Here is a 576716-nt window from a genome sequence, read left to right as displayed (position 1 = left end):
CAATTTGAAATAACATGACTCTGCATTCTTAGCATCATGCCCAGAAAACTAGAACTCCCTAGTGGAGGAGTCGGACAATGCTCCCTTTGTGTGTAATTTAAGACAGCTCTTGGTGTCCTAGCTCAGTGCAGAAAGTGATATCTGTAATGGTGGTAACAAAACATTTCCCCATAATTTGTTGTATTCATTTATACATCTTCACTTTCAAATAAAGTATAATTTTCAAGATCAGAAAGCATAGAATCAACTGTTTTAACATCCCAGTCATCAGTAACAACCCCAGGTGTAATAACATCATTCATGGAAACTTTAAAAATGTATGGAATTTGAATGACCTTAGTGTGAATACTTCATATGGTACTTTATCCCACACAATCCCATTGGGAATTGGAAGCACTGAAATATTCACAAGGGACAAGTCTCTTCGGACCGTATGGGAAGAAAGGTAAGGTGTCAAAACCTCATCCACCAGTTCAACAGCATAGCATTCAGGAAGATAATGACCATTTATCAGCAGAAAGAAAACAATGAAATCCCCAATCCAAAGCAGAAAGGCAAGCAATGCCAATGTTTTCCATAGGCAGTACCATGGACGAACCAAGCAATTGTTTTTAAGCCAGTTTTTAAGCTTATGTGTTGCAGAAACAGGTGCAGATGTAGAAGAGTTTGATGAAAAGTTGTCTATGTCAACAAAGTAACCAGAATCTTTTTGTGCAAAGACAAGTGCCGGTTCAGAACTGATAGATGGACCCAATGGTGGTGATTCATAGCAGACAATGTCATCCATTTGTGTTGGATTGGAATAGTAGATATCCATACTATTGATGCTTCTTGATGGTGAAGTGCTGACAGGAAGTAGCAGAAGCTTGTTTTCCGCCCTCCCCAAGTTCAGGGAGGCAACTGTAGTACTGGTACTTGTAGAAGCGTTATTCAGTGCTTGAAGAGGCATATCCCTTTGGGTAGTTGGGGAGGTAGGTAACTAACCAGGAGCCCTCATGGTCTACTGTGCAGGATTGGCCATATGGTGCAATTTGATGTTCTCAATTGAAACAAAATGTTTTTCTTTTTACCCAGGCAGCAGTAGTATTATGACAGTGCTGATACCATGTATTCCCAGGACTTGAACCGGTGCTCTATAAGATGGGCCAAACTCCTTTGTTACAGCAATCTTCTCTTGTCTCAGATCAACAGCCTTAGGAATCCAGCTGGTAGATGTTGTTGGCAAATCCCTCATTCCAAAGCTGGTGGCATATGCAGATGAATTTTTGCAACTGAAGTTTTGTGTTGCCTGTAAAACAGTGGCACGCTTATTTATGTCAAATGGTGTTTCTGGCACCACCGCGCCAGGGCCATCAAGATCTGGAACATACATAGTTATCCCAACAGGACCTCATAAGGTGTGTGTCCCTACAACCTTCTGGGTAGATTTAGTGCTCTCTGGACTGCATATTGTTGATGAAGCCAACTACAACCAGAACCTAACACCCTTGCTGTTAAGGATTGCTTTAAGTCTCTATTTTTCCTCTCCACAATGGAATTTCGCTTGGGGTGATATGGTGAGGAGTAAAGGAGCTGAACATCCATTGTTGCCATGGTGTCCCTAAATAACCTGGAGGCAAAAGCAGGGCCCTAGTTTGAGTGGAATGCTGCAACTGCATATGTACTGATGAAGACTTGCAAATTTTGAATAACAGTTCAGGCATCAGCCGATCGTTGTGGCCATACCCACAGGAATCTAGAACATGAATCAACAGTGACTATGATGTATTTGTACGCACCATCAAATTGTAAGTGACTGCAATTGTCCAAGTACACACATTGTAGTGGTTTGACACTAGGAGGGGTGCCTGCTGTGTTTGATGGTGGAAACTTTTATTTGTTGGCAGCTGTCACAGCAAATGACATACTCCTTGGTCTGTTTGTATAGATCTGACAACCAGTAGTGATTTTGTAGTAGGGATATAGTAGCTGCCACATTAGCATGGGCAGAAGCAACACCCTCATGCGCTGCTCTAATAAGATCTGGTCTCTGATCTTGGTTGGGCATCACATGATCACCCACCCCTTTAATTGTTGCGAATGCAATGGTTTGGGCACTGAGGTGGTAGGCGTAATTAGTAGGGGCCAAAGTGTATCCTACAATGTGTACTCCTACACATTGGTTGTCCACTGTATGAACTACGTGAGCCCTGTGTAGTCTGTCCTTAAGCTCTACTACCCTCCCCCACAAGTTTTTGTGTTTGATGGTGCTCCCTTTTGAATCCCTGAACCTGTTCAGGCACCAATGATATATGTAATCATTGTAGGACTGGACACAGTAGTACAAATCACACACAATCAGCGTGGGCTATTCAGGATCCTTATGTTCCAGAACCAAAATGAGAGCCTTAAGGTCTGCAATTTGTGCAGCGCACTCCCCTAGGGTCTGTGTGTAGGTACATTGGGGTTGGAATGTCCCACCCCTCATGACTCTGCTGACTGCAACGCAAGCAGCGAAGTACTGATGTTTGGTACCTACAGCTGGTTGTGCTGAACCACCAGTGTGAATGAAGGTTCCGTATTGATCAAGAGGCATGATGTTAGAAGGTATGGGGTAGTCAAGCTCATATTGTAGAAATTCTTGGGTTTGTAGTTTGCGGTAAAAAACATAATCAACATCAGTGACAGTCAGGTAGTTTGCCGATTGAATCCAGCCTGGATGTAATGCTTTGGCATTTGGAACACTAGCTTTGGAAACTGACTCAAGGGCTGGCACCAGGGTAACGACAATAATACGTTTACCATGGGCAAGTGGCCTTTCCTTGATGAGAACCATCTATCCAGGAGTCAGTATTTTTTCTGTTAAAACATTGTTTTCGGTTGGAGTACAAATGTGATTTGTAAGCTATGGGTACAGTGTCACCCTCATTAAATGTGACATAGGTGAACCCAATGGCACCAGGAATTATTCTGATGACCATGTTTGATTTGTTGTCACATGTGTGTAAGTATTGTGCTTCTAGCATGTCTTGTTGCAAATTTCTAAGTATGTGTGGATGTTCTAGTGTCCAATGTTTGCTTGAAAAGTCTGGACAGATTAAGTCATACAGTGGTTTTATGCTTTGTACAAAATCTGGAATGTATTTTCAGCCAAAATTAAAGAAAGCCAGTAATGACTGCCTTTTCTTGATGGTATTTGGTGGTTGAAGTTGAGCGCAGTTTTCTAAAACGTGTGATGCTAGGCTCTTGCCTTCATCAGACAATTCGAATCCTAAGAAGAGGACACTAAGAAAAAAAGTTTTAGTTTTCCCTAATTTAAATTTGGAGCCTTGGGCAGCGAATCCTAGAACAATACGATCCACTGGGGCCAAATGTGCATTGAGGTAAACATCTGTAAGGTAAATGTCATCGAAATAAAACAACTTCTTGGGATCAATGTCTTGTAGTACTGATGTTAACAGGCAGAAGGTACCCCAGGACTGTTCTTATACCCATGAGGTCATCTAATGCATTTAAAGTGCTAAAGGCACTAAGATCTGGGCTTTCAGGTGCTATGTTTTGGCAGAAGAAACCCTTGGAAATATCCCAGGTTGTTTTGTATTTCTTTCGAACTATATTGTTGATAAGTTCCGTGTGCATTTTGGATTGCATGTGTATGACTGTTTAAATATCTGTAATCTAAGGCTGTTCTATATGATTGGTCAAGTTTTGCTACGGGGAATAACAGGTTGTTGTAGGAAAGTACCATCTTAACTGGCATGTTACCCCCATATTTCACTGTATATATGTGGTTTTAGTCTATGTGTCACTGGGACCCTGCCAGGCAGGGCCCAAGTGCTCACAAGTATGTGCCCTGTATGTGTTCCCTGTGTGATGCCTAACTGTCTCACTGAGGCTCTGCTAACCAGAACCTCAGTGGTTATGCTATCTCTGCTTTCCAAATTTGTCACTAATAGGCTAGTGACTAAATTTACCAATTCACATTGGCATACTGGTACACCCATATAATTCCCTAATATATGGTACTGAGGTACCCAGGGTACTGGGGTTCCAGGAGATCCCTATGGGCTGCAGCATTTCTTTTGTCACCCATAGGGAGATCTGACAATTCTTACACAGGCCTGCCAGTGCAGCCTGAGTGAAATAACGTCCACGTTATTTCACAGCCATTTACCACTGCACTTAAGTATCTTATAAGTCACCTATATGTCTAACCTTCACCTGGTGAAGGTTGGGTGCAAAGTTTCTTAGTGTGTGGGCACCCTGGCACTAGCCAAGGTGCCCCCACATCGTTCAGAGCAAAGTCCCCAGACTTTGTGAGTGCGGGGACACCATTACACGCGTGCACTACACATAGGTCACTACCTATGTGTAGCGTCACAACGGTAACTCTGAACATGGCCATGTTACATGTCTAAGATCATGGAATTGTCCCCCCAATGCCAGACAATTCCCTGATCCCCCGGGTCTCTAGCACAGTACCCGGGTACTGCCAAACTGCCTTTCCGGGGTCTCCACTGCTGTTGCCAACCCCTCAGACAGGTTTCTGCCCTTCTGGGGTCCAAGCAGCCCTGGCCCAGGAAGGCAGAACAAAGGATTTCCTCTGAGAGAGGGTGTTACACCCTCTCCCTTTGGAAATAGGTGTCAAGGCTGGGGAGGAGTAGCCTCCCCCAGCCTCTGGAAATGCTTTGATGGGCACAGATGGTGCCCATCTCTGCATAAGCCAGTCTGCACTGGTTCAGGGATCCCCCAGCCCTGCTCTGGCGCGAAACTGGACAAAGGAAAGGGGAGTGACCACTCCCCTGACCTGCACCTCCCAGGGGAGGTGCCCAGAGCTCCTCCAGTGTGTCCCAGACCTCTGCCATCTTGGATTTAGAGGTGCTGGGGGCCCACTGGACTGCTCTGAGTGGCCAGTGCCAGCAGGTGACGTCAGAGACTCCTTCTGATAGGCTCTTACCTGTCTTGGTAGCCAATCCTCCTTTGTTGGTAGCCAAACCTCCTTTTCTGGCTATTTAGGGTCTCTGCTTTGGGGAATTCTTTAGATAACGAATGCAAAAGCTCACTAGAGTTCCTCTGCATCTCCCTCTTCACCTTCTACCAAATGATCGACCGCTGACTGCTCAGGACGCCTGCAAAACCGCAACAAAGTAGCAAGACGACTACTAGCAACCTTGTATCGCCTCATCCTGCCGGCTTTCTCAACTGTTTACAGGTGGTGCATGCTCTGGGGGTAGCCTGCCTTTACCCTGCACCAGAAGCTCCAAAGAAATCTCCTGTGGGTCAACGGAATCTTCCCCCTAGGACTGCATCACTGGTCCTCTGGGTCCCCTCTCATCCTGACGAGCATGTTCCCTGGAACCCAGCAACTCTGTCCAAGTGACTCCCACAGTCCAGTGACTCTTCAGTCCAAGTTTGGTGGAGGTAAGTCCTTGCCTCCCCATGCTAGACTGCATTGCTGGGTACCACGTGATTTGCAGCTGCTCTGACTCCTGTGCACTCTTCCAGGATTTCCTTTGCGCACAGCTAAGCCTGGGTCCCCGACACTCTATCCTGCAGTGCACAACCTTCTGAGTTGTCCTCCGGCGTCCTGGGACTCCCTTTTGTGACTTCGCGTGGACTCCGGTTCACTTTCCTTCCAAGTGCCTGTTCAGGTACTTCTGTGGGTGCTGCCTGCTTCTGTGAGGGCTCCCTGAGTTGCTGGGCACCCCCTCTGTCTCCTCCTCCAAGTGGCTACATCCTGGTCCCTCCTGGGCCACAGCAGCACCCAAAAACCTCTACTGCGACCATTGCAGCTAGCAAGGCTTGTTTGCGTTTTTTCTGCGTGGGAACACCTCTGCAAGCTTCATCGCGACGTGGGACATCATTCTTCCATGCAGTAGATCGTGCACACTTTCATGCAAATATTACTAAAGCATTTGATATGGACTGTTGGTCAGGTCATACGAGGGGGAAGAAAAAGACAAGGGGTGGATTTCTTTCCCTATGAAGACAAAGCGGTTTGCCTCCAGTCTGGGAACATGCAGAGGGGAGTTGCCCCTTACTGTTGCACTTTACAGGAGAATAGTGGTTAAAACTAAGCAGAAGGTAATATAAGATAAAGTAAGAAGTTGTGGTTGGGGGTCATAAATAATTTGTTTAGATGGTGGAGCTCAAAGTCTACGTAATTGGTCAGAACATACTCATAGGTTGTCACTTAAGAGTGAAAGTTGCTTAGATGAGAGTTAAGAGACAGAATCAACACAGAATATATAAGACACACAGACACAAAAGATGACTTATCTTATCTTTGGTTGGATCTGCTGCGCTCCTGAGGGGGGTGAGGAAACAATGAGGGGCGGGCAGACTTACTACTCCAAAGGCGGCATCTGGTCTTTAAACCTGAGCGTTCTGCGTCCCAGCTGCTTGCTCACATATGCTGGGGTGCAGCTCTCTTTTGAAGGACTCCAATCGTCAGTGCTTCGAAAGTGGTCGCAAACCGCCCTCGTCTGAGGGGTGCGGTCATGACGTGACTCCCGGGCCCCCCGGCCTCTGGGAAGCATAGTCCCTGAGGCCAGGGTCGTCAGGGAGACATGGGCGCCATCCTGGAATGTGGCGCCGGTGCCTGGGCTCAAGGGAAATGTAGTCCCTGAGCCCCAGGTCGGCCCAGCTGTGTGCTCCATGGTCGGGACAGTGGAAAATGTGAAATGGAAGGAGAGAAGGGGATTGGAATTAAGGGGCAGGGTGAATAAAACGGAAAGGGGTGGGTGCAAAGAGGGAAGAGGGGAGGGGGGAAAGAAAGAGGGAAGGAGAGGAAGGAAGAGGGAACGAATCCTGGCGGAAGAGAATGAAAACATGAAAGAACAGAGTAAACAGAGGAACAAGGAGTGGAGAGGAGGGGCGTAAGGGGGGAAAGGACAGTGATACGAGGATGAGAGAAGAGAGGAAAGGCGAATAAAAGAGGTGGGAAAGGAGTGGGAGGAAGAGAGAGAAAAAAAGGGGAAGAGCCTGAACCCAGCAGGTGGCGACTGTCAGGCAACTGAGGAAAATAAAGAAGAGTCAAGAGAGAGTGAAAGTGTATTTCGAAGCACGGACCTAAGGAAGGAGGAGAGAGATGATATGGGGTGGGATTGAATCCCAGCAGAAAGGAATGAAAATACAGAGGAATAGAGTAAACAGAGGAACAAGGGGTCGAGGGGAAGGTGGGGTTTGGGTGGGGGGAAAAATGGAGGGCTGTGGAAAAAGATTGTTGGTGGTTATTGAGGAAGATTATTCATACAGGGTAAACCATTGGATCTCATCATTGAGTCCTGTGGTGTCATTGTGTAATCCGTAGACCCATTTCTGTTCGTAGCATAACAGTTTTTGTTTCATATTTGTTGTTGAGTTGTTTATTTTGTCTATGATGACCCATTCCATATAGTCGGGAGTGGTTGCTTCGAATGTAGTGGTCTGTTAGTCTGGTTGCGTCCTGTCGGCATCTAATGGTGCTTCTGTATTCACACATGCGTGTGCCTACTCTCCTAGTGGTCATGTCAATGTACATGAGCTGGCAGGGGCATTTGATCATATAGATCACATTCTTGCTTTTGCAATTAGAGAGTGTTCTCAAGTCCCACTGAGTTTGTAGACCAAGTTCCAGTGTAGTGGCTGTTTTTGTAAACTGGCAAACACTACAGTTGCCACAAGGGAAATGTCCAGTAGGGGGTATGACCCGCCAAGAAAAGGCTGGCGGAAAAGGGAGTCACGGGGCCCCTGGGGGCCCGTGCACTGCCCATGCCGCTGGCATAAGCAGTGCAGGGGCACCCTGCCACGGCCCCATGGAGCTTTTCACTGTCTGCATAACAGACAGTGAACAGTGCGACGGGTACAACTGCATCCGTCGCACCGCCGCAACACCGCGGCTCCATTTGGAGCCGGCTCCCGTGTTGCGGCCGAGATCCCCTCTGGCCGGAAACCAGGTTTCCGCCCGCCGGCCCAGCCGGGATCTCCAAATAGACCCCGCGGGAGTGTGGCCGCAGTGGCGGCCTCCCGGCGGTTTCAACTTGGCGGGTGGCGGTTGCCAGCAGCCAATGTTGAAATGAGGGCCTATATCTGACAGGTGATTTGTAAGGTAATTTTATATTATATTTTCCACCTTTCAACTGGATCCCTTGTTTTATCCAGGAAGATAACATTTCAGCACTCCCTCAGAGTTCATTTAACAACGAGGTTGAGTCTGCCCAGGTAGAATTATCTTACCTGGGTGGGGCTAGGTGGTCATATGATGAAACATGACACTATAATGTGTGTGAGACCACCTAATCCGTAAAGGGAACACCCTCACACTCCTAGCTGCCACTTTCTTGCCTGTGAAGGCGATTGCCTAACTGGCGTACTCTTATCCTAAATAGGCTATAAGAGGCCTGTCCTTGCCATCCGCCACACACCTTGTGTGCTTGTTCATTGCAGAGACACAGGGTTCAATACTCCCTGGTACTCCAGTTGTGTGAGAATCTCTCTCACAGGTGCTTTAGCTTCATGTTTAAATGGGTATTGAGGCTGGATCTGTGAATTACATCTAATTGGTATTACATGGTAGGGGAATCTCCATCCCACATTATATGGTTGCGCTACATCACAGTAGCTTGAGCCAAAGTCCAATTGGCAGTATAGCCTTCCTTTACAACGTCTGGAACTAGGACTGAAAAGGAAGGCAAAATGACATCTTCCCCTTGTGGGAGCACGCAGACAAATTCAGGTGACCAATCTTTTTCTGCCAATCGAATATCATAATTTAGACCCTCATTACAAACTTGGCTGCAATCACCGCCGGCCGCCGTGCTGTCGGTGAACAAAAGACCCCCAATGGCAGTGAAGTGCACGTCACTGTATAATGATGCCAAAAAGACAAACCTCCAAAAATCCTGCAACCTCCACCCACCTTCCAGGACCAACGACAGCAGAAAGGCAGTACACCTCACACCGCCATGCAAACAAATCCCCCGCCCACCAAATAATGATGCACAGATCAGCCTGACGGACAGTGAATGCTGAACGACCACTGGCAGTATAGACCGCCACGGCCAGCAATGGGACCTGCCAACAACAAATGCACACATTGGCAAGTTTGAAAACCACACAGCTGATACACATCCACAACACTATAAAACACACACATACACACCCCACAATCCTTTGCAATGCCAATAGCATGACAGATATTGTTAACACAACATGCATACACAGAACACACCATCACATGTCACTCACACAAATATACCACCAAAACACATACATTGCTCAACCACCATCACAAGCAACACACCCAGCCACACAATAGCACCCTTACCAATACACCTACAACACACCACCCACAACACACACCATGATACCTCCTAAGCACCCCCGCTTCACAGACAGGGAGCTAAGGACCATGGTGGATGAAATACTCAGGGCCAAGCCACACCTATTCGGGGCACAGGTGCAGCAGACACCCGTGGACAGGAAGATGTAGCTATGGCAGACGATTGTCAACAAAGTCAATGCAGTGGGAAACCATCCACACACGGGAGGACATCAGGAAGAGATGGAAAGTCCTGCGTGGGAAGGTTTGGTCCATGGCATCCAGGCACAACATCGCCATACAGAAGACTGGTGGTGTAGGTCCTGGCTATACAACGACTGGGAGGAGATGGTCCTAGCTATCCTGCACCCAGAGGGCCTCAACGGTCTCACTAGAGGACTGGACTTAAGTAAGTCAACTACAATACCTTAACAGTCACCACACATATAATGCATGTATCACCCCATCCCCCCCACTACCACCAGGACCCCATCCCCTACCCAGTCCACAACACCCACACACCCACATCCAAGTCCCCTGCATGTCCACAATCCCACAAACAAATCACCATCTAGCACCCTGTGCACAGTCACTTACCCCTGCATGGAATCCCAGTGGCACTACAGCACCCACAATGCACCTCCACCCCCTCAAAAAATGCGTCCAAATGTACACGAAAGGACCCTGCATGCCACCACATGGGAATTTAAACATCAATTAGTGCTGACCAGTGCTGCAATTGACAAAAAGTACAGGACACCCACATCTCTATTATCTCACACACAGGCACAACCACCCATGCCACCCGGACGGAGATGTCAAGGAGTGCCAGTCCTCCACCTGAAGACGGAGGCCCCACTCAGGAGGGTGCAGAGGGATGTCTGAACACAGAGGCGATCCCTGACCCGTCCCATACCCCTGGACAGTCACCCTCCAGAAACCCCACCGAGGACACCACTGACACCCCTACAACTCAGCCACCACCATAAGCTCTGGCCAAATGACCCCACACCAGTGTCACCAGGCCACGGATTGGCTGCCCACATATACAGAGACCAGAGTCTCCACCCACCAACAGACAGGATGATGAAGGGCCAACTGCAAGTGGGACTGCAGACCTGTGCAGGGGACACAGGCACAGGGGCTAGGGCCAGTGGGAGGGTATCTGTGGCCCAGAGGGGTGGCCAAAAGATAGATGCAGCAGTCCAGGAGGTGATATCTGAGGTCCTGGGAGCATACCACCATTCCCAGAACAGCATGGGCCAGGTCTGGCCACCTTGGAGCAGAATCAGACGCTGCAGATAGCACACCACCAGGAGGCCATGGAGCAATGGAAACAGCACAATGCCACAATGGCCTCCATTGCAGGGGTGCTGCAGTGCCAATACCACAGTCAGCCTGATTCCTCCACCCACCTGCAGGCCCCTACTACTAGTCAGGACACTGCCAGGCCATCTACTTCTGCAGCATCCACTGGACTGATGGCACTGCCAGAGGACTCACAGGACATCAGCACCCCTACCCATGCATCCCAGCTGCACCTTTGCAAACGTGCCCTCAAACCCAGATATACCCCTGAAACACCAGCCAAGACCAGGCACAGTGCCAGGAAGTGACCCTGTCCTGAACTGTCTCCCTTGTGTGCCACTGAGCTACCTCGCTGACATGCCACTGCCATCTCACCATCTTCCAATAGCCCCATGGACGATACCCCTGTGCTACCAACAGCTGATCATATGCACCTGAGTATGTTATTCACCATGTGCCCACTCCCTTTCATGGTCTCAACACTCATTTATATTTTTACATTGAATAAATTCATCTGTGCACTCAAAATATATGTACTTAATCAATATCAGAGAGGAATTATAATGAGGCCCATGGTTGTACAATTGCTAATGTGAATGCATTAGCCAGTTGCCATCATAATGCCACTTTTATTGCAGGAGGGGATCCAACACACCGTAGTCTCTGAAGTATGTCACACTGCACATACCATTGCGTGCACTGGCATCTGCCACATCAGTCATGATTTGGCATTGTCACTGACAAAGTACCCCACAGTACTTATTACATGAGTCAGACTGAAAGAATGCAGTGAAGACATCAGCATCATAGAACAGTACCTGAGAGTCACTGGAAGTATAGCCGGATTAGCTGGGTCCTGTAGTTGATATCTTCCCCCTCTTCTTCCCCACCATCACTCTCATCCCTCCTCTGAGGTTGCAGGGCTGGTTGGACAGCACCCTCCTCTTCCAGAAGTGGGATAGCTTTCCTCACAGCTAAGTTGTGCAGCATGCAGCAGGCCACCACTATCTTACACACCTTGTCAGGGACATAGCACAGGGATCCCCCAGAGAGATAGAGGCAACAAAATCTTGCTTTCAGGAGTCCTATAGTGCACTCTATCACCCTCCTAGTACGACCATGGGCCTTATTATAATTCCTCTCTGCATCTGTCCTGGGACTCCTCATATGTGTCAGGAGCCATTGCATGTTGGTGTAGGCAGAGTCACCTGCAAAAGTGGGTGAAAGATGACTTGAACACACACATTTTACTTGCATACAGCCTGCCTGTCAGCTATGTCACTGATCCAGTGTCATACACACTCACCTATGAGCCAAGCTCTGTCACCCTGTAGCTGTCCCATCATGTGTGGCACACTGCTGTTTCTCAAGACAAATGAATCATGGACTGATCCTGGGAACCTTCCATTGACATGTGAAGTGTATTGATCAGCAGTACACACCAATTGGACATTCATGGAGTGATAGTTCTTACGATTCCTATACACCTGTTCATTCTCTCTTGGGGTATGAGGGCTATGTGGGTTCCATCAATGGCACCTATCACATGGGGGATATTAGCAAAAGCATAGAATCCAGATTTGATGGCAGTGAGATCAGCCCTTTGGGGAAACTGGACATAAGTTTGCAAGTGTTGAACAAATTCATCCAAGAAATTGGACAGGATGTAGCTGAACATTGGCTGAGATACCCCTGCAGCCATGCCCACTGTTACTCGACCAAAAAATGGAGCACAGATAGCACCTGCACAGTTGTAGGTATGGCATGCTGATTCCGATTGGCAGGCTTCAGAACAGGATCCATTACTGCACAGAGGTCAAAGATTGTAGCTCGATTAAGTCGGTAGGTTATGATGATGTAACATTCCTCCATGGTGGCCAGATCTACCAGGGGTCTGTAAACAGATGGGGACCTCCCTCGCCACATGGGTCTGTACCTATGGGTGATGAAGGAACATATTTTGAGTTTCGACATACACTTGCATCACATGGTGTCACTATACTTTTCTACAATGCAACACATAGGTAATGCACACAAACACAAAGAATGAGGTACACCATCAGGTTAATGTGTGCTGAGATTTCCACGTCATAATGGCATCACATTGTAGACACAATTCCAACCATGAGTACATGTGGGGGTCAAACAATCATGTCAGTAAACGACAAAGGGGAGAGAGAGTGAGGCCATGGATGAGGCCCCAGGACAAGCTATGGAGACGTGGTGAAAGCAAAATGGCAGCCTCCTGCCATCCAGGTATTCTAATGTGGAAGTGACTTCATTCCGCTGGCGTTAGTTGTCATGGCGACAGGCTGTGTTCAGTGCCGTGGACCTGATCATTGAATTACATGGTTGTCAATGGGGAACCTGGGCCAATCATGATCACCGCCAGCAGTGACGGTGCACACTGCTGTGGTATCTACCGCCATTTTGACAGACCCATAACACTTGACTCCTGCATAACGTGAAGGGTAGATCTCTTCTGCGTGCGCTGCTGTGTCCTGACTCTGGTCCCTGAGATTGTGCACATGACAGGGGGAACGGGCCCTGCCTTTACCACGGAGGAGCTTGAGAAGCTGGTGGACGGGGTCCTACCCCTGTATGCGAAGTTGTATGGGCGACCAGAGGAGCAGGTGAGTCGGTATCTGTCCTCCTTACAAGTGTGTGATTGTGGCGGCTGCCCGTATGCCTTTTTGTTCACTGTGTGAATGCTCAGCCATAGTGTGTCTGGCACTTTCTGCTTGATATTTGTTCATTTGCAAGTCTCCAAGGGCCATGTCACTATGAACAGGCATGGCATTTATGTATGGGGTATCCACACTGACGCCTGTTTCTTTACCTTGTGTGTCCCATTCAGGTCAGCGTCCGTCAGAAGAGGGGCCTGTGGCAAGCCATCACCAAGGAAGTGCGGACCCTGGGGGTCTACAACCAGCGGAGCACCCACTGCGAGAAGAGGTGGGAGGACCTGAGGACCTGAGGTGCTGGGCCAGGAAGACCGGAGAGGCCCAGCTGGGGAAGGCCTCCCAACAAGGAAGGGTTGCACTTCGGACCTTGACCCCCCCTATTGGCCTGCATTCTGGCGGTGGCTTATCTGGATTTGGATGGGCGCTTGAAGACAGCCCAGCAGCCACAAGGGGGTGACTACCAACACTGTTGTGATTCCACTATGATGAGTGTAGTTGGGTGTTAACAGTTGCATGCACTGTAGTGCCAGGCACTTGGACAGGTGTGTCCCTGCAGTCCTGCCTCCCTCCACACCAGTGGTATAGTGTTGTAGCTACTTTTGGCAGGGTCTGTAGGCCTGTGAGGGGTCACATTTTTGTAAATGGTATTAATTGTGGCCTCACAAACTTGTAGATGTATTGGCATGGCATAGTCTCTCATGGGTTCACTTCACAAGGTGTATCAGAGTTGTGGTTCAGGATGGTGATGTTGTGTATTCTGTGGTCATTCCTACTAGTCAGGGGCACATACTTAATGTGTGTTGTGTCTGCTGAGGGTTCGTGCCTGACCTGGGTGGGAGTGTCTGTGTCCCAAACTGTTTCTATTTCCAGGATTTGACATACATTTTTCTTGTTTTGTTCCCCCACCCCTGTGCTGTTGTGTCCCTGTGTACATTAGCATCATCTGGCGAGGGAGCTGAGGCACCGGCGAGTGGGGATGCAGCAGCCCACGGTTCCAAGGAGGCAGAGTCGACCGATGCCAAGGGGACCAGTAGGTTGGAGGGCGAGGGGAGTACCATTTGGGAGGCAACTACCACTGGAGATAGTGACTCTGATATCTCCTCCGATGGCAGCTGCCTGGTGGTGGCAGACCCTACTCGGCCCACCTATTCTTTGTCACCTTCCGCTACCCCCATGCCATCACCACCCTCCCAGTTGCTCCCAACTGAGTTGCCCTTGCCCGCTCACCCAGGAGGGTGGACATTTCCTTCGCCCCAGGCACCTCATCCCCTGCCCCAGTCAGCCCTGCTGCCCTCACAGAGGAGGCTATTGACCTCCTGACGACCATCTCTGAAGGGCAGACAACCATCATGAATGCCATCCAGGGGCTAGCATCCTAGATGCAGCAATGCAATGCATACCTGGAAGGCATTCACAGTGCCATGTCTGGCCGACAGAGATCTTTTCAGGCTCTGGCCTCCGCTTTGACGGCAGCCAGTGTCCCTGGTCTTTCCTTCTCCCCTCCCACCACCTCTACTCCTTCCAGCACCCCACTCCCTTCATCCATCTCAAGCACACATACAGACAGCCATTTCACACAGTTCAACACACAAGAAGCACACTGAAAAACACAAGCACCATACTTCCCACCACAGGCATTCACACACCCAACTTACAAAGGCACGCACAACAACATCCACCTCCCCCTCCCCCTGTCTGTCATCTGGCCATGCACACCCACATGCACTGCACCCTCAGTCACTGCTGCTGCCCCCATTATTGCAGTCACCACACAAGCTGATATCCAGTCATGCACTCCAGACACCACACCTGCACTCACCACGTCTACATTCACAGACACTTGCAGCACACTCACCAGACCTGCAGAGACCCACACAACATCCATCTACACTGGCAGCCCATCTTCTCCCACTCTGTCCACCCCCTCCCAAAACACTCAAACATTCACACGCATCCACACCCACACATCCACCCTGCATAAGGATACTAAACAGGCACCTGCATCCACGTCCAGCACACCTTAACCCCGTGCGACCATTCCCTCAACTTCCACTCCCAGACCTGGCTCCAGATCCCCTCCAACTGCACCTAAGAAGCTTTTCCTCTCCTGTGTTGACAAGTTTGAACCCACAGACCCACCCTGTCTTGTTCCTAAACATTCCCATGCACTTGCCTAGTCCACTCCTTCCTTGTCTAAGTCTGCACCAGTGTGCCCTTCCCATTCCTGTGTCCCTTCCCCTGGGAGGAAGAAGCCCCGTTTTGCCCCAGGTCCCTCTGTCACCCCCGGTCCAGACCCACTCCCCCTCCTTCCAAGGGGAAGCCCAAACCCTCTCCACCTCATAAACCTAAAACCAAGACACCCCCTTCAAGACCTGAGTCCCCACCCCTGCCCCTGTTCCCTGAGGTGCCTGGCTGCCCCATTGGTGCCCCTTCCCAGTGGAGTTTCTTTTACACACGTAGAGGTCACGTTTGAGCTATATTTGCCCTTCATAAACTTTACAATGGACTGGCCAATGACAATATTTGGACATTCCTGTTATTTTTTGCAATTAAATTTGAGGGCCCAGCAGTGCTGTTGGCACAATATTGAGCCGTTGTGCACCATTTCACTTTGGGGATGTGGTGTGCACAGGTGTGTGTGCATCAATGCAGGTATTTGTTGGCTTGTGTCTGGTAAGTACATATTGTTATGGTATGTATGGCTTGGGATGGTGGGAGGCGTTGGGTGTGCTTTATGGGGTGGGCGCGGTGGGTGTGTAACTGTGCCCTTTCTTCCCTTGTGTACTAGGCTGCGTTACTTAACGTAGTCATCTTCGTCGTCAGCCACTGTCCTGGAGGAATATGAAAAGGAGAAGCACTGGCATTATTTCCAACTCTCGATCCATGTCGGTGTGTTCTGTGTACTTCCGGTGAATGTTTCCTTTTCTATTGTTCGTTTCTGCCATTCTTTGCCTGGCGGTGGTTCCCGCCCCAGAACTGATGGCGGTGTGGTGTTTCATATTTGGTAGGCGGGTAGGGCCTTTGTGCTGGCCTGAAGGTGGCCTCCCCCGTCATCGGTGGGACTACAAAGTTGGCTGTGTGTGGATGGACCGCTACTTGTTTCTCATTGGCTTCATTATTTGGCGGTCCGGACTCCAGTCTGTTGGTGGTAGTTACCGCCGGCGGAGCGGTGTTTCCTGCCATGTTCATAATGACCACCTTAGTGTTAGTCTTCTCCAGAAGATTACTTTGATGTTCCCCTCAATATAATATTTAATCTATAAACCCTGTTGGGTACGGAGATGTGCCTGTCCACTCTTTTGACTTTAAGGAAGTCGTTAGTTGGTGTCACATACAAACGATCTGTAAGACTCGGGTGACCTCTGCTGCGCTGTCTAGCAAGGCACTGCCCACGTCCTGTTCTTCAACAGTATGAGTGGCATCTTTAATGGAAATTGCTGCCACCTTTTTCTTTTTAAATTGGGGGTTTTGCTGTGGAAGTTTCTCTTCCTTTGTTGTGAAAGTCTCGGAGGAGCATTGTGGGTCTTTTTTCGGCTGCACGTAGTCGCTTTGGTTTTCTGACTATCCACCTCGGTCACTCTGTTTATCCGGTGTGTCCTGGAAGGAACGAGATGGATGACTGTCAGTCTATTGATATCTATCTGGCATTTTTTTAAAGTATCTCTATTTCTAAGGTTGTATCTTTTTTCAGAGGTCTCCGGTGGAGATTCTCCTCTTTGTGGTCTTCTATCTTTATTTTGTTTTGGTTCATACCAGCATTTTTTAGAGCTCTCTTGTACATGCTTAGTACCCTCAGTAGTGGAAGTACTCTGTAGTTGTGGTTTAGTTGGTCTGGGCCCCAGACTATCCTGACCTGTACTTGTATAACTTTTGGAAATAATCTTTGGCAGCTCGCGATCTTGGTGCGGCTGAGGAACCACCTGGAGCTGCAGGCGTATTGACAATGATGCTGCTTCCCCTCTAATATTGCTTAAAATTTTTGAGGAGACTGTCAAAATTATGTATCAGTTTCATTGCCAAGTCCAGGGCCAGGGCTGCTCAGTGTTCATTTTGAATTTGTTTTAACACTTCTGATAAATTCACAAATGTCAGTGTATCATGTGTGGTGGTGTATATTACGGCAAAGACTGTGCCCCAAGTGGCGCAGTCCTCAATTGAGGGAACCATCCCAAATGGCAAGCACATTGTGAGAATTCTATGTTTATCTTTGGGTCCCTTATGGGGAAACACTGCTTACAGCTGATTTGTTTTTTGTGTAACCCAGAAGGGAATCTTTTCCCACTCAGTGGGCGCTTTGCCCATTATTTAATGGACAGTTTGTGGATTAATCCCTGTAAAGACCAATTGATTTATAGCTGGAGCAGGTCTTGCTGGGTCAGTGTTTAGAGTATGTATTATGAATTGTATTAATTGTCTTTATATTGCTACTAGCTCATTGTATAGTGTCCATTCTTTAGCCACTGTTGGACCTTTGTTGCTTAAAGGACCTAACCTAACGGGTTGCATTACATTGGAAGAGCTCCATTAAACCAGTCTTGGTGCTCTTGATAATTTAGAGGTACTTCTAAACATTGGTAAGCTCTGTACTGTATGGGTATGTTCGCTACTCTGTATGTATGAAAAGTTTTAGAATCAGCATTTATTTCTGGAAAGGTGACCCATGAACAGAATATTTCTGTTCTGTATGCGTCTTGAGCTTCAACTACAAATGTGACACCCTCATCCTCATTTATTAAGCCATTAGCTAAAAAGAATTGTGTAACAGGTTGTGTACAGTTCTCCAGACTGTGTACAACTGTACCATTTTAAGCAATAGGTAACAGAGTTGGGAGCACCAATGGGGGAATCCTTTTAAGGTTCAAGCTTGAACAACCTACAACTTAGATAGGTGCTCCCTTCAGTTGAGGAGGATGTTCCCTAAGACCAGGGACATCTCCGTACGATGGTGCTTAGGTTACCTTAGTGTACGTGAGACAGAGATACTCAGAGGACCTGTATAATTAGTGCCTAACCATTGTTGGTTGTACCATGTCATAGACTCCCATTATAGTAACATGACTGCAGGATTTTGGGCGTTCTGAACACTTGTTGTAATGCTGTGAACTCTTCAAATTTGAACAGAAACTACCATTGTGTTCTTGACAAGTTGTATCTAGCACCTTGGATAAGTGTCTCAGACTCCTTGTATAGTAACAAGACTGCTGGATCTTGGGCAGAAACACCACCAAGTATGGGGGACTGAGTCTGATCCCACACTGCCAGCCTAATCCTTCCGGCTAACTAGCAGCACCTCACCAAAGCCTGAAAAAAAAGGTAATTTCTGGCAGCCTGGGCTTGATACGCAGTGACTTCTCAGGGGAAGTCGTGGTTGACAAGTCCTGCACCTTTCTCTTGTTAGCAAAAGGTCTGATACACACACATAGGCAAGGAAAGAGATGCACAATGGTTTTCTTTACATTTATTGAAAAGACTGCAATCTATGATAAAATGTATGTCCTGAAATTGTTAGGTCAATGAGACATAACAATATTAGAATTGTGGTGACCAGCAAGAAATAAATAAACAGTCTCAACATATTTGAATAATATGCATAAATTAATCCTACCTAGCCTCTAACTCATAAGTGAGAGCATAGCAGTGATAGCCCAGAAGCTCCATACTTAGTCAATGAGAGGAGCACCTACCCCCCCCATTACCTGAAGGAAAGGGGTCTGCCGCCCTCCATCTCCTGGGTTGGCTGTAGAGACAGGGCCGAGGACAGCAATGAAATGGCATGTAATACGGATTATATTCTGGCTGGAATGGCCTCCCTGTTGTCCCTTGGCCTACACAGTGTTTTTATAAGAAAAATATTTTAGTTTTGTGAAAAAAGGCCTGACATGGGTAGGTGCCTAAGTGTCGGACTGATTACAAACTCTTGTGGCGACAATTGCTAACTGGATTATCATGTACTCGTACATGTCAACCTTGGACATGGGTACATGGTAAAATGTTGTGCACAGAATAATAATGCTTTCGCAGAATCACAGAGTTACACCTGATTAGAAAATAAAACAGCCCCACTGTAAGTACGCTAACTAAAAATGAATAAAACAGAATAAATGAAATCAGAGCATTTATGTAGGTAAAAGGGCACAGGCTGCAAGCCTAAGCTAAGGTAAAATATGTGTGCCCAAGCAGAGCATAGATTAACCCATGACATAAGCTCCTAGAGACTATAGTTGTATTCGTTCAGACTTGGAAATCCTGTATGTTCCAGAGTTCCGAAAGTTCTTCATTTATTCTTGAATTTGTTGCTGTTATCTCTTTCATGTAATGTTTATGATGATGCCTGTAAGTGTACCAGAAGCATAAATAATTGTTTGAGGTTCTAAGTAGGGAATCCTAGGTAACATTCTTTTTTTGTCTTTTTGTAGTGTATTGCTTCTGCACAAAAGATATCCAGATCCAAGAAGTTCCAACTTCCTAAGCAGTGTACAAGGCAGTCAAGCAGTTCCCGCAGTGAAGTGGGTTCATCCTTTTCTTGTTTTATCCCATCATCCCTTTCCCGCCTGGGGGCTGCCTGTGGAACTGGACAGTCATTACTTGTTATACTGTTCATCCCCACCTGGAGGTCCAGCATCTTCCCCATGTTTGGAACCAGGTGAGCGCATGACCAAAGGCCAAGCTTCCCAGTTTCCACCGCTCGGACGATATGGATAACCAATTGCAAGTTGACAATTTAGCTCAGGCATTATCAGATATACAGGGTGAGATTCAAAACCTGCTGTCACTAAAGATGAGTTAGTTAGATATCGCCCACACCACTCATCTTGGTTAGCTGATGGGGGGGTCTGGGGCTATTCCTAAAGACCCATGACCTGTATTACATCCATCTCACTCTGGAGAAATGAAAAATACCACTAGTATGCCTCCCCTGAGTAATGTTATTTCTGTACATGTCACTGTAACCACTCCCACTTCGGTGCCCTTAGCCCCACCAAAAAGGTTTTTTTGAGATCGTAATAAGTTTGATACCTTTTGGAGCCAGTGCCAACTGCATTCTTTGTAAAACCCAGTACCTTACCTTCTAACACAGCTAAGATAGCCTTTATTATCTCTTATCTTGGGGCACTGCTTCTAATAGGGTGATTTTCCCTCATTGAAAACAAACATCTCCTATTGCATTACTTTGAAGAATTCAAAGAGACAATGTGATGACTCTCTGCTAAACACGCCTTTCTCTGATAGAGACATCTAGCTGTAAATTCCTTACTTTAGAATCCTTCCCAGTCACAAGCCTGGATCCCGAAATTTGTTTCCCATGGCACATCTGTTCATCGGAAGAGGGTGTTGTGTGACTCTGTATTGACGTTGTTCACTGGATGTTTTGTCAGCAGAGTCCATATAACCCCCTTGCCGACTAGCCAATGTCAGTTCCTTCTTTTCTATGCTTGCAATGCAATCCGGTAATGATTGATTAGGCCGTTTTCAGTCTACTTCGATGTTTTCGTTGATGGAAGAGTGTGCTTTTTCCTGTCCATGTCTTTGGGTTTCAAACCCCGTGGGTCCTGTGGACGACAAATGTCGGCTACGGACCCACGTTCGATTTGTATGTGGTGCCTGGGCGAACACAATGAAGTTGAAGAGTGTGGCTCCAGTCATCAACTTCGACCGAGAGCTCTACGGAAGCGCTGTATGACGTTTCTGGAGGCGTGGATGTCGGAGCAGTCCCAGACTTCTCGTCAACCACGGTCTCGTTCATGGAGTCATTCTCGTGGACGTCATTCTCCATCGACATCACGAGGTAAATCACAACGCAAGTGGTCAAAGTCACGGAAGTTGCTGATTTTGCTGCATACGGCATCCCACTATTCCTTGGTTGAGGAGTCGAGGGTTTTGCCCCCGGCTTCAGTTCGGCCTTCTGGTTCAATCGACAAAGTCATTATGGCTCCAATTCATAGCCCTTTGGAGTTCCACCTTCGGCGCCTGTATCTGATCAGCTGATTCCAGCGATCCTGCTGGCGGCGCAGATTGACGTCGACTCCCTCTCCCCGTCTGAACCACAATCAATGTTGAAAAATCGTCTTCTCGGCGCCGGTCGACATTCTGTACAGCAACAGTCATGCTGGTTATCCCTCACCTCCATCCACATTCTGGGGAGTCGTCTCATTTTTATACTTCTGAGGGACATGGTGGAGAGGCTAAAGAAGAGTTGGAGGGTATAACACCCATTTCAGATATTCATCAGCCTCATAGATAGATCAGCTAGCTGATCTAGCTGCCGCTAGTGGCTTGAACTCTTTCCCAGCCGCAGGCCTACATTCTCCCCCTGGCCTAGCTACAAAGGTGAGTTCCTCTTTTGCTGACATGCTGAGAAGTGTTGCTTTAATTTTGGATCCAACACTTCCTTCAGTGGAATTAACTTTGGATCGTCTGATTGATGTCTTCCATCAAGGCCAACCATGGGTTGAACCAGTGCTTCCTTGTAGTGAAGCCCTACATGAGGTTTTGTTGGGGGATTGGAATAAGCCTGATACAAGGGCCACTGTATATCTGTTTATATTTCACAGGCGCCGGCCCACCCCTGGTGATCTGGTTTGTCTGCTAAGGCATCCTACTCATTGTGGTGCAGGCTGCTTTGGCCTCCTACGATATTGAGTCTCTCCCACATGTTCCATCTGATAGAGTTTCCAGGAGTCTGGATGTTTGTGGCCCGAATATTTTTTCCTCCACAAGTTCTGCTTTACGCTCTATTAATACATCTTGTGCTCTTGGATGTTTCTCACATTCATTATGGGACTCACTAGCAAGCATCTTGCCTACACTTCCATATGATATCAGGAGCACTCCTGCCCCTCAAATTCAAGATGGCCAACAAGCATCTAAACTAATCATTCTCTATGGTATGGGTGTTAATGACTCTGTGGGCCAGGTTATGGCTTCTTCAGTTGTACAATGTTGCTGTGCCTGGTATGTACCTATGGATTTTCTGAAGCAGTTCAAGCCAAATTCATTGACACGCCTTTTGATGGTGCCCATTTATTTGGTGCACAGGCTTACTCCGCTTGAAGGTGTTTACATGACAGTAGGAGTGGAACAGCGAATTAGCTTGATTCTTCTCTACCCTTTGGCCTGGTTAATACCTCCTGTACAAGCTTGTAGAGGGTTAATTGTCTTTATTTATTTCTCAGATGAGCCATGCTTGGTCAATATCTTGAGGCTTTTTCAGTTCTATGTCTGTTCCACATAATGTTCGAACCTACTGGGTGTTCCTGCTTTCACAGGTGTTATTTTTCCTTACATTGTCAAGGATAGATTATTGGGGTGTATATTACCCTTGAACCCTATGGAGGTCTTCATGCCTAATGTTTCAAGGCTACTTTCATTATTGTTCTAACTTGGTGTTGAAGTGGTGGCTTTCCACTTCAAGTTTGTTAATGCAATGTTATCTTTTTAGCTGTTTGTTTCTTTTGATACTTATTAATATGTGATATAAGGGTGATATTGTTTTCTTTACTCTGAAGAAGAGCATGAGCTCAAGAGTTGATACCATCATTGTATGTGGCTTACTCTAGGTATAGTATTGGGTTTTGTATGCCTGATGGACTTTTATATACATAAAAATAATGAAATTTAGTATCCCTTTTAGGGAACTTCTACTATTAGCTGCTCCGTGGAAGTATCAGTATATTATCTTCTTTCTGTTAGGAGAGTTATTTCACATAATTCTCTCATTAATCATGTTTTTTAGGAAGAAGAGTTAATTGTTTTTCTTTGTGATAATTAGTGAGAATTCATTAATGAATAATATTCCAAGGATGAAATTATACCAATTTAAGACTGTACACTAAGTCCTTTTTGTACTTTGAAAAAAGGAAGCTTTTGTCTACATTGTTTGTTCATGTGCCTTTTCCATATACTTTTGATATTCACTAGTAAAACATTTTATGCTTTTGCTAGATTTGATTCATTATAAGCCAGAAGGTAACATTCTGTGTACTTCAAGACTTTATTTGTTTTGGTCTTAAATGTTTACTTGCCTAGCCATCGCAGGCTGGTGTACATTCTACACCTTCATGTAGACATTTGTATGCATTTAACATGTTATTTGAACACTATTCTTTCAATTTTCTGGCATGTCAAATTATCATGGTTCTCCATGGAGGAGTAGGCTCTTGGAAGAGTCCAGTCACTTATGTAAATAGAGTAATTAATATTCTCCACTCTTTCGGGTTGTTCTGACACTTGTGTTATCATTTACGATTTCCTTATTTTCTGAAGGACTTTACCCTCTTACGGGATACTTTTCTTCTCTATGCAGATGTTCATGTTCATTGTACATGAGGGCAATAGGCTTTACCCCATCAAGTCTACTTGCGGTAGAAGACTTTTCTTCCCGTATTGAAGGAATGTTGCTCTTCTAGGTGACAACTGTTTTCATCATCTGACTCCATCTGGTTGTTTGTGCTCACATTTTGTGGAGTGTTGTTCTTAGAAGGAGTGCACAAAATCAGTTGGATTCTTTTTATTACTGGTTTAAGTATGGAGACCTTTCTAGATCTTCGATAGATGAGTCTCTATTCATATAGTAAGGTCATGTAATAGTAGAAGTATTTGGTTCACAGTGCCATAAAAGCACATCATGATTGCAATAAAATACATTCCCGCAACAGGACAATAAATAAACAAAAAGAATATAAAAAGATAAATTAAGCCAATTTGGTTACTGTTAGTTTTTCTATGGTGCTACTGAACATGAATACAAATAGATCAATGTTTAACTATACTAGATTTGTGCTCATCAAGAATAGAATATAAATATGCAAATATAAACAGTGATTTACTGGCATAAAAACACACACATCATCATTATAAACACAGTAAATAGTGCCAAAAGTAAATCCATCTGCAAATACGCATGTAAGATCAATATCCACATCGATACAAAGTGACTTAGGGCCATATGTACGAGAACTTTTTCCCATAGACACAGAATGGGTAAAAACCTTTGCTACATCTGGCCCTTAGTGACTTAACAAGTTTGTTCAGACAGACCTGGTTCTCCATGCAGTCAACAAGTATCTAGACAGAGCATAGACTAATCACCCTCTAGTATCACTTTTGAGGATCCGCATTGTAAATCTCAACTGTTTCAATTAAAGAGCACGACAGATTGGTAATAACCAAGTCTGCCTAACATCATTGTAATGGGGGCAAAAAAATAAGAAGTGCTCTTCTGATTCTTTGCTATCTTGGCAAAGTGGGCACATTGGAGAGTTGTTTACCCCTTTCCAACGACTACAGAAACAGTTGAGGGGCAATATACTATATTTAAATTTAAGATACAAGGATTTTGGTTGGGGAAGCTCAATCACATTCATAAAATCCTCATGATGCAGTGAGTCTTCAAAGGCTAACAATCTACTATTCAAATCCCCCTCACTGGCTATGTGAGTCCAGTATCTCTGGCGTATGTGAGTCCAGTATCTTTCCTTAAGGAGCTTTATGGAGCTTTTCCTAATACTTGAGGGGTTAATCCACAGATTCCCCCATACACAATCTATTGAGCCAAGAGCTCATGTATCTCAACCAAAGGATATTGTCACTACACTTAAGCTCCAATATCTCAAGCATTGACTTGTAGTGGGCGTGCTGTTTTGTTTATCCAAACCCCCATTCAGTACGCCAAAGGTCTGAATGCGGCAACATGTGCATGAACGCGGGGAGTAAGGAGTGTGTTTTGGGGTAAATTCACAACCAATCTCATAAAGCTATTTTCTGCTCTTTTTAGGACTCCCAAATTGTATTTCCCCCATAGCTCTGCACCATAGAGTGCTGCACTAACCCTTTTTGCTTGATAAATTTCAATAATGGGTTTTACTGGTTGTTATAAGGCCGCTAAATGCCCCTGTATGGGTGGTATAGTTGTAGCGATAGATAGACAGATACTTTACACCCACATGATGTCCACACAATATATTTTATTATTTGTATCCAGCTGTTGCATGAGTATGGCAAAAGTATATGGGCTTTCCAACTCCTACTGGTTTCATACAGTTATTGGCTTCTGTTGTCACAGATTAAACTCTTTTCCCTCTATTGTCTTTTCCAGGTGTCCGGTTGGTTGCTTCCCAGCTCTCAAGTTGCCAGAGAGAGAGAGAGAGAGCAGAAAAACACGAGAAACAAAAAAAAAACAAGAACTCTCTGTCAGGTGTGTGTTTTCCTATTTTTTTAAATTAATTTTGTTTGTTTATCTTATTGTTTTCCTTTTCCTTCCCGTATGGTGCACATATAAAGAGGAAGTGACAATGTGTTAACAAGAGGAGGGGAAGAGATATGAAAGAAGGCCAAATAACTTCTAATCACCACATGCCATTGGTGTGAATTTTTTGCTGTAGTTTCTTTTTATAGTGTATTTATCTCTGTCAGGTGCTTGTTGTTTCGGGTAAATAAGCAAATAGTTATGTCTGTGGTCTAAACAACGCACTCGTGGACCAATATCCCTTATCCCTTCCCTCCCGCCACCCCGAACCTGTCAACCCATGGACTGCAAATGTGGTCCCGTACATGAGAACACCATGCCTCTCCTGAGACGCGGCGCGGTCTTCCCATGTCCCCCCCTTTGCTGGTAAATCAGGGTTCGCTCCTCTCCATCTACGGGACACGTCAGTCGACCTCAAAAACTCCTTAGTCTCCTCGCAGCGTCTTCTCTGTGTTGTGTGCTCTAGAACTCCATCCATTCTCGGTCACCTCCAAACTCCCAGCGCGCCTCCCCCTGTGTCATCCTCCTTCTTGTCCTTCCGAGTTCGGCCACCAATCTCCTTCTCATACGTACGCTCCGTTGTGTTTGCTGTTGATTCCATTTTTGCAGTGCCCCTGAAGAACTCCTTGCTTGGCCAAGGGGAATCAGTCATCTGTGCCCACTCACACTGGCTCACCCCAGAGAGTGGCTGTTGGAGCCAGGAATCAGTCGGATACTGGGATAAATAATCAGCATTGGTCAGCAAAGAACCTGGAGAGTGTTGGACTTGAAACACAAAGGGATAAAAATCATTGCAGAACCCTAGCATTGGGTATCCTTATGTCTGGTCAACCAGGTCAAAGGAGCATGGTCGGTAAGGAGGATGAACGTTCTCCCTAACAAATAGTATTGTAGAGCCTCAACAGCCCATTTAATGGGCAGTCATTCTTTCTCCAATGTTGGATAAGTCCTTTATCTCGGAAGAAATGTTCTGCTAATGTATACAACAGGATGTTGCTGACGCATCATTTTGAGAAAGCACTGCCCCTATACATTTATCAGATGTGTCAGTTTGGAGAAAGAATGGTTTCTGAAAGTTGGGACATGGTAAAACCGGTTCAGTAGTGAGGAGGGTTTTAAGGGTCCTGTAACTGTGAAATTGGGCATCAGATAGTCTATTTATTCTGTTCGGACTGACTTTTTCTAACAAGGAAGTTAATGGGGCTGCAATGGAGGGAAAATGAGGGATGAATCATCTAAAATACCCAATCATCCCTAGGAAGGCTCTTAAGTCTTTCTTGCATTTCGGTACTGGTAACTGACGTATTGCCTCCACCTTATCAATTTGGGGTTTAATTCATCTGTTCCCTCTGAGGTATCCTAGATATTTAAGAGTGGTTAGTCCCAGGTTACACTTTTCTGCATTAGCAGTTAGCCCGGGGTCCTTTAGGGCCTGGAGGACCTTCGATTTTGTTCTATGTGATCTTCCCACGTGGGACTATAGATAACAATATCGTCTGAATAGGCTGCTGCATAGTCTTGGTAGGGCCGCAGTACAATGTCCATCAACCTTTGGAAGTAGCCAAATGGTAACACAGTAAATTGATATAACCCAGAAGAGGTAGCAAAGGGTGTTTTCTCTTTGTCGGTAGGTTTGAGAGGGATTTGCCTTTTCGTCAAGTCTAGAGTAGTCAGATACTTGGCCTGTCCTAGAAGCTCAAGTAATTTATCAATCCGAGGCATGGGATATATGTCAAATAGGGACAGGTCATTAAGTTGATGGAAATCGATACAAAATCGAACCTTACCATTAGGTTTGGGAACTAAAATCAGTGGGGAACACCAAGGACTAGAAGATGGTTGTATGATACGTGCCTCTAGCATTTCTTTTACTTCTTGTTTGACCAGCACTCGTCTAGCTTCGGGGATTCGATAAGGTCTATGTCTGGTAACCCTTCCTTCAATGGTTCTAATATGGTATTGAACTAAGGTAAATTTACCAGACTTTTTGGAAAACATCTCTCTATTGCCATCTACTACTAGTTTCAGCTGTGTTTTCTGTACGTCTGACAACTGTGTTGCGTATGTAGGTTCTGTCACCCGGTCTCCTTCGTCCAAGGAGGGTAGTACCGGGATGTCTAAGGGTTGGGTGGTTGAAATGAATAATGTATTGTTATACACAGACATAGGAGCTTTACTCTCTTTTCATTCTTTAAGTAAATTTATATGGTAGATCTGCCCAGACATAGAACCTTTGGGAATCTCCACCCTGTTTGTCACTGGTGTTACCTTGTTCAGAATTCCGTAGGAACCCTGCCATCTTGCTAGAAGTTTGTTTTCGGACGTGGGTAATAGGATTAATACTTTGGCACCAATGTTTAATTCACAAAGTTTTTTCCTTCCATTGTAGTGTTTTTTTTTGTCTTCTCTGACTTTCTTCCAAATTGTAATGCTCCTCCTCCCACGCAGTGTTTAGGTTTCCTTTAAACTCCTGGATAAATGTAAGAATATCTTTAGCCTCTTCATTAGTCTCCTCCCGTTGTTCAGCTGACATATCTAAGAGAGTTCGGGGTTGTCTTCCAAACAATAACTCAAAAAGGCTATATCCTGTAGATGATTGAACATGTGTTCAAATCACATATAGGACTAGAGGAAGTGTTCGATCCTAGTCTTTTCCCGTTTCATTTACGATTGTCCTTAACACATTTTTGATGATTTTATTATATCACTCTACTAGGCCATCTGTTTGGGGATGATATACAGATGTTCTAATTTGTCTGACTCCTAATAATTGGTATATCTCAGCCATCATTCTAGACATAAATGGAGTTCCTTGGTCCCTAAGTATTTCCTTCGGAAACCCCACTCTAGTAAAGAACCCGATCATTGCTTGTGCTATACTGTTGGTCATCCTACTGCTGAGAGCAATGGCCTTGGGATATCGGGTGGCATAATCAACCAGAACCAAGATGTATTGGTAGCCTCTGGATGAAGAAACTAGGGGTCCCACTAAGTCTATCCCTACTCTTGTAAACAATGTTTCTATAACTGGTAGTGGATATGAAGGTGCTTCTGGTTCATTCCCTGGGTTCACCAGTTGACACGTAGGGCATTGTTGACAGTGTCTGTGAATCTCCCCATACACTCCTGGCTAGTAGAACCTCCTAAGAAGGCATTCTTCAGTTTTAGCTTGGCCAAAATGTCCATCTCCACATGCCCATCGGCTAAATTCAGTACTTGTTTCTGTGGGGACGACTAACTGAATTTTTGTATTGCGCTGTTGTTGTACACATCTATACAGTAACCCATTCTTGAAGTTAAAATAGGGACCCACCTGCTCTGTAGGTTTGGATGTGGCTGTCTGCCAAGCATTTTTAAGGGAGGGATCATCTCTTTTGCATATTCTGAACTCCCCTGCGCTGCTTAGTACTTGTTTTTCATTATCCCCCTTTCTTTCAGATTTACCGGGATCATTCAGCCGATACATGTCTTTTTGAAGTCGTTTTTGTCTAGTACCCAGGTGTGTTTTGAGGGCTGGTGGTTTCTATGACCTCCTGGTAAAAGGGTGCTTCTGGTAACCATATTTTGTTTGAGTCGGTGGCATCTATGGTACCTAACAGTACTGTAAACAAAGAATCATCAGTCCCTATGATGAGGTCCTCTACAGTTCTGGGATCAGCCCTACCTTCAGTTTTTCTTCCCATCCTCTCCAATTTATCAAGATCTCCACAACTAGATATCTTTTACTTGTCTCTATGGATACGTAAAAAGGACAGTTTTGTCCGGTATCCACTGGTTTGACTCCACCCATTTATTATTGATAACACTATGGCTGCACCCTGAATCTACCAACGCTTGTTGGGACTTCTGATTTACTTTTATGTTCATGGTGTATTTAGGAGAGGTTCCTCCTTCCCACAGTACTCTTCTCTTAGCCATCCCTATTTCCATGGGTTCTGCTGGGGGACATTTCTGAGGATATTTTTGTGCTATATATCGCCACTCTGCACAATTATAACATTGGGGAACCAAGATAGGTTCCCTTAAGGGTGCCCGACTTGAGGAAGGTTGGTCAGGACGGGGGGCCAGACCAACATTATTCTTTCTTCCTGAGTGGGGAAAAAAGGAGATTTTATTGGGGCCAGTATGCTTTTCCCTATGGTTCCTCGAAACTCTGGAGCTCTATGATACGCACTTGCCAGCTCAACGGTTGACAAATGAGACACATCCGGATGCTGTCTTATCCAATTTCTGGTAGTTGTAGGTAGTGACTCCTGATATTGTTCTAACAGGATTGCTTGTAGGATCTCTTCTTTCGTGGATTCCGAGGGAAGCAGCCATTTGTAACCTTCGTCTTGTACTCTGTAATAGAGTGCGCGTGGGTTTTCCAAGGGGCTCCTCTTAGTACGACGAAAACGAAGTCTATAAGCCTCTTTATCTAAACCAATTCTTTCCAAGATTGCCTTTTTGATATCCATCTATGGCGTATTCCCACTAGGATTAACAGCCATGATATGCTGATTGAAAGTTGTCGGTCAACAAACGGGCAATATATTGTCCCCTCTGGCCCGGTGGCCAATTGGCAGAAGAAGCAACCCTTTCAAAGTTGATAAAGAAGGAATCTGGATCTTCCCCTTCCTGATATTTTTGCAGAACCGAGCTGGGAATATTGGGATAGTCTCTCGTACTAGCAATCGTCTCAGTGAGTTTTCCTAAGGCGGTCTCATGAACCAATTGGTTATTTACAATTATAGTGGCCTGATATTTCAAGGCTGTCTGGAGAGCGCCTCTGTCTGTCTGTGCCTCCTTTACTTGTTCTTCCCACAGGAGCTGTAAATGTATTTGTCTTTCGGCCAACTGTGCTATCATGTCGGCTAGTGTGGGTTGTCCTTCCATGTCAGCGTCTGGGTATCCTGACAGATAGACAGATCCCACTTCTGACACTACTTGTGATAAGGCTGCCAGCTGCCCCGTATGGGTGGTATAGTTGTTAGGATGGATAGACAGACAGTTTACACCGACATGATGTCCACACAACGTATTTTACTATTGATATCCAGCTGTTGCATGAGTATAGCACAAGTCTATGGGCTTTCCAACTTATACTGGTTTCATACAGTTCTTGGCTTCTGTTGCCGCAGATTAACCTCTTTTCCCTCTATTGTCTTTCCCAGGGGTCCGGTTGGTTGCTTTCCAGCTCCGATGTTGCCAGTGAGAGAGAGAGAGGAAAAACAAGGGAAACAAAAAACACAAGAACTCGCCATCAGGTGTGTGTTTTCCTTATTTTGTTATTCGTTTTGTTTGTTTATCTTATTGTTTTCCTTTTCCTTCTGTATGATGCACATATAAAGAGGAAGTGACAATGTGTTAACATGGGGGGAAGCAATACGAAAGAAGACCACATAACATCTAATCATCGCATGCCATTGGCGTGAATTTCGTGCTTTAGTTTCTTTTTACAGTGCAATTATCTCTGTCAGGTGCTCGTCGTTTAGGGTGAATAATCAAAAAGTTATGTCTGTGGTCTAAATGACATGCTCGTGGACTAATATCCCTTATCCCTTCCCTCCCGCCACACCGAACCTGGCAACCCATGGACTGCAAACGCCGTCCCTTACCTGAGAACGCCACGCCTCTCCTGAGATGCGGCACGGTCTTCATGTGGCTCCCCCTCTGCTGGTAAATCAGGGTTCGCTCCTCTCTGTCTGCGGGACACGTCCGTCGACCTCCAAAACTCTTTTCTTCTTTCGCTTGCTCCTTGCAGCGTCTTCTCTGTGTCATGTGCTCTCGAATTCCATCCGTTCGTGGTCGCCTCCAAACTCCAGACGCGCCTCTCCCTGTGTCCTCCTTCTTGTCCTTCCGAGTTCCTGCCGTCAATCTCCTTCTCATACGTACGCTCCATTGTATTGACTGTTGATTCCCTTTTTGCGGTGCCCCCGGGGAACTAGGGGAATCAGTCATCTGTGTCCCGTCCCAGTGGTCTATATACAGATGTTTTCAGTTTCCTAAATAAAGCATTACTAGTTTGTTGAATAGAGAGCAAGCTTTAAGTGAACAGTGGACACCATGACAAAGAATTTGCAAGCCTTACTCCTAGGTAATCAAATTCTTTAACTTGCTTTACCATTAAAAGATTTATCAGTATTAAATGCCATAACGTTTGTTTTATTGATGTTAATTTCCAGTCTTAATTCAGTACAGGCCACAGAAAATCTATCGAGCTGGTTCTGAAGTCCCACTGGTTTCCTTTAAACCAGTAGGGTATTTTCAGCAAACAAAAGTGAGGTTACTGGTTTACCAGCTAACTTAGGTGGATCTCCGTTACTAAGGATTCAATTAACCCACTGATATACTAAGTGAAGAGGGTGGGGGCCAGGACACAGCCTTACCTTACACCTATATCTACATCAATATAGTCTGTGAGCTCCCCATTCTGGCCCCATCTAATTTGTGCATAATTATTGTGATGAAGCCTCATGATAATTTGTAAAAGATAGCTTGGGATGCCCAACCGATCCAGTGCGCCCCACAATTTTCCCCTAGGAATCAAATCGAAGGCTGTTTGTAGGTCCACAAAGACCACATATGCATATTCTCTTCTAATTAGCACATACTTCCAGAATATAATCATGAATCTACACAGTTGATCTATAGTTCCAGTGTTTACTCTAAACCCTGCCTGGAGGGAAGTAAGAACATTATTTTCCTCTACCCAACTCAATAGCCTATCTAGAACATCCCTACAAAACAATTTTTGGGAGACATCTATAAGGCTGATAGGCCTATAATTAGCAGGATCAGATTTATTTCCTTTTTTAAACACTGCAGCCACCTCTGCTCCAAGCCACATATCTGGAATTTGAGCACCTTCCATTAGAGCGTTAAAACATGTGTTCAGTATAACAGACCAAACCCCTCTTTCCGAAAGGAACACATCACCTGGAATTTTATCTGAGCCTGGGGCCTTATTCCTCTGTAGAGTTTGGAGGGCCCGATTTGTATCCTTGAGACTGAAGGGCACCAATTCAGCCTCCCTCGTAGACCAAGGAACATGCTGGCCTGGAGATCCAGATGACCCCTTATTCCTCTGAACTTGGTTAGCATATAAAGACCTGAAATGCTTTTTCCATGCCTGCAGTTGTATAAGGGAACCTTCTTTGATAGTCTGCTTCCTGGTACCTTTTGCCACAAGATGCCAAAACAACTTCCCCTCCTTGTTAGTGGCTGCCTGCAATAATTAATTCCAGTAAGGTTCCTCCCACTCCCTTCTAGCCATATTTTGGGCTTCTGCATACAACCTCCTCTTATGGGCCACCTATACTCCACACCCATCTTCAAAGCTTCCATCATGTCCCTTCTAGCTACCATACAGGAGTCATTATACCACCATTATTTTTATTTGAGTAATTTCCTTTCCCTTTGCCCTTTACCGCTTGAAAAAAATTGGGCTTGATGTTTCCAATAATTTGCAGAAAGTGGACACAACATGATGTTTTGTGCCCCCACAATCTCTTAATTCAACAATGCATCCTGCTACTTCTCCATAAATACAAGCCATGGCCTCTAAACAGTTCTCAATAACAGGCCATTTAATTCTCCTTCTATTATTAGTGGTGACAAAGGGGAAGGTTATTGCTTCCTTCAAAGGGGTATCACTCAGAGGCTTCAAAAAGTCCACATTCAGTTTTACTTGTAGGAGTCCTGCCATTTGTGTAGTGTGCAAAACTAGGCACACTGTGCAAGGGGGTCCAGGCAACCACACTTTGGTTTACAGATGTAAAAACTAGACCACCTAATGCTCTAATTTTTATGGTAGCTTGGTCGAGCAGTTAGGCCATCCAGGGGCAGTGCAAAGCATTTGTTGTACTCACAGTATAATAAGTTGAGAAACACACTCAAAAGAATAACTTGAGACCAATTTACAAAAATACCTAAGATTTGTATAACATTTTTAATACCAAGATCATCCAGATCAGGTAAGTACTTTTCAAGTTATGAATTTCTGAAGTTTTAATAAAGTTAGTCTTTTTGTGAATAATTACGCACCATAGGAATCAATGAAGAAATACTTGGAAAATTCACAGTAAATCAGGCAATGCGTTTACCATTGTCTCCTTTTGCAGGTACATCAAGGCCATCATTGGGTACCATACACCAGCTGGAGAAGTTCAGGCGGCTAACAGGTGTAGCGAGAGAAGCTGTAGAAAGTCAATGGAGCTGGAGCCAGGCCTACTGAGGGGGACCACTTAGAAAAGCACTGCACAGGTGGACTTAAAGGTAAGTCTGGTGGATCCCCTTGGGATGTCAAGGTCACAAGAGGTGGGGAACCCTAGGGCACAGCAGGATCTTTGGTGCAGGGCACAGGGTGGCCAGGTGCAGAGTGAATCAGTGAGCCAGGAGCTGTGTGCAAAGGTGCCCTTGGAAGCAGGAGGTAGGTCACTTTGAGGGTTGCTTGCAGGTCAGCAGGGGCACTCTGGTGAGAGGTCTGGGTGGTTGTTGAAGTCTGTTGACTGGAGATTCCTCCAGGTCCTTTTTCAGTCCAGAATGGATTGTTCTTCTGGGTTTCTGATGTGAGGTGGCCAGTACCTAGGGCTATTCCACAGTCTAGCCACTGGAGGGCACAGTGCCACCAAACTTGGCACACTGGCAGAGTTTGCCCTCACAGTCTGATGGGCAAAGTTTGGTCCAGATGTGGCATCCAGTTCTTGGTCAACAGCCAGTCAGTGAAGTGGCCTTCACTGGGTCTTTTGTTCCTTGGTGTTGCAGAGCGATGCCTTCACTCTGGAGGGAGATCTTAGGTGTTTTATGAGGAATGGATGTCCTCTGGGGGTTTGGAGAGTCCTCCAACATCCAAGCAACCCCTGAGCAGCGATTGTTGAGTCCTGAATGCAGAACACAGGATTTGGAGCCTTTTCCTGGTGCAGCAGGACCTCCGTTCTCGAGCCTTGGGTCTTCTTTGTAGCTGGTCTTCTTTTGTTCTTGGATCTGAATGCTTGGTCTAGGGATGCCTTCTAAATATTGCATTTAGCAGGTGTTTTAGGGGATACCTAGGAGTGGCTAATGGGTCATCTACCTTAGGGTGACTACACCTACTAAGTGACCACTTCCTTTGGGCAGAGGTCACTTCCCTACATCTGATTGGCTAGTTTCCTTCCATGCAAGATGGAGGAAAAGGAAATGGAGAGATCGCCTCACATGCAACAACTTAGAGGTGGTGCAAGCCAGAACTGACCACTACTCCTATCCTATGTCTCTTCTCATACTGTTGCTACCACCAAAAGTGGGTTTGCAACATGGGTGGTCATCTGCTGCTTGCAGCACGCCTGGGGGTCGAGTTTCAGGGTGGTATGCCCTTTGAAGCTTGTCAGCAGGGCAGTGCACATTCCTGAGGTGTTGGGGTGTTAGCACCTCCACCAAGGAAGGGCTGTGTTCTGAATCCTAGAGAGCAAGATCTCTCACCCCAGGGATTCAGAATCTTGTCTGGTGGTGGCAGGCTGGTTGTGACTGGCCAGCAAGCATGCCAGGGTAGTTAGCTTTTGCAGGGGGCACCTCTAAGGTGACCCCTGGATACATTCTGTAATAAATATACTGGTACCAGTTTGTATTTATCATTCTGAGTTGCTTGATACTAAACAACCCAGGGTTCAGGGTAGCCATCATGTAGCTGTGAAACTTGTACTTACCAGTGGCCAGCACATGCATTAAAATGGTTGTCATGGTAACATACTATGTCCCAGGTTTGGCAAGGACACAGTAGGGGCATATTGCACATGCATCTATGCCCACACATGCCATATAGTGCACCCCGCCCTAGGGCTGGAAGGCCTGCCTGAGGGGTGACTTACCTATAGTGCATGAAGTTTATAGTGGGCAGGGCACACCTGTGTCCCAGGTTTGGCAAGGACACAGTAGGGGCATATTGCACATGCATCAATGCCCACACATGCCATATAGTGCACCCTGCCCTAGGGCTGGAAGGCCTGCCCGAGGGGTGACTTACCTATAGTGCATGAAGTTTATAGTGGGCAGAGCACACAGGCTGTGTGCCATGTTGAGTTTGAATTTTAGGATTGCATCAGAACACTCAGCCTGCAATGGCAGTGCTGGGTACTTCTGGATGCATGGCCCTAGAGGGATACACAGTCTTTGCTACTGCCCTCAGTGACCTACCCTTACCACATACTACATTAGTACATAGTTGTAGGAAAATGCCACTGTTGGCATGGTCACCCCTCAAATTTAGCTTAGTTTTGTTGCCAGCTTTGATTGGAAGTGTGCTGAGACCCTGCTAACCAGCACCAGTGTTCTTTCCCTAAAACTGTGCATTTGTTTTGACAATTGGCACAGCCCTGGCACACAGTTAAGTCTTTTGTAAAAGGTACCCCTGGTACCAAGGGCACATGGGGCCGGGAATGGTCCCTAAGGGCTACAGCATGTATTATGCCACCCTCCGGGACCCATCACTCAGTGCATGCACACTGCTTTGCAGCTTGTGTATGCTGATGGGGAGAAAAGACAAAGTCAACATGGTACTCTCCTCAGAGTGCCATGCCCACAAACCACTGCCTGTGGCATAGGTAAGTTACCCCTCTAGCAGGCCTTACAGCCCTAAGGCAGGGTAGCCATACTGAGTATATGGTCTGGGAGTTTGTCATTATGAACTCCACAGCACCAAAATGACTTCACTGAGTACTGGGAAGTGTGGTATCAAACTTCTCAGCACAAGAAACCCACACTGATGCCAGTGTGAGATTTATTGAAAAATGCACACAGAGGGCATCTTACAGATGACCCCTGTGTGTTAGCCCAACTGCTAGTGCAAGGCTGACCGGTCTGTGCCAGCCTGCCACTTCCAGACAAGTTTCTGACCACATGGGGTGAGTGCCTTTGTGCACTCTGTGGTCAGAAACAAAACCTGTCCTAGGTGGAGGTGCTTCACACCTCCCCCTGCAGGAACTGTAACACCTGGCAGTAGGCCTCAAAGGATCAAGCCTGGTATTATAATGTCCCAGGGCACTCCACCTAGTGGAGATGTCCGCCCCCCCCCCACCACCACCCCTGACGAGCCACCACTTTGGCAGCAAGTCCGGAGGGATAATGAGATAAACAAGGAGTTACCCCCCAGCCAGGTCCACCCCTAAGGTTACCAGAGCTGAAGTGACCCCCTCCTTGAGAAATCTTCCATCTTGCTTTGGAGGATTAGGACCAATTGGGATAGGGATGTGCTTCCCTCCCCAGAGGGAGTGGGCACAAGGAGGGTGTAGCTACCCTCATGGACAGTAGCCACTGGCTACTGCCCTCGGACCCTAACACACCCCTAAATCTAATATTTAGGGGCAACCCTGAACCCAGTTCTTCAGATTCCTGATGATCTCAAGAAAGAAGTAGGACTGCTGAGCTGAAACCCCCCAGAGAAGAGAAGGATACAACAACTGACTCTGTCCCAGCCCTACCGGCCGGTCTCCTACTTTGAAAATCTGCAAGAAAAGAAGCAACGTGTCCTGCAGGACCAGCGACTCCTGTAAAGCCTCCAGAGGACTGCCTGCATCACAGAGGACCAAGAAACTCCCGTGGGCAACGGCCCTGTCCAACAAGAAGACCAAGAAACCAGCTTTTCAAGGGACTCTCCCCTCACTCCAGAAGCGTGAGTCCAACTACTCTGCACCATTCGCCCCTGACCCGTGTCCAGAGAAACCAACTATCCAAAGTGGACCCCCAGGCAACTCCTACAACATGTCCACCCTGGGCTGACCTCTCTGCACCCCCATGATGACACCTGCAGAGAGAATCCCGAGGACCCCCCTCACCACGACTGCCTGGGACGAAGATATGCGACATCTGGAGAAGCACTGCACCCGAGGCCCCAAGGCCCGAGAGCAACCGCCCCCGGCGCAGCAATGACCATCAGGCGGCCCTCACCGTTGCCCAGTTGGTGGCTTGCTCCAGAGGCCCCACTGTGCCCTGCCTGCAGCACATAAGTGATCGCCGGGTCCCTCCATAGAGTTCTATTTGTACACTGCACCCGGCCGCCTCGTGCCGCTGGGGGTGTGGTTTGTGTGCTTACTTGGGACCCTCCAGTACTCCTCCAAACTCCCCTGGTCTGCCCTCCTACAACGCCAGTACTTACCTGCAAGCAGACTGGAACTGGAGTACCCCTTGTCTCTATAGGTGCCCACGTTGTTTTGGCTCCTGTTTGACCTCTGCACCTAACTGGCCCTGTGTTGCTGGTGCTGGTTGTTTGGGGTTGCCTTGAACCCCCAACAGTGGGCTACCTACACCCCAGAGACTGAACCCGTAAGTGTGGTACTTACCTTTGAAACTGTTCTGTACTTACCTCCCCCAGGAACTGTTGAAAATTGCAGTGTGTCCACTTTTAAAATAGCTTTTTGCCATTTTAATGAAATCTGTGGACAATATTGATTTGATTCAAAGTCCTAACTATTACTATGCAAAGTACCTTTCATTTCATGTACTTACCTGCTAAATAAATCTTGTGGTTCTAAAAATAAATTAACAAAATAATATGTTTCTATATAAAAACCTACTGGCCTTGAGTTAAGACATTGAGTGTGTGTTTTCACATATTGCTTGTGTGCGTTCAACAAATGCTGAACACTATTCTCTGATTAGCCTAACTGCTTGGCCACAGTACTACAAATAGAGCATTAGTATTATCTATTATTGCCTCTGTCGAGCCTCTTGGGGAACCCTTGGTACACTATGTCTCATTTTGATATAGTATATACAAAGTCATCTTCCTACAAAAGTCCACAATGTCTTGCTGGGGTTCTTTGAGAGGCTTCTCCCAGTCTTCCCTTAGAAGACTTAGTGGTCCCCTGACAGGATGCCCAAACAAAAAGTTCAAATGTAGAGTATCCCACTCCCTTTTGTGGCACTTCCCTTTAGGCAAAAAGCAGACATCCCATCTCCTTCTGAGTTTTTCAGGGAGTCCTCCAATCATGCCTTTAAGGGCCTGGTTGAATCTCTCAACCAACCCATTTGTTTGAGGATGGTATGGGGTAGTGAACTTATAAGTCACACCACATTGGGGGCGTAACCAAGCAGTTCGTGGAGTAGGGCGAGGGCCCCGGTGCTCCGAAAAGCAGGCCCCATCTGACCCACCCTGCACCTGGAGAGTGCTCCTCGGTGATCCAAGCCATCTTGCACGGCTCTTGAAGATCCCAGGAGTACTTCTAATATACCCAGGACAAGACTGCATCACAGTTAGGTGGCTGTGAGGCAACAGCCTTGGTGGCCACACACCCACATAAGATGGTGGCTGGGCGCACATGCAAGGTGGCCTCCCGTCCTTGGCTGTGAGCGGCGGTGGCCTAGGTGAGCTTGACACCCCTAGAAGGGAGCCCGAACCCCCACCGGGACACGAATGGGCCAGAGGGCGTGGGTGGTGGCCACGGTGAGCAAACGGCAGTTCCCAGCTGGAACAGAGGAGGCCCGAACGGCGGAATCAGGGGCAGTACCGCTCCTCCCCTGGTGAAGGGCCGCTATCTGTGTTGGGAGTTGCACCGGGAGGAGCTGTTGGGCCGCTGTGGGAAGTGTGAGGCCCTTATCAATTTTGAAATGTGGAGTGCTTGGAAGAGGCCTTGCAGTGGCCCGCACTCAGCAATTGAGGGCCTACAGAGGGGCCCCCTGGAGTATGATCCCCAGCATAAGAAGACTCGAAGGTGACGAGACGGGGGAGGTCGCTGATGACAAGTGTGGGGGGGGGGCCTCTCCACCCCTTTCCATTGCAGAGGAGAGGAAAGCCATTGAGGGGAGTCATTAGAACGTGATGAGCAATGGACCTATCGGGGTCCCCCTACCGGACCTGCTATAAGCCTTTGGTTTGCTCAGGCTCCATCAGGGTAGGGCATGCCCCCACAGGCTGGGGGGGCTATCGGCCCTATCCCCCAAGCCCAAGTATCACTGAGTTGACCACACCTTGAGGGGGTCCCCCTCGGTCTCCCATCCTGTGGTATAGTGGCTACACCCCCCCGGAGAATCATACAAGTAGAAGTGGGGTACAGGGCTGTCCTTTATGAACAGGCACAGCTGTGTGAGGTGATCTGGAACTAGAACAACCATTTGGATGCCGTCATGGTTAAGAGCATCAAAAAACATGACATGTACTTGGGAGAGCAGAGGCAGGGGACCCAGGGCCTGGTTGTTTGGTGCAAGATGCGCCCTCTGATCCTGGGTTGGTTCACCCTACTTCCACTCTTCAAGATGTATTGCAGGCTTTTGTGGCTTCTAGGCAGGCCTTGGAGTTGAAAATTAACGCACTGAGGTTGGACCTTAGCCTTATACGGGATGACCACTGGCGCCTGGCAGAGCGCGTATCTGCAACAGAGAGGGAACTCTCGGAAATGCCTCCTGTAGTGGTTGAGACCAGCACCCGGATGAACAGCATTGAATCTCGCTTGAAAACTCTTGATGCCAGGGCGGAGGATGTTGAAAACAGGGCCCGCTGCAACAACATTAGAGTAGTGGGCCTGCCAGAGATGGTGGAGGGGCTGCCAGAGATCTGGTGCGATATTTGGAGTCCTGGATCAGTCATGAGGTGGCACCAGAGAGGGTCCCTCTCCTTTCTTTGGCTGGAAAGAGCTAATCGAGGCTCGTCCTGACCGCTTCCACCGGGTGCCCCTCCACAGTCAGTAGTGGCAAGACTGTTGCATTTCAGGGACCGGGACCTCTTCCTCCAGCAGGTCCACAAGAAGGAGAACCTCATGATCAAGAATCATAAAGTGATGATTTTTCCTGACTTTTTAAGAGAAGTGCAATGCCGGCGGGCGGCCTTCAGTGAAGTGAAAAAGAAGCTGTGGGAACTGGCAGTGGAGTACGCCATGCAGTTCCCAGCCAGACTTAGAGTGGTCACACCGATGGGAGTAGAATTCTTCTTCACTCCTCAGGAGGCTTGGTTGTGGGTGGAATGTCAGCCATGGCCAGACACCCACAGAGAATCAAACTCCTGGAGGAGAAGGCGCTAACTGCGCTTCCAGAAGCGGAAGATCCCAACGTTGACTGGGTCTCCCACGGCTGTCACGGTTCTCAATGGTCTTACCCTCGCAGCGGAGAGGTGTAGGGGAACGGTCCTTGTTCCGACGGGTTCTGCTCTGGCTGAGGTAGGGGTGACCCCTTCCGGTAGCCACGGTGCTGTTTGGTATGAGCGAACCACTACAGTCCGTGCCCTCCAGAAGGAGTCCCAGAGGAAAAACCCCAGTAGGGTAAAAAACCTCCACAGGAACTCCCTGAAACGAAAAGGAAGACACCAGGGTATTAGGACCGCAGTTCGGGAAGGCAGGAAAACAAGGTAAATCAGGAACAGACAGGATTCGCAGAAGGATATCAAATAGGAGCGTGACTATCACCAAGGAGTGTTGCAACGCAATGAACAGGCAGTTGGAATCCCCTTATATACCCCTGGACAGGAAACAGGAAACAGGAAGTAGAACACTGCCATCTTGGATTGGGGAAGAGATAACAATAGTGAATTAGGTATGTGCGTAAAACAATGCATGCTGGGTAGAGAGGGAGTGGTCAGCATGCTGAGAGAAAAAAGGACAAGTATAAAGTGCACCATGTGTAAGGGTTCTGTTTCGTTCCCAGGATATCGGTAAGTGTGATATAACATGCAAGAAATGGTAAAGCGCATCACGCGCTGTAAGCGGCCCTGCCGCGTCTGTTTTTATGGTGAAATGTATAATAGGGGAGGCGGCGAGTGCCGCGACCCTTAAACCGGCTCCTTGGAGCCTCCCTGGTTTTCGCCTGAGCCACGGCATCCCCCGCGACCCAAGCGTCAACCGTGGTGGTCGTCGCAACTCGAGCGCCGCCCGCGGCGCTCCACGCGACCGGGGCGTCGGCCGCGGCGAGATTGACGTGCCGCGCCGCTGCAACCTGAGCCCGTGGCCGCGGCGAGCGCCGCGGCGTAACAGTATGCCCCCCCCGAGGCCCCGGGTTTGTGAGGGAAGAGCCTAAAAAAGCGGCAGATCAAGAGAGGAGCATGAACCGAAGAGGCATCCTCCCAGGAACACTCACTCATAGGGTATCCCTTCCAATGAAGAAGGTATTGGAGGCGCCCATGGAAAAACCGAGAGTCACAAACCTCCTGAACTTCGTACTCCGGTACATTGTCAACCAACAGAGGAGGGGGACAGGGTAACTGTCTATGAAAAAGATCAGGACGGTAAGGTTTCAACTGCGAGACATGAAATACCGGATGGATCTTCCATGTCCGAGGTAGGCGAAGACGCATAGATACTGGGTTGATTTTCTTGAGAATGAGAAAGGGACCATAAAAGCGGGGTTTGAATTTGTTTTGGGTGAGTCGGAGAGGTAGGAATCTAGAGGAGAGCCAGACCTTATCATGGACCTGATATAGAGGAGCCGCACAGCGTCTCCTATCTGCTATTGTCTTCATGCGGGACTTGGTGGACACAAGGTTGGAATGGATAATTCGCTGAATACCCCGTAGCTGTCGAACGAAAGAGGAGATGGCGGGAAGGTTGGAGTTGTCTCTCAGGGGAGTTGGGAAGGCCCTGGGATGGAAACCATAGGAGCCATAGAAAGGAGAGACTTTAGAGGCACTGTGTAGAGAGTTATTATAGGAGAATTCTGCAAGCGGTAAGTAGGGAGACCAATTCCTTTGTGTAGCGTTACAGAAGCTACGTAAGTACTGCTCGAGACCCTGATTGAGTCGTTCTGTTTGTCCATTGGTTTGAGGGTGGAACCCGGATGACAAGGCCACCTGGATCCCCAAGATCTTGCAGAATTGGTTCCAGAAACGGGAGATATATTGAGGACCCCTGTCTGATATAATAACTTGGGGTAGCCCATGTAGCCTGAAAATTTCTTGAGTAAAGACCTGACTTAACTCCTTTGCCGTAGGTAACTTTCTCAAGGCCGTGAAGTGGGCCATCTTGGTGAAGGAGTCCACAGTTACCATTATGACGTGGTTTCCCATTGAGGAAGGTAATGCGCACATAAAATCGGTGGATATGGTATGCCATGGGCCTGGGGGAACAGGTAATGGGCGGAGTAACCCCACAGGTCTGGTTCGGGGTGTCTTGGCTTGAGCACATGTAGGACAGGATAACACATATGCCTCAGTGTCAGCCTTGAGAGTTGGCCACCAGAAAGAGCGAAGCAAAAGATCTTGAGTCGCTTTCACTCCTCGATGACCTGCAATAGGAGAATCATGGCACATGTGTAAAGCTTCGATTTGCACTGTTTTAGTGGGTAAAAACAGGGCCTTATCATGATAATAGTAGTCATGATCTATGTGCAGCTGTGGACGTAACCTTTTTAGTTCTGTTTCGTGTAGACGGGCATATTCAGACTTGACTTGATCTAAAAAGGTCTGTGCTACTCCTATGATTTTATTGTTGTCGAATAAGTTTTGAACCGCAGAATCACCGCACCCAGGATAACGTCGGGACAGGGCATCCGCCAGGATGTTCTGAGAACCAGGGATGTAGGTGATATAGAAATCATATTGGCTGAAGAAGAAGGCCCATCGAGCCTGCCGGCTATTTTGGCACTGGAAATTTCTTAAACACTGTAGATTTCTATGATCGGTCCGGGCTTCGAAGGGCTCCTTTGATCCCATCAAAAAGTGTCTCCATTCAGTGCACGCGACCTTTAAGGCGAGTAATTCGCGTTCTAGCACGGAATAGTTTCACTCAGAATCAGATAGAATGTGTGATAGATAGAATACAGGGTGTTCTAGGTCATCATCGTCTTGTCTTTGTAACAAGGCAGCCCCAATGGCTCTTTCTGAGGCGTCTGTGACAACAATGAATTGTTTGCTAGTGTCTGGGTGTCGAAGAATAGGGGCTTGACTAAAGGCTTTCTTTAAGTCCTAAAAAGCTGACTCGGCGCCTGGTGTCCAACAAAAACCTTTCTTTAGGTGTTCCTTTTTGAGGGTTTGAGTAATGAAGCTGGTTCTCTGGGCAAAGTCTGCTATGAACTGCCGGTAGAAGTTGGCTAGTCCCAGAAAACATTGAGTCTCCTTGACGGAAGAAGGAGATGGCCAGTTCAATATAGCCTGTACTTTGTTTGAGTCCATGGCAATTCCGGTTTGGTCTATACAGTATCCCAAATATTTCACTTCTATCTGATCAAATTTGCAATTTTCAGGCTTACAGAACAAATGATGTTGTCGGAGTCTTTCTATGACTTGGCGGACGTGCTTGGAATGTTCCTCTGGATGAACCGAATAAATCAGGATATCGTCAAGATACACTACCACTGTTTGTTGCAAAAGATCAGAAAAGATAGAATCCATGAATCTTTGAAAGATGGACGGGGCATTAGTGAGTCCGAAGGGCATTACTCTATATTCGTAGTGACCAAACGGTGTTCTAAAGGCGGTCTTCCACTCATCACCTTCTCTGATTCTTAGCAGATGATAGGCTCCTCGGAGATCCAGCTTGGTGAATCTCTTGGCTCCTCTGACTGCTTCTAAGATGTCTTTGATGAGGGGTAACGGATACCGGTCTTTGATAGTGATCCTGTTTAACCCTCTGAAGTCGATACAGGGACGCAGATCTTTGGTTTTCTTTGGTACGAAGAAAAGAGGAGCCCCGGCGGGTGAAGAGGAGGGAGTTATTAACCCACTTTGTAGATTCTCATCTAGGTACTCCTTCAGAATTTGTTTCTCTGGTTCGGTGAGGGAGTACATCCGCCCAAAAGGAACTACAGTGTCTGGCTCTAAAGAAATGGCACAGTCGTATTCCCTGTGGGGTGGCAATTCAGGTCTTTCTGGCTTCCGGAATACATCGATATAGTCCTGATACTGTCTGGGAACTCCCTGTAGAACATTAATGGATCCTCCCACCTGGGCAGGTGCTGTTGAGAGACTTTTTGGGGACCAATAATCCCCGGCCGGATAGCAATGGTGTTGACAAAAATGGGAAGATAACGAAATGGTTTTTGTTTCCCAGTTGATGTAAGGATTGTGCCGTGTAAGCCATGGAATTCCCAGGATCATGACATGGTGGGGTGATGAGATTAAGTCAAACGAGAGAATTTCCTGATGTTTACCGAACTGTAAACAGAAGGTAGGGGTGGTGTATTGTACAGGTCCAGAGGCCAAGAGCGACCCATCAACAGTATGTACCTGTTCTGGTATTTCTTTGGGTATTTGTGTTATCTGTTGTTCTTTGGCCCAGGTTTCATCTAAATATAGGCCACTGGCTCCGCAATCCAATAAAGCCAAAGTTCTTGCTTCGCGGCCATCAGTTAAATGGAGGGTAACTGGTAAGAGAAAAAGAGCAGTTCCTTCCTCTCCGGAAGATCAAATAGAAGGTATATCACTATATCCCGTCCTCACCCTTCTTACTGGGGACGGGAGTTGGCGTTTCCCAAGGGCTTGGTTGGACGAATGGGGCAGGCGCGAATTAGGTGACCAGCTGCACCACAATATAGGCAAAGCCCCTTCCTTCGTCTATGTTCCCTTTCGCTGGCGGATAGAGGTCCGCGAGCTGTGTCAATCTGCATGGGCTCTTCCTCGGTATTCCCTTTGGATTCAGGGCGGGCTTCCTCGGAACGATGGGCGAAGGGACGAGATGGTACTGAGTGAGAAGGCAAACGACTCTTCTTTTTCTCCATTCGTCGTTCATTTAACCGATACTCTATCGTTAGTGCTTGGTCCATCAACCCTTTGAGGTTTTCTATCCTGGCAGAATGTACTAGTTCATCTTTGATGTCCTCTCTTAGACCTCTACGGAAGAGTGTCACCAAGGTACGTTCCACCCAGGTTGTTTCTGCAGCTAATTGTCTGAAACGGGTGATGTATTGTAATACATCCTGACTCCCTTGTTGGACTTCGCAAAGAGCCTCTTCTGCTGACGCCTCGAGTCCAGGGCGTTCAAACATCTGTTTAAAAGTAGTGATAAAGGTGGAATAATTAGATAGACAGGGATCGTTTCTGGTTACTAGAGGTGTGGCCCAGGCCAAGGCTGGTCCTGATAAGGCACTAATCAAATACCCCACCTTGGTCTTATCTTGTACAAATTGCGAGGGGCGAAAGGCAAAGTACACCGTTAAGGCATCCAGGAATTCTTTTAATGTGGTGGGATCCCCGGAAAATCGAGGTGTAGAGGCGGCTACTGCAGGGACATCTGTGGTCCTGGAGGCAAAGGCTTGTCGATAAACACTATTCTCAGTACGTAATTGCTGGAGTTCTTGAGCCTGTTGTTGTATTGTCGCCAGTAGGTCCTGGTTAGTAGGTTCCGTGTTTGCCACTGGGTTATCCATAGTTCCGGACTGCAACTGGAATTGTGGGCGTTGCAATCTGTCACGGTTCTCAATGGTCTTACCCTCGCAGCGGAGAGGTGTAGGGGAACGGTCCTTGTTCCGACGGGTTCTGCTCTGGCCGAGGTAGGGGCGACCCCTTCCGGTAGCCACGGTGCTGTTTGGTATGAGCGAACCACTACAGTCCGTGCCCTCCAGAAGGAGTCCCAGAGGAAAAACCCCAGTAGGGTAAAAAACCTCCACAGGAACTCCCTGAAACGAAAAGGAAGACACCAGGGTATTAGGACCACAGTTCGGGAAGGCAGGAAAACAAGGTAAATCAGGAACAGACAGGATTCGCAGAAGGATATCAAATAGGAGCGTGACTATCACCAAGGAGTGTTGCAACGCAATGAACAGGCAGTTGGAATCCCCTTATATACCCCTGGACAGGAAACAGGAAACAGGAAGTAGAACACTGCCATCTTGGATTGGGGAAGAGATAACAATAGTGAATTAGGTATGTGCGTAAAACAATGCATGCTGGGTAGAGAGGGAGTGGTCAGCATGCTGAGAGAAAAAAGGACAAGTATAAAGTGCACCATGTGTAAGGGTTCTGTTTCGTTCCCAGGATATCGGTAAGTGTGATATAACATGCAAGAAACGGTAAAGCGCATCACGCGCTGTAAGCGGCCCTGCCGCGTCTGTTTTTATGGTGAAATGTATAATAGGGGAGGCGGCGAGTGCCGCGACCCTTAAACCGGCTCCTTGGAGCCTCCCTGGTTTTCACCTGAGCCACGGCATCCCCCGCGACCCAAGCGTCAACCGTGGTGGTCGTCGCAACTCGAGCGCCGGCCGCGGCGCTCCCCGCGACCGGGGCGTCGGCCGCGGCGAGATTGACGTGCCGCGCCGCGGCAACCTGAGCCCGCGGCCGCGGCGAGCGCCGCGGTGAGAGCCGCGGCGTAACAACGGCAGCTGAGGGCCGTTGAGAACAGAGGAGGTGGTTGAGGTGGTGGCTTCTATTAGTGGTCCGGTGCCAGAAGAACAGCCCCCCAAGCCCTGTGGGAGAGTGTGGAAAGATCAGACTCTGCGAGAGACCCCAGTGAGTTGATCTCGTCCAGCGTGTGTTTACCAGTGGTGACCCCCCGGACGACCGTTAAATTGATATGATACGTTTTCTCAGGAAAAGATCCTGGTCTCCTGTGGGGCTGGAGTGTTGTCATTTGCTATGGTTCCTGGGGGCAAGGCTGCCCCTAAACAGCATAATCCTTTCCCCTGAGTTTGAGTGGAGCAGACACTTATGAGGCAACATATTGTCTAAGGTTGGGTGGGGACCAGGCACCTCAGGAACTGGATGCCACGTAGTGTCATCTCCCCTAAAGTTTGCTCATGACCATAACTGTTTATTGGTACACAGTTTGGATGAGTGGGAGGTTTCTCCCTGCCCGGGGTGTGGGAGTTGGGTTGAATTTTTGACAGTTGTTGTTTGGGATTTTTGGGATCACCCACAAGGTCAGGGTTCAGAGATGGCTAATATTTGGATGCTAAGAGGAGCAATGGTTTACTACCCACTTATACTTTAGAGGGGTAGCCCGCTAAATGGACAAGCAGTGGCTTGCTTATGGCTCAAAGACAATGGTATAAGTTAATATCCTAGAATGTTATGGGCATTCACACCTTGACTAAGCATTATAAGGTATTTGTATATCTGCAGAGGCCGGGTGGGTATTGTTTTTTTGCAGGAAATGCAAATGACTGCCAAGGAAGGTGCAGCACAGCAACGACGCTGGTCGAGAGCACCTTTTTCATACAACATTATTTGCATTCGCAAGAGGGACACTGATATGGGTCAAGGCGGGATTGCACTTCTCACTAGCGCATGCTGAAGTAGACCCCCAAGGGGCGGTATGTGGCCATAGTGGGCAAACTAAATTGGCCAGATACATCATTGGTTAATGGTTATGACCAGAACACTAATCAGCCTGCCTTTTTTGATCAATTGACCTCCTGGCTCTCTCACATATTGGTGGGAAAGGTGATCGTGGAGAGAGACTTTAATTCTGTGGTACCTTCCACCCCCTGGGGATTATTCTTTCCATCGATGCACAAGCTGAATGCCTCTTTTTTATGTTCCCCAGATGCCCATGCTGCAGTTGAGGGAATTGAGTACCTATCCCACACCCTGCCAGATCACAACCCAGTGCTGCTTCACTTGACTGGGCGCCTCACATCGATCCCAACTTGGAGGTTGAAGCCAGAAGACCTTGAGGACCCCTGTTTCGGGTGCTGTATGCCGTTAGATACTGAATTGTTTTACTGCCAACAAAGGCACAGATGCCCACTCAGAGTGGGAGGCATTCAAGGTAGTGATCCGGGAGCATTGCCTCTCTGAGTCTGTGGGGATTCACTCCACATTGCTTAGAGAAATCATTGTTGCAGAATCCAGACTCTGATCCCTAGAACAGGACAGGCCAGGCCAGCCACCCAGACCTTAATCAGAGGCTGCTGGAGGCCCATGTGGAGGTTGCGGAGCACACAGCGCAGCTTTGCTCCTTTGACTATAAGGCATACATTGAAAGAACACATGCTGACAGTGACCGGGCAGTATGCCTTCTGTCTTGGCTTGCTAATCCGGCCCACCGAGGCTCCCCGATTGTGGAACTAATTACGAGTAACGGGGGGTCTCTAGTGACTCAGGGAGAGATTAATACCTCTTTCGCTTTTTTTACCAGGCCCTTTATACATGCAGGTTATCGCCGCTAGAAGCACCGAGGCGAGCTCAGTTTCTCCGAGATATCGCCATCCCATAGCTTGCTCCTGTAGAAACCATCGCCCTGGGCGAAGAGATTACCTTACTGGAGTTCCTAGGGGCAATCAAGAGAATGCCCTGTGGGAAAGTCCCAGGTTCTGAAGGCTTGCCGGTCGCATTTTACAGTACCTATGCAGCTGAAGTGGCCCCGTGTTTGGTGAAGCTGTATAACGAGGCACGTACAGGTGGCCATCTGCATCCAATTAGTAAAGAGACTGATTGTTCCCCTGCTCAAGCCTGGGAAACTGTCTACTGAGGTGGGGGCATATCCCCCGCTATCAATGCTAAATGTGGGCTAAAAATTTTGAGCGGGATCCTCCCCTTTATGACTGAGTTAATTCATCATGATCAAACGGGCTTCATTCCCAAATGTAACACTGCCTAATATTCGGCAACTCATGGCTATATTCGAGGACGCCTCGTTTGATTGGAGTGCAGCTGCTATATTGGCAGTGGATATTTAGAAGACATTTGACAGCCTGGAGTGGGACTAATTATATGAGGTCATGGGCCTTATGGGAAAAGGCCAGGGCTGTGTAGCCTGGATGCGCCTACTGTATATTTGTGCAACGACCAGGGTGCAGATGGGATAATTAATCTCAGAGACTTTTGTAGTGGAGAGAGGCACACGGCAGGGGTGCTAGTTTTCCCCCTTGCTATTTGCTATTGCCATGGAGCCTCTGGCGATACTGGCCAGATCAGGGACCTTCTACGAGGATCAGAGCTGGAGATGTTGTGCAGCCAATAGCACTGTACGCAGATGACTTCTTGTTTCTGCTGGATATGGGGGGGCTGCAGGGAGCTAGATCTCAGTTGGAGAACTTTGCAGTGGTGTCCAGACTGAGGGGAAACTGGTCCAAGACTAAACTATTCCCTATTAATGAAAACAGGACCCCGAGAGACCTCCCTAGGGACTTAGAACTGGAACTCCATTTTCTACCATACCTGGGTGTAAAAATGTATCATTCTACCCATGATGTTTTTGACGGAAACTATGGGACGGCTCTCAGAAACTTGACGTTGACCATCAGTTTCTGGCAGGCTCTTTCTCTCGGTGGCGGGACAGGTTGTCCTCCTCAAGACGGTAGCCTTACCCCGATTGCTGTATCTGTTTGGGACCCTTCCATTGTGGGTACTCCAGTCCTATTTCCCAGACTAAGATACAATTACCACAACATTTATATGGGGGACTGGGCCGTAGCTGGTGATACTCGCTACGCTTTGACATCCAGTGCCTCAAGATTGATTGGCAGTCTCAGATTTTGAGCTATATTATCTGGCAGCCCAGCTACAATGGCTGACCAGATGACTAGCAAGCATACGCCATCCGGATGGGCCAATAGACGGGTTCACCCCCAGTCAGCATACATTACTCAGACTGGTTGTGCGAACTAATGGCCCCGCTAGATTGTCCTTGCAAGCCCACAAAACCATGCATAAATGCTAGGGGAAAGTCATGAGGAAGTTGGGTATTAGAATTCCATACTCTCCGGAATTATCCCTCACAATATTCCTGTTGCTGAAGGATGAATGGGACGGACTGGCGAACTGGGCTGCAGCAGGTATCACCAAACTGGGGGGATCTGTTCTGGGACGGAGTCCTGCTCCCCTTCAAAAAGTTTAGTGAGGAGTTTGGTTTATCAGGCGGACATTTCCTGCTTCATGGGGTAGCCCTGACGCCCATCTGCAGGCACTGGAGAACGGGGGAGGTAGGACCATGTACACACCTTTGTTGCTTTTATGTCCTCCAAGCAGCAGGGACGTTCAAAGCGATCACCTGTCTATACCGCCATCTGCAAACTGAGATGCTTCAGCCCTTTGATGGGATACGGGCTAAATGGGAGGTGGACTTGAATGTTCCTACCCTGGAGAGGGTCTGGGAGGTCATAGAGGAGAGAATTCCCAGAGTTTCCAGAAACGTTAGATTTAAGCTTAGAAGCTTCTACATCTTGCACAGGGCATATCTGCACCTAGAGAGGATTAATAGACACTTTAATACAACGGGGGCAACTTGCTCCAGATGCAGGTTTGTGGGAGCCTCTTTTTTTTTACACGTTATGGGCATGTCCAGTTTTGGTTCCATACTGGACAGAGGTCACTAGACTCCTGGCAGCGGTCACTGAAAAACAGGTCCCCACTATGCCCGCCCATTTCTTATTGTATTGGTTTCCCCGTACAGTCAAGAATAAGATGATTAGTAAGTTCCAGGATCTGAGGTTAATACTGGCTAAGAGAGAAATGACTAGAAAATGGAAAGATCCCAAGGGGCCGGCTTACTCTCCTGGAAATGAGAGTAAGAGAGGTGGGTGGAGTGTGAGGGGACACTACTGGGTAGGGAGGCGTGCAGGGGGATAGGTCGAATGGAGACAGTGCATGCTTGGGAGCTGCTATGTGCCTGCCTGAAGGACCTAGAAACATAAATGGGTGGATGAGGTACTGCATCTAGCTCAAGTTACAGCCCTTGAATACAGAAAAGTGCCCTGCTAGCTTTAGTCAATGTATCTGTTAACTCTGCCGACAACTATTGTTATTACTACACCGACCCAGTGGGAGGGAGGGCTGGGAGGGCTGGGAGGATGGGTGGGCGGGAGGAACAATGCAGCAGTTTGAGTGATTTGCAATGGACTCGCCTGATATTTCTTCTTGGCCCGATGGTGATAAATATGGTAGTCCACCTATTCTTTCCTGCCTAATTTTGGAAGAACATTGCATGGCATTGTATGGGAGTGGGATTGTGCTGGTTTGTAGTTTCTCCAAAATGCAGATAAAATCACACCACATTATTTCCACATATGTTTTAGGTATGCAGACAAAAAAGTTTGAACCTCTGTCTGATACTACCTCCTTAGAGAACCCTACTTTGGCAAAAATATCCAGGAGGGCTTTTGCAACTGCAGGAGAAGTAATGGTCCTAAAGGATATAGCCTCAGGATATCTAGTGGCATGATCCACTACCACAAGTATGTATCTGTGTCCTGATGCTGTTTTAGAGTCAAGGAGGCCAACAATGTCCACCCCTACCCTATCAAAGGGAAACCCAACCACATGTAGTGGCTTTAAATGGGTCTTCAAGTGTCCTTCTGCCTTGCCACTGGCTTGACAGGTAGTCCAGGATTGACAAAAGTCCTTAACTTTTTGTGACATTCCGGGCCAGTAGAAGTGGTTAACTAAACTACTCCAAGCTTTATTTTGGCCCAGAGGCCCAGCTAGAGGAATGTCATGGGCTAGAGTGAGGAGAAACTCTCTAAACTGCTGAGGTACCACATACCCTCCTGATTGCACCATGGGCAAGATCTCTGGCCTCAGTTTATAGGAGCCCATCCTCCCAATAAACCATGTCGGTACCACTGACATTTCCTTGCTCTTTCTGTGCAGCTTTCTGCCTCAGGCCTTCATGAGTGGGACAGATTATCTGCCCCTGACACAGATCTTCCCTTGAGGGTCCCTCTGGGCCCAAGAGCTCTGGGTGGTAAGGCCCAAGGTCTGTAGGCTCAGTTCCCTCCAGGATGGGTGGGTCCTCTTCCTGGGAAGAGGGGTTCTGATCTTGGATCTGTTTCGAAGCTGGTTCCCCAGTCTTCTTGCCCTTTCTCTTAGGAGGCTGGTCTATTATTTCAGTATCCAGCTCTCCTTTTTCTCCCTCTAGTTTACTCCGTGCCCTAGTCTTGACACAGGCCATTCTGGGATCCCAAGCATTGCTGCATGGGTCTTCAGTTCTGCTTCAGCCCAGAGGGAAGGCTCTGGGTCATTTCAAAGCACACAATATACTGGGATGGATGAGGACACAGCCACTTCTTTTCCCCTACTGCTCCCCCAAAGGTTACCATAGCCATGGGATGGAACTTTGCCTCATTGTCAGCATTGGTGACAGGATAAGACTTCCATACCAGGTACTGATTTGAGTGGACCAGGTGCTGGATTACCATGGTAACACTAGGTTCTATGCCCTTCAGTGCTTCCACTTTCTCGCTATTAACCCCTTCGCTGCCAGGCCTTTTCCCCCTCCTGTGCCGAGTCTTTTTTTGGCTATTTGGGGCAGTTCGCGCTTAGGCCCTCATAACTTTTTGTTCACATAATCTACCCACGCCAAATTTGCATCCTTTTTTATTAACATCCTAGGAATTCTAGAGGTATCCAGACTTTGTGGGTTCCCCTGAAGGAGACCAAGAAATTAGCCAAAATACAGTGAAAATGTAGTTTTTTTCAAACAAATTGGGAAAAAGGCCTGCAGAAGGCAGCTCGTGTTTTTTTCCCTGAAAATGGCACCAACAAAGGGTTTGTGGTGGCAAGATCACCATCTTCCCATCTTTCAGGAACAGGCAGACTTGAATTGGAAAACCCAATTTTTCAATACAATTTTGACATTTCACTGGGACATACCCCATTTTTACTATTTTTTGTGCTTTCAGCCTCCTTCCAGTTAGTGACCAAAATGGGTGAGAAACCAATGCTGGATCCCAGACAGCTAAACATTTCTGAAAAGTAGACAACATTCTGAATTCACAAGGGGTCATTTGTGTAGATCATACAAGTGTTTCCTACAGAAAATAACAGCTGAAATAAAAAATTATTGAAATTGAGGTGAAAAAAACAGCCATTTTTCTCCACGTTTTACTCTGTAACTTTTTCCTGCGATGTCAGGTTTTTGAAAGCAATATACCTTTACGTCAGCTGGACTCTTCTGGTTGTGGGGATATATAGGGCTTGTAGGTTCATCAAGAACTCTAGGTACCCAGAGCCAATAAATGAGCTGCACCTTGCAATGGGTTTTTATTCTATACCGGGTATACAGCATTTCATTTGCTGAAATATAAAAAGTGAAAAATAGGTATCAAGAAAACCTTTGAATTTCCAAAATGGCCACAAGATAAGGTGTTGAGAAGCAGTGGTTATTTGTACATCCCTGAATTCCGGGGTGACCATACTAGCATGTGAATTACAGGGCATTTCTCAAATAGACGTCTTTTTTACACACTGCCTTACATTTGGAAGGAAAACATGTAGAGAAAGACAAGGGGCAATAACACTTGTTTTGCTATTCTGTGTTCCCCCAAGTCTCCCGATAAAAATGGTACCTCACTTGTGTGGGTAGGCCTAGTGCCCACGAACGGAAATGGCCCAAAACACAACGTGGACACATCACATTCTTTCACAGAAAACAGAGGTCTTTTTTACAAAGTGCCTACCTGTGGATTTTGGCCTCTAGCTCAGCCGGCACCTGGGGAAACCTAGCAAACCAGCGCATTTTTGAAAACTAGACACCTAGGGGAATCCAAGATGGGGTGACTTGTGGGGCTCTGATCAGGTTCTGGTACTCAGAATCCTTTGCAAACCTCAAAATGTAACTAAAAAAACACATTTTCCTCTCATTTTGGTGACAGAAAGTTCTGGAATCTGAGAGGAGCCACAAATTTTCTCCCACCCAGCGTTCCCCTAAGTCTCCCGATAAAAATGGTACCTCACTTGTGTGGGTAGGCCTAGCACCCACGAAAGGAAATGGCCCAAAACACAATGTGGAGACATCAAATTTTTTCACAGAAAACAGAGGTGTTTTTTACAAAGTGCCTACCTGTGGATTTTGGCCTCTAGCTCAGCCGGCACCGGGGGAAACCTAACAAACCAGCGCATTTTTGAAAACTAGACACCTAGGGGAATCCAAGATGGGGTGACTTGTGGGGCTCTGACCAGGTTCTGTTACCCAGAATCGTTTCCAAACCTCAAAATTTGACAAAAAAAACACGTTTTCCTCTCATTTCGGTGACAGAAAGTTCTGGAATCTGAGAGGAGCCACAAATTTCCTTCCACCCAGCGTTCCCCCAAGTCTCCCGATAAAAATGGTACCTCACTTGTGTGGGTAGGCCTAGCGCCCACGAAAGGAAATGGCCCAAAACACAACGTGGACACATCACATTTTTTCACAGAAAACAGAGGTTTTTTTTGCAAAGTGCCTACCTGTGGATTTTGGCCTCTAGATCAGCCGGCCCCAGAGGGGGCAGAAATGGCCTAAAATAAATTTGTCCCCCCTACCCTCCCGGGGAGCGACCCTTGTATACGGGATCGCTCCCCTTGCGTGATGGCGCAAAAAAAAAGATCCCTGGTGCCTAGTGGTTTCTGCCCCCCTTGGGGGCAGATTGACCTAAAATCGGCCAATCTGCCCCCAAAGCGGGCAGAAATGGCCTAAATACAATTTGCCCCTCCAGGGGAGCGACCCTTGCCTAAGGGGTCGCTCCCCATCTGGAAAACAACAACAAAAAAACAAATCCCCGGTTCCTAGTGGTTTCTGCCCCCCCTTGGGGGCAGATCGGCCTAATTAAAATAGGCTGATCTGCCCCCCAAGGGGGGCAGAAATGGCTTAAATATAATTTGCCCCCCATGGGAACGACCCTTGCCTAAGGGGTCGCTCCCCTTGCGTGAAATTCACGAAAAAAAAGAAAAAAAACTCCCTGGTGTCTAGTGGTTTCTGTCCCCCTTGGGGGCAGATTGGCCTCATAAAAATAGGTCAATCTGCCCTATGGGAGCAACCCTTGCCTAAGGGGTCGCACCCCACCTCTAAAATGAAAAACAAAACAAAAAAAAAAAAATTAGCCATGGTGCCTAGAGGTTTCTGTCCCCCCTGGGGGCAGATCGGCTTAATAATAGGCCGATCTGCCCCCAGGGGAAGGCAGAAAAGGCCTTAAAAAAAATGCCCCCCCTGGGAGCGACCCTTGCCCAATATTTTTATTTTGGAGGGGGCGGGGCAGTGGGGGGTTGGCCTCTTTCTTTTGATCTCCCTCACCAGTGGTAGTTCCTTGTTTTGACCCAGTGGTCTGCCTTCCTCCCCAACTCTTGAGGGAAAGTGTACCTTGGTCTCACAGGTATTGATGTAGCCTCTAATTGCAACAATTACTCAGCAGATGCTCTTTCATGAACAGGTTGTACAGCCCATCATAATATTGTACCCTTTTAACAGATAACCATCCAACCTGCACTGAATAGTTCACAAACTTTACCCAAGTTTGGCTCAAGGATTTTTTAGCCTCCCGGAACTTTATGCAGTACTCTTCATAAAGCCCTAAATCAGGGTACCATTTATGAGGTCATAGGATTTAGAATCTGACTCATTCAGTGTCAGGAGCTATCCCTGCAATTTCCTGAGAATAACTCCCATGACAGTGTGCCCCAGTGTTTTTTCTCAATTTCCCTCTCAATGCAGGCTCTTTCAAAGGCAGAAACCATTTAACTATATCATCCCCTTCTGTATAGGGAGGAACACCTCCTTTTGGGAGTTTAATATTGAAATGTTTTTCTTTCACTTTTTTGATGCTGCCACCAGACATGGGTCCTATACCCAACTCTTTTCTTTGTTTTTAAATATCCAAAAGCTGACTCTCTAAGACCAGTCTTTTGCTCAGCCTGACTAAGGCCAGGTCTTCTTCTATGGGTGCACTAGTGCTTTGGGTGGAGGAGCTGCCCTCATCCCCATTTTCCACAGGGTCGTCTTCCTCCCCCAGACATTTGATCATGTACTCTAAATGTGGGGTGCTCTTTCTCATGTTGGGCCTCCAGAAGCCTAAGCTTGTCTGTGTTGGCATGCATTCCAGTTTGAATAAGTTTGTACAGCTTGCAGAGTTTTCTTAACCCTTTAAATGCGGGCGTTGGCCACTGGCCGACGCCCGCACTGCCTCCCTGGTGCAGGTCACGACCAGTAGCCGACACCAGGGAGGGGGTTAGTAAATACTCGGGTGCGTTTTTTTTGGGTTTTTTTCCTGGGAGACACGGAAGCTCTTCCGTGTCTCCCCCCGCCCCCCGCCCGCCCCTTTGTGACGTCAGCGCACCTCGCGGCTGCGATCGGGGGCCAGGAAACACCACTAGACACCAGGGATTTCACTTGGGGGGGTCGGCCCCCTTGGAAAACAGGCACCCCCCCCCCCAGGGGCATATATATATATATATATTTTTTTAAAGGTAGGTGCCCCCTGGCAGGGGCTAAATTTTTTTTTTTTTTTTTTAAAGAAAAATAAATGGACAGGGGGTCACCCGTGGGCAGGGCGACCCCCTGTGGGGCCAATATTTTTTTTTTAGTTGCCACCAGTTGTCTTGCAGTTGCAGCTTGCGTCTTCAAAGCAATGCACATACTTCAACTGACGCTTTTCAACTGTAGCTTTTAGGCAGCAATAAAAAAAGTCAAGTATTGTGATTATGTTTCTGCTACAAAAGGGTTAGACTTGTCTAGTGGCAGTTTTAGTGCCATGAAGAAGCGCAGAAGGTTTATATGCCTACTGCAAAGAGCAAATCTGTATTTTATGTAAATAGCTGAGTACATTAGTAAAGTCAGCCATTACCTGCGCTATAATACAAATGAAATGCATGTGCGGGGTGGAGGGCGGCTATGGAGAGATGAAGGGCACTTTTGCTGGGTGGTAATGAGGGAATCCGAGGAGGAGGGAGTGGGAGCACCAATAATGATTGTTGGACTGGGCGCAGGAGGTGCTAAAGACTGTGACGAATGGTATGTGACAAGGTGTTTTTTGAGTGTCTTGAAATAACGTGCTGATTGAGGGAAGAAGCGCAGGTAAGGTGGCCTCTACTGTTGCACGTATCTCACACACACCATTGATTTTGTCACTGTCTACGTAGGCTAGTGTTTTAGAGCAACAGTTTAGCCAATAGCAGAGATGGCATCTTGATGGATGACTGCTGCCGTCACTCGGGTTATAGAGGACAGCTCTGACATAGGATCAGAGACTGAGACATCAGATACTGAGACAGCTTCTGAGGGATAGGACAATGGCGCAGACTCTGGGAGTGATTTTTCAGTCGGAGGAGTCCCATTCGGTAACTCCTCTTCCAGTAAATTATGAGGGAGGTGATGAGGACAGTCCTGCTGTCCCTTCGCAAGCAGTCTGTGCAACAGGGTAATAGTGGGTTAGCCCAACGCAGAGAGCAGGTGAATGCGGCGGCAAGCAGAGAGAGAGCGTGCTCTCTTGGGTGCTCCCCAATTTAGTTCAGCCACAAATTCCACCGCCCAAATCGTATTGTGGAGACATCAAAATTATCTATCGCAAAACAAACTGGATTTGTAAGGCAGGCATCTTTTTGGTCCTGGGTTCGGCGGCCATATAGAGAAACACACTAAACCCAAACATTTCTGGAAACTAGACATTCGGGGGAGTCCACAGAGGTGTGACTTGTGTGGATTCCCCAAAGTTTTCTTACCCAGAATACCCTGCAAAGCTGAAATGCTGAACAAAAACTCGATTTTTCTCGCATTTCTGTCACACAAACTACAGGAATATGCTGGGATCCACAAAATTCCTACCACCCAGTGATTCCTCACCTGTCCTGATAAAAACACTACCCCACTTGAGTGCCTAAACCTAGTACCTGCGTCAGGAATGGATAACCCCAGGGTCAAAAGCTGTCTCATGTAAGGACCAACATTGACCGTTGTGTGATCTATTCCTGTCGCGGGCACCAGGCCTACCCACACAAGTGAGGTACCATTTTTATCGGGAGACTTGGGGGAACGCTGGGTGGAAGGAAATTTGTGGCTCCTCTCAGATTCCAGAACTTTCTGTCACCGAAATGTGAGGAAAATGTTTTTTTTTTAGCCAAATTTTGTGGTTTGCAAAGGATTCTGGGTAACAGAACCTGGTCAGAGCCCCACAAGTCACCCCATCTTGGATTCCACTAGGTCTCTAGTTTTCAAAAATACACAGGTTTGGTAGGTTTCCCTAGGTGCCGGCTGAGCTAGAGGCCAAAATCTACAGGTAGGCACTTTGCAAAAAACACGTCAGATTTCTATGTAAAAATGTGATGTGTCCATGTTGCAATTCCTGTCGCGAGCATTAGGCCTACCCACGCAAGTGAGGTCCATTTTTATTGGGAGACTTGGGGGAACACAGAATAGCAAAACAAGTGTTATTGCCCCTTGTCTTTCTCTACATTTTTTCCTTCCAAATGTAAGACAGTGTGTAAAAAAGACGTCTATTTGTGAAATGGCCTGTAATTCACATGCTAGTATGGGCACCCCGGAAGTCAGAGATGTGCAAATAACCACTGCTTCTCAACACCTTATCTTATGCCCATTTTGGAAATACAAAGGTTTGCTTGATACCTATTTTTCACTCTTTATATTTCAGCAAATGAATTGCTGTATACCCGGTATAGAATGGAAACCCATTGCAAGGTGCAGCTCATTTATTGGCTCTGGGTACCTAGGGATCTTGATGAACCTACAAGCCCTATACATCCTCGCAACCGGAAGAGTCCAGCACACGTAACGGTATATTTCTTTAAAAAATCTGACATTGCAGGAAAAAGTTAGAGTAAAACGTGAAGAAAAATTGCTGTTTTTTTCAGCTCACTTTCAATATTTTTTTATTTCAGCTGTTATTTTCTGTAGGAAAACCTTGTAGGATATACACAAATGACCCCTTGCTGAATTCAGAATTTTGCCTACTTTTCAGAAATGTTTAGCGTTCCGAGATCCAGCATTGGTTTCACACCCATTCCTGTCACTAACTGGAAGGAGGATGAAAGCACCAAAAATAGTAAAAATGGGGTATGTCCCAGTAAAATGCCAAAATTGTGTTGAAAAATGTGGTTTTCTGATTCAAGTCTGCCAGTTCCTGAAAGGTGGGAAGATGGTGATTTTAGCACCAGAAACCCTTTGTTGATGCCATTTTCAGGGAAAAAAACACAAGCCTTCTTCGGCAGCCCTTTTTTCCAATTTAAAAAAAAACAACAAACTTTTCACTGTATTTTGGCTAATTTCTTGGTCTCCTCCAGGGGAAACCACTAACTCTGGGTACCATTAGAATCCCTAGGATGTTGGAAAAAAAGGACGCAAATTTGGCGTGGATAGCTTACGTGAACAAAAAGTTACGAAGGCCTAAGCGCGAACTACCCCAAATAGCCAAAAAAGGGCTCGGGGGGGTGGGAAGGGAAAGGCCCAGCAGCTAAGAGGTTAACTAATCATAGCTATATGCCTGGTAAGGGGCCAGGTCGAGCTCCTGGCTCTGGGTCTCTGCATATGAGATGTTTGATTTACTAAAGCTGGGACCTCTGTAACAATTTTTTGGATAAGGGCAACTACAATATGGACGTTTAAACTTTTGCTATTGGTGTAGGGACCTAACCAAGGCCCTAACAATTATTTGTAAAATGTGTAAAAGATTCTAGTCAATTGAAAAACAAAAACAATTAGGCTAAGGATAATTTGGTGAGTTATTTGTGTGCTCACAAAATGATAAAGTGGTGTCAGCAAATGCAAAGTGTTTATCCCACCGCTGATATGCCAAATGTAGGAGGCTGGGCCTTTATGTTGTGCGCAAAGCTAGGCACGCTGTGCAGGGGGTCCAGGCAACCACGCATTGGTTTACAGAGGTAAAAACTAGACCACCTAATGCTCTAATTTTTATAGTAGCTTGGTTGAGCAGTTTCGCTAATCTTGGAGAAGTATTTTCATCTGTTGTGCTCACAGTATCATACATCGAGGCACAGATTCAAAAGAATAACTCAAGACCAATTTACAAAAATACTTCAGATTTTTATAGAATTTGTAGCACCAAGATCATCCAGATCAGGTAAGGACTTTTCAAGTTATGAAGTTTTGATAACGTTAGTCTTTTTTTTTTAATATTGTTTTTCATTATATGCAAAAAAACTAAAAACTAAACATCAAGTTGTTAGCTATTGTCGCAGTACATACTATCAGAGAGAAAAAACAGTAGGAGCAATATAATGTGCACATATACATGAGTTCAGTACCTTAGATTGTGAATATTTAGCTGTGTAACTTTTAGTCCCGCTTTCATGGTGTGAGTGGCACAGCTCCCTGCCTGCTTAGCAAATAATTTTTGAAGGGGGTCCATATATTTTAGGACAGAATGCCATGGGCGGTTCCTCTGCATAATCTTCCAGAACTTCCTTACAATGTCACTTCTTTCAGCCACTTTGCATGTGTGGGGTATGCTCTTTTCCCCCAATGTATGGCCACTTGTCGTTCAGCTAGTAGTAGTGCTATTGCTGTAAGTTGGCGTGTCGCCAGCTTCAGTGACTTCACCATGCCCAGCAGACACATCTGAATCGTGCATTGCACTGGTTCAGTGATTATGACACACAAGTGCCCTCATTATGACATTGGCGGTAAATCCCACTTACCGCCATGCTGACTGCTGCCAATATACTGCTGCTGCGGCAGATATCTGTTAACCATATTATGACACCCACCCACCAATCCGTCACTATTCAGCCACAGACACAAGTCTGCCACACCAACGGTCAGTGATATACTGGCGGTATCAAAACTCACACCGTTACGCCAACAGAACTACGCCCATCACATTATGACCCACGAATCACCATGGCGGACATCTAATGGCGGTAAACCATTGGCGGTACATACCACTGCGCTCAAAATACACACACTCAAACAAAACAACACTACATTGGTCAATTTAAATAACACACACCTGACACACACACCACACCCACACCACTATAAAACACACCCACACTACCCACAACTCTTTACAACTACAAACCCTTGGCTCGAGACAGATACCACGACTACAGACAAAATCAGAGCCACACACCACCTACACCTATACACCACTCATGCACCCCACATCACACACACCAACACATCACCCTATACACCCTCACCTATCCAACTCACACAACACCCATGGCACCACAAAGACACCCCCGATTCTCAGAGGAGGAGCTAAGGGTCATAGTGGAGGAAATCATCCCGGTAGAGCCTCAGCTGTTTGGAGCACAGGTCCAGCAGATATCCATTGCTAGGAAGATGGAGCTATGGCAGAGGATCGTGGACAGGGTCAATGCCATGGGACAGCACCCCAGAACAAGGGACGACATCAGGATGAGGTGGAACGACCTACGGGGAAAGGTGTATTCCATTGAAGCAAGACACCAACTCGAGGTACAGAGGACTGGCGGTGGTCCCCCACAACTAACAACATGGGAGGAGCTAGTCTTGACAATCATGCATCCTGAGGGTGTGGCCGGAGTAGCAGGAGGACTGGACTCTGGTAAGTCAACTCTATACTACTACTACTACCCCCCTAACTGCATGCCATCACATACCCCACCCTCACCCTCACTCCCATTACTCTACCACCTTCCACAGCCCCCACCATCACATCTCACTCATCCCAATGCCAAGCCCTGCATGCCATACCAATGCATGGATACCACTCACAGACCTGCATGGACACCTGTCACTAAAGCATGCACACTAGAGAGAACTAATCATCCCACCATACACCAGCGTACACAAGTGAAAGCTGCCAGGGCAAATACAAACAAAGAGGGCAACCCACTGATGCACAATATATCACACACAGAAACAATAACACTGCATTTACATCCCCACAGGTATACCAGCCAATATCCGCGGCGAAGAGATGTCAGCAATATCCAGTCTCCCAACTGAAGAGGCCCACAGTGATGACAGCAACTCTGGTCGCCTGGATCTGGATGACCAACCTGGCCCATCAGGGACCTCTGGACAGTTGGTTACCCAGGCACAGTCCGAGACAACCACAGAGCCTCCCCCATCTGGAAACACCACCACAGCACCCACCCAGCGTACCCACACCTCTGTCCCCAGTCATTCAGCAGTGTGTCCACCACTAAAGGGGCCACAGGGCACACCTTATACCCAAGACAATCAGGGACCTGGGCCCAGTGGCAGTGGACACATCGTTCAGAGGACAGAAGCACAGGACAACAGGGATACTGGGAGGACTGCTGTGTGCCAGGGGGAGGGCAGGTCCAGGGAACAGACTCTCCACGAGGCACTTGCACAGATCATGGGAGCCTACCAACATTCCCAGGATACACTGGGCCAGATCCTGGACAATGTGCAGAACAGGCGGCTGCAGGAGGGACAGTACCAGGGGATCAGGTAGGACTTGCAGGCCATCAATACCACCCTGGTCTCCATAGCAGGGTTGCTGGCAGACATGGCCAACATTATGAGGGAGGTGCCTCACAACAGCAGGCCCCTGCCACGAGCCAGACATCTGAACTGCCTTCCACCTCCGCTGCCGCTAGTGGACAGGAGGCCCTGCCACCGGGCCAGCAGGCCACCAGTACCCCTCTCCCTGCAGAAGGAGAACTACCCCACAAACGGTCCCTGCGATCCAGGCAGAAGCCAGAGACTATTGCCAGGACCCCGACAGGAAATGAGACTCTCCTGATTGTCACCCCTTGTGTCCCACACAGTCACTCTGTCCACCTTGAACTGCCATTGCTCCCCTTCCTATGTCCCCATGGACAATGCACCTGTGCTACAAATAGGCTGGGACAATACCCTAGACTTTCTTCCATCATCACCCCATCCCAATACACTTGCCCCTCTACTTCTTAGCACTTAAATAAACACGCTTTGAAAAAATACAAGTATGGAGTATGTCAAACTTATTTTGAGTATGTATTCGTTTAACCAGGTTCAAACACTGCAATTCAAATGTACAGTAATGTTCAAATAGGAAAGACCTGTAGTTGGCTGCAGTAATCACACCAGGAGCGATAGTGGGGCACCAACATCTGCAAAATAAGTTGCCAAAGGGTACAGTGAGTGGGCATAGAAGTGGGAAATAACAGCATGCCAGTGCCAAAGATAATCTAAATAATGGCAATGAAATGTGAAGTAACACTGTCTTACCTGTGTGTCATTGGAAGTATTGTCGAATCACTGCAGTTCTGTTGTCCTCATCTTCTGCCTACTCATCTTCACTGTCCACAGGGTCCACTGCTGCCACACGCCCATCTCCAGCCCCCTCCTCCTGCAGAAAAGGCACATGGCGTCTCAAGGCAAGGTTGTGCAACATGCAGCATGCCACGATTATCTGACAGACCTTCTTGGGTGAGTAGTACAGGGATCCCCCAGTTAGATGGAGGCACCTGAACTTGGCCTTCAGGAGGCCAAAGGTCAGTTCGATTATCCTTCTGGTTCACCCATGTGACTCATTGTAACGTTATTCTGCCCTTGTCCTGGCATTCCTCACAGGGCTTAGTAGCCATGATAGGTTGGGGTAACCTGAGTCACCTTCAAATATCGAGGGACAACATTTAGCCACACACTATCCTATATGACCCACACCATACCCATACACCAACATATACTGGGCTCACCTATTAGCCATACCCAGTGCCTGTGTAGTTGGGCCATCACATTTGGGATGCTGCTATCCCTCAGGATAAAGGCATCATGCACCGACCCTGGATACTTAGCACTGACATGTTAGATGTACTGGTCCGCCAAGCACACCATCTGAACATTCATGGAGTGGAACTCTTTTGATTTCTGTACACCTGTTAATTTTGCCGGGGGGGACAAATGCACTATGTGTTTCATCAATTGCCCCAATTATGCTGGGGATATGTCCCATTGCATAGAAGTCAGCCTTCACTGTGGTCAAATCCTCCACCTGAGGGAATACAATGTAGCTGCGCATGTGCTTAATCAGGGCAGACAAAACTCTGGTCAGCACTATGGAGAACATTGTCTGTGACATTCCTGCTGCCAAGCCCACTGTCACTTGGAAAGAACCAGTTGCCAAGAAATGGAGCACAGATAGAACTTGCACAAGAGGGGAGATCCCAGTGGGGTGACGGATAGCAGATATCAGGTCAGGCTCCAATTGGGCACATAGCTCTGTGATTGTGGCTCTTTCCAGTCTATAGGTGAGGATAATGTGCCTGTCCTTCATTGTTGCCAAATCCAAAAGGGGTCTGTACACGCGGGTATGTCTCCATTTCCTATTCATCGACAGCGGTTGCAGTCTAAGGGACAAAAGAGTGAGGAGCCGGTCACAAACTGAACATCGAAGCCACAACAGTACAATGCATGATGTTAATTTGTAATGGGTAAGTGGTATGCTCTGCCCCCTCCCCCTGAAATGGCGTCCGCCTGTCCTGTGTGGAGGGTCAGGTGGAAGTGAGGTAATTCCGGTGACATTGTGTGCCATTGCGGTAGGCGGTCGGGAACCGCCATGCAACTCCTCATTGTTTAACTTTGGGCCCCATGGGGAACAGTGGCCAATGGTGATGTACTCCGGCGGTGACGGTATGCACCACCGCGGACGTGACCTCCATTTTCTATCTGATCACTCACTTGCTACCTGACCTTCCATAGGAGAGGACCTACACTGCATGTGCTGCTGTGACCTGTGTCTAGAACCTACCATGGCTTGTGTGACTGGGGAAAGGGCCCCTGCCTTCACCTCAGCGGAGTTGGAGCGACTGGTGGATGGGGTCCTACCCCAGTACAGACTGCTGTATGGGCCTCCAGACCAACAGGTGAGTACACTGTGAGCACGATGCATGTGGCATGAATGCATGGAGTGGTGTGTATGAAGGCCTCGTGTAGGGAGGGTGGGTGGATGTCCCCTGGGCGGCGTACAGCTTGTGTGCTGGGCCATGTGTGTGTAAATGGTGATGTGAAGAGGTATGTTGAGCCATAAGTGAAACAGGCAGGTACCGTCTGACTGATAATGTTTCCTGTGTGTATTTCTTTGCAGGTCAGAGCCCATCAAAAGAAGGGTATATGGCGTGCCATCGCCAAGGACGTGCAGACCCTGGGGGTCTACGACAGGTGAGCACCCACTGTCAGAAACGGTGGGAGGACCTGAGACGGAGGCCCAGCTGGGGATGACCTCCCAATGTGGAAGGGGTGCCCGTCGAACCCTGACCCCCTTGATGGCCCACATACTGGCTGTGGCCTTTCCGGAGCTGGATGGGCTCTTGAAGGCATCACAGCAGCCACAAGGGGGTGAGTACAATACCCATCATTACAACTTACGCATGGTAGGGTGGTATCCGGGTGGGGGATGTGTGTCAGTGGGTGCCCCTAGACCAGGGCTGACATTGCAGAGTAGGTCCGATGTTGGCCAGGGTTCAGAAGTAAAAATCCTGCTACCCAGCTTATAGGCATCCACAACTGGTCCGGGCTCTGTGGGTCCCAGGTTTGCTGCACTTGGCGGTATGTGCCCCTCCCCATGCCTTGGAGGATAGCATTGTACCTGGTAGTGCAATGCATAGTGTGTAGGGCTGTTCCCTGTGTGTGACAGTGGTGTGCACGCCAAAGGTGGTGTTGGTGCAGCCATTGACCCAGTGTATCCTTTGTCTCTCCCCCTCCTTTTTGTTTTGTTATCCTGTCCTTATGTGTATTAGCATCATCTGGCAGAGTAGCAGAGGCACCGGCAATGGAGGGAGCTGCATCCCACAGGACGCAGGAGGCAGAGTCCACCGACGGTGAGGGCACCAGTGGGACGGAGGGTGAGGGGAGCAGCACGGCGGAGACAGGAGGGGACAGTTCGGACACAGATACCTTCTCTGATGGAAGCTCCCTGGTGGTGGCGGACACTTCTGTGACCACCCCAGTTACAGGTACAGCCACCAGCCCGATAACAGCACCGCCCTCCCAGCAGCCCCTCAGCGAGTTGCCAGTGCCCACTCACCCAGGAGGGTGGGCATCTCCTTCGCCCCAGGCACCACAGGCCCTGCCCCTGTGAGCCCTGCTGCTCTGAGTGAGGAGGCTATTGACCTACTGAGATCCATCTCTGTTGGGCAATCAACCATTGTGACTGCCATCCAGGGGCTGGCAGCCCAAATGCAACAGACTAATGCATTCCTGGAGGGCATTCACACTGGTTAGGCGGCCCAACATAGATCAATCCAGGCTCTGGCCTCCTTTCTGATGGCAGCCATTGTCCCTGTTTCAACCCTCCCCCCTCCAACTTCCTCTTCCCAATCCCATTCCCCTCAACCTCAACTTATCCCAAGCACACAGGCAGACGAGTATGTACACAAGACAACACACAAGGGTGGCACCACACATCATCCCACAGGCACTCACACAAACACCATCTAGATGCAGACATTCCAACAGCCACCATTTCCACTGTCTCCCCCTCCTCCTCCTCCTACTCCACCTGCCTCCTAGTTGCGCCCTCACTCACACCTGCATGCAGTACATCCTCATCCACTACCAGCATCACCACCACACCAAGCAGAACACACACCTCACTGGCAGACACCTCCACAACAGCCATGCACACGTCCCCTGTGTCTGCCCCCCACCCACAAGGTACACAACTGCAAGCACTCAGACACCCAACAGCCATCCACCTCACAACAGCACCCAGCCCATGCACCTGCACCCAAAAACAGTAGACAGACACCTCCTAACACCACTCCCTCTTCTTCCACTCCCAAACCTTCTCCCTCTTCCCGCCCCAATGTCCTTAAGAAGCTTTTCCTATCCACCATTGACCTCTTCCCTACCCCTTCCCCCTTACCCCCCAACCGTACTTCACGTCTGGCCAGGGTGGCAAAATCCCAGGCAAGCACCTCAGCCACCCAGTCCTCAGGCCCAGTAGTCTCCACACCCACTTGTGATGGGAAAGGATCCAGGGCACAAGGCAGCCTCAAGGAAGGGGTGCCTGCCCCAGCTGCTGCCCAGAAGGGCAAGGAGCCATCCCTAGCTGCTGCCAGGAAGGGCACAGAGCCATCCCCAGCTGCTGCCCAGAAGGGCAAGGAGCCATCCCCAGCTGCTGCCCAGAAGGGCAAGGAGCCATCCCCAGCTGCTGCCAGAAAGGGCAAGGTGCCTGCCCTAGCTGCTGCCGGGAAAGACAAGGAACCATCCCCAGCTGCTGCCAGGAAGGGCAAGGAGCTATCCCGAGCTGCTACCAGGAAGGGAAAGGAGCCATCCCCAGCTGCTAACAGGAAGGGCAAGGTGCCTGCCCCAGCTGTTGCCAGGAAAGACAAGGAGCCAGCACCAGCAGGCAGGAAGGACTAGGGGCCTGGTGCAGGGACTCAGTTGGAGCACCCACCACCAATCATGGTTGTGCAGCCATCCGAGGCTGCAGGGGATGGGCTTGAGCTTCCCCCCACCAACAGCAGCAGCTCCAGTAGGCGGCCATTCAAGGCTGCAGGGGATGGGCTGGAGCTTCCCCCCACCAGCAGCAGCACCACCACCAGTGGGCAGCCGTCTGAGGCTGCAGGGGATGGGCTGGAACTTCCCCCCACAAGCGGCTGCAGCAGCAGCACCACCACTGAGCAGCTGTCACCACCAGCAGACAGTATGTAGTCCTGCCTCCATAGGCTGCTGTGCAGCCTGCCCCCAACAAATCCTGTGGGTATGACACTAGGCTGAGGGACTGTGACCTTGCACTCCCCAGGATCAGAAGCACAGGGCACGATCCCCCCTCCAGAACCAGTGGGTAAGCCACCCACCAACCCCAGCCTCCCCAGGAGTGGAAGCACAGGGCACAATGCCCCCTCCAGAACCAGTGGGTAAGACACCCACCAAACCCAGCCTCCCCAGGATCAGAAGCACAGAGCATGATGCCCCCTCCAGAACCAGTGGGTAAGCCACCCACCAACCCCAGCCTCCCCAGGACCAAGCACAGGGCATGTTGCCCCTTCCAGAGCATGTGGGCAAGTCAACCACTTGAGAGACTGTGGCCTTGCACTCCCCAGGACCAAGAACAGGGCATGTTGTCCCCTCCATAACATGTGGGCAAGTCACCCACTTGAGAGACTCTGACCTTGCACTCCCCAAGACCAAGCACAGGGCATGTTGTACCCTCCAGAACCAATGGTGTTGTTCCATCTGCCGGCTGAGATGCCCCCTGTTCCCTGTCCCCCTAAGGTGCCTGCCTATTTTCCAACTGATGCCCCTGCAGTGTTCCCTCCGTGTTGGTGCAGGTGACAAGTGGGGCCTTGGACATTAGCCTGTGGCCCTGTGGCCCTGTGGCCCAAGCACAATATGGACTGGGCAGTGTCCCTTGAACTGTACATATGTAATCACCGTTACATTACATTTCGTATTTATACTGTGTTGTTATTATTACACTCACTTTTGCACAATCCTGTTGGCCTTGCATTATTCCTCAGGGGTATAGGGTAAATATGTTTTATTATTGCAGCTGATTGTGTGTATGGTGCTGGGGGTGGGAGTGTGTGTTGTGCGTGTGTGTCACTCTCTTTTTCCTCCCTTCCTCTCCTGTGTGCTAGGCAGCTGTACTCACCGTGGTCGTCTTCGCCGTTGTTGGTGTTCGTGGTGCAGCAGGAAATATTTGAAGTTCAGGCTCCATGGCGGCGTGGTTCTTCCCTGTGTCTCCAAAGGTGAGTTCTTTTCCCTTCTGAGGCCTGTTTCTGCCAGGCTTTTGATGTCGTTGGTACCGCCCCGGAAAAGGTGGCGGTTTCCAGGGTCTTATTGTGGTGGGCAGAACATTGACTTCCGCCTGGCTGTAGGAGGCTACCACTGTAGTGGCTGTTGTACCCGCCCCGGCGGTCGGTGTGGTAAAGTGGCTGTCTATCTGAGTTCTCACCACCATGGTCATAATTTGGTGGTAATCACCGCCGGCATGTTGGTAGTATTACTGCCACTTGAGGGCCAAGGTGTCTATCGCTTCCGTCCAGTAGTTCCTTATCTTGGGGCACTCCCATGCCAAGTGCACAAATCCTGCCCCTGTCAGCCCACATCGAGCACATCCTGAGTCCACCCGGGGTCCATATTGTTGCATTTTCAGTGGTTTGTAATACATCAGGTGCAAACATCTGTAGTGGATGATGCCCAGGTTTCAGTTAGAGGTAAGGCAGCTAGTTAGTGAGCAGCAGTAGTTCGTCTTCTTGTGTCAGGAGAGTTGGGATGATGGCATTCCAGCAGGCTAGTGCTTTGTCGGTCGATAATGGGGCGTCAGTCTGTGCGGCTGCATATAATTTAGTGACTAATTGTCTCCTTTTCGGGCACGTAATTAGGGTCTGCAGTGCTCCCAGTGCTGGAGGCTCAGCTGGGAATGTTGGGTACAGGGCCATTATGGCATGTGTGAGGCGGTGATAATAGAAATTAGAGAGTGCCGTGGTATGTTTATGTGTTCCAGATCTGCCAGGCCCATAAAGGTCCCACCTGAATAGAGATCTTCCATGGTGACAATTCCTACTGATTTCACCAGGGTCAGCGTCCCTGGCTCAAATGTGACCAACAGTGCCGGGTGACACTCTAGGGGTAATGCCAGGGCATACATGTGCAGTCATCCTGCCCGTGCCCCTAGTGAATGCCAGGCTGCATTTGTGCAGTCTACTGTGCTAATCGCTGTGCGAGGCGTGTCTGCATGTTCGTAGCAGCACATGTCGCAATAGCATAGGATGTACTTCTTCTGCCTCTACAGCCAGATGTAGTATATATTCGGGTAGGCTGTACCAGTAGTAGCATGTTGCACTTGCACACATAAGTAATTTAGTTGTAGGTCTGGTACTGTAAAGCTGCCTTTTTCGTGTGGTAGCGTCAGAGTTTTCCATCTCAGTCTTGGCTTCTTCCATGCCCATATTAGCTTGATCAATTGTGCTATGAGGAGCCTGAAGAACCCACCAGTTAGTGTGATAGGGTTATTGTTAAATAAATATAAAAAGGGGGGTATCACTACCCTATTTATTATCGCAACTCTATCTGCAAAGTACAGTGGCATTTTTATCCACTGCTCCACCAGACTCTCTAGTTTTGACAGAGCTTTGCAGTAGTTGGCCTGCCACACCACTTTAGGGTCTCTGTATCCAAATACCTAAATATTTCAAAGCATCCGTGCACCATTTAAGCTGGTATTCCAGGAGTATATACATCATTTGGGTCGTCAGTGGCAAGATCAATGATTTCTCCCAATTGATACTGAGCCCAGAGTATTGCTCGAATCTTATATTTTCCCTGAGTATAGGTGTCAGCTGGGTTGAGGGGTTTCTTACATACACTACCATGTCATCAGCATAAAGCGACACTCTGACCTGGTGCTGCCTAAATCGAAGCGCAGCTTCTGAGTGCCTCTGCCGTATAATGCAGGCAAGTCGCTCCACCACTAGAGCGAGCAAAAGTGGAGACAGTGGGCATCCCTGCCTTGTCCCGCGTTGTATCGACATGTACCCATTTACTTGTATCTGCGCCATTGGACCGCTATATAGTAGTTTAATCCATCGGAGATACGTGTCCCGCGTTGTATAGACACCGAACTCGACATATACCCATTTACTTGTATCCGCGCCATTGGACCGCTATATAGTAGTTTAATCCATCGGAGATACGTATCGGGCAAACCCATTCGCTCCAATATTGTGAACATGCATGGTTATTCTATAGAGTCAAAGGCCTTGGGGGCATCCAGCAATACCGCCGCCTCCAGTTGGGGGTTCAAGCCATATAGCTGTGCAAACAACATACGCAGGTTGTGGGTGGTGGTGTGATTTTGGATGAAGCCCGATTGGTCAGGGAGAACTAGATTTGGCATGAGGGGCTTTAGAGCTTCATCTTCCACATTAGATACTCTTTGCTCAATGTCAGTGAGGCAGGAATCATGCAGTTCTAGTGTAGTGGAGAGGTTGTCCATGCAGGGATCTAATCTGTCTATCTTGCTATCGACATTTTGTAGACTTTGCCGCATGGCAAGTAGACTATTTTCTATAGAGCTTGCAGGCAGGCTCGGCGTTTATTTATCTGCCTTGGCTTCTGGCAGCGCGCGGGAACTTTTTTTGGCTTCAAGCATTAATCGGGTTTGCGATTTTTCTGACTTGCCCATTGCCGCTGTGGCCTAGCGCCAGGCAGCCCATACTTCTTTTGCACTAGGTCAGGATAGGCCTCTGGGGGCGTCAGTTCTGGGCAATGCGTCTCTCAGTCTCCGACACAATGTCAGGCGCCTAAGGGGACCCACACACTCAGCCTTGTGTGCAGGGTCAGTAGGCCGCCCGCTCCGCCTACGATGCTGGGTGTGTTGGTGCTGTGCTTGTTTTTGTGACTTTAGGCCTGGACCTGTTCAGTCTGTGTTGTGTGTTGCGATATGCTTTATCAGTCCCTAAGGCGCTTACCAGGAGTGATGGCAATCGGTGGGGGAACGCCCCAGAACAGCGGTTCCAATTGCTCCTCGGGCCCTGTAGATACGACTCCGGTGCCGCACCTGTGTCAGAGGGCCAGCAGCTAGTGCTCCCCGCTTTCCCCAGCCAGTCTCACATGCCTCCCTCAGCCCTATGGGTGCACCGCTCTGTGCTTCTGGGGCCTCCCTGTTCCTCCAGCCCCTCTTCTTGTCACCGTCAGGGCAGGTTCTTCAGGCCTCCTGCCACGTGCGCTGTGGCTTCAGCCACCGACCCTCCTCACCTCACTCTGTACAGTCGTCCGGCCCCAGCTATCAGCGTCAGAATCTGCCCAGTTGAAGTGCTTGCCCTGTGTGTGTTCTGCAGCTTGGTGTGGGTCTGCTGCTGGGCGAAGCACCACCGCCAGTGCTGGTGTTGTGGTCGCTATTTTGAGGCCTGCGTGCTTGTGCGGTGGCCTGGTGTCCCATCTCTGACTCCGTCGAGGCCTGCATAGTATGTGCCTGTGCCAGGATTATGCCTGATAATTTGCTCACGCCCGTCGAAGCTGCACTATAGTGTGGCCATCTTGCTGTGGGCTCTCAAATCCTCCCCAAAGTTAGTCCTTTTATGCGTAATTACGCACCACAGGAATCAATGGAGAAATACTTCTAGCAGCAGTCCTGGGAGTCAAGTTTCAATGGGGGTATGCCATTTGAAGTTCGCCAGGAGGGCAGTGCACATTCCTAAGGGAGGGGGTGTTAGCAACTCCACCCAGCAAGGGCTGTGTTCTGAATTCCAGAGTGCAGAATGTCTCACCCCAGGGATTCAGAATCTTGTCAGGTGGTGGTGGCAGGCTGATTGTGACCGGCCATCAACCCTGCAAGTGTAGTTAGCTTTTGCAGGGGGCACCCCTAAGGTGACCCCTGGGTACATTTTGTAATAAATCCAATACTGGTACCAGTTTGAATTTAGCATTCTGAGTTGTTTGATACTAAATAACCCAAGGTTCAGGGTAGCCTTAATGCAGCTGTGAAACTCGTACTAATCAGTGTCCAGCACATGCATTAAAATGGCTGCCCTGTTCACTTACTATGTCCCAGGTTTGGCAAGGACACAGTAGGGCATATTTCTCATGCAGCTATGCTCACACATGCCATATAGTGCACCCTGCCCTAGGGCTGGAAGGCCTGCCAGAGCAGGTATTTACCTATAGTGCATGCAGTGTATAGTGGACAGGACATACAGGCTGTGTGCCATGTCGAGTTTGTATTTTAGGATTGCATCATAGCACTTCCAGATGCATGGCCCAAGAGGGAGGAAGGATCTGTGTTGCTGCTGTGAGGGGCCAACCCTTATTAGCCCATGCCCAGGGTATCTAGGTATCATTTACTAGGGACTTATAGTGGCAGCTAAACGTGTTGCCAATTGTGCCAATGCATCACTACAGTTTTAGATAAAGAGATCTGTCCCAGGGAACCTGGTTAGCAGGGGCCCTAGGCACTAACAACTTTGAGGCTACATCACATACCAGGCAAAATATGGGGGCTAACCATGACAAAAGAGGACTTTTCTCACTCTACAGCCAGAGCATTATGATCACTAACCATTTTTTTAATAATGACCATATCTCTCCTGTACCTCCAGGATGGTAAGTCTAACAGAATGTAGTCAATTCACGAACAGCAATTGATCCTCTTAAATGTATGGTTAAGCTGGTTATCTGATTTAGAGTGCCCATTACAGGCTTTCAACCCATGCTTAAGAGTTACCAAAGAGACTCAAAAGGCAACTTTAGTTTCTCTAGCCAGAGTAGCAGCTGTCAATTCAGGGAGACCCCACACCTGATCTTCCTCTTCTGAGGCCATAGTCAAAAGCTCTGAGGGCTCATTGGTGGTATTAAAGTTTCCAGACACCAAAACAAGATCATACCCCTTAATTTGGTCCTACAAGTCATCCAGGACAAAAAATGGACATGACTCCTGGTGCTGTGAGACAATTCTATTGTATACATTTACCACCAATGCTGACTTTAACATTCTAAGTTAGTATAGCTCAACTGCCAGTACGACCCTGGATTTAACATCTAGCCTTTTCAATTCACACCTTATGTTGACATTAACCTATATAATGAGACCCCCTGGAGGCCGACCGCATGAGGACTGAGTTGCTTCAACACTAATATTGGTAGAGCCAACCCTATGTACTAAATCGGTTGCCCAAGTCTCTTAAAAAATACAGATATCGAACCCCTCTATAAATTTCCCCCACCACTCGCAATCTAGTTTGAAACTAACACTTGCAAAGTTCCATGAAAGATTTCTTAACTTCTTTGAAGGTTGGGTCAGGGAGATTTCAGTGGCATTATTCCGGCAATCCATCAAGTTACTCCTCAAACATGGATTGCCACACTCATTATCCAAATTGTTGGGGAAGGTTTTAATTTTATCCAACTGAAAACCCTCTACCCCAGTCACACTCAGATTCTGTTGAGATACCTTTACCCCAACCTTAACCTCCAACATAGATGACTTATATTGGCGTCAGTCCAAATCATCTGTGGTAGCTAGGGCTTCAAAATAGTTCCAAGTGGGCAGTATGAAGGGTAATGTGCTCCCAGTTTTCAGAGGGTTAGTCAAGGAAGATGAATCATTCTGAGGCCTAGGCTTCGGTTTGTAAAAATAACCTAACATGACTGCCTGACTATTATATGGAAGGTGAGATAAATTCCAATTCAGGGCATTCTGAAGAAATTCCACCAGTTTTGGGGACTAGAAACTTATGATTACACAATCTCCTACTGCCTCTTTCTTCCCTGGACCAATCGATGGGGTCCTCCTGACAATTTTTTATCTCTGACTGAAAGTTAATATTCCCCGCCCCCCACACACACACAAGAGGTTAACTAGCTCATGGTCTTATGTTTGAGGCTGAAAACATCTTTCGCTGCACCTGATGCAGGATTGGGACATTTTTTAATATCAACATATATGGGGTACATTTAGGGAGTAATTGCATAAATGTCTTCGGCCTAGGCCCTTTATTAGTTGAGACACATCCATTTCCCTGAAACACCCCAAAACTGCTGGGACCACTTATAGAGCTACTTACTACCTTAACACTTAAGGTCCTCTGCTTTTCGCTGAAAGTTGACCTAGAAGAATTGCTGTTAATCTGGGAGCATTACTAATCATGGGCACATCTCCACCCTGATTGTGCTGTTCCCCTCCACTATTCAGACCATAATTCCTCACACTATTTATGGCTTCACTTTACAGGGATTTTGCAAGGAACCCAATTCATCTACAGTAGTTGCTGTACCAACATTACCATCCGTAGCTTTATGTTTTAACCCCAAATTTCCCAAACAATCCAATTTGGTTGCTATTTTACCTAGTTGCACAGAGATGGACTCAAATTGTTTCAGCAAAAAAGTCTTTAAGTCCTCGTTCAAAAGTCTATGTACACTCTCTGCTTCATTTCCTCCATTTAATGCCCCTCTTATTTGTGGGTCCGCAACTACTTGCCTCATCAATCGAGAACCCAAATTAGATTCTTTTGTTTCCATGATTGGCCTTTTTTTCCCACTATTTCGCCAAGTTGTTTCCAGCTCCCCTTCACATGACATAGGGACCATAGGAACATCAGGTTGATTCACACAACCATTAGAGCTTGTGTAATGTTCTATCACCACAGGAGCCTGGTCTCTCTACACAACTACATTGTAGGAGGCTGGCCTGGTGTGTAGTGGGTACCTATGGCACTTACACCTTGTACCAGGTCCAGTTATTCCTTATTAGTGTGGTGTAGGCAGTGTCTAGAAGCCAGGCTCTCTAGAGGTAGCTGTGGATGAGCAGCCAAGGCTTATCTAGGAGACATGCAAAGATCATGCAATACCACTGTAGTCACACAGTACTCACACACATGAAAGAAAACACGCAGTGTTACAAAAATAAAGGTACATTTACACACCAATACCAAAAATACAATAGAGGCTATACTCCCTTAGGAGGTAAGTAATACACAAACTATATACACTAGTATACATAAACAGGTGTAAAAACAGTTAGAAAACTGTGCAATTAGTGAAAATCACAATAGTTAGAAATGGGCCTAGGGGGAGCACAAACCATATACTAGGAAAGTGGAATGTGAAAGTGATTTTTTCCACCTAGGCCAGTTTAGTGTGTAGAGGGGAGCTGGGAGTACTAGAAACCCCCAAAGGTAAGTACAGAACCCACCCTAGTAACCAGGAAAGCAGGAGTAAATCACAGTAACTTTTTCAGAACACAGAAACGATAAAAAAATTATGCAAGAACCAGAAGAGACTGCAAGACACCAACAGTGGATTCCTGGACCAGAGGACCTGTGGATGAAGGAGACCAAGTCCAAAAAGAACAGAAGAGTCCAGGGAGAACAGGAGCCCCTGATAACATGGATGAAGGTGCAAAAGAAGAACCACCGGTGAAGAAGGACAGTTAGTACTGCACCCCAGAAGACACAGTCCGGTTCCTGGAGGGTGCAAGTGATGTCCCACACCGGATGGAGAATAACAATCGGGTTTGCATCGTCGGAGTCCACCAACAAGCCTTGGCAATGCAAATCTCGAGGTTAGTAGAAAATGGCACTGCCTGGGACCAGAAAGAACCAGGTGGACTCAACCCAGGAGGGGGAGTCAGAGGGGGCTCTCAGCAACTCAGAGAGCCCACAGAAGACCAGGCAGTGCACACAGGAGTCCCACAGCATGGGGACAAAGAAGGTGCAGAAAAGGCCCATGCAGCACTACGACAAAGGTTCCTACGCAGCTGGAGAACCACTCAGGAAGCTGTGCGTCAGAGGATAGAGTGCTGGGGGCTTGAGTTACAAGATGCACAAAGGACTTGAAGGATGGATGCCAACAAGCCCTGGCAACTGTAAAACATGCTGTACATAGGGGTACTGTCTTGAGTGGGGAGGCAAGCTCTTATCTCCACCAATGTTGGACAGTGGGACGTGAGGACCATTGGGACCATTTTAGTCCACCACTTGTGATGTAGGATCCACGGAGCTCTTCAGAAGAGGGGATCCACACAGCCGGTCGTCGTTGCAGTTGGTGCCTGCTGAAGCAGGGTAGTGACTCCTGCACCCCAAGGGAGATTCCTTGGCTCTTCTGGTGCAGGCTGAAGACAGGCTGTCCTCACAGGATGCACCACTAGGAAACAGTTGCAGTTGCTGGCAGGAGCCAGGTATACAATGTTGCAGAAGGCGTCTTACTTCTTTGAATCTAAAGACCACCCAAAGGAGAGACCCTAAATAGCCCTGAAGGGGGATTGATCACCTAACCAGGTGAGCACCTATCAGGGGAGGGATATGATGTCACCTGCTGGCACTGGTCACTCAGATGCTCCTAGAGTTCCTTGCAAACTTGGAATCCAAGATGGCAAAACCCAGGGACCCTCTGCAGGAGCTCTGAACACCACCGCTGGGGTGGTGATGGACAGGGGAGTGGTCACTCCCCTTTCCTTTGTCCAGTTTTGCACCAGAGCAGGGACTGCAGGTCCCTGAACCAGTGCAGACTGGATTATGCAAGGAGGACACCAAATGTGCCCGTCAAAGCATTTACAGTATCTTGGGGATTCTACTCTTCCCAAGGCTGTAGCACCTGTTTCCAAAGGGAGAGGGTGTAACACACCTCCCCAAAAGGAAATCCTTTGTTCTGCCTTTCTGATCTGGAGCTTTTCAAGTAACAGGAGGGCAGAAACCTGTCTGTGAGGGGGCAGCAGCTGGGGCTGCCCCGAAAACCTCAGAAGGCTGCAATGGCAATACTGGGGGTCCTCTAAGGAGCCCTCAGAGTGCATGGAATTATACAACCACTGCTTGCAAAAGCCTTGAGGTATGATTTCAACATGTTTGGTACCAAGCATGCCTATGTTTGGAGTTACCATTATGTAGCTGGACATAGGTGGTGACCTATGTCCAGTACATGCATAAAATGGCGTCTTGCACTCTTGAAGTCTGGGAAAATGGTCTTGGAGGTCGTGGGAGAGCTTCTGCTAGTGCAGGGATGCCCTCACACACAGGTACTCTGCACTTTACCCTTAGGGCTAGAGGGCCCGCTATAGGGGTGACTTGTAAGTGACCTGGTGCAGTGTAAATGGCAGTGAAAGGGGGCTTGCACCTTTTCGCGCAGACTGCAATGGCAGTCCTGAAGAAGCCTTTGCATGGGCTCCCTCTGGGTGGCAAAATATATGCTGCAGCCCATACGGATCTCCTGGAACCCCAAATGCCCTGGGTACCTAGGTACCATATGCTAGGGACTTAAGGGAGCACTAGTATGCCAATTGTGGTTGAAATACTGTGTTAACAGTAAGTAACAACCAATTTTAGTGGAGAGAGAGCATAATCACTGGGGTACTGGTTAGCAGGATCCCAGTGAACACAGTCAAGCACACTGACATCAGGCAGAAAATGGGGGTAACCATTTAAAAAGAGGGTATTTTCCTACATACATACACTGGAGTCCGAGGCCCCAGTTCAGCCTCTCCTACAGGCAAATTAGAACGAGTTGGTGATAATGGGGCCTTGGGTAGGGACAACCTGTGCTCCGCCCGATTAATTTGATCCTTTTTTTTTTATCTGTTTATTGCAATTATCACATTTTTACAGTGATGGCATTGCTTTTATCATGCTATTGCACCAGGTTGCGTCACCAGGTGGGAGCAACGTAACTTCACCTTGCATGACATGTTAACAGATCTTGTACATGACAATCAAGTTTAACAGTAACCGTGAGATATATGGAAGGGAGGGGAGGGGTTGAGCGCCAGGTATTAGGGTGGGGGGGGAAAGAGGAAGGAGGACACTGTGTTTCTGGAGAGCAGAGGGAGCTTGCCGAGTGGCAGGGAGAGGATAAGTTGTGAGGGGGGGGCCGGAGCTAGGGAGGCGCGATGTTTGGGAGTTGCTGGTCGAGGGGTAAAGGGGACGCTGCTGCAGGTGTGTATTACCACGGTGTATGTGACTAGGGGGTGCCATTGTCCCCTACCCGATTGGGTATGTTGTACATTTTGTGGGTTTGTGAGCTCATGGACAAAGTGCGAGTTGCGCCCGTGTTGGCCCCCACTCATGTTCATCTATGTTGGGTTAGTGTCCGCTATTCAAGGGGGGTGGGTGTCATCTTTCCCTTGTAATTGGTCTATGAAGGTGACCCATGTGTCCAGCCCCTTAATCACTACCCCACTGTCGCGCTGTGTGTGTAGTGTTTGTGCTTCCGCTCTGGCCCAGTGCAGTAGATCTGATGACCAGCGATGTGTGTCTGGTGTGCTAGGCGATTTCCACTGTGTTGCTATGAGTCGTTTATATATGACGAATGCCAGGTCCGCGCATCTGTGTTTCTGTTTATCTTTGCTGTGGCTGCGGCGTATCCCTAATAAGCAGGATTCGGGAGTTGGGGGTAAATGTAGTCTCGACCAGGTGGCTGTTTTTGCTGTGATGTTGTGACATGCGAGAGGAAATGGTGGGCAATTCCACGTCATGTGATAAAAGTCTGCCTCCGAGCTCTCGCATCTGGGGCAGTCGGGAGCAGTTTGTGGGAACATTCGGTTTAACCTGACTGGGGTTAGATATGTCTGATGGAGATAGTTGAATTGAGTGAATCGGAAACGGGCATTCCGTGCTACCTCCCATGTAGTTGTGAGTGCCATGGTCCATGTATGGGCATTTAGGGGTGAAGGTAGGGCTGTTTCCCATCTGGCCCTGGCTTTTGGTTGAGGTTCCGTTGGGCAGGCTAGTAATATTTTGGATATCCAAGAAATTCTGGATCGTAAACCAGAGCCAGACAGAAGTTCGTGAAGCACCGGTGACGACTCCGGCTCTCTACCTCCTACACCCCAGGCGGTCCGCACCAGGTGTTGTAGCGCACCATATGTGATGAATTTGCCATTTCCCAGAGTGAGCATGTTTGCTAGTTCCTCGTATGTTAATAATCGTCCCTCCGCGAAGAGATCACCCACCGTTTGAATACCTTTCCCCACCCAGTTTGCCAGAACCAGTCGTCCATTTATTTTGTCTGCACCTGGTATAGCTGTCAATGGGATCTTGGGTGAGTACGGGGGTGGCCGTTCGCCCGCTATCACATACCGATGCCAAATACGGTCTGCCGTTATTAATAGTATATTACTGCGTTGTAGAAGGGTCTCGTGACCCAGTAGCCACCTGTGTACGTCGGAGTGTTCCAGGGCTGTATTTATCATGCGGCTCTCCGAACCGAGGGGATCTTCGATCCAGTTCATGATCCAGTGTATTTGCGCCGCTGCGTAGTACAGCTCTAATTGTGGCACCCCCATCCCGCCCTTCTCCAGCGGGAGATGAATCTTGGCCAAGCATTAGAGACGATGAGGGGGAACTGTGCCGGCTCCCGGGCGAATCCGAGTCTGTGGCTCTGGTGTCGGAACGGTGTGGTGTTTGCATGGTTGAAAACATATTGACCTTCTTCAGGGTTTGCGCCCGCTCATCTGCCGCTTATGTCCTGGTCGGTCGTGTCGTTGCCCCGGCACCCGTTCTTCTCCTTCGCCGCAAGCGCCTTCTATTCAGCGTTCTCCTCGAGTGGGTCTGCCAGACCTTTTGCATGTAACGACGTCCACGCATCTTCCGAGGTAGGGAAGATGAGAGTCCTGTCCCTATCCACCACGCACACCCTGGCCGGAAACATAAGGGAGAAAGTGATGTTTTTGTCCCATAGGACCTGTTTCGCTTTGGTGAATGTGGCTCGTCTGCGTTGGACCTCCATTGTGTAGTCCGGGTAGGCCGTGATCTTTGTGTTGTCCAGTTTCACACTGCCCAGCGTTCTGAAGCTCTGCAGAATCAAGTCTCTGTCGCGATAGTTCAAGAGTCTCGCTATCAAAGGTCGAGGAGGAGCACCTGGGCGAGGTGTGCTCGTTCTATTGTCAAGGATGGTGATGCTCCCTGTTTCAGCACGGTTTCTTTCAGCCATTGTTCAAGGAACAGTTCTGCGCTTGGTAGTTCTGTGCGTTCTGGTATCCCTAGATCCCTATAAATCCCTAGAAATCTGACATTGTTACGGCGTGATCGGCCTTCCGCATCTTCTGCCTGCCTTTGCAACTACATGACCTCTGTTTCCAGGTGTCGAAGTTTCGTTTTCATTTCTGTTAAGTCGGGGTGGACTGATTCGAGTGTTGATTTGGTAGTTGTTACTCTTTCCACTAGTTTGCGATGTTCAACGCGGGAGGATATTGACCTCCGCAGCTACGGAGTCTATTTTTCCTTCTAGGGATGTCCTGGTTTCAAGTGCTGCATGCATTAATTTGTCAAACTGCGCGGTATGATTGGCCAAAGTGTCAGACATTTTACGAAGGACGCTCGTTTGAGTGTCTATGGTCATCTTGGAGGATGGTGTCTCGGTCCTGGTTTCGTGGTGGCTTCGGTTTGACCATGTTTATTCGTGCCTGCATCTGTTGATTTCGATCTGAGATGTGAATTCACTATGGGCAGTTCGTTTTTCAGAAGAGTTGCCAGTGAACGCCAATCTACTGCTGTTCTCTTTGGTCAAAATGTATTTGAGTGTGGTGGTGTGCCACCCAGCCGGGGACTGCCCGCTGCGTCTGCGGTTCGAGGGCATCTTGCGTGGTGCTCTCTGCGGGAGAGCGATCACCGTTGGGCACCCGTGGAGGAGGTCGGTGGTCGTGTCCCGAACAGCAGCAGGTCAGTTTGCGTTGTGCAGGGAAGAGCGCTTAGATTATTAAGTGGCTTCTATTTTTTTGTCTGCCCTCTGTTATTCCTCCCAGTGGATCGGGTGCGGCTTCAGTCGGACCCCTCGTATGGTGGCGAGATGTGGGAGTACAATTTGTGGGCCATTGTCGGTAGGTGCCCTGGTATCAGGGAGGGGGCTCTTAATCTTTCCCGGGCGCCGTACGGGGTTGTCCCGTTTTATTATGGATGCGGTGTGTCGCTGTGTGCGAGTCAGGGCCCGGCAGGGCCCCCGGGGGGCGTCCCCAGGCCAAACCTGGACCACAGCGGTCGCCCCGCACCTCTTCCCATCTGGTCCCTGCGGGGACTTCTCTAGCGGCGCAGCGCCGCGCCCAGGCCGGCACACATACCTTCACCAGCGGGGACTCCTCATGGCGAGGCTGCGGGAGACTGGAGCGCCCCGCCGACACCGCCCTGTCCACCAGGCCCGGGGCCACAATGCCCTCCGCTCCGATTCCCTCTTCAGGGATGAGTTCTGATCCTCTCCGCTGCGAGAGCAGCGTCGGGAAGCCGCGTCTACACTTTGCTCCGACTTTGCCTCGGTCACTTCAGAGGGCACGCACTCGTGTCCCGACCGGGCCCGGCGGCCCTGCTCCGCTCTCCTCCGGCGGGGCCGCAGCGTGCCAGCGCGCTCTGCTGGGGTCACCCCCACTTCGTCTGATGGACCTCAGCTCGCGCCGGCTTTACCTCCGATTTGCTCCAGGGCTGAGTTCTGGGTTCCTCTGCTGCGAGGGCAGCACTGGGTCAGCGCGCCCTCTGCACGTTGTGCCTGCGCCTCGTCTCTGTCACATCACACACGCCTTGTCCGCTGCTGGGGGTCGTGGCTCACGAGCAGTGTTTGGGGGCCCTGGGTGCGGCCCTGTGTGCGGATGATGGTCAGGATTTAAGCGGATCGTGAACGGAGCTTACTTTTAGGTGTCTGCTCCCGACGCCATCTTGGCCACGCCCACGAGGAATTTGATCCTTAATGACCCCCACAACTCCTAGTAAGCACCCATCAGTTGTGGCCTCCTGCTCCCCTGCTACCATTCCAGGGACCTTTTGTTTACCTATATTAAAAGAAATTCAAGTAGGGTCATGACCTATCCTTGGTGTTCTTTAGACAATCAAGTCTTTTTCATACTTACTATCTTATTAAGCCGTATGATACTATTACTTGGTGATGATGTCTCAAGCAATTTGAAGTATTCTGATGGTTTAGGGGGCTGTGGATTTCCTACGCGGTAGGATACCCACTTGAGGTACCATTCTGCTATGTCAGCATTGTCTGATTAATTATTCGGCTGTTTATTAATCTCTATATAAATGTTCTTTTGTCGCTACATAGGAGTTTATTTTTTTCCCTCCTCTGTAAGTATATTTATTGGGGATATCCTAAAAGTACTTGTGTTATCTCTAGTTAATTGTCCTAGGGAAACACTGCTATTGTTGTCTTCAACTTGTTTTAGAAGTGAGCATTTTTAGGATTTCTCCACAGGAGAAGCACGTTCTCTGTCTTTGTAGGGTATGTCTGGTTGGAGTATACCTTTATATGACAAAGAGTTTTTGCTCAATGACAAGGCCTGCTGCTCTCCGTTACAAGACTTCCATACAAGCGGTTCGGGTCTGGATATAAGAGCAAATACATTTACCTTCATTAGAGCATTTGGAAAAATGGTCCATCTGACATGGGTGGCATTTTTCCCCATGTTTTCATTATTATCATTATCTTTCATTAATGTGGTTCTTTCCACAGTTCTTATCGGATGATCATGCATGAATTTGGATCACATTAAGGATGCAAATAGTATTGTATTCATATTGTTGGTTTGCTGCTGATACAGACGGGTCTTTTTAAAGTCTTATGACTTTGTTTACCTATGGTTACTTCCACAAGTTTTATGTTGCAAAACATGTTATTGCTCACCTGAATTACTATGAGTGTCTGGTCTGCTTATCTCTAGACTGGTTTTGCTCGAGTGAGACACTTTTAAGTGCAGCGGTCATGGGTGATATTATCTTCAAGTTTTCAATGTTTTTATGAGTTTTTCTAACCGTGGTCCTTTACACAGTTCCTTTAGTAAAGAGTATGTGATTACAGTATCTGGTTCTAGCCGCAGATTCCTTAAGAGCCCTCCCGTCCTCGTTGCTCTGCAAACTTTTGTCTCAAAGATTTTGTTATGGAAATTCACATCCTAAATTGAGAATTCAGTGACTATTTGACACAAAGGTGTCTTTTATTTTAGCACAGTGTTTCGATAGGCAGTTTCTATGTGGCTCGACATTTTGAGCGCAGAAAATATTCAAGGAAGAGACTGACGTCGGTACATCACTAAGGGGGTCATATGAACTCCACTGACATCACATCCGGTGGATCACGTTAATACAGAGTTCTGCAACACCCTTTTCCGACGTGCAGATGTGCTATGAGACAAAAGTGTCTGGATCCAGGCTCATGCTTGAAGATTCTAAAGTAAGGTGTCTGAATCTAGATCCTGTCTGTACCAGATAGACAGATTTTCCCTTTCCCCATTTTTGTTTTCATTCTCCTGCTTTGTGTAAGACATTGGGTTTCTGGTTGGTAGAGGTATGCACCCTGTCCAAGCAGGAACCACAGTCCTACTGAGGATAAGTCAGATACACACCATAAATGAACCTTTGCTCACTCTCTGGTAGCTTGTTCCAGAGAAGTCAGGCTTAGTTTAAAAGGAAATGTATAAATTATTTGTGCATCACTTCAAACAGTAAAACAGTGACAACACCACACAAAAAGACACCACACCTGATTAAAACATTAGAGCTTAATTTTATGCACAAAAAAAACCCAAAGTAATAAAAGTATAATACGTAGAAGTCGAGATATGAATTTGTAAGGATTAAACTCGTCACAACTCCATCTTGTGTCTAATCTGTGGTGGGTTTTACCCACCGGGCTAATGTCACCCTTCATTTGTGGTGTCTCGCTAACCTGAATAATCGCGGTCATACTTGCTTCCTTAGTGGCGCCTCTCAGGCCTGTGCTCTTTCCAAGGTTTCCCCCTAACGAAGAAGTCTGAACCTTTGACCCTCCTCCTGTGTTGCTATGCAAGTTACATCCAGTTTGCACCTACAGATATCATGTGTCCCGTTAGAATAACCATGTTTCCTCTGAGGAACATTGGTTTATACCATCATGCACTTGGGTTCCAATGTAATGGTTTTATGTCAATTACTGTTTGCACCTGCTGTTTGGTTGGCTAGAGAGGTGGAATGGCAGACAAATCCTAGAGCCAATAATTCATCCAGATATTTTTTAAGATATTTTAATCTCTGGCTCCGAGAGAGCATAGATGTGACTGCAGGAAAGTGTTGCACCAAGAATTAAATCTATACAGCAATCATATTATGTGTGGGGAGGTGGTTCCATAGCCTTTTGTTCATCTAACACATCATGCAAATCCTGTTATTCCACAGGAACTTAAGTGGTACATTCTTGAATTAATGCTGCACACATCAAAGGAGATATGACTTCCTGCATCTCTTTATAACAATGGTCTAGACAAAAACGGGAATCTAAGCTAACATGGATTGTGAAGCTGAAACCACGGGACCTCTAAAATAATGCCAAAGTTGGGTGTGTCTATGATGTCAAAGATCAAGGACTCTGTATGCCCATTCTCGCACACAAGAGTTATAGGAACCCTAACAAAATGCCCCCATAATAGAAATATCGATTCAACTTTCTTTTTCAAAGTCTTTCTAGATAAGTGGCCATGTAACCCCCCTATTTGCATAGGCTTAGGGCTATCCTCATTCTTAGTCTCTATCTCTCTACGTTCTGTGAGTGTCCTAGAAGTCTAGATATCTCTTGAGACCGTTCTCCCTTACATTCTGTTAACCTATGATCTATCCGAACAACTAATCAATAAACTCAGAACAATCCGTTGAGAGATTCACAATGTGTGCCAAAGAATCTTTCAAGTCACCTCTCAAACCTTTTTAAAAGAGACAAGTTTGTTTCACCTTCTGGCCATTAGGTTTCTGTAACCAGTTTACAGAAGGTCATCATATAAGTCGGCAAATTCTTACTGCCCTGACATAAATTCAACAACTTGTTATCACTAGCCTGAATGAACAAATTACTTGCCGTCAGTAACCATTATCTGGTAGAGACAGGATCTAGCCAAAGATTCCTTACTTTATAATACTCCCAAGGAGTGAGCCTGGATCCGGAAACCTTTTTCACAAAGCACATCTGCGTGTTGGAAGAGGATATCGCCGACTCCGTATTGATGTCATCCACTGGATGTGATGTCAGCGGAGTCCATATAACCCCCTTGCCAATGTGCCAGTGTCAGTTTCTTCCATGACCATTTTCCGTGCTCAAAACGTGGAGCCACATATAGAAACTGCCTAATGAAACAGTGTGCTAGTCCAAAAGACACCCCTGCGCAAAAAATCACCAAATTCTTCATTCAAGGTCTTTATTTCCATTATGAAATCGTCTTAGACCAAAGAAGACTCAGTTTGAAGAGTGGGGAGGTTGGGGTACGTTAAGGAAGCTGTGGCTAGATCCTGTCTCTACCAGATAATGCATTACCGAAGGTAAATAACTTGTTCATCTGATAGAGACATCAAGCCACAGATTCCTTACTTTAGAATCAGATACCAAAGTCATAGTAACCCGGCGGAGGGAATGCAAACTTAGATCTCTCAAAAAGGCATCTAAGTATCATAAAACCAGTCTAGAACAAGATAAAATGAGCCGGACAATCATAATAACTAAGGTGAGTAATAATATACTCTACAACATCAAAACCTGTGGAAGGAACCACAGGTAAATAAAACCATAAGACAAGAAAAACATGGGAATAAGCTCATCCATGTTAGTATGTCAAATGTGTGTCAGAAGTGACACAACCACATTGACCAAAGCAATGAAAGTCATAAAGACAAAGAAAACATGGGTAGGAAACACTACTCATGACGGTAGGACAGTATTGCCGAATGAGCTAGTGAGTATAAATCTACTTATTCTTATATGAAGCCCAAAACTGCATGCTCCACCCTGTTGGAACACAGAGCAGCAGAACATGCCATTGAACAATACCACTTACATGTAAATGTATATCCTAACCAGACGTATGCTAAAAGATACACATAAAATGTCTATCCCTTGCACAGTAAACATACAATTGTCCTCTTTTAAAAGAAGTTGAAGAGACAAATAGCAACCATTTGGCATATAAATATACTTTTCTCCAAGAAAAGTAGCTAGAGATGATAGAAAAATCTTCAAGATATTCTCAATATATTTACCTACTGACATAGGAGAATAACAAACAAATGCCTATATAGTAACCAACAAAAGATATATATTTATTATTTTATTCTATTTTTAATTAATTAATTCTTTTTTTAAGAAGCTGAATAAAAGAGCAACTATGAAAAAGCGGTCTTGGTAGTGTGGCAGAAGCCGAGGTGAGTATGTGACTCTTCTAATGATTAAGACTCATCTATAGATGAACTAGAAAAAGTGTCAATGATGCAAAATGTGAACGTTTCCAAGATTCTGAAATAAAAAGAATCCGTCCGATTTTGTATATTCTGTCTTATGATAACACTTCTCAAAGTGTGAACCCAACCTACAATAACGAGAGTCGCTTTCAGTGTTTACCTTCATGAGTTACGACTCTGCTTCTGCTGAATTTCTTGCACAGAGTTTTCTGTCTTTTTGGATTCCAGTACCAGTATTGTTAAGACTAAGTACTTAACTCTCAGGTTAGTGTGCACTTAACCATAGAATTGCGATATTTCAAGACTTTCCTCCTTGATGACATGATCCTGTTTTGAACTTTGAACATTTTTGGAGTACTGAGCTGCTCCCCAAGGCCCAGTGCTTTGAAAACTTGTTGTAATGCTCAGAAGTCTTCAAATATGAACTGAAGGTTTGTCATTGTGTTCTTGACAAGTTGTATCTAGCACCTTGGAATAAGTTCCTAGAGGCTATACTTGCATTCTTTCAGACTTGGAAATCCTGTATGTTCCTGAGTTCGGACGTTCTTTATTTATTTTGTAATTGGTTGCTGTTCTCTCTTTCATGTAATGCTTACGATGATGCTTGTAAGTGTACCAGAAACATAAGAAATTGTTTGGGGTTCTAAGAAGAACATTGTAGGTAACTTTGTTTTTTTTTGTTTTGTAGTGTATAGCATCTGCATAGAAGATATTGAGGTCGAGGGAGTTCTAGCCTCCTAGTCAGTGTACGGGGTAGTCTAGCAGTTCACGCAGTGAGGTGGTCCACTCTTTCTTGTTTTATCCTATTCCTCTTCCCCCCTGGGGGCTGTCAGTGGAACTAGACAGTCATTACATGTTACACTGTTCAACCCCAGGTGCGATTGGAGGCCCAGCATCGTCCTGGTGGTTGGAACCAAGTGAGTGTGTGACAAAAATGCAGCATAGTACTTAGAAGCATACAACTACAACCAGGGACATCTGGTCGCACTAGACCAGATTCAATTCCAAAGTTCAGGCTGACTGTGATGCCGCATGGGTCGGATACAGTGCCAGGTAAGTCCAGCTGAAGTTTTATTTTTTCAGGTATAGAGCCAAGAATCCCGTTTGCGGAGAAGAAGTTCCCCAGGAGCAAAGAGAACGTCACTAGCAGTGGTCTACTGGTGTGAAGAGCCGGCGGGGCATCGCGAACGGGTTGGCTGGAGCCTCACGGTCACAATTGCCAATACTTACTGTGTGAAGAGACAAGCTTGCGGTGGCTTGCGCTGACTCTTTGGGCAACAGCAGGCCTGTTCGCTGTCACGAAGAGCTCAAAAGCTTGCTTTCAGGTGCCAATAACCACTTCAAAGGGCCCAGGACTGGAGAGGTGCCTCCTGAAGGTCAGAAGCTGGTAGAAAGTGGGTCCAGTAGCTGTAGCAGTGAGTTGGAAGTCGTTTGTGTCCCTGAGACTTCAGAAAACAGGAAGCAAGCCTTTAGAGTCACTTTGGCCCTGAGATGTAAAGATGCAGGTCCAGTCCTTCTTACTCCCAGGCGAGAGGGCTGTAGCTCAGCTCAGCAAAGCATTAGTTCAGTAGAGTAGTAGCTCAGCAGAGTGGCAGTCCCTTTAGCGGCACGGCAGTCCTTCTTCCTGGCAGAATATTTACAGGTCCAGAAGTGTACCAAGTCGGTGGTGCCTGAGCTCCAGTTCCTATACCCAGTTGTACCTTTGAAGTGGGGGAGGCTTCAAAGAAAGGTCTTTGAGATGCACAGAGGTCCTCCTTTCTGTCCTTCGCTCCAGACTCACTACACAGGGGCATGCGGCCCTTTGTGTAGGGCAGGACACCACCCATTCAGGTGTGTCTGCCCCTCCCTGCCCTCCTGCCCAGGATGGCCCATCAGTCACACCTTCGCTCCCTTTCTGTGTGGTTGTCTAGAAGGAATGCACAAGATCAGCTTTCACCCCCACTCCAGACGTATATTGGAGACAGGCAGTAGACACCAAATGGCTAAAGTACAAAAATACCAACTTTTTTAAAGTGGCATTTTCAGGACCGCAATTTAAAATCTGACTTCCCCATAAGTTGTGATTTTAAATTGTGAGACCAGAGACACCAAACTTGAATAACTTATCTCTTCCCTATAAGATGTAAAAAGGTAATCCCAATGTTTTCCTATGGGAGAGATAAGCCTTGCTATAGTGAAAAACGACTTTGAGAGTTTTTCACTACCAAAAACATAGAAACCGTAAGACTACAAATCCGGCCTTTTATATACATTGTAAGCTGCCCTCTTGGTCATATAGCGCCTACCTTAGGTATGACATATGTATAAAAAGGGACTGTTAGGCTTGGCAAGAGGTTTATCTTGCCAGGTGGAGGTGGCAACATAAACTGCACAGACAGGGTCTCTAACGGCATGCCTGAGCCTTGGGAAGAGGGATACTTAGGTGGGTGGCACAGTAAGTGCTGCAGGCCCACGACTAGCATTTAACTGACAGGCCCTGGGCACACGTAGAGCACTTTGCTAGGGACTTATAAGTAAATTAAACATGCCAATTGGAGTTAAACCATTGCTACTGTGATTTAGGCAAGGCAGCACAAGCACTTTCGCAATGGTTAGCAGTAGCAGAGTTCACAGAGTTGAAAAGCCAGCATAAACAAGGTCAGAAAATGGAGGGAGGCAGGCATGAAGTTGGGGGCAAGATCACCCTAAGGCTGTCAGGCCTAAACTTGATGGCACATATGTGCTCCATTGTTACCTCCAATGTTTCAGCCGGGCCAGCACTAGGGAAACCTGATGGAATTTCTGAGAAGCAGCTCAAGGCCTCTGGGCGTGGCTAGTGTCAGATCACCTCTTGTGGGTGAAGTCCTTTTGCCTCCAATTGTGGAGGCCAAGGTAGTTACTGATGCCTCTTTAGTTACTTGGGCAGTCATCTTAATGCATTGGATATCAGAGGCATGTGGTTCCCTTTGGAGAAGAAATCATGTATCAGGCTGATTGAGCTTTAGGTGATGAGCCTGGCTCTGTGGTCCATCGTTCCCAGTCCTGATGGACAATACGTCTGTGATGTGGCATGCTAATAAGCAGCATGGCATGGGTTTGTTCACTCTGAGTGTAGAAGCTCTGAAGATGTGGTCTTGGGTTTCGGCTCACAATGTCTGGCTGGTCATAAAACCACATAGTTGGCTTCCTGAACGTTCAGTGAGACAATCTAAGTCAATATCACCTATCTGAAAATGAGTGGCACCTCCATCTGGAATGGGTTCAGTCCATCTTCATCCTTAAGGGTACCCCTCCGGTGGACCACTTTGACACTGATGGCACTCTTCTTGGCCTATCAAGGGTTTGCTGTGGCTGTTTGTAAGGGCTATTTGTCTGCTCTTCTGATTTTTGTTTCCCAGATTAGGAGCCCTTATTTGTCTCCGATTTTATGTTTGCTGAATGGGTTGATTATTTTGTTTCCCCTTTTCCTTTTGTTATGCCTTAGTGGAATCTTAATATGGTGTTAATACTTGATTGCTTCACTTTGGAGCCTTTGTGGCTACTAACCCTACAAATTAGGTCCTAATTGCCCTTACGTCCACTCTGCATGTTACTGAGCTGCAGCCTTTGTATAGTGATTCTCCTCTGCCACAATATTTCTGAATAATTGGTTCTTAGGATTCACACTTCTTTCCTGTTAAAGGTAGTCACCCAATTTCACTTGGGTCATTGTAACACTCTACCGAATTTCTAACCCCTCTCTCTTTCCACTACAGGTGGAGAGAATGCACCATCACACCTTTGGTAACTATATTTCTGGTGGATAAAGTATGTACCTGCAGATTCCTCACCAAACCGATCTACCCTCCCTTTGTGAGGAGTGACCATGCAACTCTTAATAAGGCCTTAGTTGTAACACTGCAATTTGAGTCAGTCGCATAGGCTGCATGTACATGCATGGCGACATAAGTGTGCTGAGTTGGTGCCTTTTACAATTCTGTGATATGATATCTCGGGGTGAATCCTGGAGCTGAGGCACCACCTATGGGCACAAGTTTCCAAATCCAGTCTGGCACCTGGAGGAGATTCAAGAGACGACGAATCTGCAGGTAGATAAGAGCACCCTTCAGAAAGAATGTTATTAAGATAAGCAACTTACACATGTATACCCTTAGTACTGATTTATTTGCCTCCCGTTCTCTAATTTTTGACGAGGTCTCTATACCTATGATTACTCCTTCTAAGTTGCGAAATACTACAGATTTATGTGAAGTGCTCTTATTCTTCTTGGTCGTGTAAATTAATACTTACTTAAAAACAAAAATATGTAGTAACATACATTGTTCCTTGGGGCATATTCAGCAATCCAGAATATGGCGGCAATGCAACTCCACAATTCAGCACACTGATTCAATGGCCAATCTTATTTCTGCAATAAATTATAATTGGTCTGTTGATGAGCATAAGTATTTTCACAGATCCATACATTGCAAGTGCATGAAATAATACAGACAGTCCAGTCTGAGTTATTGTCACTGTGATGCCTATTTGCATTGAAGTCTATGCTTTCTGCGTGGCTATGCACTTCCTTTTTATACATCCCTAAACTTGGTTTGTGTGGTATTAACCCCACACCTGTATTCTTCATGCAGGTGGTTCCCTTTACGTTCTATATGCTATTAACATGTTTGTATTTAAGGGTTTAGACCAATAACACTGAAGAAGATGCTGTGACTGCTCCTGGTGAAGAGGGTTCTTTCACATTTCTACATTAAAATTAAATGTGCTATCATTTTATTACACCTCACAGGTTTATTACATTTTGTTTCACTATTTTTCACATTCGTTTTCGTTTGTCTTTTACCACTGCTTTGTTCCCAACTTATGTTTTTGTGACTATTTTGTGAAGAGAATTTTTTGCCCAATAGGCTGACAAAAAAGCTCACAATTTCTGACGCACAGAAAAATGTAAAACAAAATGATTTATTTTTCAGTGACTTGTCTGCCTGGACGTATTCCAGCAAGTGAGGCCAGAATAATTTCTGAAAGTTCATTGGACCATTAGTATCACAAAATATTTTCATTAGCTCACACACGTTGTTAACTTTTACAAAAAACATTAATGTACAATATTGCGTGAGCTCGTGCTTTAAGCAGTAACCTACATCAATCATTGGTAGCAATGGAGTGAAGCAGCAATGCAGTCGAATCAAGCAATGTGTAATTCTGAGAAACGAAACAATTTAAGACTAAACAACGACAAGCCTCTAAGATAATATTAACAATTGTACAACATAACAACAAATGGATAATGATTTCAATTTTCGATCTCTGGGTAAGATTTGTTTCATTTCATATCTTAAATAAATGAGAGAGATCATAACATAGTTGCCAACTGACCCCATGCCACGTGTGACGGCTTCATCCAGTCGAGGGGTCAGGTTACATATGATTTGCACTGGTGAAAACCCACTTGCGCACGTTTTGCTGCTTTTGTTTTTCTGCTTTTGTTTTGCTGAGTAGAGCAAATGATATTTTCAACCTGTTGTGTGTCTTTTTAACAACCCCCAAGGTGACACCTTTTATGTCGTCAATGTCTACTGTGGATAAGTAGGATGCAACAAGGAACGAGACGTTTTGAATTATTTAAGTGGACTCTTCACTGCCAATCGACGCAAGGACAACTTTGGGAGGTGACTTCAATTGCCAGTTTGAACCATTGAGCTTAGCGACAGATGAGGACGACCTTTGGTTAGTTCCAGCACTTGAGATCCCCCCCATTAAAAAATGGACACATACTGTAGTTAAAATTAATGCACTTACTTTAAACCATTGGTTATGAGCTCGCAACATAGAACTAACTCCGATAGGGCAGGGTCACACACCTTTAACCGTATTAACTCCACCTGCCTAATTAACTATATTTTATTGGACCTTAAACTATGCCTCAATCGTAGGACATGATGCTTTTGCCACGCAAAGATAGCGACCATAAAGCCTTGGCTCTCAAGCTTACTTTAAATCTTAAAGACCAATATGACATCATAAGAAAGCCATTACATAGAAGATTGAGATACAGCAAGAGATGAGCAATAGATGTAGGGTGAAATGGAGTAGCATGGAGAACTCACAGGAGACTATTCCTCAGCTCCTTGGCTTGGTGGCAGATAGTATGGAGGGAGTGCCATTCCTGCCCCCAACAGGAGTCCCTGGGGGACAGCTGAGGTTAATCTCTGCGATCGATGCACAAGGGGTTGTTTGATAAATTGAGAAATCTCTTTTTCATTGAGGCTAGGAGAGTAGTCAAGGGGAAGCATCCACAGACCTGGTATAACAAAGCGTGCAGAGGCGCTAAGAGCAAATTGGTCTCAGCTATTAAAACACAAGGCAGGGCCCTGATCCAGACAGCAAGGAGCACCCACAAAAATGATACTCTCCACTGCTAAAAATGGGAGTGTGGGGTATGTAGGAGATTCTCTTGAAAGCTGCGAAGCAAAAGACCATCATGCCTTTGGGAATCTGGTGTCCTTGGTAGCAGGGAAGGGTCCAATTCGAAACAAATATCTCTGCTAGTGACTGGGTAGCCCACTTCTCCACCCTGTATGTACAGCTGGGAGTATTAACTGATCTTTCGAATGACCCGACAAGGCAGGAGGCTCTGGGACAAGTAATCACGAGTACTAGGGAGACGGAAGAAAGCATTAAGGAGGCCCTGACAGTAACCGCTGTTTCTGAGCCCAACTTTATTGGCCATGAAATCTCAGTTCAGGAAATATCCCTAGTTATTGAGGGTATTGTACCTATCAAAGTGACGGGCCTGGATAAAATCCCAGGGGACCTAGGGAACCTATTTCAAAGCAAGACTGACATAAGGTGTGCTTACTTCTCACAGCTGTTTAAGGCCCTACTAAACAAGGCTTCATTGCCCCCGACGTAGGCTGGGTCCAAAATCATTCCTAAATATAAAAAGGGTCCGTGTGAAATGGCAGTCAATTATAGGCCCATTAGGCTTCTTGACAGCTCAAAAAAGCTATTTGGTAGAGTTTTACTTAGTGGACTTCAGAAATGGCTGACAGATAATGATGTCGTGTCCCCGTTACAGGCAGGCTTTAGGGAGGCACAAGTACTATTGACCAGGTATTTCAACTCCTGATTTTATATTGGAAAGTGGTTACTCTGGTGGAGTAGGGGACATGGGGAGGGGGACTGTAGGTTGTATTTGTGGACCTCCGTTCTACCTTTGATTTAGTACCCAGGCCGACCCTCTGGTGGGTCTTGCAAGAGGTAGGGGTATCCAGTTACCTACAAAATATTAATATTGTGAGATTGCACAACAATAATTATGTGCAGGTGAGGTGCGGGCAGGCTGGTAAGTTGACAGAGCCATTCCTTGTAACTAGAGGGGTAAGGCAGGGGTGTGTACTTGCGCCCATGTTATTTTCACTCTATATTAATGGCCTTATCAATTTTGTTAGACCAGCCTGACATCGACGCTCCCATGTTGGCGAACATGAGGATCTCTGACCTCAAGTTTGCTGATGACACTCTCCTCCTCTCTAAGTCCCCCATGGGCCTCCAAAAACACCTGGATCCTTTTGAGAAATTTTGAATTGAACGGGGTCTAACCCTGGGAATTCCACCAGGGAAAATTAGACCTTAGCAGGGACCTCCTTGGAGAGAGTTTACACCTCTCATCTGGGCATTACTTTATCTGAACATCTGGGGTGGCAAAAACACATCATATAATGCATGTTAAAACTTGAGCAAGTTGTCGGAGACATAATCAGGTAGCCACATAACTCTGTCCTGCAGGTATACCTACATCAAGCCCTGGGGGCACTCTCCTATGGAGCAGAGCTGTGGGGTAATTTGGATGCTTCTGCCCTAGATTTAGTGGAAAATTGACTCCTGTGTTTATTGGTCAGTGTCTCCATTAGTACCCCCTTCTTCCCCTTAGATTCTATCTTGGGGTTGGACCGCTATCAGATAAGACAGGTCTATGGTCAATTATTTTTTTGGAGGAGGATTTGGACTATCCCAGAGCTCCAGCCCTATCGTGAAGAACTAGAAGAAATATTCAGCCTTGCGGGCTCCCGTAATCCCTGGATCCCTGGATCAAGTATGAGGAAACTACCCTGGGGAAGATCGGGCTGGCTAGTCTATGGAACACACTGGGAGAGGCAAGGCTGACATCTAAGTCCAACATTAAATCAGCCAATTGGCAGCATAGAGATTCTCTAACATACTCACAGGCAAGCTGTGGTACTTTTACTGGTGCTTTCCTTACAATCAAAGATGTGCTTAAAAGAGAAGACTTCCTGGATGAGCTAGAGCCCCCTCCAGCCAGGCAATTATTTTCGTTAATCTGCTATGGGTCTTTACCTCTCCACTCCTTCACTGCTAAGTGAATCAAATCTCATAGAGTGGAAGACTGGCGATGCCCGACTTGCATTGTTTTTCTGCTTGGCCTATAAGAAGAGTAGGCGCTGTTGGATTCCACCGCTATGCCGCAATTTATTGATTTGAGACTTTTGAGTTGCATTAAGGTTGCTTAAAAAATATACCTCTCAAGCCACTGATTTTTGCTTTTACTCCCTATTTGTGGGCCATGTGGAGTATTAGGACAAAGATGTGTGCTTCTACTGAGAACCAATCAGGGCTCCTGTCTGAATGCGTGTGATATACTGGTCATAATTTGTATAATTAATTTTGGCTCAATTTGTGACGATGTAGAATTTGACTGACCTTTTAAGTCTCCATATCTCCTAGTATACTGAACAATTACAATACTATTTCTTAAGTTGTCTGATGTATATAGGACCGCTTTTTAGAGGTTGTTTTATCCTTGACTTGTAACATTATGCTTATAGTATTTACCGATCTTGCCTTATTTATATTCTGTTATTTTTTATGTGCTTTTATGGCCACTGAGTTGAAATAAAGGTCTTGAACTGAACTGATATTTTCAAATGTATAAAAATGGAACAGACTATTGTACTGTATTAATATAACACGAAGTGTATTTTTCTCAACTTTTCAAATCTAATAGAACTAAGTTTGATTTAAAACCAGTTTAATCAACATTTTATTAAATAAAAGCTCAAAGCAGTGTAAAATTAGTTTTTACGCAATGCCAGGATTGCTTTCTTAAATCGATATTATTCTTGCTAATGTTTTGTGAACAATAACGGGCAGATTTACTAAGGTTTCATGCAACGCAGGGCAGCAAGCAAAGTTGCTACATTGCTTGAAATGGAGAGAGCAGAAATGAGCCATATCTACTAAGATATGGCGCATCATACATACTTAGATATGGCACACTTCTACTGCCCCATATGCAGGCACATTGTGTGCTGCCTACCGCCAACGCGGGTACCCTTACGTCTTGGTGCAAGGGTGCCTGTGTTACATGCAGGATGATCTTTGTGCAGGACGGGATACCTTCTAACACAGAAACAATCCAGAAAGCCGTTTTCCTTTCTCTATGCATTACACATAGTAAAAGTATATTTCTCTTCGTTTCGCCTGGGAGGCGCATCATTTTGGTGCAATCCCAGGTTTACTGACCTTAACAGATTTGAGTTTGCATCAACGTCCATAGGTAGATGTTTAGTCCATGGGTGGATGCCCATGCTCAGCCCATGGAATGCCTCCCCAATGCAAGGTAACGCAAAGCAGCTCTATACGCTGCCTCACTTTTTGTTTTTTACAGAGCCATACAAGGTATGCCACAAAATGCTCCTTGAGTGGCTTTGTAAATCACTAACATTTTGTGTCTGTGTCAAAAAGTGGTGCAGCCATGACACGAAATATTAGTAAATCTACCCCATTGTGTTTTGCATGTTGAACTACAATCCATTTCCTTCAGTTTTCACTCTGCAATTTTTTTTTTTTGTAAAATGGACTGTACCAAAATGAGTTTACCCTGTTCTTAGGCAGCAAAATAGGGAAAATGGATTTACCCTGTACATTTTGCACCAATACACAACCCCTGGATTCTTAGGGGCATATTTATAAAAAAAGAGTTGCATTGCTCTTGCACCAGGGTAAGGGGTGCAAGAGTGACACAACTCTTAAGTTAGGTTTATCAAGCCACGCAAGGTCAGCTTACATGGCCTTGCCTGGCTTGATAAATCTAGAGTAATGCAGCGTAAATCGCTGCATTGCTTTACTCTGTCTTGGGAAGGCATTACATGGATGGAGCGTGAGTGTTCCACTGCAGCCACCCATGGATGTTGGCACGTTCACAGATTTACCATTACTGGTAGACCTGGGAATGTGTCAAAAACCTACGCCTCCCCAGATGAGGTATAACGAGGAGAAATATCTGTATTTCTCTTTAATACTTCTTCTATGTGTGCTGTGTTCTGCAGCACACATAAAGAGGAAAATGCCTCTGAGGATTGTGTTTCTGCAGGAAGGTCTTCCTTCCTGCACAACAACAGTTCTGCCTACAAAGCAGTCACCCGTGCATCATGGTGAAAGGGTGACTGAGTTGATGCTAGGGAGAACATTGTGCGCCAGTGCAGGGAAAAGCCTGGAATGCGCCATACAATGTCAAGTACAGCACATTCCTGCCCTTTCCCTATCATGCAGCACAGCAAGGTGACTTGCTGCGCTGCGTGATGTTTTGATAGATAAGCCCCTTAGTTACAAGTCCCAGCATGCATAGCATTGTTGGAGAAAAAGCCATCAACAGGAGTGACACAGATCCATATTTATACAGCTGCTTGATGTAACAAAGTACCAGTGTCCCCCAGATCGGCCTTCAAAGAGGATCTTACTTGTACCTTAAATGAACTGTGTAAACACTGATCCGCATACGTGAATTACATTCTTTCTAATGCAAACTGCAAGATACATGGAATGCTCTGCAAGAAAATGTCAACAGAGGAGGGTTGTCCTTATAAAGCAAATTACGTTCACAAAATGTTGGCATTGAATTATTCATACGGACATGAGGTGGATTGTAAATTCAAGCACTATTACGAATGAATCAAACTTCAAATAGCATATAAAAGACTTTAGAATAAAATGATTTACACATAACGTGCTCACATTGACTTTTAGTGCCTAATGAGAGGCCTGCGGAGGTAGAAAACTCTACATGCCTCAACACAGGCATTCAAACAGGTCTCATATGTTGCAAAGGATTTGGAATATATGGACACGAGATGCAGGCGAGCAAAAGAGGTCTGGCTATAGATGAAGACACGCACTCGGCTTCCCAGACTCCATCTAACACATGCAAACTGTAGGTGTTCAGGTGAGCTTTTTCTATAATGATGATTCATTGCACTGTAAATGTGTAATTAAAGCCCACTTCATTATGTCAAATTCTGATGTTAAGGATAGACAATGTATGAATCACATGGGAGCTCAAAAATATATTCACATCCTCTATAACATGGCACCCTCTATACAATATTTCTGGTGCGCTGCATGCTCTTGCAAGTCGTTCATTAGCTGCAATATGTTTGCAATGGGTATCTGCACTTCAAATGGTAGATTAGTATTCATATTCTTTTGCTGGTGCAAGGTCAACTTTGATGAAAAGAGGTGACGTCACCTATTCTGGAGATCAGTGTTAATGTGAACTTTTGGCTCTTTGGTGGTATATGCCCTAGCAAACGTAGATATAATCAATGTGTAATAGGTAATAGAATGGTAACAACCTTTAACAAAGAAATTTATAAAAAAATTGGTTCCAGGTTAGTAGTACACATTGCCCTACAAATTCAGAGCCCCGTAGTACTGAAGACTGGCTTCTGAAGTCTCAGAGTGTTATGGAAAGTCTTTCAATATATTTCCCTGGGCTAATTAAAATGCCTTGTTGGAGCACTGGATGGCGCCAGTGTTGATTACATCAATATTCTCTAATTAGTGTCTCTGTCAATCGGTGTGGATTCTTTCTATAAATCTCTGAATGGTTCGTCAATGCCAAAAATAAAGTAATGCAAAAACACATCATGGGGGCTCAGTTTAGGATTTTACAAACTGAGCCAAGCGTTGACTTCGCTTGGTCTTTGCTCCTTCAATCGTTGAGAGTTTGAATATGTCTGGGCCATAGACAATCGCCTATCTCTTTAGGCCTAGGACTGATCGGTTGTACTTGAATGCTTGGGAATTGTCAGTTTGTATAAAATAATTTTTCAAAATTGATAAAATGAATTTCAAGTTAGGATCCTACTGTTTAAAGAGAGCCAAGGACTATGACGCTCATCCTTCACTAGTTAAACTCTAGGTACCTCTAGTACCCCAATTTGACAATCATTCAGCATTTCCATAATATGACATTGTGTTTTCAAAGCTTTTGCAATAGTTAAGAAACTTTAATGATAGTGTTTATTACAAATTATTAACTTTAAGAATGATACATTGACCAGACTTAGCATGTCAGTCACTGGGAAAACACCCAGGGATTATGGGGATGGGACAAATGCTGCTTTCATTACTGTTTCGGCTTGGGTTTCTCATGGACACATAGATTATTTACTAATGCAGAAAAATAATACTCTTAGATACTGTCAGATCATGAACTTTTAGAATACTTTTTATATATGTATTCAGAACAGACTGTCAAACTATGTTTTTGCCAATCTGCTTTGATACATATTCTGTAAAGTGAAATATTTGCCCACATTTAAAAATAATAATTTTGTAGGCCTCCTTCACCCCACTGAAAAGCTCCTTGAGAGTGTGTTTAAATTGTTTGTTGTACTCGCTTGGCTTACAATTCTATCCTCCTGCAGAAATTGCAGAAATCTTTGACAAACCTTATGCCACCCGAAAGTCATTGCCTCCCTTCAGTCCTCTAAAAATCCTCAGTGATCTTAAATTAAATTTGAAAACCATCAACAAATGACACTCAACTCTTCTCTGATCATTCAATTATGACAAGGACAAATATCAACCTCGTTTACTCACACAGCAAGTCTTTTGATGTTTTACCTCCCTTTGCCTCTAACACGTTCCCCATTTATACTGGGGCCTGATTTAGATTTTGGCGGACGGATTACTCCGTCATAACGGTAACGGATATCCAGTCTGCCGAAATCTAAGCCATTCCTGTAGAAACAAATACAATACTGGATGCCATCCATGTAAATCTCCCACCATGTCCCTACTCCTTGTTTCTGCCTTTGAATCTATCAAGAGCACAGCTTGGAGAAGTTGCTCATAGTATACTTTAGATCACTTTTTCTCTATCGCTTTTATCAACTTATTCCACTACCTACGGACGTCTTCCAAATCTGAATCAATCTATACTATACTTATCTATCTCTACTGAGGTGACCCACTCATTCCATGTCATTACATACAATGTTTCCAGTCCTCGATGTTTCACCTGCAAGTAATTGCTATCAGGTCAATTAGTCTAATTAGGGGGTTGGATGCAAACCAAGACTACAGTACCCAGAATGTATTAGGTGGGCACACAAAAGCCCTGGACTGATTTATAGTAAGGAGATCACCCTATTCTGTAAGTCCCTTCTCTTGAAGGTATCATCTTCAGTATGCAGATTTATTTGATAATTGTATTTATCTCTGCATGCAGATTTCTAGGCTAGATGTTCTTGGTGTATAGTGAGGGAAGGCCACTGTGTAAGGGCAGAAAAGAGATGGCTTTTCAAAAGAAATAAACTGAGCGGGCAATGGTGGAGACCTGAAATGGAGTAGGTTAGAAAACAATAATAATTAATGAAGGAAATTATGTCAGGCAGATATTTAAGCTCAATATTTGAAACTAACCATATCTTCAATGTGAATTAAAAACTTTGATTATATTTTTTGAGGTTTTTTTTAGTGTTTGTAATGTTTACAAACCATGAACTTCAATGACATATAGAGTACGGATTTTGGGAAAAACAGCTACAGTAATATGCAGTGAAAAAGATGCATTCCTCTAAAAAGCATACACCTCTCTCACCTCTCTGCTGTCCCTCATTGATGGGATGTTAGACATCTTAAGGGTCACTTCTCAATGCGCATGGATAGATCAACAATTACAATGTTGATCAAACGGAATGACCCTATAAAAGTGACTAGGGAGTCAGTTGGGGATCAATGCATATTATTCCCAAGATTCTATCTCTACAGACCAAAGACAAGAAATGTCAAAGACCTAAACATGTACACATTGATTTTTACCAAGTAGACTACACATTGTTTACCAGCGTTGAAGCAATTGCTCAATGCCACTGCAATATACTGTTTATTGCTGATCACTATAGGGTTGGGGATGGTACATGTTTAAGACAATGTTGGTTATTGCTTATCATGATAATCACGAGTATTGCAAATTGAAAACACTTTACAGAACATTGCAACCATGTATAGGGCAGATAGAAGGTAGGGTATATTCATTATATTAATTTTATAGTGAGCAATACTTTGTATTAAATAAAATGTATGATGAGTATTGTCACATGCGTTTGAAGGGGTAGATGGACTACCTAGGAGGAAGTATGTGTAATGGACTTTAGGGTGTTGGTTGCGTTCCATGTTGGTCCTCAGTGATGAAGGGATGAACACAGAAACTGAAAGAGTGACCCTTAATTTATTTGGTATTGATTTCCAGTGCAGTGAAAGTTCTAAATAACTAGTATGTGGCACAGGATGGTGCGGGGACATCAAAGAGATTGTGGTTGCTTTGGTGTAGAAGTCAGACATGGTTTTAGCAATGTAGGTTGCATGATTGTCATGTGTGTCAAGGAAAATCATTTACAGAGAGCTTAATTGTCGCAGATATCCTACTAGGTTCTAGTGAATTTGAGAAGGTGGGAGTCTGTCTATGATGTTCAAAAAAGGGGTACTTGTGGGAATGATGAATAATTCATCCAGGCCGGAGACACTGTGGGGCGAGAGGCTATTAAGTAATCAAGCTTGCCAATTGCAAGATTGTTGATGATGGATTGGGCTGTTTTAACGTTAAGATTGGTGCACCTTCCTTTAGAACTTGGTAACTGGCTGTGCTTTGGTAGCAGTGAAAGACTGCAACCACATGCTAGAAACAAAAGTAACTCCCGGCAGAAAGGCATGGAGTAAGATAATAGATCAGTGCTAAGCAGTCTAGTTGGGGTACAGAAATGCATGATTTCATCCATACAGGAGTTTAGGCTTAGAAAGCACATTTGTAAGCCTGATAGTGGAGCAGAACCTATGGAAGGATGAAAAGATCTATGTGTGGTCAATGGAAAGATGTTGCACAATGGAGGAGGTTTATTTGTGGTTTCCTGCCTAATAAGTAGATGTACCAGATCCATCAAATTTATAACTAAACATTCATTTGAATAATCATCATGAATTACAGTTGCTGCACAAAGATGCCAACATAAATTTCTGTTTTTTTCACCACATTCCTCTGGAAGGATACATATAGGTTTATGCAACTTATGATTCCTGGTGCACCGTCTAGTCGTGTAAATCAAAGCAATGGAAGGGTTATTTTTCCTTTCTCCGTTTTGCCTCATATAAACGCTTGCTTAGCAGTCATGTGAGTCTTTTTTTTTTTACCAAAAAGGCTTATTAAATGAAGTTATTACAGGAGTGCCGTTTGGTTATTAGTTCTGATTGTGTGATGAAATGTCTAAGGATGGGTAGTAGATCCTGCTGCTGTTACATCATAAACAACAAGATGTTTAAAAATAAATTGCCTTGCCCTTTTGAATATACATAAAAAAGAGGCAAAATCGCTAGAGTAATTGACAAAGGTGAATGTTGATGCTGTTGATTCTCTCAGAAATCCTTGATTTCAGTAATCTTGCGTCGTATTTGCTTGATGTCTTTCTGAAATTTCTTGGTCTCTAGTTTCACTTTGGTTTCTTGTATTTGTTGGAGTGATGCAATGGAGTCTTGAATTGAATTAAAACCTATTGAAGACAAGGACACGTCATTAAATTTAACCTTGCAGAATTTTATGAAAAGATCAGAAGATTTGATTACATGTAAATCGTTTCTGTAATACAGCTGAAACAACAAAAAAAGGTTTGCAAGATAAACATTTCAGTATGCCAAAGCGTACTGTAGCTTTAAATGCACTGACGGAATAATAAGAAAGATGACTGAGGGACAATTAGGTAAGTTTGTATGCAACACATTGAAGAGAAGCCATTCATCTTTCTTTATTGCTGCTGCTCGGGTTACCTTTTGGGTAACTTACTTGCATTATACATGTATTGAAACGTACTGCGGTGTGAGTGTGGCAATTTTGGTTATTAATGGTTTGCTGTGATTTGAGATTGTTTTTACTTAACATGCTGCCAGGTTCCTTCATTGCTGGTCTGAATATGTTTGAGCCAGAAAAAGTAAATCTTGCCATATGATACCCTACAATTACATTTACCCAACTCCTAATCAGCCTCCATGTGTTTCCTCCTATAACATGATCTGTCAATCAGTATCTTAGTTGTTATTGTGTTGAGGTAGGGGATCCATTCCTGTTCAATTGTCCTTCTACCTGTATTGTGTCCTCCATTTTGATTTTTCTGGACTACAAAAACCCAGGTCTTCTCATATGCCAGACTACAGTATCATGAACTGAAGCATGACTCAGGAGCTCTCTAGCTATTTAAACTTTCTGACTTTGGAGCAACACTTTGGGGGTCATTACGACCCTGGCGGAAGGCGGAGAACCGGTGGTAAGACCGCCAACAGGCTGGCGGTCTCCCTTCATGGAATTATGACCATGGCGGTTACCGCCATGGTCATCCGCCGGTTCTCCATTCCGCCCGCCGGGCTGGAGACCTGGGTCTGCAGCCCGGCGGCCGTCACTATACCGCCGCCGGTATTTGGACCCGGCTTACGGCCGTGGATTTCCAGCGGTTTGAACCGCCATGAAATCCATGGCGGTAAGCACTATCAGTGCCAGGGAATTCCTTACCTGGCACTGATAGGGGTCTCACCCACCCCCCACCCCGACTCCCTCCCCTACCCCCCCACCACCCCTGCCACCCCCCAAAGGTGGCAGGGTCCCCCTCCCCACCCTGACCCCCAACATCACATCACCCATTCCCACACGACACGCACGCAGGCACCACCTACACACTCACACACGCCAACATACATGCCTACATACACACACACAGGCAGACACGCACACCCACATTCAAACATTCACACACACATCCATACTGACATACCCACAGACATACACGCACTCATTCCCATACACACAACAGCCCCGCAAGCATACACGCACCCACACCCCCTTCACATACACACACGCACACCCCCATGCACGCACACAACACCCAACACCCTCCCCACCCCCCATCCCCTCACGGACGATCGACTTACCTGGTCCGACGATCCTCCGGCAGGGGACTGGAGCCATGGGGGCAGCTCCGCTGACACCACACCGCCAACAGAACACCGCCACGGCCAATCACAGGACGTGATTCGCTGGGCGGTGTTCTGTTGGCGTGGCGGTGGAGGTGGAGCAACCTCCACTTCCCCGCCTCCCGACAGTATGGCTGTTGGCGGCTTTCCGTCCGAAAAAGGACAGAGAGCTGCCAACGGTCATAATAGGCCGAGCGGAAAACCGCCACCACTGGCGGTCTTCCGCACGGCGGTCCCTCGGCGGTCTTTCAAAAAGACCACCGAGGTCAAAATGACCCCCTTTGTTTTTTTAGATCATTTCCATCCTGCGGCAGTTAACCTAATGAGATGTGAAGAAATACATGACTTATTGTCTTTTCGTTGGTTTCTAAGCAAACTCAAGACAACATGGAAACTTGCAACTCCACTACCTCCGCTACTAGTGAAGTCAGGATGGTTTAAAAGGAGATGTTACCTGTAATTTAGATGCCTGCCTTAAATTATATTTGTTATAATATAAATGCTTTAATGCAAATGTGCAAATTGATACATGTATCATTTACATAGTATGTGTGTCATTCTTTGATAGATTCCCAAATAAACTGAGACAAAACACAGCCCACCTGTTCCTGGGCATCTGGAAGTTCAACTGGACCTGTTGTGATGGCAATGACCTGAGTGCCCGACTGATTGTGAAACTGCATGACTTTTTATTTTTGCCCTAGCCTCCCCTTAATCTCTTGTCTGTGCAGAGGTCTAGGCCTGTCCCTGGTAATGCAAGGTTCAGGATCTTTTCTGTGACCTTGAGAGATGAACCAAGAGTGTCCTCATAGAGGGCATTGGGCTAATTTCCTTGTTCTGGCTGCATCACATAAGGTGATGATGACCACATATCATGTTTTAGAACTCTTTAGGTTGACCCTATCCTTTTCCTCTATGTCAAAGAGAGTGGGGTCTACTGACCTCTCTTGTGTAAAGTTTAACTGTTATCTGAACCCCCAAACCTTGCTTTGAAAATCTGTCTGTGTGCCTAGCGCAGGTATGTTCAGTGACTGTGTATCACATGTCTGATAGTAGGACCTTGGGTTTGGTGTGAGCCTGAGTACTGGGACCAGTGGGATCTTGGATGCCCCTGGATTAGCATAGAACAGATAGAGGATGAGGACAGTTACTCCAGCAGGTCGAAGCGCATTTCCTGCATTCATGTGGTTGAAGAGTGGAGAGTGGATACCCAGACACTGAAGTGTGGAGGATGGAGTTAGAACTCCCCTTAGAAATTGAACAAGGACTTTTTTTTAGTGACAAGCTGCTGATTAGTTATTCATGAGCACTGCCATTTCATAGATGGTAGAGGTGTGGGGTGAGACTGCAGTTTGTGTTGTCTCAAGATGAGGATGTTTTTAGGCAGAGCCTGCCCTTTTGTCTGGTGCTGATTATGCTTGTGTAAGGCTATTGACAGGCAGCTGCAGAGCTCTCACACTTAATTATGCCTTTGTTTTGGATACTCCTGCTTGCAGCCAGCCCCTTTGCTACCTGCTATGATGGCCATTACCTTGCACAAAGGCTGTGTTTGCGAAGTAGCCAGAAAATGACATTTGAAACAGAGTCATCCCAAACAGGATTTACAACCTTAGACAGTGGCTCCACATCCACTTTATTCATGAAGAAAAGAGTGCTCTGCAGAGTCCCCCAAGTACTAACTTGTTAACAGTGCTGTGGGACTAGAGCCACCTAAAGCCAGCATTACTTGCTGGAGATGCTGAAGGTCTGCCTAGTACATAGAGTCCTGCCTACGTGTGGTGGGAGGGAAGGAGAGCACCTGGTCCAGCAGAAGGAGAGATTGTTGATGAGGAGAAGCCAGTTACGTTCCCGGGATGAATTCCTATAACTTGATGAATGCACTTGGGAGTAAAGCCAGGGCTGAACCATGTTGTGACGGGTCTCCAGTCTTAGCCCCACAGAGGACCACATACAGTAATAAAGCAAAAACATTATCCTGTGGTATTCAACACCCCTGCGATGCCTGACAGCTTGGTGTTGTTGCCACTCCCAGTGAACCATGGCTGCTAGGAAAGGTTCATACTGGGCATGTGTGCCTTGCTGCTCTCCTGCCATGGCCCTGATCCGAATGGAACCTGATGCTGTCATCCTGCCAGCAGAGTTGTCATTGACGGTGCCACTTAGAGGAGCACTTACCAGCACTGGCTGATAGCAACAGCATGAGCAGGTAACTGGGCCTTGCATGAAAAGCTGAACTAGACACACTAATCATGTTGTGCAGCGGGAACAGTGAATATTGCCTAAGCAATTCATTTAATTTGAGTACTAACTGTTGAACTGAACTGCTATCTTCTCTGACTAAACAGTGAACTACTGATCTGCCCCTGTGCTTAACCATGTCTACATTAAAGTAGAAGATCCATAAACATTATAACCACTCCGTCAGTGGGGACAGGGTGCTATAGTGGTCAGTCGTGGTTTACCTAGACCTCATAGTTGAAATTGCGACATTGCAATTCTGCCGGTTGTAATGTTTCTTTTTATATTTTGCTGTGATAATAAAGTACTCTATTTCTAATAAGATAAGCTCTGGGCTGAGCGACACATTTACTGTGTTTGTTATTTGACTATTGAGTTCTGGGCTCTTGTACCCTGAGCTACCTCCCTGAGAAGTCTTTGACTGCTTTCTGCACTTTTCTGCTATAGTCAAGTGAAGAAAGTGTGTTATTGATTCCATTTACAGAACTATAAAAGGACAAACCCAAACCACCATATTTGGGGTCCAGCAGGCCATAAAGTGGGTCTAACAGGCCCAGGCCCATTCTCTGAGAAATCCACTTCTTCCTGTTTTATCATCAGGAAAAGATGTATAACCATTTACATATCCACACAATGACCCTCCTTACATAGCCAACAAGATTAGAATCTCTGGTTCCCGCAGCTCACAGAACACCAACACTGGAAACCAGAGATGAAAGAAGACAAAACAATACAGCAAGTCTTTTGCTCCTACAACCCCAGATCCTATTCCAATTCTTACAGTAGGGCTGCTACATTTATTTCCACTAGGAAATGATGATATATTATCTGCCAAAATTTTGCAGCACCCTACTGTTGTCCTGCTGGCTCTCTCTCAAATATAGAATGCCTAGAATCCCAGTTTACTGTGTGCCCTTCTTCTCTTGTCATGGTCACCTATCTTGTAAATTCTCCTTTTTGAACAGTGCTCGATTGCGTATTATCTAGATTTGCCCTCTATACATCCCATACGTACATACATACATGAAAATTCGTTCCAACAGCAAAATTGGCCACAAAATTAAGGATCCGTAGAATTGGACGTAAATAAAATCAAAAGTAAAGATGGTAATGGAATGGAGATGTAATTGTGTGAAGTGAGGGGGCAGATTGCAGAATGAATGAGAATGAATCCCTTATAGATCATATTTCGAAGCACAAGTAAATTAAATGCTTGTTAGGCAAAAACATGCCCTCACATCTGTGGTAAAATCACCCTTGATTTGTGTTGGTTATTTATCTGCTTGTATGTGTAACAAGATGTTTTGATTCATGTTTTGCTTCTCTGTCCCCTCATTACAGACCTCTGTATGGTTTGCTCAAACATCATGTGTTTCAGTTACCATGGATACCCATTTACGGAAATACTGACACACTGGTAATGTGTGAGGTCTATTATGGCATATCAGAACCACTAGATGTTTTCAGCATGCATGCAAAATGTAGTAGTGCCCGGCAGTGTTATTAAGATTATTGAAACCTTTATTCTAAAAGTGAAGCAAAGTTACAAAATGTTCCACAAACTCTAGAAAAACTTTTGTCTAGTAAGGACTGGAGAATACCTTCTGGATACACGCACAGTTTGGAGAAAATTCTCATTTGTTAGTTCCATATTTTAAATACTATTGCCATTTCCAAGAGACTCGTAAAGCGCTGCAACAACACAGTAAGAGTAGCACTTCTATGACTCCCAAGTATCAGATACCTTTAAAGCAAATCAGTTAGTCTAGGACATAGACTCACATTAAACCAGGTTAAAGTAATGTTGAATTCCAAGAGAAACTTGACATGTGACCCAGGGATGCCAGATGGCAGTTCCCATGTGACTTCCCTATTGAACAGAGTGCAAAACGATAGTAGATTCCAGCTGGAGAGCGTTCAATATTTAGTTATCAGTGATGGGACCTTATAATTTCTGCTGATTAAGAAACTGGAATCTCCTACGTAATTTTAAGGGGTAACCCACTGCTCTAAAAATCTTCTTAAACTAGAGAAAACTATTTGCCTTTACATGTGTAACAGCTGACTTGCCAGCTTGAGTCCTTACAAGATCAAAGGGTGATTTTAAGTTTATGGGATACCTGTTCTCTGACACTTTTCCCAGAAACAGTAGGACTGCTTTGCTAAGATCAAATACTTGAAATATGAGGCACAGAGTCTGATAGCTCTTGTGCTTAGCCCCTGTAGGGTACTTGAGAATCATGGTAAGGGCACTTCATACTCACAGATCTCTCAAAGAGACCAGTTGAAAACTCCTTTAAGCTTGATAACATTGTTTTAAAATGCTGTAAAGGGAACTGAACTTCAAAAGATCTTCTCAGAGAGCTTTTTGTCCACTGGGTTAACACTCTGCGCACACATCAACCAGGTCCACTCACATCTCAGTCTACATTCTATTTAAGAAGACCCATCAAGATGCTTGAAAGACTTTTCAACTGTGTGACACCCTACCTTAGGCCCTACTACAAGTTGGGAAGAATAGATTTGATATTTACCACATGCAACAAATTACCATTATGGTAGGTAGAGGTATTTACAATCTGTGGTATATGTCTCTGTAAGAAAGCACCCTTTTTGGCATGGTTAGCCCTCATTTTTTGCCTGGTACCTGATGTGATTTTGACTGAAAGTGCACTGGGTTCCTGTTATCCAGGTCCCCAGTAACAGATATCTTTCCCAAAAGTGTTGTTTGCCAATTAGGGATTGTCGTCCCTAATTGGCAAAACCTTTAGCACCCTCTGTAAGCCCCTAGTAAATGGTACCCTTGGTACCTAGGGCCTGGGATACTAAAGAAGGTCCTGTAGGGCTGCGGCATGAATTGTGTCACCATCCGGGACCCCTCACCAGAGGCACATAGTGCTGCCATCACGGGCTGCGTGTCTTGGTGTAGACAAAAGTGAAAATACAACCTGTCCCTCATCCCTGTGTGCCAGCTCCCCTACCAATGCATATGATATTTGTAAGTCACCGCTACAGAAGGCCTTCCAGCCCTAAGGCAGGGTGCATTATATCACATGTGAGGACATATCTGCAAGAGCAGATATGTCCCTGCTGTCTTTGTTGATTCTTCGACATAGTAAGTAGACAGGGAAGCCATTGTAGATACATGTACTGGAAACTGGTCAATACGAGTTCCCCAGATACGTGATGGCTTCACTGAAACTAGGGATGTTTGGTGTAAAACATCTTGTATTGATACATCCTCACTGATTCCTGTGATGGCTTTATTAATGCATGTACACAGACAGCACCTGAAAACGTAACCAACTGCTAGTGTGTTGACTGACTGATCTGAACCAGCACATCCTCAATTGACAGATTTTTGACCTCATGAGGTGGGAACCAGCGCTCTCGGAGGATGGGAACAAACCTGCTCTGGGTGGAGGTGTTATCACCTCTTCCAGACAGGATGCACATTCCAGGACTGGAATCTTCAAAAGACTAGCCGCTGTTGTTATGCAACCCAGGTCTCTCCAGATGGCGGGGATGACCACCCCTCTGCAGTGACCCCACATACTGGTGGCAAGACAGGCTGGAAAATTAGTTAAATTAGGAAGTGTGCCCACATCCAGCCAGTCCCCTCCCTAAGGTGGACCAGCTGATGTGGACACCACTTTTCAAATACCTCCTTCTTGTTTTGGATGGAATTAGTATTCTAGGGTCAGGGTTATGCCCACTTCCCAACAAAAGTGGTCATATAGAGGGTGTAGTCACCCTAAAGGAATGCAAACCATTGGCTGCAATCTGTCACTCCTTGGAATGCCCATACATTGAGTATTTAGGTGCCCCCTCAAACCCAAGAACTCAGAATCAACATATCAAGAGAAAAAGGATGAAGAAGAGCAACTGCCTGGTGAGAATAGCAGAAAAGCTCTAGACTTTTGGTGCAAAACCCTGCCTGCTCGCACCTCTCTTGACAATTGCAACAGAGCGACTTATCCTGCAAGCTGGAGAGCTACTCAAGCCTCGGGCAGCCTGCCAGCACTTCAAAAATCGCTATGAGTCTTTCTTGGAGTAAAGGAGCTACTTCCCTGAAGACCGAAGGCACTAAAAAACAGAGTCCGGTCCACCACCTTGCAGCTCCCGCGGCCCGACCGATGCCGCTGATGACCAGGAGAAGGTACTCATGCTCTGGAGGACCGGCTCTGTCTCCTCACCAAGTGTGAAGACACCAGGACCAACCGGAGCCGTGCAGCACCAAACTCTGGAGTACCAGAGGCTCTGCACCCATTGAGGGACATCAACACCACTGAGACCTACTTTGTGAGTGGCCTAGCAGTTTTGATTTTGCTTCTGCCAGCTGTTGGCCCCTAACCGCGAGGCGCACCAGCCCAGCCTCCCTAACCACTCTGCACCCGAGCTGCCCGGCCTCAGTACTGAAGAACTGACTGTGCCCCCTTGCTCTCAGACCCGTTGCAAACCCAAGGCCCCATATGGGAGCAATCTGATATGTTCCCAAGTCCCCCTGTGCAGCCTGTTGCCAGATGGTCCCCCTTCACCTAAGCGCATCCAGCTACAACCTCACCAGCACCCTGTTCCTGGTGAAATCTGGGTGCCTCCCGAAGAACTGCTGGTAGGACTTTGGACCTTGGCCCACTACGACTACAAACCTTGAAGGTGAACCCCTTGAAATTGTATCTGTCTTTATGTACCTCTGACTTTTCTTTCCATAGGATTGCATTATGTGTAAAGGCGCAGTTTTGACCATTTTACTCACCTGTGAAAATTTATAACAAAAACAGTACTTACTCTTTAATAAAGTTCTTGGTTTCAAAACATATATAAAAAGAAGTGTTATTTTTCTAATTTGGCATCTGATTTATTCTTTGAGTGTGTGTGTCATTTATTTCATCTGTGAGAACAATAAATGCTTAGCACTGCCCTCTGATAACCTTACTGCTCGACCGCACCACCACAAAAGAGAGTATCAGTATTATCTACTTTTACCTTTGTAAAGCAACTGTGAATCCACTGGAATCTCTGCACAGTGTACTTCTTTTCAGTGCATCATATAGAAAGACAGCTTTAAACAGCCTCCTATTTTGAGTCATCATCATGAGACATCACATGCACAATTGGTTTTTAACACACTGAATTCTGCATATTTTTCTCCTTTTTTCCAGGTAATTTTTCCCTGCAATAAATTTTAGCAGGTTGCACCCGCAGGAATCTATCAGGAGAAAACTGTGAGCATGTGATAATTATCACGCAACTCATAATTCCAATTCCTGCATAAACCCTTGTTTGCACAAAATCTGAATTTTGCCCTTAAATTGTAATGAGGGCCATAGTCTTCTAGTTTCACCACTGATTTTCCTCTTAATGGTGGTTCAATTCAAAGTAATAATTTTAATATTTATTTTTGTTTACCAATTTGTAAACCCTGGTCTTTTGGTGGCATCTGATTGCCATTGGAATATATACCAACAGTTGGAACAAAATTTATTTTCTAATCCTATCTCCTTTTGATTAATCATGCATGTCGCCCCCAGAACATCTGGCAAAGTTAAGCCTTGAGTTCAGCCAGGATATACTAAAGATGAGGACTCCTCAGGGAGGCTCTTTGATTGAAAACATCTGTTGTTGGACTAGTGATGAACTAGGCCTTAATCCATTGAAGAGGTTTAATGCTCTATTCTCCTTTCCACTTCTTTCAAGTGTCAAGTTTATTTATGTGTGATAGTAGGCCAGAATTGGCAAAACAAACATTCAAAAAACTAGTTTTAAAAAAAATGCTATCAATGTATGCAAACTTAATTTTATAAGGGTCCACTTATATATTTAAAAAAAACACAAAAACTTTTTGTATATTTTTGAACAAACATGTTTCTTAAACAATGGTACAACGGCATAAGATCAATGGATATAACATATGTTCTCATGTAATCATCCCTAGCAGCATTTCCCAATACCTAAAAGTGAATTATTATGATATCCCATCAAAACTATTATTACAGTACCCTTCATTTAAGGAAGGGCTATATGAAAATGGGATATGCAAATGGATTTGTACAGAAAGGTGTAGTGCATAGTACACATATGATACTACCAGACAGAACTTGATTTACTATATTGCTCACCTAGCGTCAGATTTAGAGCCTAAACCCATTATACATTGTAGGTACATAGCAGGCACAATGGAACCACAACTATCCACTAAACAAGGAACAAGAAGGTTCACCTGTCCGTAAACCTATATCTATTTATCACATCCTAAACTTCTATTATTGTACATGAAGAAGATATGTCTTCATCTTGAGCCTCTCAAGAAATTTCCCAGGTCTGTAGCATAGTCATATACTATCACAATTCATTTTACAAGTTAATAGTTCATCAATATTCATTTGTCTAAAAAACAGCATTAAATGCCTCTTCCTTTCCATTAAAAAATATGTACAAAAAAACCATAAGACTAGCTAAGTGATGGGTCCGCTTTGAAAAAGGGCCATAACGATAGGTTCCCTGGTGTAGGCAGGAAAGCAACCAAGAGTCAGTTGGGAAACGCTCACACAGCCATACGCTAGTGGTGGGTTTAATGCACCAGACACCATCTGTACCACCTCTGTGTGCAGGGCTATTTCTCACATTGTTGGTATGCATCGCATGATGATGCCGTCCCCATCCCGCTTCCAGTTCTCCTACAGCACAAACGGGAAGGGATACTTTGCACAGAAATGAACACACTGCACTCCACAACAACTGCCTGATGGGCACTGGGCAGTAGGGGCAGCTCTTGCTATATTCCCCGGCATTACCACTGCAGTGCCACCCTGCAATTTTGGTTCCCCAGGAAGATAATGCGCTCCAAATACTTGTGCGGGCCTAAAAACTATAGAGGATGCATATCCCAATAGTACCTTTGTAGCTCTTGAAGATGTCTCATGCGCTCCAAAGCACACTGCACTTTTGATGATCACATATTACTGTCTCTGGGTGGCTTTGTGCAACCTATACCCTCAATTCCCAGAGGAGCCTCCTACTCTTGCTACATTACAGATACTGCTCTCTAGCACCACCCATAGACATTAAATCACCAAACTATATAATGTAGCACAGATGGATAGACCGCAGGCCCCTGACAATGTGCTAAAGAGCTGGAACGCTCGACTGTTAGAGAGGGCAGACTGGAAATTCTGTTGTGCAGAACTACACACATTCACTTATAATTGCAATATACTAATAATACATTTCAAAGCTTTACACCAAACATATTATACTCCTGTCAAACTATGTACATTTGGCTACGGGCAGATGCAAACTGTATATTATGTGGGGCAATGGAGGCAGATTTCTTACATCTTGCCTGGCAGTGTGCCTCCATAATACAATATTGGACTTAAGTCACCGGAACTCTAACCGATATGATGTCAGAACAAATAGACTGTCATCCTGCCATGTTTCTACTGGGACTTGTCAAGGACCTCCAACCGGCCAACCATAAATTTTTGTCTGTGCCTTTCTTGTTGGCAAAGAAAAAGGAGGTCCTTCACTGGGGAAGCAGGGTTAAACCCACCAAGAAGAACTGGCTATCAGACATGGTATACTGTGGGTCTCAATTGGAACTTTATGCAGAAGAATTGCAGAGACATTCGAGGCCCAAGGATATATGGGGCCATTTACAACATACCTGTTGTCGAATCCGGCAGAAGTTTAGGGGCGGTGCAAATGGAAGATAAAAGGGGTTACACATGTATCAAGTATGGTATATATTTATTGTAAGTACACCAATGAATATGTTATGGTTACTTTCTCTGGCCGGACAATACAGGTACTGTGGATGCTGGTGATTGTATGTTTGATGTTTTTTTCAAGTGTGATACATGTTATTTTACACAAAAATGAATAAACAAAGAAATGTGTTCACTGAATTCAATCCCTTCTCACTCTTAGATAATTTCCAGAGAATGTAAGACAGCAATTGGCCCAATTGCAGCTTCAATATACACCATCTAGAGTTTCTGACCTTTATTCTTTTTAAATGTGATTGTATTTCACCTGAGAATTCACCCTTACACATATGATTGAGATCCTTTTTTCTCTTACAGCTCTCTACATAGTTAACTCTTTTATCCATTTTTTTCTAAACATGCTTGGTCCTGAGATGCTCAGACCTCTAGCCACTTTTATGCACCAAGTAGACAACTTAGATCTTCCTCTGCCATCCTAGCAAATGTTCCTTTAGTGAGGAAAGCGAGATGGGGAGGAAGATCCTTGTCCCATCAAGGAGCGAAACTCTGGAACAGTCTGCCTATTGATATTCGAGCAAGCTCTCAGGAAATTACATTCCGAAAAACCCTGAAAACATAGTTATTCAGAGCCTGAACTTAAGTGGTGTTGTGTGTTTCTGCGATTTTGCCTGCAATATAAGCGCTACGAGTCCTTCGGGTAGTTTAAGCGCTATACAAGCAATCATAACATAACATAACATAACATTCTTCCTGGATACCTGTGAGTACTCTTCCAGGTTAATGGAGCCAAGCGGGTCAACCTTAACAATAATTTTCCCTAAATTTACCATCCCAGATGCATCATTTTCTGACCGGATTTAATTTTCGATTGTATATTTTAATGTGTCTTCTGTAGATGATTAATTTCCATGCCAATAATTCATTAATTGTTGATGGTGTTTGAATTTTATGTTCATCAAATCGAGATTCAGCCTTAGAACCAATTTACCAGCCCCTTCAGAAAACCAATCCACTTCTTCCATATGGTCATCTCAGTTAGCTCAGCATATTTTATCTCCTTTTCATTGTATATCTCACACCAGTAGATTATCTATATATTCGATAATGCTCCAGCCAGTGCTGTGCATTTTTGTTTCCAAAACTCATAGGGCCTGATTACAACTTTGGAGGAGGTGTTAATCCGTCCCAAATGTGACGGATATACCACCAGCCGTATTACGAGTTCCATAGGATATAATGGACTCGTAATACGGCTGGTGGTATATCCGTCACATTTGGGACGGATTAACACCTTCCTCCAAAGTTGTAATCAGGCCCATACTGTCGTTTGGAAGAGAGGGTACTTCTAAAGATCTTCCCTAGATTCTTGTATTCTTACACAGTTTCCACTTGTTGGGCATTCAACCACCATTTTAATCTTATCCCTTTAGTTCTTTTGATAAAAACTATTTATTTTGTTTTTTACATTTATTAACAATTCATTGGATACACAATAGTTTGCAAATTCATTTAGTTGTCTCTATAAACTGATAGGGGTAAGATTGATTAAAATTGTGTAGAATATGTAGGACACATGTTCCTCACTCAGTTTTGGTGGGACTGACTGAGCTCTCCTCAATATTTTGGGGCATCTGAGATGTGTATTAAAAACAAGACATGCTAAAAATGCATTCTTGTCTAAATCCAGTAGATGTTTCAATCATTCTTGACAATGAGTCATTACTTCCCAGCTTAATCTGTGTCCATTAACCCTCATGTAGCTTGATGATCAATTTCAGTAACCCTTGCGCAATACTCCATCTATCCATTTTCTTCCATAGACGTCATCAATTAACAGTATCAAACACTGTTGTTAAACCAATGTAGGTTACAAACAGAGGTCGGCATATTTCTCACCAAGGAGTTTTAGTAAAAGACACTCATCAACTGTGGGGTGGCCTCTCCTAAATTCTATCTGCATCTTTTGAAAGTGTATTTGTCTCTTCCAGCCAGTCTTCCACACTTTTAATATATGTTTGGCATAGATTTCACTATAGTGTTATATTTCAGTAATTATGCAGCTGCTCCAGAGTGCCATTTTTATAAATTGGTACCATTATACTAATTTTCTCTGAGTCTGGGATTCTGGTCTCTATAATAACTACATGTTAGATCTGGCATCCTTGGCATGGTCTCCCCTGACTTGTTTTGCCTTCTGACCTCCTGTTTTGTGGCTTTAGGATTATGGGCACTTTACCACTGCTAACCAGTGCTAAAGTGCATTGTGCTCTCTATGTAAAGTATTACAACATTGACTTGTCCACATTTGGCATATTTAATTTACTCATAAGCCCCTAGTAAAGTGCCCTACACATTCCCATGGCCTGTAAATTAAATGCTACTAGCGGACATGCAGCACTGATTGTGCCACCCACCTCAAAAGACCCTTTAAACATGTCTCAGGCATGCCATTGCACAGCCTGTACGTGCAGTTTTAACCTTCCATGTCGACCTGGCAAGTTAACCCTCTTGCCAGGCCCAATCTTTCCTTTTTAATACATATAATTCAATCCTGGGGTAGGCCCTGGACAGCCCCAAGGGCAGTGTTCAGTGTATTTAAAGCGTTGGCCATGTACTTTGATATTTTATATGTCCAGGTAGTGAAAAATTCTTAAATTCATTTTTCACTAATGCAAGGCCTCTCCCATGGGTTAACATTGGGATTGCCTCCCTTGTTACATTTTACAAGTGTACTCTCCAATTGAGAACAGATGGGACCCCCCAAGTTCAGTGTCTCTAGAATCACAATTTAAAACCCCAACTTGTGGTGAAGTCGCATTTTAAATTGTATTTCTGAAAATGCCACTGTAGAAAAATGGCATTTTCTTACTTTAACCATTCTATGCTTTCTACCTGTATCTGAATACACACCTGGGGTGGGTGACAGCTGTGCTTTGTGCATTCCCTCCAGAAAGCCACACACAAATGAAGCTTAGGTGTGACTGATAGGCCATTAACATCCTGATGGGCCACCCTGGGCAGAATGGGAGGGAGGAGCTGACACACCTATCCCCTCACAAAGGTCTGCATACGCCGATGTATTGAGTATAGAGCAAGGGCAGAAAGGGTGTGGACCTTGTGCACTTCAAAGGCCTCTCTTTGAAGTATCCCCAACTTCAAAGGCACAACTGGCTATAAGTACTGGATCTCAGACACCCCGCTTCAGTATACTTCTGGACCTTTGGAAATTCTGCCAGGAAGAAGGATTGCTGTGCCTGCCCTGCTGCCCTCCTTGCCTGGGAATGAGAGGGACTAGACCTGCATCTCTACACCCCCGGAACCAAAGTGACTCCAAGGGCTTGCTGGCTTGCCTCCTTTTCTGATGTTTCAGAGACATCAAGGACTTCTCTTCATCCTGCACCAGCAACTGGACTTTGCTTACTGCAATTTTTGCTCTGCCAAGTGGTGTCAATCCAGTCCGCGACCCTTGGAAGCGGTCATAAAATGCTGCAACTGCCAGAGCCTGTGCATTTATGCTGTTGGTCCATTCTGAACCGATGCATCTCCTTCTGTGCCAATAAATCACCTGCTTCGAGGACATCGGCGGCGCAGTTGCTCGAAGACGATGCACTGCTTACATCGGAGGAAACCACGCTGATGGACCACGATGTGCACATCGCGGAACAAACGCATTGCCTACATCAAGCAGGTTAGACACAGACGCATCATCTCTTTTGCTCCACGCATTAGGCCCCGTCGATTGAGCAAAAAGGTACTTTATAAGCAGGACAGGGTTGGTTCCTGTATCTAACCCGCAATCCATCGTGGTCAACCTGAACTTTTGGATTTAACCCAGTCAGGTGAGACCAGATTGTACTGGTTGGCGCTTTATGCTGTTATGCACTATTTTTGCAAATAGTCTTTAAAAATGAATATCTCTATTTGTACTTATTGGATTTTTGTAATTTTAGTCTGTTTTGTTCGTTCTTTAAATTAAGCACTATTTTTCTAACCTGGTGTGGGTTACTTTTGTGTGGTGTTTTCACTGTTTTACTGTTTTAGGTTTTGCACAAGTACCTTACACATTGTCTCCTAAATTAAGCCTGCCTGCTTTATGCCAAGCTACCAGAGGGTGAGCACAGATTAAATTATAGTGTATAACAGACTTACCCTGACTAGGATTGTGGTCCCTACTTGGATAGGGTGCGTATCTCTGCCATCTAGAGACCCAATTTCTGACATTGGTTATCAGCAGTGAGGATAGGACTTGAGTTTGTGCAGTGCTTTATAGTAATTTGCTGTACACTAACACTCCACATCTAAGACCAATTCTAATCAATTCTTCTTGATTGGTGTTTTTTCCCACCCTTTTGTTCTCCCTCATTGGTATTTTTGCCTTTTCCTAAAACATTTCTCTGACTGGAGGTTCTACATTTGCACCTGCAAAAACAGATTTTGAGCTCTCTAAACTGGAGAGTGATACTGTGGCCCAGCTCAATGTTTTCTGCAAGGGGTTTGAGCATTCTACTAAAGGCTTCACCAAGAAGGTAGAGCTGCAAAAAGTGCTGAGGGCCTGGATAGAAGCTTGTGGCGCAGCACCTGTAACCCCAGAGGATGATGATGAGGAACTGGATGATGATGAGGAGCTGGACCAGGATTCACAGGAAAATCCGGGACTGCCTTTTGGACAGGAGGCCAATGTCCTGCCAGGAGTAGAGGTTTGCACTAGGGCAGGGAGCAGTGCATCATCCAGAGGCCTGTCCCCTGAGAAGCTGGAGAACAGGAGGGGAGAGATAAAGTCAAAACTGGAAATGGCCATGCTCAAATTAAAGAAAGACAAAGCTTTAAAGGAGAGAGGATTGGCTATAGAAGAAAGTAAAATGATCTTGGCTCAGGAGCTGAGCCTGAAAGAGCTGGACATAGAGGCCAGGAGGGCTGATCCATTCAAGTTGGTGGCAGCATTTCTTCCATGTCTTCTTACAAGAGAGACCACATAACCAAGGGCCTGGTGTTCGACTTTGTGGTGGGAGATGACATAGATGGTTTGAGGCTTATGAAAGTTTCCTACAGATGCACAAGGTCCCTGAGAAAGATTGGGGGGGCTCCTCTGTGTAGGCATATCTCTAGTAAGGGGAGGCCCACTCTATTGGCCGTAGAGGAGGGTGACAGGATGAGGTATCCCCCCATGAAGGAACCCTTAATCAGAAAGTTTGCTTTGACCCCAGAGAAGTACAGACAGAAGTTCAGGGACAGTAAGAAGTTATCCAAACAGACCTGGGTGGATTCTATTAATTCCTGTTGCAAGGCACTGGATGGTTGAGTGAAGGGCAGTGAAGTAAAGGATTATTAGGGGCTGTATAACTTGATTGCACAGGAGTACATGTTCAGTCTTTGTTGTCCAGATCTGCACCAACAGCTTGTTGACAGTACACTCACTGACCCCAGGGAGCTTGCCAAGGAGGCAGACCTCTGGGTCAGCACCAGGGTCCATTGAAAAGTATTTGGAGGAGATCAACATAAGGGTAGGCAGGATCCCCACCAGAAGAAGGAGGGGGAAACAAAACAAAAGCAAGGAGTTCTCAAAAGGGCCCCAAAATGGTTAAATTGTTCTTCAGGTCAGAGCTCCCATCGCCTTACAGAGGAGAATAAGAAATGGCTCCCTCATAGTAGGTCTGCAGGAAAGGCACCCCTGAAGTGCTTTGATTGTAAACAGTGGGCAGTCACTGGGGTTGGCAAGAATAGTGCTTGGGGAGGAGATTTCCCAGATAGTTTGGGGGACACAGTAGGCGTTTCCCTTGTGTCCCTTGGTGATGGAGAGATGGTGCAGAGAACCCACATGCCTGATAATACTAGGAAGTACAGGCAGTGGGTCACCATCATTAGGCAGAGGGTGGAGGCTCTGAGAGACACTAGAGCCAGTATGATAACCATCAATTGTCCCTGGTGTCCTCTGAGAAGGAAGTCCCTAATGTGTTCCACCAAGTTGTTGCAGCTGACAACCATGAGAGCCACTACCCAGTGGCTCTGGTTTCCTTTGAATGGGAGTGGGGTGTCTCAGGTTTCTTGAGGGTAACTGTGAATCCATCTATGCCTGTGGAATGTCTGCTTGGCAATGACATTGAAGCATGTCGCTTGGAAGGAGGTGGAGCTCAGGTCACACTTCGAGATGTTGGGGTTGCCTGAATGGGTGTGCCTGACCACATGGTCCATGGCAGCCCGAGAGGGTGATCAGAAGGACCTGGAATAATGGCCCTTGGTCCTGCCAAAAAGAGGAAGAGGAAGAGGCACTGGAAACCCACTCCTGAAACTCCCACGGTGCATGAGGAGGCTGACCCTGAGAAGGATGTCCCACAGCCTACAGGGGAGGATATGGTCGAACTGGGGAATCTTCCTGAGATGTCCAATTGGTAGCAGCAAGGGGATCCCATGATGGAGGAGTTCTGCAAGGCACTGAGGGAATGCACTACTGCTGTGGGTTTTTGGCAGCAGGTTGAGACCCAGGCAGCTGGTGACACCTCTGGCAAACACCTGATTTCCTGGGAGAATGGTCTCCTGTTTAGCGAGCCTAGGGCTCCTGAGCCTGATTCAACACATATGTTGGTGGCCCCCAAGTGCCACAGGGCCTTCCTACTAGGTCATGATGTGCCACTGGCAAGTCATTTGGGGCAAGACAAGGCCTTTGACAGGCTTGTCACCCACTTCTATTGGCCTAAAATGAGGAAGGCCTCAGATGCATACTGTAGGCCCTATCCTACCTGGAAGGCAAGTGGCAAGTCAGGGGGGAAGGGAAAGGGACGCCCTGCAACTGTTTTCTGTTGTTGGCATCCTCTTTAAGAGGGTGGCCATCAACCTCATTGGGCCTCTGGACCCCAAAATAGCCATGGGCAACTGGTTTTTTCTGGTCTTGGTGGACGATGCCACCTGATACCCTGAAGCTATCCTTCTGAGGACAGTGACTGTGCTGCCATGACCAGGACACTGATGGGGATCTTTACCCATGTGGGTTTCCCCAAGGTTGTGGTATCTGACCGGGGTACCAACCTCATGTCTGGGTACATGAAGGCCACGAGAAAGAACTGTGGGGTAACCTACAACTTCTCTACTCCTTACTGCCCCCAAACCAATGAGTTGGTTGAAAGATTCAACCAAATCCTGAAAGGAATGATTATGGGTTTAGCAGAACCCATGAGGCGTAATTGGGACATCCTCCTGCAATGTCTCTTGTTCAGCTACTGTGAGGTGCCAGAGAAGGGGGTTGGCTTCAGCCCTTTTGAACTTCTGTATGGGCACCATGTGAGACAGATTCTCAGTTTGGTGGAGGGGAGCTGGAAGCAAGCTCCCAGCAAAGCCGCCCCCCCCTCCCAGGATGTGGTCAGCTACATGCTGACCTTCCGCAACCAAACAGCACACTTCTGGAAGCTCAGCCAGAAGAATCTGGAAGCCAGCCGGGAGGACATGACATGCTGGTATGACCAGAATGCCAGTCTGGTTGAGTTTCAACCTGGCCAAAAAGTGTGGGTGGTGGCGCCCGTGGAGCCCTGGGCTCTGCAAAACTACTGGTCTGTGCCTTATGAGGTGAAGGAACTCAAGAGTGATGTCACCTACTTAGTGGACCTCAAGACTACTAGCAACCCTTTCAGGGTCCTGCATGTTAATTTCCTTAAGCCCCACTTTGAGAGGTCTGAGCTTACCATGCTGCTGGTTACAGATGATGGTATGGGAGAGGAGAGTGAACCTCTCCCCATCCTCCTATCATCCAAGGAGCAGCATGGGTCAGTGGAGGGTGTCAGCCTCTCCCCTACACTGATCCTAGAACAACAGAGAGAGACTGCCACTAGTCGCAAGGGCAGTTTGCCTCTTTATTCTCCTTTACCCCCAGAGCTCACTAAATGGTGTACCCTTGATATTGATCAGAGGGGCAGCACACCTGCGAAGAACAAAATTTACAGGCTGTTTGATAAAATGAGAGCCAGCATAAAGAAGGAGGTCCTCAAGATGTTGGTGTTAGGGGTAAATGGGCCCTCAAACACCCCTTGGTCCAGCCCAGTGGTGTTGGTCCTCAAGGCCGCCCCTCTAGGTGTCAAATCTGAATTTAGGTTCTATGTGGACTACTGTGGGCTCAGTGCAGTTACCAAGACTGATGCCCACCTCATCCTCAGAGCTGATGAGTTCGTAGATCGGCTTGGAGCTGCCAAGTTCCTCAGCACGTTTGATTTGATGTCTGGATAATGGCAGACTGCCTTGACTGAGGGGGATAAAGAGAGGTCTGTGTTCTCTACACCAGAAGGGCACTTCCAGTTCCAGGTCATGCCCTTCGGGATGAAGAATGTTTCTTCCACCTTGCAGAGGTTGGTCAACCAGGTCCTGGCTAAGTTAGAGAACTTCAGTGCCGCCTACCTAGACAATATTTGGTCTTCATTTTGGCAAAGCTTTATTTTGGCTTCACCCCTACATGTTACTGAACTAACGAAAAATTGTAATCGATTCCATATATTCTGTGTGACTTAACATTAACAATGTAAAGTGAAGCATCAAAATGTATTATTGAAGGTGCATTCATTGTAGGTATTTGAATTTCATATATATGTGTGTTCTAATGTTTGACTTTAACATGACAATTTGCAGTTCTAATTCACATTTATACTTATATTGTAATGTATTGCATTTACTGAAAACACATTGCATATGTAATCATGAAATCTTTTGTTTGTTATGCATTTATTTTTATATAATGCTCTAAGTTATATTTGAGTATTAAAAAGTGCACATTAACCATGATTTGCTAAGTTAGCATGAATAGGCCATTCACTTTAATGTGAAATGCATCATCTTGTGTTCTGCATGTTTCTTCTTTTGTGGGTGTGCATTCATTATTGGTTAGATAGAGAAAGGAGTATTGTGTTTAAGTGAAAGTAAGGCCCCAGAAGGAATGTCTTGGCATGGACTGGACAATTTAACAAACAGAAGAAGCCTCATATTCATTTCATATCTCAAGTGAAGATGCTCCAGGTTAACCTTGTTGTCAGAGAGCTTTGGGGTGGGAGAATTGTTCCATGTTACAAGTTTGCTCTGAGAGACAGAGAAATAATTGGAGTCTCTGGATGACGTGCCTAGGGATACGATTGTGCCTGAAACTTTCCACTTACAGGTAGTGTTCACCTTTTTAGAGTTGCTGTGGATTCGTTTAGACTTAGAGAGGTGCGGGTCTCTCAGACGTCTTGGCCATACAGCATGTAGTTTCATGCTAGCAGTAGTTTATTGCTCTGAAGACTGCTACTTGAGTTTTTGATATGCTGACATCTACTTTGCCCTGTCCCAAGACCCTTGAAACCTTATCCTATTTAGCTTATAACCAAGCTAGATGTCCCTTATGTTGTTCTTGTTGAGGAGGAGCAAGCTGAATTATTTTAAAAAATATCAATTTCTGTTTCTTAGTTTCTGTATTGCTGTGACTCTAAAGTTTCAGGTTGCTGGTTTGATTTTGTATCTTTACAATCTGATCCTGTTATGCATTCATATTGGATTGATTACTGATTTGTAATAAACCCACTAAACTCCAATATTGATTCCTGGCCTTATTGTGTGGCCAAATGGGCTTCAGTAAATTCGGAATTGTTGATTTGATGCTAACTCCTTTACCTCCCTTTCACTACAAGATCCTGAAGAAAACTGAACACCATTTCCATGCTTGCTCCTGCAAGTTCTAGATGGGAGGGCCACTTGTGCTACCTAAGGGAAGCGCTTCAGGCTCTGCAGAGTGCAGGCCTAACTATCAAGGACAGTAAGAGACAGATAGGGCAAGGGTCACCAAGTGGGGGGTGGCAAGCTGCAGGCCTTCCTGGCCAAAATAACCATTCTAGCTTGGGGATCCCCCAAAGCCCAGACAGAGGGGAGAGCCTTCTTAGGCCTCACTGGATACAAGGGGTATGGCACCATTGTTGCCCCCTCGACCGAGCTGACTTTCAGGAAGCAGCCATGTCAGGTGATCTGGACGGAGACATGCCAGAAAGCTTTTGACATCCTGAAGAAGGGAGGCCATGTGCACAGCACCTGGGCTTAAGTCCCCTGACTTTGTCCAAGAATTCATTGTTCAAACCGATGCCTCCAAGCATGGTATAGGGGCCACGTTCTCACAGTAAATGAACAGGCCCTGGATCAGCCTGTAACCTTTATCAGTAGGAGGCTACTTCCCAGGCAGAGAGGGGGAGTGCAATAAAAAGGGAAGCCTTTACTGTGGTCTGGGTGCTGAAGAAGCTAAGCCCATATCTGTTGGGCACTCACTTCTGGGTTCAGACAGACCACAGGCCCCCCAGATGGTTAATACAGATGAGGGGTGAGAATCCCAAACTTTTTAGGTGCTCCATCTACCTACAGGGAATGGATTTTACAGTTTAACACATGCTGGGACAGACCGCGCCAGTGCTGATGGTCTCTCTAGGTTCTTCCACTTTAGTGAAAAGAACTCCCAAGGGGTTGGGTAGATCTCCCCACTCTCAGCTGGGAGGGACACGTTAGACCTGGCATCCTTGGCATGGTCTCTCCTGACTTTTTTGCCTCCTGACCTCCTGTTTTGTGACTTCATGTTTTCTGGCTTTAAAACTCTGGGCACTTTACCATTGCTGACTAGTGCTAAAGTACATGTGCAGTCTATGTGAAGTATGATAACATTGGCTTAGCCACAATTAGCATATTTAATATACTTATAAGTCCCTAGTAAAGTGCACTACATATCCCCATGGCCTGTAAAGTAAATGCTACTAGAGAGCCTGCATCACAGATTGTGCCACCCACTTCAATATCCCCTTTAAACATGCCTCAGGCCTGCCACTGCAGAGCCTATGTGTGCAGTTCTAAACTGTCATGTCGACCTGGCAAGTTAACCCTCTTGCCAGGCCCAATCCTTCCTTTTTAATACACATAAGTTACCCTTAAGGTAGGCCCTGGACAGCCCCAATGGCCGGGTTCAGTGTATTTAAAACATTGGACATGTACTTTGTAGTTTTACGTGTTCAGATAGTGAAAAACTCTTAAATTAGTTTTTCACTCCGGCAAGGCCTATCTCTCTCATAGGTTAACACTGGGATTGCTTTATTACATTTTATAAGTGCAATCTCCAATTAGGAAGAGCTGGGACTCCCAAGTTTGTTGCCTCTGGGATCACAATTTAAAATCCCAGTTTATAGTAAAGTCGGATTTTAAACTGTAATTCTGAAAATGCCACTTTGAGAAAGTTGGCATTTTCTCACTTTAACCATTCTGTGCTTTTGGTCTGTCTCTGAATACACATCTGGGGCGTGGTGACAGCTGAGCTTTGTGGATTACCTTCAGACAGCCACACACAAAGGAAGCTTAGGTGTTACTGATAGGCCATCCTGATGTGCCACCCTGGGCAGGATGGGAGGGAGGAGCTGGCACTTACACCTGAATAGGCTGTGCCGGTCCCCTCAAAAAGGGCTTCATATCCCCCGCATGAAGGGCAGGAAGGTCAGGGATCCTGTGCACTTGAAAGGTCTCTCTTTGAAGTCTCTCCTACTTTAAAGGCACAACTGGGTATAAGTACTGGAGCTTACACATCACCACTTCAGTACACTTCTGAACCTGAGGACATTCTGCCAGGAAGGAGGACTGCTGTGCTGTTGAAGGGACCCCTTGATTTTGCTGGACTCTTGCTCTGCTGTGTCTGCCCTGCTGCCCTCCTTGCCTGGGATTGAGAAGGACTGAACCTGTATCTCTACATCCCCAGAACAAAAGTGACTCCAAGGGCTTGCTGGCTTGCCTCCTGTTCTGAAGTCTAAGAGGCATCAAAGATGACTCTTCATCCTGCAACAGCACCTGGACTTTGCTTGCTGCAAGTTTTGCTCTGCGAAGTGGTGGCAATGCAATCCTGGGCACTTTGGAAGTTGGTATAAAGTGCTGCAGCTTCCAGGATCCCCGCAGTGACACTGTTGTGCTGATCTCAACCCACACATCTCCTTTGGCACAGATGTATCACCTGCTTCGAGGACATCACATCGATAGCTGCGTGGCTCGAGAACGACGCATTGTCTACATCATGGGAAGCCACCCACAATGCATCTCCATTTGCATGTCTTGGAACCGACACATCGCCTACATTCAGCGGGATCGACCATGACGCATCACCTCTTCTGCTACATGCATCGGACCCCATGGATGGTGCAGCAATGTAATTTTTATTGGGACAAGGTTGGTCCCTATATCTGACTCGCGTTACATTGCTATCGGCCTAAAATTTTGCATTTAGCCTGGTCAAGTGCGACCAAAGAGTCCTGGTTGGCACTCTATGCTTTTGAGAACTATATTTGCAAGTATTATTTAAAAATTAATTTTGTGACTTGTACTTATTGGATTTTTGTTGTTTTATTATTTTTTGTTTATTAAATTAAGCTCTATTTTTCTAACCTGGTGTGGATTTTTTTTGTGTGGTGTTTTCACAGTTTTTCGGTTTGAGTACCATCTTGCTCTCGGGCTCTTGACCCTTTTAGCTCCTTTATCAAGGTCACAGCATCTTTTACTGTTGGCATCATATTTTCCTGTGTTAGATTTGTTGGCGCTTTACCTCCATATATACTAACAATTTAATAAACTATGAGACTTTCTTTTCCTTTTGCACAATACAATGCTGTTATAGATACAACCCATTTTCTTCTTCAGCAGAACTTGCCAGCACTTTTATTTATTTGTTCCAAGTCTTTTGCCTATAAGATCCTAAAAGGCTTTTGGCCGCTTCACACATAGTGCCACAGTAACTCCTAACCACTTTTGTTTTATTTTTCTGCTCAAATTGCTCTTCTAACTTCATACCTGTACTGCTTTCTCTATTGCTTCATTATAGAGCCCCTCAATATCTGTTCTAATCTGTAGGCCTCTCCAATATTCCTATTTAATCTTGCCTTGCTCTATTTACTGCCAAACTTGTTTGTGCTATTCTTAAGTGTGCCCAAGTCTTAGCTGTATTTGCCCTTAATCATAATCCTTTGACAAATCTTTCACAATCTACTATTATTTCTGCGTGTGTATGAGCACTATAAGCAAATATCATCTTTTCACTTTGAACCTTAAATTTTGGAGACAACATGATTCTTTGTTGGTTCTTACAGTGAACATGCATGCTATCAGCCCAACTTTCTCTGTTACTAACGTGACAGTGTAAACTTAGTTCTATGATCACTTCCTCCTGCTCATCAACCACCATATTACCATTAACCGAGAGAAATCTTCCAATGATATAACAGCATAACCAATAAATGACAACGTTCTACCATTACCAAAAGTATTATTGACAGGTTGATCCCCAGGGATCCTCCATTCGATTATGGTCATGTGATGCTTTTTTTAGTACTCAATTTAATTTACTACCCACTCATTTACTTTTCCTATCCAAAGATGCCAATATCCTGCTTTTCCTAGCCAAAGATATGTGGCTTGGTACACTTAACCTTTTTAAATAGGCTAGTTTTAGTTCATCTGAAGTTTCGGTTAGTGGGTTTTTATTGTTAAAATCACCTAATAATTTGAGACAAAGAATATACTATGATTTTACTCAAGTTTGCATCACTTATGCTTGATCCTCTTTGGTCTCCCTGTTTCTTGCAGTATACGGATGAATACCTTTTTGTGACAGCATAGTGAGATTTGTTTTAATATAATTTGTTTTTTTTACAGTGTTTTAGTCCTCAGTGGCCCTGTGCTCAACATAGCTGGTGACCTTACAGAACTTTGCATGCTTTGCAATGAGCCTTCTTCCTTGCAGGTACTACTGTTGAAAGGAGGCTTAGATTTCATTTTTTTGTGCTACTTTATGGCAATTTGGAATTACCTTTTTTTGTTTTTATTTTGGCCATCACTCCACTTCAACAGTAGGCTTTAATAAATGAAGGTACACGTTTTTCACCCTTTTTTAACTGTCTTCTAGTACATACAATCAGGATCACACTAGATGTTCCAATATAATATGAACCACATTACTCCATGTTAGTGCAGACAGGTACCACATCAATAGTGTGATCAGGTCATGCATCCAAAATGCAGACTAACATCTTGTTGGTGCGTAACAATTGACCTGCTCTCCAACTTTGGTCCGATGCCCAAGACACACACGCACTCCCCAATGCAGTGGTTAACTGCTTCCCACCCCACGATTACTCGTACAGTCCAGGGGGAGACCACCAGGGCCAGGTTTGTTGCAGCACCAGAGGACAGCAGTCAAATAAGTAAGGAGAGAGTGGGAAGGTGGCAAACCCGGGCACTAGCAAACTATCCTCAGCTGCTTGTAGTGCTTCAATTTGGAAGGGCTGAAAGCCCACAGTTACCTACAGAATTATTCACACTGGCTGTATACTCATATACACTCTTGGCCTCTCACAAATAGGGACTCTCTGCCACCTAGCAAGACCCTCAGTCCACATCCATTGCTGGGAAGCACCAATAACAACTGTAACACCACTAACTCTGAACTCACCAGGAGATTAAGTGGCAATGCCGGTTTACGGTGTGTGGAATGCTAAACTTTGAACTTAACAAGACAGCATTAATGACATTGTAGGTGATGTTGGTGTTATGGATTTTATGGACATCACAAATGCACCTACACCCTACATGTATTCCACAGTACAGTGAAGCTGACAGTGCCAGTAGCAGGGGAGCAAGGGAGAAGGTGGAAGCGAGTAATCCTTAGTATTCAATATATCTTCCTCTGTATCCTAGGTATTTCTCCCACACACTCGAATCAAAATGGCCCCCTCCAAGGTGACTTTAATTATAAATGAGTGAACATTTTCGAGTTGGGAAATAAATAGGTTAAATTGGGTGGCGGTAGATGAATATAAAGCAGTGCAATGCTCAGGAGAGAAGAGTGAGGAGGGAACCCACTAGCACAAACACATGTTGCCCTCCAGGCACCACACAACTAACTTTTGGCAGCCCTGCAACACCTACAGTCTCTCCGAGCAGCCCGCTGCCTTCAGCCTTTATGGTGGCTGTGTTGGCCCCGGCTACGGTGCTCTTTGTGCTTCCCTTGCACGCTGTCTGCTGCCTCCGCATCTGACATGTGTGCGCTCATACTAGCCAATCGCAGCACCTATGCTGACATCTCATCCCTTAAAAGTTGGATGTTTTCCAGCCTTCTCCAAAAAGGTAGCTGAGTTATGTTATGTATAGACTATAAAGCACACAACGGCCAACAAAGTGTCTTATTGGCTGCTCAGTAGACACCGAAACGTTGGAGTATCATGACATATTAGGTCAGGAAAGGAGTTATTTGGGGTATTCTGGAAAGATAGGTAATCTGACAAGGTTTGGTTTAAAAGAACCATGGCTTGGAAAGAAAAGGCATCACCATTGAAGAGGATTTACCTTTATATAGGGACTGTTTCAAGACCGATGTGGGGCCTCAATTGCTACTGTGATACATACCTGCAGTATATTTAAATGATAAGTAGGAGCAAGAGAGAACAGGGTGTATGGTGTACTAAATAAAATACTTTAAAGACAATTTATGAGATCAATCTTAAAACAGTTAAAATACTGCTGCATTTTGAGCTATCATGGGCACATCAAGGGATAGACAAACAAGCCTGGACATGTACCATTGATGTAATGCAATTTTGAGGAAGTTGTTGCCATGGCAGCAGCTGCGCACTGGGTAAAACCCTGATAAGGATTAGTTCTCTTTGAGATTTTTTTTATGGTTAAAAACTGTATGGACAATTCAATTTTCACTTAGTGCTTCTTAATTTTATGCACTTTTGACTCTTGGTTTGTGGACCTTGTTATGAGCTGAAAAATGCTTTATTAGCCTCAGCCACTGTTTGTTCTTTGTAAATGCTCGGATTACTTACCAGTAATCTTCATAACTCCCATTTTACCTTCCTCATCCCATTCCGAACTATGTGGAGTGTGTGTGCCTATTCACTCCCTCGTCACCATCTGTTAAACTATTTCTTCCCTTTCTATGAAAGGGAAAATGTCAGAGTATATGGGGCCAGATGTAGCAAACTGTTTGCGACTCGCAAATGGCAAAAATCGCCGTTTGCGACTCGCAAATGCGTGTTTGCTATGCAGAAATGCATTTTGCGAGTCGGAACCGACTCGCAAAATGCATTTCCGAGTCGCAAATAGGAAGGGGGGTTCCCTTCCTATTTGCGAGTCGCAGTGGTACGCAATTCCATTTGGAACCGCGTACGCAAATGGAGCGCAGTTACCATCCACTTGAAGTGGATGGTAACCCACTCGCAAACGGGAAGGGGTCCCCATGGGACCCCTTCCCCTTTGTGACTGGACCCAAAATTATTTTTTCAGAGCAGGCAGTGGTCCAAGGGACCACTACCTGCCCTGAAAAAATCCGAAACTAAAGGTTTCGTTTTTTTTTTCTAAGTGCAGCTCGTTTTCCTTTAAGGAAAACGGGCTACCATTGAAAAAAAAAAGAAAATGCTTTATTTAAAAGCAGTCACGGACATGGAGGTCTGCTGTTCCCAGCAGGCCTCTATCCCCGTGAGTGCCCAGAGTCGCTATGGGGGCGCAAATTGCGACCCACCTCATTAATATTAATGAGGTGGGTCTTTGCGACCCCATAGCGACTCGCAGAAGGTGTCTGAGACACCTTTCTGCATAGCAAATTGCGACTTGCAATTTGCGAGTTGCACGGACTCGCAAATTGCAAGTCGCAATTTGCTAGTTTCCTACATCTGGCCCCTAGTCCCTCCTCTTCCTGCTGAACATCCTGTTTATCACCAAATACCAAACAAAGGGCAGATGAAATAACAGCAAGGGTAGGGAGGGACGTACGGAATGAGATGAGGAGGAAGAATCAGAGAAATCAAGATTACTGGTAAGTAATCCAAGCATTACCTCCTCATCTTCCCCTATTCATTCCATTCTGAACAATGTGGATGAATGCCCAAGCAAAGATGACTTTCAGCAACCCCACAAGAAACCGTAAGAAACATAGGAAAGATCTGCAACACAATCTTTATTCCGTATAAAAATGCAATCTCGAAGCAGCCCCAAAAATTCCCCCAGGACAGAAACAAAAACTTCGAAGGAACACTAGGGCAACGGAGGCAAGCTAAGATGAGGAGTTAGTGGCCATCAATATTCCAGAACCAAAAGACAACTCCGAACCTTGTGCCAAATGTATCCTGTAATGGGAAATTAAATCCAATATCCCTTCACGCTTCAATCCCAGCACCTCAGCTCATGTGAGACTGGCCTGCCATGATGTCACAGAATCCGTACACGGGAGATGTAAAACCTTAAAGACTATTTTCATACTGTGCAGTAGTCTCATTTTTAATCTTCTCAATCAAAAATGTCTTACATGGTCAAAGGTTCCAAATGGCATTGCTGCAGCCTATCATACGTAGGGGAAAAAATCCAAATTTATACCCAGAGTATGGGATGTACGACTGATATAAATGTATGGATACCTATAGTTTTGCCTGAAATGTATAAAACAGAAGATAGATGGTGATTATCTGGTTTGAGATTCTGTCATCCGATCTGCAATTAATGAGGAGAACTAAATTACTCTTGAGTGTAGAGGGAGGGTGCATGGATAAATGCAGTTGAAATCTATTGCTCTTAGCAGGAATGACATTGGTATTTCTTTCTTGTAAAAACTGTGTATTGTTGCCACTGAATGGAAGTGGTTTTACTTAAAGGTTGGGGTCCCTGGAATCGTAATGATGCTTTACATGATGGGGACAATGGGGATGGAAGTGACCATTGTGCCTCGCATATTAGTGCAGTGTCTATATTGGCCTATCTCTTGTACTGTATCTTAGTGGGCCTATATTAAGAATGATACTTCACATGCTTGATCGATATGGAAAGGAACCTGTCTATATTGCTGACATTGCTTAGGCATTGTGGAAACTGGCCTTAGTGTGGGTTGGGGGATCAACATTCTGGGGTAGTGAGTGCAGTAAACACTTGTCCAATTTGTAAACTGAAACGTTGTAATATAAACGTCTGCATATATATTATGTAATACAAGTTACTCTGCTAGCTCCTCTGCTCTAAAAACATCTCTCCAAGCTAATGCAATTGGGACTATACATGGTAGTGAACTGGGTATATTGCTCCGTGTTTCGAAGTAAATGTCTGCATGTATAAAGGTTACATTTTTTATCATCTTTTCTTTTTTTAAAGAAAACAAAAACAAACCAAGTTTATTAATTATGTTACATGACATCAGCAGAAGAGGAATGTAGAATCGCCAAGTTGACAATATCAAGCCTTTATCTCAGCAATGGGGTACAGTAATATTATACTTAAGCAAATTACAACCCATAAAAACAGGCAACTTTTAGAAGGCTGGCTTTCTCTATAAAGTGTACAAAAAATAATGTGCACTGTGCAGTGAGTCCAAGCAACCCGAGCTTGGTATCCAGAGGCAATAAGTAGACAACCTAATGCTCTATTTTTTGTGGTTGCTTGGTTGAGCAGTTAGGCCAATCCATGCTAAGCATTTGTTGAACCCCTTGTATCAATAAATGTAGACACACACTCAAAAGAATAACTGAAGACCAATTTACAAAATTACTTCAGATTTTCCTATACATTTTAAGACCAAGATCATTAAAATCAGGTAAGTACTTTTTAAGTTATTATTTTTTAAAGTTTAGCAAAAATAGTCTTTTTATGCATAATTACGCACCATAGTAATCAATGGGATTTTTTTTTAATGCAAATAAAATCAGGCAATGCTCTCACAAGTTTCACCTTCTGTTTTTAGGTTGAGGTTGTTGGGCTGTCCTGCGGGCCAGCTGGAGAAGTTCGGGTAGTTCCCGATTGAAGCAGGAGCAGTGGCTGAAAGTCTTGGAGCTAGTGCAGAACAGAGAAGGGGACCACTTGGAAACACACTGCACAGGTGGATTTAAAGGTAAGTCTGGTGGGTCCCCTTGGAGTGTAGAGGTTGCACAGTACAGCTGGTTTTCTGATGCAGGGGGCAGGGAGGCTGGGTGAAGTGCAGGTAGGTTAGTCAAGGATTGTACATCCTATGGTCCTTGGAGCCATGTGCAGGTCAATTTGAGGGTGGACTGCAGGTCAGCAGGGCCACTCTGGAGGTGGTTCTTGGGTGTCCGGAAGTCCCTTAAATGGAGCTTGCTTCTGGTCCTCGGAGAGTCTGGAGTGGACTTTTTTTTCTGAGTGTCCAATGTTGGGGGTCCAGTACACAGCATATGGCACGTCTCAGCCACTGGAGGCTGCAGTGCCACCAAACTTGGCACACTGGCAGGGTTTGCCCTCCGGATACGTTGAGTGGAGTTTGGTCAAGTTGCGTATCCGGCTAGTTGGTCAGCAGCCGTCAGTGAACTGGACTTCACAGGTTTCTTGCCTGCGGTAGGCAGGGAGTGATGCCTTCACTCAGAGAGAGGTTCTTGGCAATTTTCAGAAGGTTGGATGTCCTCCGGGGTTTTTTAGAGCACACCCACTGTCCAGTCAGCCCCTCACTGGCAATTGTCGAGTCCTGGGTGCAACAGGCAGGGTTTGGCACCTTTTTACTCTTGCAGCAGGACTTCTGTTCTCAAGCTTTGGGTCTTCTTTGTGGCTGGTCTTCTTGTGTCCATTAAATCTGATCTGCAGGTCTAGAGATGCACACTAAGTACTGCATTTAGTGGGTATTAAGGGAAGCACCTGGTAGCGGCTAATGGTCCACTTACCTTAGGGTGGCTACACCCACTATGTGACCACTTCCTGAGGGAAGAGGTCACATCCCCAACCCTAACAGGTTATTTTCCCGCCATCCAAGATGGAGGAAAATGAAATGGAGTGGTCACCTCACCTGCCATACCTTGGGGGTGGGGAGAGGAGGGGTTGTGCAGGCTGGGGTCTGGTCACTCCTCCTATTCTGGCTAACTTTTCCCATTGATTTTCCTGCTCACAGTGGGGGGGGGAATCATAGGACAGCCACCTGCTACTAGCAGCAGAGTCAGGGGTCAGATTTCAAAGGTGGTAGAGACTTTGAAGCTGACCGCTGGGCCTGGGAGCCTGTCTGGGGGAGGAGGTGTAACACCTCCACCTAGAAAAGTCTGTGTTCTGAGAGCAAAAGGTCCTCACCCCAGGAGTCCAGACCTGTGTCTGGTGGTGGCAGGCTACTAAAAAAACAGTCAGTAACCATGCCAGGGCTGTTAGGTTTTCGCAGGGGGCACCGCTAAGGCGCCCTTTCGGTACATGTTATAATACAGCTAATATTGGCATCAGTGTGGGTTTATTTTTCTAAGTTCTTTGATACCAAACAACCCAGTATTCAGAGAGGCTATCGTGTAGCTGGGGAGCTTGTAATGACCAGTGCCCAGCATATGTAGTTCCTATGGCTTCCCTGTACTCTCACTAGGTCTTAAGGTTTTGTAAAGACACAGTAGTTGCATATTTGCTCATTCAAACAAATGCCCTCACATGCATTATAGTGTACCCTCCCTTAGGGCTGTAAGGTATGCCAGAGGGGTGACTTACCTATAATGCATGCAGTGTTAGCAGACATGGCACTCTTGGTGAGTGCCATGTCGAGTTTGCACTTTTAAATGCACCTTGTAATGCATTTGCAATGATAGTCTGCATGAGGCTGGCGTGGGGCCTCTCAGAGTGGCACAATTGGTGCAGTAGCTTTGGGGGGCCCTCTTCAGTACCCGTGCCCTAGGTACCAGGGGTACCATTTACTAGGGAGTTACAAGGGTGGCAGAAGTGCCTATGCATAATACAGTTTTGGGGAAAGAGATCTAGCCCTGGGAACCTGTTTAGCAGGGGCCCAGGATATTTACAGTTTGAAACCACATCATTTCCCAGGCAAAAGGTGGGGGGCTAACCATGCACAAAGAGGCCCTTCCTCACACACCTATTAACAGACTTAAAATAATTTTAACATTCACACCCCTCCAGGGCCAAACACCCCCACAAACCTAATATGCCAAGTCCAGCAAAATTACAATAGGGGAAATCAACAATTTATGGTCCAGCCCTTATCCAGAGTCACCAGAGTCTGCTTTCCCACCGCTGACCATTAGATCTGTCTCTGTAGAAAGCACGTTAGTCATTTCTGCCCACCTTGTAATTTGATCAGATGCTTTCTTATCAGTCCTCACCTCTTTCAGACCTTGTTTCTCTGCTAATGTTCACTTGGTCATTTTCTTAAGCCTAGCATCACTTGTGGGCACTTTCACGAAGATCCAACGTATAGCTGTGTGCCTCTTCCCCAAAATCAGCCCCACGGTAACTTGTACAGCATTTTATGCATGTTAGGCCTAGGTAGAAGCCCTAAAACACACTGTTTCATTTCAGGAACTATGTCAATCAATGTCACTCTTTTCAGTGTTGCAACAATTTCCTCCCAATAAGTCCCCACTGGTCCACACTCTCACATTTTGAGCACGCAGATGATTTGTGTGCAAATATTTCATGAAATCTCAGCGGAGTCAGGTAAGTATGGCGCAAGATGTGAAAATGCAAATCTAGCATTCCTGTCAGAAATGGGTCCCGCAGATCCCCATCTCTTTTTTCCCTCACTTTTGGAGAAATGTTCACTCTCCCATCATACAACGCCTTATATAGGTTTGAAGTCATATGACGATCACTACACCGATCTAACAACACCTCCATTGTGGCAGGCACTCGAGGTGCACCAGGAGACACTGTCCATATTGCCTTAGCTGTGTTACTAAGCTTGGAACATTGCAGTAACTGTGCCCGGCTAGCTCCCAACTTCTCACACGCTTCTGCAAATTTTATGAACAAATCAACGGGGTACAAAATGTCACAGTGTAAGGCATCAACCCTCTTTCCATTGCAGCAATGATGTCTCGAGCTATATCTCTAAATGGGTTTCTCCAGCAGAACTGCAAGACTCAAAAACAGTGACCATCAAATGTTAGAAATGGGGTATCTGGCTGGCAGTCAGTTGGCACTCTGTCCAAGCAGGGACCCTTACTCTAGTCAGGGTAAGGGAGATTCACAGCTCTGATAACCCCTGCTCACCCCCTTGGTAGCTGGGCACAAGTAGTCAGGCTTATCTCAGAGGAATTGTGTAAAGTATTTATACAAAACAGGCACAGAAACACAGTAAAAACACCACAAAAGGACTCCACACTAGTTTAGAAATATAGCCAATATATGTCTAAATCAAACAATACCAAAATGACAAAAATCCAACACACACAAGCAAAGATATGAATTTTTAAAATAAAAAGAATCTTAATCCATGTAAATCAATGGATGCGTTATGTTCACACAAAGTACCTGCTGTGTGTCAAACATAAACCTGAAATGGGCGACAGTGCATCAGAAAAGCAAGCAATGCATTGATTCCTTACTCGCAAATGAGGCCGTGCATCGATTTTTTACTCGCACCAGAGGCCGTGTGTTGATTCTTTTCTCACAAGGAAGGCGGTGCGTCGGTTCTGGGTGCGCAGCCTTGGGTCCGTGCGGGATGTGGAAGACCTTGACGCCAAGAATCCGTGCATGGAAGTTTCCGATGCGCTGTGCGAAGAGTCTGCGATGAGAACAGGCGCTATGTTGTTTCTCCAGCCACGGGACAGGCGCTGCATCGAATTGTCAGCCGCAGGATGGGCTGTGGATTGATTTTTATGATGGGTACACAGCTGTGCATGGATTTTCCTACGCAGTTGACCTGCTTTCACTTCTGAGGCCCCAGGGACTGGATTTGGCACCACTTAGCAAGTCAGGACTCCCAGCAGAAGAGCCCATGCACTGGCAGATGAAGTCTCTGATGTCCCTGAGACTTCAGAACGGGGGCAAGCTCAGTCCAAGCCCTTCAAGAAACTTCACAAGCAGGATTTCAGAAAGCAAAGTCCAGTCCTTTCCTTCTTAAGCAGCAGTATCAGGCCAGCACACTAAAGCAACAGGGAGAGTGGCAGGTCCTCCTCAAGCATCACGTTGTTCTCCTTGGCAGAGGTTCCTATTGATTCAGAAGCAATCTGAAAATCTGGGGTTATGGGTCCATTACTTATACTCACTTCTGCCTTTGAAGTAGGCAAACTTCAAAGAAAAGTCTCAGTTGTTCACAAGATCCTGCCATGCCCAGGGCTGGCCCCGGACACACACCAAGGGGCTGGAGACTACATTGTGTTAAGACAGGCACAGCACTTTCAGGTGTAAGTGTCAGCTCCTCCCCCCAACTCTAGCCCATGAGACTCATCAGGATATACAGGCTACACTCCAGCTCCCTTTGTGTCACTGTCTAGAGGGAATTCACAACAGCCCAACTGTCAGTCTGAACCAGACATGGAATACACAAGCAGGCAGAGGCACAGAATCATTAAGCAAGAATATGCCCACTTTCTGAAAGTGGCATTTTCAAACTAACAATCTAAAAACTAACTTTACCAAAAGATGTGTTTTTTTAATTGTGAGTTCAGAAACCCCAGACTCCACCTCTCTATCTGCCCCCAATGGTAAACTGCACCTAAAAGACATTTAAAGGCAGTCCTCATGTTCACCTATGAGAGAGATAGACCTTGCATTAGTGAAAAGCAAATTTGGCAGTATTTCACTATGAGACTGGTAAAACACATAAGTACATGTCCTGCCTTTTAAACACACTGCATCCTGCCCATGAGGCTACCTAGGGCCTACCTTAGGGGTGACTTACATGTAGTAGAAGGGAAGGTTTTGGGCCTGGCAAGTGGGTGCACTTGCCAGGTTGAAGTGGCAGTTTAAAACTTCACACACAGACACAGCTACTCGTGTGGGTGGCACAACTAGTGCTGCAGGCCCACTTGTAGCATTTGATTTAACAGGCGCTGGGCACACAGGGTGTAGTATACTAGGAACTTACTAGTGAATCAAATATGCCAATCATGGATAATCAACCAGCAATACAATTTAGACTGAGAGCACTTGCACTTTAGCTCTGGTTAGCCGTGGTAAAGTGCCCAGAGTATCAAAACCAGCCAAAACGAACTGCAGTACAGGTCAGAAGCAAAAAGTACAGGCAAATCACACCAAAAGCTGCCAGGTCTAACACCTTTTAACTGCCATGCTCCATGCTGCTGCTGCCCTGCGTCGATTGATTGAGTCGCCCCCTCCATCAGGTAGCGTGGAAGCATATCTATCTCTACTGTGCCTTTTTGAAGGTTTTTCCCCCGTTTTCTTCCTCTCCGCACCACAGCACTATACAACTCCATTTCCACGAGGCCTAGGCCCTCTTCCACCTCATCCTTTTTCACTTGTGCTAGTTGCACTGTGCTCCCGTTCCCTGCCCATATCAAAGAGAATAGCAGTGCCACCCTGCCCATCACCGAAACAGGAAGTGTGTTCCAGAAGCTAACCGATGATTCCAGACCCCTAATGACCCTTCCATATTACAAGACTAGTGTTGCTCAGCTGTATGTGCTATCTGCATCCCCAAGTAACAGAACTCTTCAATTTCCCAAGCCTGGTAGGTCCCTTGAGGGCTTTCTAGCGCAGCCCGCCAATGGGGATAGCGGCGTTTTACGAGTAGTGCACAGGTTACACTGTTACCCCTACAGCCTCCATGCTGCCGAAATACCCATTCAAGACAACTAGCATCGACCTGTACTTACTTAGGCAGAGTGGATACTGGTTATGATGCTTCACCTATTGGACAACTGTGTTAATTGGGCTCTTTTTGGTTCTTTCCAAACTGAGAGTCAGTGAAAACTGGTATCATGGCAGTGGGGACCTGGCCTTTTTATGGTGCTCTGCGTGCTGCGACTTTGTGATTACTCATATGGAATAGAGGTTCGAACACACAGTAGTAAGGATATTAGCCTGGCTTGTGAGACTTTTCATACTGTGGCATTTTAAAAACTAGCCAGGCCATGGTAGTTTACATACCTGGGCATTGTGAACAACTGGCCTATCGTGTGCTTAACACACTGAGGGAGTGTAGAACGGGTCCTGTGGAGCTTCACATTGTTGGATACGGGAATTTGGATGTCGTTCTTGCACAGAATTGTTTTAAAATATCCTCGTTTGCGGTGATATATTTGGAAAATTGTCCTATTTGGTCACAATATTCTCGTGGACCCTGGGGCTGGAGGGTTTGGGAGGTGGAAGAACCTCTGCCTTGCTACTGTTCCGGAAATAAACCCCCTTAAAAGTAATAAAGTGACTACTTGCCTGCTCTGTATTCGTTCTTTATCTCTTCCAGCTCGTCCCAGAGCTCATTTTCAATCCTCTTTATCCTTCCGTGTATTTTTTCTTGCGTCTGCTTCACGCCGTTCAGCTCAGCTTCAAGCCGCTGCACGTCATCGGAGCTTTCTAAACGCACTCTGAAGAGATGCATTTGCTCATCCAATTTCTTTTCCGCTGCATTCTGTGAAGGTAATTCGAGTGGGATGAGAGATAGTCATTTCTTATACAGTGCTTCACTTTTGCAGGTTATGTAACCAATCATAGTTCCACTTTACCACTTCCTTATCTAAGTCGTTCAAGTCGCCTTCATCTCAGCTAACAGAATATTTTTCTATTCATAAGATTTTGCACTTTTGCAAAGTGTGGACCACTCCAAATGATCTTTCATATACCAAACAGGCCCTTTTTGTAGTACATTATTAAGAATTACCTCGATTCCATTCCAACTTTGTAACGTTAAAGCCTTCGATTTTTTTCTGCTTTCTAGCCTCTGAAAAAGTATTACAGAAATAATGTGGGAGAAGCTCAGTTTTTCCAATTACAGGGCTTGAAAACTCAGAGAGAGAGCGCAGATGTCATGCGTTTGGCCTCTCTCTTTAGCAGTATGTTAATAAGTCAGTCATTTTCAGTTAGTTATGACATTCTTTACAGCACTGAGATGATGGTGGGGCAAGGGGGAGTAAGCATTTGACCCCGACTCCACACCATTATACTTTGTACTCCACACCGCACCACTACTAGCATCCACTTCACAATCCATCACACCCCACATACCACACAATAGTTGTCAAATGCTCCCATGCCGTGCGCTCTTCCTTAGCTAACACTCTCTTCTTTAGAAGCGCTTGATGGCACATATTTATGAAACGAAACTGAAACTCTCTGAATGCAATGTGCTGTCAACCAAACTATCATCCCTTCTGAAGTCACCACACAGGTCACGGTGCCAGCTCGATACTACTTTCACCACACCGCACACTCCACCTCAGTTTAGTACTCTGCACATGCCTCACACCATACTCTTGGAGGTGTGCCCATACCTTTCCCTTTGTGTCACAGTTTAAGGTGTTGCTAATACCAAGGGACCCCGAAATGCAAATGGGGTTCTAGTTAGAGCCACTGCTTCTAAGCATTGAATTTGGAGACCCTCAATTGGCATTTCTTCCTTTTTTGTATAAAATGGAGAATACAAGATTTGGGTGGGGGTGCTGCATGCAGAGTGACAAGCTCAGACACATCCATCTCTTCTTCATCCTTGTGGCTATCTTTTTCTCCCGGCCCTGGAAATTGCTTGTGCCAGTATCACATAGGAACATGCCTCACCAATACATTGTGACTTAAGGGCAAGGCATATCATTTCCAATACCCCTCCCCCGTAGGTGAAATCTCTGCCTCAACCTAGTTGTATGTTAATACAAATTTCTCAAATGCACTGGTATGGTACTGATAGGCATTGGACTGTTTCCTCACTGTCACAAACTGAAAATATCAGCTCAATATCTATCCCAGCTCAGGGAAGATCTGTGTCAACACAAACCTGCAAGGACACTGCTATGGTGCTTTCTCAACATTCACTTGCTTGTCTCCGATTCCCCAAAGGCTATGGCTATGCCTAATTACTAGAAATGGGTTTTTTGGTTGACAGTCAGGTTACCCCCTGTTTAAGCAAGGACCCTCACTCTAGTCAGGGTAAAAGAGAATCACCCTCAGCTAACCCCTGCTTATCCCCTTGGTAGCTTGGCAGAGCAGCAGGCTTAACTTCAGAGTGCTAGGTGTAAAGTATTTGTACCAACACACACAGTAACTTAACGAAAACACTACAAAATGACACAACACCAGTTTAGAAAAATAGGAAATATTTATCTAAACAAAACAAGACCAAAACGACAAAAATCCGACATACACAAGTCAAGTTATGAACTTTTAAAGATTAAACTCAAAAACAGCGCTTAGAAACACAAAATGCTTTGATGAGGTGTTAACACGGCGTCCTGACGGAGTCGTTCCCAACAAGCCGACACCAGCGGCGCCGGACACGGAGTCGCGTAGACCCCCAAGAACAGCACCTTTGGTGAAGAGTGAAAACAAGTCGATGCGCGAAGTCGGGGGTCGCAGCGTCTGTGCGAAACGTTGAATCTGCACACACTTCGAGCGGCGTCGGTCACGACGTGGTTCGGCGACTTCCACGGAGTCGCGGACTTCAGCGGGGCTGCAGCGGCGTCGGGCCTGCGAAGGTCGTCGCATTCCAGCAAAGATCACGGAATCGGTTGCAGGGGGCATCACCGGATTCAGCATCGGTCTGAAGTCGATTTCCACCAGCTTTCCTTTCAAGGGCCCAAGACTGGATAGGGTACCACTTGTCAGAGCAGGAGTCTCTCCAGAGACTCCAGGTGCTGGCAGGGAGAAGTCTTTGCTGTCCCTGAGACTTCAAACAACAGGAGGCAAGGTCTAAATCAAGCCCTTGGAGATTTCATCACAAGATGGAAGGCACACAAAGTCTAGTCTTTGCCCTCTTACTCTGGCAGAAGCAGCAACTGTAGGATAGCTCTGCAAAGCACAGGCACAGGCAGGGCAGCATGTCTCCTCAGCTCTTCAGCTCTTCTCCAGGCAGAGGTTCCTCTTGATGTCCAGAAATGATCTAAAGTCTGTGGGTTTGGGTGCCCTTCTTAAACCCAATTTCTCCTTTGAAGTAGGCCTACTTCAAAGTAAAGTCTCTTTTGAATGTGAAATCCACCCTTGCCCAGGCCAGGCCCCAGACACTCACCAGGGGGTCGGGGACTGCATTGTGTGAGGACAGGCACAGCCCTTTCAGGTGTAAGTGCCCACTCCTCCTCTCCCTCCTAGCACAGATGGCTCATCAGGAAATGCAGACTACACCCCAGCTCCCTTTGTGTCACTGTCTAGTGTGAGGTGCAACCAGCCCAACTGTTAAGCTGACCCAGACAGGGAATCCACAAACAGGCAGAGTCACAGAAATGGTATAAGCAAGAAAATGCTCACTTTCTAAAAGTGGCATTTTCAAACACACAATCTTAAAATCAACTTTAATAAAATATGTATTTTTAAATTGTGAGCTCAGAGACCCCAAACTCCACATGTCCATCCACTCCCAAAGGGAATCTACACTTTAATCAGAATTAAAGGTACCCCCCATGTTAACCTATGAGAGGGCCAGTGAAAAACAAATTTAGCAATATTTCACTGTCAGGACATATAAAACACATTACTATATGTCCTACCTTAACCATACACTGCACCCTGCCCTTGGGGCTACCTAGGGCCTACCTTAGGGGTGTTTGACATGTAGGAAAAGGAAGGTTAAGGCCTGGCAAGTGGGTACACTTGCCAAGTCGAATTTACAGTTAAAGCTGCACACACAGACACTGCAGTGGCAGGTCTGAGGCATGATTACAGAGCTACTTATGTGGGTGGCACAACCAGTGCTGCAGGCCCACTAGTAGCAATTGATTTACAGGCCCTGGCACCTCTAGTGCACCTTACTAGGGACTTACTAGTAAATCAAATATGCCAATCATGGATAAACCAATCAACCATACAATTTACACAGAGAACATATGCACTTTAGCACTGGTGAGCAGTGGTAACGTGCTCAGAGTTCAAAAGCCAACAGCAACAGGTCAGAAAAAATAGGAGGCAGGAGGCAAAACGATTGGGGATGACCCTGCATAAGCAAAAAAGTCCAACACTAATGGCCTACTGAAGCTCTGGTATCCTGTTTTAAATTGACAGCAGGCCTAACCATGGGAGAATCCTACCGGCCTGTGAGTTCAGAGAAGCTTACACAGAATCAAGAAGCTCTCTTGTTATCAGGGCTGCCCAAGCAACTTCCACCTAGAAGAGCAGGTAAGCTATGCCTCTGACACACACTCTCCCTGTGCCACAATTTAGATTTTTGCTTTTTGTTCACCTTTGTTGGTTTCCCCACTTACCCTTTCTCAATACCCACTTCAACTGCATGTGAAAGACTAGGCTCCAAAGGAAATGCCATTAAGCCACACTTCGAGGTCCCCTTATTCTGCAGCACGGAGGCTCATCCCACTGCTGGTGTGCAGGATAGGTGGAACCAGATAGCCCAAAGAGGAAATGTGTGGTCTTTGTGTGTGTCTTTGTGTTTGGAAGCTCATACTAGGTATGGTAAAGGAACAACCAAGGAAATATTGTACCTGTCCTTTCCAGCATATCAATTGAGGTCATTGAGGTAACATTGTAATTTAATATAAGTATTAATTTAAGGCAATGCAGTGGTTCTATCCTATTGTAGACTATCATCACATGCTGACACAGATCCAAAGATGGTGAGACCCGAAGCCATTACAATCCAGGTAGCTGAGGCTGAAATATATATAAAGATTCATTCTGGGCATGTGGAAATCGCTTTTCTCCCTCATGCAAGGTATTCCATGCACCAATAAACTCAATTTGCAGATCCTGGAGCGTGGGCGTGTGCAAATATTAAGTTCATGCTATTTGCCAATACTATTCTCACTAGGCTTCACCTGCCAAAAACTTGTCGGCAAACATTGGGGTATATACAATTTGTTAAAGGGCAAATATCACATATGCAAGTAGCGAATGGGCAAATACTGCCCATCCTGGAATCCCCTCAAAGGTGCAAATGTGAGTTAATCACTGAAATGAAATTAGCCCTGTAGTTGTAATCAGGGTCTTATTGTGCTTTAATAGTTAATGGAAATGCCCAGTAATGTAAAGCTTAATGTCTTGGCTGTCAATATTTAGAACCCATACCAACTAGCTAATCACAGTCCATTTGTAGTGGACTTGTGGAAAATCCTGAATCCAGCAATAGTAGAATGCTCCCTGATATGAAGGAATGATGGAGACAGGGATGTTCAAGTTATTGGTTTTCTGGCTCTTTAACTGTGATTTAATTTGCAAACAAAGCTATAAAAATTCATAGGTTTGTAATGCTTGGAAGGGCACTAGTCATTAGAACAACTGCACCTTAATTAGTAGGGAATTTGAATCCATATTGATGTACTTCTCAGGATGGCATATACAGAAGTTATATATTTTTTTGCTCAAAATCCGTTTATTGATATTTTCAGGGCAGAGGAACATAGCTGCCAAGTACAACCAAAAGTGACAAATCATACAGTGCATGGTACCAGGGGCTAGGTGCCCGGGTATAACCAGTCTAGTTGATACAGAAATATTAGCAAATATCATAACATCCGGTCATCCAGAGTGCAATGTGTCGCAGTAGATAAAGAAGACAATACATGGAAGATAAAAATAACAGTAACTGCAGGTGAGATTCATCAGTGTTAGTGATAGTCTCCAGTGTGAGGATTAGTCAAAGAGATGGAGCACGCTAAGCTTTGGCAGATTGAAGCAGGTGTATTCTATTCGTGTGAGCTATTGAATCAGCAGGTGCCAAATAGTTTGGAATTTGGAGTCTGTTTTAGTTAAGCTATAGGAGAGCTGCTCCATCGCCATCACTTGCCAGAGTCTGAAGAACCACTGTGCAACTGAGGTGGGAGTTGTCTTTTTCCATGCCAGTGCCACAAGTTGCTGTAGCACTAGAAGCATGTAGCTACTAAGCTTCCATTCAGCATGCGTCATCACCTCCAAGGCCGGGGGGTGAATACTGGATACCCTACAGTGGCTTTGATATGGCCCAAGACTTCCTTCCAGTAGGTGGTGATGAGGTTGCAGGACCACTATATATGCAGAAATTGCCAGCTACAAGCCAGCATTTCCAACATAGGGGGAAGGTGTTGGAGGAGATGGTGGGTAGATGGTTGTTGTGTAATACCACTGAAACATGGGTTTATATGCTGTTTCCCTAAGGGCAATATTACGGTATGTTTTGGGTATGTCCCACCACAGGGTCTCCCAATATTTAGGTGAAATATCCTCTTATAGGTTGGCAAGCCATGCTGACTGGAAGACATGTGTGTGATGAGAGGTGGAGTGTTGAAGCGTGTGGAAGGTGCTGGAATTGAGACCTCACAAGCCTTCATATGCTTGCTCCACCTTCTCAAAGGGGGTATAAGGTTGGGTGGCCCCAGGGTAGACAGAGGTGTGTAGCACCCAGTGCTGCAGTTGGTAATATTGGAGCCTTGCCACCTCGTGGGGATGATATTCAGTCTTGCATTGATTGAAGGGTTTCATGAAGACATGAGCTAAGAGGTCTCTGGGTGTTCTAAAGTGTCTGTCACACCAGCTGCAAAAGAAAGGGGGAGACAATGCCGGTAGAAATTCAGGGTTTCAGTCAATAAGCATGTTGGGAGAGGGAAAGTAGTGGGCCTCCTTTTAAGTGCCAATCTATCCCTTACGTCGAGCACAGTTTTGGTGGGAATACCAAGGTATGTGCTGCATGCATGTTTAGGGAGCCAGGAGGCATCCAAGAGAGGATGTCAGGTCACTGCACTGTCCATATGGAACTAGTGCTTCTCACTTTCGCGTACCACCCTCTCAGGGATGTAGTGTAAAGGAGTAGCCCATTAGTAATCTACTGGGCTACTCCTTGGAGATTGGAGCACATCAGACAGCCCCTGTCTCGGGGTTGCATCATTAGAGTGTTAGAAATCCTAGGGTGTTTCCCATTCCAAATAAAGGAATGGATGTCATGCTGCATGCCAGGATATTTTTCTGTGGGATGGGTAAGGTTTGAAAGGGGTACAGGTCCCGCAGGAGTACGTTCATTTTTATGATGTTCACCCAGCCCAGCCAGGAGATGAGCAAAGGTTTCGACCAATGGAGATCCGCCAGGGTGGAGCGGCGAAGATGAGGCCAGTTAGCACACATCCAAGACGAAAGAGTGAGGTTGAGTCCCAGGTATCTAATTCTATCTGTAGACCAGTGAATGGCATCAGGCATTGCATAGCAGGCAAGTCTTGCTTGGGGATAGTCAGATTGTATGTGCTTGATTTAGACATTTTGAGCCTCATGCCCAATACTGCCTCAAGAGCATTTAGACACAAAACCATAGCTGAGAGAGAGATATTGGACTGTCTGAGCGTAAGCAAGAGGTCATCAGCTAACATGCTGATCTTGTAGATTCTGCCCCAAAAGGGGATGCCCACCACCTCTGCCGAGTTGTGAATGGTTATAGCCAAGGGCTCCACTGCTAGGGCAAATAACAGGGGTGACAACAGACACCCTTGCTGCGTACCCCAAAGAATGGCTATAGGAGCTGTACATTGCACATTAACACGAAGAGGAGCAGTTGGGGCCACATATCAGGCCATGATTTTGGTGATCGTGCCTGGTCCCAAGCCGGTCTTGCACAGTACTGCGTGTAGGAATGACCAATTCACGCTGTCAAAGGCCTTCTCCATATCAAGCGAGAGAAGGCATGGAGGGATATTGTGGCGGTGTACCTTTTCAACCAGGTGGGCTATGTGATGGACATTGTTTAAACCCTGCCTATTGTGGATAAAGCCTACCTGATCTGGGTCGATAAGGCCTGGCAGATAATGCTCAAATCTGGTAGACAAAATCTTAGTGAAAAGCTTTACGTCTATTTTAAGAAGGGCAATGGAGCAATAGACGAGCATTGTGTCGGGTCTTTGCCTGGCTTGGATATCAGGGATATCTGCAGCTGTCATAGAGGGTGTGAGGCAGTCTTGTGTGCAAAAGAATTAAAGAGCTGAATCTGATGGTTCTGAAGATGGGGCTGATACAACCAATAAAAACTGACAGGGAACTCATCAGGGACCGATGCCTTTCCAAACGGTAGGGCCTGGACCACAGTACGAACCTCCTCAAGGGTGTTCGGCATATCAAGATGCTCCTTATGCTGGGAGTGGAGGGTCTCTAATTTATTTGTCTTGAGCAGGTTGGGAGGGACCTCCTCCCGAGAGTCTAAGACTTGATAATAGTCATGAAACACCATAAGTCAGCGGTTGCCCACTCTGTGTTCCCGAGTTGTACTTTCACAATATATGCTTTAGCCTGTGCCTGACAGCTGGCGGGCTAGGAGGGTGGTCACTTTGTTACCTCCCTCTTAGTACTGCTGCTGCAATGCCATGAGGGCATGGTGGCCCGATTAGTCCCACCCACCCACAGCTGGCCACATAGACTAGCTAATTGTCTTTTATTGCGGCAGGTCAGAACTATTTGGTCCTGCGGCTCAACCGTCTTGATTGCCGCTGTTAAATTAGTTTCCACCAAACAGCTCTCCCTTTGCCATGTTACAGCTATTGATGTAATCACTCCCCCAATAATAGCTTTAAATCCATCCCAAAGTGTGTGGAGTGGTGCATCCAGGAGGACATTGTGTGAAATATTCTGTAATCCCCTTATGGATCTCAGTGACATCCATGAGGTCACAAAGAACCCATGGGGGCAGGCGTCAGCGCAGTGGGGAGACACTAGGGGCAGTAGATCCGGACCAGGAAAGTTCTACGGGAACAGGATCAGAGATGGAAATGTCAGAGATCTCTTCTGAATCAAGGTTGCAAAGGAGGGAGGGGATAATTGGACGTAATCAATGCAGGAATATGATGCATGCACTTGGGAGTAAAATGAATAGTCTTGTATTTTGGGTATTTGTAGCACCATGTGTCTGTAAGCCCCAGACCCTTTTTATCTCTCTTAAATTGGGCAGACATTGCCCAGTGCCTTGGATGGTAACCACGCTTCTGTGCAGAGTCAGCTCCCATACCAAGTTAAAATCACCACACACAATAATGCCACCTTCCACCCCAGCCAATTGCTCTCGAAAGATGCGCCAGAGGTATGAGTCTTGCGCAGTGTTCAGTGCATAGAGCATCATCTCCATTCGCAGAATGAATCCTACCACATTAGTGGTTTCTGGTAATTCAGGAGGTCCTGGCCAAGTGTTAGCTCAAGGGAGGAGCTTTTCATTGTAGTCTAGTGGGCTTAAATGGGAAGAGCAGTGGGAATTGGGGATTAGGAGAGAGTTTCACATGGGTCATTGTTTTATCATTATGGATCTTCAATGCACAGAACTCTATGATAATTTTTGTATGCCACATTGCATGAATCTGGGATAGACTGTGCACCATATTGCTGGAAAATAGGGAGTAAGAAGCTTGGGGATGTTATTAGGATGAGCTATGCTTCCCCAGCAATGACTGAGTTACCTTTTAAAATTCACTGTTTGATGAAGAGAACCTTCCCAGGGCGAAAGAGGAGGGAAATCCTCCTGATATACACTGTAGATTACCTGCCTGCGCATTAGAGTATGGCAAGAGTTGTCTCCAGGTCATCTCTGAACTTCTTCAAGGTGGCACCAGTTTTTTGCGGTCCCACAGGACTAAACGTGGAGATCGATGTCCTCTCAGTAAAGCATGTTTAGCCCTGTGCAAGAATGAAAGATGTTGATGGTCCTAAGATAGAAGGTGCTGTTGCCTCCCAGGAAACATTCCAGTGGATCAGTTGAAAGTAGGTATTCCTTTTGAATGCCCGTGTTTAGTCTTCCTGAAAGAAGGTATGCCTGCAACAATGTTACCTTTTTTGGGTTTGGACTAGGCCTGGGCAGAATAATTAATTCCACTGGTGAAATTGGAGGAATTCGGTAATTCTGCGTTACTCTTTTAACATGAATTTGCTGATTAATTTCTGCCACTCTGCTGGCGGAATTAATCTGCATTGGTTTTAACTTTTAACAGGGCTGCAAGTGAGAGCTGTCCCTCTATATTTTAAAACCACTGCAGATAAAGTTTAATATGCATTGGTTTTTAAACATAGAGGGATTGCTCCTCTTCCAGCCCTATTTAAAGACCACTACACAGCACTGCATACCCCTTGGCACCCTTACATACTAAGTAGGGGCACTGAGGGGTATGCACTGGAGTGGATCCCCCATGTTGCCTTTCCATACTTATGTAAAAGCACAAAGGGGTATGCACAGCACTGCACTGCAGTGCTTACTCCTCAGTGCCATTACATATTTATGTAAGGGCAACAAGAGGTATGTACTGCATTGCAGTGCATATCCCTCAGTGCCCTTACATAAGTACGTAAGGACACAGAGGGCACCGAGGGTGTGCTCTGAAGGGGATACCCCTCGGTGCTCTTACATGCTTATGAGGGTTAAGCGCTGCACATTGCGGTGCCCACGCTGCCCCTTGGCAGAATTCTGAGGAATTCCAAGGAATTTTAATGTAATTCCGAGGAATTCAGCGAAATTAAACTTGGCCAATTATGCCCACCGCTAGTTTGGACTAGGTGGCAGATGTGTGAAAATTTCCCATCAACCAGAACAATTGGACTAGAATGTGAGGAGGAAGTCGTGTAAGTTTGAGAATTTTTCTTCAAAGTAGCAGCACTCCCTCAACTTGTGTAAAAACTCTGGACTTCAGAGGATCTTAGTTTTTGGGGGCAAGTTTGAGGCGGCTGTTGCACTGCTGTGGCTTCTAACCTTCTGGGGCCCTGGCTGGATGAAACCTCCAAGTTTACACTATTGAAGATTTCTGAAGTCCATATTGGATTCTATGTTCAATGGTAAATTCTTTGTACAGAACAACCACCAACTAAAATTCGACCATGTCAACTCATGGCTTGGTCAGAGAGGGTGCCTCAAATCTGGTTAACTGCCTGGAGTGTACTCTGTATTTTTTTTTTATGTTTGTATTTCCCACCACAAAATATTGAAAGACCTGTTATGCTGCTCTCCTTTCTTGATATCATTCATCACTATGTTCAGCTTTCATAGTTTTTAAAGGTTTTTAACAGTACCATGCTAGTTAATGCACATTCAGCTGGGAGGGAGGTTTTGCTGTTTGAGCCAAACTGTGTCAGGTGAGCAAGATCTTCATCTTCGAAACCAATTTGACTAGGTAGGTCAGCCTGGTTGGGCAAAATGGGAACTTAGTCAAAGCTTACATTACGAATGTGGCCTGCCTCTCTTCCCACTCTTCTAACACTCTAGTTCTGCACATTGATTTTTTTGATGATCAGATTTGAACTGGGCTTTTACTTGACATTTTACGCCAGCACCAGAGTGCTACTTTCAATTATTGGTGTCTTTGTTTGGAAAAGGTGTTAGAAGTTTCCTATCTAGGTTCTTATAAGCTTGGTTTGCGAGTGCATAGTACTTATTTGGTGCTCTTATTTGGGGAGGATGGCCTCCTCTAGGCAATCCAAAGGAAGGTACTTGCCAGGGAAGATGGAGCAAAGGCAGAAAATTGCTGCTCACATGTAACTGGAGCAATAAAGTGGTCTGGAGCCACCACATTAGGCACTGTATTTGAGACAACTGGACACTGTGAAAGCACCATGCATGTGCTCTCATATTTCACCATTGTCTGGATTCTTCCATTTGAAAAAAGTTGTCCTTTTCAAACTCTAGGACCCTTTACAGCATGTGACCTGACCCTTTCACCATTTAATGTTGAAGTACTCTAGCAACTGCAGTTTGTGGACGCCTCTAAGATCAGGATGCCAGGTGACAAATGGAAATTCCTTCCTTTGCTTCAGGAGTACTTAGAACTTAGTGTTCCAACTGCTCCCTCAAAGAAAATCTTATGGGCGGCAGGCAAGTCTTACCTTAGTGGAGTAATTATGAGGGAATCCAATGTCACATGAATGACCGCAAACACAAACAATTGGCTCTGAAAGAAGGAGTCTAATCCCTACAGGTGACTTCCAAAGAACACCTCACACCATCTCTCTTACACTCTCTTCTCAACAAAAAATATGAAGTGAACATAACCTACACCATGCTTGCGGAGAAAGCACTCATGAGGATTAAACAGAAAAATGACAAGCAAGTTGAAAGAGCAGTCCGGCTTTTTGCTCTAAAGCTTTGGCAAAGAGAGGGCAAGACAGTGATTCCAGCTAGCCGTGACACCTCTGGTTTATTACTCTCCTGCTCAGACCTCATTACGTGTGAACTTGGTGCCTTCTACTCAATTCTCTAGTCCTCAGAATATCTGGATGATACGCTAAAAGAGGATTCCTTCCTATCACGTCTTCACCTCCCGGAGCTCCTCATCCACCTTTGGAGGAGCTGAAACAGGTTATTACTGAAGAAGAGGTGGGGGACGCTCTGAAGCTGAAGACTACGCACAAGCACCCAGTGAATATGGATTCCCACTAGAATTCCACCAAATCACACAGTCAGTCACTGTACCCCTAAACTCATCCTAAGCCAGACAGGGACACTCTTTTTATGCCAACTATGACCTAATCTCCCCCTTGAACTGTGATATGAATATCCTGGTCAAGGTTCTCCTAATAGACTGGGTAAAATGATCCATCTCCTAGTTCATGAAAGCCAAATGAGGTTTGTTCCTCATGTAATCATGTACACACCCTGCTACATGTCCGTTTGCAAACTAGATCGGATATAGAGACCAAATTGTTACTCTTCATGGACTCCGAAAAGGCGTTTGATTGATTCAAGTGGTCCTATCTTTTTTGTATTATGCAGCTCTTCGGCATCGGTCCATGTTTCTTGGATATGGTCTGCTGTCTATATACTGCCCCAACAGATAAGGTTCTTTCAAATGGCTTCCTCTCTGATCACATAAACAGCCGACGTGGCACAAAGCAGGGTTGCCCTCTGTCACCCTGTCTTTTCCTTCTGGCTTTATAAAAAATGCTCATTACCATATGCTTGTCCACCTCGATATCCAGGGTGACCACACCATGGGAGCTCTCAAACTGTTGCTATAGGTGGACAATGTACTTTTGACTAGGGAATCCTACAACCTCTGTGCCAGCCTTGATAGAACTTATTGAAGATTTCTCTGCCTTCTCTGGGTACAGGAGCAACTGGGCCAAACAGTAGAGATGCCCATGACACCCGCCACCACCCAGTCTGTGCTCCAATGACTTCCAGTGAAGTGGATGGTCAAGGGGCAGAAATAACTAGGGATATGGATTAGCACTAACTTTTCCACAATAGTCAGAGATAACATCCTCCCATCTCTGGAGAAGATGAAAACCGACGTTAACACCTGGAGATCCCTCAAGCTATCACTGTGGGGCAGGGTCCAACCGATGATGATGGTGGTTCAATTATGTTTTTGGCACACTCACATTTAATATACTGGAAAGCTTGAAATGGATAGATGCAACCATTCAAGGAATGTCTGGGACACTACCTCACCTCAGTTGGCAGCTGCCAAGCTACATGCACCCATGACCTCTCTGGAGGCCTTCACTTCCTGCACCTTTGGTCCTACTACAGAGCTCACTACATCTCCCAGGTGGCTTACTACCTGAACCCTCATATGGAACTTCTACTTAGGGTTAGAATAGAAAGCAGACTCTAGAAGCGGGTGGAAAACCTGTCACTTCCATATGCTGACCCGTAAATTTTCATCAGATGCCCACAACCTTATTCTCCTGGAAATGCAATTAGATCTGGAAGACGACAAAAGAGCTCCTTCAGGAAGATGGGCTTGTCAACCCTAAAGCCCCGTTATGGCACAATCCTGCAGTGACCATTGACTCTAAACCCTTCTAGTGGCAGGATTGACATTTTAAGGAATTAAAACCCACAAAATCCGACATGGGAAATAATCATGACTGATGACTTTATTTCTAACCTAATCTTCACTCCTGATGACAATGAATTTCTTGCCATTGAAAATGATATATGGGCAGTAGACCCGCAGGGTGACCACCCCAAAAAGCGTAAGGATCAAGAGCTAGTTACTGCCCTGGAGTATGTGGGCTTGAGAGTGCTCAGTGGAAGAACTCGGGATGATAAGCCTCCCAAGTACACTTATCACGGTGCATACTCATGATCTATAATAGACTACATCATTCTTTCACTCTCACTGTTACAACAAGTGAAGACATATGAAATCAAATTCACCACCTGCAGTGATCATCAATATCAGTACCTAAATCTAAGTCTAAACACTCCTAGATATGCGTCTGTTCCGCCAGGAAATCGGCTTGATGCACACCGCCAATTTGAAGTGGTTGCGGTGGTCGCAAGGCTCATTGCCAAGACTAGCTGACATTGTGAAGGAAAAGTTGGAGGACAGACAAGCTACAAATGGCTCTAAAATAGCAGCCTGGACATCTTTTTCATCAAGTTTGATATCCGTACCATCTCTTACAAAAACAGCCAAGAGGAAATGGGTTAAGCGCCCAGATGAATTAACATCAAGGGGCCGAGCACTGAAGAAAGAGCTAAGGAGAGCAATTAGGCATGCAAGTAAATCGCTAACCTCTACCTCTAAATGAGCTCAAATAAAAGATCTGAGGAAACAATATAAGAAACACCTGTGTAGATCAAAAAACAAGATCTAGTACCTTCTGGGCCAAGTTACTCTTTGGCACCAATCAAATGCACCCTAGAGCATTCTGGGAAACAGTAAACGGCACCCACAAGGATGGTAAAACTATAAACAGCTCTAGTATATCGGAGGAAGCCTGGGTGATCCATTTGATTAAAACATTCTTTAATGATTCCCAGCTGGATATTTCTCAGGTCATTTACAAACCTGACCCACAGTATTGGGCCTTCCACCTATCAGCACTATACAATGAGATGTCAGTAACAAGCACACGCCCAAGCAGTTGGCGGGGGTCAATAATAAACCCGATATTCGACGGGGGAGCTAGATCAAACCCAGTCAATTATAGATCAATAGTGCTCATCAACGCAGAGGTGAAGTACTACATCTCGCTAATTTTGGAATAAGTGGTAGAATGGTTAAGCACCATGGAGCTCATCCCTGTCAATCAGACTGGCTTTCGGAGAGGCTTTGGAACCACTATGAATATTGTATCTTTAGCAACAATTGCTGACAAATGCAAACGATTAAAGAAAAAGCTGCATTAATGTTTTATTGACTTTAAAACAGCCTTTGATTGGGTGGATCGACATTTATCGTGGCAGAAGCTAAGAGGATGGGATCTTCCACTGAAAACACTACGAGCTATTCAGCAGTTATATACAAATACCTGGATACCAGGAAAATTGGCGGACAGCACCAAATTATCAAGGAAGATTCCCATGGCTGTAGACCTGAAGCAAGGGTGGATTTTAGCGCCGCATTTGTTTAATCTGTTTATGGCTGACCTGTCCTCAAAGCTAGACTAGACACATTCACTCCCGCCATGGCTGGGCACTTTATGATTAATGCACCTTTCCTACGCTGATGATATAGTACTACTCAGCCACACAAAACTGGGATTGCAAAGGCTATGCACAGAATTGCCAGCTTACGCCAAGCTGAACAAGCTAGAAATCAATACGTTGAAACCAAAATAATGACTGTCCAGCATCATTCAGGTTCAGCCCTTAGAATCAAGCTTGGAGATTCTTGGCTGGAGGAAGTCGACAGTTACAAGTACTTATGGCTGTATATGGACAAGAAGTTAACTTTCAATGATCACGTACGGTATATTGGGACGAAAGGGTCCTCACTGTCATTCACGTTTCACACCCTGACCAAGAGATTGGTTGGTCTCTCATTTAAACCACTAATGGTCATAATCATCACCAAGCTCTTGTCATCAATCTTATACACTAGTGTGGTTCTGCATGGTAAGGATGCCACTATTTTAGCTAAAATTCTAGGGTATAGAAGCTTACATTTGGTTTGCCACAGAATACCTCCCCAGCACAGGTCTGTTTAGAATTTGGCCTAGTGAATCAAGTGTTAGGGAGAAGATACTCCACGATTAAAGCATGACACAAAACACAATCAAATAGAGGTCATTTGTTTTCAATGCCTTATGGCAGATGTTGCAAGCAGATCCCAAATCTTCACATAGCGAATATCTCCGTGTATTGTTGGAAGCAACAAACAGAATAGACCTATGGAAATTGAACTTATCACATTTCACTTTTTGTCAAAAGCTAAATAAAGCAAGAAAAATGCACTCATTATCGATTGACAAGCAAGCACTAACTGCTCACAGGCATGCTTGGATGGTACCGCAATCGTACAATCATCTGAAGCCGGCAGCATACCTTAGTATGGCCTTTCAGGTGTACTTAAAATGAAAACTCATGGCTAGTCACTTTGGATTACTACTATCATTGGCCGACCTTCCATCATGGAAACAGACAGGTTCTAGGTCTTGTAGACTATCTGGTGCCCCAGTCGAAGACATCGTCCATCTTGTATGTATATGTCTGCTTTTAAAGAACTTACGAGTTGCATTGTTGAAAAAGGCTTTTGGTAGTCGAGCATTAGGGGCCAGATGTAGCAAAACTTGGTTTTGCGACTCGGAAATTGCGACTCCGAGCGACTCGCAATTTCCGAGTTGCAAAACCATATGCAGAAAGGTGTCTCAGACACCTTCTGCGAGTCGCTATGGGGTCGCAGAGACCCACCTCATTAATATTAATGAGGTGGGTCGTAAATTGCGGCCCCATAGCGACTATGGGCACTCACTGATATGGAGGCCTGCTGTAGTCAGCAGACCTCCATGTCCGTGACTGCTTGTAAATAAAGCAGTTTTTTTTTTTTCAAGTGTAGCCCGTTTTCCTTAAAGGAAAACGGGCTGCACTTAAAAAAAAAATCGAAACCTTTTGTTTCGGAATTTTTTCAGGGCAGGTAGTGGTCCCTTGGACCACTACCTGCCCTGAAAAAATAATATGGGGTCCAGTCACAAAGGGGAAGGGGTCCCATGGGGACCCCTTCCCGTTTGCGAGTGGGTTACCATCCACTTCAAGTGGATGGTAGCTGCAACTCCATTTGCGACCGCATACAGTTGCATACCACTGCAACTCGCAAATAGGAAGGGAACACCCCATCCTATTTGTGACTCTGAAATGCATTTTGCAAGTCGGTCCCGACTCGCAAAATGCACTTCTGAATAGCAAACTCCGGTTTGCGACTCGCAAACGGCGATTTTTGCCGTTTGCGAGTCGCAAACTCGTTGCTACATCTGGCCCTAGATCTTTTAAAATGGCGACAATAAAAGGGTTAGCTCCATCTTACTCTCAGATAATTGCAAATTGATGAAGTTTCTTACCATGTGCGAGCAACTTCTGAACGAAGAGGCTGCCAGTAGCAATCAATAATCTAAGGGCATAGGTTAGTCGCTTAGCAGCTTGCATTGTAAATTCGCAGTAACAGCATTCAGTCAAGACCATCTGTATAACGACTATAGTCATACTTGGCAATCAAATTCAAGTAACTCAGAGGATTGTCGCTGCTATGCTATTTTGTCAGCATTCAATAGGAATGACATTTTAGGGCTACATAGGTGAGGTTTTATAGAATTATGTTAATTGGTAAAGAGTATACTTACTTTTGGGCATAATATTGGTAAGAGAAATAGTGCAATAGTGAAGGAAGAATTTTTAGCAAGCAATCACTTGCAATTTAGCCCATCTTTATTAGTTTTATTGAGTGGTTTTGTATTGTGTGAATATGAGAATGTTGTTATAGTTAACTGGAAACAATACAATCTTTTACTGTTGCTAACATCTTAAGGGCATTTTTTAAGTAGACCATGTCTTAAAGGACAGAGCTATCAAACCCTTTGTGGCACTCTCTGATACGTACAGACTACCCACATCCCATTTCTAGGTATCCCATGCTATGGTACTACTTCCACTTGATGGAAAAGATACGTTAATGGCTCCACACACCGTCATCGTTGAACACTTACTTGGTTTGATGGGGCCACTACAAGAAATTGATCAAAGGATTCTATGACCTGCTAATCACCAGACAATGTTCTGCTCCGCTGGAACGCCTTACTCCCATGGCAACACCGGCTTACCACCTCGTACTCCCTGGTGCAATAGAGGCATCTTATGGCTCACCCCGATAAAGAACTCTGGGAGGGAGTGGCAAAATTCATCTACTTTAAAATTAACTAGGATTGGTACTGATTTCCAGAACAGCTCTTCTGGCAAAAATAGTGCCCTCCTTCAACTGCTGGAGATGTGCCTTCCTACAAAATAACATTCTACTTATTCTGTGGTCCTGCTCAATGCTTAAGCTCTATTGGGCACAGGTGTGGCAAGTCCTCGTGGGTACCTGTGCCCTGGAATGTACACCCTCAGCAACACTCATAATGTTACATGATTCATGGAATGTTTCTTCGGTAACTGGATGTGAGAAACACTGGCTTGATGCGGCCCTGCCGACAGCAAAAACATGTATTCTTTGGAATTGGTCCAAGCCCATAGTCCCCACTCTTGAGAACTGGGTGGACAGTATGGCGCAGACAGTGGCATATGAGCACTTCATCTATGGGTTGAACGATTAATCACAACTTTTCATGGACTTCTGGGACAGTTTTCTGCATTCCACCACTGATGTCATCTGACCTACTTTATGATCTACCTGAGGGAGTCCACCTTTTCGTTGTCTATCCCTAGATCCTCAGACATGTGTTATACCTCTTCGTACACTGCACTTCAGCTAGTGGGTGCTTATTTCTTCTTTTATAAGCCTGGACTTTATCTGTTTGTATCTTTATAGTTTGTACATTGCTGATCCTATATTAGTGTTTTTGGGACCAGGTGTCCTGATTAGGTTGTGTGACCGATCAGTGGGGGTATGTATCTAGTCTTCCTAGGTTTGCTACCTTATTGTTACTTTGTTGTTTTTCTATTTATATGTTCTTTACATGTACAACTGAAAAAATGTATGTGAGGATGTACTGCATCTCATATTCTGATCAATTAATTAAGAAAATGCTTAAAAAAAAGTAAATAGCTTCTACAATATATAATATTTATTGCTTAACCTAAAGTGATCAAAGTCAGTATTGCATCTGATAAGAAATACTGACATCTGTACTGGGATACAACTGAAGTAATAAACTAGATGTTTTAAAATTCACATACACTATTGGTTATTAATCAATCAAGAAATTTGTATAGCGCGCTACTCACCCGGAGGGTCTCAAGGCGCTGGGGGAGGGGGGACCGCTACTGCTCGAACAGCCAGGTCTTGAGTTGCTTCCTGAAGGAGAGGTGGTCTTGGGTCAGGCGGAGGTGGATGGGGAGGGAGTTCCAAGTCTTGGCTGCCAGGTAGGAAAAGGATCTTCCTCCCATGGTGGCTTTTCTAATGCGTGGCACGGCGTCGAGGGTGTGGCTGGTCGATCGTAGCTGGCGGGTGGGAGTGTAGAAGGTCAGGCGGTTGTTGAGGTACCTGGGGCCCAGGTCGTGGAGGGCCTTGTGTGCGTGGGTGAGGAGACGGAACGTGATTCTCTTGCTGACGGGGAGCCAGTGCAAGTCTCTCAGGTGTCCGGAGATGTGGCTGTGACGGGGGATGTCAAGGATGAGGCGTGCGGAGGCGTTCTGGATGCGTTGGAGTCTTTTCTGTAGTTTGGCCGTGGTTCCGGTGTAGAGGGTGTTACCGTAGTCCAGTCGGCTGGTGACGAGTGCCTGGGTGACCGTCTTCCTGGTTTCGGTGGGGATCCATCGGAAGATCTTTCGGAGCATGCGTAGGATGTTGAAGCATGATGATGAGACGGCGTTGACTTGTCTGGTCATCGAGAGGGAGGAGTCCAGGATGAAGCCCAGGTTGCGTGCGTGGTTCGTTGGTTTGGGTGCGCTGCCCAGGGCAGGGGGCCACCAGGAGTCGTCCCAGGCAGAGGGTGATGATCCAAGGATGAGGACTTCCGTCTTGTCTGAGTTCAGTTTCAGGCGGCTGTTCATCATCCACTCGGCTACGTCTTTCATCCCTTCGTGCAGGTTGGTTCTGGCGGTGGCTGGGTCGTTGGTGAGGGAGAGGATCAGCTGGGTGTCGTCGGCGTAGGAGATGATGTTGAGGTTGTATTGGCGTGCGATGGCTGCGAGGGGGCTCATGTAGACGTTGAAGAGGGTGGGGCTGAGTGATGATCCTAGTGGTACGCCGCAGCTGACTTCAGTGGCCTCCGATCTGAACGGGGGGAGGAGGACTCTCTGGGTTCTTCCGGCGAGGAACGAGATGATCCACTCTAGTGCCTTCTCTTGGATTCTGATGTTGCTGAGGCGCTGCACTAGGGTGCGGTGGCAGACAGTGTCGAATGCTGCGGAGAGGTCCAGGAGGATGAGGGCCGCTGTCTCCCCGTTGTCGAGCGGGGCTCGGATGTCGTCGGTGGCTGCGATGAGGGGGGTCTCGGTGCTGTGGTTGGCTCGGAAGCCGGACTGCGAGTGGTCGAGGGATCCATTAGTCTCGAGGAAGGCGGTTAGCTGTCTGTTGACGGTCTTCTCGATGACTTTGGCAGGAAACGGGAGGAGCGAGATGGGGCGGTAGTTCTTGAGGTCGGTGGGGTCTGCTGATGGTTTCTTCAGGAGGGCGCTGAGTTCGGCATGTTTCCAGCTCTCCGGGAAGGTGGCGGTGTTGAAGGAGCAGTTGATGATGTCCCGGAGATGGGGTGCGATGACTGAGTCGGCTTTGTTGAAGACGTGGTGGGGGCATGGGTCGGTTGGAGAACCGGAATGGATGGTGTTCATCATATGGATGGTGTCTTCGGTGCTGACCGGGGTCCAGGCGCGGAGGGTGGTGTTGGGGGGCGTCGGTTTGGTGGTTGGGTGCGTGGTCTGTGCGCCGAAGCTGTTGTGTATGTCGGCGATCTTGCGGTGAAAGAACAAGGCGAGTGAGTCGCAGAGGTCTTGTGAGGGAGTGATGTCGTTGTTTCCGGCGCTGGGGTTGGAGAGCTCTTTGACGATGCTGAAGAGTTCCTTGCTGTTGTGTGCGTTGTTGTCTAGTCGTTCTTTGAATGCTGTCTTCTTGGTGGTGTGGATCAGATGGTGGTGTTTGCGGGAGGCGTGCTTGAGGGCGGTCATGTTGTCTGTGGTCGGGTTTTTTCGCCAGGCTTTCTCGAGGGTGCGGCAGTTCTTCTTGGAGTTCTTGAGGTCGTTGTTGAACCAGGAGGCTTTCTTGCTGTTGGGCCTGGTGGGATGGGTTTTCAAAGGTGCGAGGTTGTCAGCGCAGTTGGTGATCCACTGTGTGAGGTTGTTGGCTGCTTGGTTGGGGTCCGCTGAGCTGGCGGGAGGGTTCTGGCTCAGTGATGTGGAGAGCTGGTCGGTGGTGATCTTGTTCCAGCTCCTGCGGGGAGCCTGTTGTGGGTGGTGGTTAGTCGTGGTTCTTCTGAAGCTGAAGTGGACGCAACTGTGGTCTGTCCAGTGAAGTCCGGTGGAGTGGCTAAAGGAGATGTACTTGCTGGAGGAGAAGACTGGGTCAAGCGTGTGTCCGGCGTAGTGGGTGGGGGTGTTCACCAGTTGCTTGAGTCCGAGGTTGGCGAGGTTGTCCAGCAGGGTGGTGGTGTTGTTGTCGCTGTTGTCTCCAGGTGGAAGTTGAGGTCCCCTAGGAGGATGTAGTCAGCGGAGGGGAGGGCGTGTGGGCTGATGAAGTGTGCGATGTCTTCGCTGAATTGTGTGCGGGGTCCTGGGGGTCTGTAGATGAGGGTGCCTTTGAGTGTGGTCTTGGGGTCAGTGTGTATCTGGAAGTGGAGATGTTCGGCGGCTGTGAGGGTGTCGTCGGAGTTGGTCGTGATGCGGATGGTGTTCTTGTGGACGATGGCGATGCCTCCTCCTGTCTGGTTGACGCGGTCCCTCCGGGTGATCTTGTATCCGTCCGGGATGGCGATGGCGATGTCGGGCGCTGAGGAGGCGTTCATCCAGGTTTCTGTGAGGAAGGCGACGTCTGGAGATGTGGTGTCGAGCAGGTTCCAGAGTTCCACGGCGTGTCTGTGGATAGAGCGGGTGTTGAGCAGGATGTACTTCAGGTGGTTGCTGCTGGTGCTTGGCTTGGCGGGTGCGGTCCGTGTCTGAATGCAGGAGAACTTGCAGGATTGGCAGGTAAAGGGCCCGTGGGTGCGTCTAGGGGTGGCTCTGCAGCAGCCGGGGATCCGGCCGGTGTTGATTGCGATGAGAGTGGCGGCGTTGTAGGTCTTGAGGGTGGGCTGGCATCTGCGGGGGCCAGGGGGTCTGGCGCTGGGCGCGGGCCAGGCGCAGACGGGCTTGCCTTAGTCCATATGAGTGGGAGAGGGAGGGAGGAGCAGCTGGGAGGTGGGAGCGGGGCGGCCAATAGGGTGCGAGGGGGGCGGAGCTACGGGACGTGGCGGCGGGAAACGGGCGGCGAGGGGGAGACGCGGTGCGCAGGGAAACAGAGATTTAGGACCACAAACTGGGCAGAAAAAGGTGAGGGGAGCAGTACAAGGCAGCAAAAGGACACAGGAATAAAGCAGCGGTCTCACAGGGGCTGCGTGGCGGTGAGGGGAGCGACCTGCCTGGTAAACAGGGTCAGAGGCCGCTCTCTCTACCGCTGCGCGGCCTCCATATGAGTGGGAGAGGGAGGGAGGAGCAGCTGGGAGGTGGGAGCGGGGCGGCCAATGGTGTGCGAGGGGGGCGGAGCTACGGGACGTGGCGGCGGGAAACGGGCGGTGAGGGGGAGACGTGGTGCGCAGGGAAACAGAGATTTAGGACCACAAACTGGGCAGAAAAAGGTGAGGGGAGCAGTACAAGGCAGCAAAAGGACACAGGAATAAAGCAGCGGTCAGCGGTCTCACAGGGGCTGCGTGGCGGTGAGGGGAGCGACCTGCCTGGTAAACAGGGTCAGAGGTCGCTTTCTCTACCGCTGCGCGGCCTCCATATGAGTGGGAGAGGGAGGGAGGAGCAGCTGTGAGATGGGAGAGGGGCGGCCAATGGGGTGCGAGGGGGGCGGAGCTACGGGACGCGGTGGCGGGAAACGGGCGGCGAGGGAGAGACGCGGTGCGCAGGGAAACAGAGATTTAGGACCACAAACTGGGCAGAAAAAGGTGAGGGGAGCAGTACAAGGCAGCAAAAGGACACAGGAATAAAGCAGCGGTCAGCGGTCTCACAGGGGCTGCGTGGCGGTGAGGGGAGCGACCTGCCTGGTAAACAGGGTCAGAGGTCGCTCTCTCTACCGCTGCGCGGCCTCCATATGAGTGGGAGAGGGAGGGAGGAGCAGCTGGGAGGTGGGAGCGGGGCGGCCAATGGGGTGCGAGGGGGGCGGAGCTACGGGACGTGGCAGGCGGGAAACGGGCGGCAAGGGGGAGACATGGTGCGCAGGGAAACAGAGATTTAGGACCACAAACTGGGCAGAAAAAGGTGAGGGGAGCAGTACAAGGCAGCAAAAGGACACAGGAATAAAGCAGCGGTCAGCGGTCTCACAGGGGCTGCGTGGCGGTGAGGGGAGCGACCTGCCTGGTAAACAGGGTCAGAGGTCGCTCTCTCTACCGCTGCACGGCCTCCATATGAGTGGGAGAGGGAGGGAGGAGCAGCTGGGAGGTGGGAGAGGGGCGGCCAATGGGGTGTGAGGGAGGCGGAGCTACGGGACGCGGCGGCGGGAAACGGGCGGCGAGGGAGAGACGCGGTGCGCAGGGAAACAGAGATTTAGGACCACAAACTGGGCAGAAAAAGGTGAGGGGAGCAGTACAAGGCAGCAAAAGGACACAGGAATAAAGCAGCGGTCAGCGGTCTCACAGGGGCTGCGTGGCGGTGAGGGGAGCGACCTGCCTGGTAAACAGGGTCAGAGGTCGCTCTCTCTACCGCTGCGCGGCCTCCATATGAGTGGGAGAGGGAGGGAGGAGCAGCTGAGAGGTGGGAGAGGGGCGGCCAATGGGGTGTGAGGGAGGCGGAGCTACGGGACGCGGCGGCGGGAAACGGGCGGCGAGGGAGAGACGCGGTGCGCAGGGAAACAGAGATTTAGGACCACAAACTGGGCAGAAAAAGGTGAGGGGAGCAGTACAAGGCAGCAAAAGGACACAGGAATAAAGCAGCGGTCAGCGGTCTCACAGGGGCTGCGTGGCGGTGAGGGGAGCGACCTGCCTGGTAAACAGGGTCAGAGGTCGCTCTCTCTACCGCTGCGCGGACTCCATATGAGTGGGAGAGGGAGGGAGGAGCAGCTGGGAGGTGGGAGCGGGGCGGCCAATGGGGTGTGAGGGGGGCGGAGCTACGGGACGCGGCGGCGGGAAACGGGCGGCGAGGGGGAGGCGCGGTGCGCAGGGAAACAGAGATTTAGGACCACAAACTGGGCAGAAAAAGGTGAGGGGAGCAGTACAAGGCAGCAAAAGGACACAGGAATAAAGCAGCGGTCAGCGGTCTCACAGGGGCTGCGTGGCGGTGAGGGGAGCGACCTGCCTGGTAAACAGGGTCAGAGGTCGCTCTCTCTACCGCTGCGCGGCCTCCATATGAGTGGGAGAGGGAGGGAGGAGCAGCTGGGAGGTGGGAGCGGGGCGGCCAATGGGGTGCGAGGGGACGGAGCTACGGGACGCGGCGGCGGGAAACGGGTGGCGAGGGAGAGACGCGGTGCGCAGGGAAACAGAGATTTAGGACCACAAACTGGGCAGAAAAAGGTGAGGGGAGCAGTACAAGGCAGCAAAAGGACACAGGAATAAAGCAGCGGTCAGCCGTCTCACAGGGGCTGCGTGGCGGTGAGGGGAGCGACCTGCCTGGTAAACAGGGTCAGAGGTCGCTCTCTCTACCGCTGCGTGGCCTCCATATGAGTGGGAGAGGGAGGGAGGAGCAGCTGGGAGGTGGGAGCGGGCGGCCAATGGGGTGCGAGGGGGGCGGAGCTACGGGACGCGGCCGCGGGAAACGGGCGGCGAGGGGGAGACGCGGTGCGCAGGGAAACAGAGATTTAGGACCACAAACTGGGCAGAAAAAGGTGAGGGGAGCAGTACAATGCAGCAAAAGGACACAGGAATAAAGCTGCGGTCAGTGGTCTCACAGGGGCTGCGTGGCGGTGAGGGGAGCGACCTGCCTGGTAAACAGGGTCAGAGGTCGCTCTCTCTACCGCTGCGCGGCCTCCATATGAGTGGGAGAGGGAGGGAGGAGCAGCTGGGAGGTGGGAACGGGGCGGCCAATACGGTTCGAGGGGGGCGGAGCTACGGGACGCGGCGGCGGGAAACGGGCGGCGAGGGGGAGACGCGGTGCGCAGGGAAACAGAGATTTAGGACCACAAACTGGGCAGAAAAAGGTGAGGGGAGCAGTACAAGGCAGCAAAAGGACACAGGAATAAAGCAGCGGTCAGCGGTCTCACAGGGGCTGCGTGGCGGTGAGGGGAGCGACCTGCCTAGTAAACAGTCTTAGCTAAATTAGCAAAATTAATTAAAAGATCTTAATTTATTTGAGATTTGTCATTTGTTAGAGAAATAAACCCAAAAAGGGTCCCCACTGGCCTTGAGCCTCTGAGCTTCAATCGACACATAGAGGCCAGTAGTTCCATCTCATGGCTGTACCAAGGCACCCCAGAAACTATATCATGGCGTCATCAGCAGCGGCTCAAGCTGAGTGAGGCAATAGGGGCTATTCCTTGTAACTATGGTTGGGGAAAGCCCCCTATTTTCAATGGTGTATAGAGAGTTATTAGATCTGTAGTTTGGTCTTTAGGGATTAGGCACTCCAAAAACTGCCAAAAAGAAAAAACGTCCAAGGAAATTGATAGGGACAAAGCAAAATGGCAGGATTGGCCTAGTCTCTACGCTACTATTGGACTTTTATCCAAACAACTTGCTGTTCAAATCTGAATATCTGACATCTATATGTCTCTGGTTTGGGCTCCTAAAGGAATATGCTGACCTGTCCAGGTTCTTTTATGGAGAAAAGGGAGACATGTAGTTTAGAATTGTTAGCACACGAATTGACAGATTTGGATTTGGCAGCTAATCAGCTGTTTCTGTTGCAGTAAAAATACCAGTTTAGGCTACAAAGGAAGCAGTCTGAGCCGTACTCCTGCCCTGTGGCTGTTTACTAGCATTTAATCTCTCAATATATGTGGTGAGCAGGTTTGGGGCCTCCTCTGTCCTTTATTTGTTTTTATTTTGTAGTTTTTTTTTATGGTTGATGGTTGGGCTCTTTTTATCTTCCACACTGGGTGGAAGCAAACCTCAATGGCTCGGTGTGATGAAACTTGATTGCCTGTGGCTTGTGCTGGCCCTGTGGCTTGTGAAAAGGCCGCTAGTAACAATTCTTTATTTACCAGAAAATAAGTAACCTTAAGAAATGCATACGTTGGACACAGAGAGGGTTAAAACAATGGATGGGGGGGGCCTAGCCACTGATCATGACAGCCGCTGCTTGCCATCCGTCAACATCCTTTCCTCACTGGTGCTCCAATACTCCCCCCGGCCTAGGCATAGTGGTAGAACAGAAGTATGACTGGCCACCCTAAGCTTGATCATCCATGGCCTACTGCCTGTTTCATACATTCCGTCTGGTGTGGCCGCGCTGCGGCATACTGATCAACTCAACCCTCAGCGGCCGCGGTATCTTTGGGGTGGCGGCCCAGGACAGGTCCGCTGGGATATTCTGGAGCCTGCTGGAGAGTGGCGACCCCCTGAACTCACCCCCTGTGATGTCTGAGTTGTGCTGGTCAGTCGCTGCGTCTGATACAGAGAGGGGGGCAGGCACACCCGTGTGATTGAGCTGCCTGAAGGTCTCGTGGGTGCTGCGTTGTGAGCCCTGTTGGTCAATGCGGGCGTAAGCAACCCCACTGGCCTGGGACATTCGCCTCACCTTGCGGCCTAACTGATTTTGCCTCAACTCTGTGCCTCGAGAGATGCCTGCATATGGACAACAGTCATCTGCAGGTACAATAGGGCCTGGGGGTGCGGACAGGCTGGGTGATGGACGGGCCGGAGCAGCGGGTTGCGGTCTGCCCACGCTGGGACTCCTTCTGCTGTGCACACCCACCCCTCAGTCGATGAGCATTGTCGCCCGTGCATGCTTTCACTCTACATGAACTGAGTCTAAATGAAATTAGGGACATCCAGGGTCAGTTTTGGGAGACAACCTGCCCTCAGCATCCACCAGCCTACATTAAAACTGTCCCTGAAGGTTGTGGAGGTCCAGCCTTGGCACAATTTTATCTGACATGCAGCAGACCATATTGGACCACCCTGACGTACTACGCCTCAGTGGTACTGCGCAATACATTGGCTGTTGGCGATTGGGGCAAGTGTGAGTGGCAGTTATCGCAGAAGTGCTGCTCATGGGCGAGCTCTGTCCCCTTAGCCGTGTCGCTGCTATGCCCATGGTGACCCCCCTGCCTGCACTTCCAGAGGCCAAAGGCAATTAAGGACATCTGCCTACAGAGTAAGCAATCAGACCCTACCCCGAGATCCTGGAGTGACAGGAGTGAACAGTATTGCCCTGGGAGAGTGGCGAGTGATGCGGCTGTAGCCTACGTTATGGTCATATAGCCACCCTGAGACAATCCAACTGCCTCCTATCGGCGACTGCTTGTGCCACCCTCAGGTTCAATTGGGAGGTCTGGCGGGTAGTACTTGATCTCAACTTGCAGTTAAGCAGCAACGCAGTCGCAGCCATGACCAAAGACAAAGTGCGCTCTACTACCAAGCAACATACTATGGACAATTGCAGCCACGCTCCATACAGCTGTGATTTCAGATAATGCAGTATTATTAGAAGCCATAACACAATCACAGGAGGTACTTGAAGCACAAATCGGAGTGGTGGGTTCTGATGTTGCTCTCCTCCACCAAGATCTCAAACAGGCAGTGGAAAGGATAACAGAAGCTGTGATGCAAGTCTCTGGAGTAATAGACTCAGTGATTACCCTCCAGAAAAAAGTATCTGAATTCGAGGTAGTGATGAGAGGGCTGGCCCTACAGGCCAAGGATGCAGAGGGCAGAGCCTGCCAAAACAATCTGCAGTTTGTGGGTTTCCTGGAGGGATGTGAGGGTCAGTCCAGTTATGCCTTTTTGACACAGTGGCTCAGATCAGTGGTGTCCGCAGAGACCCTCTCTTCATATTTTGTGGTGAAGCGTGCCCACAGGGCCTTGATGACGAAGCTCCCTGGGGGAGCAGCTGTGGCCTGTTATTGCTCAAATCTTAAACTATATGGACAAAGATGCAATGCTCAAATTCACACATCAACATAACAGAGTCATGTACCAATCTAGTGACATAATGATTTTCAGACTACACTAAACTTGCACAACAGCATCAGTCCTTCGTCCCGAGCAACCAACGCCTCCAAGGCCTGAAACTCCAATGCATGCTCTTGCACCCAGCTTGCCTAAAAGTTATCTTCAATGCCCAAACCTTCTTGAGACTCTAGAAGATATATTCTGCTAGACGGATAACAAAATGACATTGAAAGCCCACATACCACTCTGACTCATCACACAGTGAAAGGAGCGTGCATACTCTGAAACAGACCGTGAAACACCAAAATCGCTCCCGATCCTCCCGACATGATGGAGAACCATTAATATAGAGATGGAGACTCACCAATAGCGAAATACATTCGGCCTCTTTGGGGGGGGAATGTATTTCTAAGTATTGTTCTATTCACACGTTGCAGTGAAGTTCCTTATTGGACTACACCACCACCCCAGAAACAGTGGAAGGCTTCTCTAGAGCAAAACAACCATATGGGGATCCATTGGATGTGGCACTGGGAGCCCCCCAATGGGAACACCTAACTCCACGGACCACAATAGATACTTCTTGTTCTCTGAAGTATTGGGGGAAGGGAGGAAAATGTGGGAATGAATGTTTATTGCATGTTTGCTAGCAAATCCATTTTCACACATACTCAACAACATGCTTTCATTCCTGCTGTTATGGTATGAGTGTGACAAAGTCAGATGACCCACTGGGCAATGTACAAAGTATGTCTTGGTATATCAGGGGACCACTAGATAAGATCAAGTGGGGTGCAGTCTTAAAGTTTGCCAAGAGACAGGAGCTTATATGGTGATGTTACAGGAGACCCATCTCCTTGACAACAAAGCCCCTTGCCTCGTCAGGTATGTCTACAATCATGTGTCCCATGCAGGCTTCACAAGGGGATATAGAGGTACTTGTATGCTCACACACCGGACAGTCCCATTCCAGGTTAATGTTATCCGGCTGCATCACCTGGGCCGCTACATTGCTGTTACTGGCACCCACTATGGTGAGACCATCATGTTCTGTTGTGTGTACGCCCCCTGGGACAGTCGTTTATAGATCAATTAATTAGTCTATGGGGGAACCTTCCTTTTGGCCTGACAGTGGTTGGGGGGGACTGGAATGATTTTATGGACTCTCACACTAGCCAATGGTGTGCTGAAAGGAACAAAACCAGGCTTGTATCACTGATGTCTATGCTAGGTTTGTCAAATGCCTGGAGGGTAGACCATCCGTCACACACAAGATACACATACTTTTCAACGACCCATGGATCCCTTTCCCAGTTGGATTGCTTTCATATACCCACTTCCTATGTGCAAAGAATATCGGATGTTCACATTTTGACACGGGGGCTTTCAGAGCACTCCCCGATAGCCATTACCCTGCACATAGGGCACCAAAGACCAGCTTTTCACTTGTGACTTTCGCCCTGGCATCTACAACTTCCCACATATAGAACACACATTATGCAATTCATAGAGGAATACTTCCTACTGAAAGTGTGTACTGTGGCATCTGCAATGCCCTCTGGGAGGCCTTTAAGCCTGCGCTCCGGGGTTTGGATATAAGCTATTGTGTAGGGGAACATCGTCATAGAAAGCAAAGCTTGGCGGATCTCAAACCTCAGATACAAGACTTGGAGAGTCGTGGACTCCAGGCCGACAGTCACACAGCAAAGGGGATATTGGGACAGGCTCAACAGCAACACAACAATTGCTGTTAGAGAGGGCCAAGCAGACTTGGAGGGCAACACAGAGCTAAACAGAGTGATAAACTACTGTATAAACTATGTCAAGTGGCCTGCCGACTTATTGCCCTCCCCCTCCTCTGGGACTCTAGGGGGACTTTGATAGTTGAACTCTGTGAGATTGCTAACAGCTTTGCTGCTTATTTTGCAAAGATTAACGCCCAACAAGAGAGTCTACCGCAAGACCAGACATGAGAATTTGTTGATGCACTGCGGCAATGATGCAATGAGGAGTTTTCGGAGGCAGAACTCTGGGAGGCCCTCTCAGTCCGGTAAGACCCCTGAGCCAAATGGACTGGCATGTGAATTTTTTAAGACGTATATGTCTAAACTCAGGAGGCATTTTCTTGCAGTCATCCGTGCCGCCAGCACAGAGGAGCCACTCTCTTCCAACTGGCGACATGCTGAAATCGTGCTATTCCTCAAACTGGGCCGCTCGCCAGAAGAACATTCCTCATATCACCCCATCTCCCTCCTAAACGTAGAAGCCAAACTAATAGCTAAAACATTATCAAACAGACTGTTATGCCACATTCCTGACCTGGTTCACCCGGACCAAGCTGGCTTTATGCCAGGTCAAGCCATCCGTCACGGTATCCGCTGTGTGTCCAATGCTCTTGCTGACTACCTAGGGCAACCAGCCATGCTACTTTTGACCAATGTTGATAAAGCATACGACACCGTCAGCGGGGCCTGCTGTTCGGGCTTTTGGCCAGGCTGAATTTCAGCACCAGATTCACCGCATATGTTTGACTATTGCATTCCAGCCTGACAGTGGCCATCAGAGTTGCTGGTCATGTATCTGACCCATTCCTAATCCAGTAGGGGATGCGCCAAGTGTGCCCCCTCTCTCCCTGTTATTGTTCACCCTGGTTATGGGACCCTTGGCTGTCTGGGTCAGAGTTGATACCCAAGTGAGGGGATTCAAGTTGAACCCGGAGTGCTCTGACAGAATTGCCCTTTACGCAGATGACCTACTGCTCTTGATCACAAACCCCGAAGTCACAGGGCAGAGAATCCTACAAATAATGCACATATTTGGTGAAACATCTGGATTGCTTAACCTCTAAATCTGTAGTGTTCCCCAGGAATGGTTACGCAGGGTCAAAAGACTGGGCTCCCTCAGCGCAACACTCTCCCGGTCATGAAATCTAGAACCTGCCCTTGCTCAGGTGAGGGAGGAGGTACAGACCTGGTTGCTTCTGTCGTTGTCACTTACTGGCTGATCGGCTATCTTCAAAATGGTGCCAATGCCCTGACTGCTCTATGAACTACACAACCACCCTCATCCTGTCCCCCGATCTTGGTTCAGACAGATTAATACAAGCCTTACACGGTTTCTCTGGAATAGGGGAACCAGCGCATTGCTCTAGCTAAATGTTTCCAATCTACTTCTTATGGAGGCATTGCTGCTCCAGACATATCCTCCTATTACCCTGCTTCTCATTTGCTCATTGTCAATGAATGGTGGTGTGAGAAGTGGGTGATGGGCGCAGTTCTCCTGCTGGATTATCTCTGCAGGGGGCGGGCGCATTGGCTTGACAATCTTCCCCCAGGGATGCAGGTAGTATTGACTGTATGGAAATATTATTTATGCCAAATGGGATTGGGGGAAAATCTGAACGGAGCAGATGCTGCTGTGGCATGGTTCTGTACTGTGACAGGTGGCCCAGCTGGAGCATTTCAGGTGGTCGGACATAATAGGAATATACCCGTTGGGTGATGTAATGTCTGACACAGTCCTGAAGTCCTTATAAGAGCTACGGCAGGGCTTTTGCCTTCATCGTAGTCAATTTCACTGCTATGTACAGCTTTGTCATGCTCTCACCTCCTACATAGGCAATCTTGACTCCCTCTCCGACTACAATCCCCTTGAGGTCTCTAGGGAGACCTAGAAGATCATAAATTAGCCAAATTATATTAAACCCTAGTTCTTCACAACCCACATACACTATCTGCCCTTCAAATAGCCTGGTAGATGGACCTTAGGGCTATGGACGATGATGACTGGTTTGACGCTCTGAGATTGCCTCGTGAGGCAGCTATTTCAGCACACCTACGTCTCATACAGTTTAAGGCCCGTATTTATACTTTTTGACGCTAAACTGCGCTAACGCAGTTTAGCGTCAAAAAATTTTGCGCCGGCTAACGCCATTCTGAAGCGCCATGCGGGCGCCGTATTTATTGAATGGCGTTAGCCGGCGCAAGCAGACCGGCGCTGCCTGGTGTGCGTGGAAAAAAACCACGTACACCAGGCAGCGCCGGCGTTGGGGAAAATGGCGTTAGGGCGTCTTAAAATGGCGCAAGTCAGGTTGACGCTAAAAAATCGTCTTAACCCGATTTGCGCCATTTGAAACGACGCCCAGACGCCATTTACATGACTCCTGTCTTAGTAAAGACAGGAGTCATGCCCCCTTGCCCAATGGCCATGCCCAGGGGACTTATGTCCCCTGGGCATGGTCATTGGGCATTGTGGCATGTAGGGGGGCACAAATCAGGCCCCCCTATGCCAAAAAAAAAATATAAAAAAAAAAAATGTATACTTACCTGAACTTACCTGAATGTCCCTGGGGTGGGTCCCTCCAGCCTTGGGTGTCCTCCTGGGGTGGGCAAGGGTGGCAGGGGGGGTCCCTGGGGGCATGGGAGGGCACCTGTGGGCTCATTTTGAGCCCACAGGCCCCTTAACGCCTACCCTGACCCAGGTGTTAAAAAGTGGCGCAAATGCGGGGTTTTTTGACCCGACCACTCCCGGGCGTTATTTTTGCCCAGGAGTATAAATACGACGCATTTGCGTCGTCGTCATTATTTTAGACAGGAACGCCTTCCTTGCATCTCATTAACGCAAGGAAGGCGTTCACGCAAAAAAATGACGCTCTTTACTCATACTTTGGCGCTAGACGCGTCTAACGCCAAAGTATAAATATGGCGTTAGTTTTGCGCCGAATTTGCGTCGAAAAAAACGACGCTAATTCGGCGCAAACGGAGTATAAATATGCCCCCAAGGCCCGTATTTATACTTTTTGACGCTAAACTGCGCTAACGCAGTTTAGCGACAAAAAATTTTGCGCCGGCTAACGTCATTCTGAAGCGCCATGCGGGCGCCGTATTTATTGAATGGCGTTAGCCGGCGCAAGCAGACCGGCGCTGCCTGGTGTGCGTGGAAAAAAAACACGTACACCAGGCAGCGCCGGCGTTGGGAAAAGTGGCGCTAGGGCGTCTTAAAAATGGTGCAAGTCAGGTTGACGCAAAAAATCGCCTCCACCCGATTTGCGCCATTTTTAACGACGCCCAGACGCCATTTACATGACTCCTGTCTTAGTAAAGACAGGAGTCATGCCCCCTTGCCCAATGGCCATGCCCAGGGGACTTATGTCCCCTGGGCATGGTCATTGGGCATAGTGGCATGTAGGGGGGCACAAATAAGGCCCCCCTATGCCACACAAAAAAAAAAAAAGACATTTATACTTACCTGAACTTACCTGAATGTCCCTGGGATGGGTCCCTCCATCCTTGGGTGTCCTCCTGGGGTGGGCAAGGGTGGCAGGGGGGGTCCCTGGGGGCAGGGGAGGGCACCTGTGGGCTCATTTTGAGCCCACAGGCCCCTTAACGCCTACCCTGACCCAGGCGTTAAAAAGTGGCGCAAATGCGGGGTTTTTTGACCCGACCACTCCCGGCCGTGATTTTTGCCCAGGAGTATAAATACGACGCATTTGCGTCGCCGTCATTTTTTTAGACGGGAATGCCTTCTTTGCATCTCATTAACGCAAGGAAGGCGTTCACGCAAAAAAATGACGCTATTTGCCCATACTTTGGCGCTAGACGCGTCTAACGCCAAAGTATAAATATGGCGTTAGTTTTGCGCCGAATTTGCGTCGAAAAAAACGAAGCGCATTCGGCGCAAACGGAGTATAAATATGCCCCCAAATGTCTACATAGGACCTACTATGCCAGATATCGCCTATGGTGCATGTGAGTGGTAGCATCTCAACTATGCTTGCGCATTCGAGAGGCGGACGACTCCATTCTCCACATGGTGTGGGAATGCATCGCACTGAGCAAATTCTGGCATGGAGTGACCTCCTGTCTCGGCAGAGTACTCTCTTGGACAATACCTTTGAATCCGAAATTGACTCTTCTTCATGTCACTGATGGTCTTGGGGGCAATAGGTAGAAACGGGCACTCCTGTTCTTGTCTCTGACCTTGGCAAAGAGAGATATTGCCAGAGAGTGAAAATCCGAGGCCCTCCATTTTTGGCGGTGTGGAAAAGAAGACTAGATCACTGCATGGGCCTGGAGGGCACGGTGTATCAGGCCAGGGAATGCCCTCAAAAACACAGCAAGGTTTGGCAGAGGTGGGGAGATCGCCGGGGGGTTACTCTGCAGCCTGTCTACACAGGGCGCTCCTCGATTGAAGAAGAGACCCAAACGTATGGACATTTGGGTGGGAGAAATGGAACAACAATGCATAACATTCGCTGAAGTATACATCAATTGCTACTGGGTGGGGAGGTGCAGGAACGTGTTTCTGTGCACATTTTATTTTACTGTAGTTATATGTTTGAGACTCTGCTCTTTGTCTAACCGCCGGCCAGTTCGGCCTGTTCACAACGGTAAAACTCAATAAAATGTGTTATGAAAAAAAGACAATGGATGGTTCCATCATTCTACGTTAAGACCATATATACACTTGCCTATGTTTCAACATTCATAAATGAAGCACAATAAAATGTACATAAACAGGAAAATGACTGTGAACTACCCCCCTTCACACCCCCCCCCCGCACACACAACTTAAGTTTTAGGGTTTATATTTAACTTCTTTGACTCAGCGCTAATTTGCTTTAAGGTTATTAATCCATAAATTTAAAAGAATTTACGTGAAATATACAGCGATATGTTTATCGTCATTAACATATCCTATGCATTGCAACTTTAATGTGAGCGTGCAATAGGCCGGAACCTTTTCGATTGTCTTATCCTACTACTTATTTCATCCCCGTCCTGAATGTCGAAGTAAACCAGGGCTTTTTCACTTGCACAAACAGCTTTTGCCGGGATGTTTTTCAGTATCAGGGACGTGCCTAGATCATGACAAATGGCAATGGGTTAATGTAAAAACAGAGTAGTACAATAAGGTTCCATCTGGACGGCTCCGAGCAACGGATGTCACAGTATTGGCAAATGTCACCCCGGTGAAGTATGCCACTGAAACGTTCCATTACTCTAATGAAGGATCCAGCACAGAGTGGCAGGCGAGGGAAAGGGAATTAAACACAGTAAATCACATCTGATTTGATGAATACTCTTCAGTGGACCTGTTTATTCGAGTGTGCATTTCTGTAGGTTTGCCTGCACTGATACTGCCGGACTGGGTTGTGTCTGAAATGACCAGTCTTCTGGCCCAGCACGTATTGTAAGTCCCTTGGTATTTTGTAGCAGGAGGTTAATAATTGTAATTAGTGCTTGAAATGGAAAAATAGAAGCGCAGGTACTCTGTGCCAGAGTAACTGCTTATTTCTGAGAAGTGCGGGTACTCTCCAATTAAAAGTATTACGTTTTTCTTGGGAAGTGAAGGTACTCAGGGGCGGCTCCTCTGTCAGGGCGGAGGAGCGTCGCCACCCCGTCAGCAGGAGCTGCAACCTTCAGAAACAAAACGACAATAAACACTGTTTATTGTCAATTTGTTTCTAAAGGGGCGGAGCCATGGGGGTGACGAGCATGGAGGAGAGTGCACAGAGCACTCCCCTCAGTGCCCATTTATGTTGGGCCGGCCAAACATGCATGCGCACAAGGGCTCTCTCCAACCCGGCACTGTGGTGCCGAGTTGGAGGGAGCCTGCACAGACTCCCAGTCTGCGCTGGAGCACCCAGCTGGGGTGCTCCAGCCAATCATGACGCTGCTTTGAGCAGCGTCATGGTTGGCGCAGGGCAGGCTGGGAGCCTGTGCCTGGAGGGCGACAGCAGCCACGCGGGAGCAGCGCAGCGAGGTAAGTACATTTTTTTATATATATTTTTTTTATATATAGTGCTGGTACTCCGTACTGGACAGTACCAGCCCATTTAAAGTTCTGGTTGTAATGGTTGGGTCTGAAATATCTCAGTGCGGGTCACACTGAAAATGGTCACCCAGTTAAAAAAGAAGCCTGTGGCTGAAAAGAGAGGGTGGAGAAACAGCACCATTGACCACAAATTGCAAGCATGTTCACAATAGCAGATCAACTGGTTTATGTGGCGGTTATTATACTACAAATATATGGTGCATTGAACTGAAAACACACTTCAATCAAGTGTTCAGGTGCTGACACCTATTCTGCTGAAGAATGCACTAACTAGTTATTAGTCATCTAATAATTTTCAGTACTCTCTTCCTTGTCTCAGATAGTATATCCTTTTGACGCGGGTCCACATCACTTTTCAAATTTTTAGCACTGGCTGGGGATAGCATTTGCAGAGCTGATCCCATTCATACACAGACAGAATGGGTAAAAAGTTCGGCCATCCTCAACCACTGGTAGTTGAATTATTCATGTGCTGGTCCACACAGATTACAGCCATTGGTTGGTTGTAGCTGTCATTCTTGAAATAGAGAGTTTTGCCTGAACATGAACATGGAGCTGGAGTAGGTGTATGAGTCTTCATAGGGATGGTCGTCTTCCTGTCTTCCCCCTTAAGGTGGTGGGACACTAATGCAAGATCATGACTTGACCTAGATGCTCTCCAGACCTGGGAGCCTGACAAGTTTCAAACTGTTGCCAAGCGCACTCATTGTGCACATTTGACTTCTTTTTGTCCTGGTCGCTCACCACTAGGTCGAGGCATATCTGAATGGTTCTTAAGCCAAAGAGGGATTATTAGCTTCCTGCCATAATACATTTCATCGTGCCCACTGGGCAGATCTTAATTTCGCACATAGTGAGACAAAAGAGGCCTCAAATATACAAGTATTTTTTTCAAACAAGCTGAAATCGAAACGCACTTGAGCCTGTTCTGTACAAGACAGATAAACCAAATCTCTACAGGTACGGCATTGCATAATATCCGCCCAATTATAGATGTTCTCATAAAAAGTTACCATCTCATAACTGAAAGTAGGCATCAACTCGTCAGTTTGCTTAAAGTCACTTATTTGAGCGCAGTTGAAAGTCACCTTGATAGCTTCTTCCCCACCTCAAGTAACACCACTTGGTACCTTCCTGCTCCTTTAACCATAACCCTAGATACTTATAACTTGGTTTTAATTTGTACCCTGTATCTGAGTAAAGGGCAATAATGTCTTTCAAAAGTGGCAGAGATATGTACGTCTACCAAGCACAGTGGGGTAACAACGTTTTGGGGGTGCAACCATACAAGCTACTCTGAAGGGGTGCCCATACCTTGCTGCTGGCTCTGTGGAAGTAACTTACTTTTGCCATATACCCTGAAAATATCAGCATATGTTTAATGATATAACTATCTTAGAGAAAACAGATAAAGAGATCAACATGCTGTTAAGTCAGACTGAGACAATGAGAATATGTTTTGTGTGACTGTTACAAAGTGGGGGAGTTCGAGGCTTGACTGTGTCTATCCCTGGCTACACAAAGCTTAAGTCTATGGAGCCCTTAAGAAGAGGTTACAGGTTACTCTAAACAGCATATGGAGAGGCAAAAGAAATCCATTCAGTGAAGATAAGTTTATTGTTGCTGTCTTCATCCATGATTAAAAGGTGGTGTAGGAAATTGGGTTACTGGTTGAGGGGGGTGAAACCCTACTTAAGCAGCAACCACAATTCCTGTCAGGGTGAAATGCAAGCAACCTGTTCTCAATCCTCTGGTACCTTGGCAAAAATGTAATCAGACTTAATTTAGAGGGAATGTGTAAAGTATTTATGCAGGCCTTAAACAGTACTAAAGTGAAAACACAAGAAAGATCCGACACCAATTAAAAAGATATAGTAAGATTTAATACATTATTTGAAACCAAAACAAGAATCAAATCAGAACTAGAGAAATGCAATTTTAAAGATTTAGGTAAAAATAGTGCTTAAAACCATAAAGCACCAACTGTCATTACCTCGTTGCGCTGGACTGGGACAAAGTCACAAGTTCAGGCTTACCACGCTGGAGTGCAGGCCGGCCACAGGGACCCAGTTAGGAAAGTAACTTATAGCCTGGTTGCGGAACATTGCATAATCCCACATCGAGGATATGTTGCACAGCAGTGGTTCCGGTGATCTGCAGGGCTGCAATTCAAGATCTTGCATCAAGGATACTTTGTGCAATGGTGATTCTGAGGAGCTCTGAGGCTGTGGTGCGAGGTCCTGCATCAAGGATGCATCGTACAGCGATGGTTCCACAGAGCTACGGAGCCCTACATCAGGGATGTAAAGTAAAAAAATATATATAAAAAATAAAACTTACCTGCTCCGCTCCTGTGCCGCTCCTCTCTCCTTCGTTGCTCCAGGCAGTCACAGGCTCCCAGCCTGCCCTGCGCCAATCCTAACGCTGCTCAGAGCAGCATTAGAATTGTCTGGGAGCGCCCAGCCAGTATGTTCCCAGGGAGACTGTAAGCCTGTGCAGACTCTCTCCAGCCCGGCAACTGCGTTGCCGGGCTGGAGAGAGCCCTGTTTGCATGTGTGTTTGGCCGTCCAGACACACATGCGCACTGACGGGAGTGCACAGTGCATTCCTCTCGTCCTCGTCATACCCCATGGCCCCACCCCTTTGACTACCAAACGATAATAAACATAGTTTTTTATTGGTTGGTTGTTAAAGGTTTTCAGCGGCTGGTGGTGGTGGGGGGGGCGACGCTCCTTCGCCCTAAAGGAGGAACTGCCCCTGGTGGATGGCACAATCAGTGTTGCAGGCCCACTAGAAGCGTTTAATTTACAGGTCCAGGGTACGTATAGTACCACTTTACTAGGGAATTACAAGTAAATTAAATGAGCAATTGGATGTAAGCCAACGTTAACATGTTTATAGAGAGTAGGCACATGCACTTTAGCACTGGTGAGCCGTGGTAAAGTGCACAGAGTCCTAAGGCCAATAAAACAAGATCAGCAAAAATGGAAGAGTAAAGAAAACATTATGGTTGATGATCACCCTAAGGCTGACCGGTCTAACAAGAGGGCACACTGTTTTGTGCACAGTTTTCAATGGGGCACAATTTTCCTAGATAGGTATTCTGTGAAGCAATATTTCTGCCCAGAGATCTATTTTGCGAGGCATTATTTGACTGGGACACTAATTCTGGTTCGTGATTTTTTTTTCTGACATTGGCTTCTTAAAATACCACTTCCTTTGGCCATATTAAGGACATCATTTCCAGAGGAACATTTTTCTAGAATGTGCTCTTGCTCCTGGTATATTTGGCATAGTATTCTGAAAGCAAGATTTCTTCTGCCACAGATTCCCTAGACAGTATTTCTTCTGACATTATATTTTTAGAGACATCATTCTTTCGGGTAAAGTATTTATTGTTGGCTGTGTTCCTTTCTTTACTGAAGTTATAGATGGCTAGGATATATTGTTACTTGTATTATTGGAATGATTTTATGTAATTTGCTCAGAATTTCCATGGTGATGATTTCTTAGGGGTAAATAAAAAACTTATTTAACCCCAATTAGGATTTAAGCCGTCAGTTTTTAAGCCACACTTGGCAGTGCAACTGTCGCTGAGATTAATCAACCTAAAAACAGCTTAAAAAAACACTACTAAGAAGAGGGTCTTTGGCTCTACTTACATGCTGGTAGCCAGGAGTATATATTTTGATTGGGCTAAAAATGTGTGCTGCCACAAGAAAAGTGCTTGGTTAACTAGATTATTCACAGTGTATGTTTTTCTCTGGCAGCAGAATAGATGGGAGGAGGGCAGTCATTAACATTAGAATGCAGAGTGCAATTTTGTGTTTAAAAAACCAGGGCATTAGATAGATTTTTAGATCTGGCTTGACAGTGCAACTGTCGCCTGACCTAATGTGATCAACAAAAAGAGCTTTCAGAGATTACCATAGTTTGCAAGGGTTTTGGTGTTGGCAATCCACCCAAACAAACTGTGGGAATGGAAGATATGCACTACAATAATCCTTGTCAGGCTCTCTTAGGACGAATAGTATTTTGCATTGCCATCTGTAATTTTATATAATTTCTACTTTTATGACTGAATGCCAGATGGTTGCCTTGTGGAAACCTTATGTTCAGTGCAATGGGCTTGAGCTGGTTATGGTGAAATGCCAATGAGAAAGGATATACCCCTGAATATTTATTATGAAAATCATATGAGAAATGCCTATTGTCTTTAAGGGTGGATTGTTATTACTCTGAATTCAAGCCTACATAGAGGTTTTTAGTTACATGGAATCTCGATGATTAGCATAGTAGGCAGGGGTTTTGGCTCTGGTTACCCCCTCTTACAGTCCACGAGTATAGACAATTTGTGCTGTCAGAATCCTTGTTAGCCTCTCTAAGGAGAGATTATATATTGCTTTGTCAACTGTAATTGTATACAGTATATAATTGTATGATTATGCTATGTGGGAAATCTTACACTCAGTACAGGAGGTCGCAGTTGGTTATGGTGCTAAGTCAATGATAACAGCTACAGACCTGATTGGTTCACTAGGAAAAAGTATTTCTGCTGACAGATCTAATCAGTTTATTATGAAATGTTATGATAAATATATTAGGCCTCACATATTGACTGTGAAAAGCGTATTTTAAAATCTATGAACATTAAAGAGTGGACTGTTATCTCTCTGTATTGAAGCCTACAAACAGGTATTTTGTTACATGAAATGTCATATACTACCTTTGTAGGGGAGGACCGCCTCTCACAAACCCTGGAGGGTAGAGATTTGCACTGTAATAAGGCTCTTCTCAGCCGTCTGGCCAGATCATATAACAAAAAATCATGAAATAAATCATTTATCCATATATGGATTCATACAGATACATAGGTGGCTTTTGGGTCAGCTCTGTTCTGACACTGGTCACTTATACTCTGCTTCCATCCGTGACAGCCAACTAATGGTTCAGCCCACATCGGTCATAGGCTCTCTTTCACTTTAAATGATGGCATTTTCTGATCACATGTATACAGCCACCCAATAAAATGAGTGCATTTCCGTGTCAAGGATGGTTGGCTAGTCCTTTAGTTTTGAATGTTTATCTTGACAGTGCAGCTGTCACCAAACAATTATGTGAATATCAGTAGAGAGATGCTTTGGCTCCACCCTCATGTGGGGAGCCAAGAGTATGTTTTGATTGGGCAGAAGTTACATGCTTCCTCCATGCAGCTGTGATCATTTTGTTTACCTAAATGCATTTTGTTTATCTAGATGCGTTACCTTTCAGGGGCTCACACATGACAGTGGAATGCTATTAAAGTGTCTTAAATAACTAGATAATTTATGTTGTTTTTCCTCTAGCAGCAGCACAGATGGGATGAGGACAGTCATTTACCTTTGTGGATTTTTAGGTCCAGCTTGAAAGTACAGCTCTCAACTGACCTTTTAACCTACACCAATATTATTTTACAGATCTTTGCTTCCACACAAATACATTTTTATTCCCATGCTATTTACCTGCAGTGTTTCATGTTACCATTAACATACAACATTCCAAACCTACTGGCATAGCAAATGTGAGTCTTTTTATAGCTTCACTTTTATTTCTTTGATTCTCCTCTTTTTATGTATAAGTTTCTTAAGAAGATATTAAAGGTCTCCAGGCAGTGGTTATGGGTTGCTTGCTTGCCGCTCATTTCATCTCCGGTGCTGCATTCCACATAGCCACTTCCTCTAGACTAGGAGACCATTAGGGAATGCTGTTGACCATAATGTAGCTTTGTTTTACCATTCCTAGATGACCAACAAGTTGGTTCTGAATGTGGTGGCCAGGCTTGAAGTTTAAAACAATAGACTATTTACAATACCTTTGCAAGGTCATGCACTTCTATGTTTAGTTCAGTTATTGCAAGCATATGCTTGTAGTGTTTAGACTGAAGCATGTTTTCTTTTTTGTAATTGTATTCTTTACATTTATCTTGCATATGTTGTTGAATTTGTGTGTTTTATTTCAGTTGTGTCAGAGGGTGAATGCACGAATGAGTCAATGGCTGGGCGAATAGATGCATGAGTGGAAAGATGACTGACAAAGTGCATGTATGGTGACTTAATGAATGTCTAAACCCATTAATTATGCAAAGGCATGTTTATTCATAAGTCAGGCCTATTGACTTTGCCAATGCTCATCGAATGCCACTAAACTGGCACTAAGATTTCCGGTCGTCCTCGACGGAAGGATGCATAGAAGCGATAACTGAAAACTGAAACAAACATAAAGAAGGAAAGCACATAGAGCCAAGAAAAGTCAACTATACATATATCAAACTAACACATCAAGTATTCCACATTAGTCCAGTAATCTCCATTCCCACAGCTGAAAAGTGTGATGCATTGTAGATTGGAATAAGTGTGAAATGAGTATGTCAAAAACACCAAACATCTCACTATATTATTGGGTGTAGGTAAATTGATGCGTCCAAGTAGAAAATAGTTTCCAGGTGGGGAGAAAAGACAAAAAGCTAAATTTGTCAATTAAATCCATCACATTTACTGTTGCAGTGTGGTGCCTGCAGACAATGCTCAGGACAAAGTGTATGGCAATTGGAGTACGCGTGCTCAGTATTCAGTAGGAATGGTGGACCCGGGGAGTAATGAGCGGTGTTAATGGTGAAGGGAAAAATAGAAACCCAAGTGTAAGTAGGTTTGGATGAGGCAAACACTGCTTCCTCTTCTATTTCTTTCTATTTCCACTTAGGTGAATGTTGCTCAACAGTCAGAGCAAGCTTAGGTTTGCTCCTAGAGGTCAGTTTCTTACCATTTTCTCTTTCGTAGTGCTGAGAAGTTGGTCTGCGTAGCGCATCTGATCCTGCTCTGACCGCTGCAGCTGGGATTCTGTCCACTTCCTCTGGCTCTGAATTTGCCCTCGGAGTTCCGTGAGAACGTTTGCCAGTCTAAATGTAAAACAAATATATTTCATAGGCAATGAATACTATTAGAACTATGGTGATAAAGCTATAGCAATAGGTCTGTACGGCACTAAGCGCAGCCAAAGTGGGCACCATTAACCAAACACATTCTGGAATTAGGTATTTTTCCACTTGCGTGTATAAATTAGATTTAGGACAGCAGTTTTCTTGGCATGCTGCTTAGCTCACACGCCTCCAACTCGCCCATTAAGTGATGCTTGCATTCCTTTCACCATCTTGGGTTAGTGCAAGAGCATTACAAATTTGGGGGTGTGCAATGAAGCAGCTTTCCTTGCTACAGGCATGGACCATTTTCGCGTTCTACTGCTGATCACTTATGTGGACTTGTGCATTTCTACAGGTACATAACTTTGGACTTTTTATAAATTATTCAACCTGATGCATTATAAATCGTGCACAAAGCTTCAAGAATTCAGGAAATTGAATCCTGGCCCCGAGGAAAGGGACTTACTTAAGTCTACTTTTAAAATCTAAAAAGCGGCCCGTTTCAAGGCCAAATCTACCTTTTATACGGTTAAGGTTCAGGAGGCCTTAAATGCTCCGAGGGAGCTTCTTAAGGTGATCAAGGAATTATCTGCTCCCTCCAGGCCACCTGAACTAGTAAATACACAAGAGTACTGTGATAAGGTAGCAAAGCAGTTTGAGAATAAGATTCTCTGTTCTTATGCTAACTTTGTCTCTCCTGAGGAAGGTGGGGAGCCAATCTCTTTGACCTCTTCCGATCCTGTAGTAAGTGGATTAATTCTGTCTGATTTTCATTGTCCGACCCAAGACTGTATTAGCAAATTGATCCTTAATATTAAGTCTGGCTCCCCCCTAGATCCCTGTCCTCCCTCCGTGATTCAAATGGCCCCTGACTTTATGGCTCGGACTTTAGTTCCTACTTTTCAGGAAATCCTTAGTTCTCGATGTTATCCTGCTAGATGGAAGGAGACCATAGCAGTTTCCGTGAAAAAGAAGCCAGATGGGGACAGGCAGGACCTTGATAACTTACGGCCAATTGCGCTCCTTCCTTTATTTGCCAAGATTCTGGAGAAAATTATGAATAGGGAACTACCAGATTTTCTTGGGGAAGTGGAAGCCCTAGATCCTTCTCAGCATGGCTTCAGGAAAGCGCATAGTACGGAGACTGCTCTTATCTCATCCACGACTCTATTCGAAGACTCGTGGATGAGGGACAAGGTGCCATTCTAGTCCTCTTAGATTTGTCGGCAGCCTTTGATACTATATCTCCTCAGATTTTGATGACCCGTCTTTATCAAGTAGGCGTCAGAGGTAGGGCCTTGAAACTTTTGGAATCCTTTCTAACTAATAGATGGACCACTGTAAGATGTGGTAATTTTGATTCTACACCTTATCTATTACCTTGTGGGACTCCACAGGGTTCCTCACTGAGCCCTACCTTGTTTAATATCTATGTTGCCCCGCTGGCTAACTTGGTCCCATCTTTTGGTTTTATCCCCACCTCATATGCAGATGACACACAGCTTATTATCCCAGTTAATAAAAACTGGGAGGTGGTGGCGGACCGTTCTAAACACTGTATGAAGGAGGCCAGTAACTGGATGGGGTCCAACTGGCTTAAATTGAATGCTTCTAAGACTGAAATTCTTTGCTTTGGATCTGGTATTAAACATTGGAATCCACGTTGGTGGCCATAAAATTGTGTCTCCCTTCCTATCCCTACAAATGTTAGTAAAAACCTGGGTATAATGTTTGATGCTCAACTGTCTTTCAAATATCATGTAAACCACACGGTTAAAACATGTTTGTTGTTGATTAAAATGCTAAGGAAAGTTTTTCCTTTTCTTCAGTACAAATGGAGGGTTGCTGCCACTTTAGCTCTGGTAGTGTCTAAAGTAGACTATTGCAATGCCTTGTTTCTTAATCTAGATAAAGGCCTCCTTAATAGGCTGCAGCTGATTCAGAATTCAGCCGCCAGAGCTGTTCTTAATCTCTCTCGTTGGACCTCAGTCAGAAGTAGTCTCAGACAATTACACTGGCTTCCGGTGGCTCAACTGATTATTTTTAAATCTCTTTGGTTGTCTTATAAAGCAGCGCATGGCCAAGGTTCAAAATACTTGTCCGCTAAATTATGTTGGTACAATCCAAAGAGACATCTTAGATCATCCACAGCCTACAATATTCAGGTTCCCCGGACTAATAGAGTGAAGTGGGGTGATAAAGCCTTCACTCTAGCTGCAGCCACGTGCTGGAACTCCCTCCCTCCAAACATTAGGGAGAAACTAGTTATTTACGTTTTAGGAAATTGATTAAAACATGGCTCTTTCCTAGCTAATCTTTGTTTTTCTTTCTGCGGGTTAGGGGTTTCCTGATGAGTTCAGTGTCGTTTTTACCTATGCTAGCGCTTCGATGCTCTTAGTGAGCCGGAATGCGCTTTATAAATATACACACATACATACATACAAAGTTGTCCTTTTCTAGCATGAACAAGCAGTTACTTCATACTAGGCCTGACCACCCGTCCAACAGCCAAATTTAGTACAGTTTCCGTATCCATTTATATGAGGAAGCAGACCAGCCGTATTTCCGCAGGTTACTCGATTTTATCGTCAAAGATACCTGTTCATTATTTTCCAGGGGAGAGTTGCGCAGCAGAGTCCAGAGGCCCGAATGCAAATAAGGAAAGTGGGTCCCCTGTACCCTGGTTTGGCAGTAAGAAACTGCTGTAATCTGGCTACAGTGGGCACCTCACAGCCCTGGCCCCGGTGCTCCTGCACCTGGAGCACTAATTACAGCGGCGCCCAGGTGTTAGACACGTGTATTGCAGAAAGCGATGCAGAGTGAGAGTTTTGCTAGCAAAGACTGTGTAGCTGTGAAGGGGACTGAGTATTCATTCCAAGCACAATCCTGCTCGTGATTCTATCTGCACCATGAGCATCTTCCTGGCCAGGTTTGTACGACATATGCAGAATATATTGTGTAAATCTGTGCAGTCATACTAAGAGGCTGCCACGGCACCGAAGTGTAAGTATGCTACACCAGAAATAGATGCGATTCCAGGCTCGCAAGCGCAATGGCCCACAGGCAGCCACTAGCAGATGGGCAATGCATCACACATTCTAGGAGCGCAGATGACGACATGAATTCATTTAAAAGACTGCTCCTTCATTAATATGAGAGCTAAGAGCAACCCGCTGCTGCTTAAACTAGGAAACACAAAAAGAGAGTAATCACTCTATCAGCAGGTCCTTCAATCTGTCCCCCAATGTCTGGACATCAGCCATTGGTGAGATTAATCCACCTTTTGTGCCCTGAGTGCCAACCTAACTTCCACTGGGTGGGTGACGCACAGTGTACCATCCATCACCAAATCCATTCAGTAATTGGCAGTAATAATAAAACTAAAAAAATATTGCATTCATACATCTTTCCTGGCTTTTGTAAGCCCTAAAAAATGTATATCGATTTAATAGAACTCCTTTCTTGCGCTTTATTTGGACAGAAATACCATAAAAGCACATACAAACACAATCAAACACATAATTCAGTAAAAGGAAAGAAGCTTGTAGAAAACAATATTTAATTCAAATCACCGTAGACACGTAAAAGTGCATTAGGCATACCAGAGAAACGTATAAAGTAGTAAACATTACATTTAAAAATACTATTAAAAAAGCATTAAGTTGCAAATAAGCCCACTCTAAATGATACTGCGCGTGTAGAGACTGCAAATAAAAAATAAATGAAAAGGACAATTGGAGGGCACTCAATTTGCCAACCTTAGAAGCCTTGCACAGATTCAAGCATGTGACAGAGGATGTCCGGGGCGAATGGGTAACACAAAAAGCTAGCCCGCCGTAGTGGTTGCCCTACTTGGCCACTATGGGCTTGGGGTTGATTGGCGAGATGTTTCTACACGATGTACAGACATGTTTTATTAAGTAGTTCTGTTGTATGAACGTCGCCTTGCCCCTGACCGACTCTAGCTGAGGAAACCTAAAGCTATTGGTCCTCTCACTAAGGTAACACCACCAAAGAGCCCAACCCTAAAAAGGGGAGTTAAACAGCCCTGGGGCCTCACAACCATCTCAGGGAAATGGAGGACAAGTCTGCTGAGTGCATACAGATCTATAAGTACTTAACATACAGGGAAGGAGTTTACCCCCAAACTTTGGGGGCCGTAATGGGGACCCACATGCACATCTGTACTCCAAAATGAACATAGCAAACAAAAAATTGCCAAGCGAAAACAAATGATTGTTTCACAGATTTCTTCATGATTTTGGATGTGGGAGAACAGGTTATTTGCAGTCGTCAAAAAGCTTCGATGTATTCCACTTAAAAATTAAGTTCAAACTCACCTTTTCACTAGAACATCCACTAGATATTGTTGTTTTCATCTAACAGCCTACATGGCAATTTAGTATTATTTAAAATATGTGTTAGTTACAGACCGTTGGTCAAAGTGGAGATCTTTGGAACTGCCTCCAGGCAGAGAAATAACTCTTTCCATCCTGAAACAAATATTTAGCTAGATGCCATGCATGTTTTCTTCTTCATGGTTATGCCATTATTGTTAATGATCCTAAGGGGCAAAACAATAAATGTCACATCCATGGCTTGATGGAAACCTGATTCATGAGAAATAATTAGCAGGAATGGAGAATCTACAAGCCCGAGTGTTGGTAACCAAAGAGCCACCATGCAAGCAGAGAGTATGACCAATGCTTCACTCCAGAGATTGGCATCCACTGCCTTACCACCCTAAAACAAACTTCTGTACAACCATCATCCTGCTTGATGGCTCAGTGCTAAAGGGGAGCCAGAATGGCAGGGCAGTATAGTGGGGGAGGGGAGGACAGTATAAAAGCTAGAAGAGTAGTCCTGCGCACGAGGCTCTTTAGACCGCTTGGATGCATTTTAAGATGGAAAGGGATTTTGTAGAGGCATTGTGAAAGCTACTAAAATCCGTATTTAAACAAGCATTGGCAATGCCATAGGTCTGGCTTTAAAGGAATGGTGTTGGTAATGTGAAGCATTAAAAGTAAATAGCATGGGAACATATATGTGTTTGTATAGAAGCAAAGAGCAGTAGAATAATATTGTTGTAGGTTAAAAGGTCAGGTGACAGTTACATTGTCAAGCCACACCTAAAATCTATGTAGGTTAATTACTGCCCTCCTCCCATCTGTGCTGCTGCCAGACAAAAACAATAGAAACGATCTAGCACTTTAATAGCAATTAAATTATCAAGCAATTTAATAGCTTTCCAGTGTCGTGTGTGCTCCTGAAAGTTCAAGCTTAGCTGGATAATTAAACAAAATGTTCACAGCTGGCAGAGGGCACATACTTGTTTTGTGGAAGCACACAACGTTTGCCCTCTCAAAGCATGCACTCCTGGATCCCAACATGTGGGTTGAGCCAAATACCTTCTCTAGTGATTAACACACAATTTCCTGTCAACAGTTGCACTGTCAAGCCAGACCATAACCTCTTACTGGCAGGTATGGTACTGCAGAACTCCAGCACATCAGATCGAAAAGTAATGTAAGTGTAAGCAGGTCAGCAGAAGGCAAGCATAAGCCCACAACCCTCATTTTGGTTGTGAGTACATGTAAATATTATCAAAATGTTGAATGACTTGAAAGTACATGGCCAATGACTGACTGGTTTCACTAGAGGCAGTCATTTTATAAAACACAATCAAATAATAAACTTTGAATTTGTGACATAGGACTTGGTTCAGGGAAGAGAGGTGGTTGTAGTCTTTTTGTAGTTTGACAAGGGTTACAATGCTGTTCTATGCAGGAAACTCAGATATTTACAGTACATTTTGCACATTCCAGGGTGCTAAACAGAATTAGCAGCTTAGTCATTTGGGGTGGCTGCTGCTGATTTCTCCTCTCCCTGGGAAGACCACTAAGCGGTGCTACCCGATCCATCCAAGGACCTGACCTTTCCTATACCTTTTCAGCGAGTTACAAAAGGGTTGAAGAAGCGGCATCTAGCAAGTTAGTGGTCAACTTGAAGCATTTACGTCCTTAGTGCCCGTGACAAAATCATGCCTTTAGTCTAAACAGACCTGAGGGCATTACAAGACAGTGCATAGATATCTGATGTCAACGCATAAATGAGGGACGTTCTAGTTAACGTATTCCATAACCTGAAACTTCTAAACAATGTGACCAAGTACTGAAAAATAACTCAGGGTGCACAGGGAGTGATTTAGATATAAGAATACATAGAGCTATGTGATAACTGTATACAACATTTGTGAGGCTTTACTTGCAGGACTACCTACAATTCTGTGGCAAGAGGGAGCTTTTGAAAAGTATTAGAGAGAGAGGAGTTACTTAGATGGTAAAACATCTGCATACTGTAGGAGGCTGGCTCTCTATATAGTGTACTGTGCAGAGAGTCCAAGAAACCCCACTTTGTTATCCAGAGGTGAAAAGCAGACCACCTAATGCTCTGTTTTTGTGGTAGCATGAGCAAGCAGTTAGGCTTATCTTGGAGCTGTGGTAAGCATCTGTTCACAGTATCAATAAATGTGGACACACACTCTGAAGAATAATTCGAGACCAATTTACAAAACTACCTCAGATCTTTATAACATTTTTAAGACCAAGATCATCAATAAATAGTAAGTACTTCCTTTGTTATGATTTTTCAAAGTTTAGAAAATATATGCTTTTTGTGCATAATTATGCACCGTAGGAATGAATAGGAAAATCTTTTAAAATGCCTAAAAAAAACAGGCAATGCTCTCACAAGTGTCAACTTCTATTTTTGGATCGAGGTCATTGAGATGTCCTGTGGGCCAGACTGAGAAGTTCAGGCAGTTCCCAGTTCAAGCCGGAGCAGAGGCTGAAAGTGTTGATGCAGTTGCAGAACGGAGAAGGAGCCCACTTGGAAACACACTGCACAGGTGGTCTTAAAGGTAAGTCCAGTGGGTCCCCTTGGAGGCCAGTCATCGCAACGGGTTAGGAACTCCTACAGCATAGCTGGTTTGGTGTTGCAGGGGCTAGGGAGGCCGGGTGCAGTGCAGCTTGGTCGGGAGTCATGAGTCAGGGAGTTCTTAAAACCAGTAGCAGAACACTTGGAGGGTAGATTACAGATCAGCAGGGCCACTCTGGGGGGGTGGTTTTGGGTGTTCTGAAGTCCCTCGACTGGTGCTTGCTTCTGGGCTTTGGAGAGTCTGGCGTGGACTTTGCTTTTGGGTGTCTGATGTTGGGGGTCCAGCACACCCGGCAATGGGACATCTCAGGCCCTGAAAGTTGCAGTGCCACCAAACATGGCACACAGGTAGGTTTTGTCCTTTGAGTCCATCATGTGGATTTTGGTCAGGCTGCTGAGTCCGGTTCATTGGTCAGCAGCCGGTCAGTGAACTGGACTTTACTAGTTTCTTGGTTGCAGGAGATCTTCATTCTGAGGGAAGTTATTGGCAATTATCAGAAAGCAGGAGGTGCACTGGGTTTTTGTAGGGTCCTTCGGGTTTCCAGGCAACCTCTCAGTGGTGATAGTCGAGTCCTAGCAGCAGCAGGCAGGGTTTGGCACCTTTTTCTTTGTGAAACAGGAATTCTCGTGCCTTGGGTCTTCTTTGTTCCTTCTCTTGTTGTGTCTGTTGAATCTTATCTGTTGGTCTAGGGATGCCACTAAATACAGCATTTAGGGGCATTAGGTGGAGTTCTTGGTAGTGGCTATTGTACCACTTACCTTAGGATGGCTACACCAACTAAGTGACTACTTCCTGTGGGAAGGTGTCACATCATTATCCCTGATTGACTATTTTTCTGCCATCCAAGACAGAGGAAAATGAAATGGAGTGGTCAACTCACCTGTCACCCTGAGGGGTGGTACAGGCTGAGGAGCACCACTCCTCCTATTCTGGCTAAGTTTTCCCTATGTTTTTCCTGCTCAAAGTGGGGTAAAAACTGTTGGGTGGCTATATTCTGCTAGCAGCAGAAGCGGGGGTTAGATTTCAAAGTCAGGAGAGCCTTTGAAGCTGACCGCTGGTGTAGGGTGCCTGCCTGGGGGAGGAGGTGCAGCACCTCTGCCCAGGAAAGGCTTTGTGTTATGGCTTCTGAGAGCAGAGAACCTCACCCAGGAGTCCAGAATTGTGCCTGGAGGTGGCAGGCTGGCTAAGACCAGCCAGCCACCATGCCAGGACTGTTAGGTTTTGCCTGGGGCACCTTTAAGGTGTCCTCTGGGTGCATTTTATAATAAATCCAACACTGGCATCAGTGTGGGTTTACCATTCTGATACCAAACAACCCAGAGGTGCCATCATGTACCTGGGGAACTCGTAAAGAGCAGTGTCCAGCACACGTATTTGCTATGGCTTCCCTGTACACTTACTATGTCTCAAGGTTCATGCACACATATACTCTAACATGCATTATAGTGCACCCTGCCTTATGGCTGTAAAACCTGCCAAAGAGTGACTTACCTATATTGCATGCAGTGTTAGTGCACATGGCACTCTTGGTCAGTGCCATGTCGAGTTTGCAACTTTTAAATACACCTTGTCATGAACTTGCAATGGCAGTCTGCATGAGGCTGGCGAGGGCCCTCTCCTAGTGGTACAATTGGTGCTGCAGCTCTGGAGGACCCTTTTCAATACCCATGCCCTAGGTACCAGGGTTATCATCTACAAGGGACTTACAAAGGTGACTGAAGTGTCAAACATAGTACAGTTTTGGGGAAAGAGATCTGGCCCTGGGAACCTGTTCAGTAGGGGCTACGGTTTGAAACCATACCATTTTCCAGGCAAAATGTGGGGGCTACCAAGACAAAAGAAGTCCTTTCTCACACATACAAAGACTTATGAAGAATGTTTGAAGAACTTAATTCTGTCTAGCAACAAACGTATGTTTAGGCACTGGAAGTAAAGGTACAAGGGGTGCTGCAGCACACTCAAAAAACATTCTGGAATTCCAAAGGTAAGCAAGAATTGAAATTACTTTAGATTTTTTTTATCTCGCCACAATTGTTGTGCTGCAAAGACAGAGGACAAATGTCTGGGTATGTCTTCTGACAACAGGCTGCTTATTCTTTTAACTTGGTGACTGGTGTTTACTTTTTATTCTTTCACTACAAAGTGTGAGGATTTTGTAAAGTGAACTATGTGACAATCTTGCTTCTGTAAAAGGAAAGGCTGTAGAATGTACGTTTTTTTTCTAGCACTCATCAAATTCGATATACCTATAAATGAACTGTACACATATTTCAAAATAAACAACCTATTAGGGAAGCACAAATTAAGCATTTTTTCTAATTCTTGTTTATGATGGAAGCAAAGATTTTAATAGGATAAAAACAGATCAAGACACTTTACTTGGTGATGAATAAAACAATATTCACTTAAACTCATTTTTCACACATTATCCTTTGTGCGCTATATAGCTTTTGTCATTAAACTTTATGCCTGTGCCAATTTTGTGCTTATTGCAATTGAAAATGTGTTGTCGGTAAATTACAGTGTACTACCACACCATGCGTTAATAATATATTTGTGTCATTTACTCCTAAATTCAACACCAACATTCTAGGGGTCCCCCGCTTTTGCGCAACTTAGCTACTTTTCATAAGCCAATCAGAAATCTGAGATCATCAGCAGCAGCATTAGCAGCTGTTCTGCCTATAAAAAAGGCTAAATGGGGCAGAATATCTATATCCTATCTTGGTTTTAAACTCTGGAACTCCCTGTCTCTTTCTCTCTGGCAAATAGGCCACGAACTATCATTTCACCCGCTATTAAAAACTTGGCTGTATTAACATTTGTCACTTTTACCTAGTTGTTGGAGATTTCTTTATAGCGCTGGGAGGCCTTGGGGTAGCTGTGCGCTCTATAAAGTTTTCATAACATACCATAACATACTACACCCTTAGCACTCTCCTGCTGAATGGGTATATCCTATTTGCAACACTTGCTCTTGGAGAGATGGTTTGATTTGTCAGTGATGTAGCACTGATGGCAGCATCCCACGTCCTAAAATTGTTCGAACACCACTGAATATAGGAGGGAAGATGGGCATAAAATAGAGACATTTAAAAAACTCAGGTATACAAAAAACATATGAGGGGACTTTAGTGCAATTAAGAATACAAGTTTTGTGAGGGTAAAACATGGAAAATAATGCAATAGAACAGAGTATCCAAAGTGAAAAAGCAAAGACCGAGCTGGACACTGAGCAGAATATATGATGCATCAGTTAGGGAAATATATGGACAAGTCTGGATAATAGAAATGGGGTCTCTAGTTGGCAGTCAGCTTACACCCTGTCCAAAAAGGGACCCTCACTCTAGTCAGGGTAAGGGATTCACACTCCTAAAATAACCCCTGCTCACCCCCTTGGTAGCTTGGCCAAGCAGTCAGGCTTATCTCATAAGCAATGTGTTAAGTATTTGTACCCACACACAGTAACACAGTGAAAACACAACAGTTGGACACCACAGCAATTTAGAGAAATAGCCAATATTTATCTAACTAAAACAAGAGCAAAACAACAAAAATCCAACAGATACAAACAAAGATATGAATATTTAAAGATTAAGGGACATATTTATATTTTTTGACGCTAACCTGCGCTAACGCAGTTTAGCATCAAAAAGAATACTGCCGGCTAGTGCCATTCCTGGATGCCAGCCGGGTGCCATATTTATGGCCAGCGGTAAGGCCCGGTTAGCATCATTATAAATGATGCTACCCGGGTGGGGGAGGTGTAGGGGGGAACGTGGGTGTTAGCGTCAAAGGATGACACTAGTAAGGGCAGAGGCATGAAAAATGCTTCTGACCAGACTAGCGTCATTTTTTGATGTTAAAACCCCATGGACATGACTCCTGTCTTAGTAAAGACAGGAGTCATGCCCACCAGCCCAATGGCCATGCCCACGTGACTTATGTCCCCTGAGCATGGCCATTGGGCACAGTGCCATGTAGGGGGGCCAAAGTTAGGCCCCCCTATGGCACTTAAAAAAATGAAAAATAATACTCACCTCTACTTACCTAGGATGGGGTCCCCCCATCATTAGGTGTCTTCCTGGTGTGGGTGGGGGTATCCCTGGGGCCAGAGAAGGGCACATGTGGGCTCTTTCCATGGTCTCTGACCATGGAAATAGGCCCACAGCTCCCCTATCGTCTGCCCTGACCCAGGCATTACATAATGGTGCTAAGCAAGCTTAGCGCCATTATTTAAGGCCCCCATCCCCCGTGCATGATTTTAGCACGGGGGATAAATATGGCGCAAGGGCCATACCGTCGTTTTCTGCCCGGGAACGCCTACATTGCATCTCATTGACCCAAGGTAGGTTTGCACGTCCAGAAAATGGCGTTAACTCCATACCTTTGGAGCTAGACGTGCCTAGCGCCAAAGTATAAATATGGAGTTAGGTTTGCGATGAATTAGCGTAAAAAAATTACGGTAATTCAGCGCAAACCGAGTATAAATATGCCCCTAAATCCCAATAAAGCACTTAGAAACACAATAGTTCCAACTGGTGCTATCACAGCGTTGTGACAAAGTTGTTCCCAAAGGTTCAAGGCCACTCTCGAGGGAGTGCGGCGCCGGTCGCAGAGTTGCGTGGACCCCAGGTACAGTACCTTAGAGACGAGGTAGATTCAAAGACATAGCACGGAGTCGGGAGGTGAGACGTTGGTGGAATCGGTGTGGTGTCAGTTCCATGCTGTAGCGCAGTATACAGTATGGAATATGAGGTGTCAGTTCTTTACTGCTTTGCAGGGGAGGTGAGGCGTCAGTTCCTTATGGAGTCAGTGGACGTGAGGCGGCCTTGGTGGTGAGGCATCAGTTTCTTAAAATCTGGAGGGGTCGATGAGTCCAGCAGGTCAAGACTCGATGAGGCGACTTGTACAACACTGGGCCACAGCCGCTGCGGCGGAGTTGGGTGTCATGCACGTCGGTGACACGGCACTTGGGACACACAATGTTGCAGGACTGCCGAGACGCTATAGGGCCTGCAGTGTTGGTCGTCACACTTCAGCAGGGACCACAGCTTTGGGTGCAGACAGCAGTGCGTAGTTGGCGCCATTTCTGGAGTCGTCGGAGTTGGTGTGCATGGTACGTCTTATTTTTCTGCCACACTTTCCTCCCAAAGGCCCAGGAACATTGGGTGGGCTCCTCTTGGCAAGTCAGGGTCCTCAGGAAGAGAACCCAGGGGTTGGCAGATGAAGTCTTAGATGCCCCTGAGACTTCTTAACAGGAGGCAAGCTCAGTCCAAGCCTTTGGAGAAACGTAACAAACAGGATACACTGGAAGTCCAGTCTTTGTCCTCTCTGAAGCAGAAGTAACAAATGCAGGACAACCCAGCAAAGCACACACAGCAATGGGGCAGTACTCCTCCTTACAGCTCTTCACCTCTTCTACTTGGCAGAGTCTCCTCTTGATCCAGAACTGTTCTAAAAGTCTTGGGTTTTGGGTCCAATACTTACACTCATTTCTGCCTTTGAAGTAGGCAATCTTCAAAGGAAAGTCATTGTAGTTCATCAGACCCTGCTTTCCTGCCCTGGTCCCAGACACCCTCTAGGGGGTTGGAGACTGCATTGTGAGAGGACTGGCACAGCCCTAATCAGGTGCAAGTGTTAGCTTCTCCCACCACTGTAGCCCAGGAAGATCCATCAGGGTATGTAGAGCACACCTCAGCTCCCTTTGTGTGACTGTTTAGAGTGAATTCACAACCAGTCCAACTTTCATCCTGACCCAGACATGTATTCCACAGCCAGGCAGGTTCACAGAATGGTTAAGCAAGAAAATGCCCACTTTCTAAAAGTGGCATTTTCAAACATGCAAATAAAAACCCTTTCATTAAAAGATGTATTTTCAAATTGTGAGTCCAGAGACCCCAAACTCCATATCTCTAGCTGCTCCAAATGGGAAATTACACTTAAACGATATTTCAAGGCAATCACTATGTTAACCTATGGGATTGTTAGGCCTTGCAGTAGTGAAAAACGAATTTGGCAGTATTTCTTTATCAGGACATGTAAAACACACTAGTACATGTCCTACCTTTTAAGGACACTGCACCCTGCCCATGGGGCTACCTTGGGCCTACCTTCGGGATGCATTACATGTACTAAAATGGAAGGTTTGGGACTGGCAAGTGGGTGCACTTGCCAGGACGCATGGCAGTTTAAAACTGCACACACAGACACTCCAATGGCAGGTCTGAGACATGTTTACATTGCTACTCATGTGGGTGGCACAATAAGTGCTGCAGGCCCACTAGAAGCATTTGGTTTACAGGCCCTGGGCACAGATAGTGTACTTTACTAGGGACTTACTGGTAAATCAAATATGCCAATCATGGATAAGCCAATCACCAATACAATTTAGACTGAGAGCATATACACGTTAGCAGTGGTAAAGTGCCCAGGTCTGAAAGTTTTTCCAACACCACTGAATATGGGAGGGAAGATGGGTGTAGAATAGAGATAGTTACATACTGCAGGTATATAAAAAAACATGTGAGGGGAGTGTAGTGCTAGTGTGAGGGCAAAATAGATTAAAAATGCAATGGAGCACAGTATCTATAGTGGAATGACAAAGACAGAGCTGGACTACCAAAATACTTCTATGAAATCCATTTAAAAAGCCAACAAAAACAGGTCAGAAAAAATAGGAGGAAGGAGGCAAAACGTTTGGGGATGACCCTGCAAAAAGGGCCAGGTCAATATCGGGGTCAATATCTGTAAATCAATATGTTACTATTAAGAGGGTGTAGATACTGTAGGTTTTTGTAAATGGAGGCTTTAGTGACACATAAGGAAATACTTTTCAAATTAGACATTAATGGGTCGTTTATTATTTCATTGGATTTTACTTTACAAAAAAGTTTTTTTCTAGTTCACAATACTGAAGATGCTTGCATATCTAACAGTATATAGAATTACAGATTTAGTGACTGTGAATAACAGATATTGTTTTTACTGATGGGTATAGAAGGACATCACATGGTTAATGAAAGTGAAATGAGTTGTGTGTAATGTCACTTAGAACACCAACGTGAAAAACATCACCTTTTTTTACATGCTCATCAAAAATATTATGTTGAGTACGGGCCCCATGCTCTTCCGATAGAAATACATCAGTGAATAGGAGGTGACAATTGTTAAGTCACAGCAATGGAAAACTAGTGTTGTATTTCACAAGTGTGATATAATTGTATGAATGACTGCATTAAGAAACGTCTGTTGACAATAGTAATTGCAATGGGGCCCCTATATACTAGAAAGGTGTTCGTATAAGCACATGATATCACTAACCCTACAAAACATTACTATCTGTACTTGAAACAATAACCTTGAAGTCATACAGCAGCTACTGTTTAAGATCCAAGTAATGAAGGGTGGTTCGATGGCAAAACCTTTTGAAATAGGGTTAGTGATTCTTTCACATTAAGGCACACCCTTTAAATCTGGTGTTGTACTGTTTGTGGTAGTATGGTACCTGACTATCATAGTGAAAACACTGTCTGGCAGAAAAAGTGTGTCCTAAATTCCGCTTACAAAAAAATGATGCATTAGAGGGAATAGCAGAGAATCAACGTTCAATTGAATGATATTTTTGGGAATAATATGTGGGACAGAATATTTATTTTAGACTATATATTTGGTAACAATGTACTATGAAGACTTTTTTGCAATTTCGATCTTTGTCAAATGGCAGCTGTACAAATATTTCAAAATAAACAAAGAGTTAGGAAAGCACAATTTAAGCAAGCTTTTCTTATTTTGGTATGTGATGGAAACAAAGATTTTCATGGGATAAAAATCAAAACACCTGGTGATATAGTTACTGGAACTCAATATTCACACGTTATCATTTGTGTGCTATATAGCTTTTGCCACTGAAGTGTATGCCTGTGCAAATGTTGTTCTTACTTCAATTGAAATTATGCTGTCTGTAAATTACAGTGTGCTACCACACCAAGCCTTAATAATATATCTGTGACAGGGTGCTGCTAAATTCTACACCAGCTACATACTGTATCCATACCACCCTCCTGCTGAATGGACATGCCCCGTTTGCAACACTTGCTATTTAGGTGATTCTTAGATTTGTCAGAATCCCTATGAGCTCAGTGATGTAACACTGATGGCAGCATCCCAAGTCTAAAAGTTGTTCCAACCCCACTGAATATGGGATTAAAGATGGGTGTAGACTAGAGACATTTACATACTCCAGGTATCAAAAAAACAACATGTGAGGGTGTGTAATGCTATTGTGAGGGCAAAATAGATAAAAAATGCAATAAAACAGAGCATCCATGGTGGAATGACAAAGACAGAGCTGGGCTACCAAAACACTTCCATAATATCGATTTAAAATTAATAATTTAAAACACATCTTCTGTTTAAGTACTATGTGACATGCATAAAGCTTGTTACTTAGTTTTTAGAAGTACTTGTTACTTAGTTTTTAGGAGTACTTTTGTAATAAAAAAAAATGTTGAACAGAAGATGCTTAACCTTCAAATGAGGGAAGTTAAATCTACCCCAAAATGTTTTTTTATCTGGCTCTTTTGCCATGAGCAGACTCAAGGGTTTGCGAAGATTATATTGTATATAATGCTTGGTACTGAACTCATGGCATTACTCCATGCATTACAAAATATCTAAGGCCAAAAAAGTGGTGCATGCAATGTCTGAATTAACCTCAGCTCTTGGTAATTTCTCTGGGCCCCATTCTAATGCACTATGTCTCCTCGCTGTGTAAATCCGTCTAGGCCCAGTAAAGAGTGTTCAATCCAAATTGCTAGGACACGTCCCCTTGGCCCAAGAACAACAGCAATCCCTGATATATTCCAGCCTTGTGGGATGTAAGGTGTAGCTTCAGTCTTATGACCCAGAGAACAATTTCACATCTAGAGGGGATGAACAGCAATCTCACATTTCATTCTTCTTGGGCCTCCTTAGTGAGGTATAACTTAAGTCCTCTGACACAGCAGCAGAGCTTTCACCTGGATGCATACCTGTCATTCTTGGGTGCTCTCACTATAACAAATAGTGATGAAAAGGATTACATGATCCTCGATACAGCAAAAAAAAAAAAAACTCTGAACAGAATTACACCGAGCTTGGCATGCAAGTAGAGCTTTACTCAAGGTAGTGCTTTTGCTTGGTTTGATGTAAATCTGAGCAGTAATTTTCAAGAAACCAACAGTTTAAAACCTGGTCTGCCCTAGGCATGCAGAGGTTAAATTATAGCGAGATCTGGAGTGTTAATCCACCTGGTTTTTTTTTGTATCTCCTTCGAGCCCAAAATTAAAAAACATATTCAAACCTGAATAGACAAGGGAGATTTTCTCCTGGTTGCTATTACGGTTCTGTAAAATCCAGTGCCGGGTTCACGGACCCAAAGCTCCTTTATTGGCAGCTCACACAGAGAAAAAGCTGCTCCTTCGGCCATTACATGACATAGGGCCAGATGTATCATCATCCCGATTTGCATTCCCTAAATAGCGATTTTTAAGAAATCGGTATTTAAGAAATGCAAAATGGGAGGTATGAAAATTCCGATTCGGTAATAGCAATTACTTAAAAGTCGCAATCGCTATTACAGAATCTCAATTAGGGAATGGGACTCCATTCTTCCCTATGGGCCTATAGGCCCATAGGTGCGAATGTTTTGCACTACCTGATTTGCAAATTCCTGTGAGGAGTGCCTAAGCCCCCTTTGATGCACCCCAAAAAAATATTTGTGGACATGTAAAACGCACACATGCCCAAGGGGCATGTGTGCGCTACATGTAATTTTAAAAAATGCATTTTTAAAAATTGCACATGCTAACCACCAAACTTGAGTTTGTGGTAATTGCATTTCCTAAATGCCAAATTCGCATTTAGGAAATGCATGATACATGTGAATAGGTAATCGCAAATAGGTATTCCCTATATGCGATTCCCTATTTAGGGAAACGCAAATTGCAACTCCCTAATCGGAGTCGCAATTTTAAGGAATCGCTATTTTTGCAATTCCTTAAAATTGCACTGCAAATTCCTTTCATAAATCATGAAAGGCGATTTTGTATTTGCAAATGGTGGAATTTTGTGATTCGCACTGTTTGTGAATGCAAAATCCTTTGATGCATCTGGCCCTCAGTGCTTTGTTACTCGAGACCTGAAAAATATATTGAAACGAGTCAAAAGGTGGCTTAAGTGAGATGGTCCTAAAATTACCCCAAATAAAACAAGCATTTGCAATGCAACGGGTCTCGCGTTTGCTCATGTTAGAGCTGATAGCGTTGTAAACTCCTAACCGGACTTTTCACTCGCCATGAAACCTATCGGCAAAAGTGCAATAACCGGAAAAAGTGCAATTAAGGGTGTAAAACTTCTGCCAAGCGAGATCGCGATGGGAAAATAGAGAAAAAGTAGTCCACGAACCGGACGGAAAACACCGAGCCTTGTATGTTTTGTGTACTTGGTAGATGAGAAAGAGGAGGGATATCCACCGCAAAAAGGCATGACGTAAGCGTGCCTTCCACAAATTAAATCAAGCAGATTCTAACAGGCAAGGCCACGAGCCAATGAAAGACACTGACGTGATGTGGACGGGGCTCAGAGCCCTTTTTAATTCCTAAAGCGTCTCGCTCAGCGAAACGCATGTGCAAGCGCATGCGACGCAGGCTCGACCCTAAAAGTAAATAAAGTAGGCTGGTCTACCTGCACAGGCTTCAGTGCGGGGACTGACTGGCCCCGGCTGCAGCCTGCCCCTGCTCTGCATGACCTAATGCCATGCACAGTGGCGGTAGGCTGCAGATAGGAGGCTTGTTCCTGGAACAGCTGGGTGTGGCTTTTCATTGAAAAGTCATTGAAAAGTCCAAGAAATGCAATGAAAACACCAAAGGTTACAATTAAGTTTTAGTTAGTTTTGGTTAAAAGACTTTGACATATAATTTTATAACTTAGAAATTAATTGTAAAAACAGCAGTTAGAGGAAGATAAAGTTACAAAACAACACCGTTAAACAGTTAACATTCATCAGTTATGTTTAGGTACATTTACCATAATTGCATCCCCTTCATACAGTGATTATGACTTCACATATAACATTAATGATGATGTTAAATTACATCATTTATGACAACACCTACAACATTTCAGATGACATCATTAATTACTTTATTGATAAGATCACTGGTGAAAACACCCAATGGTAATGCAGTTGATATTAATTTACATTTTTCTAGTAATGTGAATGATGAATTAAAAAATTATAAATAAATGTATAAATAAATCAGTTTTTTGTAATGTGTTGTTTGGATCTACTGTTTTTGTGACTATTATTTTGGAAAATAAAGGTGTTATTTTGTTCTGTAAGAACCGTTGAATGTTTGCCCATTGGTTATGTAGGTATATGTTACTCTATGTGTGATAATGATATTTTTATATTTCTGTGTTTGTGTGGTGATATGTGTTAATTGGTAAGGGAGTTTAAAATGCTATATCTTTTCATGTTCATCATAGTCAGACAGGCTGCCACTTTTCTTTGTGTTTGAACTGATCAGTGGATGTGTGATCGTATGATACTGGTGAGCTGTTTGGAATACACAGGAGTGTTCCTAAATCATGGAAGGTGTGTTACATTGTGATATTGAATGTTCTACTATGTTAATGCAGTTGTGTGATATATTATGATGGCTTTCATTTAATGATGGTTTGTGTGTGGTAGTGAGATAGTGGGTGCATCTGTCTGAGTTAGCACTTCTATAGTGTTTATGACAGTTGCTGCATGTGTTTTAAAACATGGTTTGGCATGATTATATTGGTTAATGCTTGAAGGAGAAATATGCTTTGGCAGTAGTGGTTACAATATTATTGCATGTTGTAATCGTAGGCAAATTAGGTGGATTAGCAGTTCCATAACAGTTTTTTAAAGTGAGACACTTCATGAATATTAATCCACTTAAAAATAGTTTTCTTAAAGGGAATGAGAAGTGTATTGATACCATAAGATGCTGTCATTAGTAATCATACGGATGCCTTTAGTAATGTCATAAATTATATAATTAAATATGTCTTTAAACATGGCATGACTGATGTTGTATGTGAGGTCTTAGGCAGTGCATAAATGGCATGTAAGTTATAGTTAGTTTACTTAACCGTGACTAGCAAATTTCAGTCATTTTTAGGTTTTGTGTTGTAATCATTAATTCACTTTCACCCCAAGCCAATACCTATGTCCATCCCTCCGTATGCAAGGCTGACGGCCCTATGCAGTGGGAGCATGCTGCCCAAGGGTGCTTGGGCATAGGGAATTGTTGCATGTGGTATGCGAAAAAAAACAAAACTGAAAAGAGCAGAGGTTTAAATGCAATTATGGTAAGCTTCGGATGTTCGAAAAAGTTAGAATTTCACTGAAAAATACACCGTTAAAGTGGAGTTATGTTTGTGAAATAAAGCCAAAATGGACCACAATCTCATCTGTAAGATGATTTACAAACTGCAAACAATCACTAGCATTTACAAGTTATGGTTTGTCTGCAATCCGTAACTAGCACAACAGACAACCGAATCAGAACTCGTACCAGATGCAATGCTTTTGACCTCATCCTTGTTGTGACAGATGCAAGTAAAATGTCATAAATAAGCTTACAGATGAAATTCCAAAACCTGTAATCCTTAACACTATGAAAAGGACATCTATGCATGTATTATTACATATTGGCTTAACTATGTTTTGGTGTTTAATTATGTTGTACTTTTAGGTGTTGTTACATATTCGGATAGATATTATGAGTTCATAAGCACTATTAGTACACTAGGTGTGCGAGTTATGTTTTACATGGCTTTGTGTGAGTTATGGATTATACATCACAATTCCCTTGGCAATTTGGCCTATAAATGCAGTATCATTAATTAGTTTGATTATATTTTGCTGTTTAATTTTATTTCACTTTTAGTTGGTATGCTTTATTGGTATGAATATTGTGAGGTTGTAAGCATTGCATTTGGCACAAAAGTTATGTTCACATGGCTGTTTTGTGATTTATGGTTTGCATACCCTACCATAACTTGCACATTTTTGTGTTTCTTCAGTTTTAATTTGTAACCATAACTGCACTTTAACTATTGTTTGTTTCAGAAAAACTTCTGAGTTGTTTTAATCATACTTTGAGGTGTTAACCATAACTTCAGTTTAACCTTTGTTTTTCAGTGAATTTTGTTTTTTTATCATGTTCCTTGTGCCCATCCCTTGACAGGTGGCCTAACTCTACTGCACATGACCTTGGCCTTTCACAGTGTGCAGTATGGCTGGGCACAAGACAGAGAGTTGGCAACAGGCCCTAGTGTCTGGTCAGGTTATGTACTCAACCCTCAGTGGGTGGCCAACCTCAAAAGCGCATGGACTTCAGACATGCATAGCAGAGGGGCTGCCTGCAGGGTCTGGCTGTGCCCAAGCCTCAGCAGGCTACCAGGACCCAAGCACAAGGCCTTTGGTTAAGTGCATCAGGATTGGTCACAAGTCCCAGGCTCCAGGTCTTGCACCTAATCCTCTTCTGTTGACTTACCCTTGCTGCACACGGGTGTAGCCATCTGTAAATAAACATAACGTCACTGGATATATATGTATATATATATATATACACACATATATATATATATATATACATATATATATATATATATATATATGTGTGTATATATATATATATATATATATATATATATAGAGAGAGAGAGAGAGAGAGAGAGAAAAAGACCTGGGTAATACAATACAAAAAGAAAATAATGGTCCCTGAAGTGTGTGAACTTCCACAGTAAACTAGTGAATAACCATCAATAGAGTGGTTTTACTAGAAAAATAATATGTTTGCTTTAATTCAACATTGGTACTAGAATTGTATTTTTACTCTAATTATTATTCATTATTCAACAATTACATTTGTGATCATAGAAAGATGAACTCACTCAGTGCTGTTAGCACATACATTTGAACTTAAAGAGGTGTTCTCAAACAAAGCAACAGTGCAGTAAACCATTCCATACCAACTGACATCTAGTTTCCTCTTTCTAGGTGTTTCCCATTCTTCGTCCTGGTGATGACCCGGTACAAACAATCTTAGAGGGTTGAAACGTTGACGCTAAAAATAGTGCACTGTGTGTATAAAATTCAGAAGTCTACAACTGAAGGCTAGAGTTTAGATCAAGCAACCGTGCATCCTCCACAGTCACTATTTATGTATGGGAAACACCTGGAAGAACGAGTCCGGAACCACGAGGTTGTGAAAAACGAAAGCGAAACAATGCTTTCGTTTTCCACGACTTCCTGGTTTTGGTACCTTAACCACGCATGTCTGAACAACGTACAAGTTAAGGTACAGAAGGGAGTCGGAGTGGACGCAGTGAAGGAGGAGGTAAGTTGGGCTGTGACTGGGGCTGTTTTTGTGGGGGCTGGGGGTGATTAGGTTTAGGTTTTGGGCGTAGGGACTCGTGGTATTTTTAGTTTGTGTGGTGGGGCTGGGCGTGATTAGGGTTTAGGGGGGCAGAGGGGGTTAGGGTTTAGGTTTAAGGGGTGGGGTGGGGGGCTGGGGTGGAAGCATACTGGGTCGTGCATGCTGATTGGTAATGCCTTTACCAGAAATGCGTTTACAACGGTAAAATCGTTGTAAACACATTCGTGGTAAAGGCATTAGTGTTTAGAACGAGGTCGTTGTTCCGACCTCGTTGTTGAGCCACGGGTGGTTTAGGCACCCGTGGTTCCGATATATAACCATTTATGTATATACTTACAGCCCTAGTGCACTCCCTATTCTCTTTCCCCACTTTCACTGCGCCATTGCGTCGTGAATTTGTCAGTATCAACATTTACCTTTTGAACAAAAAAAAAACCACATAAATTCACCAGTTATGGTTAGCAGTGCTAACTATACCTTGCATCCCCGCCATGCACTGCCTGTGACCTTGCATATGACATCACTCATGACATTCTATGACATCATTTTTGACACCACTGATGACATATCAAATGACATCATCCAATGAGTGTGCAAGTTTGTTTTGCAGTTTACGTAGTGGTGAGTAACTGCCATATTACTTTTCTATGTAATTTTGTACAGCTTGGGTGCAGCTAATGGATGTAAGTGTTTACAAAACACCTGTGCTTCTAATGCACCATAGCTAAGTAAGGGTATGGAACACATTATAAGTGTTTGCGTTCAAGAGTAACTCTGTTTGCAAGTGGCAGTTGATTGTATTCACTGTGCACACACAACTTTATGGTTCTGCAGAAAACGTTTCCAATAGGAGAAAGATTCTACGTAGTAAATTCTAACTTTTGTAAGCAGCCTTGGGTTATTAGAGAGAATCATGTCAGCATGACAATTAATACTTAACATGGAGGAGTGTATGCACCAGGTACTAACCTATGTACATGTGCTTGTATTGCTTCAGAAGAAAGGCTGTCTGTAAAGTTTACACCACAGTATGAAGAGTGCTGGTAGTATAATGTTTAGCACCTTCAGATCTTGGTTATTTTTAGAAAATAGTGTATTTTTTGACAACTGTTGCATAGAATGTACACTGTTCTTAGTAGAGTCTTTTGAATACTCTGAAGTTTACTTCTCATGAGTGTTTCACTGTTTGCAAACAGTGCTTTATAGAATGAACTCTCTCCATAGAATAAAAACTGTTTCCAGTACTGAGTTCTTTACTGATATCAACTTCATTTCTGAATGTAAGTTCAGTGTGTGTCATGGGTTTGATACAATTAAAAGCTGTCCGAATAGGAATTTGGAATTGGCATTCACTATTTTGCATTTCCCTGAACAGCTGTATACAGATTGTACACTGTACTCAATGCAGGTTTCCCATATATCTATGTTTGGTTGTTAATGTGAGCTATGCTACGTGTCAAGCCATAGCAATTTATACAGCAATATGTGGTAAAATGAAGCTTGGATGATACCATCAGTGATGTCATCAATTATGTCATTTAAGATGTCATCAGTGATGTCATAAATGGTGTCATATACCATGCCATGAGTGATGTCATATGTGAGGCCAGCTATAACTGATGAATGTCTGTTAATGTTGACACTGACATAGTCACCTAACTATAATGATAATTTAACTTTAGTTTTTTTTTTAGTTCATTTCTAAGTTTTTTAAACAAAACAGAAACTTTTATTACACTTAAATATAACGGTACTTTAACCTTTGTTTTTTTAAGTGTGTATATATATATATATACATATATATATTCACCTGAAAAACCAAAGGTGGTGGTGGTCCCCAGGGCCATTCTTTAAATTCAGCCCCGGGGAGGTACGGTATCCCGGGCTGTGGGGGTGGGGGGCGTGCCCCCTCCCTAATTTAAGTACTTTGCCCTGGTGTTATGGGGGGGCACGTGGCCCCTCCACATAATTCTATGTTAGCCCAGGGAGGTGGCAGTCCTTGTGACTTAGGGTTTCCACAGGACACCCCTAGTACAGGATAAACCTGGGAGGGGGGCCCCATGCACCCCTTCCTTTATTTCAAGCATGCTCCCGGGACCTGGACCACCTGGGGGCTTTTAATCAAACAAGCATGACATCATGAATTTGCCCTAAAAAATGTTTCACACTTGTTTTTTTTTCGTCCTGGCGAGGTCCCTCTGGGACCCCAGCACCAGAGCTAAGGAGTCAGGGTGTGCCTACCCTGGCCCCTTTTCTTTCTTTTAGGGACTCGGCTGAAACTGAGACCCAAGATGGCTGCCAATACTTCCTGGATGAAGTGTTGGCAGCCAGTCAGAGCTCTGCATTTCCCTGCACAAGCTTGTCATTATTTGCAAAGTTGTCGCGGCCAGAGATATACAAATTTGGATTTCCTTAAATTTCTCAATAACTACCAAATAACTGAAAGCGTAATCTGAATACTGAAAGCTACCTTTCTACCAAATTTGGTGTAATTACGTCCAGCGGGTCAAGCTGTAGTTGTGTTCAGAACTCCTATGGGAATTAACATAGGAAAAGCATGTTTTTGAACCCCCTTTTTCTTGGCTTCCACTTGATTGATCACCCCGAAACTTTCCGTGCACAACAAGAATCATGTAATGTTTTTTTGGGGAAAATTCCATCAAGATTTGTCAAACGACGCCAAAGAAATAAGGAAGTAAAAAAATGCATTTTCTATGGAAATATGGTACTAACTAAAGCTACCTATTGGTGACCGCCTGTAGGTAATAAATATATATTCACTTAAAGAACCAAAGGAAACAGGAACGTTATAGTTAGGTTCTGAATTTACTTGCACAAAACCATAGAAATTCAGCAGTTATAGTTAGAGTTTTTTCAAGTAACTATAACTTGCGAGCGAAGGTAGCTATAACTCGTGGTACCACCATGCAGTTTTTTCTTCAATATTTTTAATGACCTTATAGAAGTTGCCATGAGCACTGTGATATCTATTGTAATTAGAAGTGCATGGGACTGAAGAGAGAGAGAGTGACAGGAAGGCAGAGGAAGCCTGAAAGCCCCCGTGTTCTTAGCCGGCCCCCACATCCTGCTGGAGCAGCATTGCTTTCACAAGCAGGGAGCCGCTTGAAATAGCAGCTCCTTGCTTGCTGGAGGGATGTTTTCCTCTGTTTCGCTGCACACATATTTGCATACAGGGAAACAGATGACAACTCTGCATTCTGCAACCAGGAGCTGTTTGACAGGGCCCGCTTGTAGAAAGCAGAGTTATGTTTGCTTTTTCTAGGTGGGAGCATTCAGCTCCCACCAAGCGAAGGCAAACAGCTACATCCTGAGGATGAGCACCTTAGGAGGTAGGAGGAGCCAGCTCTGGGGGTTGGTGGTCCCCATGGCCATTCATGGCTCCATTTGGGGGCAGCGTGCCTGCCTCCATTGTAGCACTTAGCCCCGGGATGGTGATGGATCTGCAACGGAACCCCTACATTAATTTATTTCAGCCCTGGGGAGGTGGCAGTCCCTGGGGCTGCAAAGGATCTCCACATTAATTTTATGTTTAGCCTTGGGGAGGTGGTGGTTCCAAGGGCTACTGTGGAGGCTTTACTGCCCCCACATTAATAGTAAAAGTTTTTCCCTGATGAGGTGGCAGTCCCAGGGCAGCGGGGGAGGGACACGTGGGCTGTCAGCATTATTTTAGTGTGATTTGACCCAGGGAGGTGGCGGTCCCTGGGGCACAGGTGGGCCCAGTGGGCATTCCCACATAACTATATTCAAGAGCCCCGAGGAGGTGGCGGTCCCGGAGCCCATCGCATTATTTTACTGTGATTTGCCCTGGGAAAGGTGGCGGTCCCGGAGCTGCGGGGGTGTGTGCCCCCACATTTCTTTAAAGAGATTTGTCCGGTGAGGTTGCGGTCTCCAGGGTTCCCCTGCATTTTCATGGTATGCCCCCTGGACCTGGCCCACGGGAGGCAAAAAAAATATCACTATGAAAATCAAAGACGTTCTGTGATTTTTGCAGTGATTTGAAAAAAAATACTTCTAAGGCTTGGGTGAGGGGTGGGCCCCTGGGGGAAGCTTAGGGAATTTTCAAGGTGTCCATGGGTAAATCATCATCAGCGAATACCACAAGGTGTACACCTCTCTTGGTGACACTATAGGTTGGGCTTTGTTAGGCATGTTACCTGTTTAATAGAATTTTGACAGTGGTGGCAACAAATTTAAGCATGCACGTTTTTTTATCTTCGAGGCAGGCATTTCTCTTATCAAATTGGTTCTAATCTCTCTCTGGTTTAATCCAATTTATAGATAACTATAGTTCATCCATCTAAAATGGAATGTAAAAATTATAGGACCTCATCTGGACAAAAAGAGCCCTTGGATAGACATGGGCAATGCAGGGCGGGAGGGACAAGCCTTAAATGTGGAGTTGTAATCAAGCATTTACAATATGCATAAGGCAGCATGGAGAAAGAAGTGGCAAGCAAGCGCAAACCTGGCATGTAAGTAAATGGAATAGTGACAATAGTGAATTATAATATGTCAACTATTTACATACAATGACATCACAGTGATAAGAGTTATGTATATACAAAATGCCTTTACTGTGTTTGCAGACTAAGTCGGTGATAAAGTTATATACTGCCAGATGGGAATTAGGTTTGTCTGGAGAGATGGGAGATAACTAAAAGGGGCATGGTCTTGTTATGCAAGAGAAGTGGAGCTTTCAGTTTGTTTTTGTAGGTTGGGAGGGCAGTGGCTGTACTGAGCTAAGAAGAAAGGTTGGAAGGAAATTCCATAGTGAGGAGACTGGGAAAAGAAGGGTTGTTTACATATTGTTCCTTTTCAGGGTGTAGAGTCTAAAGACTGCCTGGTTGGTGTTGAGAGTATGCCCTGTGAAAGAGGGTTTGTTTGCTAACCAGCCTTGTGTTTTTGGTGTACACAGATTTAAAAATAATGTTAAGAGATTTTAGTTTAATACATGCTTAAAGCAGGAGTCAATGATGGTTTCTGAATAAGAAGCCGATGTGTTTACGTTTTTGATCCCAAATGATAATCTGCAGAGCTGCTTTTAATGGAGAGAAATCGGTGTAGAATAAGTTTACGTGGGTTTCCCCACCAATGGTTTTACAGAACTAGTGATTGTACTGTGTGAAAGAAAATGTGTGAAAGGGATGGAGAAAGGAGGAAGAAGGAACGAGGTAAACCAACTGAGGACAGTGTTATTCTCATATATTTGGAGAGGATATTGCCTAGGACTCGGTTGACATTGGTATCCAAGTCTGTCAAAAGATCCAGAAGAACTAAAGGGTATGGATCCCCTTTGGTAATGTTAAGTAGAGCGCTAACAATGATATTATCTACTGAGTTTTTAAGGCGAAGTATGATATTACAAGAGCATGGATAGAGAGGGTTAGGAAGTGGACTATCCCAGGCAATGTGATGTGACAATGAGTTAAATGGACTTGAGGGGCTAGTGCTTTTCCAAATGTTCTCAACTCTGTGGGTGAAAAATATATTAATGCTATTGACGCCTTCTTAATGGATAGTAGGATAATGGGGATAGGGCGCTGGCATGATGATTGACTGCTTTAAATAGTGCTTTACTTTGGTTTCTTTGATCAGAGGTACTTTTGGTTAACATGGTCTAACTTTATTGAGAAAACTGTGAAAATTGTAGGGATGCAAGCTGATGGGGGTGGGGAGGGATTGCACAGTTGAGATTAGGGTAGGAAAAGGGTCGCAGGAAAGGCAGGAGGTGTTTAAACTTTCTAGACAGGAGGAGGGAAGGGAGCTGATCAGGGTTACTGGTTTACCTTGTTTAGGAATGTCTTGAGAGGAACCCATAATAGGTCCTATTTGTGGGCAATGAGGCATTTGTAAAGACTGTGGACCTCTTCCCTGGGAAGGGCTGTTCACTCAGATTCCACGCATTGTAGCAGGACTCAACCCCATTTGGCTTAGGAGGTGGGCTGGGCTGACCTCCACTTATTAATGATAGCTCGCTTTGCCAAGTTGAGGAAGCGCAATGCAGTTTTTGCATTTTTGGGCTGCTTGAAAATTGCCAGCACAGAGGCCTCCCTTAACTCCACATTCTGCGTAAGAACTCCTAAACAAATGGATGTTAGTAGTGGGATTTCTCATAGCTTGCAACAGAAATCCACAGTTGTGCCGCACAGCGGATGCAGGTGGGAAACAGCTAGTTAAATCTGGACACGGGGAGGTAGGCTCTATACAGAATAGAGAATTGAATACATTTAATACTAGCATTGTTTGATTATTCCAGGGCATGGGCTCATTCTTTTTCATGTAGTGCTCTAAGGAGCTCAAGCTTCCAGACTTCCCACAGCGACTGTAGCAAGAGGTAGGTGAGGACCAGGAAGACTTTGTTGAGCTAGCTGATAGTTTCACGCCCATTTCCTACAGTATATAGGGGCTGTATCAGGGAGTGGAGTGGGTTTCAAGCTCTCTCTGGGTTTAGCCAGCTAGGATGGAGATTATGTAGTAATGAGTGATATGTCACAAATTGACCATAATGTAACCCAAACTGCTCAATAAGTGAGGGGAAGGCAAGAAGTTGGCGATCAAGGAAAAGGTCACCCCAACAGCTTATGTGCGCCTCATCCCAGTGGCATGAATTCAGGCCTGTAATTTGGCCCTGGAGTTAGGGGAGACTCACCAGGGATATTGTGGGACCATAGGAGGAGATATATTTAGTATTTTCAGGTTAAGTCAAATTTATTGATTGATTATTCAAAAAACATTATATTAATCAAAACATAATGCATTTAAACCAAAAGAACATAAACACAGGCTAGTGCTATGCCCCAAAATTATTTACAGATTACACAACACACTTCAACCTTCAAAAATCTCAGGATTGCAAAACATTCCAATGTTCATTATTTGATAAAATCTGCTCATCTAAATTTGTATACATTTACGTTGAGAAATAAAATAATAATAAAATATAAGAAGAACCTAGCCCCACGTTATGATCAATGAAGTGCATTGGTAAATTGCAATAATTTTAGTGACTGCAACTACCATAGCTGGGTTCACGTCTAGCCCTCGTTGTATCAATGGAATGTAACACAAGACTAGCAACATTATGAACAATAAAGTGCATTGGTTATTAGCATCAGAGAGATACATGTCTACCAGCGCTAACTGACCATCAATCCCTTGCTGGATAAATTATGTAAAATTGAACAGCACCAAGATACTATACCAAACCTTACAACGATATATACAAAAAAGTACATTAGTACAACAACAGAAGATTACATCTTTTCCAAAGTAGATTAGTCACCGCCCTTGTGCTAGAGAGAATAAAAAACATAAAGTGCAAACGTTTCGGGGCCTCATTATGAGTTTGGCGGGCGGCGAGGACGCCCGCCAAATCCTTTGGGCCGGAAAACCACCACTCTTCTGCCCGCCGACCCTATTATGAGTTTCCCGCTGGGCCCAGCAGGAAACTCACCACAATATTGACGCCAGCTCGTAATCGAGCAGGCGGCAATGTTGCGGTGCTGGGGTGCGACAGCACCCGTCACGCTTTTTCACTGCCTGTAATTCAGGCAGTGAAAAGCGCAACAGGGCTTTCCATTGGGTCTCCTGCACTGTCCATGTCCTCCTGCACCCTGTCTCTGCCGTGCAAAAGCTGGCAGATGGGGGGGGAGGGGGTGTCATAATCCCCAGGGCAGCGCTGCTAGCACTCTGAGATAGAGACTCAGAGTGCTGCCCACATCCTCTACAACACATGCACAATAAGGTTGTTTTTAAAGGTATAAGTAGGTGCCTAAAATTAATATATTTTACCCGTAAAGCTTGTTTTATATGGAGATCGAGATAAGACAGGATTATAGGGGTCATTCTGACCCCGGCGCCGCCTGGAGGGAACCGCGAATGACCGCACCGCGGTCAAAAGACCGCGGCGGCAATTCTGGCTTTCCCGCTGGGCTGGCGGGCGACCGCCAGAAGGCCGCCCGCCGGCCCAGCGGGAAACCCCCCTCAACAATGAAGCCGGCTCCGAATGGAGCCGGCAGAGTTGTAGGGGTGCGACGGGTGCAGTGGCACCCGTCGCAATTTTCAGTGTCTGCAAAGCAGACACTGAAAATCATTATGGGGCCCCGTCAGGGGGCCCCTGCACTGCCCATGCCAGTGGCATGGGCAGTGCAGGGGCCCCCAGGGGCCCCACGACACCCGTTCCCGCCATCCTGTTCCTGGCAGTAAAAAACACCAGGAACAGGATGGCGGGAAGGGGGTCGGAATCCCCATGGCGGCGCTGCAAGCAGTGCCGCCATTGAGGATTCCCTGGGCCAGGGGTAAACCGGCGGGAAACCACCGGTTGCCCTTTTCTGACCGCGGCTTTACCACCGCGGTCAGAATGGCCCAGGAAGCACCGCCAGCCTGTTGGCGGTGCTTCCGCAGTCCCCGGCCCTGGCGGTCATGGAGCGCCAGGGTCGGAATGACCCCCAATGTCTCTGGAATGCTGGTAAAAGCAAATCAGCTCTTGGCTGTTTTTATAGGAATAAGCAATAAATGCTTGATTTACTCCTAAGTTATATTGACAATATTCTGTCTTTCTGTCCCAGAGTTCATTTAGCTGCAGTTTTCCTAACAAAGAGTTCTAATTTAGAATAACATTGTCTTTCTGAATTTTAAAATTAACTTGTTGCTCTTTCTAGATACTTGCTTTTAAAGAACCAGAAGGTGCATTTCTCAGGTGAAAACAATACTTAAAAAATTGGGCATCAGCAGACGTTGGTAGGTGGACTTTTCCAAACTCAAACCGAAATTGGCTAGCAGGTGTATTCTTTGGTAGTCCAAAGACAATACAAATTTCCCCAGATTTAATTTGCTCCAGATCAGGATGCAAGTTGGTCCCCCAAGTGGGAGCTCCATAGATGATGGCTGGTACCATCTTGGTTCAAAATATCTGAGGCACACTTGTCCTTGTGGGGATATGCAGGCTATTATGTTTCATCCTAAATTGATGCTGCAGATACAGTGCTTGGCTTTTCACGGCTTTCAGTTGATTTAAATGTGAGTTTTGAGCCAATCCAAATTCCCAAATACTGACAAGCTTGCATCGTCAAGATCGTTTGGTCTCCCAGATTCCAAACTAAGTTAGATTTTGCATAACCAAATTTAATTGTCGTTCTCTTTCTACATTTAATTTCAAATCATTTGTATTATTATATCCAAGAAGACCATTTGTGGCCCTTCAGAGACTTAGGGGGTCATTACGACCCTGGCGGTTGACGGAGAAGTGGCGGTCTTACCGCCAACAGGCTGGCGGTAAAAAAATTGGAATTATGACCATGGAGGTTACCGACATGGTCATCCGCCACTTTTCCGATCAGACCGCCATGGCGGAGATGACCGCTGGGCTGGAGACTTGGGTCTCCAGCCCGGCGGCCGTCACAAGACCGCCGGCGGTATCATGACCCGGCTTACCGCCATGGATTTCATGGGGTTTGGAACCGCCATGAAATCCATGGCAGTAAGCACTATCAGTGCCAGGGAATTCCTTCCGGTAACGGGTGTCGTGGGGCCCCTGGGGGCCCCTGCAGTGCCCATGCCAATGGCATAGGCACTGCAGGGGCCCCCTAACAGGGCCCCACTATGATTTTCAGTGTCTGCCAAGCAGACACTGAAAATCGCGACGGGTGCAACTGCACCCGTCGCACCCCTTCCACTGCGCCGGCTCCATTCGGAGCCGGCATCCTCATGGAAGGGGGTTTCCCGCTGGGCTGGCGGGCGGCCTTCTGGCGGTCGCCCGCCAGCCCAGCGGGAAACTCTTTTGACCGCGCGGCGGTATTCTGACGGCGGGACTTTGGCGGGCGGCCTCCGCCGCCCGCCAAAGTCAGAATGAGGCCCATAATCTCATATGAGGGTATCAAAGGATTTTCCCAGTCCAGTACAGTACAGGCTAAATTGGGAAAGGGTTGGAGGGCTACTTCCTTGACCGCTTAAAGCTGTCTTATGTTCTGACAGGTGTGTGGCCTGGAATGAAGCCATTATGAGGAAGAACCTGAAGGATTCGGTCAAGTAGGATCTTGCTAAATATTTTATAGTAAGTGCTAAGGAAAGATTTAGGATGCCAGGAAGCAGGATCTTGTGGGTCTTTGCCCAACTTTAGGATTGGGGTGAGTAATGTCTCCTGTAAGGAGGCGGCCAGACTACCCTCAGCTGCTGCTGATTCATTTACCTGGGATAATTTTGGAGCCACACAGGATAAGCAGGCTTTTTTAAATTCTGAGGGAAGTAGATTGATGCAAGGAGTCTTTCCTGGGGTTAGGTCTGCAATAGCCCTTTTGATGTCCTGAATTGTAATGGGGCACTATTTGCTCCCATGGGATTTGGTGGAAACTAGGGAGGGGTACAATAACTCTGAGCCAAGAGGGTTTGGTTGGGGGTCATAAAGCCCAGAGTAATATTCCAGAATAGAAATATGGATATCACCCTCAGAGAGAACTAGGGCCCTCTAGAATTCCAGAGGGAGGAGATCAACTGCACCCCGTTTTCATTGTTGACCAACCAGGCCAGTAATCAGCCACATTTGTTCAAGAGGTACGAGGGGAATAGGAACTATAGTCTAAGCATTGCAGCCTATTGACTATTGTGGTAACCTTCTCTCGGATCTCACTGAGTGATACCTCAGGTTCGGGTAATCAACCAACATGTCTCTGTATCTATATGTTCATCCTTGCGCATTCCAAGATCCACTCCAGGATCATACAGGCTCCAATTGTGGTGCTAATACTGATCCCATAAGTTACCACTTTGAAAGCGTCTCACTCCATTAGAGCAGTGCAGGCAGTACTTTCATTTTTGGCAAAGAAAGAGTGGATATTGTCTTCAGTGATCACCTGAAAAGCTGAGTTCTCAACAACAGTCAGTTGGAGATGCCAAGTAGGCATGGGTGAGTGAGAATGTAAGTGAAAGAGCAGGGATTATGATTGGAGCATGGCCCCTACATAAGTAGGAAGTGGGGCACCAGAGACAAAAGTCCTTCTGAGCATACTGTTTGGTCACAGCATATGTACAAGTCGTGCAGAACAGAGCAAAATGGTGCTGGACATCTTTGAGAGTACAGTGAGTGAACCAGTCGGAGAGTGCCCGGGTGCTCAGGATGGACGGTTGGAGTGGAGAGGAGTGGAGAATGAGACCTATCTAAGTCTGTTTGGAGGACACAGTTAAAGTCGGCCCATTCACAGGATGTGAGCCCAGGAGTGAGCAGCCTGGAAAGTTGTTGGAAACATAGGGTTTGATTGGTTATAGTGGCATAGATGATGGCAAGGACCAGGGGACTAGCGTCAAAGAGACCCTAAAGGACGACAAACCTATTCTCCTTATCAAGGTGTTCCCAATAAACTACAAACTGGACTCCTGCTTTGAGCCAAATGAGTGCCTACCTAGCATAGGCCTAGTAGTTAGTGGCAAAGAATTGGCCTCTTCATCATTTCTGGATGCAGCACCCTCTGCCATCATTATGTCAGATTCCTGTTGTAGGGCTATCTGTAACCCGTGCCTTTTTAAGTAAGGATGGACCTGGTATGTTTTTCATGGAGTGTGCATCCTTTTAATATTCCAGTGCCATGATGGATAAGTGCTGTTAACTGTGTTTGCATAGAAAGAGAGGTGCAGTTATAATTTTCTAGGCAGCTCCCTGGCAGCCACTTAGGAAGGGATAATGGTGGAGGGACAACCTGTTGCTCATGAAGGAGATGGTGACCAGCATACTCACTATTTCAAGAGAACTATTAGGGCCATGACGCCCAAAAAGAACTACAATACCAAGAACAGAGGGTTACATGCCTACTGTTCAAACCTGTATGAAAGGGTAGTATAGTTCCTTCAAGGCAGACTAATGGGCACTTGTGAGAGTGGGCCAGAGGAAGGAGAGGGTGAGCCCCTGAGCTAAGAAGAGGTGGAGACAGAAGGGAACCTAGGGCAGATGGAGATAGCAGTATCGCACCACATCAATGCACGGAGAGTTCGATAAGTGTGTTATAAACAATACACTACAAGTGCACAGACCAGCCTAATGTCAGAAGACATTGTCCGCTGTTTAGGGTGTGAGTGTGGGAAGTGGATTTGGTTCACCTTGGTCAACCAGCTATCAGTGGACGTACTCTGGTCAGCCCGGGAAAGGCTCAGAAGGTGTTTGCTGCCACCAGGTCTAAGTTTTAGCTCTCCTGGGCTTGGTCATTTAAGGGAGGAGAAGGAAACAATGTCTTGTGCCCCTGACATGTCCTGAGATGAAGGAGACATCTGCTGGGAGGTCCTCGCGAACATTGCCAGGGGTATGTGCCTGGAAGGAGGTGCCCTGCTTTTCAAGCCAATCCCAGGACGCCCCAGACTGTGAAGAAATTACAGTTCAGGCTCTGGACAACTTTAACCTTAGCAGGGATGAGCTAGCTGCACATATGTTAAGATAATTCAATGTCAAAAGCCATCTCAGAATTATTTGTAACATTAAACAAACTTTTCCTTAACCAATCAGAATTTAAGATTCTAGTAACGACCATGGTCATATATACAATGGAATAGAGCAGTGCGTTATTCATACGCCTACTGAAAACCGACTTGCCCCTGCAAAAACACTCCTTTAGTCTGCTGCCCAATTAATCTCTAGATCTAGGAAATTAAATAATTTGTTATGATCTGGGCATCATTGGATTGACTTTTCCTTGAGGCATGAAAATCATACAAGATCTCCGGCATCGCATACACATGGTTTCCCCAAAATATATACCAAATAAATTGAGCCCGGCTAGAGGAAGGAAAGACCAAAAGGAGAGGGCCTTCTTGTAACACAATCTTGCTAGTACAAGAAAAATTCCACCATGAATCATTACTTCTCCAGCAGTGCCCTAAAAATCTGTAACTCTCTATCAACCAAAGTATGCACATCTCCCTTCTCACATTATTCAAAGCCATCCTAAAACATCTACTTACTAACTCAAATCACCAGTGAAAGTACTTCTGTTGAACCCGCTGTGAGGACAAAACAGGTCCACTGCAGGTCTGTAACTTCTGAAAGTTCCTATCACTTACCTGTATACATATCTCATGTTAGGACTGGTGTGTAAATGTTTCTGTGAATGCGTGCCTATTCAATATGTAAAGTGCTTTGGAAGGCTTGCGTAGTGACACACTGCAAATACAAAAACTAGAAAACAAAGACAGCACCATAGAACATAACATAAGCTATTGTGTAGCTGCATAGAACCCCGATTCATCAGAGTAAGAAATTTGGGGCCAGATGTACCAAAGGATTTTACCCATTCTCTGTCTATGGGAAAAAGCTTTCGTACATATGCCCCTTGGTTATTAGCTGAGAAAGATAATAGCTTCCACAAGTAACCAGCACAATCCTTGGCAGGATGAACAACAAAAGTCATGAAATAAACCTGTGCTTAAAACTCTGGCAACTTGGGACAAAGGGACAAAGCAGTCAGGTTTATCTTAGGGGAAATGTGCAAAGTATCTATGCAGTACTCAAACAGTAATAAAGCAAAAACAAAACACTAGAAAATTCCTAAACCAACTTTAAAAAAAAGTAAATGTTAATAAATAACGATACCAAAACAATATTAATCTAATAAGTAGAAACATAGTTTTTACTTTTTTGATTCAAGTAAAAATACAGCTGGGAAGCAAAAAGAGCCACTTGTGGTTATCTGGTTGTATTTGTTTGGATCAAAGGCCAATGTGATGGAGTGCAGGTCAGACACAGGTATCAGATTTATCCCGGTGGAAGTTTACCTCCTCACACAGTTTTGTTTCTTGCGAGGAGCCTCAGCCGGTTGCATCATGTTGGCTGGAGCCTCAAGGAGATCGTTGTTGGTGTGAACAACTGGTCGCCATCGGGTCTCCGCATTGGCGGGAGACGGGGGCGGTCATTCGCTGTTGCAAAGAGCTCCAAACTTCTGGATTTTCACCTTTGGTCCAGTTCTTGTGGATTTCAGGGTGGAGGAGTGCACACTGACACAAGCCAACGGTAAAGACCTAGGGAGGCGCAGCTTGGGATCAAGACTTACTCCAGCAGAGGCCAGCATCAGGGCTAAGGCAGGTCCAGTTAGTGCTGGGCATCTGGACAGTTGCAGAAAAGGGTTCCGTATACTTGTTGTGTCCATGTAGCTCAAACAGGAGATCAGCCAACTGACCCTTGGAGTCAGTTCTGAGGATTCAAGGCGAGCAGGTTAAGTCTTCCTTCTTCAGACACCATAGTAGCCCTTTTTCTGAATCTGCCAGAGGTTCCAGAGTGTGCTGATGAGAGATGCTGAGGGTGCCACTTATATATGCAGTGCTAGCCTGTGTATTGGTGTGCCTCTCTTTTGTCTACCCGTAAACTGGTTCTGGTCAGCTCTTCACCCTTCTCTGGTTCTGGCTCCAAACTGTCTAGGCTAACAAAGGGAATGCAGGCCCAGGTATCAACTGTTTTGCCAGTGACAGGGAAGGCAGCTTCAAAAATTAGGAAGTGGGTGACACAGCCCTCAGACGGCCCTTTGAAGCTCAGGAAGGGCTGATTAAACTCCATTCCTCCCTGGCATTCTGCTCAGGCAAGGAACAGCCAAAGCCCTTTTGTCCTGTCTGGAAGGAATACACATCACTTAACAGGAGAGCCATTATCTGTCATGTGACACTGGTAGAAAGGCACATTTGGTTTATGTGAAAAAAATGCAATTTTACAATTTCAGCATTAAAGAGGATTTTAAATCAAAATTCAAATGGAAAGAAGTAGTATTTATCTGCTCCCAAACTGACATTATCACTTATTAGGTAAAAAGGTAATTCAGTGGTAGACTATGGGATAGGTAACTTTGCCCACAGTGAAAAACGACTTTAGGCGTCTTTGACTGTCAGGACATTAAAACATAAGTACACATGTCCTACTCTTTTAATACCAATGCATCCCTATGAATATACAAGGTATTCCTTAGGGGTCACTTATAAGTGTTAAAAAGGAAGGTTTAGACCTAAAAAATGGTTTTTTTGCTAGGTCAATATGGCAGCTTAACATCTGTAGTGTAGACTGCACAGGCAGGCCTGAGGAGTGAACTACAGTGCTACTTTAGTGGGTAGCACAATGAGTACTGTAGCGCACTTATAGCACATAATTTATAGGCCCCGTGTACACGTAGTATCATATACTAGGGACTTAAAGGTAAATTAAAGCAGCCAGTTATGTGTATACGAGTTTACCATGACTAAGGGAGAAAGAACAATCATTTTACCACTGGTTAACAGGGGTAAAGTGCAGAGAATCCTAATGCCAACAAAAATGGGTTCAGCAAAAACGGGGTAGTAAATCGGGGGGAAATCTAACAATCAGCCATCCATCCACATGCCAATGGGTGTACATAGATGCATGTTTAAAAAATGATTTGAACGCATTACTTCTATTCAGTTTATGCACAAATTCCTTTGAAAGGTTGCTGTTTTTGCATGTCATTTATTAAGATATCTCAGGAACTACTTTGTTTCCATCCCATGCTCGGCTTGCATCATTTGATTTCTACTTTGTTTTGATATTTGGAACAGCTTTATTGCGGCTGAGCAGTTGTAATGAGAACCTTTTGCCTTTGATTCTGATGCATGGGTCTCACTTATACTGTTCGTGCCTCATTCTCAATGCGAAGAGATGGGTGAATGTACTTTCCTGGCCTGTGCCAGGCTGTCATTGTGCTCAGACGCTCATCAATGCCCATTAGTGTAATTAAAATATTTCATCCACTTACTTGTAGTCCAGAAGCTGAAGTTCATGGATCTGCTCCCCGTGGGCTGTCTTTGCTTTGGAGCTCTGCTCACTAATGGAAGTTTCCATCTTGCCTAATAGCTGCATTACCTGATTTAATTAAAAAACGGAACAGCATGATGAGCCAAGTAAATTCTTGGTGACCTTTTTCGCTTGTTTCCTTAAAGACGTTGCAGCAAGCTCGATTTAATGTTGTCCCTTTCTTATTACTCTCACTCATCAGTTATAGACAACAACCCTTTAAAGAAGGTGTAATACAATTTACCAGTGTTTTAATTATTTTGAAAAGCCGTTCTTACCGTTATGGAAAAAAACACTTTTGGCTCAAAATAGCCAAACAATTTCACAGGAACAAATAAAGTCAACTTCTGAACCTGATGCAGCTTAGACACAGTTGAAAACCATGGGCCAAATGTAAATTACAATTCTGAGTAAGTTTACACCTAATAGTAAGTTTACTGTTTTCGGTGTTCACAAGCTCCACGTGTGAATTTATTACAAAAGTGTAAATTACCTGTCTCCACCACTTGAGTATGGCTTACTCTTGTGTGGGTCGGTGACATTCCTACCAAAACCCTTCCCTGACCCTCAGTAAACCCCTAATCGTAATCTTTAGTAGACCAAACCCTTTCCCACCCACTCCCCTGTGTCCTTCCCACATTTACTACTAAAACCTATACTTACATGTGGGGATACTCAGCAACTGGAGCCGAGCACTCTGCACATAAAAGTATTGGAAAGACATGCATTTTGTAATATGTTTTGCAGTACTACAATGTGCAGTTTGAGGTCCAGGCCTTTTGAGTTGGTGTATGATTTTCCCATCAATTCAACAAAGTAGCATTTTTGAACAGACACAATACCATAAAGTGAAATACGTAGGCAAATGCTTTGTTTCATTTTATAAGAATAAGACATTCGTTAAACACAATGGGAATTATTCACAAAGTTAAATATACATATGTATATTTACTACCACACTTAGGTGTAAATCTACACTCTTTTGCTGTTTCACCATTTCTGAGTGTAGATTTACACCTGGGTGTAGACGTACATGTCTCCTCCCAAATGAGGGTGTGCAGCTAACAATAATGCCGAGCAATCGCATTACAATCATAAGGATAAATAATTATTGATACTCCCTTCAGTTTTCATATCGAATTGGTGGAGAACAAACATTTTCCATGGCATTGACATGAGCATCCATCATGCAGAAGCTGGTGAATAATTATTGCCATGTGGTATTTACTTGAACATCAATCAGACACAAGCACTGGCAAAGTTAGTAGGTGTGGACCTAGCGCAGTGCATGCAAATAAAGAAACCATATGCAGGCACCCACGTGCACATATGCACTAACATCATACATCCATTTTGAGATTTATATGCACAGCAAAACACCTACAAGTATCTGTAACACACACACACCAACATACTTTCAGGTTCAAAGGTACACATTTCATCGGAAATACCGTAACCCATTTAAGCATTCATACTGATGTTGGCGAATGTTGACATATAGCAACACATGGACATACTAAAGGCACATACAAGCAGTCAAACACACACACATACACATATCCACACACACATATACACAAACGCAGTAAGCAGGGTGAAATACAGACAATAAACATGCACGCATGCAAATATTAAATTGTTGCATGTGTACAGGCAAACATGCGCATGTAGATGCGCCCAAATGGATGACTATGTGGGTAAGTTAGGAATTAGCCACTTCATGCCAGTTCAAGCCATAGCTTCTGTTCAGATACAAAGGCATGTCCTGGAGCTGGAAAAATTGAATTCTATCTTGTACATAAGGGTTCCTGAACTAATCACATGGCGTTGTTGTGATAGTGTTAGTGATAGTGGTATGATAAGTGTGGTGTAGAAAGCACAATAGGACCTGGCCGGTGTGGCGGTGAAAGTTTGATTGCAGTGAGTAAGAAAGTTAGTAATTCTTTATTGTTATTTAATTATTAAAATCATTAAAAGGAAGCTAGGAAATTTAAAAAAAGGTTGTCCAATATCTTCATAGTCAAGTTGACAAAATTGTTCTAAAATGTAGAAGATTAAGAAAGCTGAACGAACTAGCTTATAAAAGGCTAAGAAAGTTTTTGGAAAAACAATTTGTAAATGTTTTGCATAATGACATAATTCAGATATACACATAGGCGGTCATTCCAACCGCGGCGGGCGGCAGTAGCCGCCCGCCTGGCGGGAACTGCCGAATGACCGCACCGCGGTCAAAAGACCGCGGCGGCCATTCTGGCTTTCCCGCTGGGCCGGCGGGTGACCGCCAAAAGGCCGCCCGCCAGCCCAGCGGGAAAGACCCAGCAACGATGAAGCCGGCTCCGAATGGAGCCGGCGGAGTTGCTGGGGTGTGACGGGTGCAGTGGCACCCGTCGCGATTTTCAGTGTCTGCTAAGCAGACACTGAAAATCATTATGGGGCCCTATTAGGGGGCCCCTGCACTGCCCATGCCAGTGGCATGGGCAGTGCAGGGGCCCCCAGGGGCCCCACGACACCCGTTCCCGCCATCCTGTTACCGCCAGGAACGGGATGGCGGGAAGGGGGTCGGAATCCCCATGGCGGCATGGAGGATTCCCTGGGCCAGGGGAAAACCGGCGGGAAACCGCCGGTTCCCCTTTTCTGACCGCGGCTTTACCGCCGCGGTCAGAATGGCCCAGGAGGCACCGCCAGCCTGTTGGCGGTGCTTCCGCGGTCGACCGCCAGGGTCAGAATGACCCCCTTAGTGTTTAGGCAATGTCCTGCTGCCTCATTGCACCTTGTCAATTTATTGGTGAGAATAGTCTGTTTTAAGTGCAATTTTCTCTCTTGACTGACCACCTGGCAGCAGCAAAGGAGGTGAGTAAACAACTCGTATTTATAGTCAAAAAGGCTGAATTAATCTCAGCTACGGCTATCGCTTGGTTCTGTATCCTCATCTTTTTGTTTGCCCACCTTGCTATCCCTGTTTGGACCCAGCCATCTGCTAATCCATCTTGACCCTGCTCCCCAAAGGAGCAGTTCAGGCCGAACTGCCAGGCTGCTTTCTTCCTAGCCTGGCTGATGGTGGGTGATACCCCGAAACCGGTCCCAGGAAGCTTTTTTCTGGTCCAGGGAGAATCTGGCCTGGCAATTCAGATTGGGAAGTTCCCACGGGGAGCATGGTTGAGACCGATTTGCATATGACAGGTTCTAACTGGAATGGTGTGATGAGTAACAAACAATGGATTTAGGTGCAGATCTGTGACTGTGGGTGAATGTTTGACATTGTTCAGCATTCTGTCCGTCATATGTTCTTTTTGCCTTTTAAAACATGTTTAGTTCTGGCATTGCATCCTGTAGTGCAGTTTTAAACTGCCAAATCATCATGGCATAATAAACCTTTTGCCAGGCCTAAACCTTCAATTTTGTTATATATATAAGCCAACCCTAAAGTAGGCCCTAAACAGCTCACAGGGCAAGGTGCATTGTATTTAAAAAATAGGACATGTGTTTTTAAGTTTTACATGTCCTGGTAGTAAAAAACCTCTGCATTCATTTTTCCCTATTGAAAGGTCTACCTCTCCCATAGGATACATTTGGGTTACTTTAATATATTTAATAAATGCTAACTTTTGATTGGGAGTAGGTAGAAATGTCATGTTTGGACTCAAATGAACTGTAATTTGAAAACCTCTTCCATGGTAAAGTCAGATTACAATTTTAAAAATGCCACTTTTAGAAAGTTGGCATTTTCCTGCCCTAAACCTTCTGAGGCCTTCTAGGAGTTGCCAGTTCCTTAGGCCTGTTAATTGCTCTGTCATCAGGAATGCGTATGGGCCAAGACAGTGAACAATAAGACCTGGGTGTATCTAGGAAGGGCCATCCTGCCAGGATGGAAGGAGCAGCGCTGTTCCCTGCCCCACAAATATTTCAAAGGACTGCCTCCAGTATACTTACAAGGGAACTTAACACCAGCCTTTTGTTACCCTAGACCTTTTAGAGCCTGGGCAGGGGGAAAAAGGGGGAAGGAAGGAACTTTCCTGAACCAGAAATGGAGGTGGACTAGAAGATTAGTCCACTTTAAAGGGTGGCAGCAGGTGTATATATTGGACCTCCAGGACCCTCATCAGAACACCCAACTGTGGCCACCACAGAAGAAGGGATGCCCTGCTGCTGGAGGACTGCCCTGCTGATTGAGGAGTTCCTTGCTGTCTAAAAAGGAAGACTGGACCTTCTCCCTTCATCCCAAGCTACCGGAGTGACTCGACGGATCAGGCGGGTGACCTCTTGCTGTGAGCCACAGGGACACAACAAGCTCCAGAAGCCTTCCTGTAACTTCCCAGCTGACCTGCTGCAACTGGTCTTTCCTGGGCCCTGTTGGCCTCTGCTGGAGTGAGTATCTGATCCCAAAGATGTGTCTCCCTGGTCCTAGACCTTTGACTGGCCTCAGAGAGAACTCCTCTTGGCTTAATTGAAGGTTGCACTAAATCAGATGCAAAGCCCTGCAAAGCTTTACTGCTTATCTGCAAACGTCATCATGTCATCGTAACTGACGCCAAGTGACACAAGGCCCTCAACACTGCTCTGCACAGCTGAAAACTTCATAGGAACCTATGCCAAGCAATGCAAATCCATTGCTGCACAGCTGAAAACTTCATCACAACTGCTGTAAAGCCCCACAAATGCCTTGCCGCATAACTGAAAGCCTTATTGGAACCAAAATGCAGTCTTGTAAAGCCACACTGCGCAAACCTTGCACCAAGGACATATGGTACAGTTCCCTGAGTGCCAAACTTGATCCTGTACCCGACTTGCACTTCATTGTGGTCAGCCTGGACTTGTGACTTTACCCCAGTTGGGTGCACCCACATGCCCTCAGTTGACACTATTTTTATCTAACACCTTAAAATTCAATATCTCCAGTTCATCATAATGGATTTTTGTAATTTTGGTCTCAGATTATTTATTAAACTATAATTTATTTCCCTAAATTGGTTTAAAATTTTGCTTGTGTTGTGTTTTCACTGTATTACTGCTTGTGTGCTGCATAAATACTTCACACTTTGCCTCAAAGTTGAGCCTGACTCCTATACGCCAAGTTACCAGAGGGTTAAGCACAGGTTAATTTAGTGACTTTTGTGGTTCACCCTGACAAGGATTGTGGTTGTTGCTTGAGAAAGGCTTCACGCCCCTCAAACAATAATCCAATTTCCTACACCCACGATGACCTAAACTCTTTTATTGGGAACAGCATGAATCTCATTTGTAGGATTTTCTGCAGTACTGATTTGTGTAGGTGTATTCTATTAGGTAGTATTGGGCATTCAACAAATTGTAAGATTCAATGATTAACAATGAGACTGTGTTTTAAGGTATTTTACCCTAGACTTACAAGTATTGTTTGGGATTCAAGTGCAGATTTAAGACTTAGGAGGTCATTACAACCTCGGCGGTCTTTTCACAAGACCGCTGAGGGACCGCCGTGCTGAAGACCGCCAGTGGTGGCGGTTTTCCGCTCGGCGTATTATGACTGTTAGCAGCTCTACGTCGTTTTCCCGATAAAGAGGCGCCAACAGCCATAGTGACGGGCGGCGGGGAAGTGGAGGTTGCTCCACCTCCACCGCCACGCCAACAGAACACCGCCCAGCGAATCACGACCACGGTGTTCTGTTGGTGGTGTGGTGTCGGCTCCCGTCCCCTCCCGGAGGATCGACGGAACAGGTAAGTCGATCGTCCGTTAGGGGAGGGGGGTGTGTTGTGTGGTTGCATGGGGGTGTGCGTGGGTGTATGTGGAGGGGGTGTGTGAGTGTGTGTATGCTTGCGGGGGTGTTGTGTGATTGGGAATGAGTGCGTGTATGTCTGTAGGTATGTCTGTGTGGATGTGCGCGTGTATGTTTGTATGTGGGTGTGCGTGTCTGACTGTGTGGATGTTGGCATGTATGTCGGTGTGTGTGCGTGTATGTGTGTTGGTGGTGCCTGCGTGCGTATGTGTAAGGTAATGTCGGGGTGGGGAGGGGGCTCCTGCCACCTTTGGGGGGTGGCAGGAGTGGTGGGGGTCGTAGGGGAGGGAGTTGGGGTGGGGGAGACCCCTATCAGTGCCAGGGAAGGAATTCCCTGGCATTGATAGTGCTTACCGACATGGATTTCATGGCGGTTCCTACCACTGGAAATCCACAGCGGTAAGCCGGGTCAAAATACCAGCGGCGGTATTGTCACGGCCGCCGGGCTGGAGATCCAGGTCTCCAGCCCAGCGCTCGTCTCCGCCCTGGCGGGCGGAACGGAGAAGCGGCGGTTGACCATGGCGTTAACCGCCATAGTCATAATCCTCAAAAAAAGACCGCCAGCCTGTTGGCGGTCTTACCGCTGCTTTAACACCGTCCGCCAGGGTTGTAATGACCCCCTAAGTCTGGTCATTTCATTTTCCAGTATATGGTTGATTTCAAGAACATGGATTGCTCCATCAAATAACTAGATTCTGGTCGCTGTTGTTTTTTTCCTCCTTCAAAAAATAGGCTGATGATGTGTTTCAAGCTGCTAGTCTTTGAGTTGGTGACTAGGTGGCAGTGTTTTAGGAAGTCCACTTTGCATACAAGATCTTGTCTACTTGTATACCAAACTCCTGTGACAATAAAGATTAGATTGGCTGTCAAACTATGTAATTTGCCATGAAGTCTACATAAACCATAAGTAAGGCTTGCCCGCCTGTCTTATGTTAGTTAAGTGGAGTATTGAGGAACATTTTTCTATTAACCAGATACCAAGGTAAATGTAGGCTGCAATGTAAAGTAAAATTGCTCACCCTAAGTGTCATTTTTCCTGGCTTTGCAAATTTTCCAAAGATCATAATCTTCGATTTTTGTTAGTTGAGTGTTACCTTGGTATCCTGGCTGTACTAATATAATTTTCTTAATGCTCTTTGTAGGCCGATATAGGTTTGATCCATCAATAAAAGGTTGCCAGCATACTGCAAGCATTTAATATGGTGATTCTGTATTCTAGGTTGAAATGATCTTGCTTTGCCTAATAAGTCCATTATGTCAGCTGTGTAAAGATTAAAAAGGACTGGGGCCAGGATACATCCCTGCTTTTAGCCTCTCTTTGTGGGTTTTCTCTTTGAGACCCGTGCCATTTGGCAACTTTAATTTTATACCCACGTATCGTAGAATAGCGATATTAGAGCCCTCAATAACACTGTTGGAATTCCCCCTGAGAACAGTTTTTCCATAAAATATGTTTGTCAATCTTATCAAAGGATGCTTAATAGTCAATAAAGCAGGAAAAAAGGGAGACACGCTTCTGTGTAATTGCCTGCTGTTCCAAAATTCACACTGTCATTATATTACCCCAAGTGCTGCCTCCTGACCTAAATCCTGTCTAATAAAATGGTATGACTTGGTTTTCTTCGATCCATGCTTCTACTTCTTGAAATTAAATTCTATCATATGATTTAACATTTGTGTCCCAAGAGACTATAATGCTAATAAGGTGGCAGCAAGATGGAGATGAGCGGTTGTCTTGTTTGAATCAGGGGCAGAGGATTGATTAATTCCTGGAATGAGTGATGGTGTGTGTGTGTTGGCGACTGTGATAAGGTGAGTTTTCTGCAGTGAATGTGAGGCTGTCAATATGATGGTATGGATGATGAGTCTAATGAGATGAATCACATGCAGTGAATGAGACGGAGTGAGCTTCAAGGCTTCAGTCACTTGTGCACAATGTATGATGATGCCTGGTTTTGTAATAAATGAGAGGAGGTCAGGGAAGAGGAGAGTGGGTTGACAGATGGAAGAAGGCGAGCAAGTGGGCCAAGAGAAAGAAAAAAGAGGCTAAGAAAGTATACATAACAAGGTGTGAGAAGAGCACATCGAAAGATTTAGTAATAGATCAGGGGAGCAAACCGAGGAGGTCAAGAAGAGTGTATAAAGAAACAAAGAGGTGGAGCTGTGAGGGTAGAGTAGGGAGAGGGGGTTCAAGGGAAAAGTAAAGGAAGAGAGACACCAGTTATGTCAAGAGCTGATAGCAGGGGCATGGGTGGAAAACAGAGAGTAGTACTAGCGGGAGGAGAGTGGATGGAAGCAGATAGGAGGTCAAGAAGTCAAATAGAAGGTGCAGGAAAAGGGTAAGGAGCACAGCCAGAGACAGTGGACAAGGCGAGTAGGATAGGCCGAAGTTAACAAATAAACGGAGGTGACAGAAATGGGGTCAGTGGGCAAGGAGACTGGGTAGAGAAGTGGTTGAGTAAAACTTTCTGCAAAAGATCAATAAAAGCTATAAATTCTTCATGACAAGAAAAGACAAGATGGAGGTGGTACTCCTTCCTACAAAACACCTCACTCTGGACTGGGCCCTGGTGGCCACTCAAACTAGGACTGACACCTAACCCATTAAACCAAGCCATGGACAACCAAATTTCCATGCCCAGCAAGATCATTTGGGTCTCACCCCCTGCTTCCACACCCTCAAGCTTCTTAGAAAAACCACTCAACACCCAAAGAACCATCACATAGGCCCTGATCACCAGCAAGCTGAACTATGGAAACACACTCTATACCAGCATCAAGACACAGCTCACCAAGAGACTCCAGGTCATCTAAAATACATCAACCAGACTCACAATCGAACTCTCACCATGCATTCACATTTCTAAGCATCTTAAAGACCTCGACTGGCTCCCAATTAACAAACTTGCATTTTTCTACTCCTCACATATTCTTACAAAGCCCTGCACAATCTAGATCCTGCATATCTGAATAGCAGCACCAGCTTACACACCAGCTAGACACCTCCTCTAAGCTGGCCTCTGGCTCGCCCACACCCCCCCCGCACCTGAACAACCATAACTCCTTCGCCTCTCAGAATCACTTAATTCTGCTGACACGCCAAGCATTGAATGGCTGACTGGGGGATTCTTCCAAAATGTGACTTACACCTCAACCAAAGCAATAACTGAATGGTGCTAACCCACTGCCCCATTCATGTGTGGTGTTCTATGAGTGGACCCAACACCTGAATGATACTGCAGATGAGAAATGGTTGAAGGGAACTGACCCATATTAAGTACCATTTTATTAGGTCAAACCTAGGCAGCATGCATGTGCTCTCATCAAGACATGCTGTATTCTGTAAAAGGACTTTCTTGTTGCCTGCAGCTTACCATAGGTTCACTGCAGTGTCACTCTTCTTTGCTGCCTCCTAACTGGTTCACTCAGCTGATAGATCACTTCCGTTCTTGACTGAGGAGCACCAGCCAATTCCAGTTTCCTTACAGTTTCAGTGTTTATCAGTTGTGTGGGAGGAACTTTTTTTTAATTGTTTCCTGCCAACCCTCTGCTTGTGTTCTGATGTACTCGTCGCTTTACTTTCACTTCATCTACTCATTCATCCAGTGTTCATCTGATGTGAGTTGGTTTCCATGCACTCTGACTTTGTCATTTTGTTTCTAGTTCATTTTTTTCAATTAAAATGTCTTTAATTTTTTTTGGCGCAGGAGAATGCCAAGACTCGAGCCCGGCTCCCCAGGTCCAAAGTCGGCAACTTTGTATGTTACACCACATCGTCACTCAAAATATTGCTGTGTTTTATTTGTTTTGAGGTTGTGGGCTCAGCTGGCAGCATTAGGGACATGGGTTTTACACACTTTGAACCGCCTGCTGCTTATTTTTCTTCCTCCTGTTAGCTGTGCTGTGATTGGTGGAAGTATGTTTAGAGTAAATATATTATTTATACGTAATAGAGTTTCTAATATTAAAATAAAGTTATTTAACTCCAACTCTGGTTTCTGGTATGGGGGCCCTTTCAAAAATGCATGCTAGCGCCTAGAAAGCACCAATTATGCTGACAAAGAGATCTCACTTAAAAAAAAAATCAGAGTGCCCTTTTTGGCAAATAAATATGCCAGAGTGATGACACAAGAAAAACCACAGTACTACTTTGTTTCCATTTCATTTTTTTTCAATTGAAATGTATTTCAAAACATTTTGGTGAAGGAGAATGCAGAGCCTTGAACCGGGCTCTGCTACCGCGAAGTCAGCAGCTCTGGATTATGCACCACATCATCACTAAAACATTGCTGGTTTTATTTGTTTTGAGGTTGCGGTCTCAACTGGTGGCATTAGGAACATGGTCTCATGCACTTTGAATCGCCTTCTGCTTGTTTTTCTTCCTCCTGTTGGCTCTGCTGTGATTGGTGGGAGGATCTGCTGCTAAAGGCTCTAAGGTGGACGCTGAGCCACCCCACATCCAGCGAGTGTCTTTCTGTGCCCATGGCCATGTGCGCAGAGAGCACAGAGGGGCTTTACTTTATGAGCGGAGATGAGAGGGGGGGGGTGTAGAAGGTAAACATTACCCAGCAGAAGATGCCGACTGGCAGGACACTGAACGCATTATTACTTTTACTGACTCAGGGCAAGAGACACATTTTAGCCGAGGGTTCTGCAGCATGTGTTCATGCCTAATTTCTGTCCGAGTCAGATATCCATACACAGAGGGTAAAACATATAGGAATCGCTTGTTCTTGTCACGTCTCACACATATCCCAGCTCCTGTGGAGCATGCTTGGACCAGTGCATTGTAATCGGCATCAGCCTCATTACAACTCCACTTAGTCAAGACGTCAGTGCACTTCTTTGGTAGAATGCAGGGAGTGGTAAACACCCACTGAGTATGTTTAGAATAAATATATTATTTATATGTAACAAAGTTTCTAATATTTAAATAAAGTTATTTAGCTCCAACTCTGGCTTCTAGTGTGGGAGCCCTTTCACGCCTAGAAAACACTAGTTATGCTGGCAAAGACATTTCACTTTTAAAAGATTTCAGAGTGCCCTTTTTGGCAAAAACCATGGCAGATTGATAACATAAGGAAAACGACAATGCCACTCTCCTGGGTGTCTGAATGAATGGAAGCAGAAACTAATGGCAATTCAAAACTTTTTTTGTTTACCAACCCCGCTGTCCTTCACGTGGTTCTCCCTTCTCGAACCAGCCTAATCCCGACCTACGTCTGAATGTCTTTCCGCGTCTGCCCTGAGAGACACTGTTTATCGCTGAGATTGCTCTTCAGCCGAACAGCGATTATCTGTCTCCTCACTTCTTCTTCTAAAAAAATATTTTATGGAATGGTTTAGGTTAAAATTAATATTTAATGACTGCAAATGGCTGCATCTTTGAGAATTTTTCTTTGACTACATTTGTTGCATGGAACCATTTTACAAGCCTGGGTGAATACAGCTTGCAAGAGCAAGCTCCACGCGTTTATGTAGCATCCACCAGCTTCCACGTGTCAAGTGTTATGGTGGCATACATCTTTTCTATGTTCCATGTTTTTCACGGGGAATTCCAGCCTTTAAACGTACAAAGACCGTCTGCTGGATAGATCGTCTGGCTATTTATTCAATGTTTCAAGCTCAGTGTGGTTTAAAACGGAAATGTAGCAGCTGGGGTGCTGTGCTTATGCCATGGTGCTGGGTCACCACTCTGGCCGATGGGTGTCACCACAACATAACAGGGCTCAGGCGACCCCCCACCACCACTCTTTCCTGTTTAGATCTCTTATCTCCCCCACCACGATGAGTGCTCGGGAGGGGTGAGGGAGAGGGTGTCAAATGATGTGTTAGGAGGAAGCATGCACTCCTATAAGTCTGTGCTGTTTTTGATTGTATCAGGGAAGCTTTCTTAGCTGCTGTATGTGCAGAGTGTGAGAAAAGGATGCACTGGTACTACTAAGGCAGTACACTGTGAAACCACTGGGTATTGTTTGGGTGGAAGGGTGCATGTGTGTGATGCTTTGACCACTGACGCCTGTATGGCTTCAGTAGCGTGCCATGTGTTAGGGAAATTTGGCCTGGTCCTGTTGATACACAGCTAGGCCTACAAGTTACTAAACTTGAGAGTAAATGTGCGTGTGTAGCTTTCACCTACCTGTACTGAACTCATTCTGGGTGTGCATGGAAGGCTGCACTGTTGCTGCCCTTACTAAATATGTATTTGTGCGCATGTGGAGGAAAGCTTTCAGTAGGTTGGAGAAGCTATACCTACACTGCATCTGTGCTGCACAGATTATATGCGTGCATGTGTATGTGTGTGTCTACCCACACCTCTTGTCACTTACCCACACCTCCACAGGTCCCAACGCTAGGAAAAAAAATGTAGTGGCGCATTGCACAGTGGGTTGATGAAGCCGAGTGCAGCACTACATCCACTACACTCCAAACCAAAACACATAGGTAAAAGATATTGTCATTTACAACGCCAATAGCGCTAACTCTCACAAATGCGAGACCTATTGCATTGCAAATACTTGTTATTTTAGTGACAACAGGAGACTCGCAGAAATCTGAAGCTGTTTCTAGACTAGACGTGAAAAGGTTTTATGATCACATGTGTCTGAGCATCTATGAGGGATAACAAGGATAGAAATGGGTAGGTAAAGAAACGAGCATCACTATGGGATCGGGTATTTTAGTCACTACCGTGGTCTTATTTCTGGTAATAAAAAAGCAAATTAAAAAGTAAAAAAATGTACTTGACTTTATTTTTGTATTGCTAGCTGTAGGCCTTTAAGTAAGAAAAAAATGAGGGTATTACTCATCTGTGTATCTTTGTCTTAGCTAACATTTCAAGGCTAGAACTCTATGTCTATTGGCAAGAGTGAAATCCTTTATTGTTTATCATATAAGGTTTCCTTCTCCATGTTACATGCAGGGAAAATGATGTCCATAAACATGAATTTGGGCAATGCATTTTAATGTCGATAGTCTGCTTCTGGTGAAAGGATTACATTATTAATGAATATTTGCATAGAAATCCATAGAGTAACTATATTTCACAAATAAAAATCTCCAGACGGAAAGCAAGAGAAATGTGTTAAGTCTGATGTAGCGTTTTAGGGCTAAGTGTATCAAACATTTTTGCGTCGCAAAAATTTATTTTGGTATGTATGAATTCCAATTTGCGATTCGGTAACATGTTACCGAATTGCAATTTGGAATTGCAATACATACCGATTCAGTATTAGGAAGGGGCGTGTTCGGGGTGTCCTTTCCTAATACCGAATCGCAGAGGTCTGGAGGAATGTTTTCTGACCGAAATGAGGAAGAAAAACATTTGCATTTTATCACCTACTTTAAGTAGGTTTTACCACATTCGCCTGCGGGAGGGTTTCCCCAATGGACCTCTTCCCCTGTGTGAATGGTAGAAAAAATGTTTTTTTAGAGCAGGCAATGGTCCCACGGACCACTGCCTACTCTTAAAAAATGAAAATATCCTGTTTTCCTTTAAGAAAAACGGGCTGCATTAAAAAAAAAAAAAAGGCTGCTTTATTTAAAAGCAATCATAGACATGGTGGTCTGCTGACCCTAGCAGGCCACCATCCCTGTGATTTTTGTGTTTCCTTTTGGGTCGTTAATTGTGACCTGCCTCATGAATAATAATGAGGTAGGTCGATTTGCGACCCATTAGGAAAGGCTAAATGAAACTCATGGAGTTTCATACATCAGAATAGTGATTACCTCATTGCGATTCGCATAGAATCTCAATTAGGTAATCACTATGTCTAATATTGATACATATGGCCCCCGGTTTCCTAAATCAGTTGCTAATGAATGTTATGTGTTTTAAAATGTCGCCATTTTTTTCTGCAATACTGTTATTGTTCAGATCATTATAAAAAGGTTTGAGATCAGGAGCTCTTTCTTCTTTTTTGCTTGAATCCCTGCTAGTCTGTGCTGCACTTTTTCCCTTTGGGGATAATTTTGGTAGGGCATTTTATTTATCTTGTAATTTCATATGTTCACAAGCATAGCTTTTCCAAAGATACTTTAATTTTAACATAGTTGGCACAAATAGTACGATTGGTTTATTTTCACTTAGTAACAAACTCGGATGACAAGTGCACAATTTGCTAGCCCATTCGATGAGCACGTCATTTATTCAAGCCGAGCACTTGTAACTTATTCTAAATGGCCCGGTCATTTGCTTGACTTGTTTTAAACTGGAATGTCTATTGTTTCTTTTGACAATTTATATGTTGAGAGCATACAATTGATTTTCTGTATTTTCCTTATTTTGTGCAAGCTACATTATCCATGTACCTTTAACTCTATTAATTGAACAAATCTAATGATAAAAGGGACAAGTAAAAGCCTTCTTGGAAAATAATTTAAATAAGTTCTTGAATTCAACCTTTTCTGATAAGAGGAAAGCATCAACAATACCAGCATGAGCTTATGGTGTGTGCCTGTGTCAGAATGTCCAGTGCTACAGTTTTTGCCTGACTACACATGTGTGAGAAAGTAGCCTCTTTCTAGCATGGTTACCCCCACTTTTCACCTGTTTGTGAGTGTGTCAGTGTGTTTTTACTGTGTCACGGGGATCCTGCTAGCCAGGACCCCTGTGTTCATAGATAAAAACCTATATGTGAGTGTGTTTTGCCTGTCTCACTCGGATCCTGCTAGCCAGGACCCCAGTGCTCATAGTTTGTGGCCTAATGTGCATGTCTGTGTAGTGCCTAACTGTGTCACTGAGGCTCTGCTAACCAGAACCTCAGTGCTTATGCTTTCTCTGCTTTTAAATTTGTCACTGTATGCCAGTGACTTAATTTACCAATTTCTATTGGCATACTGGACCCCCCTTATAAGTCCCTAGTATATGGTAACTAGGTACCCAGGGCATTGGGGTTCCAGGAGAGCCATATGGGCTGCAGTATTTCTTTTGCCACCCATAGGGAGCTCAGACAAACCCTTAACCAGGACTGCCGTTGCAGCCTGAGTGAAATAGTGCACACATTATTTCACAGCCATTTTCCCTGCAGTTACGTAACTTATGTCACCTATATGTCTAACCTTCACTTGCTGAAGGTTAGGTGCAAAGTTACTAAGTGTGAGGGCACCCTTGCACTAGCAAAGGTGCCCCCACATAGTTCAGAGCCATTTCCCTGGACTTTGTAAGTGCGGGGACACCATTACACGAGTGCACTAGATAAAGGTCAATACCTATATGTAGCTTCACAATGGTAACTCCGAATATGCCATGTAACATGTCTAAGAGCATGGAGTTGTCCCCCCATTCCAAATATGGTATTGGGGAGCCAATTCCATGCATCCTGGGGGCTCCACCATGGAACCCCAATACTGCCAAACCAGCTCTCTGAGGCTTGCACTGCAGCTACAGCTGCTGCCACCTCACAGACAGGGTTCTGCCCTCCTGCGGTCTGGGCACCCCAGTCCCAGGAAGGCAGAACAAAGCATTTCCTCTGAGAGCAGGGTGTTACACCCTCTCCCTTTGGAAATAGGTGTTACATGCTGGGGAGGGGTAGCCTCCCCCAGCCTCTGGGAATGCTTTGAAGGGCACAGATGGTGCCCTCCTTGCATGAAACAGTCTACACCAGTTCAGGGACCCCTTGTCCCCTGTTCTGGCGGGAAACTGGACAAAGGAAAGAGGACTGACCACTCCCCTGTCCATCAACACCCCTGGTGCACAGAGCTCCTCCAGTGTGTCCCAGACTTCATCCATCTTGCTTTGCAATGTGTGGGGGGCACTCTGGAGGGCTCTGAGTGGCCAGTGCCAGCAGGTGACATCTGAGACCCCTTGTGATAGGTCCATGCCTGATAAGGTAGCCAATTTCCCTCTCAGGGCTATTTAGGGTCTCTCCTGTGGGTGCTCTTCAGATTCTGCTTGCAAGTTTCCTTCAGGAATCCTCTGCAACAACTTCAGACTCTTCTGACCTCGGATCAACCGCAGCCTGCTCCAAGAAATGCTGTAACTGCAACAAAGTGTCTACACAAGATACTTTACTTCAGCAACCTCAGCTCCAAGTCAGCAACTGCAACAGTTTCCATGGTGTGCATGCTCTGGGGACTCCCGGTCTTCATGCTGCACCAGAAGGACCGAAGAAATCTCCTGTGGAGTGACAGAGTCACTCCCCTGGTCCAAGCAGGCACCTTCCAAGACAACGTCTGGTACCCTGGGACCCCTCTCACAGCGACGACCATGCTCCTAAGGACACAGAGGGTGGACATTATCGACACAGACTGTCCTGGGGTCCTGCTGATGCAATTTGGTGGAGGTAAGACCTTGCCTTCCCTGAGAGCAATGGTACCCCTGTGTACTGTGTCTTCTTAACTTCCTGAGGCCTCTGTGGACTCTTTGCAAAATTCCTTTGTGCACATCCTGGCCCAGGTCCCCAGCACTCTGTCCTGCGACGCACAACTTGCTGAGTTCTTCTCCGGCGATGTGGGACCTTCTTTTTTGTGCTGCATCAACCACATTTTGCACCTCCTTTGAACCCAGATCCTGAGACTCCTGAGGGTGCTGGCTGGTATCCTGAGGGCTTTCTAAAGTGCTGAGAGCCCCCTCTTCCTCCTCACACAGAGTTGAGGCCCCCAGGTCCTTCCTGGGTCCATACAGCTCCATTTTCATGCAAAATGCACTTTTGTCATAGCTAAGACTTGTTGGCGCCTTCCAACACAAAATCTCATCTGCAACGATCTTCCCACCATGGGACATCTTTTGCATCATGCAGGAACCCGCTGGCATCTTGCTAGGGTGCATTTCTGCAGTCTTTGACTAACCGGGGACTCTTCTTTTGCACCCTCTTCTGGATTGGCAGGGGCTCCTGTCCTTCCTGGAACTTCTTTCGACTTCTGGACTTGGTCCCCTTCCTTTGCAGGTCTTCAGGTCCAATAATCCATCAGTTGTTCTTTGCAGACTTGGTTAGCTGCTGCAAAATCTTGCAGTACTTTACTCCTGCTTTTCTGGGCTCTGGGATGGGGTATTTACTTACCTTTACTGTATTCTTACTCTCCAGGCAATTCTCCACACACTTCACTTGTCTAGTGGGGAATTTGTGATTCACATTCCACTTTTTTAGTATATGGTTTGTGTTGCCCCAGACCTATTTTCTCCCATTGCATTCTATAGGATTTCCTACTGTTTGCATTGTTCTATGACTATTTACTTGTCTAATTTTGGTGTCTAATGTATATAGTGTGTTTAATACTTACCTCCAGAAGGAGTATTGTCTCTAAGATATTTTTGGTACTGTGGCACCCAAATAAATACCTTTATTTTTGGTAACACTGAGTATTGTCTTTACTTGTGTATAAGTACTGTGTAACTATAAGTGGTATTGCATGAGCTTTGCATGTCTCCTAGTTCAGCCTAAACTGCTCTGCTATAGCTACCTCTATCAGCCTAAGCTGCTAGAACACTACTACATTTCACTAATAAGGGATAACTGGACCTGGTATAAGGTGTAAGTACCCAAGGTACCCACTACAAACCAGGCCAGCCTCCTACATCCTGTAACGCAAGCTCTTTGAAAAACATATGTTCCAAGGATTAGGCGAGAGAAGACAAATCCCGATTAATACTCTATTTATGGGGGGAAGTGAAAGGATATTAAAAAGTGTATTAAATTCTTCTTCGTGCAAAGAAGAATTCAAACATAATTGGCATGACGTTTGTGTGTGAGGTGCCTAATTGTACCCCATGTTAAGTCTATCATATTAATATAATGGCTCACGTTTGAAAGACAGGTGCAGAAACCTGGTGAAAGTGTAGAACCATGGAAACTTAGATCACGTACTTGAGACAAAGAATGAATAAGTGTAATTTAACAGGCCATTGCATTGTCGCAATCCCAAAGTGAGAAGGATCTGGGGATAAAGGGAATCCTTTTCTGAGAGAGGTTTAAACAATGGCAAGGAGAACTTGAATATTCCATGTATTGTGAAAGAACTTGAAAGAGTAAGTTGGAACAACATGGATGGGAATTTACCACAAAGGCAAAAATAGTGGAAGTGAGTACATGTACCATTTAATCCCCCTAATGATTTCAGAGGAAGTGCCATCCCATACCCTTTGGCCAACATGATAGCAAAGAAATTAATGCTGTGTGTCCTTTGTGACATAAAAGGAGGTTGCAAAACAGAAAGTGCCATTAGTGAAGTTAACAAAAGCATACAGTAGGTGAAAGATGACCAAGCATACAAGTCATCATTTCAAATACATGTCAGAGGGTACGCACGCACTGCTTTTCCGAGGAGCCTAGCATAGGTACAGGCGGGCCAGATCCAAGCCAGATTTTCAGGATACCCACTGACTATGTAGATGTTTCCTACTTGTATTCATAGTATGTAATTTTATGTTCTGTGGAAATCCTAAACATCTGGCATGAACCTGGTCCTCTTGGACTTACTATAGACATCCCCGCTCTAAGCTAAATAAAGTGGTAAGTTAGTGCGCTTTTGGAGGCAGAAGGCTATTTGCTTTACTTGTGATAAGAAACAATAAACAGTCATTCGAATCATTGTTGTGGCCTGTTGGAGCAAACTCATTCTCAGCTCACTATACAGTTGGTAATTAAATCATACCTCCATGTTATGATTTCTGTGCATCCCAACTATCCTTGTGTCACATCACTTCACAAGGACTATCATTTGAAAGCCTAATGTATTATAAGAGTGGTAGTCCTGCATTGAAAGCAGTAACCACATTGGAGTAGCTCATTTTATGGTAATGATTTGTAAACAGAACGCTCACAGATGTAAATATGGTGTCCATATGAAAGTGGCAACATTAACTGATCCACAACGTTTAATTAATTTCCTCTTCTCTGTCTCCCCTGTGTCTATTTCCGGTGCAGTTCTCATCTTATGGTCACCAGCTCATAACATTGGAAATAAGAGAAGGCTATCTCTATACCAGGTTGATCAGTTGGGCTTACAAGGTGCAGAAACAAAGAACAATCTGAGGAAATTATTGTTGTGGGTATTTACAACTATACCTAGACATGCATCCAATGGAACACTTTGAGAAACTGATTGACTTCCACGTTCATAATTGACACAAGCATGGTTTCGTTTCGATCCACACAAATCAGAGCGATTCCACAGGATGTAATTTGTATTCCTCGGACCTCACTCGAAACACTGCAGAAATATCTCGTTTTATAGTGCTAATCACCACAATTGTGCCATTTCTGAAGGATGTGAAAGGTATGAGCATCACCAAGTAGTCTTATGATACTCCAGATCAGAAGAACATAAGAAGACTGAGTTGGCTTTACTGCGGTTCAGTGTTGTTGACCTATAGATCTTAGCCATTTTGCCAACATTCCAGATGTTTTTTTCGAGAACATTTAAATTTCTCATTCCAATATCTCAAAAATCACATACTTGCATATACTATGAAAAGAAGGATGAATCACCAGTCATAATCATCAAATAGGATTAGTAAACAAAGAAAATATAAAACTGCCTGCAGACATTTAAGTAACTTTCATCATGATCTCAGAACAATAGAACCCTCATTAAGAACAGTTCAACATTTGTGTGTTGTTAAAGATGTTCCCTACATATTGTATTTCAATTAAATGGAGTGCTTGATATTTCGCATTTTATCTCCAAACTGTGTTGGCTTCACTATCCTGATGCTGGTTTGACACTGCAAGAAGCATGGGGCCAAAGTAATTTCTTGATTAATAAAAAATAATTTTCTTTAGAGCGGCTAATCCATAACCTCTTTGCAGACATTCTCACTGCTGTGTTCTCTGAGGCCGGGTAATGAGCCCCTTCCAGCTCCACAAGCATTATTTGTTTCTGTCAGAAATACTGATCAATTGTAATTGCACTCACTCCAGCTTCCATCATAATAAAAGAACATTTAAGTTCTCTCAATCTGTTTTGCCCTGTCTGTGCCCAGCACACTTCCCTTAGAAAACAACCTTGTGCTATGTCCCAATGCTTGAACAATTGCTCTGTCTCTAAGGCCCTCCTTATGAGCGGCCTGGAGAGTTGTGATTGTGGCAACTCCTGTTACTGCACATATTGCGGTGATGGGGTTTCTGATAAATATCAACAGGTTAAATTTGCCAAGATTCATCAGTGGAAAAATGTCCTTTGTTTACCGGCACATGCGGATTTTGATGCGGCAAGCACTCTAATACATTTGTTGCCCCTCCCCCCCAATAAAGTTAATAATTGGGTGGTATTTATTACATTCCATAAATTCCGACTCAGCAGAGTTGGATTTGATCAGGCGTAATAAATATCAAAGGTAGTGAGGTCCAGAGACTTTTCCTAAGGATGTGCTTGACTGCTAAGCATAGCAGATAATTGAAAGTAAACCTGCCTGCTCTAGCGTACCCTTGCCTCCTCCACTGCAGTAGCACACGGGGTGGATCAGCATGCGTCTGGGGCCACAACTGGCATGCAGGCTTTTTTCTTTCCTCCTTCAGACGTAGGAGGGAAGGGAAGAGACCTCACACCTTATAAGAGGCTGCTGAGGAATTAGGAGAGGGACAGGGTCTGGGAATCGAAACCCTATGTTCCACGTTTGGACCCACAAATATCTGTTTTCTGACGAGGGGAAATGGGTGCGCCAAGTGCTGAGACCTACAGCAGGTAAACATTACTTTCAGAGCCTTTTACCTTTTTATTGTGGTGCCTCTCTGCGACCTCCGAGTCCGCGATTGCAAGAAAGTGTCCAGGGGCACCACGGGGAATAACAGGGGTAACAGATGCCACCCAGGCAACCATTAAAGTGTTCAAGAGAAAAGGTCGTTGTAAGACAGTCTATTTGCGAGGTGTTGCCGACCTAGATCCCTGACACTTTTGGATCTTTGGAGAGCGACAGTGTGTTAAACACCTTCCACAAAGGCCCTTACTACGAGTGGCCTGGTGTTAGGGTTTTATCACACTCGGTATATAGCAGGTGAGATCATTCTTATATGTGTAGTAACACTACAGGGAGTGCAGAATTATTAGGCAAATGAGTATTTTGACCACATCATCCTCTTTATGCATGTTGTCTTACTCCAAGCTGTATAGGCTCGAAAGCCTACTACCAATTAAGCATATTAGGTGATGTGCATCTCTGTAATGAGAAGGGGTGTGGTCTAATGACATCAACACCCTATATCAGGTGTGCATAATTATTAGGCAACTTCCTTTCCTTTGGCAAAATGGGTCAAAAGAAGGACTTGACAGGCTCAGAAAAGTCAAAAATAGTGAGATATCTTGCAGAGGGATGCAGCACTCTTAAAATTGCAAAGCTTCTGAAGCGTGATCATCGAACAATCAAGCGTTTCATTCAAGATAGTCAACAGGGTGGCAAGAAGCGTGTGGAAAAACCAAGGCGCAAAATAACTGCCCATGAACTGAGAAAAGTCAAGCGTGCAGCTGCCACGATGCCACTTGCCACCAGTTTGGCCATATTTCAGAGCTGCAACATCACTGGAGTGCCCAAAAGCACAAGGTGTGCAATACTCAGAGACATGGCCAAGGTAAGAAAGGCTGAAAGACGACCACCACTGAACAAGACACACAAGCTGAAACGTCAAGACTGGGCCAAGAAATATCTCAAGACTGATTTTTTTAAGGTTTTATGGACTGATGAAATGAGAGTGAGTCTTGATGGGCCAGATGGATGGGCCCGTGGCTGGATTGGTAAAGGGCAGAGAGCTCCAGTCCGACTCAGACGCCAGCAAGGTGGAGGTGGAGTACTGGTTTGGGCTGGTATCATCAAAGATGAGCTTGTGGGGCCTTTTCGGGTTGAGGATGGAGTCAAGCTCAACTCCCAGTCCTACTGCCAGTTCCTGGAAGACACCTTCTTCAAGCAGTGGTACAGGAAGAAGTCTGCATCCTTCAAGAAAAACATGATTTTCATGCAGGACAATGCTCCATCACACGCGTCCAAGTACTCCACAGCGTGGCTGGCAAGAAAGGGTATAAAAGAAGGAAATCTAATGACATGGCCTTTTGTTCACCTGATCTGAACCCCATTGAGAACCTGTGGTCCATCATCAAATGTGAGATTTACAAGGAGGGAAAACAGTACACCTCTCTGAACAGTGTCTGGGAGGCTGTGGTTGCTGCTGCACGCAATGTTGATGGTGAACAGATCAAAACACTGACAGAATCCATGGATGGCAGGCTTTTGAGTGTCCTTGCAAAGAAAGGTGGCTATATTGGTCACTGATTTGTTTTTGTTTTGTTTTTGAATGTCAGAAATGTATATTTGTGAATGTTGAGATGTTATATTGGTTTCACTGGTAATAATAAATAATTGAAATGGGTATATATTTGTTTTTTGTTAAGTTGCCTAATAATTATGCACAGTAATAGTCACCTGCACACACAGATATCCCCCTAACATAGCTAAAACTAAAAACAAACTAAAAACTACTTCCAAAAATATTCAGCTTTGATATTAATGAGTTTTTTGGGTTCATTGAGAACATGGTTGTTGTTCAATAATAAAATTAATCCTCAAAAATACAACTTGCTTAATAATTCTGCACTCCCTGTAGTAACAGAAATTATTGGACCTATCGTAATGAGTGGCTTAATTTTCAAATACCATTTTTTGTATTTGCCAGAAGGCTAGCTCTAAATAAAATTGCACAGAACATGCACATTTTGTGCAAATGTCAAATGCTCAATGTGAGATACAGTGTGCCTTTACAACAGCTCTTTCACGGGGTTCACATGGTAGAAGGGCAGACAGTCAACTGAGAGTTGATTTCCGATTTGGAAGAACAATCAGCGAACTTGATTTTAAGATATCCTAAGTATGTAGTTCGCCATGATCAAATGTAAAATAGATTATGCCACCTTTATATCGGCGATATATTTGTGTGATTATTTGTTAAAATCTCTATGTGGAACCACCTGACATAAGGTCAGGCACTATCCCATATCCATAAAAGGATTTAAGGAGCGTGCATTGCCATATAAGCTTTAGAGGACCGTAGGTAAGTTTAAGCTTAGGAAGAAAATGTATTAGGATGGCCTCATCAGAAAGAGAGTAAAATTAATTTTACATAATGGCAACCATCAGGTCGCATAAAGAGGTGTAGAAAATTGAGGAGTGGATGGCCTGTGAAAGGAGGTAAGAAACTACTAACCAATGCTTGTAAATGCAGGTTTTATCTCAAAATGTTTGTGCACCACATTGGGGCCAAGTCAGGATCTGAACCAGTCACTCACAAACTGGGGACTATCCTAAGGAGTTTAATGGATGATGGAAGGCTGGAGTTGAAAATGGTGCATGAGACAGGTGTCATTGAGCTGCAAGACGTGAGCTTTGCAGGGGCGGCCCTTCCGCTATGGCGGAGGAGCATCACCCGCTGATGAAAGCAGAAAAATAAAGGGATAGTAAAAGTATTTTATTATCCTTTTATATTTCCACTTTTGTAAAGCTGGGCGGGGCCGGCCTCCTCCACGTCAACAAGTGGAGGAGGAGTAGTGGTGTACTTCTGAGTGCGCATGTCAGTTAGGCCGTCCGTTTGAGGCCGGTCAAACTGATATGCGCACTTAGAAACTCTCCACCCTGCTGGGGTGGAGACCAAGCGCAGTACCCCACTCCGTCCGCGGCACTTCTTTCATGCTGTGTAACAGCATGAGAGAAGCATTGGGATTGATTGGGGAGGAAAGAAGAAGAGGCAGCTGGAGTGTAAGCAACGGATCACAGAGAGACAGGTATGTTTTTTTAACAGCCCCCTGCGCTGCCTCCTCTGTCCCCCACCCTTTCCTGGCAGCAGCCGCGACTGGAGCTTGGTAGCCGGTCCCGCTCTTGCTGCAAGAAAGTCCACCAGTCAGGTAAGGCTGTTGTGAATCATTATTAATTGGAATCTACTCAGGACATCATCAGGGAAGTATCAGTGCTCTGGATGCTGTGAGGAGATATCACTCCTTCGGATGCTTGTGTGTTACCCACTATGATCAATCACAGGGGAATCCCGAGATCAGATAGCCTATTGGCTCTAAAGCATTTACCACTGAATGGTGCAATTCAGTTCTGCATGTTTCCGTTTCATCTGACATTTTTGCAACATTGAATGTTATGTGAACTACATCCTGCCAGTTGCAAGGAACCTTAAAGACATGTATCCAAGGCTTGAAAGATTCAGATGACTGTCCACTGCCTGCCTATCAACTGCCATCAATACACAGCTATGCTGTAGATATATGTATACTTTCTGACTTGTGATTAAGTAGGAAACCTGGAACAGATACAGGAGAGAGGGAAGCACTAGTTAGTGTGGTAGATCGCTAGCATTTTAGTGGATTGCAAGCCACTTATGAAGCTAAATTAATTACATACGGGTTAGCAATAATCAAGTACAATATCTACCTACCAAATGTATTTACTCATTGAAAAAAACTAACGTTAAAGTGAGGTTATAGATAGTTTTGGTTACAACACGTAAGAAATTCACCTAAAAAACTGGCTAAAAAGCAGGTATGGTTTGGAATTAAAACAGAAAAACAAATAAAATTCACAAGTTATAGTTGGGATGCAATCCATAACTCGCACTGATAGTGATGATTATGAATTTAGTACTATTTATTGGTTTGATTAAGTGTTGTTTAGTTATATTTCACTTTTAGAAGTTATTTAATGTTTTAAATATTGTGAAGCCATAAGCATTGCATTTGGTGTGAAAGTTGTGGTTTGCATAGCCATTCCAGTTTTAGTTCTAATTTGTAACCATGAATGCTCTTTAATGGTGGTATTTAGGTAGTACATCTGTTTTAACATACATTAATGTGTTGTAACCAAAGTTCACCATAACTCCAATTTAGGCTGTGTTTTTAAGGGACTTTTAATCATACACGACATCCAACAGTTTGCTGTCAACACCTGGCCATGTGCAGTAGGGGTTGGTTCCAGGACCTTGTTTCTGACCAAACCCTATGTTCAACCATCCTTGGGATCCAGGGCTCACAGAGCATGCCCTTTAGGCATATGCTGTGGGCTTAGGCCACGGGGCCTGGCCTCTGGTCAGACCCCGCCCTCCAAAATCTGTGGGTGGACCGTCCCGATGCACGTTTCTGAAAGCAATGTGCAGCAGGGGCTGGCGAAAGGGCCTAGCCTCCAATTGGTGCCCAATCCCAACTGTTGTACATTTATGTGCAGCTGGGTCTTTTTCAGTTCTTGCACCCATCCCTCCACTAGCAGCCAGTTCCACAGTGCACCCCCTTTGACCTCGCGGTCTGGCCTCAGGCCCCATACTGCACCCAACTCAAAGTGGGCAGCCAACCTCCACTGGCAGGCTGCAGAGCTCAAATATTAAAGAAGATCAGAAAACGATCCAACAATGACAGTGACACAATCAGTGGTTAAATTGTGCTGGTGGGGATTGAAGGGCTCTACTGGCATTTATTTTAGGGAGCTGGAACTCTTTGAAGTTATTTGCACTGATGACTAAGCTGTGTCACTGACGATCCACGATGTGATGCATGTGCAGAACAGCTCTTCAGTACTGCACTTGTCGAACTGAAATCACCCCTCACCACGAGCTATGTCATGATGGCTTTCCATGCCTGACATGTGCCTCTTTAATGCCTAAACCTCACCATCATATTGGAGGCATCGGACTTCAAATTGAATTTCAGGCCCGTCCACCAGGGGAACCCACTTTGTGCATGACTGCGCCAATCCATTTGACTGGTCATTGTGTGCATGGTAAATGAGGTGTTCTGGTCCAGGCTCTAGGGTGATTTTTCTTTTTTGCCCTTTTTTGCGCTGAGTTGACTATTGATTTGAGACCTGCTTTGGCTAAATATTTTCTTCTTCTAAATGTATTAGTCCAATAAAGCTACAAATTCTATTGGAGTCAGTGTACATTTTCATGTTGTTCTAGAAAGTCATGTTTGGCGCTATATCACAAATTCACTATGATTACAATGCTTGCTACCGCATAAGTGTCTGCAAAATGTAATCGATTCCCAGCTACAATTCCTTATTATGTGTTCATTTGTATTTTAAAAAAAACATATGCAGTAGGATATAGCACAAGACTGAATTCTGTTATTTTTCTTTTGTCAGATAAACACTCCATTGGTATAAGAGAAAGAAGAGAACCGAGTTTATTCAAGATGATTGTTTTAACGTTGGTTCTGGTCTCTGTCTGCAAAGGAAGAAAGTGATGTATTTTACATGGGTTTGGATAATGCTTTAAATGATTTTGACAGACAGCCCACTGCTTGTAATTAAATGACAGTAAATCGTCCTTTTTATCATACGTTTCAAAAAGAGACAGCTGTCTGTCTACACCGTGTATTGAAAGAGTTCCGCCGTCATCTAAAGTCCCTTGTATGTAATTTTACTTCACAGCAAATTAAGCTAATCCATTTCTCGGTACGATTCGCACATCATGGATGCAAACCGAGCATTATTTATAATTGTGGCTACCAAGAACAGAAGGGGCATTCAGATGATGCACTCACCTTGACGTACAGCGTATGGGTGGTACAATAAATGGTAGAAACTGCATTGGAGAGTGTAATCTGCAAATAATAGACTCAAGTAGTACATCATTCATAAATGAACGACTGACAAATAAAATACATCTCAATTGAGGCGAAGCATGTCATCTCACTCGATTTGTTTAAAAATATGTTTTTAAGTATGTATGTAGGCATGTACTCTATGGTATTTCAATACAGCAAACCTAGCCAAACGGTGCTGTACATGGTTAGCCTGATCTTTTGATTTTACTAAAATGATACGCATAATGTACTTAAAAGGTTTTTTCAGCTCGTCCTCTTCATCAATTGGTCTGTGTATATGTCATTTGCATGTTTCTTCCGCGCACTACAGCAAACAGCATGGGCACTTGTTCTACCATCTTCAACCATGGGCCAACATCACTACAAATTATGCATTCTGTCATTTCACGTAGAGCATACCCAAACACAAAACAGTTTTCTTAAGTGAGGGACTACTGCGTCAATGTGTACTTTTTGAGAGGAAAACATATTTTTAGCTGTTAGGCATTTTTTGGATTGATAAGGGTCAGGCAGCTTCTTCACAATAAGGTTTTTCAAAAATGTATGACTAAACCAAACAAATACCGATAAAGCCCGGTGGCCAGCATCAGATCTATTGGTTTGCCAATGCTTGTTTCATATATATATATATTCGCACTACTTTATCTCGATGGAATTCCAGTGAGGCACTGTAGCTAGCAGCAATTGAAAACTGTTCCATTTTGCACTCCCATCATTCTTCGAAGCCTGTGTCCAGGCAATCAACATGCTTACTTCCATTTGCATGCACACTTCACGTATGGGCGGAGGGCACAGTGTGCCTGCAAATTCCGGAAATGTGCACCAGTATCACTGAATGTGGTCATCACTGGTAAAGAGAAAGCCTCCCAACGTCATTGTCTCCTCCTCTTCTTGACTGAGCCTGACAATCGGCTTGTTCCATTCAGCTAGTGAGGAAAAGGAGCAGTCAGGGACATAAATGGAAAACTCAGAGCTTGCCTGTCCTTGCTTCTTACGTCTTGCCATCTGTCATTGCTGATATCGTCCTCAAAGTCATGCCAAGTCTGAGCAGTGGTGCAGTGGTGCAGCAGTGAACCATGGAGGAAAACTGCACCATGCAGTGTATCTCCTCCATGGCCCATGACACTTATGCAGCATCATTTCATGCAGCTGTATCTTTCAACCAAAAGACGAACCCCATCAGGACTAGCCCTAGCATAATTACTGAGTGAAGGATCAGCAAATAGTGGAAGTGGGTACCCCCCAATTATTCTGTACTGGAGTAAGCAAGTTCTTCTGTGTGTGTGTTTGTATGTTTCTATGTGTGCAGTATCTTTTTAGGAATGTAAATGTGTACATATGATGCAAGTGAAGACCTGGTATACATCTACAACTTAGGTGCTAGGTGCTAGATTGGATCTGAGTCCTCCCAGATTGGGGATCCACTACTTCTGACAGATGAGTTTTGCAAATTGTTCAGAATGCATATGGCCTACATGTACTGTTCTTCCCAGAATTAATTTGAATGAATCTGGAGAAATTTGGAACACTACTTCCATGTGTGGGTAGGTGGCCTCGTGCAGACTCCTGGCTTCATACCACCCTGGAAGTCAAGAGCGGACCCGCATATAAGGGCTGATGTCAGTTTCTTTCTTTCTGCATGTTCTGATGGAAATCTGATGTTCGTCTTCCAATACTGTTGGTCTTCTGAAAACTCCTAAACATTGTTCACAGTATGCTAGGGAACTATGTTCCCCCTGAATACAGCAGCCATGTCATGACTACAGGAAGCAGACGTCGATCACTGAGTCTGACCAGGTGTGCCTTTGGTGTCTGGACTCCAGACATAACTCAAAGGTTTGTGACAAGTGCCTCAGAATGCTCCTGGAAGTGATTAAAGAATGATAGGCGAAATTGTATGTCATCGAACAGAAGAGGTGGAGGCCTTCACACAAATACCTCTCCTGCTCCAAGTTATAACCCATTCTCAGTGCTGGTTTTGGGGCTGTTCCTGCAACCCCTCCACTCAAAGTCCTCCTTTAAGTCCAAGTTAAAGCGCAAACATAGGCAATCCGATCCAAGCAGGATTCAACCTCATCCCTCTACACTGACACCAAAGAGAAGGTGCAAGGGTGTCAAGATGTACGTTGCACTTCATCAAGGTCTTCAGCCACAGAACCAATTCCTTAGTTGGTTTCGTAGCTGGTCAAAACACCCCCCATTTTTCCAACCTGGTAGCAGATCAAGACTTCAAAGAGGCCATTCTGTAAAATTTCTGTGCACTTTCTGCTCCATACGGCGTGCCTTTAGGTCCCACATAACCACAATGGGCCCAATTGGGTTACCTCAAGTGGGTCCTTCCAGGTGCCATCTTTCACTTTGAGACCCATTACCGGAGCTGTACCAGTCAAGGTACAGACTTCCACTCCAGCCCCACAATCCACACCAGTTCCAGCCTCTCCAGTGCCAGGGGTGCTGGGGGTGATACAGTAGTAATACCTATGCAAGATCCCTAAATTATGTTGACTTGTGCTCAGCTCTTGTCACGCTATGAGATTAAAAAAGGTGCAACTCACTGTTATACATCCCAACTCCAACCCTGTGTCTCTATGGAGTAGGAACTATCAACAGTTGCTCCATTATTTTTTAAGCTCTGATTCTGAGTCTGTGCCAGAGCAGGGTGCACCCCAGGATATTGATGCCAATGATGATGGTGGTGGTAGGGAGGATGGATTGTCCCCCTCTCCTTACAGTGATGATCCATTACAACATTATTTACAGAACAACAATTGGCTTAATACCTCCCATGAGACTGAATTTGACTCACCACATGAGCCACCAAGTGAAGAAAGTTCATCATTTGCACTGGTGGTTTGGAGGACAGCCAAAGTAATACAATTATCACTGCGCTTCATTGATACTAAAACAAAGGATTTGATGGAAATTGGCATTGGCAGAGCAGTTGGTACCAGAGTTGTCCTTCATAGACATACTGGGATGAGGTTCACTGGTTCTTTCAGCAAAGTGCAGGCTTCACCAATGAGTATACCCCTTTGGGGAAAAGGCAGACTCCACTTTGGAAAGCTTTATACACAATAGAGTTACAGCGCATTCCTTACTTGACACCTGCCAAAACATTTGTGCCCCATTTCAGGAAATATAAGGGCTGTTCCAGGAGGCTAGTGTATTGGCAGAGACTCCCAGCTAGTGATGCAACAGGCAACTCTGGGTGCGGTACTGGTATACAGCTTGTAGGTCAGCAGGGCATTAGTCCTATAACTCCTCTTTTCCAAGCTACAACAGCCACATACAGACCCACGGTGTGGTAGGATCCAGTACTTTCTCACAGATTTGTGATCCACTACGTCTGACAGATTGGTCTTGCAAATTGTTAAAAAAGGCTATGCCCTACATTTTCTATCCTTCTCACTCAATATTCCTCCCAAACCAAAATGAATGAATTTGAGCAGCCTGTTTGTTCTTCCTGTTACAGAAGGTTAGCCTGTAGCTCTCAACAGTTCCATACAGAGGGTACCAGACTCAGAGAATGACAGAAGTTGGTCCTCCCACTAGTTCCTCGGCTCAAAGAAGGATGGGGGCCTCAGGCCAACCCTGGGCCTATGACCACCTTCCTGTGGAAGGACAAACTAATGCTCACTTTGCATAGATCATGTCTATTCTGGAACTGGGAGACTGGTAAAACCTTGGGCTTGCAAGACGTCTGTTTTCATAAACCAGTTCTGCAGCTCCCAAGAGTTACCTGTGGTGCAAGGTATGCCAGGAGGATTTTCACTTTACCATACTCCCCTTTGGCCTCATCACTGCCCTTCAGGCGATGACGGTGGTAGATGCCCGTCTTTGGAGGTTGTATTCTTAAAACTTGATGATGGTTGCTAAAGGCATGTTGCCATGGTCAGTCAAGGACCACCTCCCGATGATGAAGGATCTAATGATACCATTGAGTTTTACCATAAATGAGTTTCACTCTCACCTAATTCCCTTGTAGAGGCTTCCATTAATTGGTTGAGTTCAGTTTTTCCTACATAGCAATTAATCCAAGACAGTCGATCTGTGACCCCACGTTTCAAGACCGATCCTGGATCCAAATAAAGGTGGCTATGAGGCTTCTTGCCCTCTCAGCTGCATGTGTTGTTGTTCTCAAGTACGTCAGGTGGCACATGCAAGCCCTACAATAGACCCAAAGTCCCAGTGTGCCCAGGATCAAGGCCACCTTTCTGACACCTTCCAGGTCTCAGATGAGCAGCTCAGGAACTGCAGTGTTAGCTGATTGACTGCAATTTGTCCTGTGGCAGGCCATTCTCCCTTACGTGCCCAGAACTGATAGTAAGGATGGACACATCACTGCTAGCTTGGGGGTAGGATCACCCGAGGAAGATTGAGAACAAAGGACTTTTGTCTCTAATGGAGGTCTGGCTCTAAACCAAGATGTTAGAGTGGCAGGCCATATGCTTGGCGCTGGAGGCCTTCCTGCTGACTATCAATGGGAGACTGGTGCAGGTTTTCATGCGCAACATCACTGGCATGTGGGGTCCTAAGTCTTATACCTATGGTCTTTCATCTCTGGAGGTGGCCTTTCTGCTTGCCAATCACTTGGCAGGGTGGCAGAACACCACAGCAGACAAATTGACATTGTCATTTAGATCATGAGTGGTGTCTGCATCCTTTAATAGTGCAGGGTGTCTCCACAAGTGGGAAAACTCTGGCTAGATCTTTTTGTAGGTGTCAAGAATGCACAATATCAACAAATCTGCACACTGAGTTTTTTGCATGAGCATTCTTTAGGATGTGTATTCTGGCTCGAATGGAACAAGGGACACCTGTGTCTTCCCGCAACTACCTTTCCTGCCCCACGTTCTGTGGAAGATCAAGAACAACCGAAACCACGTCATCCTAACTGGCTTGCCCTCTACCCAGATGTATGCAATCTACACCTTCCTGAGTAGAGAATGAGTGGCAGCTTTTGACAACTGCAGTTTTCTGCCTGAATTGGTAGTTGTCATCCTTGCCACCAGATGGCCAGCCACAAAATCCATTTAAACCTGGCATTGATGTGAATTTGTAACTTGGTGTGGTGCTTAAAACACTGACCCCTTACAGGCAAAGCTATCTGATGTCATATTTGTTTTGTCATTATCCCAGCAAGGTCTTGCAGTGGGTACTGCAAAAGATTATTTGTTGGCCCTTTCACCCTTTCTACATTTGCAAGATTAACCACCCTTCTTCAAATCATCTGTGATGATATTTTTTAGAAGTCTGACACACGTCCACTCCCAAGCCGTTTGTGATGCCACAGTAGAACTTTAATTTGGTCTCAACATTTCTCATGTGTATGCCAGTCAAGCTGATGCATAGCTGATCATCATGTCTTCTTTATTTGAAGACTGTATTCCTCATTCCAATTAGGTCAGCTCTTCGTGTGAGTGATTGCAGGCACTGTTGGTACACCATATTTTTCCAGAGAAATTGATGTTGAGGACCTAGGTGACTTTCTTGCCAAAAGCCATGGCTCCCTTCCACACTGACAAATCCATCACACTACCAGTGTTCTTTGCTCCCCTTTCACCTTTGAAAGAGGAGAGGCTGCACTCAAAAAGGATTTTCAACTTTCACATGGATCTTTCTAAGGACTATTGAGTGGAGGACTATCAGTTTTTTTAGGGGGTGCCTCTGCAGCAAAGAAAGAGAAGGCAGAGCAGAAGAGGACCTTGTCACGGTGGATTTTCCTCTGTATTTAGTTCTACTACATACTGCTCTAGTGCTAGCCCAGAGAAGGTCTGAAAGATGATTCCACCAGGTCTAAGGCTGCTACCACTGCATTGGCATATGGATTGCCAATCTTTGACATCTGCCAAGCTTCGACATAGGCATCAGTGCATACGTTTACAAAGCACTTCTGCCTTGACAGCTAAGTCCAATTGGAAGGACACTTTGCTACTTGGTGCTGCAAGACCTTTTGATCTTAGCCTACTTCACAAACCACCCTCCTGCCACCTTTGGGAGGAACTGATTTGGTATCTATTCTAAGGTGGGGAATTTGGGGTTAGCAGTGGCCATCAAAATTATCCAGCAAAACTATTTACTTATCTTTGGTAAAGCTCTTTCTGGTGTATGCCACAGATTCCTCACTGCTCTCCTACCTCCCTTTTCTGTGGAGTGGCCTATTTGTAGCATCTAAAAAGCCCAGATATGTAACCAAAATTGTTAATGCTCCATGCATCTGAAGGTGGAGTATCGGTAAAAGATAAGAAAATGATTGCAGCACACATTGTTGGCGCTTATAAGTTGCTCCATTTAGTCACTCCCAGGGTGGTATGGAGCCAATGCAGAGTTGCACAGCACAACCTAGTGGTACAAGCTAGCACTGCTTCAAAATTCTCCAGATCCAGTCTGGTGCCTGGGAGACATTAAGATGATAAATCTGCGGTTAGAGTATCTAAGCTGAGACTCCCTATGATGAGACCCTCTAAGATGAGAAATATGCAGTTAGAGTTATAGATCATAACATTACCATTGTGTATGAAAAATGGGCGCATGACATGGTGTTTTTTGGCATATTAGAGGAAACAGATTAACTTTAAGAGACTGACCAACATATGGGATGTTGTGTCACACACATGTTTCTGTTAAGTGACTTACGGGGAATAACATTATGGTATTGACTGGGTTATGGGAGATAAGGATGGAAATAAATCTGGACAGTGCAATAGAAAGGAGACACATAGTTCCATTGATTGGTGTGTAACAGGGTATATATAGGCATGTGATTGTGATGACTGTAATATGATCTATACATGAACACATGATAACATTCGATGGTATATGGTTTGAAAATCCGTAAACAAGTTCTCATTCATTGACACTGGTGTGCTTACTAAGAATTAAATAATGGTATTTGTGGACAAAATAAGTGTACTTACAAAATAGCAAGCATATGTGGAAGCAAATTAAATTTAAACAATTAAAAATTGGTGTTTCTGGAAATAAATGTATTTAAAAAATATTTCGAACTCATTCATGTTGATTGCTGCAAATCTATTCATTGATCAAAGAAGGAATCTTACTGCTGCTATAGGTTCCATGCTTATTCACTGCTGTCTGATACCTAAGCCTATCAGATAAGTGTTCAGGGTGGGTGGAGTTTGTAGAATTTGATTCAACAGAATTATATTAAAATTCCAGGAGATTCCATGGAATTCCATGATGTGGCAGAGTGGGCATGTGGCGTGCTATTCTTTTAGCGCAAAATGCACCCTCACGCTCAAAAAGTGTTCATTTGAATCACTGTAGAGTATTTAAGGGTGCTGTTGTCGAGTGGTAGGCAGTGTTCTTTAAGTTTGGAGAAGCTGAATTACCAAAATTCTTCTGATTCCACTGACGGAATCGACAATTTCTATCCACTCCTAATAAGCGTACAATAGCCCTGATGATTAAGCCCAAGACTAGTTATTGTAAGAGCAGTGTGTTTTTCCTTTTTTACATCCTTCATCTTTGAACTAGATTCTCATTCATGTTATATGACCGATCTCCATTTGGAAAGGACAGAATGGGAAAATAAAACAAATGGAAGTTAGATGTGGTATTCAAGTGCATTTTAAAACATGATACGGATTAAGCCAAACTCCAAATCAATTGTATTTCAACTGTTTGAAACAACTGTCACTTTTAGTCAGTTTCATGTAGAAATTGCAAAAGAAAAAGTAGATTTTGGATAATTTGTTTTGTAAATTGTTCTTTGGGAAAGAAAGGGTTTGTATAGAGTTTACTTCCTTTGCTGGGTAGGTGCAGTTTGACCAGGGTATTTAGACCTCATCTGTTTAAAAGTTCACAAGCTGTGACTGGGATTGTGGAGAACGGCATTTGAGAAAGCCCCACTTCCATGGAATGTTAGCTGCACAGTTGCATGTGCTGCAAGGTGGCTCAGTGTTGAATAGGCAACTGAGCACCAGGCACAATGGATGCACTGCACCATGCTAGCAGCAGGTGAAGCTACACCCTCATACTCAACTATGTAAGATTGAACAGTAGAAAAAAATGAAGTATTTGCTTTAGAAAAGAAGGGTAGAGTATGTAGGTCCCAACACTGCACAAGGAAACCTCAACCCAGGTGAAAGTTCCAAACACCACAGCCATGCTAGTAAGCAAAGCCTCAAACAAAAAGATCACACACTAGCATATGGGGCAAGCAGTGTAAGGGGATATACCAACGTAAGTGGGATCAAGTGGAATATTTAATCATCTGCGTTAAGAGTGAGTGTATTTGCCCACTCAACAGTAACATTTAGATACGTGTCCCAGATATCTACAATAATTATGCACTAGGAAACATGTAAATGTTGGTGGTATTGTAACTTTATCACCATCTGTGGTGTGCTTAAATTGTATGGAAGGAAGAGTTGCCACTCCTTCCAGTGCAGGGTTTCACCCCACCCCAATGCTCTGTATCTAATGTTTGTGGTCTGCATGGTCTGACTCCACCCCAAACAGGTTCTTATTTGTAATGTCTCTTTTCTTACCTGTTTCTGTCTACAGTAGCTCTAACACATGGTGCAGAGCGACCAGGCTCTGGCCCAAGTATATTAGGAGTAAGTCATGCAGCTCTCAGTCCCTGTTCTAGATAAAAGCGTTGCAAGCTTTAGAGGCAATCCACTGACAACTTCTGCTCGTCTCTGAGCATGGGCACACCAGATCATATCCTCCTGCTGCACCCCTCAATGGATTAATCCCTGCAACCTTTAGAGATGAGGCTGTCACTGTTACTGGGAAATGGTAGCCAGAAAGATAAATGAAAGCTAAAGCTAAATGAAGCAGAGACGATGGTAAGGTTGCTAACCTAGAACGGTGCTACAGAGTGAGATATACTCCATGATGTTTTTTGGTCATGGCCCCATTAGGAAGTCATGGTACGACAAGAATGCACTGTTAAGTGATAAGGAATCTGTATGTCCGAAAGACCTTTCAGCATTAATTGTGTGAGCTGTATTGTATCTACATAGATCTTTGAGTTGATGAACTTCAAAGATCTATATTCCCTGGAGAAGAGATGTAATAATTCCAGACACTGTTGTATCTGCACATTATATCAAGATTACAGAGATAACTTGGACAGCTGTTTCTACATCTAATTTGGGTCTGCTGCACAGTGCCCATATGCATTCTACCTTTGTCTGATAAGTTATAGTTTAGATAAAAATGTTTTATATTATGTAAGGCTTTGGTCCTACCATATCTACTTAGAAGCAGTGAGACAAGGTTTCTTAGAATAAGAGACATGGGCACTGTGTCAGGGATGCATGGACACTTTAAGAGGGAGACATAGACACTGAAACAGAGCAGCACCAGAATACTGGCACTGTAACAAGGGAATACTGAAACTGGAACATGAAGTTCCAGACTCTGAATATTTCTATACATGAAAAAACAAACAGTAAAACATGGTGATATGGACACCAAGACTGGGGTCAGTGGACACCGGGATAGGGAGACATGGACACTGCATCAGAGACTCATATACACTGCCACAGGGAGCCACAGACATGCACTGAGAATGACAGGCATAGACACTAGGACATAAAGGCATTCACAAAGGGTTTGGAAGACACAAACATTAAGTAGGGAGAAACATACTTGTTAATAGCTATACATTATGCTAGTACAGTCTGAAATTACACAGGAATAGGTAGGCATGGTCACTGATTGATGGAGACACAAGCCCAGTCACTGTGTTCAAGGCTAATTATTACTTGAGCTGGTGTTAGAGACACATGAACACATGAAGACATGAACACATGAAGACATGAACACATGAAGACTATTCGGGCATGACCATGAAAAAAATATTGTATGAGCTGCCTTGGTGTTGAGCTATGGAGAGTAAAGCAATGAGAAGCTGTGCTGTAGAAGCTCAGAAATGTCCTAATTAAAATTGGGAAAAAGCAGGCATTGTTTTTTTAAAGTAATGCCACATGTTACCTCGTGAGAATAAACTTGCCCCGATTAATAACAATTCAAAGTAGGTTGAGATCCGATCTGTACCCAACCCTGATATCAAATGTGTTTTGGAAGATAGTGGAAGGCATGCCTTAAGTAGCTTCAATGGTGGAGTTGGGAAAAAGTAGCCAATGTTGTGGATTCATAAATAATTGGAGACCAATGCCTCCAATGCTTAGAGTGGGAATCAGTCAGCTGTGCGGAATACAGACCTTTGTAGTCACAGCTGAGCCAAGTGGTGTCTGACAAGATCTCATGTCACCACTACACTTCACACATAACATGCAGATACATAAAGAGACTTATGGGCAGCCTTCTTCAGCTATTTCCCTAATATGGACAAGCCCCATTCACGTTTTGACTCCATGGACTGTCCATCACGTCTTGGATTTGCCACCAGCATTTCGCGGGTGTTTATGTGAACTTTTAAACTGGTGACACACAATAGGTAGTTCTCCTTGAAAGCATTTTTTAAATTTATTCTTGTGTTCAAATTTAAATAAAGACAATTAGACCATCCACCTCACAAACTGACAAGGCCTTGTGCTAGTACAGTGTTTCCCTCTCTACAGCCTTTTTTATCGCTGCTCTTGATGTTAGCGCCATCACGGAAAGACTTGGTACTAAATGCTTTGCTTTGATAGCTATTCCAACATGTCTGCAAGACATGCATACTACACGCTTAACTGGCAGCCTAAATTAAATATCCAGAACAAATATCAAATATCCCCACCCAGCTTGGACATACAAAGTTCCTGCATTGTGAGTACCAGACAGCTGAACACATTTTGGGAGGCACCGAGTACCAGACACTGCATGCACATTGAAGGTGCATAGCACTGGGAGGACAAAAAAGAAACCTCAAGGACTGGGAGGACAAAAAAGAAACTCAAGAACTGGGAGGACAAAAAAGCTCAAGGACAAGCACCCGAAACCTGTTCATACACTCTTCTCTCCTTGCAAACGTCCTTTCTTGTGTTCCTCTGTTGTCCTTCTTTTGTGTCACACTATCCAGTGGCTGTTCTGGTTGTCTATCATTCCTCACCACCTGGAGAGCTGATCAGCTTCACAGTACAGAAAAAGTGGGCCACTTCCAGGATTGCTTGGTGATGGGTGCAAAGGGTGAGCTAAATAAGGCATCAGAAGTCGTTCCCAGCTGCGGCACAATTGTAGTATGTACCAGCAAATTCCTGGCCACAGATCTAGTGCTGACATTTTAGTGGGTGCTTCATCCAGGCCTTGAACAGGCTTGAAGGAAGGTTTATGAACAGGCTCTTCCTGCATACACAGATGGTTCACTTTCTGCTCCCTCTGATGGGCAGACTTGCCAGTTTATAGTGCCCGATGGCTCTTACATCTGTCCTGATTTTCCTTATTTACTACATTCACTTCTCTTCCTCCATTGCAGAAGTTTGAAACTGGAAAGCGGGAGAAATGTATTGTCCCCACTGACTTACATTGAAGTGGAGTAAATTTTAGGTAGGAGACAGCTAAAATAAACCCCTAAAAAGGTGTCAACCTCCCACCTGGATTGGGTTTGTTTGCATCCATTGGGGAGAGACAAAAACACGGGCACTAGGACAGGTGGAAGGGGGAATTCGTACACACCAGAAAAGGCTGGACTGTGACAAACTCTGCTCAAACTGTGCTGAGTGTAAATTGCTGCAACGTGACCTGCAACCACTATTCTCTGAGAGCAGGGCTAGCATCTCTTTTTCTGCTTCTCTTTGCCACTGAGAAGTAAGAGATGTGGTTAGCTAGGGGGTAGCAGGCTTCAGGGGAGCACTGTGCTAAGGGGGTCCTGTCCACGCAGACACAAGAGCCTGATCAGAGATTTAAGGAGACTGTGGACTTAGTCCTCAGGTGCTGCCTGCAATCAAAAGTCCACCTATTTTCCCATGTGCCATCACCCCCGTCCTACTTATTCACACATGCCAATCCTCCTCATCCATTTGCTTCCTCACATACCCTCATCTCTGACCATCTGCTTTCACGTCTCAGGTGTCTTTGAGTTGCTCAGTAATACTTGGGCCTTCCCGCAATGCTTGCTCAAATGCCCTGTTTCTCTCATACTCCATGCCCCTCCACTTTTTGAAATCATCCCATCAACCCTGCGAATCTGATAGGATTGCCAAGGTCAGAATTTTTGCACAGTTGTAGTCTTTTAATGGCTTGTTAATCAAATATGTCACTTTTTTCTGGTTATACTTTTTTTTGTCCTTTTTTTTTTTTTTGTTAGTTCTGGGTTCTTTTTTTCTTCAGAAACACAGGTGAAAGTTAGAAGCATATAGCAGATGGTCAATAATAATCTTACTCACATCCAAAAAAGGGACTAGACAAAGAAGTACTCTAAATTATAGATGGAAATCTAACAGCACTTCCTGTGGCAGAGGCAGAGTCAGGCAATAGAGCCGCAACAGCGCGGCTTCATCTGAGCACAGCGGCACGCAGCGGAACAGAGTGGGCGTTGGCGGGGTTTGTGTGTTTTCGACCAACCCTCCCCCCCCCACCGAGACCTGTGATCGGGCTTGGGGGGCTACGGTAATTGGACGGAGTGAAGAAGGAGAAGCTGCATCAGTGAGTTTCAGCCCCCTATGCCCTCTGTTTGTTGTGGGGTGCGTCTGCTACTTCTATTTGCTCCAGCATCATATCACACCGGCACGCTGTTCCTGACCCCTGTTTCGGTCTCCCTGAGGCAAACAAGCTAAAGGAGCCAAACCTGATCGTCATGCGAGGGCCCGGGGGTATTTCTGGCTGTTATTTCTACAACTTATTTACCCCATCATACCTCGCCTACTCAACCTCTGGACTTCAGATTTCCAGCCAGATTTGCAGCCTCATCAAGTCCAAGTGAGGGTGCCTTGGGAACTGCAAGCCACATCTTTTTAACTAAAGCAGCGCAGTGCTGCACCCTGTCATTTGCATTTTGCACTGGGGCTGGTTTACACTTGCTTTTCACCAGGAGCACTGTCATAGACACAGATACTTCCATCGCAACAGAAACAGAGCAGCTCCAGAAGATCGGAATAAGCGTGCTCGTGCCACATTCAATCAGCAGCTATCATACAAGGTGAACACGAGTGTGAATAGGGCCATCAGCCCAACGTTTAGCGCACAACGCCTACAAACATTATATTTTTTAAAGATTGGATATAATCTAAAATCTACAAAGCTGTACAAAATTTTACAAAAGTCAATAGAATCCTCGCAAAATCTTGGAGTTTGCAAATTCAAAAGCCACTCAAAAAACCGAAATCGTCAGAGCTGCAAAGACGCTATATGACATCGTCAGGGTGGGCACAGACGCAAAGAAAGGAGTCGGAGCTAGGGTTGGAGCAGCTGGATGAAATAACGTTCCTGTAATCATTGACAACAGTGGCAATAACGCCACCTAGATCCCTGAATGTCCCAAATCCTGTGAGTCCCTTGAGCCCCTTGAGCCCCTAGAGCCCCTCAAGCCACCTGAGGGTAAGAACTGAGACACAAAACAGGTAACACAGGTAAGGCAGAAGAGACAGAAGGAACAAAGGGCCTTCAAAATATTTAGAGGCAATCGGAAATTGGCACACAGAATTTTCTCTGTATGGAGGGAAATCAGCAAGCCGAGGGGGCAGCTTGTCATAGCATATCAGACTCAATCAGAATATATGGGTACGGGCTGCGTAGCAAACTTAAGATGCCTAAAACAGGAGCTAAGAAGTATTGGTGCTACATGAGCCTCTCAAGCCTAGCAAGCCCTGCAAGCCCCATGAGACCTATGACGTTGGCGATAGAGCCTATAGAACCCATAGATCAGAATAGTTGCGACAGTAGTGTCAATGAGTTGATCTAGGATAAAAAAATCTAAGGTCCAGGAGCATCAGAAGGACCAGAAGATGGGTCTGAAGCGAAAGGTCCCAAATGTCAATTAAACATATCCACATAATTACTCCTCAAGTCCTGCAAGCCCTATGAGACTTATGACATTGGCAACAGAGTCTACAGAATCCATAAAAGAAAATAGCCGCAATGGAAATGTCAATGAGTTGACCTTGGAGGAAAGACCTAAGGCTCAGAAGCATCAGAAAGATCAGAAGATGGGTATGAAGCAAAAGGCCCCAAATGCCAGCAAAACATATATAAACAACTACTTCACAAGGGCGAGGAGTGGAGTAGGGACAGTGGGGGAAACTATTGAATCCACTAAATCCGAGGGCATTAAGGTACATAGCCCGCCGCTGCCCCCCCAAAACTTGCTTTTGACCCAGTAATTAGGTCAACTCAAATAGAACAAGAACAAAACCATGGCAGTTGCACTGCATGTACAGATAGCTGCCTGGACGCCTCAACAATTGGGGAGCTGATAGAGCTGGCGGACATCGCAAAAGGAGAAGGCATGAACATGTATAATAAGAATCGTAATAGTCTCACCACTGACATCAACACCGGTAACAACATTAATACTAATCAGATGGCCCTCATTCACCAAACTAAAGCAAAGAGAATAGCCCCGATATTTAAACAGTCAAATAGGGGGCAGTTAGCACTTCTAAGTAACATCCAACTGCTAAAAGCGGCAGCTATCCATCAGATAGTACTATCTCAATCAGTGGGATTACATGTACAAGAGTCCCTTCACAACAGCCAGGCCCGTCTCACAGGGATTACGGGAGGTTTTGTAGGACTCTCATGCCCCAACAGCCCATGAATGCTGGACACTGCAAGAAACAAGCCTGGAAGAACAAGGCAGAGAGGATGAGCACAGGGGAGATCTCGGGGAGGATATAGGAGAAGAAATCTCACCCAGTGAGGGGCTGGAGGAATTGGGTTGTGCTGGCTGTATCATAAACACTATTAACAATTCTCTTTTAGATGCAGTTAAGGCTCTTACTTGGCAGTCACATAAGATGGAGATTCATTTAGAATGAACCCACATGCTGGCTCAGAATGTACTTCTGTTAGATAATAAATTGAACACACTAATAGGGAAAATTGACAGGGGGGACAATAGATGCACACATGGTAAGGGAGTGGAGGGGAGCAACACTGATGTAATTATAGACAAACTATCGACATTACCAGCGCTGCTAACTAGCCTCATCCAACATTGCAAATCTGCTGGGGAAACCAATAAAAAAAGCCAGCTATATGTCGCCAGGAGGCAAGAAAAAAGATAGGTCACCCTTTTAAGTAACCAGTAAAGAGGGGCCTTTCATACCCCCATTTACAGTAGAGGAGGTGAAGGCAAGGAGAATAAACCAAAAAACAGGCCACCTTTCGCTGTGCATCCACTGTCTCCCAATATTATCATGGCTAAAAATAGCCCAGAAGAGCTAACCCTGGAGAGAGTCTCTGATCAACCATGCAAGTCTGATACTGGAAATAACCAACAACCACAATTAACAAGAAGAAGAGACAGAAAAAATCACTTAAAGTCACAAAATAAATTAATAGAAAGAAACATACTGGAATAATTTCATATGACACCAGCAACACCCCAGGTCTGCTGGAGCCGCACCCAATATTTGAGCGGAGATCGTTGTTTGCTCCTTCAACTGCTACTTGCCCAAATACTAAAACTACCATGCCAAATGGGGAGACCAGACTGCTAACGTTGACCTTTAATCTCAAATTACCAACAATAAGGACGACCTGGCCAGCAAAGGAGAATACAACTCTCAACTTGTCAACATTTGGCTGGAAGAGCCCACTGTAAAATCTGGTCAAGCACCCCCTTGAGCTTTGGGCCGGAACCAGGAGACAAATGACCCAAGGATAATAAAGGGGCCGTCCCAAGCCCATGAGCCAGAGCCTGTGAAGGAACAAGAGCTCGAGGGGGGGTGAAGAGACGTTAGGTGGGGCCATCCCTATGACAAAATTCATGATATATCAGCCTGGCTTGGAGGGGATGAGGAGCTCCAGAGAGGGTAATCTAGGAAGGGTGCCACAAAACAAGTCACATGCAAATAACAGAGGTACAATCTTAAAACAAAAATGCAACGGAGAAAATCAGATACACCCTATTAATTGGCACCTAGCCCTTGAAGAAACCACACTGGAATCCAATCGGTCATAGGGGCTAGAACCTCCTGGGTAGCAAGGGGCAAGCAGCCCAACATTAAATCAAGGGAAGCAAAATGGTGGCCACCAAGAATACAAAGTTACCCAAGAAACAATTTCATTCATAGAAGGATTAAGGATGGGTCAGGAGAATATCTGGAGCAGAAAAAAAGATGTCTACATTCTATCATACATAGACCTGAGTCTGACCAGGAGTACAATAGGGCACTAAACATAAAGGGGGTTATTCTAACTTTGGAGGAGGTGTTAATCCGTCCCAAAAGTGACGGAAAAGTGACGGATTTACCACCAGCCGTATTACGAGTCCATTATATCCTATGGAACTCGTAATACGGCTGGTGGTATATCCGTCACTTTATCGTCACTTTTGGGACGGATTAACACTCCTCCAAAGTTAGAATAACCCCCAAAGTCTGCAAACCCTCAGGAAAACACTGATCAGTAGACAATAATCTTTACTCCATTATATGTTTCTCAGAGGCCATGGGATATACACAATAGGTCAAACATTTTACGATTACTGCATCACATACCGTTATTTGAAAATCTCACAACAGAAGATTTACTAACAGTAAATTTTAACACATACACATGGATCAGCCAGAACAAATCTACACTGATTATATGGTCCGAACAAAGTAACATCATTAGAATCTTTGAAAATGAAGGGCTGCTAGAAAATTGCGGTATAAAAATAAGTAAACCAGTCATAGAATGTTTTCCCCAAGTTCTGGCTGTTGGAATCTAAGTAATACGCCCGGAAGAATAACACTTAGCGCTTTGAGAGAACCTTCGTCGATAAAACCATTGAGGATAGATAAGAAAATCACTATACATCTGACAAGGAACACAGGAGAGTTTCAATCTGACAGCATAAAAAATGGCAGTGGTGATGCGAGGCACAAGGATGGGACTGGCTTCCTACAGCTCTGACTACCAGAGGGAAAACGTATATTTAACCCCAAAAGTCCTCCTTTAAAAACACAAAACAAAACAATCAAAATAATCAGTTGGAATATGGCGGGTTTGGCTTCCCTTATAGCCAGCTTCAGCATTGAGACCTTTGTAAATGATGTAGATAATACGTGCTTCCAAGAAACATGGTTGCTGGAGTCATTAACTATATTGGGCTTTACGACAATTGAGTTGCCTGCACAAAAAAAAACTTGTTTGGAAGACATATTGGAGGCCTTGCAATATACTTTTAAGTTAGACTTAGCAGTCAAACTGGTAACTTGGGAGAAATCAACAAGTAACATGCATGTGATAACCATATATGGCTTAGCCTTTTATAAAACAAATTATCCCGGTAACAGTTGTAAACTTATACATTAACCCCTTCCAAGAAAAGAAACAGATGATGGTCAAATCAATTTTGTCCTTGCTGAAGGAATTTTTATACGAACATCCAGAACATGAATGTGTGATTGTAGGAGATTTCAACATTCGCCAACTTGGTCAGGAAACAGGGTCCTTTTGAGTACCCGGAAGATTAGCTTTAGAAACCTTTTTCAAAGAATATGATCTGAGAATAACTAACTGTAGCAAAACAGTAGAGGACATTTCACGATAGAGTACATCTTCTTAAGCCCAGCACTGATGTGCAGATGCTCAACCACAAAGTGATCAATAGAACTGAAAGTGACCATAATCCAGTGATAATAGAAGTTGATCTTGGCGCAATAAGACACGAGCCCTATAAAGCTAGTGGCCATCAACTCACATCTGGCTTATGCCCATTAACACAACTAATTAGAAGAAGCACAGCCTGCAAGGTAAAACATGAGGCATGGAAGCAGGTTAATGGTCCTATAAACTTTAAATCTGGGGTAAGTCAGATAACTGCCCAATGGGGACATGTGCTTAAGAATTTGCATGTCCAGCTTTGTAGCTGAGTGCAGGTTGGTCACACTGGGTGTAATAGACAAAGTGCAGGCAAACTGCCAGTAACAAGGGAATGCACACAGGTCCAAAGGAGATGTCGGCAGGCAGAAAGGTGCTATAGGAGGAACCAAATCCCTGCAATGGAAGCCCTTATTAGGCAGGCACAGAAAGAGTATAAAAGAGTAATATGGTTATTGAAGATAAAAGAGACCGAAGAAAGTTGGAAACGCTTAGTTGCATTGCTATCGCCTAGTAAAAGCAGAGAATTTTGGGACTACAGCAACTCTTTGCTACATGCATCCATAACCACGGTTAATGTAATCCCTGCCAGTGATTGGGAAAGGCACGTGGGAAATCTTTATGTGGACCCAAAGTATGCAGATGCCCAAGATATCACTGGGCGGCACCATGAGGTAGACGGGCTAGATGATACGCCATTAACCATCACTATTAAAACAGTGCAAATGGTGCTTGGCAACATGAGACACACTGGTCTCCCAGACCAAATGGTCTTCCAGGGAGCACATTCAGAGACGATCAACCTTATTGGGCTGAACCTCTGACTGCTCTATTTAATGACTGCCTACACTACTCAGTGGTCCCAGAGGCCTGGAAAGGTTCAATACTTCATACTATTTACTAAAAAGGGGACATCACCCTACCTGAAAATTATAGGCTGATAGCCTTACTAGGTGTAGATAGTAAAGCTTATGCAAGAGTTTTGCTTCAAGAGCTCGAAAGCTGGATGTCAGAAAACGATATCATACCTACAAACCAAACCGGCTTCAGACCTAGTTCCTCTACCCTAGATAATGTTCTCGCACTTTCATATCTAGGTCAAAAAGCATTGAAACCATCATTGCAGCTGCTCTTTGCATGCTTTATTGACTATAGTATGTGGCCTTGGATGGGGTGGTGCGCCATATCATTTGGAAGAAATTGGCGACCTGAGGGATATCCAGGAAACTGTTGCATCAATAATTGCACTATACTCCGATACCTGGGTGCGAATAAAAATTACAAATACTCATGTAACCAGGAAGATCCACACCAGTGGTTCCCACCCTGTGGACCGGGGACCCCTAGGGGTCCGCGACTGCTTAGAAAATGTAATAATATTAGGTTCCAACTATCAGTAATGACTCAGTGGGGGTCCCCGGATTCCAATAATGATTCAGTGGGGGTCCCCGGGCTCCAGTATTGATAAAATGGGGGTCCACAGAATTCAAAAGGTTGGGAACCACTGATCCACACCAATAAAGGTTTAAAGCAGGGCTGTGTTATTGCCCCGACCCTTTTCAGTCTGTACATAGCGGATCTGGGCACAGAGTTGCTTAGAGGAAATACGATCCCTCCGAGACTGGGTCAAACTGTGCTCCACATAATCCAGTATGCAGATGATCTGGTCCTGCTTGCCCAAACCCGGATAGGGCTAAAAAGGGGTTTGGATATACTACGCAGCTAGAATGAGAGAAATGCATTAAAAGAAAATGCAGCAAAAACCAAGGTTCTGGTGTTTGGCCGCCATGTAAAAAAATATCAAAGAGCTTAGAAACTCAGACCGCTAAGTATAGAGATGGAAGACAAATATGGACCTTGGAGTTTGGCTATCAAATATGGGAAGAATATCACATCAGGTAGCGGCAATGACAGCCAAAGCAGAGACAATCTCCTATGCATTAGCAAAACTCCATCATCGGCTTAGGGCACCAACATCAGAGGCAATAAGGAGTGTTAAAGACGAAATTACTACCTGCAATCTCCTACGGTCATCATGCATTCCCTGGCAAATTGATAACTCCATTGGCGAATTGCCAGATGAGGGTATACAAGGGTATACAAAAAGAAAACCTTACTTTAAAAGTAGTTGTTCAGGCAATTGTTATTCAGGCACAATTGTTGTTGTTTAGACAGTAGTTGTTCAGTACTTAGTTGTAGAGACTTTTTAGTTGTTTAGCAGTAGTGGTTCAGGCAAGTAGTGGTTTAGACCTAGTTGTTCAGGATGTTTCCCATTCCATATACCCCACTAATTGACCACAAAAATGAGTCTTAATCTGTCTCAGAATCATGGGCTCACTTGGTTAGACTAGTTCACATGAGATCATGAGAAAGAACCTTCCTCCCAAATAAAACTGCCATAGGCTGCTTAACTCTCGGCTCTGTGGACATGTATTAAATCTTAAACTTGCAAGTGCTAACTCCTGTATGCCCCTTCTATTTATCCAGAGAGAGAAAGGGAACCACCCCCCCCATGGGCAATTTGACTCCCAGCTCTTTGGGTACATGTAGGATCTTAAAAGTGCAAATGCAAACATCACTGTGCCCTCCTCTCTTTAGGGATAACCTCTTACATCAGATCACTACAGTTCCTAAAGCTGTGGGGCAGAGAACGCGCCATCTGAAAGAAGAGTAAAGTCAATAAGAAGGTAGAAGCCATTTCATCAGCATGGTTTCTTTATAGGCCTCGCCCCTCCCACCCTTGTGGGTACCCGCATTTATTTGGCCCTGTGCATAGTATAATGCCTGTCTCGCTTTAAAAAAAAAATCCCAGAACAGGCCATTCCCATGGGGACCACTGCAGTAAATATGTTTTTTATGGCTTCTTTACATGTTCTCAACCCATCTTTCAAGAACAGGGGTTTTAAATAAAAGCTGACGTCTGTCTAAGGCCACACATGGGCAGCAGCATACAAGATGAGTTATAGATTCAGTGTGATAGTTACACAAAGTGCATTCCTGCAAATATCCCTGCAATGACTTCCATTTACGTCTATGGGCCCAGACAGGAAAAGTTAAGAGACGCATTTACAAGATGCTCTTGAAAGCTTGAGCTTCTAGAGGTGCTTTCATGTAAGGCTGGCCTTTACTTATTGCATAAGATTCAAGTAAACCATTGTCTCAGCTGCTATTCCTAATTGGAGAGATGCCTTTTTCCATAGCGGCATGCACGCCCATCTCTTTCAATCTCTTCTTCAGCAGAGCCTGCGAAATAGAGGGTTCTAATATATAGGAGTGTACCAGAGTGAACTGTTCCTCGGCCTTTGTTAGATAGATGGTCCAGCTGCTGGATTTGTCTTTGAAGATTGCTTTCAGAGACCCCCTCAGGCTATCGGTATTAGCCTTGCAAACACTCTGATAGAACTTTATCATGTCCATTTTGCACATTATATATCCATTTTTACTATGTCTAGTTCCGGACGTATCCCTGTGGGCCTAGTTGGTCTGTGCCCACTTGAGTGATTGTCACTATCATGAAGAAGTCTTCTATTAAGTGCTTATTAATAAAGTGATGTGCTCATGTATAGGTTAATGTAGTAGTGTGTCACATTGACGGATATTTCCTCGGAATGTGCTTTATTAAAATTGTAGACCTTAATTTAGCAAGGTTTGGGCCTAGTTGCACAGCTTCTTCTTAAGCTGCACTGTTTAAACGATTCACATAAAATGACTGCATAAAGAAATGTGTTCATGAATTATTTTCCATTGTGTTGACCAAATGTTAGCTGATAATATAACTTTTCACATGAGAACTGCTTGCTAGGATATCTTATGCCCAAAAAGTAAAATGTGCTAGTGTAATGCGTGAGAAAGCGATGTGCCCAGGAACTAACAATAGACATACCAACGGAAGAACAAAGTGCTACAAAATTGTTACCTGACGGAGCTGACGATGTGGACAGGAGAAGAGCCAATCATTAACATGTGAAAGACAGTTTAGTTATATCATAGGTTTAGAAATGAGCTTTCATTGGACTAACTGTAAATGTACGATTTTCTGACCAATGGCAACGTGTAAAGTTTTTGGACAATTTTAACTTAACCCGAATACAGAGCAGGAATGGAGCCATTCTTTATGCCATTCTTTCTGATCTTTTATGCTGAAGGAGCTGATGAGTTCCTAGAGACTTTATTGCTGAGACTTTGATATTGAACACTGGTCCTTAGGCTTTGCTCATGATGGTTCGAATTACTTAGAGCCCATTTACCGAACTATTCCCTTCTATAGTCCAATTTCTGATGCTGATCGAACAGATGCCCATCTGACGAAGATAATTGCAGCTTGACGATCTGCGCTGAGAGGTATAACAAATGCTTTTTTTAATGTGAATTTTGCCTTTTGTCTCCAGGCACGAACCGCTATTTTGATAAAGCCATAGCTAGATGTTTTCCAAATTTATGTTTATTAAATTGCTTTGCATGAAGCTATGCTAATCCGTGGGGTAGTTAAGGAGTCCCAGAAAATATTAACAGTTTGCAATTAACTCTGTTGATATCATTCAGTTGCTGTTTAAATGTATGTTATCTCCGCTTTACAGTTATATTTGCTATCAATTTGCATTGTGATCATAGAAAGTTTGACCCTTAACTCATTGATTAGACTAAGATTCTTTAGAAGGCTTGATCAACCAGTGTTGTTTTTCTATATCTACCAGCTCGTATTGAGAGTATGATATTAGTATTTTAATATAGGGAAATAAACTTTCTACTTTTACCTAAAGGTGTGGTTATTCATGTCCAAATGGGTCATGGTGTATGATGATCAATGATTTCAAAGATTATTGATATTGTTGATTGACATTATTGATGATATATTGAATTTGTGACTTCTGGTGGGAACTACTCTATGCGTATCCAAAAGGACCATCAAAACTCTAACGCGTCCCCTTATAGATTAAAATAAAAAAGCCAAATAAGGTCATGTGCGCTCACACCTTATAAATGCTTTTTTCATTCTTTCATTCATCCATTAAAAAAACACGTCATTAAGGCTATAAGAAGAGACATAAACACTGTAGTCCCTTTGTCGGTTGGCTCACATATGGTTGACAAGTTTCAGGTGACTCAAAGTGGAATTGAAGCCACATACCACAGAATAATGAGAGACAAAAGGAGGATGTGAAGTGAAATGGATGTGGCTAGTGTAACTAAAGTCATACATGTCGTTGCCTGTGCCTGGTCCAGCGTATGGACTACTGGAGGATTAAATAAGAAACAAAATGTCCAATATGTGTATTACATTTTATATGTCCTAGCTTAGGTATTGTGACTGTTTAGTTACTAAATGTGTGAGACATAGGGTGTCAGGTAATGTCGGTCTTGTTGATGGTTTAAGTTGCAAGTTGCACAAGATATCTTGTGTGTGTCTTCTGGCTCTGCAGCACCATTAACCTAAAGCCTGCATATTTTGTGGGCCATTTTCATGTTTTTAATTTATACTAACTGTTGACTAACCTATACCAAAGGTTACAGCTCCTCATTGCACTCTGGATTTTAGAGGTATAATCCACCTACAGGTTAGCCCATTAGAGCATTCATTTTAGCAGTGTCCAAGGTGGTGTAGACCCCTTAGATCATTATCCCTAATCATTTTTGCAACTGCTTTGATTGCTAAGGTGCAACCTTACACTTTAAACTTTAAAAAATCATGATTCTGGTTCTACGTATTGAAATGTTGTTGTTGTAGTGTCAAATACTTTAGTAACATTTACTCTAATTTTCTAAATTGGTGTGGGGCTTTTCTTGTGTTGTGGTTTCACTTTATTACTGTGTACGTACTGAATAAATACTTTACCCATTGCCTCTAAGTTAAGCCTGACTGCTTTTGTACCAAGCTACTAGAGGGTTAAGCACAGGTTACTTTGCTGACTTTTTGTGGTCCCCCCTGACGAGGATTGTGGCTGTTGCTTGAGTAGGGATTAATCCCCCTCAACCAACAACCTAATTTATCATATTGCCCATCACCAAATTAAACAAAAACGTGTTTAGTGCTGTCACTGACTTCTATTGCAACCAGTTCCATGAGTCAAAATTTCATTCGGGTCAATTGGTTTTATCAGGATAAACAAAATACCATTCACCCTTTTTCCCTTTCTGTCACTCACATCTCATTACCCTCAGTTTCAGTAGCAAACATATCCATTGAGTGTTAGGCACTTCTATTCTCCTTTTTAATCACCAAAACACAGATGAAGAAACTGTGCCCAGGGTATTAGCGGCCCCAGTATTTACCATGCAAGCTGGTTTGAGGGCAGTGGAACCATTACAAGGCACTGTGAAGCAGTTTAGACATGGGGAGTTCCCAAACAACTTGATACAATAGTAAATTATAATACATTGTGATAGTAGGAGGGCAAAAAGGACAATATTATATTTTAAATTGGTGAACTTACAAACCCTATGTATCCCCACAACCAGAAGGGTCCAGCAAACGTAAGAGCATATTGCTTTTGAAATCCTGCCATAGCTGGAAAAAGATATAGATGAAAACGTAGAAAGAAATGCCATGTTCTTTTTTTCAACTCAATATGTTTTTATTTGAACACTTACTTTCTATAGGAAAACCTCGATTGATCTACACAAGTGACCCCTTGATGAATGTAGAATTTTGTATACTTTTCAGAAATGTATAGCCTTCTGGGATTCACCATTGGATTTACACCTAATACTACCACTAACTGGAAGGAGGTTGAAAGCACAAGAAATAGGAAAAATGGGATATGTCACAGTAAAATGCCCAATGTGTGTTAAAAAATTTGTTTTCTGACTCAAATATGCCTGGAAGCAGGAAAGATGTTGATTTTAGCACTGTTGATCTCATTTGCAGGGAAAAAACAGGCACTTTCTTCTGCAGCACTTTTTCCCATCTTCCTCCAAAAAATAAAATGTAACTCTATTTTGGCTCATTTCTTGGTCCCCTCCATGGGAATCCACAAATCTGGGTACCTTTAGAATTCCCAGGATGTTGGAAAACAAGGACACAAATTTGTGGACAAAAAAGTTATGGCGGTCCAAACGCAACTACCCTAAATAGCCAAAAAAAGTCCAAAAAAAGGCTTAGCACAGGGGCGGAAAGGCCTGGCAGAGAAGGGGTTAACAATTCATAACTCAAAATCTACTTCTTAGCTTTTGGTTGTTTTGGTCTTGTTTTATTTATTTATTAAGATCTATTTTTTCCAACCTTGTGTAGAATTTGTTTGTGTGGAGATTTCACTGTTTTACTGTTTGAAGTGTTGCACAAATACTTTACACATTACTTCTAAGTTAAGTTTGACTGCTCTATGCCAGGCTACCAGAGGGTGAGCACAGGTTAATTTAGGACTTGCTTGTGCCTTACCCTGACTAGGATTGTAGTTGCTGCTTGGCCAGGGCTTACAGTCAACCACCAACCCAATTTCTAACACTGATCACTTGTTTCTTCTACTGTTTCCCCAACCAATCTAGCGATCATCTCCAAGAGGTCAACCGAGGCTTTCATCATCTTGGAGTAAACCTTGAAAGAAAGTGATTTTAGGATCCAATTCAGGTCATAATTGGTATAAAAATGCTGAACCCCACTTCAAATACTGAAACCCTGATGTTCCCCAGTGAACAAAAATATCAACTTCACCCATTCCCTGTCACACTGGAGAAATTATGGGCAGGTAAGAAATAGGGAGGGTGGGGGGCAATGGCCATCTTGTCAGAACACAGCGTGTGGCAGATGGTGATGGTGACAAGGCAGGTTGAGGCAGCAGGTCTAACAAGCCACATTCTAGTACATACTAGTACATACTCACCATAGTCTCATTCTTTCTACAGACCCGCTGGTCAGCAGCATTAGTAGCAAGAGGGGGAATCAGGACTGTCAGTCCATCAGATCTGCTGATCTGAGTCTTGAGTGTTTAACTAACCAGGGCTTCTTCCCAAGGTGCAGCAGACATGGTAGGAAGAGCTTGTGGGCATTCATGACCAACAGAGCTGAAAGCATCAGCCCATGGGAGACAGAGGTGGGTCTGTGAAGTGTGCTGAGGCAGCATCCCCTGTGACTCTAATCTATACATCCATGCAAGTAACGGGCAGAAACGGGCAGAGTCTGTCATGTCCCACTGCCAGTACAGCAACCAAAGCAAAATCAACGGTTCACCAATGGCTTCCTTCTCCCCCTAAAAGTCGTAACTCGCCACAAATCACAAAAATGAGTGCCATTGGTGTCCCCTTGCAACCAGCAGCACCCATTAAGCAAATGTGCGTCTTTTAACATGTCACGTTTGGTACAACCGTGTTCACTTTTTATTTCCAATAGTTGTGTGGCTTCATTCTTGGCATGATTGGTTTACCATTCACCTGGTTATCTGTTCATGGAGGCTCTCTCATACTATATATGCCTAGATTTATTTAGCTAGTTTGCACACAATGTACCGCTTAATTCACTAGCTGTTGAATTTCAGCTTTGGTCTTATTCTTCTTGCTTTTTAGAATAGTTGCTCTTGTAATGCTAAATTGATGGGTCAGAGGAAAGATTTGATCGTGGTTCAAAATATTCGATCTAGTCTGCAGTCTGTTAAGGTTCATGTAGTATAATTTGAACACTGTCTATTTGCTTTTTCCTTAACATGTAGTTACTTTACAAATTAGGAAAACAAACAAATGGTAGTTGGATAGTTTGTGAACCTCTGTCCTTGCTCAGTTGAACTCTGTGAAAATTAATCAAATTAGTCAAACATAATTAGAAAGCAAAGTGTAGCAACAATTGGCGCTATCCTTGTGAGCATGGGTGTAAACTGGTGTTTTACACTTGTCTTACTTATTCCCCTCTGATGCTACTTCGCACTTTAAATAGTAGATTGCCCGATAAAGAATTGGCTAAAGTGGCATAATAAATATTACCTCAAAGGGTGCTTGTACAAGGTTACTCATACTAGTGAGACGATGAATTTAAATGAATATACCTCATCTGTGGGTTCAGAGATCTGGAGAAGAAAGGGTGATGGAAGTGGTTGGCTGCAGCACCAACATAGGGACATTTGGCATTTTGGTCTTCATAGAATACTTTAGCAATGTAACCACTGTATAAAGAAGTGATCGTGTAGATGAAATGCTTAAGAAACAGGTTCATTATTTATGCCTTAACCAAAGTAGGTTGGGCACCAACAACTAAATAAAGTGTTCCTTAATTTGTATCCGCTGTATTCACTCTACTCTAAGGACCTCTATCACTAAATACCAGCCAGAGGACAGGATGGAACCCATGGCGATCAGAAATGCGGAGACAGGAAAAATATTTGTGGGTCATAATTCCTCTCAAATGTTTCCAAAGCTCACCTTCATATCTGACTCCTTGGCATGTACCTCTAAGGCAACCCTGAGACTGTGGACCTCCTTTTCTTGCTGCTTCATCTCCTGCCTTGTTATAGTTAGGTCACCAGACAATTTCGAAATACTTGCGTCACATCTAGAATTGAAAGTAAACCAAACTTCTTAAGACTGACATTGATACTGACTGTGTTCAAAACGTACCATTCAAATGGGATTTCTTCTCGTTCCAGACTGGGAAATTTGCACAACAGTACAATATTAACAATAGAAAAACAAAACAAAAAACAATATCAACAAAACCCCCCAAAACTAAAATGTGTACACGAACATGTATTATTTAATATATTTCTGAAGCAGAGAATTTGTTACATAGAAAATAAATTCAGGTTTTACTTCCCACCTCCTGTGGGATCCGAACGCAGCACCTGGCTGCAGGCCAGTCTGTGGCTAACCACACACAGCAGAAGGCCATGCATGATGGATGTTGGCTGCCCGTGGGCATGGGATGTAAGACTTGGCCACAGGCCAGGCCTTGCAGCCCACCTGACGCCATACACAGTCAAAGTATGTGTACTGCATGGTGTGGCTTTATGTATTTTTAATAAACTATTACTTTCCGTTAAAAAAAAAACAAGAAAGTCACTGAAAAAAACAAAGATTAAAGTTATGTTCTATTATGAATTGTAATTATGTCTTACTTCACATTAAATAAAAAAAACCTTACCAATTCACTGAAAAACCAGAAGTTCAAAGGGTGTTATAATTAGGTGAAAATGTCAGTTAAAACAAAACCACTGAAATTCACCAGTTTTTCCCTAAAGTTACATAGTCATCTCCTGTAACTATGACTCACACCCTAGTCATGCACTGCTAATTAACCCACATATTCCATCACTCATGACATGACCTGGTGGTTCTTAACCTGTGGCCTCGGAGGACCCCTGGGGTTCTGCGAAGCCTACTGTGTGGGTCTGTGACAGCTCTAAAAATTAAATAACATCAACAAATTTATAAAGTATATGCAAATAAAAAAGCAAAACATAAAATTAGAAAATGTAAAACATTCTGTTAATGTAAAGAAATTTGTAATTGGGAGCTAAAAATTAAGTCAGTGTTCCAAGACTGATTTTTGGGAGCAGTACAAGTGCATCAATATAATATGCATGATGTGTTGCCTCAATTGAATTTAGAAAAGCTCCAACCTTCCCATTGAAATTGATTTGTTTTTAGCATTTGTTTGTGTATTAAATAAAATATTTAGCCTTTGTGTATTTGTTTGATGAATGCTTGTTTATTTTTTATTTAATTTTTTTGCAGTTTAAATCATCAAAAATACTTAGTCCAGGGTCCCTGGGATAAGATCATGACTCAGTGGGGACTGCTGTTTTCAATAATGATTCAATGGGGGTCCAGGCGATCCAGTAATGATTTGGTGGGGGTTAAACGGAGGTCAAAATGTTAAGAACCACATTGATAACATAACATGGCAGCAACATCCGAAATGCCATCATTGCTAACAAGACTGTGTATGGTATTCAAGCATTCCATCAATCACTTTTGTATACTTCAGTGTGTCACGCTAAGGAGGATGGGTATGCCCAGATGCCGGGCCTGGGCACACTGTGTCACTGGGACCAAGTAATAATTGGCCGATGAACACCAAACAGCTTAAACAGGGCAAAACCAGTCAACAGGGTCAAAACTAATTTGCCTATTGCTTGGTCCAAACTGAAGAGGCATGGTGTGAAAATAACAGAGATTCGAGTAATTACCATTGGCTGAGATTTATTCAAGCACTCAATCCATCACTTTTTGTGTACTTTGGTGTGTCACCCTAAGTGGGACGAGTATGCCCAGAAGTGGGTCCTGTACACACTGTTTCATTGGCATCAAGCTACACCTGGCTATTGTGTCCTAATCAGGGAGAAACTGGTCCTATGCTGCCTGTGTTCTGGTGCAAGGAGGACCTGACCTGTCAGTTTAGGCTGGACTATTTCCATTGGGGCAGGTTCAAAGCTGATTTGCATATGGCTGGGTCCAAATCGTGGTAGCATGGTGTGCAAAATACTGATGGGCTGGGATGTGACCCTAAGAAATTATCAGTGGCTGAGAATAATTCATGCATTCCATCCATCACTTTTTGAATACTTCAGTGTGTCACTGGGACCAAGCTTTCCGTGGTTGATAGCCTTAATCAGGAAGAAAACCATCCTAGGTTGTATTCTGGTTCAGGGACGACCTGGCCCGGTAGTTCGGGCTTGACTGTTACCATTGGAGCAGTGTCAAGAGTGATTTTATTTAAGTATTCCATCCATCACTTTTAGTATACTTGATGTGTAGCTGTTAGACCTGCTTACCTGCTTGCCCCCAATTTTGCTAAATTCGTACTTGTTGGCCTTAGGACTCTGTGTACTTTTCCTAAAACACGATTTGTTTGGTATATAACTAATTGACATATTTAATTTACTTATATGTCCTTTGTAAAGTGCACTACATGTGCCCAGGGCCTGGAGATCACTGGAGGCCACTGCTACTAGTGGGCCTGGAGCACTGATTGTGCCACCTGCTTAAGTAGAACTTTAAAACATGAACTTCTCTTTTACTACATATAAGTCACCCGTAAGGTAGACCCTAGGTAGCCATAGGGCAGGGAGCTGTACATACGAGGAAGGACATGTACTTTTAAATTTTACGTCTCCGGGTAGTGAAGAACTCCCAAATTTGGTTTTCACTACTATGAGGCCTACCCCTCCCATAGTGTAACATTGGGTATTCCTTATTACATTTAATAAACTGTAATGCCGAATTGGGAGGACTTAGGTCTGTCATGTTTACTGCCTATGTAACTGTAATGATAAATCCTCTTTAATGGTAAAGTCAGATTTACTGTTACAGTTTTGAAAAAAAAGGCCACTTTTAGAAAGTTAAACAACAAAAGAAGGGTTTCTTTTAGAAAGTTGTCATTTTCCTGTTCTTAGTCTTCTGTGCCTGCAGCCTGTATCCAACCTACATCTGAGTGGATGGAAGCTGGGCTTTGTAAATTCACTCTAGACAGCCACACACAAAAGGAGCTTAGGTGTGACCTGATGGGCATCCACATCCTGATGGGCCGTCCACATTCTGATGGGCCATCATAGCCAGGATGGGAGGGAGGAGCTGACCAAAGCCTCACACTTGCATCTGAATAGGCTGTGTCCTCTCCCTACACAAAGGACTGATTAACCCGCTCCAGTAACTCCAGAGCCAGGTCAGGAAGGGAGGTCCTCTGTCCCCTTCAAAGCCCTTCTCCGAGGTCTCCTCCACTTCAAAGGCACCACTGGGTATAAGACCTGGACCTCTGACCCTATCAAGTCAGTACACTTCTGACTTGGCAGGAAGAAGAACTGCTGTGCTGATGAATGCCTGGCACTCTGCTGGACTGCTGCTCTGGAAGAATTGCTGTTTTGCTGTGCTGACCTGCTGGCCTCCTAGCCTGAGCGAGAAGGAATGGACCCACATCATTTGATCCCAACACCCAGGGTTACTCCAAGGGCTAGTTGACTGGCCTCCTGTTTTGTGAAGTCTCAGGGACATAAAAGACTTCCAACGCACCTGCCACAGCACCTGGACTCCGACATCTGTTAGTCCTGCCCTGCCAGGTGGTGCTTACCCAGTCAGGACCCTTGGAAGTGGGTATAAAGTGCTGCTCCACCAAGAATCCACCAGAACTGGTGCATATCCATCGATGCCAATGTATCACCACTGGTGCAAGGTTCACGTGTAGCGCATCGCTTCACCTCCATTTCCGACTTTGCATTGCATGGAACTGATGCACTGCCTCCATCTTAAGGATTGACAATGGCACATCACCTCCCCTGCTCCTCACATGTCCTTCGATGTCAACACAAACAAGGTACTTTGCAGAGGGCCAAAGGTGATCCCTGTACCCGACCCGCTCTCCATTGCAGTCGCCTTGAACTTTCAGATATGACCCGGTCTACCGTGACCAGATAGCCAGGGTTAGTGCTTTATGATTTTGAGCACTGTATTTCAGTCTACATTTTTAAAATACATAGCTCTGGTTCTACTAAAAAGATTTTTGTCATTTTGGTCTTGTTTTATGCACTAAATTAAGCTCTATTTTTTTTTAACCAGGTGTAGTATCTTCTTGTGTGGTGTCTTCACTGTTTTACTGTTTCAAGTAATGCACAAATACTTTACTTTACAAACTGCCTCTTAAATTAAGTCTGATTGCTCTGTGCCAAGCAACCGGGGGTGAGCACAGGTTAATTTAGGGTGTTTTTGTGACTTGCCCTGACTAGGAATGAATGAATACTTTTATTGCGTGATTAATTAAAATCATTGCAGTTCCTTCTGAGTATGTACCACAGTAACAGTAAAAACAGAAATACATTTATGCAGACAATAGACTGCAGTACTTTCATACACATTCTATGTTTGCATTACATGATTACGGGTACATGTAGGTGCATAGAAACACTTTAGCAAAGAAATAAAATATTATAAAAAAATTATCCATTATGTGTAAACGCAGAAAAAAATTACTAATCTAAAGTACTGACTGAGTAATAGGATATATGCTTTTAAGTAAAGTAAAATACATTGTTCAACGTGAAATTTCATTAAAACTTTCATAGAACTAATATCGGAGACGACTCTACTAAAAAAAAGAAAACTGATTGGGGGACTTAAAAAGTGCATAAAAATTGTATAGAGTGCAAAACCTGCATATTTTTGGGCGAGATGGGCGGGCACATCCAGTAGCAGTTCAACACAGTGCAATTAAAGTGGTGAAGTATGAGTGTTCCCTCATATGGATGAACGAGTTGAGCAAAATAAAGTGCAACTGTCCTCGATGAACTGCATTAAAGCTTTCTATCATTAGCGTCAGAGACAGCTTTCTAAGGGAATGAGTCAAGTGGCGTTAAGGTGTGCAAAGGGCAAAGAAAAAAGTATGAGGTCTGCAGGTCACTAAGCAAGTTGGTTGACACCTCTCTGGTAAATGGTTCTTACTGTGGAGCGTGAGGCAGCTCACATTCAACTAGAACATACCTGATTATATTTGTGCTGTGTCGACTTTAAAGCAGCCTTCAACTGTGTACCTTGTAGCAATCTGTGGGCATAATTACAGCAATGGGGGCTGCTCTTAACCATTTTAAACGCTATTAGATTACTGTACTCCGATACATGGGTGAAGGTTAAAGTTGGAGATGGTTAGTATTATCCAGGGATGTCAAAACAACAGTTGGTGTAAAACAAGGCTGCGTTTTAGCACCAATTCTCCTTAATCTTTATATCGCAGACCTTTCTACAAGGCTAAACAGCCTGTCTGCCCAGCCACCCACCCTCAGGGGTTATCAATTATCCAACTTGCTATATGCAGATAAACTGCTGTGCTTAGCAATTCCAGAATAGGGATGCAAAAATTGATGAACAATCTAGGAGGGTACACAAAAACAATTGAGTTGGAAATAAACCAGAATAAAACAAAAATGACTGTCCTCAACTGGAGACCTTCTAATCAACGTAAGTGGCATTAAAACGGAAAGATAATAGAGGAAGTGGTAAATAGGTATTTAGTGGTTAGGATAGACTCAAGAGGGAATTATGCATGTCACATGGAAGGGATAAAGAACAAGGCACAATCTCTCATTCATGTCTTTGGAATCCTAGCTAAGACCATCCGCAGGCATACCCTTAAATCTCTAACAGCAGTAATAAGAGCTAAATTATTGCCAATGCTCACTTGTGGTACTGAAATAATGAGGGGGATAGAGGAAGCACTCCTGGATAAAGTTTTGGTAAAATCATATGAGCAAGTTTTCCAGTTACCTAGATCGGCATCAATGGCCCAGGTTAGAATGGAAGACTCCCTAGTAAAGCAGTCTTTAGCTAGACCTGCGGCGTTTATCAAATGCTGTCATAAATTGAGGCATGCCCCAAAATAGACGTCAGCTAACTTAGTATGACAGGAAATTAACCTTAACAGGGGGCAACAGTAATTATAAAGAGTATTTGGAAAGAAGATTAAAGCAGTTGGATCTGGTTGATTTATGGGACCAGACCCTGTCTTGTTCAGCATTTAAGAAAGTTTTGAATAAATCAAGAAAATTGCATAGCTGGCTAGAAGATAGAGAGGAACTGGCCAAAAGGTCTCATGGTTGGTCAGTTCTTAAATCATATAAAACAAATAAAGAATCACAATTGGTGGCTGCACCCTCTTCTTTGAAAATTAAACAACACTTTCTAAGGCTAAGGCTAGGCGAGATGCCAACGCTAGACCTCATGCCTAAATGGAAGAATGAGTCACAAAAAGCCAATCAGGAATGCAGCTTATGCCACCTTGTGGTGGAAACATTAGAGCATGTGGTCTGCATTTGCCCAGCTTTGGCTATTCAAAGAAGAAAAATGTTGAAGAAAGAATTCAATAACTTAGGGATTAGAACATGTAGAGAAGCCCTAATTGAAACACTTGATTCTAGAATTGAAATACTGAATATTAGAGTGGTCATTTGTTTTTAATATCTTTACTTCTCTCACTGCCCCTTTAAGAACTTAGGGATTACAGCAACTGGATTACTAATAGAGCATAGTACCCCTCGAGACCTTAGGTCAGGATGTATATACCATGGGTTAGGATGTGCATATTGCTGTCAAGTTTTGATTATTTACCATCTAATCAGTACTCAGTCACCTGGCTGTAGGACTGTAACTCACTTTTCTTGGCCAACATGGTAACTGAATTAAGCTAGCAACTCTTAAATATCAAATGCCTTTTTGATACTCTGTTACTAAGAATCTACGGTTGCCCCCCAAAAAATGCCTAAAAACTTGATCTGAGGGCTGGCTCCTCCCATTATCACAGCAAAGTGAATAATGTTGAATGAGTTAACTCATGTTTTATAGCGATTTCACTACCCTTTGCATCCTCGGAAACAGCTTTATTGGAGATTAATAGGTTTGAAGGATGAATGGGGGTATTTATGTAACTATGGCCCTCATTAAGACAATGGCGGTAAATGCCGCCTACCACCGGGACGACAGCCGCCAAAAGACCTTTGCCGTTGCTAACATCCGTCCACCAAATTATGACCACAGCCGGATTTCTGCCACAAGAAGGGTGGAAGTCCAGCAGTGGCCATACTGGCGGATGGTGTTAAGGTGGCACTGCTACCACCAGCAGCGCCACGCCAGTAGACCCCGTATTATGAGAAATAAATACGGCCTGGCGGTTTTCAGCTGGCGGGTGCTGCTGATGGTAGCAGTTCACAGTCCCGTTCCATGCCGGAAGACCCCTTGGATGCAGGTAAGTTGGGTTTCCAACAGGGGAGCGGGTGGGGGTGTTGTGTGTGTGTGTGTGTGGGGTTGTGTGCATGAATGTGTGAGTGTGTGTATGAATGCAAATGTGTGTGTAGTGTTGTTTGCGTGAGTGCATGTGTGAGAATGCGCGAATGAATGAAAGTGTGAATGCGTGTCTGCGTGTCAGTGTGAATACGTGTATGGATGTGTGTGAGAAAGAATGGATGCATTTGTGAATAAATGCCTGTATGAATGTGTGAGTGCGTGTATGTATGCATGGTGAGTGTCTGTGAGTGTGCATGAATGGGGGAATTAGAAGAGGGGGTGTGGATGGAAGGGTGTGGGGGGTGTCTGGGGAGTGTTTGGGGGGTGAGCCTCCTACCAGTGACAGGGAAGGAGTTCCCTGTCACTGGTAGGGCCTCCCGCCATTGTTTTCATGGTGTTGCAAACGCTACGAAAACCATGGCAGTAGGCAGGGTCATGATGCCGCCGGCGGGACGATAGCGGCTGCCGGGCTGGAGATTCTTATGGCGGTCGGAATGGTAAATTGGCGGGTTGGCTGCAACACTACCACCACATTATCACCGACTGCCAGGCTCATAATAACCCCCTATGTGTTTTACCACGATTTTAATCATGTTTTATATTTGTAAACGGTCTTATTAGGGGTTAATGTGTTTTTAGCCCTGATTAAATCCTTCGTTATTTATTGTACTTATGCCTTGTGCTATTTTATGGCGATGGAATGTTTTATGGTTTTTATTAGCTAATAAAATAATAAATACATACAAACATACTGATTTAGAGGCCCTGTGGAGAAGGAAGCAGATCTTACTGGATACGAGGTTGGCTGAGATGATTTCACTAATGTACTTATCCTAATAAATATTTTGAGGTTATATCCTGTGCCTGCAGCTCGTCTACATAAAGATAACTTCATTTACGACACTGACAATTAAGGAGAACATTGTGGGTGAGGAAGGAGGAGGTAACCATTGCCCTTACCCTTTGAGAAGAAACTCTACACTAGATCATCTCAACATCCATCTAATCAGGCGAGGACTCATGTTCTGTACACCCGTGTTGTGAGAGGATAAAAAATCTTTGTTGGTACTCTATGTTTTATGTGTAAAACATATGCGCTTATATGTTTAATGACATTATCAACAAGTGAGAGCAACTACTTGTGAACGTCACACTGCTGGTAATCTCTTTGCATTTCAAGTGCAGCAGTGCTTCACATCTGATATGCTTTATGACATTATTATTGACTGCGAGCAACTCCGTGTGAACGTTACACTACAGAATATTTTTTAAATTGTGTGAGAGCAAGCTCAAGGAGGATTAACAGAACACAGAAGTCTTACCACATTCCAGTGGCATTGCACGTGTGGCAGTGTGCAACATCTTCAGTATTTCTCCTGCACTGTGGCATCCGCTGGGGTGCAAAGTGTTTGACATGCAAGGAGAAAATTTGTAAGCTCACGCACATGTGCCAGGATGCAAAGTGTTTGACTTGCATGGAGAAAATGTGTAAGCTTACACACATGAAAAACAAGCTCTACTGCCTTGTGAAGCACACATGCATGCGAGCGAACAGAAGGAAACAAGCCCTACTGACAGTGAAAAGTAATGTAGACTGATGCTATAGCGACCATTTTGTTTAGTTGGTCAGCAGCCAATTAGCCTACATGTAACTTGCGACGTTGTTACAGCGACAGGCATGCTTTAACATTACCGGTTGCCTTTAAGCGCACAGTGACAGGCACCCTTCGGATCTCGGTTTAACCTGTATTGGCACAGTAACAGGCTTGCTTTAACACTACCAGTTGCCTGTAAGTGCACAGCGACAGACATGCTTTGGATCTATTGGCACAGTTGACATATTTGCCTGCGTATGTACTGCAAAAGGCACGCTTTTAAGCACTGGAGTAAGACATCATCGATGACAGGCCCACGCCTGTGGAGTCTGTTGCCTATTGTGGTCAGTGATAGGCATACGTCAGAGGAATCTGTTGCGTAGGAATCTGAACAAACACACAGTGAAGTGCATATTTAAAGGCACACTGTAACAATAGGATAATCTTGTTGGTGTAGATTTCTCATTCATATCGGTTATACCAAACTTATGAAATATTATTCCTATATACTGTGCTCATAGTGATTATTCACTACATATTTTAACAAACATTTTGTTTATATTTGGGGGGAAAGTGGATACTATGCAGAAGGTAACAGCACCACCATTCTTTCTATCAGTACCTGGAGATACAGTCATAAAATGGAACAAATGGAAAAAAGTTTTTGAAGGATACTCCATAGTTTGCGGAGCGACTCTGCCTTACTGTTGCATTGTCTATGCCAGAAGGGCAGGAAGCCTTTGCTCATCTTCCTCCTTTGATTGTGAGTGCAGCAAAAGGTTTAAGTGAATATGAGTTATGTATAAAAAATTGGATAACGATTACTTACCAGAACTTAGCACCACATTGGAGAGATATCACTTTGGTCGTAGAATTCAGAGAGAGGGAGAGTCAGTAGAAAATTAAGTCACTGACTTAAGAAAACTGACATCCTTGTGCAAATACATGGGGCCTATAGAACAACGTATAAGGGACCAGTTCATGCTTAGATTTAGCATTGAGAAGGTCAAAGATGAGCTCTGGCAGAAAGATGAACCTACGATCGAAGACGTTTTGATAATAGCAAAAAAATGTGTCATTCTATGAAGTGCGTAGATATTATAAAGAAGGAATCAAAAGAAGATGTTAGTGTGGGAAAGCAAAAACAAAAACACAGGAGACAAATGAACAAAGGGGTAGTGGTAGATAAGTATCCCATTCCCAATATCGCTGTTATGCGAACTTCTTTAAGAAGGGCCAAAATGTTCTTGTCGATCAACTTAAAACCAGCTTACCATCAAATTGAGCTGAATGAGAAATCCAAGGACATGACAGCTTTTGTAACACCTTTCGGCACATTCATATATAAGAGAATGCCTTTTGAATTGGTGTCAGCTGCCTCAGTTTTCCAAAGAGCAAAGGAAAGAATACTGAATTGTTTGGAAGGCATTAGGGTACTAAGATTATGTGCTCATTTATGGGTCAAATGTGGTTGATCATGAGAACAGAGCAAGATTGGTATTCAGGAAGCTACAAGATGTGAACTTGACAATAAAAGGTGGAAAGTGTAAATGTAGGCAAAAATGCATAGAATATTTAGGGCATTACATTTCTGATATGGGCATAAAACCGAAAGCATCTTTAGTGGATGCAATCAATGGGCTAGCATCACCACAGAATAAAGAGGAGCAACTTATGTTTTTAGGGATGGCTGCATATTGTAAGTTCATCTCAATCTTTGCCATGAAGAGTGTAAAAATAAAACGTTTGTTAAGAAAATGAGTAGACTTTAACTGGGACCATGAGTGTGACAATGAGTCTAAATTAATAATGAAAGAACTAAGTGCTGCTCCGAAGTTGAGCAGTTTTGATCCTAACATGAAATCTACCTTAATTACAGATGCAAGTGTCAAGGGATTAGGAGCAATTGTAATGCAAGGTGAAGGGAGTAGAATCCAGACATTCATTTTCCCGTCAAGGAGTTTTAAAGGGCCAGAATTATTCTCAGTAATTGTGGGGGAAGCCCTGGCAATTGTTTGGGCTGTCAAGAAAATAAGAACATTTATTTGGGGTTGAGGGGGAATGAGGCTGCATCAGGGAGAATTATTACATGGGTAGTAGCTTTGCAGCAATATAGCTTGTCAGTAAAGTACATTCCAGGGGCCAGAAATGTGGTGGCTGACGCATTGTCTCTATTGGTAGATAGTGCAGTGAGTAAAGAAAGGGTAGATGATCATGAAGAAGAAGATGAAACAGTGTGTGCTGCAGACAAAATTGTGATTTTAGAAGAGGATTGTATTCCAAACAGTATTTAAGTTGTTGAAGGTAGATTGGCTCATGAAAGTCAGGGAAGACAAGGAAAGTCGAAATTTAAAAGAGGAGTTATCAGAGAGTCAAGGCTTTTTATTTAGAGGAACAAGGTTGGTTCCACCAGTAACGTTTAGGAAGTTTCTCATAAAGCTGGAACATGAGGGACATCAAGGAATCTCAAAAACTAAAGAGTGATTAGAAACAATCTATTTGTGGCCTGGAATGGATATTGAGACAGAAAGGTTAATAAGAGAGTGTGTGCAGTGCATGACAAGCAACAAAATACTTAAACCTTGGGTACAAGCATTGGTAGTGCTAAGTTTGCAGAGGGGTTCTTGGAAGGAAGTGTCTTTAGATATCCTTGGTCCCATCCACTCAAAAACAGAATCCACTTATGTGACAGTACTGATGGATTTATTTTGGAGACACCCTAAAGTGACATTTAGGCAAGGGGAAGAAATCAGACATGTGGTGGTATACCAGAGAGAATACTTATAAGCAGGGAAGGTATTCCAGGCACTCTACTCACATAAAATGGAGTACAATTACTCTCAAAGGAAACAGAAGAGTTTTTAAGAGAGAAGGGGATTAGTCATAAAAACACACTTTTTACCACCATAAAAAAAAATGATGTTGTAAACAATTTAACAGAATACTTAAAGAAACCATAAGAATGGTCAAGGACAATGAGCGGGCCTGGAAGGTGGATGTGACAAAGAAGTCTCCCTTTGAGTTGTTCAGGAAAAGGAAACCTGGCTGTGTCATGACACCACTATGGGTCAATAAGAAGTGTAAGGACAAGAGTGGGATTGTGGAGACGAAGGAGAAGGAGATCAATGAGGAGACTGAAAAGCAAAAGATGTTGGGAATAAAATAGTGAGAGGAAAAGACATTTTGATGCTAGAAAGGCAGTAAAAGTTACTACAGTGCATGTTGCAGATTGGGTGAGAATCAGGTTGCCGATTGGGAGATTCCAGCTTTCTGATCCCATACAAGTAGTGACACTTTTTTGAGAATTGTAAAAACAGCAATTTTCAGAGTTTGGAATCTTAGCAGAGTTGTAGTAGTAATACAAGGTAAAGAGGAAGAAAATGAGAGGATGCACACAAATAAGAAATTAACAATAAAAATGAGTGCGAAAAGAAGGGAAATGGTGAAAGAAATGATTAAAAGAGGGAGAGGAAAGAAGGAAACATGAGAAGCTGAACAGTAAAATGAAAGGTGAGAAGTTCTTGGAGGGTTTTGTTAAGTGAGGCCACGTGGTGGGGAGGACGCATACATTTAAAGAGAAAAAACAGTATGGTAATGTAAGAAAGCTGCATTACTAAATGTTATGTATAGCCTGGCGTATGTATTGTGGCTAGTCCACATGTTAACATTGTAAGTTAGTAGTCGGCTTAGGTATTTGATGCAATTTTGTTTATCATAATTTTGTTATTTCTATAAACATGCTTGATTTATAAGAGGAGGAGCTGAGTGGTAAAGGGTTCTTACTGTGGAGTGTGAGGCAGCTTACATTCCACTAGAACATACTGATGTAGAGGTTCTGTGGAGAATGTTAGGAAGCAGATCTTACTGGACACAGAGCAGGAGAGGATACCTGAGATGTTTTCACCAATGTACTTATCTTAATAAATATCTCGCGATTATACCCTCTGTCTGCAACTCACCTTTGTCTGCAACTCTTCTATTTAAAGATTAATTTGGTTTACAACAACCCACCTGCCAGGGGTTTCCCTCATGTGGCTAAGCAAGAGGAACAGAGCAAAATGCAAAGACCAACGTGAAGTTTCATTGACACTTTTGTGTTGTTAACATCAGAGACAACCACTCTAAGGATCTAAATTGAGTGATGTATGATGTGCAGTAAAGAAGGAGTCTACGTGCTTCTTACCAACATGAGTGACATGAACATCAAAGACAATCACTCCAAGGAACTAAGTAAGCGACTTAGAATGTGCAAAAAGCAGAATAAATCTGCATGCTTCTTAGCAACATGTGTGACAACACCTGCCAGCTGTTTACCGCTGTGCAATTAGTGAGATAAAGTACCAGGTCACTGTCATATGGCTGTGCGAGTTGTCATAATTCCTGCCGATTGGTGTAAGACTAATGTCACAAACATTGTAACTAGACATTGTAATAGACACAATAGTCCGTACTTTTTGGGCAGGATGAGGGAACAATACCATCCATCTTCACTATGGAGACCTGCGAAGTAAGGTGCTGTGTCTGTGCTGTAATTCGCATACTAGGTGGCAGAAATTTTCTGAATCTTTATTCTTTATTGACACAATGCCACCTTGCTTTTTTTAGGGCCGTTGTTGCCGCCTGCATGAATTTGCCAAACTCTGACATACCGAGGGGCCCATGCAAGAGAAGAGCACCTCCACTGCTTCCACACATGTCCATGTCCCCTTTGACAGAAAAATAGATTTTAGAAATTTCCTGTCGTATTTGTAGCACTGCTGGACAAATGAATATAAGATGCAATAGAAACTCCTTTCTGTAATTGCATACTCTGAAGCCTATGATATTTGACAGCGATTTCCAGTTGGGATTTAGGTATTTTATCTGCAAAGGCACCAGCATCACCCATAGGATCTCTTTCAGACATTTTCCTCCAGTGCCTGACTTGAAAATTGCTGTATTTTGCAGTCATGGCTCGCGCAAAGCAGAAGGGGTGGGGTGAGGGAGCGGGGGATTAAATACAAATTAATAAAAAAAAAAATTTAAATGCTTACCTCCACTGCCGCTCCATCCGCTCCTCCCACTCCTCTGCAGGCACAGGCTCCCAGCCTGCCCTGTGCTAATGCTGACACTGCTCAGAGTAGCATCAAGATTGGCTGGGAGCACCCAGCCAGGGCGCTCCCAGGTAGTCTGGGAGCCTGTGCAGGATCTCTCCAGCCCAGAAACTGTGTTGCCCAGCTGGAAAGACCCTACTGCGCATGTGTGTTTGGCCGGCTTGAGGCGGCCGGCCAAACACACATGCACTCTGAGAGGGAGTGCTAAGAACTCCTCTTCATTGCTCTTCACCCCACTACCCCTGCCAAGCAGAAACCTATTTTCTAACAGTCACCCTTAGCAGGACAGGTATGCCCAGAAGTGGGTCTCATGCACACTGTGTGACTGGCACCAAGCTATACCAGGCTGGTGAGCCCTAATCAAGGTGAAAATGTGCTAGATTGATTGATTTCTGGTTCAGAGGTCTTGGACTGTCAGTTTGAGCTGAACTGTTCCCATTGGTGCAGGGTCAAGACTGATTTGCATATGGCTGTGTCCAAACTGAAGATGCACGGTGTGCAAAATAATGATAAATTAGGATGCAGCCCGAGTAATTACCAGTGGTGGTATATTTAAACATTCCATCCATCACTTTTGGTATACTTTAGTGTGTCGCCCTAAGCAGGGCAGACATGACCAGATGTGGGTTCCATGCACACTGTGTGACTGGGCCAGGCTATACCTTGTTGATAAGCCCTAATTAGGGTGAAACCGGACATAGGTTGCTTGTGTTCAACTTCAAGGAGGGCTAGGCCTAGCAGTTAGGACTAGTCTGTTGCCACTGTAGCAATGTCAAGACTGATTTGCATATGGCTAGGACCACACTGGGGTGGCATGGTGTGTAAATTAATGTTGGAGTAGGATGAAGCCCGGAGCAATTACCAGTGGCTGAGATGAATTCAAGCATTTACTCTATCACTTTTTGTATACTTCAGGTATATGTTTTGCTAGCATTAGACGTCTGAGTGCTTTACTCCTGTTAAACAGGGCAGCAATCTGATTGGCAAAAAGAAAGGCTAAGTGCCTATGAAAGAATTTTGACAGTTTTTGTCCAAATTAATCTATTATTTATCACACTCATAAAGAGAAGTTAACTCAATGGAACCAGCTATCAATCAGGATAAGGGGGAAAACATATAAAAAGGGACTGCGTCGAAAGGTGAAATAAAATGTCTTGCTTTCTGAGCCAGGGCACAGGAAGAGTCTTGAAAGCAAGTGCTGAGCTCGGGTTTGAATCTCATTGAAGAGCAAATGAAAAGAATGGCTGGAAGCAGGGGAAAATGATTTCCAATTACTTTGTTCAAAGGAAAAAGCAAGTCAAATCTGTGCTCCTCTGCACTTGCTCAGTGCTTCCAAGAAAGTAGCTTTGAAGTCGATGCCTATGAGAGATTTTATTTTCCTAACTTCATATTTGTAGTAGAGTTTCAGTTACTCAGGGGGGATCTATGGTTCTAATAAACTATAGAAACATAATTGCTACTTTCATGAATGAGCTATCTATTAGGACCATGGCTTTGTTGTCCTTAGATAAATACAATGTTTTTTTGATAAATTAGAAATTGCAGGTTCTTCTTCTGAGCCTCTTCTGAACTGCCCCCAGATAGTTACCTTAACGGACTATTTAAAAATAAAGACCACACCTGACTGCTTGTGGGAGTAAAACCTCTTATAGAAAGGAACTTCAGCAATTTGTACGTTTACATATGTACTACACCTCTCTTTAAGCATGGCTTTTTTTTGCACCAGCCATGTTGTGGTTTGTGCTTAATTTAGTCGAAAATCACTTTAATTTTGCATGGACTTCTCTCTTGTCAGTAAACAGTGGGCCTAATTTACGGTTTGACATCGGGCAGCACCACAAGCCTTGTTGCTGTGCTGGCCTGTGACAAAACAACAGGGCAGGAATGCACTATATCTACAATATAAGGGGCATTCCTGTCCTTTTCCCCTGTGCTGGTGCACAAACTGCTGTCATGCGCCAATGCAAGCACCCTTGCACAATGGTGCAAGGGTGCCTATGTTGTGGGGATGATTGTTTTAGCACAGGAAGGGACAGCTCCTGCACAACAACAATCACAAGTGGTGTTTTCCTCTTTCTATGTCTGCTGTAAATGCACCACACATAGAAAGAGGAAGAAATAGGGAGAAATAAAGATATTTCTCACTGTTGTGTCACCCTTACACCATCCCAAAGCATCAAAATCCAAGGATGTTGTGTGTGAACACCCATGCAACACCCATGGAAACACCTCCTTGATGCAAAGTAAGGCAACACAGTGACTTGAGCTGCGTTCCCTAACTCCAAATGTACAAGGCAATGAAAAAGCCACACAAAGTGGCTTTGCGTGGCCTTGTAGATACGGGTCAGCAGCCTGCCCGCCAGTGTGTCACTTTTGTGATACACCGGTGGGCAGGCTGCTTACAAATAAGCCCCAGGGAGTTTCTCAACCCATCCCAAATAATATATTTGAAATACTAGTGGCCCATGGACTCATACTTTTTCAGAGTAGGGACAATGAGTACTGAAATACTCTCAGATTACTCTCTTGCCATCAGTGGGATTAGACAAAACGTATCTCTCATGTTGGCCCATAGAGCACCTCAGTTCACGCCACCAGGATTCTTTAATTTGTGTATAGTAGAAATGTATTGTTACTTGCTATTTGATAAAATGAAACTCATTCAATACATATACCGGTTTCAATTATTTTGGCCCTGATTGCAGAACGATTGACAATCTTGATACTTTGAGAAGTACCAGTGATTTGTCAGAGAATAATTAAAAAATATTCAAGTGCTCCAGTTTACAGTGCAAGAATCTACTAACACTGGAGTAATGCTTGCAGTTTGGGTAACCTTCTGTGATTACAGAGGCCCTCAAACAAAGCCACGGACGCCACAAATATCATACCAATATTGAGAATGTGAACATATGAAGAGGAATAAACTATATTAATTCCATTATCACCAGAAAATATGCATCCTTCTCCTAACTAAATGAATCAAGCACACAAGCTAGAACATACTTCTTGTCTGAATCTATGGCATATACTCTATTTAAATTATACTTCAATCTCTCCATAGGCAATATGACTTTGCCTATTAGACACAAGGCTCCTTATATTTGGAGGAGCTGGGACGTTTCCCCCCAGTAGAATGAAAACACCACTTTTCAAAGGCAGGCAAATATGAAACAATGTTAAAAGAGCTTTATGCTGTTTAGTTTACATCTACAGTAGCATAACAAGTGAGTGTCCTCCAGGAGACTAATGTTCATATGCATACTTAACAGACTAGACAAGTTTTTACATCCCTGCAGGGGTATACATTTACTGTTCTAAAACAGAGACTTTCTTATATATTGCTATCAATCATCATCTTCGTCATCATCATCAAGCTTATTTAGTAGCACTATATATATGAAGGTCTTAAGGGTTGATGTAGAAAGCCAAGAAAAGTCAGGTCTTCAGTACTTTCCTAAAAGTAAAGGTCCTAACGACAAAGCTGGGTAAACCTTCTCTGTACTGAATATACATAGGCTGATTAAATACCCCGTTCAATTAGTTCTCAGAAGGTAAGAAGTCTATTTTTAAGGTAGAATAGGACAGATCTAGGGTGGGCATGGATATCCTAACATTGGTTGAGACTCCCAATGATTTAAACGTGTCTCTCATCAGAATAATTGAGAGGCCCACCTGAAATTGTCACTATGTCCCTGTCTCCTTTAAATTTGCTATTTGCAGGGAGTAAGTACTTAGTTGTGGTGTCACTGAGACGACATAGCCAAATGTCAAGAATACACAGTTGTATCAGGCTGAAAATGTATGTGTATTTCGCACTGATCCTCTTTCAGGTCTTTGGTTAGATGAAACACTTTTTGGAGTCCTCAGCATAGTTATGACGCAGGACCATTTCTGTGTTGAGAAGGTAATGAAGCGGCCATAAAAAAAATTAAAAATTATGAGACAAAAGGCATGATCACTGGAGTACTGTAGACTTCCCCTACTCAGAGACTGGCAGATCTCTCATTCAGAAATGTTTCAAACCAGTAGCTAGCTTTTATTTGGGGTGGGGGATCAACTATAACTACCTACTGGCAACCATAGGATATATTATATATATATATATATATATATATATATATATATATATATATATATATATATTTACCCAGTTGAAGGCGTCATGCCGAAATGCATCAGCTGTGATTAGTTTCATGTTTGCGGTGCCAAAATAAAAACTATTTTCTTTAAAAAAAAGCTGAATTGAACAAACCTCTGATGGTGCCTCTGGTTTCTGGGTGCAAAGGAGACCGAGTAGTGGATATATATATATCCTACCGGCGGTCGCCAGTAGGTAGCTAAAGTCAGGACCATGATTCCGTTGAAAAAGCATTTCTTTAATTGCCCACTTCTTTGGCACTGTTTGACGAACCTTTATGAAATTTTCCCCAAAAATTGTTCCCAAGAATCTTGTTATACATGGGAAGTTTTGGGGTGATCTGCCAAGTGGGGGCCGAGTAAAAGGAGGGGGGGAAAAAAAAGTGCATTTCCCATTATAATTTCCATAGGAATTTTAGAAACAACTACAGCTTAAACTGTTGTATGAAATTTGGCAGGACGGTAGATCTTGGTCCAGAAAGAGCGCTTTTCATTATTTGGTGTAAATCCATTCAGTAGTTTTTGAGATAGTTAAAGACAAAGAAATATAGATATCTAGAGGCACAAAGGATTTGTGAATAATAGGCTCATGAGGAGATCTGAAGAGCTCTGATTGGCTGCCAACACTTCAGCCAGGAAGTGTTAGCAGCCATCTTGGGACTCAGCTTCAGCCAGGCCCCAGAAAAAAAGATTTAAAAAAAGAAAAGGGGCCAGGGGAGGGATACCTTGACCCCTTAGAGCGGTACTGGGGTCCCAGAGAAACCCCCGCCAGGGTAAAAAAGCAATTAAAAAACTAAATGCTGCAAATTTGTAACAAATTTGCAAATTTGCTGCAAGAAACAAATGCGGTCTCCCACGCTTGTTTTACTAAAGCCCCCATATAAGCCAGGTCCCGGGGCATATACAGAATAAAAGAGGGGGGTGCACATGGACCCCTTCCCAGGCTTTTTTAAGCTCTGGGGACCACCACCACCCCATGAAATAAACACGGGGCACACGACTACCCTGCAGCCTGGGGACCGGCACCTCCTAGGGTCACATGATGAAATAAATGTGAGGGGGCAGCATGGCCCCTGTAGCCCTGGGGACCCCTACCTCCCCAGGGCACATAATAAAATAAATGCGGGGAGCACACAGCTCCCCCCACAGTCCCGGGGACCACCACCTCCCTGGGGATCATGATATAGTTAACGCGGGGGCCTACCTGGCCCCCCGTGAATGCCCGGGGACTACCACCTCCCTGGGGCACACAGTGACTGCTTTCCCTGGGTTCTCAGGCCCGTTGTGTGTGTTCCTGCAGTCTGCTTGTTCCTCCTTCTCACTTGTTTCCCCGGGCTCTAAGCCCCTTCACGTGCATGCCTGCTGATTGTCTCGACCTCATTCTCACTGCTTTCCTCAGGCTCTCAACTCTGTTGCCTGCTGTCTGCCTGTCCCGCTTCTAAGTGCTTTCCCTGGACTCTCAGCCCCATTGTGTGCATGCCTGTGGCCGGCATTCCTGTGGTGGCTGATTCACTGCTTTCCCCGGGCTCTTAGCCCCATCATGTGCATGCCTGCTGCCTGTTTCTCCGTACTTCTCACTGCTTTCCCCAGGCTCTCAGCCCTGTTGTGTGCATGCCTGCTGCCTGCCTTTCTGTTATAAAGAAAAGGGTTCACTGCTTTCCCTGGTCTCTCAGCCTCATTGTGTGTCTGACTGCCTGCCCTTCTTCTCACTGCTTTCCTCAGGCACCCAGCCCCTTTGTGTGTGTGCCTGCTACCTGCCTGTCCCTCTTCTCACTGCTTTCCCTGGGCTCTCAACTGAATTGTGTGCGTGCCTCCTGCCTGACTCTCCCTCCTTCTCACTGCTTTCCACAGGCTCTCAGCCCACTGTGTGTGTGTTTCTGCTGCCTCCTTATCTATTATGAATGATTCACTGCTTTCCCCGGGCTCTCAGCCTCATTGTGTGCATGCCTGCAGCCTGCCTATCCCTCTTCCCTGCTTTCCCCGGGCACTAAGCCCCTTCATGTGCATGCCTGCTGCCTGCCTATTTCTCCTCATTGCTTTCCCCATGCTCTCAGCCCCATTGAATGCCTGCTGCCTGCCTGTTCCTTCTTCTCACTGCTTTCTCCATGCTCTCAGCCCCATTGTGTACCTGCTGCCTGCCTGTCCCTCCTTCTTACCTCTTTCCCTGGGCTCTCAGCCCCTTTGTATGTATGCCTGCTGCCTTCTTGTCCCTCCTTCTCACTGCTTTCCCCTGTTCTTCCATTCTGGCCATGGTGCTCATTTCACAGAAATTAAACCTCAACAGGAAACACTTACAAATGCGAATGTAGCAAGTGCTCCAGTTGAAGCTCCACTTTTGGCAAGGTGTGTTTACTCCATGATTCCATATTGAAAAATGATCTTGTAAAGAAATGGCTCCCTGTTGCAGTTACCCCCCACTTTTTGCCTGATACTGATGCTGACTTGACTGAGAAGAGTGCTGGGACCCTGCTAACCAGGCCCCAGCACCAGTGTTCCTTCACCTAAAATGTACCATTGTATCCACAATTGGCACACCCTGGCATTCAGATAAGTCCCTTGTAACTGGTACTTCTAGTACCAAGGGCCCTGATGCCAAGGAAGGTCTCTAAGGGCTGCAGCATGTCTTATGCCACCCTAGAGACCCCTCACTCAGCACAGACACACTGCTTACAAGCCTGTGTGTGCTAGTGAGAACAAAATGAGTAAGTCGACATGGCACTCCCCTCAGGGTGCCATGCCAGCCTCTCACTGCCTATGCAGTATAGGTAAGACACCCCTCTAGCAGGCCTTACAGCCCTAAGGCAGGGTGCACTATACCATAGGTGAGGGTACCAGTGCATGAGCACTGTGCCCCTACAGTGTCTAAACAAAACCTTAGACATTGTAAGTGCAGGGTAGCCATAAGAGTATATGGTCTGGGAGTCTGTTTTACACGAACTCCACAGCACCATAATGGCTACACTGAAAACTGGGAAGTTTGGTATCAAACTTCTCAGCACAATAAATGCACACTGGTGCCAGTGTACATTTTATTGCAAAACACACCCCAGAGGGCACCTTAGAGGTGCCCCCTGAAACTTAACCGACTGTCTGTGTAGGCTGACTAGTTCCAGCAGCCTGCCACACCAGAGACATGTTGCTGGCCCCATGGGGAGAGTGCCTTTGTCACTCTGAGGCCAGTAACAAAGCCTGCACTGGGTGGAGATGCTAACACCTCCCCCAGGCAGGAGCTGTGACACCTGGCGGTGAGCCTCAAAGGCTCACCCCTTTGTCACAGCCCAGCAGGGCACTCCAGCTTAGTGGAGTTGCCCGCCCCCTCCGGCCACAGCCCCCACTTTTGGCGGCAAGGCTGGAGGGAACAAAGAAAGCAACAAGGAGGAGTCACTGGCCAGTCAGGACAGCCCCTAAGGTGTCCTGAGCTGAGGTGACTCTAACTTTTAGAAATCCTCCATCTTGCAGATGGAGGATTCCCCCAATAGGGTTAGGATTGTGACCCCCTCCCCTTGGGAGGAGGCACAAAGAGGGTGTACCCACCCTCAGGGCTAGTAGCCATTGGCTACTAACCCCCCAGACCTAAACACGCCCTTAAATTTAGTATTTAAGGGCTACCCTGAACCCTAGAAAATTAGATTCCTGCAACTACAAGAAGAAGGACTGCCTAGCTGAAAAACCCCTGCAGAGGAAGACCAGAAGACGACAACTGCCTTGGCTCCAGAAACTCACCAGCCTGTCTCCTGCCTTCCAAAGATCCTGCTCCAGCGACGCCTTCCAAAGGGACCAGCGACCTCGACATCCTCTGAGGACTGCCCCTGCTTCGAAAAGACAAGAAACTCCCGAGGACAGCGGACCTGCTCCAAGAAAAGCTGCAACTTTGTTTCCAGCAGCTTTAAAGAACCCTGCAAGCTCCCCGCAAGAAGCGTGAGACTTGCAACACTGCACCCGGCGACCCCGACTCGGCTGGTGGAGATCCAACACCTCAGGAGGGACCCCAGGACTACTCTGATACTGTGAGTACCAAAACCTGTCCCCCCTGAGCCCCCACAGCGCCGCCTGCAGAGGGAATCCCGAGGCTTCCCCTGACCGCGACTCTTTGAATCCTAAGTCCCGACACCTGGGAGAGACCCTGCACCCGCAGCCCCCAGGACCTGAAGGACCGGACTTTCACTGGAGGAGTGACCCCCAGGAGTCCCTCTCCCTTGACCAAGTGGAGGTTTCCCCGAGGAACCCCCCCCTTGCCTGCCTGCAGCGCTGAAGAGATCCCTAGATCTCCCATTGACTTCCATTACAAACCCGACGCTTGTTTCTACACTGCACCCGGCCGCCCCCGCGCTGCTGAGGGTGAAATTTCTGTGTGGACTTGTGTCCCCCCCGGTGCCCTACAAAACCCCCCTGGTCTGCCCTCCGAAGACACGGGTACTTACCTGCAAGCAGACCGGAACCGGGGCACCCCCTTCTCTCCATTCTAGCCTATGTGTTTTGGGCACCACTTTGAACTCTGCACCTGACCGGCCCTGAGCTGCTGGTGTGGTGACTTTGGGGTTGCTCTGAACCCCCAACGGTGGGCTACCTTGGACCAAGAACTAAACCCTGTAAGTGTCTTACTTACCTGGTAAAACTAACCAAAACTTACCTCCCCTAGGAACTGTGAAAATTGCACTAAGTGTCCACTTTTAAAACAGCTATTTGTCAATAACTTGAAAAGTATACATGCAATTTTTATGATTTAAAGTTCCTAAAGTACTTACCTGCAATACCTTTCGAATGAGATATTACATGTAGAATTTGAACCTGTGGTTCTTAAAATAAACTAAGAAAAGATATTTTTCTATACAAAAACCTATTGGCTGGATTTGTCTCTGAGTGTGTGTACCTCATTTATTGTCTAGGTGTATGTACAACAAATGCTTAACACTACTCCTCGGATAAGCCTACTGCTCGACCACACTACCACAAAATAGAGCATTAGTATTATCTCTTTTTGCCACTATCTTACCTCTAAGGGGAACCCTTGGACTCTGTGCATGCTATTCCTTACTTTGAAATAGCACATACAGAGCCAACTTCCTACAGATCTGAAATCCTTTGTGAAGGTAAATGCATCTTTCGTCTATTGGAGCACACTCAGACACTCACACACCCTCTCCCACACCCAGACAGAGACTCTCACAACCACTCTCACACCCAAAGACAACCTTTCAGACCTATTCTCACACCCAGAGAGACAAGCCCTGCGGACAACTCCCGCTGCCCATGGCCAAAGGCCATGCACAGCGTGGGGTTGGATGGATAGGGGGGTTGGCCGAGGTCGAGGGGTTGGCTGGTTATAGGGGGTTGGCCACAGGCCCTTTGGCCAACCTCTGCTACACTCAGCCAAAGGCCATATACGGCAGTGGTTGCAATAACGTATAGTAGTGAAAATGACTTTACTTTAAAAAAACACATAGAAATTCACTGAAAAAAACAAAGGTTACAGGGATGTTATAGTCAGGAAATATAATTTAAAAAACCTTAGAAATTCACTTAAAAAAACAAAGGTTACCGGTATATTATAGTTGGTTTCTGAATTTACATGCACAAAACCAGAGAAATCCATCAGTTATAGAGTTATTTTAAGTAACTATAACTAGCGGTCTAAGGTAACTGTAACTCGCGCCCTCGCCATGCACTGCTAGTTACCCTAGATATTACAGCACTTTTGACAACTTTTACAACATCAATAAAAATATCAATGAAACATTAGTAGTCAAACTATTGAAGAAAAAACTATGCATGGCAAGGGTGCGAGTTATGGTTACCTTAGGTGACAAGTTATAGTTACTTGAAATAACTCTAACTATAACTGCTGAATTTCTCTGGTTTTGCATGAGTAAATTCAGAAACTAACTATAACGTCCCTGTAACTATACCTCATGCCCTAAGGTAACTATATCTGGCGCCTTCGCCATTCACAGCTAATTACTCCACATATTATATGACTGAGGAGATCTTGTATTGCATCTATGATATTATCACTGCAACATTTGCAATAAAATTATTGATAAGAAAACTGTGCGTGATCAGGGCACGAGTCATAGTTACCTTAGGGCGTGAGTTATAGTTACTTAAAATAACTAACTATAACTACTGAATTTCTATGGTTTTGTACCAGTAAATTCAGATCCTATAACGTCACTGTGACTGTTGTTTTTTTCAGTGAATATGTATATACTGGTGCTGTTCCTTGAAGAACAATTTATGGTTTTCCAGTTTTGTTCCTTATTTATAACATTTCCTCGGTTTCCAGGTCTAGTCTACATAGTCCAACTGTTTTGCTATTGTTCGCTTGATATTGACATTTATTTTTTATTTAAACGACGCAGCTCTAATGGCTCTATTTGTTGTTGTTTGCGTGGTACAGCCAACATGTGTCGTCAGGGCTACGAATCTCTTTCAATATTTTCTGGTCTTCTAGCCAAGAATCATGACTTTCCTCGTTGTATTCATAATGTTACACAGCACCTTTAATTTCCATCATGCAGCCCTTCATAACTCGATTATTCTAAAATGATACCAAAATAATCTTTCTAATTCAAATTTCTCTCTGTCAGGTTGCGCATGGTTCATTCAATCCTTTAAGTTAAAATGTTTACCAGACGGATTAATTTTGGATTGTTGCCTGGGTCGTTATCAAAGGAATTTGCATTACTTCGGATAATCTGGATAATTTCTGGAACAAGCCATGTAATTCTCGATACCATTTTACAGAGGAATTCATATTGTGCGGCAAACCAGATGGAAATTTAACATAGAAGGCCATATTCCTCGTTGCGAGTCAAAAAAAAATCTTACGAATATATGGATAAGTAAAAGAATTTTATACTTGTTAAAATTGAACGGAATCCTTTTTCACCTTTTTTTTGCAAAATTTCGCCTCTTATCTTTAATGAATAGCACGTCTTCGAGGCTAACTTGACAATTGCTTAATCAGTGTTGACAATGAATATATCAATTGTTTTGCAGTGCATTTTCTAAAATTGGACAGTCAGTGAAAATGTACTTGAGGAAGTTCTGTGACTTACTTTTCATAAAGAAATGTAAATAATTTTCACTTGAAACAGTGACCTTTGGCCTAAAGCAAGATTCTGATATTTGGAATGGGAGGCAGAGCATCGGAAATATGCAACATTATTTTCAAATCTTAAATTTTCAAAGTTGGCAAACTATTCTAGAATAAAAACATAATTATGTAATTCCAATGTACACTATCAGGAAAACTGGTGATTTTGGACATACCTCAATATCTGCTACTACAGACCCCGCGTGGTTCAAATGTTCTGTGGGCCATTATATTTATGTAGTTAAACTTTAACATGCATCATATGTGTTATTTCTGAATTATCTTCTGAATATGCACTTGGCTATGTGAAAATTGATGACATAGCACTCGCTGTATATTGTTTTATATAAAAAAGGGACAATGATTAAACCCCAACCAAAGGAATGCCTGATGTATTTACAAAGACAAGCAAAACAAAAAGACTATATGATTATAATTGACCTACTATAGATTATACAAACCTAGCTACTCTTCCACGAAGGTCTCCAATCCCATTGATGTGTTTGTGGTCCAACGTTTGCACAGCAAAACTGGTACAAGTGCTCACGCCATCCCTGGTCCTTATTTGTTCCTCCAAGGCCTGCGGGTATAGAGTTAGAGATTTACAATTCAAAGTAAAAAGCTACATTATCTGAAAATATAGTTACTGAGAGAGTAATACCTTCATGGCAACTATCACCACATAACGCGTTTGGGTCAAACCTCAGAACATAAAATACGGTGAGTCATCTTAATGATTTCATAAATCCAAAAGCAAGCAGCAACAAAGAACCAGTTTAGAACCAACACACAGCAAACAAATCCTCCAAATCCCTTGACACAATCTATTTTCTCATCCTATTCAATGTGTCATTTGTCTTCCAACTCTCAGCTCCATAATGGGACTTCGCATCCCCTATGTAATTGCGATTAGTGTATTTAATTCAGCAAGTTTCTAAATATGCAGTTTTTTCTGGCTGTTTATCATTTGTCCTCTGTTAAAGAAAAAGAGGGGTCACGTTTTATCCATTTAACAAGTTTCCCTGCTGAGATAATATTTACAGTGCGAGACGTGGCCATTCCCTGGCCATTATGGTGAACTTCACAATGTTCTTTAAAGATGGGATCCACTCATATCGGACTTCCTTGACTGACTGGACTGATCTCAACAAACCATGCCAAAGATCCTGTACGTGATAGAGAGGGCTTCCCAACGGGTTGGGACTTACTTCATCCTCCATTCTCTGAATTTGAAGATGGTGGGTTCGCTCAGATTCTTCTACATACATTTCGGAGATGTAATATGTGATGTTAAAATCACTCCACTCCTTAATACTGAGCCACTGCCAGTATCAAGAAAAAAAGATCCTCACACTTTTTTTTTAAAGACCTTGCTTTTTGTACGTCCATACACCATGGAGACTAATTTATAACAACCAATAAGAAATATCTAATGACTGTTAGCAGGCAATTCACAAGGACTGCACTAAATGTGCTTTTCAACGTTCACCCAAAGGATTAAGGGCCAGATGTAGGACCCTCAATGTTTGCGACTCACGTGTACAACAGCATCTGAGACACTGTTTGCGATTCCCAAAGGGGTCACAAAGGACCTGCCTCATTAAAATTCATGAGGCTGAGGCAATTTGCGACCCATTGGGAATGGCCTGCACCCACAGGGATGGTGGCCTGCTGGGGTCAGCAGACCACCATGTCTGTGACTGCTTTTTCAATAAGGCAGGCTTTCTTTGTTTGAAATATAGCCTGTTTTCCTTAAAGGACAATGGGATTTAATTTAAAAAATAAAAATGAAAAGTTTTGTTTTCATTTTTTAAGAGTAGGCAGTGGTCCGTGAGACCACTGCCTGCTCCAAAAAGATGTTGGCGCTTCCATTCACAAAGGGGAAGGGGCCCCTTTGGGGACCCTTTCCCATTTGCGAATAGGCTACTACCTCCTTCAAGGAGTCGGTAACGTATGAATGTTTTGCAACTACATTCCCGGTAGCAAAACATTCATATATACCAGTGCATCTCGCTATTAGGAAGGGAAGCCTTTTACATGCCCCTTCCTATTAGTGATTCACAAATCCTGTTTTGTGAGTCTGTGATATCTACTGACTTGCAAAATAGGGTTGGTACATAGGGAAATGCATTTTACCAGTTGTAAGCGGCCTGATAGGCCATTGGCGACCGGTAAAATGCATCGTACATCTGGCCCAATGTTACAGTCCAGCTACAAAGACACAAGGACTTTTTGGTTTTACAAGAATATTTTTAATGGGCAATCATGCATCTCATATATAACCACAAAACAAATGAGAGTTGATGGTGCACAATATCTGAGTCATCACTGCTTTTGTACATGCCATAACAATATATTTTTTATCCTACATAACTAATTGACGCAAAGGAACATATTGCAAAGCACCTGTTATTGATAGGCAGGTAGTTAGAAAGTTTGCTGGAATCATTTCCGGTAGAGAAACAATTTTCTATCCTTTATGGATACAAAGTGGGTTTTTTATATTTTCATTTCAAGATAAAACAATTGAAGCCTAAGATTTTAGTTTGAGTTTACATTGTAATCCCATTAATATGTGTGAGTATTGTTCCAAAAATGTCCCATTGCCACTTTCTCTGTGGTGTAGGTGAAAATGTAATACTGCCCAATGCACTTGGTCTTTCTTAGGTATTGTCTATATACCTGGAGCTGTGTGGTGCAAATTATTGTCATCCCACAACATACACCACAAAACAAACAATACACAACATATACATACATACGTATATATATATAAATATGTAGAAAAGGTTTTTGTACACTCCTCTCAGCCACTGGCTGCAGTCGTTCACCTAGCTGTCCACGAATGTTGGTATCAGGCCGCGGCATTTCGCTGAAGTGCATATGTAAAAAACACCTCATTCAGCAAACACCCACTTTGCTGCCCTGTGCTCAAACTCTCCTGTCCTTCGTCCCCTATCTAATGCTCCCCTACTTGTTCCACCCCACTCAGGTCTCCAAACTCCCTCCCGTTTCACTCACTGTCTGCTCAGCAAGGGGGGTAACAGTCATAACAGCGACAATTTACAATTGAGAAGATCTCCACTTGTAGGTTTGTCAAATACAGCTTTTGGAAATGCTGAGCATTAGTCGATGCTTAACATACAGCAGAAAGGCGCCTGTCCTTGCTGTTCTCAGCTGAAATGATGCTTCAACATGGGACCCCATGGACACTTCCGGAACACCATCGTAGGCATCACTTCTTGTTACTCCTCTGCAATTTACTTGCAGTGCCTGGCGGACGCTGTCTATAATCATAGCCTCATCATAAGCTTGGGTAAATCACTTTGTTGCTACTACACCTCCAGCTACTCTTACCCGCAATCTGTACTTTTCAGTGTCTGAACCAGTGTTAGCATCACCCCCTTTATGGAGGGACTAAGGTCTTTTCAAATTACATAGATGCATAAAGACCCCCTCTTCCTTACTCCGCATGCCCCTTTCTCCCTTTATAGACTTCACTCCAAGTGGCCCATGACTCTATAGTACCGAACTGCACCCCTCTGTCCCCACACCCACCACCACCACAATCCATGTACCATGTGCCTGAAAGCAGAAAATTAAGGTTCTTTTGTCAAGTAATGTGTTGGCTAGCAGGAAGCAGCACCAACCGTAGCCCATCCATGCCAACAAAGGAAGAGACTCCAAGGACAGAACTAAAGAAAGATTGAAGTTTTCTCTCTATCCTGAATACAACAGCATTCTTATTCGCCTGTCTCAGATGTCAGACACCCAGTTAGCCAGGGACATATCTCTCAATATAGCAGAAGGGGCAATGGCAATGTGACCCAGGTGTATAATGGGCCCATTTCATTGGCTTTCATTATGGCACAAGACACCCTTGCTACACCACTGCAGTTAGCGCCCGGTGCTGCACCTCGAGGTGCACAGACTGCCTACTTTCAACTAAATGATTAACATGCAAAGCTGTGCTGTGTGCCCAAAGCTGCAAATCTCTAATAGTTCTGGTCACTCATGCTTTCTGTCACACAATTTCATATAAAACTATTCGCTTGGCTATGAGTCCTCATGGATAGGATAGCTCCTTTTGACAGATTGATTACTGGTGAGAGTTTTAGGCCGTTACTTTGAGGGCTCACAGATTTGCCATCTATTTTATTTTTTTTTGCAATTTTTTTTATTGAATGTTCCACAAGTAAATCTCAACATATTACAATAACAGCTCTCATATCAATCAAGTTATATGCATGCAAGCAATTTATATAGCTACCTGTTCGTTACAATATCGAAGCAATCTACTATTGCAGCAGTCTACAATGCCAGCTATTAAGCTGCGTCAGAGTTGCAACAAATTCTTGCCACCTCTCCAAACAGTCCAACAAATATCTAAAACAACTGACCCCTGGCTTCCGGTCCCAAGCCACTGATGTGCATAGATGTGCTTTTACAACGCCATGAGTAATTAGCACAATCAGGTCAAACAGTAGGCAATTAAAGAAAAGATCAATGTTGGAAAGCTCTCACCAATCACCCTTTGCGACATGCACTCCATCAGGTCCACAGTCCCAGAGCCACCCTTTGCGGCAAGCGCTCCATCAGATCCACAGTCCCATAGGGATGTGCGCAGTAGGTAACCCAAAACCCTATGTGGTATACATGTACCATTCATCAGGGGGGTGAACTAGCCACCAAGGAAGACTGGGTCTCTCATACTGTCCAACAGATTATCCCATGCTCACGCTATGTCCATGGATCCCCTCCCTTGTTTTGCCTAATTCAACAGCATACCACTCTCAAGTTCCACCCATCAAACAAGCTCCTTCTTCCATTTTTCTATACTCAGCTCTCTAATTAAGTGCCATCTGGTTCTTAGCTATGGTCAAAACCAGATCAATAAATCTGCTCCTGATCGTACCACTGGCTTGGCATGGGTATAATCTGTGGAAACTTGCCATCAGGGTACTTGAAATATTCCGGTGGGTATCATAATTAACAAAGTCGATAACTTCTGTCCGATACTCTATACATGTGAAATGATTCTGCCCCCTCCTCCCCGTACCTTGGACATGCTACACGGGCAGTGTTGTAGAATTTATCAATCTTACCCAGTGTAAAGTATACTCTGTGGAGGAAATAAAAGTTGAGTAACTTAAATCCAGCATTTCTAGAGGCCTTGGGTTCCTGCTCCAATATTTTTGACCAGATAAACAATCAGGCCTCCGACATCTGTGGCCCATTTATCCTGCAGCCGTTGTCAGTTGGGTAATAATATCAGTTCGGAGTGCTCTATATAAGCTTGTTATTGTCTTATGAGTGCCTGTGGTGGTGCAGATACTGTGACAGCCCAGGTGTCTGGGCAGTTCATTCTGTCTGGTCCCCCAGTGTTTTCTGATCATCTCTATAATTGCTCCATGCAGTAAGAATTGACCAGTTGGCACATCAAAATCTGTCTGCAGTTCTTTAAACGGTAGCAGTTCCTCTCTGCTTGGAACAAGTGCCCCAGTCTGTCAATGCCAGAGGCCTCTCACTCTACAAGACCTCTCCAATTCCCTTTGTGCAGCAGCATCGACAGTTTTTATAACACTATGGGGGTCATTCCGACCCCGGCGGGCGGCGGGCGCTGCCCGCCGGGCGGAAACCGCCAAAAGACTGCACCGCGGTCAAATGACCGCGGCGGTCATTCTAACTTTCCCGCTGGGCAGGCGGGCGATCTCCAAAAGATCGCCCGCCAGCCCAGCGGGAAAGCCCCTGCAAAGAGGAAGCCGGCTCCGAATGGAGCCGGCGGATTTGCAGGGGTGCGTCGGGTGCAGTGGCACCCGTCGCAATTTTCAGTGTCTGCAAAGCAGACACTGAAAATCTTTGAGGGGCCCTGTTAGGGGGCCCCTGCACTGCCCATGCCAGTGGCATGGGCAGTGCAGGTGCCCCCAGGGGCCCCACGACACCCGTTCCCGCCATCCTGTTCCTGGCGGTAAAAACCGCCAGGAACAGGATGGCGGGAAGGGGGTCGGAATCCCCATGGCGGCGCTGCAAGCAGCGCCGCCATGGAGGATTCCCTGGGCCAGGGGTAAACTGGCGGGAAACCGCCGGTTCCCCTTTTCTGACCGCGGCTTTACCGCCGCGGTCAGAATGGCCCAGGAAGCACCGCCAGCCTGTTGGCGGTGCTTCCGTGGTCGTTGGCCCAATGACCCCCTATATATCAGGAGAGTAGGGGGATTGTGTATGGGTCCTCTGTAAACAGCACACCCAGCAGTGTTTAGCAACTACCAGTGTTCTATGGCTCACAAGTTTAGTGTACTTGGGGTTCAACAGCAGTTGGAGTAACCCCTGATATGTTCGGAGTGATACATAATTTAGCACCCCATTTTCTCCTAGCCAATATCCATTTGTAGAACCATTTTTGTTGGGCTGCCAGATAATATGTCTTGAACTTTGGGGCCACTAAGCCACCATCCACAGTCGGGTGCTAATGTTTTGACAGGACCACCTGGCGCCTGCTTTTACCCGATATCAAGCCAATCAGCAGAGTATCAATTTCCCAGAATGTACTCAGCAGTGGTTCCTCCATTACCACGGAGGAGGAGTGTCACCCCTTCACTCCAAGTGTAGCAATCACAAAACATTCAATGGTATTAAAACCAATCTATTACCATTTTCTTTTTCATGCTGGCAGCTGAGTCTGAGAGTAGGTCCATTGCTGCTGATTGGCAGCAGAGAGGAGTGGTGTGCACTTTAGTTTAAAGCTCCAATGCTACCTCTAAAACCCGAGCTATCTTAGTCAGGGTAGAGAGCAGTCACAAGCCCCCATGTGTCTGAGGGAGCATTGAGGCAGCCTGTTGCAGCCAATTCTGGAGGTTCTCTGATGCTGCTTGAGCAACATGAAAGCAGCTTCAGGATTGGTAGAGGGGAGTTGGCTGAGGCTCTGGGAGAAAGTCCTGGAGCCATAGACTGCTGAGACAGAGAGGTGTGCTGAGCTGAGGCAGTGGGTAAGTAAACCATTTTATTTTTTATTTAACGTTAATTTAATTCACTGACAGGCACTGTGAGAAACTTGCAGTGCCTTCAGCCTCAACTCCAGAGCTTTCAATCATGGCTCATTATAAACACTTTTTAAAATGGACCATGATTGAGAGCTATTGTGTTGGGCCTAAGGGCACTGTTGTTTTTTAACAGTGCCTGTCAGTGGGTCAAATATTCACCCCATCAGTTTTATTTGTTGGCAGCTGCCACTCCTAGGGATAATTAGCTGCAGTGCTGAGAAGTAGTAGAGCAATCTTGGTAGGACTAACAATTTAGCAATAGCAATGCGACCTGCTACAGATAGTGGTAGAGTTTTCCAAAAGTCTATGCCAGACTGCCTTGTATTCACTGCCACTCTGACATTATCCTCAAGTAGATCGCAGTTGTTGCAGTATACCTTCATCCTCAAATACTTCAGACATGTGGGTTCCCACATCAGTCCCCAGAGCAACTGGGCCATTTCTGGTATTGCACCAATGGGAAGCAGGCTATTTTTTTCCCAATTAAAGTGCCGCCCTGACAACTCTCCAAAGCGATCCAACAGCCCTTGCTGACTCCGGGTGAGTACCTTTTAGAAATGGCTGCATATCATCTGCATACAGGGCAATGAGGTGGGTCATCCCTAGCACCCCTAGGCCTTCTTAATGGACGCCAGACCGCCCAGTACAAGCCAAAGGTTCCACCACCAGGCGGTAGTGGTGGCAGTGGGCATCTCTGCTGTGTTCCTCACCCAACTGCATACACCTCTGATATCAGGACACCTGTTTTGACATGGGCAGTGGGGCTTGATTACAGGATTTGAGTCCAGCACATAAATCCCCTCCCCAGTTTAATTCTCTTCATCACCCTATAAAGGTACTGCTAGCACAGGCTGTCAAAAGCTTTTTCGATATCTATTGCCATTGCAACTGCTGCCTTGTCATCAAAGGTATCATCCATCTGAATATTTAGGCTCCACCATATGTTGTCGGCTGTGCTGAGACGTAGGCCTGAGCAGCAGGATCACCAACCCTCTTGTAGATGTGGGTAGATAGCCAAGTTCCTTTGCTGCTTTACAAATCTCTGCTAGCTTGGGGGCTAGTTAATATAAGTGCCTTAAAATTCTACCGGGAGCCCATCAGATCCTGGTACTTTCCCCTGGGCTATATTCTTCACTGCAGCTTTAATTTCATCTACTGTAATATCGACACTCATCATCTTTGCCTCCTGCAAAGTGACACCCAGGAAGGGTAGTGGCTCCAAAAAATAGTCAAGCTCTTGTTGTTCCAGACAGGGAACACAGATATATAGGGAAGTATAGTACTGCTGGAACTCGTTGTTAATGTCCTCTTGCTTATATACCTTGCCACCCCTCTCAGATTAAAGCTCTAATATCAGCGAACCTTGTTTTGTGGGATTAGCCAAACACGCTAACAGGGTCAGAGCCTAGTTCCACTCAGCGTGTGGCCTAATAATATACTCCCGACAGTCAAGGCAGCAAAGTTTTTCTCTATGTTCTGCCAGTATCTCTTTCACTTGTAGCAGTGATTCTTGTAGTGCAGGGTTCCCAGGCCCCTCCCTCTCTCCAGTCCTGAATGTCTCTACCTGTGCTTCAATGTCTCCTACCAGGGTTTGCCGCACCCCTACTGTTTCAGCTATGCATTGCCCCAGAAATACTGTTTTAAAAGCATCCCACTCCAATTGTGTCGTGGTGGTAGTATTCTCATTTTCTGCAAAATAATTCCCTATCACTTTCCCAATAGTATATTTAAAGACCTTGTCCTCAAGAGTTTCAACCTTCAAACTCCAATTAGGTATACAGGAGCACGCTTTCACCCATGCAATATGATAGCAGTATAAGATTGTGATCCAATATCCTCCTTGACAGATACTGAACATTCTGTACTTTGGTATGAACATCTGTGTGCAATAAAATTTGTCTAGGCAAACATGTAACTCATGTATTCCTGAGAAGAAGGAATAATCTCTACCTATCCGATGAGTATGACTACCCCAGTGGGTGTGTCACTCTGTGAATATCTGCACTAGTTGCATTACTGGGAAGTCGTCAGAGGCGCTTTGGATCAATCTAGGATGTAGTCTGCCACAATGATAATATCGCCTCCAATTATCACTGACTGTGGTATATAGGGTGCAGTTATTCTTGACAATCCATCTGAAAAAACTAGCCTGGTCTTTTTTAGGGGCACAGATGTTGGCCATAGTTATGTATTTCCCACCAAGATGTCCAGTAATCCCCATGTATCTTCCAGCTGTATGCAGTACCTCTCCTATCACCTGAAAAGGAACCCCGGGGAACACCCAGATAAAGGTACCCCTCACAAATGTGGAGTAATGTGATATGTTTGACCGCTCCATATTTTGTTCAGTGCTAGACTTTCAGTGTCATTCAAGTGTTTTTTTTGCAATAGAGCAATATGGACTCACAATTTCTTGAGTTAAGAGTTAGACAAATTATTCAAGCATCCTGACATTACAAGACATGATCTTACATCTCAGTGAGTCTGCCATTTACTATACACATGCTCAATGGAAAGTATTTTTATCACTCCCAAGCTATTCTGTGACTCTAGTATGAACCCTCAAACAATGAATATATACATATAGTTCAACAGTTTAGTCAACACAGGGTGAGGGTGCTCCTGGTGGCAGAGGTCTCACCGGAACTCTGTGGGCTCTCTCCAAACCAGAGAAAGGGGAGAGCCCCTAAGGTGCGAGCTCAGCTTTAATCCTCCTCTCCAAAAAAGCTATCATATCAGTTCCCTCAGCTCTTCTGGCAGTCCTATTACCCAGATGGTGTCTCTCACGGCTCTGTTTTCAGCATTTAGGCTTAATTTTCCAAGCTATTGGCCCTTCTCTATAGGGCTGAACCCTTAGAGGACTCTACCTCAGAGGAGAGGTCCCTCTATGTACACTAAATAGTTGTGACCCTATCAGCTAACCTGCGCTGATCTTCTCACAGTATTCCCACATCTGCCACTACAGTGTCCATTTTAAAATCCAGGGCTTCTCCCATGTCCTTGATTGCCCAGAGAATAGTGTCTGAGGTAGCCCCCCGGCAAACTCTCTGCTGTCCCAGGCGCCATCTTCTCTATCCTTAACATCACTGGCCATGGGTGCGGCAGTATGGTGTTGGACTTCAGCCTCCTTTTTCTTACAGTATTTAACCATTGTTGAGAGCTAAGATCATCGCACCGAGGTTGACCACAGCCGCCGCTCAGGTCAATGCCGCCTCTCCACAAATATCTCCCTTGTATGGATATAGATAACTTATGTAGTTCCACTCCCCTTTGAAAGAACATTGTTCCAGCAACACCAACTCTGCCTACTTGTATATGAGGGGTGATGCAGGGACCACTGGCCATCCAGCTGAGGGGTAAATTAAAAAACTGCCCCTTTGTAGCACTCGCTCTCAAAGCACCACAGCCTCAAGCCAGACAATAGTCCCCAGTCAAGCCCCACCAGGGCTCCTGGGCACACTAGACAGGTGCCACACCTCCAAGGACACTGTCGGCCACTCACCGCAGACCTCGAAGGGAAGATTACCTCACCAAAGGGCTTCTGCAGGCCAGACGAGTGTCGTTTGCCACCTTGACAGTATGCAACCCCGCCTCCAGGCTCCAATGCTCATTCAATGGGGCCATTGTCTTAGTTCTGCTCGCAGACCCATTCCACCAACATCTTTCCTCTTCTACTGTGTCTGCCCTTACCTCTTCACAGTCACACTGAAAGGGCACTAATCGCCACCTCCCACTGAACAAAAGTCTTCAAACTGGGCACACCAGTCTCTCCAGCCACCCACAGATGTGTTCCTGCAGCCGCCGTCAATTACAGCAAGACCGCTGCTACCTTGATTCCACACTCCCTTGTGGGCCACGTCATGGCCTGTTTCAGGGTGTGGAGGCCATCTTGTTGTTCCCTGGGCAATGGTAGGTAGGTACTACTATGCAGCTCCCTAAGAAGGCAATTTAGACCAGTACCTGGACACGATGGCACCGTTTGGCAGTGTTCCACCGGGAGCTCTACAACACATGGCACACTCAATTGCCATCAGGCTATGCCCCCCACCTCACGAATTTGTCAACTTTGAGTGTATTCACATAAGACAAGTGTTATAATACTTTGTGTCCCCCGTGACATGTGAGAACTTTACAACAAGCGGGGTTGGACAATATGCACAAGCATGTGCATGAACTAGCCACACACAATAAAAAATATGGATAAACAGCATAAACAAAAAGTGGTCGAAAAACATAAATCTAAAAATGCACAGGTAAAAAATATTCAGAGTCCTTTTAGAAAATGCTACAATGCTATTATGGTGCATATTGGCGTGTACGGTTGATTCTGGGACTCTCTGGGGTTGCATGACAGAATATCAAGAATAACTATATTGTGACACCAGAATATCTGTCAAAATATTGTGTACAAAATTTTAAGTAAAAAAGTAAGTATATCAAAATACTAAAAATACATCATTATATGCCATTTATTTTAAATATTAAAATGCAAAATAATAATATAATTAAAAAGAAATTGTTTTAATTAGTAATGTAAATTAACTACGTAATAAACACATATGTGTGTGTGTATATATTCATATAAATAATTTTTCCAAAACTATAAAGACATTTAACAATTTTTAAAAACATTACATTATTCATATTAACAATAGCTTAAAAATAAAAATTCACAAATATATATCAGAAAAACCTATATGAAATGAATGTAAACATTAAAATTAAAATGAATTTATATGTTCTAATGGTGATTCACAAAGGTAAACTGACAATTGTATGTATATCTGAACATTTTTTTTGATCCATTCTTATAACAACATTAAGTAATTGTAGTGCAAAATACGAGAGGACCTGTGTGTTTCAGGGTAATCACCACTTCTTTGTGCTTCAAAATACATGTCTGCAGCGTACTCCATACTCCTTGCTCACCTTTTGCCCTGAAAAATACGGGTCCCCTGTAACTAAAGTGGAAGTGGGCTTATAAGTGAATTGAAAAAAGAAAAATCTTTAAAAGTTTTATCATCCTGATTTCTTTGGTGCACTGTAAAAAAGCATTGCAAAGCTGAGTGTAACTCCTCCTACATGCAGTGGAGATTGAAAGAAGTGTGGGATAAAATATACACCAAATAATTGTACGAGGCCCTGGTCTAAAGTTTATGTGAAGAGTACTAGAAAGACAGAAGGGACTCCCATGTCTGAATAAACTAGCAGTGCACGGATGAATTCATTATAGAAATTCTGTATGATTTCATTGATATGCGCAGATGAAGGTGGGTAGACCAGTTTGAGAACCACCAAAATGCAGCGTTGACAGATAATTGATTTTATTTAATTTTTATTCTTTATATACATTTGATTATTTGTAACAGATTATTGAAAAGGGTTTGATTTAAAATTTGAAGGATGCATTTTGCACTTTACTGACATAATGTTATTGGAATTGATCAAAGCATGTTTTAAATGATGTGTATAAAGTTTTAATGTGGTATTAATCATATATAATAGACATAAGAATACATTTATTATGTTCATAATATTATAGCGAGTCAGAGTTGTTTTTGCATTGTTTGTATTGTTTATTTAAAGGAATAAAGTTGCCATTATGCATTTGTATATTATTATACGAAATCAAGATTGTACATGAAGAAGTGAATAGTATACATTGTCTGTGAATCCTTGGGATATAAGCAAAGGGTGTGGCTTGCCAGATACTTATTAATATTTTTGGGAACCCCTTCTGTTTTTGGTTGTATGTTACTCTGTCCCTTGTTGACTGCCAAGGGTAACCTTCCTCTGGTTCAGGTTTACTATTTTCACCCCAACATAAGCAAAATCAGGTAACGTATTGAATTGTGGAGAGGTTAGATTTACTATTACCACTCCAATGTAAGCAACATCAGGGAAACTGTTGGATATTGGAAGGGTTACATTTACTATTCCACTCCAATCTAAGAAACAGTAAGGAAACTGTTTGATTTTGTTAGGAGTGAGACTTACTATTCCCACTGCAAGCTAAGCAACAGCAGAGAAAGTTTTGGATTTTGGTGGGGTTTGATGTATTATTCCAATTCCAATGTCTGTAACATCAGGGACATTGTTGGATATTGTGGGGGTTAGATTTACTATTCCTACTCCAGTGTAGGAAAAAAGAAGGAAAGTGTTGGACTTTGGAGGGCTTACATTTACCATTCCCACTCCAACATATGCAAAAGCATGGGAAGTATTACATTTTGGAAGGTTTAGTTATACTATTCCAAATCCTAATATTTAAAAAAACATTTAAAAGCCAACACTTCAAACATTTTAAAAACATAAAATAAAAAATATGCATTATAAATGAATAAAATGAAATCTAATAGGAAAAATTTAATAAAACAATAGTTTAACAAACATAATACAAAACAAATATATTTTAGTATACAAATACATGCATCCTTCCATACTACCCTAAAACCACCAACTTTTCTAAGATAAATTATAAATAAAACATTATTAACACTAAAATAATTATGAAAAAAACAAATACAATTATATGAAATAAGAAATTAAATTTCAAATATTTATTACTGAATTCACTTATCAATGAATACTATTAAATTAGAGACAATAAATAATAATTATAACTGATCATTTAAATAATTTACATGAATAATCACCACATCAATATTTAATTAACAATAAATAAAAAAATTAAAAAACAACTTATAACTTAAATAACTTGCTACTCTATTGCCCTACAAATCCATCAAACCACCAGTGAATCATAAATTAGTAATGAAATGTCAAAACATTTTATTTATACATTAAAATTGACAAACTATACTAAAATTAATCATTATAATATTTCTAATACCTAAAAATAATATAATAACTAATGTACATTTAATGAATTGTCAAATGTATTTAATACAACTATACTAAAGTAAACACTATTGGGTACAACATTTTAAAAAAACAATATTATAGACCAAAAACAATGGTCTTAATTTCTAATTTCTGTCCCTATACATTTTTGGCTTGACAATATTTTGTTGCACCACAATATTACTGAAACAATATTTTGGTAATCTACCATCTCTGGAGAACACTTGAACGAAGATATTGTAATTTTAATAGATTTCCTTGATAGTCACATTAGTGGTTCGGATTTTACAGGACCTTTCTATGGATAGCAGACAAAGGGCCTCTTTACGAGGGTGGTGGTCTATAGACTGCCACACTCACGGTGGCAGTCCGACCTCCACATTACAACCCCAGCGTTTGGACTGCCAGAGAACTGCCAGCTCCACCAGGATCTTGATCCTGGCGAGCTGGCGGTGGCGGAGATCCTAATCCGCTAGGTCAGTGCTGCCCTGGGGATTATGACTTCGTTCTAGCCATGGAAAGGCTGACAGAAAACAGGTGCAGTGGGCCACAGGGGGGCCTCTGCACTGCCCATGCACTTGGCATGGGCAGTGCAGACCCCCCTCCGGCCAGCATCCTCGCAATGTTCACTGTCTGCTCTGCAGACAGTGAACATTGCAACGGTGTTGGTACACCCTGCAGGCGACAACAATGCTGCTGGCTCGATTACGAGCCTGAGACAATGCTGTGTCCTGTTTCCCGCAAGGCCAGCAGGCAGAAACCTAGGTTTACGCCTGTCAACCTAGCAGGAAACCCATAATAGCTCTGGCAGGGAGGTTGCCGAGTAGGCGGCGGCCACTCTGTCAGGAGTTTGGCAGAATTTTCCATCCATCAAATTCATAATGGGCCCCAAAATCTGTACAAATAGGGAGAGGGCTGCTTCCAGGAGAAAGGCACTTGCCATTAACTCTTTTATTGGCACTATAACAGATGGCCAGCGAGAGGCCTCTTTGGCAGCACTTGTAACCCTGGTTTGTCAGTTTGTGCATCTCTATGTGAGGCAACGTGGTGAATGATATAATGAGCCAATGGGTTGATGAGTTGCTGACTCCTGAAGCACACCACAGAATTAAGAGATGCTTTCAATTATACCCAGACTTATCAGCTTTGCCAGTGCTTATTTATTTATTTTTACTTTACTATCCTCAAATAGCAGTTGACCATGTTGAAAAAAGCAACACATGCATGTGCATGTAGCACAACACTTACATGTACATGCATCACAGCACATGCATGTGTGCTCACAGCACCCGTCTTTGGCCTTTTTTTCTTACCATTCGGAGATGGCCACCATTTGTGTGTGAATGTGCATACGTCATGTCACAGCAGCAGACATTTTGGCTTTCTTTTAACTTCGCTGTTGGCTATTTCAGAGCAGTAACGTAAGAGCACCAATGCAAATAAGCATTGCCAAGAAGTCTGCATTTGCTTTTTTTAAAACGAGACCTATCGTTTCTCCCAATGCTTATTTTATTTTTATTTAAACAGGGTTACAAAGTTTCTTTCCTGTTTTAAATTTACTGGGTTGTCAAAGAGTAACTATTATATAAATCAACTTTAGTTCTTACCTACATCCCCCTCCCACACCACCTGCAGACCTCAGTTGTTTCCAATGAAAATAACAACTGATGCAGTCTTTTCCTTCTTATTGGAACTATGCATGTACTTTGTCACCCACTTCCTTTTTAGTTCATTGACTTCTGCTACGTTTCAGTGTATTTCCTAGTTGGTCATGCTATTGAGATACTGTGTGGCTGGGGACTTCAGTATAGTTTTCCTTTTAAGGTACTGTCATGTTCCATGAGCATTCAGCTTGATGTTTACCATATTTATTGGTCCGCAGTTTTTTGTCTCTTTGATTAACCATGAAAGCAAACATCCTACATACCCACACTCTTCCCTTAAACTCAATCATTTTATAATATTGTTGTGTGCATTAAAATTCCAGCACTCTATTGCTCTAAACAGTGACATGTGTTCACTCTAATTATAATATACACCATGATTGTAAATTTCTCAGTGATTCAAATTTTCTGATTTCCTTACCTGATTCTAAACAATACACTTCCCCACATCCTTCTTTTTCAAATGCCCTCAGTGTAGTAGTCTCTTTATCAGTATCTTACTCACTGACATGCCCCTCCATCTCACATGCCATATGTATATAACTCTACGAATATTGATCCCCGTGCCCACTTTTGTAGTTCACTTCAAATCACACGATTTAATTGTGTGATTGTGTACCCCTTTGTCTTGCCTGCTGATCATTCCTAAATACTTTGGGCCTGACTCACAGGTAATTTACACTAAGTTTACATTTTTGAGTAAGTTTAATACTTTTCAGTATTCACAAACTACAGTTTTGTAGCAACTTACACTTTTGTGGTATCTTACACTTTGTAGTTAAGCCCAGCACTACCCATGGCCAACCGCTAGTACCGCAACACCCTTCCATAAAAGTTTGGAACTTAAAAATAAAACTCATAGGATATAGCATTAAATTAAAATAGTTAAATGTATGAATCAGTGTTAAAAATACATAAAATAGTTCATGTTTAATTATAAAATATTTAATGATCTGTTTTGAATTTTAAAAAATAACCTGTTTCATTATTGTTTCATTATTTTTAAATTTAAAATAGATTATTAAATATGTTATAACTAAATAATAAACACAGTGAGCACTGGACATATGTCTGGACATACCTATCACTCTTAGGGCATCAATTGCAACAACACCATGGTGATGGATGGAATGCTTGTATTAACCCCTTTGCGGGTCACGACCAGAGGCCAACACCAGGGAGGGGGTTCGAAAATCACACGGAAGAGGCGCGCTGACGTCACAGTGTTGTTTTCCCCATCGGAGCAGGAAGCGGCCATAGGGCCGCTTCCTGCTCCGATGGGGAAAACGGCCCCAAACGGCCTTCCCCAAATTCGGGAAGGCCTTGTATGAAAGGGGAGACTCTCCCCTTTCATACGAGGCCTTCCTGAACGCGTTTCCTGGCCCTCGATCGCAGCACAGCAGCGATCGAGGGCCAGGAAACGCCACTAGACACCAGGGATTTCACTTGGGGGGTCGGCCCCCCTAGGAAAATGGGCCGCCCCCCCGGGCCATATTTTTAAATGCCATTGTTGGCCCCCCACCCCCAAGGGCTAATTCTTTTTTTTTTAAATAACGAAATTGACAGGGGTCGCCCGTAGGCAGGGCGATCCCCTGTGTGGCCATATTTTTAAATTTCAATGTTGGGGCCCCCTTGGGGGGGCGCGATCGCTAACTTAAAAAAAAAAAAACGAAATTGACAGGGGGTCGCCCATAGGCAGGACGAACCCCACACAGGCAATTTTTTTTTATAGTAGTTGTAAGGTTTCCCTGGGGGCCATTTTGGCCCCCAAGGAAACCCTACAACTACCCAAAAAATTACAGATCTATATATATATATATATAGATATATATATATATATACATTTATATATAGATATATCAATCCATGTAGATAGATATGTCTATCTACATGGATATATCTATAGATATATATATCACTTTTGTCAGTGCATGTGTGGTTTCCCTGGGGGCTGCAATGTCTTGCAGTTGCAGCTTGCGTTTTCAAAGCAGTGCACATACTTCAACTGACGCTTTTCAACTGTAGCTTTTAGGCAGCAATAAAGAAGTCAAGTAAGTCTTGTGATTATGTTTCTGCTACAAAAGGATCAGACTTTTGTCTAGTGCCAGTTTTAGTGCCATAAATAAGTGCAGAAGTTTTATGTGACTACTGCAAAGAGCAAATCTGTATTTTAAGTAAATAGTTGAGTACATTAGTAAAGTCAGCCACTACCTGCGCTATAATACAAATTAAATGTATGTGCGGGGTGGCTATGGAGAGATGAAGAGCACGTTTGCTGGGTGGTAATGAGGGAATCCGAGGAGGAGGAGGACATGGGAGTGGGAGCACCAATAATGATTGCTGGACTGGGCGCAGGAGGTGCTAAAGACTGTGACGAATGGTATGTGACAAGGTGTTTGAGTGTCTTTAAAGGACATGCTGATTGAGGGAAGAAGCACAGGTAAGGTGGCCTCTACTGTTGCATGTATCACACACACACACCAGCAATTCTGTGACTGTCTATGTAGGCTAGTGCTTTAGAGCAACAGTTAAGCCAATAGCAGAGATGGCATCTTGATGGATGACTGCTGCTGACGTCACTCTGGTTATAGAGGACAGCTCTGACATAGGATCAGAGACTGAGACAGCAGATACTGAGACAGCATCTGAGGGAAAGGACAATGGCGCAGACTCTGGGAGTGATTTTTCAGTTGGAGAAGTCCCATGGGATAGCTCCTTCCAGTAAATTGTGAGGGAGGTGATAAGGGCAGTCCTGTTGTCCCTTCGCAAGCACAGTCTGTGCAACAGGGCAATAGTGGGTTAGCCCAACCCAGAGAGCAGGTGAATGCGGGGGCAAGCACAGAGAGGGTGCTCTCTTGGGAGCTCCCCAATTTAGTTTAGCCCCGAATTCCACTGCCCAAATTGTATTGTGGAGACATCAAAATTATCTATCACATAACAAACTGTTTTTTAAGGCAGGCACCTGTGTTTTTGGTCCTGTGTTCGGCGGCTATATAGGGAAACATACTAAACCCAAACATTTCTGGAAACTAGACATCAGGGGGAGTCCACAGAGGGGTGACTTGTGTGGATTCCCCAAAGTTTTCTTACCCAGAATACCCTGCAAAGCTGAAATGTTGAATAAAAACTCTATTTTTCTTGCATTTCTGTCACACAAACTACAGGAATATGCTGCGATCCACAAAATTCCTTCCACCCAGTGATTCCTCACCTGTCCTGATAAAAACACTACCCCACTAAGTGCCTATACCTAGTGCCTGTGTAAGGAATGGATCACCCCAGGGTCAACAGTTGCCTCATGTAAGTACCAACATTGACCTTTATGTGATCTATTCCTGTCGCGGACACTAGGCCTACCCACACAAGTGAGGTACCATTTTTATCGGGAGATTTGGGGGAATGCTGGGTGGAAGGACATTTGTGGCTCCTCTCAGATTTCAGAACTTTCTATCACCGAAATGTGGGGGAAAAGTGTTAGCAAAGGATTCTGGGTAACAGAACCTGATCAGAGCCCAACAAGTCACCCTGTCTTGGATTCCCCTAGGTGTCTAGTTTCAAAACTGTGCAAGTTTGCTAGTTTTCCCTAGGTGCCAGCTGAGCTAGAGGCCAAAATCTACAGGTAGGCACTTTGCAAAAAACAGCTCTGTTTTCTTTGTGAAAATGTGATGTGTCCACGTTGAGTTTTGGGGCATTTCCTGTTGCGGGCGCTAGACCTACCCCCACAACCGAGGTACCATTTTTATCGGGAGACTTGGGGGAACGCTGAGTGGAAGGAAATTTGTGGCTCCTCTCAGATTCCAGAAGTTTCTGTCACCAAAATGTGAGGAAAAAGTGTTTTTTGGGCCACATTTTGAGGTTTGCAAAGGATTCTGGGTAACAGAACCTGATCAGAGCCCCACAAGTCAGCCCATCCTGGATTCCCCTAGGTGTCTTGTTTTTAAAAATGTGCAGGTTTGGTAGGTTTCCCTAGGTGCCGGCTGAGCTAGAGGCCAAAATCCACAGCTAGGCACTTTGTAAAAAGCACATCAGATTTCAATGTAAAAATGTGATGTGTCCATATTGCCTTTCCTGTCGCGAGCATTAGGCCTACCCACGCAAGTGAGGTACCATTTATATTGGGAGACTTGGGGGAACACAGAATAGCACAAGAAGTGTTATTGCCCCTTGTCTTTCTCTACATATTTTCCTTACAAATGTAAGACAGTGTGTAAAAAAGACGTCTATTTGAGAAATGGCCTGTAATTCACATGCTAGTATCGGCACTCCGGAATTCAGAGATGGGCAAATACCCACTGCTGCTCAATACCTTATCTTATGCCCATTTTGGAAATACAAAGGTTTTTTTTCACTCTGTATATTTCAGCAAATGAATTGCTGTATACCCGGTATAGAATGAAAATCCATTGCAAGGTGCAGCTCAGTTAATGGCTCTGGGTGCCTAGGGATCTTGATGAACCTACAAGCCCTATATATTACTGCAACCAGAAGAGTCCAGCACATGTAACGGTATATTGCTTTAAAAAATCTGACATTGCAGGAAAAAGTTACAGAGTAAAACGCTGAGAAAAATGGCTGTTTTCTTCAGCTCAATTTCAATACTTTTTTTTCAGCTGTTATTTTCTGTAGGAAAACCTTGTAGGATCTACACAAATGACCCCTTGCTGAATTCAGAATTTTGTCTACTTTTCAGAAACACTTAGCTGTCCGGGATCCACACCCATTCCTGTCACTAACTGGAAGGATGATGAAAGCACCAAAAATAGTAAAAATGAAGTATGTCCCAGTAAAATGCCAAAATTGTGTTGAAAAATGTGGTTTTCTGATTCAACTCTGCCTGTTCCTGAAAGCTGGGAAGATGGTGATTTTAGCACCGCAAACCCTTTGTTGATGCCATTTTCAGGGTCAAAACAACAAGCCTTCTTTGGCAGCCCTTTTTTCCCATTTTTGGAAAAAAACAAAATTTTAGGTGTATTTTGGCGAATTTCTTGGTCAACTCTGGGTACTTTTAGAATCCCTAGGATGTTGAAAAAAAAGGACGCAAATTTGGCGTGGATAGCTTATGTGGACCAAAAGTTATGAAGGCCTAAGCGCAAACTACCCCAAATAGCCAAAAAGGGCTCAGCACTGGGGGGGTGGGAAAGGCCCAGCAGCTAAGAGGTTTATCTCAGACACTGGCAATTGCTCGTGCTGCATTTGACTCCATTGTTTTCCGCCCCAATATAATGATCAACTGGGAAGTAAAAGGGCAATTAAAAACTCCCCTACAGGCTGCAGTTTCTGCTCCTTCAGTGGGTTGCACAAAGAGTGCTGAACCCCACTTGTGGCTTGAAAGCAAATTATGTGTGCCAATTGGGTGTAGGCCAAATTTTACCATGTTTTCAAGGAAAAGCACAATCACTTTACTACTGATTAGCAGGAGTAAAGAGCATAGAGTCCTACAAGCAAAGACAAATGGGTTCAGCAAAGGAAGGCAAAAATCTGAGGTGACCCTGCAGAATGAGTCTAGTCCAACGCTACAGCCACGAGCTAGGATAAACTAAACAATACCTTGAAAGGCTTCCCTGCTCAGTTGATAGATTGTGGGCAATAGACCTCTTCTGCACCTAGTTCGATCCTTCTGTCAACACCCTCCTGAGTGACTGCATTGATCCATGGGAAACCCTTCTTCTCATCTGTGAATGCCATCTGTGAGACTCCTAACCATAGTTTGTTCACAGATGCATCTCAGTATGCAGACAGTACCACAAAGTTTAACAAGGTGTTGTAGCCCATTCCACCGCTTGGGTCAGACTTCTGTCCCAAACTCAGGGAAAACTCTGCTCAAAGGTACCCCAACTAACAAAGGGCACTCACAGCTGCCATTATCAAGATCCAGGCCCTGGACCGTCCACTACCAGATGAAGGCTTCAACCAGGGGACTTGGGTAGACCTCACTTCCAGCCTTGGGACTGGCAAGGAGGGCCCTACTTGCTCTTGAGGTTTCCCTGACCTGTTAGGTTCCTCAGAGTGGAGGATTCTAGCCTGGGGTGTTATGCACCCTACTTCCACTATATCTCCAGCTATCTCAGGGTGGTGTCCTGGGAGTGGCTTCTCAGCTGAGGTTCTGAACCCTGTGGCTGAACAAGTGCCTGGCAAGCAAGAACCACCACCTCCCTCAAGAGTGCCACATGCTGTGTCCCGTAGGGGTCTGCCTGGTCTCTGGGACAGCCCAGATAGAACCTCTATGTTAGAAGTGGCAGCACCAAGGTCAGTCCCGGAGCTGGCAACCACCTATTCACTGGTCCTCCCATTGTGGAATGTCTCTACCTCCTACCCCTTGCTGAGAAAGACGACAAACATACCTTGTTCTTGGCCAGATTCAAATTGCAACTTTGAATACAGAGCTATAAAAGATGTGATTCAGCTGTGCAGCAAAGAAGAAGTAACTGTAATAATTAGCAAAGATAATAGGGACCTTTTGGACCTGGCCCTTTCTGCAGGATCACCACAGATTTTTTTCTTCCTTTTCTTTTATTTTCTGAGCCTGTTTTTGTAGGCTTTTAGGAATCTGCACTTCATTCCTGCTAATCAGTGGTATGGTGCTTGCGCTCTCCTTATGTAAAATAGGCTGACACCTGATTTGTGCATTTAATTTACAGATAAGTCCCTAGTATATGGTACTACATGTACCTACTGCCTGTATATGTAATGACAAAAGTTTACTTTTTGGTCACAGAGCAGAATAGACACTTGGATTCGTTTCTCTTCACCCTATTTCTCAAATTTGTGGATGCAAACCTGAAAATGAAGCAGCTTGGGTTGCAACCTGTTTCCTTTTCAAAGCCCAGTGAAACTTGAGCAGTAGTGGAATCACCCCATTCCTTTGTATTGTGTATAATCATCATCAAGTACTGATGATAGTTCCGACAAACACCTAGATGGAACTGAAACTTCAATATTTTTAATCATTGTAGGGGTTAACGAAGAGTTGTTAATGTTATGTTGGGCACTCTTTTTTTCAATCAACTGGGGGATCGTACCTGTTTAATAATTCAGTGTGTTATATGCTCCCTTAGATTTATGTGTTAATTTATGTTTATAGGTTGTGTGAACTGTTTTTATAGATAAGAAACAAAATAGTGAGGTTCAGAGTAGGATGTCTAGGTTGATACATAACAAATGAATTTTATTTTTGATGCATAAATTGCTCTAGAAGGTTTTTCTTCTTTTATGTCTCAGTATGCATGGGATTGTTTGACCCATGGTTGAATTATGTTAGTTTATGTATACATCTTTACAAATAATTGTTAAAAGCCCAAGGCACAACTTTTTTTGTTTTCGATATACAAGTGGGTTGAAGCACTCACTGTACCACCCACTAAAGTAGCATTGTCAAACATGTCTCAGACCTGCCACATCAACCTGTAGTACAGTTTCATTCTGTCATTTTAACTTAGCAAAATAAAAAACATCTTGCAAGCTCAATTCTTCTTTTCTAATACTTATTAATCATCCCTGAAGTAGGTCAGTGGTATAACAAAGGCCCCCGCAGCCCCTGTAGTGCAGGGGGGGCCCAAGCTCCAGGGGGCCCCCTCCGCACAATACCCTGGCCTGAGAGCTCATGAGTGAGTTAGGAGGGGTGCCCCTCCATGTACTTTGCAAAGGGGGCACTCTCAAGTTTTGTTACGCCTGAGGTAGGCCCAAAAGACTCATATGGCAGGGTACATGGTATTAAAAAGTAGGTCATGTGTGTTTAAGTTTTGCATGTCCTCACAGTGAAAGACTCCATAAGTCATTTCCCACTGTAGTAAGGCCACTCCCCATAGACTAAAACTGGGTTACGTGGGAACCGAAAGAGAGCTACTTCCTCTGCTTACCTGAATTGTAATTTAAAATCCTCTTTAATTATAAAGTCAAATTTTAAGTTACTATTCTGAAATTGTCAGTTGGCCTAAACAAGATGCACATTTCTACCAGTGCCCAGGGTCACATGGCTGAATGGCTGCCTTGGGGTGTACTGTGCTTTCCTTCCAGAGATGGGAACAAAAGGGGCCCAGGTGTAGGAGGAGTGGGTCGTCCCTACAGGATGGCCAGGGAGGAGTTGTGCCCCGACCAAAATGCACTTCAAAGGACTCTGCCTGCAGCACAACAAAGAAACCCAGTACCATGCCTGACCTTGCCTTTGTCACCCTAGAAAATTTGGAGCCACACTCGGGGGAAAGGAAAGAACTGACCCAAGGTTTAAATGTGGAACCTTCAGAAACTCTCAGAACACTCCTGGACCAATCTTTTGAGACCCATCCTTCAACTGCCCAGCTGACCAGCACCAATTGGACCTGTCAAAGCCCTGTTGCTGGCCTCTGCTGGAGTGGGTCCTGATCCCCAAGAGGTGCCCTCCAGATACTGCCTGGCATCAGAGTGAACTCCTCCTACTCCAGATCTTCACAAACTGCACTCAAGGTGACAATCCAAATGTTTTTGGGTTCTTTGTGACCATGAGTGAGCTCCTCACATCAATAAACACCACTGCATCTCCTACCATTGAAAGGTTCAGACTACAACCTGCTCTTCTCACCAAACACAAGAGCCCATGTCTCACACCAATGTGAAGCTCCAGCCACTGCTTCTGACGCCTACAATGTTCTCCTTTAGGCCCTTGCCATTGCAAAGCTCCAGACGAGGCTCCTCGTGTGGACTTGGAAATGGAGAAGGTAAACTCCTCACTGGGACAAACGTGGTCCATGTGTCTGACCCACACTCAATCGCGAATGGCCTGAACTTGTGACTTTGTCTAGTGTGACTACATACCCTCAAGTAGCACTTTGTACTTTCCGGCAGGCATTATCCTTGGCTTGAATTCCAGTGAATGAGACTGGCTCACTTACCTGGTAGGATAAGGGGGGTTTGCTCACGTTTGCTGCAGTCAGTCTCAATATCTCACTTATTCTCACTCGGACTTAGTCATTTACTCTCATTCACACTTGCAGACATGTTTACTTACTTCACTCTTTTCATTGACTCATGCACTCTCACCCACTCTCACTCTGACCCACTCAATCCCACTCATTCTAAGTCAATCTCACTCTGACTCACTTAGTCTCAATAATTTTCACTCATTTTCACTCAGTCTCACTCATTTTCGCTCAGGCTCACTTATTCTCACCTAGTTTCACTGTGTCTCCCCATGACTCACTCATTCTCCCTGATTCACTCAGCCCCACTCATTCCAATTCACTAAATGTCACTGTGACTCACTCATACTCAATCGGTTCCACTCATTCCCATTCAGTTCCACTCAGTCTCACTTATTCTGACTCACACAATATCACTCTGATTAGCTATGTCATAATGAGACTCACTCAGTTTTACTCTGTCTTACTCTGACTCAATCATTCGGGCTCAGTCTCTCTCATGCTCTCCTAATTTCCCTGATTCTCCTCATAATGTAATCGTCCTCCCTGATTCACTCAGACCTGCATATTCTGATTCATTCTCACTGTGACTCACTCACTCACTCATACTTAATCAGTTCTACTCACTCACACTCAGTCCCACTCAGTCTCACTCATTCCGACCCACTCAGTCTCACAGTGACACAGTCTTACTCATTCACAGTCAGCCTCAGTCACTTGCACTCAATCTCCCTCATTCTCACTGATTCTCTCAGTTCTATTCATTCTGACTAACTCATACTCACTCATTGACACTCATTCTGATTCAAACTCACTCAGACACAATTATTCTCCCTCAGTCTGACTCAATCAGTCTCCCTCACTTTCACACTAAGTCACTCTCTCACTCATTCTCTGATTCACTAAGACTCACTCAGACTTGACTCACTCAGTCTCACACACAGTGCATTCAATGACACTACGTGTCATCCTTCCTTACTCAGTCATTCTCACTTGTACTCTTTTATCACTCATTGTCCTCACTTTGCCTCACTCCTTCACTGACACTCACTTTTACTCACAGATTTGAACATATACACACAGGCATGTTCACATATACACACACACTCTCATGGACACACACACTCACACATACATACACAGTATTTAAAAGCATTTTTCACTTACCTTGCCTTATGTGTAGGCCCCATTTAGACTCCTGCTGCTTCATTCAGTTTCAGTCACGTGAAGCTGAAATCTTAAACCTGCGCAGTCACAGAGTTGAGTTTTCAGTTTGCTCATTCACTCCACCCTTTTCCATCTCCGTGATGAGTTGGGAAAGGATGGGGCGACTGGCTGAGTGACATGTAGCCACAGGCACTGCAAGACTTAAGCCTGCAACGCCAGTGTCTATCTTTATCTGTGACGCTTTACCACTACACAAATTGGGAAACACAGAGTTGTGCGAGGGGTCTGAGGCTAGGGCTTGGGGTTTAACCAGCCCTTGATAATCTCTGATGGCTGGTTCAGGCGCCTTCGTGTGTGTTGGACTTTTGGCCATACGCATGGTCATCCCTAGTCTTTTTGCCTCCTTCCTCCTTGTTTTTCTGACCTCTCGCTGTTGGCTCTAAGACTCTGAGCACTTTATCACTGCTGACCAGTGCTAAAGTGCAGGTGCTCTCCCATCTAAAGTTGGTATGATTGGCTTATACCTAATTGGCATATTTAATTTACCTATAAGTCCCTTGTACAGTGGTATCTCTATACCCAGGGCATGTAAATTAAATACTACTAGTGGGCCTGCAGCGCTGCTTGCACCACCCACTGAAGTAGACTTTCAAACCTGTCTCAGGCCTGCTAGCGCAGGGCCTGTGTGCGCAGTTTTCTGCCACAGGGACCTGGCATCTAAATTTACTTGCCATGCCCAGAACTCCCCTTTTACTACATGTAAGTCACCCCTAAAGTACGCCCTAGCTAGCCCTATGGGCAGGGTGCAATGTATGTAGAAAGGCAGGACATGTGCCATATTGCATGGCCTGTCCTGGTAGTGACAAACAGCCTAACTTGGTGTCTCACTGCTGTGAGTGCTGCCTTCTCATAGGATTGCATTAGAAATGCCCTGCCTTATGTGTAAAGGGTATTGTCTGATTTATGAGGGGTAGCGTAGGCGTGTTTGGTATGGTTGTGATGGTGATAATAAATACTGCTTACTGGTGTGGGTGTATTTTTTATTACTATCACAGAAATGCCACTTCTAGAAAGTGCGCATTTATCTGTGCTTATGACTCTGGTGTTTTGCAGCTTGACTCCAATCCACGTCTGGGCAGAGTGACAGTTGGGCTTTGTGCATACTTTTCACACAGCCGGTACACAGGGAGGGTGGAGGTGTCACCGAGGTGCATCTGCATACTGAATAGTCTTCCTGGGCTGAGAGAAGGGAGAGGCGGGGCACACCTACATTTGTAAAGGCTGTGCCCTGGCCTCACACAATAGGGTCGTTAACCCCCCACTGATGTTTGGAGCCTCTGCTGAAAGGAGAGAGGGGGCACTCCCAGAACCAGTTGTAACTGGCTGGAACCTCCTCTCCCTATCATTGTAAAACACTGTAAAAACGGACTATAAGTACAGGGGAATTTTCCCCACAATTTGAACATTCTTGGAACTTGAAACTGGACACAGAACGCTGATGAATGGACTCACCAGGAAACAGCCATGGACTGCTGCTGCTGTGCTGACCTGTGACCTGCCTGGTCACTAGGAGGAACTGCCACCATCTGCACCCCTTGTGCTGGCCTGTAGCTGGGCCCACCAGCCCTGTGCTCCTTCTTGTTTAGTTGTTCCCAGGGGCAGGGTGCTGTGGCCCCTGACCCCTGCAACGATCTTTTAAACCTTTGCACAGAATGCTTTAACAAAGAACAAGGCATTCTTTCAATTGCTGGGCTGTTGATGTGCCATAGCGCTTTGAAAGCGCTTTTCTTTTGCTAAAGGAAATCACCGCCGCAGCCCGGGCTTTAAACTGTGCCCTCGCGCTTCCTGGAGCGCTTCTCTGCTAAAGGAAATCACCGCCGCAGCCCGGGAGCCTCAATGTGCCCTCGCGCTCTCCACGGCGCCTTTTCTTTGATGGAATCACCGCCGCAGCCCGGGCAGAGCATTTGCCTTCGAGCGCGAGGTTCGCGCTGTCTCTAGTGCCCCCGGGGCACTTCTGGAAGCCAAGGAAGGAGCTAGCACACTCCTAGCGTGACCCCGGGGGACGCGCGCTTTTCGGAGCGCCCCCGGGGCACCAGCAGGCCCCACCTTGGGCCGCAACGTCATCCGGACGCAGAGGGAGAGGAGGACGCCTATCCCTCGCGTGCAGGAGTCCCGGAGGACTCTCCTGCTATCCCGGGCCGGGCGGCAGCCTCACCGGAGGCTCGCCCTGGCCCCCAGCTCTCTTGTTGGCCCCCTCGCGGGCCAAGAGTATTTGATTCCCCCTTCAAAGGTTTTCCCTGACCTGGGCCCCCCCTCGAGAGGGCCGGTGGAGGCCTAGGGGGGCCCCCAGTGTTTACGGTCCCTAGAGGGGCCCATTTTTGACATAGAGGAGGTGCGTGCCGCCCTCCCCTGTCCCCAGGAGATCAGGGAGGCCCCCGTTTTGCGCAGAGGAGCGCCGGGGGCCCCATCATTAGTTTTAGGCACTGGAAGTGCCTCCTCATCAGGACAGGTACTTTTTAAAGAGACCAATATGTTCCTAATCTAAAGTTCTTCTACAGACTTTGCTATTATGATATATTGCCTACCTGTTCTATGATGCTTTTACATATAGGTGCACATGTTCCTTTTATGGGCATGACTTGGTAATATGTTTCCCTAACTTGCCATAGATTTTCTAATGTTCCTACTATGGGCGTTTTATGATATTCTTATGACAAGTGTCCTAATGTGATAACGTGTTTCCTGACTACTGCTTATGTTGCAGAATACTGAGTAACCTGTGTGTTATGTGTGACTACTGCTAGTGCAGAGTAACTAATGTGTAACGTTCTGACAACTGCTAAGGTAGCAGGATAGTACTGTTATGTGATGTTGGTCTAATAATTACGTTGTGTACAATACAGTATATTTTCATATAATCTGGTGTTGTGTTTCCTTTGTGGTGGGGATATTGCGTCACATGTGTGTGTGTGTTGTGCAAACGCTTTACACATTGCCTCCGGGTTAAGCCTGACTGCTCGTGCCAAGCTACCAAGGGGGTGAGCAGGGGTTATCTTGGACGTGTAACTCCCTTGCCCTGACAAGAGTGGGTAAGTTCTGCCTGGCTGAGGTGCATACCCTAGCCAACCAGAAACCCCATTTCTAACAGTGTGCAAGACATCAGACAGTTCCGCTAGCAGAGCTGTCTAAGGCTGCTGCTAGACGACATTTCCGTTTTATTTCAATAGTAAATAAAAGATTACTATTCACTATTGGTGTAACAAAACAGGGAGGCATAACCCTGAAGCCCTAATGAGAAAACTGCCACTGTCTGGTTTTCTAAATTGGTTTGGGGTTTTTCTTGTATTGTGTTTTCACATTGTTAGTACTTAAGTGCTACAAAAATACTTTACACATTGTCTTTAAATTAAGCCTGACTGCTTTTGTGACAAACTATATGGGGTGGGCGGTGAACTCTGCTCCGCTGGCGGGAACTAACAGAATTTTTGGAACTCCACACTCCACTTAGAGCATGGAGTTCTACAAAAAACTCAGCTAGCTCCAGCAGCAGAGAGGAGCTCACTGCATGCGCACTACAGCCCAGTTATGGGTCACACAGCACAAGTGCAGACAGTCTGCGCTTGTGTTGTGTGGCCCATAACTGGGCTGCAGTGCACAGTCATCCTTGGCCTGACGTCGCATGGAGCTGCTGCCGGCACCAGCTCTAGATCCAGGCCTCCCTCCGGCCTCACCAGCAGTGGAGCAGGGGGCACAGGGAGGCAGAGAGTCAGGTCACTGGCAATGAGTTCCCTGGGAGGACCCAGGTTAGACCCTTGTTTTGCTTCCTCTTCTGTGTGCACATGTTGAAGTAGGGCGGAGCTTTTGCTGCCTACAGTCCTGGGCTGAAGTCAGGCCTTTTGTGCACTAGCCTGCCCAGGTCTCTTGTGCACCAGCCTACCCTATGTGCAGTGCAGTGCAACGCTCACAGGCAGGCCAGTGCACACAGGTCCTGAAATGGCAGCTTTCACCTCCTACAGCCCTGTCCTGAATGCACCCGATCTCGGAAGTGCTAAACAGGGTCGGGCCTGGCTAACCATGCCCGACCCTGCTTAGTGCTTCCAAGGTCAGGCACTTTCAAGCTAGGGTGCCACAGGGCAGGCGGCGCTCCACCGCACATGGAAATCCACAGAATTCCACAGAATTTTAAACCAACTCAGCAGAATTCCGCAGAGTGGAACTCGGTGAGCTCTTCCCACCCCTACAAACTACCAGAGAGTTAAGCACAAATTTATTTACTGACTTTGGTGGTTCAACCTGGCAAAAACATTACGTTTTTTATTGCGGTTTCCACCCTTCTCAATTTAAAACCCAGTTTCTTACAGGAGTGTTGCTAATTCAATTAGCCTCCTTCAACATTGTGCTTCAGTGGAGAGTTATGATGCTGGATTTAAATAATTAATACCTTTATTTAACCTTGCGGAGCGAATGCCTCCTCTCAGTCATCTGCTAATTACAAAGTGCTGCCAGGGGCTGTGATAGTGCCAATCAGAAGGTGCAAAACCCATCTCAGACAGTGTATTGCTAAATCCCCAGTCCGTAAAGATTAGCGACAGCATTCCCCACCTGATTTTGGCATTGTTGTTTTGGGTGGAAAGATAGCACTGGATTTGAGGTTGGGTTCGCCAGCTCACAGGTGGAAGTAGGCCCTCAACTCCTTATGCCTAGAGAATCCCCATATATCACCCACTAGTTTTCCTAAGAAGTGTGAAAGTATGGGGCATTTCTTGAGGATTCACATAGCCAATCCACCCATGAGCCTCTTGGTTGAATGTTAAGTCATTGCGTACCACCAATGGCATGAATTATCTCAAAGTGCCTGCTGTTAACTGCAAGGACGGATCTGTTATATGAATATCACAAAACGGCACCTGCATGTTGTGGATGATTGATGGTGTTGGGGATAAAATTAGAGGCCTTACTATTATGGGCACTTATGACTTGGGGGATCATTATGAGTTTGGCGGTCAGAAACATCCGACCCCCAAACTCCCAACAAGGAGACTGCCACGGTGCTGGGGGTCTCCCCACTGACCCCATTACAACTTTCCCACTGGGCTGATGGGTGGGATTGATGGTTCCCACCCGTCAGTCCAGTGAGATAGGTGCAACAGCATTGTTGCCAACTCATAATTGAGTTGGTGGCAAAGCTGCTGCACGCAGGATGCACCAGTACTCTTGAAATGCGCACTGTCTGCAAAGCGGTCAGACCACCATGAAAAGGCTGAAAAAGGTTGTAATGAGCAGGACGGTGCTGACTTCAGCGCCACCCCAGAGCTGCCCTGGCTCATCACAACCAAGACCACCATCATCCTGTTGGGGTCAGAGATCCTGGTGGAGGCAACGGTTCCCTGGCAGTTGGACCGCCAGGGTCCTAATGTGGTGGTCGGACTGCCACAGCCGCAGCAGTCTGGCCGATACCCCGAGTCTGGCGGTCTTGAGACCGCCAGACTCATAATCAGACCCTTGGTCTGATCTAAAAAGCTTTACTCCATTGAGGTATTTGGTTTTAGGAGAAAACGTCGATTGCCATTAACATGTCTTCTTGGTGAAACTCGCCTGAATACACATAGGGGGTCATTCTGACCCTGGCGGTCATTGACCGCCAGGGTCAACGACCGCGGGAGCACCGCCAACAGGCTGGCGGTGCTCCCAAGGGCATTCTGACCGCGGCGGTATGGCCGCGGTCAGAAACGGAAAACCGGCGGTCTCCCGCCGGTTTTCCGCTGCCCTCAGGAATCCTCCATGGCGGCGCAGCTTGCTGCGCCGCCATGGGGATTCCGACCCCCTCACCGCCATCCTGTTCCTGGCGGGTTTGCCCGCCAGGAACAGGATGGCGGTGAGGGGTGTCGTGGGGCCCCTGGGGGCCCCTGCAGTGCCCATGCCGATGGCATGGGCACTGCAGGGGCCCCCGTAAGAGGGCCCCTTAAAGATTTTCAGTGTCTGCCATGCAGACACTGAAAATCGCGACGGGTGCTACTGCACCTGTCGCACCCTCCCACTCCGCCGGCTCCATTCGGAGCCGGCTTCCTCGTGGGAAGGGGTTTCCCGCTGGGCTGGCGGGCGGCCTTCTGGCGGTCGCCCGCCAGCCCAGTGGGAAACACAGAATAACCGCGGCGGTCTTCTGACCGCGTAGCGGTATTCTGTTGGGGGAACTTTGGCGGGCGGCCTCCGCCGCCCGCCAAGGTTAGAATCACCCCCATAATATTTATCACATCTTCAAAGCCATAAGGAAGCAGAATCTAACTAAATCTGTAAAACGCGTATTGGTTGTTTGTTGATAGTCCACATTTAGCTATTAGGGGATTACTATGTGAAGACTGTCTTCTGAAAATGCAATAAATTAAAAATAAACAAAACACTTTGATGCCAATGATGAAATAATAAAACTCCCATGAAGGATGTATTTAATTAGTATGATGAACTTTGTAGTATTGCGTGACTCCAAATAATTATCTGATGCACGTCTTTGCTGGGTGTTACGAGTGCTTTAGTGAGAAGAGACCCAATAGCGCTTGGAAAAAGTTCCTGCTAGAATGTTGAACTTCGAGGCTCTAAGCATGCATACACATACACAGGCATACCTGCGTGGTGGACACACGCAAGCTTTCACTTTGCTTTTCTTCACTCACTCTTTTTGTCCCTTTCGCTCTTTCTTTCTCACTCTACTTCTCTCCTCCCTCTCTTTCTTCCTCTCACTCTGTTTTTTCCCGACTTCTTTTCTAACTCATTATTCTCTTTCATCCTCTTCCTGTCCCTTTTTTGCACCTTGCTCCATCACACTTTTGAAAATGGAATAGCTAAGAGGCCTAATTTCCCTGCCATGCCTTTAATGGGATGAACTATTCAAATCCTCACCTCCCAAAGTGCTCTTGTAATGCCACAGGGAAAAGGAAAGACAGAGTTTTCGATTGTAGCGTATTAGCATTTTCAGCTTGATCTCACCTGAGCAGCTGCAGGCTATGTATGCCATGATATGTTTTGATTTCGTTTCTAAAATGTTGTAAACATTTCGAAACATTAAATCATATGAAGACATTATGCATCACGTTCAGGGCGGGAGCAATAATTGTGGAAGCCAAGTTGAGATCACATTTTTCTCTCTCCCTCAGTCCATTATAAATTATGCTCAGTTCAATAATTTTAACGGTGATCCTGCCTCAGGTTGTTGGTGGCTGTCAGTGGCATAAAGCCAAATGAAATCCCCTATATAAAAGTATGGCTCGGAATATTCCACAGAGGCTAGTCCCTTTACAAATGTATACAGCCTTTGGGTGGATCAGAGGTGTAGTGTTTTGAGCGAGGGAATGATAACAGACAAGAAATGGTTGAAAAAATATCTTTATTTTTGTTTTACTAAGGCAGGAGCGCCTTGTACCCACCTTCACTGCTCCTTTACCATATTCCCTCTACCCCTTGACTCCTCCCCTTCCGGTTCCCCTCCCCACCTTCCTTGTTCCCAGATTACTCTTATCACCAGGGACCTAGAGCCCTAATGTGCAGTAAAATTACAACATGACATCTCCCTCCCTTTGCAAAATAGTTTCTCTGTAAGATATAATTCTTACAGCTCCTCAATGAGACGAGTGGGTCTCTGATATGTTAGCTGTGACCAGCCTTGGTTCCTTCAGTTCCTTCAGAGCCGAGGATGTGTGCAAACAGTGATGGCTGACAGGCTCCTGATTCACTTCGACAGTATCATTGCCAGAGACATTTACTAACTCTGGTTGCAGGTTCACAGTTCTTGAAGTGAGAAATGTTTCTTGTTAGCCTTTTGTTATTAAGACAGCTGTGACCATAGTTCCTTTAAGATTAGTCACTTGCAGCGGATGTTCATAGTACTGGCTGTCTGCCTTTTTCCTTTGTTCTTGTTGATGCTGTTGAGCATTGCTGCTTGAATGTTCCCATGTGGGGATTCTCATATGTACAGTGTGACCCAGCAACAGAGAGGCAGGACATTCTTCAGGGGTGCTATGAGAAGTGGTAGGATAATCTAGCAGAATTTATTTAGAGCCACCTGGATATCTTGCCTGGTTAGTTAGACTTGCTGTAGGGTTTTCGTTAATGTGGCCATAAACCTCTCTACCATCCAATTGGCTTGAGGCCACACAGGAGTGATCTTTCTCTGTATGAAATTGAGGTTACTGGTAAATTCAACAAATTCATGTACGTTAATTGGAGGACCATTGTCAGTTTTGACCACTTTGGGTATACCCAAAGCTGCAAATGCTTCATCTAATGCTTGTGTGATGGCAGCCACTCTCATTGACACTTGCTGGGCAATTGGGAACCTTAAATATTCATCCATTATAATGGTGATGTATTTGCCAGACTGTAGAGAACCACAAAAATCAATAGGCACATGTTACCACACACCTTCTGGCAACCGGGACATATTCAATACAAGGGGGTGATTCATCTTGACCCATCAGCTGACCGTGAGGGCAATCTAGGAGTGTGGGTTCAACCATCAGGTGAAGAGAGGGGAACCAGACTCATTCTCGTAGCACTCTTTTCATGGCCACAATGCCCCTGTGTCCTTCATGTGCCATGTTACGTACCTCTTGCTGCAGTGTTTTATGGTATAACAAACCTTTTGTCTCGTGTTAGCAGTAGTGTCAGCAATTGTTAGTTCATCTTTGACATGTTGAAAGGAAGCTCATTCTCGGGGGTCTATCCTTCTGTCACTCTGGTGACCTTCCAGATGTCTCCATGAGTTTGTCCAAGAGGATGTACCATATCTTGAAGAGTGACATCTTCTGCAGTGACCTCAACGATAGATTCCAGTGGGACAGCAGGTGGTCTTGCTTGATCAATAGCAAAATGAATATATTCTTCAGCCAGAGAGTGTTTCGTCCTAGAGGATGTCCTGGGATGTCTTAACATGTAATCAGCAAGGTGTGCTGCCTTGCCTGGCTTGTGTGCGATCATGTAGGTAAACTCCTGAAGGCTAAATCCCCATTGCTCAATCCTGGGTGGCATTTTTGCTCTGGGATTCCCGAATATAGTTGTCAGGGCCTGATGATCCATAATAAGTGTAAAGTTTTTCACATAGATGAAAATGTGGAAACACTCACATGCCAAGATGACCGCCAGGCTTTCTTTTTCTGGCTGAGAGCATGCCCTCAGTGTCAGTTAGGAGTCAGCTAGCATAAGCTACTATGTGTAGTTTAACATCTTCTTTGTCATATTGGGCATTATTAGCTCCAAGTCCCATGGCATTGGTATCCATAGTCATCTCCGTCTTCATGTGAGGGCTGAAATATGCTAAGTGGCTGACTAATCCTACAGAATCATTGATCTTGTTGAACGGTTGATCACATCTTGCAGACAATTTGAAAGGTTGATCTTGCTTTGTGAATTCGCACAGAGGATAGCTGATTGTAGCTTATTCCTGGATATCTTGACCACAATAGCTGGTCATGCCCAGGAAGGACTGGACAACACCAGCATCTGCAAAGGAGTGTCATTTAGCGCACCAACCTTTTCAGGATCAGGTCTCATCCGTTCACTTGGAAAATGTGACTGTAGAAATTTTATATGGATTTGTGGAATTCACACTTGTGTTTGTTGAGTGTCAAAAGTGTGTGGCACACCAGATCTAGGCCCTCATTCTGACCTTGGCGGGCGGCGGAGGCCACCCGCCAAAGTCCCGCCGTCAGGTTACCGTTCCGCGGTCGAAAGACCGCGGCGGTAATTCTGACTTTCCCGCTGGGCTGGCGGGCGGTCTCCTTCAGACCGCCAGCCAGCCCAGCGGGAAAGAGGCTTCCACGATGAAGCCGGCTCGGAATCGAGCCGGCGGAGTGGAAGCTGTGCGACGGGTGCAGTTGCACCCGTCGCGTATTTCACTGTCTGCGCAGCAGACAGTGAAATACATGTAGGGGCCCTCTTACGGGGGCCCCTGCAATGCCCATGCCAGTGGCATGGGCACTGCAGGGGCCCCCAGGGGCCCCGTGACCCCCCCTACCGCCATCCGGATCTCGGCGGTCCGACCGCCGGGATCTGGATGGCGGTAGGGGGGGTCGGAATCCCCGCGGCGGTGCAGCAAGCTGCGCCGCCGCGGAGGATTCAATGGGGCCGCGGTACACTGGCGGGACCCCGCCAGTGGTGCCGGTCCGACCGCGGCTTTACCGCCGCGGTCGGAATCCCCATTGGAGCACCGCCAGCCTGTCGGCGGTGCTCCCGCGGTCCTCCGCCCTGGCGGTCAAAGACCGCCAGGGTCAGAATGACCACCCTAGTGTTTGGACATGATCTTTGATGATAGCACCAAACACCAATATATTGTCACTGTAATTAAGTGCATTAGACTTCTTGAAAAGTTTCAGCAGCTGATGAAATGCCAAAACTGAGCTGTTTTTATTTAAAGGGGACTTGATGGGTTGAAAATGTGTTGATGTAACATGAACTCTCATAGAGTTCGAGCTGATGATAGTGCTCGTTGAGGTCCAATTTAGAGAATATTTTCACCCTATTCAGCAGTGTAATCATGTCACTGATATGGGGTCCCGGCTGTTTTCTCATTCAATTGCAGTATTTGGTACCCTTATATCAACACAGAGGTGCACCTTGCCATCTGATCCATGCTTAGCCATGACCACCACTGGGGTCACCCTAGGATTCAGTCCCGTCGATCTCATAATTATATCTGCCCTAAGTAAGTCCTGTAATTAATCTTCCTCAGTCTTTTAAAGATGAAATTACACTTTCTGATGATGTTGAGTTACCGGTGTTGTTCGTTGATGTGTAACCTGACAGTGAGCCATTTTACCAAGTCCAGTGAACAGTTTTGGGAACTTGCTTTTTTATTTGGTTCATCATCCACCCAATGCAATATTTCAACTAATTTCAGGCTGTTAGAAATGGAGTCTCTGGTTGGCAGAGGTATACAACTTTGTCCCAGTAGGGACCACAATCTAGTCAGAGTAAGTCACAACACAATCCAAATTATCCTGTGCCCACTCTCCGGTAGCTTGGCACTGAGCAGTCAGGCTTAACTTAGAAGGCAATGAGTAAAGTATTTGTGCAATAACTCATACAGTAACACAATGAATAAAACACAAAAATACACTACACAGGTTTAGCAAAATAGAGAATATTTATCTAAATAAAATACTGTTAAAACAATGAAAATGCAAGGTACACAAGCAAAGTTATGATTTTTTAACGATTAAATCCTACTAAAGTGTTTAGAAACACAATAGCTCCAACTGGGGCTATCACGGCATTGTTGACGGAGTTGTTCCCAACAATCCAACAACACCGGTGCTTGTCACAGAGTCACAAGGACCCCCAGGTACAATACCTTTGGAAAACGAGGAAACAAGGATGTCGCACAGAGTTGGGGAGATGAGGCGTTGCTGGGGCCGGTGCAGCGTCTGTCTCTTACGGCATCCGGAGAGATGAGGAGCCGCTTCCGCACTGCAAGGCAGGTAGAGGTGAGGCATTGGTTCCGTCCGTTTGCAGGGGGAATGATTCAGCATCGCTGACAAGGCATTGATTCCTGGTGACCTGGGGGGGTCGCTAGATACAGTCGGACAAGACGTGATGTGTTGCGATGACCCTCTGTGATGTCAGTGGTGTTGTGGCAATGTTGGACTTATGTTGCAGGCCGCAGTCATTGCATATACCCGTACAGCAGCTTAGTGCGAACTGTGCTTTGGGTTCATTTTGTTGTATTCTGTAACACAGATGTAATCGAGTGATGCTCCACTGTCTAATACAAATTTTGCAGGGTGGCTTCCCATTGCAATATATAGTGTCAGGTATTTCTTTAGTCTGTCAGGATCAGCCACCATACAGACATATTCATCACTGTCTTTGGAGATTAGAGTGAGTGATCTTGACTCACAAGACACAGAGGGGGTTATTACAACTTTGGAGGAGGTGTTAATCCGTTCCAAAAGTGACGGTAAAGTGACGGATATACCACCAGCCGTATTACGAGTTCCATAGGATATAATGGACTTGTAATACAGCTGGTGGTACATCCGTCACTTTACCGTCACTTTTGGGACGGATTAACACCTCCTCCAAAGTTGTAATAACCCTTAGAGTGTTGAGATCTTTATGTGACATGCGATTGTATGCTTGATTGCAAAGAGCTCGAGGAGTGTTCTTGTCTGTCACATACTGCCTTCGCATGATGTCGAGGTCTGGATTCCCTGAAATATTTTTGTAAGTCCTTTTAAGCTGCTCTACACACTCTCAAAATGATTTTTCTTTCCACACCGTCTACATCTTTGACCCATGGCAGAGCATGATCCTTCATGTGGGTATTCTTGTCCACAGCGGTAGCATTCCAGTTGTTGCTCACTTCTACTTCTGCTGTGTTTAGGATTGCAATGACGATCTGTGGGTTTTGAAGTATGCTGGCACTCAGGCGGCCTTTGTTCATTCTGGTGAATTTGAAGTTGAAACTCCAGTTTTGGTTTTTCTAACTTTCCTGCCTCCGTTTTCTTTGCATGTTCTTCTGCTTGGTCATTGATTCTGGTCATCTCTTCAATTTCACCCAAGGAATAGGAGACGCCGACGTAATGATTCTGTTTGCCACCCTTCTATGATTCGCAAGTGAAGGGCATTCTCAGTTGTGAAGTTAGCGAAGACAGTAACACCCTAGGCATTTCAGACGTGTAATGAAATCCTGCATGGATTCATCTTTTTCTTGTGAAGCTAGATTGAAAGTGAATCGTTCATAATCAACATTTCTTTTGTGGAGAAGCTTGATGTTGAGTGCCTCCTGCACATCTTGGTAGGATATAGTGGCAGCAGCAGGCAAATCTTTGATGATTTGATCAACATTTTTCCATACTAAATTGCGCAGGACAATGAGTTGTTGATTGGAGTCAGTGACTTGCGACCCCTCCATGAAGTCTTCAAAATGATCGAGCCATTCTTGCCAGCGGGGTCCCATGTCACTGCCAGACATGAGAGTCAGTGGTTCCAAAGGTCATATGAAGTAAATACCAAGCATTGCCGGTAGTGGTAAGGTGTTTTGTTTCAAATCTGGGGATGACAACATGTATTAAACGGAGGCAAATGTCACTGATATGTTGATGAGGTGCCAAGTCACGGCTGTGCCCTTGACGAGTGGAAAAGCAAACACAACCTCTACTGCCTAATGATGGTGAGCTGATCTGCAAACTTGGAGTGTATTCAAAGAATGCACACGTAAAACTCAATGGATTGTCCTTCTATAATTATTTTATTATGTTTGTTATTTTTAGTTTGTTTTACTGTTATTTGGATTGTGCATCACAGGCGGAGAGGGACTGGGTTGCCAGTGCATTACATTTGAAGTCACTGGGTAATTTAACTGAACTTAACGATTAAATATAAGTTACGAAAACTTGCACATGCATCAATATGCAGGGATGCCGGACTTCAAAATGGCCTCTGCGTTCCTACGAAGCCCATTGGGCAAGCTGCTTGACTTTTTTATTGATGATGGCCGCAGGGAGAAGTTGGAGTTTTGCATGCCTAACTTATTGGAAGCAAGCTGTACAAGAGGGTTGACCTAGCAGGATGGTAGGAAGCAGATGTCTAGCTCACCAGCCGTTTATGAGGCAGTGCAAAGCAGGTATATGTACAGTCCGGTGAATGAGGTGGTGCAAAGCAGGCAAGTGTATGGACTACCGTAAGGCGCCCGACGTGGGTGGGCTCCCGATGGCGCACAATACTGTTCCTCCTTTGATGGACAGTAATTGTCAACCAGATCCGTGTGCAGCATGCTGGGCACGTCCTATGAAGAAAGTGAGCAGTATTATGGGCCTCCATGTTAACTGGAAAGAGACCTGCAGAAAAGAACGTGTGATAAAAGAGGCATGCTGGCCGGGAAAGAAGGGTTCTGCCCTCTTGGCGCAGCTGTGTTCCTGGGATGTGTACGAAAACTGGATGAGAAAGTGGCATTTGTTTATTTATTCACAGTTTTGGATATTGGGCTTCTAAACCCCACGTGAGATGTCAGTGCGCTTTGCAGGTACTGTCACGGACAAAAGGAAACATTTCACAACTTTATATTGCATATCAGTTTGAAGCAAATGAGTAGTACTGGGTAAGGTGTCCGTCCAGTCTGTTACTTGCAATGGAAAAAGACCAACATGCCGCATTAAACACCTCTATACAAAAATACGCTTTTCTACTACCATCGGGATGTGTGAAACTTGGTCAGTATGCTAACAAGCGAAAATGTTTCATTTATCAGAAGGGGCATAGCTTCAGGGGGATGTTTGGGGTGTTACACCCCCCAATAAATGTATTCTTTAATACATTTTAGGTACATGTGCTTTCAGTCGGGTATGGTGAGGTCTCTATCGGATTTCACCTGGGACTTTTATATACAAACACTGACAAAAGTGCACACATGAACACCCACTCTGTTTTGAAAATCCTAAACATTTTGGTTATTTCACAAAATAATGACTTTTAATTACCCCTAACAATTACCATTCCTTTCCCTTTCCATTGCCTCTAGAACCCCCCTCATGCCGTGCTTCTCATATCAATCAATCAAGGCATTTATAGAGCGCGCTACTCACCCGTGAGGGTCTCAAGGCACTTGGGGGGGGGGGGGGGTACTGCTGCTCAAAGAGCCAAGTCTTGAGGCTCCTCCTGAAGGCGAGGTGGTCCTGGGTGGCTCTAAGGTGAAATTCTCATATGATTTATTTTAACATTATATGCCAGCGTGATTGTTGTGAAATCTGAAGCTCCCATCTCCCCAATCTGACCAAGCTACTCACCTGTTTCTCAGCATATTTAATTCTCAACATTGACCACAAATATTACATTATTATTCATGGTGCTCTCTATATAATTATCTAGGCCACAAGATTTGTTCTGTAAAATCAGTGCCTGTGTATTTCGAACATGAATTAACAAATGAGGTACAAAGGTTAATGGCATGCCTGCCTCCAAGGTGAAGATTATAGACTGCATCACTCCTTCTCAGAAGCCATGCCTTTCCATAAGGTTTTACAGGTGCAATATGGCCCCTAAGATGTCGGTATGTAGCCATGTCTTCCAAAATTGCCCAGATAGGCCTTTCACACACTTTTTTGGAAGTTGTACACTGAAGCTTAAGTGGTTTACCTGACATGTACCAGACAGTCAATCCATTCTGTCATTTTACTAGTTTATGCAGTACCATAGGTTCATTGTAATCTATGGTTTCCTTTCATTTCACCACCACTAAAGACCCCATGTGCCAGCCCTGTGCTACCCTATATTTAAATACATTCCTTGCAGAATCACATTTGCTGCTGTTTCAACATACATGAAGACATTTTCTGTCGAAATACCTTCTGTCCTGCTGCATATTTCTCCCAGGCTGATATATCAACCTGCCTCACAAGCATAGGGGTTCCACAGAGAGAAACACATCAAAAACCATTGCTGGGATACCATACTGCCGATGCTCCACTGCGCCTGCTCGTGATTAGCATCACCCACATCTCCTCATCATATAAAAGCAAGGCCTCAGGGTGCACCGATATGTTGGCAAGATAACTCTAGGTCATGAGAGGAGCCGTGTTCAAGTCCAGCTTTTCTTTCATAAAATCAGCGGTTCTGTAAGTCTGCTGTAAACTGTTATGTGTTTTCATGTGCAGTAGTCATACACAAAATATTTGATCATCATCAGAGCACAAGGAGTTAAGTCTGTGTAGGACTTGTGACTATAGATTCAGTTGTTTTCTTTTGCAAAGTAAATCTAGAATGGACTGTTTGAGGCATAACAATTGTTTTCTGAAATCAGTTAAACAGTTATGTTGTTATAATCTGGAATTTTGCCTTTCCACCATAGTAATAAATGTTTTTTTTGTTTATTAATTATCATATAAACAATATACCAGGGTGAGAACAATTATCTTCTTTTACAGCTTTACTTCTGAGAAATGAGGGGGCGGTTACTATTTGGTTGTTACCTTTTTCCTCCACAGACAAAACCATCATGGTACATAGTTCCCAATAATACTGCAGCACTCCCTGTACCGGATCACTGGAGAGTGGCTAATTTAGGAGGATCTCAGCAAGCTCTCTCTATAAAGGAACCTGTGGTAGCATCTCTTGAGGTTTTTGAGGGCAACTATACAAGGGTGGGGAAAATCATAATTCATCACATCTTTTTGTCATGTATTCGAGAAATTAAAATTAATTGTTAAGAAAACACGGGCATTATAGAAAATGCCTGTGCTTGTCTAATATTATAATTAGGGCTCCCAGTTTTTGCATTTTTAATGATTTTTACAGCTAAAGCCAGAACACTATCTAGTTCCTTCCCTGTTTTTATTTTTAAATATGGCTACCAATAAAAAAAATAAAAAAAAATTCTAACCGATTCTCAAAGCTCTCAGTCATGCTTACTAGGCCAGTAGCTCAGAATAACAAATTCTGGAGTAAAGCAAAAAAGGAGAAGGTCTGCTGATGGCGTTTATGATGTGCACAAATGTACCACAGAGCTCATGTTTTCATGAGTGTACTGATATAGCATATATGTATGCTTCCAATTTTAGATCTCATCAGTCATTCATGTGTGCCTTTATCGGATAAATACATGCAGAATATCATAGCTTCAGCTTCATTTTTTTATAAACCCCAAAACAAGTATGAAAAAAAACAGCTCAAATGAGCAGAAAATTAATATTCACAATTACAGATTACGGACTGAAATGCGAAGAAAGCGGTATAAAAGTGGAAGCCCTAATTATACTCTTGTGAACAACTACGTGATTTAAAATAAATATAGGTTCTCAATCATACACTGATGACTGTTACTCACTCAAACATGTGTGATTGCTCCCTCAGTGTGACACTGAAAACGTAAGCAGCCAGAATACGCCTGATCCTGCAAACATTTCAACCCATCTCTACTTCGGCTCCCGTAGGATGTGAGGATCATGTTCAAAGTCTCCGCCGCTGTTCATAAAGCTTAGTGCAGAAAAGGACCTGCATATCGCCAAACCCTTGCACCCCCACCAAGCTCCCAAGGTATGCTGTACTTGGCAATGGCACATCCCACTGTCCAATGAAGATTCAAATGTCTGACATACGGATACATTAAATAGTGAGTCCAGGATCCCAGGCTGTGGATTATAGTCATGGACGTCATTTAGGGCTCGCCAGGGGTCGCAGCTGCGACCCCTGGCTTGCCATTGGCGACCCCTCGCTTCAGAGTTGGCAAATACAGACAAGGAATACAGTGGCAGCTCGTCCTTATGAACCTCAGACAGGTCTCCGCTAACTTTGCTGTTTGTAAATTAATTTGTTATTACACTAATAGTGAATCACAATATATGATTCACTATTAGGGTAAAACAAATGTGAATATGCCCTTCCATGGCAGCTGAGGTAAGTAAAAATGCTTTTACATGTATGTTGTGTGCGTGCTTATCCGTAAGAGTGTGTTTATATGAGAGAGTGTGTGTGTAAGTGTGAATTTGTGTGTACGTGTAAATATGTGTCTGTGAGTGAAAGTGGAAGTCAAAGGACGTGTGATGTCACTTCCGCTACCCCTGGCATTTTGGTGAATTGACGTCCATTATTATACTGAATCTAAGCCTGAGAAAGGAGCCAAATTACAAACGGTTCCGGTTTGTTTTAATTGAGGAAGTATTAGAAGAACATCAGGCTGGGACCAACTTGCATTAAATGGTCCCTTCATTCCTCATTAGCAGAACTGCCAGGTCCTGCAGGAGCTGACCTGTAAGAGTAAACATAAAACGTAATAATACTCTTGTTTCTCTGCTCCATCTTTATTTTTTTAATAATTTGGTCCACTGGATTTTTTACCTCTGTGTCCTCAAGTTTAATGAACAAACTCCAGACCTATATGTTCTCTAGTATCTAAATGCTTTTTTCCCGGCAGTGCCTCAGCCACTGTAAGTCAACATTATTTTTGTTACTGTCTCAGGTCCTTCTCATCAGTGAGCTCATACACTCACTAGAAGTTACAAATGAAAAAGCAACAGGAAGGCCTAAATATTACCATTTGTTGGAAGCCACTAAGGTGTCCTATGCTTCCTCAGGTGATGTCCGAGAGGGCATGGGTGTCTTCTCCTTGATGTGGTTAGTGTTAGGCCTGGAATAGGCAAGGACCCGAAGACCTGCTTCTCACCCCCCATGTAAGTTGTCATTACATGACCACTTCCATATACACCATGCACCAGTCTACACTCATATAAATGCATTAACACATCTGCATCCAGAACACATCCACAAACAATTACAACTTCATACTCATCCCTCTTATCACTTATTACAACAAAAACAGACGAAACACCGATGCTCATTAACACACACTGTAGTCAGACAAGAAGCATACATTGCTAACACCATATCATGTTACCAATTGGATATTCTACAGACCACAAAGACCTCCTCTATGACACTACCACACACATCTTTGATATCTGGTTGGAACTGGATACATCATCCAACACTTTTAAGACTCGCACAGGAAAGGTCTCACAACTAACCACAGGTCCACATGCCAAAGATGTCTCCAAGAACTGTCTCCATTCAAGTTTTTTTAAGTCTTCGCAAGCCACTACTCGTTGTCTGCAGCAAATACCACAATTCACATAGGGCCTGATTCTAACTTTGGAGGACGGTGTTAAACCGTCCCAAAAGTGGCGGATATACCACCTACCGTATTACGAGTCCATTATATCCTATGGAACTCGTAATACGGTAGGTGGTATATCCGCCACTTTTGGGACGGTTTAACACCGTCCTCCAAAGTTAGAATCAGGCCCATAGTCTCTAGATTCCCAGATCACAGCCCCACTTGAGATGCCAAGATCTCGGATGTCAGTACCTAAACCTTAATCACCTTTGTTGACAATTTTACAAGAGACATCAACCTCTATGAAAATTCAACCACCATGACACGGAGAGAAGCACACAAATTATTCTGAAAACAACAGACATCGGACAACATATCTCACTACTGACCCAGAGAAAAAAATATATTATCGACCTGATCCTCTACTCAATGCCCATATCTTTTATCTACTTCCACCACTAGACGGTCCAAACCTCACAATGATTCTCCACAATCTCACTCATTTCAGTCCCGCACTCTGCAGTCTGACAAAGCTTCTATCCATCAGTTCAGCTCATTCTGGGACTATACCATTTATATTCCATAGCCGGATCTGATCATATTAGTTGCTTCATTAGACCCCTCCACAGATGTCAACTGAGAACATTCAATAACCCACTGTAAACCATCATAGATGTCCACACTCCCATGAAGTTAGATTCTACAAAACCCGTCATTAGTACTCTGTTACATCACTGACAGTGAATGCACCATCTGAAGGCATCTAGAAGTGGCAAAGATCACACCTCCAGGAAGATGTTGTGACCCTGAAAAGACTGTTTTATAAATCAATAATGTATGCCAAAAGCTACCACTTGCACTAATAACAACCCAGCCTCAAATGGAATATCTGTGCTGTACAGGGTCATCTAGAATGTAATCATTCACACCAGAGCACTCTAATTGAACTATCAACAGCCCATTGTAATGCAATAATTCACAATATATCAAAGCTCATCAAGGACACTGAAGTAGTAACAGCCACTCCTCCTATTTTGCCTTGGAACACACCCATGTAGACATACTTAACCTCTTGATGCCTTATCTGCCATTCTCGAGTCCCTCAAAGCACTTCCTACAAAGGCATCATCCCAGCACCCAAGCCAGTGATAAAGATTGCCTTATGCTTCCCTCACAAAATGTTCTTCACTGACACCCTAGAACATGGACACCCTAAAATGTGGACTTCTTGTAATGAAGAGAGCCAATGTTAACTGATGACATCTCCAACTGCCACTCAGTCACCAGCCCGACTTCATTTGTGAGCTCATTGGGAAGCCAGTCACACAACAGGTACATAAGTCAATTAAGACCAAGGCCTTCTTTCAGGAGTACACATTATGATTCAGACCATAGCACAGCGGAGACCTAGTCTGCATCCTAAGGGTGCACAATACTCTCCCATCACCATTAAAAACAATCCCTTTCTCCTCATTTGAGTCCACTGGTATTTCAGAATGTGTTCGGAAACTGGAGAAGAAACAACACCCCTACCTGCTTTAGGAAGAATTTCTACTGTGTGCTGGAGGACATGACAGAACTGGGAAAGCCAAACCTTGTTCACATTACTAGTTGGACATGTGTCAGCTGGAAAAACGACCTTATGGAACAAGTCTTCGTCAAGGAGCAGTGCCTGCAACTCTGCCCCCATTGGAAAGTTGCTGATGCCAGTGCACCTGGAACCAAAAGCAGTGTGCGTTTGAGTCTGAAGGATCCTAAAAATATTTAAAGGACTATTGCTATCCTTGAAGAATTCAATATAGGACTGAAAAGTTCTAAGAAGGCCTGAGCAGAAACAAATGGTTGTTAAGTGCCTCATAAAACTGTTTTGGCAAGCAAGCTGAGCAGTGGAAGTCAACTTTTTGTCTCAGGGTTTTTATAACTTTGGAAAGTCTTTGAAACCTTTCTATAACATCTTGATCAGAGGATCAATGAACATCAGCTCAAGGTAACGGAATGCTCACAAACCTTTGTGACCTTCCTGAAGATGTCAGTTTCAGGGTCAATGAACCATCTCAATGGGCTTCTGCCCACTGGTAGATGTTCTGGATAAATGAGTTATTCCTTTTGCTTTAGATATAGTCAGTTCTGGTTATCTAGGTTATCTAACATATACTAATCTGTGTTGTTGTAGCTTTTGATCTCTTCCTCCCATTTGTAGCATCTTCTGCAGTAAAATATGGTTTAGACCATAATGTTCTGTATTTCTTTACTGTATTCATGTTTCTTTGTGATGATGCACAAAACATTTCTTTAATGGTTGCCTTATTGTTCTTGACCAGCTACCAAAAGATAAAGCAAGGAACTTCATGAAAACTGGTTTCCAAAGCTGGATTTCACCATGAGAATCGAACAGGCTATAATTTCAAAAACACTAGTCAACGTTCATTTACACCTCTCTTCATTTACCAAACACACCATTTGTGTCACAGCTCTGTCTCAATGTATCTTCTGCCTCTGTGCCAAGGAAGCTGGAATTGCGTATAACTACACTTCAATATACAGTTTTCAACCTTTCCAAAATGACTTTATTTTCACTGATTTACATTATCGGATTCTCTTAGCCATAAGATCTGTACGTTATCTCGAAATACATATTGTTAGACCTGACACCCCTAGGGTGGTCACCCCTAACTTTTTGTCTGCCTCCCTCCACTTTTTGGATACCGTTTTTGCTTGTTTTTAGTCTCTGCACACTTTACCACTGCTAACCAGTGCTAAAGTGCATATGCTCTCTCCCTTTAAACATGATGACATTGGATCATACCCAACTGGATTATTTAATTTACTTATAAGTCCCTAGTGAAGTGCACTATATGTGCCCAGGGCCTGTAGATTAAATGCTACTAGTGGGCCTGCAGCACTGATTGTGCCACCCACTTATGTAGCTCCTTAAGCATGTCTCAGGCCTGCCATTCTAAGGCCTGTGTGCAGTTTCACTGCAAATTCGACTTGCCATTTAAAAGTACTTGCCAACCCTAAAACTCCCCTTTTTCTACATATAGGTCACCTCTAAGGTATGCCCTAGGTATCCCATAGGGCAGGGTGCTGTGTAGGCAAAAGGCAGGACATGTACCTGTGTAGTTTACATGTCCTGGTAGTGTAAAACTCCTACATTAATTTTTACACTGCTGTGAGGCCTGCTCCTTTCATAGGCTATCATTGGGGCTACCCTCATATACTGTTTGGCATAGGAAGGTCATATTTAATATGGCCAGAATGGTGATACAAACTCCTGCTGACTGGTGAAGTTGGATTTAATATTACTATTTTAGAAATGGCACTTTTAGAAAGTGAGCATTTCTCTGCACTTAAATCCTTCTGTGCCTTACAATCCACGTCTGGCTGGCTTCAGTTGACAGCCCCTTGTGCATTCACTCAGACACACCCAAACACAGGATACTCAGCCTCACTTGCATACATCTGCACTTTGAATGGGTCCTCCTGGGTTGGGAGGGTGGAGGGCCTGACACTTACATGTCAAAGGACAGTAGCCTGCCCTCACACAAAGGACTGCCACACCCCCTACTGGGACCCTGGCAGACAGGATTGAACTGAAAGGGGACCTTGTGCACTTCTAAGCCACTCTTTGAGGTCTCCCCCACTTCAAAGGCACATTTGGGTATTTAAACAGGGCCTCTGCCTCTACCAACCCAGACACTTCCTGGAGAAGAGAACCTGAACCAGAATCTGCAACCTGCCCAGAAGAACTGCCTGCCTGCCCAAAGGACTCACCTGACTGCTTTCTGTGAAGAACTGCTGCCTTGCTGTTGCCCTGCTGCCTTGCTGCTCTCTGGCTGTGCTGAGAAGCGCTCTCCAAGGGCTTGGATAGAGCTTGCCTACTGTTCCCTGAAGTCTCAGAACCAAAAAGACTTCATCCCTCCAAGAAGGATTTCTTGTGCCGCGAAAATCGATGCACAGCCTGCCAGAAATGACGCAAAGCCTGCATCGCTGTGAAAAATTCACTGCATGCCAAACCGGAACGACGCAGCCCGACTTCGCAACAAGAAGATCGACACAGCACCAGCGTAGCGACCAGAAATTCAACGCACGCCTCACTGGATTGACGCACAGCTGAGCCGGAACAATGCAGCGCGACTTCCAGAGAGGAATCGATGCAGCGTCTGCTGTGTGGTAGAAATTTCCACGCAATGGCCACTGGATCAACGCAGCCCTGTGGCTTCCTCCTGTCAGTGCCGGAAATCCACGCATTGTCCCCGGGGCGTACGAAAACCCTGCAACCCAAAGAGGATCCACGACCGAGCACCGGAAATCAGCGCACAGCCGTCCCTGCGGAAAAACTAAACAACGCATCGCCGTATGCGGCCCGACAAATCGACGCACACCTCCTTGTTTTCCACGCATCTCCTCCTCTGCGGCTTTTTGCAGAGATTTTGAACGCAAACCAGGTACTTTGTGCTTGAAAGAGACATGTATTGCTTTTAAAAGACTAAAGACACTTTATATCACTTTTAGAGTGATATCTCAACATATACTTATTGCATTTTAATTGTTTTGACCTGCATCTTATAAGATAAATATTATATATTTTTCTAACCACTGTGTGGTGTATTTCTGTGGTGCTATACTGTGTTGTTGCATGATTTATTGCACAAATACTTTACACATTGCCTTCTAAGTTAAGCCTGACTGGTCAGTGCCAAGGTACCAGAGGGTGGGCACAGGATCATTTGGATTGTGTGTGACTTACCCTGACTAGAGTGAGGGTCCTTGCTTGGACAGGGGGTAACCTGACTGCCAACCAAAGACCCCATTTCTAACACATATATACATTTGACCAATTTCACCTTCAAATTCTCCAGACAATGGTTATTCTGAGCAATGCCTTCTTGTTCTTGCTATATTCTCTTTCCTATTAATATTTCTTTAATGTATATGCTTCTCTAGTTGTTGATCAAATATCACCATGTATATTTTAGCGACTGGACTAGTTTGAGTCTTTTGCACCGGTGTCAGCAACTTGCATAATTGGACTGGCACCAAGGCAAGATTTGCACTCATTCATCAATGCATGATGTCGTTTTTGCTCTGATCAGCCTATGGTTATATTTTGAACCAGCCCGATAATGTAAATTAAGTTGCAAAATTACATATTTGCCCACGCCATCTCCAAATACATAATGCAGCCCCACAATATACATGTTTACCGAGTGAATCTGATCCATATAGCTCTTGGGGCCATATGTACGGACACATTTTCCCATGGACACAGAATGGATAAAACCCCTTGCAACATCTGGCCCTTGGTGACAAGTCAGCTGAAGTCAATATTGTGAATTCATAGTTCAGCTTTTTTCTCCATAGCTTCCATTATCCTATCTTTATTTCAGAACGGTATCTATACACCAAGGGCACAATGTTGGTTTTGCTCTTGAATCATTCCTCTGTTTTTACCCAACATATCTGCATTATTGCCCATTCCTCCTTTCAGCCTTTTTCATTGTTGCCAATATCACAAAACCTTTATGCAGTAATCTCTACACTCCATTTCCATATGCCACTAACAGTTCTCCCAGTCTCCCATCGCAATCCGCACTCTCTCCCACTTCCTGATGACATGCAACCTATCCCCCTAACTAAATAAATGTATGTTGCACTGTCTTCTAAACGGTCATAAGGCAAGTCCACCATACCTATACCAGCATGGACAGGAACAGAAGACTGGTAGGAAAATTACAGTAAACAGTTGTGCTAATAAAAGATCAGTGATTGAAAGAGAGTCACAGGATTGGGTCTATCCAATAATGAGTTCCAAGCTTTTGCTTAAAGTAATGAAAGAACTGACAAAGTCTCCAGAACCTGTCTTTTTTGCAGTCACTGTGGCAAAATCAAGAGCAATAACAAAACAACTCACTGTCCAGTTTGGATGGATAAAGCTATCTCTATATTCATGATCCTGGAACTTCTGGGCAGATGTCTTTCCTTTGTGGAACTACAAGACATATACACTCACTTCATAACATAGAATTTTATAAATTTCTTCAAATTAAAACTAAAGTCTTCTAGGTCAGTCAGTTCAGAGCCCTTAGCTCACCCATTCTACTCAACAAACATAGCAAATCGGGACACTTAGCATGGGGACATCTATAAAATTATCAATGAAAATAAACATAAACTGTTACTCCTGCTTATCAAATGGAGCAAGTGAATTTCAATAACGGAACCCCTTTAACTAAGCATGTCAGAAGAGATATATACACTGATGCATGTAAAAAAACAACTTGTTCACTCACCTTATGCAAGTTTTTGTTGCTCCACCAAGCCTTTCTGACACCTGCTAAACTACCCAAATTAGGGCTGCTTCCATTAGACTAATGTTGTCAATGTAAAGATGAAGTAGGCTAACTGCAGCATATGTTTTTCAGCTGCAAACATATATGCCCTCCTTGAGGTACTATCAGCATTCACCTTAAAGACATCTTCAAAGTCAATATCTGTCACAACAACACTTGGTATATATGTTCCCCTGATAGAACCGTGTTTAAATGAAAAAGACCTCTCACTCATCAATCTTATACATTCTGTCTCTAACAAACTCATCCTTTCTGAATAGAAGTCACTGGAACAACTAGCTATAAATACTTGGTGGGCCTGGCTCACATATCCAATTGGCAGCCAACAGCTATCAAGAGAGAGATCACCTCCTCCTCATATTTGTGATTAATTAGATAAGTACCTATAGAAGATAGACAGACCACCGCCCGATTACTAGCTGTGCTTTTGTTCCATATTACACATCTGTGCATCCATTCCTAATGCTTATCAGAGTCTCATTGCAACAGAAAGGCCATCTCACTACAACGCTGTTCTTGAGCTGTCTCTATCCTTCTCCGTCTCTCTTTCTCTCGCCTCTCTGCTGCCCTTTTCATCTGTGGTCCATTTATTCTTTTTAAGTCTATTCCTAACTCACTGGTTCCAGCCCCAACTCTTTCCTTGTTTAACAAATCAATGCCATATAGAGTATCAGCTATCTGCCAGGATCTAAATGCATGACGTAGTTGCACTCCTTGAAGTGATACACCAACTCCAACTCCATCTTTACTGTACTCCTCTGGGATCCTGTCTTGTATGACTTGTTGCAGCACTATCTTCTCCACAAATATTTGGCGGTCATATTGTGAATACATTTGTAGGTTAGACACTGCAACTTTAAAAGATGCCTTGTATCAGAGGTAGACAATCTACAGCTATCCTACACTCAGACACAATTTTTTTCTGCATAGGCAAAAAATAAGTGTCACCTACACATTCTGAACCAGCTGAAGTTTACATAAGTCGTTAGAAAGAATCCTTCATATAAAAGTTTTAACTTTATAGGGAGACATGCGTATGGAGTTTCTTTGTCTGGAAGAGACAGTTATTGATGGGGTTCCTGGCTTGTGGGGCTCCTGTCGTCCTATTAAGTAGTACTGCAACTGTATTTTCAACTATAGGTGTCCGTGGCATATACATGACTGCTTATACAAACTTAAATAGATAACATGGCACCTTTAACCTGCTTATGTCTCTCGTCCTATCGGCCCCCATGGGGTAAGTGAACCTTGAGTATACACACTCAAAGAGATCGGAGTCAGTAGTCCTTAGTGTTGCAACGAGAGGGAGGGATTTTTCTTTGGAGTGATAGTGTACCTAGGGTATGGTTCCCTCCCCCCACAGGTTTGTGTCTCGGACTAACTTTCTCCCCACATCCATAAGGTGTTGCTTGGGAATGAGGTTTTTCTGTGAATTCAGCTGTCGTTAGTGGATTAGTTGCCCAGTGTGTTCTCCCATTTCCCAAATACTCTGTTATATTTGCTAGGGCACCCCCTCGTCTCGTACACTAACTTTTTGCGCTGTGCGCACCAGTCTACACCCGCCTCCATTTGGCGAGTGCCGGTGCTCTTTCGGATTTCCACTCTGTCATAATGTCTCTTTTTGCTACCAGGCATGCCACTCCAAAAAAGGTTCGATCAGCTCTAATCAACTCTGTCTCCCCTGTGGCTCCCCGTAGGATCGGTACAGGGGATGCCTCCACAGCTATTTGTAGGACCTCTGAGATCTCCCCCAAAATCGTTCTCCAGTATAGCTCTATAGTGGGGCAAGACCAGACCATGTGGAGGAAGTCAGCTTCGGGGTGTGAGCATCGAGGACAACTGGCTGTGGGTCGGAGACCTGCCTGGAAGAGTCTTTTCGGGGTGAGGTATGCTGTGTGCAGAAACAGAGTTTGTAGCAATTGGAATCTAGAGGATATGGCCGTTGAACGAGGGGCCATTAATACTTCCCTCCAGGTTGTGCCGTCTATGGGGCCAACCCACCCCTCCCATTTTTTACAAAGACCGTCGAGGGAGGGGGATGTGTTAGTAAGGATGGAGCGGTATATCTGGAAGATTCCCCCTTTACCCAAGCCTCCCATCAGAATCTTCGCCTCCAGTGGGCTGTGCTCAGGAATGTTTTCCCCTGGTCGTATATACGCGATAGTAGGGCGTGTCTGAGTTGTAGATATTTGTGGAATTGGGTGTTGTTCAGTGAGTAGGTTCTTTGGAGTTCCTCAAAGGATCGCATGTGTGACCCACCCCAGATGTCCCCGAGAGTGAATATCCCGATGGTGTCCCATTTCTTGAAACCTTCTAATGCGGAGACTTCCCCTAGCCACCTCCCCTGCCAAAGAGGGGTCTGTTGGGTGAGGCGATTCCACCAACCCGATGTCCTCTGTGCCGCTCGCCACCCTGTAAGGATCACTCTAGTCACCTCTGGGATAGTCTGCGAGATTGGGCCCCCATATAGCGCGTTAAAAATCCTGTTATAGCCCATTACCTGGAGTTCTAGTCTGTACGATGGGTCAGTCCAGCCTCCTGCTAGCCAGTCGTTAACCACCAATAAGTGCGTAGCCAAATAATAAGAATAAATGTTTGACATTCCCAATCCCCCGTCATGCACATCTCTTTGACATGTAGCGAAGGATAGCTTGGGGCGGGAGCCATGCCACAAAAATTGGCGTGCTGTCGCCTCTACCTCTTTGAACCATTTCTGGGGGACCGGGAGTGGGAAGTTCTGTATTTGGTATAGAAATCTGGGGAGTATCATCATTTTATATATTGCTATTCTACCTAATAGATTAAGGGGTAGGCTCCACCAGGGTGTGAGATCCTTCTTGGTGTTCTTAACAAGCGGGGTAATATTTAGTTCCCATGCTAGTTCAGGTATCATAGCTATATGGACACCCAAATATTTAAAACTGTTTCGACGGATCGGGATATTTTGTTGCCAGTCAACGCATTCTCTGGAAGGGTGCAGAGGGGCCAGTAGGGATTTGTTTGGATTTAGAGTCAGACCAGAGGCTTGTGAGAAGAGGTCTAGAAGGTGTAGGATTCGTGGGCCACTCGTGGCCGGGTTGGAAAGGTAGATGAGGACATCGTCCGCGTACAGAGCCACTCGGTCTTCTGGGCGTGTAGGCCACGACCAGCCCTCTAACAGGGGTCTTCCCTCAATAGTTTCGCCAATGGTTCGATTGAGAGGGCAAACAGCAGCGGAGACAGTGGACATCCCTGCCAGGTGCCACGACGGATGGGAAATGGTTCGGAGGCTACCCCATTCACTTGAATATGAACGGTTGGATTGGAATAGAGTAGCCTGATAAGGCCGCAGAATCTCAGTCCGATACCGTTATTTCCTAGGACTTGCTCCAGGTAGGACCAGTCCACAGTATCAAAGGCTTTTTCAAAGTCGAGTAAGAGAAGGGCTAGAGGGACTGAGTCAGAGTATTGCGATGTGCCAGTGCCACATTCAGTCATCTAATGCAATGTCTGGTGCTTCGTGACAGCATGAATCCACATTAGTCTGGGTGTACTAGTGAGGGGAGCGCTTCCTTCAAGCTGGTTGCAAGCACGGTTGACAGCACTTTAATCTCGGTGTTCAAGAGGGAGATAGGTCTATACGCCGAGCGGTTACGCGACGGTGGTTGGGTCTTCGGGATTACTACTATTGTGGCTTGATAAATCCCTGTTGGGAAACAGCGTGCTTTCTCAGCTTCACCATACATGATAAGTAGGTGGGGGCTTAGAATGTACCCGCATTTATTGTAAAGTTCTGATGGGAAGCCGTCTGGGCCGGGTGTTTTACCCGAGGACAGGTTGGATATTGTTGCTGTGATTTCGACCAGTGTTAAGGGTTCATCCAGGTGTTCCCTGGTTGCTTGTGATATCTTAGGGAGGACAATGTCATTCAATAGGGGGGACTCCCTTTCAGCCAGCGGCCGGGGCTGTTCCTTATATAGATGTGCGTAGTAGGAGGCAAAGCTCTGAGCGATTTCGGTAGGAGTCTTCGCGAGTGAGCCCATCTCGTCCTCAACCTCGGGGATAATTCTATCGGCTAGTGGGCGTGATGCTAACCAATGCAGGAGTTTGCCGTTCTTATCTCCCCAACTGTATTAGCGAGCTGCTGAAGCTCTCAAGGCATGTTTTGCGGATTCTAGTACCAATTGTTTAATTTCTTCCCTAACCATAGTAAGGCGCCTCAGAACTGATGCTGAGGAGGTCTCCTTGCGTTCCACCACCTGTAAATTGCGTGCACGTTTGCGGTCACGCACACGGTGCTTAGCGTATCCTCTAAGTGTGACCTTGCATGCCGCCCATAACGTGCCTGGAGATTTCACAGACCCTAAGTTGCTAAAACACACAAAAATCTGCATGAAACTGTGAATACCTCTGTTTTCCTCTGTTGAATTTCGTCCTGTTTAACTTGCCGAAATGTAAAGAACATTAGATTATTTAACACCACCAATAATTATTGGTTGCGTTAAATAAAACGGAACTGGTAAATCCGTTCTATGCGTAAACAAGGGTTTATACACGGGATGGGATTAATCGCCCAATTTGTAACCCTTTTATGCAGAAATTATATTGTGCACGATTATCGGTGTTTGTTCAGGTTATAATAATTGTATTTATGGGCTCCGTTTTTATTTAAATGATGTGCCGATTTTTAAATGATTTTCTATTTTTGTATTATTTTCTTGATAAGTGTACTTGATGCTCATTGTTTCGAAAGCAATTACAATTATTTATTTACCGAGAAGCGATGATGCATGAGAGTAAAACATTACTGTCAACAATGGCATATGTTTGATTAGTTTCAGCACTTTTATATTTCATATTCACATGCTCTGAGGTATCAGCTGGCGTTGTATCCTAGCGTAGGTTTTTAGAAAGCACAGAATTTGCTGCAAGCCATGTCCGAGTAATTGGATTAGCGCCTATTTTCTAAAGTGAAAATCTGCGTCTCCTTTGAATTTATAGCACAAGGTGTGGTGTGTCATCTGGTTGTATTGCTTATTAAAGTAACCATTTATTACCCCTTGATAGCATGGAGTTAAAACCATCGCCAATGGCGTTTAAGATGTGAAGTTTGTGACAGTTGATGTGTAGCTTTAATGCATTTAGTCAAAAAAAATATACGGTTCCTTTTCAAATCATCTCTCCTGATCTGGCAATATTTTTATTATATATTATATTTGCTTATAACTTCAATGTACAAAATGTATTATTATAATCTAACACTTCCAATATCCCAGAGCCTCACAGTGAGAGTTTGTGCAGTGGTCACACAACTTAGGGCAGCGGACTGGTCACTTCATCACAAACGTGATGGATATCCTACCCGCTGTATTACACGTACCATTCAATATATTGCATTTGTAATTCAGCGTACGGGATATCCATTTTATCTGTGACAGAGTAACCCGCTCGCCAAACTCTAAATCAGGCCCTTCATTTTTAGGAATCGGCCTGGCAACAGCTTTACCTGTCTTACCAGTCTCAAGTAATAAAAAAACATCAGAAGGAAAAATATGTGAATATACACTAACATAGAGGTTGTGGGAGTGTTTGAAAAGTTTCAGAACTCCATCCATCATCCTTTTGTGTTGCTGAAGTCGCCATAAGTGGCCAAGGATGCCCAACCGGGGGTCGCTTGTTCGCTGTGCCACTGGATTCAAGCTAGCCGAGCTGATGAAGGGTAACACCCCAAAGCTGGTCGCAGGATGCTTGTTTCTGGTACCAATTGTTTAATTTCTTCCCTAACCATAGTAAGGCGCCTCAGAACTGATGCTGAGGCTGAGGAGGTCTCCTTGCGTTCGAGTTCTAATGCCTTGGTTTCAAGATCCACCACCTGTAAATTGCGTGCACGTTCGCAGGCGCGCACACGGTGCTTAGCGTATCCTCTAAGTGTGACCTTGCATGCCGCCCATAACGTGCCTGGAGATTTAAGGTCAAAATATTGGGTAAGATGGTCTCTTATCTCGAGGGTGTATTCCTCGTCCTGTAAGTACCACACATTCATGCGCCAAGTTGGGTGCTGGGTCGGGTCCACGCCATCCAATCAGGTTTGTATTGGCGAGTGGTCTGAGACACCGCGAGGTAATATCTCCGCGCCGGTGACCCTAGAAATATCTAGTGCAGGCATAAATACATGGTCGATCCTGGCCTGTGAATGGTGGGCGGCCGAGGTATGTGTATACTGTCTCACTCTGGGGTGCCAGGCCCTCCATACTTCGCAAAGGCCCAGGCCTGTAGCCCACCCCTTCATGCTCGCTGCCCTTCCGGTGCGAGTAGCGGATATAGGCCCGGATACGTCAAGTTTTGGGTCTAGGACAGAGTTGAAGTCCCCTCCAACTAGTGTAATGCCCTGGGGGAGGTCTATCAGTACCCGGAGGAGAGCAAGTAAGAAAGTGTCGAAGCCAGCTGGTGGTGCATAGGCACACACAAGGTTGAACGGCGAGCCGTGTAACGTGCCGGTCACCGATACAAACCTACCCTGTGGGTCTGACTGAGTGGCGGTGACCACTACGGGTGGCGAATGGTGGAATAGAATAGCCACTCCCGAGCCTCTTGCGAATCCTGCGTGGAAAACCTTGTCAAAGTCCCCCCGCGCCAACATGGGGCATTTAGAGCCAAGTAAGTGGGTCTCTTGTAGCATGACCACTGAGGGGGCATATCTGCGCAGGGTGTTGAACACCGCGGATCTTTTAATTTTGTCTGAGAGACCGTTCACGTTCCATGAGAGAACTTGTGTCAGTGAGGGAACCATGTGCCTTGTGTCTGTGTGGTGAAGTGTTGTGAGCCCGTTTGGGGACCCGAAGACGAATATTCTAGATGAGAAGGATCATTATGACAGGTGCAGGTGCAAGTAAGGAAACTTACCAAAACAACGCTACTAAACCCTAGTACGAACTCTAAGCCCCCCAACCTTCCCCAACCCCATACTTCTACCCTGGAAGCATCTGTCGCCCAAAAACCCAACCGGGGTGTCACAGTCATAAGGACTGTCACTAAATGGAGTGTTGGACCCCTCCTTCATGTCAGATCATTTGCAATTTGATCATGAACTTCTACTCTAAAGCAGTATTGGAACATGTCGTGTTATATCAACGTGTGTGTGGTCCTGTTCTACCCAATCGGGTCAGTACCCCTTGTGGTGAGTCTCCCCTAATGTGCCGGAGCCCACCGCGACTAAAGCCAAGTTAATCAAGTGCCGGGGACTGGCTAAGCCGATCGTTTCTCGTTTCCCCCTGCAGCACCTGTGGCCCCGGGGGGTCCTTGCTTTCCTCAGTTGCCGGGGGATGCAGATTGAGTTGAGTGCCTTCTTCCGTCGGTGTGCCAGTATTCCTCTAGTCTCCCGCGTCTGGACCTCATGCGCTTTCGACCTCGTCGCATATCCATTCGGGGACTGGGTCCTCCTCCCAGAGCCCCCCCGGATGAGCCGGCGGGACCTCTACGGGTCTGAGTACCTTCCTCCGTGAGCCATTCCCATGCCTCCTCCGGTGTTTCAAAGAAATGGGACTTGCCGGCCAGAATAACCTTTAGACGAGCGGGAAAGAGGAGCATGTAGGAGAGCTGCATCGCTCTAAGCTTTTGCTTTACCTGTTCGTACGAACGACGCCTGGCTTGGACCTCCCAGGTGTAGTCTGGAAAGATCAAGATTTTGTGATTATCCAAAAGGAGGTCGGGGGAGCGCCTGGCTTCTCTGAGGACGGCGTCTCGATCTTTAAAGTTAAAAAAGCGGGCGATCATGGGTCTCCGTGGCCTGCCCGGCAGAGGCAGCGAGGCCAGGGCTCTGTGTGCGCGTTCAATTGCAAACCACAGTGAGATGGTTTGTTCTGGCATCCAGGATTTAATCCAGCCTTCCAGAAACTCAGGGGCTTTGTTGTCCTCGGCTCCTTCTGGAATGCCAACAAATCGCAGGTTGTTAAGCCAGGAACGGTTTTGGGCATCTTCAACCCAGCGGTGTAGCTCACCAGTTCGAGTTTGTAGTTGGGCTACCTTGGTTCTGAGGTCGGCCAAGTCGTCCTCTGTCTGAGAAACACGGTTCTCCACTTCCGTGATTCGGCCCACTGCATTTCTAAGATCTTGTCTGATGAGGCCCATATTTTCCCTCACCTCTCCAATTTTGGTTTCCACAGCCCGTTGTGATGTTTGGATTAATTGAAGGATGGCATTGACCCCATCTGGGACAGGGACACTGGACGAGGCATCACCCCCACTCCGGGGAGCCGTTGGTGTAGTAAATTGATCAATCCTCTGTTGGGAGGGCTGTGTCTGCCTTGAGGCTCTGTCTTTCCCCATTTTTCCCCTGGGGCAGGCGAGGACAGATAAAGTGATGTTCGTCTGTATGGACCGGGGGTCGGTCACGCCAGGGACCTCTCACTCCCCCAGAGGCAGCCCCGGGCCGATCAGGTCTCCACCACTCAGTCACAGCGGATTGCGGACCTGTTCTATGGAGGGATGCCTCTTCCTTCGGGCAAGTAAGTCGGAGAGTAGTCTTTAGGTTGGACTTATGGGGAATGTGGCCACCTACCGCTGCCCCGGCTCAGCAGGTGCTGGTCGTTGGTCGCCCGTGGCTCATCGGCGCCCCAGCGTCCCGCCACAGTCTTGGGGATGGCTCACACCATGGCTCCTGGGATCGGTCCCTCGTCGTTTCTTTCCCCTGCCGGGACTGAACTGTTGTGCTCCTCCAGGCCACCCCCAGCGGCCCATCCGGTACGACAACGCCACTCCAGATCGCCGCCACAGGGTAGGTCTTGCCCGGCCACAGCACCGATCAGCAGCGGGCCAGCCAGGTCAGTTGCACCCCCTCGGCCCGACCACACCGCACAGGCCCGGGCCCGGCCCTCCAGGCACTGGGCCGAACTCGATCCGTTTTTGACGGGGAAGAGGGGGCCCTCTGGTGTCTCCTGTGCCTCTCTCCAGCCCCTACAGGAGCCACACCCCGGCCCCCAGGGCGTTGGAGTGCCACCGCGGCCTCCACCTTAGTCCTGTGGCCGCAGAGATGTAGCCAGGCTCCGTGAGAGGGCCAGCCTGCCCGGGATCCTCCAGGCCCGGTCACGGCCCTCAGGTGGGCATCAGGCGGCCGGCAACGTCTCCGGCCGCTCCGGCACGGCGCGCGATTTCTGCTCTCGAGACCGGTGGTCCCCGCTCACCTCTGTCGGGGCACCTCGGCCGGGAGCTTTGTCGGGAGTTTAGCGGCCCACTTCAAGCGCCGCACACGCCGCGCGCCGGGTCCATTTTCAGCGCTGCTTGGCCCCCGGGCGTCCCAGCTCACGGCTCATCGGGGACCCCCGTCCCCAGGGCACCTCCGGCTGGCCATACAACCGGGGAACAGGACCCAAGAAGGTAGTAGGTTCGGGCGGATGACGGAGGGGTCCAGAGCACTCTCAGAGTACGACCGCCATCTTGACGCCCATAGCCACGCCCCCCACGTGACTGCTTATCTTAACAATGCTTAGCACAACAGAGAAACTAAGCATATATTGAAAATAAAAGGGGAAACTGAAAGCTATAAAAGAATTCAAAGCCAGGGATGGTGCTTTCTGACACAAAGGGATGAGTTTTATTTTCTATGATATTACGACAAAAAGATTAAAAATATAGAATGCTGGTTGTCAAGTGATTTTATACTGGGGACACCCAGTCAAAAAGGGAACAAGTAGTCCGAGGTATCAAAAGTAGGTGATAGATCTAAAAGGACCACAGGACTGAATGACCGTCAACCGTCCATTCAAAAGACGTAATATAGTTTTATCCCCTGATTCAGACAGAAGCCTGGCTGGAGGCTTGACCAAGAAATTGCTGTAATAGCATGAAAACTTATCATAGTTTTTGCTAGAACAATTAGTCCTGGTATTATTTTCAATTTTCAGGTTCAAGAGAGTAATTTGATCAAAGTGTTCTGGAGATATTTTAACAGGTTTTATGTATTGTCTCTCTCATGTAGACTGTAGGGAAAGTTTGCAATTTTCTGTTAATTTTTATTCAGTATAATAGGATTGTTGACCTCAGTTCCTTAATCAATCGTGATAATAACTTGAAACTTGAAGTAAGGGAGTAAAGATTCCACTTTTAGAGGCATTGGTCATGCAAATCCAAGGCTAAACAGCAGAAACAAATGAATGCTCCTTTTGTAGTCATGCTAGAATAGGATCAACTAGAATACGATTCCAGTAATGGTTTTCCACAGGGACACAAGTGATGATTTTGAAATGTTTTCTTATGTGGAGTTTGAAATCTGCACACATCGGAAACTATGAGCCCTACTTTGTGCAGCCATAACACGAGAGAACAATCCACTTAAGGCTTGATTACAAGTTGAGGTGTTATATTTATTGCCCCTGATACATACCAATACCACGGAGTACGTTATTTATTCGGTGAGATAGTTTATTGGGAATAACGTGGATTTTGGTGTTTAACACACAAAAATCTGAATGAAACTGTAAATACCTATGTTTTCCTCTGTTGAATTTCGTCATGTTTAACTTGCCGAAATGTAAAGAACATTAGATTATTTAACGCAACCAATAATTATTGGTTGCTTAAATAAAACGGAACTGGTAAATCCGTTCTATGCGTAAACAAGGGTTTATACACGGGATGGGATTAATCGCCCAATTTGTAACCCTTTTATGCAGAAATTATATTGTGCACCATCATCGGTGTTTGTTCAGGTTATAATAATTTTATTTATTGGCTCCGTTTTTATTTACATGATGTGCCGATTTTTAAATGGTTTTCTATTTTTGTATTATTTTCTTGATAAGTGTACCCCCGCGCCAACATGTTTCGAAAGTAATTACAATTATTTATTTACCGAGAAGCGATGATGCATGAGAGTAAAACATTACTGTCAACAATGGCATATGTTTGATTAGTTTCAACACTTTTATGTTTCATATTCACATGCTCTGAGGTATCAGCTGGCGTTGTATCCTAGCGTAGGTTTTAGAAAGCACAGAATTTGCTGCAAACCATGTCCGAGTCATTGGATTAGCGCCCATTTCCTAAAGTGAAAATCTGCGTCTCCTTTGAATTTATAGCACAAGGTATGGTGTGTCATCTGGTCGTATTGCTTATTAAAGTAACCATTTATTACCCCTTGATAGCATGGAGTTAAAACCATCGCCAATGGCGTTTAAGATGTGAAATTTGTGACAGTTGATGTGTAGCTTTAATGCATTTGGTCCAAAAAAATATACGGTTCCTTTTCAAATCATCTCTCCTGATCTGGCAATATTTTTATTATATATTATATTTGCTTATAACTTCAATGTACAAAATGTATTATTATAATCTATCACTTCCAATATCCCAGAGACTCACAGTGAGAGTTTGTGCAGTGGTCACCCAACTTAGGGCAGCGGACTGGTCACTTCATCACAAACGTGATGGATATCCTACCCGCTGTATTACACGTACCATTCAATATACTGCATTTGTAATTCAGTGTACGGGATATCCATTTTATCTGTGACAGAGTAACCCACTCGCCAAACTCTAAATCAGGCCCTTCATTTTTAGGAATCGGCCTGGCAACAGCTTTACCTGTCTTACCAGTCTCAAGTAATAAAAAAACATCAGAAGGAAAAATATGTGAATATACACTAACATAGAGGTTGTGGGAGTGTTTGAAAAGTTTCAGAACTCCATCCATCATCCTTTTGTGTTGCTGAAGTCGCCATAAGTGGCCAGGGATGCCCAAACGGGGGTCGCTTGCTCGCTGTGCCACTGGATTCAAGCTAGCCGAGCTGATGAAGGGTAACACCCCAAAGCTGGTCGCAGGATGCTTGTTTCTGGTCCAGGGAAGACTTGGCCTGGCAGTTCAGGCTGGATGATTTCCATTGGAAGCAAGGTCAAGACTGATTTGCATATGGCTGGGTCCAAACTGGGGTGGCATAGTGAGCAAAAGAACAATGGAATTAACCCATTTGTGTGACCTCGGGCGATTGAAAAGTTTCAGCACTCCATCCATCATCTTTTCATGTTGCGAGAGTTCTCTCTATACCACACTGTTTGAAAACAGTGAAACTCTTATGGGAAAAATACACCACTCAGTATTTAAAAGAATCTACTAAGAACACTGTGCATTATATACAAGAGTTGTCTAAAACACTATTTGCTAAAAAAATAACCAAGGTCTGAAGGTGCTAAAGATAATGAGAGCCTTGATGATTTGGGCATCAGAATGAAGGAGACTCTATAGCGGGATCAGATGTAATTCAAGAAGCTGGAACACAGGGAGTTGCCTACAGCAAGGTAAGCTAGGAACTGTGTTTTCTTTAGGAGCTCTAATGTATGTTTCAGGAAGAGATCCTTTAACTGTGGGGCTAAATAACTTTGAATGTGAGAAAATAATGTTTATTTAATCTGTCCTTGAATAAACGACTGCATAGAGAATAGGATCAATTATTTTCTTCATGCATGTATTGGAGCTTCTCTGTATTCTATAATAAAAGAGAACAGAAAAGTTGCTAGTAGATGAGTGTATTGACCATACACCTTGGAAACGGGTTACATTTTGTGTTTCAGTGCCATTGAGATTGCTCAGGAGGATGGTTTATAATGCAGTGATCTGGAGAGTTCCATTGCCTATGCAATTAAGATTTTTACCTCTAAGAATTTTTTGGAAGGTTTGAGGTTAAATGGTGAATTTTACATCACAATTTTCCAAATAGAATGGCTCAGATGCTTTAGGTTTTATAAGATGTTCAGAATGGTATTGATGAAATATTCCAATACACATGAATCTGATGTAAAGCCCAGCATATATTTTTTCAATAAAAGTGAATTATACATGTGCCTATGTAAACACTCTCTGCAAAGCACTGGATAAATAAAATTACAATTATTTTGTACCACAGCAAAAGCAGGGCCCATGTGATGTATTATTATTCTCAGGAAAGAAAAGGGGTCAAACAGTGTACCTATATACACTAAACCATAGTGATACCCCTGTACTGGGACATTCATTGGGTTCTCACGATACACCTCATTATTCATCTACAGTACATATAGCCATCTGACTATTGTTCTTTTAATGCCCTCTTGCTTCAATACCACCATGACAAAACAACCAAGTATTGAGACATTTTCAAAGGTCTCATATTACCCATCTTCTCTGAAATACAGTATCCACAGCTTTTCTTGTCACATCATCTTTCTTGCTACTGAAAAATCTTCAGAGCTCTAACAGCGGTGGTCATAAATATGTTCTTTGAATTGTGGCCAGTGAGTGAAGTAAGTGAGGGGCTCCTCTGGTCTCCTATCCTCAAAGAACATTTCAAAAGAATGGGGTCATTCTAATGATTCATTTTCCATCACAATTTTAATGATAATTTGCTAAAATCACATATGTTGTTAATGAGCACTTATCATATACATGAATGTTTTCATGGTGCCAAGCAACTATGGCACAATTGTCATTTATTTAAGGAGTGCAAGTTCACTTGAAGGTATCATGGCACTAGAACAATCATAAAACAAGGACAAGGGCTAGTGAGAAAAGAAAGGATAAGCAAACAAACAGATTGTCAGCTTCTTCTTGAAAACCCTAAAATTGAAAACCTGGCTTATATCCAGTGGGAGTACATGTCTCTGTTAGACATGTCAGCCTTCAGGTTGTGCTCCCCTAAGTTTTTGCTTTCGCTTGTCCTGTTTCCTGAACAGTTTTTTTTAAAAACATGCTTCAGGTCTGCCGTCGCAGCCTGGGTGTGCAGTTTTAAACTGCCAATTCGAATCAGCAAAACTTATTTTCCAGGCCTGAAACTCCCTTTTCAATTCATATGTCACCCCTAAAGTAGGACCTAGACGCCCATAGGGAAGGGTGCACTGTACTTAAAAAGCTAGACATGTACATATAAGTTTTTCACGTCCTGGTAGTGAAAAACTCACAAATCTGTTTTTCCACTAATGTGAGGCCAACCTCTCCCATAGAATAACATTGTGTCACCTTATTACATTTAATAAGTGGTAACTTTTGATTGGGAGCAGGTTGGAAAGTCATGTTTGGTGTCTGAGGAATTGTAATTTAAAACCATCTTTAATGGTAAAGTCGGATTTTAATTCCCAATCCTGAAAATGCCACATTTAGAAAGTTTTCTTGACGTAACCATTTGATGCCTGCATCCCCAACCAACAATTCAATTTCTCACAGTGTCCTAAAATCCCAAGGTATCTCCCTCTGCATTTTTTCTTGTTGTCGAGGGGAATGCTGAGAAGGAAGAAAGACCTGGAATGCAGGGATCTAGAAGGTATATATGGTGAAATTAAATCAGAAGGCAGTTCAAGGATAGTGGGATAGGAGTTTTTGTGCACCAGGTATATCATATTAAATTGAATCCTACGTGTGGCAAGCAGTAGAGACACAATGAATTTACAAAGACCAAACTGGCATATTTTGGATGTTCTGCAGCTTTTGATCCTTGAAGCTGAGAAATGCAAATCAACGGTATTGCAAAAGTCCAGATGGGATAGTACAACTGTGTCCCCTATGTAAGCATGTTTTTATGAGGGAAGGAATGGAATACAAGAATTTCCCACAGAATGTGAAGGGGCATTAGGCAGGAAGTCTATTGCTTTTGCATCTGGTAGTCAAAAGATAAAGGGGGTTATTACAACTTTGGAGGAGGTGTTAATCCGTCCCAAATGTGACGGATATACCACCAGCCGTATTACGAGTTCCATAGGATATAATGGACTCGTAATACGGCTGGTGGTATATCCGTCACTTTTTCGTCACTTTTGGGACGGATTAACACCTCCTCCAAAGTTGTAATAACCCCCATTATTTGTTGCCAATCGACATCCTAAGATTCTTAATTTTGATGGAAGGAAAAGGCACAGTACCCAAAGCGACCATGCCTGATCAACACGCTGGTTCTCCAAGAAAAAGCAAGATTTCAGTTTTGTCCACATTCATTTTGAGAAAGTGGCAGGCATCCAGTCATGAAGTGGTACCAGGTTGTCTTTCCATTCACTGACTGTAGCTGCTGATGTCTTCTCATAGGAGAGTAGTAGTTGAGTAGCATGGGTATACAAGCACCTGAAAGCTGAACTTCCGAATGAGATCCTCTAGGGGCTGCACTTAGATTTTGAACAGAATGGGCAACAGAGCAAAGCCCAGATCAGATGGTGAAGCAATTTAAAGCCTATAAATGGGTTGGGAAAGATCCTCTAATGTCATTAAGGAAAGGGAATCTTACACACCTATCTTCTGAAAAGTATACAAGGTGGTAGTAAGGATGTCATATTAGAATCCTTCAGATCAGTTTAAATATCATCGATTTTCTTGACAAAGAAGGCTGCCAGTTCTCTGCAGAGAGGCATTGATGAAGAGAGGGCAGGACTGCAACACTGAGAGAACAGAGAAGACTAATATGCTTTAATCAGGGCATGAACATGGTTCTCAGAAAATAAAGTCTGTGAAGCAATTAAATGCGATGTAGCTGCCTGCAGAAGAGCCTTGTAACGTCTGTGATGGAATTAGTATTGACACAGCAGCGCAGGGGAATGATTCAGGTACCCGCTGCCTTCTGCTTGGCTGGTGGTCAAAAGCAAATTTCAGAGCTCAGGCTTGAACCTATGTTCATATGTATTTACCCAATGAGGATGCCATAGAGCAATGTTATGGGGTGCATAAGCCTCCATCAAGTGAACAAATGTGTAATTCAACTGGCACAATGCATAGTCGTTATCCCTTCTTGCTTTCTCAAAGTGGAAAATATGGAGTTTGTCTAAGGCTGCATAACAGCATGGGCCCTCCAATTCCTATGTCCCTCTTTGGATTTAGGATGAATACTTATTAATCTGTATTTATGTTGTTTAAGACTGTCAAATCGAATTAAATGATGGTCAGACCATCACGTGGGGGTAGACATAGAAGAAGTAACAGCATAGTGGGGTCTGTGACCTATGGAATCCACTACTGGTCACATCTGCTGACCTTTACTGGCTCACCTGTCTTGTTATATCTCTGGTAGCAGGTAATTACTGACAACGTGACATGTACATCAGAGATTGCTGTGACACCAAAACAAAAGCGACCTACATCAGCAAATTAGTAAGATAATAAAGTATTTCAACATTTGCAAATTGGGCATTTTTTAGGTTGAGCCAATAGGCAACGCACTTGCGCTGTCACTATGGCAATGATCTCTTGTGTTAAAAACCAACTCTACTAAAAAGGAGCTTTTAGTCTGTCACTTACTTTCCATTGGTTAGCTCCTTCCTCACTCTCAGTTCCTTCCTCCTTTTTGGCCAGGACATGCACATGTCACTTCCTGTTCATGTGTTGTTGTTCTGTCATCCTATTGAGAAGCACGGACCAAGGACTGATTCATTGTTCTTTGTTGGAAATGGGGTCTCTAGTTGGCAGTGGTTTGCACCCTGTCCAAGTAGGGACCCTGCCTCTAGTCAGGGTGAGGGAGTCACACACCTAAGGTAACCCCTGCTCACCCTCTTGGTAGCTTGGCTCAAGAAGTCAGGCTTATCTCAGAAGCAATGTGTAAAGTATTTATACACAAACACAGTAACACAGTGAAAACACCACAAAAGTACTCCACACCAGTTTCAAAAAGTAGCTAATATATATCTAAGTAAACCAAGACCAGACCAACAAAAATCCAACATACACAAGCAAAGTTATCACTTTTAAAAGATTAAATGCAATTGTAGTTCCTTGAAATCAATAAAGAGCTTGACTGAAGCAAAGTACCTGAGATGCGTCAAATTGTTATGGGGAGGCAATGCAATCAGTTGCTTACTGCTAGGTAGGGGGTGTGATGCATTTGCTCCTTAATGCCAGAGGGGAGGTGATGCATTGGTTGCGGCATGAAGCATTGGTTCCTTACTGCGGTGCGCTGTCGAACAAACTGGTACCCAGAGACGATGTACCGGTGATGCATCAGAAGACGTGATGTGTCGATCTCACAGTGATGAAGCAGGCACTACGTTGGAGTCAGAGTGGGGCATCACAGGCTTTAGTTATGCGGTGCTCGAAACTCACGCAGCAGTGGTTCTTCTGACATGCTGTGACGGAAAGCTGGGGCCTGCATTGAAAAAGTGGTTGTTGCATCAAGCGGGGACCTCACTCTGGTGCATGCAGCGGTGATGCGTTGATTCCTTCCGGCGATGCATCGGTTCGAAATGACACAGTGAGTTGATGCATGGATTTTCTCTTTGTAGCACTAAAAAGCTCCGTCAAGGGCCCAGACTGGATTTGGCACCTCTTGACAGGACAAGGCTCTCAGCAGAGGAGCCAAGGTGCTGACAGATGAAGTCTTTAATGTCCCTGAGGACAACAGGAGGCAAGCTCAGTTCAAGCCCTTGGAGAAGCAGGATGTAGAAAGCAAAGTCCAGTCCTTTCACTCCTAGGACAGAAGCAGCAAACAGCAGGCCATCACAGCAATACAACAGGCAGAGTGGCAGTCCCTTCTGCAGCATCCAGCTCTTCTTCCTGGCAGAATGTCCTCAGTCCAGAAGAATTCTAACTTTGTGGGGTCAGAGGTGCATTACTTATTCCCATTTCTGTCTTTGAAGTAGGCAAATTTCAAAGAAAAATCTTTGTAGTGCACAATACCCTGTCTTTCCTGCCCTAGCCCCATACAGACTTCAGGGGTTTGGAGACTGCTTTGTGTAAGGACAGGCACAGCCCTATTCAGGTGCAAATGTCAGCTCCTCCCACCATGCTAGCTCAGGAAGACCCATTAGGATATGCAGGGCATACCTCAGCTCACTTTGTGTGACTGTCTAGAGCAGAGGTCTTCAAACTTTTTAATGCCGTGCCCCCCCAGTTGAAAAATAAAAATCATTGTGCACCCCTCAGAATTTTTCACAATTATTTTAGAAAGATGGCAATGTTTAAATATATCTAAACCTATTTAAACATTTTAATTAAGTACTGTTACCTTTTTAAAACTGCAATAACATGCTTCTGCTTAAAACAAAGGCATGTTATCTGTATAATATTTATTTTCACCAGAGTTTGGCGCCCCCCCTGGGATCACTTAAGGCCCCCCAAGGGGGGCCCGCCCCCCAGTTTGAAGACCTCTGGTCTAGAGTGAATTCTCAAACAGCCCAACTGTCATCCTGACCCAGACGTGTATTCCACAGACAGGCCGAGGCACAGAATGATTAAGCAAGAAAATGTCCACTTTCTAAAAGTGGCCTTTTCAAACATGCAATTTAAAAACTAACTTCACCAAAAGATGTATTTTTAAATTGTGAGTTCAGAGACCCCAAAGTCCACATCTCTATCTGCTCACAATGGGAAATTACACTTAACCAATATATCAAGGCAATCCCCATACTGTCCTATGGGAGAGATAGTCCTTGAAATAGTGAAACTGAATTCAGCAGTATTTCACTACCAGGACATGTAAAACACACCAGTATATGTCCTGCCTTTTATGCACTGCACCCTGGCTATGAAGCTGTTTTGGGCCTACTTTAGGGGTACCTTACATGTAGTAAAAGGAAAGGCTTGGACTTGGCAAGTGAGTGCACTTGCCAGGTCGAAATGGCAGTTTAAAACTGCACATACAGACACTGCAGTGGCAGGTCTGAGGCATGTATACAGGGCTACTCATGTGAGTGGCACAGTCATTGCTGCAGGCCCACCAGTAACATTTGATTTACAGTCCCTGCGCACCCATGGTGCACTATACTAGGGACTTACTAGTAAATCGGATATGCCAATCATAGATAAACCAATAACCAATACAATTTAGACACTTGCGCTTTAGCACTGCTTAGCAGTGGTAAAGTGCCCAGAGTCCTAAAGCCAACAAAAACAGGTCAGAAAAAATAGGAGGAAGAAGGCAAAGGGTTCGGGGATAACCCTGCGAAAAGGGCCAGGTCCAACAGTCTTTATTGGTGTCCTTCTGCTGCTCATGATCACATTGAGGTACTTTCTTTTGTTTGCCTTGTGGTCACTTCTTCATCGTTGTTGATTGCTCTCATTGCTTCCCCTTGGAGCCTTCTTGCACCCCTCCCTCCATTGCTTGTCCTGTGAGAGTTTTCACATGCCCCTCCCTCCGTCACTTTCCCTCTGACTGCTTCACCTTCCCTATCTCTTTATTGCTTGCCCTGTGACTGCCTTATGACCCCTCCCTCCATTGCTTGCCCTGTGTTAGAAATTGGGTTGCTGGTTTACTGATGTGTGAGCCCTGGTCAAACAGCAATCACAATCCAAGTCAGGGTAAGCCACAAGCAAACTCTAAATTAACCTGCGGTCAACCACCCTGCTAGCTGGGCACAGAGCAGTCAAGCTTATGTTTGAGGCAAAGTGTAAAGTATTTGGCAATGCTTCAAACAGTAAAACAGTGAAAACACCAAACAAAAAGATCCCACACTATGTTAGAAAAACAGAGGTTGATTTTATGAATAAAACAAGACCAAAACGACAAAAAAACAATCAGTAGAACCAGTGTTATGAATTCTTCAGGAATAAACTGTTAAATAGTCCCTGAAAGCAGACAGCGCCAACCGTGGCTATCTGGTCGCACTGAACCGGGTCAAAGCCAAAATGTCAGGCCAACTGCAACAGTGCGTATGTTGGATACAGTACCAGATTAGTCCTGCTGAAGTTTTACCTTCTGATGTTTTGTGCGAGTGTCCTGTTTCCATTCAAGAGGGCCACGGGGAGCAAGGAGAGCATCACGGGCAGTGGTCGGCGTGACGCGAAGAGCAGGCCAGGTATTGCAGATGAGTGGGCTGGTGGTTACCGGTGGGAGTCCTCTGTGGGTGACTGATGCTTGCTGTGTGAAGAGTCAGGCTGGTGGTGGCCTGCGCTGAATTTTGTAGCAAGCAGTGTAGTTCTGGTGCGAACATGCCAGTTTTTCGGCCGCAAAGAGTCCAATAGCTTGATTTCAAGAGCCAGAGAGCTACAACAAGGGTCCAGGACCTGAAAGGCACCTCTTGGGGGTCAGAAACGCACTGAAGATGGCTACAGGAGCTTTTGGGACCCTTTTATGCCCCTGATAATCAGATCACTAGGCCAGCAGATTAGCCTTGGGAGTCACTCTGGGGTCCTGGGTTCAAGATGAAGATGCAGGTCCAGTTCTTTTCCCCCAGACAAGAGGGCAGCAGTCAGCAAAGCAGGGCAGCAGTTTCTGGAAAGCAGCAGTCCAGAAGAGTGTCAGTCCTTGTAGCAGCACAGCATTTCTTCCTGACAGAGTATCAAAAGGTGCATAAGTGTAATGAATTGGTAGAGTCTGAGGCCCTTCTTTTACACACAACTGTGCTTTTGAAGTGGGGAGAAGCTTCTAGAAGTGTTCATTCCAAGTGCACAGATGCCTTGCTTTCCCTGCTCTGGCTCCAGAATAACTACAGAGGGGATGCAGCCCTTTGTTAGGAGGCAAGACACAGCCTATTCAAGTCCAAGTACGGCTGTGACCAGCTCCTCCCTCCCATCATGCTACTGATGGCCATCCACTCACACCTAAGCTCCCATTGTGTGTGGCTGTCTATGTGGAATACACAGATCCCATCTGTCAACCACATCCAGTCATGTGACTAAAGACAAGCTGTAGGCACCAAAGAAAATGCCAACTTCCTATAAGGGACATTTTCAGAATTGTAATTTAAAATCCAACTCCACCATAAGTTAGGATTTTAAACTAGGAATCCAGAAACACCAAACATGAAGCAGTTATTTCTTCTCATTTGGAAATTACACTTATACAATGTAATAAATCAATGTCAATGTTATCCTAGGAGAAAGATAAGCCTTGCAGTAGTGAAAAATGAGTTTAAGAGTTTTTCACTAACAGGACATATAAAACTTAAATATACATGGCATATCTTTAAAACTTTGAAATACATTGCACCTTGACCTCTGAGCTGTCCAGAGCCTACCCTATGGCTTAACTAGGGGTGACATATGCATTAATAAATGTGGTTTGGGCCTGGAAAAATTGTTATCTTGCCAGGACAAAATGGCAGTGCAGGCCTGAGATATGCTTAAAGGGCTACTTAACTTGGTGGCACAATCTGTGCTACAGGCACACTAGTAGCATTTAATTAACATGCCCTGGGTACCTATAGTGCCACTTTACAAGGGACATATAAGTAAATTAAATATGCCAATTCTATCATGTTGTAAGGCAAGAGAACAAGCACTTTAGCACTATTTAGCATTGGTAAAGTGCATACAGTCCTAAGGCTAACAAAAATAAATTCAGCAAAAAGTAGAGGTCAAAGGCAAAATGTTTAGGGATGAACCTGCAGAAAGGGCCTGGTCCAACACCCTGTGACTGCTATCACTGCCCCACTCCATCTATTGCTTTCCCAATTACTGCTTTCTAACACCCCCAGTCGCTTGCCCTGTGACTGCTTTCACACACCCCTGTTGCTTGCCCAGTAACTACTTTCTCCCATTCCCCCATCTCTTGCCCTGGGACTGCTTTCACCCGCTCTCCCCCACTATCTCCATTGCTTGTTGTTTGATCCTTTTCTCACAGGTCTTTTCAGATCAGCTCTTCGCAATGTCCACAACAGTAATTACCATACCATTTAGCAACCTCCACATAGTCTGGCCGACGTCCCAGTGTTCACAACTGTTTGTTTTGTTATGTACAAGTTCATTTGCATAGCTTTTTCCACAATATGTAAGGTCCCAAAGTGCTTTCAGAAACAAGGAGCCCTTTAATGTGCTGGAATTCTCAGTGCCCGAAGTCAAAGTAGTCTTGGATATTGTATTTAGAACTATTTCCTGAAGTTTTGATGGGAGTAGTAATGGATAGTGGACGGCAAATGTGAAATGTACTAATGTGTTGTTTAATTATGTCATATATCATATATCTTACCATTTGCTCATCAAATAATATTATTTAGTGCTACTTTATAATCACCCCTCCACGCCACAGATGCTCCTTCTTACATATGACCACAGCTTTAAACTACAATACCCTTTCTCTTGTAGATAAATATATTCAGAAGCTGGCAGATTGTTCCATCACCTCACTTACTAAATATTCAAGATCTTTTCTTCATGGGAGCAGTCTGGCACCTTTCTAGCATAAATTTGAAAAGGCTCTTGCGGGTTGTGTTCTGAGGTAGGGTTGCTTCTTGTTTTTGTTCCTATAGATGCCTGCTTTACTGTTTCCTTCAGCACCGAGAGGATTTAGGCGACAACTGCTTTTTCTTACTTTTGATTGGGTCTCTCATTCTGGAAGCAACCTTCTACTCTCCTGGCTTTTCCCAAATCCGGGTAAGCCTGAATGAAGAACTGACATGGGGTAAACGGAGCTCCACCATGAAGCCTCAGCCAGGGTTGGGCATGTGTTCTAAATGCACTAGGTTGCATTGGTTGTCTGCATGGAGAGGGAAATCTTTCATGAACTCTTCCTCATACCTTTCCTTACCAGTTAGGCCCTTTGCCTCATTTCCATTAAGAAATCATTTACCTTTTCTTAGTCCTCCTTCTTTGTTTACTTTCCTCAGTTTACTTCAGTTTCTGACAGGAATCCTTACAAGGAATTGGTATTGAGATCTCTTTCTGCTCTTCTGCCTCAACCTAGTGAACTGGTTTCAAGTTCTTAAGAAACCTCGGAAGATCCATAGGTCTTGGCTACACAGCGCATGTGCTGTGCTGCAAGATGCATTGTTTACAATTTAGTGGACTTACAACCTGCCCACAGCAAACCATTAGTTGTGTCATTGCCATTCTCATTTGCAATCTTTGGTTTGCTTAACTCCTGCAAGGTTACCCTTCCTTTCTTGTGTTAGCTCTTCCCTTGAGCATGGACCAAGTATATGTGTTCATCCTTGTCTTTTTGCAACACACTATTTTTTATACCTTATAAGCATTTTGGTATTATTCTAGGACATGCAATGAAGTTTCCTACTTTTTTCAAAGGCATGCAGCTTTTTATTTAGGGTGCTTTCACCATATTTGCCACCTCTATTGACACTTTAGTTAGTTACATGCACAACTGTCCTGTTCTTCTGCACTATACCCTATGCTATACTACTCTATGCCACCCCACTCCATTCTATGCCTCTCTACACCACTCCACTGTATTACACTTCACTGCACTTCACACAGTGCTACTCTATGGCACTCTATACCTCTCCACGCCACTCCACTCTAAGCCACTCTACTCTACGCCACTCTATTTTATGCCGCTCCACTCTATATCACTCTGCTATATGCCACTCTTCTCCTCACCACTAAAAGCTCCTCCAACTTATGCCACGCCACTCCATGCCACCCCATGATCCTCCATTCCTCCCCATTTCACTCTATGCCACTCAACTTTATGCCAATCCACTCTATGCCACTCTATTGTAAGCCATTCCAATCTAAACCACTGTACTCTACTCATGACACTGTGCTCTACTCTTTGCCACTCTGCTCTATGCCACCTTACTATACACCACTCTACAATACATAACTAGGCTAGACAAAGCGTATCCAAATGTAAGTGTGGCTGTGCCCAGCTCCTCTCTTCCATCATGCCAGTAATGGCCCATCCAGTCACACCTCATCTCCTATTGTGAGTGGCTGTCTATGTGGAATACACAGAGCCCATCTGCCAAACACAGCACTGCACTCTACACCACTCCACTCAATGCAACTCTTTGTCACTACTCTACCCCACTCTTCTCTATGCCACTCAATTCTATGCTACTCTACGCCACTCCACTGTAAGCCCCACTATTTCACTCTCCTCTCTAAGCCATGCCACTAACTTCTAGCCATGCTGAACAGCAGCCATGCCTCTGTACAACATGGCTAATAGACATTTGCAAAGCCAATACCTCTCACGTAGGCAAGTCTCATTGGCTGTACCAATGATTTTTTAACTTGTAAAGATGCCCTGCAAGGTATGGGAAGAAAGCATTTGTGCTTGCTTGCGGCAATGTTTGTGGTAGCACTAGGGAGATCAACAACAAAAAGTTGGCCAGCAGACCATAAACAGGCCCACAAACAGCTAAACAAATACCCTGCAGACTGACCTATCAAACCAACCCTCCTAGCACTGCCAGATTGTGCTATAGACCAGTCTGGCCCTGGAGCGCATGCTACAGTATCTGTTGACTCTACGTGTCCCACATGAGTTAAATACCTAAATTCTATAAATAACAAGGTTGACATAATTTTCAATCATCTAGTTTACATTGTTTAAGGCAAATGTGAAAGAAGAACAATGGAATTAAGTCTTTGTGATTATTCATAGCTATATAAATAATATCTTTCAATATATTTGCAGTGTTTGGAAAGAATACAGGGCCAGAGTTACAAAGCTCTATTGCCACTGGAGCATCACTTTTGTGACGCTTTGGTGGTGCAATGCCAATCACCATAATCCCAAGGTGGTGTCAAGCCACTTTTTGTGGCTTAACGCCACTTTGTAAATACGACCCCTTCACATGCAGCACTTTGCCTGGAAGGGGCGTGAAATGGATGTTGGTGTGGGCAGCGCCACGCTCTGTCATTTTCTAGCAAATTTGGGCCACAGGGTTTTCTGGTGGATTTTCCTGGGCCTGAGGTTTCAGGTCAGGCCTCTAGCATAAAACATTTTTACTAAAGATCATAGGCACAGCATGCATGGTTTATATCTTTAAAATGTGCGATCCCAACATAGGGCCTGATTATGACTTTGGCGGGGGGATTACTCCGTCCCAAATGTGATGGGTATCCCGCCCACCGTATTACGTGTTCCATTGGATATAATGGACTCGTAATTCGGCGGGCGGGATATCCGTCACATTTGGGACGGAGTATTCCCCTCCGCCAAAGTCATAATCAGGCCCATAGTCTCTAAAATAGAGGGTGATTTGCTTTCATGAGAATCAAAATCAATTCTTTTGTTAAAAAACATAGGGGGTCATTACAACATTGGCGGTAAAAGGCGCTTACCGCCGTGCAGAAGACCGCCAATACACCGCCGCGGCCGTGGAATTCCGCCACAGCTATTATGACACACATCTCGGAAACCGCCGAAATTCAGACACCCACACAAGTCCGCCACACCAAAGGTCAGTGATAAACTGGCGAACACAAAACCTCCACCTCCACGCCAACAGAAACACGCCCATGCTATTACGACGGCGGTCTTTCAACCGTGGTATTCCATTGGCGGTACACACCGCCGTGCTCAAAATACACACACATCTCCAAAACACCGCCACATTGGACAATTCAAAATACACACACCTGACACACATACAAACAACACTCCCACACACCCAACACAATATAAAACACACACCCACATCACCCACAAACCCCTACGACAAAAAATCTATCACGAAGGCCAGAGACACAGCACAGATCAGACAATCCCACCACGCAGAGGCACACAACACCATCACCAACACGACATCCACGCACAAAACAACACACACATCAACACTCACACCGCCCCACACATCACACACACCACCCCATGGCATGCCAAATACACCCCCGCTTTTCTGAGGAGGAGCTCCGGGTCATGGTGGAGGAAATTGTCCGGGTAGAGCCACAGCTATTTGGCTCACAGGTACAGCACATATCAATAGCCAGGAAGATGGAGCTATGGCGGAGAATAGTGGACAGGGTCAACGCTGTGGGACAGCACCCAAGAAATAGGGAGGACATCAGGAAGAGGTGGAACGACCTACGGGGGAAGGTGCGTTCAACGGTCTCCAGGCACAACATTGCGGTTCAGCGGACTGGCGGCGGACCACCACCTCCTCCCCCACAACTAACAACATGGGAGCAAGTCTTGACCATCATGCATCCAGAGGGCCTCGGAGGAGTCGGTGGAGGATGGGACACTGGTAAGTCAAATCTTAACATATCCCCCACCCTACCTGCATGCTATCACACACCCCCACCCTCACACCCTCCCCTATCACCCCAAATCCTCACTAATGTACTAATAACACAAACTACACATCCCAACACCAAGCCCTGCATGACACAACGAAGCATGGACACCTATCACCTAAGCATGCCCACTGCACATACCCAGAACAACCCCCTAACCATCATCACACAAAGCCCCCACACAGGAATGCTAGCACTGGGGTACACGCTCACCCACCCATTGCACACCATGACACACAAACATGCAATAATCATGCTCTTATGCCCCTGCAGGAACATGAAGGACCGTCACCACACCAGAGCGTCCAGACAACACCACTCCACCCACAGAAGAGGCCCACAGTGACGATAGTAGCTCTGCCCTACTGGAGCCTGATGACCAGCCCGGACCATCGTGGGCCTCAGGACAGTAGGTTCCCCTCACACAGGCACAGCCACAGCCCAACACTGACCTTCCACCCTCTGGTAATACCAGCACAGCACCTACCCAGCGGGCCCAAACCTCCCTACCCAGGACAGGTCAATCAGCGGTGTGTCCACCACTACAGGGAACCCAGGCAAACCCACCACCCCAACAACAACAGGGACCTGGGGCAGTGGTAGTGGGCACACGGTCCAGGGGACGGAGGCACAGGAACACAGGGGAACTGGGAGGGCTGCTGTGCGACAGGGGGCGGACAGGCCAAGGGAACCCACTCTCCATGAGGCCCTCACCTCCATCATGGGAGCATACCACCACTCCCAGGAGACGATGGCCACGGTCCTGGTCAAGTTTCAGGAGACCCAGCGCCTGCAGGAGGACCAGTATTTGGGGTTCAGGGAGGAGCTCAGGACCATCAGCTCCGCCCTGGGCACCATCGTAGGGGTGCTGAAGGACATACAGCAGACCCTGAGGGACACCGTGGCACTCCAAGGAGCCCCTGACACTAGCATGGACGATGAACTGCCCACCACCTCCGCCGGCGCTAGTGGACAGGACGCCCCGCCACAGGACCACCACACCAGCACCCCACCCCCTGCAGACGGACAACCACCCGCAAGCGGTCCCTGAGATCTCGGAACAGGACAGAGCAAGATGGCAAGACCTCCGCCAGGAAATGAGACCACCCGGATTGTCCCCCCACTGCCCCACTTTGTTACCCTGTCCATACTTGAACTGCCCCAGCTCCTCTTCCTATGCCCAGATGGGCAGTGCACCTGTGAGACTAAGAGACTGGACTCTGCCATGGACATTCCTCTGCCATCACCCATCACCATTTAACAACCCCCTCCCAATTCTGAGCACTGCAATAAACACCCTTGAAACACAAAACAATCTGGAGTCAGTCTATGAGTTGTTAAAATGTAATATCAATGACAGTGTGAAAATGCCTTGTGAGATGTAAAAGCAACATACCAATGTCACACATCAAAAGTCCTTGAAGGATGCAAGTAGATGACACACGTTGGTAACCACACCTGTGAAACCGTAATGGAAAGAAACAACTCAATTACCAAATAATCCCAAGTAATTACACACAGGATTGAGGAAGACGTGTGACAGTGAATGTAATGTAAAATCTAAAAATGTTCTCACCTGTGTGTCACTGGAAATATTGCTGTATGACTGACTCCCTGTTGTCGTTGTCTTCTTCCTCAGCTTCCTCCTCATCACTGTCCCCAGGTTCCACAGGCTCCCCAGTTGCCACAACACCGTCATCTGGACCATCCTCCTGCAGAAAAGGCACCTGGTGTCGTAAAGCCAAATTATGAAGCATTGAGCAGGCGATGATGATCTGGCACACCTTCTTCGGTGAGTAGAATAGGGAACCACTTGTCATATGGAGGCACCTGAACCTGGCCTTAAGGAGGCCGAAGGTGCGTTCGATCACCCTCCTAGTCCGCCCATGGGCCTCATTGTAGCGTTCCTCTGCCCTGGTCCTGGGATTCCTCACTGGGGTCAGTAGCCAGGAAAGGTTGGGGTAACCAGACTCCCCTAATAGCCATACACGGTGCCTCTGGAGTTGACCCATCATATCAGGGATGCTGCTATTACGCAGGATGTAGGCGTCATGCACAGAGCCAGGGAACATAGCATTTACCTGGGAGATGTACTGGTCTGCCAAACAGACCATCTGTACATTCATAGAATGATAACTCTTCCTGTTTCTGTACACCTGTTCACTCCTGTGGGGGGGACCAGAGCTACATGGGTCCCATCAATGGCACCTATGACGTTGGGGATATGTCCAAGGGCATAGAAGTCACCTTTAACTGTAGGCAAATCCTCCACCTCAGGGAAAATGATGTATCCCCTTACGTGTTTCAGCAGGGCAGACAACACTCTGGACAAGACGTTGGAAAACATAGGCTGGGACATCCCTGATGCCATGGCCACTGTTGTCTGAAAAGAGCCACTTGCAAGGAAATGGAGCACTGACAACACCTGCACGTCAGGGGGGATTCCTGTGGGATGGCGGATTGGTGACATCAGGTCTGGCTCCAACTGGGTACATAGTTCCTGGATTGTGGCACGGTCAAACCTGTAGGTGACTATGACATGTCGCTCTTCCATTGTCAACAGGTCCACCAGCGGTCGGTACACCGGAGGATTCTGCCATCTTCTCACATGTCCCAGCTGACGGCACCTACGAAGGACAAGAGCGACGATAAAGTCAATTTTCATCCAGGTATGTACCCACAGTTACACAGAACACGACACCACACACAAAGCCCTTCCTGTATGTGTGTTGAGTGTAGGCCTAGCTATGTGTGACGAAGAATTAAATGAAGCCATGTGGGCCCCTGAAATGGCGGCTGCCTGACCTCTACATTGGGACAATGGGATTGTGGGGTAACTGCGAGACCGCAGCGCAATGCTGCATTGGTTCACATAGGACCTTATGGGTCCCAGGAGCCAATGAACAGGTGCGGTGATGATACGTACCGCCTCGAACGTCACCGCCGCGGATGTCACCGCCATTTTCTATCTGTTCAATCAGTAGATACCTGCCCTTCAACAGGAGAGGACCTACACTGCAAGTGCTGCTGTGACCTCGGTCTGGAAGCGACGATGGCTGCTGTGTCTGGGGAAAGGGCCCCTGCCTTCACTGCTCAGGAGTTGGAGAAACTTGTAGACGGGGTCCTCCCCCAGTACACGCTACTCTACGATCCTCCAGACCAACAGGTTAGTACACAGGGAGCACGTTGTATGGGCTAGGCCTGGGTGGAGAGGGCTGGGTGGAAGAGGGAAGGGGGCAGAGTTCAGGGAACATTAATGCATGTCAATGAATGGGCCACATGGCTAGAGTAGGGAGGGGGGCCACTCACATCGACGGTGCAGTTGGTAATGACTTCTCTTCTTCCCTTGTGCATGTCATGTAGGTCAGCGCCCACCAGAAGAGGGACATATGGCGTGCCATCGCCAAGGACGTCCGGACCCTGGGGGCCCACCAGAGACGGGGCACCCACAGCCGTAAAAGATGGGAGGACATTCGCCACTGCAGCAAGAAGACGGCGGAGGCTCAGCTGGGGATGGCCTCCCAATGTGGGAGGGGTGCCCGTCGCACTATGACCCCCTGATGTTCCGGATCCTGGCGGTGGCCTACCCGGAGTTGGATGGGTGCTTGAGGGCATCACAGCAGACACAAGGGGGTGAGTACAACCTCATTCTGCGGACTATGCACGCAGTAGAGGGGTCTGGGTGGGGGAGGAGGGCTGTGGGTGTACCTAGGCTAGCCAGAAATGCGTAGAATAGGCCCCTCTGTAATGCAGCCCATGTGGTACCCCACCTCAGTACAGTGCCAAGTACAGGTATAGTTGCCCCTGTGGCATCCATGTGTGCAGATGTCCGCCATAGCGATGTAGGCCATATCCCAGGAATTGCATATGCAGAGGCCAGGAGCACGGCGTAATGCAGGGGGCTGCTGTGTCTGTCTTGTCCGCCAACGGTAGCGGTATGCCATGCACTCAACCTGTTCTTCTTCTGTCTTTCCCCCCCCCTTTTTGTGCTCTCCCTGTTCTTTTGTGCATCAGCATCATCAGGCGGAGGTACAGTGGCATCGGAGCACGAGGGAGCTGCATCCCACATGGCCATGGAGGGCCACACCACGGACTCAGAATGCACCAGTGGGACGGAGGGCGAGGGGAGCTTCACGTCGGCCACCGGATCACCAATCAGCGACATGGACTCATCCGCCGATGGGCGCTCCCTTGTGGTGGCGGCACCATCTGTGCGCCCCACTACTACAGGTACAGCCGCCACCTCCCCTACCAGCACCGCCCTCCCAGCAGCCTCTCAGCGTTCGCCCCGTGCCCGCTCACCCAGGAGGGTGGGCATCACCTTCGCCCCAGGCCCCTCAGGCCCTGCCCCAGTCACCCCTGCTGCCCTCAGTGAGGAGGCCATTGACCTCCTCAGGTCACTCACTGTTGGGCAGTCTACCATTGTGAATGCCATCCAGGGTGTAGAACGAGAGTTGCAACACGGTAATGCATTCCTGGAGGGCATTCATTCTGGTCAGGCTGTCCTTCAGCGAACCCTGCAATCTCTGGCCTCAGCACTGATGGCAGCCATTGTCCCTGTGTCTAGCCTCCCCCTCCAACCTCCTCCACCCAGACCCAATCCCCTGTACCCCAGCCCATCCCAAGCACACCTACAGACCAGCATGCACACAAGTCAGCACACACAAGTAGCTCAAGCAAACATAGGCACCACACAACCCACAGGCACTCACGCAAGCATCACACACATACAGACACAGCAACATCCACTGCCTCCACTGTGTCCCCCTCCTCCTCTTCTCCCTCCTCCCTCCCAGTCTTGTCTACACACACACCTGCATGCACCACATCTACAGGCACCAGGAATCGCACCAGGACACCCAGCACCACAAGCCGCTCACCTGCACTCACCACCTACACTGCCATTTACACGTCCCCTGTGTCCTCTCCCAGTGTGTCTGTGACGCCCCCTCCCAAAGTACACAAACGCGGGCACCCACACACCCAACATCCATCCACCTCACGACAGCCTCCAGTACCTGCACCCAAAACACCTAAAGTGACACCTCCTACAACCACCTCCTCTTCCTCCACTCCCAGACCCCCTCCAACTACCCATCCCAGTGTTTGTCAGAAACTGTCCCTGTGTAAAGTTGACCTTTTTGCCCCCCCCCCCCCCAATTCATCAGTCCCGTTGTAGCGCCTCAGCCAAAAAGCCTCCAATACCAGTGGTGCCTGTTCAAGGTATGTGGAGTGCACCGGCCACCAGGGCAGGAAGTATGACCCGGAGCTAAGGCACTGGCAGCCCACCCCCTGTAAAGGCTCTGAAATTGGAAAGTGGACGACGGGACCGTGTGAAGATTCCTGGTGGGAACACAACTCACACAGGTCCCAAGGGGATTGGAGAGTCAGCTGTGACTCCACCAAAGGTGGGGAAGGGCCAGAGAAAGTCTGCCCAGCATGTTGTGAGTCTCACAGCGGAGAAGGGCGGCATCATTCCCGGCGGCCGAGACGCCACCGCCAGCAATGTCATCACTGGTCAGGAGATCACCGCCACCGCCGGAGTCAGTGCCCAGGAGGGCCCAAGTATCGTCACTGGTCAGGAGACCACTGCCACCGCCGGAGTCAGTGCCCAGGAGGGCCCAAGTATCGTCACTGGTCAGGAGACCACCGCCGGAGTCAGTGCCCAGGAGGGACCCGGCTGCCACAGCCCCTGTGCGCTATGAGCGAACGTCATGCCACACACCAATGCCCAGTCTGGGTATCGTCATGCCACACACCAATGCCCAGTCCATGGAACGTCATACCACACACCAATGCCCAGTCTAGGGATCTTCATGCCACACACCAATGCCCAGTCCATGGAACGTCATACCACACACCAATGCCCAGTCTAGGGATCGTCATGCCAAACACCAATGCCCGTTCCAGAGACCGCCATGGCAAAGCACCGCTGAACAGTCCAGAACCGCAATGGCAAAGCACCGCTGAACAGTCCAGATACCGCCATGGCAAAGCACCGCTGAACAGGGCAAGCACCGCCATGGCAAAGCACCGCTGAACAGGGCAAGCACCGCCATGGCAAAGCACCGCTGAACAGTCCAGAACCGCCATGGCAAAGCACCGCTGAACAGTCCAGAGACCGCCATGGCAAAGCACCGCTGAACAGTCCAGAGACCGCCATGGCAAAGCACCGCTGAACAGGGCATGCACCAGCTAAGAATGTAAAGACCGCCACATCAAGCATCCGTATCCCATGTGAATCTGGGACAGTGACGGGACAGGAACTTTCACGGGGAGACTGATCCAGTATGGCCACCAGTCCCCCTCCAGAGCCACTGGCGGATGTTATCTACTTGAGAGACTGTGGCTTTGCACTCCCCAGGATGGTACAGTGGGCAACCCACCCACTGTAGAGACTTGAGAGACTGTGGCTTTGCACTCCCCAGGATTGATCAGTGGGCAAGCCACCCACTTGTGAGACTTGAGAGACTGTGGCTTTTCACTCCCCAGGATACATCAATGGGCATGGAGCCCCGTCGTGGATCTGGCTGTGCAGTCATCCGGCTGAGGTGCCCCCCCTTCCCTTCCCCCTGAGGTGCCTGTAGTATTTCTATCTGATGCCCCGGCAGTGTTCTCTACGATTGAGGACAGGTATCTTTTGTGGGCCTCGCCCATGCATTTTTGGACTAGTGGTGCACGGACATTGCTATGTGCATATCTGCACTACTTCTCGTAATGTATATATTTCTGGCTGATTTTCTTATATATCTGTATATTTTTGACAGACATGTATATTGATACATTACAATGTTTGATCAGATTTCGCTTTGTCTTTGCATTCTTCCGGGGGGATTGTGGGTTGTTACTGTGATTTTTTTGGATGCATTGCTGTGTATGTTGTAATATGTGATGGTGGGGGTGGGGGTGGGAGTGTTTCGTGGGTCCCCCCCTAACTTTTGCCTCCCCCATGTCGTAGGTGCTGTACTCACCGTTGTCTTGGGCCGCACCGCTGTTGGTCTTCGTAGATGAGTAGGAATACAAGGGCCGGTAGAATGTGTAATTCGGGCTCCATGGAGTCCTCGTTCCTCGTGGGATGTGTTGAGGTGAGCGTTTTCCCATTGCAGTAACTGTTTCCGCCGTGTTTTTATCCACGGTGAATCCGCCCCGGAAAAGGTGGCGGATTGGCGGGTTGTGATACTATGGGCGGTACATTGTCTTCCGCCTGTCTCTTGGCGGTGACCGCCGCGCTGCTTGTCTGTAACGCCATGGCGGGTGGTGTGTTAAAGTGGCTGTCTTTGTTGGCGGTTTCCGCCAGGGTCATAATTCCCTCTTTTGGTCCGCCGCCCTGTTTGCGGTATTGCCGCACCTTTAACACCGTCCCCCATAATGTCATGGTATCATATGCTTACATAAAAGCCTCATCTGCTGCTTAGTATGCAGAGTATATAACCCCTTTTATTACATATAAGTCACCCCTAAGATAGGCTCTAGATAGCCCATAGGGCAGTGTAATGTGTAATTAAAAGGTAGGAAGTGTACATTTTAGTTTTACATGTCCTAGCAGTGAAATACTCCCAAATTTGTTTTTCACTACTATGAGGCCTACCCCTTCCATAGGATAACATTGGGGATTCCTTATTATATTTAATAATCTGTAATTAATAAACCAGAGGTGGCAGATATGTCATGTATGTTGTCTATGAACTTGCAATGATAAACCTTCTTTAATCGTAAAGGCAGATTTGTCATTACAAGCTTGACAATGCCAGTTTTAAGTGAATTTCAGTTTTTTTAAATTCTATTCGCTAACTACAACTCCCCTTTAACCTTTGTTTTTTTCAGTAAATTCACTGAAAAAACTAAAGGTTAAATGGATGTTGTAGTTAGGTTCTAAATATACTCATACAAAACCATGGAAATTCAGTAGTTATAGTTGGAATTATTTAAAGCTACTATAACTCGCAGACTAAGCCTCATCCAGTATTATTTTTAGGGGGAGAGAGGTCACGCGGCCCTCCCTCCTCCAGCCAATTTTGGCCCGGGAATCCCACCCTCCAGAGTCTGGACATCAATCCTGGGTGCCCCGCATTGTGCGTTGGGGACCGTGGGATAAGACTGATGGCCCCTGCAGTCCCAGCTGGATCCTTGTCTCCTGCGGGAGCCAGCACTGCTTTTGCACACAGGGAGGTGCAAAAGGTGTAGCTCCCTATCTGCAAAAACCATTAAAACCTCCACTTGCAGCAAGTAGAGCTGTTTGACACTTGCTGCGTGCAGAGAATTTGCTCTGACTTGCTGGCAGCTGTCAAAGCTGCCTCCAAGTCAGAGCAAACAGCTATGTCCTGGGGGTGGGCACCCCGAGAAATAGCAGGAGCTGGCCCTGTGGGGTGGCGGGCCCATCATTGGCCCCCTGAGGGGGGCTGTGCGGCCCCCTTCCAACTTAAAAAGCCCTAGGGAGCTGGTGGTCCCCAGGCCTGGGGGTCTGCAACAGACCCCCTATCTTTTTCCAAATTAGCCCCAGGGAGGTGGGGGTCCCTGAGGCTGCGGGAGCCAGGCGCCCCCCCACATTAGACTTAGAAGATGTTCCCCGGGAGGTGGCGGTCTCCGGGGCTGCGGGTTGGTCAGGTGGCCCCCTGCATTAGATTTAGAAGATGTGCCCTGGGGAGGTGGTGGTTCCCAGGGCTTCGGAGGCGGGGGCGGGAGACCACCTGCATTAGATTTAGAAGATGTGTCCTGGGGAGGTCGTGGTCCCCAGCGTAGTGGGGGGCCGAGTGGACCCCTGCATGTATTTAGTTTAAAGTCCTGGGGAGGAGGGGGTCCATGGGGGTACCAGACAGCCCCCCGCATTAGATATAGAAGATATGCCCCAGGGCTGCGGGGTGCCAAGCGGCCGACCCGCATTTTATCTGCAATAGTGCTCCAGGAAAGTGGCAGTCGCCAGTGCTGCTTGGGCTGGGTGGCCCCCGCGTGCATTTATTTGAAAGCCCTGGGGAGGTGGAGGTCCCCTGGCTGTGGGAGGGCTGCGGGGTGCCTGCACGGCCCCCCTGCATTTAATTTCATTGAAGCGCCCGGGAGGTGGTGGTCCTTAGGGCTGCGAGTGGGGCCGCCTGGGCCCCCTGAATTATTTCAAAATTCCCCCGGGACCTGGCCCGCCTGGGAGCTTCTTCAAAACAAGCACAGGAGCCCACACTTGGTTTAAAAAAAAAAAATTCCTATGATTTCTCCCATTAATGTATTATGAAATAGAGCTAGCTTTGGTGCTCTGCTGGGTTCAGTGCCGTTGGAGAGGGCAACAATCTGATCATTATAAAGATGGGTAATTAATTAAGGGATCTGGTGAGATTGATCTCTCACTGACTGTTGAGTCAATCTTTACAGTTAGTTTGTCTAAATCAAAACAATGGTCCCTCCATGAGACCTGAAGATATCACTGAGATCTTTCCAAAATTTCATCTTCAGTCCTTAAGGGGTTCTGATACCTATGCTGATATCTCCATTATGTTGGTGTCTAACAGTGATTCCGCTGTGGATGGTGGTATTCTCTTCAGATGGGATGCATATATCCTATCCTGATGGTTAATGCACCAGATATCTGTATGTGTGGTGAGCAGCATATGCTCTGGCCCCTTCTACCTTAAATAAAACACATCCAAAAAGTATTTTGTGTAGTGTCATCAGAAGTGTTTTATTTTTGCACAATTAATTTGGCACCTTGCTATTATTGTTTATAATTTAACTAATATGATAGTCACTGTTTACGTTTTCTCAGGATTCTTCAATTTGAATATAGAAATTACTCTGGGTATTGTATCAGTTTCTTTACTATATTAATGGATCCAAATGTTCAGATCCTTCTGTCTAATTTTCTCTTTCTTTACAACACTTCTAACAGATTTTTATATTGTGATGTTCTTTGGCAGAGCAACATTCAGCGTGACATTCAGACTTATTGGTGCGATATGTATTTTGCCCACATTGTTTTAGTGTTTGACCCATACTCTGTCATCTATCAATACCCTCATTTCTACCCCCAGATAATCCTTGTGTGACCATTAATCTATTAGAAATTGGAAGGTCTCCCTCTCTAATTCAAGATCGTGATTGACTGTACATTACCTTTACGTCTCCAGACAACCTAGATCAACATAACTGGACCCCGTCAGGATTTAAGGCTAGAAGAATTAATATCCCAAAACACACAGATAGAGGAAGAATTATTGTACAGTATGGGCAGGGATATAGATAACTATCCTGAGGGTGATTTTGAGTGGGACTTTGATAGAACTGGGGTACAGGAGTTCTTAAACCGGATAACTAAATGTAACTTTGATTCCATTTGAATAGAGGAGTTTGTTGCAAACTGTACAAAGCCTGTTGCGGTTGTCTTACTGAAGGTGAGGTATCCTCCAGATGAGCCAACTGATTAGTGATGGTGAAGAATGGTAAATATGTGTTCATTGATCCACCCACCCATGTGCCACCCCACCCAACAATAGTGACCACCCTGGCCACTAAGAAATGGTTGGAATGGATATTCAAGGGAAAGTTATTGATTATTACAGTACTGATAAGACTACTCTTCAATAATTTTGTATGGCAACTGCTTGTTGAAAGGGCGATATAATTGGATTTAGAGCACATTAAAACAAATTATCGGGTTCCCAAATTTCTCTTATTGAAAAAAGTATTTTTGTTGACTCCTACCTGCAAATCACACCTGAGCTACTGTTATGACCATCAGATCATGTAGCCAGCTTTCTTGCATTTCGTCAAGCCCTGTGCGAATCTTCTACTTGGGGCCTATCTAACAATACTCAATCAATCAATCAATCATTTCTAGAGCGCGCTACTCACCCTTAGGGTCTCAAGGCACTGTGGGGTATGTCCTTAGGGTTCAGTTGAAGAGCCAGGTCTTGAGGTCCTTCCTGAATTGAGATAGCGATGGCGACTGTCTGAGGTGGAGAGGTAAAGTGTTCCAACCTTTAGCTGCCAGGTAGGTGAAAGATCTTCCTCCAGCTGAGGACTTCTTTGTGCAGGGTACGTTGGCGAGCGACTGCTGGGAGGAGCAGAGAGATCTGGAAGGGAAATACAAGGTGAGGCAGTGCTTGAGGTAGTTGTACAAGGACTATGAAGTTGATCCTCTTCTCGACGGTGAGCCAGTGGAGGTCTCTCAGTTGTCTTGTGATGTGCTCTCTGCAAGTCTGGCAGTGGCATTCTGGATTTGTTGCAGCTTGCTCAGGTTGTTCTTGGAGGTTCTGGCACAGAGGGCTTTGCCATAGTCAAGTCTGCTTGTGATCAGGGCATGTGTCACGGTCTTTCGGCAGTTGGTTGGTATACATCTGAAGATCTTCCATAGGAGTCATAGGGTGTGGAAGCAGGTGGATAGAATGGATTTGACCTGTCTGGTCATGGTGAGCGCTGAGTTGAGGACAACACCAATGTTTTGTGCATGGTCTGTGGGGATGGGTGGGCTGCTGATTGATGAGGGCCACCAGGAGTCATCCTAGGCTGAGGAGGAAGGTCCTACGATGAGGATCTCGGTCTTCTCTGAGTTCAGCTTGAGGCAGCTCTCCTTCATCCAGGTGGCGACTGCTTCCATCCTGTCTTTGAAATCCTTCTTGGCTGTTGAGGGGTTTTCGGTCAGGGAGATGATCAGCTGGGTGTTGTCAGCGTAGGAGATGATGTTCATACCTCAGTTCCTGATGATTAGAGTGAGCGAGGTCATGTAGATGTTGAACAGTGTGGTGCTCAATGAGGATCCTTGGGGTACTCCACAGCTGATTTCTGTATGTTCAGACCGGTGTGGCGGAAGCCTGACTTTCTGTGTTCTGCCTGTCAGGAAGGAGTATATCCATCAAAGGGCCTTGCCCCGTATGCCTGCTGTGTGGGGTCTGGCACATAGGGTCCGGAGGGACACTGTATCAAAGGTGGCTGAAAGATCTAGTAGATTGAGGGCTGCTGTTTGGCCACAGTTGTGGAGGGATCGATGTCATCTGTGGCGGTGGGCACGGTTTTTTCAGTGTTGTGGTTAGTTCTGAATCCTGATTGGGAGATGTCCAGGGTGTTGTCCTCAATGTGATGGTGAAGTTGAATGTTGATTGCTTTCTCGGTCACCTTGGGTGGGAAGCGCAGCAGCGAGATGGAGTGGTAGTTCTTAAGATCAGTTGGGTCGGCCATAGATTTCTTCAACATTGGATGGGTCTCAGCGTGCTCCCAGTCCTCAGGGAAGGTTGCTGTTTCTAGGGAGAAGTTGACGGTCTTGTGGAGCTCGAGTGCGATGGAGGCACTGGCCTTGTTGAAGATGTGTGGGGGCAGGGGTCGGTAGGGGCTACAGAGTGGATGCTGCTCATGATGGAGTGAGTCTCGTCTGTTGTGAGTTGGGTCTAGGCATGCAGGAGCTGTGTGGGTTCAGTATTTCCTGATTGGGGGGTTGTTGGTGAGTTTGGAGAGTCTTGGGGTCCAAAGCTGTCATAGATGTCCTTGATTTTCTGATGGAAGAAGGTGACTAGTCTGTCACAGAGGTCTTGAGATTGAGGGATGCTAGTGGTCTCGGCTTGTGGTTTGGCAAATTCTTTGATGATGTTGAAGAGTTCTTTTGTGTTGTGTGTGGTTGCTTTGATGCGGTCCTGCAGGGCTGTTTTCCTGGTGGATCTGATGAGGCCATAGTGGGATTTTGTGGCAGATTTGAAGGCTGCAAGGTCTCCTGGGGATTTGCGGTTCCTCCATTTCTTCTCCAGCCTCCTGCAAGTGTGCTTTGATTCCTGGAGTATGGGGGTGAACCAGCTGGCTTTCTTGGTGGTGTGTTTCCCTGTGGTCCCTATGTGTCACCTCTTTGTTTATGAATTTGAAAGGTGTTCTCTTGTAGTCCTTACCCAGTATATATATATACATATATAAGTACATATCACCTACTGCCGGTCACCAGTAGGAAGTTATGGTTGGGACCATTTTTCCATAGAAGAAGCGTTTTTTGACTTGCCTATATCTTTGGCGCCATTTAATGAATCTTCACAACATTTTCCCCAAAAGTATGCTGTGATTCTTGTTATGTACGGAAAGTTTCAGGGTGATCCGTCAAGCAGGGGCCGAGAAAAAGCAGGGGTGAGGAGGGTCAAAAATGTGCATTTCCCATGGTAATACTTGGCACCCCTCCATACCCATTGGAGGGGTGCCAAGCGGCCCTCCTAGAAGAGCCATATATGGCCCTGGGGACTGCCAGGGCCAGCTCCAGCTATGTCAGGGGTGCCAACCCCCAGGACATAGCTGTTTGCTCTGACCTGGCGGGAGCTTTGACAGCTCCCACCAAGTCAGAGCAAACACTCAGCTCTCAGCAAGCGAGAGCTGTCAAACAGCTCTCACTTGCTGGGATTGGAGGTTTCCTTGCTTTCCCTGCCCCAGCTATGTGGGCAGGGAAGCAGAGGAGACTACTGCTCTCACAGAGAGGGAGTGCAGTCCCCCTCACCCCAAACAAATGTAAATGCTTAGTCCGGCCGATGGGTTCCCTGGGGCCAAGATCGGCGTGGAGAGGGGCCTACACAGCCCCCCTTCCCTGAAAAATAAATAAATGTAAGGCCAGGAAATGGGGTCACGGGGCCCAAGATAGGCCCAGCGAGGGCCCCCCCTTCTGCCCCAAAAAACATTTTAAGGCAGGGCCCTGGTGATGGGGTCCCTGGGGCCAAGATCAGCATGGGGAGGGGCCTGCACAGCCCCCCTTCCCTGAAACAAATAATAAATGTAAGGCCAGGAGAAGCGGTCACTGGGCCCAAGATGGGCTCCCCCCAAAATAAAATTATAATGCAGGGTACAGTGGATGAAGATCCTGGCTCCGTGCTCCCCTTCACCCACACTGGCAATTCACCCAAAGAGGTAGCACTAAGTAACCAGCAGAAAATGCTCTTACACTCACTCTCACACCCAAACAGACCCTCTTACACCAATTCTCACACTCAGAGACTCCCTCTCACACTTATTCTCACACCTAGAGAGACAGGCTCTGGAGCCAACTCCCGATGCACATGGCCAAAGGCTGTGCACAGCGTGGGGTTGGGTGGTTAGGGGGTTGGCCGCAGGCCAGACCCTGGGGCCAAACCCTGCTGTGCATGGCCAAAGGCTATGCGAGGTGCAGGGTTGGGTGGTTATAGGGCCTTGGTGCACGGTGTGGGTTGGGTGGGTATAGGGGTAGGCCCTGCAGCCAAGCCCCACTGCGCATGGCCGAAATTGTAGTTGGATTAACATGGTAATTAAAATTACTTTACGTTAAAAACATATAAAGATTCACTGAAAAAAGCAAAGGTTACAGGGATGTTAGAGTTAGGAAATAGAATTTTAAAAAATAGACATTCACTGAAAAAAACAAAGTTACAAGGACGTTATAGTTAGGTTCTGAATTTAGGCGTACAAAACCATAGAAATTCAGAAGTTATAGTTAAGTAACTATAACTTGTGCCCTAAGGTCACTATAACTCACACCCTCGCCATGCACTGTTAATTACCCCAGATATTACAGCACTTACGACAACTTCTATAACGTTATTTACCCCTTGGCAGCCAAGGAAGTAACGGTTATGTCCTTGGCTGCTGCGCTGAGGTGCCAAGGACGTAACCGTTACGTCCTTGGACTTGGCTCACGGTGGAGCGCTAGTGCTCCCCCCATGAGCCTCGCCTCAGCGCCCCCACTGCAGGGATGGAAGGGGAATTGCTTCCCCTTCCAAACCCACCTCCCCCACCCCCTGTGGCATCTGATGACAGCGTGCGATTGTCCGCTGACCTCATCAGAGGCCTGCCCGTCTGCGCTGGAAGCTCAGCTTCCAGCACGGGTCAGAGGAGAAATGCTCAGAGCCTTTCTCCTCCGATCACGTGGAGGGGCCGAGAAAGGCATCAAAGGAAAGAAAAGGCCTTTCCTTTCCCTTGATGTCTTTTTCAGCATTTCTGCTGCCCGATCCTGATGCGATCGGCACCAGAAATGGCCACTAGACACCAGGGAGGGTTTTTTTCAGGTTATTGTCATGAGGGGAGTGGCCCCTCAGACAAGGGTCGCTCCTCAGGGGGCAAAATTACTTTTAGGCCATTTCTGCCCCCCTTGGAAGCAGATCGGCCTATTTTTATTAGGGGTCCTGGGGGAAGAAACCACTAGACACCAGGGAATTATTATGTTTTTAATATTATTGAATGAAGGGAGCGGCCCCTTGGGCAAGGGGCGCTCCCTGGGGGGGGGAGGGGATATTTTTAGGCCGTTTCTAACCCCCCTGGTGGCAGATCAGCCTATTATAATTAAGGGATTTTTTTTTTTTCTTTTTTTTTTTTTTTTTTTTTTATATTTGGGGAGCGACCCCTTAGGTAAGGGTCACTCCCCTGGGGGGCAAATTGTCTTTAGGCCATTTCTGCCCCCCTTGGGGTCAGATTGTCTTATTCTTGTTAGACCAATCTGCCCCAAGGGGGCAGAAACCACTAGACACCAGAGATTTTTATTTTTTTGCATCAATTTCACGCAAGGGAAGGATTGTTGTCCTGGGGGAGAAATTTATTTTAGGCCATTTCTGCCCCCTCGGGTCAGATCGGCCTATTTTTATTAGGCTGATGTGCCCCCAAGGGGGGCAGAAACCACTAGCCACCAGGGATTATTTTTTTGTGCCAATTTCACACTAGGGAGCGACCCCTTAGGCAAGGGTCGCTCCCCTGAGGGGGGGGCAAATTTATTTTAGGCCATTTCTGCTCCCCTTGGGGGCAGATCGGCCTGTTTCTATTAGGCTGATCTGCCCCCAGGGAGGCAGAAACCACTTAGGCACCAGGGATTGAAGTGTGTATGTGTATGTTTTGTTTGGGGGGCAGCCCTTGGGCAAGGGTCCTCCCCCTGGGGACACATTACTGTTGGCCATATCTGACCCCCTTGGGGGCAGATCAACCTATTTTTGGAAGGCCCATCTGCCCCAAGGGGGGCAGAAAGCCCACCAGAGACCAGGGAAGATTATTTTTCCAAAATAAGAGGGTGGGGGTATGGCCAATATCCCCACCCCAAATAAATGGGGCCAAAGTTGTTCTGCCCACTTGTGGGCAGATGGGACAATTATCCCCAATCCACACCCCAGGGGGCAGAAAGTCTACTAGATGCGAGGGAATTAAAAAAATAAAAATAGTGGGGTGGTGGCTATCAACCAGTATGGGCCTGGTTATGCCCCCACCCCAACTGAAGGGGGTAACAGTCTTTCAGCTCTTCCCCGACACACTAAAACATCTTATCCCACGGCAAGCTAGAGGACATTTGATTATTTTGGGTTTTGGTTTTACATTTGGGCCATGAGAGCTTGGCTAACTCTCAAAATCGTCCCACTTGGAATGGTGAGGGCTGCACTTCTTGGACTTTGGGACGCTGCCATAATGCCCTGCAAACCTCCAACTCTGCTGGATATCACACATTTTTCCCACATTTTTGTGATGGAACCTTCCGGAATCTGCAGGAATCCACAAAATTCCTACCACCCAGCATTGTCCCATCTATACCGATCAAAATTCTGCTGCACTTGTCAGCCTAAAATTTTTTTTTTTCAAACTGAGCTTTTGGACCTGCTTTGGTTCCCCCTCAATTTCGACATGTTTTGGCTCTTCCCTGTCACAGGCACTTGGCCCACCTACACAAGTGAGGTATCATTATTACCAGGAGACTGAGGGGAACGTTGGGTGGTAGGAAATTTGTCCCAGTGTGGTGATACTACACAGAAATGTGGGAAAAATGTGTTTTTTAGCTAAACTTTAGGTTTGCTGTGGATTCAGGGTAAGAAAACATTGGGGTATCCACGCAAGTCACACCTCCCTGGACTGCCTCGGGTGTCTAGTTTTCAGAAATGTCTGGGTTTGGTAGGTTTACCGAGATGGCTGCTGAGCGCAGGACCAAAAACGCAAGTGCCCCCCGCAAAAACAGGTACTTTTGTATTTGATAATTTTGATGTGTCCAGATAATGTTTTGGGGCATTTCCTTTCGCGGGCAGTAGGCCTACCCACACAAGTGAGATACCATTTTTATTGGGGGTCTTGGGTGGAACGCTGGGTAGAAGGAAATGTGTGGCTCCTCTCAGATTCCAGGACTTTCTGACACCGAAATGTGAGGGAAAAAGTGTTTTTTTGGCCAAATTTTGAGGTTTGCAAAGGATTCTGGGTAACAGAACCTGGTGAGAGTCCAACAAGGCACCCCATCCTGGATTCCCGCAGGTATCTAGCTTTAAAAAATGCACTGGTTTGGTAGGCTTCCCTAGGTGGCGGCTGAGCTAGAGGCCAAAACCCACAGCTTGGCAGTTTGCAAAAAACAGCTCTGTTTTCTTTGGGAAAATGTGATGTGTTCACATAGTGTTTTGGGGCATTTCCTTTGGCTGGCACTAGGCCTACCCACACAAGTGAGGTACCATTTTTATTGGAAGACTTGGGGGAATGCTGGGTGGAAGGAAATTTGTGGCTCCTCTAAGATTCCACAACTTTCTGTCACCGAAATGTGAGGAAAAAGTGTTGTTTTGGCCAAATTTTGAGGTTTGCAAAGGATTCTGGGTAACCGAACCTGGTGAGAGCTCCACAAGTCACCCCATCTTGGATTTCCCTAGGTGTCTAGTTTTCAGATATGTGCAGGTTTGGTAGGTTTCCCTAGGTGCCGGCTGAGCTAGAGGCCAAAATCCACAGCTAGGCACTTTCCAAAAAACAGCTCTGTTTTCTTTGGGAAAATGTGATGTGTCCGCGTTGTGGTTTGGGGCATTCCATGTCGCAGGCGCTAGGCCTACCCACACAAGTGAGGTACCATTTTTATCAGGAGACTTGGGGAAATGCTGGGTGGAAGGAAATTTGTGGCTCCTCTCAGATTCCAGAACTTTCTGTCACTGAAATGTGAGAAAAAAGTGTTTTTTGGGCCACATTTTGAGGTTTGCAAAGGATTCTGGGTAACAGAACCTGGTGAGAGCCTGGCAAGTCACCCCATCTTGGATTCCCCTTGGTGTCTAGTTTTAAAAAATACACAGGTTTGGTAGGTTTCCCTAGGTGCTGGCTGGGCTAGAGGCCAAAATAAACAGCTAGGCACTTTGCAAAAAACACGTCAGATTTCAATGTAAAGATGTGATGTGTCCATGTTGCTTTTCTTGTCACGAGCATTAGGCCTACCCATGCAAGTGAGGTACCATTTTTATCGGGAGACTTGGGGAAACACATTTTTTCCTTCCAAATGTAAGACAGCGTGTGAAAAAGTATGGGCACCCCAGAATTCAGAGATGTGGAAATAACCACTGCTTCTCAACACCTTATCTTGTGCCCATTTCGGAAATACATAGGTTTTCTGACCTATTTTTCACTCTTTATATTTCAGCAAATGATTTGCTGTATACCCAGTATAGAATGAAAACCCATTGCAAGGTGCAGATCTTTTATTGGCTCTGGGTACCTAGGATTCTTGATGAACCAACAAGCCCTATATATCCCCGCAACCAGAAGAGTCCAGCAGACGTAACGGTATATTGCTTTCAAAAATATGACATCGCAGGAAAAAAGTTACAGAGTAAAACATGGAGAAAAATTGCAATAATTTTTTTATTTCAGTTGTTTTTTTCTGTAGGAAACCCTTTTAGGATCTACACAAATTAGTTCTTGCTGAATTCGGAAGTTTATCTATTTTTCAGAAATGTTTAGCTTTCTGGGACCCAGCATTGGTTTCACACCATTTCTGTCACTAACTGGAAGGAGGCTGAAAGCACAAAAAATAGTTAAAATGGATTATGTCCCAGTAAAAGGCCAAATTTGTTTTGAAAAATTGGGTTTTCTGATTCAAGTCTGCCTGTTCCTGAAAGCTGGGAAGATGTTGATTTTAGGGCCGCAAACCCTTTGTTAATGCCATTTTCAGGGGAAAAAACATAAGCAGCCCTTTTTCCCATTTTTTTTTTTAAAAAAACGAAATTTTCACTTTATTTTGGCTAAATTCTTGGTCTCCTTCAGGGGAACCCACAAAGTCTGGTTACCGCTAGAATCCCTAGGATGTTGGGAAAAAAGGACACTAATTTGGCCTGGGTAGCTTATGTGGACAAAACGTTATGAGGGCCCAAGTGTGAATGGTCCCAGAAAGCCAAAAAAAGGCTTGGCACCTGAGGGGGAAAAGGCCTGGCAGCGAAGGGGCTAAAAATATAAATGAAGCATTAGCAGACAAAGTAGTGAAGAATTTTTTTTATATATGCGCTAATTTCTCTAATGCCCTAGATACAAGTGCCAGAAATGCCTTTACAGATGAAGTACCACAGACAAATAGTACAGCATATTTGCCTGGGCTAACAAAGGCTGCTAAATTATTCCCTAAACAGATGTTTTGGAGAAAGGTACCCATCAATGACCAGGAGGTCCACCCTGTGATGACTAGCCAAAGTCTTCATTCGTAACTATGTCCTGGAATGATCCCAAGTTTGACAAACAGAAGCAGCTTTTCTACTAATAAAAATGCTTTATGTTTAGAATCTCTAAATGTTTAATTTGGCGTAGAGATCAGTTAGAAAATGCACTTTGCAGGATGTTACTACCTAGAGGAAATCTAATTCACTGGTGGACTTCCAATTCTAGTACAAATGTCACAAAGATGATTTTCAGAAAAGCTGTTTATATCTGCTTCACTCCCAGCAGCAACTAAACTGGTTCTCCCAGGCTCCCAACTCCTGTAGTGCCTGTAATTATGTTTCCCCTCGGAGAGCTCTGCCTAGCAGAAGTACAGTCTTCATGTCCTTTACCTGCAGAACAACATTGAAAGTGCAACAGCCCTGATGGGTACCCTTCATCAGCAGGACAAGAGAGATACATAGGATAACATGCTCCCAGGGACCATCACATTGAATTTTTCTGAGAAATGTGAACTTGAAGGAAGAGGTTGTGACAAATGTTCACCGCAAAGGGCAGAGAGAACATTCTGTAAGATTCATACACACATGCTTACCCCTCTGACAAAGATGAATTCTATAAGATGAGCATTGGTTTGAGTAGGTTTTCCACCTAGAAGGAACCTCATTTTCACAGCTAAGACCAGGGGTGTGTTTGGGCAGTTCAGACAGCTGAGGTAGCATTCCAACAATTTTTCTTCCACTTTCTTGGATAGATTTGGCCATAAGTAAGAGAAAGTGCTGAAAAGTTGGGGTGGGCCAAGCACCCACAGCAACCATTGCTGAAGTTAGCCGTACATGACGGGTCATTGATCAAGCATTAGTGAGTGTGTCATATGGAAAGCTACTGGTAATGCACATGCTCAAATAACATAAAACTTTTAGTAAATTTATAACACAGGTTGGGAGAAGCATCCAGAAGTTCTTAATAGGCATTCTACATAAGAGGACTTTTATGTTGTGGGAATGGATGTGTCAAAAGTAAGTTACTAGTGACCAATCTAATTGATAAAGTTTGTGAACCCTTCGCCCTTGCTTTCTTCCCAAACCTGCAGACATCATTATGAGAGACTGTTATGTTGACAGATGCCACATTGAAACTATCAATTGTCCTATTAGATTTGACAAGTATAGCACTTGCACCATTCATGGCAACACATGTGGTCCTTTTCAGAAAGGTACATATACATATGTAACTTTTGCTGTCCACTATTTCTGAATGTAAACTAACTTTAAAGTGTAGACTAACACGTGCCTAACCCTAACTTCCTACAGCAGGGTTTACAAGAGCAAAGTTATGTCTAGTGACTTTTCACACACAGGTGGAGACCTTTAAAAGCTAATATTATATTAAATTGTAAATAAGTTTCTGATTAAATTTTTTCATATAACTATTTTTAAGAATTATATATATATCACTGAAAAAACAAAGGTTACAGTTCCAAGCACAGTTTTCTCCTTAATAATTTTACTGTAATTGTTGCAGTAATAATATCAATGATGCCATTGAAAGTGTCATCAAAGATGTATTATGTGGATTAATTTGCTGTGCATGGCGAAGGAGCAAGTTATAGTTACCTTAGGGCGTGAGTTGAAGTTACTTGATTTAACCATAACTATAATTGATGAATTTCTATGGTTTTTTTTAGAGGAAATTCAGAACCTAACTATACCATCCCTCTAAACTTTGCTTTTTTCAGCGAATTTCTATGTTTTTTTTAGCACACACAGATGTACAAATAACCAGCACCCTGCCAGTCTTCGGCCTTGCATGGTGGGGTTGGCCACAGGGCCTGGCTGCCAAACCTCCTGCATGCACCCAAACCCAAACCCAAGCTGCACACGGCCAAAGTTGGATGCTGTGGGTGTTTTTCTTTTTTAAATTTTTCTCTGGAACCGCAGATCCACCAGTGGATTTGCGGATCGGATCAGATGGAAAAAATAATTGGGCATTTTTTTGCCCTAAGGGACCCCTCTGTGTGATGGAGGGGGGAGAGAGAGAGAGAGTGACAGGGCGGCAGGCGGAGCTTCAAGGCCCCCGTGGTCCTAGCTGGCTTCCCCACAAGCTTGTAATAGCAGCTCCCTGCTTGAGAGAGCAATGCTTTCATCTGTTTCCCTGCACCCATATTTGCGTGCAGAAAAACAGATGAAAACTCCACTTTCTGCAGCTGTTTGACAGCTCTCTCTTGAAAGTGGAGTGTTTGCTGTGACTTGGAGGGAGAGGCCAATGCTCCTGCCAAGTCAGAGCAAACAGCTATGTTCCCTGGGGGGACATAGCAGTACCCGGCCCTGGAGGGCGGTAGTCCCCTGGGCCATTACTGGCTCCATGAGGGTTCCACGTGGCCCCCCTCAAATGTAAAGTAGTTATTGGGAGGTGCCCCCACATCCTATTTGATTGCAGCCCCAGGGAGGTGGTGGCCCCTGGGGCTGCGAGGGACTCCACACCCACCCACACATTATATTTGATTAAAGTCCTGAAGAGGTGGCGGTCCCAGGGGCTGCAGACTGGCCGCATGCCCTCCCAGCATTCATTTTGATGAAAGCCCCAGGGAGGTGGTGGTCAGCAGGGCTGCGGTGGGGGCCGCACAGCCCCCCACATTAATTTCACTTGAAAACTCCAGGGAGGTGGTGGTCCACGGGGCTGTGGAGGGGGCTGTGTGGCCCCCGGACTACTTTTACTTTAAACCCACGTCGAGGTAGTGGTCCCCGGGACTGCAGGGGGTGGGAAGCGCTCCTGCACTCATTTTAATTTAAAGCTCCCCCGGGGGCTTCATTAAAAACAAGTACGGGTTCCCATGCTTGTTTTTTATTATTATTTTTGGCATGGATTTGCGACCCTGTCGCAAATTTGTAGCAAAAATTATTTAGAAAAAAAAAAGTTTATCCCTGGAGGGGACCTTTGCGACCCAGTACCAGAGTTGAAGGGTCAGTGTGTCCCTACCCTGGCAACTTTTCTTATTTTTTACCCTTTTTCAGGGACTCTGCTGAAGTCCCAAGATGGCTGTCAACACTTCCTTGTTACAGTGTTGGTAGCCAATCAGATCTCAGCAGGAGCTCAGGAGGGTTTGTGGAGCCTTCACGTCCCTATACATACAAATTTGTTTGCTCTTTAATATTTCAAGAACTACTGATGGATTTCCACCAAATAACAAAAAGGGTGCTTTCTGGACCAAGAGCTACCTTTCTGCCAAATTTGGTGTAGTTCCGTCAAGTGGTTCGGGCGCCATTCTTGTTCAAAATCCCCATGGAAAAATGCATAGGAAAAAGCATTTTGGTACCTGTCCCACCACCCTTTCCCTCAGCCTCCGTTTGACGGATCACCCCAAAACTTTCCAGACAGACGCTGAAGTGAGGGTTGTATTTGTTTTGGACCATTTCATGAAGATTAATCAAACGGTCCCAATGTTATTAGCAGAACACAAAATGCATATATATATATATATATATATATATATATATATATATATATATATATATATATATATATATATATGCACACACATACACACATATCACTGAAAAAACAAAGGTTACAGGGATATTATAGTTAGCAAATAGAATTTTTAAAAAACCATAGAAATTCACTGAGAAAATAAAGGTTCCAGGGAAGTTATAGTTGGGTTCTGAATTTACTTGTACAAAACCTTAGAAAATCAGTTAGTTATTTCAAGTAACTATAACTTGTGCCCTAATTAAGCTATAACTTGTGCCCCCACCAAGCACAGTTTTTTCTTCATTAAATTGACTGCTAATGCTTCATTTTTATTTTTAATAACATTATATAAGTTGTCATAAGTGCTGTAATATCTGGGTTAATCAGAAGTACATGGGCGCAAGTTATAGTTACCTTAGGGCACCAGTTATAGTTACTTGAAATAAATCTAACTATAACTGCTGAATTTCTAAGGTTTTGTAGGATTAAATTCAGAACCTAACTATAACGTCCCTGTAACCTTTGCTTTTTTCAGTGTTTAATGTAAAGTAATTTTAATTATTATGCGGCCAACCCCCTATAACCACTCAACCTCGCGCTACGCACAGCCTTGGACCATGCATTGCAGGTGTTGGCCGAATGGCCTGTCTCTCTGGGTCTGAGAATGGGTGTGAGAGGGTGTCTATAGGTGTGACCGTGGGTGTGACAGTATCTGCTTGGGTGTGAAAGTGGGTGTGAGAGGGTCTATGTGGGTGTGAGAGTTGGTGTGAGAGTGTCTGGTTGTGAGAGTAGGTGTGAGAGGTAGTCCTTGGGTGTGAGAGTGGGTGTGAGAGTGTCTCTGTGAGTGGGGGTGTGAATGTCTGTGTGGGCCTGTGAGTGGGTGTGTGAGAGTTTGAGTGGGTCTGTGAGTGGGTGCATGAATGTCTGAGTGGGTCTGTGAGTGGGTGCATGAGTGTCTAAGTGGGTCTGTGAGTGAGTGAATGAGTATCTAAGTGGGTGTGAGGGTGCGTTCGGTGGTACAGAGGACTCAGACTCGGACTTGAGTGCTATATGAGCATAAACGCCCTTTGTTTATTTATAGTGAGGTAGTTGTGGCGATACGGTTTTACTGTTTTACAGTCTCTCTTTGGTGTTTCTCTGTTGCTGGTTTGGGTGGCCTTATCTGTTTCTTTAATGTTCTTTCTCTCCCTCGTAGGTGGCGAACTCCAGATACCTTCTTCTTGGTTCCCGTGGGCTCTCAGAGAAACACAAGGACATATCCAGATAAGTGGGACGGTTGTTTACTATCTTTATTGTCGGTTAGTTAGAAGTGAGGGAGAGTGCGAGGGAAGGAACTTATTGGGGTAGTGTTAGTGAGGGTTAAATGAAAAGAAGAGGGAGTGGGGTTGATTATTACTATGTCTATGGCGGACTGGTGATAGGGAGGGAAAAGTGATCTGCAGTGCCCAATTCCTGTCTCAGAACGACCTTCCCTGTTCCCCTCCTGTTCTTCCCCGCCTTCTATTCCTTCCCTCCACCTCCCCCCTCCCTAGCCCCTTTAGTGGCGGTGCCCTTTTAATATGGCCCGTACCTTGTACAGCCACGACCCTCCTGGGCCGTGGCAGGGTTCCTCTCCTCTTCCTCGCAGTGCCTTCTTGGCTTCTCCGCTGGTGCCGGGGTTCCTGTCCTCGGTCTCCCGTCTGACCTCCGTGGCCTCCTCCTCTCGTCGTCGTTCCGTCTTCTTGGCTTCTCCTATCGCGCTCTCCTGTTGCTCCCCGTTCGTCTCTTGGCTCTCCGGCGTCTCTTTTGCCGCGGCAACCCGGAAGTCCGGTGCTGTCCCCACACGTCTCCCTGAAGACGCGGGCCGGGGTTGGAGAAGGTGCGCGGCCGTCGCCATGACTCCGCGTCTCTAGGCGAGGTGGTAGACACCCGCCTACATACCCCATCCCATGAACGGGACTGGTATAGGACCGTAGAATCCGGACAGCGAGAAAGAAAGTCAGCAGGACATTGGCTGGACCCAGGGATGTGACGAACCTGAAAAGTAAAGGGCTGGAGTTCAAGAAACCAGCGCAACACCCGGGAATTGGTATCCTTATGGGAGGCCAACCAAGTCAATGGGGCATGGTCGGTAAAGAGGACGAAGGGCCGGCCCAAGAGATAATACTGGAGACATTCGATCACCCATTTTATGGCGAGACATTCCTTTTCAATAGTGGGATAGTGCGTTTCCCTAGGTAACAACCTACGACTAATATAGACAATGGGGTGATCATAACCCTGATCGTCAGGCTGCGCCAGGACCGCCCCTAAGCCGACGTTGGAAGCGTCGGTAAAAAGGTGAAATGGTCTGGAAAAATCTGGACACCTCAATACTGGCTCGGTTGACAGGGCATCTTTGAGGAATAGGAAGCCATAAAGTTGAGAAGGAGTAAAAGAGGGAAGAGTGGTAGGATAGTGTTTTTTTAGCAAATCTGTGAGGGGGGCAGTAATGGTAGAATATTGCAGAATAAATCTACGATAGTACCCCACCAACCCCAGGAAAGAACGAAGTTCCTTTTTGGTTTTGGGAAGAGGTATCCGTCTAATGGTATCTACTTTATCTTTCTGAGGACGTAACACCCCCATACCGATGACATACCCAAGGTATGATATTTGGGTTTGTCCTAGGGTACACTTTGTTGGATTGGCGGTGAGTCCTGCTCTTCCTAAAGTTGAGAACACTTTTTCTAGGTGTTGGAGATGTTCTGCCCATGTTGTACTAAAAATGACGATGTTGTCAAGATAGGCGGCAGTGAACTCTTGGAAGGGGCGTAAGAGTTGGTCCATCAAACGTTGGAACGTAGCGGGTGCGCCGTGAAGTCCAAAGGGAAGGACGGTAAAGTGATATAAACCTGAAGGGGTTGCAAACGCTGTTAGATCAATAGTGGACATAAACTTTGCGTGTCCTATTTTTTCTAGGACTTCGTCTACCCGGGGAATAGGATAGGTATCGAACAGTGATATCTCATTAAGTTTTCTAAAGTCGATACAAAACCGGATAGAACCATCCGGTTTCGGAACCAAGACGACAGGGGGACACCACGGACTCGTGGATGGTTCAATGACGCATAAAGATAACATCTTTTTTATCTCCCCCTCTATAAGAGTCTTTCTTGCTTCGGGAATTCGGTAAGGTCGTAGGCGTACAGTTTGGCCCTCGGGCGTCCGAATATGATGTTGAACTATAGATGTTCTTCCGGGCAGTTCTGAAAAGAAGTCGGAATGTTTCTGGACTAATTCATGCAATTGACTTTTCTCTATATTCGGTAGGGAATCATTAATACAGGGTTCTTTTTGGTTCTCTGGTTGTAGGGTGGGACATAATTCTAGCCCTAATGAATTAGTTGGTGTTACTAGGCATCCTGTAGCTGGAGGATCCCTATTGGATTCAGGATTCTCCCATTTCTTTAACAGATTAATGTGGTAAATTTGAGTCCGTTTAGGGTGTTCCTGTAGTTCAATCTAATAGGTAACCGGAGTGACTGCTTTTATTACTCGATATGGTCACTGCCATTTTGCAAGTAACTTATGTTCAGAGGTGGGTCGCATGATTAATACCTGGTCGTTAGGTTGAAGAACCCTCAATTTGGTGCCCTGATCATAATAATGTTTTTGAGTTTCCTGTGCTTTTTCTAAATGCCTTCTTACATCCTCCCAGACCGTCTGGAGGTGGGTTTTTAAATTGTGGATATACTCAAGAAGGGGTCTCTCATCATTATTCTCCTCTTCCCACAATTCTGCCGCCATGTCTAGTAAGTTGCGGGGTTGTCTCCCGAATACCAATTCAAATGGACTATGTCCAGTGGAAGATTGCTCATGTGTCCTTATTGCATAAAGCACTAAGGGTAATTTCTGATCCCAGTCTTTTCCCGACTCGCTTCCTATTTTTCGCAAGAGTGTTTTAATCGTGCGGTTATATCTCTCCACTAAACCATCCGTTTGTGGAAGATATACTGCTGTCTTGATTTGGGTAATGCCTAGGGTCTTACATATTTGTTTCATGAGTCCAGATACGAAGGGTGTCCCTTGATCGCTAAGAATCTCTTCGGGGAAACCAACCCGTGAAAAAAATGTTATCATGGCTTGTGCCACGGCTTTGGTAGTGGTGCTAGTAAGGGGAATGGCCTCAGGATATCTGCTGGCATAATCAACCAAAACGAGGATATGGGTGTGGCCCTTGGTAGATGGTAAAAGAGGTCCGATTAAATCCATACCCACTCTTTTAAAAGGAATGTCTATGATTGGTAGTGGGTGTAACGGGGCTCTCCTAATGGCTCCTGGTTCTACTAATTTACATTTTGGGCATTGTGTACAGTACTTGCGAATCTGGGCATAGACTCCAGGCCAGTAAAAACGTCTCAATAGATATTCCTTTGTTTTCTCTCGGCCACAATGGCCTCCTCCAGGTTGATTATGAGCGAGGAATAATACCTGAGTCCGGTAGGGCTCAGGGACCACTAGTTGTCTCTTCCCGCCATCTCTCGAAGTGGCAACCCTATATAGCAGGTCCTTATGTACTATAAAGTGGGGACCTACCTCTCCGGTAGAGTCATTACTGGCACTTCTCCAGGCGTACTTGAGAGTGGGATCTTCGCGTTGGCTTATTCTGAACGACACTGGGGCGCTGGTTATATTAGCCACTGGCTTCCCTTGTCTTTGATTAGTAGCATAATTTTGTTTTTCCCTCCTCTTCTCTTTTCGGGTTAATTTCTTTCGTTCGGGGGGGCTACAAATGTGGGTATTCCGAAATGGAGCGTCTACCCACCAGCTATCGATAGGAAGGAGCTTTCGTGTTTGGTCTAAAATGTCCTGAAATCGTGGGTAATCAGTCCCAATGACACACTCTTCAATCAGCTTATCCATGAGGCCCATCTGGAGGGAGTCATGATACGTGTCCCACTCCACTTCTACCAACTCCAGGGGGTACTGAGCTCGGTCCCCATGGATGCAACATATCGTTACCCAGTGTTCTGTAGTGAAACTTACGGGCTTGACTAAGTCTCGACGTATCACTGACTGACTACACCCAGAGTCAATTAAGGCCATGACCAATTGTCCATTTATTCGTAGGGGCTGTTTAAAAGACCTATCGCCTTTTCCTATGCACAGTACTCTCCCTCGAGTGACCCCTATCTCCATTGGCTCCACCCCCTCATGTTTCTTGGGACAACCCCGAGCTATGTGGCCCCACTCCCCACAATTGAAACATTGAGGTTGTTGCATAGGGTTTCGTTCCGTACTCCGGGAAGTTCCAGGCTCTTCAAGAGGTCGTCTAGTTGTATATTGAGGAGGAGTTATAGGCATTTTACTCAGGGGTCTAGGTGTTTGGCTTTTAATATCTACCGACCGGTGATAAGCACAGGCCAAGTCGATGGCTAGTTCAGTATCGATTTTAGGGTGCTGTCTTATCCGGTTCAGAGTGTTTGTTGGAAGGGAATCTAGATATTGCTCTAAAATGATGACCTTAATGACGTCTTCCCGATTAGTCCCTAAGGGCCCCAACCACTTCAGTCCTAAGTCCTTCACTCAGTAGTAAAAGGTACGGGGATCTTCATTCTGACCGCATTTAGCTTTACGAAATTTCATCCTGTAATATTCTGTATCATGCCCCACTCGTTCAAGAATACTCTTCTTGATATCGGAATACGGGGTGGTACCACCGGGATTTGCAGCCTGATAGGCGGACTGGAGAGTACCGGTTAAGAGAGGAGCGATATATTGGCCCCACCGGTTTTCAGGCCATTGAGCTGATGAGGCTACTCTTTCGAAATTCGTAAAGAAGGAGTCGGGGTCCTCACCTTCTTGATATTTTTGTAATACCGAGCTTGGCACGTTAGGGTGTACTTTGCTGGCGGCAATTGTATCAGTTAGTTTTTGAAGAGCGGTCTCATGGACTAATTGATTATTGGCCATTATCGTAGCCTGACTTTTCAGTGCGGCTTGAAGGGCCTCTCTGTCCTCTTTGGCCTCCCTTTGTTGGGCTTCCCAAACTAACTGGAGGTGGCGTTGACCCTCCGCCAATTGTTTTATCATGTCCTCCAGGGTAGGTTTCTCCTCCATACTCGCACACCTCTATACGTCTCAGTCAAAGGGTGGGGTTTATCAGTATACCCTTATCCCACTTCTGACACCACTGTGAGGGTGCGTTTTACTGTTTTACAGTCTCTCTTTCTTCTTGGTTCCCGTGGGCTCTCGGAGAAACACAAGGACATATCCAGGTAAGTGGGACGGTTGTTTACTATCTTTATTGTCGGTTAGTTAGAAGTGAGGGAGAGTGCGAGGGAAGGAACTTATTGGGGTAGTGTCAGTGAGGGTTAAATGAAAAGAAGAGGGACTGGGGTTGATTATTACTATGTCTATTGCGGACTGGTGATAGGGAGGGAAAAGTGATCTGCAGTGCCCAATTCCTGTCTCAGAACGACCTTCCCTGTTCCCCTCCTGTTCTTCCCCGCCTTCTATTCCTTCCCTCCACCTCCCCCCTCCCTAGCCCCTTTAGTGGCGGTGCCCTTTTAATATGGCCCGTACCTTGTACAGCCACGACCCTCCTGGGCCGTGGCAGGGTTCCTCTCCTCTTCCTCGCGGTGCCTTCTTGGCTTCTCCGCTGGTGCCGGGGTTCCTGTCCTCGGTCTCCTGTCTGACCTCCGTGGCCTCCTCCTCTCGTCGTCGTTCCGTCTTCTTGGCTTCTCCTATCGCGCTCTCCTGTTGCTCCCCGTTCGTCTCTTGGCTCTCCGGCGTCTCTTTTGCCACGGCAACCCGGAAGTCTGGTGCCGGGCGCGAGCCCCGCCCCCACGCATCTCCCTGACGACGCGGGCCAGGGTTGGAGAAGGTGCGCGGCCGTCGCCATGACTCCGCGTCTGTAGGCGAGGTGGTAGACACCCGCCTACAGTGGGTCTGTAAGTGGGTGCTGGAGAGGGTCTGTGAGTGTGTACGTGAGTCTCTGAGTGGGTCTGAAAGTGACCATGTGAGTCTTTGAGTGGGTGGGTGAGTGGGTGCTTTAGCTTTTCAGTGGGTCAGTGAGTGGGTGTGTGAGTCTCAGATTGGGTCTGTCAGTGGGTGTGTGAGTGTCTGAGTGAGTCTGTGATTGGGTACATGAGTATGAGTATATCTGTGAGTGAATGAATGAGTTGCTGAGTGGTTCTGTGAGTGAGTGCATGGGTCTCTGAGTGTGTCTGTGAGTGCATTAGTTTCAGAGTGGGTCTGTGAGTGGGTGCATGAGCCTGAGTGGGTCTGTGAGTATCTATGTGGGTGTGTCAGTAGATGCGTGAGTGACTCAGCTACAAAGGAACTGCACCTGCCCATTTATCCAAAACGATTCCACAGTTTTGCACAAAATGCCTACCCAACTAAAGTACTTTCTACTGGTTAGTTAGTAAGTGCTACCTTGTTGGGTAAATGTCCAGTGTGTATTCTACACTACAGCTGTGTAATGGACCATGAGGAAATGTCTCCAGCGACCTTGTCTGCGGTTAGTAATGTGATTGTTCCTCATGCGTCTTTCTCCAGAATTCTGTGATAGCATGAATCCTGCTATAGTGAGGCCAACAAGACTACAAAGAAGTAAATCTCCCCCAAACCAGGGTGCTCCTGCTATCTCTTTGATATAAGTGTTTCTTTGTTTTGAGAAGTCCTTATATTCCTCAGCATTAAGAATGTGCCACAAAAATCAGCAGGAAAAGCACTGGGGGACCTCTTGGTAAGCTGTACATTATCCTGGTTAAAGGCAGGAAGACCCTTGCATACTACTAAATTGGACAGTGCAGGGCCAAGTGAGTAGAGCTTTCATATTATTTAAACATTTGCATACTCGTAGCAATTTAAAGGGAGACTCACAGACTCTAGGGGATGGGGGCCACGCCAATCCCCTGGGGCCCAGCCATCAATAAACGGGGGCTGTGTGCCCCCCCCCCTCCTTAGTCTGATCTCAGCCCCTCTCCCCAGGCTGAATTTGGCCCCAGGGACCCCATCCCCTGGGATCTGGCCTTCATTTAATTGGAGAGGAGGGCCGTGTGGCCTTCTTCCGCAGGTCGATTTTGGCCCCAGGGACCCCATTCCCCAGGGCTCGGCCATTAATAAATGGAAGAGGGAGGCTGTGCGGCCCCCTCCCCGGTCCGATCTCAGCCCGGGGACCCCATCTACTAAGGCTCCCCTCTCCGGGCTGATCTCGGCGCTGTGGACCCATCCCCTCAGGGCCTAGTCTTCCTTAAATGGAGGCGGGGGCGCGTGGCCCCTCTCACTGGGCTGATCTTGGCCCTGGGGACCCCATCCCCCGGGGTCCGGCTATCTGTCCTGGGTGCTCCCGAGGGCGATGGGGCTGGGGGGAACGTCAAGGCACCTGTGATTCCAGACAGCTTCCCGCCTCTGTGGGGTCCATGGGGCTGTGGGGGAGGCCATACTGCTATACAGCCTCCCCCATTACAATTTCAAATTTTGCCTCGGGATGTGGTGCCCCTGGGGCTGTGGAGGGACACATGAACCCACCCCACACATAAATTTTACATTAAGCCACTGGGAGGTGGCGTCTCCGGGGCTATGGGGGAGGCTGTACGGGCTTCCCCATTATAAATTATTATTTTGCCCTGGGGAGGTGGTGGTCCCTGGGGCGCTGAGGAGCTGCGCCCCCACCGCATATCTGAATTTTATAGCCCCAAAGAGGTGGTGGACCCTGGGGCTAACACAAGTCCTATGAGTGGGCAACCTGCATCCCTCTCCTTTTTGAAGCCCCCAATGTGCCCGGGACCTGGCCCACCTGCTGGCAAAATTATAGAAAAGGGTGGGAGACCACCCTTTTTTTAAGAATCTGAGAAAAATCTGCAGATTTTTGCAAATTTAAAAAAAAAAATGCTTTTTAGCCCTGGTGGGGTCTGTGAGGGACTCCTAGACCAGGGCTAGGGACTCGGGTGACCCTACCCTGGTCCCTTTTCTTTTTTTTTAATCTTTTTTTTTGTATGGGACTCAGCTGAAGCCAAGTCCCAAAGATGTCTGCCAACACTCCTTGTTGAAGTGTTGGCAGCTAATCAGATATCAGCACGAGGACAATGAGATCCATGGAGGATCTGCGGCCCTAGATATCTATATTTTTTAATTTCTAATATCTGAAAAACTACTGAGCGGATTTACAAAAAATCACAAAAAGCAGGTTTCTGGACTAGCTTTCTGCCAAATTTGGTGCAATTCGTTCAGCAGTTTGGGCTTTCGTTGTGTTCAAACTCCCTATGAGTAAATGCATGGGGAAAATATGTTTTGGAACCCCCCTTTTTCTCAGTTCCCACTTGACGAAACTTTCATGACAGCAAGTGAACAAACTGAAGTATAAGTTCTGAAAATTTCATGAAGATTCATCAAGTGGCGCCAAAGTTATTCGCAAAACAAAAAGCGCTCTACCAATGGATACAAGGTCCTAATTATAAGTACCTACTGGCGACCGTCGGTAGGTTATATATTTATATATACATATATATATATAAAATAGTTGCAGAATTTTATTTGCCAACATTATTTCCTATGAGGGGCTATTTGAAGTCCCTACTGCCATTGTTTTCTAAGGGTGTTTTACAGTACCTGTGATTGGCTATATATGGCATTGAACTTACTATAAGACTGAGCTGGAGTACATTTGCAACTGTTTGGGGACACATTTTCTGCTGAAGTTTATACCTGCGTGTGCGGAGATCCCTGCAAACATTCTGGAGATCCCTGCATTAAAATGATAGAAGATATGGGTGTGGAGGTCTCCGCACCGTGGATTGTGAATAGCGTTTTGTAGCATGTGAGTAGTACTATTCTACTACTATAAAACATACTACAAAGTGTAGAGTGTGAAAGTACCCCACTGTATTCCATACTGTTTTTAAGGGGCCTTTAATCAGTTTCCTTCAGTTATTGACATCTTTTACTAAGGAACCTTCAGCCACTGGCTTGAGAAACTGTCAAGCACATCTTGGATTAGGCCACAGGAGCTTTTTTATTCTTACCAATGCAATTGCTGAATTTTAGTTTACAAGTTTTGTGGTTTCCAGATCTTATTTTTATAGCACTACCACCTAGATATCAGTACATTATTAGCCATAAAGATGCAAAGAAAAAGGGACTGCTATCACAGTAACCCAAGTGCTTAATTTGTGCTTGTTGATTCCGGTGCAGAGCACAGGCACTTATTTTTGAGGGCCGGCACTTATTTTTCTGCCTCAAGCATTTTGTGAACAAAAGACTCATATGGAAAGACGGAGGAAGAGAAAAAGTAAAAAGCACCACAAAGGGAGAAAGCAGAAAGCTGCAAGAGTGAGCTGAAGGGGCAGGGAGTGACTGTAAATGGATCAAAGAGGCCTGAGATGGCTTCAGGATTACGCTGCCTCAGTATTTTGTGCTCACACATTTAATTGCAGCAGCTGCTTGTTTCAGAGAAGAACTTTTGGCACAGGCACATTTTTATTTACAAATTAAGCACTGAGTAACCTTATCTGCCTGAGGAAAGAGTCAAGAGAAACACTACTGATCCTCCTTTCTCTAGAACTCGAGTACTTGAAGTATTTCTCAAAGGGCAGGAAACCTGGCTTCTATGAGACCACAAGGAAGCAGAGGAAAAGGGCTTTTTATGGAGAACAGCTAGAAGATCTCTTGGAATGGACATTTGCTCAGCCATGGCTGAACAGAGTGGTTGAGCCTTCTCTCGCCTGCTATCTGTGCCATAGGAGCTTTAGGTGTGACCAGACGGAAGATATTCAACATTAAAAGGTCCAGAGCCACCAGAGAAAAATGATTCATGGTGTGTCATGCTTGGAGCATTTCTATGGGCAAAGTTTGAGACTCCTGTGGAACAATGAAAACCAGGTTAAGATATCATGTGTCTCTGCCAAGCCGTGGCTCTTTGCCTTTACCTACTAAATTTAAATTAAGCTCCTTAAACATGTCTCATTCCCAACACACAGAACTAGGTAGTAAAATGATCTTAGTGGCAAGTGAACCTTGTGACTTTTAAGTTCACAAATTGGAAGATGTCAAGGTTTTCCAGCTCAGATCTTTTGGGCTCCAAAAATAAAGCCCATCTTGTTCAGATTCTGCCATGCCATGCTGATGATTTTGACTTCCATCTTTGCGATTAAAGTGGGCAGTGAAACTGTGAACCCAGCCCTAAAACTAAGCTTTGCCCGAACTGAGCTCCCTTGTGCTTGGCTGTGATCGCCAATACCCTGTTCTCTGGCATTGACTTCTGAATGGCCTGCTATTTCTTGTGGATCAATTTTACTTTTTTTTTTCTTTAAAACATAACTGCTGGTCCACTTAAACAATGTTGTCGTTTTGATATTATTTAATCATTAAACATTGTCTCTTTTTACTAAATTGATTTGGGAATGTTGTAAATTACATTTCTCAACTTTATTGTTGTTTTGGTGCTTCTCAAGTACTTGACTCACATTTTTTTGGGGAAAGGCTAGCTACTGGATGTAAGCCTATGGTACCTCACTGGAAGCTGATTTTGGTCTAGATATTAAGGGCCTTATTTAGGGTTATTTAGGGTTTGGAGGACAGGGCACTCTGGCACAATATGGGGGTATCCCGTCCACCATAATACCGGTACATTATAGCCAATGCAACATGCAATATGGCAGCAACTTTTTCCTGGAGTATCTCATCTGCCAAACTCTAAATAAGGCCCTAAATTGTTTAATATTGCGGGAGCTCATCTATTGCTCTCCATTCGAATGAACTAAATTACTTTCACACAGTTTACTACAGTGAAAGATTGCCAGTTTGTCAAAATATTGCTTTCCTAAAACTTTGTAGAATTGGGAAATTTTCTTCCCATGGTTACGTCAAGGAGTGGTGTTTGCAAGTTGTGGGTACACCCACAAAGGTGGACCTTTCAGGCTATTTTCAAATATTTTTGACACACTGATATACATTCTAGACGTGTATGCAAAAAAAAAAAAATGCAAGTGGTGCAGATAACGTGGGGAAATATAAGAATTACTCCTTTTTTTCAGGTGCATACAGTAAGAGATTTCTTCACTTTTTAGAAAAATGTTTCAGTTGCCAAGTTAAGAAGGGAAACTGCACAAATGCACATTTCCCAAGCTCTTTAGAATGGATTGTGTTCTCTGTAAACAATGCGCAGACCTCTAATTAAGGGAATTATTTTTAAGTGTGCACCTATAAATTTCTGAAATTCACATTTTGCTGGCTATAATGGTCTGAGAGATTTGAGAATTATACAAAATGTGGAAAATGTGCAATGCCTCTGCCTAAAGCTGCAATTGCGTGCTCTGTTTTGGAATTAGGACTTTAGGTTGCAGATCCTTCAAGTACAACCACCTCAACTAAGTTTCATGAATTGAGCATTGTGGAATAGATTGATGTTGCAACTGGCTCTTTGGTAAACCCTAAATCCCTATGAGGAAAACTCTAACTTTAAAGAATGAAGCTATGAACCAAAATAAACAATGTAGGAGACCGAGGTATGGCCAGCGCTAGACTTCATATAAGTTTCGCCTTCTCCTCTGAATCATTCATACGTTGTGAGTTTGCAAGTATAGTTAAATAAATATTTTATGAACATGTAGGCAGCCTGCGTTAGGCCCTGTATGTGCTGTTTACCGTCTCTGCTGGGAATAACAATTGACAGGTCTTCTGTGCGCAGCTGCGTAGTCTCCACTGCTTTTCATGTTTAATTCATCTACCTTTGCGCATGAGGAAAATCTCAGTAATATGTATTATTATCCCATGTGATGTAGGGAAAGTATTTGCATTACAAATTCAGTACAACGGGGACAGGAAGGCTTTAGTGTCGGAGGTGATGCAGATCACCCATAGACCTTTTGTATAGTAGGTCCCGATCCACAAACCCAAGTCATACAGCGCTAAAAGTTCTAAACTTGCTATGGAATTAAGATAGCACCTACAGAATAATGACTTTATGGACATTCGCCAATGCGTGCTATACTGCCTATATTTCTTTTTAAAAGTATGCCTTGGTGACCCAGAAGCAAGTGATACTGAAAGTTACAGAACACCCTCATTTTTAGAAGGCCGGGGGGGGGGGGGGGGGGGGGGGGGGTAACCACATTACATGGGAAAATGTTTCCATGTGGTAACACAATATTGATATTTGTGCCATTAAGCATGGATTTATTGAGGCACCAAGGGTAAATAGTCTCAGGGATAGAGGAGATCAGGCTCCACAAGGAAAGTTGTGATATTTGTAAACCCTTGCACATCCCATATGTAAACAGGTCAAATAGCCTTACATTTCTACAATGGAAAGACAGGACAATCCACATTTGGTAGTTTGTGATTTTATTTAACTATTGCACCGTTTGCCACTGAAACTCCCAAATGATGTGACTGAAATGCTGAAAGCCATCCACTTTCATCTGAGCCGGACTTCTGGAACTAAAATAATTCCTGCCAAAAACGTTCCAGCCAGCCCCACACCGTGGAGGGCCACGATTAGAAAAGAGCCACGAGGCCTGGTTAGGTCATAGTTGCCCTCCTTCATTTAAAAGTATCCCCTGATCTGCAGCACTCGGGAATATTCCAGAGTGGCAGAAGGACCCATCCAGCCATGCGTTTCACTAAGTATAGCTCTCAACAATTTTTTCTTTCGGTCCAAAATCTGGATTAGTTAAGCATGTTACACCCAACTCACAAAGATTTTTGTGTGACTCGGCTTTCCAAAGGTTACTCGGAGGTAAGTAAATCTACGTGAGAATTTTTTAATTGGGCCGGTGTCTTTAATAGTGATAGTGACAGCCTAAGAAAATCTTTATTTGCCTCCAGACTTGTTGGAGACCAGCAAAGAGTTTCACCATTGCTGGATGAATAGTGTCAATTAATCACCCCTAAAAGCACCATTGCATGATTCCAAAATAAATGTCTCAGAAAATATTACTGTATACAGCATGCAATGGCAAAGCCAATAGGTCTGATGTTGGTTGTTGTGTTTTGTCAGATTTTTGCAAAACTTTATTGTTGGGGAAGCTGCTGGGCCACAGTCAAACAAAAAACAAGAATTTACAATGCAATAGGTCTCGCATTTGCTTGAGTTAGAGCTACTAGCTTTGTACATGCATAACTGGACTTTTCTCACCACAGAAATTTTTCAACCTAGCTGCATAATTTGGCCCTCTCTGCTATATAATTCCAGTGGCACAGCATTATACCTAGTAATAGGGCGGAAAACAGTGACGCCTCTCGCTACAGCGCTTTGAAACTGGTATGAAACACTACATGAAAACAGAATAATATTATTAATAATAATACTGAATTAAGTTTGTATTATGTAACATTTCGTAATTTTGACCTGCAGGATACTGGTTTGCACAGCAAATGTTACAGAGACATTTTCTGCTCAAAGCACTCTCCAGTGTGCATCTCATGTAACTTTTTCATGCAAAGTACGCCATCACGAGATATTGGAAAATCGCATTTCGTGCTAAAAGTGCAATTTTACAACATTTCTGTTAAATTTCGCATAAAAAAATAAACAATTCCTAACACTCCTACGCCGATGCTGTGCAAAAGCAAACCACTCATTCCACAAAATTTGAGAATCGCTGAATTAATTTAAATACTGTTTCATACTCTGTCCAGCCTAAAAAGATAAAACAGGAATTTAGTGGAAGATAATAAAACAGTTCACCTGAAACTCGCTGGCTAAAGCATGTTGCAATTAATTATATCTTATTTTGTGATAAGAACCCATGCTGTGTACATTAGACACGAGACAAAAGCCTTTGGCATGCAAGCTGCCAGGTAACGTGGCAACTGGGGCTGCAGGCCCTGCCTTCATGCCATTCGGTTTCACTGCCGACCTTCCACAGCGTGCTTGATATTCTTATCGCCCTAGTACTATCTCCTAATATCTCACTGGAAACCAACAACCGACAGCAAACCAGTCAGCTTCACACCTTTGCCACTCCGATGAAGCTGTGAACGCGAGGATTGTAGAGAAAAGCCGTCAATTATTTATGACACGCCCATCCCTGACTGAACAGTACCCCGGCGCGAGGCTGAGTAAAGCAGCTCAGAACTGGGGCACCAGGCAAGCAGGGGTTACCAAAACAAGCATTTGGAATGCAATAGTCTTGTGTTTGCTCGAGTTAGAGCTCATAGCGTTGTAAATTACTGACTGGACTTTTATTGCCACACAGACTGAAAACAACAAAAGGAAGACAGCGAGGGTGAGCTGGCCCTGGAAAAAACCCCTCTGCTGTTGGTTTATGTTTACAGAGGGAGCTGGTGGGGAGGAGGGACTGAACATGCACCCACACTGTTGAGGTGAAACATGCAAATGCCAAAAAAAAGTCCCTTACAGAAGAGATAAACAGGACATAGCGTAATTACACAGTACATTGTGATGCTCCCAAAGTGAAAAAAGGCAGGACAAAGAGGCAAACTGACCACTAGCAAGCAAGGATTTTTGAAGGACACTGCAAATAACAAATCAGAATGCTGGAACTCACTCTATTGTATACTTTAGTATATAGCAGGCGAAACGCTAACGCTCAACCTAAAAAGAATGGTTAAAAGCTAAATGTATTTTCCAGTCTCAAAAACATACATTGTCATAGTAGTTCCTGGCACTGAAATGAAATACTTTGCCAAAGGGAAGAATGCCTTCAACCACAGTAGCGTTAACAGGTGGCAGAAGTGGGCTGACTATGCTATATCTTGTACTGAGTTGAAGAAAAATGTGAATGACAGTAACAGTCCAATGTGTGAAAGGGCTCTCTGAAAGCTCCTATAAGTATATTACATATACAATTTCAGTAAAATCAAAAGGTCTTGGCTGACACCAAACCTGCAAATTCCCATTAATTGCTTCCTGTGCAAGTGTTATAGCCATCATTTCACCAGAAAATGTCCCATTCATATCATGGAATAATATCTGTCAGTGCAACCGAATATTGGCAATTCATTGATAAACATGACTGTGCTCTTCAGTGACAGATAATTTACTGTCCATCAAAATTGCAAACAATGGACAAATAATATTGGTCACCAAGTTTAAATAGTATTTCCTGCAACATCACCAACATATTTCCCATCAATGCCAACGGTGCTCTCCATCTCTAAGATGTAATACAACACATAAGTGTGCCATTGCCAACCCATACTGCTCAGCCTATGCCCCTCTCAACCGAAAACGCTGACAGAAAACGTTCACATGAGATGACTCTATTATTTCTCCCTCTCTTGTACTTTGAAATGTCTAGGCTATTTAGGTTTCACATCAAACACACAAAAGGTTACAGGAGGAATGCTTAAAAAATTCTAATTACTGGCAATCGCTCTGGGTTGCATTCCATCCAATCTTTCTTTTGCCCACCATGCCACCTTAGTTTGCCAAACCTATATTTGTTTTGACCCTTCTCCAGTAGGTACAGTCCAGTGCGAACTGCCAGGTCGAAGCACAAGCAACGCAAGACCGGTTTCACCCTAGCTAGGGCTCTTCAGTCATGTGTAGCTTGGTTCCAGTGGCACAAAGAGCACGGGACACACATCTGGCTGTACCCTTGGCGACCTAAAGTATTACAACAAGTACACAACGGTTGATGGGAGGAATGCTTGCCAGAAGTCTAACCACTGCCACAGGTCGAGGAAGAATTCCAACCAGCATATCAGTCTTGACCCTGCTCCAATAGGATTGTCCAATTATGCTCACTTTACCTTCTATTTCTCAAAATGTTATGGATTTTGGACAATTCCAGTGCGATTCATGAGGGGCTGACTCACAAAAGCCAGTATAAGATCCTTGAAAACAGTTTGGGTGAGAGAAGAAGAAAGTAGTGACCATCTAAAAGGTGTGGATCTTTGCAATAATGCCTTAGATTGCCAAGAACATCCTTTGATGTCAGATTTTCCAATGCTATAATAATTGGAAAAACTTTCTCATTAGTATCATTGTTTCCAAATTTATAATATTACCTTACAGGACGAGTTCCTCAAACTGTTCTAACCCTAACAATTATTGCAAAAAGGGATGTAACTACCATTAGTGCGGTAGGCACTGAGGGGTCCATTTTACCCTTATAATTACAGTATTTTATTACCCCAACCGCAGGCAATTTGGTTGTTTTCCTTGCATGCACCTATTGCCTTTGCCAATGCTGTACAGCATCGGACAAAATAAAAAAAACATTTAGAAGCATGCATGCATGATGACGTATGTTTGTGATTGCATCAACATGTGTACGTGTCTAAGAAGTGACCCAGGCTAAATCTATTTAATTTACCAATCTGAGACCAGTGCAAAACTTTCTACCTAAACATGCCAAAAAATTTAAATATATACAAAAAAGTTATGCAAAGATGGTGGAATTGGAGGAGCAGGTGGGGGAAAGGGACCTGGGGGATAAAATATAAAGAAATCTGGATGGGGAGAAAGGGAAACGCAGCACACGATGGAGAGTGCAACATGTGGGTAGGGGGGAGCACACAAGGTAGTGAGCAACATGGAATGGGGTGCAGAGGAGTTTGATGGTAGAGAAGCACACGAGAGAGAGAGTGAACAAGCAGTACACAAGCGAGAGAAGCAGAGTGTGGGAGAGATATTTGGCAGGGCAGAGAAGCACACAATGAAAGGAGCTAGAAAACACATGCACTCTAATGGAGTGCTGAACCAAAAAGAAGAAAAAGTAGTTCTCTAACTATGAGAGGATGATAAAGATGCTACGCTCCAGAGGAGGAACAAACACAAGGGAAGGCAAGCCATTAAATAAGAAGCAAGCAAATGAGGGTGACAATCAAGTCAACCACTGAGAAGCAATGGGTGGGCTGCAACCCACTGCAAATTCATGATAAGCCCACAATAGGTCTTTTTTGCAACCAGATAGCTTGCACTGTCTGGTAGTTGAGACCTACAAAATACAGAATGAATTATCTTTGTAATTGGAGACTGTTGCCTGTGGATTGCTGACAAAAAATAGAAACAACAAACCATATTGAGAAGATAAACTTGGCAGAGTTCTGATTTCATGCACAAACACCCATACATGTATGAGGATGTTAATGTGCTGCAGACCACACTATAAATGTTCTGTGCGCTTCTGGAGCTAAAGGACACCTTATCGGTGCAGTTGGCAACAAAACTGGCTTTAACATTTTCTGTTTAATAATAGTGTTAGTGACATGAAGTCAGTATGTAAGTATTCCTTTGTAATAGTGGGTCCTTGACTTTCTGAACATCTATGTGCTACAGCCGTGCTGTACAGCTATTTTATTACTAGCATATTGGGGGTATAACAAAATAGACAACAATGTCGAGCTATTTCACGGTGCACCAGTGAGGTGACCAGAAATTATAATATTTTCATTCACCAATTAAATATGGAATTATTCTCTTGTCACCTACCAAGGTGCAACCATATATTGTATATGACAAGGTTATAATCAACTGCAGTTGCAAAATAAGTAAATATGCATGCAACTTGCTTTATGACTGGTTAAAATCCCAGGTACACATTTTGGTGGGACTGCTTAAGAATGTAATTCCCCAATGAATGCTACACAATGTTCTAGGAAAGCCTTACTTGGGGATATATACGTGACAGGTTTCCATTGTTAAAAAGAGTTAGGAGGGGTATTTTTGTGAGATTGTACCTTTAAATTCTAAAAAATATAACCATCAAATTTTGAGCAGCATACAACCAGAAAATGCAAGAGAGTTGTCACACACAGTCAATACAAAATACTCTAATAATACATCTGGCTTCAAAGTAATGTAGGCATTATTTGGTGGTAGGTGTGTTTGCTTGTGGTCAAACATTAAAGCAAACCTGCTGACTTTGTCATTAAATGTTGCTTTTGTAGAGAGGGTCAGGATCAGAGGAAGTGACATTGCAGGAGGGACTGCTCCTGGCCTCCCAGACTGCTCGCTGGCTCTCCTCACACCTGAATCAAACAGAGCAGGAAGCACTGGCAAGAACTACCTGCCCATGCCTTACATGCTTTCGAGCGATCCTAATTCCCAAGATAGATGGCTCATGCAGCTTTGGTATGTGGGACCTGTACCCTCCATCAGAGGCCCCAATAACTGGCTCTTACCCCTGAAACAAATAGAGATTCTCCTGCAATCGCAGGCCTTCAAAGCAATCCTACCACTCGATAAAAATGAACCAGGTGGAGTTGACAAAAGTTGCCTGCTCCTGGCCTCACAAGCCTACTGATCGACCCTGTATCCCTAAGTCAAGTAGAGTAGGTGGTGTTGGATAGATGTACATGCTCCTGCCTCACACGTCCTAACGGCGAAGCCCACACCTACAAGAAACCTGTAGTTAACGGTGTTGATAAGAGTCACTTCCTTCCACCCTCACAGGCCTTAGTGTCTTTCTTTTGGTGTGCATAAAAGTGTAAGCACTCTAGGAACGACTGAGCACTGGGGATAGTAGACTGTGAACACACACTTTACAGGATCATAACTTCAAGCTATCAAGATTGACATTGAATATGCACATGTGACCCATATCTCAGTTTGTCAAGTCACAACATTTACAGTGCAAGATGCTTTCAGGTGGCACACATCAACTCACTGTCTTGGGGATCAAAGACTCACACCAACCTATTTGAAAGCAATGATGGCAAAATTAACAACATAAGACTCTCAGCTAAGTAGTTGGGCTAGAACCATAAAATTTGGAATTTGGAAAATGTCATATTTTGCAATTAAAATAAATACAAAGATGATTAAAATACCACTGGGGCATTCAAATGGTGAGGGGCAAATATACCTCTGATAGAATAATTACAAGGAGATTGGTGATATTCATCACTTAAAGTAAGACCGGTTTTTATAATAAGGGTCAGACAATAATAATAAGACTGCAGAGATTAAACCTGAATCATGGAGTGAATTGGGCAACAGAAGTTAATGCAAGCTCAACAGGAAAAACAGCAAACTATCAAGAGTAGTGAAGCAGTTATCAAGAACAGCAGGGCAATCAGAACACTTGGTGGATGGTTATAGATGTCAACGAGCAAACAAGACAAGGTTTAATGGGAGTAACCGCAGTAGGTAGCTACAGACTGCAGATGTTCAGAGAAATAAATTGTATGTACTATACTCGTTCCTAGGAATATTTTATGTCAGAATGCTGCATTTGTGTGTTGCAAGAAAAAAACACAATGTCTAAACAAAACACTAGATTTGTTTCATTAATCTCAATACCTAGATTCTGCCGACTATGTGTTTATTTTTGGAAGTTTTATAGAGGAAAGCTCGCCACATAGGCGAAGAGCTAAGTGAATATTTCTACAGGAAGATGCATTCTCAGAGGTGCAAAGGGTAAGAAAAGAAACAGCCTGTGAGCCGGGGTGTAAAAGGCGAGAGTCGTCGGGTCTTTTCTGAATGACTAAAGAGCCGGATTTAGTCCAAAGTGATCTGGCATGAGATTCCACCATCTAGAGGCCAGACAAATGCTTGATTTTCGCCCTTATTTTGGGGATTTGGAAATGTTTCAAAGTAGATTAGTTTTGCCTGTTGTGTTCATTGCACCTTCTCTACCATGAAGTTTTACTTTTAGGTAGGATGGAGAGCCTGACTGGAGAGCTTTCTTTATTATGAAGGCTATTTTGGTGCTCATTCTTGCCTGCAGCTGCAGCCAGTGAATACATTTTAAGATTTTATGATAGGGGCGAAAGAGTGTGATTTTTGTGCTTGCGACTAATGGATTGTATGTCGCACTACTGACCACGAAATATCGACCTACAGATATATTGTGGCTATAATATTGACTTATGAAAAATGAAATTGCATTTAAGTGTAAAATAATTGAGCTGTGACAATATTTTGGAAATCCATTTTATGGTCTTGATGCATCTGCAGGTCAATATTTCCTCTGTGGTGTGGTACAACACGGATGCAAGTAAGATGGTTTTGAATGATGCAATGGAGGATCTGGACCTGGTTCTTTCTTCTTCTGTGTTCTTCTATGCTCTTCTCCTCCTCTGCACCCCGTCCTGCGTGTTCTTTCTTCTCTTGTGTTCTTCTGTGCTCTTCTCCTCCTCTTCACCCCGTCCTCCGTGTTCTTTTCTTCTTCTGTACTCTTCTCTGTGTGTTCCTTTTCTTCTTCTGTGGCCTTCTCCTCATCTTCTGGACTCTTCCCTCCTCTGCTTCTCTGGTCTCTCCTTCTGGACTCTCCTCTCCTCCTCTTCTGTGGTCTCTCCTCTTCTTCTTGACTCTTCTCTCCTCCTCTTCTGTGGTCTCTCCTCTTCTTCTTGACTCTTCTCTCCTCCTCTTCTGTGGTCTCTCCTCTTCTTCTTGACTCTTCTCTCCTCCTCTTCTGTGGTCTCTCCTCTTCTTCTTGACTCTCCTCTCCTCCTCTTCTGTGGTCTCTCCTCTTCTTCTTGACTCTTCTCTCCTCCTCTTCTTCTTGACTCTTCTCTCCTTCCTCTTCTACTCCTCTCTTCTTTTCTTCCTGACTCCTCTCTTCCTCTGTAATCCCCCCTTCCCTATCTTTTTTCCCTTCCCCTCTACCTGACCCCCCGCCCTCTGCTTTCCCGCCGCCACCTCCCGCTCGGCCCCGCCCCCCCCTGCTCCCATTCGTCCCCCCCCACCTCCCGCCCCCAGCTGACCCCTCCTCCCCACCTCCTCCCTCTTATGGCGGCTGCTGTGCAGCCGCGCCGAAGGCGCACCAAAGGCAAGCCCGTCTGCACCCGTCCGCACCTGGACCGCGCCCAGCGCCACGACCCCTGGCCCCCAGCACTCCCAAACCCCGCAGCACCGCTACGACCACACCTTCCTCCACGCTCTCAACCCGGGACGCTCCAGAACCTGCTTCCAAGCCAACCCTAAACGCACCCATGGACCCTTCGCATGCCTCACCTGCAAACTCACCTTCCACCGCGACTGCACCCCGCCCGCCAGCCCACGCGCCAATAACTACCTCAAATGCATCCTCATCAACGCACGCTCCGTCCACAAGCACACCATTGAACTATGGGAACTCCTGGACTCCACCGCTCCGGATGTCGCCTTCATCACTGAGACCTGGATGAACGCCTCCTTGGCCCCCGACATCGCCATAGCCATCCCGGACGGCTACAAGATCACCAGGAGAGACCTCACCAACCAAGTCGATGGAGGAATCGCCATCGTTTTCAAGGACTCCATCAACGTCACCACCTCCACCGAAGACACCCCCCTCGCCGCCGAACACATGCACTTCCAGATCCACACCGACCCCAGGACCACCCTCAGAGGTACTCTCATCTACAGACCCCCTGGACCACGCGCCCTCTTCAGCGAATCCATCGCTGACTTCATCTCCCCGCACGCCCTTGCCTCGCCGGACCACATTCTCCTCGGTGACCTCAATTTCCACCTGGAGCAGAACAACGACCTCAACACCACCACCCTGCTCGCCAACCTCGCCAACATCGGTCTCAAGCAACTGGTGAACACCCCCACCCACATCGCTGGACACACGCTCGACCCCATCTTCTCCGCCAGCAACCACGTATCCTTCAGCCACTCCTCCGTAATACACTGGACCGACCACAGATGTGTCCACTTCACCTTCAGACGATGACTCTCCACCTCCGTACACAACCCATCCCACGCAGACATTGGAACAAAATCCCCACGGAACACCTTCTCTCCACTCTCAGCGACAACCAACCCACCTTCTCCACCGACCCCAACGACGCAGCCCTCAGCCTCACTCATTGGATCACCAACTGCGCGGACAACCTCGCACCCCTCAGGCGCCTCCCAAGACAGACCAGCACCAGGAAACCTTCAATGATTCACAGACACCCTCAAGGAATTAAAAAAAAACTGCCGTACCCTCGAGAAAGCCTGGCGCAAGGAGCACACCGCAGAAAATATGTCTGCCCTCAAAAAAGCCACCCGCGAACACCATCAGCTGATCCGTGCCACCACAAGAACTTCCTTCACAGACAGACTGGACAAGAACACTCACAACAGCAAAGAACTCTTCAACATCGTCAAAGAGCTCTCCAATCCTAACGCCAACTCCAACTCCATCCGTCCCTCACAAGACCTCTGCAACTCCCTCGCTACCTTCTTCCATCGTAAGATCACCGACCTACACGACAGCTTCGGACACCAGACCCAGCAAACCACCACAGAACCTACAACCCCAGCCATCACCCTCAACGCCTGGACTCACATCAGCGCGGAGGAGACCAAAGCTACCATGAACTCCATCCACTCCGGTGCCCCCTCGGACCCCTGCCCACACTTCATCTTCAACAAAGCTGACGACATCATCGCCCCGCACCTCCAGACCATCATCAACAGCTCGTTTGCTTCTGCCACCTTCCCCGAGAGCTGGAAACACGCAGAAGTCAACACCCTACTGAACAAACCTACGGCGGACCCCAGCGACCTGAAGAACTTCCGCCCCATCTCGCTCCTCCCCTTCCCTGCCAAAGTCATTGAGAAGACTGTCAACAAGCAACTGACCAACTTCCTTGAAGACAACAACCTACTCGAGCTCTCTCAGTCTGGATTCTGAGCCAATCACAGCACAGAAACCGCCCTCATCTCAGTCACAGACGACATCAGAACTCTGATGGACAACGGAGAAACAGTCGCCTTCATCCTCCTCGACCTCTCGGCTGCCTTCAACACCGTCTGCCACCAAACCCTAACATCCTGCCTGCGCTCCACCGGTATCCAAGTACTGGCCCTGGACTGGATCGCCTCTTTCCTCTCCAACCGCTCCCAAAGAGTCTACCTCCCTCCATTCCACTCAGACCCCACCGAGATCATCTGCGGCGTCCCACAAGGCTCCTCGCTCAGCCCGACTCTCTTCAATGTCTACATGAGCCCCCTCGCCGACATCGTACGCAAACACAACATCATCATCACCTCCTACGCCGACGACACTCAGCTGATACTTTCCCTCACCAAGGACCCCACTGGCGCCAAGACCAACCTGCAAGATGGAATGAAAGACGTCGCAGAATGGATGAAACTGAGCCGTCTGAAACTGAACTCAGACAAAACGGAATTCCTCATCCTCGGAAACACCCCGTCCGCCTGGGACGATTCTTAGTGGCCCACGGCCCTAGGCACCGCACCAACCCCCTCAGACCATGCACGCAACCTCGGATTCATCCTGGACCCGCTTCTCACCATGACCAAACAAGCCAACGCCGTATCATCTTCCTGCTTCCTCACTCTCTGCATGCTCCGAAAGATCTTCTGCTGGATCCCCGCCGACACCAGAAAAACTGTGGCCCTCGTCACAAGCCGCCTGGACTACCGAAACACCCTATACGCAGGAACCACCGCTAAACTCCAGAAACGTATGCAGCGAATACAAAACGCCTCCGCCCGCCTCGTCCTCGACATACCCCGCAACAGCCACATCTCCGCCCACCTGAGACACCTGCACTGGCTTCCCGTCAACAAAAGGATCACCTTCCGGCTCTTCACCCACGCACACAAAGCCCTCCACAACAAGTGACCCGAATACCTCAACCGTCGCCTCAGTTTCTACACGCCCACCCGTCAACTTTGCTCCGCCAACCTCACACTCGCCGCCGTCCCTCGCATCCGCCGCACCACGGCAGGTGGGAAATCCTTCTCCTACCTGGCGGCCAAGACATGGAACTCCCTCCCCGCCAACCTCAGGACCACCCAGGACCACCCTGCATTCCGGAGGCAGCTCTTCGAGCAGCAGTAACCCCCTCCCCCTAGCGCCTTGCGACCCTCACGGGTGAGTAGCACGCTTTATAAATGTTTTGATTTGATTTGATTTGATTTGGGCAAAATCTCTGTAGGGAATAGTGAATGCCAAAGCTTGCACCGCTGGTCTGTAGCCGCCGGTGGGATCGAGGGATTGAGTTCCTAAGCAGATGAAGTTGAAAGAAGGCTGAATTTGTCAGGATGGAGATGTGTTCAGTAATTTATTAACCTGTGTTAAAACTGGAAAGCATAGATTTCCCAAACTGAGAAGAGAAAAGGTGAAGCATTAATTGCTAATAGTTTCATTGGTCTGGGTGGCCACAGTAAGAATAAGCTAAGAGAAATTGACATCATTGGAAGAAAGAAAAGCAGCCAGCTGCTAATTGTTACTCAAAACAAAGCAAATGCCCCTTCCATTGGCTAACTAGAACCATAGGCAAATGAATGTAGCTTAAAGGTGAAACGATTGAGAGCGAGATATGGAGTGCTGGAAATTTGCATAAACGACGCTTACCTCTATATCTCTGCTGAGCTGACTGACGATACTGGTTATGGTGTGTATGTGGTTCTCCAGCAGCCGATGAGCCATCACTTCTCCCTGGTACGAGCCCCGGCTATTACGCAGGCTCACGACTAGTTCATCCTTGAGCCGGAACGCCTGATCCAAAAGAATGGCCGTGGTCCTCTCCTGATTGGATACCCGGTCTTCCAAAAAATGAGCTTGCACCCCGGGAATAGCAGGCAAGAAAGACTGCCCCCTGTCAAGAGAGCAGTATTGAGTAATGTGTACTGCACGTAGTATATTCAGTATAGAGTACAGTGGGATGTGCAATAACTCTTAGAAAAAGACAATATAAAACCGCATCAAGTGCTACACATTCGTGTGATCTAACATCTGATGCTGTTGCTGTAATCAATCTTTCAGTGAAGCAAAACTCACCTAATTAACATAGGGCGACAAATTAAAGACACAGACCTTCAATGGCGGCACAGGTGAAAACTTCAAAAGTGAATTCAGTCTCATATGCTTCAGGTGAAATGAATTCCCAGTAATGAAATATGTGCCCACAAGATGGTTCAGGTAGTTAATGTTTGTTGCCTCCGTACATTGTTATCTGCAGGCCAAGGGTTTAAACCTTGGCGAGGCCGACTGAACTTTCCACACTTCTGAGGTCAATTAACTGGGTACCATTGAATTGGATAATAATAAAACCTGCTTAGTAATAGCTACAAATGCGCTTAAGGGTGCCCTGGGTGTGAGGGTTGGTTCTTTGCTCTGTTAAGTGGTATGTGCCTTCTGAAGCAGAGGCGTGATAACAATAATAACTGTGAACTGTATAAGCAAGACATTTTGTGGACTCGGGTAGTGGGTTAAGTGCTGCAATTCTACTGATTTGATGTAGGCAGCAGAGTGCAAAGCTAAAGTGAAAAACAAGATTGACAAACCACAGCCGGGGTGTTTTAGGCCACAAAGTATATTGCTATGTCTTAAAAGACGGTTTTCTTCCACTCTCTTTTCTGTTCAAGCAGTTTAAGTTATATATTCAAAAGTATAAATGCATATAATGAAAGTTAAATATACAGGAAAATAAGGTACAGACCTGCTCAACTCTGCATCGCATTAGAGATAAAATAACACTCAGAGAAATGACAGCTCAGAAAATGACAGTTTTTATATTCAAGTACGGGCTGTGAGTCAGATAAGGCGCCCGCCAGTAACAGGCATTTCTATTCTCGGTTTACAGGGGATGCTGTTTGCACATTTCCTTAAACACCCTCCTCCCCGCTCCTCCCCCTCAATCCCCACACACAAAAAGTGAAGGGAGTCAGTAGTGCTGCACCCGACCCCACTCACATTCACTTGAGTATGTTAACCAATGGGGAGGACACTGGTTGTACGTCACAATATGGAGGGCAATAATATCGGCCTACACATATCTCGACTCCACCATATCGACTATTACTATATCATCAGCGTGAGTTTATATAATGAAGTGTAGATTTATTATTTTAGCTCCACACCTGCTTATTTGAAGATGAAGTGGTAGTCAATGTAAGGGCAAGGTCATATTAGAACATTGATAATGGCGACTCCCCACCTTCCTAGGATTTTTGATAAACTGTACTGTATAAGAATAGACCACACATGTGGTTTGACATGATAAAATACATGGGAAATAAACAGCATCAGACATATTCAGGACCTCTAGCTGGTTATTACAGTCTATGAATCCCTACGCACATGACTTGTTGGCTCACACAATGCAACAGATTCTCAGACTTCTGGATGTCATACTCTGGATACATGTGAGCCTCTTGCAGGAGTGTGCAACCTTTCTGAACTAGTTTGTATGGCCATACAATACATATCCACGTGAATGTAATCTCACTCAGGTGACAAACACAGATTGTGTATACCATACATCACATATAGTTCATTGTGGCTATCATACACAAACATAAAGTAAGTAGGCCAACATGTCCCCCGTCTTCCCTCTCTGCCCCCAAGCGCCTTCCACATATTCTGGATGGCAGCACAATATTTAGGGAGACAGCACTTAACTAAACCAACAGTTTCAAAGAAAACTATGTTTTTGCCTAAAACTCCTTGCTGCAGAACGCAAGGCTTCTGGAAATGAATGTGGTACTTACCCGTCAAGCAAGCATAATCTCTTATGTTACCAACTTAAAATGGTAGTCCAAATATAATAACTTGTGTTCATCACCCATCTTCAGTCTACACCAGAATCAATGGGCCTGTGGTCTGGAGGGTCCTCTCGTTCACCTCTTCATTTCAGACATGCTGAGAATGTGTTCTGGCACCGCGGTAACCTCACAGCAACCATCCGGACTTTGCTTTATGCCACAGAGTCCAGCCCTTGGGTCCCAAGAGTTTGGTCCATCTTTCAAGAGCCCTTCTCCTAGCTGCAGTCCAGAAGGCCTTTCTTTCCTCCTACTCCCATGCAAGGTTGGGTAGGACCAATGTACTGCGGGGCTTTTCACGGGCAGCTGGCCTGAATCGTCTGGCTCTCAGTCAGTCCACATCTGGACCTCATCATATATGCTCTCAGCAATCACTTCTGTAAGGGAACGCACCAATCACGGCGTCACAGGCGCTGACACTCACTCGGATACAGCTCCAGGCACACCTGATCACCGCGCCCTTCCTGAGTGAGGTGAAATGTGATGGTTCCACCTCGGGCCTGTAAGTGACCGCTCAGAAGCCTTTGCATCTGTTCTCAAGACTTTTCTGGAAACTCACAGCATTCTCTGTCCATCTTTCTTCTATTATAATCCACTGCTCCTCTCGGCGCCGGCACCACATTGGTTGCCGAGTGCTTTATCAAATAAATAAATAATGCATGGGTAAATAAGCAAATAAGCACACATGCTGCAACCACCCATGCATTACACATCATTTTATTTCAAGGTAGGGAAGGCAACGATACATAGGCAATGGAGATCAGACACCCAGTGTGGAAAATGCTGGATCCCGTGTATGCCCGCTCCCCCTGAAAGTAATGTGCCTAAAGGGCCATAGCTCCTGGAACTCTGTGACAGAAGATGCAGGCTTCTTCCTTTCTTTATAATTACTATAATGATCTGGGACGGCTTCAGCTTTCTAATAGCCAGAATATACAGGGGATTTACAATATGGACATGGAGCACAGGTCTACAGCCTTCCCTCGCAGATTTAAATGAACGAGTTATTTTTCTATATATTGTTACTATGGCCCTCGAGACACACCATACAGAATGCAATCGAGCTAAACAGATGTGAAGAACATGCTTAATGAAAGGGCGTGGACAGCTAATCAATAACCCATTACTGCTCGCAATCCCCTTTCTTTCTCTGAAAGAATAATTATGCAATACAAGTAATAACAATCCCTGTTATTCGCCAGTCTTTGTGCATGTTTTCTTTAATTCTCCAGAAACCTGCATTTAATCAGAGCAGGTCTCAGTTGTGACCTCTTGCGCGCGCGGCACGCGCAAGAACCTGTAATGGGCAGCCCGCAATGAATGGGGCGCGCCTCAGTGCACGTCCGCGAAATTATTATCTTTTCCAGGAAAAATGTCCTGGCGCTGCCCTCTGGGCCCAATGCCCAGGAATGTACATCCAAGGAGTGATGTACACCACGACGCTGCACAGGGGCATTTCTGAGAACTGAGCGTGGCTGCCGCAGCAGGTACCGTCTTCAGACTACTGAGGAGGGCGGGTGTCACTGTACGGCAGTGGGAATATTACAGCCGTTATCTCCATTACCGCTATATCATCGAGGGAAGTAGCTTAGGAGGTAAACACGGTAAATACAGGTTTCCCTTGACGATGCACTGATTGACAATGCAGTGTAAGTGATGTTTTATTACAAGTTGACATTGTAGACCTCATACGGCCCAGAGGAGATCATTATAGTCACTTAAGCAAGGATTCTCAAGACCAATGAAAACTGTTAATAGCTTAATGACATTTGCGTTCGTTAAGTGTGTTCAATTTTGCATATTCACTTTATGACATCTGAAGCGATGTCCATTATACATACATAAACCACGATGGCTGTCCTGCATGAGTACTTAACTACTTGTATTGAATACGTGGAGTAGTTTATTCTTCAGTTATGTTTTAAATGTTCTAAACGCGTTCTATGGATTTAGTTGAAAATATCGATTGAGTAATTCATCTTTCCCTTAGTTTCTGTGCATCAGCCTTCGCTTTTTCCTAAGGGACACAGGCTCGTACAACTGAGCTCCTGCTTCACCCCACAACTGAACTCTTCCTCGTCAGCCATTGTCAGTCCTCCTCTTATCTGGTCAGTCGAATGCATGAACATTCTCGCTGAGCTCCTGAAACCGCCCTCAGTTGTGAACACTCGGCTGCAACAATCAATATATGCGTGCGTCACTTGTGGGTTTTGTCAAGCCGCTGACACTCCTTACTGCCGTGTCAATACAATCTTAAGAACTGCCACAGCCCGAAGTTAGGGAGTGAGCAACTCCAATGTATACACTATAACGCTCTAAGGAATAAGCACTAAACATTTTATCACAAACATTTCCTCACAGACAATGTTGCTGAAGCACCGATAGTTTTAATTATAAGCACAGGGTCACACTGTTTTTAAGTGGATAATCCGTGATACCGCGCGTGGGATTTACTGCTTCACAAATGGCTGATGAGGAAGGGTGCAGTTATAGATGAAAACAGCGGGGGCCATTAACGTCAATTCACCGAAATGCCATGGGTAGCGGAAGTGGCATGCACGCACATCACGCGCCCTTTGTGCTTAAATTTCACTCTCACGCCCGTGCTTACACACATACTCAGACACACACCTATACACACTCTTACGTAAACATCCACCCACTTGCAAGCACCGCAAAACATACATTTAAAACCATTTTTTTTTAAATATGATCTAACACTATGCTCCAGGCACTGTCTTTGCCTCCTTTGAGGTCAGGGGGTCGCAAAAGCAATGTTAAGGGTCGCAAAGGGCAAGCCAGGGGTCGCAGATGAGACCCCTAAATGACGTCCATGGCGGGGCCTATCTTCAAAGCACATGATTTCTATATCGGTAGTAACATGAGGGGGATATCATGGCAGACAAATTAATGAACCTATCCGCTGTTCATGCAACAGGTCAAGGCTGATGGATGTGCGGCCATTGATTTCAACAAATCCTTTAGTACTGTTCCGGATTGAGACTGCTTGACCGCAGTTAAGTGAGTACAGCAGAATACAGGTGTTTGGCTCCTGACTGTGTGTGCCTCCTGCCAAAAGAAAGAGACACACAATGCACCCTGGGACAAGCAGCAATGTAACAAAAGCACGCGATGAGGAAGTCGGGAAATCTAATGGGAAATATGGGCCTGCGTAGTACAGCGGAGAGTCCAGTGTATTTCAAATATGTGGTCCCATCCTCTGAAATATCTACATACATCACGCTTTCTGAAAAGTGGTTTTGAAGAGGAATTTAACATCGTTGGAAATAACTAATAAAAATCGAAAGAGGGTCACACAATTCTCATGAAATACCACTGGGTGAGAATTAGATTCCATCGGGTTTTTCATAGTACGCAAAAAGACACCTTTGAAAAAAGTTCACACTTCGACAGTTAGTGATGGACTGCGGGCTGCAGCGCCAACAAAGGCAAAACTGATAATAAACTACATAATTCGTAAAAAGATAATTCCAGGGGCAAAATGTTTTGCCCAGAAGCCTGCAACCAGTGCTACGAACATTTGGGGGGACAAATACCAAGGCTGGGTGGTTTTGAGTCCACCTCATGCCTTTTTCATCTACCTCCAGACACTCACTGCCCTGTTATCTCACTTTTGTTGGTTCTTTCCCAGCCCTGATTTCTCCCTTTGTCACTTTTTTTCAGTTTTTCTCTTTCTTTACCATTTTTGTCCCAACTTGTGAGCTGTTTTCTCTCTCTTGCTCTGGGTGAACATATGACCCCATGTGTAGGAAGTTGGCTCTGTATATACTATCTCAAAGTGATAGATAGTGTGCACAGAGTCCAAGGGTCCCCCTTAGAGGTTGATAGTGGCAACATTAGATAATTCTAGTGCTTTATTTTGTGGGAGTGTGGTTGAGCAGTAGGCTTATTAGGGGGTAGTGTGTTAAGCATTTGTTGTACACACACAGGCAATAAATAAGGAACACACACACAAAGACTTAACTTCAGGCCAATAGTTTTTATATAGAAAAATATATTTTCTTAATTTATTTTAGAACCACAAGATTCAAAATTTGAAGTAAGTACATAAAATGCAAGGTACTCCACACAGGTAAGTAGGGAACTTTGATTTAAAACAGTAGTACGCACAGTTTTGGTTAAATTGGCAAATAGCTATTTTAAAAGTGGACAGTGCAAAATCAACAGTTCCTGGGGGAGGTAAGTATTGGTTAGTTTTTCAGGTAAGTAAAGCACTCACACAGTCAGTCTCCTGGGCATAGCAGCCCACCGTTGAGGGTTCAAGGCAACCCCAAAGTCACCGCACCAGCAACACAGGGCCGATCAGGTGCAGAGGTCAAAAGGGCCCAAAACACATAGGTGCCTATGTAGAACAGGGGTGCTCCAGTTCCGGTCTGCTGGCAGGTAAGTACCTGCGTCCTTGGGGAGCCGACCAGCGGAGTTTTGTAGAGCACTGGGGGGAACACTCGGCACGGGGCGGCCGAGTGCAGTGTACAAAGTTGGCATCAGGTTTGCTATAGGAAGCAATGGAGGGACCCAGGGGTCACTTAAGCGATGCAGGCAGGGCACAGGGGGGCTTCTCGGGCCAGCCACTGACTGGGCTAGGAAGAGGGCTGCCTGCTGGTCACTCCTGCACTGGAGGTTGGTTCCTCTCGGTCGTGGGGGCTGCGGGTGCAGTGCTTGGTCCAGGCGCCGGGTTCCTTGTTACCAGGCAGTCGCGGTAAGGGGATGCCTCTGGATCCTTCCTGCAGGCATCGCTGTGAGGGTGCAGGGGGGTCGACTCAGGTTACTCACAATGTCACAGTTGCTTGGGAGTCCTCTCTGTAGCGTTTGTTCTTTGGAGCTGAAGCCGGGAGTGTCGGGTGCAGAGTGAGAAATCTCACGCTTCCGGCGGGAAGGGCGAGTTATTTCAAAGTTGCAAAATGTTTGCAGTTGGTGAACAGTGACGCTGCTCTAAGAAGTTTCTTGGTCCTTCGGGTTCAGGGCAGCCCCCTGAGTCCTCAGAGGTCGCTGGTCCCTGTCGGATGCGTCGCTATGCAGGTTCTTTGAGTCTGGAGACAGGCCGGTAGGGCTGGGACCAAGTCAGTTGTCGTCTCCATCGTCTCTGCAGGGCTTTCAGGTCAGCAGTCCATCTTCTTTGTGTAGGTCGCAGGAATCTGATTTCCTGGGTTCAGGGTCACCCCTAAATACTGAATTTAGGGGGGTGTTTAGGTCTGGGGGGCAGTTGCGAATGGCTACTGTCCTTGAGGGTGGCTACACCCTCCTTGTGCCTACTCCCTGAGGGAAGGGGGGCACATCCCTAATCCTATTGGGGGAATCCTCCAAACTCAAGATGGAGGATTTCTAAAGGCAGGGGTCACCTCAACTCAGGGCCCCTTAGGGGCTGCCCTGACTGGTGGGTGACTCCTCCTTGTTTTTCTCATTATCATCTCCTGCCTTGCCGCCAAAAGTGGGGGCAGTGGCCGGAAGGGCAGGCATCTCAACTAGCTGGGATGCCCTGGGGTGCTGTAACAAAAGGTATGAGCCTTTGAAGCTCACCGCCAGGTGTTACATTTCCTGCAGGGGGAGGTGAGAAGCACCTCTACCTAGTACAGTCTTTGTTCCTGGCCACAGAGTGACAAAGGCACTCACCCCATGTGGCCAGGAATTCGTCTGGTTGTGGCAGGCTGGCAGAAACTGGTCAGCCTAGAACTAGGAGTCGGACTGGTATTCAGGGGGCATCTCTAAGATGCCCTCTGGGTGTGTTTTGCAATAAATCCCACACTGGCATCAGTGTGCATTTATTGTGCTGAGAAGTTTGATACCAAACTTCCCAGATTTCAGTGTAGCCATTATGGAACTGTGGAGTTCGTGTCTGACAAACTCCCGGACCATATACTCTTTATGGCTACCCTGCACTTTCAATGTCTAAGGTTCTGCTTAGACACTGTAGGAGAATTGTGCTCATGCACTTATGCCCTCACCTGTTGGATAATGCACCCTGCCTTAGGGCTGTAAAGCCTGCTAGAAGGGTGACTTACCTATGCCACAGGCAGTGAGAGGTGGGCATGGCACTTTGAGGGGAGTGCCATGTGGACTTAGTCATTTTCTCCCCACCAGCACACACAAGCTGTGAGGCAGTGTGCTGAGTGAGGGGTCACCAGGCATAAGACAAGCTGCAGCCCTTAGAGACCTTACCTGGCAATAGGGCCCTTGGTACCAGGGGTACCATTTACAAGGGACTTATCTGTGTGCCAGGGCTGTGCCAATTGTGGGAACGAAGGTACAGTTTAGGGAAAGAACACTGGTGCTGGGGCCTGGTTAGCAGGGTCCCAGCACACTTTCAATCATAACTGGCATCAACAAAAGGCAAAAAGTCAGGGGGTAACCATGCCAAGGAAGGCATTTCCTTACATAATTCCCCTCCCCCAAATGAAAGAGGATGAGACTAACCTTTTCTAAGAGAGTCTTCATTTGCTAAGTGGAAGAACCTGGAAAGGCCATCAGCATTGGCATGGGCAGTCCCAGGTCTGTGTTCCACTACAAAGTCCATTCCCTGTAGGGATATGGACCACCTCAACAGTTTAGGGTTTTCTCCTTTCATTTGCATCAGCCATCTGAGAGGTCTGTGGTCAGTTTGAACTGTGAAGTGAGTACCAAAAAGGTATGGTCTCAACTTCTTCAGGGACCAAACCACAGCAAAGGCCTCTCTCTCAATGGCACTCCAACGCTGCTCCCTGGGGAGTAATCTCCTGCTAATAAAAGCAACAGGTTGGTCAAGGCCATCATAATTTGTTTGGAACAGGACTGCTCCTATGCCATGCTCAGAGGCATCAGTCTGCACTACGAACTGCTTAGAATAATCTGGAGCTTTCATAACTGGTGCTGTGCACATAGCTTGCTTCAGGGTGTCAAAGGCCTTTTGACAGTCCACGGTCCAGTTCACTTTCTTGGGCATTTTCTTGGAGGTCAGTTCTGTGAGGAGTGTCACTATTGATCCATATCCCTTCACAAACCTCCTATAGTACCCAGTCAAGCCAAGGAATGGACTGACTTGAGCCTGGGTTTTTGGAGCTACCCAGTCCAGGATAGTCTGGATCTTGGGTTGGAGTGGCTGAACTTGGCCTCCACCTACAAGGTGTCCCAAGTAAACCACAGTACCTTGCTCTATCTGACATTTAGATGCCTTGATAGAGAGGCCCGCTGCTTGCAGAGCCTGCAAAACCTTCTTCAGGTGGACAAGGTGATCCTGCCAGTTAGAGCTGAAGACAGCAATATCATCAAGATAAGCTGCACTAAAGGACTCCAAGCCAGCAAGGACTTGATTCACCAACCTTTGGAAGGTGGCAGGGGCATTTTTTAAGCCAAAGGGCATCACAGTAAACTGGTAGTGCCCATCAGGTGTAGAGAATGCTGTTTTCTCTTTTGCTCCAGGTGCCATTTTTATTTAACAGTACCCTGCTGTCAAGTCAAAGGTACTTAAGTATTTGGCAGCACCTAATTTGTCTATGAGCTCATCTGCCCTATTTGGGATGGGGTGAGCATCTGTCTTGGTGACAGAGCAGAGCCCTCTCTAGTCCACACAAAACGTCATCTCTTTCTTGCCATCTTTGGTGTGAGGTTTGGGGACCAAGACCACTGGGGTAGCCCAGGGACTGTCAGAGTGCTCAATCACTCCCAACTCTAGCATCTTGTGGACTTCCATCTTGATGCTTTCTTTGACTTGGTCAGACTGTCTGAATATTGTATTCTTGACAGGCATACTGTCTCTAGTGTCCACATCATGGGTACACAGGTGTGTCTGACCATGGGTCAAGGAAAAGAGCTCAGCAAACTGCTGGAGGACCTTCCTGCAGTCAGCTTGCTGTTGGTCAGAGAAGGTGTCTGAGTAGGCAACTCCATCCACTGAGCCATCTTTAGCCTCAGTGGAGAGGAGGTCAGGGAGAGGTTCACTCTCTGCTTCCTGATCCTCATCAGTAACCATTAACATGTTTACACCTGCCCTGTCATGGAAGACATTGAGGCGGTTCACATTGATCACCCTCTTGGGGGTCCTGCTAGTGCCCAGGTCCACCAAGTAGGTGACCTGACTCTTCTTTTCTAGCACTGGGTAAGGGCCACTCCATCTGTCTGGAAGTGCCATGGGACCACAGGCTCCAGAACCCAGACTTTCTGCCCTGGCTGAAACTCAACCATTGCAGCCTTTTGGTCATATCACAACTTCTGGAGTTGTTAGCTGACCTCAAGGTTTTTGATTGTCTTTTCCATGTACTCTGCCATCCTAGAGCGGAGGTCTAGTACATAGTCCACTACATCTTGTTTAGGCTCATGGAGAGGTCTCTCCCAGCCTTCTTTTACAAGTGCCAGTGGTCCCCTTACAGGATGGCCAAACAGAAGCTCAAAGGGGGAAAACCGTGCTCCCTTCTGTGGCACCTCTATGTAGGTGAAAAGCAGCAATGGCAAGAGGACATCCCATCTCCTTTTGAGTTTTTCAGGGAGCCCCAAGATCATGCCCTTCAATGTCTTGTTAAACCTTTCTACAAGGCCATTGGTTTGTGGATGGTATGGTGTGGTGAATTTGTAAGTCACCCCACACGCATTCCACATGTGTTTTAGGTAAGCTGACATGAAGTTGGTACCTCTGTCAGAAACCACCTCCTTAGGAAATCCCACTCTGGTTAAAATACCTATGAGTGCTATAGCTACTGCAGGTGCAGTAGTGGACCTAAGGGGAATTGCTTCAGGGTTCCTGGCAGCAGGATCCGCTACTACCAGGCTATATTGGTTCCCTGATGCTGTGGGAGGTTCAAGTGGACCCACTATGTCCACTCCCACTCTCTCAAAGGGGTCCCCCACCACCGGAAGTGGAATGAGGGGGGCCTTTGGATGGACACCTGTCTTACCACGGGCTTGACAGGTGACACAGGAGGTGCAAAACTCCTTAACCTTCAGGGACATATTGGGCCAATAGAAATGGTTGACTAATGTCTCCCAAGTCTTGGTTTGTCCCAAATGCCCAGCAAGGGGAATGTCATGGGCTAAGGTCAGAATGAACTCCCTAAACTCCTGAGGCACTACCACTCTCCTAGTGGCATCAGGTTTTGGATCTCTTGCCTCAGTGCAAAGGAGTCCATCTTCCCAATAGACCCTGTGGGTTCCACTGACAGTTCCTTTTTGTCGCTCAGCTGCTTGCTGTCTTAGGCCTTCAAGAGAGGGACAACTCTTTTTTCCCTTATACAGCTGTTCCCTTGAGGGCCCCCTTGTCCCAAGAGCTCAACCTGATAAGGCTCTAGCTCCATGGACTCAGTTCCCTCAGGGGATAGAACATCTTCCTGGGAAGAGAGTTTCTGTTTCTTGTGCTGTGCAGAAGCTGGTTCCTCAGTCTTCTTTCCTTTTCTCTTGGAAGGCTGGTTCATTATTCCAGACTCCAACACTTCTTTGTCACCCTGAGCCCTGGTCTGTGCCCTTGTTTTGACACACACCAGTTCAGGGATACCCAGCATGGCTGCATGGGTCTTGAGCTCTACCTCAGCCAGGCCTTCTTGGGAATCAAAGTTTTTATCCTTATATCCATTTGTGGACTGTGAAGAGGCTCGGGCCCACCCTCCTGAGCAGGTTTTTGGGGCCCTGTAAAAGACTCTTTACTTTTGTCCTTGGATGTCTCACCACCCTTCCCCTGGGGAGGCTGTGTGACCCCTTTCTTTTGGTCACCCCCTGTGGAAGTCTTGGTCACCCTAGTCTTGACCCAGTGGTCTTCCTTCTTTCCCAATTCTTGGGGAGAAATTGGACCTAGGTTTACCAGATGTTGATGCAGTTTGTCATTAAAGCAATTACTTAACAGATGTTCTTTCATAAATAAATTATACAGCCCATCATAATCACTTACACCACTGTCAGTTATCCAATCATCTAGTGTTTTAACTGAGAAGTCAACAAAATCAACCCAGGTCTGGCTCGAGGATTTGCGATCCCCCTGAACCTAATCCTGTACTCCTCAGTTGAGAATCCAAAGCCTCAATCAGGGTATCCTTCATGAGGTCATAAGATTCTGCATCTTTACCAGAGAGTGTGAGGAGTCTATCCCTACATTTTCCAGTGAACATTTCCCAAAGAAGAGCTCCCCAGTGAGATCTGCTTACTTTTCTGGTTGCACAGCCCTCTCAAAAGCTGTGAACCACTTGGTGATGTCATCACCTTCTTCATATTTAGTTACAATCCCTTTCTCTGACCCTATTTAAGTTGCTGCCACCATTGATGGGACTTAAACCCATCTCTTTTCTTTCCCTTTCAATGACTGGGAGGTGCTTTTCTAAAGACAATCTTTTTGCCATCCTGGCTAACAAGATGTCCTCTAGATTGAGGCTGTCCTCAATGCTTACAGAGGCACTGGTCCACAGAGGAGCTACCCTGTGGCTGTGGAAGAACCAGGTTCTCTGACTTTGATATGTGGAGTCAGGGTTCTGCGAACCCTGTTCTCCCTAATTAAGACAGGAGGGGTGAGTTATTCCTCCTGTTCACTAATTTCCCTATCTGAAGGAGCATTCTCCACAACAGGGGGGTAGTCTCTTGTAAACTCTGCCAAGAGCTCCTTGAGCTTTGCCTTGGTAAGGTTGGACCCAGTCTTTATGTTTTTTAATCTTACAGAGAGACCTTAACTCTGACATCCCTAGATGCAGGTAAGGTGTGAGGTTGGGTTCCATCACTATCTCTTCTGTATGACTCATTATCACTCTAAAAGTTGGGATTACTTTTTTAAAAATCTAAAAGCTACTTCTAGAACCTAAATCCTAACTTTTACAAACCTTTAAACTCTAAAAGAGATGCTAACAGGGACTTATACAAGGCCCTAGCAGGACTTTTGCACATTTAGAAAAATAGTCAAATTGCAAAAATCAATTTCTAATGACAATTTTTGGAATTTTAGTCATGTGATCAGGTATTGGCCAGCAAATGCAAAGTCTTGGACCCCACCACTGATTCACCAATGTAGGAAGTTGGCTCTGTATATACTATCTCAAAGTGAGAGATAGTGTGCACAGAGTCCAAGGGTTCCCCTTAGAGGTTGATAGTGGCAAAACTAGATAATACTAATGCTCTATTTTGTGGTAGTGTGGTCGAGCAGTAGGCTTATCAGAGAGTACTGTTAAGCATTTGTTGTACACACAGGCAATAAATGAGGGACACACACTCAAAGACTTAACTCCAGGCCAATAGGTTTTTACATAGAAAAATATATTGTCTTAATTTATTTTTAGAACCACAAGATTCAAATTTGAGGTAAGTACATAAAATGCAAGGTAATTCACACAGTTAAGTATAGAACTTTGATTTAAAACAGTAGTACGCACAGTTTTGGTTAAAATGGCACATAGCTATTTTAAAAGTGGACAGTGCAAAATCAACAGTTCCTGGGGGAGGTAAGTATTGGTTAGTTTTTCAAATAAGTAAAGCACTCACACAGTCAGTCTCCTGGACATAGGCAGCTCACCGTTGAGGGTTCAAGGCAACCCCAAAGCCACTGCACCAGCAACATAGGGCTGGTCAGGTGCAGAGGTCAAAGGAGGGCCCAAAACACATAGGCGCCTATGGAGAACAGGGGTGCTCCGGTTCCAGTCAGCTAGCAGGTATGTACCTGCGTCCTCGGGGAGCAGACCAGGGGGGTTTTGTAGACCACTGGGGGACACACACACAAGCACACAAAACACACCCTCAGGAACACAGGGGCGGCCGGGTGCAGTGTGCAAAGTAGGTGTCTGTTAACATCAGGACAGTGCGCGCTCTACCGGCGACAATAATGCAAAAACCCAGCCTTTATGCAAGAGCATAATTCATGCATTATATTTATATGCAGTATGTTAACCTTTTGCATTGCAGAGTTTAACCTTGAAAAACACTATTAATTATGTTTGCAATAACTGTTCATTTGCAAGGTATTGCTGCAGACTTACTGAGTGTGTTAGGGTGTGGTCCCTTTCTAGGACCTCCTAGAATATTTCCCTGCAGCATGACTGGGTGTGGTTTGTGGGCTGGGCCAGACTCTATATAAGGGAGCCAGCCCAGCTCCACGTGCTCACTATTCAGAGGTTCCGGTGCAGAGCAGCAGCAACTTCCTGAGCTCCTGTTCCCGGAGGCCTACCTTGATGTTCCAGGCCTGCCCAGCATTATATTGGTGATCCTTGAGCAGGGCGGTAAGGCAGAGGTCGGGCCCCGTTCTCAAAGACTCTCGAGTTTTGGGCCTACTTGTGAAACTTTCAGAGTGCGCGATTCATTGCTCTCATGTAAACCTTGGCATTCAGATCGGCAACAGCTTGCGCAATCATTTCATGGCATTTGCATATTCTTGTTCGAATCGGCAGTGTGCGCGATTCATTTCCTGCATGTAAAACTTGATGTTCAGAACGGCAACAGCTTGCGCAATCATTTCATGGCATTTGCATATTCTTGTTCGAATCGGCAGTGTGCGCGATTCATTTCCCGCATGTAAAACTTGATGTTCAGATCGGCAACAGCTTGTGCGATCATTTCATGGCATTTTCATATTCTTGTTTGAATCTGCAGTGTGCGCTATTCATTTCCCGCATGTAAAACTTGATGTTCAGATCGGCAACAGCTTGCGCGATCATTTAATGGGATTTGCATATTCTTGTTTGAATCAGCATTGTGCACGATTAATTTCCAGCATGTAAAACTTGATGTTCAGATCGGCAACATCTTACGCGATCATTTCATGGCATTTGCATATTCTTGTTTGAATCAGCATTGTGCACGATTCATTTCCAGCATGTAAAACTTGATGTTCAGATCGGCAACATCTTGCGCGATCATTTCATGGCATTTAAAACTTTGGTGTGTTGTGTTTGTTGAGGTGCACACATTTATCCCGAGCTTTTGGATTTTCTGTAAAGATGCTTAATTCAAGGTGTGACATTCTTTGTGCATATTAAGCCCATAGTACAATTCCTATTGTTTTCCAGGGAATGTTTCAGATAGCCTTTTGTCCTCATGTAAAATTGCAATGTTTGTTCTGAAACATTATTCTAGAAGGTTCTTGTATTCTAGACAGTATGTGATATTTCATGAAAAGCTCATATGAAACATTGTATTAACCCATTCTTGATTTTTCCAGGTACCTAGATTTTTTTAGGCCTAGCTGGAGTCTAGTTCTAGGCCATTCATGTTTCTTCAGTATAGAGTGTTATTTCATGTTCCGAGTATCATTGAACCCTAGATTCAACAGAGTGTTATTTCATGTTCCGAGTATCATTGAACCCTAGATTCAACAGAGTGTTATTTCATGCTCCGAATATCATTGAACCCTAGATTCAACAGAGAGTTATTTCATGTTCCGAGTATCATTGAACCCTAGATTCAACAGAGTGTTATTTCATGTTCCGAGTATCATTGAACCCTAGATTCAACATAGTGTTTTTTCATGTTCCGAGTATCATTGAACCCTAGATTCAACAGAGTGTTATTTCATGTTCCGAGTATCATTGAACCCTAGATTCAACAGAGAGTTTTTATGAAAATCAATGTGATTATATCTTGATATTGTGTTGTTTAACCTTTTGCTTCCTACAGGTCTCCTTCCCAGCTGTTCCCTACCTAATCCCCTTTTACCCCCACTTGGACTCTCTCAGGCTTTGTGATATTTCTATCGGAGCTTTGGAGCTGTCTAGTGGTGGACATGTAGGGAACATGCGCAGGCCCCGAGGATCTGGTCTCCCTGACAGTGCCGGGTTTGCTGTAGAAATCAATGGAGGGACCCGGGTGTCACTCTGGCGATGCAGGCAGGGCACAGGGGGGGCTTCTCGAGCCAGCCGCCCACTGAACTAGGTTCCTCTTGGTCATGGGGGCTGCAGGTGCAGTGCTTGGTCCAGGCATCCGGTTCCTTTGTTACCAGGCAGTCGCGGTCAGGGGGAGCCTCTCAATCCTCTCTGCAGGCGTCGCTGTGGGGGTGCAGGGAAGTCGACTCAGGATGTCCACATTGTTGGAGTCACCTGGGAGTCCTCTCTGCGGTGTTGGTTTCTCCAAACTTGAGCCGGGGCCGGCTGGTGCAGAGTGTGAAGACTCACGCTTCTGGCGGGAAGTGAGAGTCTCTTTAAAGTTGCTTCTTTGTTGCAATTTTGCTGCTGTTTCTGGACAGAGCCGCTGTCCGAGGTTCTTGATCCTTTAGCTGCAGGTCAGTTCTCTGAGTCCTCAGAGGTCATTGGTCCCGCTGGATGCGTCGCTGTGCAGGTTCTTTGAGTCTGGAGAGAGGCCGGTAGAGCTATGGCCAAGTCAGTTGTTGTCTCCGTCGTCTCTGCGTGGCTTTCAGGTCAGCAGTCCTTCTTCTTTCTTCAGGTTGCAGGAATCTGATTTCCTGGGTTTGGGGTGTGTTTATGTCTGGGGGGCAGTAGCCAATGGCTACTGTCCTTGAGGGTGGCTACACCCTCCTTGTGCCTCCTCCCTGAGGGAAGTGGGGCACATCCCTATTCCTATTGGGGGAATCCTCCAAAACCAAGATGGAGGATTTCTAAAGGCAGGGGTCACCTCAGCTCAGGGCACCTTAGGGGCTGTCCTGACTGGTGGGTGACTCCTCCTTGTTTTTCTCATTATCTCCTCCTGACATTCTGCCAAAGGTGGGGGCTGTGTCCGGAGGGACGGGCATCTCCACTAGCTGGGATTCCCTGGGGTGCTGTAACAACAGGCATGAGTCTTTGAGGCTCACCGCCAGGTGTTACAGTTCCTGCAGGGGGAAGTGAGAAGCACCTCCACGCAGTGCAGGCTTTGTTCCTGGCCACAGAGTGACAAAGGCACTCACCTCATGTGGCCAGAAACTCATCTGGTTATGGCAGGCTGCCAGGAACTGGTCATCCTAATACTAGGAATTGGACTGGTATACAGGGGGCATCTCCAAGATGCCCTCTGTGTGCATTGTTCAATAAATCCCACACTGGCATCAGTGTGGATTTATTGTGATGAGAAGTTTGATACCAAACTTCACAGATTTCAGTGTAGCCATTCTGGAACTGTGGAGTTAATGTTTGACAAACTCACAGACCATATACTCTTTATGGATACCCTGCACTTACAATGTCTAAGGTTTGGCTTAGACACTGTAGGGGCATAGTGCTCATACAACTATGCCCTCACCTGTGGTATAGTGCACCCTGCCTTAGGGCTGTAAGGCCTGCTAGAGGGGTGACTTACCTATGCCACAGGTAGTGGAATGTGGGGAGTGCCATGTCGACTTAGTAATTTTCTCCCCACCAGCACACACAAGCTGTGAGGCATTGTGCATGTGCTGAGTGAGGGGTCCCCAGGGTGGCATAGTACATGCTGCAATCCTTAGAAATCTTCCTTGACCACAGGGCTCTTGGTATCAGGGGTACCAGTTACAAGGGACTTATCTGTGTGACAGGGCTGTGCCAATTTTGTGAACAAAGGTACAGTTTAGGGAAAGTACACTGGTGCTGGGGCCTGGTTAGCAGGATCCCAGCACACTTCCAATCATAACTAGCGTCAACAAAAGGCAAAAAGTTAGGGGGTAACCATGACAAGGGAGGCACTTCCCTACACTGGCTATTCGGCTAATCAACCCCACCATGCCAGCACCTGGATACCCTCACAGGTGACAAAAAGTACTCTATAAATCTATTGATTGAATCCATGTAGATAGACCAGTGTTTTAAAGACATGGGACATGATTTAGGGGGTTATTCCAACTTTGGAGGAGGTGGTAATCCGTCCTAAATGTGACGGATTTACCACCAGCCGTATTACGAGTTCCATAGGATATAATGGACTCGTAATACGGCTGGTGGTATATCCGTCACTTTACCGTCACTTTTGGGACGGATTACCATTTCCTCCAAAGTTGGAATAACCCCCTTAGTGTTTAGCAGACAAGATATACCATTACAACCTTGACGTAGTATTCTGCCCACCAAACCCTTAGTCCGGCCTCCTCGTTTAGAGGTTGGGCGTACCATTAGTATTCCATAGAAGGAGCTCCCCTTTGGTTCCTTCAACTGGATATACTTTATCCAACAGCCCAACAAAGTAGGGGCCATCGGAGGAAGAACATTACATCCCAGTGTATCTAAGGTGGATATTGTAATATCTTTATTTTCCTGTACATCGCTGAGGGACATGAAACAAATAATATTATGGGGAAATTTCTATCTTGTTTTTCAGAAATAAACTCATCTTAAAGTATAATTTCTAAGAACCATTTCTAGATCAGCACTTTTCAAAATCCAACATTTGCTACAATATTTTCTATATGTTCTGTGGGATAGAACCTGATTCTATGCACCTCTATTAATGGCTCTTTAACGTCTTGATCCAAAGGGATATGATCCTTGTCAAAAGTAGTATTTGAGGGGAATGTGTTTGAATCAAACCCAAACAACTTTTTGTTCAATCCTACAATCCTGAAATGTTTGAAAAATCCAACTGTTCATTGTCATATTTGGCCAATAATAAAGTAATTTGGATAAAGATGCATAGAAATATGCATAGAAATATAACTATGCAAATGAAAGATAATGTTCTACCTCACTTGACATTTGCTATATCTTTAGGTTGGAACACTATGGTTATGTCATGCTGTAGTTTTTCTAGTATAGTGAATGCATAATGAGCTAACACAGTCTCTTGACTAAACAAGCACTGAATAATATACCATTATTTCTAGGGTTAATTCTTTTAAAGACATTTTCGACAACTTCAGTCTAACCTCATGGCATCATTTTTCTGCACTGTCTAGTTATGGCTTCACATCTGAAGATAAGTAAGAAAATATTTTTCTTGACCCAGTTCTTAAAAAGCTGTATATTAATGGGGTATCTAACATTACTGCTTACTTCACAAAGGTAATTATTGAGTAAAGGGGCTTACAATGTTAAGGGATAACTTAAACATATGTGATCTGACCACTAAACACTATCAAACCCCGTTAGGGGGCCGCAGGGCAGATAAGGCCTACTGAGGCTCAAAAGTGCTGTCATCCACTGGTGTCCTATTGCCCATCCTACTGTGGCTCTGTAAACTGGACAAAGCCCAACCCTTTGTACATTTGACTCTCATGGTACAGAGGATGAAAATTCAAAGGGTTGTCAGGGAAGCACTCTTGAGGCAAGACTTCAGAATTCAACAGTCAACCAACAGACGTAAACACTCAATGTCCATCACAGTACATGCTTTTTTACATAAAAGAAATTACTTTGGAACACACAATAGAACTAAAGGATTCACAAAGCATGGTACTCTGCCACCACTGTATTATGTGCTCAACAAGGACAGGAAGAGTAGTATTCTGTTCGCTATGAAACCCCCTTGGTGCTCCCACCTGGGCAGAAGACATGTCTCGGGTCCAGTATTGTCAGGGACCAGCCTAGACCTATGTGCATAAGCAAGATTAACATGACACCAGTGTCAAAATAAAGGTTATGATACCAGATTTGCATGGAGTAGGAAACTCAGATCAGGGAAAAACTCACATATACTATGCAGGGGACATTCACATGCATCCAAGCTGACCAGAGACTGCCTCCTTTTATTGCCACCCTTTGCCCCATGCAAAATTAAATCTGTAATTAAAACCACTGAAAGATAATTTGGGGTTCCATTCCTACCTTTTGAGAATGCTTACCTAATCATATACTAGCCAGATCATTTCTCTTAGTGTAAATATGTGAAGCTTTAAGGCCTTTTTATGTTCCCTAATACATACAGAAACTCCAGCTGAGAAGATCTGGAGGATAGATTTAATCTGTAAAATGTATATAGTATGTGTGCAACACTTAATTACAGTAATACAGTGAAAGACACCACAGTTTAGAAAAAGTAAAGAATGTTTATCAAAGTAAAACAAGACTAAAACAACAAAAATCCAATAAGCAGAATTCAAGATATTAATTTTTAAAGATTAAGGGCCTGATTACAGCTTTGGCAGAGGGGGTTAATCCATCCCAAATGTGACGGATATCCCACCCACTGTATTACGAGTTCCATAGGATATAATGGACTGGTAATACAGCGGGCGGGATATCCGTCACATTTGGGACGGATTAATCCCCTCCGCCAAAGTTGTAATCAGGCCCTAAATGTGAAAGGAGTGCTTAGAAGTTACTAGCAGTTGAAAGTTTACTTGAGGTCGCAAGGGACCGGTACAAATCCAAAGTTCAGGCCGACTGTGATGGAAGGTAGGCCAGCTACAGAACCCATACAGGGTCAACTGAAACAGTACCTTTGATGAAGTAAAGCGTCAACATAAAGGGCATGATGCATGACACGTCGCTTTTGCAGATATCACCTGCAGAACCCACTTCTTAGGCCCAGGGCTGGAGGGGGCACCTCAGGCTAGGGTAGAACACACAGATGGCAGAGTTTAGCAGCACCAGGAGAATTGCGGGCAGCCTTTGATATCCCTGAGATTGCAGAGATCGAGGAGCAAGCCGACAAGCCCTTGGAGAATCTTGGGCTAGAGAACAGGTCCAGTCCTTCTCACTCCAGACAAGAAGCAGCAGGCAGCAGGCCAACACAGCAAAGCAAGAAGCAAAGTGGCAGTCCCTCCTACAGCACAACACACATCAAGCAGTAGGCTGATACAGCAATGCAGTTGTATAGTGGCAGTCCCTCCTGGCAGCACAGCAGTCAGTCCTTCCTGGCAAAGTGTCCTGGGTTCCAGTAGAGTTCTGATTTGGTGGGATTTGGGGTCCAGAACTTATACCCAAATGTTCTTTTGAAATGGGTGAGACTTCAAGGGGCCTTTGAAGATCATAAGGTCCCTGTCCTTCCCTCCCTGGCTCCAGACACTCTAGAAGGGGTTATACAGCCCTTTGTGTGGGGAGAGGCACAGCCCTATTCAGGTGTTCTTGAGGCAAACGAGGTGTAAGTGAGGCAGTGCTAAGCTCTGCCCCCCATCAAGCCAGTTAAAGGCCCATTAAGGCCCATTAAGTCACCCTTAAGCTCCCTTTGTGTGTGACTGTCTAGAGGAAATGCACAAAGCCCAGCTGTCACCAACCCCAGACATGTACTCAGAGACAGGCAAAGGCACAGAACAGTAAAAGAAAGAAACTATCAACTTTCTAAAAGTGGCATTACCAGAGTTACAGTTTATAATGCAATTTCACCATAAGTTGTGATTTTAAATTGTGAAACCAGAGACACCAAACACCAAATTTATTTTCCCAACTGAAAGTTACAATTAAAGGCTGCTTCAAGGTAACTCCATTGTTAACCTATGGGAGAGGAAGACCTTGCAAAAGTAAAAAAAGAATGTAATAGTTTTTCACTACCAGTACATAGTAAACTTAAATGTACATGTCCAACATTTTGAATTTACTACACCCTGCCCTTAGATTTAACTATGGCATACCTTAGGAGTGACTTACATGTAATAAAAAAAGAAAGTTTGAGCCTGGTAATTGGGTGCACTTGCCAGGTCGAATTGGCATTTTAAACTGCACACACAGGCTCTGCAGAGGCAGGCCTGAGACATGTTTGAAAGGCTACTGTATTGTACTAGGGACTTACAAGTAAATTATATGTGCCAATTGTGGATAAGCCAAGAGTGCTATGTTTAGAGTAAAGAGTACCTGCACTTTAACACTAGTCAGCACTGGTCGAGTGACAGAATCCAAAAAGCCAGCCAAAAAAAGGTCAGTAAAACAGGTCATAGGGCAAAAAGTTGGGGGAAACCAGGTCTAACACAATAAAAAACCTCCTTTTGTGTGATACCAAGACCTATGAAGCCGTGCAGAGATTGCCAATGATCTGCAAAGAAAGTAGGGTCCTGACTGAGTAAGAATTACCTGAAGCATTTACCATAGCCTGTCCTGCAAGTTCATAATTGCCTGGAAGCAATAGCCTGTTAGCATTATCTAGGAACTGTTTTGCATGCAGATTTGCCATTTCGTGCCAGAGGAAAATATTTTCCAAAATGGGAACGGAGGTTTTCAGCGAAAATAGCTGAGTATACCTCCACATGTCCCATTAAAGATTGAAAAAAAAACATTGTCACTGGTTCTTTGGTAGACTAACTAGGGCATTGGAAGTGAGCCACGAATTGCTCAACCTTGTTACGACCCACTGATCAAGTAGAACTAGCATGTATAAGGGCGTTCTTCGTGCCAGGCGCGCACTTCTCTACATGGGCTGATTCAAAACGTAGACTGCCAGAACGCTCCCTCTCTCCATAAAGTCTAGTCTTTCGGGTATGCGCTGCAAAACTAAAGTCCAAACACATATGAGGAGCAATATGGGATGTATTCCACAGACTACAGAATATTTGTCTGATTCGTGTTTCACGATAAGCAATTGCTTTTTCCGTGGCAAAATCAGAACGACTTCGGTCAATACAATTACAAAATAAAAAAAATCAATACATTCGAATAATACATATATGCAAATTTGAATTTAAGATAAATTGATTCGGTATTGCCAAATAACTACTTCCAATTTCATCTTCATGCATAAAAATATATTATCCTAGGCATCTCAAGAGAGATGTACCATGAAATCCTATCACGATAGTAATTTTCTTATGTGTATAAGTGCCGATAACTTCACCACCTCAATCATATGTCTCTAGAGCTTTATTCTGTCTTTTTACTCATAGTTTTATTGTTTAATTGCAACGGCCAAGCCTTTCTTTCAAATTCTAGTTTTAAGTAGATGAATCACTCTTTTATTTTAACTTTCATCGTTCGTTTTATTAGCTATTTTATCATATGCACAGAGGTGCACTTCCAGGCCTCGTGCATGTATAGCTCTTGGTCGGGTGGCTGAGCTCCCGCTTTTGCTTGTCATGTCATCTCCGTTCCGTCGCATTGAAGATAGTTGAGCCAGAGGACTTTCCTCCAACAGAGCATAGCCATCCTCCAAACTCAATCTACTGCATTGCCATTTTTGGCAGATTGTACCTTACCACCCTCTTATAAATCAGTTCCTAGTCGACACCAGTGACCAAAGAGAGTGAAGAACCAGCACGCAGCCCCACAATCTTTATTGAGAATTGGACGATTGTCCCTTTGAAACATCTAGGAGATGTCAAGTCATCATGACTTGCTAGTTCAATAACTTTTTATGGTTTCACCCACGAGTTTTATTCGTTTTAAGTCTTCACTTTAAAAATAAACATTTCCTTGAGACCTTCTCATTTTTCAGGCATAGTTTCTATTTGCCTCAGTCCCATTCATCTTTTTAACCCTGCAAACCAGTTATGTCCTTTCAATATCAGTTATAATATTTAGGCCTTGTCTACAAATTATTAACTCTTAAAAGAATTGCAGTAGATATGTTTCATATTTGTATTTCATCAAGTTCTGGATGACCCGAATTTTATTTCACTTTCTCTGCTGAATCATTATCTTTTATTAGTGATACAAATGTTGTCTTTAAAGCAGTCTTGTGCCTGACTGAAGACTGATCAGATTTTTAATTTCAGGGAGCTCTATGTCACCATTATGTAGACCATCTGAGTATGCCTCCCGCCTGAGGCCTGGTATGAAAGAGTTTGTAGTGCATAGTAGAGGAATACAATTCGTAAAATTAGTTATCATAAAACAGTTTAATATCATTAATTAATTATGTAAAGAAATGTAACCTGTGCCACCGGCTACTGCCGGAGTAGAATATCATTTAGAAAATACTATGACTAACAGCAAATTAATTTTCCACATTTGCCAGCACAGGGCTTCCCGTACTTATTTTAATACTGAACTATATTTCAAACATTCACTGTTACAAAATGTTCTGTAATTCTCTGTGTCAGAGGTGAGTAAATGATATGCGTGTTTTTGTATTGCTTTCTTGGACTTGTTGTATTTGTAATATTGTATTTAGCCTGGAATTAAATTACGAGGGCACAAATGCAGTAAATAGAAAAAGGACTGGATGAGCTGCTCTCACCTGTAATGGGATAACTTTAGGCCTCACTGGCATCCATCCTCTACGCCTCACATAGTAGTAAGTATTGTATCTTAATTTGAACGATCCTGTGACCTGTTGTACACCACAATGTGAACGCGGCTACACATCACTTATAACTCTCTACTGCACAACGGCCCATCGTGCCCTAGGCCACTATGCATGCATATATGTATCCACGTTAGGGACAGTTATAGCACAATCTTGCTGCAGGGCAGCAGGGCACTGTGCCATGGTGGGGTACAAAAGGGCTTACTTCGACAGTAAGACGAGAGTGGTACGGAGCAAAATTTGTTTGCATGTAGGCCAAAGAAGGAACCAATAGGTACAGGAGAGAAGAGCTGGTTTGCAGTCAAGGTTACACAGGCATATTACGCACTGTTCACCTGATACATAACATCCATGGCCCTTATGCATAACACCCAGCGACCCACTGATGCACAGCCCCCACCTCTACCCTGATGCAGGACACCCTGGGCCCGAGTCTCCAAAAAGTCTGAAATCTGCACCCACCGGTTTTGTCGGAAAAATATTTTTGGTCGTAGAGAAATCACTTTCTCCACTGCTAACTGCCCCTATTTTAGCACTCAGTTCTCCTTTCCACCTTGAAAATAATTTACCTCTATCGCTGGCAGGAGTAAACATCCCACCTTTTTCAGGATAGAAAGGGGATGGTAACTGGTTTGTAAATACCTAAACTGTGTAAGTTTGTGGGTGTGAGCAAACTTATAGGTCATTCCAGCCCAGGCACACCCAATCGCCAAGGACCGTTGCCCAAGTCTGTACATTTAATCACATCAAAATCTTTCTGTGATTACATTTTTTAGTGATTGCAAAACCCAACTTTGAGACTAGCAGAAATGGTGATTTGCTCATAACAAAATGCCTATTTGTGCATGTGATTTTAAGGTACACAAATAGTTTTGAAAGCCGAGTCCACTTGTTCAACTGATGAGAACCACCTCAGTTCTTCTCAGAGGCACATCACCCTTCAGGGTGTAGTACACAATCCAGGGTATAATATAAACATATTATCCCTGATAAAACCAAAATTAAGATAGCATACTCACTTTTACTTCAGTGAAAATACTGGAGCATACTAACGAGGTTCAAAGACAAAGGAGTGTGGGCCTTCCACTAGATAGGAGATATTGGATTTCAGGTTGGGGTCCTTTAGTCGTGGCATCTGTAATGGAAAATACACACGCGTCTGTTGGTAAATGGCCCTGCCTAAAGGATAACTCCAAACTTTTTGCCTTCCTCCTTCTCTTTTTCTGACCTTGTTTTTGTTGACTTCAGGACTCTGGGCACTTTACCACTGCTAACCAGTGCTAAAGTGCATGTGCTCTCTCCCTAAAACATGGTAACATTGGCTCATACCGAATTGGCATATTTTATTTACTTGTATGTCCCTAGTAAAGTGGTCTACATGTGCCCAGGGCCTGTAAATTAAATGCTGCTAGTGGACCTGCAGCACTGATTGTGCCACCCATATAAGTAGCCTCTGAACCATGTCTCAGGCTTGCCATTGCACAAACTGTGTGTGCAGTTTCACTGCCACTGCAACTTGGCATTTAAACTACTTACCTAGCCTTAAACTCCCCTTTTTTTTACATATAAGTCACACCTAAGATAGGTCCTAGGTAACCCGTAAGGCAGGGTGCTATGTAAGTAAAAGGCAGGACATGTAATTATAAGTTTTATATGTTCTGGCAGTGAAAAACTGCCAAAGTCGTTTTCACTACTGTGAAGCCTGCTCCTCTCAGAGGCCAGCATTGGAAATGTCCTTATATACTTTTAAGTGGTAATTTCTGATCTGAGAGTAGTACCCTTGTCATTTCTGGTATGTTTGGGATGGTAGTGAGAAATCCCACTTACTAGTGAAGTTGGATTTTACTTGCCTACTGTTTTAGAAATGCCACTTTTAGAAGTCAGCATTTCTCTGCACTTACTGCTCTCTGTGCCTTACAGCCTGTCTCCAATCCACGTCTAATCTGTGCTGGTTGACAGCTCCCCATGTGCATTCCACCAAGGCAGCCATAAACTCAGGACACTCAACTGCATCCGCATTCATCTGCATACTGATGGGTCTTCCTGGGCAGGAAGGGTGAAGGGGATCTCACTTACACGTCAAGGGCCAGTGGCCTGCTCTCACACAAAGGACTGATAATCCCCTACAGATCTCCTGGCAGACAGGACTGGGTTGAAAGGGGAACTGATGCACTTCAAAACCACTCTTTGAAGTTTTCCTCCACTTCAAAGGCGCATTCAGGTATATATACTGGGTCTGTGACCCCCTCAAATCAGACACTTCTGGATCCACAACTGGACTTTGTCCGAGGGACTGCCTGCCTGCCCAAATAACTTATCTAGACTGCTTTGCTGGAAAGGCTGCTGACCTACTTGTTGTCCTGCTGCCTGCTGGCACCTGACTCTGCTGGGAGGACTCTGCATAGCTCCACAAGTGATCTCCAAGGGCTTGGATTGAGCTTGCCTCCTGTTCTGAAGTCTCAGGGATATCAAAGACTTCACCAAATAGAAGAAAATCCAGTACGTCAGAAAATCGATGCAACACCTCGAAAATTCACTGCAATGCCTGCCGGATCGAAGCAGCACCTGTCTCGTGACTGAAGAATTGGCGCATCTTCTGCCGGGTCGACACAGTGCCTGTTGCCACTTCACAATGCGTTCTGGATTTTCCACGCATCGTCCCTGGGTGTCAAAATATCCCGCATTTCAGTGAGGAACCAACGCTGCGTTCCCGGAGACCTACGCATCACCTTGCTGTGTGGAAAGAAACTACACATCGCCTTCGCTGTACTGGAAAAAACAACTTATAACTCTACTTTTCCAATTCATCTCCTCCTCTGCAGCCTTCTGTGTCGTTATTTTTTAAGCATCCCAGGTACTGTGTGTTAAAAAAGTGCAACCACTGAATTGTAAGGATTAAGACTCATCGAAACCTTTAAAAAGTGATATTTTGACTTGGGCATATTGGATTTTTGTCATCTTGGTCTTATTGTATTCAGATAAATATTACCTATTTTCCTAAATTGGTGTGGAGTACTTTCTGTGGTGTTTTCAGTGTTACTGTATGAGTTATTGCACAACTGCTTTCCATATTAACTTCGAAGTTAAGCCTGCCTGCTCTGTGCCAATCTACTGGAGGGTGAGCACAGGATAATTAGGTTGTGTTGCAACTTACCCTGACTAGGATGGTGGTCCCTACTTGGACAGGGTGCATACTTCAGCCAACTAGAGACCCATTTTCTAACAGGATCTGTGCCAAAGAATCAGAGAATACTTTAATTTAGATAAGATATGACGCATAATGCACAGAAGAGGCTGATCACAAAGCAAATTTTATTTTGTGTTGCAAACTCTCCCTTTGCTGCACGAGAGATGGTCAAAGCAAAAGGCCTTTTCACAGAATGGCATAAACATTCATGAAACACAACAGGCTTTTTTGCAGTTTAAATCCAGATTGCCTAGTGACCCTTATCCTCCTGCTTTTTTGTCCCCTATACTCCGCATCCTCAATCAGCTCTTTAACAGCTTGTTAGAAGTTTGTCCTGGATGAAGGTAAATGTGCTGTGCAAGTCCTGCTCAGTCTTTCAGTGGCTTATGATACTGTGTCACATTCAATCTTATTAAAACGCAAGAAGGAGTTATGTATTGGAGGCAATGTTGGCTTAATTATTTCTTGGAAAGAAGAGAAGCTACAGAACTGGCTTGCTCCTTATACCTCATCAAGCAAGAGGCTAGTTAGTTCTGGGGGTACAACAGGGCTCTTCCTTATCTCTACATTATTCAATATCTATATGGCCCTCTTAGCTAAACTCATTGAATCCTATGTGTTAGAGACCATTTCATATGCCAGTGATACCCAGTTGCGCCTTACTTTCGACCCTTCATCCACAGGCAATGCCATGACCTTTAACTCCTGCCTGATGGATGTTGTTCACCAGCTCTGTGGGAGGCATCTGTAATGTAATGCAGAAAAGAACTAAGATTCTCCAGTTTGGACAAGTAAGGGTACACTGGCTAAATACTGGCTCAATGAGAGGCCTTTCCTCGCCCTCTGCACCTATCTCAGTAGGTTAGAATCTAGGTGTAAAGCTTGAGGACAACCTTCCCTCAAACCTCAGATTCTGTCTGTGGCTGGAACCTGCTTTGCGCTGTGCCACTCAGTCAGAAAGTTTCTTGACCTACTTCTCCAGATGGCTCATAGGATGGTGGTCCATCTGATGATAACATCTAGAATGGACTGTGTTAACACTGTATACCTAGGCATGCTAGAGTGATGGCTCAGGAAACTCCATGTGGTACAGAATGTAGTGGCCTGCTTCATCTTTGGTATTCCCAAGAGGGAGTCCATCTCACATCATCTACGCCATCCTCATTGGTTCCCCCGACACGAAATGGTTTATTTTCCAGGCTCTCACTCATTGGTCCTTTTACAAGCAAGGCACACTCCATTTGATTGATGGGATTGTACATTATCAACCTTCTAGAATCCTTTGATCTGCCTTGGCACTTTTATCCTGGTGACAAGATTCCACTGGGTTAGAAATGGTGGGCGCTCTTTTTTGTTGTCGCTAGCTTAGAATGGAAATAGCTCCCACTGTCACTTCGGGCCACTTGCTACTCGCAAAAGTTTGCTACATGTGAGGGAACCAGGGTTCCACCAGAGTTTAAACACCGAGCAGATTTCAGAAAAGACCACCACTAAACACATTATAGGAGAGCTAAGGTGTTGAAGAAACAATAAGGCATGCTTGAACTTAACCAGGCCGGCACTCCACAAAACAAGAATTAAAGATATTTTAGCAAATGCACGAAAAATGTGAAAACAGATTAAAATGTAATAGATTTCATACAGGGCACTCATCGCAGGGACATACAATGGCTGAAGGGTCAAACTGGCCTAGGGGGAAACATAAATGTTTTCTAATTGTCCCAGATCTAAATCTGGTCAACAAGATATGGTCCCAAGTATTAAACACCATATCAAAATATTGCTCTGGACCCATAGTGGTTCCTATCATAGAATGTCTGGCACTGGTTGATTTAGTTAATTCCACCGCCTCCCTGTCATGCAGCTTAATGCCCAGAACATTTATTTTCGACCAACAATTCCCTTTTATACTTAAATTCCTGGGATTTAAAAAGATCGAAGGTCTGTCTGCTTTGGTGCAGACCTGTTTGATATAGGAGAGCCCGTAGAAACTAATCTTACCAAAATCTTTGTCATGGCCTGCAGCACTACAAACCTTAAATCTTGTCCTGTTTGATATAGGAGATCTATGGGATTTGAAGACCCTGGTCGCAGTATTATTGATAACCTCCCTGTTAAATGTAATGTGCAGATTACACCAGATCGAGCATTGTAACAATAAGTGACCAAATTAATATAATCTCCAAAAAAGGCAAGTCCCATCTCCTCATGAATAGCATAAGAAGGAAAGCTGACTGGGAGACTTAAAATACAGCCACAAACCATATTTCCTCAGCCTGTAAAACCCTGACATTTTTATAACCCCAGACGTCTGACCCTTAGGTTAATATGGGTCACGACTTTCTCTTATACACTTCAGAATTGGGATGATAGGCTTCCATCCAATTGAGGATGCCAAATTAAACAAGAACCCAGAATCTTTAGAAAATCCCTATGTTCTTTTGGCCAGGCACAACGCCCATGAGCCTAGCAAGTCAAAGGTTACTCCAGAAAAAGGCAACTCATGAGTTCTTTACATTGCTTTGCCCTGGGTAGCCTGGCAACAAGGCTTTGTTGGGGGTACAGGACATGACAAAGGTTTTGTGTAAGATTAGTTTCTAAAATTAACGTGCCATAATATCAACAAAGGCATCCAACAAAAGTTTAAGCCCATTCAAGGTTCTTGCTAATATCACACTGTTGGACTTTTTTGCTTATGCAGGGTCATCCTCAATCTTTTTGCCTCCTGCCTCCTATTTTTCTGACCTGTTGCTGTTGGATTTTGAACTCTGAGCACTTTACCACTGCTAACCAGTGCTAAAGTGCATATGCTCTCTCTGTAAAATTTATATGTGATTGGTTTATCCATGATTGGCATATTTGATTTACTAGTAAGTCCCTAGTAAAGTGCACTAGAGGTGCCAGGGCCTGTAAATCAAATGCTACTAATGGGCCTGCAGCACTGGTTGTGCCACCCACATAAGTAGCTCTGTAATCATGTCTCAGACTTGCCACTGCAGTGTCTGTGTGTGCAGTTTTAACTGTAAATTCGACTTGGCAAGTGTACCCACTTGCCAGGCCTAAACCTTCCCTTTCCTTACATGTCAGACACCCCTAAGGTAGGCCCTAGGTAGCCCCAAGGGCAGGGTGCAGTATATGGTTAAGGTGGGCCATATAGTAATGTGTTTTATATGTCCTGACAGTGAAATATTGCTAAATTCGTTTTTCACTGTTGCAAGGCCTGTCCCTCTCATAGGTTAACATGGGTGCTACCTTTAAATCTGATTAAAGTGTAGATTCCCTTTGGGAGCGGATGGACATGTGGAGTTTGGGGTCTCTGAGCTCACAATTTAAAAATACATCTTTTAGTAAAGTTTATTTTAAGATTGTGCGTTTGAAAATGACACTTTTAGAAAGTGAGGATTTTCTTGCTTATACCATTTCTGTGACTATGCCTGTTTGTGGATTCCCTGTCTGGGTCAGTTTGACAGTTGGGCTGGTTGCACCTCACACTAGACAGTGACACAAAGGGAGCTGGGGTGTAGTCTGCATTTCCTGATGAGCCATCTGTGCTAGGAGGGAGGGGGGGAGTGGTCACTTACACCTGAAAGGGCTGTGCCTGTCCTCACACAATGCCGTCTCCGACCCCCTGGTGAGTGTCTGGGGCCTGGCCCGGGCAAGGCAGGATTTCACATTCAAAAGAGACTTTACTTTGAAGTAGGCCTACTTCAAAGGAGAAATTGGGTATAAGAAGGGCACCCAAAACCACAGACTTTAGAAACACTTCTGGAACCAAGAGGAACCTCTGCCTGGAGAAGAGCTGAATAGCTGAGGAAGAAGTGCTGCCCTGCCTGTGACTGTGCTTTGTGGAGCTTTCCTGCAGTGCTGCTTCTGCCAGAGTAAGAGGGCAAAGACTGGACTTTGTGTGCCTTCCATCTTGTGAAGAAATCTCCAAGGGCTTGATTTAGAGCTTGCCTCCTGTTTGAAGTCTCAGGGACAGCAAAGACGTCTCTCTGCCAGCACCTGGAGTCTCTGGAGAGACTCCTGCTCTGACAAGTGGTGCCCTATCCAGTCCCTGGGCCCTTGAAAGGAAAGCTGGTGGAAATCCAAGGAAATCGACTTCGGATGATTCTGGACCGACGCAGCTGCTGAATCCGGGGACGCCGCCTACACCCGACGCCGTGACCTTCGCTGGAACGCGAATCTCTTCGCAGGTCCGACGCTGCTGCAGCCCCGCTGAAGTCCGCGACTCCATGGAAGTCGCCGCACCACGCCGTGACTGACGCCGCTCGAAGTGTGCGGATTCAACGTTTCGCAAAGACGCCGCGATCCTCGACTTCGCGCATCGGCTTGTTTTCACTCTTCCCCAAAGGTACTGTACCTGGGGGTCTACGCGACTCCGTGTCCGGCGCCGCTGATGTCGGCTTGTTGGGAACGACTCCGTCACGGCGCCGTGTTAACCACTCATCGAAGCATTTTTGTTTTTAAGCGCTATTTTTGAGTTTAATCTTTAAAAATTCATAACTTGACTTGTGTATGTCGGATTTTTGTCGTTTTGGTCTTGTTTTGTTTAGATAAATATTTCCTATTTTTCTAAACTGGTGTTGTGTCACTTTGTAGTGTTTTCATTAAGTTACTGTGTGTGTTGGTACAAATACTTTACACCTAGCACTCTGAGGTTAAGCCTACTGCTCTGCCAAGCTACCAAGGGGGTAAGCAGGGGTTAGCTGAGGGTGATTCTCTTTTACCCTGACTAGAGTGAGGGTCCTTGCTTGAACGGGGGTAACCTGACTGTCAACCAAAGACCCCATTTCTAACACACACCATCATCCAATAATACGGGCACCCCCTTATTCTTCACCTTGGTCATATCCCTGCCCTATGTGATCATCACTGCTTTTAACCCTTGAAAACACAATAAAAACAGCACAGGGGCAAGCACGTAGACCTGCTGAATCACCTGGGACAGCCCAAAAGACTCCGTACTTTGACCTCTAACCCCATATCTAACTTGGGGCTCTAGGTCACAAAGGAAGGCACATAAAAAAGTAACAATACCCTTCTCAAACCCCCAAAATTCTAAAATTCTCACAGCTTTGATCTAACAACGCTGTCAAAAGTACAGGAAAGACCCATAAAGGCTAGGTAAATGGAACTGCGTTTAGTAACATACCGTCCTATCAAAAGATGTAAATTAGGACATTGTTCATACCTAAGCCTGCCCTGAAACGATACTGCACCCTTTACATGACATGGGTGTCCGTCATCCATGTTGTTAGCCCATCAAGAAACACCCGGCCCATCATTTTTACAGCAGAGTCTAACAGAGAAATTGGGGTGTAACAACTGGAGCACAACTGGAGCTCACAAGGTTCCTTTTTGTTAAATACACTGTCTATGATTGAAGAGTGTCAAGAATGAGGGATGGAAGACTTTCAAGCACAATTTATGTAGTTAGTAAGCAATGAAGATGTGTTTAAAATGTCAAGAAATAATGATTTCAACATGCAACATGAATGATGTTAAAATAAGTGTCAAATGCAAAAATAAAATTGTAGTAGGCAATCATACTTATATGTGCTAGGCCTGAAACACTAAGACACTGCCATATTAGGGTTAACTAAACTAAACTAAAAGTGTTGTAGAATGAGCACAAGGCTTGACCTTGACCTTTTGAGAGATTTGTTTTTCACAATTAACTGCTGTTGTGCAAAATGTTTTTCTTCTCATGTATACAGATGTTTCTACTAAAAAAAGCTAGATATGAGTGTTCACAAAGGAGGATATGAATGGGAGGATAAATCATGAGAAATGAGGTCCTTGCCAGCTCTCCCCTGCTGCCAGCCTCTTCCACAGCTGACTGGAGAACCACTCCCACTTTAGGAGACAGTCTCACCAGCCAGCAGCCTCGCCAGACAGCAGACCCCTCCTGCCGCAATGGTGGTCCCATTCACCCTAGGCCCAGGTTCCTGTGCCCCAGGCACCGCATCCTTGCCACTTCTTGCTGTTCCCCTGCGACCTTTCCTGCTTTTTCACACCTCCCGCCTTCCCAACAACCCTCCCAGGACCAATGTCATGGAGGCCGCAGTGCAGCTTCATTGAACCGGTCCTTGCCAGCTCCCCCCAGCTGCCAGCCTCTTCCGCAGCTGACTCGAAGGCCGCTCCCGCTTCAGGAGACAGTCTTACCAGCCAGCAGCCTCACCAGACAGGAAACCCTCCTGCCACCGTGATCCCAGTCACCCTAGGCCCAGGTTTGTGTGCCCCAGGCACTGTGCCCTAGCCACTTCCTGCCTTGCCGTTCCCCTATGACCTTTCCTGCTTTTTCATGCCCCCCCCCAGTTCCCTCCCAGGACCTATTTCATGAAAGCCGCAGCGTGGTCAGGCAGCGGGCACGCCAAAGGCAAGCTCGTCTGTGCCTGTCCGCACCTGGACCGCGCCCAGCACCAAGAACCTGTGTGCAAGATACCTTCTGTTTCTAAATTCTATACTTTGTAATGGGTGAAAATGTAAACAATGTGTTTTAGGGATAAATATAAACAAAGTTAACTCTTCAGTTTCATTTTCTCCCATTTCAAAGTGTTGCACTTACATATTACAGGCATCTTGCTCTCAGTGGCTTGCTTGGAGACACAGTGTCATATTTAAAACTAAAAAAGGGGGTAATTTTTTAAGTGGGTGAAATTTAAAGTATAGAAAAATGTTCCTTATTCTGAACATTTCTGCAGAAAGTTTTTCTGCACTTTCAATTACTCCCATGCAAAACAAAATATGGTGTTAGTGATATACATGTAACGTGCCACATATGGCAAAAGGTATGGTCTTTGCCACAAGTACAAATGACACAGGATCTCATTCACCCATACACATAAATCTTATTCTTACGTACACATATTCATATATCCCCAAAGACCACCCTCTCACTGACACACATGGCAGCCTTGACATAGTGCTCCCAGTTAAAGTATTCTGTTCAAACCATAGCATGTGGCTCTATGGACATTAGGTTTAAAGTCAATTAAGTTGGGGGTCAGGTATCACTGCACAAGTGCTTTGGCCTTCAGTAGCTCACAAAGATTTCCACTGATCAGAAGTAACTCTCACTACAGAAAAGTATGGAGACCGCTGGATTAGACTAGTTAGAGGCAAGAATGATCTTTATGCCCACCCTTCCACATCTTGTCACTCACTGAGGGATGCTTGCGGGTCTGTGAGTCTCATTCATCCATCTCCACATTTTGGCTATGTGGTTAGTTAAACCAGTCGACATCATTTAGCGACATTCCTCAATACTTCCCTTTATTGGTCGAGTTTTAGAATGCCCCGCAGTTGCTCGTCTGTAGCAGCGCTCTCCTTCGAACCTTCAGCAGTCGTGTCTCTCAGGGAGTTTTATCGCCAGATTTACATTCTTATAACTGAAAACCCGTGTTCATAATGGAGTCCCTCTCTTTCACAGGAGGTTGCTGTAGTCGTGCAGTGTAAAAGCATCGTTTGTTTTTATTTCATTTTGGTGGGCATTGCGGCACCCACTGGCGTCTTTGCGCCTGTTCTAATTCTAAATTATAGAGCGACTCTTCAGAATCTCAAACCCTCTGCGGACCCCCAGGAAAAGTTCTGCAACGATGAAATTTCTGAAACGTGTGCGTAATACTTATAGGAGGAGTTTCCACATTTTTTTAAGTGTGGAATTTGATATGTGAACTCCGAGAATGGAAAATGGAGACCATTAAGCTCTAAAACAAACCCCCTACCTAAGAAACAATCTAACATACCTAGAACATGATAGCATGTTGTTCTCCCCGCTCCGGTTTGTCTTCTGTGTTCTCGGCTCTCAGATGTCAGCTCCCAGCTCTCTGCACACTCCAGCAGCTCTCACACTTCCCCCGCACCAGCTGACCGCCTCCTCAAGCTCGCCCAGGGTGACCTCCTCGCTCACCTGATAGCAATCTACCTTTGTCTTCCTCCTATTTTGATTAAGGGATTTTTTTCTGCCAGACGTGATATTGTTGGTTGACTAATCAAGTTACACAATTGCCGTGCATCAATTTGAAAAACAACACACAACATTAAGAGCAGTCTGACTTCCCCCCTGTGTCTTTTCGTTCTCGTGGGAGTATGGATTAGCAGTACCAAGGTTACTCCAAGGTCTGAGATATGCACGAAATTCACAGTCCTCACGTGCAGCAAATAATTTTATGGATTTCATTTTCTAATACATTGAGGACGTGTGCCTAACCATCCAGCAGCTGGGACAGGAATGTCTTACTCAGCTTTCTCTAGATACACATTATAGTGTGAGAAAGGTCCCAGCAGTTTCACAATTTACAAAATATGAAACTAGTCCCACAGTGCCTGTGCCTCTTGTTCACTTTGTAACTTTGAAATGCATCCTAAAAACTGCACTCTAATTACTAATATACTACAGGCCAAATATTGTGGTTTCCCTACAAAAAAGAAAACTACATAACTGCTAAAGTGCACTTTTCCTACATGAGCATTCACTGTTTAATACTTGTGTTTATACGAAAGTGAAGTTTCATCGACAAGATAAAAAAGGTTAATCACCTTTATCCTATATCCCTGCTGTACACCTTTTACATTACTCAAAAGTTAAAAGTTGCCCATTTCTACTTGATGTAGGTCAAATATCCAGTGTGTAAGGGTGGGATGGCCAAGGGGTGCTCTCTGACTCCAGTGGAGTAATGCACAATGTGATGAGGGCCCCCTGAGTATCCCATATCACACAGACATTCATTGGTCTTGAGCAGAATGGGGGCCCCCTGAAGGGCTAGGTGCCCCCCTGCACCAAAGGGACTGCTTTACGCCACTTGCCTGATTCACGATCCACTCAGCCCAATGTGATCATACAAGAGTAGACTGACAAAAAAGTAGCAGTTAGTGGACGGTCGAAGGGTACTACTGAGGCTGAGGGGGGAGGAGGGAGTACCCCCATGTCCTACTAAACACGCTGCAACTTCCAAACCTTCCATGAATGCCTGTCATGGCTGCTGCTTTCTGTGTGTTTATTAAAATCTGCATTGCATGTCATTGACCACTCCTTTGACAAACTCCTTTTCAATAGTTGCACACCTGACACTACCTATGATTGTCACTCCTTCAAATGTGCCCATATTTCACTCATGAGTTAAACATGAGTAACTACGAGGCACAGTCTAAAAAATGTGTAAATTCATGCCTTTAAATATAAAAACCTGCGATCGGAAAGATTTACTTTTTTTTTTTTTAACAAAAAATAAACATTTGATTCCTGGTATCAGGTGTAACACTGGCCATGATTTACGAAGCCATTTTCATCCGTAAACGTAAGCCTACTGCCAAAATAGCTCTGTTATACTTCAACAGAATTTTGACTCTCATAAGCAGACATTGTGGCCATGGATTTACAAAGATTCTACTGTTGTGAATCAGCATATGCGAGCACACTGGCAACTCTTTACACCTTTGTATTCCACCTAATTGTCCAAAACATACACACAGGAGTGCGCCAAAGGAAATGTTAAGAGAAACTTATGAAATAAGTAGCAAAAATCCAGTAAGGCTCAAAGTACTGTTGATTATTAGACACAAGTAAGGCTATTGCTACATGTATCAGCACATCTCAGATACACCTAAAAGATCCACATGTAAGTGTTGCTGACAGAAGGAAAACACGAGAAAAAAGTATCTCTTGCACACGTTTTCAGACATGGCAAGGCATCTAGAATTGGATATAATTATATATTAGATCCATCGTAATTCAAAGCTTATTCAATCAAAACTATTTCCTGATCAGTTATTACCTATTAGAAAGGACAACCCCCCTTCTGAAAGCCTTTTGTAGATTTCAAGCTAAAAAGCTTCCAATTCCACCATAGCTCATAGATTTGTGAATGGACTCAGATTTCATCATAAAACACGTTTCATGGAAGACTCTGCTTCATCAGGACCACATTAGGTAGATCAGCAATCATCTGCTTGTTGGGCTCAGAACCATATTGTTTTCCGAAACTCATAGATCCATAATAGAGTAAAATGCAAATCCTAGTCCTTGAATTTTTTTCTTACTAACCAAACATTGTGGTCGAAACCATGATAAGGATTATTTGTTGGTTGGCAGCAGCACGCCAACGATCCTAGTTAATGGCGAAAACTGCTTTCAGAAATGCACAGAGTGCACAGCCATTGGCCAGATAGTTGGACTGTCAAAGCGAGTTCTGAGACTTAGAAGTAAAGCCAAAAACATAATGATTATTCAAAACATTGCCATTCTACTCGGCGCAGTTTAACTCTTCATTCATTTTGAGAATATGCAGCTTTCCCTAAAAATGTATAAAGGTGATAAAGAAAGCAAGTAAAGATTAAAACAGGTGTTACTTAGAGCTGCTCTTAGTAGTAATTCACACCTCCTGATGGTACCAAAAAAAGCTAAGCATCCCTTTGCTTTAAATATTTGCAGTCAGTTATCAGACAAGTGACAGCCTTAGTGCCAGTGTTTCTGAGATGTCAAGAAACCACGTCAACGATGGATGACTACAACATTAAAATGCAAATTGTGCCAGTTGTTTACAAAGCGTATTCGTAGAGTTCATAAATGAGGTGTGATTATGGTGGGATCGTGAAGTGTGTGACCTTCATGATGGACTTACTTGTCAGGTTGGTAGTACGGGACCAGCTGAACTGAATTCTCGCGGGACATTGTTGGCAGTTGGGATAGTTATCTAAAATAAAGACCACAGATGATTTTAGTCTCAACATTGGATCCGCATACATTTTTAAACATACAGGCCCAATGATTCTTAGGTATAAATGTCAACTTTTGTGAGCCCTTTTGACATGCATTCCCCTAATATACGTGACTAAGGGCCAGATGTAGCAAAGGGTTTTTCCCATTCTGTGTCAATGGGAAAATGTGTTCTTACATATGGCCCTAAGTACTATTGTAGCTCTTAAATGGACATACTAATACAAACACTTAAATTAAAGGTATCCCCTTACGATCAATTTCTTATTTTACATACACTTTATTTATACTTTCCAAAATAAGCTTACTTGATAACTTTAGAAATTATTATTCTTTTCTATTCTCACATTCATCAAACTTTCCTGTAGCGAAAATTCTTATGCTTGCCTGGTCTTAGTTATTACTTAACAAATCACAAACAATGGCAATTGTTTTATTTTTTTTTAAAGAAATTTACATTTTAATATGCAATTAAAAAAAAAAAAATAAGCATGACAACTTCACAACTAAGCTTAGAGAAAAGACGCAAAAGGACCACCTGGGTTTGAGATAAGGCCAGGTGAGAGATGGGAGCAGGCCTTTGAATGCTTATACTAAGGGGGAAATTGGATGATGAGTGGCAGAGTGGACTCTATAGTAGTCTTTTGGTGCTCTATGCAGACAGTGTATATTGTGCGCATTAATAACATATACCTTGTGGTCTAAACATCAGTATGGCATATAACCGCTGTTGGGAACTGGATGCCTTTTTTCATTGCTCACAGATTTATGATGTTTGTTATGGTTGGTGAGAACACAAAGGGACGACAGTCCAATCTTTTTATATGCGGAGTCTCCGCAGTTGTAAGATACTACTAGCAAAATACCTTTGTGTTTAGCAACCAATTGTAAACCTGCATAAATGTATAAGTTTACCTTTGTGAATTAGGTCTAAATTATAGCATATAGATGCGCCTAGGAGTGGCATGGCATTAGTTACTTTCCTGGAATATGATTTGTGTAACTTGCCATGAGCAAGGGATACTGAATAGGTAACTTATTATAAAGAAATTGTTGAATGATTATTCAATCAATCAAGGCTCAGATGCTCACAGAATTTCTTGGTACCTCAACCTTACATACGTTAGGCAGTGGCAAGAGCAAGGAATGTATCCTTGTACATACACATAGCAATCATATGATTATCTTACGTTGAAGTTTTATAGGTCATGAGCACACATATGCATTTTCATTAATTGGTTATACTGTTTTTGCTAAAGACAGTCTTGGGGACCAGTTTTTCTAACCTTCTAGGAAGAGGAAGAAGTTATGTCTTGTGCAATGAGAAATAGCACTTTCCTAAAACATGTGATGTGTGGAAAAAGACAAAAGGGAGTTTAAAGGCTTTCTCGGTTGAAACGGTTTTTGCTGGAGTTGTGGCTGTGGTAACCTGGGCCTCAGCTACACATTAACTCATGCCTCATCAACAAACCCTACTTGCTAACAACAAAGGTTAACCACTGGGGGGGAGAGGAGAAGTGTAGGATATGGCCTCCCACTTCAACTAAACACTACACACAAGGTATCCTACAATTTATAATGCTATAGATTGGCAACCCTATTATTTTTGTCAATGGGGGATGCAGGAACTAATCCACAAATTCAGGGAGAAGCTCCAGCACTGAACCTTAATTGGAGACTATCAGCCGTCCCGTGGGCAGTGGCTTGCTGTTTGTGATTTATTTTTGGTAAAGTTTAGAAATAGGACGTCCTACATCTTTGTGTTATCAGGAATGCACCCTCTTTCTTGATTATCTTGTATTCCAATGTTGGAAACATGAAGTTGTAAAGCCTCTATTAAAAAAACCTAACCTTGATGCAACCCTCTTTAGTAACTATAGACCCATTGCTCTTCTTCCTATTGCATCAAAGCTACTTGAAAGACATGTCAACAATCAACTAACGTGCTTTCTCGAAGATCATTAACTCCTTCATCCTTCACAAATGGGTTTCATACCACAACACAGAACAGAATCAGCTCTGTTAGCTGTTATGGAAGAAACTTGCCAAAGATTGGATTTTGGTGGATACACAGCCATCATTCTATTAGATCTCAGTGCTGCATTTGACACCGTAGGCTACAATATATTACTACAAAGACTTCTGGCAATAGGAATTGAAGGCACCACATTAAAGTATTTTTCTTCCTTCCTGAAAGATAGAACTTTCCAAGTCCTTGATCGCTCTTTCTTTTCTAACACATTCTCCCGCACATGCGGGGTCCCTCGAGGCTCCTCGCTGAGCCCCACTCTTTTAAATATCTATATGTCCTCCTTAGCCAAAATCTCTTTGGTATCATATGCCGACGATACCCAGCTGGTAGTTTCTCTTTCCAGTACCAGTAATATTGTTCAAACCAATTGATCCTCTTGTCTCACGGATGTAGCTAGATGGATGGCTATTTCTAAACATAAACGTAATGATGAAATATTGGAAGTAATGATAGTTGGAAATCATGCTCCTCTTAAGTCTGCAGCCCTGGTATTGGAAGTTCTTAAAGATCTCCCTCCGCCCAAAGAAAACATAAAGAGCTTAGGCTTCTGGTTAGATTCCTTTTTTACCATGGACTGCCAATCTAAAAAGTTGTCTGCAACCTGTTTCGGCTTATTAAGAACCATTAGGAAAATTCTCAAAGTCCTCCTTTTTTCATCTAAAATACTAATCAATCAGCCCCTGATACTGTCTCGGTCAGGCTATGGTAACTCTCTTTTCCTTAGCTCTACTGGCTACGTAAGAAAGCGATTGCAGGTTGTGCAAAACACAGCTGCATGTCTGCTTATGAACACACCCAGACATTAGTCAGCTAAACCTTCTGTGGCTTCACTTCATTGGCTTCCTATGGAACAACGTATCAATTTTAAGGCCATCTGCATGACACATAAAGCCCTTCATAATAAGGGTCCACTGTTTCTCAGGCAATGTATAACACTCTATACCCCTCAGAAGGCCAGTTGGTCAACACACCCCGTTACAGGAAACCAATATGGGGAGGTAGTTATTTTTCAGTTAAAGCTGCATAACTTTGGAACTCACTCCCTTTGGAACTCCGACAAGATCAGTCGGAATCTTCCTTTCGTAAAAAACGGAAGATATTTCTATTCACAGCATATGCATCTCTGATGTTGGTGGTGTACCTTCAGCACTGGAGAGCCTCCAGGTAGCCATGCACTCTAAAACTTTGTTAAACTAAACTAAACTTATCTACTTATTTTCCTTGGTTATCTCAACTAAGGACCTTATCTCTACTTGTAAGGTGTTTGTAGGGTGTGTGTGTGTAAGATTTGTGAGTCCTCTTGTCTTGTAACAGGGACAAGCAAGCTTCCTGTTCTTTCCTTTGTCTGGATCACTATTGCTACTCCTTTATCTGTCTGTTTTATAACAAAATTGTTTTTTCTTGAATGGTTTTCAGGCCTAGTTTTTCTTCTTTTGTGAGATTATGATATACTATTTTGCTAGGGTCCAGCTTTTCAGTGTCCCTTAATACAGCCTTTTCAAAGACTATCAATTCAATCTCACATCATAATTTTCATTTGTCTGGGTAATTCATGGGGGCTAAGCCAAAGCCTTTGTAAAGCACTTAGCCTAGGCTTTGTTGATGACAGACCTTTTTCACAAAGTAACAATAGAATTATGTTTCCCTGACTTACTTCAACCAGACCAAGGTCAAGGGTATACTGGACTTAAAAGGAAATATTTTTCAATCCTGCTGCTGCCTCAATACCACCTGAAGGGACAGCCTTTGAGGGGCTGTAATAAGAGACATTTAAAAGCTGGTCCCTAGAAAAATAGGCTATTATAATCTCAGAAAAGAAGAAATACTAGGCCTGAGAAGCTTACTAGAGAAAACCCAAACAGGCATGTAAAGGAGGGGCAATCGTGATTCAAACAAAAGAAAACTATTAGGAAGGTTGCATATCTCTGTTATGAGATGAACTACAAAATCTTGCATTCCAACCCTACAAACACCTTAGTAGTAGAGATAAGGTCCGTTCTACATGTAGCTAGAAAAAACAAGTAGATAACTAAGAAAGTGGGTGGATTCCTGATAACACAAAAAATAGGACACCCTAGTTCAACACTTTACAACAAATTCCCAGGCAGTGGAACCCGCTACATTCCACCTCCCTTTGGGTTGGCCAATAGTTTCCAGTTTAGGTTCAGTCCTAGAGTTTCTCTCAGAATCTGACGATTGGTCCCTGCATCCCCTTGGGACAAAAACGCGATCAGACATAAAAGATACAAAATATCTACTGAATATATTGTCTGGTGTGGATTTTGACTCAAAGTAAGATCTCATGAAGGGCCTTCATGTAGAGGTGCTTTACATGAGCATACCACTAAAGAAGAGTGTCCACATCATTAAGAAACTATTACTAAAGGAAGAGTGGCCTCTCAAGGCCCCCACTCAGTGTATTACGAAGATGACCACACTAGCTTTGATAAGGAACTTCTTTGAATTTGAAGGTTATACCTACCTAAAACAAAACAGTACATTGAGGGGTAGTACCTTCGCACCAAGTCTGGAATACCTTTACACCCATTTGAGCAGGAACATAAATGTGATAATAATACTTTCAAAGTAGAAAAAAGAACTGAGCATCACTATGTGGATGATGTCTTTGTGATTTGGTGTGAGAGCATCTAAGAGGCCTCCAACCTCATTGAGTAGTTGAACTCTTGCAATCCATTCCTTAAATTCTCCATGAATTTTAATCAGAATGAGATGTCATTTTTGACAGTTACACTCAAGGTGGAAAATGGCAAACTAAAAATTAGAGTGTATATTAAACCAACAGACAAAAACAGCCTGTTGCACTTTGAAAGTGCGCATCCCCACTCTCTAACACATAATTTGCATGTAAAGTACTTCCTTCATATACGAAATTACTGTTCTGACATCAACGGTTACAAAATAGAAGCTGAAATCCTGACAAAAAAGCTAATTGAACATCATTGCCTCAAGAAATGGATTGATAGGTCTCGAGAAATGTTACGGCTCAAAACAACCATGGAGAAGCACTCCTGGAAGATGTACAAAGAGATAAGAAGACACTGCTGATTTTTCTCATCACCGGCAGTAACATCTCTAATGAAGTCAAGAAAATCATCACCAGAAATTGGCACATTCTTAGCAGCAGTAGATTGAAGTGTGAGAAACCTTTATTCATGTTGAGAAAAAATAGTTTGAGAGAGCTGCTTATTCATACCAGACCTAAGCAGAAAACAATTGGGGACCAACAAACCCTTTGGATCCTATCCAAAGTTACTGGCCATTTTCCTTGTGGTGGGTGCTCAGTATGTAAATTCATCACACAGTAATACAGTTGACTTAGGACCAAGTAACCCATGGGAACAGAGAAACCACACTAATTGTAACTCCATGAATGTGGTGTACGTAATTATGTTCCCATGCAAGAAGATGTATATAGCTATGTCCTAAAAAAATAAAAATCAGAATTAACGTCCACTGAAGCAAAAGTTGTTGTACACGCAACACAACACGACTGACAGCACACTACCTTGAGAAAGGCCACTTTGAAAAAACTTATACTGGACCATCAGTGAAAAAAATCAACATAAGCACAAACATGAACAAAACACTCTTAGAGCGAGAATAACATTGGGTACATAGACTGAGAACTTATGTCTCAGGACTTAATGACAACTACCATGGATACAGGTAAATGCATTAAAATAATTTCTCTCCTTTATGCTATACACCTTCTATCACCATGCTAAAAAATGTTGTATACTTTTCTAGAAGTATGCTCTCTGGAATTTCCCTCTGTAGCACCTGTTAATTAATATCAGTAACCTATATACTAGTAGAACCATTGAGTATAGTGTCATAGTTAACCACTTTGCTAATAATAAAACGTTTTTTGAAAGTAGCATCACAGAATTGTCCAGGCCCTCTGATTATGCAGCCACTGATTTTGATTTTCCCTTTTCAATCACACTAAAACACAAAGAGCATTTGGTGTAAATGTGCTTTGTCTCAGGAACTACTTCTCCCATGAGACCTTAGGTTCCTAAGCATAACCGCACACTGATGTTACCCTTTACTATTATTTCCAACCCTGCACCTTTCTACCTGCTCGAAGATATCAAGTTTGGTGGGGACATGCATTTTGCTTTGGGAAATACATGTCCTATGAGGCTGCGGTACTTTTGAGCATATGGGCATGCTGATGCCAACAGCACCATGCATGGATGTGTTTGCGTGCCACAGCAGCTCCCTGCTTTCCAAGCCTTCTATAAAATGTGGCACTTTTAGCCTTCAGAAGAGCAGTCAGGAGGAGATGGGGAACAATCAGGTGCTCCAGGTGACATTGCACCTTCGACAAAGTGAGTATGGAGCAAAAACTCAATTTGGAAGAACAACCAGGAGTACGGCTCTCTGATTTTGTTCTTACTCTTCCATAACTTTTACCACTGGTCCTGTGGGGCCCCTTGAATTATAAATTCAACTGTTCTTACCATGACACAAAAGAGTGACTACAGGGCCATAGCTCCTATGGTAAGGGCTATAAGTATAAGTATATAGAATATCACGATTTGCAGTGCTCATTTCATATCACGATTTGCAGTGCTGCTTGCCATATGTCATGGATATTCCCTCATTGTCTGGCAATATGTTGTTCCTATCCCGTGTACATAACTCAATAGAGGAATACACTACCACATTCTAGGTAATGGGTGCTCTGTGGTCACTATAACGGGTGAATGTGATAGGGTGCTATAAGTATGGACTGTTTGATAAGAATATTGTTTATTGTTATTTCTTGCAAGAACCTGGACAAATAAGTTGTTGAACAAGGGGGAGTCAGCTCTTATTAGCTGGGGTGGCTCCTCCGCAATGGCTGAGGAACGTACCTCCCTCCCCCGGCTAAAAGCCAGCACTTGTAAAATAAAATGATATTTAATTATCATTTTATTTTACAGCTGCTGGCTCAGCCAGCAGCATGTTCGGGGAGGGGAGGGGAAGGGCTGGGACATGGGAGGGGGGCGAGGGGAGAGGGAGTGGATTCTGTGCACTAAGTGTGCATGTGTGTTTGGGCAGCGTAGGCCGGCCAAACACACATGCGCACTTAGATTTCCCCAACCCGGCTGTGTTTCTCAGTCTGGTTTGAGAAACTGCACAGGCTCCACTGCGTTGTCTGAGCGGCCGACCAAGCCGCTCATAAAAAGTCTGGTGCTGCTCTCATTCTAGGTTTAGCATGAGAGCAGCACCTGGATTGCTGGGAAGCCTTTGCTGGTGTCCCAGGGAATGCTGGGACACCGAAAGAGAAAAGAAGGGTAGCGAGGCAGCGGCATGGGGAACAGGTTTAAAAAAAATATATATTTCCCTCGTCACTGTCATCACCCATTTCCCCCCCCTTTGAGATTTGAATGTGCCATCGCTGCTTATTTATTGCATGTTTTAATTCTGACAAGTCAGGGTTTTAAATCCTGACTGAATTAGTTAGGCAAACCTGCAGACCATAAAATATAGAATTTCTGGTGCATAACAAAGTAGTTCTGATGAAAGCCCAGGACCCTACAGACCATTGAGATAGGGTTGAAACATGTTGATGTAACAGAGGGTTTAGGGCCATTAATTCCTATGAACACCCCGACTATTTGTATTTTTTAATCATACTAGGAAGGCCATCAATAAAGGAATTCTTAGGTTAGAGAGGAATTTTCAATTTTCTAGAAGACCTAAGACCCAGACCTAAGAAGAGGCTAAGACACAACTTTGGATGTGGCCTGTTTGAGACCCTGGCACACCAATGTTTTTCTACTCTACATGAAAACTTAAGCAGTATATTTTCTTCTCAACCCAGACTTTTATGCCTTCATTTTGAAGTGAATTGTCAACACCCAAAGGCTCCTGTTCCACAGAGAAAGGACTTATGGTGAAGACACTTGTAAGGCTATAGCTGGGAGCTGTGTGGAATCATAACATACTATAATGAGAGGCACCAGCAAGATTCTGCCAAACAGTTGTTTCAGGGACCCTGAAGTGCGGCAATTTCACACTTGCCATAAAATTAGAGACACACTTTGTTTACTGTGGTCAGTTTACTGAATGCCCAGACTACTCTGCGAATATCAAGAGGGGGACCGACTGGTGTGAAGTATCAGGATTAAAGGTTTAGCCACTAGGGAGCCACATTAAAAAACTTGACAACCTGTGCAGTGTGGAAATGCAGAGCCACTGCTTAAAGCACAGAGGCTGCAGAACTACACATTTAGATTTTATTTTCTTCACTTTATTACCATTACACTCCATGTGTCAACAACAAAATTGCTGGTACTTGTTGGTACTTGTGGTTGGTAAGGAAAGCTCTCCTCCCTTTCTCCCTTCAAAAGAAGGCATGTAGTATGCATTTCAGGAAAACCAACACTTATTAATACAGTAGTACAGGCATCAGGAGCATGGCCAGGTTTTTGTTGCATCTTTGGGATGGTTCTCCTGTTGGCCAAACTTGTGGCTCCTTGCTCTATTTAGAGTTGTGTTTCTGATGGTGGAGCCTCCTTTGGCCTTCACTATGATATGGGCATGGATCTGGTGTTAGACTGTAAAGTGATTTTGGACCCATCCCTGATGTTAAACTTTGTGGGCAATGGAGGATTCTTCCTAGTTTTAGGCCTAAGGAAACATCAGCAACAGCTACTGAACCATCAGAGCAGTTATCGCTGGGAGTAGCACCTGGTTTGGCTTATGTTCTTTCTAGAAAAATGGGATCCCAGCACCAAAATGTCTTCAAAAATATGTGCCTGCTTTCTTGTGATGAAATCTATATACCTTAGAAGTTCTTGGGTGCCACGGGTGCTCTAACAGAGAATGTTTTCAATGTTCAATATGAAAAGATCTTGAAATACTGTATTTATAAATCACAACCGTGGTGCATCTGAGACTGTGCCACTGGAGGTCATCTTGCAGTATATGTGATCTGAAAAAACAACATTCTTCAAACCTAGCAGTATGTAGCACAAATAAAGATCAGGAACATTAGGAAGCTTACAGACAGGATGGCAACTATTCTAGGGCTGTAGAAATTAAACATGGATTAGAATTTAGAGATAAATATTACATGGATCCCTGGAGACCAGGAGCGCAAACACATCTCAGTCAATAGAAAAGAGTGAATGGGGATCCAAGAGGGCATGCTACAATGGGCATCATCTGCATATTTGGCGGGATCACATTTTTGCTCTTTCTTTGTAGATACCTTGGGAATTAATGTAGTTTCTTCTTATACCGTGGACAGACAACCTATAACTATAAAGGAAGGCAGAGTGGGTACTTAAACTGGACGTTGCACTTGAATAGCTAGTTGGTAGTCAATGTTAAGCTATAAGGATTTTGCATTTCAAGGAATGGCAGTGGAAATTTAAATTAAAGATGATTATAGAAAACATGTGACTGAGGTAGCCGAGATAAGCAGAATAGTATAAGAGTTGGAAAGGGGGGCTTCACAAAAATGAATCAGCTTTAAGGTTGGAACAGGATTAATTGTATCCTAAACACGATTTCTATCCCATTGGCCATTTTTGACTTCATACTGGATTTTTCTGTAACAATTTACAGTATAGTTTATTGAGTTCAAATTTGGATGTACTATTCTTTGCCATCTTTCTGTGCCAAATTTACAATTGTATAAAGGAAATATCAGGTTTTTTTTCAATGGGGTTTCTTCTGTATTTGGATCAAATATATGACTATCTTTGGTTTCAGAAAAAAAATGTAAATGAAATCTGAAACAGTCATAGACCCCCAGTTGCACTGAAATATGTAAATATGTCCATCTGCAGAATAATTACTATGAGTCAGGCCTATCAGACAGTGCAAGCCGTTAATTTGCAAAAGACCTATAGTCAGTTAATCAAGAACTTGCAGAGGCTACAGCCCACCCATTGTTTACAATTGGTTGGCGTTAGTGTCACTATCACTTGTCCCAGCTTCTTCATCTTGTGTTTGTCCCTCCATTGGAGCATAGCCTCTTTATAATCTCTCTAATTGGCTGGCTTCTATCCTTCAACTGCTCACTTTAAGTGAACTTTGTTTTTCTTTTTGGTTAAGCACAACAGATAAGCTGTGATTTTTGCAAAATGTGTCTTATCTAACCTACTTGAATGGATAGAGCAAGGAAACATTAAACTCTTTGAGCAAGTGGAGTTTATAGCAGGTCACTCGACCTTGGATAGTATAACTCTGATTCATTTGATCGTGGAAAAATATGTGAAAAGAAGGGTGATGCATATCAATATGGCTTATATTAACTTATCAACCTCTTCTCAGTGCGTAGACAGGCAGACCCTTTGAAAGAAGCTGTGGACCAATCGAATCTCATGGGGTCTTTTCAAACTCATTATTGCCTTTTATACTGCTACATGGTGTCACACTACGTTAGGAGGTAGGCAGAGTATGACCCCGATAATCCCCACCAGAAATGGACTGAAGCAGGGATGTCTGTTGGCCCCCTTCTTTTCTTTTTATATATGGTGGACCTCCATGAAGTGATGAGTAGGACAGCCTCTTACCCATTAGTTACACTTGTATATGCGGACAATATAATCCTGTATGACTTGATACCAAAGGTCTTCAGAGACATCTTGATACCTTATCAACATACTCAGATGCTTATTTCCTTAAGGTGAATATGAATAGCTGCAGTGGAAATGATAAACTTTCCAGTTAATGAACTCCTGTGTTGTAAAATGGTTAAATTTTTAGTTCCTTTTTGCAGTTGTATTAATGGATGTAATTTTGATTATTTTATTGCAGATCTCATTATTAGATCTAAATCTATTGTAAAAGAAGCACAACATGGAAGTGCATGTGTTTTCCAGCTCTCTCTCCCATGTGCCCTATTCATATTTCCACCTCTACTGCAAAGGGTACTGCTAAAGGGTACTGAGTGCTGTCAATAAAAAAATTGTGAGGATTCAAACACTTTCAAGGTTGCACTTGGGTATCCTAGGGTAATTTGGGTACCCTATGGGTATCCATTTGAGTATCCTATGGGAATTGGCCACTTGGTTGAAAATTAAGCTAAGAAAACTTAGCAATATTTGTTTGATGATATGTTTATCTCCAATATTTTTGTCAGCGATATTTATGACATCCTTGGTCAAACTACTGAGTAGTTTAAGGAATCATTTTAAACTCAGATGCCTTTATCCAATGGACAAGGGCAGTCATAACTCCTAAACTGCTTTGAAAATCACTACTTTTCCTCCAATGTTTTGAATGCCAGTGATTCTAATGAAAGTCTCTTACTTCCCTTCATCTCTTTTGCTTGAACACGTGCACCTTTTTGGCATGAATTGAACCTATGGAACAGACTATCAAATCATACCCCCACACTATGAGGTGGCTATTTCACCTACAGATCATCTCTTTATGGAAACTCTTTTAATTGTCTGAATCCTCAGATGGAGTTCTTATCTCTAATGTATGTTTGCAAGTAACTGACACAGTGCCTAGGCACCTACTACGTAAAGTGTGATGTGATATATAAGTGTGACTATTATTTTCATCATCAGACCTGCACCACATGCTGACCAGGCAGTCACTTATATTTCCATACATATGTGCTTTGAGGTTTCTGTACCTGCATATTCAAACTCTTGTAGTTAAGCTATATGTATAGCTAGTCGCAGCATCAATATATCAGTTACTTCGCAGTTTTACCATTAGGCTACTTTGCGAGATAGATCCATTCTTTGTTAGGGGAAGGTGTGGGGCAACCTACAGGATGAACTTGTGCCGGGAAAGGGGTTCCTCCCTTCCTTGACCTAGCTTTAGCAGGGCTTTTGTGCCTGAGTCTTCTATCTGCACTTTTTTTTCTTTTCCTGTGTCCCTTTGAACTAGGTACCAAAAGGTGGCACGCTGTTCCACATATATTGTAAAGATGTTGTCATATAAATAAATCCAAATGAATGATGTTGACATCTGAAGACACTTTATTCTTCTTACAGGGTAAAATGAGCCTGCAACCCATGCAACCGTAGTCCTCAAGGGAAAAGCATAAACTGCTTTAACTGAAGACAATGACCACACGAGTCTTCACCCATACAAATTATTAAAGATAAACAAATCACAAGACCAAGTTTGAACATAAACTAAATGACATAGGAAGATGCTTTATTAGAATATAGCCTCGAGCACACCAGGCACACTAGTGTACTCAAACGAAGAACCAATTACGTACTGCCATGAACAAGAGCCCACACTACAACATCTTCCTTCCTTACTTTTTTTTTAAACAAATGAATAATAACAAAAATAAAAAAACTCAAGAAATACAGTAATCCTTGAACTTGATAGGCATACCTACATTGCGCTTCTCACTAACAGAGGTGGGAGAATCATTTAAAAAACATGCTTGATGTAGTGCCTGATCACCATTTGCAGAAGATGATGACACCACTTCATTGTTAGGAAAATCTGCTAAGTCAGACATTCATGCATCATAATTGTGACTAACACAGCCTGTTTGTTGATCCTCAATAAACGTGCAACCTGATAAAGATTCAGCATCCTTGGCTGCTAATATTTTATTTGCTTGAACCGGAGTGACTTTGATACGATCTTGTTTACTCCAAAAACCCTTTATTTTTCCACAAGGCTGAAACCTTTGAAACTTTCTCAACCTGTACAGGAGACATGAATTTAGAATTACTTTTCTTTACTTTTGTAGGAAGATCAACAACCTTAATCCTGTGTTTCCTATTGAAATAGTTCCTGTGAACGGACTTGATTCCTTAGCACTGTAGCCTTAAGTTCAGAAATATCTTCTAACCTGTTCCTGTTGAACTTCCTCATCCAGTCTGGACAAATGACACACCTAGGAAATCTTTTACGTAAAAGAACAAAAGGGCACACACCTGTGGTACTCTTAGTTGAACTAAATCAACCTGTTCAATTAACTGAATTAATAGCCACAGAAGACATTGCAGAACTATCCGTAGCCATTGCATTTGTAGAAAAAATAGATTGTTCTATACTTTTTGCTAAATCTAGAACTTCATTTAAAGTTGGATCTCTACAGCTTAGCAGCCTTTCCTTCACTTTTTTTAATAGCAGCTATAAACAAATTGGTCATGTTAAGAAATGTCTAATGATGCACCAAAATTGCACGTGGAGGCTAAATGTCTCAAAGCTGAAATAAATTATTCCGTGGATTCATGTGCAGCTTGTTTTCTTTTAAAGAAATTGAACCTTTCTAGAAGAATACTGGGTTCCTCTGAAAATTTCTTTTCAAGACTTATAATGGCCTCCGCAAACTCATCCTAATCACCAGCAGCTTCTGGACAATGAGGAACTGCAGGCAAATTATCAAACACTTGTTGCCCAAATGTGTAGAATGGCAGCTTTGCAAATTTTCTGTTGTAAAAAATGTTTTGACTTCAACACCACTTGCCAAAGCAGTCTGAACTCCTTCTTTAAGAAATCTGTTCATACATTCCACCAAGCCATTAGCAGAAGGAGAATATAATGCCACTCTAATGTGTTTTATCTGGTGTTTCTCAATAAACTCTTTCATTTTATGTGAAACAAAATCCGTGCCATTGTCGGTAACTATTTCCTTAGGTGCTCCTTCAATTGAGAAAATCTTAGTTAAACATGTTAAAATAGAATCGGTGTTTGGAATAGAAACAACACCTACATAGAGCCATTTTGAAAAATAATAAACCAGAACCATCATCTACCTTTGTGCTACTGGAAGTGTTCCAAAAGGTCCTGCAAAATCTAAAGCTACTTTCTGCCAAGCTTCCTGTGGTAATGGAACATTGAAAAGTGGAGTATTAATAGGTTTCCAACGTTTATCTGAAATCAGGCATGTTAACACTCATTAATAAATACAGCCACTTGAGATTCCAAACGTGGCCACCAATAAAACTACTTGAGAGTTTTGCAGGTATTGCTAACTCCTAAATGTCCCTTATGTGCCTCTTTAACGAGAAAGTCTCTCAACGGAACTGGAGGAATGCAACGATCACTACGTAATAATACACCATCAACAAAAACTAATTCATCAGATACTTGCACATATGGACGCAAACTTGCATCAACATTCCTTTCCTTTAGCCAACCTTTATCTAAGAAAGTTTTAATCTCTACTAAAGTTTTATCTTCTTGTGCTGCTGTGACCAAAACCTTATGTGATAATGGACCAGAATCATGTACAATGTCCTGCACTAGAGTAATAACACAATCACCTTCATCAGAATTTGCTTCATAAGGAACTGGCAACCTGGAGAGACAATCAGCACGAACATTTCTGCCACCACGAATATACTTAAGAAGAAAATCAAACTCCTGAAATTTTGAAGGTAACCTCACTAAACGAGAAGATGCCCTACCAGAACCATTACCATTCAAAAGATGAAGTAATGACTTGTGACCAGTGAACATGTCAAACTTCACACCCCAAATAAAATTCCTAAATCTCTGTACTGCCCATGAACACGCTAATGCTTCACGCTCTATGGTACTGTAATGCGATTCAGCATTAGAAAGGGACGTGAAGCAAAGGCAACAGTGGTATCATCACCTTGGTCAATCTGGGACAAAACTGCTCCTAAACCTATCTGACTTGCATCCACAGTGCTAACACATTTCTTACCTGCAACAAAATGAGATAATGCTGGTACAGATACAATCATATTCTTCAGTGTAACAAATGCTTCATCCATTTCTTTGGTCCAAATGTACTTTGACCCTTTTTTAAGTACATTTCTTAGTGGTTGCACAATGTAAGCATAACCTTTTACAAACCGTGAATAATATTCACTTAAACCTAAAAATGTTCAAAGAGTATCTTTATCTGTGGGAGTTTGCGCATCTTGAATAGCTTTGATAAGTGAACATTTTGGAGAAATACCTTCTGGACTAATGCTATGCCCCAAGTAATCAAAGTTTTGAACATTAAATCTACATTTGTCAGCACGAAGTGTAATACCAAACTCCCTCAATCTGTCAAACACTTGAGCTAGAATTTCGTTATGTTCAGACAAACTGTTTGCAAACACAAGAATATCATCCTGAACAGCTTGTACCACCACAATGCCATCCAACACCGTGTCCATCAACCTCTGAAAGACACTAGCCGCTGAAGCTAAACCAAAAGGTAACCCAGTAAATTTAAAAGCTCCAAAAGGGGTGACAAATGTAGTAAACTCTTGTGAAATGTCATCAAGAGGAATTTGATGGTAAGCAGATTTGAGATCTAATAACGGAAAATGCTTAGCAGTACTAATATTTGCTAAAAGTTCATGTACTTTAGGTAAAGGATGAGATTCACTAATAATATTTTTGTTGAGGCTACGAAGGTCAGCACCGAGCCTAATGCTATTGTCTTTTTTACACACAATAACAATAGGACTCACCCATTCTGATGGACCAGCTTCTTTGATCACACCATCCTTCAACATTTTCCATAATAATACTTTCAATTTGGCTCTGATACTATTGGAACTGTTCGCAGTTTATGTGCAACAGGAATAACTTTGCCTTTAAGCTTTACAGAATGAATATATTTCTTGATGCAACCAATGTTATCATTGAATAAATCAGGATAAGCTTTCAGTATACTTTCATGGGAAGTTAAATCTGGAAGTTGTACAGAAGAAACACCAATGTCAGAAACTTGGACAAATGAACCAGCCCATGGGACCAATGTAAGAGCTAATTTTGCTATATCTCTCCATCCAATGATATGCCAACCTTTAACAGCTACATAAATTTTTGTTTTTGCTTGCCGCCCCAAACATGCAATCTGTTGTTCAAAATATCCAACCAAATCAATGTTTTGGTCACTATTCGCCTTAGGGTTCACATCAGATTCCTTCAACTTTACTGTATCTTTCCAGTGTAAATTTAATACTGTGTCAGAAATAATGGTGATAGGCGCACCCGAATCACACATCATTTGAATAGTAATAATATCAACCAACTCCACCTGACAAAAAGTTTCTTTGATTTTGCACTCCAATTCAGTATTAATTTCTAAAGTTAATACCAAATTGGACGAATCACAAGCCACATCTTCAACTCGCACTTCAACACTATGAACTTTCATTACCCTTTTGCTCATCCTACACACACCATGGAAGGGCCCTATTTTCTTGCACTTTGTGCAATGTTTACCTATAGCTGACAAAGCTGAAAGTTTCCCAAATGTGACTTTGAACTGCCCCTGTCACGAAAAGAGTTATTTTTCATAGTGTAATTTCTAAAGTTTCTGTTATGCTTTAGCTGAATAAATCAACCTGTTCAATTTACTGAATTAATAGCCACAGAAGACATTGCAAAACTATCCGTAGCCATTGCATCTGTAGAAAAAAATTGATTGTTCTATACTTTTTGCTAAATCTAGAACTTCATTTAAAGTTGGATCTCTACAGCTTAGCAGCCTTTCCTGTACTTTTTTTTAAAATAGCAGCTATAAACAAATTGGTCATGTAAGGAAATGTCTAATGATGCACCAAAATTGCACGTAGAGGCTAAATGTCTCAAAGCAGAAATAAATTATTCCGTGGATTCATGTGCAGCTTGTTTTCTTTTAAAGAAATTGAACCTTTCTAGAAGAATACTAGGTTCCTCTGAAAATTTATTTTCAAGACTTACAATGGCCTCCGCAAACTCATCCTAATCACCAGCAGCTCCTGGACAATGAGGAACTGCAGGCAAATTAGCAAACACTTGTTGCCACTCTTGCCCCAAATGACGGTATAGAATGGCAGCTTTGCGGTTCAATTTACAGTCATCTGCATCAACAGCAATTAAATATTTCCTTAAAGAATGTAACCAAATGCACCATTTAACTGCTGGCTTGCCTGGATGTGGTAAGAAAGAACTTATATTGGCAAAATTCGAATTTGCCATACTAAAATATCAACTAATTGTTGAACCTAGACTAAATAACAAAAGAAAACACACTAAACGACAGTGTTATAGTGGTCCAGATGTCAATTTGCAGAAATTTGCAGTTACATTGACGAACAATATACCTCCATAAAAGGTCCTGAAAGTTGTGCCTGTCACCAAAGGTACTGTAGATATCAACAAGATATTATTCAAATGACGAAGACAAAGTAACAGGCAAGCAAAACCAAACAGGTGTGCCTGTCACCAATTAAAACAGCAGTCAAACACAACACGTGTATAATTAACATGGAATAAAACCAAACTGTAAAGTGAAGTACAGTAAGAGAATGTGCAACGTAAAAAAAAAGTCACAAAGTGCTGACATCCAAACACAGACGTAGGAAGTGGACTGGCAACTCCACACAGCTCAGGAAAGCCTCAAAACCAAAGGCACATGTGTAGGAAGTGGACCGGCAACTCTGCATCGTTCAGGAAAGCCCCAAAACCAAGAGCACATACGTCAAGAACCAAATCCACAAGCAGGAAATGAAACCGCAACTCGGCACAACACAGATCTCCCCAAGTTCTGTGAGTAAACGATCTTCCTCAGTGTCAGTGAATGACTAAAATTATGGTTGCAGGCTCATAATAAGCAAAAATGTCTCATCACTCATTGCCAAATATGTTGTAAAGATATTTTCATATAAATACATTTTTAAAAAACTAGGTTGAGATCCGAAGACACTTTGGCCCTCATTATGACATTGGCGGTAAATCCCACTTACCGCCACGGTGACGGCTGGCAACATGCCGCAGCGGTGGTAAATATCCGTTCCCCATGTTATGACACACACCCACCAATCCGACAGAATACAGCCACATACACAAATGCCAGCCCAACGGTCAGTGCTAAAGTGGCAGTCCCAACACCCATACTGTTACGCCAACAGAACAACACCCCCCACATTATGACCCATGAATCACCACGGCGGACATTCAGTGGTGGTAAACCATTGGTGGTACATACCGCTGTGCTCAGAATGGGCACCCACATACAAAACAACACGAAATATGAAAAACACACACCTGACACTCATACACACACCACTCCCACCCACACACAGCATCATAAAACACACACCTACATTACCAACAACCCTTTACAAACAGCAATTACTGCCAGGAGATTGACACGAACAGCACAGAGACAACTAGACACACACACCACATACATCCATACATCCCTCACGCACCCAACATCACACACCCCACCACATTACTCAACACACAATCACCAACGCACACCACACAACACCAATGTCCCCACAAAGGCACCCCCATTTCACTGATGAGGAGTTAAGGATCATGGTGGAGGAAATTGTCAGAGTAGAGCCACAGCTGTTTGGAGCACAGGTACAGCAAATATCCATTGCCAGAAAGATGGAGCTATGGCGGAGAATCGTGGACAGGGTGAATGCCGTGGGACAGTATCCAAGAACACGGGACAGCTTCAGGAAGAGGTGGAACGACCTACGGGGAAGATACATTCTGTGGCAGCAAGGCACCAGCGTGCCATACAGAGGACTGGGGGTGGACCCCCACCTCCTCCCCCACAGCTCACAGCATGGGAGGAACAAGTCTTGGCATTATTGCATCCTGAGGGACTCGCTGGAGTAGCCGGAGGACTGGACACTGGTGAGTCAACATTTACCACTTATCACCCCACACCTGCATGCCATCTCACACCCTCACCCTCACTCCCATCACTCCACTTCATCCCACACACTGCACCAACACATATGACTAACCCCAATGCCAAGCCCTGCATGTCATACCAATGCATGGACAGCCCTCCCAGCCCTGCATGGACACCCATCACTAAAGCATACACAACATAGGGAAACTAACAATCCCACAATACATCACCATACACAAACAAGTCGTGGTGGCAAGTCAGTGAAGAATCCTACTTCACCAGCCAGGAAGGTTAAGGATCCCACACCTCCTGCCATGAAGGGGAAGGAGCCAGCACCTCCTGCCATGAAGTTGAAGAAGCCCTCTGCACCTGCCAGGGAGGCTAAGGAGCCCGCACATCCTGCCATGAAGGGGAAGAAGCCCTCAACTCCAGCGGAGGCTGTCAGGGTGACACCACCACCACCACTACCAGTAGTCACGGGGCCCTCATCCCCAGCTGAGGAAGTGCATCCCTCACCTCCAGCAGAGGCTGCCCAGGAGGCACCTCCACCTGCCAACACAGTGCAACCCTCACCTCCAGCAGAGGCTGTCAGGATGACACCGCCACCACCAGTGGTCACAGGGCCCTCACCGCCAGCTGAGGAAGTGCATCCCTCACCTCCAGCAGTGGCTGCCCAGGAGGCACCTTCACCTGCTGACATTGTGCAGCCCTCCCCTCCAGATGGCACAGAGCAGCCATCACCACCAGCAGAAGCCATGTAGGCCACCCTCCAGGGGCTGCTGTACAATGGGCCCCCTCCAGAAGCAGTGGGCATGTTCCCCACCTGAGAGACTGTGACCTTGCATTCCCCAGCAAAGAGAAATGGGCAAGAAGCCCCCTCCAGAACCAGTGGGAAAGTCACCCACTCCAGAGACTGTGGCCTTTAGCTCCCCAGAAAAGAGAAATGAGCATAGAGCCCCCTCCAGAACCGGTGGGAAGTCACCCACTCCAGAGACTGTGGCCTTGCACTCCCCAGCAAAGAAAAATGGGCATGAAGCCCCTTCCAGAACCAGTGGGAAAGTCACCCACCTGAGAGACTGTGGCCCTGCACTCCCCAGCAAAGAGAAATGGGCATGGAGCCCCCTCCGGAACCAGTGAGCTTGTTCCTGTATTCAGCTGAGGTGCCCTCCACCCCCCTGAGGTGCCTGCCAACTTGCAAACTGATGCCCCTGCAGAGGTCTATCCGGATGAAGTCAGGATTCGAGTTGGGCCTTGGACTGTGCCCTGTGGCCATGTGTGCCCTTAGTACTTTAGACTGGGCATTGGCCCTTTGTGTACATTTGTACATATCTGTTTTTTGTACGATTGGTTCATTTGGTAGCTGTTTATATCAATATATTCTCATTACTGCATTCTTGTTGTCCTTGCATTATTATGCTGTGTGTTGTGTGCCATTGTTTTTTGTCTGCAGCTGGTTGTGTGTATGGTGTATGTGTGAATGGTGTGTGTCATGAGTGTGTGTGTGTGTCACTCTCGTTTTCCTCCCTCCCACCCTTGTGTGCTAGGCCGCTGTACTCAACGCCGTCTTCTTCATTGGCGTTAGCGTTCCAGGTGGAGCATGACGTAGATGAGCATGGGGAAGACTTGCAGTTCCGGTTCCAGGGCGGCGTTGTTCTTCCCTGTGTCTCCGATGATGAGTCTTTGCTCTTCTGTGATGTGTTTCTGCCAGGCTTTTGATGGTGTTTGTACCTTCCCGGAAATCCTGATGGATTGCAGGGTCAAAATATGGTGGGCGGTAATTGTCTTCCACCTGGCTGTTGTTGGCTACTGCCATGATCAGTTGTGTTAACGCCCTGGCGGCTGGTGTGGTACATTGGATGTCTATGGGAGTTTTCTCCGCCATGGTCATAATTTGACGGTAATTACCGCCAGCCTGCTGGCGGTATTACTGCCACTTTATAACTGACCGTCAGGGTCATAATGAGGGCCTTTATTCTTCTTACAGGGTAAAATAAGCCCGCAACCCGTGCGACCGTTGTCCTCAAGGGAAAAACATAAACTGCTTTAACCGAAGACAACGACCACACGAATCCGCACCCATACAAATTCCTAAAGATAAACAAATCACAAGACCAAGTTTGACCATAAACCGAAAGATGCTTTATTAGAATACAGCCTCGAGCACACCCTGCACACGAGTGCGCTCGATATAAGAACCAATTACGTACTTCTAAGAACAAAAGCACACACTACAACACTGACACAGTGCCTAGGCACCTTCTACGTAAAGTGTGATGTGATATATAAGTGTGACTATCATCTTCATCATCAGACCCACACCATCTGCTGACCAGGCAGTCACTTATATTTCCATACATATGTGCTTTGAGGTTTCTGTACCTGCATATTCAAACTCTTGTAGTTCAGCACTATGTATAGCTAGTGGCAGCATCAATATTTCAGTTACTCTGCATTTTTACCATTAGGCTACTTTGCGAGATATATCCTTTCTTTGTTAGGGGAAGGTGTGGGGCAACCTACAGGATGAACATGTGCAGGGAAAGGGATGGTCCTCTTTCTTGACCTGGCTACAGCCGGGCTTTTCTCTCTGAGTTTTCTATCTGCACCTTCTTTCTTTTCCTGTGTCCCTTTGAACAAGGTGCCAAAAGGTGGCCCGCTGTCCCACATATGCTATGCTGTAACTGCTCTCTGGCTGATGAAATCTTGCTCTGCTACCTGCAAAGCTGCCCTGGTTATACTTATGAGGGACTATTGCAAGGCTACTGTCCATGCGTTGTGCGTGCGTGCGTGTGTGTGTTGTGAGCCTTGCACTGCTGCTGTCTGCGCTGTGTGCATGAGCCAAACATACATCTGTCTGTGCTGTGCTTGAGGGGAATATTGCGACGGTCGCTTGAACGGTTATCTATACTGTACCAATGATGTGTGTGAGATTTGAGCCGTTGCTGCCCATGCAGTTCATGATCTATGTCAGTAGGCAAGGATATTGTCCTGTTGGTCATGTTGTGTCGTTGTGTGTGTGAGGGAAGCTTGCACTGCTATTACTTCTGTACTCTGTTCTGTGCTTGAGAGGTAGGCTTCTACTGCAGCTGCCTCCCATGTGTATGGCAGAAGACAACGCTGCTGTAGTCATTAATGCACGTGTTGTTGATGTAAAAGTGAAGGTAAACAAAACGTTTTTCAGAAACAAAAGCCAACATGTTTGACTTTGTCAATGCTGGTCCGCTGGGCGATGAATCCCACTGCTGCCTAAATGTACTTAATGGGACACGACTCCAGTACCAAATCTCAGCGCGTATTTTTAAGATGACCACTTGGCGCCTTTTGGAATTATGGGGCATTTTCCTATTGGCTGATACCACTTTTTTTAATTTACGTTAGTAATAAAAAGGGCAACAAGTAAAACATCTTTACTAGTGTTTTACTGTTAGGCACCGCTTTCGTACAAGTTCCAAAAACTTTATATACCTCATAAATGCTGTTGGATTTTTCTGCTATACTCATTACTATGTTTTCCCCACCTGCTGGAACTGTCAAAATCATCTTATTTTTAAAGTCACAATACGCAATAAACGTCAATATGCCAACATTAACAAGAAATGTTTATTTGTTTTTACTTCATGAACTATGTACAAAAGGCGTTCCCGGAAAAAATACTCTATTTTTAAAGCCTAGCTCCTTTTCCATTAGATATGACCTCCATAACGTCGTTTCCCTTGGAGTATGTTGTCTTAAATTGAAATAAGCTGTATTCCCTGGTGTAGCTGAACAGCAAACTTGCTGTTTTTTTTATCCCTTGGAGCTTTTAGTACATAAACGCCATCTCTAAATCATGCTGGCTCATAGCATTCGGCGCCCTTGTTTTCTTTGTAGGACTCCTCAAAGCAAATAACTCAAGAGTTGTGATGTTATTTCCAAAGCTATTAATTGCTGGACAGCTGCCTAGAGGTACTAAAGCTGTACTGCAGAAAAAAAGGAGCCTGCACAAACAGTTGATGCTCAATAACTGGTTCCTATATTGCTAAAGCTGCCAAGAATTGATTCGTTGATTGAAACAGATTTATAGTGCTTGCTGCTACCTACTAAGGCGTCCAGGCGCTGAGGAAAGGAGAGAATTACCAGACGGACTGGAAAAGCCAAGTTTTAAGTAGCCTTTGGGATGTGGTCAGCTTCTCTTGATGACGAATTTCAAGTGGAAAGGGTTCCAGTCTTTAGCGGCCAAAAAGGAAGCGCAGCCTCCAAATCCTACCTTGTTGTTCTTCAGGGCATTAGCCAGAAAGGCTGGGCAAGAACCCAGTGATCGGCAACGCAAGTTAAATAAAATGTTCTTTTGTAGAACACGTAGATCTGCTTCATTGAAACCCCTGTGACAAATACCCATGGCCTTGAAGACGGCCTTCTTGGATATCGGGAGCCAGAGAAAAGTTATCAGGTGTCCCTAAATCGAAACCTGGCTAGGGAGACCTAAATGAATCCTGGCAGCAGAATCTTGGATCATTTGCAGCTGTTGTACAGGTAAAGAGAGTTGCAGTAATCAATTCCTGCCTGAATAACTGCCCGAGTTTCACAGAAAACAGTAGACAGTAAGAGAAGTATTTTATGACTCACTTTAAGATAGTTCGAACCCATAGATTACACGTTGCTAATATGAATTACAAAGTTAAGGCCTCTGTCGACTATGATGCCACGGTTTTTGGACAAGGTCAAAGAGAAGTTGGTATGCTCTTTTGCTTTTTATAATTCCTCAATCCATTCATCTATCCGTCTGCCTAACCATCTGTCTATCCATCTATCAATTAATCTATTTATCTATTGATCACATAGTTGTCCAGCACTCTGGTTAAAAGGATGGCTATGCAATAGATTTAAAAATTGCTACTGCTGCTATGAATGATCCATCCATCCACCCATCCATCCATCCATCCATCCATCTGTTCATCAATCTTTCTGCCTAACCATCTCATTAGCTATTGTTAAGGAGTCTAGTCACTGTGGTATGTCTAAGCAAAAGCTCTGTAATGACCAAGCTGCATTGCCTTTGACTTGTCGACCTGTCCAGTAGCATCAATTATGAGATGATTTAGGGTGCCATTAAACATACATTACCATTTTTTTCATTTACCTAAATAGCAATAGATATATATTGTGCTCCACACTGCGTTTGCTGTCTTTAGATCATCTTGATGGTAATACCATCACACAGACTGTTTCTTCTCAGTCAGCTCCCACCATGCCAAGGTGGTAATCCTTGAATGGGATGACCTTCCTTCGCCTGTGTGGCAGAGATGTTTTCTCTGCCGCACCAGTCGACTGCCGCTCTAAATGCCTCTCCTGCTAATGGGGTGGGACAGTAAAGTCTCTTTTGCGTTCACTATTTCTCTCTCCTGGCGTGACTTCTGCTTCCAGCACATTTGCCAGAGGCCTTTTCCTACTAGGGAGTGGGAGTGCTGCTTCTTCTAGAGGAAAGTAGGGTGACTGGGGTGATGGATTAGGAAGAGCATTAAGAGTTCTCCATCGTTGTCCGTGTGACTCCATTGTCTGCTGTGTTGTCCAGTAACACCACAACATTCACATCACACCAGGAGACTTTTGAAGGCGGGTTGCAGTGCGTTGCTTATGATTACATTGTGCGCCAGCTCACCTTTCAAATACTGTACATGTTGGGTAGACTGCAGGACAAATGTCTGAGGGACTGGAGCTTCATTAAAAGAAGACAATCTCCAGCTTCTCTTTGGAGGTATGTCAAGCCGTCATGACGTTCATAGCAATCATGATGGTAGCAGGCTTCTTAGTGTTTGAAACTGTGGCAAAAGAATTGGAAAAGTCAGAGTGAAAAATGTCAGCGATAAGTTCAATATGTGGATGAGTTACAAGCGTTAGACTGAGTGGCTGCACAATAAATGGATAGCCAAGGAGAAGCCTACACCCTGTAGATGGAGAGTAAAGAAAGCATCAGGAAGGGTAGACAAAAACTGCTGCTATTTTTAAACTGGAACCCACCTCTGCCTAATATGTCTTGTCAGGGGTGCAGATATGTATACACACCAGTGTTTTACAACGGGAAAGTGGGTATGTATTTTCCTTATTGACTTTGATTAAAGAAAAGACAGTTTGAGGCGAAAATCTGCTAAAAGAAAGCAATTTTTGGCTTTACAAATTTGAATTTTCCACCAGAATGGAGACTACTGGTATATTCTGATGCTTACAGAAAAAAGCTTTATTGTTCGATGTGCTAGTGACTTTCCACACTTTGGGCTGATTAAGATCTTGGCGGTAATGGTCCCGTTATCGACTTTTCGACTTTTCGACTGAAAACATGTCCGCCGTTGTGTTGGACCGCCAGCTGTATTTAGATGTTGGCGGTCCCATAGATGAAAGCCCGCATTTGAACTGCCATCTCCACAAAGAAACACTGCCTGCGTCAATGGCCCAATAGAGAAAAGTGGCTGACGGCAGAACCCCAGACACCCTTCCCATTGTACAGATTTGGATGTGCCTTACTGCCACGAAAAAAGTGAAGGTTCAATCTCCATGTTTGAGTCGGCAGACTGGCGGGAATGGGATGAAAACTCACATTTTTTTCCACATTCAACCCATGTTTTGACTGGACACGCCTTGAAAACACCTGCCATCGCTGCTGTCACCGACCCATGGAGCAAACATTATCCCCATCACTATACTCGAAGGTAGGGATGCCGCATCACCAGGGTACATTGGGTGGGCACTGCATGGGAGGTCAGGTCCACTGCAGGCATATACTTGTCACACTAATTTTTTTAATCATTGTAACATGCATATGTTGGCGGCAAAATTGTGTCACATATGGCTGGCGACACAGTGGCACAATATATTGCAGACATACACAACTGTCATTGTGGTGCTATCATTCATTGCATAATAACAGTACTCTCACACTGGACAACGGTGTCCATATGTGCGCATTGCAAAGGGGACTGTTAAGGGTAGGTTTGTGCTATCTGTTGTGTATGTGAATCAGTACATGTATGTGTGTGTGTCTGGATTGTCTGTTTGAGATGGAGGGAGCTGGATTGGGTGGTGGGGTTGTGTCTGTTTTATTTTTTTTAACAGATTTTATTGTTTTTTCAATTCAGCAATACCTACACCTCAAGGGTGTCCAATGGATGTATACAAACATCGTAGGTCCATGAACAATTTTGTTTTTTGCTAGATTCCTCGCAACCTTCGCTGCCATTATCCAATCTCAAAGCATGTGAAGCAAATCAGAGGAAGCATATAACTCTCTCTTGCTTGCCCCTCTTTGTACATCTTAGTCTCAATGTACATGTGCATGAGGGAAACATTGGTGTGTATATTGCTCTTGTCAATAGACTAGGATTCAAGAATATTCAGTGCCGTTCATCCCTAACCCACCCCCATGCCCTCGCCACCCACTCATGCCCTGCCCTGTGTCATGGTTTCTCACTGCACCTAGGCTTGTGTTACATCATGGAGTCTCTCAGTTCACTCATATTTATAGGTGGAGTACAAATTCTGGCCTCTGCTCTGCTAATGTTCTACTGTGAAGGGAGTGTTGCTTCATAATGTAGTGGGTGTTGTATGTACAGCCTATTCTATGAGGAAAAGCTCAACTTCTTCCTGCAATGTTGTGACGGTCTGCTACCAGACATTCAGTACGTCCTGGGATCTGCCTTCCCAAGCAAGGTCCCTTTGCAGCACTAAACTTTCATATTCTGCCCATCGCCTTAATTCCCTCTTCCAGCTTTGGAAGTTGGAAGCCGCAGAGCTCTTCCAGTTTTTTGTCAATTCTCGTTTGGTCAATATGTATGCTAAGTCCTGGAATTTGCTAGTTGCCCTATTCTTGGAAGTGTGGGGGAACCAGTGCAGCAGGCAGTGGGCTGGTGTGCGCGCAGCTTCTCGCGCAATGATTTCCGCTACGTATGTGGTCAATGTGTTCCAGTAAGAGGTCAAGTGGGGACAGGACCACAGCATGTGTATAAATTACGCTGCCTCTTCACCACATCTGGGGCATTTCGCATCCATTACATGTAAATGCTCACGGAGATATGCCCTATGTATGACATAATAATGTATAAGTTGAAACCTAGTGTTCCTGGAAAACTTTGGTGCCCTTTCTAAGATCTGGTCCCAGGCTCCCTCTGGTATTAGGGTCCCCAAGTCTGTCTCCCATTTTTGTTGTAGGTCGTCTAGGTGGCGCATCACTCCTGTGCGGATTGCTTTATATAGGCCTGAGATGGCTTTTTGCGTGCCATCAGAGGTCATTAGGTAAGCGCTGGGCCCGTGAGGATGGGGTTCGCTATTTCGTATGCACCGATGAGCACTAATAGTGCATGTCAGCGCTCGATGCAGCAGGAAGTGGCCCTGTGGCAGATCATGGACCTGCCAAAAATCTTCAAATGGTAACAGATTACCCTCACGGTAAAGGTCCCCCATTTGTAAGGCCCCTGCCTCCTCCCAAATCGTCAGGCCCCTCCAGTCACCTGCTCGAGGTAGCCAATGAAGCCATTTCATCGGTATCTCAGGTGTGTAGGGTGTAGCCGTGCCCGTCCTATAGAGGCACCTTATCTAGCACCGGCGGAGGACCCGAGTCTCCAGAGCGAGTGCTCATTCCGATCTAGTAATATTAAGGAGCAGGCTCGCCAGTACCGAAATAGGGGTGGCCGATGTCTTCCCATCTGCTGCTCCAGTCCTGCCCTCACTCATCCACCAGGTCAGCCACTGCAGCTGGGCTGCTAGGTAGTAGGGCTCAAAGTCCAGGACCGCCAAAACCCCCTCCGCTCAAGGTCGCTTCAAAGTGGTTAGGGCCACTCTGCGGCTCCCATCTCCCCATATGAATGCTGTGAGTAAGGAGTTAATTTCCCAGAAAAACGTGGCCGGAAACCAGACCGGCAATACCGCAAAATAATATAAGAGCCTTGGCAACGCTACCATCCGAATAAGCGCTATATGTCCAGCCACAGAGAATGGGAGTGATCCCCAGAAGCCCACGCTGGTTTTCAGTGCCCTATGGCTCCCCCGATATTACTCTCCAAGATGTCCGCCCTAGTGTGATAAATCCTGACTCCTAGATAAGACATGCATCGGTGTTCCCACGCCACATTCTCTAGCCCTTCAGGTGGCCTGCGGTCCTCCAACAGCTGAAACAAGTATGATTTCGGCCAGTTTACCTGTAGGCCTGTCAAGCGGCCAAACAGCGATAGGAGAGCACAAGCTCCCTTGAGGTCCATCTCAGTGTCTTGCAAAAATAGGAGGAGGTCATCTGCATGTAGCGCTATTTTGTGACATCGGACACCCTGCATCAGTCCATGATACCAATTGATGGTTCTAGCCTGGGCAGCCAAAGGTTCCATTGCCAGTGTGGTTGTGTCTGTATGTGCGCCACTTGCATGTGAGACCAATGTTGTTGTGTATGTTGTGTTGCTGTGTGACACATTCAAGTGAGTGTTGTTGTGTGGTGGTTGTTGTCCTGCTGTGTGTTATTGTGCTTGTGTATGAGTGTGTTTGTGTACCTAGGTGTGTAGTTGTGTTGGTTGTTGTAGTTGTCATGTGTTGGTGCAGTATAAATGGTATGTGTACATAGCTTCATGGATGTATGTCAATGTATGTATTGTGATGTGCTGGAATGGAATGTGTGTATTTGGTGTGTTGTGTAGTGTATAGTGCAGGGGTACACATTTGGCTAAGGGACAGTCACTTACCTCTCTTCCATAGCCACTGCAATTTTATGAAGTCCATTGGGATCCACTACCGTCTTCCTCCATCAGAAATCCGTCACCAGTCAATCTGCTTGCAGAACTGTAACATTTAAATATGGTCGGTGGAACACAGTTGGCTTGACGATCTTTTTATGTCCGCCATCTATGCAGCTTGCTGGTAGCACCACCAAGATCTAAATCAGACCCTATGCCTTAAACTACATGTAAGCTTTGTGTTAAACAATGTTAATTTGTCTGTGGATAGACTAGACAGATGCTTGTCCCTTATCTACCATTCTATTGAGTGTCTTTTCCTTTCTGAGTTAGCATCATACAGAACATGCTGCCTTGGTCACGTGTTTCACTTATACTTTGCTTGCACCATTCACAGGACCAACCAGCCTGCCACACCATCCTATACAATTGAGCTGAAATAGCTCCTTGTGTACATTAGATGGCCTTTTCAATGAGTAACACAACACCGACAAGTGACTTAAAATCTTTAGAAGGTGTGAACTTGTAAACTGTGCAGCAACGTTTATTGTTTGATTTGCATGCACTCATAAATTCAGCTTTAGGGAGCCCTCCTTACTTGCGGCTCATCCGGAAGGCTACAGTAGTCAGGCCTCAGAGGAACTACTACTGGCAATGTTATATTGCCTCTACAATGACACTACACAGGGCAATGATTTCAAAAAGAGTTGTTAAAAACTCCTTGTTACTGATGACAAGGTTGGAATGGGGCAGCTTCACCGAAGCAGTAACATTCTGTTCATGGTGATAAATGAATATCTGACACAGAGTGAAGCAGCCCATGAGGAAACAGAGCAACATTTCTCTCTAAATCGATTTAAGAGCATCAGTCATCTATCAGTGACAAACTAAAAACACAATTTAGTTTACTAGCAACAGAGGCAGTAGGAGATTAGGTCACTGTCAGATGTTGTGCAGCAGTCTGACTGGCAGCTGCGGCTGCAGCAAATCTCAAGGAGGGGGAGCTGAGGGACAGACGGGACAGAGGAAATCAATAATTTAAAAAAAAACTTACCATTCCTGCTGCCGCCACCTCAAGCCTCTTCTATTCTGGTGTTCCAGCATTCCCTGGGACACCAGCACAGGCTCCCCAGCATTCCCTGGGACACCAGCACAAGCTCCCCAGCAATCCTGGCACGGCTCTCATGCTAAACATAGCATGAGAGCAACACCAGGACTTGTCTGAGCGGTACAGTCTGCTGCTCAGACAGTGCACTGGAGACTGTGCAGTTTTTCAAACCAGCCCGGTTGAAGAAGCCTATGTGTGCATGAATGTTTTGTCGGCCGGAGAGGCCGGCCAAACACACATGCGCATTTAGTGCACAGACTCCACTCACCCTCCCTTCTCCCACCCTGTGCCCCAGCCCGGCCCCTCCCTACACATGCTGCTGGCTGAGCCAGCAGCTGTAAAAAGAAACAATAATGAAGTTTTTTTTTTTTAATAGCTACTGGGGTTATATGTCGGAACCACGGGTGCTTCAAGCATCTGCGGCTCAACAACGAGGTCGGAACAACAACCTTGTTCTAACCACTAATGCCTTTACCACGAATGCGTTTACAACGATTTTACCACTGTAAACGCATTCCTGGTAAAGGCATTAGCGATAAGCATGCACGGTTCCAGCATGGGGCCCCCTCTCCCTTCAAAACCCTAATCACCCCCAGCGCCCCACCCCAAAAACTAAAAATACCCTGAGTCCCCACCCACGCCCCTAAAACCTAAACACCCCAACCCACCCCTTAAACCTAAACTCTGCCCCAAAACCCTAATCACCCTGAGCGCCCCACCACCCCCCACCCCCCAAAAACAGCCCCAGTCCCAGCCCAACTTACCTCCTCCTTCACCTCGACTCCCTTCTTCTGTACCTTAACCACGCATGTACGTTGTTCAGACATGCGTGGTTAAGGTACCAAAACCAGAAAGTCGTGGCAAACAAAAGCATTGTTTCGCAGAGTCGTTGTTCCGGGTGTTTCCCAGCTACTGGTCTTAGCCAGTGGGGCAACAGTACTCTGCCACTGCAAAGGAGCCGCCCCTGCTGACTGGCATTGACAGCCTTGACAGATGCCAGCCCATTGCACAAGTAGTATTCATAAAGATGCTGGGCAAAACCAATAAGGATGCTCCTTGCTTAATAGAAAATAAATAGTAATGATACCGAGTTCTTGAGCTATTTGCCAACCCATATTTATCTAAAATGTGTTGGGGTGCATTTGTTTTTGTTCTTCCACAATCCCCTCTGTCATGAATCACCATTGAATACCAGTCACTCAAATAATGATAAAAAGGTACAGCCATGTATAGGATAATATTTTGTATTATATTATATCATATTATGTTATTATTATGTTATATTATATTAATCATATTCTATTCTATTCTGTTTGTAAGAAAATGCCTCTTTTTAAATGTTCACCCCCACATATTTGGACTGATGCTGCTGATTTTTGTCTCTTAGAGTGCATTGAGGCCTGCTAATCAGACCCCAGTGCCAGTGTTCTAACCCCCCTACAAAGTGTATGTCAAATTGGCTATACCTAATTGGCAATTACCGACTTACTTATAAATCCCTAGTGTATGGTACCACGGGCATGTAAGGTAGAGTGTCCACCCATGGCTGCAGCACTAATTGTGCCACACAGTGTGTGACCAAGTACAAAAAGGCTCTCAGCCTGCCACTGCAGACTGGAAGAGCGGAAATCACATTGCTAGTTCGACTTTGTCATTTAACCCATTGGCAGAGCCATCACTTCCCTTTACAAAATATGTAGGTCTCCCCTACATTATTACATAGGACATATATTTTTTATATGCGATAGCAACAACACTTTGAAATAGTTGTTTTTCTGTGGGAAAGTTAGTAGCCCCATTGGCTAACATAGGGTTACTGGCTGGCATTCCAGCCTGGCTAACTTCTGAAATTGTACTGTAAGGTATCAAATAATCATAGTATTAAGCCAGACCTGATGCTTAGGTCGAATTTTAATGTCACAATTTAAGTAATGCAACTTTTAGAAAGTTGCGAGTTTGTGACCCCGCTGGTCCAGTGGCCTAACATTGGCACTGGCCAAGAGATAGACTTCTGCCCACCTGGCGTGAGCGACTCCCAGGTTTAGGAACAATTGCTTAAGGGTGAGGTATTTCCTTCCCTTTGCAGAAAGCCACTCAGAGTGTTAACCTAAAGGGCGAGCTTCAAAGGGGAAGCTGTCCTTTGGTGGGAAAATGGCGATAACACTCCAGAGAGGCTACACTTTGGTCAGGTAGACAGGCTGGAGACAGTACCAGAGAGGGAGGACCAGTGCCCAAAATGGTTTTCCATTGGTGTGTAGCCCCCAGGTAGCCACACCTATAGGGTGGGCTACCAAGCGCCTCACAGTTGAGGGAAGGTTCAGACAGCATGAGAGTGGCAAGAATAGTGCACACTGAGACTGCCAAATGCCACACATCGCCGGAACTTTGTCACCCCAAGGGAGGGAACCTGGTCGCCCATTGGCTAGTGACTGCTAGGTCACCTCAGTGCACTTTACTGGAATAAATGTGGCACCTCAGGCACCCTGAACCTCATATCACACCAAAACTGGAGCAAGGGCCAAAAAGGACCGCCCTGCTGCCCTTGGAACTATATAAATAGAGGCTGCACCGTCTGCTGGACTGCACCTGATGCACTTTGGACTAGCAAATTTTGGACTGTGCCTGTGGCTCCTGACGTTGGGAAAATCATGTTCAGCCCCAAACCAAAGCAGTGACTCCAAGGATCAGTTGGCTGATCCCCTGGAAGCAGCTCCAGGGACAAAAGAGCTGAAGAAAGCCAAACTGTCAAGTTGGTAGCCATCACAGAAGATTTGATGCTACGTGCTGCTTGGCGTCCCAAAAGACCAATACTCGATGGCCAAAAGTTGCACTGAGTCAGCAAGATCCGAGAGTGCCATTAGAGTTCAAATTGATTGCTTAAGAGAGACACCAGGCTTCACTGAAGGATTGTGCCTGACTGCTGTGTAAGTAAAACGGTAGCCTAGCATTGGTGCAGAGGTTGTGCATGGTGCTAGGCAGCCTTTTGAGTGCACCACAATTCCCGAAATTATGCGATTATTTCACATTCTGTAATTATGCACCATTTGTGGTAAACATTTACCCTGAATGTTCCATTTGCTGTAATAAATGACCATTAACACATGGAGTGAACAGAAGACAAACAACTGTTGTTTGCTGTAGTTTTGTTTGAAGTTGTCCTCATGCCACATATTGACAGAAGGACATATTTTGTGCTAAACTATAGTGCAAAATGCAGGGGAGTAGCTTGGCCAGTGTGATTGGGGGCTGTTGTTAGCTTCAGATTTCCCGACAATCACGCTAGCACATGATGCTAAAATACATTATACGACAAGCAAGGGGTACTAGAGGGACTTAAGAGGCAATGGAGAGGGAGAGGAATACAGATTGGTAGATGTACTAAGTGAAAGAAAGTGCATTATTTAGTGAAATAACCAACATTTTTGAAGTATTTCTAAACAGAAAAAGGGAGAGAGTGTGTGTTCATTTTTGTCTGTGTGTGTAAAAACTCCTGGTGAAATCCGACAGCACTTGCAGCCAACTATTTATCACAAAATACATTTATTAGGGAGATGTAACACCCCAACGTTCCATCACCCCATCACCCCCTGAAGCTACGCCCCTGGCAAAAAGGTGAATTTGCATTCTGTATAATTATGCATAATTGTGACGACATTTCAAATATTCACGCGAAAGCAAATTACATAAATGTTGCACACCCCTACATGAAATATGTGGTGATTGTCAATTTCCAAAGCAGTACTGCTCTGGCTGCTCTTAATTTCTGGTTGCGGAATTTGCAGGCTACCCTCCTGACATTCATTTTTTCTTTCAAATGAAAAATAAGTAAATGACTTAAAAACCTCCATACGATGGAAACGTTTGGTGCTCTCTTAAGTATATTATCTGCTAAGGTCTCTTGCACTTTACAAAATGGTAGCTGTGCTTCCTGTTTGATGAAACAGGCATTTTTGCTGCAGTAGCAGAACATACAACTTTTAACCAATCAGAACGGCACAGACTGCTCTATAACGTGCTAAAAAGTCCACTGACTGCTTTTATTTGCATTTTTATATATGATAGGGGGGTCGGCATAACATCTACGCCTGGGGTCACTATGATCCATATTTAAAAGAAAATGACGGAGTGAAACGCTGTGCCAAAATTAGCAGCACTGCGCTCCATCATTTCCGCGCTCCGTCATTTTTACAACGCAGGGATGCTCTGTATATAATTGAATACGGTGCACACCTGTGTTGTCCCCTGCGCTGGTGCTCAATTAAGCTGCCTGCGCCAATGCAGGCATCCTTGCACCATTGTGAAAGGATATCTGCGTTGAAGGGTTTGATTGTTTATGTGTGGGAAGGTGTCCTCTTCCTGCACATAAACAATAAGTAATAATAATAATAATATTTATATTTATAAAGCGCACTACTCACCCGTGAGGGTCTCAAGGCGCTAGGGGAGGGGGTTACTGCTGCTCGAAGAGCCAGGTTTTTAGCTGCCTCCGGTAGGTGAGGTGGTCCTGGGTGGTCCTGAGGTTGGCGGGGAGGGAGTTCCATGTTTTGGCCACCAGGTAGGAGAAGGATTTCCCACCTGCCGTAGTGGGGTGGATGTGAGGGACGGCGGCGAGTGCGAGGCTGGCGGAGCGAAGTTGACGGGTGGGCGTGTAGAAACTGCGGTGACGGTTGAGGTATTTGGGTCCCTTGTTGTGGAGGGCTTTGTGTGCGTGGGTGAGGAGCCTGAAGGTGATCCTTTTGTTGACGGGTAGCCAGTGCAGGTGTCTCAGGTGGGCGGAGATGTGGCTGTTGCGGGGTATGTCGAGGATGAGGCAAGCGGAGGCGTTTTGTATTCGTTGAAGACGTTTCTGGAGTTTTGCGGTGGTTCCTGCGTATAGGGTGTTTCCGTAGTCCAGGCGGCTTGTGACGAGGGCGTGGGTCACATTTTTTCTGGTGTCGGCGGGGATCCAGTGGAAGATCTTTCGGAGCATGCAGAGAGTGAGGAAGCAGGAAGACGAGGCGGCGTTGACTTGTTTGGTCATGGTGAGAAGCGGGTCCAGGATGAATCCGAGGTTGCATGCGTGGTCTGAGGGGGTTGGTGCGGTGCCCAGGGCCGTGGGCCACCAAGAGTTGTCCCAGGCGGACGGGGTGTTTCCGAGGATGAGGACTTCCGTTTAGTCTGAGTTCAGTTTCAGACGGCTGAGTTTCATCCATTCTGAGACGTCTTTCATTCCATCCTGCAGGTTGGTCTTGGCGATGGTAGGGTCCTTGGTGAGGGAAAGTATCAGCTGGGTGTCATCGGCGTAGGAGATGATGTTGATGTTGTGTCTGCGTGCGATGTCGGCGAGGGGGCTCATGTAGACATTGAAGAGAGTCGGGCTGAGCGAGGAGCCCTGTGGGACGCCGCAGATGATCTCGGTGGGGTCCGAGCGGAACGGCGGGAGGTAGACTCTTTGGGAGCGGTTAGAGAGGAAAGAGGTGATCCAGTCCAGGGCCTGTCCTTGGATACCGGTGGAGCGGAGGCGGGATATTAGGGTTCGGTGGCAGACGGTGTCGAAGGCAGCCGAGAGGTAGAGGAGGATGAGGGCGGCTGTTTCTCCGTTGTCCAGCAGAGTTCTGATGTCATCGGTGACTGCAATGAGGGTGGTTTCCGTGCTGTGGTTGGCTCGGAATCCGGACTGGGAGGGGTCGAGTAGGTTGTTGTCTTCAAGGAATTTGGTCAGTTGCTTGTTGACGGTCTTCTCGATGACTTTGGCAGGGAAGGGGAGGAGCGAGATGGGGCGGAAGTTCTTCAGGTCGCTGGGGTCCGCCGTAGGTTTCTTCAGGAGAGAGTTGACTTCCACTGTTTCCAGCTCTCGGGGAAGGTGGCAGATGCAAATGAGCTGTTGATGATGGTCTGGAGATGGGGGGCGATGATGTTGTCAGCTTTGTTGAAGATGAAGTGGGGGCAGGGGTCCGAGGGGGCACCGGAGTGGATGGTGTTCATGGTAGTTTTGGTCTCTTCCGCGCTGATGTGTGTCTAGGCGTTGAGGGTGATGGCTGGGGGTGTGGGTTCTGTGGTGGTTGGCTGGGTCTGAGGACAGAAGCTGTTGTGTAGGTCGGTGATCTTTCGATGGAAGAAGGTAGCGAGGGAGTTGCAGAGATCTTGTGAGGGCGTGATGGAGTTGGAGTTGGCGTAAGGATTGGAGAGCTCTTTGACGATGTTGAAGAGTTCTTTGCTGCTGTGAGTGTTCTTGTCCAGTCTGTCTTTAAAGGATGTTCTTTTGGTGGCGCGGATCAGCTGATGGTGTTCGCGGGTGGCGTTTTTGAGGGCAGACATGTTTTCTACGGTGTGGTCTTTGCGCCAGGCTTTCTCGAGGTACGGCAGGTTTTTTTGGATTTCTTGAGGGTGTCTGTGAACCATTGAGGTTTCATGGCATTGGTCTGTCTTAGGGGGCGTCTGAGGGGTGCGAGGTTGTCCGCGCAGTTGGTGATCCATTGTGTGAGGCTGAGGGCTGCGTTGTTGGCGTCGGTGGAGATGGTAGGTTGGTTGTGGCTGAGAGTGGAGAGTAGCTGTTCCGTGGAGATTTTGTTCCAAAGTCTGCGTGGGATGGGTTGTGTGTGGAGGTGGAGAGTCTTGCGTCTGAAGGTGAAGTGGACACATCTGTGGTCGTTCCAGTGTATTACGGAGGTCCAGTGTATAACTAATGGCGATATGCCACTTCAGTGTGTGCTGCAGAATGCAGTACACATAGAAAAAGCAAAAAACAAGGAGAAATAAAAGTATTTCTCCTCGTTGCGCCTTGCTAATGCCACCCCAGGGGTTGCGTTAGATTTTGGCGCTGCCTCAGGATTACAAAATCTCGTAAATCTGAGGCAGAGTCAAAATGCAAAGGGTGTTGCTGTGGCATGACCACAGCAACACCCATTGCATGCCTCTTCCATGCAAAGGGCTGAGTGTGAAGGGGCTGTATTTACAAGGTGGCGTTAATCCACAAAAATTGGCTTAACGCCACCTTGTAAATACGGCGCAGGGCATAGCGCTACTGGAGCGTCACTGAAAGTGACACTCAGATGGCACTAGGGGCTCTTAAATATGCCCCTATGTGTCCATTCCCCTCATTATGTGTATCCTTAAGTACGTAACACAGGCAGGATACGTACTCTACCTTGCATTCAGTAATGATTCTGATATTTGTATAATTTAACCCTTTGAAGCTTTGTAATACTAATTTCCCGAGAAATACTGAACAGGTTTACATCAATCCAAGCAAAGGCACTCCTTCTCTAAATACATTTTTTGTTTCATTCCAAGTTTAGCATCCTGGAGAGAAAGAGAGGGGAACAAAAAGAGGGGCCCAGGGAGATAGAAAGATTGTGCCTATGAGAAGGAAAAGAGACTGAGGAAAAGGTAAAGGAAGGAGGAAAAGGTAGATTAGATGTGTGATAAAAAGAAAGATGGGAACGTGATCATGTGTATGAAAGAAGAGAGACACGCGAGGAAGGGGGAAAAGGGAGTAAGAAAGTAAGAATACGCAAGCGGTAGAAATAGATACAACATGAAAACTGTAAAAACGGAAAGGTGGCTAAGAGGGTTTGAGAGAGTTAATATGGAGATTTAGAGACAGAGCATCAGAGATGAGAAACCCAACAATTAAAACTATTTAGGAGCGCAGCCTGCCAGAAAACATACATCATTTGTTCTGCGAACAAGTACAGTGCCTTCCGAGAAGAACAAGGACACCACCCACTCCTGCTTGACAGACAGAAACAGGCAGCAGAATTCTGCTCGCTACCGGAGTGAAAGCAAATACAACCAATAGAAAGAACTACAGATCCTAGAAAATGGGACCGCAAATAAGATGGTAGGAGAGAAAACCCACAAACAGAAGCAGGTGAACATATTTAACATATAAAGGATAAACAGGAGAATCTGTTAGAGAAAGTAATCACAAAAAACGGGCTAATCAGTAGGAATCCATAACAACCCCACAGCAACATGTAATGCTCCAAACTACTACAGGAAATCACTCAGAAGAATCCTAAATAAAGCCAGGCAGCTAATCACCTTGCGATTATGTGCGTGAGATGGGGATATACAAACTTGAGAGTGTGTAGCGAGAGCAATGTGTAACAGTAAAAAACAACAAGCATTGGCAAAATAATAGGCCTGGCGTTGGCCATCAGCTTTTTGACAATTTATTTTTGTTTTGTCACGGTTTTTGCTAAACGTTATTTTTCAGGAAGCTGCTGGGCCCTTGTGAAATATAAAGAAAAATATTGGCTAAAGGCAACAGTTTTTTTCGTATCTCAATAAAGTACACTTTACCATAGCACACCTGGCACTAAAGGGAACTATCTTGTGTGTGGATGTGCTTCTTGTGAAATGACGGCAGGTGGTTACTCATCGTAAAGTGAGTCAGTGGCTGAAGTGGGCTAACATTGTTCCTTACTGCATGATGGAGTGGATGGAAGAAAAATGTGAATGACACAACCACAGACTAATGGATGAAGTCTGGCTGAAAACCCCCATGTTATACATACATTTAGTAAAATCAAAAGGTCTTGACTAACACAGAGACGTAAAAAGACATCAGCCGGGCTATGGCTGCTAGCCTCGCCTTTGAGAAAGAAGGCAAGAAAAAAGGAAGAACGTGATGTAGGAAGGAAGGTAAAAAAACAAGTAAGGCAGAGAAGAAAGCAAGGAAGAAGGAAGAAGGACAAATAAGAAAGTAAGGAAAGACAGCATAACAGAAAGAAAGGAGAGAACGAAAAAAGGTAAAAAAGGCAAGAAATAAAGATGCAAAAAGGGAACACAAAAGAAAGAGGGCAAAAAAGAAAGAAAACAGAAAATGAAACAAGGCAAACAAGAAGTAAAGTGAGAAAGAACGAAAAAAGGAAAGTAGGCAAAATGAATAAAAGAAAGAATGAAAGTAGGCAAAAGAGAAAGAAATGAAAAAGAAAAAAGAAGGAATGAATAAAAGTAATGAAAAGGGAATGAATGAAACAAAAAACAAGAGGGGAAAAGGGGAAGAAGACAAAAAAGAAAGAGAAATTATGAAAGATGGAAAAAAGAAAAGGAAAAAGGAGAAAAGAAAAGAGGAAGAAGATACACAGAAAGGAAGAAAGAAGGAAATAAAAGAAAAGAAACGAAGTTCGCAATGCAAATTATTGAATATTAAACCCAAATTACACCTCAACTCTGTTTAAATAAAAGTTTGCAAGTGCGCTGCACCAGGACCTACCTTAACAAATTTCATGAAAGAACCACTAGTGAAACCGAGTCCAGGGACACAATGTGACGTTGTGAAATAGCATCAGTTCACTTCAACATCTCCCACATCTCTAAGTCTTACAATATCGATTTGATGGGTGGAAATGCGCTCAATCTTATTCTCAGTCCATTTTAATGAAATAAAAATAACTTCATAATGCTCTACATTTCAATAACCAAGTGTGTTTTGTTTCTTACCTCGAAACAGGTGCTGCTTCGATCCCAGTTTGTCTTTGGCACGCCTGAAAGCACCGCAAGCTCCACTTTATCCGAAACCACATCTCAAAGCACATTCGCAAGGAAACTTTGTTCTCAGGGAAACAACGCGTCCGCGCAGTTCAGAAGAGAATGTCGTAATCCTAACGAATTTTGTGCAGCCAGTCAATGAGCACTCCCCGTGCCCCCCGCGGTCCCCCAAACCCACAGATATATTAACAGCACGTCATGCCTGGCAGCGGCGTTTACGTATTGAAATAAAATGCGATTCTTACATTGTTTCGGATCCCTTCACCGGCCCTCCAAGGCAGTGATGTCACACGTTCCTCCAGACAGGTTTTGTTCACCGAGTTGCTCCTGTTTACACTTGTCTCTAGGTTACTGGAAAAGTTGTTGACTGCGGAAGTGCAGTTTAAAAAGAACTGGGTGTTTTTTTAATCTGCGCTCCCCGCGCTCGCATCGAGGTAAATTAAATATCTTTACCAAGGACTCTCCATGGCATTTGGGCCTAGAATCCATTTTTCACGAGTCGTGCGCTGAGAAGGGTAATTTTATGGCAAGACCGGAGGCTCCTATTATGCGTTTCTTTTCTTACTTTAATAAATAGCAGCAGTCAAGAAACATACTACAATTCCCAGAAGGCCAGGGCACCAGAGCCAATGGCAATAAAGATGTAGTCCAACTACTGATAACCAATCATATACATACATATGCATTATGACATCACTTGACTGTGAACAGCCCTCTTTTCTTGCTGCTCGCAGTCAAGTTAAGTACCCTTTTTCATTTGTCTCTATGTATATTTTTATTATTAGACTTTATATCATCTGTTTATTTGGATATTTCATGTTATTACTTGTTATTTATTTAAATTCGCGTCACGCACTGCACTCGCGCGTTTAATTTCATTTCCTTGACCTAGTCGGCAAGTTGCCGCATCGGGTTGGCGCGCGGCGCCTCGCATGCTTCATTCCAACCGTCAGAAGTTTCCTTCACAAGGCGGTTGGACCGAAACGCTTCACTCCTCGTTCGGTATACTGCGCGTCTGCTTCCCTCAGCGCGCTGTTATTCTGCCTATTTTCAGCTTATAAACATCGTCTCTGCTCACCTCGGAGCCTTCGGGAGCACGTCCTGCAGTGCTGATATACCTCGTTCACAAAGGCTGGGATTTCCTGGTTCCTCTCCTTCGGCGACGCCCAAAGGTGGGGCCTTCAGTTCCTCTGAAGCCTGCTCTCATTAACCCCATATTTGCCAGTTCTTTTTTCGTTATTATGGATCCAGATAATTCCCCCTGTGTTCAAGATGTGGATGACATAAGGCAGGAGCTTTCTACCTTTATAAAATCATCTGTTCAACAGGCTGCAAATTCTTCTATTCAAAAAAATGACAAAAAATTTTGAATTTTCTTTCTCTGACATGGTTTCTCACTCTATGTCGGCCCAGGCTGCGGGGGAATGCAGTTAGCGCCTCTCTTCCCCAAAAAATCCTAAAAAATCACGTAAAATGGCGCAAAAGAGAAGTGAGTCTCCCTCACATGTGGCAGAGGACGCGTTCATCAAAAGGCTCCCTCCAAGGAGTATAAAAATGTAGACATTGGGAAATCAAGTTTGAAACGTAAATCCAAATCAAAAAATATTATTACCCCTTTGTTTATTTCGTCCATCCCTGACTCGGATGATGATGTATCGGATCTGGACTCTGACTCCAATGTTTCAGATGTTGGGAACGACGGTCCTGTCCTCTCCTCCAAAGAAATCCAAATTGACCTCTCTCCGGCCTTCCACCCCTATTTCCCTACTTGACCCTGAAGGTTTCCCAATGTTTGACCCTTCCAATATCCTTCATCCAAATTCTACTGAGTGGGTCCCTGCTGATCACGTTGCCCAATATGTTTCCGCCAAAATCTACTGTCCATTAGACAAACAAACTAGAGCTAAATTAAAACCCGAATGTCCCCGCCCTTCCTTGTCCCACCATCTCTCGGTCACCCCCTCCATTGATCAACCCCTCCTGACATTTTTTACCAAAATGGGCAAGGATCCGCGCAAGGGAGTGGATAAGGCGTGGGCCTCCTGCCAAGATAAATTGCTTGACGTTTTGGGTCCCTTAACCCGTATTTTCAACATTGCAGAGGCAGCCAGAATTGATGGCTCGTTTATTGACCCTGAAGAACTCACACTTTGTGTCCAACGTACCTTTTGCCTCCTGGGTAATGCTAATTCCGCACTCACCCACGAGAGACGAAAAGGCTTACTTCTAAAGCTCGATCCGAAACTGGTTAACCTGGCATCCGTCCAGCCCAACGTCCACACTGATGGTGCTCTATTTGGAGATTTTTTCATCAAAGATCTAAGTAAATATGTAGCAACCTTTACATCATTGGACAAAGCTCAGCAATCGCTGAAAAAGATGTTCTCCCAACGGGTTTTTGCAAGGGCCGGCAGAGGAAGGAACCGCTTTGCCGGCCGTTCCTACCACAAACAAGGTTCCAGAGGATATCATAACGCCTCCTAAAAAGAGTATCGCCCGCAGTTCTATCCTCAAAGAGGCAGAGGTTACCGCTCCAGAGGTTTCAGGAATGCAAGATCGTCTATTCAACCAAGTAAGTCTTTTACCTCCTTCTATTCCCATAGGTGGGCGTCTCCGTGTTTTCCTAACAAGATGGGAGGAAATCACAGCAGACCCCTGGGTTCCCAACACTATTCAAGGTTATGCCATAGAGCTCTATTGAACTCCAGCCCAAACCTCCTCCCCGCCTCTTCCTTGTTTTTCCTCAGACATGGCTCTCCTTATCTTTTCCGAAGTCCAGTCTCTCTTGCAAAAACAGGCCATATCTCCCACTTTTCCAGACCGATCAGGTTTCACCAGCTCCATTTTTCTGGTTCAGAAGAAGAAAAAAAAGATGCGTCCTGTGATAAACCTCAAAGATTTCAATCATTTCGGAGTGTATCATCATTTCAAAATGGAAACCATCCTCCATCTAAGAGACACCCTTCTCCAGCAAGACTGGATGGTCCGTTTGGATCTTCAAGATGCATATCTAGTTGTTCCAATACACCCTCATTTCAGAAAGTTCCTCCAATTCCAGTGGGCAAACCAGTATTTTCATTTTACCTCTCTTCCCTTGGGGCTATCATCGGCTCCATGGTGTTTCACCAAGCTCATGAAACCAGTACTAGCCTTTCTCAGGGCTCAGGGGATCAGACTGATCATCTACCTCGACGACATCTTACTAATGAGCCAATCTCCATATTCTCTCTCGACTCATCTATCCATAATGTGCTACCTTCTTTCGGAACTAGGTTTCATCATAAACAAGGAAAAATCCATCCTGATACCTTCCCAAACTACAGAATTCTTAGGCTTTCAGATAAATTAAATCTCAGCCACTCTCATGCTCCCCTCTGCAAAGATCAAAACCATAAAGTCAGAGATTCTTCCAATCCTACGCAGTTCTCAGATTTCTCTCAGAACGTTAGCACGAATTGTAGGTCTCCTATCTTCATCAATTCAGGCCATTTTCCTGGGACCCCTTCACTACAGAGCTCTTCAGAGATTAAAGATTCAGCACCTTCAAAGAGGCCTCTCCTATTCAGATGTTATTCCCTTAGACATAGACGCACACACAGAGCTTCAATGGTGGATAGACCATTTAGATGCTTGGAACTGAAGAACTATCTTCGCATCAGACCCAGATCTAGTATTAGAATCAGATGCAAGCCGAACCGGCTGAGGGGCCCGGTGTGGAAAAATCTCGACTGGAGGCACATGGTCGTCAGAGGAGTCCAAAATGCATATCAATAGTTTAGAGATGCTTGCCGGCTCCTTTGCGATCAAAAGCCTTGCAAAAAACAGAGTTTGTTGTGCCATTCTTCTCAGAATGGACAACATCTCTGCAGTTCGATATATCAATCACCTCGGAGGTACAAAATCCAAACTACTGGTGGAATTAGCCAAGAGCTTTTGGGAATACTGCCTTTTAAACCACATTTCGGTTCATGCAGAGTATCTTCCAGGATCTCTCAATGCAGCGGCAGATTGGCATTCTCGTCATCTTCGGGATTCAAGCGATTGGAAACTCCACGCTTCCATCTTTCAGAACCTTCAGCACATTTGGGGTCCTCTAGTAATCGACCTTTTCGCATCCCATCTCAATTCTCAGCTTCCCCAATTTTACAGTTGGCGCCCAGATCCTCTAGCATTAGCTTCCGATGCCTTTTTACAGGAATGGTCGCTTACCCTCAATTACGCTTTTCCCCCTTTCCTCATGATCAGCAGGGTATTGGCTTATGTCAGATGCCAACAAGCCTCCCTGGTGCTCATAGCCCCTTTCTGGCAATCACAAGCTTGGTTTCCAACCCTGTTGGAGCTGTCATTAGATTTCCCAGTATTGATTCCTTCGTTCCTGACTCTCCTGCTAGACCCCTTGGACCGTCCTCTTCCTCTCGTTCTGGACAATGTGTTGACACTCTCCGCATGGAAGGTCTCGGGCAATCCTGTTTTTTCCCGTGCATTTCGACAGAAGCTTCACGATACATCTCTCAATCCTGGGCCCCAAGTACAAAGAAAGCTTATCAATCAGCCTGGTCTTTTTGGCACAGCTGGTGTCTGGTAAAACATATCGATCCCGTTTCAGCGGATGTAATCTTTTTAGTGAACTTTTTAGCAGCAGAAGCAAGTAAAGGTAAGGCTTTCCGTACTATCAATTTGTACAGATCAGCTATTTCTTCCAACCACTCTTTCGTTAATGGGAAACCAGTTGGAGAACACCCTCTGATTTGCCGTCTATTAAAGGGAGTAACATTTTCCAATCCTCCTCTACCTAAATACAGTCATTTATGGGATGTTAATATTGTTTTGAAATTTCTGTTGTCATGGCCTGATAATCTCATGCTTTCTTTAAAAATGTTATTTGCAAAATTAACCATGTTTTTGTGCCTTGTTTCTATTAAACGCCTCTCAGACGTTAAATCGCTAGATATTTCTAACCGTCAATTTACTCCATCTGGAGTCTTGTTTACTGTGGTTCGCCGAACCAAAACCAATTTATCTTCAGTTTTTTTACCCATATTTTCCTGATCATCCCAAACTATGTGTCGGACAATGTCTAAAAGCGTATGAACTAAAGACTGCAGATTTGAGAACTCCCTCTCATTCTCAATTACTAATTTCCTTCAGGAAACCTCACAACCCTGTTTAGGCTGCTACCTTAGCCCGACGGGTTAAATGGCTAATGCCCTTGGCTGGTATAGATACTTCTATGTTTGGAGCTCATTCCTCCAGGGGTGCTATGGCTTCCAAAGGCTTTTGGGCAGGTTCCCGTCTAGAGGATATTCTCAATTCTGCAGATTGGTCTAATGACAATGGGCCTCATTACAACGTAGGTGGGCGGCTACCGCCACCCGCCAAGCTGTAACCGCTGTGCGGCCGCCAATGTGGGTGCACTCCCGCGGTGCCCATTTGGACATCCCCGCTGGGCCGGCGGGCGGAAACCAAGTTGTGGGCCGCAACATGGGAGCCGGCTCCAAATGGAGCCGGCGGTGTTGCGGCCGTGCAACGGGTGCAGTTGCACCCGTCGCGCTTTTCACTGTCTGCACAGCAGACAGTGAAAAGCAGCATGGGGCCCTGTCAGGGGGCCCCTGCACTGCCAATGCCAGTGGCAGTGCAGGGGCCCCCAGGGGCCCCACGCCTCCCCGTACCGCCAGCCTTTTCCTGGCGGTTCAGACTGCCAGAAAAAGGCTGGCGGTCGGGGAGTCGTAATCCCCTGGGCAGCGCTGCAAGCAGCGCTGCCCTGGCGGATTACATCCGCCGGGGCCATTGTGGCGGTAAACCGCCGGCCCCGGCGGTGCGACCGCGGCGCTACCGCCGCGGTCATAATACGCCAGGAGGCACTGCCAGCCTGTTGGCGGTGCTCCCATCGTTTTGGCCCTGCGGTTGTAATACCGCCAGGGTCATAATGACCACCAATATATTTAAAGTTTTTTACTGTAAACCTGTCGATAATGTTTCATTAAATGTAATTAATATGCTTTAAACTCGCATAATAGGAGCCTCCGGTCTTGCCATAAAATGTAGATTTTCCTATTCCCATGACGGAAAGTCTTAATTTTATTAAAGACTCAGAGGCGAGTATTATCCCTCCACTTATTTCAACTTTGTTAATTCCCCCCCCCCCTTCTCTAGCACCATTGGCGATTACTCAACCTTCAACCTAAGTCTTCGACTTTCTCTTGGGCCTCTACTAGTCAAGCTATCAAGACGCCATTCACCGCTTCATTTGCTGTGGATCGCCCTTTCCAGGATCTTTCGTGGATATCTCGGACTTTGAACTTTTGTTCTGATGTTCTATCTTTCCTCATGGCAATTCTTATTTTATTTACCATATTTCCATTGTTTAATGCTAATTGACTCTCGTGCAAGAAAAGAGGGCTGTTCGCAGTCAAGTGATGTCATAATGCATATGTATCTATATGATTGGTTATCAGTAGTTGGACTACGTTTTTATTCCCATTGGCTCTGGTGCCCTGGCCTTCTGGGAATTGTAGTATGTTTCTTGACTGCTGCTATTTATTAAAGTAAGAAAAGAAACGCATAATACTCGCCTCCGAGTCTTTAATAAAATTAAGACTTTCCATCATGGGAATAGGAAAATCTACATTGTCCTCATAATGGCCTCCAAGGGACAGGCATATACACAAGCCGAGGAGTCTTAAAGTATAATTAAAGGCAATATATCAACATTGTTCATAGGAGAGCTATATACATTTTTTTACGCAATTCTATTTTGGGGAATGCAATTAAATTGTGATATTTTTTTTGAGGGGGTGGTGTTGTTTTTTAGCGACTGTTATGTAAATAGCGATAATCCAGTACTGTCCAGAGATTTCACACGCGTGTGTGGTCTCGCACAGATTGTCCATTTTCACTTCATTAATCAGTATGCATACCTGTAAACATGCTAGTGCTCGGAGAGCAGTTTTTTTAAATTGCCCTTGCTGCACGTGCAGTTCTCGGCGGTGCCCCTCGACTGCAGAACCCAGCATCTAGGAGAACAAGTTTGGTTTCAATCAGTTTTCCGTTTCTTATTCCATATTTCCAAGAAGGTAGCTGTCTTTTTAAAATGAATTTTTGCGATTAGTTCTCCAAACTGTTAATACATTTTGAGCAAAGCTGAGTGAACTTGAACAGACCATATTCAGAAGAAATATATGGCTTTATTTGATTTGTTTTACTCTAGCTGCCAGTGCTGCAGGTTTTCCACTATAAGACCGCTTAAACCTTTTTAAAATTACACACCCTTTGCACTAAAAGAGAGGCTGAAGAAAGTGGTTGCAAATTTTGTACCAACTTTTTGGGAGCTGTTTCTGATTTTGCGATGCTGCCTGAGTACAATAGGCTGCATCACAATACTCTCCAGTGTTGGTGTGAGGGTAGGAGGAGGGGGCATTTTTGTCAGTGTGAAGTTTTAAGACACCAGGACACAGTAGCTGAAGGTAGAAGAGTTTAATTAGCTCAGTACAACAACCCCGACACACCTTCTCAGCAACTCCTGCCTTCTGCTGCTGGAAGCCACACTCTAGAATCCAGTGGAAAAAAGCATCTAGTTGCTAAGATAAAACACATCTCTCTTCTTCATAATAAACACACAAATATACAATATGATAATTATAAACTTAATAAAAAAACAACATTATAAGCATACATTGTGCTAAGGGCAACATTTTCATGGGCATATATAGTCTATATGCCAAACTGGTTTCTTCCTGATCTGTCCATTTTCGTTGTTTTCATCATAGGACACAGTCTCAAATGTAGACATATTTACCTTGCTATTTTCTTCTCTCCCCTTTTCAGTTTCCAAATCATTGCATAGGGCAACTTTCCTGGTATTCCATCTTTTGTTGTCATCTAACCACACACTATTTCCAACCACCCTCTTCACTTGCTTTGAAAGTCCTGACTTTTGACCACCTATATGTGATGTTCTTGCCCGGTCACCCACCACAAATGTGCAAGATCTGTTTTTCAACCTGTTATTAGGTATGTGCACATATTTTCCTGACATCTGTTCCCCCTTGTTCCCGCTCCTTCTTATGAATTTCCTTCCTGGTCAATTTATTCATACACGCAGGTGTCACTTTGGTACATGCTTGCCTACCCTTTAACAAACAAAAAAGGGGCTTCCTTTGTGGCCGAATGTGGAGTGTTGCGATAGCTCCACAACATTTCTTTAGCAGCCTTCTTGCAACTTGTTCCACACTCATCACTCAACTGCACACACTCCTTTATCACATGGCTAAATCTCTCAATGAGACGTTTTCTGTTGGGTGATATAAAGCTGTTCTGTGATGTGATATCTCCATCTCTTTCAAGAACTTCTAAAATTCGTCAGCAGTAAATTGTTGCCCGTTGTCAGGGACTATGCATTCAGGTATCCCTCTTTTCTGAACACTTCTTCACAAAAAGTTACAACACTGGATGATGTTATTTCTCTCACAAAGGATACGTCTGCCCATTTGGAGAAATAATCCACTAGAACTAGGACATATTGCCTTTCTAAACCCCTTCTGTTGAACAGACCACATATGTCCATGGCTAGCTTTTGCCATGACTTCTCTGGAAATTAGGTGGGTGATATTGAAGACTTTCCTGATTTATAGGACTTGCTTCACAATGACGCACACATCTTTTTATCTCTCTAGCCATGCCTGGCCACCAAAAATCAACGGGGGCCCTTCTTTTCATACCTGACATGCCTCTGTGGCCCTCATGTAGTAAATCTAATAATCTAGTCCTCATTCCTGAAGGCACTACTAGTCTTCCATTCCTTCTCAAAATGCCGTCAACTGAGGACAATTCCGACCATATCATCCTATAGTCCTCATACTCCCTCCTTACATTTTCCATTCAACTAGATGCACTGGACAGACAAGTCATACGTTGTTTCAAGACAATATCTTCCTCAATCGCTTGTTTCCACTCCTCCTCATTTATTGCTCCATCACATGATTTGTTCACACTGGCCGCTAACCATTCCTTGCTGCTGTCTTTTATCCCATCCTCTTCTTTCAACTTCAATGGCAACCAAGATAAACAATCTGCATTAGTATTCTTATTACCTGGTACATATTTCAGTTCAAAATCATATTCTTGTAAATAGTACATCCATTTCGCAATCTGTGGGGTGGTCCTACCAGCCCCTTTAGTGGTGAATATCTTGAGGAAAGGCTTATGGTCAGTGTGCAATTCTAAAATAGTCCTCCAAATATATATTTTGAAATAGTTCACACCACAGAAGCAGGCTAACGCTGACACGCACAGTTACATCTAACCAAGAGGGAGATGGAGAGGAAGTGTCCGAATTAGAGGAAGGAGCTAGTGATGAGTGTGTAGATTCTATGAAAGCTTTGGAAGACAATTACAGAAGGAAAACCAGCATAGTAGTAGAAAGGCATACATTATTTTCCCAGTTGCAAGGAAAGAGTGTAGAACAGTGTGTAGCTGTATTAAGGACATTAGCTTCAACATGTAAATTCAAGAATTTACATGAAGAGATCATAACGGATCAATTCATAAATAGGAACAGCAATACAAAGATGGTTAGAATTAAAGGGCCCCTCGTCACAAAAACCATAAATATAGGAAGGAAGATAGAAAATACAAGGTGTAGGAAGTTGGCTCTGTATATACTATTTCAAAGTAAGAAATAGTGTGCACAGAGTCCAAGGGTTCCCCTTAGAGGTAAGATAGTGGCAAAATTAGATAATTCTAATGCTCTTTTTTGTTGTAGTAGGCTTATCAGAAGGTAGTGTTAAGCATTTGTTGTACACACACAGGCAATAAATGAGGAACACACACTCAAAGACTTACTCCAGGCCAATAGGTTTTTATATAGAAAAATATATTTTCTTAGTTTATTTTAAGAACCACAGGTTCAAGGTTTGAAGTAAACACATACAATGCAAGGTACTTAACATAGGTAAGTTAGGAACTTTGAATAAAAGCAATATCATATACAGTCTTTGTTAAAATGACAATAAGCTATTTTAAAAGTAGAGACTGCAAAAATCAACAGTTCTTGGGGAGGTAAGTAAAGGTTAGTTTGTGAGGTAAGTAGGACACTTACAAGTCTCAGTTCTTGGACATAGGCAGCCCACCGTTGGGGGTTCAAGGCAACCCCAAAGTTACCACACCAGCAGCTCAGGGCCGGTCAGGTGCAGAGGTCAATGAGGTGCCCAAAACACATAGGCGCCTATGGAGAACAGGCGTGCTCCGGTTCCAGTCTGCCAGCAGGTAAGTACCCACGTCCTCGGGGGGCAGACCAGGGAGATTTTGTAGAGCACTGGGGGGACACAAGCAGGCACAAAAAACACACCCTCAGTGGCACAGGGGCGGCCGGGCACAGTGTGCAAAGCAGGCGTCATATTTCAGGTAGGAATCAATGGAGGGACCCGGGGGTCACTCTAGCTGTGCAGGCAGGCACGGGGGCTTCTCGGGACAGCCACCACCTGGGCTAGGCAGAGGGTCGCCTGGGGGTCAATCCTGCACTGAGGTTCGGTTCCTTCAAGTCCTGGGTGCTGCGGGTGCAGTGCTAGTTCCAGGCGTCGGGTCCCTTGTTACAGGTAATCGCGGTCAGGGGGAGCCTCTGGATTCTCTCTGCAGGCGTCACTGGGGGGGGCTTAGGGGAGTCGTCTTGGGCTACTCACGGGTTCGCAGTCACCGGGGAGTCCTCCCTGTGGTGTTTGATCTCTGGATCTCGAGCTGGGGGCGTTGAGTGCCGAGTGGGAAGTCTCACGCTTCAGGCGGGAAACGTGAAGTCTTTAAAGTTGTTGAAAAGTTGCAAGTTTGTTGTAGATTGTTGAGCAGAGCCGCTGCTCCCGGAAGTTTCTTGGTCCTGGGGGTCAGGGCAGTCCTCTGAGGCTTCAGAGGTCGCTGGTCCCTGTTGGATGCATTGCTGGTTGCAGGTTTTCGACTCAGGAGACAGGACGGTAGGGCTGGGGCCAAAGCAGTTGTTGTCGTCCGTCGTCTCTGCAGGCTTGTAGGTCAGCAGTCCTACTTTGTAGTTCAGGTTGCAGGGATCTGATTTCCTGGGTTCAGGGTCACCCCTAAATACTCAATTTAGGGGGGTGTTTAGGTCTGGGGGGCATTAGCTAATGGCTACTGTCCTTGAGGGTGGCTACACTCTCCTTGTGCCTCCTCCATGAGGGGAGGGGGACACATCCCTATTCCTATTGGGGGAATCCTCCAAAATCAAGATGGAGGATTTCTAAAGGCAGGGGTAACCTCAGCTCAGGACACCTTAGGGGCTGTCCTGACTGGTGTCTTTTTCCTACACAAGGTATGTCAAGGAACTGAATGAGGAGCAATTTAAAGAGAAAAGTGAACAGAACAAAGTAGGTGTGGTGCAAAAAAGGAAAAAAAAAGGTTTACATGACTTAATAAGGCACCAGTGTCAAAGGAAAAAAGTGCATGCTACACAATGGTTGAAGTGGGTAGGATTGAAAGGGCAAGTCGTGCCCACACTTTTTTTGATTTAAGAAAAGCAGTTCCCTTACTTCTTGTGAAAAGTCACACTTCCTGGGACTATTAATTCAGACAACTGAAATGCTTTAGCTGCAGTGTAAGGCAGAGAGTCTCCTTTGCTGTGAAACCGAGGGAGGGACAGACAACTAAATAAACCTTCTTGCCAAGGTTCCTTCTTGTCTAAAAAAAACCTTAAATGTACACAACTGGTTAATATGCAAATATAAAGGGTGCTTGGAAGCCCTTATTGGATGATTGGCTTCAAGTGATGGAATCATTTGAAGCTTCCTGGTAACCCAGATTTACTGTTTTTGATTGGTATTGCAAGGGAGATTCTAACTGTGCTGTGAAGGGTGTGCTTTTAAAGGACAGTTACAAACAAACTGCACAATTCACAGTCTGAGAATTACTAAAATCTATATTTTGGAAGCACTTTTTTTTATCCTCAACCTTTTTGCGCATTTCCTAGCAGCCTATCTTATACTGTGTGTAATGACTTACATATTCACAGTGCTTTCTGTCACAGACTGGAACCTCGTAGTACTAAACATACACAAGTCATTATCCTCCTTTGCACCAATCAGCATTACATTTTGTGACTTTCTAGTTAGAGAGGTAGACCTCTGCAGAGCTTTAACTAATAAATAATGTGTAATAGTGCATTTCTTCCTGATTAACTTGAAGTGCATTTATTTTTCAATTAAGCCGGGACCTAATTTATATGTAGTTACCTGAAAGTAAAAGACTGAAAAAAGTTACATAATATATTTTCTTTAGACATGCCTTTAATCCTGCCCCCCATGCTCACTAACCCCTCTGCTTTGCGCTCCACATCACATTTCCCATACTTTTTAAAATAGACTTCGACCACTGGTGCTACAAGTATGGCAGTATGAAACACAATGCAGATGTTGAAACATGTCTGTCTACAAGGGCAAAGTGTTTCAAATGTAAAAAAATGGGACATGTTTTGCCTTTGTGCAGCTCTGATTGCCATATTGTAAACAAGCGAGTTGTGAATGTAGTCAATGAGAGCAGTGATAATTTTTCAGAAGATGAAGAGAATAACAAAGTAGAAGTGTTAGTAATATGTGAGGACTTAGTTGAAGAGATTAAGGAAGGATAGCTACCTCCCAAGTGCATTTTGAAAATTAATGAAAACAATGTGACAGTATGGGCAGATTCATGTTCTCCACATACCATAATGATCAAGGATATTTGGGAAAGTTTGGGCGAGTATACATTGTTTCTGCCTCCCATTGAACCTAAAGTATATTGTGGGGTAAAGTTACCATTGTTGGGTTACTTCAATTGCAAATTGTTATATAAAGGTAAATGTATGAGTGGAAGAGTGTATGTGGTGATAAAAGGAAGGCTCTATTAGGGTGGAGAGACCAAAAAGCTTTAGGCATCATCCTTGATCCCAATCACCCCAAGCAAGTTTTACTTACTGAGGAGGCACAAAAAGCTAATGGGAGGGTGAAATATCCCAAATTATTTGCTGAAAATCTAGGGTGTTTAGAAAAGTTTGAACATAGTAAAGTGATAAAATCAGGAAGCACACCTAAAGTGAGAAAAGTTCCTTTATCTTTGAGAACTCAACTTAAGGAGGAATTGAATCGTCTATGTGTGATTGGTGTAATTGAGCCCATAGAATCATCGGAATGGCTTAGTCCCACAGTGCTAGCGTGGAAAGTTGCACATGTGCATTGATTTGAAGGATCTCTATCAGTGCATATGGGTTGACCATCATCCGTTGCCCCACATAAATGAAATTATTTCTAGCATCAGGGATTCAAAGTGTCTACTGTCTATCTCCAGATCTGTCTGCATCCTGAATTGAAACACCTCACATCCTTCATAACACCTGAGGGTGCGCTTCAATGTATACTTATGCCATTCAGATTGGCGTCAGCATTTGCTGTTTTCCAGAGGGTCATGAGTAGCGTCTTGAAAGGAATTCCATTGTCTGATTTGAACACTGCCTTGCCATCTCCTTCTTGGTTAGGTGCAACTGTGCGTGTCTCTTGGTTAGATGCAACTATGCTTGTCTTCTTGGGCAATGTTTTAACACCTTCCTTCCCTTAATGCCTAAATTATGTTTGAGCTATGCTAACTTATGTGATGCAACTTAGATTCCCCCCATGGCCTTTAAGTATGTTTTGAAAGACTCATGCCACTCTTCCCATATCATAGCTGGGGATCCTGGATTTTGTAAGAACTTTGGGGGTTCAATTATTCAAGAAGTGTCCATGGCGATACCTCTACTAATTCTACTACTGTATAGAATTACTTATTTAAATGTGAATACGTTTTTACACCAGAATCACGTTATTATCTCCCAAAATGGTAAGTGCATACAATCAGTCTCATGTAACAAAACAAACTAAAATAACCAACTTAATCACTGTTGCTTTGACCCACAATGGATAACTCTATCTTTGTTATGTGCTTGGCAGTCTGACGTGGTGGATAGCATGCTGCAGATACAATTAAATAGAGAACTATTGCGAGGTCAATTGTACCTCTAATTTTGATTTCCATTGTCCACTTTTGTTGTCCACATTCGTTCATTCAGCACCACCAGCTCCACACCCGAGATCTTTAATGATGCGCAAACTTAGTTGTGTGTGCTTCCTTACTGTTTCATCTTGTTAAAATGTACTGAAGTAGTTGCAAAGCTGCAAGGTATCCAGTCACGATGTGGTACAAAGTAGCAAGTAAGCACACAGTAACGAACCACAGTGCAACTACGATAAGGTGTATGTATGATGTTTACGTTGCTTTCAACGCAACAGGCATTTTACAACACCCAAGACGCGCACCTCCGCTTTCGTTGCCGAAGCTGAGAAGTTCGGAGATATGCCGTGTGTACAGGTCAGTGTACAGTTATTGAAGAGATGCTGCTGCAAAACCGGCCTCCACCCTTCCAGCCTCCTAGGGAAACACCTGAGGCCCGCTACAGCCAGTCTGGCCCAGGTCCAATGAGGGCCCATTTTTCTTTACTGATCAGTTACTACCTCCTTTGAATGTTGGTAAGTGATCAATAGTTTATGACTGCAGTTATGAGGGGGAGCCTTTTTCATGCCCTCTTCTAATTACGATTCGGAATGGATCCCAAAAACCTGTTTTGCGAGCTTTAAATCTTCATTGAAAATATTATTTTTGCTTTTGCAAACTCTGTGATTTTATGAAGTGCAGGTTTGTAAATGCAAATTGTTTAGTACCTTGGGTCCTATGTTTCCCAGTTTGGTGCCTTCTGTCAGAGAAACAAGAAGAGCATTTGTAACCATGACATTTGCACTTTTTCCAGCTCGGAACACTTTCAAGTATTTTTGGTGCACTCAATCAATCACTAGCTACATAGATAGCTGACATGACAAATATCTAATAGCTAGATAACACATTTATAAACTATGCTAATGCAACAAGATGTTATGTGTCTTCTTTACAGAGTTGTTGAACTCGATATTTGGACCCATAGTCACTGTGGTGGCCTTTACAGTGCAGTTCGGTCCTTCTTTCTGGAAATCGAGACCTCCAAAATGTGACTGTATGCCATAGGTCGAAAGATGGAAAAAGTTTAATAAAATATATAGAGCATCATAGAGTTGCCAACTCGTAACAGTAGATGTTTATTCCATATTCGTAGATGCCTGAATGACCAACTTAAAAAAATAGGATATGTTCTCCCCACTGTTCACTTGGTTAAATCTCCACTCCATAGTTCACCAAGTTGCTTTAAGTGAAGTCTTCCCTCACAGATATACAAAACAAAGCAACTTCAAGTCTGGTTGCATCACCAGAATGAATTCCAAGTCACCAAGCAAAGACAAACTATCTCTTACTAAAGGTAGGAAAGTGCCCTTTTCAACATGGTCACCCCCACTTTTTTGCTCACTGGTACTGAGGTTTTTTGACTGAGGTGCACTGGGTCCCTGCCAACCAGGTCCCTAGTGCTGTTTCTCTAAAACAAGTTAAAATGTCCAGATTGATTCCAATTGGCATACTCTCCAGCACCCTTGTTACCTGGGACCTGGGTGCTGAAGAGGGGCCCTAAGGGCTGTAGCATATGTTGTGCATCCTAAGGGACACCATTGCAAACTTAACACAGCCTGCCATCGTAGACTGCGTGTCATGGTGCAAGGCATGAGTTTAAACACGATATGGCAGACAGTGTGTGCCATGTCCCAGTCACTGCATCTAAATATATGTAAGTCATCCCAGCAGCAGGCCTTAGAGCCCTAAGGCAGGGTGAATTATATTTGATGTGAGGACATATCTGAATCAGCAGATATGGCCCTTTAATGTCTAATTCAAATACTTGGACATTGTAAGTGAACAGGGAAGCCATCTTAAGGTATGTACTGGACACTCGTCAACATGAGTTGCTCAGCTACATAATGGCTTCACTGAAGCCTCTGGTGTTTGGTATCAAACACCTCATCTTAATAAATCCAGACTGATGTCAGTATTAGATTTATTATGACATGCACCTAGAGGGCACCTTAGAGGTGCCCCCTTAAACCAAATAGTCCTTTAATATGCTGGCTGAATGGTTTCAACCAGCTTGCCACCACAGACAAGCTTCTGACCCCCCCCCTATAGGTTGAGAGCCTGCACACTCAGAGGCCAGAAACAATTCCTTCCTGGAGGAAGGTGCTCACACCACCTCCAGCAGGATGGCTAGTGATTTAGCATGTCTGGGCCCCGGGGCTTCAAAGCCCATGCCACCTTTAATATGTGACCCTAGCTTCCCCCAGACCTAGGAGTTGCCACTCCCTGCCCGGAGTCCCATTTGGCACTGGGGCAGGTGGGAAATTAGTTATTCAGTAGGTGTGTCCCCCCCTTTGGAATAAGCACAACCTTGAGGAGGGCTACCCAAAGTGGACACTCAGTTAGGGTTCCACCATGTTGTTTTTGTGGAATTAGGAATTCTGGGAGAGGGTTATACCCACTTCCCACAAGGAGTGGTCATATAGAGAGTGTAGTCACCCTAAGGGTACCATTGGTTACTACTCTACAGTGCTCAAAACACTCCTAAATACAGATTTAGGTGGCACCTGAAACAAAAGAACAGATTTGACTGACAAAAGAAGAAGAAGGGCCAATTAGAGCTGAAGAAGCAAGAACTGTGGACTGTTGGTGGTCTTTGGTGTGAAACCCTGCCTGCTTACCTGCTCCTGTACCGACAGTCACAACATCCAGCTGTGCATCCTCCAAAAGCCTCAGAGGTTCTCCAACACTTCCCCAAGCCATCAGGATCTCCCTTAAAGTGGAGGAACCACTTCCTTGATTTCTGCAGGCACAAACTACAATGCCCAGTTCACTGTTCTGCTGACCACCGGGTCCACCAATTCAGCAGTGCCCTAAAATGACAACCCTAAGGAATACACATTGAGTAATATTATCAAAACATGTCCTGGACTGTATTTCTAGTCAACATGCTCCAAGAGGGCTGACCCATTTCCCCCACCAAGTGAGAAGACATCAGGATCACACAGAGTTGTCCTGCACTAATACCTGGGGTACGGTATCCTTTGCAGCTAATAAAGTTTGTTTGAAGTCCAATCGGGATTCCAATGTTGCATCTGAAGACCAGCCATTGAGGGATGTCAGCATCGCAGAGGACCTCACCAAGACTAGTTCAGCTGCCCTGTATTGTCCCCGTTCTTGCAGGTCCACCCCAGGGCAGTGGGCTCCTTGACGCAGGAGCACCAACAGCAAAGACCCACTGCACCCGAGCTCCACAGCCCAGGGTCATCAGGGACATCAGGGTCTATTCCCTTGCTTCCAGGACCCCCACCAACCGAGCCCCCCATTGAGAGGTCCCAGACTTGTCCCCAAGTCCCCACTTCCAGTCTATTTTGAGGTTGTCCCCCTCGTCGGCAAATGTGCAGTACGCAAGACACCTGACTCGACTAGCACAACTGCACCCAGATGCCCTAGTGCAGGTAAAACTGTATCGCTGATCTTGCTGGTGACCTTGCACCCCTAGCATTCTACAATCCACAGGGGTTCCCTGAGAACTGTTTACAAGTACTGCTTTGCAGTAGTATAAATATACAAGTCTCTAACCGCGTAAAAGCGCATTTGAGGAAAAGTGTTACTTACTTGCTATATCCAATATCTGCAACAGCACTTATCTTCTTTGAAGGTTTCTGGTGTTGAAACATTATATGAAAGTATCAATATTTTTCTAAACTTTAGTCTCGAGTTCCTTCTTGAGTGTATGTCTCATTCATTGACTCTGTGTGTTCAACAAATGCTGAGCACTATCCTCTATTAAGCCTAACTGCTCACCCACACTGCCATAAAGGAGGGCTTTTGGGATTATTACTTTTACTCATGTTTACCAATGATGGTTGCCTATACTATCTGCATAGTGTACCCCTACATTCAGTACGATACATAGATAGTCAGCTTCCTACACTAAACCAAAAAAATACAAATTGAGTAGAATTCCTCTGCATTAAAGATGCAGATTTAATGGTTGAGCTCACACCAGGGAGTGTTCAGAACATGATTAAACAGTGATTAGATTCAGAGCAGACTCTCTTATGTGGAGATCCTGAACCCTTCATCTCCGGTTCCAGTTAGTGCCCTGAAATGACAACCTTAAGGAATGCACATTGAGTAATATAATCAAAACATGTCCTGGACTGTATCTCTAGTGACACTTTAATCACCGTTAGCGCAATGCAGGTTTAATTTTGTTGCAGACATGAATACTCACTATTGAATGCACACACCACTAAAGTTTTACATGTACATAACTTCGCTACCCCTGTTTTTTCATGAGTCCTGACATCAGGGACAGCTTCTGAGTTAGAATTACTGGAGTTGTTGTATGTGTGTGTGTGTGTGTGTAAGGTGGGGGAGGGAATACACCCTCTCTGATTCCAGGTGGTCCAGTTTTTCTGCACCTAAAACTATTGAGTATGGGAAAACCATATGTGATTTTACCACATGGAGTAGTGTCCTGTAAAACCACCAGGACTCTAAGACAAGCAGAGGACACAAGTGCAGCCCATGGCCAGTGACATAGCTAGGTTGCCATGGGCCCTAGTGCAAGGAAAGTAACTGGGCCCCCTCATTGGGATGACATCTCAGTCAGTCAGTTGTCCTCTACACTCCTCAACCTCCTTTGACAGAGTCGACATCTACCATATGAAAACCCACTACCACTCTCATGTACTATTGTATGTACACTTTTAACTGCATTTCTACAAGTCAAAACCATAACATAACCCTAAAAGCATTACGAAAGTCGATACATTAGGCCCTTCTGAAGTACATGCACACAAAGATATATGTAGGCACCCCACACTCACACTGCTGCCCTCACATGGGCACACTCTTCATGCTGCATTCACACAAGCATAGGTCTCGCTTTGCACTCACACCAGCAACATTTTCAACCTATAGACCACTTATCATGCAGTCAAAAAAGAAATTTCTATTTGTGCATTCACATAGGCACATCCCTCACAGTGCACTCACCAAACATGGTGGCTATCTTGCACCCACACAAGCACACTGCTCACACACAGGTACACCCCTCAATAGGAAGGAGCAGGTTTGGATAGATTGTGGCGTAAGAGACACAGGTTGATTATCTGGTGCCTCGGTCCACCATTGTAATCCTAAGCTCTTGCAGTAAGCTATATTGAAGCCTAAAAGTCCACTGAAGTTATCAGTCAAACTTGTACCAGCACTGAAGAGTATGTGATTCTGATCTTTGTTGACTTTTGTGTGGGAGAGTCTTGGCATCAAAAAATTCCAACTTCGTTCTAAAAAAGAAAGAGGTGCTTTTCTTTGTAGTGCAAGCATATGCTAAAATAACAAAAAGGTAAAAAAATAAAGAAAACACTATATAAATGCCATATTGATGTGGGAGCAAGTGCTTCAACAGAAAAATTAAAAACAAAAGTTTCACACTGGTCTGCTTTCTTGGAACAGTTACAAATGAAAGAGTCTGCACAATACCATTTCATGATGGTGGCATGGGTTTTAAGGTTATAGCAGTGATGCCTGGTTCTATCCATAAGAAAGTTGGGGTACAGCAGGGCCAGTGCAAGCTTCAATTTGATGACATGGAATATGTGTGGCTCTACAGGGCCAGGGCAAGCTCAGTTTAAAGACATGGAACTGTGTGGTACTGCAGGAGCAGCCACTGCAAGCTTTCTTCAAAGACATGAAAAAAAGTATGGCAATGGGCAGCACCATTTAGCGCCTCCCTTGGGTACAATGAAGAAGTAGCATTTCAGATTTGGTACAAGTGTAAGGAACAGCAGTGAGGTGCATAAGTGCAAGCTTTACTTAAATGCAAAGCAAGATTTCCACATACAACATCACACACACACACAATGTGCAAGATTTGGCAGCATTGTAAGCTCCTCTCACACAAAATACAGGTACAAGATGGTCATCAGCAGTGCAAGCTAAGATATCCTCACATACAAAACAGGTATCAAACCAACAGCACCTAAGCTCATTTCAGGCACAGAATATGCAGTCTAAAGTATAGAAGTGGGTGAGCCACTGAAGGCACCAGCCAGATCCTAGACTCTGGTTCAGCTTGAGGTCATTTTGTGCCCTTGAGCCCAAAATTAGCTCCGTTTTTATGTGGCTTCTGCCTACTATCCACGCTCTAACCTCATGCACTGAGAATCAAAGACAAAGCATTAAACTTTGATGTCAAACAGGAGACCAGAATACCTGGGATCAATCTAGGCTTGGCCACGTGATCAAAGTGTGCGATCCTTGGCAATTATTTTATTGTGCGTCGTAGTTTTTCATTATTGCATACAGACTGTACAAAAATCTTTCTTGTGGTTGACTCTATGGACTAATGGATAATGCTGCCCCATGTAAAATAAGTATGTAGCGCACATAAGCTGCACATGACAAATGACCTGCCTCTAAGTTCACTAATGGTATTGTCTTCGGAATGAGGGTGGGACATGAATGTTTAAAAATGATCACTTTTAATACATGCTACTGAATGCAGTGATATAATCTGATAAATTAAGGTGAAATGATTGTTAAAGAAATATATTGTATTGGATTTTGAAGACACTTTATTACATGTGTGCATAACATTTGTTGCATGATTTACATACCAAATGTTTCCAGGGCTCAGCTTGTACCTTGGCCCTGAGAACCAAGATGGGTTCTTAGGACCAAGACAGACCCTTAACTGTTCTCCCTCTTAATCTGTTGGCTTGCCCACCTCTACTATAGTAATGTGTATAACAGTTACTCACTCTTCAACTCTCTCAGGATCTCAATCTTGTTTTCTGAGATTCTGGTAAGTTTCCATGGGTGTTAAAACGATAACCATTCCTACACCTGGTTTTTAATAAGGACGAATGGTGCATTAGGACTCTAAGAAGTTATTTTAAGTTACCTGTGATGTTATTTTAACATAAAATAAAACAAAAAATGCTCAAATCATTCCTTTTTCCAATTCCAGCGCCGTGTTCCAGGTAGATCCGTGTTTTTTCTGTCATCATTTGCCCTCCACCCGTCAGGCTGAATACAGTGATTAATGTGACTGTGTTATCTTCAGAAGCCACCCAGCAGCATGGGCACAACGTCTTTGACCTCTGCTGTTGTCAGACAGCCAGAACCGAATGGCACACTCTGTATTTAAAAAAGTGAACATGTACACAACTCAATCATTCAGAGTGCGCACAATGATTTATTCGCAGTGCCATTGCAGATGCTTCAGTAGATTCTGCTGCTCTGAGTCTAATTCCTGGAACTGAGGAAATCTGAGAGAGGTAACAGCAAGCTCCCAATACTTTAATAGGTCATGGGTCCCTATTAGGCAACATATGAAGCTGGTTCTCTGTATGGTGCACTAAAAAGAAGTACATTGTGCAGAGAGTCCAGTGGATCCACAATTGGTTTGCAGATGTAAAAGTAGATAGGACTAATGCTCTATTTTGTGATAGTGTGGGTGAGCAGTTAGGCTTATCAGAGGTCAGTGCTAAGCATTTGTTTAACTCACTGGGGCAGAAAATGAGACACACACTCAAAGAATAAATTTGAGATCAATTTAGAAAAATAACAATTCTTTTTATATATGTTTTGTTAGAAATGGGGTCTTTGGTTGGCGGTCAGGTTACCCCCTGTCCAAGCAAGGACCCTCAATCTAGTCAGGGTAAAAGAGAATCAACCTCAGCTAACCCCCACTCACCCCCCTTGGTAGCTTGGCACAAGCAGTAGGCTTAACTTCAGAGTGCTAGGTGTAAAGTATTTGTACCAACACACACACAGTAACTCAATGAAAACACCACAAAATAACACAATGCAGGTTTAGAAAAATAGAAAATATTTATCTAAACAAAACAAGACCAAAACGACAAAAATCCACAATACACAAGCCAAGTTATTACTTAAAAACTAAAAAGAGTCTTCATGTAGTTTTAAAGACAACGCTAATGCTGTTAGCATGAAAATGTACCTGGGTGCGTCACAAATAACCCTGCACGGCCGAGTGTGCGTCAAAAAGGGCTTGCGGTGCGTCGATATCACTCACGGGTGAGACCTACCATTGTTTCTCCTTCAGTCGAGTCGGCGTGCATAATTTCTTCTCTCTGCAGGAGAGCGATGTGTCGTTTCGATCTGCACTCTCGGGTCCGGGCAGGCCTTGTGTTGTTTTTGCATGCCCAGCGATGTTTGCGTCAGAACTCCTGCTGCACAATGATCAGAAAACCATGCAGAGCGGGTTGCAATCTCACCGGTCTCTGTCAGCGATGCTGCGCATCGTTTCTCCAGCCGCGGTGTTGATCTTCCAGTCGTGTTGGAGGCGAGCATCGAGTTTCAGCTGCGAAGCTGGCGGCGCACCGATTTTTCAGCCGCAGATCTGAGTTGCGTCGATCTCCTCCCCATATGGTGGTCGGTGCGTGGATTTCTCACTCTTGGCCTGCCAGCTTCTCCTTTTAGGGTCCCAGGAACTGAGTGGGTACCACTTGGCAGAGAAGGAGTCTCAGCAGAGGCTCCAGGTGCTGGCAGAGAGAAGTCTTTGCTGTCCCTGAGACTTCAAACAACAGGAGGCAAGCTCTAAATCAAGCCCTTGGAGAGTTCTTCACAAGAAGGAAGGCAAAACAAAGTCCAGTCTTTGTCCTCTAGCACAGACAGAAGCAGCAACTGCAGGAGGGTTCCACAAAGCACAGTCACAGGCAGGGCAACTCTTCTTCCTCAGCTCTTCAGCTCTTCTCCAGGCAGAGGTTCCTCTTGGTTTCCAGAAGTGTTCTAAAGTCTGTGGTTTTGGGTGCCCTTCTTATACCTGTTTTGCCCTTTGAAGTATGTCTACTTAAAAGGAAAGTCTCTCTTGCTTGTGAAATCCTGCCTTGCCCAGGCCAGGCCCCAGACACGCACCAGGGGGTTGGAGACTGCATTGTGTGAGGGCAGGCACAACCCTTTCAAGTGTAAGTGACCACTCCTCCCATCCCTCCTAGCACAGATGGCTCATCAGGAAATGCAGACTAGAACCCAGCTCCCAGCTCACTGTCTAGTGAGGGGTGCAACCAGCCCAACTGTCAAACTGACCCAGACAGGTAATCCACAAACAGGCAGAGTCACAGAAATGGTTTAAGCAAGAAAATGTTCATTTTCAAAAAGTGGCATTTTCAAACACACAATCTTAAAATCAACTTTACTGAAAGATGCATTTTTAAATTGTGAGCTCAGAGACCCCAAACTCCACATGTCTACCCACTCCCAAAGGGAATCTACACTTTAATCATATTTAAAGGTAGCCCCCATGTTAATCTATGAGAGGACAGGCCTTGCAACAGTGAAAAACGAATTTAGCAGTATTTCACTGTCAGGACATATAAAACACATTACTATGGCCCTTATTTGGACCTTGGCGGTCTCTTTTCAAGACCGCTGAGGTAATGGTGGGCCGAAGACTGCCAGTGCAGGCGGTATCCCGCCCAGCGTATTATGACTGCTGGCAGCCCTCCGCCCTTTTTCGGATGGAGAGCTGCCAGCAACCATACTGGCGGTCGGTGGTGAAATGGAGGCTGCTCCTCCTCCACCGCCACGTCATCAAAACACCGCCCACCGAATCACAACCCAGGATTTTGCGTGGCGGTGTTCTGGTGACGGGGTGCTGGCGGCGGAGCAGCCCCCATGGATCCCATTCCCTCCCGGAGGATCACTGGACCAGGTAAGGTAATCGTCCGTTAGGGGAGGTTGGTGGGGGGCTGTTGTGTGCGTACATGGGAGTGTGCTTGTGAGTGTGGAGAGCGGTTGTGTGAGTGCGTGTATGCATGCGGTGGGTGTATTGTGTGTATGGGAAATGTGACCAATGTCTGTGTGCATGTATGTGTGCGTGTATGTGTATGAGTGGTGTGAGCGTGCCTGTAGGGGTGTGTGGGGGATGTGTGTGTGTATCAGGGGTCCTCCCACTTTTGCAGGGTGGTAGGGGGGTCGTGGGTGTTATGGGAGGACTCTGAGGAGGGGGAGGGGGAAGACCCCAATCAGTGCCAGGGAATGTATTCCCTGGCACTGATAGTGCCTACGGCCATGGATTTCGTGGCGGTACAAACCCCACGAAATCCATGGCGGTATGCGGGGTCATAATACCACGCACGGTATAGTGACGGCCTCTGGGCTGGAGACCGAAGTCTCCCGCCCATCGGTCGTTACCACCCTGGCGGTCGCAGTGTAGAAGTGGCGGTCTGGCATGGCGGTAACCGCCATGGTCAAAATCCCATTTTTGTTTCCGCCGGCCTGTTGGCAGTATTACTGCCACTTTTACTCTGACTGCCAGGGTTGTAATGAGGGCCTATATGTTCTACGTTAACCATACACTGCACCCTGCCCTTGGGGCTACCTAAGGCCTACCTTAGGGGTGTCTTACATGTAAGAAAAGGGAAGGTTTAGGCCTGGCAAGTGGGTACCCTTGGCAAGTTGAATCTACAGTTCAAAACTGCACACAAAGACACTGCAGTGGCGGGTCTGAGCCATGTTTACAGAGCTACTAATGTTGGTAGCACAACCAGTGCTGCAGGCCCACTAGTAGCATTTGATTTGCAGGCCCTGGGCACCTCTAGTGCTCTTTACTAGGGACTTACTAGTAAATCAAATATGCCAATCATGGAGAAACCAATCAACAATACAATTTACACAGAGAGCATATGCACTTTAGTACTGGTTAGCAGTGGTAAATTGCTCAGAGTTCTAAAGCCAACAAAAACAGGTCAGAAAAAATAGGAGGAAGGATTCAAAAAGATTGGGGATGACCCTACATAAGGGAAAAATTCCAACATGTTTCAAACCCAAGAACTTTGTAATCAAGTAAGTAGACTTTTAAGCTTAAATTCAGAAATCAACACGGTGCAGTTCTCAGAGTTCTCTCAATGTTATCCTGTGGAGTAAAACAATGTTCATCAAACACAGGGTTAACAATGACTTAAGAGGTCGAGGTCAGGTAGCAAAGGTAATTACGGCACACTACACCACACAATAGGTCACACCAGGCAGCATTGGGGCTGCCAGGTGCAGAGGTGCAGTGAGGTGTTGGATGCTAAGTGGTTCTCTATGGGAGTAGGACCTTGTGACAAACAGACTGCAGGCTCTGGCTAGGAAGCCAGTCAGGGACAACAAGCAGGTCGATTGTACATTTAGGGTGCTTGAGGATGCAGATGCACCTTTGGTCCTTTCCTCCAAGGCCCAGGGGTGACAGGTGCAGGGGTGTCTTTATTTGTCAGGTTTTCTCGTCCAAGAGCACTCACAGTCAGGGGGTCCTGTATGTTGACGCTGCAGGTGTCATTGGGGAATCCAGCTTGCATCGTTGGCACCAGTGACCCACCTCAGATGGGGTCAGGGATGATGGGTGCCGTTGTTGCTGGAGGTATCAGGTTTTTTCTCACCACAAGGCCGCGAGAGAGGGGACCTGCGTGCAGAGGCTGCAGGCATCTTAGGTGAGTCCAAGGTGGGTGAGACCACACTGGACTCGTTCTGTGAGCAGCTGAGGAACCCCATTGGCACCATTGATTGGCTTCACTTTGGGTCGTGGACGTTTGGTGCAGTGGTCACTTCAGGTGTTGGGTCTCTGGGGAGCTGACAGCTGCAGAGTCTTTTCCTTGAAGTTTTTGTTGCAGAGTAGGTCCACTGTTCAAGGGAGACTTAAGTCTTTATGGATGGCAGGATGAATTGGCTTCTTGGGCAGAGTCCATTGAGGTCATCAGGCAGTCCAGCATGGTCAGCTGCTTCTTCTTTTCCTCTTCTGCGGGTGCAACTCTTCTTTGCCCTCCTCTTCTTAGGTCATCAGGATCTCAGTTCTAGGGTGCCACCTAAATACTCAATTTAGGGGTGTTACAGGGAGTGCCAGGAGGTAGAAATTGGGTGACCACCTTTAGGGTGACTACACCCTTCTTATGACCACTTGTGCTGGGAAGTGGGCATAACTCAAACCCTAGTAACCTAATTGCTTCCAAACAAGATGGAGGAATTTAAAAAGTAGTGCCCACTTCAGCTGGTCCGCCTTAGGGGTGAACTGGCATTAAGTGGGCACACCTTCTAATCTGCCTAATTTTCCTGCCTGTGCTGCTGCCAAACGTGGGGACAGGACAGGGGAGTCGGCCATCTCCACCATCTGGAGAGACCTGGGTAGCAGTGGAAAGGCAGCTAGGTCTTTGAAACTTCCCAACCTGGAATGACCCTCCTGCCTGGGTGAGATGAATACACCCCCAGTGCAGGCTTTTGTCTCTTTCCTTCGAGAGCATTGGCTATCACCTTCGAGGGCCAGAAACGCATCTATGGTGGCTGAACTGGTCAGGACCAGTCAGTTAATGCATGATTAGCTGGTAGGTTTTCAGGGGGCACCTCTAAGTTGCCCTCTGTGTGCAGTTATTAATAAATCCCTCACTGGCATCAGTGAGGGTTTATTAATCTGAGATGTTTGATACCAAACATCCCTATATTCAGAGAACCATCATGGAGCTGGGGAATTCATAATGACCAGTTTCCAGCACATGCATTTAAAATGGCTTCCCTAGTCACTTACTATGACTGTGAATAGACAAGTTCATAGCAGGGGCATATCTGCCCATGCAGATATGCCCTTACATGTAATATAATGCATCCTGCCTTAGGTCTGTAAGGCCTGCTAGAGGGGTGACCTACATTTATTGCATGCATTGTTCAGGGGACATGGCACACAGACTGTGTGCCATGTCGTGTTTCCACTTTTGTCTGACCAAGACACACAGCCTGCAATGGCAGTCTGTCATATACTTGCTGAGGGGTCCCTTAGGGTGGCAAAATTTGTGGTGCAGCCCTTATGGGCCCTCCTTAGTACCACAGGCCCTATGTACCAGGGGTACCATTTACTGGGGGCTTGCAGTGGTGCTAAATGTTTTGCCAATTGGGAAAAATTACTGTGCAGTTTTGGGGGAAAGAGATCTGGCACTGAGGTCCTAGTTAGCAGGAACCCAGTGCACTTTCTGTCAAAATTACACCGGAAACCAGGCAAAAAGTGAGAGGGTGACCATGTCAAAAGAGGTGCTTTCCTACAGGCAGTGATGCTTGATCAATTTTCTGACTAGTGATGCTGCCATCAATGTTACATCACTGACCTCACAGAGATTCTGGAAAACCCAAGCAACGCACAAGGAACAAGTGTTGCAAATGAACCTCGCTCATTTGGCAGGAGAGTGAGATGTGTAGCTGGTGTTGCATTTAGTAGCACACTGTCACAAATGTATTACTAAAGCATGGTGTCATGGCTACTGTCATTTACAAACAGCACATCTTTCATTGAAATGGCCACTAAATTTGAATGGACATACAATCTTACTGGTAAAACTACATAGCACACAAACAATAATATGCGTCATTTGTCATTTGCGCATCACCAAGTAAAGTGTCTTGATTTGCTTTGACTATAATAAATTATTTTTTCAGCACAATTTAGAATCAGAAAAAAAACACTTAATTTGCTCTCTCTTGTTTATTGTTTTAGATATAGCTGTAAAGTTCATTGATAGGTATTTACATTTTGTTGTGTGTAAAAACAAAACAACATCCTACAGCTTTTCATTTCACAACATCAAGATTTTCAGTATAGCTCACTTTACAAAATTAACACACTTTGCAGTAAGCAAAAGAAAAATGAAAACTAGTATCCATGTTAAAAGATTAAGCAGCAATTTGTTAGAAGATTAGACTGACATTACACCTCTGTCTTTGAACACTGAGCAAATGTTACAAGACAAAACAAAGGGCCTCATTACGAGTTTGGCGGTCCGACCGCCATCGGCTTGGCAATCTGAACACTGTATTACGATCTTGGCGGGCCTATAGAGCAAAGACCGCTGTAGTCCTGCTGGCACTGCTAGGCTGCACAGACCTCCGCGGTGAGGAGGCAGGACAAACAGGCCAGTGGAGCCAGTGTTTCCACTGGACTCATTATGATGTTGTACACTGCCAACGTGACAGTCAAGGTCCAACCACTATGTCAAAGCTGGCGGAAATGGAGAGCATGAAGGAAGCAACTCACCTGCAGGCAGCGTTACACATCCCGTGCCGCCATGGAGCCCATCACACATGTCCTGCCACTGCTGCTGCTCATTAAAGGTGCCCAAAATCCACACCGTCATGGATACAACCAACGCTAAGTATACACACCTACCTGTGTCATAAACCTTAACAACAGTTTGTTGTGCTGTTGTCAACATGATATGGTGCCCACGCTACGGGCACCAAGTACCCGTGTCATTGAGTCCACAGTCAGACTCATTCACAAAGAAAGACACATTCACAGCCATTAAATGCCCCCTTTGGGCAGGTCACTAACACTGCACTACAACACTCCACAATATCACACATCTGCCCAACTCAGGCACAGGGACAGCGAAGCTTACACAACATTGTGTCACACAACAACAGCAACACATCAACATCATATCTACCAATACAACTGACACCCTCACATTGCACACATGCCATGGACTTTTGTCTGATTGAACACACATATGTATGGATGTGTCATTGAACACAAACACCCCTCCAATGAAACAGCCCTGCAATGAACCCACACATCACCCACATTGCAACACAATGGAATGACAATGGGATGCACAATCGTTTGAGAGACAAATATCCAAAGCTAACTATGCAAACAATATCTGCACAATATGGATGGGAGCATGAGGAGCACTCATGGAAGGTTGCTGCACTGGGACACATTACACTTCGCACATGCCCCTAAAACAACATTTGCACAGGAACTGGCCAATCAGGTATCTCGGGTACAAACAATAGTGGAGTTAAGTGACATGTCTATCTGCATAATGTAGAAGTGCAAGTCAAGAAAGCAAATACAACTGGAACAGCATGGGCCATACATCTATCTGAAGCAGCTGCAAGGTACACACACCAAAATGGACACATGCACAGTCAAATACAAAGGAACCTAGCACAACTAAACACCCTCCACGTGTGGACAAATAAAACTCAAGCTTCCACACATGAGATGAATGTACAATCCTTATCAGGGGACAAGTCTAACACCATACAATCTGACACTGGTCAGCACAAGATGAAATACTTACCATACCAAACATAACACAATGCAACGGTACCCTATTTGGATTCACACTCACATATTCATACAGCCAACATCTACCTTTGTCTTGGGTGACACCAGCATTGCCCACAATGTCAGATATTGCAAGAAAATGGATCAGTAATCAGGCTGAAACACACACAACTGCAGGCATTCACACAAGTTACTCAGGAACAACATAAAGGTAGAAAAGGAATTGCAGGACAAATGTGTACCTAAAAAACAAGAACTGGGTTTCTAAACTCAAAATGCATAAGAGCAAATGCCATTGGCCAGTCCATATAGATATGTCCATGCACATCACTGTGCCCACACTTGACTCCAATCACTGCAAGGGAATCTCCATAGGAAGGGACATCAAGTGGGCAGGCAGGCACCTCAGGGATCATATTTGGGTGGGGTGCAGTTGGATTTGGGATGGGTGGGATGGGTTTAGGTTTGGGAGGAGGGCTCTTTTCTTTGAAGGGGTGGGCTTCTTCTTAGGGAGGGGTATGCATGCTTGTAGGTGGGCAGGTGTGACAGGGAAGGACTTGGATGTGGAAGGATGGGTTGAGATGTGGGTAGGGGCCTCTTGGGTATGGGAGGGGGGTTGGAAGTCACAGGGAAAGGGCAAGTTCGAAAAGGGAACTTTCTTTGGGAAAATGGGTTGGGTCATCAGAAGGGCTGGGGATTTGGAGGTTGAGGGAGTGGTCTCTTGTGTTGGTATAGATGCCTTGGGTGTGTGAGTTATTCTTCTGTTAGGATGCTGTCCGTTGCAAGTGTGAGTGCAGACTTTTGCGTGTTTTCGGGGCTGGAGGTGGAGGTGCTGGGTGATATGGGAGTGGTGGATGTGTGTGTCTGTTGGGGTGGTGTCTGTGGGCATGCTGTATGTTGTCGATGTATGTGTGCTTCGCTAAGGTGGTATCTGTGGATATGCTGGATGTGGTGAATGTGTCTGTGGGTGTTGTGGTGGTGTCTTTGGGTATGGTGGATGAGTCTGTGTGTATTGTTCTGGTGTCTGCAGGTATGGTGGGTGTGGTGGATGTGTCACTGGCTGTTGTGGTGGTACCTGTGGGTATGCTGGATGTGGTGTGTGGGTCAGTGGGGGTGGTGGGGTGTCTGGTGAAGGGGTGACCTATGTCATGGTTGTGGGTGTATGTTGAGTGCCTGCATGCCAGTGTGACTTGTAGTGTTTGTGTGTGTTGAGGTGAGTGTCTGCAGATGTGTCTGTGTGCTTGGGGCAGGTAGGGGAATAGGAGATTTGGATGGGGAAGAGGGAGGTGGAGGGGGAGGAATGTGGTGGGTTGCTAGCTGCCATCATTGAGGAGGCCAGACCCTGAAAAGATCTCTGTAGGCCAGACATGGCACTATGAATGCCTCCAAGGAATGCATTGGTCTACTGAAGTTGGCTGGCCAACTCCTGGATGGCATTCATAATGGCAGTCTGCTCCACAGGGAAGCTCATCAGGAGGTCATTAGCCTCTTCACTCAGGGATGCAGGGGTAACAGGGGCTGGGGTGGAGATGCCTGCAGCAAAGGAGACGCCCACCCTCTTGGGTGAACGGGCACGGCCAACTGGGTATGGAGCAACAGGGGAGTTGTGCTAGAACTGTGGGTGGTGGGCAAAGATGGTACAGGAGTAGGTCCTGATGGGTCTGCCACAACTAGGGAGCAACCACTGGAGATAGAATCCGATGATGACAACATTGAGCCTGTCTCCTCCGTGGCACTTCCTTCACCCTCCGGGCCACTGACACCGTGTCAGTCATGTCAGGACTGGAAGTACCGGGCCAGATGCTTCCCCACCTGGTTGTGCCTTGTCTCCTTTGCTTTCTTGGGCTGATGCTGCAAATACAAAGAGAAAAATGGTCACCGCAAGTTTGTTATCATGCTTGAACAACAGCTGTGATTAGCAAACATTACCATGACTTCAAGTAGGTCCCAGCAACAAACTACATCAAAGTGCCTCCTACATGCACCATACCATATGCATGCATGCTATCTGAACTGTCAACAGCTGCCAACAGGAAAATCAGGATCTCAGACAACTACAATTGCATGACTGAAGTTGTGCAATCGCAATAACCATTGAGCAAGTAGGAGATCCCATCACCTTCAATGCTTGGCCTCATGGAGCATACCTCAGTTACCCATTGTCATACAAAAGTAGGCCAATGCCAACTTCATTCCCACAGATCCCACACAAGGTCAAGTAGACATCTATTTGTCACATACACAATAACACAACAATACGAAGTGATGCTCCTAAAACCTGCCATGTTGCTGATAACAGTATAGTAGCCTGGAGAAGGTGACATGGAAATACTTATGTTACACTAGAAACATATCAACAATGCACACTTCACCATGTGAAATCTGTCCTAATGGAGTCATGGAGGTAATACTAATGTTGCTCAGATATGCTACACATTTGGTATGGAAATGTACACTGTAGACAAAATATGCAAAATGTCAGGGAGACATGTCTCTAAAATCCACAATACAATGAATCAGCAAGCCCCAGGGAAATCACCACTAATGCCTAGCACTCCTTACAATATCATACTCTGATTGCATTAGTAGATGTTGTTAGTCCTTTGTATGTTGAAGAGGCTCAGAGATTTACAGTTACTTGCAGAAGGCCCTCAATATGTTGCTCAATTGGAAGCTGCATCACTGTCTCCATTTTGGTCCTGTAAACCCAGATGTCTGTGGATGAATGGTTGTACCCAACCCCATATCATAACTGCAAGTCATTCCATGATGCATGCCACTAGTCAGGTAACAAACCTACCCATTACACATGTGCAGTGCACTTTTCCACATGATGCCACATCAATGGCATGGAAATGCAAATTGTGTGCAAAACGTCTAGTCCTACCCGTCATGTCCCTCATTGCTATTGCAGTTGTACATGCCAAATGACATGCTATGACAGGCGAGGTTATGTGTCAGCCAACAATCAATGGTGAGACACTCCTGTCTGTGGCACCCCATTAAATGTAGCAGCATTGCAAATGTCCCTTGTAAAGTGGTATCCCTATACCCAGGGCCTGTAAATTAAATGCTACTAGTGGGCCTGCAGCGCGGCTTGTGCCACCCACTGAAGTAGCCTATCAAACCTATCTAAGGCCTGCAAGCGCAGAGCCTGCGTGCACAGTTTCCTGCCACAGGGACCTGGGGCCAGATGTAAGTAGGTTTCCTTTTGCGAGGTGCAAATTGCGAGTCCCAGCGACTCGCAATTTGCACCTCGCAAAAGGAAATGCAGAAAGGTGTCTCAGACACCTTCTGCGACTCGCTATGGGGTCGCAAAGACCCACCTCATAAATATTTATGAGGTGGGTCGCAGTTTGCAACCCCATAGAGAGTCCAGGCACTCACGGGGAGGGTGGCCTGCTGGAGACAGCAGACCACCATGTCCGTGACTGCTTTTCAATAAAGCAGTTTTTTTTTTTTTCTCTTTGCAGCCCGTTTTCCTTAAAGGAAAACGAGCTGCAAATAGAAAAAATACCGAAACCTTTTAGTTCCGGTTTTTTTCAGAGTAGGCAGTGGTCCATAGGACCACTGCCTGCTCTGAAAAAAAATCATTGTGAGCATTCACAAAGGGGAAGGGGTCCCATGGGGACCCCTTTCCGTTTGCGAATGAGTTACCATCCACTTCAAGTGGATGGTAACTGCGAGTTGATTTGCGACCGCTTTCGCGGTCACAAATCAACTCTACATCGCGGTGCGACTCGCAAATAGGAAGGGAACACCCCTTCCTATTTGCGAGTCTGAAACACATTTTGCGAGTCGGTACCGACTCGCAATATGTGTTTCTGCATCGCGTGAGGGCATTAGCGCCTCGCAAACGGCGTTTTTCGCCGTTTGCGAGGCGCTAATGCCTTCCTACATCTGGCCCCTGGCATCTAAATTTACTTGGCAGGCCCAGAACTCCCCTTTTACTACATGTAAGTCACCCCTAAGGTATGCCCTAGCTAGCCCTTTGGGCAGGGTGCCATGTATGTAGAAGGCAGGACATGTGCCATGTTGCATGGCCTGTCCTGGTAGTGACAAACAGCCTAACTTGGTGTCTCACTGCTGTGAGTGCTGCACTCTCATAGGATTGCATTGGAAATGCCCTGCCTTAGGTGTAAGGGGTATTGTCTGATTTATGAGGGGTAGCGTAGGCATGTTTGGTATGGTTGTGACAGTGGTAAGAAATGCTGCTTACTAGTGTAGGTGTATTTTTTATTACTATCACAGAAATGCCACGTCTAGAAAGTGTGCATGTATCTGTGCTTATGACTTTTGGTGTTTTTCAGCTTGTCTCCAATCAACATCTGGGCAGACTGGCAGTTGGGGCTTTGTGCATACTTCTCAGACAGCCTGAACACAGGGAGGGTGGAGGTGACACAGAGGTGCATCTACATATTGTAAAGCCTTCCTGGGCTGAGAGAAGGGAGAGGCGGGGCACATCTCCATTTGTAAAGACTGTGCCCTGGCCTCACACAATAGGGTCGTTAATCCCCCACTGATGTTTGGAGCCTGTACTGAAAGTAGAGAGGGGACATTCGCAGAACCAGCTGTAACTGGCTGGAACCTCCTCTCCCTACCATTGAAAAACACTGTAAGAACTGACTATAAGTACAGGGGAATTTTCCCCACAATTTGAACACTCTTGGAACTTGAAACTGGACACAGAATGCTGATGAATGGACTCACTAGGAAACCACCTTGGACTGCTGCTGCTGTGCTGACCGGTGACCTGCCTGGTCACTAGAAGGACTGTCACCCTCTGCAAACCTTGTGCTGGCCTGTAGCTGGGCCCACCAGCTTATACTCCCCTTGTCTCCTTGTTGCTCTCAGGGGCAGGGTGCTGTGGCCCCTCACCCCTGCCAAACCTTCTACAGACTTTGGCCTCAAGCGCTTCTCAAAGGGCACTCTTCTGGTTGCTAGAAACAGAACACCGCTGCAGCCCGGGCTTCAGATTGGCCGTAGCGCCTTAAAAAGCGCTTTGTTTCTGTTCCCAGAACCACCGCTGCAACCTGGGCTTAGAGGAGAACCTTTGTGCCTTCTTAAGCGCTTTGTTGTTGGGCAAAATCACCGCCGCAACCCGGGTTTGGAGGAAAACCTTCGCGCCTTCTTAAGCGCTTTGTTGTTGGGCAAAATCACCGCCGCAACCCGGGCTTAGTGGAGAACCTTCGCGCCTTCTTAAGCACTTTGTGGTTGGGCAAAATCACTGCCGCGACCCGGGCGCCGCATCTGGGACTAGCGCGAGGACCGCGCTGTTCGTTGTGCCCCCAGGGCACTTGCTGAAGTTAAGAAAGGAACTGGGCCGCTCCTATTGTGCCCCCGGGTGACGCGCGCTTTACGGAGCGCCCCCGGGGCACACGGCGGCACCAGCTCCCTGAGCTGCCTCCCTCGTGGACGAGGGACGGCAGCAGAGCGGCTCGTGCACCAGACCGCGTGCAGCTGCCGCAGGAAGCGGCGAGGAACCTCAATGGAGGCCCCTGCTTCCTTTACCTCCTTTGGGCAGCCGCACCGCGGACAAGGGCGGCTGCCCCCTTGCACGCAGGACACAGGGAGAAACAGGAGTTCCCTTCTCCCCGGTCACTGCCCTAGGGGCGCGATCGCCCCCTCCCCTTAATCTTTGTGGTACTTTGGCCCCCCCCCTTCGGAGAGGGCCATTCGAGGCCAGGGGGGCCCCACAAGGATCGCGGGTCCCCGGGGGGGCCCGTTCTTTCTTTTATTACGGCAGGGAGGGTGCAGATCACCCCTCTCTCCCAGGAGACCAGCGAGGCCCCTGTTTTCCACGCATAGGAGCGCCGGGGGCCCCCCATACTCCTCCTTAGGCACTGGAAGTGCCCCTTCATCCAGACCAGGTACTTTTTCTAAGGGACCAGTAATAGTGATAATCCAAAGTTCTTTGGTTCATATATTACCTACCTGTGTTTGATGTTCTTTTTACATATATGTGCTAATGTTCCTGTTATGGGCATGTCTAGCTGATATGTATGTATATGACTTGGGGTATATTCTCTAATGTTCCTTTCATGGGTATTTAGGAAATGTTCATGACAAGTGCATATACCTCTTATTATAATTCCTGACTACTGCTTATGTTGCAGAATCCTGCATACTTACGTGTTCTAATGTGACAACTGCAACTTCTTGCAGAGTATTAGTAACTTGTGTAACCTTCTGACAACTGCTAAGGTAGCAGGGTATTACTTACGTGAAATGTTGGTCTAATTATGTTTTGTGCAATACAGATTATTTTTACATAGCTCAGTGTTGTGTTTACTTTGTGGTGTACATTTTGAGTCACATGTGTTGTGTGTTGTGCGAACGCTTTACACATTGCCCCCAGGTTAAGCCTGACTGCTCATGCCAAGCTACCAAGGGGGTGAGCAGGGGTTATCTTAGACGTGTAACTTGCAAGCCCTGACTAGAGTGGGTAGGTTCTGCCTGGCTGAGGTGCATACCCTAGCCAACCAGAAACCCCATTTCTAACAGTCATGCATATATATGTGAGGCAATACTGAAATCATCCCATGAACACAAGTAGACCATGCATGAAACAGCACTGTACACAATTTGTTTAAAGAGAAATGGACACATGCGAACATGTAGGCACAATGAATGTTGGCAACAGTGATGGCACATAAATCATGTCAATGGACATTCCCCACATACCAAGGGGAAGTATTGATCTGTAGCTTGCCCAAAGAACAATGTATGCTCTGTCACATGCATGATGGCCATCTTCACATTACAGACAGTAGTGAGGCACCAGCACTTGTCCCCTGCTGAAGACAAGTGGCCTCTGGGGGGCAGATGCCAATTTACACATTTGACCAGACACATGGCTGAGGACAGTGATCCATCACTTCTTTTTCTTTGGCCTGTAACACTGAGGAGTAGTGGTCTGTAGCGTAGAATTTACACCCAGAACAACAACAAACATTACTTGATTGATAAATGTACACAGCTATGTGTTGTCCCTGGAGAGCAAATTGTTTGTGGATTGTACACAGTTGTGTCCTAGGTCCCTGGGCCAATAGACAAGGCACATCAGTATGCACCACATTACATAACTACACAGTTACTCATCTACTGTGTCACATATCGCTCATCCGTAATCGTCAGAGGGAGATGTCAGAACTCACCTGCTTGTGGCTACTGTGCTCCCCTCAAACGTCCATTAAGGTCTTGGTACACCACCGCCAGAATGAGAGCCATTAAGGAGGCATGCTCTGAAGTGTCGCCCACATTGGGAAGACAGCCCCAGCTGGACCTCCACAATCTTCCAGGCCCAGTGTCTCAGGTCCTCCCATCTCTTGCGACAGTGGGCACTCCGCCGGCTATGGACCCCCAAGGTCCACCCCTTCCGGATGAGAGCTCGCCATATCTCCTTCTTCTGATGGGCGTTTCCCTGTATGGATGCAATAGACAAATCAAGCGATTACAATCACAAGTTTTTGCCTAAATGGTTGTGTCACACACATCAGAAACACAAAGAAAAAAATTGTAATTTTATCAAAACACCACAAGTGTAAAGCACACAAGCCAAAAGGTACAGGGACACGACTACTCACTTTTGTATCCATCTGCAGACTAACCCACTACCCTGCTCTTGGCCTACAATGACTCAGCAAGCCTACTGACATCAGGTAGCCCATGATTCAGCAACATGTACTGTGATGTGAGTCACAATGAAACACTACACACCTCTGTCGCTTCTGAAAGGTAAACTTCTTAGACCTGACTGGACCAGCACATTCACACTCTACGAGAATGACTCACTGCATACAGCCCTTACAGGAAACTTGAGTGACAATGAAGGGGCTGGCTTGGTGAGTACAGAAAGTGTCTTCCCTGTGAATTTGTGGACATGTGGCCTACCAAATGCAGACTCATGCCACTTCAGGGGGGTTTTGTATTATGTACCTGTACCACAGAACACCCCTTTAGACATATGTGTCTAAAATACAGAGATGACACCCAACATACAAAGGTATGCATTGTTCAATTTATCCTATGTGACCAAGCAACTGAAACACTTCACGGCCTACAAGGAATCTACACACTGTCTGCACTGTAGGTCTGTCATTTGTGCAATAAGCTTGTACAGGACAATTATGACTTCTGTGAAGGTGACAACAGAGCTGTGGGAGTAAGGGACCTGTCAGGGGACAAGGACACACATTGACATTGATGTAAAATGAACATATGGACTACTTCTGGGACATACCTCTGTACCCATTCCTAATCTAGTCACTGACTGAGGCATTTAGGGCACGTTTTGCCACTAGAGCATCATATTGGCCACATGGCAGGATCTGCTGGTGTACAGGGAGAGGGCACAGTGCCACAGTTGCATAGCCATAGTGACTGTCCCGAGCCTGCACTATGTCCCATACCCGGACCAGGCCCTGGTCTCTGCAGGCTAAGCATGCAGAACCTACATGACTCTCACATTTCGATCACTTCCATGCATGACAGTCCCTCATGTGCCCATCAGCAATGTTGCTTGTGGTTTGCTTGACAACTGGAAGGGGACAGTGAGTCATGATCTACTGTCCAGACAATAGTTTTGCAAGGCCAGATGCCAGATGTGGGTTCAACAATCTGTGGAACTGTACACATTTCTTACAATATCCTCAAATGACTTAGACAAGATGCATACACAGCTCATGCTATCCTGCTGTCATGCACATACATGTTGTCTAACATATGCAACCACCATAAAGAAAAAAAAAGTCATTAGATGGCAGTAGAGTCTCCTTGCCAAATTATGTGTATCCAACACAAGGAGGCTTGCTATGTGACTTGTGTCATATGTATGGTTTCAAGCCTATACTCCTTGTCAAAAAACATCACACAACACAATGTTAATGAACACAACATATAGGCCTTCATTACAACCCTGGCAGTAAATGCCACCTACCGCCATGCTGGCGGCCGCCAACATACCTTGACCACGGGGGTATTCTGCTACGGGTATTATGACCCACACTGAGAAATCCGCCACTATACAGACACACACACAAGTCCACCAGACCAAAGGTCAGTGATAAATTGGCAGTACCAAAACCCACACCGTTATGCCAACAGGAATACGCCCACAGTATCAGGACCCACGAATCACCGCAGCGGTCTTTCAACTGCGGTAAACCATTGGCGGTACACACCGCCGCGCTGATAATACACACACACTTACAAAACTACACACACTGGACACACATACACACACCACACCCACACACCCAATCCAATACAAAACACACACCCACATTACCCACAACCCTTTCTACAAAAAACAAGATAGCAAACAGAGAGAGACAAGCCAGGAGCACCCACTCAATCAGAGCCACAAAACACCATCACCAATACACCATCCACGCACCTCACACCACACACCCCAACACACCACCCCATACACCCTCACACATACCACTCACACCACATCCATGGCACCCCAAAGACACCCCAGGTTTTCAGAGATGGAGCTAAGGCTCATGGTGGAGGAAATCATACGGGTAGAGCCACAGCTATTTGGATCACAGGTACAGCACATATCATTGCAAGGAAGATGGAGCTAAGGCGGAGAATCGTGGACAAGGTCAATGCCGTGGGATAGCACCCAAGAACAAAGGATGACATCAGGAAGAGGTGGAACGACCCACAGGGGAAGGTACGTTCCATGGTTGCAAGACACCAGGTTGCAGTACAGAGGACTGGCCGTGGACCCCACCTCCTCCCCCACAACTAAGAACATGGGAGGAATAAGTCTTGGTGATCATGCATCCTGAGGGCCTTTGAGGAGTAGCAGGAGGACTGGAGTCTGGTAAGTCAAATCTTTACTACTATCATCCCCCAACCTGCATGCCATCACATACCCCCACCCTTACCCTCACTCCCATCACTCCACCACCTCACACATACCCCACTATCACAACCCACCCATCCCAATACCAAGCCCTGCATGCCACAACAATCCATGGACCCCGTCACATACCTGCATGGACACCCATCTCCACAGCATGCCCAGTAGAGAGAATCACCTATCCCACAAAATCACCACGCACACAAGGCAAAGCTGACAGGGAAATCACAACCATATAGGGCAACACACCCATGCACAAGATGGCACACACAGATACAATAACACTGCATTTGCATACCCACAGGACCCCTACTCAATGTCACCGGAGAGGACTTGCCAGCAACATCCAGTCCCCCCCAGAAGAGGCCCACAGCAACAACAGCAGCTCTGCATGCCTGGATCACGATGACCAGCCTGGCCCATCAGGGACCTCTGGACAGTCGGTTACCCTGCCACAGTCCCAACACACCACAGAGCCTCCCCCTCAGGAAACACCACCACAGCACCCACCCAGCAGGCCCATGCCACTGTCCCCAGGACAAGTCAATCAGCAGTGTGTCCACCACTACAGGGACCCCAGGCAACCCCACAAACCCAGGACGATCAGGGACCTGGGGTCAGTGGCAGTGGACGCACGGTTCAGGGGACAGAGGCACAGGACAACAGGGAAGCTGGGAGGACTGCTGTGCGACAGGAGGAGGACAGGCCAATGCAACCCACTCTCCAGGAAGGACTCACCAACATCCTGGGAGCATACCACCATTCCCAGGAGACCAGGGGCCAGATACTGGCCAAGTTGCAAGAGACCCAGCGGCTGAAGGAGGGACAGTACCTGGGGATCAGGGAGGTCCTCAAACACATCTACACCATCCTGGTCACCATTGCAGGGGTGCTGGCAGACATGGCCAACACCTTGAGGGAGGCAGTGGCACACCAACGGGCCCCTGGCATTAGCCACACCGAAGAACAGCCCTCCACCTCCGCCGGCAGTAGTGGACAGGAGGCCCTGCCACAGGGACAACAGGCCACCAGCACCCCACCCACTGTGGAAGGAGAACCACCCCGCAAACTGTCCCTGCAATTGAGGCAGAAGCCAGAGAACATTGCCAAGACCCCCGCCAGGAAATAAGACTCTCCTGATAGTCACCCTTCTGTCCCACTCTGTCACCCTGTCCATCTTGAACTGCCATTGCCCCCCTTCCTATGCCCCCATGGTCAATGCACCTGTGATACCAAAAGACTGGACTCTAACTGGACATTCCTCCACCATCACCACAGCCCATTGCACATCCTCCTCTACTTATGAGCACTTAAATAAACACCCTTGGAACAAATACAAATCTGGAGTCTGTCAAATGATTCAAATTTGTATTAGTACAACATTATCAAAGCATTGCAAGTCATATGTACAGATAAATTTACATTGGAATGACCTTTAGTGGGCAGCAGTAAACATACCAGGAGCCAGAGTGAGCCAAAGAGATTTGGAAATAGAGATGCCAAAGGGTACGGTAAGTGGCCATAGACATAGGGAAATCAGGCTGCCATGTACAATGTCCAACAGAAAACTGAAATGTAAAGTGAAGTTACAGTGCCTTACCTGTGTGTCACTGGAAGTACTGCTGTATTATATTACTTCTGTTGTCCACATCTTCTTCCTTTGCCTCCTCTTTCCACAGGCTCCACCGCTGCCACAAGACCATCTCCATGCTCATCCTCCTGCAGAAAAGGCACCTGGCATCTCAAGGCCAGGTTGTGCAACATGCAACATGCAACGATGATCTGGCACACCATCTTAGGTGAGTAGTACAGTGATCCACCTGTCAGATAGAGGCATCAGAACCTGGCTTTCAGGATGCCAAAGGTTCTTTTAATTATCCTCCTTGGTCACCCATGTGGCTCATTGTAACGTTCCTCTGCCCTTGTCCTGGCATTCCTCACTGGGGTCAGTAGCCATGAGAGGTTGGGGTAACCAGAGTCACCTGCAAATATCAAGGGATACTTGTTAGACACACACTAACCCTTAGGAACAACCCCATACCCAGACACCAACTTATACTGGGTGGGGACCTTGGGCTCACCTATTAGCCACACCCGGTGCCTCTGGAGTTGGCCCATCACATATGGGATGCTGCTATTCCTCAAGATAAATGCGTCATGCACAGAGCCAGGATACTTGGCATTCACATGAGAGATGTACTGTTCCGCCAAACACACTATCTACACATTCATGGAGTGATAGCTTTTTCTATTCCTGAACACTTGCTCATTTCTCCGGTGGGGTGGACAAATGCCACATGTGTACCATCAATGGCACCAATGATGTTGGGGATATGTCCCAGGGCATAAAAGTCAGCTTTCACCCAGGCCAAATCCCCCACCTGGGGGAATACGATGTAGCTGCGCATGTGTTTCAGCAGGCCTGACAACACTTTGGTCAACACGTTGGAGAACATTGGCTGAGACATCCCTGATGCCATGCCCACTGTTGTTTGGAAGGAACCACTTGCCAGGAAATGGAGTACTGACAGGACCTGCTCTAGAGGGGGGATACCTGTGGGCTAGCAGTTGACATCAGGTCTGGCTCCAAATGGGCACACAGTTTTTGGATTGTGGCCCGATCAAGTATGTATGTTATGATAATGTGTCTGTCCTCCATTGTCGCAAGGTCCACCAGGGGTCTGTACAACGGAGGATGTTGTCATCTCATATTTATCCTCAGTGGTTGAAGCCTATGGAGGAAAATGGTGAGCAGAGGGTCATATTCACACATCAATTGAAATAATGATGCATGTTTTTCTTTATAGAACCTGTATGTGAATCCGAGAGTCAGTTGCTGTGCCATTGTCTGCTGTGACGCAATTAATTGCCATGCCCCGTGACCCCCTGAAATGGCGGCTGCCTGACCTCTGAGGAGGGACAAGTGGAAATGAGGTAATTCCGCTGGCGTTGTGCGCCGTTGCGGTAGGCGGTCGATGACCACCGCGCAACTTTGCATTGGTTATCATTGGGCCATATGGGTTCCAGGAGCCAATGGCGATGTACGCCGGCGGTGACGGTACGCACCGCCATGGACGTGACTGCCATTTTCTATCTATTCACTCACTTGCTACCTGACCTTCAACAGGAGAGGACCTACACTGCAAGTGCTGCTGTGACCTGTGTCTGGAAGCGACAATGGCTCATGTGTTTTTGGGAAAGGGCCCCTGCCTTAACTGCAGAGGAGTTGGAGAAACTGATGGATGGGGTCCTACCCTAGTACACGTTACTCTACGGCCCTCCAGACAAACAGGTGAGTGAACTGTGAGCATGATTCGTGGGCTTTAAATGTATGTATTGTTGTGTGTGTAAGCCACATGTGGGGGGGCTGAGGCGTCCTGGCCAGAGTGCTGGATGTATGGTGGTCAATGTATGTGCGTCAGGGGATGGGAGGGATCTGGTGGGCCATGAGTGTGACAGTCCGAATGGTTAACTAATTCCCTTTTCTGCTGTCTTTTCCATGCAGGTCAGCGCCCTTCAGAAAAAGGGTATTTGGCGTGCCATCACCAAGGAGGTGTGGACCTTGGGGGTCTTTGACAGGCGGAGCACCCACTGCTGCAAACGGTGGGAGGACCTGCGCCTTAGGGCAAGGAAGACGGCCGAGGCCCAGCTGGGGCTGGCCTCCCAATGAGGAAAGGGTGCCCGTCGTACCCTGAGCCCCCTGATGTTCGGCATCCTGGCAGTGGCCTATCCGGAGTTGGATGGGCGTTCGAAGGCATCACAGCAGCCACTAGGGGATGAGTACAGATTCAGAATCATGACTGTGCACGCGATAAGATTTACCTGGGTAGAGGATGTGGGCTGTGGGTGCCCCTAGGCAAGGGCGAACATGGCAGGGTAGGTCCCTTGTTGGGCAGGCTCTGAAGCACTCCTATCCCAATAGTGTTAGTGGGCATCTACTACCTAGCAGTGTCCTGTGGGTTTCAGGTGTGCAGCTCATGGCGTTAGGCATTGTACCCCATGGGCTGGTGACTATCTTAGTAACTGGTAGTGCATGGCCTAGTGCATAGGGCTGCTCCCTGTGTGTTGTGTTAGCCAACGTTAGTGGTGTTGCTGGCATTGACCAAGTGTATCCTCTGTTTCTCCCCCCCCCCTTTTTGTTTTGGCACCGTGTCCTTGTGTGCATTAGCATCATCTAGCGGAGGAGCAGTGGCACCGGCGATGGATGGAGCTGCATCCCACATGGGCCTGGAGGCCGAATCCACCGACGGTGAGGACACCAGTGGGACGGAGGGCGAGGGGAGCACCACGACGGGGACAGGAGGGGACACCACAGACAGCGACTCCTCGTCCGATGGAAGCTCCATGGCAGTGACGGACACCTCTGTGCCCACCCCAACAACAGGTACAGCCGCCACCCCCCTACCAGCACTGCCCTCCCAGCAGCCCCTCAGAGTTTTTCCTGTGCCCGCTCACCCAGGATGGTGGGCATCTCCTTCGCCCAAAGCACCTTAGGCCCTGCCCCAGGCAGCCCTGCTGCCCTCAGTGAGGAGGCTATTGACCGCCTGAGATCCCTCACTGTTGGGCAGTCAGCCCTTCTGAATGCCATCCAGGGTGTCGAGAGGCATTTGCAACAAACAAATGCACACCTTGAGGGCATTCACTCTGGTGTGGTAGCCCAACAGAGAGCATTTCATGCTCTGGCCTCATCCCTGATGGCAGCCCTTGTCCCTGTCTCTAGCCTCCCCCCTCCAACTTACTCTACCCAGTCCCAATCCCCTCATCCTCAGCCTATCCCAAGCACACCTTCAGACCAGCATTCTTCCAAATCAACACACAAAAGTGGCTCAGGCAAACAAAAGCACCACACTTCATCTCACAGGCACTCACACGAGCACCATCCCCATGCCGACACACCAACATCCACTGCCTCCACTGTGTCACCCTCCTCCTCGTCATCCACCTCACCCCCAGTAGCGTCTCCACTCACACCTGCATGCTCTACATCCTCATCCACTACCTCCATCACCAGCACGCCCATCACAACACACCCCTCACTGGTAGTCACCACGACCATCATCCATGCACACGTCCCCTGTGTCCTCTCCCACTGTGTCTGTGACCCCTCCTCCCAAAGTACACAAACGCAAGCACCCACCCACCCAACAGCCATCCACCTCACAACAGCATCCAGCCAATGCAACCTGCACTCAAACTCAGCAGACAGACACCTTCTACAACCACTCCCTCTTCCTACACTGCCAAACCCTCTCCCTCTTCCCGCCCCAGTGTCCCTAAGAAGCTTTTCCTGGCAAACACTGACCTCTTCCCTACCCCTCCCCCCATCCTTCCCCTTGGGCCAGGGTGGCCAGAACCCACCCAGCACCTCAGCCACCAAGTCGACATCCGCTGTGGTTCCTGCAGCTATCAGAGGCTCAAAGGGGGCACCCGTTAGCCCAGCCAGTGTGCCACCAACCCCTGCCAAGGCCAAAACCATTCCGCCATCTGGCAAGATGAAGAGGGGGACAGCATCCTGCAAGGGGAAGGAGCCACAACCACCCAGCAAGGCCACCTCAAAGACTCCAGCTGCCAGACCCAAGGTCACACCACCACCTGCCAAGGTGAGGAAGGTGCACAAAACACCAGGCAAGGCACTTCAGCCGTCCGAGGCTGCAGGTGAAGGCCTGGTGGCTACCAGCACGGCCGCAACACCACCACCTGCACTGCCACCTGCACCGCCGCAAGCACCACTACTGTGAGCAGCAGCAGCCCCAGTGGGCAGCTGTCCGAGGCTGCAGGAGATGAGCTGGAGCCTACCAGCACAACTGGCAGCACCCCCCCCCAGCACCGGCACTACCACCAGTTTGCAGCCGTAGCCGCCGCAGGATCAAGCCTAGACCTGCCTCCATGGACTATCATGCAACCCGGTCCATGCAAATCTCGTGCCTCAGACACCCAGGTGAGGGACTGTGAACTGCCACACCCCAAGTGTTGCATCACTGGGCACAAAGCCCCCTCCAGAACCAGTGGAGATATGCATCCACTCACCCTATCCTTGGCAGGATGAAGCACACTGGGCACAAAGCCCCCTCCAGAACCAGTGGAAGAAGGCATCCACTCACCCTTTCCTTGGCAGGATGAAGCCCACTGGCCACAAAGCCCCCTCCAGAACCAGTGGAGATTTGCATCCACTCACCCTATCCTTGGCAGGATGAAGCACACTGGGCACAAAGCCCCCTCCAGAACCAGTGGAAGAAGGCATCCACCCACCCTATCCTTGGCAGGATGAAGCACACTGGGCACAAATCCCCCTCCAGAACCAGTGGAGATATGCATCCACTCACCCTATCCTTGGCAGGATGAAGCACACTGGGCACAAAGCCCCCTCCAGAACCAGTGGAAGAAGGCATCCACTCACCCTTTCCTTGGCAGGATGAAGCCCACTGGCCACAAAGCCCCCTCCAGAACCAGTGGAGATTTGCATCCACTCACCCTATCCTTGGCAGGATGAAGCACACTGGGCACAAAGCCCCCTCCAGAACCAGTGGAAGAAGGCATCCACCCACCCTATCCTTGGCAGGATGAAGCACACTGGGCACAAAGACCCCTCCAGAAACAGTGGAAATATGCTTCCACTCACCCTATCCTTAGCAGGATGAAGCACACTGGGCACAAAGCCCCCTCTAGAACCAGTGGAGATATGCTTCCACTTGAGAGACTGTGGCCTTGCACTCCCCAGGACCAAACAGTGGGCAAACCACCAACTTGAGAGACTGTGGCTTTGCACTCCCCAGGACCAAGCAGTGGGCAAACCACCCACTTGAGAGACTGTGGCCTTGCACTCCCCAGGACCAAGCAGTGGGCAAACTACCCACTTGAGAGACTGTGGCTTTGCACTCCCCAGGACCAAGCAGTGGACAAACCACCCAATTGAGAGACTGTGGCCTTGCACTCCCCAGGACATTGCTGTGGGCATGGAACCCCTCCAGCAGCAGTGGCATTATTCCATCTTCTGGCTGAGGTGCTCCCCCCTTCTCCATCCCCCTGAGGTGCCTGTGTGTTTTCAACCTGATGCCCCTGCAGTGTTCTCTCTGTATTGAGGCAGGAGTCAAGGGTCGGCTTGGCCTATGAGTTTTGACCCAGTGGCCCACGGACATTTTGAGTGGACAATGTACCGCCTTATGTACATATTGCATATTTTTGAAAATACTGTTTTTCAAATTGTTACGTATATATGACTATTTCTAAAATATCACTGATATGACTCCATTCCTTTTGTCCTTGGGTGTAAATGTAATGTTGATGCATGTGTTTGTGTGTATGGTGTTGTGGGTGAGGGTGGGGGTGGTGGTGTTGCGTGTTGCATGTTGCGTGTGTGTGTCACTCTCTTTCTCCTCCCCCCTCCCCTGTGTACCAGGTGCAGTACTCACCGTGGTCATCGCCGCCGCCGTTCATACTCCTGGTAGATGAGGAGGTAGACCAGCATGGGCAGGACGTGCAGTTCGGGCTCCATGGCGTCTTGGTTCTTCGTTGAGTGTCGAGAGGTGAGTGGTTCTCCTTCTGGGTACTGTTTCCGCCGTGCTTTTGATGGCGCTGGCACTGCCCCGGAAAAGCTGGCGGATGGGCGGGTTGTGATGGGGTGGGCGGTACAGTCACTTCCGCCTGTCTGTTGGTGGTTACCGCCACGGTGTTTGTTGCTACTGCCGTGGCGGTTGGAGTGTTAAAGTGGCTGTACGTGTTGGCTGTTTCCGCAGTGGTTGTGATCCCATTTTTTTTACCGCAGGGCAGGGTTGTTATGAGGGCCATACTACTGGTCACCAATACCTGCACCAGGTACATCCGATTGGTGCCACACAGATTGCAACAACAGACACACAAGAAGTCTAACTGGCACTCAGGGACACATTGTAGCCTGGGACAAGGGAAATATGGTGTTGAATAGAGTCAATTTTGCACATGAGGTACTCACCTGCTCCTCTGGTGAGCCATAGAGCTGTCTATATAGGGGAAGGACCTCATTCATAAGCCTCTCCAGCTCTTCTGGAGAGGAGGCAGGGGCCCTATCATCTGCTGGATGTGGCGTGGTTGCTCCCAGACGCAGCACACAGCAGATCAAGTAGTGGAGGTGTTGTAGGCAGCAGTGTCAGTCTGTCTTGCTATGTAGGTCCTACTACACAGCCAACAGTGTAGTGTGTTGCCGAGCACAGATGGCATATGACGGAGGTGCACAGTCCACCACTGCCCACAGTATTTTTGGTGGTCAGAAAATTCAGTCACATTTTGAGGGGCAATTGTGTAGCAGATAGTTTGGGTTTGCCTGAATCCATGTTGTGGACACATGTGCTGACAACCATGCGGGTCACATGTGACTCTTGTATAGTTGCCAGCTGGGATGTGTACTGTGTGTCATGTCTATCCAGTCGGAAATGCTTTGTCACCAGATATTGTTAGCATGTATCATGTATGTTGTGGACACAGTGACTAATGTTCCAAATCATGTCTTGTCACACATAGGTACCCTGGGAGAGGGAGGATGCGACAACATCCTGTCTACCGTCCACTGCCAAACCTTCAGACCATGGAGCAAAGGCACATAATGTATTGCCTCCTGGATAGGAAACAATAGTGGACTTCTGTCTTCAGTTGGAGCCAGATCTGATGCCAACTATTAATTATCCAACCAGCATACCACCCATTGTACAAGTCATGTCAGTATTGCACTTTCTAGCCATAGGGTCCTTCCATCATACAGTGGCCCTGTCTGCTGGTGTGTCCCAACCTATGTTCAGTCTGGTGTTGAAGGACTTCCTCTCAGCAACGTTGAAACACATTGACAGCTCTATCAGGTTCTCCTGAAGTGAGGATTTAGCCAATGTGAAGGTTGACTTTTATGGTTTTGCCTGCCTCCCACATGTGTTGGCTTGGTGCCACTGCAGGGTGCTGAATAAGTCTATAGCAACAGAAAGAACCTCTATTCCATCAACGTGCAAGTTTTCTGTTTGGCAGGTGTCTACATCTCAAATGTGTGTGCCTGTTATCCTGGATCGCCCTATGATTCCTTCATAATGCGGAACCATACCCCAGCTGGTGTCACAACTGCACCCAGAGAGGGCCTGGCTGGTTGGCAAATCACTTCTGTCCTGATTGTGTGTGAGTAATGTCAGGTGCTACAATCATGAAGTGAGTGACTTGTTGCATTTATGTCCCATTGCTTAACAGGAGACCCAGCATATCCAAACAGTCCTTGGCTGTTGAAGCTGCTGAAATCTCCAACTACGCCAGGGGAAGTCCGCTTCAATGAGGCCCATGAAAAACACGGCTGTAGGAAAGTACCATCTTGCCTGGCATGTTACCCCCATTTTTCACTGTATATATGTTGTTTTAGTTGTATGTGTCACAGGGCCCCAGTGCTCATAAGTGTGCCCTGAATGTGTTACCTGTGTTATGACTAACTGTCTCACTGAGGCTCTCCTATCCAGAACCTCAGTGGTTATGCTCTCTCATTTCTTTCAAATTGTCACTAACAGGCTAGTGACCAATTTTACCAATTTACATTGGCATACTGGAACACCCTTATAATTCCCTAGTATATGGTACTGAGGTACCCAGGGTATTGGGGTTCCAGGAGATCCCTATGGGCTGCAGCATTTCTTTTGCCACCCATAGGGAGCTCTGACAATTCTTACACAGGCCTGCCACTGCAGCCTGAGTGAAATAACGTCCACGTTATTTCACAGCCATTTTACACTGCACTTAAGTAACTTATAAGTCACCTCTATGTCTAACCTTTACCTGGTGAAGGTTGGGTGCTAAGTTACTTAGTGTGTGGGCACCCTGGCACTAGCCAATGTGCCCCCACATTGTTCAGGGCCAATTCCCCGGACTTTGTGAGTGCGGGGACACCATTACAGGCGTGCACTACATATAGGTCACTACCTATATGTAGCTTCACAATGGTAACTCCGAATATGGCCATGTAACATGTCTATGATCATGGAATTGCCCCCTATATGCCATCCTGGCATGGTTGGCACAATCCCATGATCCCACAGGTCTGTAGCTCAGACCTGGGTACTGCCAAACTGCCTTTCCCGGGGTTTCACTGCAGCTGCTGCTGCTGCCAACCCCTCAGACAGGTTTCTGCCCTCCTGGGGTCCAACCAGGCTTGGCCCAGGATGGCAGAACAAAGGACTTCCTCTGAGAGAGGGTGTTACACCCTCTCCCTTTGGAAAATGGTGTGAAAGCAGGGGAGGAGTAGCCTCCCCCAGCCTCTGGAAATGCTTTCATGGGCACACATGGTGCCCATTTCTGCATAAGCCAGTCTACACCGGTTCAGGGACCCCTCAGCCCTGCTCTGGCGCGAAACTGGACAAAGGAAAGGGGAGTGACCACTCCCCTGACCTGCACCTCCCCTGGGAGGTGCCCAGAGCTCCTCCAGTGTGCTCCAGACCTCTGCCATCTTGGAAACAGAGGTGCTGCTGACACACTGGAGTGGCCAGTGCCAGCAGGTGATGTCAGAGACTCCTTCTGATAGGCTCCTTCAGGTGTTGCTAGCCTATTCTCTCTCCTAAGTAGCCAAACCCTCTTTTCTGGCTATTTAGGGTCTCTGTCCTTGGGGATTCCTTAGATAACGAATGCAAGAGCTCATCCGAGTTCCTCTGCATCTCTCTCTTCACCTTCTGCCAAGGAATCGACTGCTGACCGCGCTGGAAGCCTGCAAAACTGCAACAAAGTAGCAAAGACGACTACTGCAACTCTGTAACGCTGATCCAGCCGCCTTCTCGACTGCTTTCCTGGCGGTGCATACTGTGGAGGTAGTCTGCCTCCTCTCTGCACTAGAAGCTCCGAAGAAATCTCCCATGGGTCGACGGAATCGTCCCCCTGCAACCACAGGCACCAAAGAACTGCATCACCGGTACTCTGGGTCTCCTCTCAGCATGACGAGCGAGGTCCCTTGAATCCAGCAACTCTGTCCAAGTGACTCTCACAGTCCAGTGACTCTTCAGTCCAAGTTTGGTGGAGGTAAGTCCTTGCCTCCCCATGCCAGACTGCATTGCTGGGAACCGTGACTTTTGCAGCTACTCCGGCCTCCGTGCACTTCCGGCGGAAATCCTTTGTGCACAGTCCAGCCTGGGTCCACTGCACTCTAACCTGCATTGCACGACCTCCTAAGTTGTCCTCCGGCGACGTGGGACTCCTTTGTGCGACTTCGGGTGAGCACCATTTAACTCCACTTCGTAGTGCCTGTTCCGGCACTTCTGCGGGTGCTGCCTGCTTCTGAGAGGGCTCCTTGTCTTGCTCGATGCCTCCTGTGTCCCCAGACGCAATTGGTGACATCCTGATCCCTCCTGGGCCACAGCAGCATCCAAAAACCCTAATCGCACAATTTGCAGCTAGCAAGGCTTGTTGGCGGTCTTTCTTCAGGAAAACACTTCTGCACAACTCTCCACGGCGTGAGGGATCCGTCCTCTAAAGGGGAAGTTCCTAGCCCTTGTTGTTCCTGCAGAATCTTCAGCTTCTACTGTCCAGTAGCAGCTTCTTTGCACCCACAGCTGGCATTTCCTGGGCATCTGCCTATCTCCGACTTGCTTGTGACTTTTGGACTTGGTCCCCTTGTTCCACAGGTACCCTTGTTTGGAAATCCATTGTTGTTGCATTGCTGATTTGTGTCTTTCCTGCAGAATTCCCCTATCACAACTTCTATGTCCTTTGGGGAACTTTAGTGCACTTTGCACTCACTTTTCAGGGTCTTGGGGTGGGCTATTTTACTAACCCTAACTGTTTTCTTACAGTCCCAGCGACCCTCTACAAGGTCACATAGGTTTGGGGTCCATTCGTGGTTCGCATTCCACTTTTGGAGTATATGGTTTGTGTTGCCCCTATCCCTATGTGTCCCCATTGCATCCTATTGTAACTATACATTGTTTGCACTGTTTTCTAATACTATTACTGCATATTTTGGTATTGTGTACATATATCTTGTGTATATTTGCTATCCTCATACTGAGGGTACTCACTGAGATACTTTTGGCATATTGTCATAAAAATAAAGTACCTTTAATTTTAGTATATCTGTGTATTGTGTTTTCTTATAATATTGTGCATATAACACTAGTGGTACTGTAGGAGCTTCACTCGTCTCCTAGTTCAGCCTAAGCTGCTCTGCTAAGCTACCATTATCTATCAGCCTAAGCTGCTAGACACCCTATACACTAATAAAGGATAACTGGGCCTGGTGCAAGGTGTAAGTACCCCTTGGTACTCACTACAAGCCAGTCCAGCCTCCTACAACGGCAGGTAGTGGAACAGGCTTCTGGGCTCCTGAAGGCCAGATTTCGGTGTCTGGACAGGACTGGTGGAGCCCTCCTCTATTCACCTGGGAAAGTGTGTCAGCTCACTGTGCCATGCTGAATGCTCCATAACATCGCCCTGTGGAGGAATATCCCGTACATCCCAGAGGAGGGCGATCTTGCAGTGCCACCGGGTGAGAATCCTGAATTGCCAACTGAGAATGACAGTAGTGAAGAAGAAGGAGCTGGCTTTCGAGAAGATCTCATCCACAGCTACTTTTCATGAGTGTAAGTATGTCATGTGATGTGATGACTGTGACTGTACAATGAACTGTAGTTGTGAAGATGCGTGGAGTTCAGTGTTTTGGATACAGCTAGGGAGTTGATACTCTGCAATATTCAGCCAAAGGCTGCTTGATAAGATAGCTTTTGACACATCCCCACCTTGATGATGTTGCTTTGTTTGTGCCAGTTTCCTTGTAATGTACTTTGTTTGCCAGATGCTTGCTATGTGACTTGAGTCATATGTATGGTTTCAAGATTATGGCCCTCATTACAACCCTCGCGGTAAAGTCTGCTGATCACAGTGCCGACGGCCACCAACATACTGTGTCCGCGGTGGAAATCCGCTACGGGCATTATGACCCACACTTAGAAATCCTCCACAATACAGACACCCACAAAAGTCCGCCACAGCAAAGGTCAGTGATAAATTGGCGGTACCAAAACCCACACTGTTACGCCAACAGGAATACGCCCACACTATCACGACCGACGAATCAACGCGGCAGTCATTCAACTGCGGTAAACCATTGGCGGTACACACCGCCGCGCTCAAAATACACACACACTTCCAAAATACAACCACATTGGACAATTCAAAATACACACACCTGATACACATACACACACCACACACCCAATCCAATATAAAACACACACCCACATTACCCACAACCCCTTACAACGAAATTTTTTGAAGAAGCAGAGAGACAGAAAAGCAAAGACCACACCAACATCCAGAGGCACACAACACCATCACTCATACACCATCCACGCACAAAACACCACACACCCCAAAAAATCACCCCACACATCACATCACTCACACCACATCATGGCACCTCAAAGACACTGAGGAGGAGCTCAGGGTCATGGTGGAGCGAATCATCCGGGTAGAGCCACAGCTATTCGGATCACAGGTGCAGCAGGCATCCATTGCTAGGAAGAAGGGGCTATGGCAAAGAATTGTTGACAGGATCAACGCAGTGGGACAGCATCCAAGAACACAGAATGACATCAGGAAGAGGTGGAACGACCTATGGGGGAAGGTACGTTCCATGGTATCCAGACATCAGGTAGCTGTACAGAGGACTGGCCGTGGACCCCCACCTCCTCCCCCACAACTAACAACATGGGAGGAGCAAGTCTTGGCAATCATGCATCCTGAGGGCCTCGCAGGAGTAGCAGGAGGACTGGACTCTGGTAAGTCATATCTTTACTACTATATCCCTCACCCTACCTGCATGCCACCACAAACAACTACTCTTACCCTTACACCCATCACTCCACCACCTCACATATACCCCACTATCACAACCCACCCATCCCAATACCAAGCCCTGCATGTTACACCAATGCATGGACACCCATCACAGACCTGCATGGACACCCATCACCAAAGCATGTCCAAGGGAGAGACTCACCCAGGGCACACAATCATCACTCACACAAGGGCCAAGACGATATTGCAAGCACAGTAATAGAGGGAAACACACCCATTGCACAAGATGGCACACACAGATACAATAACAATGCATTTACACCCCAACAAGACCCCTGAACAACGTCACCAGACAGAAGGTGCCAGCCATATCCAGTCCCCCCACAGAAGAGGCCCACAGTGACGATAGCAGATCTGCACGCCTGGATCAAGATGACCAGCCTGGCCCATCAGGGACCTCTGGACAGTTGGTTCCCCTGCCACAGTCCCAACCCACCACAGAACCTCCCCCCTCAAGAAACACCACCACAGCACCCACCCAGCAGGCCCATGCCACTGTCCCCAGGATACGTCAATCTGCAGTGTGTCCACCACTACAGGGACCCCAGGCAACCCCACTAACCCAAGCAAATCAGGGACCTGGGGTCAGTGGCAGTGGGCACACGGTTCAGGGGACAGAGGAACAGGATAACGGGGAAGCCGGGAGGGCTGCTGAGCGAAAGGGGGAGGACAGGCCCAGGGAACCGACCCTTCACGAGGCACTATCAAACATCATGAGAGCATACCACCATTCCCAGGAGACCATGGGCACAGTACTGGCCAAGTTTCAGGAGGCCCAGCACCTGCAGGAGTGACAGTACCTGGGGATCAGGGAGGACTTGAAGTCCATTAACACCACCCTGGTCACCATTGCAGGGGTGCTGGCAGACATGGCCAACACCATGAGGGAGACAATGGCATACCACTGGGCCCCTGACACCAGCCCGAATGATGAACAGCCTTCCACGTCCGCCGGCGCTAGTGGACAGGAGGTCCCACCACAGGACCAACAGGCCACCAGCACCCCACCCCCTGCAGAAGGAGAACCACCCCCCAAACGGTCCCTGCAATCCTGGCAGAAGACAGAGAACATTTGTAGGAGGCTGGACTGGCTTGTAGTGAGTACCAAGGGGTACTTGCACCTTGCACCAGGCCCAGTTATCCCTTATTAGTGTATAGGGTGTCTAGCAGCTTAGGCTGATAGATAATGGTAGCTTAGCAGAGCAGCTCAGGCTGAACTAGGAGACGTGTGAAGCTACTACAGTACCACTTAGTGTCATATGCACAATATCATAAGAAAACACAATACACAGTTATACTAAAAATAAAGGTACTTTATTTTTATGACAATATGCCAAAGTATCTTAGAGTGTACCCTCAGTGAGAGGATAGGAAATATACACAAGATATATATACACAATAGCAAAAATATGCAGTATAGTCTTAGAAAACAGTGCAAACAATGTAAAGTTACAATAGGATGCAATGGGGAAACATAGGGATAGGGGCAACACAAACCATATACTCCAAAAGTGGAATGCGAACCACAAATGGACCCCAAACCTATGTGACCTTGTAGAGGGTCGCTGGGACTATTAGAAAATAGTGAGAGTTAGAAAAATAACCCTCCCCAAGACCCTGAAAAGTGAGTGCAAAGTGCACCAAAGTTCCCCTAAGGACAAAATAGTCGTGTTAGAGGGAAAATGCAAGGAAAACACAAATCAGCAATGCAACAACGATGGATTCCTGACTGAGGGTACCTGTGGAACAAGGGGACCAAGTCCAAAAGTCACAAGCAGCTCGGAGATGGGCAGATGCCCAAGAAATGCCAGCGGTTGGTGCAAAGAAGCTCTTACTAGGCTGAAGAACTGTGAATACTGCAGGAACGACAAGGGCTAGAGACTTCCCCTTTGGAGGATGGATCCCACACGCCTTGGAGAGTCGTGCAGAAGTGTTTTCCCGCCGGATGGACGCCAACAAGCCTTGCTACACGCAAATCGTGCGTTTGGCGTTTTTGGACGCTGCTGGGGCCCAGGAGGGACCAGGAGGTCGCAAATTGGACCTGCAGAGAGAGGGGACGTCGAGCAAGACAAAGAGCCCTCACTGAAGCAGGTAGCACCCGGAGAAGTGCCAGAAACAGGCACTACGAGGATGTGTGAAACGGTGCTCGCCGAAGTTGCACAAAGGAGTCCCACGTCGCCGGAGACCAACTTAGAAAGTCGTGCAATGCAGGTTAGAGTGCCGTGGACCCAGGCTTGGCTGTGCACGAAGGATTTCCGCCGGAAGTGCACAGGGGCCGGAGTAGCTGCAAAGTCGCGGTTCCCAGCAATGCAGCCCAGCGAGGTGAGGCAAGGACTTACCTCCACCAAACTTGGGCTGTAGAGTCACTGGACTGTGGGGGTCACTTGGACGGTGTCGCTGGATTCGAGGGACCTCGCTCGTCGTGCTGAGAGGAGACCCAAGGGACCGGTAATGCAGCTTTTTGGTGCCTGCGGTTGCAGGGGGAAGATTCCGTCGACCCACGGGAGATTTCTTCGGAGCTTCTGGTGCAGAGAGGAGGCAGACTACCCCCACAGCATGCACAAGCAGGAAAACAGTCGAGAAGGCGGCAGGATCAGCGTTACAGAGTTGCAGTAGTCGTCTTTGCTACTATGTTGCAGGTTTGCAGGCTTACAGCGCGGTCAGCGGTCGATTCCTTATCAGAAGGTGAAGAGGGAGATGCAGAGGAACTCGGCTGAGCTCATGCATTCGTTATCTAAAGTTTCCCCAGAGACAGAGACCCTAAATAGCCAGAAAAGAGGGTTTGGCTACCTAGGAGAGAGGAAAGGCTACTAACACCTGAAGGAGCCTATCAGCAGGAGTCTCTGACGTCACCTGGTGGCACTGGCCACTCAGAGCAGTCCAGTGTGCCAGCAGCACCTCTGTTTCCAAGATGGCAGAGGTCTGGAGCACACTGGAGGAGCTCTGGACACCTCCCAGGGGAGGTGCAGGTCAGGGGAGTGGTCACTCCCCTTTCCTTTGTCCAGTTTCACGCCAGAGCAGGGGCTAAGGGGTCCCTGAACCGGTGTAGACTGGCTTATGCAGAATTGGGCACATCTGTGCCCAACAAAGCATTTCCAGAGGCTGGGGGAGGCTACTCCTCCCCTGCCTTCACACCATTTTCCAAAGGGAGAGGGTGTCACACCCTCTCTCAGAGGAAGTTCTTTGTTCTGCCATCCTGGGCCAGGCCTGGCTGGACCCCAGGAGGGCAGCTGCCTGTCTGAGGGGTTGGCAGCAGCAGCAGCTGCAGAGAAACCCCAGGAAGGGCAGTCTGGCAGTACCAGGGTCTGTGCTACAGACCACTGGGATCATGGAATTGTACCAACAATGCCAGGATGGCATAGAGGGGGCAATTCCATGATCATAGACATGTTACATGGCCATATTCGGAGTTACCATGGTGAAGCTACATATAGGTAGTGACCTATATGTAGTGCACGCGTGTAATGGTGTCCCCGCACTCACAGAGTTCAGGGAATTGGCTCTGAACAATGTGGGGGCACCTTGGCTAGTGCCAGGGTGCCCTCACACTAAGTAACTTTGCACCTAACCTTTACCAGGTAAAGGTTAGACATATAGGTGACTTATAAGTTACTTAAGTGCAGTGTAAAATGGCTGTGAAATAACGTGGACGTTATTTCACTCAGGCTGCAGTGGCAGGCCTGTGTAAGAATTGTCAGAGCTCCCTATGGGTGGCAAAAGAAATGCTGCAGCCCATAGGGATCTCCTGGAACCCCAATACCCTGGGTACCTTAGTACCATATACTAGGGAATTATAAGGGTGTTCCAGTAAGCCAATGTAAATTGGTAAAAATGGTCACTAGCCTGTTAGTGACAATTTGGAAAGAAATGAGAGAGCATAACCACTGAGGTTCTGATTAGCAGAGCCTCAGTGAGACAGTTAGGCACCACACAGGGAACATATACATGCACACCTATGAGCACTGGGGCCCTGTGTGACAGGGTCCCAGTGACACATACATATAGGCCACAAACCTATGAGCACTGGGGTCCCGACCAGCAGGATCCCAGTGACACATAACAACCATACTGAAAACATAGTGTTTTCACTATGAGCACTGAGGCCTGGCTATCAGGATCCCAGTGAGACAGTGAAAACAGTGACAAACACCCTGACATACACTCACAAACAGGCCAAAAGTGGGGGTAACAAGGCTAGAAAGAGGCTACCTTCTCACACAACCCCCCCCCAAACGAAGGACAATAAGGCTAACCTTGGCCAGTTGAGACTTTATTGTCTAAGTGGTGATAAGTAGAGAGTAGCTCTGCAATAGACTGGTTACTCCCTTTATCATCCACTATATGGTTACTTCCCTGTGGGGATGTAAACCACCCTGTTTGAAGTTTTTTAGCTAAGCAACAATGTGAAGATGTATTTTCAGAGTTTCTATCAGTAAGTTTTAGTTTAGAGCAGTGGGAATTGTCCACTGAACCTATTTGTAGTGATGGAAATGCCAGACAGGGATGCTGTCTCAGAAAAGCCATAGCTGGGCAAAAACTTTGTCCATCTGGCTGGAAGAGAGAACAGGGATGCTGTTTCTCTTGAGTTGGAGCAGGGCAGGGATGCTGTCCTATCAGCTCCACACTAGGGCAGGGATGCTGTCCTAAGTGTTGTGAGGCAGTGCAGAGTTTCTGCACTAAAGTTTCTCTGGGAGGGTTGGAGGGATGCTCCATGTTAACTAAAATGGTGCTCTTTTTCTCACCAATGTTAGTTATCCCACAGAGAGGTACTTCCACCTCAGGGAGTCCAGCTTTGCTAGCTGATGATTCCCTTGGAACAGGTGCCACCCCAGGAGAGGTTTCTCCCACCACAGGAATGGTATCCTGAATGGTAGGGTGGTTAGGGGATACTGTGATACCATTTTTACCTGTTGATGGAGAGGGATCCTGAGTTTTCAGGCCTTCTCTCCTTTGCTTTTTCATTTCACTTGAAATGAGAGGGAACAATTCCTCAGGGATGCCCAGCATGGCTGCATGGGCATAAAACTCTACATCAGCCCAACCTGAGGCCTCTAGGTCGTTACCTAAGAGACAGTCTACAGGTAAGCTAGGTGATACCACCACCTGCTTAGGGCCAGTAACTCCACCCCAACTAAACTGAATTATAGCTAAGGGAAGAAACTTAGTGGAGTTATGGACATCAATAATCTTATACTGTTGTCCAATGATGTGTTGATCAGGGTGCACTAGGTATTCAGTCACCAAAGTGAAACTGGCACCTGTGTCCCTGTAGGCCAAGGCCTCAACACCATTTATTGAAACTGTCTGCCTGTACTTATCCATTGTAAGGGGACAAGCAGCCAGTGTGGCAAGGCCAATGCCACTAGGTGTGACAGAAACTGTCTTGGGACTGATTACATCAGTTTCCACTATGGACCCATAAGTGAACCCAACTACACCCTTTGCTTGACTGTTGCCAGCAGTCCCACCACTAGTACCACTACTGCTAGGGGCACTAGAGCTTGATGTATTAGTGGTGGTAGGCTCAGGGGGTTTACCTGGACAGGACTTATCCCCTGGCCTATGGCCTCTGTTTTTACACACAAAGCACCAAGGCTTTTTAATGTGTGCAGGTTGAGAAGAAGAGGAAGAATTAGTTTTATCCCCACCCTCTGAAGAGTGTTTAAGATTTGAAGTGGGATCTTTGGTTTTACCCTTATCCCCATGCTTATCTTGAGATTTTTCACCATCTTTCTTCTTATTGCCATCTTTGTCACCCCCTGTATGAACTTTTCTGTTCACCCTTGTTCTGACCCATTTGTCTGCCTTCTTTCCCAATTCTTGGGGAGAGGTCAGATCAGAGTCTACCAGGTACTGGTGCAACAAATCAGACACACAATTATTAAGAATATGCTCTCTCAGGATCAAGTTATACAGGCTGTCATAATCAGTAACTTTACTGCCATGTAACCACCCCTCCAAGGCCTTCACTGCCTGGTCAATGAAATCAACCCAGTCTTGTGAAGACTCCTTTTTGGTATCTCTGAACTTTATCCTGTACTGTTCAGTGGTTAAGCCATAACCATCCAGGAGTGCATTCTTAAGAACTTGGAAATTGTTAGCATCATTTTCTTTTACAGTAAGGAGCCTATCCCTACCTTTTCCAGTAAATGATAGCCATAGGATAGCAGCCCACTGCTTTTGAGGGACATCCTGTACAACACAGGCCCTCTCAAGTGCAGCAAACCACTTGTTAATGTCATCCCCCTCCTTGTAAGGGGGAACTATCTTATGCAGATTCCTGGAATCATGCTCTTTTGCAGGATGACTATGGGGAATACTGCTGCTGCCACCATGGGTATCTAAACCCATTTTCTGTCTTTCCCTCTCTATTTCTAAAGACTGTCTATCCAAATCCAGCTGTTGCTTCTTGAGCTTCAGTCTGGTTTGCTCCACTCTCAATCTATTGAGCTCCCTTTCTAACAATCTGTCATCAGGGTGGGTGGGAGGGACATTTCTAGATACAGAGGTATGATGGGAATGAACAGAAGGAGACCTGTCCCTTAGCAAGGGCACCCTAACAGCTTGGCTACCAGCATAATGTGAGAGCACATCATCAGTATGATGTGATTCAACCTCTGTACCAACTATGCTAGACTGTCTAGTAATGGGCAGGCTGAGAATTTTCTTTCCTGAACCTTTTCCTGGGGGAGTCCCTGGATCAGATTGAGAACCATTAGCTACTTTTTCTACAGATTGGGCACTTATGGCCTTATCCTGTACTCTAAGCATATTAATTAACAGTTCTAAGGAAGGATTCTTCCCTACACTCAAACCTCTCTCTATGCAGAGACTCCTTGCTCCTTTCTAGCTAAGGTGATCATATGCAAGTTTGGACAGTTCAACTTTTTGGCATGTGCCAGACATTTTTAGAGAGAGTTAAAGTGATAGACAAAGAGAAAAAAGTTTTCAGAACTTTTTGGAAAGACAGAAAAAAACTTTTTAAACTTTTAAGAACTTTTTGAAAGTTTAGAAGTACTTTTCAGCACTTAGAAAAGAGTGAAAAGAGGAAATGCAAAACTTTTTGGCTATGTGTATATACACTGACCTTGTTTTGTATATTTTTCTCTTATGAAAAGTACAATGACAAGAGTGGTAAGTAGTCTCAAGCACTTATCCCACCGCTGCACAACCAATGTAGGAGGCTGGACTGGCTTGTAGTGAGTACCAAGGGGTACTTGCACCTTGCACCAGGCCCAGTTATCCCTTATTAGTGTATAGGGTGTCTAGCAGCTTAGGCTGATAGATAATGGTAGCTTAGCAGAGCAGCTCAGGCTGAACTAGGAGACGTGTGAAGCTACTACAGTACCACTTAGTGTCATATGCACAATATCATAAGAAAACACAATACACAGTTATACTAAAAATAAAGGTACTTTATTTTTATGACAATATGCCAAAGTATCTTAGAGTGTACCCTCAGTGAGAGGATAGGAAATATACACAAGATATATATACACAACAGCAAAAATATGCAGTATAGTCTTAGAAAACAGTGCAAACAATGTAAAGTTACAATAGGATGCAATGGGGAAACATAGGGATAGGGGCAACACAAACCATATACTCCAAAAGTGGAATGCGAACCACGAATGGACCCCAAACCTATGTGACCTTGTAGAGGGTCGCTGGGACTATTAGAAAATAGTGAGAGTTAGAAAAATAACCCTCCCCAAGACCCTGAAAAGTGAGTGCAAAGTGCACCAAAGTTCCCCTAAGGACAAAATAGTCGTGTTAGAGGGAAAATGCAAGGAAAACACAAATCAGCAATGCAACAACGATGGATTCCTGACTGAGGGTACCTGTGGAACAAGGGGACCAAGTCCAAAAGTCACAAGCAGCTCGGAGATGGGCAGATGCCCAAGAAATGCCAGCGGTTGGTGCAAAGAAGCTCTTACTAGGCTGAAGAACTGTGAATACTGCAGGAACGACAAGGGCTAGAGACTTCCCCTTTGGAGGATGGATCCCACACGCCTTGGAGAGTCGTGCAGAAGTGTTTTCCCGCCGGATGGACGCCAACAAGCCTTGCTACACGCAAATCGTGCGTTTGGCGTTTTTGGACGCTGCTGGGGCCCAGGAGGGACCAGGAGGTCGCAAATTGGACCTGCAGAGAGAGGGGACGTCGAGCAAGACAAAGAGCCCTCACTGAAGCAGGTAGCACTCGGAGAAGTGCCAGAAACAGGCACTACAAGGATGCGTGAAACGGTGCTCGCCGAAGTTGCACAAAGGAGTCCCACGTCGCCGGAGACCAACTTAGAAAGTCGTGCAATGCAGGTTAGAGTGCCGTGGACCCAGGCTTGGCTGTGCACGAAGGATTTCCGCCGGAAGTGCACAGGGGCCGGAGTAGCTGCAAAGTCGCGGTTCCCAGCAATGCAGCCCAGCGAGGTGAGGCAAGGACTTACCTCCACCAAACTTGGGCTGTAGAGTCACTGGACTGTGGGGGTCACTTGGACGGTGTCGCTGGATTCGAGGGACCTCGCTCGTTGTGCTGAGAGGAGACCCAAGGGACCGGTAATGCAGCTTTTTGGTGCCTGCGGTTGCAGGGGGAAGATTCCGTCGACCCACGGGAGATTTCTTCGGAGCTTCTGGTGCAGAGAGGAGGCAGACTACCCCCACAGCATGCACAAGCAGGAAAACAGTCGAGAAGGCGGCAGGATCAGCGTTACAGAGTTGCAGTAGTCGTCTTTGCTACTATGTTGCAGGTTTGCAGGCTTACAGCGCGGTCAGCGGTCGATTCCTTATCAGAAGGTGAAGAGGGAGATGCAGAGGAACTCGGCTGAGCTCATGCATTCGTTATCTAAAGTTTCCCCAGAGACAGAGACCCTAAATAGCCAGAAAAGAGGGTTTGGCTACCTAGGAGAGAGGAAAGGCTACTAACACCTGAAGGAGCCTATCAGCAGGAGTCTCTGACGTCACCTGGTGGCACTGGCCACTCAGAGCAGTCCAGTGTGCCAGCAGCACCTCTGTTTCCAAGATGGCAGAGGTCTGGAGCACACTGGAGGAGCTCTGGACACCTCCCAGGGGAGGTGCAGGTCAGGGGAGTGGTCACTCCCCTTTCCTTTGTCCAGTTTCACGCCAGAGCAGGGGCTAAGGGGTCCCTGAACCGGTGTAGACTGGCTTATGCAGAATTGGGCACATCTGTGCCCAACAAAGCATTTCCAGAGGCTGGGGGAGGCTACTCCTCCCCTGCCTTCACACCATTTTCCAAAGGGAGAGGGTGTCACACCCTCTCTCAGAGGAAGTTCTTTGTTCTGCCATCCTGGGCCAGGCCTGGCTGGACCCCAGGAGGGCAGCTGCCTGTCTGAGGGGTTGGCAGCAGCAGCAGCTGCAGAGAAACCCCAGGAAGGGCAGTCTGGCAGTACCAGGGTCTGTGCTACAGACCACTGGGATCATGGAATTGTACCAACAATGCCAGGATGGCATAGAGGGGGCAATTCCATGATCATAGACATGTTACATGGCCATATTCGGAGTTACCATGGTGAAGCTACATATAGGTAGTGACCTATATGTAGTGCACGCGTGTAATGGTGTCCCCGCACTCACAGAGTTCAGGGAATTGGCTCTGAACAATGTGGGGGCACCTTGGCTAGTGCCAGGGTGCCCTCACACTAAGTAACTTTGCACCTAACCTTTACCAGGTAAAGGTTAGACATATAGGTGACTTATAAGTTACTTAAGTGCAGTGTAAAATGGCTGTGAAATAACGTGGACGTTATTTCACTCAGGCTGCAGTGGCAGGCCTGTGTAAGAATTGTCAGAGCTCCCTATGGGTGGCAAAAGAAATGCTGCAGCCCATAGGGATCTCCTGGAACCCCAATACCCTGGGTACCTTAGTACCATATACTAGGGAATTATAAGGGTGTTCCAGTAAGCCAATGTAAATTGGTAAAAATGGTCACTTGCCTGTTAGTGACAATTTGGAAAGAAATGAGAGAGCATAACCACTGAGGTTCTGATTAGCAGAGCCTCAGTGAGACAGTTAGGCACCACACAGGGAACATATACATGCACACCTATGAGCACTGGGGCCCTGTGTGACAGGGTCCCAGTGACACATACATATAGGCCACAAACCTATGAGCACTGGGGTCCCGACCAGCAGGATCCCAGTGACACATAACAACCATACTGAAAACATAGTGTTTTCACTATGAGCACTGAGGCCTGGCTATCAGGATCCCAGTGAGACAGTGAAAACAGTGACAAACACCCTGACATACACTCACAAACAGGCCAAAAGTGGGGGTAACAAGGCTAGAAAGAGGCTACCTTCTCACAACATTGCCAAGACCCCGCCAGGAAATAAGACTCTCCTGATTGTCACCCTTGTGTTCCACTCTGTCACCCTGTCACCCTTCACCCCAGCCCCTTCCACATACCCCTATACACATTAGCCCATAAATAAACACACTTGAATCACAAACCAATCAGGAGCCAGTCTGTACTTTCACAAATGTATAATTACAACTTCTTCCGCAAATATCAATGTAAATGTTCATTTGCACATACCAATGTATGACAGTTGTTGGGCAGCAGTAAATATAGCAGAAGGCAGAATGAGGTAGCCAGATCTGTGAAATGGAAAGCCAAAGTGAACTGTCAGTGTCCATACACAGAAGTTAAGAGGCTGACTTATACAATGTCCTCCAGTAGGCAGAAATGAGATGAGCAGTGCCAGTCTCTTACCTGTGTCTCACTGGAAGTACTGCATGATGATGTTGTTTCGGTTGTCAATATCTTCTTCCTCTGCCTCCTCTTCCTCACTGTCCACAGGCTCAACAGCTGCCACAATACCATCATCAGGCCCATCCTCCTGCAGAAAAGGCACCTGGCGTCGCAAAGCCAGGTTGTGAAACATGCAGCATGCCACGATTATCTGGCACACCTTCTTCGGTGAGTAGTGTAGGGAGCCACCTGTAGATGGAGGCACTGGAATCTGGCCTTCAGGAGGCTGAAAGTCTGCTCAATAAACGCCTAGTTTGCCCATGTGCCTCATTGTAGCATTCCTCTGCCCTTGTGCAGGCATTCCTCACTGAGGTCAGTAGCCATGAGAGGCTGGGGTAACCAGAGTCACCTGCAAATGTCGAGGAAAATCTGTTAGACACACACTAATCCTTAATGACTACCCCATACCCAGACACCTATTCATACTGTGTGGGGACCTTGGGCTCACCTATTAGCCACACCCAGTGCCTCTGGAGTTGGCCCATCACATAAGGGATGCTGCTATTCCTCAAAATGTAAGCATCATGCACAGAGCCAGGATACTTGGCATTCACATGAGAGATGTACTGGTCTGCCAAAGACACCATCTGCACATTCATAGAATAGTAGGTTTTTCAATTTCTGTACACCTGTTAATTTCTGCGGGGGGGGACAAATGCCACATGTGTACCATCAATGGCACCAATTATGTTGGGGATATGTCCCAGGGCAAAGAAGTCAGCTTTCACTATGGGCAAATCCTCCACCTGGGGGAATACGATGTAGCTGCGCATGTGTTTCAGCAGGGCTGACAACACTCTGGTCAACACGTTAGAAAATATTGGCTGTGACATCCCTCATGCCATGGCCACTGTAGTTTGAAAGGAGCCACTTGCCAGGAAATGGAGCACTGACATGACCTGCAACTAGATGGGGTATTCCTGTGGGATGGCGGATAGTTGACATCAGGTCTGGCTCCAATTGGACACTCAGTTCTTGGATTGTGGCACGATCAAGTCTGTAGGTGATAATGATGTGTCTGTCTTCCATTGTCGACAGGTCCACCAGGGGTCTGTACACCGGAGGATGATGCCATCTCATCATCTGCCCCAGCAGATGTGCCCTATATGAGGAGAATGGTGAGCAGAGGGTCATGTACCACATAGGTTGCACAAGTGTTTTTGCTGTAATGTGAGTAAATCCGTGTGTGGCGTACTTTGTCCGTATTTCTGCCAAAATGTGCAGTGATGCAGCTAGGTGCCATGCCATGTGCCCCCCTGAAATGGCAGCTGCCTGACCTGTAAGGAGGGACAAGGGGAAATGAGGTAACTGCGCTGGCGTTGTGCAGCGTCACGGTAGGCGGTCAAAGACCGCCACGCAATTCAGCATTGGTTATCATTGGGCCCTGTGGGTTCCAGGAGCCAATGACAAGGTACACCGGTGGTGACGGTACACACCATCGCGGACGTGACCGCCATTTTCTATCTGTTCACTCACTTGATGACTGACCTTCAACAGGAGAGGACCTACACTGCAATTGCTCCTGTGACCTCAGTCTGGAAGCGACAATGGCTCATGTGTCTGGGGAATGGGCCCCTGTCTTCACCGTGGAGGAGTTGGACAAACTGGTGGATGGGGTCCACCCCCAGTACACGCTTCTCTACGGTTCTCGAGACAAACAGGTGAGCACACTGTGAGCATGATGCGTGGGACATGAATGTGTATGGAGTGGTGTGGATGGAAGATACATGGGGGGCTGAGGCCTGCATGTGAGGATGGTGAGTGTATGTGCGTCAGGGCATGGGTGGGAACTGGTGGGCAATGAGTATGACGGTCCTGACAGGAGGGTAATTTCCTTTCATCTTGTACCTTTCCTCTAGGTCAGCGCCCACCAGAAGAAGGGTATTTGGCGTGCCATCGCCAAGGAAGTGCGGACCCTGGGGGTCTATCATAGACGGAGCACCCACTGCCGCAAGAGATGGGAGGACCTGCGCCACTGGAGCAAGAAGACAGGGAGGCCAAGCTGGGGATGGCCTCTCAACGTGGAAGTGGTACCCGTCGCACCATGACCCCCCTGATGTTCCGGATCCTGGTGGTGGCATATCCGGAGTTGGATGGTCATTTGAGGGCATCACAGCAGCCACAAGGGGGTGAGTACAGTCTCATTCAGCTGACTCTGCACGCTTTACGAGGTGTCTGGGTGGGGATATGGGCTGTGGGTTCCCCTAGGCCATGGCGAACTTGGTAGGGTAGGTTCCTTTTTAGGCAGGCTCTCAGGCACTCCAACCCCAATAGTGTTAGTAGGCATCTACAACTAGTCAGGCTCCTGTGGGTTCCAGGGGTGCAGCAAATGGTGTTAGGCATTGTCCCCAAGGGCAGGTGATTTTCCTACTAACTGCTAGTGCATGGCCTACTGCATAGGGCTGATCCCTGTGTGTTGTGTCCGCCAACGGTAGTGGTGTTGCTGGCATTGACCACGTGTCTCCTCTGTCTTTCCCCCCCTTCTTGTTTTGTCACCCTGTCCTTGTGTGCATTAGCATCATCTGGCAGAGGATCAGAGGCACCGGAGACGGAGGGAGCTGAATCCCACATGGCCCAGGAGGGTGAATCCACGGACGGTGAAGGCACCAATGGGATGGAGGGTGAGAGGAGCTCCACAACGGGGAGAGGAGGGGACACCAGCGACAGCGACTCCTCCTCTGATGGGAGCTCCCTTGCGGTGGTGGCATCTCTGTGCCCCCGCAACAACAGGTACAGCCGCCACCCCCCCTACCAGCACCGACCTCCCAGCAGCCCCTCAGCGTGTTTCCTGTGCCCGCTCACCCAGGAGGGTGGGCATCTCCTTCGCCCCAGGCACCTCAGGCCCTGCCCCAGTCAGCCCTGCTGCCCTCAGTGAGGAGGCTATAGACCTCCTGAGATCCCTCACCGTTGGGCAGTCAACCATTCTGAATGCCATCCAGGGTGTCGAGAGGCATTTGCAGCAAACAAATGCATACCTGGAGGGCATTCATTCTGGCATGGCGGGCCAACATAGAGCATTTCAGGCTCTGGCCTCAGCACTGATGGCAGCCATTGTCCCTGTGTCCAGCCTCTCCCCTCCAACTTCCACTACCAAGACCCAATCCCCTCTACCTCAGCCTATCCCAACCACACCATCAGACCAGCATGCACACACATCAACACATAAAAGTGGCTCAGGCAAACATAAGCACCACACATCCCACAGGCACTCACACAAGCACTATACCCATGCAAACTCACCAACATCCACTGCCTCCACTGTGTCCCCCTCCTCCACGTCCTCCAAGCTCCCTCCCAGTCTCGTCTCCACTCACACCTGCATGCACTACATCCTCAGCCACTTCCTCCATCACCAGCACGCCCTTCACTACACACCGCTCACGTGCAATCACCACCCCCACTACCATTTACACGTCCCCTGTGTCCTCTCCCAGTGTGTCTGTGAGCCCTCCTCCCAAAGTACACAAACGCAGGCCACTTAACAGCCATCCACCTCACAACAGCCTCCAACCCATGCACCTTCACCCAAACTCAGCAGACGTACACCTCCTACAGCCACTACCTCTTCCTTCACTCCCAAGCCCCCTCCATCTTCCTTTCCCAGTGTGTCCCAAAAAATGTTACCTAGCTAACCTGGACCTCTTCCCTACACCTCCCCCCGTCCTTCTCCTAGGGCCAGGATGTCTAGATCCCAGCCCAGCACCTCAGCCAACAAATCTGCATCAGCTGTGGTCCCTGCTTCTCCAGTGCGGTCAAAGGGGGCACCCGTCAGAGCTGCCAGTGTGCCACCAACAGAAAAGAAGGACCACCCTATTCCACCACCTGCAAAGCACAAAAAGGGACCGGCTTCCAGCAGGGGACAGTCACACCACTCACCCAGCAAGGCCTTGCACAAACACAGAGTGGACAGTGCCAAGGTCCCTGCAGCGGCTGTCAAGATGGGGAAGTGCCACAAGCCAAAGGGCACATCACCACTGGGCACGATGGTACCTGGAGAGGGTCTGGTGACCACCAAATCATCAGGGATGGCAGCCACATGCACCCCAGTTACCACTGCCGCTCTGACCGCCACCTGCATCGCCACCTGCACCGTCACCTGCACAACCACCTGCACCGCCGCTGCCAAAACGTCAGTCTGCAGCATCCTCCCCAAGGATCAGCCATCCGAGGCTGCCGGAGATGGTATGGTGTCTCCATCCACCCCAACAGTCACTTGCACCACGGCCAGCAATGGCAGCATCTCCGCCACAGCCACCGCTGCCTGCACCACCATCAGCACCGCCACGTGCACAGCCGATGCCACTCTGTCAGACGTCAGACCCATCCCCAGTGTGCAGCCGTAAGAGTCTGCATGTGACATCATGGACCCTGGACACGCCACTTGAGACACCACCTCCAGCACTGACACCAACCAGCAATTGGCAGCCTAAGTCACCGCAGGATGGAGTGTGGGTCTGCCTCCATGGAGTATCATGCTACCTGTTCCGGGTACATCACGTGGCTGTGACACCCAGGTGAGACGAAGTCAACATGCCACACCCCAGGTGCAGCATCACTGGGCACAAAGCCCCCTCCAGAACCAGTGGAGAAAAGCATCCACTAACACAGTCCTTGGCAGGATGAAGCACTCTGGGCACAAAGCCCCCTCCAGAACCAGTGGAGAAAAACATCCATTAACACAGTGCTTGGCAGGATGAAGCACTCTGGGCACCAAGCCCCTTCCAGAACCAGTGCAGAAAAACATCCACTGACAGTCCTTGGCAGGATGAAGCACTCTGGGCACAAAGCCCCTCCAGAACCAGTGGAGAAAAACATCTACTAACACAGTCCTTGGCAGGATGAAGCACTCTGGGCACAAAACCCCCTCCAGAACCAGTGGAACATGTCACCAACTTGAGAGACTGTGGCTTTGCACTCCCCAGGACCAAGCAGTGGGCAAACCACCCACTTGAGGGACTGTGGCTTTGCACTCCCCAGGACCAAGCAGTGGACCAACCACCCACTTGAGAGACTTGAGAGACTGTGACTTTGCACTCCCAGGACCAACCAGTGGGCAAACCACCCACTTGAGAGACTGTGGCTTTGCACTCCCTAGGAGCAAGCAGTGGGCATGGAGCCCCCTCGAGGAGCAGTGGAGTCGGACCATCATACGGCTGAGGTGCCCCCCCTCCCCTTCCCCATGTGGTACCTGTTTTTTTATCGATCTGATGCCCCTGCAGTGTTCTCTCCAATTTGAGGCAGGTGTCATGTGTGGGCTTCGCCCATGCTTTTTGGGACCACTGGTCCACAGACATTTCATGGGACAGTGTACGGACTTGTGTACTTGCTGTAAATATTTGTGTATACTGATTATTTGCTGTCCTCTTGGTCTATCTGATTATTTGAATATTACACTAGTTAAACTCATTTCGTTTGGTACTTGCATTCTTCCAGGGGGTGACGGGGTGTATCTGTTATGTTATTGGATATGTGTGTATGTTGTTGGGGTGGGGGGATGGGGGGGTTGCGTTTTGCGTGTGTGTGTCACTCTCTTTTCCCTCCTCCCCTACCCTGTGTGCTAAGTGCAGTACTCACCGTGGTCGTCGCTGCCGCCGCCGCCTTCATTCCACTTCGTGGTGTATTAAGAGATACAGCAACATGGGCAGGACCTGTAGTTCGGGCTCCATGGCGTCCTGGTTCTTTGTTGAGTATCGTAATGTGAGTGGTTTCCCTTCCAAAGACTGTTTCCGCCGTGCTTTTGATGGTGTTGGTACCGCCCCGGAAAAGCTGGCAGATTGGTGCCTTGTAATAGTGTGGGCGGTACATTGTGTTCCACCAGTCTGTTGGCGGTGTGCGCCGCGGTGTTTGTTGCTACCGCCGTGGCGGTCGGAGTGTTAAAGTGGCTGTCTGTGTTGGCGGTTTACACCATGGTCGTGATTCCATTTTTTTTACCGCCGGCCTGTTAGCGGTATTACCGCCGCTTTATCACCGACCGCCAGGGTTGTATGAGGGCATATACTCCTTGTTTTGTTTGTTGTACAGATACCTTCACCATGACATCTTCATGTGGGCATTTCAGCTTTGTGACACTGGGAGGCATGTGATGCTGTTCTGACATACAAAGTGGACAGGGATTGTTCCAGGTAATGAAGGTCACAGATTTTTGGAGTATGAGATCTGTGCCAGGACAGCTTTCACAGTGTTTGGGCAGAAGGTCGGAAGTGCCCATTGGACTTGTTTTGTGTGCTGTGGTGGGTCTGATACATCATGTGTGTCATCATGTGGGCACAAAATAAATAGTCTGAGATCACAACCAAGTCATTTTTCCTTAACATTGTCTAAACACTCTTTTTGTTTGACCTGTATGTAGCAGTAGATGTGTTTTATTATTGTAGGCCACAGTGCCTGTGCCTCAACACTGTCATATGTTTTTGTCATACCACCAGATGCATGGGCATTGGATTATGATGTCTCTGTGATTAGGGACTGTTGTACTGCCATCTGTTTGTATCTTTGATTATGTGATGTTGAATTACTTTGGTATGGTATGTGATAAGGCCAAGCTGATGACATCAGCCACATCAATGTTTGCCTATTCCACAGGACAATGTCTGACAAATCCCTTCCTTCCGTGGTCCAAGGGTCTGTATATTTCAATTGGTTACTTTGTTCAGTATGAGACAATCATTCATGATTTCCAATAGCACAGACATATTGACAGCCTATGTGCTGAACACTGTAATACAATTTGTAATTTGAGTAGACACTTGTATGTATGTGTTTGTGTAAGAGGGTTGTGATCCAGAGCTAGACACTGTGCACATGCAACATATCCCATCTTGAACAAGTACCTTGGATCATCGTATGGTTCACATGGTCTGACATATCTACATGGCTAAATATGAAATCAAAATCAGCAGACAATGAGTCAATGAATGGTGATTTTTATTGGGCAGCTATGATTAACATAAAATATACGTGACGTGACTCAACAAAAATTCAAATGTGAAGTGGTCAGTAAGGGTGAATGAAATCATTGAAGTAATGCCACCCCATTGGGAGTCCAAAGTCCAGAGTACTCCTCCCATTTGAAATGGTAGGTGGTTCAGGATCAGTCCAGAGTGACTGTGTAACACACAAAGGTGGTCCTTAAGGAAGAGGGTTATTCCTGGTAGCTGTCTTGCCATCCATACCTCATTGATTCTTTGCTGAACATCCCTGCTTGCGTGGGGGGGATAGGCTGCTAAAGAGGCAAGGGTGCCTGGGGCTTGTCGTTCCTCTGACAGGGCGTCTCTTCTAGTGGCTGGCACCGATGTTGATGAGCCTGCTGTTGATGACCCAAAGGAAGGGAGAGACTGGTGTTGACAAGCCCTTCTCAGGATGGTGTGTATGTCCCTCAACAACCCTGTTAGGGAGGCCATGTTGCTATTGTGGGCCTCCATCTGTTCCCCCATGTCACTCAGTAGTTGCTTGATTTTCCGTAGTTGGGACCTTGCCTTGGGACTCCCGATAGACCCATAAGATATGGCTGATGGTGTCCTGGTCAAGAGCAGCACCAGTGGCCTCACTCCACTGACCCACAGCATCCCTTTCACACACCCTACCCCCACGGGCCTGTGCCACAGGGTGCCCTCTCCAACTTGTTCCTGAACCCTCAGTGTCTAAAGTGTTGTGGTGCACCTCAGAGGCACCTCAGGATCCAGACATGGGGGGCATGAGATGGTGGCTACTGTGCTAGGGACACAGGTTGGAGGGCAAGTGGTTGCCTGTGATGTTGAAGCAACAGGGTTGGGAGATGACGTTGTGGGCACAGTGAGACTCACTGTTGCTGTCTGACCAGGTTGCCCAGATGAGTCAGAACCATTCTCAACGTCCAGATATCCAGGAGTGTATCATCACTGAGGGCTTCAGCCAGGGGGCTAGTGGCAGTCTGTTCCATGGCCTTTGTGTGCCCAGCAGCAGATTCACCTGTTGATGTAAAACTTACGTTGTTACTGGTTGTATTGTGACATCTACATCCAACAGTTTAATGTTACAGTAAGCAGAGACCTTGGACAAAGTTAGGTGGTAGTTAATCCATTTGTGGCAAGTAACCATGGTATTGGGTTATTTGACATAACATGTGTGAACCATGCCAACCCAGTTTGTCTAAAGCAGCTTCTGAGATGTGCAAATCAGTTGCACTTTGAAGAATTTAATGAAACTGACATCTTGCCACCTGTTCAGCCAACACAGTGTAGAGTGAAGATATGGCTTTGTCATTTCAAGGCCTAGTTGAGTGGGATGCAGGCAGACCCAGGACTTTATTGTAAATGTGATTGGAGTCATCATGTGCACAGTGCTGTTTCAATGTGTCTGCTGCTGCAGCCAATCTGGTGATACATCTTGAGGCCTTAAAAATACTTGTGCACACTGGGTAAGGTGTCATTCATGTCCTTAATAGTTTCATCGAAGCATAGCAAACAAAGACAAAGCTATGTAGACAGACAGGTCTCCGATTTGAGCATGATCTGTGCTTGATCACCCCAGGTGAGTACACTTTATTTGTGAGTAGACAATCAGGGGTTTTGTACAAGGGAAAACTGTGCTGGTGTTTGGGGGTTGGAGAAAGAGGGCCTGCTGGGAGCTGCAGTCAGGTTACTCTCTCTACTACACACACTATACAAATGGTGTTTTCCCAGGTGATACACTTCAATTGAGAGTTAACAAACAAGGGTAATTGTGCAAGTGAACTCTGGGCTGGTGGTTGGAGTTACAGACACAAGGCCTTTTGCCCTTAGAAGTGAGGTCACTCCCTCTATTACACACACCTGACAAATTATATCCTCCCAGGTGAGTACACTTAATTTGAGAGATAACAAACAGGTGCATTTTGGCAAGTAAACACTGTAGGTGGCTGGCCCTCTATGTAGTGTGCAAAATTAGGCACACTGTTCAGGGGGTCCAGAGGTTTACCTCTGGAAATGTTGGTTTCCAGAGGTAAAAATGAGACCACCTAATGCTCCAATTTTTAAGGTAGCTGGTTGAGCAGTTAGGCTATTCCATGAGATGTGCTAAGTATTTGCTGCACTCACAAATCCAATCATGCACCAAACACACTCAATGAATAACTCAAGACCAAAATTTATAAAAATACTTCAGACTTTTGTATAACTTTTAAGTTCAAGATCGTTAGAATACATTAGGTACTTTTTGAGTTATGACTTTTTGACGTTTTAATAAAGTTAGTCTTTCTGTGCGTAATTATGCACCATTGGAATCAATGCACAGTCAACTTTAAGAATGCATTAAAAACCATACAGTTGGGTTACCAGTCTGTTCTCTTGCAGGGTGGCCGGAGTGGTCGGTGGGCACACTGTGCCAGCTGGAAAGCGTCAGGCGGATCCTGGTACCGGCTAGAGCAGCATTAGAAAACCTCTTGGCACAGGGCCACCTGGAAGGGCCACTTGGAAAAGGAGCTGGTTTGCAAGTTTAAAGTGGGTGCTTGGAGGTCCCCTTAGGCTGTTGAGATCGCAAGGGGTTGGACCCGGGGCACACAGCAAATCCTGTGATGCAAGGCTCAGGGCGGCTAGGAGCAGGGCGCTTAGGAGCTCTTGGATGCTGTGCGCATAGGGACCCTTTGGAGCTGGAGGTGAGTCTTCTTCTTGGGGTCTTGCAGAACATCATGGGCACTCTGGTGGGAGGTCCAGGGTGTCACTGAAGTCCCTTGTTCGGGGCTTTCTTCTTGGCCCAGTTGCAGCTCCGGGAGAGCTGTTTTTGGTGATGTTCGACGTGAACTGTCAGTACCCAGGGTATTGCCACAACTTGGCAATGGGAGGGTGCTGTGCCACCAACTGGGCACAGTTGCAGGTCTCACCAGGGCTGTTGTTGGTGTGTCATCAGGTCTGGCTGCGACTTCCGGTTGCAGAGATATCATCCAGTCAGTGAAGTGTCCCTCAACAGTTTGCAGGTTCCTTGCAGGTTTCCTGTAGTGTCTTGAGTGGTGCCTCTACTCAGGAGGGAGTTGTTGGGATATTTGCGAAGCCTGGAGGTCCTCAGGTCTTTTGAGGTTGGTCCAGTGGGCAGCTCCTTTGCAACAGCGATTGTCGGGACTCTGGTGCAGCAAGCAGGGGTCTTGGAGCCACTTCTGGTGCATCAGGTCATCTGTTCTCATCCTGTTGGGCTCTTTGGTGCTGTCTTCTGTTGTTCCAGATTAATCTAATTTTTTGGTCTAGCGGAGCCCACTAAATACTGAATTTAATGGGCTTTTTAGGGGAACCTGGTAGGGTCCAATGGAACACTTACCCTTGGGTGGCTACACCCACTACAGTGACCACTTCCTGTGGGAAGGGGCACTTCCCTAAACCCTATTGGATATTTTCCTACCATCTAACATGGAGGAAAATGAGATGGAGGATCCACTTCACCTATAAGCCCCAAGGGGTGGTGCATGCTCAGTGAGGCCACTCCTCCTACCCTTTGTCTGGTTTCCTGCCTTTGCTCCTGCCAAAAGTGGGGATTTGCAAAGGGGAAAGCCATCTGCTGCTAGCAACAGGCCTGGGGACTCAAGTTTCAGGGGCAGTAGCTCTTTGAAGCTCACAGCCAGGGTGTTGCACATTCCCGAGGGAGGGGGTGTTAGCTCCTCCACCCAGGAAGGGCATTGTCTTACAAATCAGAGAGCCATGGCTCTCCCCCAGGTTTGTATATTGCCCGTCTGGAGTGGCAGACTGGATGGAACCAGTCAGCAACTATGCCAGTTAGGGTAAGTATTTGCAGGGGGCACCTCCTAGGTGACCCCTGGGTGCATTATAGGTTAAATCCAACACTGGTGCCAGTTTGGATTTAATATTCTGAGTTGTTTGATATCAAACAACCCAGGGAACAGAATGGCCATCATGTAGCTGGGGAACTGTGTTTGACCAGTGTCCAACACATGTACTTAAAATGGCTGCTCTGTTCACTCGCTATGTCTCAGGTCTAGCAAGGACACAGTGGGGGCATATTGCTTATGCAATTATGCCCTCACATATAGTATGGTGCACCCTGCCTTAGGGCTGTAAGGCCTACTACAGGGGTGACATGCATAACATATGCAGTGTAGGGTGGACAGGGCACACAGAGGGTGTGTCATGTCACGTTTGTCTTTTTAGGGTTGCCCCAGTACACTCAACCTGCACTGGCAGTGCTGGGGGTATCTGGGTGCAGCACCCTAGAGGGTGGCACAATCAGTACTGCTGCCCTCAGGGGCCTACTCCTACTATCTCATGCCCTCGGTACTGGGATACCCATGTACTAGGGTCTTACATAGATATGTAAGAGTGTATCCAATTGTGCCAAGCACAACAGATTTAGGGAAAGAGCTCTGGCCCTGGGAAGCTGGTTAACACGGGCCCTGGGCACTACTGAATTCAAGAACACATCAACATCAGGCAGAAAGTGGGGGCTAACCATGCAAAAAGAGGCCTCCTCTCACAAACACTGGGCTGGTGTTTGGAGTTACAGACAAAATGCATGCTGGGAGTTGCAGTCAGGTCTCTCTCTCTACTTCTCACACTTGACAAATGTTCTCCTTCCAGATGAGTAAAATTCATATGTGAGTTGACAAACAGTGGTCTTTGGACAAGTGAACACTGTGTTGGTCGTTGAAGTTAGAGAAACAGGGTCTGCTGGGAGTTGCAGTCAGGTCACTCTCTCTACAACACACACCAAACAAATGGTATCATCCCAGGTGAGTAAACTTCATTTGAGAGATAACAAACGGGTGCATTTGGGCAAGTGAACACTAGGCTGGTGATTGGAGTTACAGACACAAGGGCTCCTGGGAGTTGTAGTCAGGTCCCTCCCTGGACTACACACACTATACGAATGTTATCTCCCCAGGTGAGTAAACATCAACTGGGAGTTGACAGACAGAGGTCTTTGGGCAAGTGAACCCTGGTCTAGTGTTTGGAGTTACAGACACAAGGCCTCCTGGGAGTTGCAGTCAGGTCACTCTACTACACACACTATACAAATCTTGGGTATTACAAATCTGTATACAGACTGCATTTAGATTTGGGCATACATTTACTTGTTGAGATATATCATGATTTTTGATACTGAAAGACTTAAGGACACCATTTGGACATATGGCATGTGATGGGCCTTGGTAACTGTGATGTTGTGTCCAACAATACTCATTGACAGTGTTCACACTCAGATACTCTGGGTATTGAATGTTGGCTAAGTACATGAACAAGACAATGGCAAAAGGTGAGCTGTGAGCATGCAGCACATTGCATTTTTGTGACATTTTTTGTGTTGTGACTTACCAGACTCCACCCACCCAGATATTCCTGTCAAGCCTTCAGGATGCAGCTGTAGGAGGCTGGCCCTCTATGTTGTGTGCAAAACTAGGCACACTGTGGAGGGGGTCTAGGCAACCACATGTTTGTTTCCAGAGGCAAAAATCAGATCACCTAATGCTCCAATTGTTTAGGCAGCTTGGTCGAGCAGTTAGGCCAATCTAAGAGGAGTGCTAAGCATTTGTTGTACTCACAGTATCAATCGTGCACCACAGACACTCAATGAATAACTTGAGACCAATTTTATAAACACACTTCAAATTTTTATATAATTTTTAAGATCAAGATGGTTAACATACATTAAGTACTTTTTAAGTTATTAATTTTTGAATTTTAAATAAATGTAGTCTTTCTGAGCGTAATGCACCATAGGAATCAATAGGAAGTCACTTTTAAAAATGCATAAAAATCGTACTGTTGTGTAGACATTTTAGTTATATCTCCATGCATGTTATTTTCAGACACTAGGCCTGCCGCTGTGCACTTTACCTAGTTATATTTTATTCAGCTTAGTTTATTATTTTAACATTAGTCACATTTGCGGTCTTGTTTTATTTCTCTCTATCTAGCTGTTCTTTGCCTAGGCCAGCACTGTGTACTTCAACAAGACATTTCTTTCACTCTGTGCTTCTCTCAAGGCTGCAGTAAGGTAGGTTGCCGGTATACGTGGTAACGTTTTGTCTCTGGTATTCATAGAAACATACACATCCTTATGTAGGGACATTTTCTTAGAACATCAGCTGTTTTATTTTAAAAACACTTCCCTGTCCCATACATGTTAGAGGGAGATTCCAGGCAGATGACCACGACTGTATGCTGATTGCTGAACGCTTCGCTACAGCTGCTTATGCAGACTGGGGGGACAATGTCTTCCCAGGTGAACCTGAAGGGCAGAACTAGAGCTTAACATGCTGTGCTCTAATATAGCCTAGGTAGGAATTAGTCTATTGACTCTAGTGACAATATGGTAGCGTTATTTCTTTGCTTCACACTCCTTGTCACAATTTTAATCCTGTTATGCTTTATTGTCCTGGTTATTGCAGCACATGTTTTATTGTCTGAGATGCAGTTGCTTCATTAAAACCTTATTGAAACATATATTGCCTCTGCTTGTCCTTGTATACAGGGAGTGCAGAATTATTAGGCAAATTAGTATTTTGACCACATCATCCTCTTTATGCATGTTGTCTTACTCCAAGCTGTATAGGCTCGAAAGCCTACTACCAATTAAGCATATTAGGTGATGTGCATCTCTGTAATGAGAAGGGGTGTGGTCTAATGACATCAACACCCTATATCAGGTGTGCATAATTATTAGGCAACTTCCTTTCCTTTGGCAAAATGGGTCAAAAGAAGGACTTGACAGGCTCAGAAAAGTCAAAAATAGTGAGATATTTTGCAGAGGGATGCAGCACTCTTAAAATTGCAAAGCTTCTGAAGCGTGATCATCGAACAATCAAGCGTTTCATTCAAAATAGTCAACAGGGTCGCAAGAAGCGTGTGGAAAAACCAAGGCGCAAAATACCTGCCCATGAACTGAGAAAAGTCAAGCGTGCAGCTGCCACGATGCCACTTGCCACCAGTTTGGCCATAATTCAGAGCTGCAACATTACTTGGAGTGCCCAAAAGCACAAGGTGTGCAATACTCAGAGACATGGCCAAGGTAAGAAAGGCTGAAAGACGACCACCACTGATAAGACACACAAGCTGAAACGTCAAGACTGGGCCAAGAAATATCTCAAGACTGATTTTTCTAAGGTTTTATGGACTGATGAAATGAGAGTGAGTCTTGATGGGCCAGATGGATGGGCCCGTGGCTGGATTGGTAAAGGGCAGAGAGCTCCAGTCCGACTCAGACGCCAGCAAGGTGGAGGTGGAGTACTGGTTTGGGCTGGTATCATCAAAGATGAGCTTGTGGGGCCTTTTCGGGTTGAGGATGGAGTCAAGCTCAACTCCCAGTCCTACTGCCAGTTCCTGGAAGACACCTTCTTCAAGCAGTGGTACAGGAAGAAGTCTGCATCCTTCAAGAAAAACATGATTTTCATGCAGGACAATGCTCCATCACACGCGTCCAAGTACTCCACAGCGTGGCTGGCAAGAAAGGGTATAAAAGAAGGAAAGCTAATGACATGGCCTCCTTGTTCACCTGATCTGAACCCCATTGAGAACCTGTGGTCCATCATCAAATGTGAGATTTACAAGGAGGGAAAACAGTACACCTCTCTGAACGGTGTCTGGGAGGCTGTGGTTGCTGCTGCACGCGATGTTGATGGTGAACAGATCAAAAAACTGACAGCATCCATGGATGGCAGGCTTTTGAGTGTCCTTGCAAAGAAAGGTGGCTATATTGGTCACTGATTTGTTTTTGTTTTG

The 576716-nt window shown here is 45.5% G+C and overlaps 1 protein-coding gene across 4 annotated transcripts; it reads right to left on the bottom strand.

The window, feature by feature from the left end:
* Nucleotides 1-91549: 91549 nt before the first annotated feature.
* On the bottom strand, nt 91550-499631 carry FAM81B (family with sequence similarity 81 member B). Of its 4 annotated transcripts, none has more exons than XM_069225555.1 (9): nt 499584-499631; nt 459538-459609; nt 421592-421835; nt 297679-297797; nt 271956-272085; nt 218636-218742; nt 181337-181472; nt 138950-139145; nt 91550-102424 (listed from the first exon to the last, which is right to left on the bottom strand). In XM_069225555.1, the coding sequence occupies exons 2-9, from the start codon at nt 459585-459587 to the stop codon at nt 102291-102293; spliced, it is 1116 nt and encodes a 371-aa protein (XP_069081656.1). In that variant the 5' UTR covers nt 459588-459609; nt 499584-499631; the 3' UTR covers nt 91550-102290. The 4 variants fall into 4 exon arrangements, with proteins under 4 accessions (XP_069081656.1, XP_069081647.1, XP_069081638.1 ...); XM_069225546.1 differs by lacking the exon at nt 499584-499631 and adding an exon at nt 498751-498981; XM_069225537.1 differs by lacking the exon at nt 499584-499631 and adding an exon at nt 498458-498733.
* Nucleotides 499632-576716: the final 77085 nt, after the last annotated feature.

Source organism: Pleurodeles waltl, chromosome 1_1 (assembly GCF_031143425.1).
Source record: "Pleurodeles waltl isolate 20211129_DDA chromosome 1_1, aPleWal1.hap1.20221129, whole genome shotgun sequence".
NCBI lineage: Eukaryota > Metazoa > Chordata > Amphibia > Caudata > Salamandridae > Pleurodeles > Pleurodeles waltl.
This window is presented reverse-complemented; position numbering and strand designations above follow the sequence as displayed.

What these genes read in the sequence shown, in the direction of transcription:
- FAM81B (XM_069225555.1), bottom strand. Translation starts at nt 459,587, where the DNA reads ATGTCCCGCGAGAATTCAGTTCAGCTGGTCCCGTACTACCAACCTGAC. An exon ending in CCAAGGAGTCAGATATGAAG is followed by an intron (nt 218,743 to 271,955) that starts GTGAGCTTTGGA and finishes TAATTAAATCAG; the next exon opens with GTAATGCAGCTATTAGGCAA. An exon ending in AAAGAACGAATACAGAGCAG is followed by an intron (nt 102,425 to 138,949) that starts GCAAGTAGTCAC and finishes TGTCTTCAATAG; the next exon opens with GTTTTAATTCAATTCAAGAC.